This window comes from Buteo buteo, chromosome 3 (assembly GCF_964188355.1).
Source record: "Buteo buteo chromosome 3, bButBut1.hap1.1, whole genome shotgun sequence".
Lineage (NCBI taxonomy): Eukaryota > Metazoa > Chordata > Aves > Accipitriformes > Accipitridae > Buteo > Buteo buteo.
This window is the reverse complement of record NC_134173.1, coordinates 22,326,382-22,845,792: the sequence shown is the minus strand read 5'-3', so window position 1 is coordinate 22,845,792 and position 519,411 is coordinate 22,326,382. Positions and strand designations below refer to the sequence as shown.

At 39.5% G+C, this 519,411-nt stretch overlaps 4 protein-coding genes across 8 annotated transcripts; 3 read left to right on the top strand and 1 right to left on the bottom strand.

Annotated features, from left to right (window-relative positions):
* Positions 1–21,986: 21,986 nt before the first annotated feature.
* Positions 21,987–28,699, top strand: MYL12B (myosin light chain 12B). 2 transcript variants are annotated; one of them, XM_075023071.1, is made up of 4 exons: positions 21,987–22,143; positions 26,606–26,803; positions 26,967–27,128; positions 28,191–28,699. In XM_075023071.1, exons 2-4 carry the CDS (start codon positions 26,620–26,622, stop codon positions 28,361–28,363), a joined length of 519 nt encoding a protein of 172 aa, XP_074879172.1. In that variant the 5' UTR covers positions 21,987–22,143; positions 26,606–26,619; the 3' UTR covers positions 28,364–28,699. The 2 variants fall into 2 exon arrangements, with proteins under 2 accessions (XP_074879172.1, XP_074879171.1); XM_075023070.1 differs by lacking the exon at positions 21,987–22,143 and adding an exon at positions 24,818–24,963.
* A 9,899-nt stretch (positions 28,700–38,598) lies between these two features.
* LOC142028963 (myosin regulatory light chain 2, smooth muscle minor isoform-like) lies at positions 38,599–45,992 on the top strand. Its single transcript, XM_075023068.1, has 4 exons — positions 38,599–38,854; positions 40,159–40,357; positions 40,521–40,682; positions 44,446–45,992. Exons 1-4 carry the CDS (start codon positions 38,765–38,767, stop codon positions 44,616–44,618), a joined length of 624 nt encoding a protein of 207 aa, XP_074879169.1. The 5' UTR covers positions 38,599–38,764; the 3' UTR covers positions 44,619–45,992.
* Positions 45,993–91,265: 45,273 nt separating this feature from the next.
* On the top strand, positions 91,266–102,923 carry TGIF1 (TGFB induced factor homeobox 1). 2 transcript variants are annotated; one of them, XM_075023066.1, is made up of 3 exons: positions 91,266–91,759; positions 98,552–98,778; positions 100,110–102,923. In XM_075023066.1, exons 1-3 carry the CDS (start codon positions 91,744–91,746, stop codon positions 100,674–100,676), a joined length of 810 nt encoding a protein of 269 aa, XP_074879167.1. In that variant the 5' UTR covers positions 91,266–91,743; the 3' UTR covers positions 100,677–102,923. The 2 variants fall into 2 exon arrangements, with proteins under 2 accessions (XP_074879167.1, XP_074879168.1); XM_075023067.1 differs by lacking the exon at positions 91,266–91,759 and adding an exon at positions 92,609–93,227.
* Positions 102,924–121,195: 18,272 nt separating this feature from the next.
* Positions 121,196–383,208, bottom strand: DLGAP1 (DLG associated protein 1). 3 transcript variants are annotated; one of them, XM_075023065.1, is made up of 12 exons: positions 253,257–253,307; positions 247,450–247,664; positions 219,184–219,361; positions 216,458–216,702; positions 182,022–182,042; positions 174,914–174,918; positions 151,493–151,866; positions 147,550–147,641; positions 136,734–137,152; positions 127,370–127,461; positions 124,798–124,950; positions 121,196–121,915 (listed from the first exon to the last, which is right to left on the bottom strand). In XM_075023065.1, exons 1-12 carry the CDS (start codon positions 253,305–253,307, stop codon positions 121,706–121,708), a joined length of 2,055 nt encoding a protein of 684 aa, XP_074879166.1. In that variant the 3' UTR covers positions 121,196–121,705. The 3 variants fall into 3 exon arrangements, with proteins under 3 accessions (XP_074879166.1, XP_074879164.1, XP_074879165.1); XM_075023063.1 differs by lacking the exons at positions 174,914–174,918; positions 182,022–182,042; positions 253,257–253,307 and adding exons at positions 261,598–262,623; positions 383,112–383,208 and having other exon boundaries at positions 216,462–216,702; XM_075023064.1 differs by lacking the exons at positions 174,914–174,918; positions 182,022–182,042 and having other exon boundaries at positions 216,462–216,702.
* Positions 383,209–519,411: the final 136,203 nt, after the last annotated feature.

Sequence of the window (519,411 nt, the reverse complement as noted above, 5' to 3'; positions counted from 1 at the left end):
TCACTGCCTTGACTCCACCTGAAATCTCTTTATTCTCCCCATTAGCTACTTGTTCCCTGGAGAGCCGCTACCTCCTGCCTGATACTACACCATGGAGTAAGTTCACATGCACCTTCATCTCCCACATCAGGAGCTGCTCAGCTACATTAACCATGTGGGCTTTTGGTCTTTGCTCCTGAGCACAGAAAGTATGGCCAGCAGAAAGTTGTACAGTCACAGAAACTGTATCTTGGCTCAGGAAACTGGCCAAACCTGCAACAGGCAGAATGAAAAATGGAAACCCCTATATAACCTTTTCTTCCCCTCAGAATTCTGTGCCAATGGCAGCACCACTGAGCTATAGAATGTGTAATAATGTACATTCTTAATTAGAGAAGGTCGGGGCCTCAGTGGATGGACTCCTGGATTCTGTTACGGACTCCTGATCCACTCCTTCACCATGGGTTATTTGCACTGACATCTTAAAAGACTTAATGACATGCAAATTGCTTTTTAAAAATTCAGAGAGATGTAGAGAAATGAAAACAATTAAACATCTCCTTTCTCTGCTCTCATTGCAATACAACTTGTATAGATCACAGGTGGGGTATAAAAATCTAAACAACATTTTCAGTGTTTTTCCAGGTATAATGGCACTACCAAGTCCAATACAGTTTTCAAATTCTGTGCTGCCTCTGTTTATTCTGTAAATAAAATGAAGATAGAGTGTGGCAGGAAAATCTTTTGAGTTCTTTCATTATTTTGGCACTTAAATTTACACACTTTTATCTGGCTTTAAAGTGAGATAATATCCACAGTTAATTTTAAACCACTTAACTCCTATTTGAATATTAAAGTGCATGTTTCAAACCACTTGGAGCTCTGTAAGTCTCAGAATCCCTGCAGCATTGTGTATCCACATGTATTTAGTCACACTGGTCCTGGGAGAGAGACTCTTTGGAAATGTTAGTTCTGTCTTCTGCTAATTAAAATTTCATAGTGCCAGAGATCCATTTGTTTTTCTGAATGGGAAAGCTGGAAGATTAATTTAGAACCTGACACAGTGGAAAAAAATAGCTTTCTAGACTGTTTGTCCATTGAAGTTTTGAGAGCTACAGGATCCTGTATATGTGGGTATTAGCCAAATTCCACAGCAGCCAAGTCCATCTCTTTCACTAGAGTTGAGTCTAAAATAAACCAGCAAAACATCTTTTGGAGGACAGAGTTTTTGAGTATGTGTGTTGTCTTCTGGAATTTATTTTCAAACTTGGGTCCAATTTTCTGAATGGATTCCCAAAAAAGACATTTTTCTCCAGAAAAAAAAATCACTTTGGGAAGATGTGCTATTCTCCGTTATACCCTAGCCAGCCATCTTCATAACCCATTGAAGACAAGGGAGATCTGTGTTCCCTTACCTTCGCCCATGAGAAGGTCTTACTGTCCAGGTAAAGTCAATCTCTGTTCCTGTTTATTCTATGCATCACTCTCAGTTCATGTATTTCACATGGAGTCAGACTTGTAACAGAAGGGACTAGGAACAGCCTGCTGCAGCTTGAGAGTCTGGCCTCACACCTGGAAGACCAAGTGCAAGACCACTTTCTTCTTGATATGGATAGAAATTACATTCAAAGTTCCCTGTAGCTCTGATAAGGGAGTTTCTCCTCACTGATGTGGAGGCTGGGTTGGATAATTATTATCCCAGTAAGAAAGGCGCTCAGACTCTGTAAGGTATTAGTCAAAATGTAATGTATTAGTGCTAACACTATAAGAAGAAAATAGTATAGATAATCTTACATCCCCTTATATGCCTGGAACCCCAAGCAGCCTAGCACCAAACAAGACTCCAACCCATATGCAGCACACCATGCAGACCCTGTCAGGAGAAGAGGATCCCCTATTTCAGTCATTTGAGCTATTACAGGATTTTCTTACAAGAAAACAACTCTATTTATCATTTCTACCGTCAAACAGAAAGGATGTTCACAAGAGAACTTCTCGCTGCGCTTTGGATACAGGCAAGGCCATGCAGGTGTTGTAATTGCTGGTAACGAGTGGGAGCTGCCTGCAGGCTCCCCTGTGCAATTAGCTGGCAAAGTTAAACCTGCAGCTGATGGATGTGTGCAGCACAGCACAGCCTGAAGGCCACGCCATACCTGCAGCACAGCCTGGCACAGCACAGCACACCACAGGCCTGAGCATGCTCAGGTTAACTGCTGTGTGGATCACTGACTCCTCCATGTACAGAGGTCTCCGGTCAGGATGATGGCACGGCTCTGCCTCTCAGCTTCCTCACTGCCAACGCATGCATGGGAGAGACCAGTCTGCTCTCCTTCCTTCTGCCTGTTGACAGGCAATGATGGAAAATAATTTTTTCATAAATTTAGCAAAGCCCACCTCTACCTGGTCCTGCTTGAAGTTATCTTTCTGCACCATGGGTGGCCTGAACCATACACAGTACTCCAGAGGAAGTTTCATTAGAGACCATTACCCTCATACTGTGACACATTTCTGTCTCTGCTGAAAAAAACCCTCAACTGATTAACTTTAGAATTGCATTGGCCTTTTTCACACATATATTACACTGGCAGCTTACAGTCATTCTGGCTAACTAATGTCTTCAGATCTCTTTAGTCCTCTGTCATTTCCAGCTGCGGCAACCTAGTGACATCTTACATCTTATGACCTTACACTTCGTACTACTGAATTTCATCTGTATTAGTCTAAGCCTTACTCCTATATAATACTCTAATCTTTCTTTGAAGGGTGGATGCCCCTCAATGTTATGCAGTCAGCAAATTACATTAGCATCTTCCCATTTTTTTATAAGACCACCAGCAAAAACATTAAATATTGCTCCCAGGACTGTTCTTTTGTTACTGAAATCTCTCCCCCAATTCTTCCCTTCTCAACAAAACCTGGTATTGCTAGTCTAGCCATTGGGCTAGTGTGGGGCTTGGCTGCTGTACACCTCTTGTGTAAATTCTCCATTTTAACTAACAGTTTTCCAGGTGGTAGGATAACAAATCCAGATGGACTCAATCAGTTACATTTCTACTGCCTGGAAAATTATTTATCATTTTATTAAAAAAAAAAAATAGGTGACTTGATCTGTTCTTCCTGATTTTGTTCTTCTTGCTGTAGATGGATTACATGATTTATTCTTACTGAGCACATTCCATCCAGATTTCCATTTCCCTCCAAATCTTTGATAACTTTTTCTTCAAAAATAGTTTTAAAGAAAAATTTTTCCAAAAGCCTTTCAAGATATTGACTGTTGGTGCCTAGATCAATTTTCCATTGTGCAGAAATATTTGCCTTACCATTATTAGTAACATTTATTCCACCATGTCTCTCTGGAACTGGAAGTGTCCCATAACAAGTTCATTGCTGACAGCATTTATTTTCCTTCATAACATTTTAAAGGTTTCTGTTCATATTAAAACCTCACCCTGAGAGCCTATAGCAGACTCCTAGAGCTATTCCAACAGAAAATTCTTATCATTTCTTTAAGTGGCTTTGGCACTTACATGGTTTTTCAATCCATAGTATCTCCTGTCATTTTAAATTACATATCAAAACAGATGGTTGTCCTATTCTCTATCAGTCAATCTTTCCTAAACACCACAGATGCTTCAATACTTTTATTCCAATAACAATGGATAGTTTATGTTACCCTCACTCTATTTAGTTTTACATCTTGGAAAGATTGGCCAAAACACCCTGAAGCATGACTGCTGAAGGACCAGAGAGTTGCTCCAACCGCAGATAACCCAAAGCCAGAAAACTTGACTGAGGTATGATATTTGAGCTCTTACCACTTGGTTACGCAGCTTTTAGAAGCAGATAATATACTTCAAAACATGAGTTAAGTAGTTTGGCCAGGGTATTAGCCAAACGGAGGTGCCCAATGCCCAGGGCTGGGGCTACCTTGGTGCCCTCGGCTGGCCTGATCCTGGCTGGGGCGGTGGGACAGGCTCCGACTGCCAGGACCTGCCCTGATGGACCGCATGGGCAGCCCCCACAGCCCCCAGGGAGCCTGGACCCTTAAACAGTGACTTTGTATTGATTGTCTTCCCCTTTCCTGTTATTAAAAGTCTGTTTAACTGCATTATTACAAAGAAAACAAACTGTAGAAATCATCTCACTCAGGTTTAAGCCACTGTTGCAATGACATGAAGCAATTGCCTCAGGTATTACAATAATCATTACCACAATCATTCAGGCATAGCTAACACAAATTTACCACCCAGTACACAATAGCAACTTTCATTTTCCTTGTTGTCACATTGACTGATGAAACACTTTTGAATCAATCAAATGTTTCCATTAAAGGAAAGGATAGTGGCAATGTCTTAACAGAAAAAAAAAAAAAAAAGAAAAGGTTTTAGTTGTCACACTTGGAAATTATTTCCAATATAATAATTAAGCTGAACAAAGTTTCAAGGAAAATTTGCATCAGAAATTTACAAATTGATTGTTTTATTCAATGTTCCCTGCAGGACAGAGCCATCAAATTTAAAACATCAATTATGAATGAAAAACTCTTCCAGAATTTGGGGATGTAATGCAAAAAGACCTGGTGAAGACAAAGAGGGGAAAATAGACTGGAGCTTAGTATTTGAAGAAGAGAAGGAAATACACTGAAGAAAAGAAGGAACTGAGATTAGAAGGATCCAAACACACCAGTACTTTTTATAACTATTTAGACAGTTAATCAAATGATTTGAATAGTTTTTTCCAGTCACTTAAAACATCTGCTATAGCTAGTGGCTTCTGGCTGCAGTGCAGTCATATTCCACAAGGGCAATAGTTTATTTAACTTTGAAATGGATCAACTCTGAATTGCTTCAAAGACTGGAGAACGTATGAATTTGCAGGGCAAGACCAGTCCAGTTTCCTGACGGATGGTGGTCAGGACTAGATGGTTCAGGAAAAGATACAAGAAATCACACAGTGGACAGGTTTGCAATATCCTTTCTGTCCTGGTTTCAGCTGGGACAGAGTTAACTGTCTTCCTAGTAGCTGGTACAGTGCTATGTTTTGAGTTTAGTATGCGAAGAATGTTGATAACACTGATGTTTTCAGGTGTTGCTAAGTAGTGTTTAGACTAAAGTCAAGGATTTTTCAGCTTCTCAAGCCCAGCCAGCGAGAAAGCTGGAGGGGCACAAGAAATTGGCACAGGACACAGCCAGGGCACCTGACCCAAAGTGGCCAATGGTGTATTCCATACCATGGGACGTCCCATCTAGTTTAGGAACTGGGGGGTGGGGGTGGGGAATCGCCGCTCGGGGACTGGCTGGGTGTCGGTTGGCGGGTGGCGAGCAATTGCCCTGTGCATCATTTGTACATTCCAATCCTTTTATTACTACTGTTGTCATTTTTTTGGTGTTATCATTATCATTATTAGTTTCTTCTTTTCTGTTCTATTAAACCGTTCTTATCTCAACCCATGAGTTTTACTTCTTTTCCCAATTTTCTCCCCCATCCCACTGGATGGGGGGGGAGTGAGTGAGCGGCTGCATGGTGCTTAGTTGCTGGCTGGGGTTAAACCATGACACTTTCCAAGGGAATGTTTCACCTTAACATTTGTTGTTTTATCAGTTATTTTATGACCTTATAACTCATGTGACTTATAGGAGAAGTTGTGGTAGCTTAACAAAGTCCTTTATTAAAAAATACAAGGTTTGGAATAGCTGTTTATAGTAAAACTTCAGAATTCAGTATAATGCTAGTCCTGCAGATGAGAGCTCAACCTTTACTGCCTCTCTGAAGATCAATTTGGATTTGGTTACTTTATAAGCTGTCGAAAGTTACTAGTTCCCATCTGTCTTTTTCTTGCTGTAGCTTGTTTCTGGCTTTCTACCAGAAGCTGTCAACATCCTATCAGCATGTCCATGCCTCTTTCTCTGAAATCTCCTTCAGCAGGACACACCAGCAAGGTGGCAGCAGTCTTCCCCCATAGCAGCTGGAAAGGAGCAGAGGACCACTGCCTCGTTTCTAATGACTGGGATTCTCAACTCAGCACCTTTATACCCAAAGCAAGCCTCGTAACTCACTGTAAGGTTAAACAACAGCAGTGACAAAATGCCAATCCTAATCTAGCAAACCCATCTCCTCCAAGTCATTTAGCCACACTAAATTTCAGAAGTGCTCCTCCAAAATACTGTGTGTGGCAGCAAAGAAAAAGAATTACTTCTGGATGTGTCATTTACACCTCTTTTCAGTATTTCCACCATGTAAGCTGCAGTGATGTTGAGTGGGAGACATACGGCATATGGGCAACAGATGTGCCCACACCCCACTGGCTGCTGTGGCTCCTGAGGAGAAGGGACTGCAGGTTCACTGCCAGAGAAAGGGATCTCTGTGACTGCAGGTGTGGGAACTAAGAGGAGGTACCAAAAGCAACTTACAGGGTGGGGGAGGGCCAAGCAGGGGGTGAGATTCAGCTATCAAAATATCCTCCTCTGCCTATACAAGCAGCTGGCTTAGAAAGCAGAACATCTTTTTTTCCTGATAACAGCTGTCACAGCATATAGGTTTATCCATGCTAGATATAACTAACTAAATCCAGCATCAGTCATGGTGTAGCTCTGGCAATACAGAGCTCAGCATAGGACCTTTTCACCTGCTATTTACTGAGCTAATCAGTTTGGGATGCTTTTCAGTCAGCTGTGATGTTGGCACTGCTGCAGGTATACAGCTAGCCCAAATGAGCTAGTTAGTTTAAAGCGCTCTCAGATATATCTCTAGATGATGGCTGTGTAGACATATCATTAACTACTCTTTCAGCACAAGAGCTTGAGGTCATCAAGGCTCTGTTAAAACCCAGGTGATGTTATACAATGAGACATATCATAACTGTGCATAACGAAAAAGCCCTGCCTTCTAATGAAAACAACAAAAAATAAAATTACTTACCTAGCACATAGAGTGCTATTAAGTCAAAGCAATGCTTTTACAGCCTTTATTCTGTCCCTGTGTCTGATTACATGTTTGTACTCAGTACACAGCATGTCCACATTACTTGGATGTGGATGTGCGTTGATCACCTCCTCCCTTGCTCTTCTTCTTGTGCTATTCTTAAAGGCCCTACCCTTCTTTACTTTTCACATACAAATTTTCCCTTCAAAGCACCATTTTGCATGCTGATGTTGCTTGTCACAATTTGAGACAAAATATTAAACCATGATATTTGGCATGTCTTTTTTGGTCTTAGAAATATATATATAAAGTTACCATTCTAGCATGCTGTCATGCTCCCAGGAGCTCGATTTCTGAGACCTTAAATAAGGTCTTAAAAGGCTGAGATATGATGTAATATGGCAGAAACAAGTGACATATGAACCATTTTTGTCATGCAAAGCACAGGCTGTAGCAGTGTTGAGTGTACAGCTTGGCCCATTCTGCGTACTCAGCTTCTCATCTACAGTATTTTTCATTTAGTGCTTCGGTCATTTTAAATGGATGTTGAAAACAAATCATTGTCCAATTGAGCTAAAAATCTTTCTATTAAAAACCTTTGTACTGTTTCACACCAGCTACTTTGAATCTCTTTCACGCTTTGTCACTGCTCAATCTCTGTGTGGAAACTGCATGAAGATTTTATATGAGCTTGTAAATTTGACAGGCACGTGTAATACAAATTTATTCAGAATATGCAAATTGAGAGGGGGAAACATTCTCTCGCTGCCTTTTTTTCCTGAGTCTGATGATGATTACTGTTGCTTTGCATAAATCACAGCAGAGTTGTGGGAGCTGGAGAGATGCAAGATGCAAGCTTCCCATGTGAAGTCATTTGTCAAAAATCTTCCACATGCTAATGTGCTTTCAAAAGAATCACCATTTTAGATTTAAGATACTGTATCTCATATCTCCCAGGTGGGTTTATATTTTAAATATGACTTCATTTTACTTTTATTTATAAGCCTGGATTTTTCATCAGTTCTTATTTTCTTGTGTCAAAACTTTTCCATGTAGTATGTGTCATGGCCATCTCAGCCAAACTGGAATTCCCTATATGATTTAAATTGAACCTCTTTCCATTTGAAAGAACAGTTGGGGTTGTTTGTTTGGGTTTTTTTATAAAAAATTCTGAATGTTGGCCCATAAAGAATTATTTTCTTACCATATTGGAAAACAGGCAGGAAGATTGCAAATATAAATTAAATTTATTTTAGATCATTTTTATTTTAAATAATCCTTTCTTCAAAACCTTCAAAGATCAGTCTAGCAGACAAAGAAAATAATTTCATGGGAATCTTAACAGAAACCCAGCTGCAATATAATGGTTTGCAAAAGGAAAAACTGATTTTCTCTACGCCTGTGGGTCCTGTTCTTGCAGCCACTGACTTCTCTGGAGAAACCCTGCTGGAGGATCTCACAGATGAGTAACTGTCAAGCATTACTAATAGGCTGAGACAGAAACATTCTCAGCACCAGATAAAAAATGAACTTTGAGTATGTGATTAACTTCCCATTCTTTTCAGGTTTCCAAGAAAAAAAATCTCACCCAATGTCTGTGAAAAAACACCCCCATTTTGCTGGCCAGCTTGGTAATTTGGTACTTCTCCCCTTACTGAACCATAGGAATCTGGGAAATTTTCCCAGTCTGTAACCATCACCACTGCATGCTACCCGTGGCATAAGAATTAGAAGACTTTGGTTCATATTTCTTCTTTTTTATAGAAGTTTTGTCTTGTTATTCTGTGTTCTTCCTTTTACTTTTTTCTCTCTTTCCCATGAGTGTTTTGCTCTTCACAGGCTCTTAGTATTGCTTGACTGCACAAAACACTGATTTCTAAATTTTCCTTACACCATAGGGAATTAATATTTAAAACAATGCACCCCTAGCAGAATTTCTAAATCCAGCTCTACTTCAGTTGTGGTTTACAGTCACACTTCTCCCTAATGAGTCAAATTGCGAGCAGCACTGTAAGACCAGCCTTTTAAGCTACTCTGATTGGTCTGCATGTCTGAAGTAAAATAGAAGACTGGTTATTACTTTTGTTGGAATGTGTTTATGCACTTGGAACAATATTCAGTTGCCAAGAAAGTCATTACTGATTTTAAGCAGAGAAAATCTTGGAAAAAAATAAGCCTATGTGTAAGTGAAGAACTTCAGAAATTGGTCATATATTTTCATAAGATAGGATTGCTGGTGCTAGACGGAGGACAAGCGTCCCATCATTTTACTGTAATCTCTCTACTTGCCATTATTTCTGTCTAACTAGCCTTATGTCTGTAGAAATTTGCATACTGTTTTCCATCTCAGGGTACCATACTGCTAGTCCAGCTAATAATTTCTAGTAATTAGTTTACTATCAACATACAGTAAAGTGCATCTGAAAGGCAATTTGGATCTACAATGAGAATCACAGAATCACAAAATAATTCAGGTTGGAAGGGACCTGGGTGGTATCTTGTTGAACCTCCAGCCCAAAGCAGGGTCAGCTGTGAGACTCAGCTGTGAGATTGTCCACAGCCTTGTTGAGTTGGGTCTTGAAAACCTCCAGTGATGGACACTACACAACCTCCCTGAGCAACCTGTCCTAGCCCTTGACTATTCTAACAGCTGAGAGACAGGACCATCATCCATAGATCCTCACAAACTTGGGGTTTCTCCTCCAGAATCATAGCTTGATTCTTTGTTCAAATTTTGAAAAAACTGTGATACATTTCTGGCTCTACAGTCTGGTATTTGAACTCCTCCAGAAAACACCAATGCACACAGGTTGCCAGTACTCTAAAAGTTGCAGAACAATAACAGACTGTTTGGAGATCTGATGACAGATTTGTTTTTAAAATCCCCACAGTTTAAACAGTTCTGTATTTTACTATTCTTGTTACTGTTTCAGATCCATTAGCACCAAAGTCAGCCCCAGAACCAGTAGTTTATCTATGGCACAAAGCAAAGCAATTTTGCTCCATTGCACAAGTTTCCAGTGTCTAACTGTGGTTGCAAAGCTTTTCTTCAGCCAAAGGTCTGACTTTTGGCAGTGACAGGCTCTAAAGAAGATTTAAAGGTTTATTGGTTTTGTGTGGCAAGGTTTTGGTAGCGGGGGGGGGGGGTTACAGGGGTGGCTTCTGTAAGAAGCTCTTGGAAGCTTCCCCTGTGTTCGAGAGAGAGCGAGCCCATACCAGCCAGCTCTAAGACGGACCCGCCGCCAGCCAAGGCCAAGCCAATCAGCGATAGTGGTAACGCCTCTGTGATAACATTTTTAAGAAGGAAAAATGTTGGGAGGGTGAGAAACAGCCGCTGGAGAGAGGAGTGAGAACATGAAAGAGAAACAATCCTGCAGACACCAAGGTCAGTGAAGAAGGAGGGGGAGGAGATGCTCCGGGCACCGGAGCGCAGATTCCCCTGCAGCCTGTGGTGAAGACCATGGTGAGGCAGGCTGTCCCCCTGCAGCCCATGGAGGTCCATGGTGGAGCAGATATCCACCTGCAGCCCATGGAGGACCCCATGCTGGAGCAGGTGGGTTCCCAAAGGAGGCTGTGACCCTATGGGAACCCTGTGCTGGAGCAGGTTCCTGGCAGGACCTGCGGATCTGTGGAGAGAGGAGCCCACGGAGCAGGTTTTCTGGCAGGACTTGTGACCCCGTGGGGGACCCACGCTGGAGCAGTGTGCTCCTGAAGGACTGCACACCGTGGAAAGGACCCATGCTGGAGCAGTTCATGAAGGACTGCAGCCCGTGGGAATGGCTCACGTTGGAGAAGTTCATGGAGGACTGTCTCCCGTGGGTGGGACCCCACACTGGAGCAGGGGAAGAGTGTGATAAGTCCTCACCCTGAGGAGGTGAAGCGGCAGGAAATAACGTGTGATGACCGTAAACCCCATCCCTGTCCCCCTGTGCTGCTGGGGGGGGCTTGGTGGAGAAATCCGGGAGTGAAGTTGTGCCCGGGAAGAAGGGAGGGGTGGAGGGAAGGTGTTCTGAGATTTCATTTTATTTCTCATTACCTTACTCTGGTTGATTTGTAATAAATTGAGCTAATTTTCCCTAAGCTGAGTCTGTTTTGCCCGTGACGGTAATTAGTGAATGATCTCTCCTGTCCTTATCTCGACCTGCAAGCTTTTTGTTATATTTTTTCTCTTCCCTGTCCAGCTGAGGATGGGGGAGTGATAGAACGGCTTTGGTGGGCACCTTGGCATCCAGCCAGGGTCAACCCATCACAAAAGGGTATTTTTACCTTGCAACCTACTTGCCCAATTTTCCATCTCCCATCCTATGTCCCCATCTCACACTTTCCAAACTTTGCCTTACCCTGGAAAATCAGTGGCAGAGCTCAAGTCATTGGGCTGGGAGCATTTGAAGAGATGCAGGTGGTGAAAACCTCTCAGGAGAACAGGTTTCCCTACAGTCAGTTGGGTGCTATCACCAGAGGGGAGGTTTTTCCTAAGAAGGCAAACCTTGACATCTGGGTGATCCCTGGACATAGCTCGAGGAAGGATTAGTGCTGCATCACTGCTAGATTGTCATCAGGGCTCACAGAGTTACAAACATTTAATATGAGCAAGTATATGATGTCCAGAAACATGGTTAGGTCTTCAGCTGCATGTCCTGATGAAAGATGTGGACCTGAGAAGGAAATAATCTTTCCATAGGTTTCTGAAAGAGCTGTATACTAATCCACAGAAGCTGAAGTGGTTTCAGGAGTTTAATGACCCATATGAAGGAAGATTAACTTCTTCACGCTGGACAATGGCAAGGGAAAGACACCGATAACAGTCGTCCGTGTTAGACACAAGCAATCTGTATCTGCCTTATTTAACACCGAAAGCACTGAGCTGTACTGATATTGCAAGCTGTGAGAACACGGAGCTGTGGCAACAATAGGCATTTTAAAATTTGAATCTGTTCCCTAAAATTGCTGAATAACACTAATTTTCAGAGCACTACATCTCTGAATTATGTGTATAACCAATAGATCAGTATTCTGAATGTAAGCTCAGACTAGCTAATCAACCACACGGTTATTTGCATAGATCAGTGAAAACTGCTGAAAGCAGTATTGATATTCACAATCTCTAGCAAACATTGCAAAGCCTTATTTGTTTTTTAATTTTTCTTTCCAAGTGTCAGATACAAGTATAATATTCTTTCACTGAAAATAACTTTGAAGTAATGAGCAAACAGAAACCAACTGTACAATTCACAAAGCTCTTTAGTTTCAGTCCCTTCTTAGCACAAGTTCTTAAAACAAGCTTGTAACGTAAAATTGATTTTGGAATTCAAATACAAATAATTTTACTTAGGAGAAGCAACTACCTGGGAAAGACACCTCTTAAGAATCCCAGAATACTTCAAAGAAGAAAGACTATACATTAGGGCATTACTATTCAGGAAGTAGTATTCGGGGAGTCCGTGAACAGCACTCATGGGGTGAGCTGCATATACACTTAATTAACAGCCAGCTTTTAATAATGGTGGACTTAAGAGTTCATGGGAAACTAAAGATTCGTTCACAAAGTGGGCAGGCAGATGTAGGGCTGAAAAATCTGAATACAGTCTGAGGGAATGGCACCGTTAGGGCCCGGGCACAGGGGGGGTTATCCTCTCCCTGCCTTTTCTACTCTGTGATCTCTGGCTTTTCAGTCTGCCCATGGAGGTGGAAGGCAACAAGGAGATACGATGTAAGAACCAAATTTGCGCAAAACTGACCAGAGAATATAGCACTGGAAATGTATGTCAAACTCCAGTCATCTAAGTCAAATTTGCAAACATTAAAATCCTGCTACATAATTGGCTTTGTAACTTTTCCTTCCTATTTTGTCTCCTTTCTCTGTAGCACAATTAAATGGAGATCTATTTCCAAATTAAATTTGTGAACTATTTGGTATTTAAAGCTTCTGAATCACAATCACTTTGCCACTGCACAGCTATGTCTTATTCTGAAAATGGTTTCTCTGAGAGTTTGTTCAGTAGAGCAGGTACCACCCCTACTTAGCACCAGCATTAACTTTGCTGGCCAAGGAAGATGTTGCAACCTGATCCTCTGCAACAACTGAAAGGCTTGTGATCTCCTTGCTTTGCTTGCATTTTTCCTGCTCACCTAGTAAACATGCTACATGGGCAGCTTGGCAGCCATTTGAAACCTGCCTGGGATCTGGCATTAATAATTCTGCATTTTTGTCACAGAATGTCTTTCATTCTGGTGTCCTTGTACACGCTTCTTCTGTGATTAACGTTAGCTGTCTCCAGTTCAAGAAGTTGGAGGGATACCAGCATCCTGATTTTTGTCTTTCTGTGAGACTCTGAATTGTTCTGATAAGTGTATTATAAACATCTTTGTCTGCATATGCCCTCATTACTTGATCTCATTATTGCTGGCAGTGAGCCGGCAATGGGGCGGAAAAGCTCTTTTGCCCAGGTACTTTCTGCTTTTGAACTTCTAATAAAAGCTCCTCCAGCACTCATCCCCTGTGTATTAAAACAGGCTAGATGAGTAATTCAGAGAACTACACACAGAGGGCTGTAGTCTTTGTACATGATCCTAAAATGCCCGCTAACATAATTGCAACACAATCTCTTTATTGCAAGAGATGCTGCTCTGCATGGCCCATTACACTGCTAACCCCAATGGGTACGATCCCTAATCTTTATATCTATCATGAGAAAAACAGTGGAAGGAAGATAGCCTCTAGAATTTTATCTCTGTATACATACAGTCTTTGGATTAATTGGAAACACTCCTACAGGTAACAGCATAATCTTTGTAGGAATAATTAGAACAGTGATACAGATCTACAACACTTGACTTTATTAGATAAAGTTAGAAGAGTGTGGAGTCCGGAGTTTATATGATTCACTGTCTTATGAAGCTAATACCAACCCAAGGACTAAATGTGCACAGCAGAAAATATGGGACGTATCTTTGTTTACTATTTATAGTCACATGCAAAAGGAGAGGGGAAGCATTTGTCCACTACATGTGTCTTATTTTCTATGAGATTGTCCAAATTTGAGCCCATCTGTTGACCATTTATCACCTCCTGGCAGCTCTTTGTAGTTTAGCCACAGTTACTGTATTTGCTCTTGCAAAAAAGGTTTATTTAAACATTGCTTTAGCTCTGGCCAAAGAAAAAAGTTAGCTACAAGGGAGAGATCAAACTGAAAAGTTCAAGACTATTTTCACATTCTGTGGTTTTATGAATTAAAGTTTTAGGTTACTTAACTTGCAGAGTCTGAACTTGAAAGTTTCAGATTCTGATGGGATTTTGGGGAAAATATTTGCAATTAATCCACACTGGGGGGAAATGGCAACATTTTGCGACCAGAAACATATTCTACTTAAAGATTTTTGCCAGTATTTTCCTGTATTTATCTATATATGATGAAGAAACAGCTTTCATTAAGCCATTCAGGGACAACTTTAAATTTTTAATACTTTTATTTATCATTGCTTCCACAGGTCTGAAACCATCATTAAAATAAAACACACAGTGAACATTTTTCAGCCGATATCAGATTTCTCTCATTTTGCCTACAGAAAAAATGTTAACTTACTAAGCGTACCACAGTACTTTACACTTCCCATCAACATAAAAGTCCTGTGTTTAGGGTTTCAGAGTGGAAGGGTGTGTGCTGCTCTGACAGCTGAATCCTGAGGCCCCAGCTGTAAGTGCGGTGCACGTCTGAGAACAGCCCTGCAAAAGGCATTAGTGGCTTCTGATGCAGGGCTGATTTTTCTGCTTAGCCTCCTGCATATGCATAAAATTTTACTCTTTCATTATAGCTCTCTAGGGACTGTTACACTAGCTGGCAGAGTAAATACAAAGGGAATATGTCCCTTCTCTGTCCTAATGCCAGCAGGGACTCATGACCAGATGCAGCTGCGTAGTGACTGCTAGAGGGTTAATAACAGCTGCTGATGAGCTCCAGAAATTCCTGGTGGAGCAATTAAATTCTTTTGCTGCCGGGTTGCCAATGAAGAGGGGAATGCTCAAGTGAGCCGAGTCTAGTCTCCTGCAAGTGCTGCCTGCCCTAGCAGGGGAGTGCCTCCCCGGGAAGGTGCGGGAGCAGTGGGAAATCCAACCTGCAGCAAGGAAGCCAGAGTTCTGTGTTCCCCCCTGCAGCTCCTCCAGAGAAAGCAGCAAGGGTTGGGCAAGCCGAGTTTGGTGGGAAAAGGGCTGGAAACTTTTCCAGCTGGAAAAGTAGGAGCTTGTCCTTTTCCCTTCCTTGAAATCAGTACAAAGGGAGGAAAAGGGGAAAAGGGGATTTTATTACACCTGTCAGATACCCCAAGTAAACCTTTCTGGGGTGCAGTCTTGGGGGAGCATTGTCTGTCAGCAGCTATTCTGCAATATGAGATACTCACAAGAAGACTATATTTAAAATGTGAATATCTAGAGGGACTGCAAACCAGTGTTTTTGATTCCCCCTACCATTTGCAATCATCTCCTGTTCACTATTATCACTCTAGAGCCATGGGTCAGATTACAGTTCTGGGTGGAGCATTTGGAAAATGATTATGCTTTCCCTTATCCCCACTTTGAGTTGGAGAAGTTGAGTCAAGTTACACATGCCATTTCATTTATTGTCTGGTTTCTGGTCTCAAGGCTGCTTTCATGCGTAAAATGGCCAGAGGCTTAATACTTTGTTTTTTAAAGTGAGGTTTCCTTTTTAAAAGCACAAAAGCCAGCTCTCTAAACGAGGGCTTTTGAGAGGTCTTCACATCTCATCAACAGAAAAAATTTTATTTCCTTCCATAACTGGCAACAGGGAGCCAGTGCAGACCTGGGTGCAAGCAGAACATGCAGCTAATGTTCAGTGGGATAGACTTACAAATAGGAAAATTTCAAAATATTTTATTTTAAAAGCATTTTTGTCTTTGTCAATTTTTCACAGTCCTCATTAAATTCTCATTACTTTTCCCCTGCTACACAAGGGAGAGAACATGTTCCTAATCCTAACATAAAAATCAACATGTTCCTGTGAGCTATCCAGGTAGACTTGAACTAGGAAGCGTGGCTAGAGACGGAAAGTGTACCTAGAGCTTTGTGAAGCCGGGTTTAATTTGCTGTGTTTGTTTGCTCATTTTTTCATTGTAATTTGTTTGTTCACTGCTGTTTGTGTGCTCATTTAATCAATTCTCACTGAAAAGGGTTCATAAACTACAAGTTCTCCATTGGCTTTCAGATTTGAATGAAAATCACCCCAAATCTCATTTTTTCCAGCTTTTGGCCTACCCTAGAATATTTGTTTTCATATACTTTCCAAGCACTTGGATATTTTATTCAACCCAGATTTATTCAAAATTTCCTTCTGGCCTGTTCTAAATTCGGTCCAGATTCAGAGGAAGATTTGCAAACCTCGTTCAAGTGGTAGGTAAGCTCCAGCTCATCTCGCTCACACAGGTGCCTCTGCTGAAAACAAGGAGACTAATTTTGTTACACAAGCAGAAAACATAGTTACCACAGGTGGTGTTGATGACTATGATGTTGCACCTGTTACTTGTAAATTTGTATTTTGTAACTTTGATTGCAATACCATAAACCAAAACACTTTCCATCCCCAAAAGAAGAAATCTGAGCTTTTCATAAAACGAACACACTGATTCCCAGCCTGCACAGAAACCAGAGAGGCAGTTCAGAGTTGCGTCATGGGTGAAACTGTGATGTCAGGTTTCACAGCACGTTAACAGCTGTGATAAACCCAGCTCTCAGGAAAGCTCCTGAAGCAACCAGAGCTTGGAGGCACTTCTTGAAGTTTCTGGTGATGGGGAAGAAGCAATCAACAGTGGCGAAGCAGAGCACAGAGGGGCTACTATAGCAAGGCAGAAACCCACTGTCCAGCAATTTCTCCCACTCAAGGTGGGAGGATGCTCGCTACCGGCGCTGGGAGCTCGGAAGGAGCCCGAGTGTCACCCCGCAGCCCGCGGCGCCTGGAGCGCCTTGCCCCTGCCTTTCCCAGGCCACAGCAGGATTTAGCCCCGAATCCATTTAATGTAATTTTACAGCGTCCTCTCCTGTCCGTGCCGGTACCGGGCCTCGCCGCTCTCTCGGCTCCTACCCAAAGGAGGAGCTCCCCTTGCCGGTGGCAGCCGGTACGGGAGCTGCCCGCCCGCTGCCCGCCCCGCTCCCGTCGGCCGGGCGGCTTGCAGCGGCACAGGGCTGTCCCGCTCGAGGTCGGAATTGTAAGCCAAGGTGAGTCAATATCAGCCTCCCCGGAGCCTGAGAGCAGGCAGCGGCAGGGCTCCGGTGCAGCTGTCTGGCAGCGGGGCGAGGAGGAGGGAGCTGCCGGGAGGAGGGACCCTGGGCCCGGACGGGGGCTCGGGCGCGGAGCCTCGCTGCCCCGGGCTCTGCGAGGACAGCACGGAAAGGCAGCAGGCTGAAGCCGTGGGTAAAACGGGCACCTTCGTCCCGGAGCGAGGCGCCAGCATGAGAGGTATCTCATCTTAAATGTAGCACAGAGGGCATCCACGGCGATCAGGGGAAGAAATAACCTGGAAAAAAAAAAAAATTCTAGTACAAGCCACGTGTAAGTTGCAGGATGGAGACCACAACAGGAGCTTAACGAATGAAAGAACGCTGCTACAGTGAGCAGGGATGTCTCTCACCTGCCAACCAGGGAGGCCTGGGAGCCCTCACAGTCAATGCCATGGGAATGTGGCTGTGCTGCTCCCAAACGTGACCTGCTCATGCATCATCCACATCAAGTTTGTGCATCCCCAGTTACCGCACAACCTGCGTAACCCGCTCACAGATAAGTAAGGTGTGACAGAAGTTGTCACAGAGCAGAATGGGCACAGAGGTTGCATGCGCTGCTATTCCTTTTACTTCCAGTGCTTGCAATGCCCAGCACGTGCCTAGACTCCTTGCATTCAACATTGGAACCAGGTTTTGTCCCAAAATGGAAGGACAAATCTACTTCACACATGATGCAACAGTACAAAATGAGAGAGAGATGCATTTGCAAGATTAAAAAGAAACGAACATTGCAGGGCTGTTCAAACTAAAAATGTTCCGGTAGTACTGATCATGGCTGCAAAAAAGTAATGTGGCCTGGGGAAAAAGTAACATAGCAGACAGAAGTCTCTGGAAAGAGCAAGAAAGATAAATATAAGCTCTGATGTCATCTAGCATACCACAGTCAAAGGTAACTGTATTCTTCATCATTACTTTGCAGTTATTTTCTCTTCTGCAATACCAGAGGACTAACTCAGTACATAGACACAACTGTTCAGTACAGACAGCCCTCCAAAGTGCTCTTTTTTAACACTTCAGACACTGGTCATTTCTCTTTCTTTCATGTGCTCTCGCTCATGGTGCAGGAGAATAGCTTGGCTTAGATAGCACTTTTGTTTGGTTTGTTCTCAAGTGTATCGACATCACTTTGCACTTTCACAATATTTCTTTACTTCAATGGTGGGTGGGCCAGTGAGGCGCAGGGACATATTCCCAGACTAGGAATGCCCTAGGAACGGCACTGCCAGGCCTGCATTGTGGCACCCACCTTCCACATGCTAGTATCAGCTGGAGTTGCACTGTTTAAGTAAACTCACATTATTCACTGTAGCGTGGAAAACATGTGTTGATTGCTGGAGCTGGTAACAAGTCAGAGCACGTCCCTTCTTTCCTGACTGTCAGTATTGGCGATTCCCAGAACATAACAATAGTCCAGCTTACTTGGTTTATTTTATTTAATAGTCTGACTATACTATTGTTTACATAACTGAATACCATAAAAGCATATTCTTCTGACCTTTGTTGCAAATGTATTAAGCTATTGCAGTAGTACTATAATTGTTATTATTATTTAACTACTTTGGTAATTGTTTCATTTCTAGACAAAGAAAATAAAACATTGAAAAGCATTAGGCAAACTGCTAATTTTGACATATGGTTAGAGTAGGTAAATCATCTACTTGAGGACAGTGCTCTGCTTTGGTTTCTTTGAATGCCCTAGGTCCCACTGAATTGTTTGGGGGTTTTTTTTATGAAGCATAAGCTTTGTTAAAGTATGCACTTCATTAAAGTATGCTTCTCCCAGTAAAATGCATCCTCATACAGGAGACACACTGATGAAGAGGTGTGACATTCTGGCCCTTTACTTCCATATGCCCAGGATTTTGCTGGCTGCAGACTCTTCTTGGTAAATTGATACAATTCATTTTAGGCTGCCATTGCCAGCCTGGAATGCAATGTGATCATTTCCATGGAGGGGAACTGTATTGTACAGTACTGTATTGTACAGTTCCCCTCCATGGAAATGATCACATTGCAGTATTGTGGAAAATACTGATCTGCATGCAGAGTAAGGTATTACCGAGCATGAGAATTTCCCCAAAGGTATATAGAAAGAAGCAGTGGAGATCCCTACAACAGTGGAGTGTGAAAGGACACAGAAGATGCAAAATGCAATGATGCCAGTGACCAAGCACGCCCAGGAAGGCAGGCCCTTCCCCAAACAAGCCACCACAGAGGTGTCCCCGGGCAGATTGCCTACTAGCCAAGACAGGAGCCTGGTTGCTCCGTTAATACTGTACTTACTGCAGTAAGACTGTCTGTGCATACAAAAGTGTCACCAACCCAGAAGGATTAGCCTAAGTCTAGCATGTATACAAGACTGAGTTTACAAGCAGCCTTGGAAAACTGCCTACTTTAGGGACCTCTGGCCTCTGAGGAAGGAGCAGGTAAGTCACTTTAAGGTAGATATTTAAGTTATTTAGGTGTCCAAAGATTGGAAGCTCATAGGAATTTTGGAAGTGTGCAAGCTTCCAAATCCCACTGAAGGTAGACTCCAAAACTACTTACCTTACTGAAAATCCTTTTACATTCCCATCCGCATCTTTAGTATTTATGTGTCATTGGTTGTCTAGCCCACCTGTGCTTCATTTTCACCATCTGTAAACTGGAACTCATGATGCTTTTATACTGTCTAAAGAAGTTTAATGAGAGCTAATGAAGAAGAATGTTACAAATGAATCAGGCATTTTTTTATAACTGGTCAATTATTTTTTCTGGAAACAGGATTGCTCTTCATGAATCAATATTACTGCTGTCTGTATTTCTTAAAGATGCCTGAAATCTAGTGAGTCTCTGAATTTCTCCCTTCTTCTCAAAATAAAAGGTTGCACACCTTTTGCCACTAAGAAATGATTCAGAAAAAAATCTTGTGAACAGTCAGTGGGCAATAAGGTAAACTCAACTACGGTAATTTACAGTATAGGCTGAAGTCCTCTGTGGTTAGTCAATATATCAAGTATTACTCATTAAGTTAAATATTAAACCTGGCAGCTACTCATATCCAGACACATCAGACACAGATCCCAGGTATGAAGGCTTATTCTGACAGGTCTTCCTACATATTCATTATTCACATTTTAGCCTTTGTTCTTTTATTCATACATTTTTCATTATTCCAATTTTGGGTAAGCTAAAAAATTATTTTAGAATAGGTCCTAAAAATAAACATACTTATAAATCGTTAAGTTGGTTTTGTATCAATTTTTGAAGGAAAAAATTAGGAAATCATTGTTATCGAATATCATTTATTTCATCGCTGGATAAAAATACAACCTGTAATATAGATAAAGATTCCCATTCCTGCTCTTATCAAGGCTAACCCTGCTAAATTACATGTCAATTTTGCTACTGACTCCAGCAGTAGAAGTATTGCGCTCTAGAAACATAAGAAACAAAGATTGAAAAAAGTGGTTCAGAATAGGCGTGAGATTCATCCGCAGCATGCAGAACAACCCATTTCTGGATCACGAGAGGAAGGGTTGTCCAAGCTTCCACATCATAGCCGCCTTGCAACAGAAGCACGTGTGCTCGGGGTCAGGTCCTGCCGGTGACCATGCAGAAGACCCATATCCCAAGCGCAGCATCCTGCTGGCACACGACAGAAACACAGGAGATGTGACAGAAGCCACCCCACTTCCCCGTAAATAAAAAATACTGCTGGCAGCACCAGTGATAAGGAAAACGGTGTAAGTGGGAGACCTTTCTCCTGACACAGCTGTGGCCTGGCGCTTGGCAGCCAAGCGGAGATGTTCTGCCTGCTGTAGCACTGTGCTCGCTGCCCCTGCACCAGGCAGGGGGGGCCTGGGGAGGCACAGCCCAGCTGCTGCACCTCCCGGGTGCTCGGTTAAGAAGTTTTATTTCCCTCAGTAAAGTCAGAAATACAGGTAATCCCTCAGCATTTTCACAAACGATGTGAGAACTGAATATACCCGAGACCTCTGTTACACCGGCTGGCGTTGGCCTAGGCGGGTAAAAACTACTCCAGGATGGGATTACATGCAGACGACAAACCAGCGTAAGCCCCCTCTCCCTAGGAAACCAGGCCAAATACGCAGCCTTACTTACTGTCTCCGAACCCAGGACAGACAAGTAACGAACTCGTTAAGAGCAGTCTTCCAGATCTGTTGTTGCAACAGCACCTCCTGAGAATGCACGACAGTAACAAAATGTATTTTTGCGTTCTGATGGCTTGGTTACCGGCTCCCCCCCTCCACCGCACTGTCCTGGATATTCAAAGACAGCTGGGAACACGGTTTGTTTTTCTGTCAGAAAAGGGGAACAGCTGAGGCCTGCAACGCTTTGTGAGACAACTGCAACCCTAACTAAACAGAGGTCCTTGGAAAGGCGGGTGTTTCGCGACGTGCGGCTCCCAGGGCGGCTGGGACCTCCGCCGCTGGCCCGGGGGGCAATCACCGCCGCGCACCGCGAGAACGGCACCCGGCCGAGGGGCGAAGCCCCGCCCCGCCCGTCGCCCCGAGCCGGCCGAGCAGGAAACTCCCGCCGTTGCCTTACAAGGGCAGACGCGGCGCTCCCTCCGCCCCCCGCCCCTGGAATGCGGTGACCGCACCGCGCTGCACCAACGCTCCGGTCCGCCGGGGGGGCGGACGGCACAGAGGCCGAGCCCGAAGCCTTGACCTTATCCTCCCGAGGAAGGTGGAGACCCCTGAGAGGAAGCGTGCCTCACACAGTCACCCTCGGGACATTCCTGGGCACGGTTTGTGCCGTCTCGTGCCGAAGCGACGAGCCTCGTCGCCGCACCCCCCCGCCTCTCCGCGCGGATGGTCTCGCCCGCGCCTTCCTTCCTCTGCGCCGGCTGGGCGGTGGCCGCTGGCTCTCCGGAAGTGCTGTTGCTGCTGCAGCTGTTCCCCGCGGCGCTCGGACCAGGACCTTCTTCCTACTGCCGCCGCCGCCGCCACCAGGTGAGGCGGGGCCGCCGCCAGCGCTAGGCGGGGGGGGCTCCGGCGACCGCCCGCGGGATCTGGAGCTGGGGGGAGGTGAGGCGTGCGGCGGGCCGGGGGCAGCGCGCGGGGCGGGGCCGCCTGCGGCGCCGGGCCGGGGGGTCGCTTGCGGCGTTACCTGCCTCGGGGACGGCCCCCCTCGGCCCTCGCCTCGCCGCTGCCGGGGCCGGCTGGAGGCGTGCGTGGCGCGGGCCCCGCGGCTGTCCCTCAGCGGGGAGCCGCCCTGCGCGGCCGGGGCCGGAGGGCGACACCGGCTTGGGCGGTGGGTCGTTCCCGCGGGCCTAGGCAGCCGGTCGGAAGGGATCAGCTGCCTCCCGGCCGCATCGACCCTCCAGCCGTTTCCTCAGCATTGCTAGAGCAGGGGAAGGGCGAGTCTGAAAGCTCCTGCGGTTGGGAGAGGATGAGATAGCAGGAGAGGTCGTGAGCCCGTCCTTTCCTGCTTGCTTACGCTTTGAAATAACCATGGCCGCAACAAAGCTACTGGAGACAGTTAGTGGTGGTTTCCACTCCCGAACTTGTAGACAGAGGCTTTCTTGAGTCACAGACGCTAGATTTTGAGGCAAGTCTGACTCCTGTACAAAAGTTTAGGAAAACTTACTACTGAGGAGTGTATTAAGATGGCTTTCAAGACTAGGTGAGATCGCCTAGGGTAATTTTTTTCGAAGTGTAATCTGCTCTTTACTGAGCTTTGCCACAGATTTGCTGGAGACTGCCTTGCTCTTATCTCTTCCTGCTAACCACCCAGACTGTGATGGATGCGTGGTTGTACCTGGTGCTGTAACCCATTACATGGACAGAACTTGGGATTTAGTTTTGAGGCTGACTTTTGAATTTGGTGATTGAAAAGAAGGTGACCATTATATCTTAGTTCATGCAGAGACTTTCTTGGGTGCAGGTTGTGGGGTTTTATTGTGTGGTGGAGTTTTGTGTCTGTTTTTTTTTTTTTTTTTTAATTTTGAGTGGTAGGCGTTCACAGTCATTATAAAAGTAATGTTGAAACTTCTGGTCACTGCCTCTAAAGAGATCCAGCTTGCACTGCTGTTAGTGGGTTGTGAAGTTTCATATCTTACTGTCTGGCTCAAGCTCTTTAGTTGCTCAGATTTGTCTCCTCCTAGGGTTTATCTTTTTCCTAGAAGTAAGGAGCATAAGATGACTTTCTGTGCTTCTGTAGTTTGATATCCATTGCTATTGCTTGACTAAGCAAATGAATGTACAAGCAGCACAGAGTGGCACAGTGCTATTACTACCTCTCTAGTCTAGTGGGTGCAATTTATTGATTTTTTTTTTTTAATGTGCAAATCTTCCTAAATAAAGGCTGTGTTTTCAGAAATATCTTATGGTAAGTCTTACAGGCAAATCTTACATTAGAAGCTTCTTGAACAGTTGCCAAAACAAGGCCCAGGCCATTCAGTGCATCATAGTATTAAACAACAGAGACTAAACCATGACTTGTCATGACTCATACTACCTAATGTGAAGTATGTCCACTTTTTATCTGCCGAAATTCTTCTATTTTCAGTCTATACTAATTCTATTTCAATTATAAAAGCGTGATTACTTTTTTTTTAAATAAATGACCTAGTGGATTTATCAGATGAAATCCTATTTTCTCTAAAATTAGTGGGTCTAGTGCTCGACTCAAATGAGGTTAGTTCTGGCTTGTTACATCATTCACTGTTGTACCCAGAGAGATAACAGTAAGTGAACACTTGGAACTTTTTAAGCATAAATTGATCTCTTTAGCTAACTAGATTGATGTCCTTGTTTCTCTGAACACATTCCAATTTGTCACACTCTTTCAAATAGAGTTTCCCAGAGCTGAGTGCAGCATTTCAGGCATAACTGCACCAAACTTGGGCTGAAAGGCACCACAATCTTGTGAGACCTGATGTTTCTCTCTATGCAGGCTGACAGGTCTCTTGAAGTGAGAGTCATGCCTTCTGTATTCTGTACAGCTTATTCCCAAGCCTGGTTGAGAGAAACTTAGAAAATAGTAACACAAGCATTGGCATATTTTTCATCTTCTTTAGTACAATATTCTGATATGGCAATCTTCTGAACAGAATTAAAAAGAAAGAGGCTCTCTTCCCACCATGTGTAGCTACAGTTGCCGGTAGTCTGCTTCTGTTACCTCCTTTTGATGAGGATTGAATTGTATGTGAGAGAATTGCAGGTAGTGGCTTGCTGTGAGCACTGCCTTGCAGCATGTGCAAAGTAAACTTTTTAGTTTACTTTGAATAGACCATATCCTGAAAACTATGAATTATTTCAGAGAACAGTTATTAATTGACTCTATTTTGGGTAGTGGAACTTTTAATCAATAATTTAGTGTTTTAACAGTAACTTGCATGAGTCTTTTTACTGAGGTAAGAAAAAGACTGCAGTTATGCACAACCCTTGACTGCAGCTTGAAAGCAAACTGCCTTGATTGTCAGCTGTCTTCATAAATATCTAGATGTCAGGAGTTCATATTTATTTGTTGAAGTGTTGTTGGAGGCCAGACATCTCAGATAGCTTGTGGTTAGTGAATGAAATGAAGAGAACTTCAGTGTTGTTGAATGATGCACAGTTGCATTTCATAGGCTATATTTAGTTTGGGACATAATGGTTTGTTTTATACGTCAGAAGAACGTTGCATATGCATGTAGGATTTAAAAGCGTGGAGTTAGCAGGGGAAATCAGCAACGCACTGTAGACAGACTGAGAAGGACGTAATTATGGAATATCCTTTTATGATCCAGATACTTGGTACAGCATGTCAGGTATCTGATACAAAGCAAGGTAAAATGTCTTTCCTTTTACTTAAAAACAAAAAAAGCTAACTGCTTTTTGCCTGAATATTGGATTAACCATGTAAGGGAGTTACTTTGCTTAATTTTACTCCCTTTTTTTAAGGATGAATCCAAGTTAGTGACTTAAGTCGTGCTTTTCAGGAGGCTAACAGAAAATACTGTAACTGAGTAAACTATCTGAGAAACAGTTAGAACTGTGCTGTGACTCTGAATAGAATTACATTTCTGACCAGATAATTTTTTTTAAAGTTATAAAATTAATACTTAGTGTAAATTTCAAAATGTTGGCATTCTTCTGTCTACAGGTAAAGCTTAAATTTGTCGTCTTTCAGGATACTTGCTGCAGGTGCTTCCTGTAAAAATCAAAATCAAGGATGGAAGGAATCTGGTTTGCATAACACTTGGTTTGGGCATAATAAAGGATTATGGCAGCATGAATTGCTTGCATTAGATAAAACTGAAGTGTAGAGGTGTACAAGACTTCTAGAAACAACATTAAACAGGGTCTACCTTACTTTGATCCAATAGCAATATTGAGGTCTTTGTTTTTGCATTTCAGTGAATGACTCAGCTTTTCATGTTTGTACTGTCAACTACAGTTGAACACTAAATGTATCTCCCCAGCTAAAAAAGAAGCTGTTAACTTGAAAGCCTCACTTCTACCCTGATTATATTAGTGTTATAACATGTAAACTACCATCTTTATTTCTTCCTTTGACAGCTCAAGGAAACAATGGAATTGGTATGTTTGTGATAATGAAACTGTAAAGATTCTATGAGAATATATAAATGTTTTAAAAGGTTGATAATTTAAAAGAATCTGCAGAGTTTTAGAACTATTATGTCATTAATTCATTTTAAAAAGAGTATCCTTGCATTTGCATATGTATTGTTAATAGTTCCACTGTGTAAGAGAATAGCAATGTAGTGCTTTTGAACCACATCAGTGTCCTTTTTCTAATGCACACAGTCCTCTAGTTGACTTTGAAAGAACTCTAGTATGAGTTCTTTGGCAGATCTCTTTTCCAGCTCCAGCACCATCCAATGATCTTCACAAAAGCCTTAGGCTCTTGTCAGGGTCATTCTGTGTCCTAAGACCTACTGCTCTTCTAACAGCAGCTATTCTAACAAAATGCTATTCAGAATCTAAAATACTTTTTATTTTTTTCCTGTCCAAATGTTAGTTTAGCATACTGCTTAATTAATTTAACCACTAGATACTATGCTAGGTTAGCAGCCCATATCCTTCTACATGGTAGGTCAACAGTGCCTCCTAAACTGCTAAGTATGTCATCATCTTAATTTGTGGCACATGCAGATAGAGTATTGAATCAGCAATACAAGCACTGTGTGAGTTTCATTTCAAGAACTATGATTTCACTTGTTTTTTAATGTAGCCTGCTGTTGGCCTACAGTGCCAGTCCCTGAATCCTGAAAGACATTATACTTAACAACTGAAGTCCGAATGGGGGAAAAAAAAAAAAAATTGAGCAGGCAATATTAAAATAAATGTGTACTTTGGGGTATTTGCTTATAAGATGGAGTTTGATATTCCTTTATCTATCTCTCCCCCAAGGACTTGTAATCTGATTTAATAAGGCTAAATCTTGGATATGTTTCTGTCTCCCTAGAACCAACAGCCAACATGTCTAGCAAAAGGGCAAAGACGAAGACCACCAAGAAGCGCCCTCAGCGTGCCACTTCCAACGTGTTTGCAATGTTTGATCAGTCGCAGATTCAAGAATTCAAGGAGGCCTTCAATATGATTGACCAGAACAGGGATGGCTTCATTGACAAAGAGGACTTGCACGATATGCTTGCCTCCCTTGGTAATGACACTTTTCTGTTTACAGTTGCCAAGCAAATTTGTGCTGTTAAAATAATTGAGTTTGGGATAGCTTATGAGAGATGTCTCGGTTTGTATTGCGCTATGCAGATTGCTTTTTCTTTTAGTTCGAAAGCTAAAACAAGTATGAATCCCTTTATTTGTAGGAAAGAATCCGACGGATGAATACCTGGATGCCATGATGAATGAGGCTCCAGGCCCCATAAACTTCACTATGTTCCTCACAATGTTTGGTGAGAAGTTAAATGGCACAGACCCAGAAGATGTAATCAGGAATGCTTTTGCTTGCTTTGACGAAGAAGCAACAGGTATGTAGGTAAAATAACAGTGTACATGTGTTATTTCTACTTACCATTAAATAACTTTTTTTTGTAACAATAAATACTTATATTCATAGAAGTGGTGATGAATTTTTCAAATCTGAAAATTCTGGTTTCTGCAAACTAAAAATCATGCCTGTGTCCTCATCAGCTGAATTACCTTTTCAAGCACTCTAAAACTTAAAATCCCAAGTGTCTGGCACTTTGGTCTGCTGTTCAAGACAGGAGAAAGTAAAAATTGGCAACCAGGGTCTTAAATTGTTCATAACTTAAAATTCAGCTTCAGGGCAACTTTTATAAGGGGTATCCTTGTCTTCAAAGCTGTTGTGCTTTTATGAAGAACTTGTCTGTCAGCAACTTGTATCTATGTTCCCTCTGTTAAGCTGCGCTTAAAGGGGAAGAAAATGAATACAAGAAAAACCTTGTGTGACTCACAAGAGTGCTGATAGAAGGAATCACAAGTTATATAAGGCTGCTTGTATAATAAACAATGCCAAAAATGTATTCTTTGCAACCAGTCTAATAAATCTGAGTTTTGTCACTGATCTAAGATCAATTTAAAAATCTTTGAAATATTTCAAACTGCCCTGTGTTTCATGCACTTGTTGAACATTGGTAGTCAAGTTCCATCGTGGTTTTTTTATTAGTGGTTTTGATTAGGAAAGTTCAAGACAAATGGATCCCCTTTGTGTAAAATACACAGTTATCAGAAGGCTCAGTACTACTGGGAGTACAGCCCTGCTGTGGGGATGAAGGTCCAAGATGTATGCTGACAAACTTGTACCTTCTTTGAAACAATGCAGGCAAATCATAAAATGGCCTTTACTTGAAGTAGTGAGACCATGCAGGTTAACTAACAGGCTTGACTTGATTGAATGCTTGTAATTATTTGGCAATTATAGTAATAGGTTTTAATGGCTTTGTTTTCATTTGGCAACAAAGACTGTGGGTCTTTAATTGAAACAATTTAAAGAAAGAAATTATCATCCCTCTATTAGCAGATAAATGTAAAAACTCCTTTTTCTTATGTCCTCTTACATTATGTTCTAGGGTTCATCCAGGAAGACTACCTGCGAGAGCTGCTGACGACAATGGGAGACAGGTTCACAGATGAAGAGGTAGATGAGCTGTACAGAGAGGCACCGATCGACAAAAAGGGGAATTTCAACTACATTGAATTCACACGCATCCTGAAACATGGAGCAAAAGACAAGGATGACTGAGCAAATATCCTGATACCAGCAGATTATCTCTACTTTACACTTATGTTTATTTTTGAGGGTTTCTTCCTGATAGAACTTGTTGCATGCATTTAGCTTTACAGCTTTTGCCTTTCTCAATGTATTTATCTATTCCAGGCCATTTAGGCACATTTGCACCTGTGTAATCAGACTGGAAGTGGGGAAAATATTGTGAGGAAAAGGATATGGGGACAAAGATCCTTGGACTTCACAGTCCAGGAAAATAATCTCAATGTTTCTGGTTTAGCTGGATTTTTACATTTTTGTAATAAATGCCATTTTGAAATAAAGATTGCTATATAGATAAAATACCTCAAATTCTCTTGTGAAGAATAACTTTTCTATTATGCATTTACAAATGCAGGTGTTAGTTGTATTTTACTTGCAGTTGCAAATCAAGTTGGAAAACTCATTTTCATAATATTTTGTGCAGTGTCACACAGTTCTGAAATGCTCCTAGCAGTATGTGCTGGTGTCTTTAAAAATGCAGCTGTACAAATATCTTATCTCAGGTTTTTGAAGTGGCATCTGACTGGTGTAAGTAGCTAGCCAAAGAATAGTTAAGAAAGATTGTTACAATTGTCTAAGGGCCAGCAGAGAACACTTAGGATTCTTAAGCAGATATCATGTCCAGCTTTTATTTCCTTTTAATATTGATAGTTTTTTTAGCAATGTTTTCATGTCAAAGTTTGCATTCCTGTTTATGCTGGCAGTAAATGGGAATTAGGCATATTTTTCCCCCTTCTGCTGAAGTAAGCTTGTGAAAAGGAATCTGTCTCTGAGCTACAGTGTCAGTGCTGGCACTAATTAACAGCAGTACATGGCCAGAAAACCTACATAAAAGCTGCAGAACAGAGCCTTAATTTGCATGTGAGAATGAGAACAAAGTACTTCTAAGAATTAACTTGGTAAACCCCTACACATGCTAAAGTCCCTCTCACTTTTTAAAAGATCATACTTTTTCTTTAGCTATGTGGATAAGATGGCTTTTAAGCAAGCAAGACTCATTCATTCAAAAATAGCTGTACTGATGCTGTGTCTTGAATAACAAGAAAAGAGAAAGGTGGTTTTCTTAGTTCTTTGCATGATCATGTGTCTTACTCTCTTGGCTACTGCAGGCTGAAAAGCATAAGGGGAATTTATCTTACCTATGTATTTAGCAATTAAAGTGATGATCTCTTATCCAGAAACCATGCCCTGAGCTATTTTGCATGACTTAAATACCCTGAGGAACAGGACTTTTACTTCAGCTAAAGGGCTTATAAAAGCTGAGACAGCATATAAGGAGGGTTTGTCTCATGTCCTGTGTGGTAGCACAAAGGCTTGGTTAGGGGGTGGGGACAGGGAACTGTATTAATGTAAGGAAGACATTATTGAGAGAGAAGTTCTAAGTATGTTTGAGTATAACTAATGATGACCTTCCAAGTTCAGGTTTCCCTAGTATCTGTATTGTCATGTAGCAGACCAGTCAACCTGCAAGTGGGTGCAAACCCTTTAACTGCTGGAAGGCTATGAGACCTATAGACCCAGCCAAGAGACCATATAAGAGCATCAGATGCATTTTGTAGCTAGGCAGCGAGGAATGTCCAGACAGCTGAGGTTGTGTGCTGAGGGCTGCAGGGATGTGTCATCAGTAATCCACTTCCAAAAATAAAAATAACTTTGGTCACTGAAACGGCTTAAGATTCTGATGACTTGGTTTTGCATATGCAGTCAAAATCTTGGGACCGTATCTTTTCTCCCTTGGGGTTCATATATAATGGTCTCGAAGCTCCACACCAGACTAAGCTTATGATGAAAAACTATTTTCATAGGCTGAAAATGCACACATAATGGTCTTACATCTGCAGTGATGCATAATGCCCTGTGAAGCACGAGAAGCACGACTGAAAAGCAGTGATTTATTTTACGTGACCCATTTACCCTGTTCTAAGGCTACATAGGCAAAGGTCAAATTGAAGCCAAAAAGCTGTTGCAGCTGCATGAGAAACCTCCAAAGAGGACTGTGTTTGTGTGAAGTGCTGCCAGTATATGCTTGCCTGCTGCATTTTTTTTCCTCTGACTGTTGCTGGAGATACTGGTAACATGCAGCATTTTAACCACTTGGGATACACTCATTTCTACTCTTTACAATGCATTTACACAAATAAAACTCTTATCATGCAGTCATCAGATGACTGAAGCACTACACAACATGAAGTCAGCTTAATGTACTAGCTCAGCAGCTAGCTGATGTCACAGAGGTGGTGTTCATACACTCTGAAGTAAGGATCCGTTTCACCGCTGACTTAAGAACTATCTTTAGATCACTTGTTCCTAGGATCACTATGATATGTTGAGAAACAAAATGTAACACAGGGGCCCCATCCTGGCACAGGACATCAGTAACAATATGCCTTTGTGTCCTGCCCACTGGATTTGTTCCAAAAGCTGGAAAATAGCTGAAATCTTGTCATCACATGTTTCTCGTGTCTGTGGCTTTTTCTTGTCAGGAACATTACTAACCTATTATTTGGTATGTTCCTGGGGAGTTTCAGATGGCAACAAATAGCTCTTTTACCATACCGAAGGCATTCAGACAACGTAAATCCAAATGACAGGTTAGTAACAATCAAAGTAGAGTCAGGAACATTTTAGGTATCAGCAGTTAATCTGCCATCGGCAATCTGCCATCAGCATTGCCTGTGTATCTCCTATTCTGGCTTGCTTACTTAATTTTTCAAACTCTACTGTCATTTTTAGATAATGTCTTCCTTCAGAAAAGTGATTTAGGATGACAGTAACTCAGAAACAGTATTACAGAAGCCAGGAACAATATAGAGAAAAAAGAAATCAGTAAATGCCTCTCAAAGTGCAGCTTAAAAGTAAGTTATGAAATTCTGAAAAGCAATACTGGGGAAAAAACCAACAAATTCCAACATTTTTGTTGTGCTCTGAGTAGCAACTCCATAGAGTGATCAGTGTTTTCCCAAACTTTTGATATATTAGATGGAAGACTTTTCATCCCTTAAAAAAAAAAAGAGGGGGCAGCACATGGCTGCTTTTGCTATTTTCCTCTGCAGCCCATGAGCCTGTACACACATTGGTCCCTGTTCCCTGGGACCACTTGTTCTGAGTAGGAGCGAGCTCAGTTGCTGTGGGCAGACAAAGCAGGCAGGCTGCTGTGGTAGCACACCCTTTGGGAATCCCCGTGCCAGATCTTGAAAAAAGTAACTTGTATTGCAAATTTCAACAACGCAGAAAAAATACTGCCAAGGAGTGTTTTCAGACCAAACGTGATATTCCCTAGAGAACAGATCATACATAATAGACATTGCATCACAGGGCTTAAGGGGTCATGCAGTTTGTAGGAATGCGATAAATCGAGGGGAGATGTTTACATATTTCTCGGAAGAATGTAATTTAACAGAAGGGCAGGAAATCAAACTGCCTCCTGCAAAATCCAAACAGCTTGCTGCATGCAGACTCCTCTGTCATGCAGCCGTGATTCAGTCCCTTCGTAAGCCAGCCTTGCACTTTAACAAAGATTGGGAGTCAGTTACAGGCTTAGGCAGGTCAAGACTAACTTTAATACGTGTGCTTAAAGGAGCAGATGGTGTGTGACAGCAGCATTCATTTTAGCATTCTTGTAAACTGCCACTGCTCAATTTTGCAAGGTTTATTTAATCCTTAATTTGTAATTTTCTCACTTTGACTATTTTAGGGTCTCAGTGAGTACAACCTCACTAAATATTGAACTACGTTTTGTTTTGGGTTTTTCCTTATGAATGTTGTGGGCATAACTCCTTGAGAGTTAAAAGACTGCATTTCACAATGATTTCCAGCCTCTGTCTAGCATATTCAAGTAAGTGGGTGTAAAACGAGGCATGCAAGCCCTGTCTTAGTATTTGCTAAAATAGAGCTGGCATCAGACATCAGTAACTTGAGCCTTGACTTAGCATCGTATCTAGCAGACGCTTTTTTTTCCTCTGTTGAATTATTCTTCCTTAATTGTGCGCTAACCATCTCTTAATGCAATAGGTTTTATACTGGCAAGATAGTACCACCCCACAAGAAGCATGTTGATTTTGAAATTGCTCTACCAGCCAACCAAAATTCTATAGCTAACAGCTAATAAGAAAACTGATAACGGCTTACTTTTTATGTCAAACACCTGACTAACTACACTCCTCCTTGTTTTCTGGTTATGTTTTAAAATACCATTTTAGGCCTTCAGCCAAGCACTGAGCACATTTCATTTCCTTCCTTATTTGTACGTACATTGTCAGATAGATACAAATGCTAACTTAACATGTGAGGAGAGGGCACATATGTATGTCCTTAGCTTTAGCAGAATTAATTACATGTGTTTGAAAGACTGGAGGCCTCACTCTCTTCTTACTAAGAATACCTTATCAACACTTATTTTTGCATTTCACTTATAAACATTGTGGAATCATGGTGTCTGGCAATATTTCTGTTTAAAACTAGTGCAAAAAAGGGAGAAAAACTCACAAAGATTTGGCTAGAATTATTCCAATTGACGAGCTGGGATAAAAAACAAGTGATGGACATACAGCACAAGTGGCAGTACCATAACTTCTTTATGATAGAGAATAGGTAGCAAGGGACAAAAACCCAGCAGATATCAACAGCCCAAGATGTACTTTTCAACATTTTATCTTTTTTTTTTTTTTTTTTTTTTTTAATTTGTGTTCTTCATATATGAAGGACTTTGGACTTGGGAATGCAAGGAGCACCTTGTCTGCTGAGTCCAGTTCCTGTCAAACACGTTCCAGTGCCCATTCATACAGTGATTGAGCTGCAGATTTAAATAATTATATTGGGGGGGTTGTTTTCTCTTGTTTTACAACACTTCAGAGACTGACTTTATTTTACTTATGTTCCATTACATTTCTCTGCTTTGTCCTTGGCCCTGGCGTATCGTTGTCATACAATGCTCTAGAGAAGTTGTGTTCTCACCTTTTCCTCAGCTATGCACACTGGAAGTTACCAGAAAGTCAAAACAGAGCTATTTCTCATTTTCAGTGTGGAGAAAGAATATATCTTCCTTCTATGGGCTCCAGCACATTCTCTGAGAGCCTTTATTTTTCATGTATCAGCATCTACATTGTGGCAGGGACCAACTGGGAAAGCAGTAACATACCATTTTTATTCGAGGTCTTTGAATGAGAACAAGAATACCCCGCAGCCGGTGAGAAGTCTTGCTCTGAGGCCTTCCAAAAGACCCAAGAGAAGCCATGCATTCAGAATCCCTTCTTTCACTCACAACTTCTCAAACATTTTCTCTTTAGATCACAGTGCTGTAACTATTTTTGGAAAAATTCCAGAACAACTCTGGGACACTCCCAGCATCACAAAAAGAATGACTGTCACTCTGATACAGCACTGCACTTGAGATAGCAGATACCAGCTGGAATCAGGGAAGAAGGGATGGAAAGGCAGAGGGATGAGCCAAAATACTAGATGAAGCAACTGACAGTCAAAATGCTTTTGTTAAATGACTTAGACTTTTGATCTAGGAATGACTTAGAACAAAATTTGGAAATACTTGATTGTGCTGTCAATATTTAACCTCTGCAAGTAGCATTTGCTACTTTTGTTGAACAGTGATAACATGCTCAGAAAAAATGTCCTAACTGGCAAAACCTTCCATCCAACTTTCACACATTTTTAATTCTTAATTCAATGTGAAAATCACAAATATGCTTTTTCATCTAGTCTCTCTTTTTAGATTCTTTTGTTTGTTTCCCATGCGTATCCTCAGTCTTACTTCTATGATGACCAAGGGTATGGAATAGCTGCTATACAAGAAAAATTACTTAAGTGGGACTCTTTGCTACAGCTGACAGAACATGCAAGAGCTCTCTAGAAGCAAAAGTAACACACAAGAGGTGGACACATAATTCAGTGTTAGCATTTCTTCCAGTGCAAAGTCTAGAGCTTCGAATAAAAATAGGAATAGGTAGGTTCAAAATTAGTAAGGTGAATTTCTTCATGTAACAAATAGCAACCTTGCAAAGGAATCAAAAAATACCTGCAAAGGATATCATGGATGCTAAATTTACATCAACTCAAGGATTACATATTAGGTAAGCTCAAGAAAGAAGTTAATCATAGGTTACTAAATACCACATCTGGCTCAGGGCGTTTTAGCCCTCCATGAGCTAAACATAGTAGAGATTGGGAGAGGATTCTGGGAAGATATCATAGGCTCCCCTGATTCTTATTCTTCCCTAAATACCTGCGTATGGCCATTGCTGCTGCTCTCCCCTTAAGACTAGGCTAAAAGCACCCAGTGTACTCTCTCCTCCAAAAAGAAGAGAAAGTATAGAAAAAGAGATTTTAAAAAACCCTGATGATTCCAAATTACAGAAGAAAAACAAAACGATAAAACCCTCCAGAGACCTGTTAGGGGACACCTCACAGCATCTATTATTTGTTGAAGGCATCCAAGGAACCCATAGGCACATCCCACTGGTGCTTCACCTAGAAATGCAAGCAGCAATAAGAGGACACAGGTGCTGGGCTTCCCCTTCCCCACTGTCAAGACCAATTCTGACTTGCTGAAAAGTCAGGGTGAGACTTGGACAATCTCATTTAACCCCAGCTTTGGGGTTCTCACGTTCTTAGGAGGCAGCAAGATTTGAATGTTGAGCAAAACTCCAGCCTGAGCAATCCTGACAGACTTGCTCTGCTCTTCACTGTTGTGTATGGCCAAATGCAGGCACTGGGGATGATCCTGGTATTTCTTATGGCCTTGCAGCAAGCAAGTGGTACACCGTGACCGCAAACAAGCAGACCAGTCCCCTGGCCCCAACCTGTTAAGCACAGTTGCCTTTGTGGAGCAGACAGCACAGACACAGTCTGTGGGAACAGCAGCTCACCAAAGGATGTCCAAGCCTTTGCTCCTTGCCTTCCACATCCAGAATACACATCTCTTTACAGCTAGGGCACACTGGACTAGGCAGACTTTTACTGTGAGCCAATGCAGCTGTTCCTGTAACATTAATGAGACTCATAAAGAAACATCATATGACACAGACTGGTTCTGCTTCATTAAGCAACCAAGTAATCACAAATATTTGCACTGTCATCGTAATTCATCAGAGTTGGGGAAATGGAGAGAATTAAATGAAAGGAGGGAAAAGGCTTAGCATAAATTGCTTGCTGTCTATAACAGCCTTAGAACTTAAGTATGAAAGAGATAATTTTGAAGACTTTTAGACAATCCAAAGAAAACAAACCTAGGAAAACATTCAACAGCACTGAATTATTTGAGTGCTTTAGATGGAAAGGACAGGCAAATTTTATACATTTTGCTTAAAAAGGTTTTTTCTTAAACAAGACTGACATAAATGAGAAAGAAGGTGGGAGTAATGAAGGAAAAAGTAGTAGAAGAAAACTGAAGAGCTAAGCTTTTTTTTTTAAAAATCCTGTTTTCAGAATGGATAAATTAACTCCTATTCTGCATGGCTTATGCAGGAAATTATGCAGTACTGAGAAATAAACACATTTTTGGCATACATTCTTGGGTGTGGTAGTGCAAGCATTTTTCCCCAGCCCACAAACCAAACACTGTATAAAACTGAGGCTCATCACTGGCTGGCACCCTTTGGTGGTACAGCACCACCAGCTACCCCAGCACCCTTCCAGTGCACAGCCAGCCCCACAGCTCCCTGGCCCCACATGCTCTCGGAGCAGCTGGCCAGCACACAAGGCAGTAGGGAGGGCACACTCTCCCTGCGGAGCGGTTGCAGAAATGCTTCACTCTGGACATACTTGGCACTGTGTAGTGGCAAAAGTCTGGATGAACCACTTAGAAGCAGAGCTACTCATTTCAACCTCAGGCTTCCCAGAACAAGCTCTCCCTAGGATGTGCCTGGACTGTTTTTTTAGACAAGCCCGAAGGCCGCCTTCAAGACCAGGCCTGCTGTCCCATCAGATAGGGATCTGCAAACACAGCTATCCCTGCAGCCAGGGGGTACCATCAGAGTGCACAGGAGCCTGCCTACTCAAGAAAGGGGCCTGCACACTCAAGAAACAGCCCATGGTTTCACTGTACTCTCAGAAAGAGTCTGTAAGGCAGCAGGAAATGGGATTACTGCCACACTCTTCTCCAGCACAGCCAGGGATGCACAGTCACAGTGAACTAAGCACTGTTCAGGGCTGTGGGCAGCTCACGGGTACCATCCTCAAGCAGCATCCTCTCCAGAAGGAGGTTTAAACAGCAGAAACAAATTCCTGTTCACCTGAGAGATCACCACAACACATCTTCTTAATTAAGAGCTGAAGCACAAGCTAATAAGTTCACCAAAAAAAGTCCTTTTTCTTTTACTTTTCTTTTTAAGATTCATGTCAACGAGTAAAAAAATATTCTGCAAATATTATAAGAGGCAAAACAAATCCCTTTTTTCCCCGTTAAATATCCTTAGTGCTATCATGAATGCTGGAATCAAGTAAAATTGAACCATTTGTAAAAGCATTATATAGGTTTACATCGCACAGAAAATGGTCTGCTTGCCTTTCCATTATGATGCAACAAATTCGAGACAAAAGCTTTGAGAAACAGACACAGACAGAAAATTTCATCAGTAAGAGCTGATCTCATGCTGGGCAAGTAATATTACTGTACCTCTTCTCACATCTTTGAAAGTTAAACACTGGGAACAACATACGCAGTGGCAGGTTTCATATAACACCTTTTTAATACCATGAAAAACAATATAATATAGAGTAACATGTTTGCAGCAGTGGTTCAATTTAAAATAACTGATGATAAATTAAGATATCAAATGACTATTTTCATAATTAAACACACAATTCAGTTGTTCAAGATTATCACAGAGTATTTTAATAACTCTATTACTATCTCGGTGTTTCTACTCCTTTTCTGCCCACTCACACTTTGCATATAATTATCCTGAAACTATGTGCCATGTCTAATAAGTACAGAGGATTTTTCCCCCAAACTTTTTCATGAGCATGCTCTCAATTCAGCAAAGTTTAATATTTTTTCCCTTTGAGGCAAATTTTAGAAGAGCGATGTTAAAATTCATCAGGGAAGTATTCTTATAAGCTAACTAGGCCAAATTCTCAGACCTCATGAAATGACTTCTAATTTGAGGGGAGGGCAGGGAAAGAAAGTCGGGCCTTTTAGCAGTTGAAGTGTCTCACTTCAAATCTGGGACTGCAACTTCTAGATTATGTATTAACTTCAGTATGTACAGTGCCTAAATGTTATCCAATTACATTTGTAAATGTAATTGGTAATTTCAGCAGAAGCCTGTTCATCTATTTTTTCCCTTTTCTCCTTAAGTTATTATTTACCAAGATACTGACTGTACACCAATGAAACTGATAACAGGTAGGAAAGGAGGTAAAAAAATGATGATGAACTGACAGTGCAGCTTTCCCATTTGACAATATTTCAGAGTCTTCTTGTGTACTAAATGACAGCTTCTTGAGGCCCAAGTGATTTATACAGGACTTCAGTATGCAAAATGTGAATAAGCATTCCATTCAGAAAAATTTCAGAAATGCGGAAGCGGTCATGAGCTAAAAACAAACAGCTTTAGTCATTTCAGACCCCATCCTCAGGGGAGCACTACAAAGAGCTCGTACCTCAACTTCTTTGAGGCTCTTACATTAGTAAATGAAGAAAGGAAAAAAAAAAAAAAGTGTTATCCTTTGCACTGCTTTCATCAAGAAAAAATAAGCAAGAATAACTCCTCCGAGGGGTCTTGTAATCTATGGCTGCAGGAAGTGTTAACTCTTGGTCGTGCGGGAGTACACATTTAGCGGAGTTGAAGATGCAAGCTGGAATTTTTCTGATCCCTTAAGCGAAACATGAGGAAGACTGAATGTAAGGATAACACCTTACACTTAATTCAGGCAGTATGTTACCAAATGATCGGGCTTCATTTACCTCACTGCTATGACACCATGAACCTGTGAACTCGGCAGTCGCCGGCTGAGGCTTGTTTTTAACGCAGCTCGGCTCTATCCTTCCTCACCAGCTTCTCTGGGCTCTCCCCCGCCCAGCACACCCACGCCCCCAGTCTCAGGGCCCGCCCCCGGCGCGGCAGCCGCCAGCGGGACTCCCTCCACCCTTCCCGCTGCCCGGCACCTGCAGGCGGCGCCCGGGGCCCAGCACCGGCCGGCGGCGGCGGCTTCCCCCGGGCTGCGCCAACGCTGCCGGAGGGGGGGGGGGGGAGAATCGGTTGGCGTGAACGTCCTGAACCAGCCGCCCCGAGGAGGGAAGGGGCTGCGGTCGTTCGGGGAAAGGAAAGCCTCTCTGCCGTTTCGCTCCCTCCGTCGCTTTTCCCGCCGCCACCCGCTGTCGGCCCGCCGCTCGTCCCTCACCCTCCGGTGGGGAGGGCGATGGTTTCTCCGGGAAGGAGCGGGAGTGCCGCCGCCGCTTACCTCCTTTCCGCCTCTGCCGGGTACCGCGTCCGCGCAGCGACCGTTGGGGTGAGGCTGGGAGGGTCCGGGTGCTGCCAGTGGGGAGGTTTGGGGGTGGGGACGGGCTGTGGAGAGTGTGACCGTTGGTGGCAGCCGTTGGGGCAGATGCTGCTGAGGAGAAGCGATGGCGCCGGGCCGGCCCCCGCCGACGGTTGAGGCTGAGGCAGTCACGTCCGTGGCTCAGCTCATACCAATAAGTTCTGCCTGACCTCCATTTACTTTTATGCATTTAATTTTACCCGAAAAATACTACAGGTCTGCCATACCTGAAGGCCAAACTCTGCTGCCTACTCCTTTAATCAAAAAGGGAAAGCAATCAACTGCCGGAGCCTCAGCCTCAACCGTCGGCGAGGTCGAAGGGCCAGCGCCGAGCTTCGAGCAAGGGGTTAAAGCCAAAAGCGGCTGCGTGTAGGCTTAGCAACAGATAAATTAAGTGACAGTGGTAGCAATGAAATGGACCAAAGCGTGGCCATTGCTCTGCGTTGTTCAGACCCAAACTCACTTAGCTGGAGTGTTACAGGTGAAGATACCTTCTTCTGAGCAGTTTATGTAGGGAGACAAGCAAAAGCAGTGCGAGTTGGTTACTTTCCCTTTTTGATTAAAGGTGTAGGCAGCAGAGTTTAGCTTTCGGGTATGGCAGACCTGTAGTATATTTTGGGTAAAATTAAATGCATAAAATTAAATGGAGGTCAGGCAGAACTTATTGGTATGAGCAGAAATATAGCTTGCACAATTTTCCCCTAGTTTTAGGGTGGTTTAAATAATGTAAGGCAAGGCGAGAGACCCATCATTATACAAAATAGCAACTACTTATCACTGTCAGGTGTCAAGTATAGCTGCTTTAGAGATTGCTCAGGTGAACTGAGTTGTGTTTTTCCTTCCTGCACTACCTAATATTGCACACAGTTATTGTGTGTCTGTATCCATACAGAGCTCTTTCACAGGTTTAATGACAGCTCTCAAAACCTAGCTTTGCTCTTTTAGACTTGAGACCAGTCTGAGTTCCCTACTTGCAGGTGCATGTATCAAGAAGGAATCCAGACAAAAGCTGTCCCTTTGAAGAGTGAAATTCCAGTTTAACTTATGTCTTCTTTTAGTGATTTTTTTTTTTTTAGGAGTCTGTCTTTCATTTGTTTGTATTTTCTGCTTCTCTTCTTCCCTTGTTGATTAGGGAAATATGTTCTGATGAGAGGAAATGGAAGTGTGTTAGAGGTATTTTCTATCGGTGACCTTTAACGTTAAACCTTAGTACAGTTTTTTTTAAGTCCTAGCTCTGATCTTACTGTATTTACCATATTTACTTTTCTCCCTAGTGTCCAAAAATCAACATGTCCAGCAAAAAGGCAAAGACGAAGACCACCAAGAAGCGCCCTCAGCGTGCCACTTCCAATGTGTTTGCAATGTTTGATCAGTCGCAGATTCAAGAATTCAAGGAGGCCTTCAATATGATTGACCAGAACAGGGATGGCTTCATTGACAAAGAGGACTTGCACGATATGCTTGCCTCCCTTGGTAATGACACTTTTCTGTTTACAGTTGCCAAGCAAATTTGTGCTGTTAAAATAATTGAGTTTGGGATAGCTTATGAGAGATGTCTCGGTTTGTATTGCGCTATGCAGATTGCTTTTTCTTTTAGTTCGAAAGCTAAAACAAGTATGAATCCCTTTATTTGTAGGAAAGAATCCGACGGATGAATACCTGGATGCCATGATGAATGAGGCTCCAGGCCCCATAAACTTCACTATGTTCCTCACAATGTTTGGTGAGAAGTTAAATGGCACAGACCCAGAAGATGTAATCAGGAATGCTTTTGCTTGCTTTGACGAAGAAGCAACAGGTACGTGGGTGAAACTCAACTGCTTGTGGGGGCAGGGAGGTTGCTTTTATGTTGTTTATTTGGGTTTCTAAATAGTATGCTGATTTTTGAACCTTTATAAATGAAGTATGACAGTAATCATAACTGGCATATTCTACCAAGTAATGAGAATCTGACTTATTACTGACTGAGAGTAAAAACTGGCTGTTCTGTGTGAGTACTGAGAACTAGTAGTAATGTTGTTCTGTGGGGCTTTGAAGAAGAGTGTTTTAACTGGGCAGTGTGTATGTTCCTCAAACTGGAAAATAAGATGCATTTGCTCTAAGAAGATGAGGACTTCAAATTGGTGATATGTGATTTTCTACGGCATTGAAAAGGTAACAGATGTGAAATCTGTAATACAACTGAGTTTGTCCTCTCCCTGCAGTACATCTGAGATGCATCTGAATTCTTTGCTGTTTTTAATATTTCAAGACAAGTTGTCCAGACTACATAAAGTCTTTTGAACCCTTATCTTGCTTAGTGTATGTTATGGCTCTGATGACAAATGCCAGGTGTCATGCCCTCACCCGCAGCTCAGTTTGTTTTCAGGTTGCAGGAAGGGCTATAGCCTTGATGATCTAAAGATAAAAACTGGGTGGGTCTAGAAGACAAATTACAGATTGGACTGACTTGCATAGCAAGACGGGGGAAAAGAGGAAAATGCAGAGCTGAGTTTTACTGTATCAGGCTTTCAAGGTTGCGCCTATAATCTTGAGGTTAGAGTTTATGCTTTTATTTATTTATTCATGTAGGCTAAGATTCTGGAGAAGTGTGTAGCAACCAGGGATGAATCCTTAGGACAGTTCTGCAGAATTACAGAATATCAGCACTTTGACATCTTGTGAACACGTATTTCTAGTGCATGCTGAAATTATGTAGCCTCTGTACTAGAGATGTCACTGTCTCACAACTGGCCACCACAATATTTCAATCTAACCTGTGGATATGTGCTCTGAACCTTTCAAAGGATTTATTCCATTTCAAACAGCTATTTTCAGTCTGTGTATTTTTAGCACCTTTTGCCTTTTCAAAGAGCATTCCCTTCCTGCTGAGGTGTAGGTAAACAGGCTTTCTGTTGGTAAGGCCTTTTCAAATGTTAATTGACTTCCTCCCTCTCAAGGGAAATCTCTTTACCATCTCCTAGAGAAGGAAGTTTTGTTAGTAGGTTAATTATTTTCTCTCCACAGGTAGACTGACTCACTGTACTACAGGGGTTTTTTTTGTGGTGCACCAAAACAAGAGCCTGCAAACTACGATATAAAGAAAATGATTGTGCTACCAGTTCTTTTGAACAGTAACCTTCTACGTCTATGTAAACAATAAGTTACTAGTTCAGGCCTCCGTGTACTGATAAGATTGATTTTATTATCTTTCATCTCTGTGTGGTAAATGTTTTAGTCTAAGTCCTAGGATGATTTGAGGATAATGGTTCCACAGTCTTTTTTGTGCCTTATGCCATCCTCAAATTTTAATCAGGAAACATATTAGATAGTTATGCTGTTTTATTGATTTTTGATTCATAATAGTGAAAATGCAGTCTTCAAAACAATGTGTGATGTATTTGTAGAACCCATGTGATGTGTGCCTTTTATTCATTTTATTTTCAGATTGGGCTTCTGATCAGTTTGTTCCTTTTAAAAATGAACAAAATCATCTCCAGCTGTCAAACCTTTTTATTTTTTTCTTTTTTTTCACTTCATGATCTCCACGTGCATGTGTGTTATGGGCCTGATTTTCTAGCTTTACATCAGTGTACCTCTTTTGAAAGAGAATAATACAAAGCAGATCCTCCTGGTGAGGATAAAGTAATTGTTTGGGTTTTTTTAACTTATATTTTCTGTATTGCTGATCTAGTTGGGTATGTTGCTTCAGTGTTACTATTGTATGTAGTACTATGAAATTAGTATAAAAGTTGCATCTATCTACTTTTGGTATATCTTCTGCTCTTTGATCTTGCATTGTCATCTGTTTTGTGTTGTCTGCCATGGGGTGAATCTTAAATTTTGTTTCATTAATTTGTTACTCTCCATCTACACTGAAGCTCTGTGTGAGGGAGTGTGGGAGTACTGTTTGCTTTACAATTCAGTGCTGCTAAAACTTTTAGTGTATTCCTAGTCTGGCAATTTAGGTCAGTGTTTAAACACCTAGCTGTTCAAACAGAAGCAGTTAAGTCCTTGAGGCTAAACTTGCAGCGCCAAGGCCTTGCATTCTTTGAATACTAATCCTTATGTCATCTCTCATCACTACTTGGTCTCTGTAAAACTGCAGAAATAGAAAGCCTAATCTGTTTAGCTGGTTTTTTTCCCCTTCTTTACACACATCTGCAAAGAGGCAACTCCAAAATTTGACCGGATTAAGATGGGCCTGGCTATCTGAACGTTCTCCCTGTTTTTAAAGTAGAACATTGCTGTTAGCCTTCTTCATCTGGAGTCAGTGCTCAAGGGCTTGTCTACACTGTGATATGATGCTGTTTTGATTAGCATATGTTGAAACACGTGGTTTTTTCCCTTCCCCACACCATATACCAACCCCATGATAATTTGTCGTGCTCACTGACTGCCTTTTGGTCCCCTGATTCCATTTGGCTTTGTCTCTTTAATGAACTCTGTTTGCTTAAGTTATTCAACTCTCTTTCCAAAGCAGAACTTTTTTTTTTTTTTTTTATTCACATTCTAACTGAATCTACATCAGTTGATGTGGGTGTCTTCTTATGCTTTCCAGCTGTTCTACACAGTTTTTTTTTTTTTTTTTTTTTTTTTTTTTTTTTTTTTTGGAACATACTTCTACCTCCTCTGGTTTATTGATATTTGTCCAACTAAAGTTCAATAACCAATTTCTTTCTCAAGTGAGGCAACTATTGTGCATTTAAAGGCATGGTAGGTCTTATTTCAACATTAAGTGGTTTCTGCATTCTTCTATTTACCATTTGTTGTGTGGATTCCTTTTTTCATCTCTAAACTTTCGTGGAATTATTTGGCAACTGGTGGTTCTGCCCATCTATTGAAATTGAATTAACAGAACATACTTGGCAACTGCTCATTTTTATATCTTTGTTAATTTCCTCCAAAATCTTCTGCTAATATTTTAGCATAAAATAAATAACTTAATATATCCTACCTCTTTTTTACTATCCTCTCCCCCTCTACCTCTCCACAGTAAACATTATTCCTCCCTCCTGAGTTAACTTGCTCAATCCTGTCTGAAAGTCTTTTCTGTTATAAGCTCTTTCCCTGGACGCTTGCCAGCAGTTCTCTGTATCCATGTAAACCACCTCCAGCAACAGTATTGTGCAGCAGTGAAGAGCCAACCAGTGGTTATTTAGTCCCCAGAGGAAACTAGCTTATAGAGGATGCGCAAATACATCCAATTAAGTCAAAAAATATATAATTCAATTAAGAGAACAGCTTGTGTAATGAAGACTAGCAGTGACAGGAACTTGTTTTTCCACTTTTAGCTGTTGAAGATCAATAGATGGAAATAGGTGTTACTAGATCCCAGCAGATCAGGCCCTCTTTTCAAAAATCTGTATGAAATGCATCAAACTTCCCCCCTCTTTCCCTTCGTATTCAAGGAATTTCTTTAGAATTTAGTTAAGAAAGTATTTTGGGCTCTTGGTGCAAATGCATATATTACATGCTGTATTAGTTAATTGCATGTCTGTTGGTGTGTCTGTCTTACTGCTTTTGAAGACTCAGCTCAGGAACGGCTTCCCTTTTGTGTTTCTCTCTATACCTCATTCTAGGGTTCATCCAGGAAGACTACCTGCGAGAGCTGCTGACAACAATGGGAGACAGGTTCACAGATGAAGAGGTAGATGAGCTGTATAGAGAGGCACCGATCGACAAAAAGGGGAATTTCAACTACATTGAATTCACACGCATCCTGAAACATGGAGCAAAAGACAAGGATGACTGAGCAAATCCCTGGATACCAGCAGATAGTGGGTTTTTTCCCCCCATAATTTTATTTCTTGGGATCTGTTTTTTTCTCTTTTTTTCTTGTTGGGACCTTTTGCATACATTTTTAGCATTCCAGCTTTTTCCTCTGTGGACTCTGGGGCTGCTCAAGCACACCTGCACCTTTGTAATAAGACTGGATGGAAATGGCAGGGAGAGAGGACAGCTTACAGTGATAGAGGTTTAGGGAAAAAGATCAGTGAGTGTGGAGGCCCAGGTAAAATTGTCAGTGCTACTCATCCTAGCTAGATTGATTTTACATTTTTAATGGTAACTTTTCAAATAAAACACTGCTATATTAAGTACATCATTAAAATTTTCATGCAAGAAGTGGAGTGTTTATCTAATCATATCTGAAAATATTTTTGCAACTGTATGCAGTCATGTTATTACCTATTTTTGCCTTAAAAATGAAGTGTAAGTCATTTATGCATACTGCTGTTTGTACTTCAGGGACTGAGTACTTCACTTACTACTGTGAGCATATACAATGAAGAAATTCCCATCCTTTGAATTTTAGTACATTGTAAATTAATGATTTCTGTCTAAGTCTTGCACATTAAACATTTTAAATCTTGTGGATGTCATTGAGGGAGTATTTTACCACCTTAGTACCTTTATTTCTGGACACTGAGTACAGTATTAATACTGCTTTTTAAAAACTTACATGGTAAATCCTAGTGTTTTCTTAAAAAAAGATAGCGTGTGTGAGTAGAATGCTTGAGTGATGCCTCTTACCAGATCTGCAGGACTGACAATGTAGAATTCATTACATTTCATTGCAACCATTTGGTTTTTTCTTTCTTTTCTCTTCCCATCTTTTTTCAAAGTGCAGTGAGAATGGGGCTGGATGAAGAAGGAGGGTGTGCTGTATCTGTCCTTTTTGTTTTCTATCTGAAAATGTTATTCTTGCTTTCCAAATGAAACAATATACAATACATTTTTAAGAGCTTCTGGTGAGAGTGGTGCTTTGGGTGTGTGAGAAGGCAGATTCCTTTTGTTCCATTTCTTGTAGTTATATCCTCTAGTTCTTGTGATATGGAATGCATAGCAGATTTGCTACAGTACTCTGAAGCAACTTTGCCATAATCTGAATACTTGTGGTTCTGTTTTTTTGGCCTTGAGAGAAAGGGTGATCAGAACTGCTTTTGTCACTTCTAGGAATTATATTGTTATCCCTTAAGAATTTAGGTTACAAAATTAAGAAATGTCATCTGGCTGAGAGCATTTTGTGGTTTCTTGGCAGGCTGCTATTGCAAATTGAACTTTTAATAAATTTCATTAGAAGACAGTGATTATTTGTTTTAGAAATACACTGTTCTTTCATGAATAACCTACCACGACTGTAGTCTTTTGAGAAGGACAGTGCCATAAAAATCGTTCACTGGTATCTGTAAGAAAAAGCTCAGAAGCTTCTGCTCTAACTCAGTCCCAGTTAGCTTTGAAAAGGAATGGGAATGGTGCAAACACAGAAAGGGTCACAGGATGCTAACAGTAGGCCTGTAAGAAGAGTATGGAAGATGCTGAAATACAGAGAGGGGGAAAAGGGTTCAAAATGCTTTCGGAGAAGACAGAAGAAGAAATTCACATGCTTCAAAAATAAGTTTTCTCTCAGTGGCTCCTTTTTTGCTGAAAATAGTTACATTTTGAGGGGGCAGAGATAAAAACTGGAAAAAGAACTTTTGTAAACTATCAGTGAAACCAATTTTGCCCTGTCTGAAGGAGGTGAAGTCGGCCAGGTCCTCACCAGCCCCCCAGCTGAGGACAGCCTCCCTCCTTCCCTCTGCACCACAGGCGAGTCTGCCTTTCCTCCCAAGGGAGGCGGCTGGGAACTTGAGGCCAGTATCCAGAGCCATCAGTAGGTGGCATTACAGCTCCTAGCACTTACTTGGCTGAAGTGCAAACGGCTCACAAAACTTTTTTTTTTTTTTTTTTTTTAGTCCCTTTAGTGGAGCATACAGAGGAAAATAGGGTCCGTTCCCACCAAAGATCTGCTCCTACCACAACACGGACTAAAGCTGTCGGGATTTTTCAAATTGCAGCTTTTGTATGCAGTGAATTTTGGCTCTATAATCAAATTCATTCATTACAGAAGAGAGTAAAAAGGGGTATCTGCAAGCCGTTGTTAACAGTCAAGTATGAACAAACACACACGTGGTGTATGTTTGAAAAAGATTGGGTTTCAAAAGGACTTAAGGCCTTCCTTTTAACTCAACCCAGATACACTGCTGGTGCATTTCATTTCTCAGTATCTCAGTAAGTGCTCTTGTTTTGTAAGATTAGATTTGAAAAACTACCCCAAATTCAAATTTATATGTTTGCATAACTTTGTTTACATAGGAAAGACTACAACCTGTGATATAAACTGCTGAGTCTCAGAGTGAGGCAGCTGGTGTTTATCTATAGCAATAACTGCCAATTGTTAAACCCCAGTTCTTGCTTATGGGCCAGGGCTATGTTGCTGTATAGCAATGCCTATATGGCATTTGGACTTGTGATGACGAGCTGTAATTCACTAATGCTATTGTTTTTAGCCTTACTTTTGGGAGAATCTTTGTTTTAATCTCTCAAGTTTTATGGCATTTAATGCTCTGATACAAACATGTCAGACTGATACAAACGGACTTTTGGTGGGTAATTCAGAGGCCTGGGATTTCTCTTGCAAAGAAGTTTTAAACCCCTGCTCACTTCTGATGCAGAAGGTGCCTTAAAGTCTGTGTCTGTCTGGAACAAGTAACGCTGGTTTTATAGACTAATTGGAGTTCTCAGTCGTGGCAAAATCAGTCTCAGTAAGAGCCACACAGAATCTGCAAGTGTTCTTACTGAAGTGGGTCAGCAGAACATGAAGGTGTTTATGGTGGGATGTCTTTCTCCTTTTATTTGTTTTATTATTAATTCAGTTGTTTTGTAGCTAGGTCACTTGAGTGGAGGGCTGGAACAATGTGGTCTTGAATCCTCTCAGCCAGGAGAAAAGTAGGTTTGCAACATTCAGGCTGAATGTTAAACCACTGAACAATTGAATAAGGGCGGGTGGAACCATCACAAGCAGCTGTGTTTCTTATTGTGCTTCTTTTTTTTTTTTTTTCCTTTTTTGGCAAATGAAGGAGCTCAGACAATGATCCCAGCAGAAGGGATTAAAGAGATCAATTCTACCTGAAGAAAGACTCTTTCCTGCTCTTCAAGGTGAAATTCCCAAAAGCTATGATTCACAAGTGGGCTGGTATGCTTGTTTCCTGTGGTTGTGGAGACAACAGAGCTGAACCCTAAATGAGTTTTAGCTTATAAACTGTTTCCTCTCCAGGACTGTTTGTGGGAAGCAGTGCCTCACCAGGGAACTGTCTTGCACATCCGGTATCTGGCCTAACCCCCCCACATACTCCCCATCAGTGGAGGTAATAATTTGCAAAGGTTGTCACTGCCCTTAACTCTGCTTTAACGTTGTGTGCTGTAAGCTGCTGTGGTGTAAGCACCTGATTATCGTCGAGCACCTCTGCTATCTCTGTACCCAGGGCAGTCATTTTGTAAGCTGTGCTGTCCCTACTTGTGGATTACAGCCCTAACTCGTGTAAAAAAAGCAGTGGCGACTCCTTATCTTCTCTTCGGTATTTCTTGTTGATGAGATTCAGCAGATCCTTACTCAGTATGCTTGTTTTAATAGTTACTAATTTTAGTGCCTCACTCCCCTAGACGGGGAGAGAGCAGCATCTGTCAATCTGGCAGGCATGCCTCACTGTGAATAGCACCAATGATGTCAAACATTCTTCCCTGTCATCCAAGTAGTGGGTATTTAATACGGCAACATCCAAATGTCAAATAGAATGATGCTTGGTCTAAAAAACATGAGAGTCTTAAGAGAATTCATATTACCAGGGTGGTAGTGTCTAAATACTAGGCACTTAGTATGACCTTTGTGGAACAGGCATGGTTTATATTGCTATTCAAATAACCTTAGCTAACTGCTGAGTCATCTCTAGTTCCACTCTATGCATCCCATTGCTTAAGTATAAAAATTGTTTTAGTAGCACTCATTAGTTGTGAAAGGGAAACCTAACAAGAATTCCTATGTAATCATCATGACATCAGAAGTGTCATGTAAACTGAGTATTTAAAAGTATAAAAAAGAATTCACACAACTTTAATAGGGATGCATACCAGTCCCAGCAGGTTTCTTTCTGCGACTAGGTAAGAGTTGCAAATTAAAGATACTTGCAGCTGGAAACTTCCTTTTCCAATATCTGCTGGTCACTGTGACATTGGAAATGGTTACAAAGAGCTACAGTGAGACCACAATCATTGCACACTGCCACTCACACAGATACACGAAACTTCCTGAGAAATCTGCTCAGCTCTATGCCCCACAGCCCTAGCAAGCTTCAAAGCTATAGGGCTGGAGTCAGTTAAAAGGGGAGTTGACAAGTTTCATGTTAGCAAGATAAGCTTGTGAACTTTGTGATACATTTTTGGAAGAGAATTAAATGGAACAAAATTACTTGTAGTTAGTGCTTGCCTGTTTCTTTTACTGATTCAGGGGGTAAGGTATTGTATATTTATTAGAACCTGAGATATATGTTGTGCAAAACACAAGTTATAACACTGTTACTGCTATCCTGTTGACAAACAGGGGAACTTGGCCATGAATCTAAACCCTTCTACTTTGCCTGCCCTCCTCTGCTGCTAATTAAAAAAAAAAAAAAAAAAAAAGGTAGCAATGCAATTTTCAGTTGTCAGAAGACAACATTTCTTTCAGACTTTGGCTTTTTTTTTGTAAGTGATTGAGCATAATCTTAGAATTTAACTAACAATAACTAGTTTCTCTGCTATAACAAGTGTAGGTATGCAAACTGCATATGTCTTGTTGATGTTTGTTATTGGTGCTTTTTAGCACATCCATCTATTGCAAAGCCTCTGCCTAGGTGAGGCAGAGAACAGCAGTGCTGTTACAACTGTATTTGGGGATGTCCTACTACGTGCAGAACTGAGGGGAAGGAGGAGTCATCAAACCTGTACAAAAGGATGAACAAGGAATACACAGCAAAAATGCAGAACTCTGATTCACTTACTGGAAGATGTCTATGGGCTACCTGAACCCCCAAAAAGTAGGATAAACTGTTGCCATGAAATGCTAGTTACAACTGCACAATTAGCAGAAACCCTACCTGGTAGCAGCTGTAGCCGAATATGAAGGCAGGTTGCCAATGTAGATAGGACAGCAATCAGAAGACAGTGATGAGGCTTGTTGGAAGTACCTGGTTTTACTATGTTCCTTTTGCAATGCATGCAGCCTACTGTGCCTGAAATTTTCTGCCCCAAGCTCTGCACACAGAATTTGGGTAACTGAGTAGCCATCTAAACTAATGAAGATTAAAATACCAGAAAAAGGAGAGAAGATAGGGGCTGAGGCACTGAAGTAATTCCCGACACAGCTGATCAGAGATGACTCTCTCTGAGTCCAGCTGAGACCCCAGTAGTCAGCCTTCTCCAGAGGCTGGACACCAATGCCTAGTCAACTCTTTAAGTAGCCCCTTACTATGGCAACCCACAGCAGCTCTTCCAGAGTTCTGTTTTCATATCTCATCTTTCACACTCTCCCTCTCTCACTCCCCCCCTCCTGTCCTTTATGCAAGCACCTAAATGTCTTCCACTTGTCAGGGGCCTGCATCTACCCCTTCTGTTACAAGCTTTACACATGCCTAAGGGTTGAGGCCCTCAAGCAAGAAAGACATGCCCTTCCCTGCTTTGTGTACTGCACCCGGGCAGAGGCGGGGGGGGGGGGGGGGGGGGGGGGGGGGGGGGGGGCTCACCTTGAGGTAAGATTCAAAGCAGCTAATAAGCTGTAATGCAGGCTTTGCAAATTTTGATGAGTAAAAATTCAAGCACCTCCAGGATTAGAGAGTAATTCAGTGGCAGTTTTGAAAATGCTGGCAGTATCTAAATGGGACATCAGTACCTCAGGCATTTCAGGCTCTTGACTGAAAGTGCAAATCAGATTCTTGTGCACATCTCCAGATGCACAGCAATAGAACAACAGATGACAAAATTGTCATCGGAGGGCAGTAAGTAAGTGTGCTAGGAAAACAGAAGACTGTTTTGGCTGATGTTCTTACTAGTGATGCCTGGAAGATCTTACCCTATGCCAGGTTTTCAGGGCTGGTAATTATGCCTCTTCCACCACTGATCTCAAGTATTGCTATGAAAGAACAAATATCAGACAAAGGGGTGCTGGCTGCTTCTTTTCACAACCACTTTCCAGACTCAAAGGGTACTTTACACCTATGTGACTAATTCTGGATTATTCTTACCTATGACAGATTTAGTGCTCACACACACCCTTTGCAGGAATGTTTTTGTTACCTACTGGTGGTTTTTAAAGTGACTATAAAAGCAAGGAAAGCATTTGGGAGATACTGTTATTATGAACAAGTTAGGGTGTGTTTATATTAGTTATTTCTTCTCCTTCCAATCCCTCTATGCCTCCTTTAAGCCTATTCACAGGCTTTCCTTCTACAGGGAAATTGTACTGAATTCAGTGAGGCTCACCTAAAAAGGCCATATCAACAACATTATGCGAGTTTCCAATATTTACATTTACATACCAATATGTAATTCTAGTTCATTTCCTGACTCCACTGGTCTTAGTTTTGGGTTGTTTGTTTTTTGTTGTTTTTTTTTTTAAGGTACAGTTTGCTTGAGTTTCAGCCTCTAATCAATATTACATTAATGACTTTCCTATACAGTTTGCCCCATTTTATCTCTGTGGCAGTCGAAATTTTCATTTGGTGAATCTCCTTGCATTTCTCTGCTACATGCAGCTGACGTCAGACACCTGTGATATCTGGGCATGTTCTTACACAGTCCGCAAAGGCCTGTTTCAAGCTTTTGTTCCCAGAAGCTATGGAGAAAGGACTTTATAAAAATCTGTTTAGAATAGAAGTTGGTTGGGGTAGGGGGCAAGAAGTTTTATCCCTGGAAATAAAAGCAATGTGGCATGAAGTTATTTGTAATATGAGTTCCTTTTAATGAGTCTTAGCCACTTAGTTGACTGAAGACTTTAAATTGGTCTTTCCCTAAAGTAAGTAATTAACTTTCAACACAGAAAATTAAATTGCTTAAGATTATTACACAGCTATCTGAACAATACTTCTAGTGTCTTGTTGCTTTTATTGCTTTTTTGCCCCTGGCATTTTGTATGTAATCATCCTGCCACGATGAGACATATTGATTACATACATTGAGGCCCTTTGCACAGTACAATCTTGGTTTATATAATCTTATACAATATGCTATTACTGTAGCCAAGTCATAAGTAAGAGCAGAGTTAAGACAGAAACTTTGGGCAAAGCCAGTCTGTCCTGTAATCCATAGCCAAAAGTAGTTTGGACTCCTGAAATAAGCTACGTCTTTCTTTACTGGGAGAGACAGTCAGACTCCTGAGTTGACCTTAGTAGATATTTTGGTGTTAGGCTGAGCATATTTCCTCTTACTACACTGAAAAAAGCTGTCTGAAGAGCAGCTTCCATGCCAATGCTCACAATGCTCTCAGAGCTCCAGACAGGTGAGCAGGTCTGTCTCCCTCTGGGTTTGTACAGTGTCTAGCAAAACAGAGGGTGTGTGTGTGAAAATATAATAGGCATTATCTTAAGGTATTTCCATAACAACAGTAATAAGCACTTTTTCAGTAGAGGTGACAAAAGCTATGTTTGAACAGCTTCCACCGGGCCCTCTCTAATTCATCAGAACAGCATTTCCACCTCTGGCTTTGGCTAGGCTGATTTAGCAGCTTTCTGTTGGCAGTGTTCTAGATAACAAGTGGCAACTAAAATATTCCAAGGCTGCCTCATCCTTTCTTATCCCACAGCCTAATGACAAAAGGAGACAATTGTACCTTGTTTGCTAACTACATGCTGTGCTTCATCTTGCATTTTGGCTTATGTTGTCATCAAGTTGCTAATCATCGTTCTGTGAAACTCTGCACAGCTCCTCCATGCAGCTTTTGGCTGCGTTATATGGGCATGGTATCACAAAAGAGCAAACGCAAGTGTTGGCACCTGTCGATAACTGTTGTTTAGAGGGCAGTTGCTCCTTTTGCCAGCCAGTTGGAACATCAGATCTCCAGGCCACTGAACAAATGCTATTATACATCATCTGGGCACCATATGGTCTGCATGCTTCAGACTATAGCTGAGCCACAGCCCTCCAAGCAGTCAGGTGAGAGAGCTAGCTTCCAGCCTCAGTAGCTATCTACTTTAGCAGTAAGGCTTCCACATTGGTGTGTTGTGAAGAGAATCAGGAAAAGCCTCTCATAAAGTACCAGAAGGATTTTGTTTCTTTGTGGAAGCGCTGAAATTTCTGCTGACCCTTCTAGGCACGGATGAATAAGTAATCTATCTGTTTAAGGTCAGTTGTACTGCACAACCTACAGGTCTGCACCCTGGTGTATCTGCAGCTCTAATGCCCGCTCAGAGAACTCATCTTGTATTCAGATGTACAAAACTGTGGCTTAAATAAGCTTAGCTCATGTCATGCAGCTTTTATTATGTCTTCCAAAAGAAGTCCATTCTATGTTGGAGTCTTGCTTTGGCACCATGCTTGAATGGACAGAACTGATGCGTGCACATAGCTGGAGGTGACTGGGTTAAATGTGTCAGCAGGCTAAGTCCTTCCATGCAGAGAAAGAGGAAATGAGGTCTGAATCAATTCCTAGAGTAGCACAAATTAGTGAGCTGCTAAGAGCACTCGGAGAGGTTCCCAGAGAGCCTCACACTTAACCCAGGTAATTATAGCTGCAGGTGGCTATGTAAGCATGAATCACATAGGTGAAAGTAGTGCCAAGGCCTCAGCAAGACTGGTTTTATAAGCCTAGGAACTGAGGCCAACTACATTTTATTGACCTTACTGCCAAGACACCCTCAATCCTTGCACTAATGGCTAGCCAGTGTACAGCATGTTATTGCCATTTAAAACACCTGGGACTGGGACAAACTGTGTTGGCCAAATCCTAGTCTACATCCATACAAGTAAATCCAATACTCCTACAAGTTTGACAGGGAAATTTTGGCTCTGTGCCTGCAACTCACTTTTTAACAAGTGAAGATCTGTTTCCATCCTGAAGTGCTTGAAAGGAACTTCTGCTTTTGAAAACACGAGATAACTAAGGCAACAAATTACTTCATTATCTACCAGTGTCCCATAAGCATGGACACACAGATTCTGTAAAGGAACTTAAAACTTCCAGGTTTCAATCCATACTGAACTTAGACTTTGAACTCTTAACAGAGTGAACTGTACTTTTTCTGTCCTAATTGCTTACATGCCTGTTTGTCTGGAGTAGCCTTTTAAATTTTTTTTTCTAGAAGACTCATAACATATCTAATGTTCTAGGCTGAGCTGGACTGCTTCATTGTTATTTCCAACCTAAAGCCACATTCGGTCTACAATGTGATGATATCTTTGGGCCTAATTTGTGTCACACTCCTTCACAGCCTGAGTCCAGCAATCATATGCTGAATGTGTTTAGCAAGGGTGGGCAGCATTGAGTTAAGCACAAGCACAGTGGCATCTCATGCAAATTCACAACTGATGAGATTCATGCCTTTTGCATTCCAGCTCAGTATCTGGAGGTTACATTCGGCAAGTAGAGACCTGGGTGCGAGTTCCTTTTGAGCCTGAGAAGGCTCAAGGCTCTTATACCAGAAGCTGTTCTAGCTTTTTCTACTCTTCCTCTTGAACTGGACTTTTAAAGAAGAGTCAGATTCATGGGAGGACAAGAGAAGACAGAAAGAGACAGCATATGTGCCAGGTTCTGTAACTCAGAAATTTCTGAAGAACTTGACATTGGGTTTCTTCAGTGTGAGGCCCACACAGTTTGTGCATTTCATTCAAAGCAAAGAATTCCTCAGAAGAAGGAATGCCTGCCTTCTCTCCTAGGAAGTGCCTCTCTTACTGAACTGTAAAAGGAAGTCCAGAATTATTTTCTTTTTCCCACCTCCTTTTCTACTTTGTACCTACCCTGATTATTGGCATTTGGTTTTGTCCAACTAAGAGGTTTCCCTTCCTAGTACAATGGTTGACATCAGTCTCATTTTTGCATACAAAATTTTATCTTTTTGTTGGATATAGTACTGGTGAACTGCAGACACAAACTAGATGATGAGACTTCATATGCTGCATTAGTCATTATGGCAATTCCTGACATAGGGTCTGAGTTATTAAGGATTATTACATTTTAAATATGTCCTACTTGAAGGAATACCTTATTCTCATTTGTGAAGGTCTGGTGTACAAATAGATGTTATGACTCTGTGGACAGAAAATTACATAAATGAAAAGGAACTCTTAAGAGGTCTTCTTCCTAAGGATAAAAAGCCAAGATGGCAGAATGATCTCAGAGGTCATTGCAAATAAGCCCCAGTTAAATGAGGCTACCTGGACGGTGGATGGGAATGCAAAAATTGATCTTTTAATATAAAATTATCCCAGGTGCAAAAAACTTTTTTTTCTTTTTTTTTTTTTTTTTTTTTTTTTTTAAATAGTGCAACTGTTCTATCTGCATTTAATGGAAACACAGTGTTAAGGTGCTGGTTTCCTGATTTTCTGTCAATTAGGTTTGGATACTGTGTTCTGCAAGGACATAGGTAAGTGAAAGAGGCTGTCTACACTCTCCACTTCCACTTGGGTCTAGGCTTGTAGTTGGTGAGTTTCTGTAGGTTTTGAGAACACACAAGCTATGGGGGCTTGACTGAAAGATGCTCTTTTCTGCCCTTCATCTACAATCTCCTCCACTATACATCCAGTGGAGCGTAAGCGTAAACCCCATCACAGCTATAACTAATTGCTAATGAGGCTGAGGTGTGTGCAGGTAAGGTATGAACTCCTTCACTGCATAACTCAGGAAGCAACTGCACATCAAAAATTGCCCCACCTGGGGAAAGGTCACAGGGCAAATCTGGACCTGCTATTCCTGGTAAAAAACCTGCAATGTACAGCTCTTATGCATTCTCTCTCTTGACCTGCCCCCTCTTCAAAGAGTACTTAAATATTCAACAGAAAGATGGCCAAAGCCCTATACAGCAGGTACAGCCTAGGCCTATGATGTGTGGAAAATTATGGAGGAGCTCATCAGACTTCTGGAACGGTCTTCAGTGCCAAAGAACCTGAAGCAATATTTCAAGTTTTAAGCCCAGTTTAGAGGATTAGCCTAAATAACCGTAAAAGGTAGGGGGAGATGGGGTGGTACATAGGAACATACCAAGTCTGGGCTACATATTATTCCTGCTTCTGCTCAGGTGTCTGCCTGACCCCATCCTCAGAAACCAGTCTTGCTAATTTTTAGCTCCCTCTCAGCAGAGTTGTTATGCCACAGCCCAAGCATGCCAACACACAAGACTCCATGCCTTTAAATAATGCTGCTTTTCCATGCATGGATGTTCCCTGCCCTCAGGTCCCCACCAGAGTGCCTCTCTGGTGCAGAATTACTTTGAGAGAGGGATAACTTCAATACACTTCCATGGTAGTAGATTACCATAACGGAGAACGACAGGATAATGGTCGCACACAGCAGGGGAGGGAAGAGGGTATACAAGTCCCTGCATGGGTGAAGTTATGCATTCACCCTGTTCCATTTTTTCCAGATGTGGTGCTTAGAGTTTGTAACATTGCAGTAATTTGTGTAGCTCTGTCAATGTTTTTACAGCGTACTGTGGGAGAATTCATCTGTCCCTACCCCAGATCCTGGCAGAAGTAGCATGGGTATGGCAAGTCATGAAAGCGAACTGGTTCTGGCTCCACTTCTGTGGTTCCATCGGTGGCAAGGCATTGATCCAGTGGTTCGCTCTCTGACGCATGTCTAAGTTATGCAACAAGCCTACTTGTTTGCAAATCTCCTTCTTTTAAATTGTCTGGAATCAGTACATTGAGCCTATTCCACACTCCAGATGATAGATCCATTTTCAGCTGTCTGACCCAGGCAGCCCTTTGCATATCTGCTGCCTCTCAAGATATCCTGCTCTTAGCTTTGGTGCTATGCAAGTCAGCACATTGCCCTCCTCCTGGCACATTTCTGTATAAGCCTGCCTCTTCTCAGCTTTCTACACCAATTTCAGTGATGTCAGCCTGTGGCACATTCCACGCTTTTCTAGTCTCAGTTTCTATCTAAGCTCTGTGAATCCACAGAATGGCACAAGATAACCTGTTCACAGGTCCTGATCCAGTCCTGACAGTCAGAATATACCCAATTGAAATACTTCTTGGTGCAAGCTCACATGATTGCAGAGGAGAAAGAATTAGGATCAAACCTTACAGTCTGAGACGACCTTTCTGGGCTGCCATGGAAGAGAAGTCATGGTACAAAGAGGGAATCACTATGGACTAAGGGAAGCAGGTATCCTAACGGGGAAGATGCCTGCATAACTAGTATATAAGCAATAATTAGTACACAAAGTGGTAACAAGTTCAAGAACACATGAAAACTATTAAAAGAAAGGAAAGCATAAGTAATACTGTTATTAATTACCTACTGGAAAAAAAATAATCAAGGTTAAAATCAGTTTCAACTGTATTTGGTGAGAAACCTAGAAAGATGAAACAAAGGTGCTTTCATGATTTGCTCGCTGAAAAGGCAGCTTCTGAGGTTCAACAGGAAGCAGTTGGACTGTCAACATGAAAGGAGCGATTGATCAGAGGAGAGTGCAGAAGGGCTCCCACTACAGAGTGAGCTCAGGAAATCTGTGCAATGGGCAGTAATAGTGACAACGGAAAGCTCAGACCAAATGTTACAGGGGGGTTTCTTAAGTGGTGGGAAGGCATAAGACCCTACTCGTACAAGTCAGGAGGCAGCAAACTAGTAGTAGTAGAAGTTGGTGGAGGGTTTTAAAGGAAGGAGAGAATCTAGATTAATACAAAGATCAAAACTCTTTGCATGTGGCTCAGGAAAAAGGCCAAATGGAGAAGACAAAGCTGAGTAGAGAGATGAAAGTTACTGATACTGAAAAGGGAATTGGGATTATTAGTGTCTTCTGATAAGAGTGAATGACAGAAATTAGTGTGCTGCTGAGACCACTGTAGAATAGTGTGGCATCAGTATATCTGACAGATGAGGAAAGCTATTATCTTCATCTTTTCTACTTGAGAATCCCAAATTACTTTGTGCTTCAATACCTTGAGGCGTGGAGAAAGTTCCTGGTCTTGAAAGGAGATACCAACAGGCCAAATATAACTGTTCACGCTCATAATGGCTAGAGGAGAAAGGTCAGCAAGGGATGGAACAAGATGGTGAAATCTAGCTGAAATAGGAACAGTATGTTCAGAAAGGCACTGGCTGGTCATTTTCTGAGTGGTGAGAAAAAAAAGAAAACATACAGAACGAAGGAACATCAGGTAGGTGAGCCCAGGAGCAGTTTTAGAAGACATGCAAGAGAATCATTCCCAGCGAGGGCAAGAACAGAACTGACTGTATGGACCATAATCAGACTGAGACAAAAGAAACCACAAAGGGAAATTCAGATCAAACCACATGTCAGTTCTGCTGATTTGCTTCATTGAGAAGTTTACTTAATATTTCATGTGGAAATGAAGAGTTTTCATTTATTCCACTCCTCTGTGGTCAGTTTTAACAATGTAACCCCAGAACTCTGACAGCCATTTTAAAGCGAAAGTAGGAAACTTCCTGGAAACCAGAAGTTTTGCTATCCATACAGCTGGCACAATCCATTCAGATGTGTACAAACCTAACATGCACAAAAAATAAAGTAACACCATCAAGTTAAAATTTATTGTCTTCTGTGCCCCTCTGCTCTTTCTAGCTAGAAAATAGGTGTATAGATCAAGCCTCCTCCTCTTTTCCCTCTCAGGAGCACTGTCCTTTGTGTGCTGCCCCCAGGACAGAGGATGGAGGCTGGGAAAGCTAAAGGCAAAAGTTTGCGGGGAAGGCAGGGTGTTACCAACCGAAGGGTACCAGCAGATGAGGAGAGAGAGGGATGGGTGGAAGAACGGCCTGCGGAGCTCGTGGTTTGGCACTGCAAGAGGCAACAGCCACAATCAATAGTGCTGCACAGGGCACAGGTCCTGGGGAGGGACCAGGTAAGTACAGCACATGGGCTGTGGCCAGGGCAGGTGGGTTGGGAACCAGCCGCAAACTCCTGCAACTGGTGGGAGAAGGTAACAGACTCATCCGGCAGGGATGACACTGCCCTGTTTCTAATCTTGCTTTGCCTCTTGAATTTTTCAAATCCATTTGTCATCCTTACTCATGCAGGTTCATTCTTACCCTGGAAGTGACCCTACAGATTTCAATTCAGATATAAACTGTACAGACACAAATGTGTCATACAGAGCACCTAAAGGTAAAATTGTGATCTAAAAGTAATATGTAGGATAAATATTTGCTACACAAAGTAGTTTCCTGTGCATAGGTTTTGTTGTCAAAGGCTGTGCTACAACATCATTACATGGCTAAGACCAGGACTTTGGGCTGGTTAGGACTGTTTTTCTATCCTGCATGGACTTTCAGAGGCAGAGAGACCTTTACTGCCAGTAAGGTCCTACAGCAGATGGCTGTAGATAGCTACTGGGTAAAGTAGCAGGGCTCGGGAGAGGACAAATGCTACTGTCAGTGAAGAAAATACTAAAGGTGGCTGAGGACCTACATGGCAAGTAGATCCAGTGGACACATGCAGGTAGAAATCCTCCCATATTACAAAATGTATAACCAAGTCCAGAAAACGGTAATACTGAGGTGGCACCCAGATCTGAATTAGGTACTGTCCGTCAGCATTTATGCGCAAAGGACTTGACACAGTAGTGGGCCTTCAACAGAACAACTCTTCTTCCCTCCTTGGTGGCTGACCAAATATTGGACCTGACGAGCTCTGTTGGCTCCCCACTCCCTTCCACGTTCCAGACAAGAACGAGGATTCATTCTGAGAGATGAGAAGTTAGGTAGGCAGCTATTTCTCCCCAAGGTAAAAAGCCACATAGGAGCTGAGATTAAAACTGAACAGTTTCTGGCTGGGTGCCCTCTGGAGGTAATAGCACTCTTTCTGATTAGAAAGAAAAACATTTGATTTACATAGAAATATTTTTGGCAAGAAGAGGGAAAAGACACGCTATATGATGGATATGGTTTTGATTACACTTTGAAAGTTTGCCTGAGTGGAAGAGTAGCAGCAAAATAGTTTGCTGTTTAAGCTATCCCCCTCCAAACTTAAAATAAGGCTTTTCTGCTTAGCCAAATATTAAAATGACACTTCACTACAAGTTCAGTCACCTCCCAAAGCTGCTCTCTCTTTACGAAGAAAACTTTGGACTTGCACATTAAAACAATGATGGGTAAAAATAATCTTGATCCATCAATCAGTCATGGATCATCTCCTCCTGTTTATTCAGATGTTAACCCAGTATCTTTTCCTTTTCTCATTACAACCATCACTTTAACAGCAGAGTTGCATTTAATGTTACAGGAGCCCTTTAATGATGACTGATGAATGTGAACAGAGAGAGGTTATTTTTGCAAGTAATTATTGCTGCAGCAAGCACTCTGTGTTAGAACATATGCAGCAAAAGCCATACAGCTGAAATTATTTGCAGATCTCCATTTTAAAGACTAACTTCATGTACTTGATATGTCCCATTTGTGTTCTGAGGCCAAAGGAGAAATATTTTTCCTCCTTTTGTTTAAAAATTATTTCTATCTCAGACTGGAAGTATTTTGTTGCTGTCAGTGTTCCTGCTGTTCTTTAATCTATGGATGTTGTGGATGACAGGCTAGAACAGAACTGTAGAATACCATTTATTTTGGTGCAGATTTCTTAACATTAGGTAAAAGGGCTGGCAAAATGGGGATCCAAATACTGGACCTGGACTGTTCCCATTTGGTCAGGATATGAGCAAAGAGTTTTCCCTTCACTTGTATACTCATAGTGGGGTTTGGGTTTCTTAGTCATTCTCTTATACTGGCACCATGAAAAACATGTCATGTACCAAATCACTCTGACTCACTAAATCTCTTCAGTTCAAAGCCTAATCTATTATATATTTGATGAATCTCACTGGAGTCCTATTTCATGGCACAGCCAAAATCTCCTCTTTGATTGTAAGTCATGGCAATGGTCTAACTGCAAGATTTGGTGAACTGTATCTCCTGATAAAATTAACATGATTTTATAGCTATGAGTACATATTTGCATTTCCAAACCAGAGAAAATAATGTACAAGGTAAATATTAAAGTTACTGGGTGCACTGTACAACAAAGTCCAAGGTACTGAACATAGAATTTGCTTCTCTTTCCACAGACAACTAGTTTAACAACTTAGAGTACCAAGGTAATCTTTAATGCATCTAGCATTCCTGTGCAAAACTTCTTTAATATATTACACTGCCATTCTACTAAACTAGCATTCTGAACCTAAGCAAACACTTCTTCCACAACCTTTGTTCAAAAGTTTTCCATCAAAATCCTGTTGGTGGTGGGCAGCTAATTATATTTTTAAGTAAATAAACCCAAAGTTTTCCACATAGAACTGCAAATTAAAACAGCCACATCAAATCTGGCACTCGGGAAGCACACCTAATTAAACAGTGACCTGTATTTTGTGAGTGCCACCTTCTGATCTGAGAATGCCCTGCACCCATTATATCAGGACACACTAAATCAGAAGTCCTCTTCTGTGTGGAGCCTGAGCTCTCCCTTGGTGCTGCCTCATGGGCCTGCTGGCATAGTCCTCCCATTGCCAAAACTACCCTCCCTTCCAGATGACACACAGTGGTCACAAGCTTCACCTTGCACCCTGACGGCTGCTGCCTTGAATATTGGGGAAGACCCAAGTACAGAACAAGGAACTCAAGTGAACTGAGGTCTTGAATCTGTTCCAGTGCCACGGGACAGGACTCATCTCACAAACAGAACTACTGACAAGGTTGCTTTCACTGGTGGATCTGGGTGTGCTGGGCAAAGGGGACACACATCTCAAATGGGGTGCTGCTGGATTTGTTGCTTTGGCTGCTCCGGTAGAACCTCCTACATCAGCACTGCATGCAAAGTGTCCTACCAGGGAAGGTGAGACCTTTCACACTCACCAGGCCAAACGCCCAATGTAGGTCTGTAGAGCAAAGCCATGCCTATAACACCTGTCTTGGTTACGTAGAGTCAACTGTTCAGGCCCCTGTCATTCTCTCTCCTCTCTGGCAGGTGAAGAAAATTCTCTCTGTTGAGATGCCACTGTGCTTTGCCCTTCTCACTGAGGAAACACCGACAAGACCACTACTTCTGGTGGAGAAGAGCTCAGTGTCCCAGATGAAGGGAAAGCCCTGGCTAGGCAGGTTTCTCCCAGACCTGCTCCCTCCACAAAGACATACAGACCCTCCACCAGCCAGGCTGCATGTGAGGTGTTCCTACATGGCTTTTCTGGCTCTAGCCAAGCCACAGACCTCTCCCCAGTTCTGCAGAGCAGGGGTGGCACACTGCTTATCAGGTTTTGCCTTGCAAGCAAAAGGTATGGTGTTAGTCAGTGACAGTTTTAGCCCCCATTCCCTAAACATCTTTCCCAGAAACACCCAAACCTCACTGCCTACCCTCAGGAAAACTGTCCCTGCTCAGAGGCAGTGATACCGAGACCCTTCCCAAAGGCCACAACAGCAGACATGACCCCTACATGCACACAGAGCAAATCAAGGATGCCACAGACCCTTTGAAGGTTTAACTGAAAGCTGTGTGGGCTTTGCCTTCCAACTGAGATGACTGATGGACTAGTGCAGCTTGGCTGTGCAGTCCCACTGCTCAAGAGTGCCCTCAGAAGGAAGGTGTGGATATGGAGACTGCTTGCATGCCTTCATGTTAGAAACTGTGATAAATTAATATGCATAAACATATCAAGGACCAGCATGCAGTGCCTGCCCAAAACAGTGACTGAACTGATTTATATTTACATGTAATTATGTAACCTAATCCTGTCCTAACTCTACTCAGCTGTTGCTGAGACAAGGAAATAAAACCCTCAAACTCAAATCATTGTCAGACCATGCTTTTTTCAAAACAACTGTGCAAAGAAGACAAGTAGAAAAAGTATGCAATATTTGTCAGCATAAACTGAAATAAGCACTGAAAAGAGAACTGTGGAAAAATATGTTGTACTTGCTATGGTTTAGGCCACATCCTGATTTCACATCCTGATTTAATTCAGCACGAGTCTGAAAAAATGCCACTAAATCCACTTTACATTTACCCCAGGTAACTGAACAAACAAAGACCTGGAATGAAATTAAACTTGATGGTAAATTAACAGTTAGGCTTAGTAGCACAGATGAAAATATAATCCCCAAAAGTGCTCTTCCCCTTCCTTCACATCACATTGCATTTTAAACATATCCAGACACTGAAACTATTGTAAAGTTGGGCATTTCCTTAGTTACAGGAACATAGTTTTCACAGGCGTCAAAGGTTTGTGCTTTGAATCTGCATGGGTTATTTATTTAGTAGCAGACTGAATCTAAGCAGTTGGTTTTGCTCTAGAGAGCTCCGTGCAGCCCTTGGATCTATCAGGTTATACTGCTCTATGCAGTGAGCAAGTACAGCATGGCGGTTTTGTCCAAAAAGGTTGCCTGCCAAGACTGAAATAAAGCAATTGTTTTACTGATCTTCTGTCCGTGCTGCAAAGCTGATATATTTTCCTAACTTCCAGAGCCTATGAAAATGCTCCTGAGAGAAAAAAACCCCAACTGTTAAATCCTTCCTTTTGGAGAGGAAGGGGTAAGTGGTGTTCCCTCAAGCTTACTGTGATTTCAAATTGTTCAAGAACCATCTAGGAACACAATTAAGTGTTTCTTCCTTAGCAACAAGAACCTAAAAATCTACAAACAGTTATTTAGATCTGTTTATTCCCTAAGAAACAGTTAATTTCATGAATGCTTCAAGGACTTTACTTTTTTTGGTTTTCATTCTAAAATGACAATACTGGGACACACATAACTAATCCCTTCCTGTATCAGTAACTCCAATTTAAACAACATAAAAACACAGAAGAAAAACTCCAACATCAAGTGATACTAGATGACTAAGGCTGGTATAAGCACTATTGATTTCTGCAGAAGCTGCTTTCTAACCCTGCACACAGGTACACTTTCATGATTTGATGTCCTTAAACCTATCCTAGCATCACTCCATAGGTATGTCACTACTGAAGCAAACCCCTGAAGTCTCAAAGCAGAAACCTTCAACCAGGCTCTTCCTCCAGCATGTTCACCAGGACAACTGGAGCCTGTAGGTCAGCTCTGAACATCCCTAAGCTACACATACTGCTTGCAAAAGCCAAAACCAGACTTTTTTTCCCCTGTGTGTTTAGCACTTATCTTTTCATATTAGCTTAGTGGTTAGAGTATTTACAGCTACCATGGAAGATCTTGTTTCAGGGCCTAAAACTGGACTTCAACCTAGGTGTCTGTAACTCTGTGTAACACAGGCTGTTGGGTAAGTCTCCATTAGGTAAGCTGTTCAAATAACTTTATATAGCTTTGTATAAATAACTACACATCCATTAAAACGAAGATATGAACCACACACAGTGACAATGCAGCTGAGTGAGGCAGGAAGTAATTCTCTCTCTCTGACTTGATAAACGTTTAGTTACAAGAGACTGGAAGAGATCTGTTACAGAGCATGCAGGAATCTGGGAGCTGGAACATTCCCTTGGGATGTGTGTCACTTCATGACTAAGCAGCATATGCTTGTTCTAGCTAATGACTGGCATTACCTTTGAATGACTTGCCAGATTTAAAGATCACAGCTTTTTAAAAAAAAAAAAAAGTTTCCACAGTGTGGTGGGGAAAGACCTCCAGGAGAGGATGATGACAGAGAGAGAAAGATTACAACTTTAAGCCTTAAGGAGGACTTGAACAGTCCTTGTGATACTGGAAATCATAGCTGTTCCAGTTCACCCTCCTGTTTACACAGCCAGCTCAATATAGTGACTTGGAAAAACAGCAATCCTTCCAAAAGAGGTTTTAAATGCAAGGGCAAGACAGCAAGACTAGCTATCTACTCACAGGTGGAGTGACCTAATGGTCTGAATTAGAAACTGAAAAAATACATAGTAGACTGAAGGCAAGGAATATGTCTCTTAACAGTCACCAAGACAAACATGTGAAACTGAATCCTCAACAAAGAGTTAGCTAAATGGCTGGGGGAGGGGGGGAGGTGGATGACAACCTTCAAAAATGAAACTCCCTAGAATCTTCCAGTGTTTAAATTCAAGCAGAGGAAACCAGCAAGGTGGTCTGAAAAAATACAAGTTTCTAAAAACCACCTTATTTTTCCTTTCCTCTCTCCTGCCATATTGGATATAAACTCCTGAAACAGGGAATTCTTCCTCTGGAAAATATAAAAATCAATTTTGCTCAATTTTAATTCTTCTAGATCATGGCCTTTTCATTATGATCTCTAGGTCACAAACCAAGGAGAAAATGATGTGGTGCACAAAGGCATGTTTAACCCAGACCTCTGGATCACTGATTTTTATCAAATGACCTATGGGTGAGAGTTGATCACAAGGCATCTGAAATGGTACTAAGCACAATGTAAACAGCTTTCTGTAAACAAACACATGCAGATACAAATAAACATGAGGGGTAGCGGAGAGATAATAACAGTCAGTTTAGACATATTTTTAATTTGGTTGTAAAAGGGTAAACAATTCTGGCAAATTACACAAAATGTGTCTCACCACCATGAGAGCTGACATGACTTAGCATTCCCTATGCTGTTCCTTCCGTGTGGGACAGCTAGGCAGGAGCTGGTGTACACACCGTCCGGTTTCCCACTTGGTATGAATGAAGGAACAGGACGTAGAGTGCAAGCATATCATTGCATGTATTCATTCCTTAAAGTAAATTCAACCCAATCCTTCCTTAGACAGAGTAAGTGTTAGGGATTAAGCCAGGGCTGACTGCCCAGTCAAACAAATGCCATTTACAAAGCTAGACTTTGCACTTCAGTGAATGCAGGGATGAACAGCACTAAAAACTCAGGTCACTGGTCCCGAAATACTTTTAAAATTGCATAATCATTCTTTCTAACGGGATAACTAGATCTAACCAAAACCTTCCTCATTTAAATCCACTGTTTTCAAAACAAACGATACTGGCACCAAAGAAAAAACATTGCAGATCCAGGTTTTAATTACTTTAGCAGAACAGTTCCACCTCAGGGTCCACATGTATGGCTGAATTACGACACTTTGCAGGGTGCTGCAGGAACACAGTATGTGGCTGCTTTTAGCTTAAACCCTTTTCCTGGAGGTTCATGCTAACACATTTTACCTTAGGCTTCCTATAGCCTAGCAGCACATACACGGTGGCAGTTACCACAACGCAGTTGACACCCACTAACTCTCTGAGCAAAGAAATTCAGATGTGTTGCCTTTACCCAGATCTCTGACCTCCCAGTCTCTTACAGAGAACACTTCTCAGAAAAGCTAATGTAATTATTTTCAGTAAAAATTTTCCCTTTTTATCCTCTCCTCCTACCTTTTTTACATTTTTGTTTCTTAAATGGTGAAATAAAAGTTCATGAAGGAAGTACTTGTCTGTTGCAAATTGGTGCATGATCATTACAGCCTTATTGTAATGCTTTAGCACTGATTTTATATGTCTGCATCTGTGAAGGCATTCTGTTATTTACAGAAAAAGGGAGTGATTCTTAACAAACCTGAACTTTGGCAGCTAATTCACTTAGTGGCAGATACTGAAAAAGCTGCTTTATAATTAAGCTCCAGAAGTATCTCAGTACTATCACTAAGAGGTGAAGCTACACAGAGCAAGGGAAGACTACAACCAATGCCAAGGTCTCCCCACAGAGAAAATGCAAGAACCTACTTTTTCTGCTTCAGAGGCTAAAAAATTGTGAGTAATAATTTCACTGATACCAAAGCTAAACTCATGATAGAATACTATCAGATTGGGAACAGGTCCAATGTGTTCTCAGTGCTCATTACGCAGGACACATATGTCACCTCTCAGTAAAGCACTAAGTAAGAACATACAGTACCTAAATATAGGCACTGTAATGTTAATATTTGGATCCAACTCCCCCATTAGCATCTCCACCTTCCATTCTTAAATGGGGATCTTGACTTGCCCACAACAACATGGCAAATGAGGAATCACAAAGAACCACAGCATCACATTGTTCCCATTCCGCGAATGCAGTCAGACTAGAATTGCCCCAAAGCTGCCATGGAGGACAACAGAAGCCATTTCTGCAACTTTTTCTCTTCTGAAAATCAAGATTATTTACAGCATTAAGAGCTGCAGGATTAAAGATTGCTACAATTCTTCACTGAAACTAAGGCTGAGCCCCCAGGCCTGGGATAACAGCTAACCTGCCAGAAGAGTCAGCTGAATCCAAAGCCAACTATCTTTAAACTGACTTAGTTACTGTTTTTAGCTCTGGATTCAGCATTGCTCTCACCCAGGCCCAGAATTCTCGTGTAAAGCCTTCCCTGAGCCACACTGCTTCCTGACCCGGCTATCACAGAGCTTTGAACTGCAGCCTTATGTATTCAAGACTCCCCTCTCCCATTCAGTAATCTTCTTACATTTTCTCAGAACTACTCCTCAGTGTTGTAATTCTAGTTCAACACCTCCAGGCACCATCACACACAAACACAAAAAAACCCCAACCCAAAACACATGGTACTTAGGCTCAGCAAAGGAATTTCTCAATCAGTTGTTTTATTGTTAAGAAGTGCTGCAGAGTCCCAGAGTTCTGTAAAGCTTGGCCTTGCCTCCACAGCAGTCCAAATTTTGTCAGTGTTTCAAGCCAGCCATTTTCCTGCTTCCTCTCTTCTCCAAGTGCCCCTATTCACAGAGAATCCAGATCTGCCTCCTACCTGTCTCGTGGGTAGAGCAGGCTCTCTCCCTCCATTTGTTATGCACTCCTGCTGAGAAGCAGCAGGTCTGTCAGCTGTGGTGGTTCCCTTCTGTAAAAACAAAGCAAAAAATAAAAATAAAAATTAAAAAAAAAAATCCAGAGCCTTCCACTTCAGAGACATAGTGCAGCAGTTCTGTGATCAAACCAAAAATTGTCCTACCATAGCTATTCTCTAAGATGGCTAAACATTTTTTCTGGGAAGACAGCTTATAATTCAAAATGGATGTCCTAATGCAGTCTCCATTTTGGATAGTGTAAAATTCTCCAGCAGAATGATGATAGAATTCTACTAGACAGATTATGATGCTGATGCAGAAAATTTAGATCTTTATAAGTGTATGAAGACAATTTTGAAAAGTATCTATAACACTTTTTACCCCGGTGCATATAAACTTATGTAGAGACACAGACATGTTATACAGATTAGACTTTGTAGACAAAAAGGAAATTCCAGGACATAAGGTTATATCGCTTATAATCACGAGTGAAGAAGTGTTAATTAATGAATTGTTCTCACTAGACAGGCAGCTTTCAAGGGTCCTGTTTTGATATCCATAAATCAGATTTTGTTAGAAAGCAAACTGACCAGTGACAGTTGCAGCAAAATCCAAGAGCTTTTTTCCTAAGATACATTCTTGCAAAGTCTGCGCAATGCCTGATGCATGCCTCTTATTTTTAATTAAAAATAAATCACTTGGTACCTCTCATAATTTCAGTACAGACCATGAAGAGCTGAATTAAAGTTGAACAGAAATGTAAGCTTTCAGGATCTAAAGGACAAACTGAGGTTATCACTTCAGATGCTTTAAAAGATGGATGTACAATTTGACCTGAACCAAACTTCAAAGTCAGTGAAAGCCAAGTGAAGATAAAAAGAAAAATAAAAAAGATTTCAGCAATTACTTAGCACTGATATTTCAGTAGTAGAGAAACAATGTGTACTTAGGTTGGAAGAAGCCTCCATGCCTCTGATAAATAACCTGATACTTAAAAAACCCAAACAAACCCAAAACCCAACAACAAACACCAAAACTTTGAAATACAATATTACTTCACACTATAATTCATTCTTTTCATATTACAGTATAAATAGCAGTAATGACTATGTTACTTGTAACACAGATGTTCTTCAAATAAATAATAGCAAGAGGGAAATAGTATCAAGGGGGAAAAAGGGGCAAAAGGGGGAAAAAAGGGGGGAATAGGAGGGAAAAGGGGGGGAATTATTTTTCCACCCTACCACTACCCTAGACACCTACTAAGCTATATAAAGACGGGGTGGGGAGAGGGGGAAAGCCAATTTCTTTCCCAAATTCATAAAATTCACCACAATTATCTCTATGGACCCACTTATATCCTTCTATGCAGAATTTTGCTACTTCAAAATAGTGTAATATTTCCTAAAAGGAGAATTACCCAAGTTCCTCATGAAAGGCTAGAGAATTCTGAGGTCTCCCAAGCCTATCATTCACTGTAACAGCTAGAAGAGCTTAGAAAATACAGCTAAAGATTTAAGTAGCACATGGGAATCCTTGCCAAAACTCCCTTCCTATCAGCATACAACCTCCCATTCCTTTCTCCTGCTGCAATCTTTACATCTGCACTGGGTTTTTAGATGATCATTCTACAAATGGTTAAAAATTACTTTTAGGTCAGATACTGGCAGCACCATGGTCAAAACATCTGATTCAGTGGTTCTGGCCCAACAAAGGCTTTACCAGCAAGAGCTGCCCCAATCTCTTTGCTATGTTCAAAGAGAAAATTAACTAGAAAATCTGTTGGCAGATTAGTAATGACAAAGAACTATTTCCAGCTGATCATTATTTAATACGAAATGAGCTCATGATCTCAGGATGGTTCTGGCTGTAAGGTGCCATTACATCGTTCACCCTCGCTGTTGACACTGGAGCTTTTGGCACACATTCGGCAGACAGCACCTGCCTTGCTTCAACTCAGATATGTAATTCATTACTAGTTCAGCTCCTTTGAGATACTAATCAGGGAAGCCAGAGCTCACATGCGAATAGGCTTTTTTGGCTAGGACATCCATATCTGACTCAGAGGAGCACCAGATAGCACAACCATGTCTTGTCTCTGCACCAGGTTCTACATTCACCACCACCTGCAAAACCATTCCAGCAAACCATAACTTAGCCACATTAGTGAAGGTAGACCAGCAGATAGATCACTGATGTACAACTTACAATAGGTAGTGAACTCAGAATCACATGCACACCCACATTATGTGACCATCCAAACTAAAACCCTCCATGTTTGTTTCCCAGGGCAAGTAAAACCTGCACCTACAAACTCTTTGAGGTATCCAAATACATTTTGGCCTCTGATATAACTTTCTTGGTAGCAAGTCTGCAAACCACGCAGCTAAAAACCAGGGACTCTCATCACTCCCTGCTCCTGTCTTGAAGACCTTCTGCACACCATCTCCTCTTTCTATTCCTCAGAGGTTGGGTAGTGCTTTATAGTTTCTTTTTCAGCCTTTAACCCTTCATTAAGGCCCAAGTGGCAAGCAGAGGTGTCACTGTTAATCCATGCTCCTACTATCCCATGAGGCAGTTTCTTGTGTGACCCACATAACTAATTGTATGTCTGTAGGAACATACTGAGCACCATTTCATTCCTATAGTATAACTTCAGAGCTGCCTGGTTGGCTGGACTGACATCCTGCCAGATTGCAATGCCCAGAAAATATTAAGCATGTACAATAACTTTACATGAAGGCAAAGGATGTATACCAAAACAGCACAAAGTAATCTTGCAAGCTTGATCATATTTGTTGCAATGCAAATGGCATCGTGTTAACTGGAAAGAACCTTTTCCGCAATATTTGCCCAGCAGTGAGAGCCGTTCTGGTTTTATGGATAGGGAAAGACCACCAGCTGGTTCCCTGTGCCAAGTCCTTCCTGTGACAGATATGGAAGTCATGTCCCTTGACTCTTAATTCCCCTATTCTAATGACAGCTATCCATATACTTAAGATGTATTTCAAGGGTTTTGTAGATTATTAAGTGCAAGCATTGCAATTTAACACTGCAAATACCAAACAAAGCCTAGAACCAGGTTAAAACCTGAGGTCTGGACACTAGTGCTTATGTTGTGTCTTCATGGCTGTATGTAGTTTTTTTCAAGCTGTAACTGCTGTGATCACTGCTATTGACAAAACAGGATCATCGACTCTACAGACTTTGATAGCCATGGAAGTACAAGTTAGTTAGTAAATTGGGAGTCAGAGATCAGAACCTGTTTTGTCCTCAGAGTAAGTATGTGGAAATCATGACATCACTGAATTAAGTAAGGACATTTAAAACAACACTCTTGTGTTTTGTAAGAAATATGAGAAACTGAACACCCTAACTTCCTTGCAAATATTCACTCCTGTTAATTTTAAAATACATCAAAATTATCTCCTTGGCACTCTCAAGAGAAGGGGGATTTCCTCCAAACTCAGCACCAAAGCAAAAGGCAAAACCACACAGCTCTGGGAGCTCCTGAATTGCCAGCACCAGAGGTTCACAGATAATCTCTGACTTTGATATTACAGTTAGTTTTAGTGTTTCACAACCATATCTTATTTGATCTGCAAGTCTTTACACAGGCAGTTCTGCACTTTGAATTTATAGGAACAGCCACTGCTTCAACTAGTTTAAGAGAGAACTGATTTCCGTTACTTACTCAAAATTAAAAAGAAATACTTCTGTTGCAGAAGTCCGGAATAAAACTCCTTAACGGCAACGAGAAGTTAAGAAGCAGGCACTCCTTTATTGCAGCGCTGGGCACACGGGGGATCACTCCAACTGTCATATGCACCTGTCTAGTCTAACTGTGCAGGTTAAATACACACCTGTTACACATATTCACTAAATTTCTGGAAAATGTTATACATAATCATTAACTTTCCAATAAATCATTATCATATGTAAATGTCTCTTCACACAGGCACAGTGAAAGTCTCTGATGGTCTTCAGAAGCCCTCTGGTGGTCTTCCATAGTCTTCCTCACTTGTCCGCTTCTTGACCTCTCTTAGGTGATTCTGCGCAGTACGATTCTCACCATCATCCATATTAGTTTACATAAAAATGCATACTATGTCTATTCTTAAATGTAACCTTTCTAATAATTGGTCCTTCAGTCACACCATCTTATTAATATTCTTATGTGAAAACAATCATTGGTTAATCTCATTTAACTCTACTGATTAGAATCCTCGATAATTAGATCAAGGTGGGAAGGGTAAGGGGTTTCCAAGCAGCAAACTGGTGTCCATAACGGTTTCCTTAGTTTCCTAAAACAAAACACTACAAATCAACAAATCTTTGTCAAAGTTTCTGTGGTTAACTGATTTTAGACAATACTTGAATTCTTATGGTTACACATAGTACATTTTCTAAAGTTCCTAAGTTCCTATGACTACATTTCAAACTTAACACTCCCATACCCACGCTTCACAATTTTCTACTGTTTTGAGCTACATGTTTTATTCTGTCTATCTGATGATTTAGATCATCTGTCACATTTGGTATGTAGATATAACATGAATAATTTAAAAGTCCAATGTATCTACATACTCCATGTTTTTTAATAATAATAATAAGTCTAAAGTTAATAAATTTTGCAATGTCATTTTACTAATAGTTTGTATTTATACATTGAGTTTATTTAACCCACTTTAAATAACATTAGCTAATGCTTCTACTTGGAATGAAAGATTGTGAAGAGTCATCTTATTTTGAAGAGTTGTTAACTGTGGTGAAAATAAAGATTTTAATACCTATCTTATTTTAGTTCTAATACTTGGCAATTGCCAGGTATCATCTTTTCAATTTACCCAATTCCATCATTGAGGCTACAAGGGAGATTTCTTCCAGAGAGAGGATAGAGTTATTAAGTCTAAAGTCCATTATTTGTTTTTGTCCTTCATGAAAAGGTAAGTGGATATCATCACTATTCACCCAAACAGTTAACCTCAAACTTTTCACCTGTCTTTCAGTACAGTCAATTTCAAGTTAAATTTTTTCCATTACTAGAAGGGGGCCAAATATCATTTAAAATATTATTATAATTTCTACAAATACATCCCCATCTTAGAGCTTCAGCTACTAGATAAAGTCTTTGGATTTTGGGGTTACAGATGAGTTACAAGTATAAACTTTCATACAGTTCTATTTAGGATGCGTGATTTTTTATGTTTGTTTAAACCAATCTACATTTCCATAGATGGTCCTGACTCTGGGTGGATCTAACAAGGATCCTGGAACTCCAGTAAATTCTAAACATCATTTTATATTTTAAATATGATCCCAAGTTCCTGTTTTGCACTTGTCTCTATGGTTTTGGCAATTGGCAGCCTCAAGGGATATTTGTACAAGTTTCTCCTGAAGGGCGATAAATTAATTCTTTTGTCCATGAGGTGGATAGTTTGGTAATGTTATAATTCAAAATGCTATAATTCCTTCTTTGAAATAATAAAAAAAAAATTTGCCTTTTAAATCCATCCAATTTAATTTGCTAAAATGATTCTCATTGTTCTACATCTTTTCTCAAGTTTTCGTTAAATTCAATGTCAATATTCTCCATGGAACTAGATTTTCATCTGACTTTGGAATCGGAAGACAGGCTGTTATTGAGGTTAAATTTTGTGTCTTTACAAAACTTTAAATCAATTACAAAACTAGATTTTTTTTCTTAATAAAAATTACAAAAACAGTTAATATCAAAATTAATAGCTCTAACAATAATTGTTTCATTTTGTTTATCTTATGTTTAGAACCCCTCAAAAAATACTTAAACCCTATAACACACAAAAAGATTACTGCCCTTAACAATATTCCTAATAGCAACCCCAATATTATAAACTTTACGCAGTTGTTTTCCCAAATAGATAACATGAAACTTATTTATGGATTTTCAATTTCAAAGGGCCAGTTTCTTTAGACTTCCAATTTCCTGTTGGTATTTTCTTTATTCTTGAATAATGAAGCCGAGGTTCTTTTCCCAGACCTTTACTGCTATAAGTGTTGTTAAAATGACTTGATACGGTCCTTTCCAGTTCTCAGTGATTTTATATATATTCAATCTCCTGGTCAGAAGGGATGCACTGCTATGTCCAATTCTAAGAGTCCAGCTGTGGAGACATACTGTCAAAGTTCTTAAAAAGAATTTCTTAAAGAAATCATAACACCTTTTAAAAACGTATCTCCAAAGGCACTCAAAATACTCAAAAGATAAGACTCTTGATATGGTCTTTCATATAACATTTCATAATGACTTAAATTTTCTTTCTCTTCTGGTTATAGTCTGATTCTTAATAGAGCCATGCGTAATGCTTTAACCCATGAGAGTGAGGTTTCCTGACAAATTTTGCTCAACTGTTGCTAGTTGCTAGGGGTATAGTTCATTCTTTCTTTCTTCCTTTTTTTTTTTTTAACTTGCTTGTGGTCTATATGGGGTGTGATAGTTTCAATCTATAGGTAATACTTTGCTCAACTTGTCTCATAATCTTTGCTATAAAATGAGGGCCATTGTCAGATGACATTCTTACAGGCACCCCAAATTTTGGTACTATCTCTTTGAGCAAGACTTTAACTACTTCTCTTGCTTTGTTGGTGTGACAAGGGAAAGCCTCAGGCCACCCAATAAAAATATCAACTAAAAGTAGGATATATCCTTCTTTTCAAGGCAATTCTATAAAACCAATTTGCTAATATTCTCCTAAAAAAATTTCCTTATTTAATAATTCCAAAGATAATCTTATTACTGATTTGGGGATAATTTTATATATATAAATTCCACATCTGCTTATAATTGTTTAAACAAACTTTGTCATATTTTACTTTCTGTTCCCCAATATACTTTGTGATGTTCAGCTCGGGCAATTTCTCTCCTTATTGCGGGTGGGACTATTATTTGACCTATCTGTGTTACAGTCTATCCTGTTTCATTTTGTTAGCCTGCAATTGAATAATTAATTCTTCACCTTTTTCATTATAATTTGGAGTTTCTTTAGACAATTTTACACTTTTCTTTAAAACTAGTGTTAGGATGCCTTTTTCTGCAGCCTCTTTAGCAGCTTTATCAGCCAATTGGTTACCTCTTTCAGGAACAGTCTTACTTAACTGATGTGTTTTGCAGTACATTATTGTGACTGTTATTGGTTTTTGGATGGCTTCTAACAATTTCAATATTTGTTCTGCATGCTGAATGGTGGTTCTTTGTGCAGATCACAGTCCTCCTTCCTCTCCATATTGCTCCATGTGTATGTATTACTCCAAAAGCACTTTGAGTCTGTCCAAATGTTGACTTGTTTTTCTTGATTTAGTTCCAGTGCTCAAGCAAAAGCTATCAATTCAGTCTTTTGGGCAGATATATTCGAAGGCAAAGCTCGCGATTCAATTGCCTCCTCAGTAGTAGTTATTGCATATCTTGATAAACGCATTCCTTCATGGATGAAACTGCTTCCATTGGTATATAGTTCCCAACCTCTTTCTTTCAGTGGCACATCTCAGAGATCCGGTCAGCTGGAATAAACTCCTTCTATTGTCTGCAAGCAGTCATGTTCCAGTTCTCCTTTAACTTGATCAGTTGTTGAAAACACAGCAGGGTTAACGATGGTAGTAGTTTTTAAGTAAACATCATCTTGTTCCAGCAACACCACTTGGTATTTCAGCATTCTAGCAGGGGATAACCAATGCCCCCTTCCTGTTTTAACACAATAGTTATCATATTGGGAACACACACACTAGTCCTTTGTCCTCAGGTGAACTTACGAGCTTCCTGGATCAGCAGCACAGTTGCAGCCACGGCTCTCAGACAACCAGGCCATCCCAGACTCACATTATCTAATTGCTTCAAGAAGTAGACTACAGCTCACCACCTTGGCCCTAAATATTGGGCCAGGATACCCAGAGCTATACCTTTTCTTTCATGAATAGAGAGTTCAAATGTCTTTGTGAGATCTGGCAGGCCTAGGGCTGGTGCCCCTATTACAGCCTGTTTCAGTTCTTTGAAAGTAGCTTTCTCAGCATCAGTCCAATCCATTGTTTGAGGTTTTGAGCTGCTCGTATAAAAGTCAGACCAGCAAGCCACAAATTATTATTCACAGGTGACACCACTCAACCATTCTCAGAAATGCTCTTAATTAATTTTTTGAGTCTTAGGATCGGGGAGACGACAAATTGTCTCTTTTCTCTCAGTTCCTAATTGTCTCTGTCCTTTTAGGATTCCAAAACTCAAATAAGTTTCTTCTTTCTGGGTTATTTGGGTTTTCTCTTTTGACACTCGATATCCACTGATTCGCCCAAAGTTCAAAAAGTTAATAGTTAACTTTGTGCATTGTTCTTCCATCTCAGCTGCAATTAACAGATCATCCATATATTTCAACAAAATTTCTTGATTATTTTCTTTCTTCCAAATCTCTAATTCTCATACCAATTGATTTCCAAACCCAGTAAGACTATTCTTAAAGCCTTGAGGCAAGACTGTCCATGTATATTGTGTTTTTCTCCCTGTCTCAGGATTTTCCCATAAAAAAGCAAAAAGCTCTTGACTATTGGGATCCAAGGGAATACAGAAAAAGGCATCTTTTAAGTTTAACACTGTGAACCATTCTTGTTTCTCTGTTAGGGTTGTTAACAAAGTATAAAGATTTGTTACTACTGGATGAATACCTTGTACTATTTGATTTATTGCTCTGAGGTCTTAAACTAACCTGTAATCTTTTTCATTAGCCTTTAACAAACAAGATTGGGGTGCTATATTTGGATTCACATTCTATCAATAATTTATATCCTAGAAATTTTTATATTATTGATACTAACCCTTTCCAACTTTCCAGTTTTAGGGGGTATTGTTTAATTCTTACCAGATTCGATCCTGGCTTTAAATCAATTCTCACAGGTTCTGCTTTTTGGATTCACTGGGAACTTACCAGCCCAGATGATTGGAATTACAGCATTATTTACTTTGAATGGTATAATCTTCTGCTTTCAGTAACCGTCCTGTAAGAACAAAGCCACTGCTTTGATATGTTTAGTTTCTGGAATTAAAATTTTAATCTCTCCATTTTAAAATTTAATTTCTGCCTCTAAATTCTCAAAGAAATCTCTCCTTAGCAGGAGTTTAAGAGAATTCGGCACATACAAAAACTGCTGAGTGACCCATTGCTTTCCTAATTTCATTGTTAAAAATTTAAAAAAAAGGTCTAGTTTCTCATTCACTTGTTGCACCAACACCACCAATTTCTTCAAAACTTAACTCTCCCTCTAAGGTATTTAAAACTGAAAAGGTGACTCTAGTGTCAATTCAAATTCAATTTTCTGTTCTCCCAGTTTAGCTGTAACCAGAGGTTCTACTGGGAGACTCCCCTCCGGTCCTCGTCAGATACTTTCACTTAAAAGAAACAAATCTACATATGGCACTTTATTCCATTTACTCTCTCTCCTACAAAACAACATTAATTGCAATATAGTGTTATAACTCAAAGTTCTGTTTGTTTACCATTTTTCCTGCAATTCACCCCAATGTGCCAATAAACATCCCAATGGTGATGTTTTTGCTATCTTTTCATCAGCAGTTATATTTTCTACCCTTTTACTCTTAAACAATTTTGTTAATGCCATTATACTTATATACATTTAAATATCAAATACCAAATATCAAATACCAAACAAATGCAAATGACAATTGTCCCAAATACACAAATGTCCAATCCAGCAATAGCTTTCGCTTATGACTTACAGGCAGACGCCTAGGCTTCCAATGCAAACGGGTACCCTCTGAGCCCCAACCCTGCAAAGCTTTCGCCACGCCTTATGGGCAGGCTATCCAAACAAATTCCAAAGAAGTGCCGTACCTTTTTTCCAGGGAACGTTGCAAGGAGCTTTGTGAGTCAAGAGTGATGGTTCTCCCCAAGAATACCTCGGTGCCGGCCAGAGTTCAATCAACACTCGATCTCGTCCAGTCTCACCTGCAAGGTCCCATCTGCGTCGCCAAAACTGTTGCTGAAATCTTGAATAAAACTCCTGAATAGCAATGAGAAGTTAAGAAGCAGGCACTCCTTTATTGCAGCGCTGGGCACATGGTAGGTGGAGCGATCCCCCGTGTGCCCAGTGCTGCAATAAGGGACTGACTGCTTCTTAACTTCTCATTGCTGTTAAGGAGTTTTGTTCTGGACTTCGGCAACACTTCCAACAACATAGTTGAAGGCATTGTTCTATCTATAATCAGCAATTGAAATAAAAGCCATCAGTTACCCATCATTTAAATTCCACTGGTGATCTACTGTAATTAAAAAGAAGAGGAAGACAACTGAATGTATTACTGACTTCTTTGTACTGGACTCTAGAAATTAAACTCCGACTAGGGACAGACAAGCCAAGCTTTTAGTTTACCATCTTTGCACAATACTAACTTCACCAAGACAAATATTTGTTTTGGTGTGGTGGATTTCTTTTGTTTGTTTGTTTTGGGGTTTTTTTTTGTGGAGAGAAATCAAGCAGACATCAGATTTGGTGTTAATAAGTCACTCATGATCTATGCAATCAATGTAGTTACACTTGTGGGTTTGTAACTGTGAGCAGCCCAACTTTGGCTTTAAAAACACAAGTGGTCCATCAAATCTTTTAAAAGGCCCAAATAGTTCCACAGGGAGTGAAATGCTCTTCATGTTTACCTGCAGCTTTGTGTCTCATGTTTGCATTACCACATTTCAACTGAGATACAAACTCTCAGTGCCTTTTCACTTGTGCTTGGGGCATTCAGATTTTCCCCCTTGTGGGTTTGTCACTAAGAACATAACTAAACTCCTGTCAAAGCCTTTCCTTCTGTGGAGGGATTCAGGCCTTTACCCACTCAATCATTTTAATCAATAACAAAGGATCTTTAAGAGTTCTGAATTCTGTAAAATTTATCTGAAACTGTCTTACAACTTCTAAAGTTACTGAGGAACCTGGGCAGACCAGCAGACAAGGGCAACACAATTGTGTAAACCTCCTTTCCTTAGGAATCCCAGCTAAAATTCCTGACCCGGTTCTTCTGTGAAGTTAGGACTGTAACATTTCAAGGCTCATTCAGCGCCACTGGGTACCCTTTACTGCCTGCTCCTTAGAGGAAAAGCACTCATTTGGTCCTAAGAGGAAATTCCATGCCAAAACAGCACGTGGCAGCACCAACCCCTGCCCTGCCCCTCTGAAAGCCTTTGCCCTGTTTTCTGACCAAATCTTAGGGGTACAGCTTCCCTGACATAGGCCATGGAGACAGAGCACACTACGTTTTTGGCTTCATCTTTATTCAACTTCCATGAAGCTCATGGTTCCTGCTGCTTTCTTAGTTTTGAACAGGAGCAGTACATGATACTAAAGAACAGATGACCAGCCAACCCAGAAGCAGCTCTGACTGATCACATCTGTGAGGGCAGGTTTTCCTCATCCCTCTGCCCTGCTTTTACTGAAATCCCCAAGTTCCAATGGCATCAGATGATGTTTCGAAAGAGCATTAGGCACACTCAAGGCCCATCCAAACAACAACAAAAAACCAGTACTGCCATGATTTGCAATGCATCAGGCAGTGACTCAGATAACTGGCTCCCCTAAGAGTTCTTTTGAAGTATACACAAGTCAACAGAATGACAGCAAAGCACAATATGCCATCAACAGGCATTCGTGGGCAGCCCCAGTTTCTTCTGCAGCATGTCTCATTCTCCTATCTCCAGTATATCTCTTTTATATCTCTCTCTGGCTCTGTCAAAGCAAGTTACACTTTATTAATTTGCTGATCAAGTCCATTAATATTGCAAAAATTAAATTAATGAGAAGTGCAGCATCTTTGAATGCTAGCAGAACTAGAAGTTATAGCACTTTGCCTCACTGAAGTCCATGGAAGTTTTTCCATAAATCTGAACTAGGCCGAAGTCTCACTTCCAAACTCTAAGACTATCTAAACACTAAGTGTGGCTGCTTGAGTAAAGCTGAGCCCTCCACTCAAAGAAACTTACTTGCCCATGCAGTCTGCAGTCCTAGGTGGTCTTGTGTTTATGTATCTCTACCAACACCTGCTTGCCTTTCTGCTGTCTTAAGCTACTCCTGACACTGGGCCACCAACAAGCCTAATCTTATTTGTACTGAATTTTACACTTTTGAAATATAATGTACATTTCTGATGGGGACAATGTATTTCTGAAACTATAGTTAACAATTTGTTTGGCCACTTCAGGGAAAGTGTATTGCTGAAAATAATCATTAGCATGACTTTCTAAGCAGTTGTCATGTGTAACTGTGTAATGTGGACATGAAAGTCTGAAGTTGGCTTTGAGAGTGAAAGTAGTATGGCTATATTAGTGTGGTGTTTCATCAACACTAAGCCTTACATCTCAGCTAATTAGTGAAGCAGGAATGCCACAATTACAAGATCATACTGCTACCAGTGTTCAAAATTAATTTAGAATGACATGTGTCAGTTGGACAGGACTTAAATTTTGGCCAGTCTACAGAGAACTTTTACAGAGGTGTCTCATTTCCCAGCAGATGTTGGCACAACATGCACACCAGAATGATAATTTCTGCTAGGCATTCCATTCACTAAGCCTTCCAAAAATAATATTAACAAACTTGTAAATAGTATCTTCCATCTGCACATGTATTATTATTGTTATTAGTGTAGTAAGCAACAAGGAACATTGATAAAATGCTACTGTCAAGAATCAGTTATATAACTAACAGCATTGTGTGCACATTTACACACACATAGATGTACAGACATATGCAAACAGTGCTTAATGTTCTCTGCTTTGTGTTTTCTTCTAAGATTTACACCACCACTGAAAGTCAGGACAGGTTACTAAATTGTATATATATGTTCGTAAGCATATACATATTTGTAAGCCCAGGACATATCCATACGTACAGAAGCGAACATGTGGCTGAAGCGCTCTGTATGTTGACATGAAGCAGCAAAAAATTATTAGCTAAATGCACTCTGTGTTATTATTCTTTTCCTCATAGATTGATAGGATCTACCCATGAAATTAAATTCTTGTTTATTAGCGATGTTCATGCTTTCATACCAAGAATATAGATACATTAACTGTATTACTACAAAATAAAGTAAGAAACAGTACAGCACTGTAAGAAAGCAGCCATTTTCTCTGTAGCATAGAACAAGCTTGATTAAACTTCTGCATTAACAAAGTACTGTGTAATACAATGGCATTTAACACCCTTATTTGGAGTGAATAATAGCTGTCAGAGTTTTAACCTTTATACAATGTAAAGCTATTCCACTTCTAAAGCCCAAACAATTTAAATCATATTTTGGAAGATGACACTTACTACCACCAGATTTATTACCAAGCAATGACTGCTGTCTCTTACGTAATCCTTATCTCTGTCTCTCTCAAATACGTGGTTCAGTGTATGTTAAAGAATCGGATTAAAACTTCAGTTTAAAGGAGGAAACTTGAAAAACGGAAGGGGGGGTGGCGGCTAAATTTATTTCAGCATTTCCAACTTCTGTAACTGGAACACAGATTGTAAGCCTATTGCATTGCATAAACTCCCCCCTTTCCCCCAAAAGCTCCCAAACTCTCAGTGAGGGTAAGTACTTAATGGCACGTAGGCCCTAGATTTCATGTCTGTTTCAGTGTTGTATATCACACACAATGTAGCGTCTATCCAGTTATCACTGTTGACAAAAAGGCTCTTTATTCTAGAACAAGAAATGAGATTCACCAGAAGCAGCTATTGCTTTACTGCCCTCCTGACCAGCACTGCTCATGGCAACATGGCTCCGGCTAACCACGTGACATAATCACACACAGCTGGGCACTTCTATATTTTAGCATCAGCAAGGCATGTTATGTTAACCATGAATAGGTATAGGTTAACAATTTGACAGTATACAGTTACAGAGTGCTTTGTGTCCACTAGAGCTTACTGCAGGTGTACCTGTTTTAGCTAGTATTAAACCTGACAGCAGTTTCTTTCCAAAGAAATGAGTGAGAACACATTCATTGGTTCAGTACCAATTAGTTTTCAGTTAGCAAGTCAAAAATAAATATGGGATTTTTGAAACTTTCAACGTTTTCATTTCACATTGAAGACTAAAAGGTTCTGTCTTCAAAGGGGAAGTTACTCAGTCTTAAACTAACATGATTTAAGAATAGAAATGCTAGCCAGGACTTAGCTATATGCAGCTTGCTTAGATTTGTGACTGCAGGCACACTTGCAAGAGATTGAAACAGATGTCAATCATCTGCCTTAACTGCACACAGGTAAGACAAACAATTAGCACCTTGTAAAGTTGTAAACAATTCAACACAAAGCCTGAAAGTCATTCGAACTTGCTGCAGCTTTCTGTTACACTATTCAGGAGTAACCAGTTAATCAAACAGCTCCACACCTGACATTTATCTCTGAACAGCTGAAGTCAGATCCTCGGAGGTCTGATGATCCTATATAAGACTGCTAGTATCCAGGTGATTCAATTCCAGCTCTTCAGGAGACTAATGACCCTACTTAGACTTGTTAGGTTATGTTACACCTCAAAGGGGCTACAGAGATGGGGTAGGTGTAAGAGATTCTAATATTTGCTACTATTAGGATGGTAGCTCTTACTATACCTCTTAACTGCAATGGAAGGAGGAAAAACAGATTTTAGCGTCTTAATAGTTAACAGATCAACATATGATTAACAGCTGTGTAAAGACTTATGTTTCCTCCATAAGGATGCACAGTTTGTTCATCTAGTTTCACTTCTTCCTTAAGTTCCGAGGCTCCTTCTTATCAAGACATGACATCTCCAAATTTAGGATGCTAATGTACTCACTTTACACTGAGGATCCAAGCTCAACTACCTGTACCTTCAGTGTCTCCTAATGCATTACCACAATTTCCCTGAGCTCCCAGGGAGGTTATCCCCTACTTCTCTTGAAGAACAATGTGGCTCTGCCAGTCGCAGGACAAAGAACAATTAGCTATGAGTCTTATCACCTAGCTAATTATGCAGGCCACAGAGCACCCATGAAGTACTGAAAATGTCCTCAGGATTTCTGGCATTTGAGATTGACTATGTTTAAAGACTCCCGAAGATCGAAATCACGAAGACTATGGCAAAAATATTTATGTGAAGGATGGTTTGAGCATTTACACTCTAGAACATCCAAATGCCCAAACCTTACAAAAGCAAATGCTTAGAATACACGCAGTTTTTAGGGACTGCCTGCCACAATGCCATTCACTTTACCCAAGTTAAGGCCTCCCACACTATTTAAAGTTAAGTGTTGTCACAGGTCCCATACTGTGCCCAAGACGGATATTCATAGGGTCACTGTGTTTTGAGATCCACGAACCCTCATGTTCATTTTTGGACATTGTGAAAGATTACTTGGTAATAGGTTGCCTTAGGCCTTCACAAAACAAACTGGTTGTCTCAAGCTGCTTATGGACTGACCAGAATACCCATATGTTTAAGTGCCACATTCCAAAAATCCAATCCTGGGGATGTTCCTGAGTTACAGTTTACTCTTCACCAACATATCACAGTTTGAAAAAAAACCCTGAAAATTACAGTTCTGTAGGCTGCATCATTTTACTTTGGCATTCACAAGAAATATCCTGACATGGACAAAATACTTTTATATAGAAAGCCCTATCTCACTTTTCTCATGGTGTCTAGGATTTGGGTTTTTTGGTTGTTTTTTTTTTTTTGCCAAACAGGCTCTTTCTTTCAGTGAGCAGTAGCCCTTTCCCTACATCAGGCTGGATCCTATACATCCAAAGAGAAGGCTGTCCTAAGAAGTGCTGGACTTGATGATCATGTGTAGAAGCACACTACATAGAGAGAGCAGAAAGCCCCATGCAGGCTCAGAAGTGTCAGCACTACTGAACACAGACGGCATGCATTCCTGTTTTTCTCCCCTGCTCAGTCCTCCTTTATCTGCAGACCTTCTGGATTTGGGTTTTAAAATAAAGCACTGACAGCTGACTTACTTTCCTTAGTACAAAAGTACTGAGGGTGAGAGAGCAGAAGCCCCCATCCAATTGCTCTGATCCTCCCCCCAAAACAACAAAACCTTGATGAAATTAATTTCCTTGGACTGTAGCTCTCTCACTGTCTCCTAATATTCACACCTGGATGGGCCACATGGAGGTTCAGTGATCTTCCTTGGTGCCCTAAGTTGCACAAAAGTCTACAAATTTGCTCCTTTAGGCTGGGCCTCTCAAGCAGGCACTGAACCTTCTCAGCTGAATACTATGTACATAAATGCTCAGTAAATAAAGTAACATTAATAGCTTGCTTATACATTCAATTGATGAAGCTGTGCCATGATGCTGTAAATTGACTGGTCACTCAAAATCTCTGTAACACATCTATAATATCGAAATAATATTCTGTTTGCCCTTAAGTATGTGCAAATTACAGCTAACTTAGAATAATGTAAGCATTAATAATTTAAAATTACATAACACTAAAGTTTAATAAAATAATAACAGCAGCAAAAATAATAAGTGGATGAAATACCTATAAAAGTTCAAAGCTGACAACTTTGAAAATAAAGCTCCCAGCATACATTCAGTGCAGGTACAGTATAGACAGCAGTGAAAGCTTTTCTAAATTCAGTATACAATGTTTAATTGTGGTCTGTCATAAAATCTCACTATTTTTTAACTAGTCTGCATCCTTTTCAATCTTTGTTGAACATGAGGTTATATATCTGAACAGTTTTTTCTATACTATTATACCTAATAAATAACATGCACATTTATGGTCTGCTAAAAAGGCATGGGAAATCTGCAGTCCCAGAAGGCATTCTTATTTCGTACATAAGCTTTCCACACTAGTGACAGGGAATGGCAACGGTGCATCTGTAGCAAAAACTTTCTATTTCCCAAAGTATTAAAATGGGGTACCATCACTTCCTTACTTCACAGGCATAAACAAGTATTCCAAATTAAGTTTTTCTTATAAAGAAAAGTAATTATGTTATTTATTGTTATACCGAATAATATCTAGTGTAACAGTAAGCAGTATATTTCATTCATTACAATTGCATTTTTTGTCCTTCTGCAAGTCAAATTTGGCCTTGTCTTGTAAGGACAGAGATGACTTTAGAGATTATGTTCCTGAAATATAATTCTTAAAAAACAAAACAAACTTAGTGTAGACTCAACGAAGCAAATACTTGGCTGACCATTAAGTTATTTTGTTTAGAGTAGACTACAATAAACAGAATAAAAGTGCCCAGGTACAGTTATTATGAAAGAGTTATTTCATTTTAAATTAACATTCTGCCCTGAAAAAAATATCAATTATCAAGTGTAGACATCTCTTAGGCTTTGTTTTTGTTGCTTTATACAGTGATTTTTGTACAGTTAGATACAGTTTGCTGATGCAAAACCTGGAGATAGACATTCTAGTATTTAGTTAGACAAGGTCAGCTAAGCGAGGTCACTCTTGCTTAGAGTGCCTCGCAGTAAACCTCCTGCCTTGTCTTTGGTATGCACCAACCAGTCTGTGGTAAAAGCAAGTTAGGCATCCCACAATTAAAACAACAAAACAAAACAACCTAAAACTACTTTTTTATTTTTTGGTCAGTCAGCCATACCTGCTTTACTTGCTTAACTTCTTACAGATAAGCAAAAACTGATTGTATAAATTGCAAAATTGCACCCACAGTTTCAAATTTCAGGAAAGAGGGATCCGTTTCCTTGCATGCCCCAAGCTCTTGAGCTAAGCGGAGACTATCACGATCATACCATTTGTCATGCTGATTTTGATACGCTGATTTGTGTGCCACAAAAGAAAACAGAGCCAGAGCCCCCCTCTTAGACAAGAGGACAAAGCACTTATAAGATGTGCCTGTGGTGGACAAAAATTATCATTTCTGCATAAATGGAAGGAATACACAAGGTCTGTTCCTTGTCAAACTTGTACTTTTATTTTAAGTTAAACCTGAAAGTGAACACTGTTAGTCCAACCAAGATTAAACCTACAATTCACTTTAATTTTTAATTTTACACAGGGGTCTGACTTCAAACTACAGAGAAGAAATTGCTTTTAGATTAATGCAAGTTTCATAAACCACTCCCCAGAGTAGCTGCACAGCTTTTAGTCTCAGAGTGTGATTACGCCACTTACGAAGTTTCTGCATTGTCTTATAATCATAACTAACATTACTGTATGTACTTAAGTTGCCCCTACAGTATTCATAATATTCTATTTCCATATGCTTATATGCTGAGGCACAGACATGGGGAAGGACAATGTGGAGACGAGGGAGCACAGGCTGGCACAGGGAAAAGTTGAAGGAGGCCCCGGAGAAAGACTTGGCGCTAGAACCTGCTAGAGAAGCCATTGCTCCCCTTTGCCACTAAATGTCTGAAAACCCCAGAGGCAAGCACAGATTACTCCAGTAGCTGATCCTCATCAGGAATTATAACTACTGCTCATTATCTCGAGTCCATACTAAAGTCCTTGCTGAGAACTGAAGGCTTGCAAACCTGGTGCTATACCAGACAGGAGTCCGCGTGATTCTACACAAAGAATTCCTGGGGCTTTTGTTCTTCTTTGGTCTTTGATAACCACAAGAATGCCCACTTAAAGTGAAAAGCCTGTTCCAGTTGCAGAGTCTATTATGCAGAAGTTCTGAAATCTTAGAATTGTCTTCATGACTTTGATTTACCCTTTTTGCCCTTGCACAAAGGTGGCAAGGTGAGCTCTAATTATGGGAGCACAGCTGGTTGGCATAATTTCTTTAGATTTCCAAAAGGTTTTTGACAAGGTTCCATGCAAGGAGCTACTGGAGAAACTACGAAGATGCTAGGAGAAAAAGGCAAACAGTGGTCATGAATGAATGAATATCTGGTTGGAGCAAGTGAATCAAAGTGTAAGATTAAATGCTTGGTTTTTTATTATGACAGAAGTTTAACAGCAGGGTGCTTCCAGGTCCTATACTCAGTCCAGTGGTCTTTAATATATTAACTCAGACTAATGAAAGAGGTAGAAATAGGGACAGGTAAAGAATAGTGAGATGTCAGAGTCTGCTGCTATCAAAAATATATTCGGGAAAAGGGAGATTTGTGAGTAACTTAAGTGTGACTTCTGTTACATGAATGACCAATGCAATGACAAAAGAAATTCAGCACTGGGATGAATATGAAACCAAGCACAAGAGTAACTCCAAACAAGCTGTATAACCTCCGAAGTTGATAGAGCCCCCTGCTCAGCAGCAGCCAAAGATAAAGCCTAACATTCTGGATTCCATAAGAAACAGGTCAGGGAGTAATATCAAATACATATATATTGTAATCAGAGGCATAACCTTGCTTAGAATACTGCATGCAGCATCAGTCACCTTTACTGAAAAATGGAATGTTGTAGGACTAAATAGACTTGGGAGAGAACCAAAGCAATGATCAAAAGCTGAGAGTAACTCTCATAGGAAAAGAGATTGAGAAAAGTGAAAAATTTTATCTCAGAAAGCAGACATGATCAAAGTATATAAAATAGTGAATGGTACAGAGAATGTAAAAACCAGGAACTTCTGTTTTCATTGTCTCAAAGCACAAGAGGATATTCAATGAAATAAACAGATAAAAAAAAATCAAAAGAAATGCATTTTTCATTTAATTCACAACTCAGCATGCTACTGACTGCCATTACAGAGTTTTAATGCTATAGAGATGTTAAACTTTTATACCAGTATAAAGACCATCCAGCTATCTCAGTAACAAAATTTGAAGTTATCTTAAACTACTGCTCCAGTGCTTGTATTGAACTATTAAATATTTGGACAGGACATTCGTGGGACAATATTACCTCACGTCTGCCTTCTGTAGCCTCTCCTCTTCCTCTGATACATCTGAGACTAGTCAATGTCATGGATAAGAAAAGGTGAAGAATGGGTGTGACCCGAAGCAGCAACTCCTGTTTTTCCATGCATAGCACAGATTTATTCACTGGAAGAACAGTTACTTGTTACATTGCTTTATTCTCATCGCCAAAGGTATGGTTTGCTTAACTTACTGTGTGCTACTTAATTCTGTTCCAAATATAAAGGAATAAATTTTCTCACAAACATTTCAATGGCATCTGAGCATTCCACAAAGATCAGTGGGTTTATTTGCATAACATCCTATAAAGTGGGGAGAAAAAAAAAACCAAACCAACTCTCCAGTTTATAAATGAGAAACTGGAACAAACAGACTAAGATAACAAACGCCCACAAGCCTGAGGTGCCTAGATCCCAATTTTCCAGAGTAATTCCTTTAAGAGTTTCTATGCCCAAAGCATGGCCTTGGAGACTTCAGTAGTCAGGTAAACACAGTCCCAGCATCTGAAAGCAAAGAACTTCTAAAGTAAGAAACATACAATTAGTCATGCAAGATATCACACACGGCAGCACAACAGGATAGAAACACGTGTGTATCTCCACAGAACATAGGTTTATCAATGATATGGACAATCATCGAGCAATTCAAAGTCTAGGCCCTCCATTTTTATTTCCCTGCCTTCTTGGAATCCAGTTACAAATACTTACAGCATGGCTATGCAGATGGGTCCAGACAGAGCTGAACTTGCTCTGACTAAATCAAGCTGTTCAAACCTGTTGGCACAGATGTATCTTGATGCACATGTATACCACTACTTACCCAAGGAGCTGCACAGATGCCAAAGTTGCTCAGTGAGCAGTGTGAACTGCTTGTGAGATATGATAATTAGTGCTGATGCAGCTCCAGTGGATTAAGTAATACTAAAAAACACAGCCTTGCCAACATATGAAGGGAAAAGAAAAACTGTAGAAAGGTACATATTGTCTTCCATACCATCTACTTCTGCCTGCAAGCAGCAGCCAATACCAACACCCAACATCAACTTATAGGATACTGGGTTACAGCACTCACTGTAAAATCAAGTTGTTCTATTCCTCAGATTTGAGCTCAGGACAGACAAGAAAATCACCTGTCCTCCCTTTAGATACAACCTTGTTTCAGGCGTGTTGAGACTTTACCAATAGAGAAAGTTGCAGGGGTTTTCTTCCACCCACCATACTTTTTTGCAAACTTTATCCACCCGACCATCTTGAACATGTATCAAGAGTCTTCAAGTGGTAAAGACGGCCTGAATTTGTAGACAGACCCGAGGTATTTCCCCAGCCAGTAACTGCAAGGTGCACTGCACAAGTCCACTTTCTGCTTTTCCCAGTGGTCCCAACAATGGATACACCCCTCCATACTCACATCTATGGAGTAACTTGGTTCAAAAAAATGCCTTTCCGTGCATTTGGTACCAGGGGAGCTAGGAATGAATGCCCACTGGTCCACTGCCTACTGCTACTAGGTAAAAAGCTACCACGCTAAGTGAAAGTTGATCTTCTCCTAGCATCCTCTGAGAAAATTCCTAGGAACCAATGTTCCAGCAGAGCTAGAAAGGCTGCTCCTAATACTCTTAAAAGCAAGCCTGAGCTCAGTGTAAAAGTAAAACTTTAGGTTTTCCCCTCATAAAAGTGACCTTGCCAAAGAAGAACCAGAAAAAAAAACCCAACCCAAAAACCCAACCCAAACAAATCTCGCCCCCCCCCCCCAAAAAAAAAAAAAAGAAGAAAGAAAGAAAGAAAGGGAAGAGTTTGGTTCACAAACTTGCCGGCAGTCCCAAAGACAATAAGCAAGCGTGGGGCGGCTTGGGCGGTATGGAGAAAGGGAAATCTCTTCAAATCCCTGACGTGTCTTTTGTTAACTTCCCTTTTTTTTTTTTTTTTTTTTTTATGACCGTTCCGGGACGCTCAAAACACCAGTTTGAAGAGTCAGCCCTCACAGCTGGGAAGCAGGACTTTAAGCAACAAAAACAAAACAGGAACCCCTCCCCTCAAAAAAACAAGCCACGGCGGCGAGGGAGCACACCCCCCAGTCCCTGAGTCACCAGTTCCTCGGAGACACAGCTCGCTCCTTACGTTACAAACACCCGCCCCTCAGCCAGCCTCGTCCTCCTGAGCTGCCAACGTACGGGGCGGCAGCACCGAGCTCTCTCACGCCCGCCCGGACGCGAACCGAACCGGACACAACCGGGGCGGAACGCCGGCACCGCGACGGGAAGGCGGCCTGGAGGGTGGGCAGGCGCGCGCGCCGCCACCCTCGGCCGGCGGAGGGCGGCTGGTCAGGCGGTAACGGCCCGGCTCGCGCCGCCGCCGCCGCCGGCGGGAGCTCAGTCAGCGCCGCTCGGCACAACCGCCCGCCTGACTCGGCGCTGGCCCGCGGCGCCGTGAGTCAGTGCGCCTGGCCTGGCCCGGCCCGCCTCACTAGCCTACAGCCAGGCACGCCGGATACCAGCGACCAGCCCCAACAGTCACCCAAAGGCGAACCGCCGGCCCCGCGGCGGCCAACACTGGGGCCTTGTTAACTGACATGACTCACCAGCCGCCCTCGCCCCCGTACACGTCCCCCATTCAGGATGTAACAGCTGTTTTATCTCCAGCAAGGTCGCTGTAATTACGCCACATAAAAATAGTTACAAGGTACTCGGGAGAATTTGCTGTTAAAACACTGTTGCTTCCTCTTCTGCTGTGAATGCGCGTTTGTGTGGATGCCCGCGCCGCCGAGCAGGAGGCTGGGGGGAAGGAAGGAGCCCTGCTCTGCCGTAGGAGTTAATTATTTCATCGGCCGTTTAAAGCTTTTGCCTCTCAATCCCCAGTGCCTGCCCCCGCTCCTCCTCGTCCGCAAACAGCCCAGCACGTGGCGGTGCAGGAGTCATACAAATATACACACTCCCGTGCATAAAAAGCACGCCACATCCGCACGCGTGTTTCGAGGCAAGGCGGCTTATTTTACTTTCCACGCCAAAACCTTCGCGCGTGAAGTTTCAGCCCGGAGCTCGGCCTTCAGCGCTTTGAAGTACGCGCCCGGAGCCGCAGGGCACCTCACTTTGGCAGGGAGCGGCGGGACCCGCCGCCGAGGCCACCCGTCTTCGGGGAGGGCTCTCCCGCCCCCCCCCGGTGGGAAGCTGGAGCGAGCCCTCCGTGAACGAGCGGCTCGTAGGTCCCGCGTTTCCCATTCCGGAGGAAAATAAACTGTTGCTGCAACGCGCGCTCGCCCGAGAGGGATGAGTCAAGCTGCGAGACTTTTCTCTCTTTTACAGCTATGAGCATGTGTCGCACCAAAATCCACCGGGCTGGGGAGCGGAGGGGGGGGAACAACCTTTACCAACTGATGTAAAAATAACCCCAGAAACGGGGCTCGCCTTCCCCGCGGGAGGGGCTGGCCAGCGCCGGCCGGCCGGGGCTCCTTCAGTGCCATTGCGGGGGGGTGCGGGGCAGGAGGCGAAGCAGCCCCCACCGGCAGCAGGGAGGGGGGCACCGGGGAGGCGAGGCGGCGGAGCCCGCCGGTCTTTGGAGGGCTCCTTCTCCTGCCGTACGTACTCTCCTTTCTTCTCCTCTCTATTCACGCGAAGGAGTGGGTGGTTTATCCGGCAGCAACAGGAGGAGGCTAGTCAAGGGCAGCTGTCAAAATCCCCCCCCCCTCGCTTCTCCTTCCAGTTTAATGATCAAACGTCTGCCTGGAAGAAAGGCGGGGGAGCGAGAGGCGCGGAGGGCTCCCCCCGCCGCCGCTCTTGTGTGTGCATGAGCGGGTACGGGCGGACACCCCCCACCCCTCCCGCCGGCCCCGTCCCTCCCCTCCCGTCTGACAGAGCCCCAGCAGCCCGGGAGGGGAGGGGTGGAGAGAGGAGGAGGAGGCAAGCGCGGCAGCCGCGAGTGCCAGTGCAGCGCTCGGTTACTCGCCCGTACTCACTGCGGGGAGGTGGGGGAGGGCCGGCGCCGTGTACCTTTCCCTCCCGTGCCTTTCCTCACTTTAACAAGCCGGGGCCAATCGCCGGCAGAAAGGAACAAAGGGAAGGGGGGAGGGAAGCCCACCCCGGCAGCGGCCGCACCAGAAACCCCCCGGGGAGGCAGAGCCCTCCGGCTCCCGCTGACAGCAGCGCGGCCCCGGAGTGGGCGCCTGGCTCCGCGCCGGTGTTTCTTCTTCTTCTTCTTCTTCTTCTTCTTCGTCGCCGTCCTCCTCCACCTCCTCCTCCTCCTCCTCCTCGACGAGTTTAAAGGGGGAGCGGCGTCCGGCAAAGACAGAGAAACTTGGGTCGGTGTGCGGGGTGTCCGGCGGCTCGGTCCTCGCGATCAAGATGAAAAGTAAAAAAGGTAGTTGTGATGGGGTGTGTGCTGCCGCTGGGAGAAAGCGGGGTGCCCTGCGCCTTTTCTCTCCCTACGGAAACGGCTCGGAGGGGAAGGGGGGGGGGGGGGCTGTTGCCAAGCCGGACGGAGTCTGTTTTCCTTCTCTCGTCCCTTTTCTCCCTGGTGCCCCCCGTCCCGCCCCGACCGAGCTCCCGTGGAAGATGGCAGTGGATGCTCCGCTCCCAGACAAAACACGCGGGGCTGTTGTTTGGAGGCGGCCGCCTCTCCGCGCCGCTGGCTCCCTGTCAAAAACACGTTCAGCCGCCTGCCTTATGCCTCCGCGAAGTTTTGTTTTCGCTCCCTCCACGGAGCCTTGCCCCCCCCCCCCCCCCCCTCCGCTAAACCGCTTTTTGTCTCTTTTCCGCACCGAGCCCCGCCGTCCCGCTGCCGGGGGGCGAGAGTGCGGGCCGTTTTCCCAACTTGGGGAGAGGAAAGCGGGGCCGCCCACAACTCCGAGCGCGGCGATCCGCGGGCGCCTGGCAACTCTTTGTTCGCAGTGGGAGCGGGCACGCCAGCCGGGGGGGGGGGGGGGGGGGGGGAGGTCGGCAGGAGGGTCTCAAACCCCATCCGCGCCCTTGGCTGCGTTGTTTTGGTGAAAGTTGCTGCCTTTTTCTTCCCTTCCTTTTATCACTTAAAACAGGGGCGGGGGCGGGGGTAAAAGTACAGAAGTTTCGACACAGTTAGGGTTAAAAGGAGGAAGACTTCCCCCCCCCCCCCCGTAAAAATAAGGCGCTGTAAGTTTCCTTTGTGTTAATTTACAAACAGACAAACTTTAGAGGATTGTTACTCTTCGTGGTTGTAGTGCTTTAAGTGCCTTCAAATTAGAGCTTGGCCACAAAGACGGGAACATGCTTTCAGATTTAACGCATCTGCGCTGGCTGGAAAGAAGTTGATAGCAAAGCAGTATCTTTTCAGTTGCGATTTAGCAGCCGGTAGTGTGGATGAAGGGTGTTTTGCATTCAAAGACCATTAAATTATCCGAAGTGGAGGGTTAGAGGGGAGCAGTGCGCATGTTCAGTACTCCAGAGTTGTGCTGTTTTTCCCCTACTACGCATTCCTGCGGCTGTATAGTAGAGCAGCTTCGCTCATTGTTGCTCCTTGGAGCAATTAATGCATATGTAGTTCGTGAAATCATTGGGCTGCTGGGAACGTGATGTATTAATATGGTTTGTAGCCCTCGTACGAAGCTTTGGACGTGCCACTCATCTAAGAGGAGCACACACAAAGGGAATTAAGCCACAAAGACGAAGTTTAAACAGCGGTTTAACAGCGAAGCATTCCGAGTTCCCGCAGGAGCGGGGCGCGTACAGCGCGTTTCAGCCTGCCTGGGAACTGCACGGATTTTTAGATTACAACATGTACTGCATACCAAGCTCGGCCGTCTGTGCCTAGAGACAGTGACAGCATTGACTTTAAAATGTTTCAGTCGCCTTAGGTAGGTTGAAATCCTTAACCTTATTGCAAGCAGTTGTGTGGGTTTTTTTGGGTTTTTTTTTGTTTTGTTTTGGTTTTTTGTTGTGTGTGTGTTTTTTTTTTTTTATGGTTTCACCGAATTAATTTAGCCCAGTTATTTTTAGGACATTCCTATGCTCCCTATTTGCACAGCAGTGGTGAGCTGGTTTCCTGTCTGCTGTTGCTTCCATTGTTCAGACTTCTCTCCCCGAGGGCAGCTGCTGGTTGATGAAATACCAAGCTCCCTGCACTTTCAACTGTTGTTCTTGCCACCCCCGAAATAAATGCGTGTGAAAAACGCTGACGTAGTTTCTAGGTATGCATGTATAGTGCTTTGTGTGTGTGTGAGTGAGTGGTGGTGGGGGAGATCTGCTTTGAGGATTGCAAGTTCTGGGCTGAAACAATGGAAACAATGAAAGGTGACAGGCGGGAGGGAGAACTTTAGAGAGGGGCCATGGGCCTGGGGTTTTCGTGGCAGAAATTAAAAGGTGTGGAGACAAAGACGGAAACTTTTAAAAAGATGTTAGGGCTAGGGTGCCTTTGTTTTATTAAAGGTTGGGCTTGTAGTTATTTGTGACCTACTGGCATTTGAGGCTCATTCAATAAGTTACAAAGAGTGACTTTGTTACAGATTTCTTGCTTGCACTCTTAGAAAAATCCCGTTTGAAGAAAAAGAATGTATAGCACAGCCAAGTCTTGCCGCTTTAGAAGTGATAGAGCACAAGCTGTGAAATGCAGAGGAAAACAAATAAGCTGGTTCCTCAATTATGAAACTTACTCAGAGGAAAAAGTTTTCTTACTATGGAAATTCCCTTCTGCATCCTTGTAGTTCTTGGTTACTTATGAATAATTTCAAACCAATTTATTTTTGTTGCTGGCTTTTAAATTCACACTAAATTTTAGTTAGGTTTTTTGTTTGTGTATTGGATTTTTTGTTGTTGTTGGGGTGGTTTGGTTTTTTGTTTTGTTTTTTTTTGTTGCTTTTTTTAGCTATCAGGCTGTGGATTAAAATCTTGAGGACTCTTCTGTGCATAGCTTCATTTACAAAAAATAACGTGATGGCAATCACTGAACATACTCAGCTTGTTAATTAGCTGATTTAGAATACAATCTCGTGAAGACACAGGCATGTGCTCAAGTTTATACATGTGAGGAATCCTACTGAACTTGGTTACTACAGGATCGGGGCCTTAGATGGGAACTGGTTCTGTTTATCTGTGCTCATAAAAGAAAAATCCAGTTTAAGAAATTCAGAGAGCCCTAAGGGGGTGAGGTGGAAGGTTTTCCATAAGGTGATTTTTGTCCATCCCCTCTCTGGAGGGCAGAGATTGTTCCTTGTGGTATACTTTGTCCTGTTTTGAAAAACAACTGGCTTCTGCCACTTCCTCTGTGAAGCTCTTCCTCGATACAATGGGATAGTTGGTTGTTTTTTTTTTGAAAGCCTAAATTTTTAATTTGCTTAACTTCCATTTCATTTGTCTCAGCCTCTCTAAATGCTTTGTCCTCCCCCTCAAAGTATTTCAGCATGCCTTCTCAAGTAGCAGTAGTTTATTTTGAAATCAACTGTAGTCATCACTGTACTTTTCTACTCGAGTTGTTTCAAGCTGTTAACTGTTGGGTATTGAGCCTAGACTAGGGATCCTAGGTGTAATCTTCCCTGAGCTGATTACAGGAAGACCTGTAAAGTCTTTGGGCTGTGATACAATGAAACAGTGCATTCAATCATGTATATGACTTCAGCTGGGAAACCAGGAGGATAAAGTAATTTATAAAGAAGGGATGCTGATCATGTAGTTCTTAGGCCATTAATAGTGTGGACTGCCCATCTAAGTGGCGATGGCAGGAGTGGAGAACTGGGATTTTGTATTGTTTCTCAGACCTCTCTGCAGATGAACTTGTGCTGCTTCAATTTAGTCCTGCAAAAGCAGTTTTTCTGTTTAGATTAAGTGTATTTGGGAGGAGACATAGAATAACCTGGTACTAGCCTGCTTTTAAGGTGAAATAAATTAGTAGGTCAGCTGGGGCTACTTGTCGTGTCCACATGCCTTTATTCTGGGTGTAAATAACAGTAAGCCAATGGTCCAGTCGTGGAGCCTGGCCAGAAGCCTTTTCAGTTGGGCCCTGTTAAAACAGGAAACCAGCAGCGAATAGCCTGATTACTAACAAGATGGAAAAACAAAGCTGGGTTGTAATCAGCAGGAATGCTTTAATGAAAACAGAGCCTTGACAGCAACAACGTGGCTCCTGCTCTAGTAAAAGGTATCAGCTGGGGTAGTGTGAGATTTCTAGCCATGACTTCCTGTTGCTGCTTGCTCTGTACTGCACCGGAGAGATCTGCCACAAGTTCAGAGGGCTGATCATCTATTTAAATGAGCTCATTTAAATGAGGAGAAGTTGTACTACACTGGGTTTCCTGCTTAACCAAAACCTGCTTTGTGCCACACTAACTTACTGTGTCAATTAATATGACAGACCAAGTGAACGGGTCAAAGGGCAGGCTCTGCTGTTGACTCATTTCTTGCTAGGTAGGTTACGGTTAGTCAGATGGCAACTTTTACTTTAGCAAAAGGTCTTGTCTGCAAAATAGAGAAACGTTTTTATGCTGCTGGTTTTCAGACAGGTTTTTTTTCCACTTTTTTGGGGGTGTGTGTGTGAAAAAGAGCAACAGTTCTAGAAGAAGTTTTGCTGTCAAATCAGTTTTCTCAAATTCAGAGAGATCCCTGTGGAGTCTTTTAGTTATGTGTTAGATCTTGGAGAGGTTGCTGCAGATGGGGTGGTGTGTGTCTGGAGGACTTGTTTTGCCATGTAAATACGGATTGCAAACCATTAGACACCTAGCTTTCTCATAGTAGTTTCTTTGGCTTCTCTTCCCTCTTATTTCCAACCCTCACTGTTAGCCTCTCCCAGTTTTCCAAGGTCCTGTCTTGCTGCCTCTTATATTTAAAAACAAACAAAACCCCCAACCCACTAAAGTGCTGCAACACTTCTGGTTTCTGACAAACAAGAACAGTGCACTTGAAAACATGGTCTGAATAGTGTAGGCTAGTTTTAGCTAGTTTTTAAATTCAATTTAAAAGGGATGAGCTGCTTTGCAGAGCTATCCTGTTGTCTGTGCAGGATCTTTGTTCCAAGAAGTTCTCCGCATGGCTCCAGGAGCCCATTGTGCAAGGCATGTTCTCAAGTTAGGTTGAAAGCCTGACAGCACTTTTCCATGAAGCTATGACAAATACAAAGCAGTTTGCTCAGAATCATTTTAAAGCAAACTTGACATACTTTCTACATGAATTAAGAACCTGTTTACATAATTTGGAGTTTATCTTGTGTTGGCTATTTAAATATTGTCTATTGTTCCTGTTCCATGACTGGATAATTTATGTAGCTAATCATCACAGGAAAAAATTGGTATGTCAGTTTGATGTTTGTTGGTTACATAAATCATCAACTGGGAAAATGAAAACCATATTCAAGTAAGTTACTGAAGTAACTACACCAGGCAAATTACAGATTGATCATCCTGCTGGGAATGCTTGCATATCAAAAATATGTATTGAAATTTGGATGACTTAAACTAAATATAAGGATGTTGGAGCTATTTATAAATAGGGGAAGGAAAGAATAATTTACCTTGTCAGCTTTGGCTAAAGTGTGAAAGTGTGGGGAAAGGTCTTCCTCTGCTCCCCCCCCTCCCCCCAACCCCTGCCAAGTATTGAGGAAAACTTACACAGGCACACCTTTTTTCTTTCTTTCTGTGTTGTGGGGTTTTGTTTGTTTGTTTAAATGACATTAATTCCTTCTATTTCTTTACTTATGGATATAACCATAGCTTTATATAGTTTTATACTTTCACAGGCACGCTTCTTGTATTTTAGGGCTGACTTTGTTTCCTTGAACAGAATATTTGAATTGTGAGTGGTTGCCCACATAAAAGTTTTACTTTTGACATTTAACTTGTTTTTACTATGAAGGTTTTTAGTTTTGATGTTACGAATGAGCAAGTTTCTTCTCCCCCCCATCTAAGTTCAAAACACAGAAAGATTAAAGGCTTGTTTTCCTTCTATAGCTTCTAGAAAATGCTTCTGAAAGCCAGTATAATTTCCCTTGAAATTACTATTAAATAGTACTAGTTGAAAATGGGAGGTATCTTATTTGAATTTATATATAGTTCATAAGATTCCTAAAATTTCTGGTGAGCTTAACCTGGTGACTATTTAAAGCATGGTTTTCTTTGTATTTTACAGTACTATTTGTTTCCTGAGTGACTTGTATATCCCACCAAAGGAGCAGAATTGTAGTCTTCCTAACTATTGAATATTTGGTTGTTTGTTTTAATTTTATTGACATACCATAGCTTCATGTTACTAGTAGTGTGGTGTATAAATAAAGGGATAATCAGATTTTGAAATCTGTTCCTTCCTTTGTGTTGAAGGAAAAAGGTATGCAGTTAACTTGTAAATCTGAAGTCTTTGTAGTAAGTGTAGCATAGACCACACATTTCCACAGATTAAAATGTGAGATGAAAACTATGAAGTTGAAAAAATAATCAGGATGCAAAGTGGTACATTTAACTAACTAACCATCCCACCCAAACATTAAATGATTGTGATTCTTTGCTACCAAAGTGCAATTAAATTAAAGAAGTCCATCTCCTGATAAACTGGTGGACTCTTAGGTACCTGGTTTGTTCCTTTTCCTGCACTTTTTTTTTCCTTCCTAAGTCAACATTCACTTGGGGGTGGGGGCAGACACAATTTTTCCTTTTCTTCTTTTTTTGTTCCATTAGTTTTTATTAATAGATCTGGAATGAGCTATTAATCTATAAAATCTACAAGCTATCTCTCCCAGGAGGGAAGCATCAGCATGTTAAGAAGTAATTAAATAACCCAACGCTTGCGTTGGGTGTTTTAAGTTCTTGCTTATTGACCTTTTACCCAGCCACTGGGTAGTTATCCTTGAAGAAGAGTGTTGGATGCATACCATAGCAAGCAAATTTGGACAATATTGGCATTAGATAGAAGCTATCTGATAACATGCAGCAGATGAAAGGTTGCCAGGGGAACAAGAAAATGAGGGTTTGCAGAGAAGAATTCCCCTAGGAACAGATCATTGGTGCTACTTTTTGTTCAGCTGACAGAAAAGCTACAGCTTGACAAGTTAACACTACAGGACAAATCTCCTGTATACGAGGCTATACCATGTTTCATAGTAAAGACAGTTGATGTAATAAAAAGTGTCTGAACGATAGAATGCTGGAGCTGAGTAGTTTACGGGTTTAGGAGGCTGATTGTTCTTGTCTTCTTATAATTGTAGGCGTAGTTGCAATATCAGGCAGTGAAACGGAGGATGATGACACTATGGAGGTCCCACTGGATCTTTCTTCATCTGCTGGCTCAGGCAAACGGAGGAGACGTGGCAACCTGCCCAAGGAATCCGTGCAGATTCTTCGCGACTGGCTATATGAGCACCGATACAATGCTTATCCTTCAGAGCAAGAAAAAGCGCTGTTATCCCGACAAACACACCTTTCCACACTACAGGTATTAAAAAAAAAAAAGTAGTTCTTGCTTCAAAAGGAGCTGTTTTCTTCTTAATTTACCTGTGGTCTAGTCACTGATACAAATGTTTACACTGCATGTGAGATTTCCTTTTTTTTATTGTTACTCTCTTTCTGACAGCACTTGTAAGGAGAAATACAAATGAATCGTGTGTTACGATGATCTTTGTTTATTGAGAATAAAATTACTTCTCTGGGAGAACAGACAGTCATGAATTCAAGCATGCATGCTAATTTTTGTGGAATTGGGCCCCAAAAGACATAAAGTGTCTGTATAAGGTAATTTATTGTGAGAAGAACATATTTATTTGTCAACAGAGGTTTTATGGTGATAGATATGCAGCTTAACATGTAACTCTTCACTTCTAAAACTGCCACTTGAGGCTCGTTCTTGTACAACATGCACGTATATAATTATGTGTATGATGACTTCCATTAAGATCAGTGGAACAACCTATATGGGATAGAGCTACTCAAGTGTGTTAGTATAGGTATGTGTGGTTAGTCTGGATTCTCATCCTGGGATAGCGCTGGCAGCTGTGAGGGCCCTTGGATGCATCATTCGTCTTCTGTGATCATCTTTGGTGGAATAGCTGTTGACAATTGCCGCTTTCCACCTCGTGGGAAGGTGGCTGCATGAGAACTTGAGTAAACCCTGGTTTGGTTTTGAGACACACTAAACATAGAGCGCTTCGCTTGACTTCTGGGTTTTATTTTTCCAGATTAATTCATTAGTACAAATTTCATAATTGGCTATAAAGTAAAATTTCCTTAATGTAACATCGTAAAGAAAACCTCCTTTATGTAGTAAACAGAAAAAAAGACGTTAAACTGTAAACTATCCTGTATCACCCAGGAAACTGGTTTGAAATTTAAACAAGGACAAACTTAAATGAGGTAATTCATGTTATGTCTGTCGACACAGTCAGTTGAACAAGGAAAATCAGTAACTATTTGTGGGAGGAGTGGCACTCTTCACAGAGAAAAGGTTTTCCTGTTGTTAATTAACCTAAGCTAGGGAACAATAGCTAATAGGTTAATGTGTGTGCACAGAGTTAAAACTAAACTCCTCCGTTTGGGCTAGCAGTTTTCAGATGTGCCAGGGCTTTCTGTAACAGGAGTGGAGAGCCAGGGGTAGAGCCAGGGCGAGGGAAGGGCCTTTGCCAGGCATGTCAGAACTTGTCAGTAGGTCTCTCTCTTGTTCTGCAGTTAAGGAAACTGCTTGGAGGGGTTCATTAATCTATCCCAATGACTCTAATGGCACATACCTGGAAATGAATGAAGGTAGAAATTAAGATGTCATTATATTCCCAGGTCTGCAACTGGTTTATCAATGCACGCCGCAGGCTTTTACCTGACATGCTGAGGAAGGATGGCAAAGACCCAAATCAGTTTACTATCTCGCGGCGAGGGACCAAGCTTCCCGAGGGCGGCCTGGTGGAGTCTTCCATCAGCACAAAGAACTACATTCCCTTGCTGGAGGAGACTGCCTTCCTTCCCACTGCTGCACCAGTCGGCAAGACTGTGTCCTCTTCCAAGCCGGCTTCCCCGGGATCGGTCCTGGCTCGGCCGTCGGTGATTTGCCACACGACTGTGACTGCATTGAAGGATGCCCCTTTCCACTTTTGCCAGCCAGCTGATGTAGGCCAGACCACGGACCTGCAGCAGCCCCCGGCCAATGGCTTCACAGACAACTCCCTCTCCTACCATGAGGACGCCTCTAAACTGGGACCTGGTGCAAACACACAAAGTGGGCTCTTTAACACTCCTCCTCCAACACCACCAGACCTTAACCAGGATTTTAGTGGATTTCAGCTACTGGTGGATGTTGCACTCAAAAGGGCGGCAGAGATGGAGTTGCAGGCGAAACTTATGGCCTAAATCCCTTTCCTTCTCCTTCCCCGTTTTGTTTTTCCAGGCAGGGATCTAACAGCTGTGTGGTTATTGCCACCCACACAATATCAAAAGACTTCACTGCATTATTATTATTATTATTTTTTTTATTAATCTTATTTGCACAAGGGATTGCTGAAATGAAGCTTCCTGTCACTGAGATGGTCTTCAGTGGAATATGGTCATTCCAAGAATTATAAACTTAAAGCTACTGTAGAAAGAAAGGGTTGTGTGTTTTTTTGTTTTGTTTTGTTTGGTTTTTTTTAATGTTTTCTTTGTAGGCTTTTCATAATGTGAGATGGTTCCCAAGATTATGTGATTTGTTTTTGTTTCTTTCAGACTGTGCAATATCTAGTAATGATATAGAGTCTTCTTATCATTCCCATGCGGAACACAATATACCGACATGCTGTCTAAAATAAATTTTCAATTTTTTTAACAATATGAACTTTGGATGATTATGCTTTTTTCCCATAATGTAATAAAATATTTTCTTTAAAAATGGGTGCATACAGAGTATTTTGTTGAATACGAGCTTTGCAGAAAACACAGCTTTACTCTTGAAATAAATGGAAGTTAGAAATATTTTTGAGCTCACACTGACTCTGTTTGGTTTAGAGAGCTATGCTAGCAGTTGTTGTTAACCATATGTTTAAAGGAATACTGAAAAGTGGGCCAGAAGTACCTGACCATGTTCTGTTATGTTGAAATTTTTTAAAGGGGTGAAAAGGAGCTATGTAGGCAACTCTCACTACATTTCAGGGGGATATCTTAGGCCCCTCCAAGAGTTCCAGCTTTTGGCTCCTAGAAATACTTTAGGGCTGGGAAATGTGACAGCCTATGGGAAAGTTCTCCTGAAGGTGAAATGACGAGGCCAGCAGAGGGGTTGGGGCAAACATTCTTTGGGGGACTTTGTGATACAGCTCCTAGACATCACTGGTGACAAATTTTGAGCGTGGAGGACAAGGTGTCCCACTCTTACTCTTCCTGGACTAGCAATGAAAAGGGTTTGACTCAGTAATTCTAGTAGACTAAAATAGAAGAGACTGTATTGGGTGGAAATCTCTGAGTTCTGGGAGCCAGGTATTGGAAAGGTACTTAAACAGATGATTGATTAAGACTTAGAATAGATCCCTGTTGTATTGGGCTATATTTTGGTCAACAGAATCTAAGTTACCTTTCAGAAAAGGACTTTGCTGTCAAAATGACTTATTACTGAAAAATGCGAAGACTTGAAGCTCACATTTCAACTTACTTGAATGTCAGTCACCCACCCTTATCCTTCCAACAACAGTGAAATAAGAGACCTCTAGGGGAAAAAATCAGTTCCAGCTAATCCTTAAAAACAAACCAGTTGTCTGTTTGGGAGGTTGGGGGAGGGCTTTGTGGAGCAGGAGAGCTGACGAATTTAAGGATATCATTATGAGTAGAAGACTGCAATATTCAGACTGTAGTGTGTATGCATTTTGTTTTGCTGTGTCCTTTATCTTTTTTTTAGTGTCAGAAATACTCTTTATTTGTTCTCTGGAGTACTCTTTGGAATTATATTGAACGTCTGCCTTTCTTTAACCTTCAAGTTTAAAATCAATGATTATATTTTAAAAAAGGCAAATAGTAAACACTGTGGCTTTCTCATGTCTGCATCAGCTTCAGTAACACAGTCATCCTAATATACTGTATGAATATATAATTATTTTTTTAATACTTTCTGTTGAAATAAAGCTAGAAAAAATAATTTTGAACATAGCCAGAGATGGCTGTATACTTTGTCTTCGAGGAATAACATGTGAGTCCAGAAAGAGCCTTGTGTCTTGTCTCTTTCGACACACTGTACTTGATACTTCTGGGCTATTTTTCTGGGATACCTATGTATGTTTTTTTAGTTGTTTGTTTGATTTTTTTAATGGCTAATTATAAAATAAAATGGAAGTACATTTTTGTGTAACTGTGAGGTCAATGTTGAGGGAAAAGTTGGTCAATAGACGTCCTTTTGTGGCATAGATGATCTCAAAGGGTGCTAGGCACCCAAAGAGGAGTGTCATCTTTGGTAAAGGCCTGGAAGATGCTTCCTTGTCCACATGTAGGAAGGAACTTTATTGCAACACTCCTTAAGCCCACGCCTCAAGCTCTGACAAAGGAAAAACAACCTCATGCAAATATGTTTGCATTGTTTGATTTAAGTTGTTTGACTTTCAAAGCATGTTGTTGGTGTGCTGTGTTTCTTTACGAAAAAGTGGGGGACTTGAATCATTAAAGTGTATTCTCAGACATCTTTACTCTTCGTTACTCTGCCCTTTAAAATAAAAAGTCAGCAAGTTTAGGAAAAAAAATTGAGCTTTGCTGGCTGAGCTGACTAGTTCTGTAATTCCACTAGAACAGCTGCAGTACTGAAAATGAAAATAGGATGAGGAAGAAAGCTGTTGCCATTCAGGTTAACAGTTTACATTGAAAGTAAAAGCCTGTGGTCTCTGCGCTGTTTTCATTTACCATTATGCCACACAAAATGGCATTAGTGTATCTGAGCACCAAAGTCCTGCCCATGTGATGAGCACTGCGTTTCCCTTTTGCTGACTGACTTACACTGGGGACTTTACTAGTGACCAGTTTTGTTTGAGGCCAATTTTTTTTTTTATTATTATTATTACTTGTGTTAAGGTTACACCTAGAAGTTCAGCTGTAGTCATAAGCCAAACCTCTTTGGCTGAGTAGCACCTGGCACGCTGTGTAAAAGCTTTTCCCTGCCCTGAGGTGTTATTTAACTTGGAGGAAGAAAATGACTCCTATTGAGTACCCACTAAAATATCAAAAGGGAGTTTCTGCTTTCCTATAATCTAGCACTGATAGTTTTGATGCAGGCTATTGAAGTTTGCCTGAACCTATTCTTTCAGAGCAGAAACTTGAAGCAACTCCAGATAAAATTATCAAAGGTAAGTAGACGTAGGGCATCAGGTGGAGCTAAGATCCAGAACTGAGCAGAAGTCCTAGTAACAAACTGAAGGCTTCATGTGCCAGTCACTCATCCCTGGTAGAGCAAATGAAAAGTTTATTTCTGGAAACTTGTTTTACCATGGAATAAGGAAAAAAAATGCAGTAGAAAGAAACAATGAGACAACACGGGCAGTTTTGCTGTTCTTGCAGCAGTGATAAACCTAATTGCAAGGCAGCTGTGTCAAAAAACCCGACCTCTGACTGAAAACACACATTTAGGTTGACTCTGAAGATGAAGGGAAGGCATTGCCATGTGTTACTGGAGACTGCGTGGCCAACCGGGGTGTAAGTGAGCTGAGTGGTATGGCAAATCTATGCCAGGGAAAACGGCTCACACACAGACTTCATCAACCTTGTTTTCATGGCTTTTGTGTCTTGTAACCAAGTTGTGGCAGCTGCATGTGATAAATCTCTGTACAGAGCAAAAATAATTACAGTAGGGAGGGAATCTTGAGACTGGCGTCACTGCCTGTGTGTACGGGGGGTGGCGTCTCACTGCCTGTTTGGGGGGGTGGGCTTGTGGTATCTGACAAGTCTCCCAGCTTCTGCCATGAGGTCTATGTACACGTCTATAAAACCGTTGAAGCTGTAACAGCTGGCCTCACATGCTATGGGGGAGGGAAGGGGCACAGGGAGAGCACGAAACTGGGATAACTCGCTTCGGGATGGCAGTGCAGCCTGTCTGCAAGCTCCTGGGTGGTGGCGGCTCTGGCTGGAGGGATGCTGCTGCCCAGGCAGAGCGGTGCAGGCAATAACCTCACTGGAAAAGGGGTGGCAAGAGAAAGTAAGCAGAAACTGGGGAGAGAGCCTGTGGGGGGTGGTGGGGAAGGATCACGATTTTCCCCTTGGAGAGAAGGGAAGCCTGCAGAAGGTGCCGTGCAGCTGGAAGCCCAGGTGCACCATGACCCTGTTAAGTGTCACTTTTGTACCTATGGTATTTAGGCCATTTGCAGTTAACTGTGTGCTGCCCATCGAAGTCTGTTTTCATTCATCATTTTTCTCACAGCAATTATGCTGTTTTCTTGTTAATGCTTAAAGCCTATTCCTGGAGTACTTCGTAATTCTTTTAAAGGTCATTTGGGTTTTCTTTTTTTCTTTCTCTTCTTGGCATCTTGCAGTTGTCAACTTCCCTCCTGGCTTTTGCCAAATAGGGATTACTGGCACGAATACAGTGCATGTTCACTTTTCAGGACATTACTTGTTTTAAGCCTCTTGTTCACCAATTGCCAGAGTTGTTTCATCTCTATCCTGTTTTGCTGGTTCAGTGGGCTCTTCTCCCATGAGCTCCAGCATTCAGACTGAAGGAAAAGAGATTAGATTAGCCACTCGCTCTAGCAAGATGTCACTTAAAGGTGTTCCAGACATAATAATTGCATCCATGTGTTCTGTATGCAGTTTGGTGTCTATTCCAGTCCCTATCATGACAATGAGTGCCTGCAGTTCTGCACACAGAGAAAATCACATAAAGTAATGCTAGCTATATTACAAAGTCAAAAATCAAGACTACCTCCTCCATCTAAATTTTGCATGCATTCCTGCTGACAGCTCAAAGCCATGGCATTTAGCCATTTTGCTCACCTTTCCCTTTGAAACTGGCTTTACTTGCCTTAAAAATCCCTTTTCTTTCTGAACCTTTCTAACGCCTTCAGCTCTCAGGCATGGGGTCTGGGACACAAACTGGCAACCATCACAAGTCTTGCTACACAGGCTTGCACACTAGGGTAGCTTCCAACAACAGATAAACTGCACAGCCCTTTGTAGCACTGCAATGCTGCCTCGCTGTGTAATATGAATCACAGTTCCTGAAGCTGATGCAGATACAAATAAATCACATCTGCCTCCCAGCTAATCCCTGTTCCACTGGATAGCACGGTTTCTGTCAAATTTCATGTGCTTCCACTGACAAACATAGCATTGATCTTTCAGCTGCTTATGCCAATGCCTAATAAACCTGTAAAGAGGAACACAGGTAGCAGTGCTTTGAATGAGTGACTTAACTAGTGGGCAGGTGGCAGCTTGTAAGGATGGGCTGAATGAGTGCAGCTGACAACTACCTAACCCTGTTTATTCTTGGACAACATCTCTGGGACCACAGATGAGGGCTGTGGCTGCTTTCTCTAATTGCAGCCTAGCCAGTGCCTGCCCTGGGCAGTAAGCCCTGTCTCTAGGTGTGTAGCAACATGATCCTCTCACAGCAAAGAACCCTTGTCCGGGCATATATAAACCCTACATGTGGCTTTTGTTGTGACCCTTCCATCACATCATTCAGTGGACGATGAAGAGGATCGACCTGACTGCAGCAACAGCAGGTCAATCCCAGTGCTGTGGGTTTTGCAGTAGTATATATGTTTGCGTGGCTTCTCTGAGTCTCTCCCTCTCTGCACCATTGCCATGCTGTTGGTGAAATACTGCCCTGGCAAGTGGTCCTGGAGCTTCTCCATCAGTGATATTTCATGGGCTGGCAGGGCTCAGCTTGTTTTTGAGAAGATTCATTTTTATCAGTAGTAAGGAAATAATTCCCAATTATGAGACCTCTATGTTTTACCAGTGTAGTATTCAATAAATATACAGAAAATGTTTGGTCCCACCTCTGAAGTCCCTACAGTCTAATAGCTCTTTGCAAAATGATGTGTCATACACTTCAAGCCTGCTGTTGCTTCCTCCCCTACAAACAAACACTTAGGGTCAGAGTGGCTTACATTAGGGAAAACCCCTTCAGTTTCTTTAACGGATGTATCCTATCTAGTTTCAGCATAAAACTGAGTATTCTTTCATAACTCAACTTTGCCTCTAGCATCCTAGCTCTTCTGCAGGAGCAAAATTGTTTTCTGTTGATTGGTGAACAGATTTTAGTGCTTGGCTGGGGGCTTTTGGCCTTTTGACCTCTCCTTTAGAAGCTGTTGATGGAAAAGACAATTTTGATCATAACTTACCACCAGCTTACAGATTTTACCACGACGGTATGTATATATATATATATTCTATTAAGGATGTTGTATATGGTACTGGTATTTTTATATATATATAAAACCCCCAAATCACTTGACTGTCTGTGGGAAGAATGTAATGTCCTTCAGCTTGCTTTTATGGATTTGTATCGCTTGTCTTGGAAATTGTTCTGGATAGCAGACACATAACTGATGGTAAGGATCACGACAGTTTTGTAATTTTCCTGAGTGAGTGTTCAGCTGTTTTGCCAGAGCCTGTAATTTCACTTCCTTTTCTAGCCTGCAATGTTCTGATTGCCTGACCTTGTGCCGAATGTCTTTGTTTTCTTTTGTACTTCTAGTCTCATTCCTTGTTTGAACTCTCCCTCTATCATCGCTCTCCCTGTTTGACTTGAGAGTGCTTACATAATATCACGCATAGTCCATTTAACTAGGTTAGAGATTATTTTGAATAGTTTTGTACTGTTTTAAAAGTCACCTGATCCTTGCTACCCCGCTAAACTAACCACAACAGCAAATCTTGTTCTGATGCAAACAAATCAACTTCTGTTCATGAGAGAAAGCACATCTTCCCTATGTAGATAGCTCGGCTTTTTTCAAACTTCTGCTTCCTGTGCTGTGACAGTGGTAAGATAGAAGCGATTAGTAGTAAAATCCATTGGGCATTTTCAAAAATGGAGGGATTGTTTTTAGTTTCGCATTGATGGCATTTCTAGTTTCAGCACACAGTCCTGACTCTGCTGCCACAGGCCTTCCGCAGGTGGATGTCCCACCAGGTGAGGTGTGAAGCAGACATTCTTCTGCCAACCTCAACTGAAAGGTTAGTTCAGGTTATCATATTAAAAGCTACTTAGGCAGTTGCTGCTGTAACTCATTCTTCATGTTAACTTCAGCTGGCTTGTGTTCAGCCAAGGTATTTCTAGTGATGTGCTGCCAACTTTCTCCAAGGGCTTCGTCAAAAATCTTTCTTCCTTAGCTGGTGATATATGGAAAAAGCCTCCTGTAAATATGTCCTTTTAGTGTATAGATTTACATCTGCAAAGCACACACTGTCTGTTGTAAAGCTACCAGTCCCTCGACCTCCCTTCCTCCATCAAACCAGGCCTCCTTGACCCCCTGCTCCCTCCATCCCGCCATAAGCAGCTTCAGCCATCTTCATCTCCTTGCCTACTGGGACTTGTCACTATATCAGCCACCCTGGCCCTGGGGGCTGTCCCAACGTTTCTGGAGGCTGCTCAGATGCAGACAGCCTCCTTCATTGCCTGGTTAGTGAAATAATAGATGTGCTCTGGGTCTTTGAGAGACACCTGGTCTTATTTCTCACCTACTGTGTCCATGACACTTGAGGCAGGGGGGAGTGTCACAATCACCCTCTGAAGGGAAAGTGGCATCCCCTACTGTCTCTTTAGACCCTAGGAGGAGGTGGTGGGAACGTGGGCAGACAGGTCTTTCCATGGGAGAGTTCCCACTCAGTTCCAGTCCTGCAACACCTTATTCCTTCACCTGGATGTGATCATGGGAGCAGTGGAAACAGTCCCCCAGGCCAGAAGGGTGCTGGTGGTCTCAGGGAGGGCAGCACAAGGAGCCTAGCTGGGGAATGTGCCAGCAGCCAGCACCACTCTCTGAGCTTCCTCTCTTGTGGCAACTTGAATTTAAATAAGCAGCACACATGGAGATTTGGGGAGTGGCATCACTTTCCCTCCTATTTATACTGATAAGCAACAGGTATTTTTACTGTGAGAAATTTAATTTCCTTTTCTTTCAAATGCAGTGATACAGAAGGTCAGGTTTCCTTCCACAGGGTCGGAGGAGCAAGGAGGGGACCGGCTGATGCCCACGCTAGCCAGACTCTCCCCATCTGGCAGAAGTGACTCATCAGTGGCGTGACCCCGCTGCTCCGTGATGCTTGTTGAGATCAGGGGGAGTTTGACTTTAGATCCTCTACTTCCCTGAAGATTTTCCTTTAATCCTTGCCTTACCCCAGCCCTCTTCCATGTTTGCTAGCCGGTCTGGGCTGAAGCAGGCTGCCCCGGATGCCTTCCCCAATGCCTGTGGGCTCCCTTGGCAGGGTGTGGGGAGCTGCAGAGCTGGAGCTGCTCCCTCCACCTGGGGCTAATTATGCACTGCTTCCTTTCCAGCTGCCAGGGACCTGGACGGAGAGTGGAGAAATTGCATGTGAGGCGCTTGTAGAAGCCACAGCCCGGCCCTTGGTGCCTCTGCCCCTTCTGCCATTGAAGGAAGAGCTAGCTGAGCCTCCCTCCCTGCGGGATGCACTTCCTGCCCTATGAAATCCCCTGCTGCAAGGCAGCCCGGGAGATCCACCTTGGGGATTTTAAACTGTGGCCAGTCAGCGCGGACTGGGTACACGACGAGAACTACAGGTTTTGAGAAAGCCCTAATAACTTTTTGATTATGTGTAAGAAAAAATAAATAACTCTTCCTGCTCGTCAGCTCTGTGGTGTGCCTAAACTCACTTCCCTGGGATACATCAGAGTTTGATCTTTAAGAAATGATATCCAAAAAGCCCACGTGTAAAAATGTAACTGTTCCAGCGATAGGATTGTAATCTGCCTTTGATCCTGTAAACTGTTGAACCAGAACTCTCCCTGTTGCCCAAGGACTGCAGGAAATGTACACAGGTTTATGCAAATTTCTAGGAGAAGGAATGTTTTGCAGGGCTGGGAGGCGGGGGAAGATGGCTCTTGCTGCAATTCTCAGTTTCTGGATTGCAGCTGAACAGTTTGGCAGTCCTGATGCTCTCCTGTATCACTCTGTTGCCAGTTCCCACAGCTTCTACCCCTCACTGCTCGCCGCCCAGTTGTGCAAGCCTGGAACTGCGAGATTTTTCAGAGCTCTTCTCATGTACACTGGTGGCATTTACAAGCAGAGTCTGCGAACTTGGTCCTTTGGTTGCGTTTTTCTCCAAACTGCCACAGAGACTGCGATGTTCATCTTTTGCTTCTAAATCCCCATGACTTTTGCCAGTTGGGGGATATTTGCAGGGGGGCGGGTGAATCTGACAGTAAGAGACAGAACAATTTGTTTGGGAACCTTGAGGGGAGCCAAGACTACACCAGAGCCCAACCAAGGCAGGACGCAGCAACAACACAGTGGGGGCACAGCCCACAGCTGGGGAGTTGTCAGGCAGGACTTTAATTTCATGTAAAATGTGAATTTTCCTCTTTCCCAGACTTGTAAAAGAATACTCAAACCCTTGTAGAGAGGCTGGTTGTGTGTAGTGTGGGACTACATCCATCTCCACATTTGAAACAAATGCGCTTTACATCCTAACCCTGGCTCAGGGTAGCAGATGCTGCTAAAAAATAAAAATAAAAATAGAGATCCCTTGATCCTTTCTCCGTTTTTTTTGTTTGTTTGTTTGTTTGGGGTTTTTTTGTATGTAAGCCAAGTGACATGACACTGGACTTTGGTACTTCACCTGATTTATTTTAATTTGCATGTTGAAGAAAGCTGTCAAAAGGGCAGGATGAGCCCTCTATCGCCCAGCCACCCTGGCAGGACTCCCCTGGCAGCCGTGTTGCCGTGCCGTGCCGTGCCAGGGGAGGTTGTGCTGTGTCCAGAGAATGGCCCAGCATTTTTCATAGGCCACATGTGCCATGCAGGTATGGGGCTTTGCACACCAGAATGTGGGGCAGCGCTGCCTCAGCTGGACACGGGTTTGTTTTGCTGTTTCTGTTTGGTTTTTTCACCTCAGTGATAATTCTTACCCAATGCACGATCTCTGCTCTATGTACTTTACTACTCCTTGTGATAATCAAAATCCGGCCCTGAACTTTTTCACTACAAAGGAAACAAGAACTTTGCCCCATTGGCCGTTCACAGGGCATCTGGCAATGCTGCAGTCTTTTCTCACGTGCGAAAAAACCCAAAGTCTGTGGAAATCAAGGTTACGCTGATGTCAGAACACTTATTGGTTTTTCACTGGTGTGGATGGAGATCAGGTGCTTTGACATGAGATTTCTGTTGTCGGCCTCCTCTTAAAAAAGAGAAGGCACCCAACTGGTCGTTGGAAACAAACCTATAAATGCCAGGATCACCAATAACACACTGTATACAGCTCAAAGTGCAACCTGCGATGGGCAAGTGCTGAAATATTAACCAGGCCTTGGGACACTGTCTGTTGTCGCCACTTGGTGCCCACCCCATCACTCCCCGAGCAGGGAACGAGGGCTGCACTATTATTACCCTGTGCGGAGAAAGGGCGCAGTGGTGTTTGCGCAGTGCAGATGGAAGCGCTGGCAGCAGCCCCGAGGCATTGTGTGTACGGCGGTGGGGGCAGCAATAAAAAGGTACAAGCTTCCCCATGCAGGGAAGAGGGAGAGGCCGAGAGCTTCAATCTCAGTTTCCGGCTGTTGTTGAAGTGCTCTGGCAAGCAGTGCATTGGTGGCAGTAGTGTGAGGCCATCCTTCCACGTGCAGGTACACGCATACATCCTTCCATGTTTGCAGGTACAACCTGCCTGTGGGTAAAACCCCTGACTCTAAGCCTCCCTCTTGCCCCAAATGAGGTAAAGCTTGTGGGAAGAACAAATATAATTTATGAAATTGAAGGCTACAATGGCAGGGGAAAAGAAATGCTAGAGATGCTTCTCGGCCCACATCTCAGGTGATTTGGATCTGGGTGGTGTTTTGTTGGTGGATATTTTTAACACTGGTGAGCTGTCCTGGAGATCGGGCGGGGAGATATGAGGAGCCAGAAAGTGTTTCTGAGCACTCCAGTGTTGTAATCACATTACTGCTCCCTGAGCTCAGCTGACACAGGAGACCGGTAAACATCTCCTGCTGCCTGGGTAGGTGACAGTACATAAATCTTCAGAGCACCCTGAGGAATAACAAGTCTTTTGCAACTTTGCCTTTGAACTCTGAAGGAGTTGTGTGTGTTCATGATGGATGGTGGCAGTGCCCGGCCGTACTCCAAGGGGCAGTGCAGCTCCTGACTCCCTTGCAGAGGTTTTATCCTCACCTGGAGGAAGGGTATAGCCAAGCTGTGCGCCAGTGCTGACACTCGCAGCTGTAGAAGCTGTAATTTCCTTTCCAAACACCAGCTCCCTCAGCAAGGAGCTTGCAGCCGTATTGCATGCTTGGCGTCGGGCCAGAAGCTGTTCCTATAGTGTCTGCTCATACTATATACATGCGTAATGTTAACTTGTCTGATTCCTGCTGTGGGGTTCTTCACAACCACTACCGCATATCCGTGTCTTATCAGTGTGGTGGCTTTGGGAGCAACCTCTTCCATTAAGGCTTAGAGTGAGTTTACCTTACAGCGTGTCCCCATTCAGGAGCAGCAAAGCTATGCCTTGCCCTGCTCCTGCAGAATCATTGTTACCTGGCAAGGGTTTGGGAACCGTGAGGTCATTTTTTATTGTAGTATATTACAGCTGCAGAAAAAGTATTGGATTTTGGGTTTATATCAAAAGACTATTTCTTGGTGAGGATGATAAAGTCTTTAGGTATAGGACTTTGCCTTCACAGCTCTTTGTAAAGTAGTTGCTATCCTAGTAGTGGCAAAAGAAAGGACATGCTCATTTATGATGCTTTAAATCATCCAGTTCATTTCCAAAGACAAATAACAAAATTGTAGCAGAGAGCTCTGGTGCAGGGCTCCTTCTTGGATTGTAAACACTGCAAGACAGAAACCATCAATTTTTGCACAGTGTTCAGCCCAGCACAGCACAGCTTTTCTAGTGGGAGCTTTGGAGGCACACTAATAGGAATATTAAATCACGCTGAATACATTCTTACAATATTTACAATTTAACAATAACCATGCACGTGTGTGCCCAATACTGTGGATTGTGACCGTGCAGCACTGGAACCAGAAAACCCGTGATGAGGCCAAGTGTTGCAATACAACCCCTCGATCATCCCCCTGCCTATCACGCGTGTGCCACAGTGACTGGGACCCTTTCAGGTGCTGTCAATATTCGTCAGAAGCAACTTCTTAGGAGTGACGTGAGAATATGTGCATTACTGTGTGAGCTGTTACCACATGTGCCAAGGACTGTGGACTGAAAAGGCAGGGGGAGAAAAAAAAGCATTAAAAATACCATTGCCATGCTGCCCTCTGGGCTTACACAAATGTGACACCGAGAAGAATTAGACTTTTGCAATTTCATGTTTCCTTGACCTTTTGAGAGAGGAAGAAAAAAACGGATCCAACTTCTGTTCCCAGTTATAATGCTGAAAGTCCAGAGCATATATAATACACTGGCTCCTGAGGTATGAGGGCAGAGTTTCATGTTGTCTATAGAAAAATCAGAGAGAGAGACCTGAGGTGTAAAGATATTTGAATAAAAGCTGGATGAGTTGAAAGCTAAACCTCTGTCCCAGGTGAGTGTACTTATTGGAGTCTAAGGAGATTCATCCACTCTGCTGTGGTGGGACTTCTGACTTGGCATCAGTGCAAGGTAAAGCAGAAAACATGTGGCTTCTACAGCACAATGTCCTCTTACTGTATGAGTGAGGGACGTGCCATGAGGGGAAGTTCCGTGGCAGCGGCACCTCAGCTGACAGACCCTGGCAGTGGTAGCTATGGCTAACACATGTGGCAGAGATGCTGCAACAGCACCTGCATCGTGCTTGCTTGACCCTCGGGAAAGCCTTGGACCATTAGCGTTAAGCTCACATATGCTACTTCACATGAAAATGTTTCCAGTTAAAAATCTTTTCAGAATATTGTTATATTGGCTCATGAAACTGTTGACAAAAAAATCTGCTTGGATTACACTTTAATGACAAACTCTGCGCACTTCAACAGGTTTTCTTTGTTTTGGCTTGGTTTCCTGATTTTATTCCCCACCTTCTACTAAAAAATATTTTAGCTCAGAGAGGACAAATACAGGGGGTGAGCTGCTTCCTACCTGAAATCTCAGCATTGCCTGGGAAGCTGATTGCCACGAATCATCACAATGATTTCAGCGCTGCACACAAGTAGTTTTTTTCCCCTTTTGTATACAAGCACAAGGTTATTAAACAAAGGACGAGAAACGCGTGGAGTACACCACAGTTTGCTAATGTATGGCTGAGTTCCCAGGTCCATGTGCATTCTTGCAGACAGGCTGCGGTTGTCATGATGCTATTGCCGGGAAAGATGTAAACAAAAGGAAACCTCTCATTGTCAGTTGAAGCATTAGGTTAGTAATACAAAAGAATACTTCATAGAGTCTTTCAGATTGATACACCCTATCTATTTATCACAGATGCTATTTGCTATATGAAGTCATATGGCTTCATTGACATGAGTCATCGGTTTTTACATTTTTTTAAATCATAGCAGTATTTACTGTGGTGAGTCAGGGCAGTGAGCAAAGTCATAGGATCCTCTCGCATAGGATCATGACTTAAAATCCGGGTGTTTTAGGCATAGCTCTTCCAGGTTCACTTGGAGGTTGACAAACGGACACGTTTCCATTGAAGCTGCTAAAGGTTCATCTTTACGCCTCGGCTAAATTTCACAGCTGGCAATTGGCCTGTGGTGAAGTCTCCTTTCTCTCCCAAGACTGCAAATGCAACTGTGTAACTTCACTAAAAATCAAACAGTGGTGTTTATGCTGGATTAAACAGTTGCTAGCGAGATGAAAACAAGACTCACCCTTTCAAACTCTTCTTTCCCACCACGAAGGCTTACTTCGTGGAAGTAACAGCCATGAACTGACCCGGGTTACTTTTAGATTGCGTTATTTGTGTTCAATCCACACCACATTCCCCTAGAGTTGGCATCATCTCAGTAGCGCGTGACAAAGCCCTGCCCCATCTGAGTCCCAGTGCTGCCCAGGGACTTGCATCTCCCCTGTCCCCAGCTGGGGGCCCAGAGACTCCTTGAGGGCATGATGCTGCCCCGGCTCATCATGTAAATTGTGGTTATGGTGCCACTGATACACTGGGAAGGGTTGTCAGATATTTAGAAACTATTTAGTGAAATGTTGCTCCAAGATGGGAAGGAATCTCACCCTTCAGCTGTCGCTACAGATTGTGACAGCAAAAGCTTTGGTCACGGATGAACTTGTTGCAGCTTTAATGGCGGCATCCAGGTTCTTCTGCCAAGTCCCTCTCCTTCTTCCCGCTTTCCTCCTTCCCTAGGGCCATTCATGGCACTCCCTGTTTCAGCTCTCAGTACTATGGCCTGTGTTCTCAGTGCTCATTTCATGCCAGTACCACAGCATGGCAAAATGCCATCAGAGTTTTGGTGCATTGTCTGTGAGCTGCCTGACAGGTACCAATTTTTTCCCTTTTACTGTCAATTATTGTGTGAAGAGATGAGGAATGACACATGCTGCAGTGCAACAGTTACCTCTGTTTCCCCGCCTTAGGCCTACCATAGACACGATTCGCCAGAACTATCTACAAATTGAGGAAGTTTCAGTATTGTTTTTTTTTCAGGCAGTAGGAAAGTTTTATTCCCAAGACTGGCAAAGTGACTGGAGAACAGCCATTTATTGTGACAAATTCTTATTCAAAAAAAAAAAAAGAAAAAAGAACATGCTATAAGATGACAAATAACATAGCCTAACTCATGTAATGCATTAATATCTCAATGCTACGTATTTTGTGGAGCAAACACAACAAAAGCAGGGACGATCTCAGTTCTGGTTCAAGGACTGCAGCAATCCATCGCTGAACATATGCTCATGAAGTGATTCCAGATTGCAATTCTGAGCACTGATAGCAGTGCAATAGGAAAAAATAAGCCATACTATGTTAAGGACATGACTTCAATAATTGTCTAGTTAAAAGTCAGGGATAAGTGATAGGCTGGGCATTCCCACTGGGGAAATAGGTTAGTTACATCAGAAGGGGTTACCTTTTGCTATTCAACATCTCGGCTCCCTGGTTACTGTCTCCAAACTAAGATGTTTGCCTCAGCAGATCGTTGTTCACATAAGTGACTTATCTTACCTTGGTGAGACATTTGATACCCATAAAACATCCATCACACTCTGTCCTGCTGCTTTTCTTTAACTCCAGGCAAGGCCCATCCCTTTGCCTGACCCTTTGACAGCTTTGAAACATGGCAGAGCGGTGGCAGTGCAGCTCAGGGGCTGTGCAGCCTTTGCCTTCTCCGGGGGCTCTGCAATGCTCCAGCATTCCTCCTCTTTGAATAGAGCTGGCAAAATCCATAACTGCTTCCATTCTCCTTGGCTAAAAATGAGGAAAAGCCCAGCACCCTGCCACGGAGATTGTTCAGCGCAGAGTCGATATGATGAAGGCCTCTCCACCAGGAGTCGCCCATAATAGGTGGTGGCAATGTCACAGCTCAGCTTGTTTTTTAATATCTCTCTTTTTTTTCCTCCTTTCATATGTTGTTTTTTTTCCCCTGGGTGGAGCACAACCAGGGAGGTGATGACTTACCTGCCACAGCTTGGTAGATCACAATCTGGAACTGGCAGAGTGTTAACACAATGCCCCAGCAGAGCTTCTCTGTCTCTAATTTCTGTGATTATGTTGTTACTGGATCGGTGAAGAGAACCATGAAAAACACAATTACCAGGAAGCCCTGTTCCTTTCGTCTTGCTGTGGATCATGTGTGTGACTGACAGAGCAATAAAGGACCCACTGTATTAGCCCGTGTTACTGAAAAGGATGCTGCCCGCCGATGGGACCCAAGCATGGGAAAGCCTGACCACTGGCTGGAAAGGCCAGTCACCTCATATTTTGCAGCTGGCATCCAAATGCATCCTGATGAATCAAGTGATAACAGCTACCTTCTCCTGCCGCAAAAGTGGCCAAGCAGCAGCACAGAAGAGGGGCTGTAAAAACTTCCTTGTCACAAACAAAAGCATGGGGAAAGGAAGGAAGGTGGTTGTGAATGATCTTGCTGTAGCAGGACAGCAATTTCTTTTTTAGGTCACTGGCATAGCATCAGACTAAAGGGAAAGGGGATGAATATGTTCAACTGTGGGCCCTGGTCCTAGGTTTGCCCAGTGCAAGCCCACTGGTGCATCACAGGCTGGTGGGGCTGACCTGACCCCATTACGTGATGCATAGTGGGAAAGGAGAACTTCACTTGTTGACTACACTCCAAATCATGTACAAACCTAGGATTTCAATAACAAATGCCAATAGCAGCAGAGCAGCCAATATTTTTATTATTAATTGCTATCAAAAATGTCAGTTCAAAGTCAACACCAACTCTTAACAGATTGATAGGTGAGCATGCTCCAAACTGACGGTTGAAATGCATTATTTGCCTATTGCGTGCTGCAAAAATAAATGTCTAGCAGGAGAGAACAGACTTGGGCAAACAAACTGACAACAAGTTATGCTTCTGGGGAAGGCTCATGATTTGATCTGGAAGGGAACATTGAGTATAAATAGGGATAAAGTTTACCTTAAGCATGCATGAAAGGCAGGGCTATGAGCCATGGTTTGGACTTCTTCATTCTTCTGCCAGAGAACAGCTTGAAACATACCTGCTACTTTATGCCCTCTGATCTGTTCTCATTACAAAAATATACCAGCTACCTCAGAAAGGTTTTTAAATAATAAAACATTTTTTTTCCATCCCTGGTGCATCATTTTATCACTGACCAATGAGAACATGAATTCCAGCAGCTGAAGAGAAATCCCTTCATCTCGGTGGTAACAAAACTTTAAGCAGAAGTTTCCCTGCCTATAGATCCCTGGCACAAATCTTTCTGATCTTCCTGTGCACAGTATCTAAGCACGGGCAGATGGTACATGGTGCAGCACTGGCATGCTATTAATATAACTATTAGGCTCTATAGACTGAATCAGAACCTGTTTAAATGCTGGTATAGCTATAAACATAATCCGGGATATATTTCTATGGGATTTAGTGACTGTCTTTATTTCACATACTGGGAAAACCCCCATCTGGAAGCAGGATTCCAATGAAGGGAAAGTCAGCTATCTCTGCCAGGGATCTCTTTCGCTCCCTGCATTTCAGCCATCACCCGAGATAAGAGCAAGATGAAGCGAATCAGTGAAGGGAAAAAGAAACAGGCTGTGGGTTCCTTGCTGCTTCTTTTGAAGTCACCAGTGTAACTCCTGACATCTTCAGCAGGGCTTGGCTGGGGTCTGTGCAGAAGCGCCTTTGAAGATTTTGCTAAGGCTCAAGGCCTTGATCATGGCAACATTTACGCCTGTGAGTAACTCTGTGCAGATGAGCACTACCAGGGCGCTCAGCGGGACGCTTCGTATGAGACTTTGCAGGAGCCTTCTTAAGCAATGAGTGCTTAAGAGAAACATTCTGCATTTATCCTTGACCACATCAAATGAAATGCCTTGGCAGTTCTGGGAGAACGAATTTGCATTGAAAACCCACAGCTCTTACAAGCAGTGCATTAATTATTTTATTAATTTGCTCTTTTTACATTATGGGAAACACTCATCTATTTACATTTTCCTGTCCACACACAAACCAGATGATAGATAATCCTATGGAAACCCAAATCGTTAAGCCATAAAACCACTCTCTTCTGTCTAAAGGCTTTCAAATTTGTGTCTTTTGTTTCAAATCAAAAAACATTTTTAAAATCACATTTGGGAATGCAGGTAGGCCCGTGATTTACATTCCAGTTAGTTAAAATATGCATTTGACCATTTTCCTTAAAAAAAACCCCAAACCAAAAAACCAATAAATTCACAAAGATACAGTTTAAATTAAAGTGATAATGCACATCAAAGCATTAAGGGAACACCAATAAATAAACTGAAATATATTACAAATAAATTATTTCTATTTACCTTTTCAAATATTAAAAATCTTTAATCCATTTCTTCATCTTTCTTTACAAAAAGATTATGAGAATTTTATGGAAACATCTGCAAAAAATATAATAAATACTTTTTTTTTTTTTTTAACTTTTGAAGCAGGAGACAAAAAGAACCTTTTCTAAAATTTCCCCGAGGAAAAAAAAAAGCAATAATTTAGTCCCAAAGTGAAACAGAATATAGGCATTTTTAATATACACTGGGTAGGTTAGACTAAAACCAGTTACAAATTATACTAAAACAGATGATAGAGCAAATATACTAGCATTAGTGTTGGTAAATGAGTCAAGTGGTTAACTAGTGGCATTCTAGGGGCAGAATTACTCTATTTTATATTTTCTAGTCTTGCTGTATATTTAATATTTTGCTAAAAAACTACGCAAACATTATAATACCCTCTCCAGCGCCAAATGAACTAGCAGGCATTCAGCTAAGAATAAATTCATTTAAAATAGATAAGAAAAATATTCTATGATATACAAATACAATAATTTGTAACATACAACACTAGATAGTCTTCGCTTTTCTGCATTTTTGAGGGGAGGGGGAACTTGCTGTCTATAAATTTCTGTAGCCACTTGTCAACCAAAGTCTTAACTCATCTTTCATAAAATGTTCACAAAACTAAGTAAGTCTGTGACACAGTTGTGAATGTGGACTCTCACCTGGATACTGCTTTGAATATTTCAGTACAAATGAGTTCCAAATAATTAATACTTCCTATGACTACATATGCTCAAAAGTGGCAGTTGGCACTATTACATACTGCAAACACGGTGATGTTTCATTGCTGCTAAAAGTTAAACGCAGTGTTTCAAAACTAGCAAATACACTGGTATTCAAACGCTTGGAGGGTCAAACCTTTTGAAGCTCCTGTAACACAAAGCACTCTAGGGTTACACTGGATTTCTGATTACTCTAGTTAAAAGTCTTTTATATATTAAATTATTAGCCCTTATCTTGTAAACCACAGCAGTAAATATTTGTGCCCTGTTTATAAAGACATAGCTCAGATATCAATGGCTTTGAGAGGTAGCAAATTCTCTAGTGGTTTTAGTATGCTCTCATGAAAATACTTGGTGCCAGAACCTATTACCTCTCCTATTTTCTTGAATAAAATTAAATTAGCACCTGGCTATGATGTCGTAGGAAAATAAGCTGTCTGGCATGGTCTCGATGAATAGTTTTAGCAAGAGCTTAACTTTTTGATGACAACTTTAAATGCTTTTTAAGTGCAAGCTGCAGAATTATGGCACCTGTGCAGCAGGATTTTTTATGGGACTGTCCATACAGGTTTGACAGCTGTGGGCATAGACAGCCTGCGCTGGCATGCAGCAATGGCTGCACCCTGTGCCCCTCCATGGGGGGGCTGTCCCTGTGCCTGTTCCCATCGAGAGCAGAAAGCAGCCTGCCTTCCTCTCCCATGTACCCCTGCCTTGGCAGCTGGGGCACAGAGCATGCAGGGACCAGCGGAGGGGTCCGGAAAGCATCACCACGGGGCTGCGCACAGACTGAGGGCCACACAGTGCTCCTCTGCCCCAGACCAGCCCCATCATCCAAACCAGCTCATGCTAATTCTGCTTTCAGCAGCACATGCCAGCTAGGCATGTGTGTGCACACAGTCTCACGCACACTCACACGCACGTATGCACGCACACAACCTGCTTTCAGCAACATGCCTGACACAGCTTTCCTAATGTTGGCACAAGAGATTTTGGTAGTGGCATGGTCAGCATCGCTCCTCGTCAGAGGAGATGGAGGACAAGCTCCTGCCTCAGCCAAGGGTGGCTGGGGGGGACAGACACGCAGGCTCCTCTCCAGCCCTATTGTCTGCCATTTCCCCCCACTATTAATGAGCTACTTGGGATGCATATTTTTCGTGATTGCAAAACAATGGCAGAAGCCAGGGTAGGAAGGCTTGTCATGAAAAAAATTAAGTTCATATTGATCCCATAACTTGTAAAAAATACTTTATTGTTCTTGTTCAAATGGGTATTTTATACTATTAAGAGGAGGCTGAATTAGAAACTTACTCCTAGATATGGACCATTTGGTGATAAGCAGTCTGAACTGTAGCATACAACTGGCTGTGGATTGAGCAAAGCAAGCCTGGCCTGAAAAGCATCAGAGGTTCCATGTACAGCAATTCGCCTACAGGTGTCCATGTGTGGCTGCATGGATGTGTGAGATTGGATGGTCCCACCAAGATTAAGACATCAACAAAACCAAGCTTTTTTTCTTTTTTCCTTTTTTTTTTTTTTTAACCAATATAATCCATACAATACAATACAAGAGGAATTGACAATACAGTACAATTTTAAAAATTCTTAATACTCGGACAAGAAAATCCTTCTTTTATATTATCTCTTCAACTGTCATTGCTTCTTATCTCCTTCCTTTTCACTCTTTTATTGCCTTTCAAAATAGATTATTTCCCTGGAAGATCGAGTTTACAATCTTCTGCTGATTGAAATGTTTAAGTAGTGATTGATGAAATAAAAATGAGGCAGTTTGTGCAGCTGTGAGTGTGCAGGTATATTTCCACAGGATCTTTTCTATCCCTCACCATCTCACCTGCGGGATATACTTCCACTTTTTTACCTCCCAGAGCTGTGTTTTTTTTCTCCCCCTCCTCCCCACTCCCGCCCCAGCCCCCTCCCTTTGTGTGACTCCTTAAATTCAGGTGAGAAGGTGTGATTCGGAGGTTTAGAATAAAGTGCGCCATCTGCTTTAAAAAAAACAGTAATATAAAGAAGGGAATCCAAGTCATAGCTCCTTTCATCTTTTGTGAGGAAGACGGCAGAGTCTGAAAGGATCACCCTGCATGACTGAAATTTCCAAAGTCCCCTACAGTTTGATATTGCTGTACACTGGGTAACAGACTAGCTTTAGGTCAACTAAAGATCATGAGTAAGTTAAACGGAGCATCTACTGTACAGGTGAGTGGGTATGTGGAAGTCTGAGCGCTGCGTTTATTTGTTTCAAACAGAAAAAAAAAAGAGGATCGTACTCGTTTACATGAGGCAAAGTGGCAGCATCAGTACATGTGACAAAGCATTGTGATGACATGGGCGAACCTTCAGAAAGCAAGGGTGATTAGAGGACATCTCTCGGAGGACCGACAACTACGCCACGGCAGTGGAGTTCACTGGGAGCATCAGGGTGGCTGTGTACAGAGAGAGGGGAGGGGCAGAGGGAGGGAGAGAGAGCAAGAGAGAGGAGGAGGAGGAGGTACAAATACTTCGTGGTGACCTTGAGCAGGAGCCTAGAGGGGCAGATTATACATGAGGCTTGTCTTGCCAGAGAGAGTCCTCCCAGTTGGATCCCTTCATAGCCTGGTCTGGGCTTCGGGGATGTATATCTCAATGCTTTCGGCGCTCTCGGTAGCTGAGTTCTGGCGGACCGATGCAGCGCGCTTGGCAGCCATCAGCCGTTTCCGGGCCTCTTGACGCTGCGAGCTTTCCAGAGAGCGTTCTCGTATGAGTGGCACCTGACCTTTCGATGGCTTCTTTGGCACTGGAGGAGGGACCCTTCTCTCCTGATCAAAGCAGAAGGTTAATGGCATTATACAGCTTCTCAGGGAAAGGCGGGAAAAACTAGGATACGTCAGTAGTTAGAACACACATTTTACCTAAGGTTTGTTAGCTCTTATCTGCCTTTCTGTCTTCAGTGAACTGGCTTTTGTGCTCAAGGGTTCATAAACACAGGGCAAGGGCAAAGGGTAGGGGAGGGCTGGCCGCAGTGCTACTTCTCCTCGGGGACCGTGCATTAAACGCCTGGCGCTGCCAGGGCCGGGGCCCTCACCGCTAACCACTTAGTGCGGCTCCCCGGGGTGGGGGGGGATCCAGGCGTCTCCTTCTGGTGCCAGGGACTAGAAAGGAGAGAGTGTCTCGGTCGCGGCCTCTTGCCGCCAGCACATCCGCCTGTGGCTTGGGAGCGGACGCCGCTCTCGGCAGAGGAACCCTGGAGGGCCCCGACTCCCAGGCTACCCTCTTCTATTCGTGCGTAATGCTAGGCACTCTTGCAACACGGAGACACCGTGGCTTTGGCGTTCCCAAATGCAGATGGGAACTAGCTGCCTGCAGCTGGTGCATCAGAATAAATATTTTTTAATAACACCACATATTTATGTATATATTTTGTAGTGGCTTAATGACCGCTCAAAAATCCCACACTTTGGGCCTCACTGTGCAAGCTCATAAACTCTAGCCTCCTGCTAAATAGGCATGACAAGCTACAATCAGCTAGAAATAGGAAAAACTGGTAGGAAAAACTTAAAAACCATTAAGAGAACATGCATTAATCATCATGGTGGCAGCTAGCTCCAGATATGCGTTCAACAAGGAGGACTTTTATGTATATCCTGGTGCATGTACACATACACACACACAAAAAAAAAAAACCCACCCAACAAAAAAACCCCCTCAGAGAGGATCTCTCTCGATAAAGAAAAGTGTATTCAGGTCTGAATTTCAGGCAGCCACAAAGACTTTGTCAAGTTAATTAGATTGTCTTTTAAGTTATATCCCCTTCCAACTGTGAACATGGTCTCTGAGCGAAGGGATTTTATCGCACTACAAAGGTCCCATTCTGCCCTTTTGTTTTCTCTCATGCTGCTCACAACAGCTTCCATGGCTCGAAATATAAAGGTGCTTAGTTACACTTATTCATACTTTGCTTTTTCTCTCCGACCAAGGATTAATCTATGCTGCTTAAAAACGGCCCAGTGGCAAAGGCCAAAGGCAACTGCAAATATCAATTCCACAGAAAGTTTGGTTTGTTTTTTTAATCCTTTTTAAGAAAGGACATGATCTGTTTCATCTAAAATCATAGACAAATGCTGTTGAAACAGGAACACAGTCAGTGTAATTCTTTAAAATCTTTACCTTCCTACTGTAGGTCCCTTTCTTCAGCACTACTTAACTTCCTTTAACCCGTTACAGTCTTCTTTTTGTTGGAAACTCTTTGAAATGTTTTTCAGAAGCAAAGAAAAGGCACATTTTTTTTAAGGAAAGCTCTCGTTTCTTACTGCTGCAATTGCAAACACTCGGCCTACCCGCTTTACTGTAAAAGCTAATGAAAGACCATATACCAGCGTTTCTGTGCATGCATGTTTGATGGTTTTAACTTCCTTTTCTGATAGATACTGAAAAAAAAAAGAAGATAAGAAAATGACTTGCCTTCAGTACCTTGGGCTAGGAAAACACATTCCCATTCATTCCCCTACAAAACACACTAGGTGTACACAAATGGTGTGAACATGGCACTCCTAAGTCAGGAATGAGTATTTAGTCTTGATCGGAGGAGGAGGGAGAGTGCTACCAGCACTGCCTTTGCAAGCTTCCTGCTGCAAGATTAATGGGGTTTGATATTATTATGGTTATTTGTCCAAAAGAAAACACCACTTTGGTCATCAGCAGCCAGCTGACTGTAAGTTGGGGCAGCCCGGACTCCTGTCTGAGCCACTGCACCTGTAAGTCACGTTCCCCCTCCTTCTGGTGACCCTACCTGTTGTTTGTATTCATTGCTATCAGACCAGCCACACTGGAAATTCAGCCATCAAATTACATACCTATAGAAGCTCAACATTAGACCGTTGATTCCTCTAGGAATGGGTCTGTCTTTTAAGGATTTTCTGAAACATTCGTGTATTTTGGCACACCCAAGTGCTGTTTGTCTCGATGCAGATAGTGAGGAAAAAATAAGGCAATGGTGCCAAATGAGAATGGAAAGTGAAATGTGGCTCACACTTGGAGATGTGGTAGTTTTTCATGGTGACGGAAGAAGACTACATTTAAAAAAAAAGACCAAAGCTCCAGATGATTTTTATGCTACCTTGGGTAAACGACACTACCAGCAAAGTGAATCTGTTTATGAACTCACCCATTAAAAAAACCCCAAAATAAATGAAAAACAAACAAACGGACAAAAAAAATTTAGTTCTTTCATGTAACATTTTGGAAGGCATATTTTTGATATTGCTCTGTTTGTAACCTTGGTACCAAAGTCAGCGATGGTTACAGTGATTCCCTAATTTTTTCAGTAACACAACCTAGAACTCTTGCTATATGCAATAATATGAACCGTAAATGTGATTTATTTAATTTTAAGAATCAATATATAAGGCAGTTCCTTCCAACGATTGATCGTCTAATATGATTAAATGTAAAGCTTAACAAAGTACCACATTCCCATTATCCGATTCACAAAGACAGATTTGGTTTAAAAATATGCCTGAAACATATTACAGATAATATCCCAGATGATTATTATGTAAACATTGTTATTACAATGAAATTAATTTGATATGAGCTTCATTTCACATTTTTAACGTCAACGCTGTAACACAGAGGCCTATTTAATCTGTCCAGTATTTGTGCAGGGTTTTAAATGAAGCATACAAAATCTACAATGTTCTACCTTCTTGTCATGAGGATCCATCTGTTTCCAATTATTGGCCTTTAACTGATGAAGTTCATCAAATTTCATACTAATATTTTCTATGGACAACTGCAGCATATCCCAAAACCCTGCTAAATCCTGGGAGGTCGGCCGTGGATGTGCATTAGGATTCTGTGCAACAGAAGAAAAAAACACATTGGTTTTAGTACCTCTTAATGTAAAGCATTTGTGCAAATGGTTACGAATCTTGCTAGCAAAGCAGTTCCAGCAGATCCAAGTGATCGGAGAGACACAGAGAAGCAAAGCGGAGCTCTACTTACTGGCAGAGTTTTTTTCATGGAGTCTGGCTCAGTGTTGAGCTGCTGTGCCCCTGCAAGCTGCCACTCACTGAAGGCAGTGGCCAGCCCCTTTGGACCACGGGGAAAGGGCATGTGGCAGGTCTCCCATGGCAGGATCTGCCTAGGGATGTTCCTGGGCCCAACCAGTGATATCCCAACCACACTGAAATCAATTGCCAGCCTCCTCTGCACTTACATGAGGAAATGTTCACACTTGTAAAAAGACTGATACCTGTGCAAATGTACATTTGCTGCACGTGCAAATAGTGACATACCGACGCGTGAACGCTTTTTCCATACCCTGAGAACCTAAGGTCTACAAAAATACACCATGTGAAGTAAAATTGCCCCTTACACACCCCAGGCCAATTTCTTCATGTTTTTTTGACAAGAATAACCTCTGCAGGGTGAAAAGCTTAGAAGAGAACATGCAGAAGCACAGTAATCCCATTTTTACAGGTGCATTTTTGGGAAGAGTGAGACTGGGACGTGTGTGGGGAGTGTTGCTTTGCGTGTGCAAACTCAGTCCAGTTCATCAGCCCAAGAGTATTGCTCAGAAGAGCACACCTGGACTGTTAGCATCTCCAGTGCAGCATGGGCCAGAGGATGGTGACCCAAGAGGTCCTGTGCTGTCTTCTGTCCCTTCAGCGCAACCCAGCTCTGAACATTTTCTGCATGCAGTGAACATTCATGAAATGGTCCCTGCTCCGCTGGCAAAGTTCCTATGAGGGAGAGCTTTCTACAGGATGTGTCTCTATAAGCTGGTTTCCAACTGAAACTCTTCAAATAAAAACAGGTGTTGCATACACTCACTTCAAGCATGTTTTTTTGTAAATGCTGAGGAGTCCCTACACCAATCTGAGTCAGCAAGGTTTCATGGGTGCTGTGGCCTTGTAAGATTACATTGATATATTGTTATTAATTAATAAATACATTATTATTAGAACCTTGCATGTTGTTTTACATGGCTCAAGTTTTACTCTGTGTTAAAGTTTTCTCCCTCACCAGAAACAATAAACCCAAAAGAGTCAGTTTCTTGCCTTCTTATGAAATTTCTTGCACTTTTCACAGCTGACAAATGATTTTGCTGGGATGATTATACTACCAAAGGAGCAATTATTGATGACAATAAAGCATATATTTTTAGATTCATAAGGAGACCAGAGATTACAGTTGGATCCCTAGTTTTTCAGTGCTTAACACTAGCAGGTTGCCTAGTTGTAGGCCTTTATTTACAAAAATGTGCAACCAGAATGCTTTTTCAATTTTTGTATTAAGAATTGGAAGGCTTATTCAGACAGAGCCAATTTCTGTTGCATTTGTCCACTGAGGCAGATTCTAGTCTGGGACTTGATTCCAGAGGTGCATTAACTGAAGTGGAAGACGGTCACCCCACTCTGGTGAGTATCACAGGGTTTGCCTTCCCTTCCCTATTCTATGCTGACAGAGAATGATGCTCTATGCTTTTGGGGCTTCTAAGAATCTATGCCAAAATTGTGAATTAAATTTATTGTATCTACTCTGCAAGGATGGACTGTTAATTAAAAAGTTTGAAAATTTTTATAAGTGCTGGCATTTTTGAGAATACTGCTTTAGATACTTGGTGTGAAATGTATTTTTATTTATCAACAGGAATATAATTCTGATTCTACTACTAGTACTACCAGCATAAAAATAGCAAATAATAATAATAGTGGTAGCATATGCCAATTACATACAGTAATAATAATGATAAAATACTGGCTTTTTTTCCTCTTTACCCTTTTAGCACTCTGGAAAATTATTTTTCTTTCTTTCACTATTGGGGTTGTGGAACATGAAGCACCAACTTTCAGTGTCTGATTTCCTGGTATTTCTGTCTTGTTTAATACAGGTGGCATCGGGGTTATATGGGAAAGCCCCACTCATGAGACTTCTCGTCCACCCTGAAAGACCTTAAGGTCTTTTACCCAAATATCTCTGTGCCCATGCAACCTGAACTCAGAGGTCAAGGAACAGATCCTTGCTCCTCTGAAATCAGTAGCAGAGCCTCAGTGATATTTCACCCGAAGCTTTTGCCTGTCGTTATTTTCAGGCTCTCAAGCTATTGTGAAACTTATGCTGACTTCACCAAGTTTCACAGAGTTACTCCCAAATTCATATCAAGGCCTTTACTGGAAAAATTACCACGTTAGAAAATCTGTCTAGTTTAGGCATGATTATTCAGAGGTTGTAAAAGGCACACAACGGTGTCTAGCAGAAAAGTTACATACCAGGTTTTCTTCGCAAAGTTCTCTGAACTGGTAAAATTTCTGAGCCATGAGAAGCTGGGCACTGCCCACTGCAGTTCGAATTTTCCCTAGAACTGAGAGAAAAAGAAATGTAAGTCACAATGTTTTCTTTGCAGGCAACTAAAACCCTATAAAAAGAGAGGAGAAAGCTGTGCAGTAGTCAGCTCTGGCTTTCAAAAAGCATGTTATCTCTCAGTCACAGATTAGAGAGAAACTGATAAATCTAATGCCAGATCTGCACTAGGCAAAAATACTAATCTGTTGCTGCATCTTACTCTCATTCCCCCAGTGAGACCAGTTGTAATCAGCAAAGAGTGCTTCCATGGCAGTATAAACACAGCTAATCAAAAGCTTTTGCAACCTGTATAGAAAGCTCACCAGAACTTACACCTCTTGTCATCACTGTGACCCAGGCTCAGACATTAAATACAAACCCAGCTCCCTGTGCAAGGACATGCAGCTTTCAAAGCCTGTGATGCCATCTACACTGTTTGGAAAACATTGCATCTACCAGCATTTCTGCCACCTCGCTTAGCAACTTGGCGCCTTGGTCCCAGATTTAGCTGAGTGTTGCTTGATCTGAGCTCCTGAAAGGGAATGGTGATTTTAATGCACACCGATGAATCTCATTCAGACCCTCTGAGTATTCTGCATGAGCACAATCTGAAGCAGCTTCTGCCTTTGAATCAGGATGTCCAGGCACGCTTCAGGGAGAGATCACACACTGTCCTCTCTTCCTTGCTGGTGACCTGGAGGGAGGTGTTAGAGTCCTAGCCCAGCTCCTGTGCTGTTTGGGGACTCCTTTGTACAGACATCTGGGTACTTATGGTCTCTTTGGACTGACTGAGCGCTGTGAAGGACTGCAGTGAACCAGAAGACAGCCCATAGTAAATGCATCTGAACAAAACAGGAGCTCATACTGTTTTGGTTGCATTCAACCTCACTGAAAGGGTGGGGTTTTAGTGCTTGCAAGGGGTAGTTGGGAATACACTACCCAAAACTGAGGCATACAGTGGTGCATTCAGAGACTTTTCCCTGGGGAAGTCTCTGAATTTCCCTGCATTTCCCTGGGGCTTTGTTGAGCTCTGGTCCACAGGGAGTGTGTGCGCACGTGTGTGTGTGTGTGTGTATGTATGTGAAAAAAGAAGCAAGCATGCAGAAACAGGGCAGAAAGACAGAAAGACAGCATGGCCTCAACTAGCAGTAGGACAGTGAATCCAGAAAAGAGAGTGTGATTTTGAGGACTGCTGATTGAAAGAAAATTGATGCTGTGAGCAAGAAAGCAGCTACTGGTTTGCTTGAGACTTTCAATGCTCAGGAAAAAAAGCAACAACTATGCTATATGCAGTGTCTTTAAATAAACATGTTGGCATCACGGATATATCTGGCTCCATCATTAATTTTCCCTCTCAGCTGCAGTAACTTATTATCCCCCAATTCTCTGGTTAAATATTGATTTTAAAACTAATTAAATTACTAAAAAAATTAATTACCACTTCTTTAATGAAAAACATGAATGGCAGCCACTGTGTCACAATTTTCACTATCATTTCTACTCATAGATATTTGCATTCTTCCAGCCCTCAAATAAACACAGCAACTTTCCCAGGACAAATTTACAGTCTGGATACATGAGGCAGGTGAGGGAGGAACAGGAAAAACAAAGAGATGAAGTGGCCTGCTCAAGGTGAGTGAATTGTTGGCAGAGCCTAGAAGAGATACTAGTCCTAAACTGCCATTCTCTGTAGCATCCCTTGGGCATGGTCACTTTTTGTATAAAACCTAACACAATGTTAGCAGAGCTCCACTGGGAAAATACTGCTATGTATTTTGACTTACCACAATGAAAAATAAATAAATAGAGAAATAAATAAACACAACTTTGCTATAACCCCTTCTAACAACATTTTTAGGGTCTCACAGTCCTGTGACCGGCCGCAGTGCATGATGGTAGCTTGCGACCAGAATGCCACTGTGCAATGTTTGGCAAGAGAAAGGCCACTCCACAGGATTCACTTGCATAGTCACACACTAAGCAAACTGGCACAAACACTCGTGATGAACTGAAACCCGACACAAAGCAGTACAAAATCTGTGTTCTGCTCCTCCAAGGCAAATGGCTTTTCCTTCAGCAGCCTTAAAGCTTGCTTCTTAAGGCTGCTGAAGGAAAAGTGGGATGTGGACTTCATTTATACTTCAGACATATGAGAGGGGGGGGGAAAGGGGAGGGAAGAGAGAGTATTTGCAAATTTTTTTCAGAAACTATAGGGGAGAGGTCTGTGAACATGCACAGAGCTCAGACTTTCATTTTGTTCCCAGAACTGAACTCAGCACTGCCAGGAAATAGCCGTGAGCTGGAAGATTCACTAAGCAGAATATTTTCAGCATATTGCACAGGGAGTTTTGCACACAACTCTCATTATTGTTAGCAAGGCTTGCGTGTCTAATTCTATGCGCACAGTGCTGAAAATGGACCCCTTGGTGTGTCTAGTCATTTATGCAACCCAATATGCAAACCGCTCAACTGAAAGGACTTTTCAATAGTAGGAGGAGCTACTCCGGGAGCTTTCATGTGGTTCCCATTGTAATGAAAACTCTTCCCACTGAGTATATTTGGGAACAGCTGCCTCATCTGGAGCGTGGCCACTCTGATGCTTCCCAAGACTTGAGAAGGAGAGAAAAAACGGTCTCTTGACTTCTCAGGACAAAAAAAAGACAAGGCAGGCTCTTCCTGGAAACCTGCACCACCTGACTTGAATATCACATCCCAAGCACGAAGAAATGTAAATATACCTTGTTGGTGATGGATGGGAATGTGCGCCTTTCTTTGAGGGAAGAAGAGCTTAATATTCAGAGATCTCAGCAAAGGGAAAAGGAAGTCCTTGTCCTTGGCTGCCTAGCGACTGGCTATTTGCCTAAAAACCATCATCCCAGCTGACTGTGGGATGCATGCTGATGCTGTTCTCTATTGTTGCCACTTCTGCTGTAGCTGTGGCTGTATCTAGTCAAGTGTCACTGATTCCTTGCCCCTCCAAAGCAAGTGGCCTGTTAATGTGCAACCCGTCAATAACCAACTCTGTCACGGAAGTTAGAAAAAAAAAAAAAGACAAAGCATGCGAAAGACTGAAAGGACTCTCTCCAGAAGGCACAAAGCCTTATCAATGGCCTAGGCTTTGTTTCCAAACCCACGTTGCTTTTAGTGTTTCAAGGCAGAATGCTAGTTTCCCTTACTCAGTTAAAACCTCCAGTGCCAAAGAGAAAGGCCAAGGTGTAGTAAAAAAATCAAAAAGTAAAAATAGACTGATACTTTCTTAGGAGAAAAGCCTGCAAGGTTTGAAGCCAAATACCAAGAAAGTAAATGGAATTGCAAAGATAATACTCAAAACACATCAGAAAAAGATCAGAGAAATCTTTAACAGCAAGGGAAATGGGGTACAGGAGAAAAACATAAACATTCAAATTGATGTGTTTGGCTAATAGGATACAAACAAAATGTATAAAACCAAGCAACAACAAAAAATACTGACCCATCAAGATGCAATCATAATGGATTTAAACACCTATATAATGTTATTCATGCCTGCTTTCTATTCCATACAGGGTTATACAGCACACTCAACAGCGTTGGATCTGAATGCCTTCCGGTAATGCATTAAGCAACAGTATTAACATCCATCATATGCTTTGCTGTCACCCCATCCCCAGGGGGAGAAGAGTGTGTACTGCAGTGTTTTGTTTTTATAGTTTGAATTTTTCCTTCCCCCACCACCCCAGCTCCTTGCTTTGACCTCTCTTCCTTGTAAACCCAGTTCTCTCCTGTGACGACTTTTAAGAAATAGACAGTTATGTCTATTCTGGAAGAACTGCTTCGGTATAGCTATTTTGATACAACTCAGCTATTGTGGAGTGCCTCCTCACTATTATTGTTCTTGACTAGGTGTTGCAGAATGTTATTCTAGGGTAGACACATGCAGTGAATTTCCTTGTGTCTCTAACCCTGCAACCTGTTCTCATTTTTAAAACGTTCTTAAATATAGACTTAGACTATGTGCTGTTCAAGCAATAAGTTCTTGCTTCTCTTTGTTCTAAGAACCACATAGGACCTACTTTGGGATTGTAGAGCTCTATGTGTTTCCCCCCTCCATGTTTTCATGGGAAAAGAAATGAAACAACAAAAAAAGAATTGCAAACACAAGCAAAAAAATGGTGATATTTTCATCTGCTCTACCTGGGAAGGAGACTGCATGTGTAACAAGGATAACAAAATACAAGAAAACAACAACAAAAACCACCTGAAGTGATGTGAAAAGTCATCACATCATAGAAGCCACTGGATAGAAGGAGCAGCAGCATTATTTGGCCCTAAACCACAAACTGATCTGTTTGCATTTCAAACTTTGACAGGCCCTAGGGTCTAACAAGTGACAAAGGAGGCACTTTAGGACTGTGACTATCAAATGCCCTTAATGTGAAAACACCTGGTTGGTAGGTAGGGCACAAGCTAGGGAACAGAAGCCCGGCGGCTTGCTCATTGCCCCAGGAGCAAGTGGCAGGAACAATAGCCGAAATTACAGGGACACAGCCTGACATTTGCGTTGCAGATGTTGGCTGAGCATTGTGCATATGAAGCAATCCTGCCATAGAGTTGTCACAATCCATTTCCAAGCCAGGATGGACCAGCGTTTTAGCCTATTCATGTTGACAGACCTACATTTAAATAATGCCAACCATGACAAAAGCCAGGAAATTCAAAGTTAAAGCTACTACTCAGGTCTTTTAAGCTCAGCTGTTAAGGAGAAAACAGCCAAATGGAGCAACCATGGAAGGCGCAGTCCTAGCTTTGAGTCATATATACTTATAGCAGTGATCTCATTGAAATTAATAGGGCTGTCTGCATGAGTAAATGCTGTTCACTAGGAGTAAAGCAGTTTCCATGTGTTCTCTGGCTTACTTGGTTTTTATGAGCACACTTCATGTTTTTTCCCTGACTAGATTGTTTCCTTGCTTGTGGATTTCTCTTTTTTCCTTGCTAGCCTTTGGACACTGGCAGGGCTTCCAACCAGGAGCTGGATTTCCTTGGAGAAAACCAGAACAAGAAAAGGACGAGTCAGGCATACAGCCAGACGCACATAGCCAGGGGGATTCCAGCAGGACTCTGCCACATGTCGGGCTGGTGACGGTCCCTCTGCAAGGCTGCATCAGCGCACTGCAGGACAAGGCTGCCTCCCTCCTCTGGGCGGCAGGGACCAGGACAGCTTGGGGATGCCCTGCAAAGGACGGGCAAATGGTTTTCCTTGCTCATGGCTCAGAGTGACTGCATGGGTCTCCTCTTCTTTTGCCATGCACAACTACTATGAAAAATATGTCTTTTCCTTAACTTTCTTCTCTTGTGTCTAGCCTTCACTCTTTAAGTTTGCCATTGAAACAATCAAAACAAAACAAAACAGTAGAAAGTGTGCAAGCATTGCATAATTTGCCAGAACTGGCTGAATTTGCAGAGATTCTGGTCCTAAGCAGCGAGGTTACTGCAGATTAGAGGTCAACCTTTGTTTGCAGACTAGCCCAGAGGAGTATAATATACATACAAGACAGTTATAATGACATATCTTGTCAGAGCCTTGGTTTTCTGTTTTAGTTTTTACTTGATTGGCCTAACTTGTCTTGCCACTAAACCCACATTACACCTGACCTGTGGCGAATCAGGCCCACTGTTTGCTTCCAATGGTTATCTTTGCATTGAAGCCACATTACAACCCCATGTGAAAAAGAAACATTTCTGAAGGGGAAGCAAAATGAAGCCCTCCAGTTTTTCCAGAAAGGTTAATGCCCCACGTGAAATAAAAACAACAGCAAAAAATCCAGCAAAAGCCAGGCTGAGGCCATAGGTGCATGTTCCTGTGCCCACTGCATCTGGGGAAAAATGTGGTCAGAGACTGCTTGCTAACAGCGCTGCATGGGGAGCCAGGCCTGTTGCTGCTATTTCTGTGTGTAATTGGTTACTCCAGAGGCCTCATCCAAATAGTCACCAGCATCAGCAGCGAGGCTCTGACTATATGAAATTTTTCAGGGGAGAGGTAGGAGAGAGCAGAGGGTTGAGGAGAAAAAAAAAAAGAAGGTAAACAATTGATATCACCTGAGGCCTGATCCAAAACATCAATCAAATCTCACAAGTTGTTTAGCCCCATATCTCTAACATCTTTTTTTTTTAATGAGAGCCCTAGAGTTTGTAGCCAACATCCCTGTAACAGCAAAATACACAGAAACAATATCAAGTATCCTAGCTCAAAGCGTGAGTGGTATTCATCTGCCTGTTATACATGCTGCGGCTTTATCAGAAAATGATTTCAGATAAAACCAGAATATACTATACAATAAATAATTCATGGCAGAAGGGGAGCCACATTTCTCTCTATATTGGCATTTCATCGTGCAGCCACTGAACCACAGCTTGTTTTTATACACAGCAGCAGACTCCATTTCCCAGCTAGAAACATTCAATCCCATCTGGTAGATTCATTCCCAGCTAGATAATACCCAACGTATCTATGTAACATACAAGCTACTGTCAAACAGCAGCGAGCCGTCTCCCTGAGACAGCTGTTTTGCACAAGGGCCGCATTGTCTGGAGGAAGCGCGGATCATTTTACGTGGAGCGCTGGGGGGACGAGCCCTCTGTCAGCTGCCATGGCGTCAAGAAAACCTCGCTCATCACACGTTCTCATTATTTTGTTATCTGGCCAAACACACGCTGGGGATGTCAGGTTGAAAACAAAGGATGTGTTCCCTGCTCTGGTTATATTTCATTAGGAAAACCAAAGCAAACGCACCTCATCTGCTCTTTCCTCCCTCTCTTCAAAGTTTATAGATGTATGAAAAACACATATTTCGGGGCAGGGTTTGTAACAGCCAGGCTTTTGTTTCTGGCGCTGCTAAGCGGGCAGAGTGGCCCCAGCCATATGCTTTTCCTTGGCACCAGGTAGAGCAGGGCATGCTGTGCCGCAGCAGAAAGCCCCGTGCAGCCTCTGCAGGAGGCAGCTGCCACGTGCTGGAGCGGCCAACAGTGTCACACCAAAACCAGTACCTCACCAGTGACCACAAAACCCAGGTAACCCCTTTCCTCCTCCTGTTTCTAGAAATCACGAGAAGTGCTTCATGTCAGAAAAATGAAGAGGAGGAACAATCTGCAGGACACATGCCATGCATGCTGTAAGGAGGCATTGCGAATAGCCAGCCTAACCACTCCTTCCTCATAACTGACTTCTCCCACTGATTGCTCAAAATAAGAGCCCTTTAAAATTATCATGTATCAAAGACACCAAGACACTGAGAGAAAATTCTGTACATGGACATACACATTCTGCATGTATCAGTCTTGTAAAATTCACTTTATGTTCTTTTCCCAAGGTGAACAACTACTTTGGTGCACAAAGTTTGTAGGTTTTTCCATTATTATCAATTCATAGAATCACAGAAAGGTCAGAAGGACCTTTAAACATCATCTAGTCCAACTCCCTTGCCATGGTCAGGGACATCATTCACTAGATCAGGTCTCAAAGCCCCATCCAGCCTGGCCTTGAACACTTCCAATGATGGGGCATCCACAACTTCTCTGGGCAACCTGTTCCAGGGTCTCACCACCCTCATTGTGGAAAATGTCTTCCTTATGTCCAATCTAAATTGTGGCAAAGAGAAAGCAAGTGGGTTTTTTGACTTGGACTTGCAAATGTTGTGTATTCCCTATTTGTTATGTGTTCATACTCCTTTTTCAGTCTAAAATCTCTTAGTTCATGGGGTTTATTTCTTGCATACTAACAACAGATAACCTTTGTATTCTGATACATTTTCAAAGAGATTTTTGAATGTACTGATGACGTAAATTAAAAATTAGGTTCAAATACTATAAAACTTGGGGAATCTGGGTCTGCTTTGAAGGCTAATCCTTCTATATTTTTCCCTCAGAAGAAATTGTTAGCCTATTATATAACAGAAATTTTTTAGAAATAGAAAATCTTAACATACCTTAATGTTAAGGTTATCTCATATTTCCATTAGAAGTCAATTTCCAGTTGCTTACAATAGTGTCTAACTTTAACTATCTAGATCAAACTTCTCTATGGTTGTTTCTTTCATTAGATTGAGTGGAAAGTTCCAGCAGAAACAGCTAAGAATAACAGAAATATTTCTAAGAATTTAAAAAAATATATTTTTTTGCCAGTGTTAATTCCTTTCCATAAATCAAAACCTTCACATCTCAAAAGAATTCTAGCGCCACCCTTCTTGAAAGGAAGGGTTAGAAATTTGGAAGAAGCAATCCTGGAGCTGAAGTAGTAGCCCTTGCTTTGGTAGGAGCTAACTTGGGGATCGGAAAATTGTTATTTGTATATCCAGGAAAATACACTTAGGTGTGTCTAAATTACACAATATTGAACTCTCTATATGCAGCTGCTCCTTACTGTTTTCTAGAAGCTCTCTGTTAGAATTTGAAAAAGCTTCATTCACAAGGAGCATGCTCCTAAGCTCACAGGTTTACCTATGTCCAGAAGTTGGCAGCTATCAATCAAACTGCTCCTTGTGATGGAAATAAATGGAAAAAAACTTCCATTTTGACTGGGAGAAAAAATTCTGGACAAGGAGGCACATGTTCAGCTCTTCTTCCCTAATTAGAGTGAATGAATAAGACCTGAGCTACCCAACCCTTCTTACTAATGAAGGCTTACTAGACATTCCCATTACCTGACAGGTAGGGTAATACTTCTGGCAGCAGTGACAACTGAGATGTAGTTTGCATGTGTGCGTTTTTTATCACAGAATATGGAGACCTTGTTTTATCAGGAAGATCAAAGAGGAATGAGAACTGCAAGGGAGATGAAGGGAGGCTGGAGAGGGGAAGAGAGGGAGAACAACTTGGAAGCATGACTGAAATCTCTTTCAGTTGGGAGAAGCATCTGAAGACTTTGATGCCAATCACCATCTAAAAAGACAACTAAAATATGAATTTAATGAAAAGGAACTAGAATCTGTTCAATTATATTCTAAGGTTATGAGAAGTAATTTCAAATGGAAGAGTTAAGAAACATTAATACTACAAGATCCCTAGCCACAACCTCCTAATTATCCATTGAACTATGCAATCCCAAAAGCTAATACCTTTGGAGTTTCAGAAGTGCCGAGCATTTGCATTCCCTGTCAACTTTAATAAGGATTATTATATACATACATACAGTCCTGTTGAGAATCATGACCATAGCTAAATAAGAAAGGGCACGATACAGAATTCACTGGAGTAAATGTGACCTATATTAAATACTTCTTTGTAGTTTCAATTTTATTGTACGCAGTTACTTACTGTCCTCTGGTAAGTTGTTTTCCCGTTCTTCTCTCTCCATCTGTTGGCACCAGCCCTCCATACGATCTCTCTCTGCCTGAAGTAGCTTCAGAAACCAGTGGCCATCTCGTGGGCACACTGACCTTTGAACAGCTTCCAGAGGATCTTCGGTTATAGAGTCAATCCAGGGGTCAGGAGGAGGTAAAATTGACGGATCAAAATCTGTATCAAAGTCATCATCCACTGCACATGCATGGTAATGGTTTCCTGACCCTTGTATGCTAACCGTAGAAGTACTTGCATCTCGGGAAAATTGTCTTGATATTTGTCCAGAACATGTATTGTCCTCTTGAGGGTCGATTACTTCAAAGTTCTCATGGAAATCCAGGTCTGCTTGCACAGCTGTTGTTACACTGTTAGATCGTGTAAACCTGCGAAAGCTTTGGAGAGCACAAACATGAAATGTTTAGAAAGCTTTTTCTAGGTAACTCAGTAAGAAAGGAGTTATTAAGATTCTGCCACTCCTCCTAAGACTGACAGTCATGGCTTTCAGTGCTACATTCAGGTGCTTTTTCTTGAAATGGTCAGCATAAACTTCTTTTCTCATTGCAAGCCAACAAGCAAGCATCTCTTTTTTCCATGCAAACTCACTGTTTATTGAGGCAAGTACCCCTAGTTGTTGTGTGGTTTAACAAAGCCAGAGGCTAGCCCAAGAGACAGCTAATAGTGTCAGTAGCTCAGGATTTTAGGTTACCAATTAATGAAAAGTTAAAGGTCCCCAATTTTAAGAAGTGGCCTATCTTTTAACTTTTAAAACTCACACCGCTTTGAAGTTACACACCCAAACTCACAAGCCACATTTAAAAATCATACATGTAAGATTGATAAGATAGTAATATCAATGAGCCCACTATCTACGTAACGTTATACATTCCATTTATAAAGAAGATAAGTATTTTTAACCCAGATAAGTATTTTGTATTGCTTCTTCATAATTTCTCTTCATAATTATGTACCTGCTAATCTCTCACAATTTTAGTGCCTATTCCCAGTGTTCAGACATATGTTTTTCACATTCAACCTTCAGTTTCAAAATGGTCTTCGCTTTTTCACCAAAGCTAGCATTCTCAGTCACTATTTATGTGACCCTCATTGTGATGGCTGCTACCCTGTAGGTAGTTTCCTTTCACCTTCCATATTTTCCCTATGTTGGAACCTCTGGGTGCAGAGAGCAAACCCTGAGGGTGAAGACAAAAGCAGGGGAGAGACAAGGTTTGGGGCTTTGAGTTTGGGTGGGTTTTCTTCATGTAAACAGCACTCTGAATTCTGCAGTCCAAGGCTTCTGAGGTGAACAGGCTGATAGAGAAGGAGCAGAGGGAAGTGTAAGGAGTAAGAGACACCTAATACAGTTGCAGGGGGTAGTAGTGAGAGCAGATATGACAAGCAATGAGTGGAAAATCTGCAGGCAAATAATTACAGAGTTGGGGTAACTCTAGAAACTGATACACTGAGGAACACAGGAAAACAAGATAAACAGACATCTGTCTTGCCCCATGATGATAAAGAAGGTAGGACCATAAAGTAATTAATGTAGATGTTATTTAAATTACTAATATTTAGGCTTCATAATTAGCATAGTTTTGAACTGAATAGGGACAGATTCCCACCCCTTCTTTTTACTAATCCAGGATGCCTGTGCACTCATGCAGCTAGTAGTTAGCTTCTAATTTGTTCACAATCTCACATTTACTCTTGAAACCAGTGTTATGACCCAATTCCCTATGATATTTTGGTTAGTTTGAGCTGAAGCAGCAATGAAAATGCTGAGCAGACAGGTGTGCTGGATGCTGGGCACCATTTCACTCCCTTTCATTTACATTCCACCTTCCACTGAAGAGCAATAGCCAATTAGACAAGTGCAACTGACAGCAAAACTTCATCAAGTGTATTTAGTCTGCAACGGGGGAGGGAGCAGATGGAAGGATGTTGAGGGAGAATTTCACATCCTATATACCTGATGCACCCAGATACCTCAGGAGAAGTGCAGCAGACTTCAAGGAGGACTGTACCAGGTCCTGCTGATGATAGAGGAAATTAGTGGGTGTTGATCTGGGGCTTTGAGAGGAGTAGAGCAAGCAAAACAGGAGTTGAGAAGGGTTGTCTAATTAAAAAAAGGCCAATTCCTCTGCAAAGGAAAGCTCAAATTAACTTCTCAGCCACACCAGTCCCTGGAAAATTTTAATAATAGACTGTGTACATATTTTTTTATAATGGCCTAGAATACAAACATTTTAATATAGTGCCTGCTGCTTGCAGTCCTTTTGAAGCAGGTGTTGTTAAATGATGCAAAAGTCATGGCTGTGCCACCACCATTTTGCACAATATACACCTGAAAAATATGGAGTGAACAGAACTCTCCAGCTTGGTAGTATTTATCCTTTGACAAGCAGAGCAAAGCGTTTTGCTACAGACTGATACAGCAGAAAAAGCTCAAAAAGGAGGACAAGGATCATTGGACATATGGTATGGCTTTCATAGGAGGAAAGACATTTCTTGGTTTAGAAAACAGGTGGCTGAGGAGGGATATGAGAGACCTATGAAATCCCGACTAGGTGATGTTTCACCATTTTTCAGTGTAAGAACTGTGGGGAGGAAGGCAGCCAGTTGCAAGGCTTAGAGGTCTAAAAATTTACATCTAGTGAGAGGAAGTATTTCTTTACACAATGTGTAATTAAATTGCCGCAGGATCCTGGAAAAACCAAAGGTAAAAATAGGTTCAAAGGGAACCTGATCAAATTCACAGGAGATAGGTCTAGGAAGAGCTATTACACAGATGTCATATCTGGCTTAGGAAGTCCCTGAACAACAGACTGCTAAATTGGGAAGGTCTACTGGGAGAAGTAGCGCTTCATACACACCCTTTATACTTTTCCTTTACACACACTCCTTTACACTTTTCCTAAGTACCTGCTACTGGCCCCTGCCAGAGAAAAGCTGTTAGAGTCCTGTTAGTGGCTAGAAAGACTTTAGCTCTAGTCTGACATTACAATGAAAATCTTTTGGTCCAATCTAGTTTTTTTAAAAAATGGTTTAATTTAGCCACCAACCCGACAAATCCCTTACCTGCCCTGAAGTTTGTGCATGCATACACACACACACACACACGTAAAAAAAAACCCCGAACACATACATGTGTGCCCACACAGGCACATGGTCACACAGGATTTCTTTTCAGTCCTTTAGTCAGGGCTCACTGAGACCCAAGGCATTAGTACACAGTGTACTCTTCCACACCTTCCACTGTACTGGAGAGAAAAGCAAACGCCTTAATCCAGGCTCATTCTCAGTGCCCCTACCTCCACCCTCCACGATGCAGCTGCCTTCTGCTTTCCCCAGTGCCCTAGGCTCTGATATCCTTCTGTTTCAGATGACCATTTGTAATTTCAGTTAACACCCTAGCTTTTCAGTGTACACCATCAAGGTCTACTTGCCGAGAGGATGTATTGCTGGAGGCACTACATTTCAAAGCTTTCAGGAGCAGACTCTTACTGGGTTCAATATGAGCTAGTACCACGAAAAACAGACACTGCTCAGCAAATAAAATAGAATGACATACTTTTTTTGCCTTCGTTTTATCTATATAATAATATGCTACAGGCTTGCTCGACGGATTCTTGGCACTGGATTGTGTAACCTATCTGTCTTCAAAAGAAAAACAACTTGGCAATAGAATATAGCATCAGTTAAAAATTAAAAAGTACTCCCAAGGAAATGTATGTTGAATGAAATGGAAATGCAGGAAGGAGGCACCCAGTATCTGCCTGCCTCCAGCACATCTATGCAAAATGCCTAATAGATGGTAATTTTAGTCTCTGACATAGCTTCCTCACTCACTTCCAGGATGTTTTACTCTTACAAAATGCCACTTGTGTCCCACATGAACTTTTTTGTTTTGCTCTCAGTTAAAACTCCATACCACAGGAAAGCTGCTGAAGCTAATGCCCAAGTTTTCACTATTTCTACACATAAAAAACACTCATGGGAGCACCTAAAAAAGAAGCTTTCATAAATCGCTGGTAATCGTTAAAAACAGAGATTTGCTTCTTCCTCTGCTTTCAGGCTTGGCCCTTTTGTACTCGGTTGTGCCCTGCAGGCACAAGGTGTAATAATTACAGCTTCAGAGAACTGCAGCAGATATCTGGCCTAAGGTGCAGAAAGCCGTGAAACCTCAGACTGGATAAACCAGTATGTAGAACAACAGCACGATGTGTTTTGAACAGCAACAACAGGGTCACTTGTTAGCATTCAATGCTCCACTTCTAAGTCTTCTTTTGCTTTCCTTTGAAAAACATGTTTACATTTCAATGCAGAGAGCTTCTTTCTTTCCTAAAAAACCCCCCAAAACCCAGAAAAGATCTAGGCTTCAAACCAACTGATGCATGGTGAGTCTCAGAGGCACTTATATTAAATCTGGCCTGTCTCACTTTACCCATTCACTGTACTCTTTCTTGTTTGTGGGCTTCTCTGCTAAGGTTGCAGCTGCTGTCAGCAGAACAAAACAAACTGCAGAAGGAGTTAGCAGATACGGTACCATGTCTTCTAATGGCAGGATTTCAACCATACATCTTCAAGCTATACAATCTTGTGTGCTTTGCTCTATCCCTCCCCCTTCTCACATTCACATAGTCTTATCATCACCAAAAGTCTTAGCAGGGAAACTCTAATCCTTTATGGCAATGTTAGAATAGACTATTTCAGTTGGAAGGGATGTAAAATGATCTCCTAGTCCAACTGCCTGACCACTCCAGGGCTGACCAAGTTAAAGCATGCTGTTAAGAAGGGCATTGTCCAAATGCCTCTTAAACACTGACAGGGCTGGGGCATCGACCACCTCTCTAGGAAGCCTGTTCTAGTGTTTGACCACCCTCTTGGTAAAGAAATGCTTCCTAATGTCCAGTCTGAACCTCCCCTGGTGCAGCTTTGAACCATTCCCACGCATCCTGTCACTGGATCCTAGGGAGAAGAGATCAGCACCTCCCTCTCCACTTCCTTTCCTCAGGAAGCTGCAGAGCGCAATGAGGTCACCCTTCAGCCTCTTCTTCTCCAAACTAGACAAGCCCAAAGTCCTCAGCTGCTCCTCACAGGACATGCCTTCCAACCCTTGCACCAGCTTTGTTACCCTCCTCTGGACACATTCAAGGACCTTCACATCCTTTTTAAATTGTGGGGCCCAGAACTGCACACAATATTCAAGGTGAGGCCGCACCAATGCTGAATACAGCAGGATAATCACCTCTTTTGACCGGCCGGTTACGCTGTGTTTGATGCACCCCAGGACAGGGTTTGCCCTCTTGGCTGTCGGGGGACACTACTGACGCGTATTGAGCCTGCTGCTGACCAGCCCCCCCAGATCCCTTTCTGCAGGGCTGCTCTCCAGCCACACCTCTCCCAGTCTGTACTTCTGTCCAGGTGCAGGACCCAGCATTTATTCTTGTTAAATTTCATCCTGTTAGTCATTGCCCAATGCTCCAATCTATCCAGACCCCCCTCCAAGGCCTCTTGTCAACAGCACCTCTCAGTTTAGTATCATCAGCCAAGTTGCTAATGGTGCATTCAACTCCTGCATCCAGATTGTTGATAAATAGATTGGGCAGAACTGGCCCTAGAATTGAGCCCTGAGGAACACTACTGGTGACCGGTCACCAGCCAATTCACCACAACCCTTTGAGACATGCCCTTTAGCCAGTTCTTCACCCAGCACACCATGAACCCACTCATCCCACAGTTGGACAACTTGCAGAGCCAGCAATTGGAGCAGGACAGGAGCAGGGAAGCCTCAGGCAGCAATTGCCAGCCTCTGCATGCTGTGCCCCAATGCCCAGTGAAGCTGCCAAATAGAGTCAAAGGGCAACTACAAGATCAGCTGAACCAAAGAGGATGTCTGGGAACTCTTTGGTTGGCGATCCAAAACCGCAGAGGGTGGCACAGACCCAATGGAGGTTGACCCACTAGAAGATCAGGAGGAGCCCATGGAAGTTGACCCAATTCCAGCAGACCTAGACCAGATACTGCAACACTGATCCAAGGCTATGCTTGAAGAAGGGAGCCCATTGCACTGAGAGGGCCTGGCCCTATGCAAGTCTCTATCGGTGTGGGCCTAGCTCCTCAAGTGTGCTGCAGGGGGGAAGCTGAGGCCTTAGTGCAGCCAGCCTGCACGTATCTCCCAGCCATCAATCAATCAATCTCCATCTATCAATCTCCCTTGAAACATGGTAGAGCTTCAAGTGTTGCTTGGGCTCTTCCTCCCTGTCCTGCACCGCTGTAGGGGTCGGCGTTCGGAAGATCTCGCGATGTCACGGAAAGTTAGAGGGTTAGTCGCAGCCTTGTGATGTACCTGTAACCCCACCTCCCCTTGTTAGTATAAAAGGAATTAACTGCGCAATAAAAGGCGGAAGTTGGCGCTCACACTGCGTGTGTTATCTGCCTCTTTCCCTGGTCCGGGCCGACCAGTGATCTAAGTGTGGCACCTTGATATGTAGCGAATGCTACACACCGCCCTGCTGGCTCCCAGATATTCATAGGGTATCTACCCTGCCCTTTCCAGCATGCGAGTAGCACAGCAGCGCAGGGAGGAGGTCATGCTACAGAGACCATCCTCAGCAAATACACACGCTGTGCTGGGCATGACTCTTACCAGTCAAGTTTGCAGAAGACGGAGGATCAAAGTGTTCCTGGGATCTCTTATCCTCAAATAAACCTGTTCTAACCTTTACCTTGTGACACTTTCTGGGCAGCACTGGGGGGAATAGCTGGAACAAGAGGGGGCAACACTTTGTTGATGCCTAACACACACAACTGGGTCAGGGCCCTTAGCTTTAAACAGGGAACGTTATTAAGCCTTGCTTTTGAAACTGCATCTCTCTTCTACTGAATATCAGCTCTGTCACTTGCAGCCAGGTTAGAATCATAGAATGGTTTGGGCTGGAAGGGACCTTTAAAGGTCATCTAGTCCAACCCCCCCGCAATAAGCAGGGACATCTTCAACTAGATCAGGTTGCTCAGAACCCCGTTCAACCTGACCTTGAATGTTTTCAGGGAGGGGGCATCTACCATCTTTAGAATTTCTCAGTAGAATGGCTTCCACTGTGGAGAACATAGAAAGCCAGAAAATGCTGCAGACAAAAGCCAAGGAAATATCCACCCAAGCTCAGTTTAGTCAAAATACAGATTTGAAAATCCTGTCCTTAATACTGGAGAGTTGAGAAATTTCAGTTAGAGCATAGGAATGGCCTGCTGTGCCGAGAAGACCCTAAAACCTGAGTATTTTTTGTCAGGACAGTAAGTGACCAAACCCAAAAACCCAGATGAAAAAAAGAGAAAAATATGGCTTTATATAGTAACAAAAGCCAAAGATGTGGGTTTTTTCCCTTGAAGAGACAAAAGAGTTTTGTTTTGTTGTGGTTTTTTTTTTTTTTAAATTACCCCACCACCATTTCAAATAATTTCACTTTATACCACACTTTTACACCACACCAAGAGGTGGGGGCACCTTCCCTGGCCCCACAGCAGCCAGAGAAAATGGAGGACTAAGACATGTTTTAGTTTCCCATGGCAGTGTTCTTACTTCAGAAACTACCATTGTTTCGGTATTCATAAATTCTTGTGATAGAAAACCAAGTACAGTTACCAGCTGATGGTATGACTAGAGCAATAAGCAAGAGAATTTTGGGGGTGAGGATGAAATAGGAGGAGATCTTGGGGCAGAAAAGGTAAAATGCAAGAGACACTAAAAGTGATTACAGAGCTATGGGACTGACACCCACTTGTTCAGTAAGGATGTGTGCTAATTGGCCTGGCACAATATGTGACTTCTTTTCTGGTTCAGTAGAACTGGTTGACTTCCAACAACTCAATTATCTTCTGTAAGTGAGGAATGGAAGGTGGTCCCTTGAGGACAAGAAGAAGTTGCAGGTAGAGAGAAAGCACAAACAGAAATGGACAGAAATGGAAGTGCCCTGAGATTGCACTGATCAACTTCATTAGGTACACGTTTCAAAATTGCCCTGGAAGAGGTGAGTCATGTGAGGAAAGGGGAGGAACATTTTGGTTGGGGTTTTTTAGCACCATGGAAGAGATCAGGTGACAGGTAAGAGAGTAAGAGCAGGAAGATCGTGAGGTTGAAAGAAACACATACCAGTTTTTTTCCATGAGAAGGACTGAACAGAGATACTCAATGCTAGAAATTGAAGAGCTGCACTTAGGAATGGGTATGAAAAAGATTATTGAGAGCAGGCAGCATAAAGAACTGAGGATAAGATGAATAGCAGTGATGGATCCAGTTTTGATATGGTCAGGTAGCAGTAGGCACATTTATCCTTTGAGCAGTACAAGAGAAGGAGGATTCAGAGGACTCAGTCATTTGCCTTGGCAGGAAGCCCAGGTTACAGAGAGTGGAGGGCTAATGAAAGGTCTGAGTTGAGATGGAAGATGGAAGAGAGACACCTGTCCTCTGAAGATACTCTGTTTTTGAACTACTTAGATCAAGAAACGGAGGCAAAATCTTTTGCTTACTTGGTCCAAGCAGCAGGAATATTTAAAAGGACATGAGGAGATAAGGCTCATTAGTGTGAGAATGGCAGTCATATGAGGTGAGGGAAAGGGGGAGGAAAGGGCAGGAAGCAAAGAAGAGAAGTGAAACAAATTTTGTATGGTAGGTTTTTGGTGCATTAAGCAAAGAGCTTTCTTGTTTTATAACAGTGCACTTAATAGCTTAGACTGGCAAGAAAACATGATCAATTTGCTGTATTTATTCTCCTTGTTGTGTCATTCTTCTCTTCTTATTTTATATTTATTTAATATTTCTGAAGCCTGGAAGATTTTAAAAAATATTTATTTGTCAAAGATTCAACTCAAAAGGGCTTTTCTGAGGCTCTGCAGATGTTATGGAGCAGGGGCAGGGAAGAATGCACTGTATTTACAATTCTATTCCTGTAACAGATAATCAATACATTGTGCTCTGCTGTGTTAAAAAAAAGAAAAAGGAATATGAGTGCCAAACTGTGATTATAAGCCCTTTGTGTCTTGAGTGCACTCATTTTCTAAGGATTAGGAGCTGTCCTTTATCAGCCAGTTCACTTCTGAAAGTCCATGATAGATTGCTGCTTGCCCTTCTGCTCCAAACAGCAGCAATCTCAACTTTATCAGCAAGGAAACCCCCAAACACAGCTGTCAGTAGGTAATGCAGAAATATTGCTTTCTCAGGGCAGACCCTCACAGGCAAATCATACCTTTTTCCGTGGAGCAATAAAAACTGCAATAGAAAGAGGACTTTGGAAGTAAGGTATTTACAAACAGACATTTCTTTCTTTGTTTTGTTTTTTTTGGGTGGGGGGGGGTTTGGAGGGGAGGGGGAGGGTTGGGCTTTTGGGGTAGTTATTTCCTTTGTGCTCAGGCTGAAGGGAAATGGTCCTTCAGCATCTATTCTAATGTGCTCATTTATCTAGTGTTGGAAGAGTTGTGGGTAAATGGGGCTAAGGTCTAACACATAAAGAAATGTCTGCCAGCAAGAGATGTTTTAGCAGGTTAATGAGGAACTTGGTAACAGCCTAGCAGGGTCATTGCAAAATCACATTTCTTTTTGCTGAAATCACTTTAGCCTTTTAAAACCACAAGAAAATACTCTGCTACTTTACAGGGAGATTTTGTTGAATTGAAAATGGTGTAGATAACATGTTATTTTTGAGTATTTTTAGCAGATGTAGGAAAAAAGCAGTGAAAATGGACATCTCCTGTACTTGCTACTGCAGTCAGCGGGCCAGAGGAGGGCAGAGGGCCCTAATTTTGTCAGCTCAGATTTGCTGCACCCAGGTTTTCTCTGGAGAGGTTACAAGGGTGACTCTTCCCTCACTGATCAGCATTACTGCCCCGAGGCTTCTCCTACACTACTGTACATCGAGTTCTCAACAAAATGGCTCCAGGATCTGAAAGTTATGCTGTGCCCAAGTGGCTTGTGAAAAATGAACAAAGACTTGGGTGGGTGCTTGTGGCTGCAGCAGCCTGCATGCGCAGAGGCAAGGAGAGTCTGGCTTTTCTTCAGCCACTGAGTCCAGTTTTGGGGAGGAATTAAGATTTGCAGTTGTGGTCAAGCACTTAGAAACTTTATGTGTCTGGAAAGTGCTATGCACAGTTATGCTGCCCTGCAACGTAACTGCAAGTTGTCATCCAAAAGAAACATAATCCTTAAAGACAACTATTCTAGATATTTTTTTTTTCATTTTTATTGGGGCATATTTATTTACTTATTCAGGTTACACTGCAGATTGGAGACAGAACCAAGTTTTACAGCTTGCTTTTTAATCTCAACAATTTTTTGCAATGGAGCAGTTGTAATGCAGAGATGTCTGGGTGAGATACCTGAGCTAAAGCAATCAGTTTGGCTCTGCCATTGCACTGCTCCATGTATCTGAAATTATTCTGCTGAAAAACAAGGTAAAGTTCCCCATCAAGTCTATGCTGCTGCAGCCATCCAGAGACTAATATTCCAGCTGCATCACCTTTTGCTGTTTAGGTAGATTTTCTAGGGAAGAAGACCTTATTAAAAGTATATTGACCTTCAAAATATGTGGCACATTTCTTCCAGGTCTCCCACTGGTCCTGGAAAATCCCCTCTGAGAAATAAAAGCTACCGCATTTATAAGACTCAGCTTTTCAGTTGGGTGACCTAACAATTCATCCAGGAAGCAAGTTTATACGGTCATGCATGCAGGAACTAAGGCTCTTAAAAATTAGTTGCGGCATAATTATTTATTTTAGAAAAACAGTATTAACTTTTACTCACCACTTCTCCTCCTCTACTTGAACTCCTATGGACTGGAACTTACTGGTTGCTTTATTTTCACCTGATTTGGTGGATTCTTCAGCACCATCAACCTTAAAAAAATTAACCAGCTAATTAGAATGTATTTTAGCAAAAATATCACCCAGCTACTTACAATTTCTATGCATGATAACTATTAAGTGTCTGTACCTATAGCTTGTACCATAAGTACCTTCATGTAGTCAGATAGTTTATCTGTAGTGTGCCCATTTCTGATAAGTATTACTAGTGAGTATTCATCATTCTTGTTAATTTATAAGGCATTTCTGGTAAGACAACATTTGGCCTGCAAAATGCAGGTGGAGCTTATCCAGTATTTTATGGAGGCTGGATGCTTACATTTGCCAGAGCAAATCTCTGAGCAGCTGTAACTCCACTTACTGTGCTCCACCATTTGTTTGATTTTATCTGTTAGTCTGTATGTGTATGCATATGTGAACTCATGTCAAAATTATGTGCTTATTTTGTTTAAATGTTAGTGTCCCGAATCAGAGCACTGTATGGATAAGATTTAAAGAAAGCAGATGCGGGTCTTGGATGCATTTTCTTTACTGCTTCATCATGCAAACAGGTGGTCCCCCGGAGCACAGGCAGGAACTTTATACCATCTTTCCATCTCTATGAGAAGATTTATACCAATGATATAAAATTAAAATTTAACCATATGTCCTGGTTTCAGCTGTGATAGAGTTAATTTTCTTCCTAGTACCTGGTATAATGTTGTGTTTTGGATTTAGTATGAGAATAATGTTGATAACACACTGATGTTTTCAGTTGTTGCTCAGTAGTGTTATATTAAGTCAAGGATTTTGCAGCTTCTCATGCCCAGCCAGCAAGAAGGCTGGAGGGGCACAAGAAGTTGGGAGGGGGCACAGCCAGGGCAGCTGACCCAAACTAGCCAAAGGAATATTCCAAACCATATGATGTCATGTCCAGTACATAAAAGGGGGGGGGTTGGCCAGGAGGGGTGGATCACTGCTCAGGGACTGGCTGAGCATCGGTCAGCAGATGGTGAGCAATTGCATTGTGCTTCATTTGTATTATTTTGTGGGTTATATTTCACTCTCTTTTTGTTATCTTCCTTTTCATTACTTTTATTATTATTATAATATTTTACTTTTTGTTTCAATTATTAAACTGTTTTTATCTCAACCCATGAGTTTTAGTTGTTTTCGATTCTCCTCCCCATCCCACCAGCGAAGGCGGGGGGAGGAGTGAGTGAGTGGCTGCGTGGTGCTTAGTTGCTGGCTGGGGTTAAACCATGACACCACAGATGTGTCTTTGAGCAAAATCACAAACTTCTGGGTCCAATCAGTGTAGTTATTAATTCCCAATGTTATATACGACATTGTTAGTCAAACAAGAAAAAAAAATTCTGGCACACAGAATTTTTGTACCACAGCAGTGTTACAAAGTGACCTGTGGATCCACTCTGACCCCGGGTGTACAAAATGTCCAGCTGTAGTTAGCGTCTGTTCCACCAGTAAATAAACTTGTTGTTGAGAGTCAGCTGAACAGCCTATGCAGGAAAGTGCTCAAGGAGGGATGGGAGGTACAGAGCTGTTCAGTGAAGTGAGGTACTTACTTGATACAGAGGCTTTTGGGGAAATAACTGCATCTTAAATCCCATAACTGACAGAGAGAAGCAACCTTTTGATCGAAGAGTTTTTCTTTGCTTTACTTTACTTGTTTGCTAAACAGATCTACAGCAAAGGCTTGTGGTGTCCTAAGAGTGACTGAGGGGTGCAGAGGACACACATGGAGGTTCATCACAGGTGCACATTAGGTTTATTTGTTAGAGGAGGAAGCAAATCAAGAACATGCTTCTGGCTTATGCAGCTTGCCCTGCTCTACAAAGATGGGCCAAATTATAATTAAGGTGTATACCTGGTCTGAGTTCAGTCTAAGCCTAAACCAGGCTCCCTTTACAGTCAGTGGAGAGAGCCTGACTCCATACTGCCAGTCAGAGGGCTGACAGCCTACCTACCTATTTTAGGCAGTTGCTTCTAAGAGAAGTGATTTCTGGCAGCAACAGCTCTCTTATGGTATTTCCATTCCCACACTACTCCTTCAGCTGTACCAGCACGATGGCTCGTGCAATGATGCTGCAAAATGGACCAGACAGTGGACTAGCAAAGTAGTTTTCCTTTATTTGTGAACACTGTCTGACCCTAAAAGTCTCATTGATGGGCACAGTTGGGAGAGTGGCACAGTGCACAGGCAGGAATCCTGTAAGGCTGTATCACTGCTGAAGGTTTCGCTTCATGCAGTCCCAGCTTTAGGCATCTCCATTGGTTTGTACACAAAAAATACACGGCAGACCCTCACATACCAACCCCAGGCAGCTTTCACATATTATTATGTTGGTCATCTGTAAATTTCAAAGTTTTAGAAGGAGATTGTCAAAGGCTTGAACAGCATTCGGGGCTCTATTTTCCTCAGATCTCAGGAAACTGAGGCCCCTATACCTCTCAAAAGCAGCATTTGTTACTTGGCAGCAACACTAACTTAAGAAAAGACAGCAGGGAGATGGTGTCTCAAGAGCCATGATTCACATTACTGTTGTTCATTTTGGCTTCTGCAAACATGGAGATTACTTCTTTCTATCCATTATTTTGAAGAGTGTTTGATTGCTAAGGAGTCTTTGTTGCTTTGCTCAGTGAAATGAGGGATTACAACAATAAAATGGCACCTTAGACTTCGCTGGGAATGAGAATAAGTAATAGAAGAGCTTTCCTCTATCCCTGTCCCACCTGGATATTGCTCCAGTGTTTAACACTGATCATCAGCCCTTCTTTCAGAATATACCCAAAACAAATGGCTGTGAAGCAGAAAAAGGCTACAATAAAGGCAGTGAACTGAACCCACAGGCAATAGTAATTATTGCCCTTCCAAGAAGAAGTAAGAAAAAAGTCACAGTTTCTCCAGGACCTGCCCCTGCGATGGCATACTTCTACATAGCACCTCTCATCTCATTAGGCTGATGCAGAGATTTCACGGTAAATTCTTAGGCTTTGCTAATCAGATAAGCCTGTCCAGGCACATAGTGCTGTGCTTACAACCTCCATCTGCAAGAAAAAAAATCATGTCTTCTTGTGAAGGTTGATAAGCTGTGGATTGCTATTCTGTTTGCTTGGGATTCATCTCCCATCAAAACATGTGTTGATTCTCAGTTGTTTGTAAGTTCAAGTACTTTGTTACAAAAGCTAATCCTGCAAGCAGATAGTTGGAGTTCTATGCACATTCTTTTGAGGGGGGGGTGGTATGGGAAAGATTAATTAAGAAAGCAGATTACATTGGTCTAGTTTATTTGCTCTTCTCTTTTCTGCAAATAGGAGTGAACCTTGGCAGGGTTAGTTTTCTTGTTTCATTCCACCAGATGTAACAAAATGTAAATTTCTTTAACAAGGGCAAATCAGAAGGAACTTACCCTCTGCTCTTGAGGCTGAGATAGGAACAATGCTGCCTCATTCAAGCGGCTACCAGTCATTATGAAATGCATGAATAAGCAGTGACAATTAATTCAGTGAGGCTGGATGAAAATATTTTTTGGGTGATAGTGTAATGTAAATCATTGTTTTACACATTCCCTTTCAATGATTTAATTCATGCCTTTCTGACCCCCGCTGTGTTATGATTCATAGATTAGTGCTCATGTGTGTAATTTAACAGGGCTGACTAACAAGCAGCAAGGAGACTTAAACAAATCCTTGCATCTGATGTTTTTACGATAAGTTAGGAAAACATCATTAGTACCATGCAGAATGATTACGCTGCTGCAATTTCTACATAGGTACCTGTCGGGAAAAGAAGAAAAATACAGAAAACATTGCATAATGAGCAGTAAAACAGATGTAGATATCCAAAACAATGGCAGGCATATAATCCATGTCCTGTACTGTACCTGTATTCCAATAGATAAGCATCTGTTTTTCTTGAAGTGGTCCTTCTTTCTATCTTCTACAGCAACGGTGGCAATGGTTGTGGTGGTGGTGACAGTGGCAGTATTGTTCCCTACATGTTGACTTGCAGGGCCATGGATCTGTGCATTGGCAGCTTCAATAGCAGCTGTTAGTGCCTTCATACTGTCCAAGCTCTCTGTGGAATTGCTAAGTCCAGACTGACTGATGATATCTCCCCTCTGTCCATGCCCATCCATATATGCATCTTGGGCAGACTCTGTGCTGCTCTGGGCTGTGATGGAAATAAATGGTTTGGTGGTAGTTCTTGGTGGGACTGGAGGCGGTGTCTTCTTATAAGTGGTAATGCAGGATGACACTGGAAGAAACATATGAGAGTTCTTGATTTATTGACACTGCAGGGAAAATGGATGCAAATATGATCTCAAAACATCAGTGAGCATGGACAGAGCAGACTTAAGGAGGATGGTGTTAGCCAAAGAGCTCCCAAAAGCTCTAATGTAAGTGCCACGGAAGTACCTCACCTATCAGTGTCCTCTGTTCCTACTAATGAGTGGCAGAATTGCCAGTAGAGGGAAAGAAATTACCTATTTGCCCAGTTCCTCTGTAGCCTTTTTAGGATTGTTTTCTCCAGTATATTTTCTCTAACTGTTCTAAGTCCCATGGGAACAAGTCCTTCCACCAAAACATTTGTTCTGCTCATGGCTTCCAAACAAGATTCACAAGGATGATGAGTCTCCAACCACTTATCCTAGCTATACTGTACTTCATGTGGTTTTACTGCAATTGTTTTCTGTCTCTCTACCCTGTCCTACTGTATTTACCAAGCTTATGTAGAATTTTAAACTACATTTTTCTGATCAGAGATAGATCCTCAAACCATGCTAGGTCAAAGTCTGTTAACAGTCACCATGTTTGGACTCATGTATTTCTTGCTATAAAATGTCTCACTTGTTGCACAGACTTCTCAAGTACTTTGAAATGCTTTGTAAGCTGCTGAGGACATATTTAAAATAACATTTTGCCATGCCTAAATTTCTCATCATAAATATAATGTATCAGTTCAAAAAAAAAATACTTAATTTTACACACAGGCTGTTAACATAACGAATTCAATGGCTAAAGCCTGTCAGTCAGTGGGACTACTTAAAAGAAAGTGTAAGTATAAATGTTTGCAACAACAGAGGCTTTAATAGAAGTTTATGAGGACTCTTCTTTTCATAGTTTGAAGGCCATGCTCTCTTTGTAAATACTGCTATATGGATTTAGAAGCTTAGCTTGAGGTTTCCAGCTTATAAACTATTGGCTTGTGTATACACAATTACATGCAGAAAGTGGTACGTGGAGATAAAAACATCTTCCTTTAAAGGGATAGTTGGCAGCTTTGCATTACTGAAGTCCTGGAATGCTTTCAAATGAGGAAAGAAAGTCCATTAAGAACAAAAAGCAATCATGATATGCTCTGTTTTTTAAGAAAATAAATGCAGGCATGAACCTGTGCAAAGTTCAGACACAAACATGTTAACATAAATTCTTATTAACAGTAATCATATGGCAAGAAGTGATTCATCAGATCATTTTAATTGGCAGACATCTATGCCACCCACATAAAAGGTAACTCTACTACAGCTGTTCTGCTCTCTGCACTGTATGTGCTTGTCGAGCCAGAAGCCATTATGGTATTAATTTGACTAGCTCAGATCCATATGTCTCATATCTCCCAATAGCTGTAGGAATAGTTATAGCATAAAAGGTGTTTCCAGGGCATGAAATCACATAGGATTTTTTTTAAGGACTCTAGTACAAGTTTCTGATAACATGTCTGAACCCATGTTAAACATGTTGAATGCTAATGGAAAAAGGGTGTTTCACTAAGGTAGTGAGGGTTTTGAAACTATGATTCACTTCTGAAGATTCAAACAGAATCTTTGAGAGAAGAGATGGCTAAAAATGAACTTGTAAAATTTTAACTCTGGGGAAGTGAATAGTTGACAGGGGTTAAAGGTGTTTTTTAAAGTGCTTATGACAAGACAAATATCTGGAACTAACAGAAAGGATGACAATTTTACAAAGGGGATTGTGAATTTTTTGCCGTTCTTCACTGGTTTTGATGCTGCCAAAAAGCATTTGTTGTGAGTGCACATTCAGGTAAATCAGCTGCTGTTGCTACACCACCAGCATTTACTCTGGGACTTATGGAGAATTGTGGAGGCTGCTGCTTGGATGATGATATCCCAGAAACAATACATACAGGTGGTTCGTGGTCTGGAGAATGTTCTCTGAGTGGTGGAAATGCAAACTGAAATTCACCACTGAAGAATTCAAAGCACATACACACGTGTATATCCAGGTAACGCTTTGGGAAGCCGGTGCCAACCTTGCCTAATAGAGGTTTGTGTGCAATGCTACTTTGCAATTCAGCAATGTGTAAATTGCCCCATTTAAAATATGCTAGGCAGGGTCATTGTGGATCTCCCGGGGAGATGCCAGCACCTTCAGGACCTCCCAGCAAGGCACATAAGTATCATTTTTCTTACATAGCAGATAAGGAAATGATAATGAAACACACTTGATAAGTGCTCTCAGATAGGAGAGAGAGCTTCAAAAATAAAAAGCAAGCCTTAACAAGACTGGTCCTCACATCACTGGTCATCCCCCACTAGAAAGAGAGTCAATAGCAACTGTCTATTGACAGCTACTGGGCACTCTGGACACAGCAGTACAAATACAGAAATGCCTGATTAAGATGTCTTTCATTCTGTTGGTAAACGTACTCAATGAGGAGTCTAATCCACAGTGCAATGAAAGATGTTTGCGCTCAGCTAATTAAATGTGAAGTTATTCTTAAGAGGGGGAGAGAATTGACAAGTCATACGGTGAAATTGTAAAGAGAAACAGCAAACGTTCTTTTAGCAAGTCAAAACAAATCCTCAGTTTCCTGGAGTCATGCAGCACATACTGTACAGCTCTGGAGATGCAGAGTGTGCAAGTCATAAAAGAACCCCAGGCACTTCATTACTGGAAATGATGTAAGCTCCCGCCGCTCCTCTGCAGAAACGACAACAAAACAATGCTCGGGCCGCTGCCGCTGTCGGAGGCAGCTGCGCTCTAAAAGTTGTAGCTGGCTGAGCCCTCCAAACGGCTGAAGCACAACAACGAAAGGGATTTGGTGCATCAGTTTTTCTCTGGGTGCGTTCAAGAACCTGGCAACTTGTGACAGGGCAACCTGAAGGATCTGTCAGCTGTTCAAGTGGCTGCAGTATTTTAAATGCTAAGCTGCTTGAAAAACAAAATGAATACTCCCCAATAAACTGGTGCTCTCTTTGTGCAGCCAAGAGACCCTGAGCGTTCAGTCAGTGCGGGAAGAGCACATCACGTTGCTTTCTGTCCCCACGGGCAAAGGGGAAGTTCATCCATCCAGCTCTCCTGCAGCAGAGGTGGGCTGCCCGGCAGGACTCAGAGGGAGAAGATTACAGAATCATGGGATACATGAAAAAAATGGAGACATCCTCACTTCACACACAGGGAACTTTCAAGGGGTTTTGCACATGAAAGTTAGTTTAATTCACATCAGGAAGTGAATTTAAAGGGATGTATAAATTCCCTGATAAATATGTTCTTGGACATGGACCAAGGAGCGAAGTTCTGTACAGAAACTGATCTGACTGGAGAGTCAAGTCAAAGTAGTCTCGTTCTTCATTAAAATTATTTAGACGTGGAGTTAATCAGAAATATCTTTTTCTGAATAGCAAACGTATATATGAACCCTCAGTTTGTCACAATATTCACTAGCTTTTAGTATTATTTTCCAGAGCACACATGCTGCTGGAGCAGGTATACATTCCTCTCCTAAGGCATATGCAAGGTTTAATCCAGAAACTAGTTAAGTCATGAGCAAGAATCCTCTGACTCCCAAAGCATCTTGAATCAGGCCCACCGCTTCCAGCTGTATCAATCTACCAAGTAATGCTCTCCTTTTCCTTTTGATCTTTATCCTATTTCTGTGGCCTGCCTTCGGGTCACAGTTTAATTCCAAATACCTAGAGAAAAAGCACTTTCTCCAGATTAACAAAAAAAAAAAAAAAAGTCATGGTGTTTGTCCTCCTAGCCAGTATTTCCAAACATCTAGCTCATGGGACAGGAATTTGGAACAGGGAGTGTCAACTACCCAGTTCAGAAGGAAGTCTAATGATAAAAAAAATAATCCCAGATTGCATAATAATAAAGGCTTGAATTTGAATGTTTCATTGTAAGAGCACTTTAGTTGTTTAAACATGCTCACTAGGGAGATGAGCCCTCGGGAACAAACATCAGCACACAAACACAAATTTTCAGCTCAGTGAATGGGTGCTCAGGAGACCCCCCCAGGGCAGATTAATATTTGTGAAGAGATCAAATTCATGCAGTACTTTGAACAGTTCAAGTGATGAGATATGTAAGCAATATCTTTCTAATTTGGCAGTCTCATGTAAACTTGGTTAACAGATACAAGAACAAATGAAAGTGCAAATTTAAAGTTAATTAACATAATAGGGTTTCTCTTGAGAAAAGGGACTAATTCCACAGTTTGAAAGGAGCAACAAAGGACACAACTTGTGCACAACTAAGTATTAGGCTACAATGCAGGAGTTCTTCCACCCTGCACAGATGGACCTCAGTGTTCTGATTTACTGTCTGTTAAACAGGTGTGTTAGCAGCAATGCCCTTGCATCTCACACAACTGCAATACGAAATACAGATGTAGGCACATACGAGCAGACCTGAGCCACACAACTGCAGCCCCCAAGCTCCCCCCAGAAATGCAGTGCTTGGTTTGGTTTGTTAGTCTCAGAGCTGTTATTCTCTTTACCATGTACTTCTTTCCTTACTTTGTTGAGGTTTGGGGTGGAATGCTTGGAAATAGGAGTTTCAGATCCTGTATTGTTGTTTTTACATGCAAAAAATTGGTATGAAAACAGAGCATGCATCTTCTTAATAAAAAGTTACTTTCATATAGCAGATGGTTTCTGAAGATGTAGAGGTTTACTATTACAAAACTGGAATAAAGTTTTTTATAAGAAGTTCTAAACTGCCCAAGGGAATAATACCAGAGTGAGTTATGGATGTTGTTATCCCAAAGAAAACTACTGAAATCTATGTACCACACCATCAGGAGTTCTGCCAAGGCCATGCTTTTTCCATATACCTACCACCGCCAAGCCAGATATCTTATCTGACAACAGTCTAAGCTATACTGGATTAGGAAACAGGCATAACTGATAACCAAAATCCTGCAGAAATCTAAACAAAGTATCTAAACTATTTTTACTGTACACAATAGCACCACAGATTTAATATCCCATGTACTCTGAGGTCTAAAAGCCGGTGCTGGTGACCTTTTCATAAGGCTGGACATTTTTCTTTGCAAGTAGGGTGCCTCCAGATTCCCAGCTGGATACAGTAAAGGACCTTCTGAAACCTAGGAGAGAGATGAGACTAAATATGGCTTATCCTGCATCTCAAATGGATGGTGTTAGAAAATCTGCACGTGCATAGTCAGTGGATGACAGGTGAATATTTCTCCAGCAGATTTTTTTTTTAATGTCTGATTTTGGAAGCTGCTGATGCCAGTCAAAAGTTTAATTTCTATCCCAGGGAAGCTGAATTAGTGTACAGAAAACAGGTGAGACAGTCAAAGGTGTCTGCTAAATGCAGTTTATCACTAGGATATCACCACAAATTACAGATGCACAGACAAAATTCAGTGCACATAGGCTTCCTATGAGACTCACTTCACTCCTTGTACTATATAGCTATTGCTGAACTTTCCTATACATAAAAATTACCAGTATGTTAACAGCACACAACTTAAGCAATTAATCTCATTTGGCCTCAAAGCTAAGAAGTCTATAAACAACTGAAACTCTGGAAAAATGATTTCACATAAACTGAAAGTCATTACCCAAAGTGGATCGTTGCTAGGATGGCTTATAATACATTACTTCTAAAATCTGTGATCTTTACTGATGTCAAGCCATTAGGACTCAGCTTTATCTTTTCTGAAGACAGAGATGAAATAGGTAAGAATATGACCACGTGCAAACCCTAGATTTAATTTCAGTTAATGCATATGAACTGCCTTGCCCTTTCACCTGGAGTGAGCAGCTGGAGGGGACAGCAGTGGCACTCGCTTCTGCCATTCCCTTGCCAGAAGCTGTGTCCATGAGATCGAACCTCACCATCCCTGTGGAGATGGTGCTTTACAGATGGGTTAAATTCTGGCCATTGGCCCATGGGATGTGATGAAGCTATGTACCCTCAGATAACATAAGAACAGCTGCTCAAGCAGAAATTCGGTCAGGCTGAGAGGGAAGTCAGAAGTGAAACTATTTTGGCCTTGTCCTTAAATGCTGGCTACCAACAAAGCCTCTGGAAAAAGACCACCACCAACTGCAGGGATGAGGATGTGAGTCTGTTCTGGACAGATGCTCTCTGAGAGCTTTGAAGATTCAAACTGCTTTGAAACAGTCATGGTAGAAGGTGTCTGATACAGAACATCAACCTCTACATTCAATGAAGCATGTTGGAGAAGAGTGAAAAAAAAGACAAAAACAATACAGCAGTGTGGTCTTTTTTAGTTAGCATGTGAATTATTTACCATTTCTTTTCATCTCTACAGCATTTTTTTTCTGAGAAAATCAGGGAAACACTGCTTGACCTATAGCTTAAACTAAGTCTAGCAAACTGTTCAAATGCTTTCTGCACTTAAATACTTCACCAAACATTTCATACTTCCCCCCCTCCATTTTGGAGCAGTCATGGAAAACAAGAAACATTATAAGTTTAGATAAAAAAAATGCTTTAAGCTATCTTATGCTTCAGAACTTACATGTCATGAAGTCACCATGGTAAGAAATTAATAAGCTTTCTGAATATCAATACATTAATCTTATAAAAGGCATTTATGGAAAACAGAGGAAACCTTGTGAAATATGATATTTATCCCACTTAGACCAAGAATGTGTAACAGTAAATAAATGTAATAATATGCAGGTTGATGAAATCAGATCCTTTTCCCATATATTCTCCAGGAAGCAACTTCACTGGCACTTTGATGTAACACTTCATTATGTGTTACTGCAGCACTCTCAAATTCCAGAATTTGCATCTTTTTCCCTCTGGCAATACTGTTAATAAAACAAAATGGGCATTTTTTTTTTTTAATGTGGAGTTGTGCTAACCAAATACAGACACATACATGTAAGCAGCTATTTAAGTAAAAACACAGTGCATGAACCAAAGCCTGGATCTTCAGAAACACAGAGGGTTGAACTCTCTGCAAGTATCTAGCCACCTTAGCTAGGAAGATGTATTTAAAAATTTCCAAATCCAAGCATACTCTGAAAAACTGATCACTTATTTTTTTGACTACTGAGGAACAGTTGAATATAAAGGCTTTGGCTACAAGTGCACATTGCAAGTTCTTGGGGCTAATCGCTTGAAAACCTGTCTCTTATTTACATTTCTGAATTGGATCTGGATTCTTGAAAACTTGACCTGAACTGTGAATACACAACCTAATTTCCAGACTGTACCTGCCAGTAGGTCTTTCAACATGCCAAAAGTGAGCACGCCACAGTGGAGCCCACATTTGCCACACTGGCCATATTACCGTAGGTGTTAGTTCTTAAAATTATCATGTAATATTTGTAGCTACTGGTGCTGGACACATTAATGTACTCTTGTATATATGGTTTCTCTTTAGTTACAGATGGAATATTTAATATCTGAGCAGCCAATACATAGGAGACTTGAACCCTATCAAACCTGGAGATATATCAGGGCAGATGTGTGGTCAGAACCAAGCTCACATGTTACCAAAGCTCTTCTGAAGCAAGTACTGTGGGTCATGCCCTCCTTTGCAGTTCATTTAGAAGCACTGCATTTTGTCCTTCCTGAGCATCTGCTGTCCATCTCTCATCCTCCCATGGTGGCAATGGAACTGACTGATGATAAAGCAAGTTTAGCAGACAGTTATCTTAGGAGGAGTTTGTAATGAATTTGATGGAGGAACTGCAGGTTGAAATTGTACAGCTTTTTGCCACGTAGGAGGTTGGACTAGAGAATAATTAGAATTCTCCTCTTCTAAATCTGTGGATCCCAGAAACTAACCTGTGAACTTAGAGGAGACTTAAGCAAGCCAATTATCTGTCAGTAATCTAATCGTGGAGCATTTAAGTTACCTAGCTATTAACGTAGTTGGACATCACTGTTTTCAACCTTACTGCAAGGATTTTCTTTTTAAGCTCTTCACTGCAACTAACTTTCAAAAGGCAACACTTAGCTGGGTCATTGACACTTCAAAGTGTGATTTCTGTACAAGAAAAAAAATGACTGTAGAAGTTGTTCCCTCTTTCTCAATCTGGAAATGTACCTTCTTTGTTGGCTGCTGATGCTAGCAAGAAAACAAGCTTCTACTGGTTTTTACTCCCAGTGGTTTTTTGAATACTTAATAAACTTAAGGTAGGGTAAGCAGAATTCTGTATCATTGCACACATTGGCATCAAGCTGGTCTCACAGAATTTGATTAGCGATGCATCTAAATTAGCTTAGAAATCAATTAGTTTAAATTGCTGCAAACCTACCCCTGATGTGGACATATTTAGAAGTGGACATGACTGATAAGATCTTTTTTTAAACTTAAATGAAAATGCAGTGGAAATAAGAGTGATTCCCTCAAAGATTTTATTCCAATTAACCTTATCAGTTCAATGATTTTACACTGATTTCCTTTTATGTCATGGTGTGCAAACAAGCTATACATTGTTATCAATTACATCCATTTGAATCCACTGAAAACTGTATAGGTGCAATTTAACCCAATAATAATTTGCAAAGTTTAAGAGCCCTCTTTAATTTTCTGGGTCAAATCAAAATCAGTTGTTGGGGTTGCTCTATTTGAGTTCATTTGTGCCTGCCTGGTTTGGTTACTTTTACACCTGGGATTTTTCAAAAGGTACAATAAAACGGGGAACACAGTGAGCAACATTGTTACTAATGAACTTTTCAGAGCTGACTCACACCGGGGAAGTTCTGCACTGAGACAGGTATACATAAAGGACAGTTATATTCCTCCAGTCACTAGAGGACTGGTATACAGAGCAAGTACAGAAATCTAGGTACACCAGTTTTGCATGTTATTCAACCCTAAGGCTGTTCAGAAGATTTTAAGCAATCAAGAAAGTCATTGCTCTGACACAGACTATTCAAATGTGTTTAATGCAACCCACACGAGATAGAATTTACTATTTTCAGTACAGTAGCTACCTACTTTATTAAGCAAACAACTTCATGATGCTGATGACTATAGATTGTGATTCTCAACAGCAGAAAGCACTTTGTCACCCGATCCAGCAAAGGAGTCAAATCTCTTTAAACTCTTAAAAGGAAGTATATACTTAAGCTTTTTTTGCTCAGTTCCTGATGGCATCAAGGTTTTACTGCTTTCAGATCATCTCAAAAGTGTACCTTTCAATTTGTTTTGAGAATCTTATTTTATGCTACTTGATATCTAAGATTATATTAAACAGTTTGTCTAAGAGTTAAAAGTTATTCAAATGACAGCAATGATGAAGGACTGCTGTGTTTTAATCAGATATATGTTGGGAAGAAACTGTGCAAATGCCAAAGACAAGAAAATAAAAGCCAGTACAAACTAAAAGAAGAATGTGATTGATAAAAACAACATGAACAACTTTTTAGCTACTATAAATTGCCATGAAGTACCACAAGAACTGATTTATATCATTTTACTATCAGTTTCAATGTAGTTCATTGTAACTTAAAAGAGCTATGCAGGTGTAACAACACACTATATTATTCTCATAGATAATTATTAATAAACATAAATGTAGAAAATGAGCATTCAGGAAGAGAAAGTATCATGTGGGTATTGAGCAAGAACATCTGTTCAGCTGGGGAAGTACTGACTTGTTTTTAAGCAGCCAGTACTGCATTTTTCAGCACACTTTTCCCTTTTCGGGTTTCCAGTCCAAGCAGGAATGTCTAAAACAAGCAAGTTATGCTCATGTATTTCCTAAAAAAACCAAAACCAAATCCCAACCAAAACCAAAAGCAAGAGCTGCTTGCAGCAGGAAGAAGGAAGGAAAGAAGGAAAATTACAACTAAATCCATGCTCTGGGCTGAACAGTGACTTGTCACCTGAGAGACAATTATGACCCAGCTCAAAAGTTTTGCCTCCCCTGATAAGGTTATCAGATGACCTTCTAAAAGTCACCTGTCGGGGCAGATCCTCTAGTGCCGTGGGGGAAGATCCATTCCCTTCTCAAATGAGGAGGAAATGTAGACAAAGGCTTTACACAAGAAATTATACTTATCTTTAGCCTAACTCCAGGTAAATAGCAAAACTGACTCAGGCTTGATGACGTAACATTTTTGAAAACCTAGAAAAAATGAAATTGTTTGGTGAAGCAGGCATATGAAAAATGTGTATGAAATATATATTCTGTGTTGAAAGGAATTAAAATCTACACCAAAACCTGATTTCTGTCTTCCCATTTTACATTCAAATTAACAAGTTACATCCTTGCTTGGTGACAGGTTTGAGGTCACTGTGAGTGACGTCATCTTTTTATCTATTTGGTTGTTTTTATGACAAAAGTCCTAGTTAATAATGCAACAAATCAGCTGAAAATACTGACTTGGCGTGAGAAATTCCTAATGATCAACCTGAGTGTTCTGAGCACAAAAAATATTGACATCTCATTTACAGTCACCATAGTGTACAGATAAGAGCATTTCTGTAGCACAAAAATCACTTCTTGGGAGTCCTGAACTAGCAAGAGGACATCACCAATTCCCAGAAGACATTTAGGCAAAGGAAATGGTAGCCCTGGCACATGCGAAAGAGGACAGACCAGACTTGTGTTACTTTTAAGCAAGATTTGAGTGAAAGACATTCTCATTTCTTTCCACATATTTCCCCATTTATTAAAGAAAAGCCTGTAAAACAGGCCTTGAAGAAATTCAGATTCACAGTTTGCAGGAGGCGTTAGACGCAAACTCCCATAACTTCCATGGAGACATCAGCTGCATGCCTGATGATGGTCCAACAGCTTTTTTTCCCCTAATTTTTTTGTTTGTTTTTTTTTATTTAAAAAACCTATCTGTTTAGTAGAGATGGAAATTTTAAAACTTGCCAACATGATCCTGAAACCCTGATGGCTGAATTCATGTGATATCATTCCAGTGGCAAAAATCAAATGTTTATTTTACATAATTTCCACAAGGACAAGAAGCATTGTCACAGTAAAGAACCAATGTGAACAAACTTTTCTCTCCCCAAACCACATAGTATTTATTTTCCACTTACAATTTCCTTTAGCCAGAGATTTTGGAATTAGTTCTCATGGTCTCAGCCTGGGATAAACCTCCCTTTTCTCTAATCCCTAGACAGCAAAATAATATTAGCATTTCTCACATTTACGTAAATGTAAAAAATGAATGATACATTTTGTACTGGCTTAGTTAAAAGATAAACACAGACGTTCTGTGCTGGGTACGTTAAAAGGTAGACCCAGGCCATCTATTTAATAGGTAAAAAGAGAAAGCAAACACGCCCAAACGAATTTTGACGCTTCGAAGTATTTAGACCTTTTGAATCTCTAGACTACAGAAATGCTTTCTGAAGATCACAAGGCCAATACAAAATCATTGCAAACACCAGCAAAGTGAATCCTACAATCCTTATAATTTCACATGCACATAGCAAATCCTCCACACCCCTAAGCGCATGAGATGCAGGAAAGGGTCTAGATTAAATTTTTAATCAAAGTTCCAATTTTTGAGTTGTATCTCTATCATTTTCTGCCCCAGCCTGAAATGTTCTCTTCTTCAATCACTTCTGTAATAAGACCCATTTATTGCATACAGCTATTCCTCCTACAAACCTGGTGTTTCTTTTGGAATAAAAATCTCAGCCTGTGATATTCACTGGCTTGCTGTGAATCAGAAGGTAACCCAAGCCTCTGACTGAAGATGCTACGACAGGCTTACGGGATGTGAAATAAAGGGGAAGAGTCACATCTGGATCCTCTTGTCCAAACTGGTTGGTTAAAAACAAAAAAATAAAAAAATAAACTAATCCAAATAGCTGTGAATGTTCTACGAAAACAAGGATGCTCAGCAGAGCAACCCACAACCTGGTTCAACTCAGGCTGTTCAGTTAGGCTCTGCTTTGCTTGAAAACCTTTATGTGACCTCAATTTCTGTTTGCATGGATATTTCAAGAATGTCTGTCTTAATAGCAGCACCTTTATCTGCCTGGTTAACATTGCTGAGAACATGTGGTTATTCATTATTTGTTATTCTCATCAAATTACAGAGTCTGAGCAGTATCACTGTCAAATGCCATCACCCAGCACAAACAGCAAATAATTAAAATGGACAGATGATAAATAATCCACAGGCCAGTGTCTGCTTTTCATAAATTGTCTGTTAACAAACGATAAACAAATACATGTGTAATAATGAAGACTGTTCACAAACAACTTGGGAACTGGGGAAAATTATAAATTTAAGATTGAAATCAGTTCCAGTGAGTGAATCAGTCAGCTATTGTTACCAACAATATTAATATCATTTACTTTTTATCACAGGGGATCTAAGAGGATATACAGTCTGTGTGTAGCTGTAGGTCACAGCAGCATCATCCACGGCTGCAATGCACCCAGCTGAGAGGATGGTTTGAGGCTAGTTGGATGCTTTCCAGAAGAGCTATTACCCTGGAGTAATTATGCGTTTTGGAAGTGGTTTAAACTGAATCACTACACCCCCACTTTTTATTGGAGATTAAGGGTATCCAGACAAAGAGTTATTCTGGAATAACCACGGTACTTTTGGAGAATTTCCAGTTAGGGAGAGTTTGCTGCAGAGAGGAGTGCAGCACACTGAGCCAGCAGTCTCCTCCAGCAACCTTTGTTTTTTTCAGAGTCTGTCAAAGTGCTGGCAGGTCTGATTCCCTTCAGCTTTTAAAGACTAAAAAGGGCAATATTCAAGGTACTTTGGCTGAATGACTTGGGTGAAGAAAACAGCCACAACGTGTGTGCATGAACTCACCTCTATCTAAAATTTCTCAGGGCACAGACTTCCCTGCCTGCAGAATGATTAGGAAAATCATAAACAATGAGAAAGGTAGCTTCTGACATCCACAATGTCATTCTTTTGTGTATGAAATTGCTGTTTAATACATGTATATCAGAAGTGAAATATACTCATAAAATAAAAAGGAACTTTCTTACAGTTTTCCTGAATTTAGTGCTTAGGACTGTGGATGAGTCATATTTTCCTTGCTATCCCATTCAGCTGACTTTTCTATACATGTCTTGAATGTGCTATGTATTAACAGCCAAGCAGGCTACCACAGCAGTTTTCTTTGAGATTGGGAACCTGCTGCTTTGACCTGTTTATCAAGAGAAAAGTGTCATCTCACCAGGAGAAGATTGTTTCATATTTTTCCTATTTTCTTCTTGTGCGCAATTTCTTTTTAACCCCTTAAAGCCAAGTAAAAAATGACTGGACTAAAGGATTTTTTTTTTCTTCTTCTTCTTTTCTAATTTTTGCACATCATTCAGGAAAAAAACAGAAACATTTTTCTTTATATAAAAGTTTAAATTGTGAAGTTGGAAAAGCATACCCTTAATGTTCTTTATATATGTCTGTGTGGAACCTCTTTGTGTCTATTTTCAAGCACATGCAGTGGAATTTAAACTCTTAAAAGGGAAAATAAATACATATATATTTATGAACAAGCCTATAATGATAAAGCGAAAAGTGCAAAAACTGTCATGACAGAAATGAGAAGACAATAATTTTAAACCTTGCTATGCTCACACAACAGAATGGACTTGAGCTCTGTTGAGCGTTAGAGTCCTTCAGGATGCAAGGCACTATTCACTCTAATTTAAGTTAGTATTACAGTCAAAAAGCTTTCAGTTTTGAAAGTGTCCTAAGCTGCTCTGAAATGTTCCAGAGCTTTGTTTTCCTCACTTCCACACTTCCACTGGTACAAGTTAAAAGTAAGACCTCCTAGATCATTGTATTAGCCTCACTAACAAGAATTCAGCCAACAGTACTTCCCCCTCCCCCATAAATTAGATGTTGTCAAAAGAAGAAAATGGGCTAAAAAGGCTACTTTTCACATTCCTCAGACTGCTGCATGCCACTTGGTCGAGAACTGAGATTCCTGTGAGCTTCCACAGCCTCCCATGTGTGAAATTCATCCTATGTGACAATTTTAACATCAGTTGCATCATTAACACATGTTCCTGTCTGCACAATGTTTTTTTGCACTTTGCCAGATGAGGCAGATGCTAGCTGAATTGTTACTGTGCACATGCAATTTTCTAATAAAAGCAATATGGGCATTATTATTCTTGGAAACGCATTTGGAAAATCTTACTCTACATTGTGTAATATGCATTAGGGTGACAGGTAGGTGAGGTGCTGGAAGTGTATGTGGGGTAAGAAAGAGGAGTCCACAAGTACAATAAATACCTGTGTGCATGTGCTTGTCCGAACACACAAATACAGCCACCAATGTACACACATGCAAAACCATGTTCATCTTGAACTCTGCCTTTGAGTTTTACTTTTGTTCTCATCTTATATGATGCAACAAATTTCAAGGCATACTTTTCTCCTGAGGTTTGATTTGTATCTTTGGTTTCTTACAGGATGCTCCTTTTGGGTAGCATTCTCAGCTTCCTTGGCATATAACACTGGGATGGATTGTTTGGTCTACCCAAAGCTTCTGTGCAATACTTGTTAATTCCCCAATTATCTTGTAACACTAACCATTCTGACTCGAACCACAAAACACCCCAAAACTAAATGAAAACACATAGAACTTGCACTAAAAAAAGGCTAAAACCTCAAAAGTGAAATGCTATGGGAAGAGAGCAGAAGAGCTTCAAGGGCTTGGCCAGTGACATGGGCCCTTCTAGCTGAGGGTGAAGCTGCCCAGATGATCCTTTCCTACAGGTAAACTAGTTTATTTGACACCACAGGTTGTAGTTAAGAGGTCAGTGTCCCCAGCATCAACTGGTTTGAATCCAAATACAACTTAGTTCCCTGTCAGTTCTTCACTTCACAGAACAGCATATGAAGAGATACTCAGAAATCTTTTTTCTAGAAACAGTTTTCTTCCGCTTTAAGGCAACTATATATGCATGTGCATATATTTGTATAAAGGTGTTACTGGGACGCAGAATATAGTTAATAGCACCAGATGTCCTATGGCTTTGTGTCAAAGACAAAAAACCTGCAGCTTGGTTGCTCACACAACCTGCTTGCTATGGGCTAAAAAAAATTCTGCTTATGAACAAAATAATACACATTATTTCACTGCTCGTTCTAGCACCAACCCTATAATTACTGCATTCTCAACTATCTTCCACATTCCCCTTGAGCTGTGAATTACAAGCTTTCAGCATATTGGATACTAGTACTGTGGCATGATTAGATTACCATTTCCACAGGTTGCCAAAGCAGAAGAATAGCTCATCTAAGTATGAATAGATTCATTTACTTGAAGAGAATTTTCTTTACCTTTCAGACTAATCATCTGCGTCTAACACAGGGTAAAAAGAACAGAAATTCTTTGCAGATTAGCTTCTCTTAGAAAATAAAATTAAACCCCTAGTTTTTATATCCCAGCATTTGAAGGTATACAGATTTGGGGTTTTGTCTGGCTGCTCAGAAGAGAGCTGTTGTTTGCAGAATGCAGATACAGACCTGTTTTCTGTTGTAGGCCGAATGCATTAGTCACTAAGGAGGCTAGAGCATAATGGAAAGTAGCCATTTTGTGTTCATTTTAGTGCACAGACTTGAAGAGGAGAAACACACATATCCATGTCATTTTTGATGTGCTATTGAATAGAATATAAAGATTATAAATATTTTATTAGTCGCTTATGGGTTAAAAAGGTAATTTGCATGGAATAAATATTTCCCTTTGGAATTCACAAAAACATAACAGGTTTGAATTTGAAGTAAGAACCAGCATTTGAGGATATTTGTTATTTGCAGGCTATTTATAGTGTGAACATTTAACTGCATATGTTCAGAAATACTCAGATCACCAGTATGCCAGTAACACCTGTTCAAGTGCTACTGGGCAGATATAACCCCAGCCTAACGGGCAGCACCCATCAGATTCACAGCTCTCTTGTGCTGCCAGAATTGCAGGCAAAGCAGGCAGGTGAGTCCACTCTATTGTCCATTCAAGTATATAGGTAATAGTTCACATGCAACATGCTTGGCTTTTTTATATGGAAGCTGATATACTGCACGTGGTGATGCAGGTCAGAAGCAGGCTCACCAGCTCCACTCTTCCACGGTTGATGGGAAGCTGGTTTTGCTCAAATGCATTCACATCCTTGCCCTACACAATGGCATAAAGTAGACAGGCCCACACGTTGCCTTCCCAGCTGTTTGTATCTTACAAAAGGTTTTTGGTGGATGTGAAGGCTGACCCATGCAGAACGCCAGAGAAGTTGGTGAAAACTCATAGGTCATTCCATCAGCAAGCAGCCTTTGTGGCCCATCCCTTATGTTTGTAAATGAAATTCCTGCCACTCATTTGTGGCCTGCTTGGCACTCTTATCACCTGTGTTTTAACTCTCCGGTTTCTGATTTTATTATTTTAATATGCTCTCCAGACCATCTGCAAACCACCTATAGGGCCTGGCAACTCACACAGTTTGGGAAACATCGCCTTCTGATACTCCTCTGTAGTAATTACATTAAAAGCTTGTTAAAAAGGCAAATCTAAACAACTTTGGTGATATTCAAGGAGAACCACAGATTTCTTCTTGACACGCATCATTGTGTAGTAAAAGAACATTCTGTGAAACACAAGGGTATTTATTATTCAACAGATTACACTTTGTTACAGTTTAAGCTAGTCTGGAAAAAAAAAAGGACAGCATTATTTAATTAATGATGGTTTGCAAATTACATCCAGAGAGAGAATAGCTGCCTTTTCAGTTTTTGTTAGCCTGCATGTGGCCATGTGAGCACTGCTCACAGAAATACTACTCCCTTCTCCCTCACTCACACACAGACACACATATCATTCTCCTGACTTTTTCTGAATGGTTTTCCATTCAAACAAGCATCTAGGCAAACAAAAATATGCCACCTGTAGGAAAAAGAAGCCCTTTACCTTGGGGTGTCCATCTCTCTCTCTCCGTAGGACAAACACTCACTGGCTTTTCTGCTGTGGCCTCTCTCCAAGCTTTCCAGCCCCTCCTCAGCCCTGTCTCACATTGCAGCCTTTCGGATGGTCTTCCTGAGCCTCACTGCTTCCCGCAACCTGGTGTGATTACAGCCAAATTCCTCCTTCCTTACAGACTCTCAGGACACCATATTTCTGCCTGATAGTTCAATGCATCCTGCTATCACTAGCCTCTTGTGCATGTGCTGTTTTGCTTTCTGTAACAAGGCAGTAAATGTCACACTTGTTATCCAGAAGGATAAAGCCCCTGTGTAAGTGCCTACTCACTGCACAGCATATGCACAAAATGCCTGAAGTTTTCCAACATGCTGTTTATCCCCTGTCGTGGTACAGTCTTTCAGAAAATCCCAGTTATGACCTGACTCCTGCATGATGGTTGGGGTTACCAATCTGGCTAAATTCAGTTCCCTGCTGTGAAAGGAAATCCAAAACAAATACAAAACACACTCAAAATCCACTTAGCAAATATGTCCAGAAAACAAAAAGAGGAAAAATCTGGAAGAACATGTATAAATGGCTATAAATGCCTAGAAAACACAGGCACTCTGGGCAAGTAAAATACTCCACCCTCCTTACAACAGCTATATTTGGAGGGGATGAACTGCCCTTTCGCAGTGTCTGCCTCCCTCCCTGTAGTAAATGGCAGGCCCAGATGACTAATTTTGGATGGCCAAGTAGGCTCGAGGAATCCCTCCAGCACATTGCTGAACAAAGTTGCCCCTATTTGTATTTGGTCCCTTTTCTCCATTTTTGTCAAGCTCTGAGATGAAAATCTGGAGACAAAGAGATACTATTCTAGCAGTAGAGTTTATCTGCCTAGTTACAGTGCTTGTAAATGTGCAGACGGGCTCCGCTTTGCTGTTTGTGTAGTGCTCTGCAATGGAAATCAGCAGTTTGTAGATAGTTCTTTCAAAGATCAGCAAGAACAAACACTCCTTTCTTTCCTTTCTGATTTCCTCCAAGTTAACGACTGATATTGACCTTATGGAATCACTGTAGCACATTGTGAATTATGTATAAAATGCAATTTCCCTGTCCACTGTGGACAAGTTTGACTGTGCTGTGTGCAGTACCCATCGTCAGAGGGCTCGCAGTATTGTCAGAGACACAGCTAAGGCAACCCAACTCACCAAAACCAAAGTGTTCGTTTTCAATTAACCCCCCCCTTTTTTTCATTTCTTAAAATCCTCCCAGCAAACAGCTTGTCATAGCTCCTGTTCTACCTCCTAACACAATTTAAGACATTTTAAAAGCACATTTTATATTCTCCCAAGGGTTCAACATGTGCTTAAAGGTAAGGTGCAATGTTAAGTAAATAGAATAGAATAGAACAGAACAGAATAGAATAGAATAGTTCAGTTGGAAGGGACCTACAATGATCATCTAGTCCAACTGCCTGACCACTTTAAGGCTGACCAAAATTTAAAGCATGGTGTTAAGGTCATTGTCCAAATGCCTCTTAAACACTGACAGGGATGGGGTATCAACCACCTCCCCAGCAAGCCTGTTCCAAAAAAAACCCCAACCAACAAGGGAGATTCAAAAGTATGGGCAAATGCCTCACAAGTCAAGAAATCAATGGTTATAGCCTACCTATTCTTTTTTCCATCCAGCAATACTTACTTCAGTAAAGATCTCCCAGATTGCATCAAATGAGTGAACTTGGATAACAGGCCCCATACAGAGAAAACCTCACTTTCACATGTAACCTGGCTTGTGCTGGTTCCCTGCTCGGCATGTTTCTTGTGCCCTCCAATTTGATCATCGGAGACCTTCTGCGAGGTTTATCCATGTGACTCATTGGGGACTAAGATGGAATTTGGGCTATCTTAAGATGGCTCTAGAAGTTTTGCAGCCCACTAGCAAATCAGAAAGAATCAGCTGATTTCTCAGTGGAAAAACATATTTTTAAAATTCTAATCAGAACATTTCTCCATAGTTGGGTTATTAAGAAGTTGGAACATGGGCACATTTTTACTGCATTATTCATTTTTCCTTCCTTTTGCTACATTCATTTTTAAAGCTTCTAATCAGTGTTTTTCCCTCATCCTACTTTTATTATCACTCTAGAAACAAGTGCCAACATAACAATGAAAAATAAATGGAAACACTTATTAACACTTATTAACCATATATAAAAGCCACAGAAGAGGACTGAGTTACTGAAGTTGTTATAAGGAAATTTCAACCATGTGTTTTTTTCTCTCTCCTCTTGTGCAAGCCCCATCAACAAGGTACAGTGTGTACATTAACAATGTACACATGGTCCTGAATGTGTAATAGGGTAAGAGTCTAGCAGGAGTCCCCAGCAACATGGGAACAGCATCTGGCCCCACTGCTGTTTCTCTGAGACTCAGAGATTTTTTTGCGGGGGAGTACAAAGTACATTCACACTTGAGCTAGTAAAATAAGTAGAGGCAGAAAATGTAAGCAAGCTACCTCTAACTGTTGACTGCAAGAGCAAATTGGTCAGATACTCATGTACAGCAAGTAGATTTGTGTCAACCGTTCATTTTGCTGATGCAAGGGTTGTACCATAAACTGCATCCAAAAGCAAGCAAAGTTGGCTTGGAATGTTTATTTCTAAAAATGAAGCATAAAATAGGTTATTTTAAATGCACCAAATCTTGGTCTTCTTATGGGCTTGTATAATTTGCACTCACGGAAACTGTAGGAGCCTTCTTTTCTTCTGCTCTCAAGTAATTAAAAGTGAAACCGTTCAGCTATTTGCATGCAATGAATTCACTGTTCTCACACTTACACTGCTATGTCATGTTACACATTACACATCCAAGGATTATATATTTTATACATATAATTGCTTTTGATGCTGTGGTGGAAATAAATTTTATAAGCCAGTCAAACTTCTCCTAACCATGTATACATCCGCTGCCTCCCTGAAGCTTGCTGATAGTTAATTCCCTTCACATCTCCTATAGCAGGACAAGAGGTACTGTTCCCAGTGTCCTTGTGAGGTTACAGCCTGCTCCCACCCCACATGACTCAATCAAAGCATTCCAAAAAACCAAAGGGACAGTCAAGTCTCTGGAATTTCAAAGCAAACATTTTCTGTATGTCTGCTGCTTCAACTCCTGCCAAGTCATTTCTCCTGGTAATCATGTGTTTTGTTTAGCACACCAGCCCAGCTCCTGACTTCCATTTCACTGACAGAGCAGAGGCTTTGATTCTGGTCTGACATACACCTGGATAAATCCACCAAGGTCAACAGAACTACACAGGTATAAACTGAAAAGAAATAGATCTGGATCTGGCTTTGCGTACATGGATATTGTGTAGTAAGAATGCACCACAATTTTTTTGTAGTAAAACTGTACAGCCTGTTCAAGAGTGCACATCCATAGGGAGCAGCAGACACACTGACCTGCTGTGCGCAGGTGCTCTGCTGGGAATGGGATGTCACTGTGGCAGGAGGCAGCTCATGACAGATAACACACCTGTCTTAACTGAGGATAACTCAAATACAGATTTTTTAAGCAAACAGGCAGCATCACCAAAGAATACTAGAGTTCAGGGAGAATGACAATCCCATCTAACATCACTTAAATCAACATTTAATTTATGAACAGCAATGCCTCTGAAAAGTGTGGCCCTGTACGTAGGGTGATCTAATATAGGACTGCGCTACACTGTAAGGCAGAGCTGCTAGCTTGTGCCAGTCCACTGACTCAAGGCCTTGCTGGCTGGAGCTGAAGGTCAGATCTGAAGCTGCAAGGGTTAAACAGTAAGGTTTGCCCAGCTGTGTCTAAGGGTGAGTGGGGTGGGAGCTGTTAGCAATAAAGAAGAGAAAATGGACTGATCATAGTCAGTCTCAGATGCTTCTGAATCAATTGCATACTCTCCGGGGCCGCATCCAGGATGGCACTGCCTGTGATGGGCACAGGATGGAGATGCATTATCACACAGTTCTCCTTCCAGGTGTGATAATATGGTCTCCTTTGGTGGACAACTGCCAGTACCTAGAGAGAGCTAGCAAGAGCTGGTTGTTCTTGATGTGCCTGCTCTGGGTGGACTTCCAAGGCAATGGCTCTCTGGCATCTCCCTTGCCTTCCCAGGAGAAGGAGCCGTCTACCACTCCCCTGGTTTAGCCCAGATTAACAGCAGTCTTTTATTCTCTGCTGCTACTGCCCCAAACAGAACTGTTCAGATAAAAGTCCCTTTTCATTAACAGATGTAAATCTAACAAGCCTCCATAAGACTCAATGCAAATTTTTAATCTAAATATGGAGTCTGCACATGACAGGATAGAGAAGTAGAAGAAAAGAAGAAAGGAAGGAAAGCAAGCAGGTTCAGACCCAACACTGGGCTCCACTCGCCACAAAAACAAAGGACAGGTATAATTCTCACAGCTTTACTCATACAAGAAAGAGAAGCTCACTCTCTCACACACTGCTCCCACACACTCTGTATTTCTCTTTTCCTAACGCTCTCAGAGACTTCTGTCTTTACTCAGTCATCCTTGCTCTAAGTTTCTTTAAACTGCAATTGGATAATGTCCCTGACTCTGGGGGAACCCCTTGTCAGAGGGTTTGCCAGGGATATCACTCCTATCTGACGAAACGCAGAGTAGCTAAATTGCCAAAGGAGTGACTAAAGATATCATTCTTTCTTTGTAGTAGAAATCCCCTTTTACCAGCAACTATTTTTAAGGAACTCTAAAACACAATACATATGCTTGTACATTCATGCTCCTGTATTTTATTTTCTGTCACATAAGATGCTGAATTTCTGAATATTGTGATCCGTGTGTGTGTTTCATGGGGAATTTGGTCATTAGCCTGTGCGCTTGCTGCCCTTGACGTTAGAGATCCCAAATACATAGGCACCACTTGAACCAATTTCCCCAAACCCATTTCATTTTTTCTCTCTCACTGAGTGTACATGTGGCTCTCAGTCACACGCAAAAGCCCTGCGCATAACAACACACAGACAACTCTGCAGTAAATGTAAAGAGGGGATTGCTTTATTCCTTTAGGTTTCCAGTGTCTTCTCTCCCTGCCCTGAGCCATGTCCCACAATCTTATTTGCTTTAAAGAATAACCCTCAAAATACTTTTCAGGAACTTGGTTAATCTGGTATTACTTATGCTTCTAATATTTCAAGGAAGACCTTGAATTACATTTAGCTAACAGGCAGTGTGTAGCTATGGACATAATTATTTCTGAGGTAAAGACCTTGAGCTGAATGTGCATATGGTTTACATTTGTTTTTTAAGAGAAGTCCCTAATGAAGCACATTCCCTATCCCACAAGGCATGATAGTCTGCAAATATGGTGGAGATGAAGTCTCCCCATTAATAATTAAATTTTTGTTGCTACCACAGTGGTGAGCATCAGGCAATTACTTTTTGTCTTTGGAGCTATTTGTTCAGATAGGTTTGTAAATAAACCCCTGCCTTCACGGGCCTGATACATTGAAAAAAAAAAAAAGAAAAATAGCAAGCTATCTCCTGTTTCAGAAGATGCCAAGGACTGCTGCAAATGTAATGAGTTCTGCCCCAACCACCATATGTATTTTGTCTGCATTTTGTTCACAATCTTGGATATATTTATCAACAAGCAATAAGCAGAAAGCAATATCCACTACTTTTACTCATTTCAAAATTAATAAAAGAATATTTCTGAGGAAGTACATAAACTCTGAGTCAATGCAAGGAGTTGTTAAGGCCACTGCTGTCATATACATGAAGCCCTCAGGATTGCTTTTGTGCTTGATGAGTGTGGTTTTTGTCTCTCAGCCAGGGTGTACATTGTACCAGTAACACAGTCTTTCCAACAACCACCTGAACAGCTCAGTGTTGTGACCTCATGCACGAGGGGCCCAGACAGAAGAGGCAGAGCTCAGGCACAGTTGTTTTGGCAATGTTCTTCCTACTGCCACCAAAGGGGACACGAAGGATGTGACTTGGTGACTGCTGCTGGCCAGGTGTTCTCAACAAATGGGGCTATCAGCCTTCTGATGCTGCCTCTTCCTTCAATGGCAGCATCCCTAGCAAGTCTTGCTTCCCAGGACCCAGGCAAGCTGGGGCTCACCAGCTTCTGTGCAGATGCTTGGAGCACATACAATTTAGACTCTCACTCTGTCTTAACACCCTCCCTCCACCTCCATGCCAAAATCCAACTATGAGAACTTGCAGTTTGAAGGTGTGCTGTTTTTTTGCCACAAGTTTTCAGTCATCAGTAACATGTTTGTGGTGCTGCCACTTTTCCTTTCTTTTTGTTTGCTCTTAAAAACACATTTTTGTGGTAAGAAAGAATGAAGATGGCTCTATATTTTGGAACATAGAAGGCTGAGATTGTGCCAGTGAAACTATATTAAGAAGAAGCCTGGGCTAAAGTGTTTATAACCAATAATGAATGTAGACATCCCTTTTTCTATTCACAAAGCTTGCAAAAAGTTTTTTGGTATTTTTTGTTATGCAGCAGCATTCTATAATACCTCTTATGGATCTAGGTCAGGTTTTAGCACTTGTTTATAAACAGCTCACTTCAACTACATCTTGGCATATTCAGTGTTTATGGTGTGTGGCTGAGCAATTTTCATCACACCTGACTGTTACTGTTCTCTGTAAATGGAAACTTTTGCAAAGGGCAGAGAGTTTGGTAACTTCAAAATGCCTGCAAAAACAATCTGACTATATGAAAAATGAAAAGTGTTCTTTGAACTTTCCATGAAAAATACCTGGAAAGAGTGAAGAATACTGTTCAAAGAGACTTTATGTTACTTTTCAGACAAAAATTATACAGGGGAATTAGGGTTAAAAGTCCCTATCACCAGGTCAGAATTAAAAAAAATGGAACACTGTAGTACTTATTCCTAAACCAAACATTATACAAGGTGGAATTCAACAGCAAAGTTAAATATAAAATAAATCCAACAAGATTATAGAAGGGCACTGCAACCCTGTCCCTGCAGTGACCCGTGTAATAGCTCTATGCTGGTGCTTGTGATGACATGTCAGCAATCCCACGTTAAATGTACTTTAAAGGCACATTAGCTTCTCCTCTTTTTTGTGCTTCCAGAGGTTTCCTTTACTCCTTTATGAACACATTTCAGTGCCTTCTGCCCTCTTCCCCTTACCCCCACATTATCTGTGAACAACATTACGTTGTTCTCTCCTGACCTTCCTCCTCAGCTGATTGATGCAGTGAGGAAAGTCTTTCGAGATACCATCTCTCTTTTTTTTTTTTTTTTCTCTTCTGTTTTTAGCAGAAATTCCTTCACAGCAGCTTGTTTGAAATAGCTGCTGTGTGCAAGTGCTTTTGCAGCCACATTTGCTTTAACGCTGGCAAACAGCTAACACTGTCTTCATGAGACATGGGGGTAGAAAAGGCAGACATAGCCCTAGAGCAGCAGCATCAGGACCAGAGATGAATAAGGGTGCAAAGAGCAGGTCTATGTACCAGGTAAATACTACCTATCTGGGGTGAGGGGAATAAAATTTTTTTTATTAACTGGAGGATGGATAGATATGGGTGGATATTTAATATCATATTTGACACTTGTGAAGTTACATATCAGATAGCATTTAATACAGGCCCTTGTCATTTGATTTCAATCATGAGCTCTTCCAGAAAATTAGCCCTAAAATTGTAAGTTTTGGAGAGCTTAAAACACTATAGTTGCTCCACAGATGTTGTGGGTAGGCAGGGGGAGCTCATCTGAATGAAAAACCCACAAACTTCTTATTTTGAGGCCACAATTACAACCTCCAAGTTTGAAGGCTGGCAATGGCGAGGACATTTTTTCCATGAGAAACAGAGCAGATGAAGCATGTTTTCCTCTGGATTACTTCTTTCTCACTTCAGCTCCTCCTCTCCACATATGTCCATCTCCCTTTTGCCAAGTGCTCTGTTGCTTCAGCTCTTTTTGGTATCTCTGGGTCCCTCGCTCCAGGCCCCTGGTGCCACCAGCTCACCAGGGCCAGGCAGGGCAAGCAGCACCCACCCGCTCTCATGCTTTGGGGCTGCCGGGGTGGGAGCTGGCTCCCACTCCGCCACTGGTTTTCACAAAACCCAGCAGAACGTAAGCAATCCTGAGAGCTTTTCTTCACTTAAATTTGGTTGCAATGGATCAATGGGTTAAAAAATTATTCAAGGGGGTGTGGATTATTTGCCTCTGCTCACCTGCAGGCAGTGGGAGAATACAGGTTTAGGAAACCAGGCTAAAATCAGCTATTCCTTTTTTTAAAAAAAAGGAATAACTTTATTCAGAAGTAGCCAATTCATAATTTTGCTGCGAGATGACAACGACGGAAAGCTTGAAACATCTGTAGCACTCTGTTATTAATGCTACTTGTGATAGAAATACTGGACATGGGCAGCTCTGGAAGTACCCCCTCCTAATGAACTGTCATCCCTGAACTCCTGAGCTGTTTTTGCTTGTGCATTGTCAGAAACTCATTCCCTATTCAAGCAGTAAGTTTTGTAATAGCAGTCAGGACACACACTTTTTCATTCGTATGAATACAAGGGTGTATTCCTGCCTTGAGTGCAAAACTCAGTGGTAGGAGCTACCATGAGGAATTGCACCTGTCACCTGAGGCTTACATTTTAATGAACATTAGCAAATATCACCATTTGCTGCCATTTGGATCTTGCAGTGAAATGTGGCTGATTGTACATGTTGGATGTAGGAGCTTTATTAAAATCCATCAGTTCATGCTATGTGCAAATTAAAAAAAAGGTATATTCCACTTGCATGTATAGTTAGTTTCTCTGTGCATACACTTTTCATTTACACAAAACATCTTCAACATCTGTTTTTGTTTTTCTTGCTGAAAAATAAGACAAAGTTATTCCTTGTGCCTCTTGCAATATTCCCTTTCGCCATGTGCTAACATATATGATGGGAAAATGGTCATGGCCTTGTAGAAGGCAAGAATAGAAATTACCCAGGTTTCCTAGTAGTCCCATTTGTAGTAAGTATTGCCAAATCTTGACATTTTATCAGAAGGTATTTTGTTAAAATACCTTTCTCAAGGCTCTGGTCCTTGAATTAGGTTAATATACCTGTAATAAATCAACTGCATCTGAATGGTTTGAAAATCAGAATATAAGTAGAAAGAAATTCCTTTTTTACATCTTACTATTTTTAGGTATTCATCATACTTCCAGATTTGGAGTTGATGCTGCATACAAATGACAGTGAATGGTTTGGGATATATCAGATGAGGGAAAACCTCATAACTGGTGAACACAAGTTACCATGTATCCTTCCAGAAGTCATGTATGGTGATTCCAGATTTTCCAGGAGCCTCTTAAGGGCAGGGAGAATAGAACTTACACAATTCCTCCTTTTCTCTTTTTTTTCCCCTTAATATTTTAAAATCTGAACCTTTCAAACCACACCTCTGCTCTAAGCTAGCAAAGTCAACCAGAACAATTTACAGGAAAAAAAAAAAATCTTAAAAAGAAAAGATGTGGCACTTTATGGTCTTGCAGTGTGGTATTCCCTGGAATTTTGTATCAGGTATCACAGAAATAAAACACATAAAGGCAAGGTTAAATGAGAAATGAACAGCCTTGTAGTCCTGAACAATTCACTAATTTTTTTTTTTCAGAAAAGGGAAGCTTTCAAGCGCCCACACTATCAGGCAGGGGCCTGTACCACCCTGGAATGACAACTTTTTTTTAGGTCTGGAAAGCATAAACACAGACTAATATTACTTTTGGGAGACTCTGCCTAGCATAGTTTATGTGGGAGTTTTCTGAAAGTTTGCCCCAATACATGATTTACTAAGACAGTAAAAAAGATCAAGAAAGCGCTGACCTGGCCTCTCAAGACAAATTACTTTCTTCACCCACTCCTTGAAATCCTTTAAAAACTTCTTGTAATGATTAATTTCCCAGAATTCTAAAATCTGTTGAAGATCAGGGCCCATAAGTACCTCATATCTCTCCTGGGATAAAGACATAGCATGGTCTTGGATTGAATCCCATCCGGTGCATCCACGCGTTTGCTTTGTGCATCCATTTGTTTTACTTGCTACCTGAATTTTCCTACAGAGTCATTAGGGTTTCAATATTTTATGCCACATGTTTTTCTACTAAAAACACAAGAGAGTGTTTTGCCCTTCTTTTTTATATTCATTTTGTCAAAATAATTTGTTTCACTCATAGTAAAGACAAAACCAGACTCGCAGGGAGAAAGGAAGAGGCAAGTGGGAAGATGCCAATAAAGGCAGAGAAGAGAGATAAGGGAGATAGAAACGACTACATGTAGCTGGGGGGGCTCCCCTGCCTTTCCACAATACTGGTGCCTTGCTGGGGCCCCTGAGCAGTTTCGCAGTACACATAACAAAGAAACAGTGGTAGGAGACACATGGAGAAGAACAATGAGAAAAAAAATTACAGGCATAATTATGCCTCATTAGAGGTACTTTATGACAATAAACAATGATATGTATTTCTGGTAATAATGATCCTGCACTTATTCTAATTCCCTCTACAGTGCCACTGCTGTCTAATACAGGATATTTATGTGAAAGATGAGTTAGAAAATTAGATTCCATTATAACAGCATCAGGTATAATAAAGAAAACTATGGAAAATAACCTCTCTCTTCCTTTACTGGTTCTGCACCTGTCACTTCCAGTGGTTTCCACCACCCACCTATAGACATTAAACATCTTACAAGCATCACTAAGTCTCATATTGTCTTCATTTTACTGAAGGAGAAACTGAGGCATAGAATAACTTGCCTACAGATATGGACCTACCAAGCAGCTGGGCTAGGCACTGGGCCAGTCTGCAGTTGTATGCTTTAACTGTTTCTGATGCTTCTATATAGAATATTATTAGTTACTGGCAATTTGTAGTAGGCAAACCTATAGGAAGGCCTTATTAGCAGTGTATGAACACAGGGAGAAGAGCTTCTGCTCCCCAGAGGAGCTCCCGAAAGGCTCGCAGCTTTAATAGCCTATAGAAGCTCACATTGGGAACAAAGATCTTTTAAAACATTGCCCCCATAGTAATTTTAATTTAGGCAGATCATTAGTCAGCAAACCCATGCTCAGGGACCTCTTATTGAGCAAGGAAAACCTCATATCCACAGCTGCAGCTGCGAGTGCAAGCTGGAGTGCCTCGCAGTGCTAACAAAAGCAATTACAGAAATATTTTCAAGACTTTTAGCAGATCCAGGCAGGACAGTTTATTCACCTACCGCTACTGGTCTGATCGAGTGGCAAAAACAGGGAGGACAAAAAGTGCTGGTGACACAGACACTGCCGGCGGGGCAGCCAAGGGTCAGGTGTTCGCCCGCTTTTTAGCAGTAATTTGGTACCTTCAGGGCTGTGTGTGCCTTTGAAGCACAGTGCAGTTGTTTTTAAAGGCTCCCATCAATGAGCCCATCATGTAACTTAAGAAGAAATGGCATTGTAATAGCAGATATAATATTTTTCTTGCAGAGTCTGCAGTTCTCCGACACGTCTGCTTGACTCTCCTTTCATAGCGGACGAACATCCTGGCAGGAACCAGTTAACGGGGACAGTGAGGAGCAGACAAGCAGCAGCTCTGGAGGAAGGCAGTCTTGTATTTAAAAAGGAAAAACCACCACCAAGAAGCCCACAAAAAAGCCACACTATTTATTTTTCTGGGAGGTGAGTGGGAAGACTTTCAAAGCATGGCTGTTATGCTGTTTTGGCACAAAAAGTACTTTTCCAAATTGAAATCTTCCATTGGGCTGGCTTGGAAAACGACATGTGGTTTATAACCATGGCTTGTTCTTTTCAGCTTTGCCTCCTCTTCCAGGTTAAAGTCAGCAGCTGGGAGCATCTCTGGGAGGAGGGAGGAGTGTGTAAGAACCACAGCATCCCCAGCACATTTCCACTGGCTAGCCCTGGGATCTGCAGGTAGTAAACACAAGCACTCTCCCTAAAAGGACCTTGCTTGGCAGGATACCGAGGGAAAAAAAAGAGACTATTGCCGAGCTGCGGAGTGAAAAGAAGTTGTTATTTGCTGGCACAGGGGAAAGGAATGAAGGATGCTGAAAGGGTACTGGGCAGCTGCTTTTCCGGCTGCTGTGGGAGCCAAGGGAAGAGCCTTTGATCTGCTGAGCAGGCCTGGGCTTGCCGCCAGGACCTATATCCTTTCTCCAGCAGTGACAGCAGGCTTCCTCACTAGTTCCTCTCTGATTGCCGAGTCAAAAAACAAGTGACATAACTCATATAGGGACTTCACTGAAATGTTTCTATTATCACCAGCTCTGCAGAAAACATATGCTACAGATGCCTCAATCTGAAATTATCTTCTCTTCCAAGGCAGGGAAAAAAAAATAAAAAGAAACCATGAGGTCCTCTGGATTACATCTTGCAAAGCCTCATAAAAACCTCTCTAGTGTACTGGTGGATTAAACAAACCCATTGGTTCTACAGCTGAACTACCACATCTGCATAACACCTTGGCCAAGCAAGACCTCCCCCAAATTTTAATGTGCTCTTACCTGTTGTGATTGGGAGATTCAAATAGGAATATGGCTTCTAGACCTATACCTCAAATGATATCATCAAGATACTACTAACTAAAGAATGAGCTATTTCAAAATAATTGTCAACAATTTTTAGCAGAGTGATGTGAAGAGCAGCCTGCTTGATTTGTGGTGTTGCTCAAGAAAGGGGAATATGAAGGTGGCTATGTTCCTCAGCTCTCAGACCAGAACAACCAGAGTATACAGAATTTCCTCCAGCACCAGCATGCCTTTAGTACTCATCAGCATAACATGCTATCACCATCCCTGCAGGTAAATTCTGCTTGGATGCAATCCATGTTACATCTTACCCTAGAACCAGCCACGATTTGAAAGTCTCATCACTTGAAGCACAGAAATATGCTATGTTCTATTTCTAAGGAAGCTGAATTATACATTTTTGTGTGACATAACCAAAAATTCACTTCACCTTCTTTGCAGCACAACAGCTTTTGCACCATTGCCTCCCCTTCCTTTTGATGCTCACCATCACTACTGAGAATGCGAGGTTGCAACACGCTAGGAGTACTGGCTCAGGAGTTTGGATGGTCCCATAAAGTTAACTCAGCCAAGCACTTCTGTTCTCTCAAGAGTGCTTCCACCTTGCTATCAGGTACTTGCTGCTCTGTATTAATGTCACTTGCATGGCACTGGCAGCTTCCCTTAGGTGGGGTCCCCTGCAAGATGCACTGGATGGCACCATATTAGTTCTCTTTCCTAGGTCATAGCTTAACACTGCTGAACTCAGCTGGAGCCTTGATAGTTGGGTCAGGTTCTGTCTCCAGCCATTATCATACTGACTTCAACTTGCTCTTGATGAAACCCTTAGTCCCTGGTGCCACTTGGGGCGAGTTTCAATCTGTGATACTGTCTGCTGCTTTTCATGTGCACAGCACTTGCAAAGATTTTGTGCTCTTTTCCCCCCTCCAGCTGCTAAGTTTTACTGAACCTATCAGACATTGCTATACATTAGAAGACATTTTAAACACAAACTATTTATGAAGTTGGGTGTACTGAGAAAGGAACAAACCACAGAATATGAGAAATGAGTTTTTAAATCATTGGCTAAATTTTGCCTTCTAACACACACAATCAAATTCCGTAGAGTTCTTTTTGAACCTACACACCTGAAACCTGATTTTTTTCACTTGAGACACTGTCTCAATTGTGTGCAGCACACATTGGTGGAACTCTTAGCTGGAGTAAACCTATGCTGACAATTAGGATTTATATCAATTTTAAGAAGCTGTTTTGCTCACTGCAACACTGCAAGAGCAGCCAAACCTCCACCTTGTTACAGCTGTCTCAGTCAGTGGCTAAGGCAGGCTGCTCAAGACAAGAACAAGGCAAAGTAATGTTCTTTCTCCCAGCCATTCTCCCAGCTCCAGTGACATGCAGTTCAGCAATTTCCCTAGTCTGATGTGGTATCCTTCACAATCCCTTAGTGGATTTTATTTCATTTGTTTGTGTCATTGCCTCCTGAACCCATATAGGAACAACAAAACATCTAAATAGTTTTGTGCATTTCAGGAAAACAGTGAATTTTCTTCTCTACCTGTGTGCAATTCAATTTCAGCTTTTTTGGCACACTCACATCAATATACCACGTGTGTGTTTGCCTCGTTGCTTTTTTCTACCTGTAATTGTTCACCTTTCTGCTGATAACACTGACTGATGCAAAGACAGAGGTGTAAACAGAAAGGGGATATTTGCAGATGCAGAAACACTTTAAAATAAAATGTCAAATGGAAAAGAACAACACTGATCGGGAAAGAAGTTATGTTTTCCATCCTCCAACTGCACATTGCAAAAGATGCAAAGTTTGTTAAAAAGGACAGCTTTGAAAAAGTAGTTGACACTTTAATTTTTAAGAGAACTCAACGATGAGATTTTCTGCTATGTAAATACTTGAAGCTTAATTTTTAATTTGTCATTAGTAATAAACACACAAGTGTAGAAATGTCAGTCAGGCTTATAGGAACTTAACACTAATATAACTAGAGATAACGCTGCAGAACCACTGGAAGCATACAGCAGCAAAGCCCTCTTTGCTCTCTGTCCACAGCTGCATAGAGGGTTACGCTGTGACAAGTCAGCTGAAGGACTTGTCAGAATTATCATATGGCAACGTATTAATAAGCTGGAATTTGGCCCAAAGAGATGACACAAAAAACATTTTGCTGTGACAGATTTTGCCTGCCATTGGCTTTTTGAAGCTGAAGGCCCATGATGACTTGTTTTTTCCTATGGCTGGGAAGCAGGTGGCCACAGCCTCCAACAGCACCTGTCACTCACCTTCTCAATGCAGCTTCAGCAAGAACTATTAAGACCTTCCTTCTGAATTCAGCGCCAAACAGCCCAATTTGGAGATCAGGTGGGAGACCTAATGCCAGTAATTCTTCAGCTAGTAGCTCTTCTTCCTATCCTTTTCCCATGCCTGTGACTCCAGCAAAAGACTCAGTCACTTAAAGAGCATCACATACTTAGAGAGCTGCTTAAATTGGTACCAGCCAGATCTTACTTAGCATAGCAGGCTCCTGGGATGTAGAGCTGGGAATCAGCCTGCTGGAAAACCATCTCAGGCTATATGCTTTTGCAATCTGGTGGTAATAAAAACCAGCAGCATATCTCCTAAGCCTCTTCTTCAGACTGCTGACAGTTCTATGTGTCTAGTATGTAACTGGCATCAGACAAAGGGAGGTAAGCCTATAGAGTCAGAAATAAAAAACACTCACTAAACCAGATGTGACACAGCTATCATAGTTTCCACTTATTTTTGTACATCTTTAATAATTGCCAATCTGAAATGGGATCAGCTGACTGGCTGTAATATAAAACAAATATGTTCATCTTTATATATGTCCCTAGTTTCCTTCCCCACATGTACATGTTTGAAAAGCCTCGTGTTTTCCAGCCTTCACCCAAACATCTGCAATCATTTATGGAATAAAACAGTCTGCCATCTCAGCCTAGGTTTTTCACTGCACACTACAACTGATGTCATTTTGGTATTTTGGATTTTCAAAAGAAACAAATAGGTTTCCAGGCAAACCACATCACAGAACATGCCACGGTTATCAGTTCAAAGAGCCTCACTGGCTCAGCAGCTAGTGCTGTGTTTCATCACGTCTTCCTGAGGTCAGGCAGGGAAATGCTAGTCCAGGAAGACACATCTGTGTGTATACAAATAGCTTCAGCCTTCAGTTGTTCTCTCGCTGACTGCCCCCTGAAATAATCCTCTGCAAAGCACAAGAACTGTCAAGTACAGGCTTGGCCAAGGGTAGACTTCAATATGAATCATGCTACATTCTGGAGTGTGGGTGTTTTGTACGATCATTTTAGGGATGAAGGAAAACAGACTGATTGAAATGGAAATTGTTACTGCACTATCCCATCACCTTACTATGAAAAGGTCCCTCACACTCATTTACAAAAGTGTATTCTGCTTACATTTTGTCTTTCCTCTAGGCCACACCAGAGCTAGAGTGAGAAATAAACTCCCTGATGATCCCAGAGAGTGAAAGTGAGACTGGATTCAGGATGGACCACTTTGACCTTTGCTTCTCCAATTTGGCAAAAGAAGCTAGATGTATTTTGGGTTCCCAAGAGGACCCAGCATGGATCCAGGCTCCCGTGAGTGACAGGTTAGACTGGACAGAGCAGAGGCAAAGCAGAACTGCCTCTGGGGCTGCTCCCAGCTAACCTGAACATGGTTTCAGTTAGTAGCCTCAGGCAAATCCTAGGCTGATGCCTATGAACTTTTCTGAAGCAAATTCAGCTGCATAAATGAAACTAAGGTGTTGTAGTAAAGGGTGGTGAGATCATGCTAATAGCTCAGCATCGGTAGATACTGATTAAACACTTTGCTGACTAATCCTGACAGGCTACCAGTGATAAATTTACATCAGTCTCTACAGACGTCCAGTAAACTTTCTAAACAAATATCCTTTACTAAAATGAGAGGAATAAACTGTTCAGGGGACTCAAATGAGTGCTGAGTTTTTTAATACATAAACCCTTTTGAGTAAGACGTTACACTACCTTGATAAATGGGTTTGAACATAGCTGAGCTAGGCAAAATATGGTATAGTAGACACTGTATTTCAGATGAGGTGGAAAGGCTACAGCTTCAGAAGACCACAAACATCAAATGAAGTGGCCTGATACCTTGATGTAAAAACTTAAGTCAGAAATTAAGAAAATGCAAAAGATGGCTGTAAGAGTGACTGAGGAGTTTCACCCTTGGAAATCAGTCCCTGCGTTGTCACTGGAACTACTGTCTGGTGCTTCTTTTCCCTGTTTACAGTTTGACATATGCAGGCACACACTGCTGTGACTAAGGTTAATTTTATCATAGGTTATATGCCCTCATGAAAGGGCCTGAAAGAGTGGGGGTTGTTCAAAGTAGACATTCAAAAGCGCAGGTTTCTAAAAATGTGTTCTTAAAGAAGAACTAGATGAGCTTTGCAAGCCATATTTTCCCAAGGGCAAGCTGACCTTTTTTTCTTTGTTTTTATCCCTGAGGTGTGGGACTTCTTTTCACACACATAGATCCTGAAAGATCCAAGTGAGAAATGATTCTTCATGTTACAAATGCCTCCTCTGCTGTCCCTACACGCTGCCTGGCAAAGTCTTCTGAGCTTTAAGGTAACATCACAATGATTACTTTTGAAAGTAAGTCATGCTTGGCATTGTAAATTTTAACTGTTTGTAGCGCTCTGGTTTTACACAAATACAATTGCTCCAATGGTTTAATGGGAACAGGCATGCTTATCTGATGAATAAATATAACATTCAGAAGCATGTGGCCTTCCTTCATGTCTGCCTCGTCCAACAATATGGTACTACTATTCCTTTTTGACTTGACATGTTAGTCAATTTTGGACTAGATGGTTGCTATTGCTAGGAAAGGACTGTGGTGATAGAGTAAGCATCAATCTTTGGATCTTTGTTAACAAAGAATAAAGGGAGTCTGACTTTCTTCAACTCTGGAAGAATCAAAGAGACAAAGATTTCTTTCTTGCAAATCTAAGTGGCTATCAGCACATACTTTAACCAAAAGTAGTCACTCCATATTCCCACCCATTCCCAGTGTCATGTCCTGAGGTTTTCTGTGTTATGTCTAGCATTTTTGATGTACCCATGTGACTTTCTGTTTTTTTCTGTCACACACTGATAGGTACAGCTCAACAAATGAATGCCCCAGCTCCTGTGTTTGCTATTGCACTTTGGTCTTAAGAGATATTCACCATGTTTTTATGTTTTGGGTGATGACAACATGTTGCTTCAGGTCTATAAAACAACTTGTTTTGGATATCTGTACTCAATGGAGGACAGTTGCTAGACCCACAAGCTCCCATGCAGATTCTCCCCATTCCCCAGCAAGCCAATGTTCTCCAGGCCAACCAGCAGGATTTGTCATAAAAGCTACTTTATAAAAAGTATTATTTCCTTTCACATCAGTGCTACAATCCTGTTGCAGAAGAAACACCTGCACTGCTCTGGAGTTGTGGGCAAGTCACACAGAAATGTTTTAGCTTCACATAGAAAAGTCTCAAGGAAATGTTTAAAAGTCTGTAATGAAAATGTCCCCAGAGAATGAGCTGTTCACAAAGGATCACTTCAACTCCTTTCAGAGCACGTATTAAGGACAGGGTTTGATGGTAGTTGTCTTCAGTGGTAGTACTGATACAGATATCCTCGTCACTTTCTGCCACTTCTGCATCGCTACATCCCCACCTGTACTAAAACAGATCAGTTGGCTGGTGCTGTCAGTCAGATCGGGTACATGATACACATCACTGCTTTTACATTCAGGTTTTTTTCCCTTCTCTTTTCTTCTTCTTTTTTTTTTTTTTTTTTTTTTTTAAAGCCAGATTCACAGCACAGCCCCAGAAAATATCTGTATTAGCAGAGTTGGAGGGAGCAAGAAACTGTGAAATAGGGACAGAGCATCACTTCTGAAGAGAGTGTGCTATCACTGCAGCCTAACTTTAGGTGCATGGAGAAGCCCCTGTCTTTACACTGCTTATGAGAGCAGCCCAGGGAGATTTATTTTCCTAAGCTGAAGTCGGCCTTTATATATATATATATTTTTTTTTATATATATATATATATACACACACATATATATAAGGTCTATATAACCTTTACTTCTCTCCATATTGTAGGAAGATTTCAAATTTGTACACTGATTTTTACCTTCAAAATAAGGAGCAATGCATTACCTTGCAACCAAGGAATTAGACCTGAAGTCACAGAGATACTGATATTTAAACAGATTTACAAAACCAAACCTACTTAAACTTCTGGTCTGCATAGGGGTTTCTGTGAATTTTACCAGACACCTATCCACATCATTAAATACTTAAATAAATTTCTCCTCATCTACATTCAAGTTGGTGTAATTAAGATGAAGATTTGATTCTAGTTCTCTCAGGGTTCTTTTTTATCTATTGGAAGAAAAGGTTTACTGCCTGGATAATTGGTGTATGGTTCTGATTTAATGAATCAATAATTACACACCCACCTCTAATAATGCTCAGATCTTTTAAAAGATCTCTACAGTGCAAGTCATCCACCTGAATGCATGAAGCATCTTCTATGTTCACTGTTATAACAATGCCAAGATCCTCTTTTTGTGCTGGTGAGCTCTGTAAAGCTGACACACCTAAGAAGAGAATAGGCTCATCTCCATTAGATTTTACACACCTGCAATAAAACTGTTAAAAAAATTAGTTTTGTTGCAGAATACTTCACCTTGGCAGCATTGTGAAAGCTAGAGGTATACAATTTAACATCGGCTCAGCCTGGATTTACTTTGATATTTGTCAATGTAAGGGTGATTTTTACAGAATATCCTTTTGAGAACAGAAGAGAACTTTGAAGTCTTCTGCTGAAAAGACAGCTGAATTGTGTAATGAGCTGATCCTCGCTTTGTATTCCACAGGTGAAACTTAGTGTAATGGCTGTGGAAAGTTAAGCACTGTGTCAATAATAGAAACTAAAAGCAGTCAGTGCAGAAGCATTAATTACATGTGAGGGAAAAGCAGAGAGTGAGTCTCTACTTTAGTCTGTTGTCTTGGAAGTTCACCAGGAAACTGGAGAAGCTTCCCACCTGCCCCAGCATTGTGTGAACCATAATGGAGTTGGGTCAGTTTGTTTGTTGAAATGTTTTTCTAAAAGATACTGGCCTAGATTCACCTTGGAGCTATTGGTGTGTTTTCTTTCAATCAGTTACTGCAAATTGGGCAGTTGCAAGAGTATCTATATGGAGAGCCCAGGGGATTCACTTTTCCTGGTCTAGACCAACTGAGACTTCATGGGCAGAAGAAGGACAGACTTTTAGCAGGCACGGAATACAGGTATAGCTACTGAAAGGGCAGTTCATTTCGGTAAGTAGATAACCCCACTTGCTTCTTTCCTATCTGTGTACCCAGACTTGCTTCCATGGAAGACCGGGCATCTGGGAAGATGGTTGCATCCTGGTCGCTTTCCAGCATGCAGCACACCTGGGGCACTAGGACTCTGAGGGTCCAAGGACTTTACCAGTTCAGACGTAGGCACTCTGACAGAGGGAGGGCACGTGCGGATGGACCAGGAGAAGAGACTCATGTAATAAAGGAGTGAAAAAGGTAATTTCTTGTTTCCCACTCATCTGGCTCTGGTCACTGAACTGTAAGCCCCTACTACTGCAAACATTTTAAAAAGTTACTGGATGGTAAGTGGGTGTTAGGTCCTTGGTACAAAGAATCAGTACATTGGAGTCAGCCCTGAAAAACGGTGAAGAATGCAAACTCTTTCGAACGTCCCTAGATCGAATGGTTTCCCCACTTACGTTTTTGCAGAGCCACGCCGCCTGAACTTTTTTATTTGGTTAGCAACCTCAGCCACGGCATTAACCAGTACCGTACCCCGAGCCCGCCCTTTCCCAGCTCTCCAGTAGAACAATCACTCCCTCTGGTGTTTGCCTGCTACTGTTACTGCCTCAGCCGCGGCCCTGGCAAACTCCGCCAGGCGACGTGGGCCCCGCCAACCCCCTCTCCCGGCCCGGCGGCGCCTCAGGCGCCCCGCAGGCAGGACGGGGTGCGCCCCGCAGGCAGGACGGGGTGCGCCCCGCAGGAGCCTGCCCGCCCCGGGCCCCCGGCACCGCGTCAGGCCAAGCGGACTGCCAAACTCCGCGGGCGCCGCCGCCGCCGAGCGGCTCGCGGTGGGTGCCAAAGGCTCGTTGAGACGCTCCCGCCGTTTATTTCGTTACAGGAACGGTAGGCTTGTTGCAATGCGCCTGGACGCTTTACTGATGAACGCTGGAACTTGCCAGCCCAGCCCTGAGAGAGTCAGGATACGTACAGGGCTTTGTCAAGTGGTTGGATGATAGTTCAGAGTTGATGAATTACTGCGTCCCAATTGCTCTTGGGACGGACAATGAGGAACTGTCATTCAGCTACAAACTTATTTACAGGAACGCTGTCACAGCTTCAAGGCTCAAATCTGACCTACGAGTCAGTTTCAAGCTGTATCGGCAGGCAGAGGAAGCAAAATGAGATGCAAGAGAATTAAGCTCCTGTCCTTCAGGCTAGACCTTACCTAGCTATTGCCATAGTAGTGCTGATTGCCGAATTTTTAAATTTAAAATTTACAAGAAAATCTAAACCTTCTGTGTTAAATGTATATCACACAATCGTTTATGAGTAAACACCCCCAAAATTTTCTTTTTCCAGATTTTTGCTGTAATCGGATGATGAAAGAAAACACATCTGCAAGACAAGATGAAGGAAACTAAATGTTTGAGATACTAATTTTGCCAAAGAGGCTATTTTGCTGAGCTGTTGAATGGAAATTCCTTCCAAAGCATCATTCGATGATCATTCAGCTGGGTGATCTCTCCAAACAGCCCACAGGCTTTTCTGTTTGACCTAAATGTCTGGAGTTTTGGGATCTTTTTGTTTTCTTCAGCATATCACAGAATGGGAAACTGTAAGCTGATTACTGTTGCTGTTAATTCACTTCTGAGTGCAAATATCTTTGCATATTTCAAACACTGGCATATAAAGCTGAGATCAGAAAAGTTAAAGAGCTTGAAAGCTCATACTAAATCCTGACTGTCTGGCTCCCTGGCCAATGCCTCGTATTATGCAAAGCGTTTATCCATACTACACCTTTGATGTAAAACAACTCCCCTTTAATGTGCTGTAATCTCTTATTCCCTTTGTCTCTCAACTAATAATCCTCTTGCACATGGTAATCCACAAAATCACATATGCTCTTTAAAGCTTTTCTTTTGGAAATTATTCATATCCATTTTCTGGGCACTGGCAACTAAGTATTACAGAAAAACTGATTCTTCTGTCTTTGGCCAAGACAGTCTGGATTTTTTGTATTCCACCATTCACTGCTTGGCTGGAACTGGGTCAACAAAATGAGTAAACAATTTCTACTTGTCCAGCAGAAAGGTAGTGTGCCTACTTTTTGTTTGGTCAAGGCAGATGCACAACATGTCTGAGAGAGTTAACAGCAAACAAGAAAAATGACATTTTCTATTTGGGTTGTAAAACAGAGAATTAGATTTAGTTGTCTAGAACGATTTAAAAATGTCCTCCTGGACTACTCAAACAAGCTAGTAAAAGAAAAATTCCCACCTCAGCAGTAATAATCAAGCCCCCTAGCACTGGCACCTGGACATTTACAAGTGTGCTACCAGCTACTCGAAGTTTCATTATTGCACAATTAAATGTTTTTCGATATTGCCATCTTAAGTCAGAGGTAAAGGTTGGGACTAGAGTTACTTCATCAGATCAGCATGTTTATTTAAATGATCTAATCATGACAACTCGTGATAACACGAGTCTCATCAGGTCAAATGTAAGATCCTAAATGACATAAACTGCATTAATTGCAGGACATAATGAATATTAGCCTAAGAGTTCAAAAAAATCTTTTTATTTGCTGACAAACATGCACATTGCCGTAAGTAATTTGTAGCAAGGTGGGAGGAATGCTGAGGTATGGCTTCCAATGATACAGCACAACCTGCTGATCAGACCTTCTCACCTTGCCTGTCCAAGCCTGGCCACCTTGACTCACTCCCCAAGAGATCAAGCACAGAAATTTCTCCAGGTTTCCTTTTTACGGAGGGCAGGTCTGCTGCCAGCAGGACAGATCCTGGTTGTACTGCTGAGGTCTAGGGGTGTTTTATTCCTTTGCCCTTGTTGGGAGGTGCTTCCCACTGTCCTTGGGCACGGGGAGCACCCAGCCACAACCCCTCTGCGTCGGTCCGTCCTACACAGCCACGTTGTCCTCCCCTCTCCTGGGCCAGTGGGCAAAGCGAGGGAGCAGCCGTGGGCTCTGGGTCAGCTGCTGACTCATGGCAGCTGCCCTGGGGATGATGGATAAATACACCTGAACTAAATAAATAGTACAGCTCTCTGGCATCCTGAGTTAATGTTTCACAGTGTTCATCATTTAATCTTGTGACTACAAGAGGCTTGAAGTTTCTCCCGAAGTTCTGTGAGACTCTCATCTCTATACAAAATCAAAATTACCTTGCTCTTACTTCATTCAGATTATAACCTACACCTCATGAGTCACAAACTAGAATGCAAACTCCCCAGTTTTGAGAGTTTGAGGGAAGGGATCTTGATGGTCTGTCAGCCCAAGCAGCTTTGAACCTTGTTGGAGGCTTAGGGATGCCCTGCAGACCTGCAGGTCCCTGTTTGGAGTGAATTGCGGTAACACGTGTGTCGTAGCTCCAAGACTGCCACCCAGGCATAACAAAACCAATAAATAGTACTGATAAACACTCCAAGCTGAAGTGGGCTGCACGTGGGAATCAGGCAGTACTATTTCTAAAAGAAAGGCAGGAAATTAGGCTCTCTTATGCCATTTCAAATGTTTACAGTAAATCAGCAAAATTAATGGTTCTAGCAGAGAGAAACTCTACTCTCACTGAGAAATTCACTGTACTCCAGGCAAACTAGCCAAATATTAATTTCCTTACAGCTGTTTTCGCCATTTATTTCCTTGATTTGCCAAAATTAAGTCAGCTGAATTTTCTCATGAGTGCAAACATTTGTGTGGCAAAAAATAAGAAGCTCAAGGATTTAATCCATTTTTGGGAAATAAAGTTAACTTATCAACTGTAAGTGCTAATCTTCCTACCTCACATGAAAGTCCAGAAACTCCAGATAGATATGGACTACTTGGGTAACTTGACTTTTTGCATGAAGACTTAGATTCTAAACATTGAAGGCAAACACCTGTCAAAAGGAACCAATTTTAATTTGGTGAGCAGAAGAAAGTGCTTGTAACACCAAGGTTACAAGCAAGACCCCTAGGAAGATGCTAAACAAAATTTTTCGTGCAGATGCATCAATGCATATAAAAAAGAAGTAACCTCATCTCCTCCATTCCTCTCACTAAGGAGGATTATAAGTCCAGCTGTCACAGGGAGCATGCTTGCTCTTTTTAGTTCCCATCTAGGTGATGACAAGCAACTCTAGTTTGCCAAAGCTTAATTAAGTAATCGCTTTGCCAAACTTTGTTAGCAGTGTATTGATTAGAAAAACACAGCCTTTAAATTGTTGTGAAATATGAATGAAATATGTTGCCTTGTTCAGTTTCTGAACTTTTAAAATCAGTGTAATAATTTCTAAACCACTGCTTTAATGTTTGTTGATTGAAAAACAAATTACTGAGGTAAGACCTAATAGTTATAATTAATACAATTTTTCTTTCATCTTATTTCTTAATTGAAATGAGATTAAATGAACAAGAATTAAAATAGAAGCCAATGTAAACCCACTGCATACCATGAGGAGAAGAAAATTTTAGTATTCAGATGAGAAGCTTAATGTTATCAGCATTTACAAGACTGGAATCAGAGGGTCCACATTAAAATTCAGGCACTAATTCCCTTTTTATTTCAGCTTTCTCATCAGTGATAGAGGGCTAATAATCCTTACTTTTCTCATTCATGGATTGTTTCAAGGATGCAAAATACAATGTCAATGTTGAGTATTATCGTACTTAGTTTTAAAAGTGTGAATGAAATCATGAAGATATAGCATAAAAGTAAAGAAATAAGGTATTTGAAACCATAAATGCACAATACTGAATTTGTCAGAAAATAATAACAGCCTGATGAGGAAAAGAAATTAATCTTTTTTTCTTCAGTGGCAAAGAAACAAAATTTCAGAAATGACCATATGACTTTTTTCCCACATATTTCCCACTAAACAAGTCCATTCTGAAAATGTTTATGGAGTAATTTTTGAGAGTTAAACCTATTACAGGTAGGACTATCTTTTGATGTAGGTATGGGTAAAGATTTTCACTTTATAGAAGAGTGGCTCTACAGACAAAGAACAGGAGTGAGGAACTAGTAAAATGTTGCAGTTAAGTGGATTCCAAAACCCCTAGTGATACATAAAAAAAGAAACTACAAAGCCCTATTTAATTACCTAACTCTATTAAAAAAAATTAACCCCTCCCACTTGGAGAATTCATGGAGAACATAAATGGCATAATGGCGTAACTAACTACAGAAGGAAAAAAAATCTCCTTAAAATATTAAAATTAATGCCAGCAAAAGTCATTCATCAGAGTTTAAGATAACACATGACACGCATAATCGGCTTATTATTTTTCCAGGCAGTCAGCAGAACAAGATGAATGACAAACCTTACAAGTTATAGCAATTTATCAGTTGCTTGTAAACTAATTTAGCTATATTGCCTTAAAAAGTGTGTTGCTATACATCAGGTAATGGTCTGACTCCCTTTTTCACATCATGGACATCACCTGGATACCTCTTCTCTACAGTGGATTTTCAGGACTCACTCCACTGATAAACATGGGAGTGAAATGCTCTGGAAAATTTGGCCCTGTAACTTTTTTACTCCTAATCTCAGCAAAACTTCACACCAACAAGCACCTGCTTATCATGCAGTGTTACTTCGTGGACACTGGCGTGTTTCCTTTCAGAAGAGACAGTCAAAACCCAAGTCTTATTGTAGACTGCAACACAGAAATTCCAACCCACTTTACGCTTCTAGGCATTTCTAAATCAATACGAAGGCTTAAGCTCCAATGCAATTTTTGGTATAAATTCATTTGTTTGGGTTGCAGGACCAGGAACTGATTTAGTTACTCTTTCAAAAACAAACTCAAAGTAATTTTATACTCCTTTCTAAAAAAACTTCAGGAGCAATTAAGTGAATCTGGGATACAACACGGATAACATATGGCAAGGTGTCTGCAAAGGTCTGCCTTTGCACATTGTTATTTGCTATGGAGAAGTGTCAATGCTTTTTATGACCTGAGGATCCATCTGTATACTGTGTAATGTGAGGCTGAGACCAAAACAACAGAATTTTAAAAGTGACTGTAAAATTATCAGGTTTTGCATGCTGACACACTTACCTGCATGGTGCTACACTGTTCTGTTCTGACTGATTAAAAGCTGGAATAATTTTAATATGAACCAACATGACATCAAAAGTACCACACTATGATACCATAAGTGTGCTTTGTTTTTCTGTAGAAAATGAATCCTTTATTAATTGCATTTATGGTTAATATGACAGTTATCTGAAGAAAAATAGTTTAATGTTAGGCATTGGTCTAGATATTCGATTTCCACAGAAAAACAAGGAAGAACGTATGATACCATTTGGCTGTCATAAAATCCATGAAGATGTCACCCTTTGTCATTTCAAAGTAGCTTTAAAACCTTCAGTTAAGACATGCAGGTCTATCATTATGTCAAATCCCAAGCTTTTAACACCAAACACATGAGTAGTGTTGTCAGATCTGTCAAAACTCCACAACTTTGGCAAATACTAAATGCAGTAGCACCGACTTGGATGTCAGCAGCTGGTCGGCTCTAGCGGGGCCCACTGTGGGGCTGGGTCTGGATGCCTCTCTGGGAGGGCTCCAGGGCTCCCTGCCTCCCTCTGCTCCCGGCAGTCCCCTGGGGCGACCTTCTGAGCTTTCACCTTCTCTAAAAAACCCTGGGTGAGCCTGAGCACAGGGCGAGCTTTCTCGATGATGGAGGGACAGTGAGGGGGATTTAACAGGTGGCTGGCTACTTGACTTTCTGTTTAATTGACCATCTTAATGCTGCTGAGATCAAATTATATTGTTTACAGTGTGTTATGAGACACTACTTTGGATGGGGTATTTTTCATTATTATTGAAATCAAGTAACTGAATGCAAAGGGCAGCTGTGCAAGAAACATATTTTGTAGACAACACCGTACTGTATTACATTACACTACCAAAAGCACACAACGAATGTCAGAAGGTGTAAGTTTTCACTGGCCCAAGTCTTCTGTAGCTGCATCTTTCCAAATGAAGATGTATTATGAGAACAACTAGAAAATATTTTAGAGTTTCAGTTTTCAAAGAATGATTTCTTGTATAGTTGTTATGTGCCCAACTCTATATGTCTCAAGGTTTGAAATCATAAAACCAAATATATGTATAAAACTTATGAAAGCTTTTCATGCCAGAAATTGATAATTTAAACTTTGATACATCAGGTCCTTACAGGATTTGAAAGCAGCAGCTGCATGGAACAATTAGGCAGCTGGAGATCAACCCTCTGCAGTGATATAAAGCTCCAGTTTCTGAGCCTGCAGGGATATGAGATATCAGATTTTAAGTAGTGACGTCTTAACATGCAGAAGAGCTGTCACTGCTGTTTTCGGTTTCAAGAAGGGAAATTATTTCTGGGGGTAAAGCCAAATTTAAAGAGGAAGCATTTTGGGAGTGTATTAAGGCTAAAGCTGGAAACTCTTTGAAATGGCAAACATGTTTGAAACAGCATAGTGTAAGTCTTCCTTTTAAACATTAATTACCACTACATTTACTTTTTCCGAAATACTTGATTTTTAGTCTTGTTTACAATGTCTTCTAGTGCATTTGTGTGCGATAACTCTTACAACCCTAAGGCAAAATGGTAACAGCCTATGGGATCACTTCATTCCAGCATTTTTCAGTCTCTGCAAATTTATTTTTAATAATAGCTTTTTATATTTGTAAATTTATTAAGATGATTCATCAGATCTGTAGACCCTTAAATACCGCATGGAAAGCATACAAAAGTGCTCTATATATACCGACACTGAATTCTGCAAAAACTGGGGGACATCTCTCAGAGCTAGCCAGGTACTATACTAAAGGATCCCCAGCAGTGCTTAGCTCCATTTGCATCTTCTGCCTGTAAAAGAACTCCATATGATAATTGAAATGACTTAGAGTCTCATTATGAACATGAATGGTTACAAAAACCATATACTGGAGATCCCAGGGGAAAACACACCCATGCAGGGTCATAAGCTACAATTTAAACTAAATTCAAGTTGGGGAGAAATCAGAGGACAGAAGATTAGTTATAAAGTGTATGTTATGTATTTTTCTATATAATCAATATAGCCATACATCTGCACATAACACATAAGCCTTCCTAGTGGATGCTGGAACAACAATAAATGCCCTGTACTCAAAATGTTAAAATTTACAGCCTTTATAAGCCTTAACTTAGCCCTGTTGCCTATTTCTTCACAAAATGGCTACTAATTCAGTACACAGAAAAAGCAGTGCTCATCTGATCAGCAACTCTGCCATACACTGGGTTTTCCTTATTGTTCAATGTGCAGTCCCATCATACGTCTACTAAACACAGCTCATGCTACACCCGAAAGACAGAATTCCTATTTCCTTGGTGGGTAATCTTTTATTAAAAAAAAAAAAAAGATTTATTTTAAAATCACCCTTCTGAGGAAAAAAGAGGTTATTTACACCCATTTCAGAGGTGGGGAAATGAGAAGCAGAATAGTTAAATTTAAGATTACCTACAATTCTGGGTGCCCAGTCTGAGATGCTAATTTTCCAGATTGCATCACCTCCTATATGCAAGGGAGAGCTCCCTGTGACTTCAGTTCTACCTCGGCACTTCCATCAATCAAGTCTGCATCTCCAGCCAGAGACCTATGAAACAACAAGCCTAAAGTAGGCAGGCAGACATGTCCCTGCCCATGGCAGGGGGGGTGGGGACTAGCTGGTCTTTAAAGGTCCCTTCCAACCTGAACCATTCTCTGATTCTGTGATTCTATGACGTCTGCAGGAAATGACTTATTTAACATCACACAGGAGCTTTGTGTCAGAAGTGGGGCAGAATCCAGCTCTCCAGGAGCTTTCCATGGATTTAACTGTGACCCCATCCTTTTTATCACTGCAGTTGCCCGGTCTCATTTGGTACACACCTTCTCGCTTCTGCAACAAATGAATCTTAGGCTCATAGGACAACAGCTTCCCTTATTTCTTATTCCTAGATAACCCTGGATTATCTTCTGAGCAGAGTCCAGTCTGTTCCCCACAGGAGGCAGACAGACACCTTCAGGAAAACATAGTTATCCTTGTAATTAAGGATTGTGACATAACAATAGGTGCCCAATGGAGCCAAAATAAGATTGTGCATGTAAGTTTAAGTCTAGGGTTTTCTACTTTATGAATGCTTCACTTGATGACTTTAGGCATGTTCTTTTAAAGTAATTTTGGGTGTATAATTTCCTGTGCTTATAGAAAAGCAATGAGAAAACAAAGTAAAAGAGAAATTTCTATTGTGAAGCATTATATTGAAAATCATGAGCATCATTAAATGAGACTGAAATCCACCTCACTGCTGGCTGAAGCACCAGGGGTAACAGATAGCAGGGGCTACCATGCTCCAGGTGGACATGGAGGGGAGACACACATGCCTGTGGGCATTTACAGATGAAGAAGAAAGGGAAACCTCAGGAACCTGGCCCAGACTCTGAAGGTGAGCATGGCGTGCAGGAATATGCATTTCCACTTCTCCTCACCCAGCCTGCACCTTTCTCTGCCCTTTCATCCAACTTGTTCCCTTTTCTCTCTCTTTCTCCAGCCACTCCATGCAATCCCAGCTCACCCTTCTGTTCCAGCAGTTATTACTCTGGCATCTTCCTCCAGTCTGGACACTCCCTTGCCATCCAAGCCACAGTCTTCCCTCCAACAGTCCCAGCCACCGCTCTCTGCCTCTGATTTCAGGCTCCTTAGCAGTTCCTCACTCCCAGCTTCTTCATCAAAATGTTGATCAGCCTTTTTTATTTCTGTGCTGTCTTGTTGAGTCACTTTGAGTTTTCTGTATTTTAAAACCCAACTACTTCCAGTTCAAGCCTAGTAAAACTTATCAAGTTCAAAAAGCTTTCCTGGGTCTTTTTGGGAAACTCACTATAAGGAATAGGCTGAATGTGATCTACCTCAAAACATCAACAGACTTGAGGTCTTGTCCCAGCTGAATCTCTCTCTGATAATGGTGAGTCCTCTTAGAGATTGCAGTTTAACACTTTTCCTCCTGTGGCTTGCCACCTAAGTCTTCTTGCCTTGCCCATCACCACCCTCCTAATTTTTAGTCCCAGGCTTACCACAGTGCCATTCTGGCTCCTCATCCATCTCAGAGTCATCAGCAGTTTATAGGTATCCTATGAGGTGACTGCTTTGTCTTCTTGACATTTGCTCTTGCAGCTCCCCAAGGGAATTTGCTTAGGCAAACACTTGGCCCTGGGGTTGAACATCTGACTTCCAAGGTTTCATGCGAAAATGTCAACATGTTTTTTTTTATACCAAGTACCTTGCCATGGTGTGGTGCTTCATGGGTTTTTTTACCCTCAGCATGTGAGAAAGATTTAGCTTTGAAAAGAAGACCATCTTGTTGAACATGTCATGCATTATCTTTCTTTTTTAAAGATGACCATCTTAAAGACAGTGTTTACATTCTGCTTTAGTCTCTTTACTAGGCAACAATGCTTGCTACAAAATGACTTTAAGGGAACCAGGCATCCATACATTAAGTGAAGGTCTCTGGAAGAAATCATTAGCTATTTGCTTTATGTGATTCCCTTTGTTCCAACATGAGCATATATGCATAAATAAAACCGGTTGTCCTCAGGTCTTGCCAAAATGATCTCCATCTGTGTCAACGTGAAAGGCCAGAGAGCTGCAGCACTGCTTGGTATGGCTTACTTGCTGACGCTAGTGAAGAACAATCATGTCAGAGGAGGAAGCAGCCACATCTTATTTTTGTCATTGGTCTGTTGGAAAGCTATGACCCACATTTGCAGTTACCTCCAAGAAAGTTCTCATTTATTCATTTTCAGTTCGAAATGATCCTTTATCAAAAGCACAAGCAGGTATCCTTCAGGGGAATGAGAATTCATACTGCAACTGTCTGCCTAGGAAAAATTTGTGCCCTAAATTAGGGGTAGAAGCAATGGAACTTATTGATGCAAGTAATGTAAATAGGAAAATCCATTTTAAAATCTTTCAAGAATGAATAAAACTGACAAACTAAAAATTAACAAAACCAAGGCACAACAGCAGCTTTCAAGAAAATAAGCATTGTTTACTAATAAATTTGCAAACCTCTGCAATAGAACAGGCACATTTCAAGTACAGCACCTGTTGAAGTATTTTATTAGCCTTCCAAATCAAACCCATCATTTCACATTCCTTGTTTGCAGGATCAGATGTCTGCCTCCTTGGAAGCAGGAGTTGCAACAGATAATGCCCTCTGTTACACTTTCAACAGCGCTTGCTAGCTGTTACTTTCTAAGCATGTCTTTCTGTTTTTCTAAATGTCGTGAGAATAGTTTTCATTTTTGCAAATGAGGGGAATGACAGTATCATGGCAGTTGCACGATTTCCAGAAAACTGAAAGACAAAGGGCATGCTGGCGAGGTTCATGCTGTGCTCCAGTTCACACCCAGGTGAACTTCACTCCTTGGAACTGTCTGTCCTCAGCACTCACTGCAGCTGTGAAATGCGGAGCTGCGCCTTGGCTGCTGCTAGCTACAGCATGGCACTGTCACACATCACAGCCTGTCAAGCATGCTGGCTATAAACTATCTAGCACTAAGCACATCTGCACCATTTTGGTGTGATTTCACAGATATCCTCAACTTCAAAAGACATGAAATAATGGACTTAATTCTGACATCCAAAGAAGATAATCTAGCATGTATTTATTTCAGGTCAAAATTCACTTCAGCTACAGAAACAGTGTTGCCTTCAGTGTTCAATATGAATTTTTAACATTTCAGTTATGAAATATAAAAAGAAAAAAATGGATTAGCTCATAACTTTTCAGATATCTGAACTAGGCTTAATTCATACTACTGCTGTTATTATCAACCTTATTTTTGTAAAGGGAATTTTATTTAGTTTAAACCTAGTTAACAGTTTTGTATCTTGTGCTGGAGTAGATCCTTATGGCCAATTCTGACCCATTAATGAGATGAGGGCTCCCTGAAGGCATCAAATGAAATAAATCAGCAATGCATATGCAGTTATTAAAAAACTTGACCCTGTGCCACACAGTCCATGCATCTGAATGAAATACAGCGCTTACTTTTGCCCATAAATTTTACATTTCTAAATCTGTAAGTTGAAAGAACACAATATACTGTAATTGTACTGTATTTGTAACAACTTGTTCAAAAAGAGATTTTTGTAAAAGAACAGTCATGAAGTGGAATTGAGCCAGTCAGATTACTGGCAAAGCTTCCTGCTGAATATGATTAGATAAAGGGAAAATGGAGACTGGAGAAAATTGATCCTCTCAGCAGAATTTGCCATAATTATATGCAGGATGAGGAATTAACTGTTATTCTACTGTTAAATTCCTCAAGTGGCCAGAAGGAACACTCTTGCATAATCTGCTTTTTTGATCTAGTCCATGCAAAATGAAGATCCTGCTAAGAAAAATGGAGATGTGGCTGATCAAGTTCTATAAACCTGGTAATTTTTCTCCCTAAAGGTTAGACAGTGGAAGGACGTATTGGGATTGCCTTACCAGCACTTCTCCAATAGCCCACTAGCTTCTGTTTAACAGAAGTTTTCATTTCAAGAAGTAAAATCACTGAATTTCACACATGCATTCATCTCTGGCAAGTTGCAATACAAAGAGCCTCTAAATCTCAAATGCTATTCTTGTAAGACAACCTCTTTGAAATGATTCACTGCTAGCATGACCTGAACCCTGTCCCGTCGCAAGAGCAATCACTTGTGAATCAAATTTTTGTTTTTACTAACATAAGAGGACTTCTCTGACTGGGAGCTTCTGTTTATGCAAGGAACTCATGGCAGTGCAGCTTTCTCATTGCTACCTAATTCAAGTGGAGACGGTACTAATAAGATGAAATAATAATTCAGAGAAGATATAAATGACTCATTAACACCAACAGGGAATAGGCTATGTCGCCTAACGAGAAGGTTGGATTGCCCTTAATGTTACTGAGTGCAGTAAAATAGCAACAATGAAATTGTGATAGGCCGGCATTGCTGGCCCACAGGCTAACAGCTGAGTTAGGGAACAGAGGAACCATGAGCACAGCTATACAAGTCGAAAACTTCTCAGTGCTTCTCCTTTCCAAAAATCAGAAACTGTTATATAATTATTCAAATTAGCAACATGAAATGGCATCAAAGGAAAAGGAAACAAAAGCAAGAAGCTATGAAAAGGGACAGCTCGTCTGAAAGATAATTATATATGGTTAAAAAGAGTAAGAAAAAAAGCACTGTGTTTAGTATGCCTCTATATTAGCAATGATCTTTCCTTAAATGCAGTCTGCTCTACTAAGTCTCCTCATTTCTTTTATTATAGATGTTGCAAACATTATGGTTTTATAGTTCATGACTGGGTGGGTGATCTTAGCTGCAATATTACTACAAGCCACCTATATCTAGTCTGCTGAGATGGCCTCACTGTGATTCTAACTGCTAAAATAATCACTAATTAAAACATAAAAGGAAAAGAAGGAAAAAGAAAATCTGATTTACTAGTAGGGGCCCAGAAAAATCTCTCAAGTTGTCAGAGCTGTAACACTGTCATCTCCTCTTTGCTTCCTGCAGCCTCCCATGTAACCCATTCCCTTTCTTCAGCCAGGAATGACACTTGTCTGCTGGAGCTGCCCAGTTTGTCCAACAGCACATTTGACTGTGAATGTAGCTTCCCCTTCATGCTAGCCAGAAGTGTGCAACTGGGAGAAACCAGAAAATTAACATACAGGCAAAATTTAGAGGAAATGACTGCTAGACCCTTGAGTGATTAATATGTATGTGCCCAGTGGGGAGAGTTGCAGACTAGTAGCATTATGCAATAATGCTTTTAGCAGCTATAAAATATGGCTTTAACAGATACTATTCCAGAGAAAGTAGCTGTATTCAAGAGGTGGCTGTAGAGGTGGAAATTCAATTAAAGGCCTTGAGACAACAATAGCTCTAGCTATATATACGCCACAACCAATGTGCAAAGGGCAACTGGGACACTCTCTGGGAGTTCTTCCCTAGAAATGCCTTTATTTATTCTGTACATACCACTGGCCCAGATGCAGCAAATACTTTTATGCCATATAATTTTTGAATATTCTAATTTACATCTTTATGATGGAGGCAGATAGCAGCACATCTTTAGAGTTTGTCTCAGAATATACAGTTACGCACTACTGGATGGTAGTTCCTCAATTTTTGTGAAAATGCCACTTGAAAAATCTGTTGTCTGACTGCTGGAGGTGTTGCTGGCTGACAAACTAGAAGATACCTACATTTTTCGTAGGCAGGAAAAGGTGAAAGATAAAAATCTATGGGACAAAAATAAGTATGGATACATTGGTTTTCTCCAAAGCAGTATTATAGAATGGTTGGAGAGGCATTATCTGTAAAAATCAGAATAAATGGCCTAGGAAAAATGATGACTGACATGAATATCATGAGGTCACCAGATACAGTTTACTAAACAGCAGTTTTTATTGAGTAAATGAGCTATCCCATTAGCTTTAGATTGTCCCCAAACAAATCTTCATTAACTAACCACTTCCACCAAGCATGGCAAACAGCTCAGGCTTGATTATTGTGGGGAGTCATCAGGCACCTAGCCAGAGAAATCACAGTGTAAATACAAGTCTAGGTGAAGACATGCCAGTTGCCTTCAACATCACCAAGTATTAAACTATGGATTCAACGGAGATAGAATTGGAAATCTGCAGTGAGAGTAAAGATAAATCAAAGTGCCTGACATTAAAAGTTCTTTACAAAAACACATTTTAAGCAGACAAACTGATAAGAATCAGCAAAGCAGCTGAAGTGAATAGTGGAAAGCTGACTGTCAGAGGACTTGTGTATTGGCAGCACATGAAGCATTTACAGGCCTTGTTCTACAAAATTATTTAATGACACTACCACTTTTGCAATGTGAACTTCTTTTCACTTAAACTAATTTAAGAAATGCAACACTTTCCCCTATTTGATGAAAAAACATAACTTTGTAACTTACTGCACTTTAAGGAAGATGTATGCTAATTTGGATTTTGCAAAATCTCTACAAACTGCCTCAGTATAATGATACCCTCTTCTTTCTGCTACATTATCAAAAAGCAAACATGTAACAGTTTTATTTTATAAGTGAAATATTTTTCATAACAATATGAATGAGCTAGATATTGCTGACAGTTTGAATTAATAATTTCCCTGGGCTTCTTTCTCTCTCCTAAGAAGCATAATGTCATGCTCCAATAGCAATATAATAGACCTTTCAGGAGAAAAAAATTAGATGTAAAAGATGATGCCAGATGATGCCAATGCAGCCAGTGCACTTCAGTATCAGAAGCTGATGATGCCTCAAGCCCCAAAGAAGTTAATATCATATTGAAAGTGAGAAAAAAAAAAAGTGGCTTTTGAAACAGGAAGCCTAGACCAGGTGGGCGTGCCTAATCCTGCACCCATGATTAATGTCACATGTTCTGAATTACTACACTGATGTTCAATAACCACACTGTTTATTTTTGGAGAGTAGTGGTAGTAATTGGCAACATTTTGCAATTACACAGGTTCTGGCTTCGGATGAAAAGGTTTTCTTCCTTGCACTTCTGCATAGGCATCGGCCAGAATGCCACCGTAAAAGAGACCCTGACTCCTCTCCATGTATGCTTGAGAGGCAGCCATCTGAAGCTGGAGTAAGGCTTCCTTTTCTCATCATCATCAGCTGGCAAAGTTGATTTTTTTGCCAGTTCTTCAAAGGTGGTGCAAAGGACACTCATGTACCAAACTTAATGTGTTGAGGAGGAGAAAACACAGATGGTTTGCAGGAAGTGCACATGATTGCAGTGCAAATAGAAATAATCTCTTTAATGGAGTCATGCTAATTTTGCAATGGGTGGTCTTTTTTTATCATCATTTAGCACATGTATATGAAATATGGTGGCAGTGGTCAATTCACAATATGATGTTATGGACAACAGATGCAAGACACACTCCATCTCTTTCTGCTGAACTAGCTGTGGGGGTGGAAAGAAAGATACAGCCACCCCTTCTGTCTCTTCCATTTATGAATGTGACAGAAACAATCTTGACATTGCATAAAAATCAGTTTTTCTTGTGCTGCTAATTTGTCTGCTACTACAGCATAGGGAACGTGTAAGTATTTACCTCACTGACATTTCCCAGGATCTCATCTTTTCTAGCAGCACAATGGAAAAAAAACCCCAGCATTTGAAAAGATTTTGAAAAGATTCCCCAGAAATTATGTTTTGCAAGCCATTTCTGTATTATTCCCTAGGATCTGATTGCACTATTAAAACTTTTGACAGGAAAAGGACTAGAAACGCTTACATTTGTATCTCCTAAAAAATATCAATAACTGAATTCCAACAGATTCATGCTCCTGACCCAGACTCTTCTGGTTGTAAAGGCACCTGCAGTGAAATAGAGGAGCCAGATGTTTCTGTGACACCAGGCATATGGAAATTATGAGCTGATTTTACGATGCTGGCAGCTGAGGACACTCAGCACCTTTTACAATTAGACCCTCAATGAGTAAAGTTTGCAGGAAAAGAAAGATCTGTCTCACTTTTGCAGCTTAACAGACTGCTCTGATCTGCAATATTTTACTTAAAATATTAAAAAATGTACCTGCAAAACAGATGGGGGAAAACGTTACCCTTCACTTGATGAAATTCCAACACTGCTGCTACAGTCCCATAAATTCCCACAGCTATTTAAGCTTTCTATCCAGTGCCTACTCTTACTGTCATGTTCATTATTTTCCATTCGCTAGTTTTGCCAACCTTTTGAATGCAATAAAGGGCTTCTGCATGCCATTAATCTGATGACCATCTCATACCCCTTGATATCTCCTGCCTGCAGGGAAACTGGAGACTCATCACAACCAGAAAACGTATTCTAAAATAAGTGTCAAAAACTGGCTACACTGGGGGATCAAACAGCATCAATAAAATGTGCTAGATAGCACACTGTCTCCATCTAGTCTACACACGGAGTCATATATGATGAAGGAATAAAGAGAAGACAAAGCATTTTGGAAAAACTCAGGTTAAAAGCTCTATGCATCTATTTCTCACCATCAACTATTCACACAGGGAAAGGTGCTGCTGATACTACATTTTGTTGAAATAAATGATTTTTGAAGTGCCGGACACATTTCTTTTTTACGGAACTATTCTGGACCTGCTTTGCTACTCAAAATCAGTTTCCTCCTTGTCCTTCTCCCTCCCCTTTTGTCACTTCTTGCCCTTCAATGAAAGGAGGCATGTTGAACTTGGAAAAAAAGTATAATATTGAGAGTAAAAACTACTTTAACTCCTACTAATCTACAGATACATGTTTTCTCCATTGGTGCATATCCCCCGTAGGGTGGGCTATTATACTTTATTAAATACACCTCCTCCCCCTCCCAAAATGCTTTCAGGTTCAGTACCCCTTCATCCTACAGCTAGTACGCAACCATCCCACCCAAGCTCACAGGACATAAGACCAATCTCTGCACTCAGCACAAGTCTTGTCAACTAACTTAGCTCTACATACTCTCCATAAGGGAGATACATACTTAGATTCTCAGTAAGCATTGACAGAAACAGGAAAATGGTCTCAGGACTGTAGCACGTGTTTGAAGTCCAGAAAGGGGGATGATTGGGAAGGTAAATCAGATTATGGGAGGGTGTTCTCATTCATAATGCCGTGTGTAACCTGTGGAAGTATGTGACGCCAGAACAGATGTTGATGTACTGCAGGCTGCAGAGTCTGTGTAGACAAGAAGTGTCTGTTTAAGCATTAGCCCTGCAGGTAGCTCATGTGAGGTTAAACAAAACCACCCATTTACACAAAATGACACTGTATACTTTTGGGTGAACATGGTGTAGGTTTTTGGCTGTAGATAAAGTCCTAGAGGAAGATTTGGGAAGGGTGAATGTTGGTATTGGAAATTGTAACTAACTTCTTGCCTTTATTTGTCTCCCTTTTCAGAAGAAAAGAGAATAAGCATTTTGTCTTAGTTCTGCATTAATATCACTTTAAACATGATCTAACTTCCCCATATTAACATCCCAAAGAGAGGAAGAGATGGCATAAAACAATATGTATAAGCACAGAGCCAGCTCCCTTGGAAATATGTAACAAGACGATAACAGAGCCAGCTCCCTTGGAAGTACGTAAGAAGACAGTAACTGACTTCACCTAGATCAGAGCATACAGCCTTGCAAACCACACTATCAGAGCTTCCAACATGGATGAAATACTTCCCCTCACCCCACCTCCACCTCTCTGAATACCGTCTTCCCTCACTTGCCCACTTTTTTTTTTAAAAAAAGAGGCAAATGGCAAAATGTCACATGAGAGTTCCAGGAACTGTGGGAGATAAGACAGCATAAGGCCACAGCACCAGGCGACAGCTAATTCTGTCGCTTGGGTGTAAATTACCCTTCATGCAAAATGGAAAGTGGCAGATTTTCTCAGGACTTCCCGAGGCAGCCAAATTGGGGCTAGTAGTTCACGGATAGGTTGGGTTTTATTCATAGCATGTTTATTTTTGGTCTACTAAGACCCTGGCTTTTTCCTGCCACAGTCGTACATAATTTTATTTGACTCTTAGCAAAGTTCAGGAGAAGAGAGTTGAAAGAAATTGAGAGCAAGGAATTTTGAAACAGAAATAGCCTGCTTTGTTTAAATAAAGAGTCTGCCAGCATTTATTTTGTTATACTATTATAATGTTCTGTCTTCCATCTAAACCTTCCCAGAGGGATACAGATCTACATTTTACTTTAGCTAAAGACAGAATTAATTTGAAAAATCATTACAGCAAAGAGAATGGTTATCAAGCCACCATCGTCTCGACTGTGCAGAGACAAAAAGTAGGCGTCTTTCTCAACAGAACAGGCAAGAGATCTGTCACAGTAGAGGGTTCTGTGATATTATTTATTGGTTTTTTTCCTCCTCTGATAGCTTAGCTCAAATCCTTGATCAAAGCAACTACGAATTGTTCTGCTCAGATGGCTTACTGCATTTTAAGTGGAATGCAATTTAGCACTCTCCCATCTGACCAAAGCCAAATTCAGTAAGGGAAAACAATTTCCAAAGACCAATACATCCATTTCCCCCTCAAGAGGCCAGACAAAGGTTGTAGCATTAGAACAGATTACCAGCATCTGCCTACAGTGTGCCTTTGATAAAAGGGAATATTAGACTGTGATGGCAGCTAGATTGTCCCTCTTTGCAAAATAACATTAGGCATTTTCCAAATCTGAGTATTTGAGTTGCACTGTGCTTTGTTATTGAGCATTGTAAGAAGCAGTGCAGTAAGATCAGTGTAATAGCAAGAAATAAAAAGAGTAAATCACATCTCTGTGTATACTTCAGAGCTTCTGTAATTTTTTTTAATGTACAGATTTCTTGCTGCCTCATTTCCTTTGGGTTTATCTGTGGTATTACTAAAGAAAAAAGGCAGTCTCTGTTTCAAAAAGTGGTTAATAACATACATACCCCATAGTCCACCATAGCTTCAAAGAGCCAATTACTGTTAGACTGTTGCATAAACACATATTTAGGAAGCATGAAAATGTGCAATTATTTACTGAATCCAGTACCTAATGCATCATATCTGAGCTCTGAAATGGGAATTACTGACATGATGAAATATAACAGCTCCAAACAAATTGCTGTAGTACAAGAGGGGCCCTGCAGAGCTGTACTCATTAAACCCACTTATTAAAAATTCTTACTTAGTTTTTTGAAAATCCAAAATCACTCAGTCACTTTAAAAAGTCCATCATCACCAAATATCTTGTCTGTACCTTCTTGGAATCTGCCATGGCTCAAGAGAGCTTTGTAATTATTACACCGGAAGATAATCAAAATTTTCAGGTTTGTCTTAAAGGAATGACGTGGAACTTACTGCAGGTGGGTGGCAACACATTGCTGAAAACTGGACAGTAGCACATACTAAAAAGAACAACCTGAGTTATTTTGACACACTGGATGTATTAATTAAGCATAGCCCCTTCAGGAAAGAGTCATAAGTCTTGCTTCCCAAAAGACAACTGTAGTTAAAAGCGACCCCATTAGTCTATTTTAGGAAAACAGCAGGAATTATTACTGAAAATGTGATCACATTACATAAATTGGGGCATGTCTTCAGCTTACTGATTCAGCTCATTTCTGTCACTGCCATCACAAAAACATTGCCTTGGAAATAAGCCAGACAAAGAAAAGATTCAGGTCGTCATTGTATTTCTCCATAAAGTAAAAATGAATTATTTGCCCTTCATTTGTTATCGGCATCTCAGCTAAGGGACAATGTATCCCTAATGCTCAGAGTTCTATTGGTTTAGAGCAGTGACCAGTCCCCAAGAACAACATTTTGGATAAAGGTTATACTGTCCTCCCACAATATGTAAGTGGAAACGGACTGTGGGTTTATTTTATATTCTGCTGCACATTCCACCCATTAGTTTGTGATTAAGTTGGCACTGCTACGGAAACCTGCTTCCTTGCAATGTAATTCCAGGCATAGTTCAGGGGAGTTTGGTTCCTACTCCTGCCTGCAAGTCAGAAAACATTGTCCCCCAAAACGCAGATACACAAGGCTGCCAAGTCAGAGCTGTTGAAGTCACATCAGTCTGGCTCTGCACCTGAGCTTGCTGTTAAGACACCAGACCTGAGCTAAACTGCTGCTTTTACCTGAGGCAGACCTGTCAGCCAGGCCAAGCTTGATGGCACAGGGTAGACTTGCCTTGCAGCAATGAACAGAAGAGACAGTTGATTTAGCCACCGCTTCTTGGATTGTGGCAAAATCACTGAGGTTTCATGTTTGTTTATAGGCTTAGAAAACAGTTAATTCTCAGCTAATGAGACTTGAGGCATGCAGTGGTCAGCCAACACAGCAACCTTCAAATTACTATTTTGCTTGTAATACCCTCCCGTACATTTGTTAGGGTAAATCAAGTGGTATTTTATCTCAGCTAGGTGCTGGACATTCAGGTGCTTTAATATGCTCAGAGAGGCATGGCTGCAGGCTCCATCATGGGTACTTATACAAAGAATGTGCACACCAGCAGGAGTGGGGTGCACAACCATGGGACCAGGGCTGTCTCACGGCATTAGTACACAAGGGGTTCTCCATCTAACTGGGGCCCTGGACACTCCTACAACAATCTCCACATAGTGGTACATTTGATAACACACAAACCTAGTCCGAAGCAAAAGCATAGTTCAAATCCAAAGACGATCTGTACTCCTTTAGGGAGAACTATAGAAGTCTGCTCACCTGAAATGATTACCACTTTAGTGTATGCAGTATAATCAAAGGAAATGAATTAACAGCAGAATGTATTTAGGCACATTCCATACAGACATATGCAAAGGGCTTCCATACAAGTTTTCATCTCTGTAAAGAAATTAAGAAGAGACTAGCAAATAATGAAACATTACATTTTATGTCAGTAATCACCGCATCCTCTTTATCTGTGCTGCCACTAGATGAGCAATCTACTTAAAAGTTCTTTTCATAGAGTAATACAGATTTCTGTTGAAGATCTTCTCCTGAAAAATTATGTTTTTTCCTGTTTCATTTGAGACTGTCAAATCTACAGGTCTGATGGCCATCCTATTCCCAGCATCAGAAAAGGCCTGCAGAGTCCTGCAGCGCAGCAGGCTGAGCAGCAGTCAGCAGTGTAACCTTGCACTGAGGACTGCTGGCTGCATGCCAGGCAGTCTTTGCCGAAGTACAGCTGGCAGTTTGAGGGAGGTGTAGTGCTGGTGAGACCACATCACGAGTCTGTGCCCAGTGTGGCACTCTCCAGCATGAGAGACACATGGATATTGACAGAGTTAGTGGGGCTGGAGTGTGATATACCCATTTTCAGTCTTAGAGTTGTCCAAGTCGTTTGGACAACTGAAGAAGTCAACCACACAGGCACTATCTGAACAAAATAGCAGAGTTGTTCTGCGCTTCTGGAAATGCTCACGAAGTAAGACAACACATTCCTTCAAGACATTTTAAGATCTGTTTTGAATGATTAAGATCTTATATTCTTATATTCTTAGCTCACTAAGAGCCTTAGCCCAAAAGTTTAGAAGCATATCAAGCAAATGAAGAGTAAGACTAGTAAGCAAAGATTGAATACCAAACGGTATTACAAGTCTTTCATTTCCTGCATTTGAAAGACATTTATAACTTTGGAGACCGCTTTTAACTCCTCTAAGCTTTATGTTTTCAGAGGTGGAAAAAATAAATAGGCCGTAACCTACAAAACAAAGTCCTTCTCTCACCCTTTCCCTTTAGGAAGTTCTGAGCTTTTGCTGTGCCCTTATGCTCAGCAAGTCGCCTTGAGCCTTGCCTGAAATTGCAAGGACTGAGCTCTTCCCTGAAGTCCTGTGAGGGAAAGTGGACTTGTCAGAATCACCAAACTCCAGGGTGAACGCCACAGGTTGTCTCTCTCCACATCTGGGCAGTGTCTCAGACAGGGCCAAACAGTTTAAATTCAATATTCATAATCACACAGAGAAAAGAGGCAGAACTAGGGAGGATGATGAAAAATTAATGTAATACATTCCACTACCTGGCATCACTTAAACTGCGAACCAGCTGTAACTACCAAGTATTCTTAAAGTAGGGGCCTGTGTAATATTTATTCCAGTAATCCAGTCTTTCAGGCCACAAAGTTCCATGTGTCTTCAGGACATACAGACTTTACATCCAAAGGGCAAAATGGAATTTATCAAACTTATTTCAATTCCTGTTCTCAGTTGGCATAAAACTACACTACATGCAAACTGAGCTGGTGCAACCTGCCAAAAGTTTGGGTAGCCTTTCCATGGCTGACTCCTTCTCATAGCTTAGTCCTGCTCCATCTCAGGTGCTTATTATCAGAGCAATTTCTACGAGTGCCTTGCATTAGCTTTAAGTCAGTTAGAAATGTTCCAGCAAGAGCTCTGTTCTGAGCTTCTCTTATTAAAAACTTCCACTGGCTTCATAAACATGGGGTGGGGGTGGGGGTTAATGATGTGGAGCTTAACATTCATAAAGCTGACTTCTGGGATAGACAAGATGAAACTTGCATCTAGATACAGTTAGATGCCTCTGGAATTGGAAACAGTGTTCTCCTCCAAGGTCAGCTCCTTGTTAGTAAAGAAAAACATTTTAAAGTGCTGGTTTAAGCAATTTGATAGCCAATCCAAAGGCAGACTGCATTTCAGGATTACTCAAGGAAACAGAGGAAATGAACCATAGAAATTCTTTGTCAAACAGTTTTCTACACTCTTCAAATCTATTTTAAGGTTAAACATCTGCATGAAGGCCTTAACTTAGTTACATTTCTTCAGCACTTCTGTGGAAATATCTTAATTTTGGTACAGATCCAGAAACCAATCCTAGCTTCAACTGCAAATCAAATTTGAAATCCTAATTCCTTGTTTCTTTTTTGGACAGAACAGTCTCTGAAAGGAAAGCTCTGAGGAGTCCAAAAGAGCTTGGACACAGCTGGCATACAGTCAGTTACTGCTTCCTTCTCCACAGGATTTGATTTTATTTTTTAATTCTGCCTGGCACAAGTCTATTTTTAAAGTTGTTTGCATTTTTCTTTTTTTCTTTTTTTATTGGCTAGGCAGCCCCTTAGAGATTTTTCACAAAATACCTGACCCCTCTTGGTCAGATGTTCCAATGAACGGAAGGAAAACAGCTTGCTCAGCTGAAGCACTGTAATTAGCATATACTGTGATAACTCTCAGTCCTTCTCTAACCTGCTGGCTACACAGCATGATATCCTTGGGATTTTTGTTTGCTTTGCTTTTAAGCAGAAATGTAATATTACTGAGAATCACCAGATGGCATTGCTGCAGATAACTTTGATATTTCTGTTTACCTGACTGTAGAGAGGCTAGATATTGAGAAAATACTTATTGCAATCTAGGGCAGAATTTTTCCTGACATTACTACTTCAGGTCTCACAGAGACATCATTTTCAAATTAAACATACACAATCTCAATTATATATTTGTATCCGCATGTGCTAATGCTTGAGCCCTCACAATGTCATAAGGCTTGTCTGCAGCAAAGAAACATGCAGGGCTGCACAGGTATGGTTTAGAAACACAGACACAAGAAATGTGGGAGGAAGATGTTCTTTAGACTACTTTAAAACTTCATTGCTTCTTAATTACTGTATTCTTTAAGCTTATTGAAATGATTTACAGACTTAAAACTCTTGAAAGGCTACCTATTTAGTGACTGAATCTGTTGGCTGAAGAGTTTCAGTTACAATGGTTGCATCTGCAAATAACCTGGGATCAAATTATGTAATAACTCACAGCTCATTAAATTCCTCTGAAGAGACCAAATGACACAGGTGGTAATTTTTAGCGCAGGTTATGGTGTATAACATATGCTAGCACTTCAGAGCTGCTGTAGCTCCCAGCCTGCACAGCCCTGCTCCCAGGGACGGGCCCTGGCCAGTGCAGGGTGCAGCTGCCTCCCCAGGTATGACTGATTCCAAGCAAGCAAATACAAGGTTGAATGGACCTTTTCAACTGCTTAGCTTTCAAGGCATGATGAATTTGTGACACGGCACGTATTTCTATTTCTATGTAAGTGGTAAGATTGTATTTTCTCTTCTTAATTTCAAAATCCTTAATTTAAAAACAAGGATAAAACATCTTTTCACATACAAGATTGCCATATGAACAAAGTACTCACCTCCCAGATACATGCAGAAACTTCATTTTGGTGAGGTTAGGATTTTTTTCCTCACTCACAGTATTAGACTTCATCCTATTGATGTCAACAGATTTGTGCCTACACCCTCACTTTCACACTCAGACTGGGTTTCAGCCAGATGCAGTCACCCCGCAGCATTGCCACAATAGCACTGAGACCAGCACAGGCTGCAGAGGCCACCAGTTGGGCAGTCACCTGTAGCTGAGCTCTGTTCCACAGCTCATGCATTAGCACTGGATTTACAGTTAGGTTGAGCACATCCTCAGGAACTGACCAGCTATACCACTAGAGATGTATTCCTAATTTCAGAACTAAACCTCCAACACTATGTGGCAAAAGGAAATTAAAACCTGAGGCTGCAACTACTGTAGAATAGGCTAACAGGCAGAGGTAAATGAGATTCTTGCCCATAGTGCTTGCTTAATATTTTTATCTGGATGCTCTGGAAAGCTGTGGGTCATTGCTCTGAAGGAATAATTTTGAATCCAGTGGACAGGCAGCTCTCTTGTCTTTTCCATCATCATCAAGTTGGCGTTTTCCTGGGCTTCCAGCAGTCAAAGAAATTCCCAATATCAGTCTATGATCACAGCATTGCGCACTAGTGAATGGAAAGCCAGGTCACTGAGGGAACTGCTAATGTTGATGAAAGGAACCTTGCTTGGTTGCACAGGCAGAGATGTTTCGGGGCAGGGGGACAGCTCACTCACTTGGGGATGTTAAATCCGTAGTTTAGATCATAACTGTCCTTACATCTCCCCAAAAAGCATTTGAAACATCACCTCAGTGGAGATAAGTCTGAGATACCATTCTCCTTTCTTCACATCTGCCTAGCTGTTGTGCCATTTCCTATTTTGTTGAAGCAGATATTAATAGAAACCATAAATGATACCTTTCATGTTTCTCTTCTGTGAGCCAGCTACAGGCAACAGCAAGGTAGTCAGTATAGATGCTTTTGGATGGAATTAATTCAGCTCTAATCTGCATTAAACAAGTAGTGGTATGTAAGTCAGGTAGTAAAAGAGACAAGTTGTCTGAAATGCTACCAGTGCAAGGGATGGGCCCTTGGGCTGGGAGCCCGAGAACTAACAAATGGAAAGATAACTCAGTAAAATTCCCACAGCAGAAAATAGATACCTACAACAGTCTTTAAAAGCTTCTATGGATGTCCGAAGAGAGGGCTGCAAATCACTCCTCTCTCTGCATTTTAAGGAGCTGACTACAGAAGCAGTAACCCAAGGCAGACCCATTGGATTACATTTTTCAATAACATAGCTTTGTTCAGATGATTTTTTAATAAAGCCAGCTACCCAGAGAAGAGGCCAGGCCTTTGTTTGTGGTTGTGCTACAGAAAATGAGCATAAGCAAGAGACAATTTACAATAACAATTTTCCCCTTTCAGCTTTTCCATTGGTTTTGGCTCATCCATTCAGCCAACCTTCCCCATTTATATGCCATCATCCTTAAAACAAGCACCATTTTTCTAAGTGACAGAAACAACCTCTTACATAAAGATAATTAAAAAATACTTATTCTCTTCTGTATTAATGTTTACAGTTATAAAGGAAAATTTTAACAAAGCCGTTCTCAAAGAACTGAAAAACTACTCTGGAATACCCAAGTTGATCTAACAAAAGCAAATGCACACTGAAAAATCCCTGAAAACTCCCATCCTTCAGCTTTTGCCTCAGAATACATTTGACACAAGCTAATACCATGCAATGAAGTAACACGCACCTTATGTAAATCCTGTCTTTGTGTTGTGGTGCAAACCCCATGTGCATGCAAGAACTACTTTTATAGCAGAAATGTTGTCATGTGAATGCTATTTCTTAAGGGTTAGTGATTTAGATGAGAACTGCTCTGCAGCATTTGTTAAAAATGCTTTGACATTTGTGATGTACTGCCAATGTATTTCCAAGAGTACTTAAACTTGTTACTTTTAGAAAAATCATGAATTAAGCTGAACATTTTTGGTAAAAGAATTGAAAGTGTGCTTTGATGACATAAACCAGTTGACAAAGCGGCTTTAAGAAAGACTGGAGTGAAAGATAAGGAACTTACAGGGTATAAACAACTGCACCTGTGAGATAACACACAAGAAGGCAAAAGTTTGGAGTACAGAAAACAGAAATTAAAGAACCAGGAAAAGAGATAGTAGGTACAGTGAAATACTTATAATAGTCAATATTAGTCATGAATATGAATAGTACATGAATAGTAAATGAAGCTTGTGTAAAGCAGTGGAATGGATGCAGAGAATTCAAAAGAGAGAGGACCTCTCATCCTCCTACAGGGAAGACCACACACATGTAATGGTTCCTGCCTCTTGCTTTCCTGAATGAGAGAAGGAGATTTGGGTTTTGGTTTCTGATTTACTTTCTCTTCCCCTTAAACACTAATTTTGGTGACAGAATCTGGAATTCATCATGGTTATTTCCAAAAGAAAAGCAACATCAAACATTGAAAGGAAGGTTTGTAAGTCTCACATTTAGACCGAAACCTCTCTCTCTTGCAAGACTTGAATAGTTTGAACTGCAGAAAGAATAATGGCAGGATGTGAACATGTGTGTTTTGACCTGTAGACATCTTCTTCCCTTCCTCATTCCCACCTCTGAGATACGGCCTAGAGAGCTGTAACGGTCTCTCCAAGCCATTAAACAAGACTTCCAGTAACCTGTAACTTTTAGAAAAGACAAAGATCACCTCATGTTTGTAGAAAAACTCAGCAGAGGGACCCTCCTCTGCTGGTAAGAGCCAGCAGAGCTACTAACCTAGAGCATTCTTGTTCAGCCTTGCCAAATTGTGATTGCTCTTTTGCAGAGGAGAGTGAGAGACGACATGACCTTGGACTTCCCTTCTATGTGCTTTTAGCCCATAATAAATTAGCTTGGACATGGGAGGCACCACAATTGCATCAGCCTTCGTCTGTGTGTAGTTTTAGGCTGATTAGTCTGTCCAGCTCCCTGGTGAAACATAGACTCTGCTACATGTCTTATGGTGTCTGACAAAGAAGAGGTCATCATTGATCTGATGGAGCTGCACAGAAAGGTACCTTCACTTTCCACCACCCCTCCAGATTTCCCTTTTTGCTACTCACCAGTACTGCTCTGGATGGTCCTCACTGTGGTGGTTGTACGTGGGGGAGATGAGGACCGCAGCGATATGCACTCGTCGTCCTGGGAGCAGCCCTTCTCAATGGCTCTGACGTAGCTGTGGCTCCTCATGCGGAAGCAGCCTGGCATGGGCAGATCCAGTGCTTCCACTGCCTGAGACTCAAGTTCACTGAACACTGACTCGCAGACGGATTCGAACTGACCGTTCACCTCCATCTCACTCACCTGCAGGCAAAGACCGGGCAGGTTCAGAACATCCCATACACCAGCCTACCTGGTACAAATGCTCACAAGCTACAGTGGCACAATGGCCAACACCTGTTAGAAGAGCCCTTCACACATGAAGAACAGGTGAATGGCACATAAACACATCCCATTTTACAAAGCAACTATTGTTAGGGGAAAAAAAATGTACTAAAAGAGGAGACAGAGGCGTTAGGCAGAGATTCAGCAGAGTTTAGGCTCTTGGTTCCTGCCGAGACTGGTGGGAAGCTGGGAGTCCTCATAGCAGCGTCTGGTTTATGTCACCCTGGGCTCACGGCAGAGGCTGAACCTTTGGCCATTATGACCATCACATTGAAAAACAAAAATCACACTTTCTTTAGGGGGTGAGAAGAAAAAAAAAAGTCAGCTTAACCCCAGTACACAATCAATGCAACCCACAGGCAATCACAGTGATAAACCTGAGGGACTGGGAAGCTCGAGGGTAGAAGTGGTAACAAACAGTTGCGAAGAGGAGGCTGATAAGGGAACCAGCTTTGCTGCAAGGGAAAAATGTTTTTACAACTACATCTCTGGCTGAGAGTGAGGGCTTAGACCCTTTGTGGAGCAGACACTAGGTGGTGACAAAGACTTGCACTCACACAGGTTCAAGAACATTCAAAAGCATGTGGCCTTGCTACAGGTCTTACAAACCTGGAAACCATTTACCTTGGCTTAATTAGTAACTGATGGTCATGTTTCTAAACTGAGAATCGAGCCTTGAGTTTGGCATTAAAGCACAATAATCATCACTGTAGGAAACGTCCACATGGAAAGCATCACTTGAGGATTTGGTTAGTTTTCAAGCATGCAAAAGGCCAAGATAGCAGGAGAAGATAAGACTGTGTTAGGGTGGTAGAAAAAACAGTTAGAAATTCTTTCCAGGATTAACTTTACCAAGAAAAATGTTATGCTGACTATTTGTACACATGACTGAAAAGAGAAATCATAAAGAGTAGAACATATTTTTTCAAAGGGAAATTTAAAAGAGCATGGAAGAGTAGTAGATAGTACGTCATAAAGAACAATCTTACTATGGCAGAGAATAGCCATATCCCCAAATACAGATCTCTGAATTAATGCTTTTTTTTAAAAAAAAACAACCCAACTTCTTCACATTGGCAAATGATGCTCACTCTTTGGCAGACAGCTTTGTGTAAGCGTTAGGTGTCCAGCTAAATAAGTAACCTAACCTAATATTCATATATTGCCTCTGAGACCTGAATTTCACTTCTGTTTCCTCCTAGATACATCCTGACCCTCTTTCTAAAGCATCAGCCCGTACCTTATGCAAAGTGCCTCACTATAAAATACACAGGTGAATACTCCAAAGTTGCAGTGCCCAAATACAGAATACTGCAGAAATTCAAACTACAGTTCCATTCTGAATGGCACATATACTTGGTATGGCCGTAGCTGAAGTACTGGCATCAATGATGTCATGGGCTTTTTTTGACATTGCAATGAGCTGACATGCTGGTAATAAGGGGCCAGCATCTGGCACCACAAATCCTGCCTGCTGCACTTCTGGACTAGTGTAAGAAAATTCTTTTATCCAAGTGGTTTATCCAAATGATCCACTTAAGCAAACAAGCCAAAAATCATACCAAGGAGCTACAGGATTTAGCAGATGAACTACTGGCCCACTGCCCTGTAGAGTGATAGCACTTTTGCGTTTCTTTCAGATCTGTTCCTGACCAATTCAACTCTACAAGCATGTTGTATGCAAGGACAGGCTATTTTATGATGCAAAAACTCCTAAACTGAATGTGTCACAGTGGGCTTCATTTTTCTTCTAGTTTAGAACAAGCATGAAGAGGTCTCACAGGATTTCAGGGCAACAATATGGACAGACCTTTGTACTTAATATATATACTGTAATACTTGTACTATACAGGTGAAAAGTTCAGAGGGTGCACAGGGTTAAGAATGTATACAAAAGCATAAAGAAAGCTCTAACATTTCTAATAAAATACTAATAAAATTGTGAAATAAGAAATACTACAGATTTTAATTAATACTTAATTTAAAAAATACTTAATTTTCCTTTAGCGTTTCACTCAGCATGTGAACTTTTTTTTTTGGAGGCATTCCAAAAAATTTGATTTGAGGTACTAAGCACAAGATCCTTAAGAGAACCTTGTTTAAAGACATTGTTGATGAGCACCTGCTTTTGGAAAAGAAAACCAAAAAGTTAGACAGCTCCTTTAAAGGAATTGCATGTTGCACCACTCATTCATTTGCAAGGGGCAAGTTATGGCATTATAAATGTTACACTCTAATAAACAAGACTGTGTGAAAACATTCCTGTTTTCTTAAAAAGTTTGTGGCATGGAATGGCCTGATTCCACTTGAAGCAAAATCCAGTTTCTCTTATTGCAACGGCTCAGCTGGTGTCCAGCATGGTGGCTGCTCTCCAGGCTGCCGTGGGTGCATGTCACCCACCTGACTGATAGTGCTCATGGCTCTCATGTAGCTCTCGTTGCGGGAGCGGAACTTGGGGGACGTCAGCAGCCCCGCGGGGTCCAAGCTGTCCAGGCTTCTGTTGATGGAGACTTCGCTCACTGCCCTCAGGTAACTGTGGCTCCGGATCTGAAGCTTTGGCGAGTGTTCACTGGATATCCTGGGAAGTTTGGGGGGGGGGGGGGGGGGGAGAAAAAAGATATTTCATCAAATCCAAATGGCTTCACCAGGAGTGAGAATAACCAGGTGTTTTTCACTGAAACAGCAAGACTTGAACAAGTAATTACACAGTCCTTGTGTATTTATAAAATAAGGACAATGTCAGTACTTTTATTTGAATTACCCCACCCTTTTATTTGGTGGGAGGAAGAGAAAAGGAAAGAAAGGATTTGTTTTGTTTTGTTTTTTGTAAACTGCCTAAGCAGAATGGCAAAATAACTTCCATTTTATTTACTGACAGCAACATGGAAAAATCTTATACTGTACTGACAGCGGCAGCAACTAGCTCCAGCACCCCCGCCCCCCACACACTACTTGGGACTTTTGAAGTGACAACATTGAAATGACTTCACGTGTTGCTTTTAAAAGAGCAAGCAGAGCCATTGAGGTGAGTGGAAAGCCTCTGTTCTTACAGAGTTGAATGCAGTAACCACCAAAACCAGCCGGGGGCGGGGGGGGGGGTAAAGAAAGGAGACGCCTGATAGTAAGGTTGGCTGGATGATCCTAAACACATCAGCTGAACATCCACTTCTTGAAATGCAGTTGGTAGGAACGGTAGGGGCTCTATTCCTCTAAAGGGCAGTTTCTCTGAGGAAACCTGGTGCTGATCAGACCTGCTGGTGCTTTGACTCTTGACACCCATGTATGTACCCATGTAATGGGGCTGCTTCTCATGGAGCCTTCAAGGGTGTAGGGGCCCATAGGGTAGGCAGATCATACACAAAATGCAAAATGCACTCATAGTATATCTTAACCTGGGAAATCATTCCAAGAACTTGGGACACCTGGTAAGGCTTGATGTGCTTCAAATTTCATTTTATTCCTGCCTTAAGCTGCAGCTTGAGATAATGTAAGCAAGGGAAGTAGCTTCACAGGACTTGATGTCAAATTAGAAGTTTAAAAACCACAGTTGTGTTTCTGAAGTGATGACTTTTCCCCCTCTTTCCAATACGAGTGATAGATGAGATGTACAAGTAGCCAGAAACAAACACCCCCCCATAGGTAATGTGCACAAGCTGCAATACTCCTGCCACATGTGCTTAGAGTCAGCTAGCAAAGGTTATAATGTGTAGAAACAATCCTCCACCTGTGAGATGTTTTATCCTCTGAAAATGCTGGCTAAGTGCTGGCTTCACAATCTGAGGCATCCTATAAAGATGTGAGTCACAAAAAGTGATCCATGTCATGCCTCTTATGCAATACAATTTGTGTTGGGGATATTTCTTTCGCACCAATTAATCAATGGATAAAGTATTGAAAGGGTGGTTCTCCAATATATTTATTGAAATATCTTTAATATTCTCCCAGTATTACAAAGCAAACAAATGAAAATATTAACTGAATTTTCCATTTTAAAATGTAAATCTCACATATATGTTTGCACGTATATGAAAGAAAAATCTGTAACCTAATTACAGGCTTAATCTTGGTCCCCTAGTCTTTAGAAATACATACACAGCTGACCTGAAAGAAGACATTTTATGTCTAATTCCTCAAGCATTTGCTGATATTTTGTATTCAAGTAGCTAATGATGGTAATTAGTATGAGCAATTTCCCAGTGGCATGCACAATTCTGGTAATTGTCAATGTATTTTAGGAGGACAATTCCATTGTGTAATCACACACCTAAGTAGTTCAGAAACTGGGTCTGTTTCTGAATGGTAAAATACCATAATAAAATTTAGGCCATCTCTACAATACTGTATTCTCTGGCTGCTAATTTCCTGCCTAATAAAAATACATAAACTTATGCTAATTACTTGATATTCCTCTCACAAGATGAAGATAAAGACTTTGCTTGCCATTTTCACTGGGTGTACAGTGCAATACTCACAGCAGCCATATTCATACGCTTTTACTCCTTACACCATTTGATTCCATATGACAAAAGTAGGAAAGCTTTTTAGACATTATAATTAGTGGTGTTCCAAACTCCAAAAAAGGAAGAGAAAAAGATGAAAAAGTGACCATTACTAGCAGTTAGCTTCAACATTTTGATGACTAACACTAACCACGGAACTCTTGGAAAAAAAAATTGTCTGTTACTTGGTAAAAAAAAAAGAAATAAAAAATGAAAAAAGATAAAACAGAATGAATAATTCAACAGACAATTTTTCAGATGCATGCAAGCTAATTCACCACTCTGTAGATCTGTAAACTGATGAGCATCGCCTGAAATGCATTTCTTAAATTAATCCAAAATGTATTTTATGAATATGTTGTGAACAGTTTGCTGCCAATATGTGACATGCAAAATTTAAATATCCTTGATCAGCTGCCAGTTAGTCAAATACGTCACCTGGGGCTGTCACTGTTCACTGATTAGCTGAGCTCACAAGAAGACTGCAGCACATCACCAAATTCAGCGCACAGATATTGCCAGACAGAAATTTGCAAGTGCTGAGGCAGGTGCCCTTTAAAGATCGGAACCAATGCGACAAGATGCAGGTACACATAGCAGCAAGGTTTTGCTGTGGCAGCCAGAGTAGAGATCAGATCAGATGCTCCAAGTGTCACGGAAAGCCACCCCAAAAGGTATAGAGATTCTTTTTCTGTACACATTAGTGTCACATAACAACATTTTCCCAACTCTGCTTGAAACAAGGGCATTCATCCATGAGAGTAAATGTTGCCCTGTTGTTTCAGATGTGGGTGGTCAGCACAGCTGCCTTGTTTTTCTGTCTAGTTTTGTTCCTGACTATATGACTGGCCAGTTTGGCACATATCTAGAACTGTATTTTACAGGTGGCCGCTTATCTTAGCCTGCACATACCTCCCATCTGTTGTATAAAACAGACTAGGATATTGGCAGCTGTTGGAGGAGGTGGCTCCTTGCTTACTGATTGCTACAATCACTGTTACACTAGATGCAGTGATGGGGGAAACAAAAAAAAAGGAAAAAAGATTTAAAGCAGAGAGAAAGAAACATCTGAAGGTCTGCATTTATAATGATTACTACTGCTTTTATAGCTGTGTAATAAATCATCACTATATTCTACAGTACACTTTAATGAACAGCTGAAATGACACTGGAAGTTTTGAAAACATTCCATTTAGGAATAAATCTGGCTGTGTGTGACAGGCGAAGATCTGAATGTCTAATTTATTTTCTCAGAGTTACTGTTACCAGTAAGCTGTACATGAAAATATTATTTTCTTCCTTAAAGGTTCAACTCCATCTTCTGTTTATCCTGCACTACCTAAATTTCTGTTTGTGCCATCATAATTTCCACAACTAAGTATGACAGACAAGGGTCTGAGACTTTGGTACAGGTCTTTGGCCAATACAAAATGGTCTGTTAGCTTCACTCACTGCATTGGAAATATTAATTGGCAGAAAGAGGATGTGAATTATTAAAGATCTTGAATGAACTCCCCAAGCGTGCCGCATCATTTCTGTGCTGCAGTGCCTGCCGGCGTGACATGGGACAAGCACTGAAGGGTAGTCCTGAAAGTGCCAGAGCCCTTTCAGAGGGGCTTATATGCAGCTCATCCCTTACTGCTACAGTAAAAGAGAGATTTTTTTCCAGGGAGGCTTCAGTCTCTTGTGGGTACACGACATGATGATGTTGGCTGAAGCAGCATTCAGGGAGCTTGCAGTGGGCATGGGGAGCCAGGCGTGTTTTGGGGCTGGGCTGTCCCATAAAGGCACCGTGCTCCATTCACAGGTGGCAGGTCCCCAAACGGGCTGCACCATTCTTTTTCCCAATACTGCTGCCCTTGCCCCAGGGCTCAGCCCAGAGGACGGGAGCACAGCCACAACAGCAACATGCTGGTAACACGCGGGGCAGGAGGAGTAGCACTGCTAGACGTGCTTTCCCAAGAACCACAACAAAAGACACCAGGGGAAGATGAGGGCTTAGAGCTTCTGCCACTCTGCTGGCTGCCGTTGCGGGTGTCCCAAGGGGATTGATCAGAAAAGGAGCCAGCTCTGTGCTGAGCTGTGTGAAAATGGAGTCTGCCGAGTCCTGGCAGAGAAATAAAGTCTCCCCTGGGCAAAGGCAGGCAAGTGCCTCTGATCCACGCTGTGCCTCAGGGAAGATTGAGGTACCCCGCCTGTGAGGGCAAAATGCTACTGAAAGCCCGTGAGGGGCTCTGAGAGGCAGGAGAGCGTTCATTTAAGCAAAAAACGCACTTTAGAGAAGCATCTGAAACAGAAGACCGTGTAGGTGTGTAAAGGAAATCTTTAAGCTATGTTTGCATACTGCCCTTTCGTTTCTGCTTTGTGCGTTTCAGACATAATGGGAGGCTGATTCTCCTGTTTTCATTCAAATACGGAAATGAAAAGTTTAAAATGCGCACACCTAATCACCATCCCTAGCACTGTCGCAACTGTGCATGTTAATAAGTACTTTTAACCGACTGTTACAGATGTGTTTGTATTTACACAGTCTTAATTCAAATGGAAACACATTTTGGTCCCTAATTTGCTTAACTGACTGTGCAGAGTATGGAGCTGGTCAGCACAGGTAAGCATGGGAGGAACTAGGCTTAGCTGATTTGCTCTACTCTGTACAGGGAGGTCTGAGACAGGGGCCGGAAATAGTCTTAGCCTAGGGCCCAACTCAGGTGGTGGTCCAGGATGAATGAAGGGGGAAGCAAAGCTATACGCTATCTTTACATATTGCCTTGTCATTTCTGACTTGTATATGCTGGCTATAATTTAGTTCATTCATATATATATTAAAGGGTTTTAAACACAGTGTTAGCAGGTTAAAAATGAAATAGCTTTGAATATATTCCTGGAAGAGCTCCTTTGCCTTCAAAATATCTTTCAAATGCCAAAGAGAAGGTAGACACCAGGGATTTACAAGAACAGGCAAATTTAGTTTCAAATATTTCCTTTTAATTTAGGAAAGCATGATGCACTCTGTCGTCTATGTGTGCTTTATGAAAAACACTTTCATTTATTACATTTCATTTCTGAATGAAGAAAGGGAAAGACAAGACTGACAATGGCTGCTTTTTTTTCCCCTTTAGGCCAGACACAATATAAAAAAGAATTATAATGAAAAATAGCCCTAAGACTGTATTGTCTTCTGCAAGTTCAGCATTCAGATTCATAGCACAAAGCCTAGTGTTGTGCCAGATGGGTACTTTGCTCTGCCAACAGAAAATGACAAAGCAGAATAAAGTGAAAGTCCAGAAACATGTCCTGAATACTTCTGTAAGTCAGCAGAGGAGTGTGCTAAAATTTGCCTTCAAACAAACAGAAAGCCCCCAACACCACACCACACGCAACTCAAAACCAAGAAAAAATAAACCTCAAAACCACCACTATTGCTAAATATCCCAGCTCTCGTTTTTGTAGCTTACAATGGACAGCTTTGTTCCTTGGGGCTTAATTATCCTCAACTGAATGCCCTACCTCTGGCACGACTGGTGGGCACATCCAGTGTACAGTTCTGTGCTTAATTTTCTTTGCATTTTAGTGTTGCTAGAAAGTAGAATAATCCAGCGCAGTCTTACACAAGGCAAACACTGAAGGACATCAGGGAGGAACATGTACAGAACAAAGCCATTGAAGTGCATCTGTCTGATCCCAGTCATGATATGGGTCACCAGGCTGGGGTAATTTGATTATGTTGGCACCTATGTGCTGCTGCTTTTTCAGTGAAGTGATCACAAAGCTGTCATGCTACCAATGGAGACAAGGGCAGCACATAAACAGTTTTGAGCATTCTTCCCCCTCACCAGGGATTTTCCCGAGTTTTTAAGTTCTTCTTTTCTGCTTTTGTTTATACTCAAGTGAACGTCCTCATAGGGATTTCCTACACTGAAGCTAAAAGTGCTAAAGAATCAAGTGGGAGAAAGAAAAATCTAAAACTTGGGAGACAACCAGAAAAAGCTTGAGCAATTCAATGTTATCAGCTCAAAACTGGCATTTGCTTCCTTTTGCATTATAAAAGATTCCACTACCAGACCACAAATAGTCCTCACTGCATGGACCAGCCAATACATACCACAGAACTGCATGGGACATGCCTGGGTCACAGGGTTCATCACATGGTAAGAAGAAGCAGAAATTGCAGTATAGTGTATTTGTCTCCCTGTCTGGTTTTACAGATTCTGGTAGGGCTGCAGAGTAAAGCACTTAAAAAAAAAAAATATCCAGAAGTCCACACAGTTTGGTGTCATGCAGTTCTCTAATGTGCCTATCTCCAGCTGTTTTGGTTTTTTTGAGTAAGCACATGGTGTCCTGCCAGAGAGCTCCTGTTTGTTTGATAGAGGCCAGCAGGAGCTGGATCAATGCTTTTCAGTGGCAAATACTTCTAAAAAGCCCAGTCCCTTTTAAAACTCTCCACATCTGGCTGCTGCCAGCTTCAGAATGAGCCATGAAACCACTTCTTTGTGATTTTATTACAAACCTGCTTTCCTTTCAAAGGACACAGAGGCTTTGGGTGGTTTTTTTTCTTCTCTTGGGGATGTGGAGGTGTTGAGGTTGTATGACCCTGTTTCAAGAGCAATCTTTAGTTGTTAAAATGTTAGCAAGAAAAGCTGACTACTACAAAAAAATTCACATATAAATTAAAACAAAGCTTCCCCTTTATCTCAAAGATCCTCTCAGGTGCTGTGTGCAATCAAAAAAATACAGCTAATGAACTGAAGGAACATTTCCCTTGCCATTGACATGCTGTATCTTCTCCCTGCTTTCTAGACATGATGAAAGAATAGAGCACAGCATGGAAGGGGCACATAATGCCATATGGAATTGAGTTGGTAAGAGAAGCAGGTGGAAGATGATGCAGACAGATATTATACAGCTCTTTTTAATCAGAAATCTGGTCTACATGCTGGTGCTGATTCCCATGTGGGGGTGTGTGTGGGGGGAATAGCTGTGAGTACTCTTCTGTTCCACTGTGGAGAGTGAAAAGAGATGCTGAAATGTAGAAACAGTTCAACCCAGATGAAACAGTTCAACCCAGTGATGCCAGGGTAAGCTGTTTCTGTATAAAACCACACATTTTTTGTTTACACTAGAAGAGAAATTCATCCTCTCTTGTGACACCTAGCAGGGTAAGATACAATGTAGTCAAGAGCACCCAGCTTGAGCAGAGTAGCTTTCTTCTCAGAAGACCCTCTAAGGAAAGCTGTAGGACTTAATGTCCCCCCCTGTTGCCAATCTTACTGAGTACATGCTCAAATGGGTTTTGGGAGGTCCTTGCTTGAGGGAAAGATGTCTGAACCCAGGCCAAAACTGTAACACAAGGCTTTAGACTTTTTCAGCACAAGTCTCCTTTGGGCTCGCACTAATAATCCCAGCAACAAGTGCTGCTCACCAGCAGAGAGATAGATTTACCTAAACTGGAAAAGCTCATGCCTCATTTCAGGTATAGCATCAAGAAAGAACACTGCCAGAGGGCCTGAGCAGGTCACCCATGCCTGCAGCCCTGCCTGGAGTCCTTTGGTCCCTGCTGCGGTGAGGATGGATCCTTTGCTGCTCCCCTTATTAAAGCCTTCCACCACTGCTTTGATGAACTCCCTCTTTGACGGCACAGAATTCAAACCCTCCTTCCTGCAGAAGACACTCCTTCAGCTCTCCTTGGGGAGGTCAGGCTTATCCACTTGATCCCACAACACTTTCCATTCTGGGTTACTTCAGTGCAGCCTCTCCCCACTAGTGAGACTCAAAAGTCATCCACAGTCTGCTCATATGAAACTCTTAGTAATTCAATCATTTCTGTCTGCCAGACAGCTACCTGTGAGCACGTGTTTGAGGGCAAGGCCTCCAAGAAGGAGGGAAGGAGATGCCTCCCGGTCCGCTCAGGCACAGCTTTTGGCATTAGGCACGGACCACTTCACTGCCACTTCCATAACTGCTGCTATTATCGCAAGTGAGTCAAATCACACTGACATTTTCCTCCTCTCGTGTGTCTGGTAACACACTCGAAACATCCTCTCACGCACTGGTGGGTCCACACTTCCTGAAACATTCTTGTTGAGAAGTTTGAGTCTCCTAGCCTGTATTAATATTAAGCTTACTCCTACTCAGAATAGTGACAGACAGCTTTTTTTTTTTTTTAACCTCAGGGTATCTGGGATCAAGATATTCCCTGTTGTAGTCCTTGTGCTATTCTACAAGAAATCACAGTTTCCACAAGCTTGGACCTCACCTACTTCATTTAATTTTCAGGTCTCCCCCGTTCATACATTAAAAGTTTGATTAATTCTGCCAGTGGGAAAACCCAAGAATTACAGCGCTCTGCCAAACCGCAGGAGGAAAGCAGTTACTTTTCAGGAATGTCACCCAGCCATGTGCTGAGCTGGCTGCACAACCAGCCCTCTCTGCTTAGCACCACGATTTATGCAGGAGCTCTGGCTTGCTCCCGGGCGTGGGAAGATAGTGCTCCAGCTCAGCTAAAAGGCATCTTCTGGGCAGACTTCCCATAACTGAAAGTCCTCCTGTGCTACTCCAGGTTACAATATTGGGCAGTATTTGTCTACAAATAATGTTTTCTAGGTAAATACTAAAAAAGTATTTGCTGATGAATATCACTGCAGTGTTTATTTGAAAGCATTTTTTCCTGACAAATTGCAACGCATTTTCAGTGTTCAGTGTCCTCAACTCCCCATGGACCCAAAACCAGGTGATGGTTACCCACACACTGCATGAGCCTGCAAGCCCTGCCATGTGCCTACCACTGAGTCATCTAGTTCAGAAAGACATTTCCAAACATCCGGGCTAGATCTGTATAAATATCTGCCAGTGAGATTAGGAACACATCTTAGTTTTGCAAGTCAACACCGCTACTCCAAAACTTTCACATAAATAAGCAGCCACCTGCATTTTCCAAAGATGCATTTTACATATGCAGCATTTTTTCCCTTCCTATTCAGTCTTCTGCCATTTCAAAAGTTTCAGTTACCTACTAAAAAAAAAAAGCAGATTCAACACCATCTGTACAGATGTGCAACACAAACCAGAGTACTGGAGGAACTCTGAAAAGCAGGTACATTTTAAAGCAATGAGGAGGGTAGGCTAGTAACTCTGCAAGGGAGAAGGGAAAAATCCCAAATTCAACTAAGGGGCTGAGCTCACCTTCTTACATTTCTGAGTAACAGCACTACCTCCAAATGAATGTTTGAGAAAGGAAGATTTAATACACAGCAAAGCATGCTACCTGACAAATACTTCGAGTAGCTCACCCGCTGTGGGCATGCATTATTTCTTGAGAAGACCTGCAAATTGTTGACCTGGACTGTAATACGCACTGGTGGTAACTGTGGATTTTCTCTCCTCTTCTGTCCTGATGGGTTCATTTTGAAGGATCATATTCATACTCTTACTAAGTGGCTATTTCAGTATCCTCTATTTTAGCTGGTTTGTATTTGAAGAACACAAAGCAGTTTAAAATGCCTGAAGAGAAGACTGCTTTTTCTTCTTTTCTAAGCAAGTACTTCTAACTTACTACATTTTGTTTCTCTGCAGAACCTGGGAGTTGGTGACTTGAAATGGGATCCAGCTACTCCTGACAGCACAGGGGTTGAGAGGAGGGTGATAAGACAGGGCAGTGACCTCCTGGATAACTACAACCAGTTTCTTGAGCTGTGTCTGGATAGGTATAGCTTGAAGCTCAGATATAACTTGCAGCTGTCTCTTCCTGATAAAAAAAAGCAAAGATTTTGGGAGAAATTTTTCAACTGGGAGTTATCACTGACTAAGATAAAACCCTGCAACTTCTCCCATCACACCAAAGCAGCTGGAAATACTAAATTTTCCTCTATATTTTTATTTAAAGTGATGTCTAGAATAAATAAAAAAAAAAAAAAGGTGTGCAGTAGGGTTTCTGGCAAATTCTCTACTGATTCCCTGTGCAGCATTCTAGCGCTCTGGGGGACTTTCCCTTTTATCACTGATCTTGCGCAACAGAAGTGATACCCCAGGAGCAGGGAGACATTCCCTCCAGAACTTTACCAGAACCATTCCTCAGCAAAAAAGGAGCTGCTACCACTTCCTCTTCAGGTGCTTTTACATCAAAAGAAATCCCTCAGAACAAGCCCAGTTAATTCCAAAAACCCAGTTATCCATGTGTATTTTATAATTCTCTCTTTCCATTCCAAAGTCTTTCCAGTTTTGTTTTGCAGTGATTACAAAAAGATCTGTCTGCTGTACTGAGATACAACATGAAGTGATAACCTGTTATTTCAGGTGTGTGTATATATATATATATACACACACACATTTTTATATATATATATTGGCCTGAGCAGGTTGGCTTGTCAATGCTTTTATAAACAGGGCCAAAGCAGTGAATACATCAAGGTGGAAGTCTGCAGCTGATTTCCATTATGAAAACTTTTCTGATAATAGAATTTTGCTGAAATGATGTAAAATTATGCTTGACACACATTTTTAGATTTTTTTTTCCTTTTTTAAAAAAAACAGATGCCTTCTGCATTATAGGCTATCGTTGGGCCAAACTTGTCCAGAATGAATTCTGATAAAGCAGAACTAACTATATTTCGGACTATAAGAGAACAAAGGAAAAAAATGTCTTAAGAAGTGTGCATAATAATGCAAAATCCAGCTGGGGACTTAAAGGGATCTTTCTTTTTTGCAATTATTTAAAATAGTTATCTTTTCATCCCATGAAAGACAAATACCCTGAAACATTTATTTGGGTCTGGGAGTAAGGGAATGGACAACCAGTTATCATGCCATTCATCATGCCGAGTCAAGTGTAATGATTCAGATAGAGATAACGAGAATGTAAAAAATATTTCTGAAGAGTGGATGCTCTTCAGGGTTGAAGTTCTTCAAAAAGGTTGAAAGTCAGCTGGCTTCTTGACTGTAACAGTAGGCATTCTTAAGTATTTCCAAGTATTTATTTGAATTCAATTATCATGCTTAGAATTAAAATATGTGGTTTACTGAACTGGGACACTGCTCTTTTCCAATGAAAAATTAAAGCAAAAAAACCCCAGCAAGGTCAGACAAAAAAGAGAAAAAATACCCAAACATCTGTGTCGGCATAGGGAAAGAAATAAAGCTAGTTCCTTACAGAGGACTGATTAATAGTGTGCTCTCAATACCATAGAAATCAACCAACCACTTGTGAATGAGTTAAGAAAACCCCCTCTCCTTTTCAGAACACAATGGTACGATATGTGGTGAAGCTGAAGATGGCCTTCTGCCCTACTCAGAAGATGAAAATACCTGGATATCTATACTTTTGTTTAAGACATGGTAACAGAAAAAAAACCCCAACACCCAAACAAAACAAACCTCTAAAATTTTCTGGATAAATAACTTCTACCTGGCATTTAAAACCATGGGCAATGGACTGTGGTTCATGGGTTCGGATTTCAGTGTTGACAGAAATTTGCTGTGTGACCTGGAGGAGGAGTCATATAAAGCCTCAGGCTCAGAAAACAGGTGTGTTAATACTTCCCTGCAGTGCCTCTCAGGTGGCTTTGTGATGCTGAGTTACAGTTAGCAAACACGACTGAGGTTCTTTCATGGCAGAGAATAGTGGCACCGTATTTTTATTATGTTACTGGAGGCAAAGGTGACAGAATGACCAAAATAATAAACTTCAGCCCCATAAACAGATATTGTACATAAAGCAGAATAGCTGGTTAATAAAGAGTAAAGAATGTTTGGTGTGATGGTCAAAAGGTACTTTAGAAGAAATGCATTTTTTGATTAAAACCATTATTGACTGTGGATGGTGATTTATGATATCATCTCAAGTCAATGGTTTTGCTGAGGTAAGACAGAACTCCTTGAAAAGATCTCCAGCCTAATAAAACTTCAGTGAGCTATGGAAAAGTTTAATGCCTATAATGTCAATTTTAAGCAAAACATAATGAAACATATATTACTTTCTCAAGCCTCACAACTCTTATGACGGGGGGCTGCAATTTTGCCCTGAAGTTACATAATTTAATTGCATTGTATGAGTAAGTACCCTCTTCCTTAGATGGTTTCCTTAAATGGCTGTTGTACTTACAGCACCTATTTTTACTGCTCAGATTTTTTGTCACCTTGATTAGGAAAACAGCAACATTATGATAATATATTTCTTATTGTCAGGAGCAACAGGGCAGAGACCTGTCTGATGATGTTTGAACACCAGCATGTCTTTGCATGCAGGCAGGATGCACAGGGCCACCTTCAAAGGTCTGCTCAGCATCCTGGGACTCTGGCTTCTCCTGTGATGTGCCAGGTAAGGGCCTATTTGTCAACCCACCGAATTTTGTCCCTCCAGCTAAGTAGGTAGGGGGTGCTGCTAGGCAAAATTAAGTGGAGCATTCCAGCTCTGCAAATCCTTTACATTTTCCTGAACTATCCATGAAGGTATGTGTTTGGTGTATCTTAATAACATGAACGCGCCTGAGCTGCCCACTGGTGTATGAGCATGCACTGACATGTCCAGGTAGATGGAGGAAGCACTAGCGTCCTGCTCACTGTCCAAACACAGTTCCCAGTATTGCACATGACTAGACAAACTAAGCTGCCTCAAATTCATCATTTTTTCAGTTTAGCATACTTCATGGATCAGCTGTGATAAATTACCTGGATTTGGTGCGATGTACCATGTGGAACCACAGAAATAGAAGTGGGGTGACCTTCTTTGACTTATACTGGGAATCATGTAATATAATGTACGGAAGGGACTGGGAAAGCTTGAGAACGCTGTGGAAAGGTGGCCTTGAAAAATTGAAAGGCTGGTCACATCACATAGTCACAGATGTGTACACGGAGGCACCGTGGATTAGCAAGCAGGCAGGGAGCTGGAGGATACTAGCCTGAAAAGTAAGTTCCCAGTAGCTAAGCTAATGGAATAATTCCTCAAGATGTTAATAAAGAGCTCCATTTATTCTCACTGGAGCCAGCCAGCCACTAGAGGGAGGAATAATCTAGTGCTGCCAATGATTGCTATTTATTATGCTTTTGCAATGCATTTTGTTTTTCTCAAAGATCATCTCATGAGGCTTGCAAAACCTTTCCAGTTAAAGGAAAAAACGCTTGAGTTTTCACAGTTGCTGAAGAAAGCACATGAACACAAAGTTCAAGGACTCAAGAAACAGAAAACCTATAAAAATGATGCTGCACATCTATTATATCTTAGAATATATTCCGATTTTTACAGCCCAGATGAATTGTGGACCTCATTTCCAATTAATTAGGATTCATAGGGCAATTTGCTTTCATAGGATTCAGCATATCATTACAAAAGTGGTAGGATTTAAAGCTTTTTTTATGTGCTTTTCATGAATGAAAGTATTTTTCTTGGTGACTAGAAAAAGCAGGTCAGCACTGGGGTTGAAAAAGGCATTTTCCTTCCATACAGAAACTGGCAACTTGCTAAAAATGTTACTTCCATATTCTTTAAGAATAAAGCTATTTGAAAGTAGGAACCAAAGAAAAGTCCAACACAATAACACACTCAATGGCTGTATTACCAGTCTTGCTCCTTTCATTACAGATAACTATGCTAAATATCCATTTATAGCAGAAAGGAAGCAATTTGGGTATGTGAAGGCATGTTTTTGTGTGTACAGCTATTCACTACTCACTGATGACAAGATATTCAGTAACAGGAAAACACTAAATAATATTAAAAAGTCATTTTTATCTGAAGATAAGTAACTAATTAGATAGGTAATTGCTAGATGTTCAGCAGGTCAAATCTTGGAGTTTTGCTGAAGGTCTATCAATGGGAAAGTCTGAGTCATGTTTTTTCCCTCAACCTAGGACAATTCTGCTTAACAGGCCCAGTCCTGCCCTTCCAAACAGGAAAAAAACAAGCTTAAACTCAGCAGAAAAAAATGGATCAGCAGGGTTCATAAAAAGACTGGAAAGCTCATGGATAATCTGTGTTGTGAGTGTACTAAGATCTTGGGATGCAAGTAGAAAACTGCTCCTCTGCTAGCTTTTGTGGGTTTTACTGTCCCTGGCAGCACCATGCTCTTAGTGGGTGATTAGGCTGCCATCAGCACAGGACCATCAGTGCTGCTGTCTACCCTCTCCAAAGAAGAGAAATAAGGAGACAATAACATAGACAGATGTTTCTCGAAGCCTTCCAAATGGCTTTTCATCAGAAGATTCACGGGTTTTCCAGCAATAGGCATGCACAGAGCATACAGTGGGAACTCCCTCCACTCAACCAGACTGTGATTTTCAGCATGTGTGGTGTGCTTGCTTCTCTGTGCAGCACATACCATGGCAGATCAGGCTCTGAGATGTATTAAAATATCTTTTCCTAGCTCTGAAGGCCTTCCCTATGGAAAAAAAAAAATAATTAAGATTCCCTTCTGCTATAGTGTGAAGGGTAACAAATAAAAAGAAAGTTTAGAGAGAAGTGAGTGGGAAGCCGTGAGTTAGCGTATGTAGGCAGGGCACAGAGGGAAGAGCAGAGGTAGGACTATCTGAAGGGAAGCATGTATCTATCATTTACCCTCTGTGGAAGTATCTGACCCACTCTCAGACATATGTTAGTAATGGGTGTGGGCTGCATGGCAGTATGAGAGGGGGAGATGTGTCAAGTTAAGAGAAGGTAGTACCTATGAGTTTCAACAGACAAAGCAAAATGCAACATGAGTTACTGTTACTCCTAGGAGTAGTGTGCTCCCCTTTGGGCTTTCACACATCACTGGGAGAGCAAATACGTACACCAGGTGGAAAGAGAGAAGAGAGCATTCTGGCAGCAGGATGCAGATGGGAAGCACAGTGGGGGAGGAACTACAAGAACTGACCCTTTTATCCCTGGCTGAGGTCTCACCAGCCTCTGCAGCTCCCCCTCCGGCAGGGAAGTACAAGAATGATTTAACTTCCCCATGCCACGCCTCGCTGCTTGCGCAATATGGTGGGGCTGTTCCCAGGCATTTTGGTGAGCACAAGGAAATGCTGCCACAAGCCTTGCTTCAGGAGTACAAAACAGGACCTAAGAGCAAGGGGGCAATGACTATTGATGACTGTGTTAGCATTTCTGCAGCCTCTTTAGAAGGCTCCATAATTGCTGCACTAGCTGCATATGAATCAATCCTCGTGACATCCCGATGTGCAAGAGGTGAGTGTTATTATCCCTTTTTACCCAGAGCTGGAGGCACATTGACATCCGCAGCTGGGAAGAGGCCAGGCAGGGAGCAGCAGTGGTGGGGTGCCCACCACTCCTTCCTCGGCCCCTGCTCCCGAGGCCACAGCCTACCTGCCATGGAGGTACCGTGCGTAGGTGTGGAGGCGAGACTCTCCCATCACCCTGCTCTCCTCTGGCAGAAAAAGGGGCACCACACCTGAGAGTTTTGCAATTTCAGTCCTTCATTTGAATTGCTCGACTGATCCTCCCTTTCCCTACGGGAATAACACAAGCCAGGCGCTTGTTCCGGTGCACCCCTCACGCTCTTTTAGACCTGAAAAACACCGAGCAGCCAAATCATACCTTAGACTGTTCCTGAACTATAATTAACCTTAGTGTATCATTTTATGGAAGAGAAAGCTGTTAAATTTCGCTGAATTCAAAAGAACTTGGAAGAACAGTGGCAAGATAGTATTTTTAACAAGCAGCTTGATTAATTCATGGCAGAGGTTATCATCCCATTGTGTTGGGTAGGAGGCTGACATTTAAAACTTTGTATGTACTTTGTCAGGGAGGGAGAAAAAAACCTTCGTAGCTCAGAAGCTACACTTGAGACTTGTAAACAACCCACTGCAGAATCCAGTATTGAGGACCCAGTTCCCAATTGTATAGTATTCCCAAGGACTTTCAGAGAAACAGTCAGCGCTCATTTTTCTGTGCCTTATTCCTATTAGGTCTCTTGCCTCAGGGTAAAAATCCCAGTGTTGATTTCGAGTACAGTGCATACCTCCCCACAGAGCGGGATGCCCTCCCAGTGGGTATTTCAGGCCTGTACTGGGGGCAGTGGGTAGCCCAGGGAGCAGGACAGGGGATTTACATTCATCTCAGATCTAACCTAGATCAGATCTAACCTTCCCATTCTGGCTGGCTTCAGTGCTACCCATGATAGAAACACTGAGGGATTAATTGTGAAAAACAAGATAGTACAATATAAACTGTAAGATTCAGCTCAGAAGCAAGCTGTTACCTGGTTGTGGCTACAAAAAAGACTAATTTTACTTTTCCTCTCCAGAAAAAGGAGAAGGGATTAGATTTTTTTAAAAATATTGATAATTGAAAATATTGTAAAACAGGCTTGCAAATAAACATCAAGAAGTTCTAAAATCAGTGTTTTAAGTATCACATATCCATTTTATTTCATCCTCTCCTTTAAAAATATTCCTTAAAAATAAAGATTCTTCCTCTATATATTATTATTATCTATTACATACATCGTTTAAAGGAGGTACATAAAACAAAACACGTAATCTGAAAGCATATTCAAAAGATGAAGAATGTCTGTGACATCAACATCAAACTACAGCCCTGTTTTTAAAGAGACAGCTGTTCAGGCAATTCATTGTTTGTATGAACTTCAAATGGATTATTTTGTTATTCTTTGGGCTGTTGCCCTTAAGGGAACTAGTTACATTAAATAACAAGCTACCATTATATGGACATACTGATTCTGAGAACAGGGGAAGGAAATATAGTCACAACATGCAATTTCAACAGAAAAAAGAAGTCTTGTCAATCTTCTGCCAGAGGCAAAATGCTCAGGCAGATACTGCAGTCATCACAGAGATATAATGAATCTGATTAACTTCTCTGGAGAAGGGACAGTTAGAGCTGATAGGAGAGAGCCTCCTCGGCATTTATGCATGTTTGCACAGGGATCGGTGTGCAAGGGCTGCCTGACCACTGGTCAATGGCAAGGGCACCTCGGCTGCCAGGCTGCGGTCGTGGACCACCGCGGCAACTTCTGTCCGGAGAACTGGAGCAGGGAGCAAACCCAGTGGCCCAGGAAACTACTCCAAAGATAGCTTGAAGTGTGACTGAGTGCAACTAACAACCACATGTATGGTAGCAGCAATGGAGCACCAAAATGAAGGAAGGCATAGCCATTTTCCAACACAAGCTTCATGCCTCCCGGGTGAGAAAAGGATGCAAAGAGAAGGATCCAGGAGTGCTAGCAACAGACCAGCTCTAGTCAGGACTAGAAACTGTGGGATAAAAGGGCTGTGAAATTCTCATAAGGATGATATTAGTAACAGGACTAGTGAAAAAGGTTAATTAAATCACCACTGATAAAAATCTTAGCAGAAGAGTGTGTTAGGGTCAGGGCTATAATAAATGAAAGCAGAATAGAATGCTACACACGCATTATTTTCAAAGGTGTGAAATCCATTAAAAAAGGAAATAAAATAAGCAGTGGGGAGGTGGAAATATAGAAATAGCTGACAGCCAACAGGTCGTTCTGTCACTGTATGAAGGGATAGATGTGGTATTCTTCATGCAAATCTTGGCTCTTTTAATGGAGAAAGGATGCTTAGCTAAGTACTGAGGATTGTTACTTAGGAATATTAAGAAATCACTTAAAAAAAGAAAAAGAGAGAGAAAAGAAAAGAGAAAGGAACAGAAATAGTGACATAGTGCTGACATTCATTCCAGCCACTGTCAGTCTAACATCTTACTTGAATAAGGCATCATCTACTCCCTCTCAATTCAAATATGTTCATCACAGGTAAACAGCAATTAATTTGTGCCCTAAATCAAATGATCTCTAAGTAGGGGGCGGGAAAGTAATAGACAGAGAGTTACTGCTCTGCCAGAAATGACATTCCACCCAACAGTAAATGACTGAACAACTGCAGTGGCACAGCCTGACTCACCAGCATTTCAAACAAGCCTAAGCAACAAATCTCTGCCAAAGCCCTGTTGTCTCACAGCTCTTACAGCCACATGACTGAGATGAGTCCAACAGATTCTGCACCAGTCTGAAATCCATGGCTAGACATTTAGATTGGACCCTATTGACTAGACAGTGCCAATGTTTCTGAGATTTCTAACATCTTTGACTGCAACTTCATGAGGATTGTTGAATGACATGTTGGCTACATCCCACTAGAATAAGGAAAAAAGACCTTTTCAAAGTCAGAAATTGTGCCCCCCCCCCCCCATTCTAGCTTTTATAAATGCAGTTTCTATCTCTACTACAAACATAAATATTATGAGATGAAATCACGACTCAGTCAATGTCGTCATTGACACCATTTCACCCAGAGTGGTTGTAAGTTTTCTGCATTATGTATGTATCCTTGCTTTTGAGATTTATACAAAGTTCAGAACAAAATTATTCCTCTAAATGTGATAAAAGCAAAGTAGCAGTTTTAAGTTTTGTAAAACAAAGAATGTAAGTAATAAATGAAGGATGAACCTTGTATTATTTTGCATTCTAGTACATTTGCCAATTTTTGTTATGCAGACAGTAATAAATGTTGATTATTACAAGAGAGAGTTTTAATAAATGTCTCTACTATGCCTATTTTGGTGTGATAAAGTAATAAATAGTAACTGTGAACATTTTTAGGACTAGCCCAAGGAGGACTACCTTCCAAAAGAAGTTTTTCAAGGTTTCCTTTCAAGTGTAGAGTAATGAAGGCTTAGCACAGATTTGCAATAGCAATTGTCAGATATAAACCAGTAGAGATTTATGTACTAGTTGTGAAAGCTCCTGAGCTTGCCTTCAGCATGATACATCACTGTCACAGTGCAGAGCTGCACAGACACAACCCAAGCATGGCTGCCACCCTGACATCACTTAAATAAAGGGAAGGATTTGGGTGCTCTGGATGTGGCTGCTGGCATTTGGGGACGACAAAACCAGTTAGTGCTTTCTGTGGTCCCTGGGCTTGCTGCAGGGAAAGCTGCTGGGCAGCTGGGGTGCAGGCTGGTCAGGTAGCACAGCCATTCTGGAGGGGAATGGGAAATTGCCGTGCAACTCAGCTACAGATGCAACCATAGAAATCTCTCACAGGAACTCAGTAGCTGCTGCAAAGGTGCTTTCAACAAAAATATTTTTTTCACACCAGCAAATAACACAAGCAGTGCTCATATGATAGTTCTCTAGCTTTGTGGTATACAATGAGTAAGAAAGCAGGCACAATGTAAGAAAGTTTTTTAAGGATTTTCCCCAATTTCTCCTTTCCTGAAAAGATTTGTAACTTCATTAGGAGGAGAGGAGATTTTAAAATGTCGAGTCTCTTCAGATGAACTTTCATCCGTGTGTGTCACTGGGAGCAGAGTGGTATCTGATGCTGCCCTACTTCAGTGCCTTGGCTGCCAGGGGCCACATGCTTTCTTTGCTGCCCCCTGCCCCTAACCTTCACCCCATACTGCACCCAAGCCAGCAAAGAATTAGTAAAGTAAGTTGAAAGTTACTCCATCTTAGCAGTAATACAAACACAAGAAAATACAAGAAACAAATGACTGGGCATCAACATGACTTAGATATTAATAGTATCTTTTATTTGTAAGGGCAGAACAATTACTCACTTTTGTTGTCTTTCTCTCTCACCCTAACATGATGCAAATTAACAGACTATCCCAAAGCATGCCTGCAGAAACAGTTTGTCTTGTAATTTCATATGAAAACTAAAGCAAAATACACTATTTTAACTTTTTCCACTTTTAATCTTAAAGGTCTTCAGCATTTCACAGGGAAGGAATATTGCACTTCTAGCTGATCAGAACAGAAAATTATTATGAATAAGTAACTTAATTATTGTTGCCTGTTTGCTTGTCTTGTTATGTTGGACATTAAGGACTCCAGAGTGAATTTTGTGCAAACACACGTGTCTTTTTATGCCTGTGAATTTTCTGCATGGCAAATTTAATACATCAGCTGAGCTCCCTTTAGCAAACTAAACCAGATAGTACAAGATCACATACAGAGAGTCAAGCATGGTATGGCTGGCAGCAGTCGGAACATAATTTCAAAATGCTAGCAATGAAATAACATCTAAAATACATGAAGGAATTACGTAGCACTGTTGTGGGTGGGTTATCTATATTTACTATTCAACAACAGGCCTTCAGGAATAATTTGGTCCTGATGAGAATTTTATTTTTGTATTTAAAGAGTAAGTTAAGAAAATGAAGAACAGTGATAGTGGGTATATTCAATAGCCTGAGAAAGACAGATAGAGAACCATAAAAGATAGGTCTGAAGGGGTCTTCTCAAGGTCATTTGGTCCCTCCTCCCACCCTAAAGCAGGATCAGCAATACCTAAATTTGTCCTGACAGACATTTTCTATCCTTTTCTTGAAAATGTCCAGTGAAGTGATTTCTCTTGGCAATCCACTCCTGCACTTAGCTACCATTACCATTAGGAAAATTTTCCTAACATGTAGCTTGTGTATGTCCTTGCAGTCTAAGGTCGTATTTCTTCTCCTGTCCCCACTGGACATTATTAAGTTTATTTCTGAGGCAACCTTTTAAGTAGTTAGGCAGATGTAGGGCTAAAAATAAATGAGACCAGTTTTGTACACAAACATGCAGATTGGCTGTGTAAAAACTATATCCTGAAAGAGATGGCTGCAACACACCTCTTGGTTCAGTGATTGTAATTGTGTTTCATAAAGCAAGCCCTGGAAGTGCCCATTTGACCCATAAAGTACAGCCATAGGCCTTGCTTTTGAAAACAGACAATGGGATGGACTTGAATTCACCAAAATAATTTGCTCTAAAATGAATAAATGTTTACAGGATTTAACTCAGAGAAGCTAAAAAGTTGGAAGTCCTCACTTTCATCTGTAGCTCTGTCTAACATAAAGCTAAATCTGGTGTGAAGTTGAGCCAGATGACTAGATACAGGACAAGGATTTTCATTTCTGCAAGTAAGGCAATCACATAAATGAGGTTGCAGCTTTTCTTTAGCAAATTATTGACTTCCAAAACTGTGCTCCTGTATTGCCAAAAGATCACATATTGACTAGCAAAGTTAAAGGCTTTTTTTTTTTGGCCAATGTTCATTCTTATGTAAATTAATTGTAACTGTTTCATTGCCTCATATTTCAGCAAGTAAAGGTAAAAGTACAAGTGAGGCAACAACTGTAGTATAGGTCACAGATTACAACCAAATTATGACTTTTCATCTTAGAGAAACAAGAAATAACAATATTTATACAAATGTGACAATACTGACGTAACAGGGCATATGGAGCTAGGTGTACATTGACACAAGGGTAAGTTTTACGATGGGATAAACAATGTCTGCTAGCAGTGAGACTGCGATAGTTAGGGCATCTCAGTTTCATTGCAAGATAAACTGGTGAGGATCATCACAGAAGTAGAGAGGAGGAGTGCCCATCCTGCCTATGTACTATTCAGTGAACTGTAGGAATGCCCCATCTCCACAGAGGCTTGTACAGTGAGATGAGTGGGTTCATTTCTGTGCTGTAAAGGCATACATACCTTTGTGTGAGGGGACACAAAGACCAGAAGGGAAGCTGCCATGTGGCACAAGTTTTCTCACATGCCCATCAGTGATATTAAGCATTAACTGACTGAATATGCTTTATATATCCATCAGTGGATAGTTGCTACTGCTCATTAAAAGCTCCAAGCTCTAAGTTCCTTCAATAAATCAATATCCTCTGCACCTTAAATATCATGTACATAAACCAGATGTCAACTGCCATAAGGAAACCACTGGCTCCAGAGGTATGCCCACCTACTACCTCAAAATAAACATATTTTTTATTGTCTTGCCTTTCAAATTTTCCTCTGACTTATAAATTATTCACTGAACTTAATAATACCTGACACATGAGCCTGAAAAGTGAGAAACCTGCCAAGAGCTTCTCCCTAGCTTTCAGATGGAAGAGAGAAGGGATTGCAATAATATGAACAAAAGGCTAAGTAATAGATCATGCATGAGAGACTGTGGGCTGGGAAAGTTACTACCTAGGCCAACAGTAGCTCCATAATACTATTCCTTCAGCTGCATGTCCAAAGCTCATGGAGATGCTCCAGTCTCTTTTGTGGGAAATCCAAAAAACTCCCCCTTCAAGCAAACAAACAAAACACACCTCAAGGAAAATGGAAACAATTCTTTCACTAGTTAAAGGTTTGATGAAAATAAAAGAGACTGCAACATGAAACAATGAAACACACTGTAAAACATACTGTAAAACACTAATAAAAGATTAATCAGACTTATTCCTGTTGTACTAATTAGGAAACTCATTGTTCCCTAACTGGAAGTCACTCAACAAGAAAGAAAATTAACAAGCTTCCCTGCGTGTGTCTAAAAATATTCACCATAAGGAAGATGAGGTATTGCATCACCTCATATTTTCCCTCTCCCTTCCCCCTATCTGTGATCTCAGCCAGTGAAGTTAATGGGACATTTTCATTAATTCTAGCAGAATGAGGACAACACTTCCATTTAAAAAAAAGTATGCTTTTGTTTATATGGCACCTTTTTCTGGACAATATTTTGGGACATGTTATAGTAATGTAAAATAACATAGAAACACCTTAAAGTAAATAGGACCTTATTCCTAAGAACAAGATGGCATATGTGCTATGCTGTATGATGAAGTGCAGTGTAAGGACATCAGCTTCAGTTTGCTCAAATGCCTGAACAGCCTAGCCAGCGTGTCAGGCTACAATTATCTTTACATCCCTTACCATTTCCCTCAGTACGGACACTTCCCAAGAGCAGCATTTTAGAAAAGCTGAGAAAGTGTGAGAACCATCCCCAGAGTTTATATTGTTCCATAGTTTTCTGAGAGCTCCATATTTCAGTTTGAGAAATCATGAAGATATCTACATACACAAACACGTGTTGCATCACTATAGGAACATGAAAGCTGTAATGACCTCCAGCATCATTTTAACAACATCCTTGCCATGTGACATTTAATTTGCTGTCTTTAGTGTAACAAGCTTTTGGAACTTTGCTCATCCTTTCATTCACATCAGTGCTAGCATCATGTTTGAAAGCAGACATCATGCAATTTCACCATTAATTCACTCAGTGCACATGATGCACTTTACCTTCCCATCAGTCTATATGAATGTGCCCATGTGTGCATATCACCTTCTTCCTGATCACCACAAATTACCACCCTACAAAATGATTTGAGAGCTTTGCAGATTATAAAACTATTTTGATCATAATTTCTTTGACTTTTACAAGGATCAGAGGATATTCTATATGAAATATCTTATACTAGGTAACAATGGGGTGGTTGGATGTTTTTTGCAAGTCATCCTAGCAGAGCTGGTCCTGCAACTCTGTCAAGATTTGATTTGTAATATTGGTTGACCCTAGCTTGAAGGCTTGTCCTCCAGGAACTGACCTGACCAATTCTCAGACAGGTGATGAAAAGTTGGAATTCAGGATGTATAAATCAGATCTACCTCTTTCTTCTGCTTTTGTCACTGTTACTAAGTTTGCTACCAGGTTCTGCCTCTTAATTGAGCTTGATCGTTTACAGTGATTTTATAGAATATTATGAAAAATGGCACAGGGGTTTTCAAAACAATTTTATCTTCAGATTCCCATAAACATACAAGTAGAAAGTACTTAACGCTGTTGTATTAGCACATAAAAAATATAAGCCTGGCTGTACACAAATAACATCCACATATTTTGAGATATTATTTTTGGAATGTCTCTGATAAACTTCAAAGTTAGGATTTGGTTGGTTTATTCTAAGGATCACTCATCTATGCAGTAAATCACAGGAACAGATGCAGCTATGATGGAAGTTACAGAGACAAATTCTTTACCATGGGATAAAAAGGAGAAAAGCCTAATGCTTTTTGCTTATATGCTCACATACTCTTTTCATCATCAGTGGTGTAACTTGGTGCCCATTAAAAAGTGATTGTGGTGTTTATTATTGTGTTTCTCCAAGCCACGGCTGACTGGAAAAACATGGTGTGTCTATTAAAAAACCTTAAAAACAAAGATTTGTTAAGATAAAACTAATTTCTGTTCTTCCTTTTCTCCTTTTTATACAAGTTCTACAAATGCATCTCCAAAGTATCGAGATCGTTGAAATTGTCAATATGGTGGTGATCAGAGAGTACAACTTGTCTCAGAAAAAAGTTTGTATGATCAAATATGAGTTCAAAGGAACAATTCTGCAACCATATAAAACTCAAAATCCTTGTAAAATGTCCACAAATGGATTACCATTAAGCACTGTAATATTTTAGAAAAAATTAAAAAAAAGTGAAGAAGACTCAAGTGGCTGCAGTCCCCACAGTAGCAGCAATACTGAGTTATGAAGCAGAATGTGAACCCATGTTTTAAGGAGTGAGTGTGCTTGCGGTGGAAAAGAGGAGAGGAGCAGAATGAAATAGAAAAACTATGGTAACAGGATCCATCTGTTAGACCTCTTGTCCACAACAGAGTTTTCCAGTCCCTTCCATATTCCTCATCTTTTAGGCTGGGAAAGTGCTGCCATCAGGTTATACTGTGTGCTGACTCACCAGCTACTTTGCCCATTCTTCTTCAAGAGATTGTAAGAGATGGCTGCAGATCTTTCTCTGCCTTATCCAACTACGGATCTTCATAAAGTTTGCTGGAACTTCATACCTTTCAGACTTCAGTCTCTCTAGCATACTTGCTTAAAGTTGGCCAATGGTTTCAAAAGTTACTGGGAGATGGAGGTGACAGGTTGGCATGTGGACAGACAATGTAATTGCATACTTTTTTTCCAATGAAAACCAGGCTAAACATAACCAAGGTACATATAGCTAGTGAAGGAATATGTCCTGAATAAAGCTTAGCTCTAACAGAAATGTCAGTGATCTGTTGCCTGCACCTTCTATAGAAGTGAGCTAACCAGTGCATTTTCCATCTGCTTACAAGTGCAAGATAAACTTCTGTCATTTTAAGGAATAGGCAAGAAAATGTCACTTTTTTTTCAGGTGGATCAGTTCATCTAGGCTGTGAAAGATTAAACACCAAGAGGATACTGCCAGCAAAGACAGAGAAAAAGCTGCTTACTTCCTGGTAGTATGAGAGTACAGCAGCGAGGGTGTGCATTTCAAGATCACAGCAAGCTGTGCTTTATTCAGAATGGTACCATAGCATTTGACACATGTGCTGTAACCACATGGAAACCATGGCATGGGAGGAATATTGTAGGAGGGAGATTGTAAGGTATAGCAAGAAAAAAACCTCATCAAAACCAGGAAAATAAACTTGTATTACGTAAAGGAGGTATGACACAGTTGTGCTGTTCAAAAGTTATTCCTTATATAAAAAGAAACATTGGCAATAATGAAAATCCTTTCTTAGAAGAGTAGGTGCATGAGCAATGGTAGGTAGGTAGGTAGGTGGAAGGAACAGCGTGGGTTGTGAGACCAATATTAGACTTTACGTACTCAGAGAGGAAAAGTCCCACAAGATGAAAATTCCCCTCAAAAACAACAGTGAAAGCAAAAAGCAACATGTTTTAAGTTGTTTGCTCTGACAAAGATGAACTGTGAAGCCAACTAGAGACTGCATACAGAAAACAGAGAAAGAGCAGCAGAAAGAAGTGCAGAAGATCCCTGACAATTACCACTGTAGAAATACTGCTTTCACAAGGTGCCTTGTTCTCCACCGACAGAAAAAAACATAATTAAAGGAGTGAAATACCACTCAGCTTTAACGTGTAAATAATGTCCTGCAAGGTCAGCTAAAAAGTCCACTAGTGTCAGTAAAAGGCTGCCTGCTGACTAGAGTGGCTTTTGGCTCATTTCCCTAAAGGTCTTATTCAGGTGCAAATTGAACTCAAGTCAACAGTAAGCCAAGGAAATAACTTGTTATCACACATTACACAATTCCTTGATGACCTATATTTAGTGAGTTAGGGGCCCTAATTTAGTCTCTGGCTGACATGCCAGCAAAACTCTATCACAACTCTCAGAGTAATCAGGGTAGCCCTAGGATGAACAAGCAATGTCATGGTCAAGGTCAAGTTATGCTACTAAGAAAGTATGAAGAAGTCTGCAAAAAAGACCTAGCTTAACAGCAGACTCCAATTCCCAGAGCAAGCACTTGGCTAGTTCTCACAAGCCCTCCTGCCTGCGCCCCCCCCCCCCCCCCCAAATTATCATGTTCAGCAGAAAGAAATAAAAGCAATACATAATTATGTACTACACAATCTGTCTCTGAAAGGGGAAAGGTTTCCCAGGAAGAGATATTTCTATAAAGTATCATCACAGATTAAAAGAAATAATCCTACTTCATACCAATTTATGCTGAAAAGTCATTGAAAAAGAAAAGTTATTTCATATTTTGTCCTCTTCTTTGTTCTACTAATATTTACCATTTTCCCCTTCCTTCTTCTACCCTGTGATTTATACCGTATTTCTGCATAGCTCCTAAACTTACATGAATTTTACAGAATGCAGCTTAAAATTAAGCACATTCCTAAAAGTTTTCCTGAATAGGAAGGGATTAAAAGACATATGTGAAATGAAGTATTTGTACAAGCACTTTGCTGAATTACATTGACTTCAAAGCTAAACCCAAAAGCTTCTGCTGCCTAGGCCCTCTGATCTAACATCCTCTGTGGCTGAACAGGGACATGCAGGACTTTTTGTTTTTAATAATTCCATATTCTTTTGCAAATCTCATATCTACGGAGAACAGAAATGACCAAGAGCAAATACACTCACTGATGCATTTTACTTCACATACATATTATGGAACTATGGAACATATGTTTCTAAAGTCTCAAAAAGAATTAAGCTCCGTGCCTGATACTGTGTCCATGCGTAAAGCATGGCTTTATGGAGTTTGTGGTCGTACCCAACATTGATGTTCACCTTGCAGAGGTTGCAATAACTGAGTTTTGGCTCAGGAAAGGATGTGGTAAAATCTGCTGGATGATGAGAGAAATCACTGGATCCCTTGAGCAAGCGCCAGCTAGCTTATGAAAATCCCTGCAGAAAATGAGACTGCTTTCTCCTTTCGACACTAATGGAAGGACAGAGCAGAAGCAATTCCTGGCTCCCCCTGAGACAAAGTCAGTCAGGCTGCTATGGGGAGCTGCAATAAGCATGTTTTTTTCTTCTGGTCTATTCATCACTGATGTCAAGAGCATGACATTCTTAACAAGGATCAAACGCTTTTCTCTAAAATCTATTTCTCAGATAAGGTCTCTGGGAAAAAAATGGGGTAGAGGAGGACAAGGAAGGAGAGGAAATTAATGAGGGAAATGCAGGAGTCTTTTGTCACTAATCACAGATACTAGAAGAGATACAGCTCTTTTTTTTTTTTTCCATTTTAAAGCTACAGCCTTAGGCAAGTTATACTAAAATTAGGTTATTTTTGGTTCAGTGAGCTATGATTCACTATTATAGCAATGAATTTTGCAGAAGACAGACAGAAACAGTTGTTGATTTAAATCCACACTATTTTCTTTTATGGATATAATTTATTTTCTTGCTTTAGGGACTTCTCAATTTTAGAATAATTTAAAATAAAACACTAATACCAAAATTGTCCATTTGTGCAATTTTCATAAGAATTTGGGTGGCTCTTTTAAAAGGCCCAAATAAAAGAAAAACACAAAGTGACATTAAAAACCCATAAATTCATCATTCTTCTTGAGTAAAGCTTTCATAAACAATTAATAAAACATTTCAGTTTTGGCTATATTTCTCAAAAAAATACAGTGCAATTCTGAGTGAACTAAAGAGAGGAAACCATGGATTTGTCTAATTTCAGACAGTCATTGTTCTTTTGAATTAAATGTCAGATGCTCCCTGATGAGTTGCGAAGACTAGCTTAGGGCTGATTTCACATGTTGAGTATATATAAATACACAATTATGCAAAGCTTTCGCAGGCCAAAGCTGTAATTCAGCAAAGTATTTAAAGAACAGACCTATTGTACATACCTGAATACTCACTTAACACTAGCAGGTTGAAATACTTTGCAAATTCAAAGCGCAGGTACTAGGGTCCCTTTTCAGAATAACATTGAAATACATTTTCCAAATCGACCCTTGTTCAGAAAAAACCCAATGAAAATAAGCATGACTGAACACACTTGTTTAAATACTTCCCTTCACTGGTACCTAGAAGTAAAGAGTAAAAACAAACAGGAACAGAAACTGTATGTCTTAATGGTGAGCTCTATATGATATAGGAAAACACGGACTTACTTGAGGGTGGTGAGCTCTGTAAGGGATGGCTGGGTGGCCTTGAGATAGCTCTCTCTCCGTGCAGCAATCTTTGGAGATGGCTTTGGACTTGTGTCTGAGTCTCCACTGTCATCATCCCCCATGGCTTTGATGTAACTGCCACTACGCATTCGTCGACAGGGAATCTCATCATCTTTCCCTCGTGGAGTGTATCCAGTCCATTCATCTTGAGGAACCTGAAGTGATAAACACAATTCTCTTATTAGTGCACTCTTCCCTGATGTAATTGCACAGCAAGATTTGACTGTGCTAAGCCACAACAGAGCTGTAACAAAAACTCTCATGGCCAAGGGACCATCCTCAATCCCATTTGCAGTTGCTGTTTGCAGTGGAGGCCCACTTCTCCCCCTGAATAGTCACAAGCACCTCTGGAGTTGTTTGTTATTTTGCACTACTTATCTGGAAAGTTTCTAGCAAACGTGCTGACATAGGAGCCTCAGTTAGGTCTGATACTAGGCTGGATAAATCTGGTTTTTTTGGTTGTTTTAATTCAAAGCATTTATGAACCACATCAGGGTATTTTTGGTTCAGCTTAACATATTGAATACCTTTGGGGAGGCACAAAAGATGAAATGAGAATCTCTATATCACAATCATTTCAGAAAGAGTGTGCATAGCTATGCTTGCCAGGATGATTTTGGTTCAAGTTACATTTCAAATTAGTGGAGCTATGTACTAATCATCACAAAAGTAGGTTTGCAAGTGTGAAATTATACTACTATTGCTTCTACAGCATCATTAGTGTGACTGAACACCTGCCAGCTTGCAGGGATCCTCCTTTTGAATTATGTTAGTCTGAGTGTCTGAGTCATACAACTTCTTTATTCCCTTTTTCTTCTTGTTGATGTGCATTATTTCTCTTGATCTGAAGTAAGTGCTGTCCGTTCTTTGCATTGGAAATCTGGAATGCTGGGAATGTGCATTCATGAGATTTTGGGACATAGCAAAGGATAGTCCAAGAGCATGGTGCTCTTGCCCATGCATCCTCTCCCTTCCTCTGCTCCTGGGGCTTCTGACCACTGTAAACCAACATCCTTCTCTTTCCTGTAACAGCGGAAACAACATGCAGTGGAGCAGGGTCCTTGAAGGAGTTGTCCTGAAGTTATTTTGCAGAAACCCCATTTTTATAGTAAAGGTGAAACTGCAAAAGGGCTTTTTAGTAAAACGTATTTTGTGTTAGATTTAAATAAAAGTAGTTGTGAATTTTTAGTTTGCTACTTTTCTGATTAGTCTTAGTGAATCAACTCTATAAAGCAAGCTATAGCTACAATGCTCAGAAACACTTACAAGCCATATTAAACAAGGAGTCTCAAATCTGGGTTGCTAAAATTTGGCCCGCAGTTTAAGAATACTAGCATCTACCAGGATAATCACCAAGTGTCTCTTTTCTATGGAAAGTTTGTTCTTCAGTAACATTTACCTTCTGCAGAGTATCTTGTGTATCCTTTGCTTCCTAAACTTCAGCAAGAGCATTTACAAGCCGGCTTGTTTAGACAACCAAAATTGAAACACTGCACCGTTTGCTAACAGATTAGCTGTTGATGCCCACTACAAACATAAGCCTAAGTCCAGAGGCTGTAAGGCCTTTCAAACGTTACTATCACTGTAGGTCAAATTTTTATGGCATTTTATCAATCTATGCTGTTATAAACTGCTATCCAAAAACCACTGTGCTGTACAAAGGAACAAAGATATTTAATGGGCCTAAGCATTCATGGGCTTATTACTAATTATAATTTATTAACCAAACTATTCATAAGCCATGTCATTGCTTTGTTTCCTGCTGATTTCAAACCCAAGACCTTGCCAACTTTCTTCCTTCATTGACTCTTATTTTCCTGCTACTGACATAATGATTTAGGGCCTTCCTTGAACTTCCAGGCTTTTAAAGTAAAAAAAGTGCCTTTTTAAGGTAAATTTCCATGTTTTCTTTAAATATCCTTTAGTTAATGACTCTGGTAACTCTACTTCTGTGAAACATTTAAATTCTTATCTTCCAGCAGCACACAAAGTTTGTAAGTTTGTTGCCATTTTCTTTTTTGTTTTCCTGTCTTTTTTTTTTTTTTTTTTTTTTTTAATATTTGCCTGGGCTTCAAGAATGTAAGTTCCTTAAGGCAGGAATATATTTCAAAGTCCAATTTTCTTATTGAAAAATGGCATGCAGAGTTGTGTATCTATAGGAAGCAGTTGAATAAATACACTTAAAACTACTTAAAATATTCTTCTCGAAGAAGGTAAGACTCTAAGAATTGCAGTATTACAGACTGAGAGTACCAAGTACTAAGAGAACCCACTGGAGGAACAGGATTGAATATACAGCTCTGATATGTTTCCACGTGACAAAAAAAAAAATAAAAAAAAAATTCAATTTTGTGGCTTCTCAGTTTATGCCTAAACCCCAGATTTGGAAAGTTGATGCTTTCCCGGTGTATATATGTTTGTAAAGTGCAAATGAAGGTAATACTTGGTAGTGGGTTTGATTCTGATTTTTGACATACAAGAGTATGGAGCATTTTACACTCCTCCTCCAGCCACTTACGACAGACAGAGGGTAATATTTTTTCAGGTATTATTCTTGCATTGGTTCTAGGCCTATAGCATCATCAAACAGCAAAAATACAATCTATATTCATACCGCCCCACACATACATTTTGGAACCTACAGTTCCTGCTTGTCAACTGTAAAACCTTGACTTTTCAAGTCTGTCATGTACAAAAAAGAAGTTAACACAGGTTTAGTAAAATCAAGCTCTGCTGACATTTTGATGACATGCTCGGACTTCAGTCAGAAGTTTAAAACCTGTAATAGTGTATTTCTGATCAGTTTTCAGGCAGATATTAGATGTATGTAGAAAATCTGTGAATTCTCAGAGGACATGCACTTTAATCTGATTAATATTTTATTCACTATGCTTTAGTTAAAGATCTTGGCTTTTTTCATTAAAAGAAGTTAGTGAATTAATCTTTAATGCACTAAATAAAATATGTTAGTTTAATGTTAGGGTTGGTGTCTTTAACTGAGAAAAAGTCAGTGGAGTTAAAGTTACAATGCTCATACAGCTCCCATAATTCAGGCAAGCCGAACACTTGTAGTTTTATTAAATAATAGACATACTGTCAAAATTAATGCTGTAGTTTATAGGTGCAATACAAGTGATGAGATATAGTTGCTGTGGGCACCATAACTCTGAAATTCTTGAGTTCTTTTATCAATAACCCCATACATAAGTACAATGCCTTTTATCCCAAAGTTTCTCAAAATTATTTAGATACGATAGGCTAAGTTTTGAAAGCTGGTTGCAATGAATTTACCACAGAACTTCCTATTTACACATGCAAACACTGTATACCATGACGGGCTTTGAACGCCTTGCTCTAGCCCCACAGTTTGTATGATGTGATCAGGAGGAAGTTTCCAGTTTGAGCTGTGCTTACTCAGTGAAGTGAGCAACCACTGAAGTACAGCATGCTACCTTCTTAGTAGCTCTTCCACCTTTTGAACACTAGTTGCAGAAAAAGAAAGCTGAGTTATTAACATAGAGACTGGGGCACACCAGTCTCAGGGAGTGCCACAAACCCACTGGCTGGTTTGTGTACTGAGTTACTTGCATGTGCAAAACCAAAGGAAATAATACAAATGCAATCCAAGTGCCATTACCACATTATGGGTGTAAGGGTAAACCCTGTATATGCCAAAGAGAAAAGGTTGGCTATGGTTAGGAAAAACATCCAGATTTAGAGAACAGTCTAAAATACCAACCCAGATATGCTTCTAATTTGAGTTAACACATTGAGGAAGTTAGAGTGTTTGTACAAACTAACTTGCCTGCCTAGACAAAGCTGCAGTAGAAGAATGTAATGGCTATTTGATTAAAAAGCTACTTTAGTAAAATAGTTTGCCCAGTTTTCTTGCAGATATTTAAGGCTGAGTGGTTTTTTGTTGTTGTGATTTTTTTTTTTTGTTTGTTTGTTTGTTTTTTTCTTTTCAGTAAGGTTTCAGTATTTAAGAGAATATTAGGGAAAGAAATTTGGGTCCAGTTCCCCTTTATTTTGTTTCAGTTTCACAAGAATTAGAAACCCTGATTTCAAAGACTGGAGTAGGAGAAAACAGTAAGACATTGTGTAACTGGTAGAGAGCACTTGCAGGGTAAAGAAATGCTTTAGAAGTAGTAGATTTTTGCTTTGGCTATTAACAGTTGTAATACTTTTTATGAAAGGATCTCAGAGCACTGTCTGTGTATAACTTGAGTAGCACAAACAATCCTTAAAGCTCAGCATTTCCTTTCATTGTACCTATTTTGGTGTTTAGAAAATACAGGCAGATAAAATAATGTCAACATTTTAATACTTCTGTGCCTGTAGTCAAATACCTCAAGCAATACCTGCTAAAAGAAGTGACCTGATTTTCAGAGTGCTTTCTTTGGTGCCTAGAAGGAATGGCTGTAACAGCTTCTAGCAAACAATGCAATTTACTGTCACAGTAAAGTGTTTCATATCATGGGAAAAAAGTAAAACATAAAGCCCTCTCAAAACTACAAATTGCAAAAATAAAATCGATCAGATTATTTCATGCATTCTGTTTCTGTACATATGGTACTAAACATTCTGTACTGTGTTCCCTTCTGTTGATCTGGAAAGATGCTGGGAAAAGTGTCTATGTGAACCTCCAGCTCCTTTATTTTTTCAGTCAGGTGGTCTGCACAAATTTTCCCACAGGCTCCTACTTTGGATGGCCAATATTATGTCTTGCAAGGTCACATACCACACTGCATGCAAGTACATATGCATGGTATCTGCTGCCTTAGAGGATTAACGGCATTAGGATTAACATACCTGAGATAAAGATGTTTCATGCTTTTAAGAAAATCATTATCCAATTACCTTGGCAATACCATTTTTTTCAGTATCAGAATATCAAGCAGGAACATCATTTGCATGACTGTTTTTACTCTCATGAAAAAGGGAGAGAGCTAAACTCAGATATAACAATGAAAATCCTTGTTTTTATTAAAATAGAACTGCTATTATTCACACTATTAAAGTTATAGAGATCCTGGAAACATTTCATTCTGCAAATGATCTTTAAAATCATGTACAATTCCTTCTTTACAAGCCTAAAAATCAAGAGTGCATTTAACTTATACAAAAAGCGCAGCAAAACAGAACACTTTTATTACTTGAAAATACGTAGAAAATATTCAGCAAAGGCCTCTGAGCCAGGCAACTTACTGAAACTTAAGACTTGGGCATACACCTAGAAATAAAATGTTTGTTAGAAGTATGAAAGCTAAGCCTGATTATAGTTTCTTTCTTCTGATTAAAAGGCAGATATAAGATTCTTTTGTAAACAGAACAGATTATACAGATAAATACTGCCACCACCCAACATCTTACCTGGATCCAGCTTCATTTAGTGTATAGATTACATGTCCTGATCTTTAACTAAATTTATGTTGCTCTGGAAGTGTTCAAACTTCGCCATTAGCCAGGCTGGACTGACTGGTCAATTCCTTTAATGCATTTTTTGATATAAAGGAACTGGATTTTTCTAATAGATAGTCTAGGTCCCCAAGTAAAGAAACTAAGCAAACAGGTATACTGGCCCCCCAGTTTTCAAACATTAATTTCAAAAGCTCACACATAATGTATGTGAAATAAACCCAGAATGTAAGATCAAAGGTAAAAAAACATTTTTTATTCAATTTCTAAATAATAAAATTAGAATATCTAATTTCCTTCTTTTTTGCCCAAAATTGTTATTAACTTACCTTGGTGGATGAAATAGCAAACAGACTGTCTCTATAGCAAATTAAGTTCATTATTGATCTCTAGTTTGATTTGGTTTAGTGCAGCTGAAATCATTGAAGCTTCTCCCTGTGCTTTGCCAAAGCAATGTGGATGACTGTAGAAGTAAACACAAGGACTGGAAGGAGTGGCTAACCATTGCTCACAGCAGTAGACTTGTAACTCTAGCTTTCTATTAGTATGCAAATACTTAATGAAATGAAATCACACAACTGAAGAACAATGCTTAATGACTGCTCACTGCAGATTTTCAAACCCATGCAATTTGGTTTTCTTAGCCATTATTATGCCTCTTCTGCCTGCTATTAAGGAAGTTTCAATTGCCATCTTCCACTTACTAAGCCTATTCCTAGCACTTATGAATATTGAATTAATCAGACCAATAAAGATGAGTAGCATTTCATTCTATCAATGTGCATGTGTTAAGAATCATTGGAGTACGCTAAAGAAAAGGAAGCCTTAGAAAGCTTAAAGAACAATATATGTTTAATAAGCCTCAAGAGTTTTCAAAAAGGCAGATAGGAAGGTTGCTTCTATTTAGGACAAACTTCATATGCTCAGTATCTACAGCAACACTTGCTTTAGCTTGTACTATTTCACCAATCAGGTTCTACTATAAATTCATTTAATTTAGCTGACTTATCTCCATATTTTACATGAAGAGCATTAACAGCCAAGACAAAGACCCTGTCCAAGATAGAACATTACTTCCTCAATCCTAAGTTCCCACACCTTGCATCAAACCTGAACAAGCAGTGTGAAGAATTGCAATCTTCGTTCACATAACAGTACTTTGCAAAGTCTTCTAAAACAGCATGAATCCTCACAGAGTAAATCAATAGACAAAATTCTTCAAGCAGCACTCCAGTTTATCATTTTCATTCATCAAAAGGTGCCTTGACCACTAGCTTGTCAATCTGATTCACATCCTGTTTTATGAAGAGGAATGTGGGTCTCCTCCACAAAACAACCACATCTTGATTCCAGATCAATTTTCTCCTCCTGCTTTATGCATAAAAAATCCAACCAACCGTGAAGAGGGCCACGTGGATACAGTGACTCCAGCCAAGGGCCTTCTAAGTTTGCCACCCCCAAACACATTCTGCAGAAAGGAAGCCAAACAGCAAGTACCACATCTATTAGCTGAAGGAAACATAACTGAAGGTCATATAGCAGGACTCTTGGCCAGGACCTCAGACTAAAACTGCTTCAGTGATACTCATGCATGATACTCTCTCTGTGGCAGAGGGCAAACATTCATTCTCATCTTTCTCAATACCCTTGAAGCTTTCAGTGCAGTTGGCTATAATGAGATATGGCTCCTTGCCCAAGTAAGGATGACAGGATGGCTGTTAACATGAATACCAATCCTTGAAAGGGCACTTTCAGTGACTAGCAGTGGAGAAATGTTCTTTCACTTCTAGATACCTTCTTCTGGAGTGAATCAGTTCTCTCCCTAATCATCACTTCAGCACCTGCATACAGTGACTAGTTGGCATCAGATGCCAATACTGTTAAATGAGATGTCATTTTCCCTTTCTTTCACTACATATGACCACAAGCCCACCATCAAGAAGCCAGCAGGCGACTGGCTTGTGGATGGAGAACACGTAGCTGAATCTGTATCCTTGGAAGAAAACAGATGTGGTGGGGAGAGCATTCTGAGAAACAACCCTTATGCTGTTTCTGTTGGCTGACTGTGGATAATATCTGGTGCTTTGCTAATGTTGTGCTCTCACAGGCAGCAGGTGTAAGTAATGCAGTTAAGTCACCATCTCCAGCTGGCTATTAGCTTCTGCCACATTTTAGTGTACAGTGGACAGACTTCACTGAAACTTCCACAATGCTTTCTTTTGGATTACAGCTATGAAATATACCTGCATAAGAAGCTTTCACTCGGCTCTAAGGAAACTTTCCCAGTTTTAGAACATCAGCGTGTCTTCTCAGTGACTCCAAAGTGTCACCTCTGCCCTATATTAGTGTCCTATTGGATATCAAATCAAGGTCATGGTCTTGACTCTCATCTGCTGGGAACTGAATTGCTAGAGACCAGGAAATCTCAAAGATTTCCTAACAAACTGATTAGCAGTCTGGGGTTATGTCAGTAAAGCAAAATAAGACACAAACTTATTTGCATAAAAGACTCTTGGAGACAATCCAAAGACCATCTCTGGAAACCCTGGCCCATCAGAACTGTCACAGTGCCTTATCCAACTGCATCGCACATTGCTTAGCCTTTGGTGAGAGAAATACATATCTATCAGAAGTCCAAACAAGACAGTCTATTGCACAGGCTCAGGGTAAGAGAATGAAAGGACAAACAATATACAACAGATTCATATTCTTGTTGCTAAATTCACTAGTGACAGAAGCTCAGCTTTGCAACAAACACAGCACAGGAGCATTTGTAAGGCAGAACGGAAACTGTGGCCAGCTGCCCCGAGCTCAAACCACTCCTCTGGCACTGTAGTATTTCCCCACTCAAAAGCTGTACTACAAATTCCATAGTTGAAACAAAAAAGACTAATAACTGGATGTAGGGGAAATATTCCTTATTACTTTGCAGTGACTGAGGAAAACGTATTATTGCACAGTGTTTTTTTCCCCACCTACTTTGCATATCTCCACAATAAAAGTTAAGGATTTCAAACTCAGACGCAGATTGAAATGATCCTGTTTGCTGGACTTGATTTGTCTTGAAGATTGTTGTTGTTGTTGGTTTTGTTTGTTTGTTTTTAACAGTGAAATGACTGAAAATAATATTAGAACACTCCAGATATTTAAGGCTACAGATCCAGGACTGAGTCAAATCTTACCCATGAAGGAACTGAAATAGATACCAAATGCCAGCTATTTTGTGCAGCCATAATTTTCATAAACATTTCTGACATAACAGTGTATGTAATGTAGTGTCACCCAAGTATGTTGCTAAATCCTATATATGGTAAGCTAGCAACACAAAATGGGGATCCAGCTGCCAGAATTATGTTCATTAATGGGTGTGCAATTAGAATGTAGGGATGTTAACAGAATGAACCAACAGTAATTCAAATTAATCTAGAAAAATAAGATCAGTGCCAGTATATTCAATACTAAGAAGTCACAGAATGGTGATAAAACTAAAGGATATAAAATTATTAGCTAAGGAACATGGGCAGATAAAACTGCAGCTAAATCTGAAGTACTGACATTGCTGTAGAGCAGCTCTCTTAGTACTTAGGTGGCCCCCATTACTGCATTACTCAGACACCAAAGGTCAGTCCAGATTTTAATTAAATGAATGAGAACACAGCAGTTGTTAAAGTGAAATATGTGGCAAGATCATTCTCACCAACTCCGTGGACAATTTCTTTTCTTTTTTTTAAGGTAAATTAAAAGACCGCAAAGATGAGGAAGATGGCTAGCCTGAAATACTCTCCTACATATTTGTCTTAATATAGTAAAGACATCTTGAGTAGGTTTGCAGGTAGGCTAAATAACCAAGATGTAAGTTCAATGGAATTATTTGTTATTAATATTTTTTTTTTAAATAAGCTATTTTGTGCTTTATTTATATTTTCCAAGTGCCCCAAAATTCCCTAACTTTATTTATCATTCATATTACCAAGCTTACAATTTAAAAATTGAAAGAAATTAACTTTCTGTGAATGACATTTTTTCAGTTTTAATGTTCTTAGATACTAGTTTATTTTAAAACTCATGAACATTTAGGAATTTCCAAACCTTTTCATGATTATTCCATTACTTGGAAGCTGGCCTATAATACATTATAACATTTGACATTTTATTTCACAATTGTTCAAATTGTTTCACTAGCTTTACAAAGTATGATTCATATGAGCTCGGTAAAAAAATTTGAAACTCATATACTTTGTAGTTCTGACTGGAAAATTGAAGGGGAAATAATATACACTTCATTCATTTTCAATTTATAATGGAATAAGAGAAAAAAAGGCAGGTCTTCAGATGTATGAAAAATGGAAGATCAATATTAGTGGATATTAAAATACAACTTTTATGTATATATATATAAGGACATACTGAAAGATTAATTTGAATATGGTAGCTGTGACAGAAATGCAAACACTACAAATGAGGAAAAAGTAGAGATTACCTGAAAATGCAGATAGACTTGCATAGATAAGCCCAGTATAACAGATCTAACATAAATTGCTGTGTTATAAGGATAAACACTTTGTAATTTAACATGCCACGTTAACAAATCATATAACAGATACTGGTCCTTATTAGCACCCTGACCTTGGGCGATGCCCTCTATTTGGCCATCTGTGGACACAGGCAACAGAAGGAGGCTGGGATTGAGCAGTATATCCTAAGAAACTGTGGAAGTGCCTTGTCCTGAGACTGGAAAACAAATCACTTTAACTATGATTTTCTTAACACTACACATTATATAATAATGTACATTACAGACAACCTTCACACAGGAAACTGAGCACAGTACAAACCAGATCCCTTTGCTGCCAGAAAATGCTTATTACACTGATGAACTTGGCTTATATTTTTTTATAGTATTTCTTACAGTCTCCCACCAAAGGACAAGCGATGCAAATGCAGAACTCAGATGACTGCACCGTCGTCCCCACCTACTGCACTTCAGTTTTCAGAAGGAAAATTTCCATCCTCAGCCCCAAGTATCTGACACAACTGACTTCAGTCTCATCAAATGGGACCAAAAGAAAACATATAACTGACCCACATAAGAAAAAAAAAGAGGAATAATACAAAAACTGTCATCCTTTGTATTTTTCTTCATCTCTTAATGAATAGACCAAGGACAATGGGGATAGTAATTACAGGGAACATTGAATGGTAAAACTATAATCAGAGACAAACTCTGCAGTGTATTTGATACTCTATTAGCTTCAACAATCATGAATTCATAGAAAAAAAAGAGTGTCAAAAATATCTGCCCTTGTATTTAGACCCTATTGTTCGCAGAAAAGGACTGCTGCTTACATTTTGCCTTCGATAGTTTTGCTTAATTTTAGTTTTTCCACAGGAGAAGCTACTAGCAAAGTAGAGGCTGTCCACTGCTTTAAAAATTATTCTCTCAAGGGAGGGAAACCATTTTGAAGAAGAATTTTGAGAAAACATGAACAGTTCCTTCTCACCTTCCTTCAAATTAGTCCAACTGTAAACCCGGATCAAACAAAAGCACTTTCCTGAAGTAAGAAGCAGCTCAAAAAAAGGACCTTATCTTTCTACTATCCAGCTCCTCATTCCTGAAAGGAGAAATAGAGAGAAGAGAAAAATACAATTCCATTCCCAAAATGCAGGCAAGAGGAAAAGGTTTGCTTGACAGTCTTTAGACTAGTCTGGGAGCTAATATCTCTTTCTGAAGATGCATAGTGTTGAGCCAAGCCTCCCCTAGACCTCCAAGGACGGATACTGCACCTTAGCACCCTGGCTGGAAGCAGAGCCTGCTGGGGTAAAGAAAGACTGTGCAATGCAGAGGGACTCTGCACTCAATCCAAATTCCAAATTATGAGAAATAAGCCCATCTGTAACACAAACTACTGCCAATTCCTTCCACAGAATGGTTATGTGGAAAATACCACACCAAGTGAGATAATTGTTTATTATTTCCATGTCTTTACACTGAGAATTAATCCAGATACTTTTGTGATAAAAGCTCTTACAAGCAAATGTGAAGTCAATGCCATCTGTAATCTCCAATATACTCAGATCTATCAGGATAAAGGAAAATATCCTGAGTACCCTAAGTTGAAAAAAAATCACTCCTTCATTGAATTTGCAGGAACAAAATAGTTGCCTCTTTCAAGGATCAGAGAGTTTATGTCCTGGACCATAAACAACAGCTTAAATTACAAACGAGTTGATAAAAGCATCTATGTAACATTTAATGAGTTGAATAAAGCAACAAAGAAGTGTCATAATAATGAAATTAAATTATCAGAGTTGTCCAGTATTGTCATGAATTTGCAACTTTCATCTAATTTAGTGCATTTCTAATTGTTCTAACATAGGACGTCAGCCTTTTGGTACAATGATGAGAAGGTCACCAGGAAAATAACAGATATATAGAATACCTCTGCAGCGCACTAATGGAGTAATACTCTGCTGCTGTTAATACATATTTATATTGCAGGACAGCCCAAAGGCCTCAATTAGGTTCTGCACCCCATTGTGCTGGACACTATGGAAACACAAAAGGGAACAAAGTACAAGCCCCAAAGGGCTTGTAGTATAAAAAGATAAGTGATATAGTGAAAAGAAAGGCAATGGGATACATTCAAAACAGACTGCCTTTTTAATACCTATATCCATTTGTCATCCTTTCAAGCTGCCAAGAGAGAAGAATAATCCTGACCTGCTTCCTCAAATCTACCCTACTCTGTTTGAATATTATTTCCAACATTAATTGAAGCCTGGTTAAGATTTTTCTTTAAAAAAAAAACAATTTCAAACCAGTTATATTTCCCTGGCTTTTACAAGCAAGCATACAATTAGAAAAAATGAAACAAAATGAAATGGAAACCAAAATAAAACTACCAGTGAGGATGGGAAACAAAGTAAGAATTTAGTTATTTTAAGTGAGAACTTAGTCATTCTAATTCTTGCCCATGACAATTGTTGGGACATATTTTCATACAGACACAGATAATGTCCTCTAATTCCACTTCAAGAGTCTATTCCTGTCAGTTAAACATTATCTAAAAGTCCCTATGGAGGTGTTCATTTAAAGCTGATGCTGGCACAGTTTTTCGCTCTTTTCTAGCCATCTGGTCACATACTGAATTGTCAGCTATTTTATCTAAACCCATGAGGAAGATTGAAGGAGTAAACAAAAGCATCAACAAAAGAAATCTCAGGGTCCAAAGTAACCACAACAATCAAGCCTAAAGTTACGATTTCTTCTCACTCACAAAATTCAGACAAAAGAGACTTAATACAAAGAAAACACCCCAAAATGTTGCAACCTGAGGCTATTTTGAAACCCCTTTCCCTCCCCAGTCCATACGCACAGCTGTAAACACACACTGAGCATTCCTATTGCCCCCTCTCCCCCACCCCACTCTCCTAACAATTAAGAGAAAATACACAGATCCATTTCTTTACATTTAAAACTTAGAATCCCAGAGTCTGGCATTCAAAATTATTTTGCATGCCATTCAATAAAACCTTTTAAGATCAATTTTTAAATGCGGATGCCTCAGTCCTATGCTTTCTCTGCGTACTGACTTAAACAACAGAATGTGGAAGCTGACTGTCTCATTAAAGTACCCATATGAGAAAACTCGTTACAGTTTCTATACAAATGCATAAGAGTCCCACTACATCAAAATGAAACCAAATCATCTTAGCAAACCTCTTTTTTCCTCATGGTCTTCTCTCTTCTCTGCGCAACGTTGTTCCATCTTACACACACACTTAGATGTGCCATAAGTGCTTTGTTTAAAGTGCATAAAAGCTATCCACAGCTCTCCTAAGAATGAAACAGTTTTAAAATTTTCTGATCCATGTTCCTGCCACAAACATTCACTGGCAGTGTGATAGCTCCAAGAGCAGACATCTGATTCTTGACATTTAAAGATACAATACTGGTGAAAAATAGTGACGCTGTATTAACTGCAAACAGCTTGTGAGGGAGTAGGTGATGTACTCCTAAAATGTATAATCAGAACAAGCAATAATTTCAACCTTTTGATTTTTTATTTTTGACTCAAAGCCATGAGAAAGAGGAATAGCCAGATAAACAAGTTTGGACACATTACAATAACTGTTTTATGAAAATTTATATTCTATGGCAAAAAGGAAAGTAGGTTGTTTTCCTGCTGCAGAAAGTATTAAGGTACCCCAAAGTTTTTCAAAAGGGTCTCAAAAGCTTCCATAATAAAATAAGCAGTAAATGAAGGCAAATCTTGAAATTACAGAAATCAAAGAATTTGTATCCTGGTAACATTCAGTTAATTGACATTGTAATGCTAAGTGCAAGCACTACAACATCAAATTCCCTGTACCCCTACTGTGACTGCCTTATAAATTCAAAAATAACACAGAAAGGTCTTATTTTTCCCACCTAAAAAAATTAAGCCTGTTCCAATATGAACTGTTTCTTTGAAATACTGAATGCTGGCCAAAAAAAAAAAAAAAAAAAAAGAGAAAAGAAAAAGCAGATTTATTTTTCATTTCAGCAGCATTATCCCTTGTTTGGTGACCTATTGGGAAAGTAGAAATATCAGGGCAAACCTCCATCCCCCACAAACACTTGAGACAAGGCAGAGCATAGTTAACAGCAATCAGTTCTCCACACTGTACCTGGAGGTACTGACATGACCGTTCCTGTTGACACGTCTCTGCCTTCACCACTGTCTGGTCCATGTTAACTGATGCTTTCTGGTAAACTTCACGGGCTCTGCTCACGGTTAATGTAGAGGACCAAGAGCTTTTCTTCATTAACTGGGAGTCCAAATTCACAGGCAGGTTTGCACAGGTAGAGCATTTGACATCATTATTGCTTCTGGATGACTTCACAGTATGTTCGCTAATAGTGTTATAGGCTTCCATAAAGTATTGGGAAGAAGAGCGATCAGGGCATCTTCCCATGGTCATGACCCCACTGGGGCCATGATAAATGCAAACATCATTGTCCAAGTTGTCATCTGAACTCCACCATCCTGATGCATTGGATCTGGGCTTACCTTCTGATCGCCTTTCCTTACTCTTGCTGCGCTTCCCATACCTCATAGTCTGCGACTCCTCTGGGCTTGCTTTGCCACCATTGACGCTCCCCTTGGATGGTCCCTCCAGTGAATGGGACTTGGTAAAGAGCTTTTGGACAGAATGAACCAGATGCCGGATCCTCCCTGGGCTGTCACTGCGGTGCTCCATGGCAGTCCGCTTGTACTGCAGAGTGTGGTAGCCATCCCGATTCAGAGGCAGCTGCCGCTCAAACTGGTCCAAAAGGTTGGCAGGAATGCGGTTGGTCTTGTTGGCAGTTCCATGGGGAACCAGAGCACACTCGTCCTTGAGTTCGTGGTGGGAACTGTAGTGCCTCCGGGGAAACGTGCTGCTGGCAATCTGATCGCTGTAGGGCACCATGCACTCTGCCTGAAAAGAGTTCCTTTGAGTGTAGTAAGGGTGGTCTGCAGGATGGGGGTCCATCGGGTTTAACAAATATGGCTTCCTGTCTGGGTGGTGTGGCAGACTGTCACATGGAGGGTCACACGCAACCCCATGATGATGACTACGGCTGCTAGATAATCCCTTCATTGCTGATGTAAAGCAGGTCCCAAAGTCATCTAATATGTATGGCTATGCAACAGGCAGATCTCAGAGGAAGACCTAAAGAATGAAATACAACAGAAGCCGTAAGATATTCAAGCTAAGAAAAAAACCAGCATTCATTGTTTCTTATTGTAAAAATAATTGGAATATTCTCTGATTCTTTTTATCGCTTAATCTTTCCCATGTCCCACATAGTGATAGGGACACCTAAATAATCACAAGAAAAATTATCTTGTTGCACCAGCTGGAAAACAGATGCAAGAAAATTTTTCTGTTATGAAGTTCACTATTGTTCATGAATCCACAGCAAGGTAAGTATCACCACCTATACTCTAAAACATTAGTCCTGAAAGCATTCATGGACAGGGGCCTCCCAGGAGCCCTTAATTGTTCATCTGCACGTTTTCAGGGCCAGATAAATGCATTAAAAAGGTTAAAATTAAAATCATGTCCTTAATGGATTGCTTTCTGGGTTACTTTGGTCCAAATACAAAATGTGGTGCAATTAATGGGAAACTTTTCTCCGACTTCAGCGCACATCTGTTCATGATTCAAGTGCAGTTTTACTTGATGTCCAAGTTGTCTGCCTAGACTGTAAGCATCTCAAGACAATATCAAAACATTATTTCTGTAAGCTCTTTTCAAATTAAGAATAAAACAATAATACATTATGCTAACTCTGTCAAAATGAAGTCAAACCAACTGTTTAATAACCAGCATATTTGCGGTTGTTGTATTTACTGTTTACTCACTCCTATTCACAAAAAAAATCTTATTCTTATAATACATGGCTTGGTTTAATTTTCCATAAATTTTCAGAGTACTAAGCAGTGTTTAAATATCCCTACCTACTCCTTCTACCATTAGGGGAATTTGTATAGCTAAAACTTGCACACTGCTATAACAGCGTAAAGGATTTCAACACTTAATAGTTGATTTTAGTTATTTGGCCCTGAAGTAACTCACAGTGTTGTAGACTACTGATTACAATAAGTTGAAAATGGAAATCTTCATCACAAGTGAAATAATAACCACTCTGTTTGAAGCCAGATATCCTGATTTCATCTCTCACCACTAGCAAAAGTCTGGATGGAACTGCTACTGCAATCTCTGAGCTACTAATGTGTAAATTATGGGGTTTCAGATGTGGCAAAACATTTTTATGGTGCCATCTCAGCTCCTGATGGGCAGAGGACTCCTTGGAGGATGCCCTCTTCTACCACAGACAACTGAAATGGGAGTCACTCAGCTACTTTATTCCTTTCCGACATGGCTAATCACATAATATTTTTGGAAATGTCATCCTTGAGATCTTTCTTGGAGTATGGATAGATATGCATAGTAAATGGTTTGCCACAGTGTTCCCCCAGTGTTCTCTCAGACAAAGTTCAGGTTTTAACAGGTTGTAGACATTGTACTTACTGGCAAATTGGCAACAATGAAGTTTTCTAAAATAGCATTAAGTTAATGTCAGTCTGGAAAAGCATGCTCTGCATTTCATCAGAACATATTTCAAATTTTCTTCTGAATTTGCGGTGAGCTAAAGAGGAGTTTTTTTCAATATGCTTCAAAGCTAGTGTGGCTGTCCTGCATTTCACTCCCCCTCACTGGATCCCTGCAATGCAGAAAATGTTCATTCTCAGGAGACCCTGAATTCCAAAAAAAGAGTTTTCAAAATACTACAAAAGGCACTTGAAATATTCCAAATGGATGAGCTCACTGGCTTACCTGAAGAGGAGAATGGCCAAAGGCACTTTTAAAAGCAAAAAATAATATACTCAGAGAGCTGGACTTGTCAGTTACACTGTAGTGACAATCCCTAGCTCTTCTAAAGAGCATTTTACATCCCTACCAACTCCTTTAAAAAAGTGATCTATTAGTATGTGTAACAGAGAAATATCCAAAGGGATGTAGTAGTAGATCCATTATTTAGCTCATTGAAAATGTGACTTGAGCAAGAATATCCTGTCAAGAAGAATACCACTAAAGGATGAAATGACCAAATAAAAATACTCCAATCTCTGGTATCTATGAATAACTTTCACACTGGAAGGTCTGTGAAAACAAGGCTTCAGCCAGTTAATATTTACTTAAATCCATTTACAATCATGCAACAGTCCTCAAGATGATTGATAAATTATCTTAGGGCTAACAATAGACTAGTGTGCTATATAAGATAAAAATAGTAAAACCTTGCCCCAGAGATATGAGAAAGACATGGAGAAGTACAGTAAAGTGGGATATGCCCAGAACCAGTGATTTATTTTCATTTTTTCTTTATCTGAATGGCTATGAATTTTTCATTTTTGTGTACTGCGGAAAAATATGCAGACAAAGAACTGAAAGGATTGATAATTTACAGAATAGTGAAGTCATGACAGGCACAGGGGATGTCATGGAATTATTAAGAATATGTAGTCTTACTATATTGATAGAGCAGAATGGCTGGGATGAGGAAACACTTGATCTGATTTATAGGCTGGTACAGAATAGTGTGGAACATCTTGAAGGTAAAGATGAGCTTAAAAGATGTAAGTATGATTTGACCGATGAAAGCATCATATGTTTTGGATGGACTGGCAATATGGATGCTAAGGAGGATGTGCAAGAAGTCTTAAAAAGTGAAAAACCTCATGAAAAGTGACATTTGTCTGTACAGAGAGAAAAGGACAGGCTTTCCATAAACTGTGGAGGAAGATTGGCTAAGCACTGCTGTATGAGCTTGGATGGCAAGTAGAATGGTAGAAATGTTTAGGAGAAAAAGATAACATTTAGTTCTACACCCATTTTGAGTCTGAGCTGTCAATGAATCTTCCATGAGGAAGTACTGGAGAAAAAAGCAGAAAATGGATAGGATGATCTGCCCAAGAGGAATCAGATGAACACATACAGAGAATAACAGAGAAAATATGCTTGCGAAAGCAAAAGGTCATAGAGTTACAAAAAAAGGAGAATAAAGTTTGCAGGAGCAACAGATTTAAAAGAGGAGGAAAAAAAGAAGTAGCAAAGACCAGAGAGTGACTGAAGAACCAAACCAAAAGCAAAAGGGAGAAACCAACTGGTGTAACAAAAAGGAGTGATGGTAAGGGCTCCAAAACCTGGGAGAAATTGAAATCGAGAGTAAAAACTGTTTATTTGTAACTCTTAGACTGGTGTATGCCATTATGAGAGGTTTTTTTCTGCTGCAACACCATTGAAAATATTTATTTTATTATGTGTCAATTGCAATAAAAAAACATGAGTATTAACTAGAATATAGCTTCATTTTACCTTAACTCTATTACTGCTGCTACAGTACTGAAAGTGTAATGAATTAGAAAAAAACCAAGAATGTACCATGGTGCACCTTCCAGGAAGGAAAGAATAAGTATACTACGCTATGCATTGAAGAAAGGAGTGGTGCTTTTCTTAAATATTTAGTGGAAATTTCTTCTGCACAGGAAAAAACACAATTCCTAAATCATTCTCACACCTCAATCTTGCTTTAATATGTTAATATACATCTAGAAAAAAACACCCTACGGCCTTTGATTCCATCAGTATTTTTAAAAAAATACGGATCATTTTCCATAATTGTGTTGGCTGAACCTATCAGTCAATGTTTAGTGCAATTAACAGCTGGAGACAGGGCTATCTGATCATGCCATGAATAGCTGAGACAAAACCAATTAAGATTTTTTATTGTATTGTTATTTATTGGCCAAACTAGGAACATTTAATTACTCATGAAATAAGGCAAGAGTATTGATGAACATACTGCATATTAATAAACAGTGGAAATAGCAATTCTATGGACAGCAGACCAAAACCACTTGATGGCATAGGAATAAATGAGATGTTAAATAGATACAGCATTGTAAGGCTGAAGAATGCTTATTTCTTTCAACATTCATGTTACATTTGTTTTTGTTTTCTTGAGGATGCCCTGGGTAAGAAGGATACAAATATATTCATCCTTGTTGCTAGCATGGTGTCCCTAATGCACAGCAATTTGTTGGAATAACTTAGTGGCTAGAAAAATGTGTAATTATTTCTTATGTAATTAAAGTAAAATACATGCAAAATAACAAAACCTGAATGCATAAATTACCTACACTTTCAACAAATTTTATTTAACTATATTGTCTGCTCCTGTGTTCCCAATTTATTCATAAAACACATCTTCAGGAAACATATTCTTTCCCTTAGATATATGTGAAAACTTCTCTCTTGTAAAATATTTATTGATACACCACACAGGCCCTGCAATTTTACCTCACAAGACTGCAGAATTACATTTCTTACATTTTACAGGAAGTTGTGAAAAACAATCAGGTAACAAATGCTTTCACTAAAGTAATGCATACTTAGGTATAGAGAGAGTAGGGCAATAATACAGGAGAATGTAGCAGGTAGTACAAAATGGATAATTAATAACCCCAAATGACTAATATAATAAAAATGCTTTATGGCCATTAGCAACTTACAAACCTTCATAATTGAAATGTATTTTATAGGATCTGTATGAAGAGTCAACATTCATAATTTTCTCTTTTTTTTCAATAATCTGATTATGTTGTAGCAGTTCAAGATTCAGAGCAAAGCAAACTGCCATATGCACAATATAATGGATAATGTAAAGTGTAAGGTCAATAACTTCTAAGATAACTGACAGAATGGCACATTTGGTGAATGTGGTTCTTCAAAGGTATTATTCAGTGAGACTGAAGATGCTTCTGAATCGTTAGTTTTGTGCCAGGCCCAGAAATGGAAGGGGTGGTACACAGGTAGAAGGCAATGTAAACACATAATGTCACGCATGTACAGCTCTGAGCGAGAAAGGCCTTTAATCATGCACACAAATTGAAACACACATTTGGACCATATTGGTACCTACACCTCAGACCACAGCGGTCTTTTCAAAGAAATGCTGTGTTACTGTTTGAAGTGAGAGGGCATAAATTATGCTTTTTAGCAGTACTATTTGTAGTTGTGCTCCCATTTTATGCTCTATGGTAAACAGAGAGAGGTTCTCATTTCCATATTGAACACCAAAGATTCTCAGTATTTGCTTATTTATTTACTCGCACGCTATGGAATGTTCTCAGAGAAATTTCTTTCCCTGATTCTCAGACTTTTACAAACACATGGAAGATATGTTTATGCCAAGAATCAAACTTCCACATGCTCCTCCTCACACAGCATGTTGCTTTATCCCAAAGGTCTTGATATTTTGCAGGCATTCTGTATGGCCTGTTACATTACATCACATTAATGAAAATCTAGACATCAATGAAAGGACACATATTCTAAAATGCATCTGCCCACACATTTTATTAAAGGTGTTCAGAAGAAAATGAGGTCTCAAATTATCTTCCTAACCCATTTTGGCACATAATATGAAAGATACTGTGCCTTGGGTAAAAGTTTCAAGAGAATTTCTGGCTTTTGCTTCCATGTCAGCAATCGTACCAGGTGAGTGATACAATATAATTTAACCTTGAACAGTGGGTGGGGAGTCATAGAGAGAAATGTTACGGCCAGTAACATAAACTCATTCCAAGTTCATGGGCAGATTAATAAGTGGGAGTAACTGGGGAAAAAATGTAATTAAACTCTAGCTGATCTGTGAGGAGTCCCTTGTGAATGGTATGCATACACTAAACCCAAGAAGATCGGCGTCCCACCAACAATGTCATAAAAATGGATGTTGGTTTTTTTTTCTGTCTGCATCCAACAACCTTTAGTTTGCATATACTTGTGGTGACAAGTTTCACATTTACGTTTCATGACTGTTTTCATCCATGTGCTTTTTGTGAGCATCTGTGGTGGTCAGTACCAAGGTAGTATGTGCCTTGAAGGTCTGGATTTCTTTGCTTCATCTCTGTGGCTAATAGCAAGTTGTTTCTTCACTAGGAGTGTCACTAAAACTGTAGTCACTAAAGGAACCTAACACATGATTAATCTCTGAGTCATATCTAAATACATTACAAGGTCTGCAAGAATTCTAGCAGTAGTATATCAGCAAAATTTTGACACACAGAGCCTGATTTTTTTCAATCCTGTTAGGAGTGCGACTGGCAATAGCAGGATTGCATGCAAAAATTTTGGCTCTACAAATAGAAATACTAAACTGTGATCATCTGCTCTTCCATTCTCCTCATTTGCATACACAATTAACAGTCACCTTTTAAAACACTCTGATGTGCTCCAGTGAGTAATAATACACTATGTAATTAGACTGCTCCTGCCTTTTCTGTGGTATAGGACACAGAGTCTCTCTGACTCGATAAGGTAGAGCCCATTGGTTGGAGAGTCTGTTGTGAATTCCACTGCAAATTCAGAACAGCCAATCAACATTTTCTTCTCCCAGAAAGAAAATCACCAGGAGATTAAGTCTGTATAATGTGCATGTAAGAGAATATATTAAATTGAATCATTTGATAAATGTCCTATGGGCAGTATTGAAGCATATACCTCACATACAAGTTTAGATGTTGCATTTTATCCTCCTCAGTCTCTAGGATGATGAACTTTATGACCTTAATATTTTTTTTTTAGCAGTTCTTACAATGAGTTTACAGAATGCTGTTTGGGCTGGGTGAACAGTGAAAGGTGATGAAAAGGAAGATACTCCAAAATTTGGAACGAGATTGACGCATACTTACCTGGGTTGCTCTCTTTTGGGTACCCTACTGTCACACCTAAGTTTGCAACTCTAGGGATCTTTTACTTGCTTTCCTCACAGAAGATTTCTTAAAATGAAGGATTACAGTTACTACTTTCTAGCAATTACAGATAATCAATGTGATTTAGACTGCTTATATTATCTCAGGATTACAGAAGAAAGCAAGTATGAGGGATAGGTCACATGTTTTTTCCTACCGCACTGACATGTCATAAAAATAGAGGGGCTACCACAGTGGCATAAAACATACAGCATTAAATGGCTAGTACACATACGGAGATTTCAGGTATGTATATAGATTCCTGCAACCCAGTCAGTTACGAATGTCAAAGGCTTATTTTTCTAGCAGGGATGAGGTGATCAGCAGATAAAACCTACATTCAATGTGTGCAATTTACTTTTCCTGTGAAAGTCAAGTAAATTCATGCTCTGCAATGTGGTCACATAGTGAAAATGGACATCCTTGTACTAAAAGAAGCACTTGATCCTCTTTGCAAGGACACTAATGTGACCAAGCAAAGGAGCCACTACAGCATCTAGTGACTGTTAGACAGCGATCTAATGGAAGCTGCTAATCTAAGTCAGACTTTGCACCATTACACAATCCTCAGCTGCATGACTCGTTAACTCATTTTCTACCAGTTTTTTAAGTGCTCTGGAATTCTGTAGCATGGGACTTGTGTGACAGAAATCACAGTTAAATTATTGCCTGAGCTACAGGTTTTCACAATCTCAAGAGCTTTTCTACACATATCTTGAAATGACAATATTCACTGTCAAGCCAGGCAACTGACTTTTCTTAGTTCTATGCACTACAGTCCACTCAAGGCACACCACACCAGAGGATCCATACTTTTATTTCTATGATGGCAGTGACAGTGTGATTATAAGACTTTTCTGGTCTTGACCAGCAGTTCTCATGACTCAAACTGGCTCTAAGCTTTTTATTCCTTACTATTTAGAAATTAAGCTAAACATTATGTTAAATATTTCTTTCCCCACAAAAAAATCACCCAATTCATTTTAATTTAATGAAACATAGTTTTATGAGACTCTTTCTACAGCTCCAGTCTTACTCACAGACCTTGACCTCATTTAGCAGAAATAGAGATTGATTTCCTTGAAAAATGTTCTTCCAAGTACACTGTGATCTTTTAAGTCCAAGCAAAAGTGAATGCTACAAAAACATATAAGCATCAGCGTCTCTATGCTTGCAGATGGTGTCCCATCTTGGCTTTCAACTGGTAGCTCTATTTGAATGGTATCACCCCTGAAAATCTGTTGTCAGCCCCAGAAACAAATGAAAATAGAGAAAGAAATTTACAAGTGTCTTAATGCAGAAACTTCATGGAAACCTTACAGGAGCTCTATGAAGACCAAGCGTAAGAGTTGTGAAGTGTCCTGGTTTCATCCGGGATGGAGTTAACTGTCTTCCTAGTAGCTGGTACAGTGCTATGTTTTGAGTTCAGTATGTGAAGAATGTTGATAACACTGATGTTTTCAGTTGTTGCTCAGTAGTGTTTAGACTATGGTCGGGGATTTTTCAGCTTCTCATGCCCAGCCAGGGCACCTGATCCAAACTGGCCAACGGTGTATTCCATACCATGTGACGTCCCATCTAGTTTAGGAATGGGGAAGGGGGGGGGCAGTGATTTCGCCGCTCGGGGACTGGCTGGGTGTCGGTCGGCGGGTGGTGAGCAATTGCCCTGCGCATCATTTGTACATTTCAATCCTTTTATTACTTACTGTTGTCATTTTATTAGTGTTATCATTATCATTATTAGTTTCTTCTTTTCTGTTCTATTAAACCGTTCTTATCTCAACCCAGGAGATACTTCTTTTCCTGATTTTCTCCCCCATCCCACTGGATGGGGGGGGAGTGAGTGAGCGGCTGCGTGGTGCTTAGTTGCTGGCTGGGGTTAAACCACGACATGAAGACATTAGTTTTAACAGAATGACACTACAGGGCTTACCGATCTTCACAGCTGGACAGCCCATATGCTACTCCCACTACCCCACCAGAAAAAAAAACACCTGCAAAGCCTCAGTCAAAATGTCCCATATTGTAACTACCAGTAAGAACTTCCTGGAAAATCCACTTCATAGTCATATTGGTAGTATGGACCTTTGACTGTATTAACACATGTCACCACTATGATCACCCTGCCCACTCATGGATATGTTCCAGGTCCTGTGTGCCCAAGCCAGGTTTCTCCAGTGAGGCAGGAGGAAAGAGATGAGGCAAACAGTAGCAAGAACATTCTGCTAGCATCCAAGGCCAGTGAACTTCTACACAGGAGAAAACTGACTCTTGGAAGAAAAGCCCTCTCTGAAGGTATGAGAAAAAGGAGCTCAGCAAGTAAGGTGGAAAGTTCATTGGGTTGGAAGAAAACAGTCATGCTTAGATCAAAACTTAATCTTACTCGTTTTAACCTGTTACTTCCAGCGCAATCTAAAAGTAAAAACCAGTAAACGTAAGCTTGGTTTGGTATTGAATATGAAACATCTGATTAAAAGGCAGAGAATAACAGGACTATTGTAACTTCCCTGAACCAGGGCTGTAACGCTGAACTTCCTCAGTTTAAGGTTCTCCCCCCTCAAAACTGAAAACTTAACCAAACCCTCATATATACTGTGGTATATAAATGCCGTTAAAGAACTTTAACCACCTTATCTTTGATAGCTACAGTAACTGATTTATATTTGTTGTCACATAGCAGATGGAATGGAAATAATTTCTGATTTTATAGCAATGCAATGAAATTGAGTTAGATTTAGTGGAAGTCTTAAGCCACTTCCTCAATTAACTTGTCTCATTTCACCTCTACTGGCATAAAAAATAATAAGAAACAGAAAAATCTTCTTTTCAGAAGAAAACTTTTACTACAAATATTTTTCATGCAGCTCTAGTTATGAAGAAATTGAAATGGCAACCATTTTGAAAGTTGACTATATTTCACAGAATTCCATGAAAAATGTTTATGAGCTATGGCAGAATGGGAAATAAACTTTAATTTATGAAGAATGTCTGAAAAAACTACTAGTATGTTCAGAAAGCTACTTAAGTTTATCAAGTACCTCACAGAGTACAATGTGACAGCAAAAGTAAGTGCAGAAGAGAAAGTCTGTGGGCAAAATGCTCTTCCCCAAGCATGGCACAGGATAGTGGCTGCATCCCCTCTGGGAGGGTATTCTGCCCTCGAGCAGAGGACACAACTTCTCAACTTCTGCTTTGAGGCTTCATTCAATTCTTCCTAAATCACAGAACCACTAGGTACATCTAATCTATAATTTTACAACATCAGTAATTTAAAAGCTTTAACAAAACCCCCATAACAGTAACTTTGATTTTATTTCTGTATGATTCTGACTGAAAACATAAAAAATAAAAAAAGAGTATCTCAGATTTTTCTGCTATTATTTATAGCATATTATTACATATATGCACATGTAATTTGTTTCCACTGTACTCATGTGCTCATGCCTCTTTTGTTTTAGTTTAGGGTTGTTTTTTTTTTTTTCCCATGCATTTTTGAGTAAATAGATTCAATGGTCTGCACATACCTAGAAACAAGTAAACTTAAAGATTAAAAAATACTTTTGCAAAGTTTATTTTGAACTTTGTTCATTTATGTTGAGGTATGCAGACAAATGGCATATGACAAGAATCTGATTGTAGGAATTATGCTTATCCAATTAATAATCAGAAAATAAATCTATTAATATGCAGGTAAAATCAAAACAAAGCCTAATTACTGAATACAGAACACTTTTAATTAACCTCCACAAACATGCTAGAATTATTCATAGAAATAAATTTTTCAGGACAGTGACCATGCCTTAAACATTTCAGAAATGGCTTTCAGAATAGCTTTTAAATCAGGCAAAAGGAAGAGGCAAAAATAACTGAAAAAATTATTGATGAAATTACTCATTATGAATAATAGCCTGTCTGATGACAGATAGCTGAAAAGGAAAAACAAATAAACATGTTGATAGCTTGAATTGCACAAGCTAGCTTTGTAATGTCACAGAATTTAACTGTGATTTGTACTTGACTGACTGATTGATCTTCCACAGTTCATGACTGATCTTTTATCAATTTGGTGAGGTCACACAGGATTCACTCTGAGGCTTCGACACTGGGAGAAATATGGTGGTGGTACCCTCATGTTAGGTGCCACCTAAAATGCTTGTGCATGTACTTCACGTACATGTTTGTAAGAAACTCAGATCCGAAGATGACTTCTTCTTCACTGTATGCACTCTGTACAGAAGCTTATCGCAAATCACTATGCTGAGATATACAAAATAGTAAATGAACATCTTACTGTTGAAGGACGCCTGACTTCATCAGCACATTAGACATTTATACACTGCATGTTTCACTCCTGGGGGCTCAGAGGGAGTACCAAAGCACCAGACTGTTATTTTGTACTAGCCTTTACAGAACATCACACATTGCCGACGTTAAATACAACAATAAAGGATAGAATTAAAACTTTTCTTTATATATAGAGTCAAGAAGTCAAAATCAAGTAAAATATAGTAAAGAATATTTTCATTTCACTTGAACTTTGCTGTATTAAGTATTCACTGAAAAAGGAAAATCAAAGAGAGGGAGGGAAAGAATGGAAGAGAAAGCACTAAATGAAAAGAAGGGAAAGGAAGTATGAGCTTAAGTCTTTTTTGTGTGTTACTATTTCTAGCAATGCCCTGACTGATATAACTTCATAGATCTCAGTGGAATTACTCCTGAGTGAGACCAGCATGAATATCATGAAAGTGAATGGAATGAACTTAATCTCTTCTTTTAATACTTGCTAGTTTAAAGTAATAATAAAGAATAAGTATTTTCCATAACATTTAGTAGGTACCATTTCAAAACCATTAATAATACACTTTAGAAGAGAATGGTATTAGTAACTCATTGTTTCATCACATAGAACTACCATAAATGAAATACACTTTAAGGAGCTCTTGAAATTTATTTTGCAATTAATGGCAAATGATAAAGTGTACATATACTGGAATAACGTACAGTTTAAGGTGAAATGCTTTATATCTACATTCTACTGCAAAGCATCTTGTCATAAGTATTTTAAAAAATCACTTAAGTAATGCATTTTAAATTATTTTTAGTTAAATTAAGCTCATTCTGTAAAAACTGCCTACAGAGTAATATGTATGTGTGCATTAAATATTTCCATAGTATTGAAAATACTTCAGGAAAATTGTTCTTTAAAAGAGAAACACTATAAGCAGACTACTATATATATCAAACTGGTGATACATGCAGAACATCCTGATAATTCTTTGTTACTTCCTCCTAATTTAATTTCATTTCAGGGTGAAGGGTGAGTGGATTCATACACTCTGCTTTAATTTGTGGAATAAAAAGCCATACTCCCTTAAACCTGAATGAAAAGTACACAGCCTTTTCACTTTAATACATCTTAGCTATTCAACAGAAGTCTCATCCTTCCTTTCAAAACATGAGGTTCATCATACGTTAAATGTCAGCATTATTGTGTAAGCTCAGGAGGAGCCACGGTTGCTACACTGTTTGTCCTCATATGTAACATGAGAGTTATAAAAACCATCCATAACTGCTATTGTGGAGCCACAATTTTTTGTTGACATAGAGTACACCTTGTAGAAAGATAGTCATTCCAATTTTAAAGATATGAAGTAAGAGAATCTGCCCCATTTCCAAGCAAATTGTTCTGGTTATGAGCCACTGACACATAGCTGCCTCTAAATGCATCTGGTATCCACTTCCAGCTAATAGCTCTGGAGTTTTTTGAATAGACCTTTCCAGAAGCCTTTACCATGAGCCATGTTCCCTCATACCGCTATAACACTGAACTATTTCATGCCCTTGTCTGTCATAAACTAAATTGACTGCGTTTCTTCAATCACATCTGAAGGCAGATTTTAGGCTTTTAGTAACTCCTGAAGCTGCCTCCCACCCAGCCTTTGGCTACTTTATAAAATGCAATTCTTATCAGATATGCAGTGATGTTGTTATGCTGTATCAGTAAATACAGATTTGTTATTGTCAATTCCTCTCTCTACAAAGAACTTGACTTAAAATGTCAAGTAAACTTGTCATAGCAAGGCTTGGGGCTTTTCCTGCTTTTTGCCATGAAGATCCTAGTTTGGACTGTAAACAGAGTACAACATATAACATACAAGATACTTAAAACTATCTTCAGTTCGCATAATAGACTTTTTTTTGTTTAGATTTGGAATGTTAATTTAAACCAATAATTTTTCAATTCTCATGAATTTTTCAATTCATGCTCACACAGAAATACAGATTCACATTTTACCAATAATTAGATAAATTAAAAGCATTTCTGTTGAGACCAGTCATGTTAACCTGTATTTTCACAAATGTAACTCAGAATCATACCCAATGTTCAAGTAAACTAATTTTAAATTTCATTCATATTTTCAGCCATTACTGTTTACCAATGTAAAATTTATACTGCATGGAGAAAAGGAAACAAAATGACATTAGCCCCATAAAACAGTAGCCAATCTAAAATTTCATGGTTACCCTCTTTCTTGGGAAGTTCACAGTAAAGCCAGACCTAGTGATCATTATCAACTCTGACAGTCAGGCTAACCCCTGCTGACACAGCAATGCACGCAGGCACTAGCAAAGAAATGGCACGCATCATTGTTACAAAACTTGCACTACTGCAACTATAATATCCAGTGTGTTTTCAGACTGTAGTATTTAAGGCACTGCAAAGATCCAAGGTAGGAATTTTGGATAATATGAGTGGTGGCTTTCAGATATGTATGATTTCTGTAGTAATACTTTCCAGCAGATAAATGAAGGACACTGGTTTCAGTAACTATCCATTTTGAAACTACTTGAGCATGAAACTTACTTAAAAATAAAGAAATATTTTTTTTAAAAGGTAAATAAATTATGTTTTTTAGCTTACAGGCGACAGCTGCTAAAAGGATATTAGTAAGCTAATTGTATTCTTTTAATTCCAATTATCGTATTTATGCATTGATATTTTGTACCTATTTATAGATCTGTGAACTGCTAGCCAATGAGTATTTAGGGTAGAGTTTAGTTCTGCAAGGGTTATAAAATCCCTTATTATTATTTGAATTAGTGAAGGTAAAACAGCTGCAGAACACAAGTGAATGAAGATATAGGTTGAATCTTGTAAGTGGGCAGGGTCCTGGGATCTGCAACACTGTACAGCCACAGAGAGTTTGGCCGTTTGCACTTTGAATTCCTTTGTTTCCATCTCAGAATGGCTTTATGGAATAAGGTGGGCTCCATCAATATCAGGATATATATTTCTTTTATCCAGTCTATTCCTTCCATTTTATTTCAGGTTTAAGAACAAATGTGGTTAAGGTGAGATGAAAGGAAGGCCCATCATTTTATTTCACCACCTTCCATAACAGTTTTTTGTAGGGCAGTATGAAACAGAAGAAAAAACAAAACACCTATAGTCCACAAACTCACTGAAAACACACCAAATAAGAGCATGCAAGTAGATTCGGCAAACAATGTTATTCTTTACATGAGTGAGTATTTAGAATGTTAAAAAGTGATGATCCTACTCTCTTTTTTTAGGATAAGTACTTTATGGGCTGATGATAAAGCTGTGTTCAGAAGAGTCTTGCATACTTCTAAAAAAGTCATTCCTCTCTTTTCCTAAATAGAAAGAGACTGGCAGGCAAGGACATATGTAGAGAAAGTTCAGAATAAAACCCTGGAAACAGCATGAAGGGGCCTGTGATCTCTCCTACCCTAAGTGAATAGGAAAAAAACACCAAGCCTGCTAAGGCTGTTAACATTGGTTTACTTCCATAAGACTGATTTAAAGGGAAGTTTTTATGGTCTTAATACAGCCATTCAGAGTGTGATCTCAGACAATTACAATGCATCTTTGAAGTCTATGGGAGAGATGGTGGACAGCAATAAAAATGGTCTGTTAAGCATTATTTGCCAGGTTTCCTGCAGTACTAAGGTTTATACAATCCCCCTATCTGTGCACTCCTGTCCATTCTTTTACCCACTGCCTTACCTCCTGCCCTGCCTCCCTACTTCTAATTTAAACTGGCAGGGTTTAAAATACAAGATTTGTACATCTCTTTCAGTACAAACTGAAAGTTTTGGTAAAGAGAGACAAATCCCACCTATTTCTTGACAGTGGGAAGAACCATAAAAGGAGACTGAATCTTTTTAGAGATGAAAGAATGTTATTTTTGGATCTGGGCTCCAGTGGTACAAGGCACCAGGGACACCATCAGAGACAGGACCTTTCCAAGAATCACAGTGTCAGAAAAGGTGGCATATGAAGACCAAAGAATAAGAGAAAAAGGCAACAGAGGGCATCATGCATCCTCCAAGCTCTCCCTTCTTTTTTCTTCAGAAAGCACTGGCCTCCCAATTACATTGGTTGGAAGCCTGGGAAAGCCAAGGAGCACATGGATCGATCTCTCCTCAGGTTTCCCGCAATCAACCCTCAAGGTTTGCCTGATGAAGGAACTGCCGTCAAGCTCAGATATGGCCAGCTAACTTCTTTTCTTTGGTCCTGCAGTTTGAATCCTCTGAGCAGACCGAGCAACTCCTATTGCATTGCTCACTCTTACAGCTGACCTGGGAAGTTTCCTCCATGTGCTCAGGTTGACTTGTCCTCTGTTAATTCTCACATCACTGGGAACTGTGCAAAAGAACATTTTTTCCCTCCAGTTTTGAAGGGCTGTGTGACTATTTGGACTGAATAAACAGCTATATTTTCTGTAATTTTCTCATAAAATTTTGAACTCAAATCTGACTGAGGCAACCATAGCACCCGTAAAGATGATTACACCCTTATAGGTCTCATAAAAAAATAGGAACTCGCACCAGTCTGAACATTTACAAGTTCACTTCTCATCACTTTTTATTCCCATGTCTGATTACTGCAGTTGAAGAAATGCTGCTGACAAAAAAATGATATGAGAGAAGACTAAAGATACATATGGAGTAACAAAAGCACTACCATGACTGAATTAACTATGCAGTCAGTTGACACACACAAAGCTATAAAAAGTCACATTTCTGAGTGAAGGCAGCCATGCTTTACTCACACAGCTACTTGCTTTATGTTATGATAATGAACATATTAGTATCAACACTTTTAATGTTTTTATCTTCTAGATTTTTGAAAGGCTTAAAATCTATTAATATCCAAGTAAAAAGCCATCCCATTTTCTACACAACTTCCAAGCAGGTAAAAAAAACTTTGAGAAAAAAAGCAAATTTCCCAGGTATTTCAACACTATTTTAAAGTCTGGATTGGGAAAAGTAATCAAAATGAAGTGTGTAAGACTTAGCGTTTTTAAAATGTAATGATGGTGACATACGAGGATTCTACTACCTACCAGTCCAAAAGACAAAGCAGTCGATTTAATATGAATTTGTTCTGCTGCTTTACATCTAACTTGGACACATACGGCATTCCTGTGAAAGTAACTAGACAGAATGATAAATAGAGAATTTGAATTTAATTATGAGAATCGTAAAAAGCATTATGTCTGTCTCCTTTTCTTAATAGTTCTTTTTTTCATAGACAGAAGCTCAAGGAACTAGAATGTGCTGTAGTAGGAAGTTTTTTAGATTTGAATTCAGCAGTAAAGATTTTTTAACCAAATCTGAAATGGTACTAACAGAAACACTGCTATTAACCTGAAAAAAGCTTAATTATTATAGCAAATCTGGTTGTCCCATGGTCATGCAGGTTACAAAACAAAACACTCCTTTATACCTTCAATTCCAGCTCACCCATATTCTCCTAAGTAGCTAAAACCCATGGCATCTGGAAAAACAAATTGTCAAAATTTATCAATCCTTGTTACATACATTTTAAACCTTAGCCAAAGTGAGAAGTTCTGAAGGTTGCAATATTCTCTTTCTGGGATCAGACTCAAGTGATTGTGTCCTGCGTGATGCCTGTGTTTCACAGCACAACCCTGGTCCTCCTCCTGGAGGATATGCCATGCACTTATCAAGGGGACATGTTTGCTGCAGTATCCTGATCTGGTTAGCTACTTGGGGCTGCACTCCCTCCCAATAGGCCACCTGTGGAAATGTTACACTAGATAATCACAGGCTTCTGCCTAGTCCTTCTCACATGGACAATAAATCTCTGTTGTTACCTGTTGTGGTTTAACCCCAGGCAGCAACTAAGCACCACGCAGCCACTTGCCCACTCCCCACCTCACTCCCCCCCCGCCCCAGTTGGATGGGGGAGAGAATCGGGAAAAAAAGTAAAACTTGTGGGTTGAGATAAAGACAGTTTAATAGGACAGAAAGGAAGAAAATAATAATGATAATAATAATAAATGACACTAATAATAATAAAAGAATTGGAATATACAAAACAAGTGACGCACAATGCAATTGCTCAGCACTTGCCAACCGATGCCCAGTTAGCTCCCAAGCAGCAATCTACACCCCCTACTCCCCCCCCGCCGCAGGCCAACTCTCCCCAGTTTATACACTGGGCATGATGTCACATGGTATGGAATACCCTGTTGGCCGGTTTGGATCAGCTGTCCTGGCTGTGTCCCCTCCCAACTTCTTGTGCCCCTCCAGCCTTCTTGCTGGCTGGGCATGAGAAGCTGAAGAATCCTTGACTTTAGACTAAACACTACTTAGCAACACCTGAAAACATCAGTGTGTTATCAACATTATTCTCATACTAAATCCAAAACATAACACTGTACCAGCTACTAGAAAGAAAATTAACTCTATCCCAGCCGAAACCAGGACATTACCAGACTTTGTGGTCACCATTCTCTCATGGCCTGAAGTCCCCAGCAATTGTTCATGTTGTTTTTCCTTAACACTAGTTGTGATTAGAAAAGAAGATGAAGGCAAGAATGCAAAGTAGTTTTGTTAAAAATGCACTGAATAACAAAGTTACATTTATTTCCCTAAGCTGCCAGTTTTAATGCGATTTGTCATGAATAGTATGGCAAAACCGAAGATGTCACAGACAGAATTTACCTGGAATGGAACAACACTTCAGGAACATTCAGCAATGAACTTAACCTAAGCCCCCTGTTTCAAAGCTCTTCTAATGAGTAACTAGATGCCCTTTGTGAAAGTAGAGTAACTGGCAAATGAGTTTCTAATTGTCAGTAACTGAATGTTTTTTGTTAAACACTTAATGATATGACTTCTCAAGGTAGTTGCAGTCCTAAATGAACTCCATAGGCAATAATTTTTTCTTTTATGACACAAGGGATATTATTCTTCCCTTTGCTTCCACAGATAACTTCAGCACACAGCTAATTTCCCTTTGCTTTAAGGTGATTTGCCCTCAGAAGTACACGCTCAGGGACACATAAGCAGCATTATGCTTCTAAATAGCAATGTTCTGGTTGAAAGAGAAGATGTAATGACGTATGATAAGAAACGTGAAGAGGAGTGAGAGGAATATGAAATGCTCCATGGCTAAGAGAGCTTGGCTGACTTAGAGGCAGAGGAGACAGTAATAAGCAAAGAAATTGGCTGGTGGTATTAAACTACCAGCCAGAGAAAACCTCTTCTGTTTCACCTCCCGGTCAGTTACATCTTGTGGCACATATTTCTTAACTTCTTGGGGTTCAGGATATGTAATGGCGTTCTCTGTGAAGCATGAAGAAACAGAATGTACACAGCTTCCCAGAACACCACATGATACCGAAGAGATGAAGTGAAACAGGAATGTCTCAGCGACGCCCACAGGATCAGTCACCATTGCCAAATTGTCAGCATGCCTCTGCAACGCCAGACCACAGTGAGCATATGGATAGTTTAGGCTTTCTGCCATTAGACTAGATTAGCAAAGCACATGGTTCATGCATATCTAGTCTAGCTTTGTGTCAGTGGAAAAAATATTTCCCGTACAAGTAGCCTCCCGGACTTAGGGAAGAAGGGCTAGTCCTCGGGCAACTTCCACGGAAAAGCCTGCTGCTGCCTTCTGCACCTGTCAGGTTCTGTGGTACCTCCCTGGAGAAACCCTTCATGTGATCTGCGATTACACCTCTGAGACCATGAACCGAGGTGTGAAACAGAATACCCTTCCCTTCTGTCAAGCGAACGTGACTGACAGTTCTGCAAAATCCCTCCAACAGATGACACTACTGGGGATTTTCATTCTGTTAGAACTCACGCAGGCCATACAGCAGCAGTTTGTGCAAAGCCTGCTTTCCATGACCTCCTCAGGCAGAGTGCTTTAGCGAAAGATACACATTGCCCAGAACCTTTTGTGAAAAAATGCTCTGTACCATTTGGAAAAGAAAACTTCAAGTCTGGTGGAATTGGATATTTCAAGTTTCATTTTCTTGAGAAAAACATTAAGTCCAAGCCATAAAAAAACCAGAGGGTGAACAGCACAACATATGACCTAATTTTGGTCTCTCTAGAAACAGATTCCGGTATAGTCTGCAGTGCCGTTGTCTATGTTGCACAATGACCAAGCCATTGAGTACATTTTCATGTATTTTCCTTATGGAAGATTATTCCAGCAGAAATTCAGTGTTCAAATTTGTAGTATATTGACAAAACTAAGAAACCCAGAATATACTATCCTGTATTGCAGTTGACTAAGTAGCTAACTTTTATCAGCCCTGAATGAACTAAAAGTATGGTTATATAAAACGTTCCTGCTTTTGAAGCTGACCTAGTTATTTATATCCCAGTACATAACCCATATTTCAACTCAGATATGGGAAGTTTTCCAACTAATATGCTATGGATATAACAGTGGCAATCATGTACCTGTACATTTGTTCCACTTCAAACAAGAAGCAGAATATTAAAGGGGACAAAAGTTAAATAGCATGGTTAACATATACATTCATCATTCTGCAAACACACATGATTAATCATACTAACTTGAATAATCCTATGCAAATTAATCTATTTGCAAATAAAAATTCATAATATTAAATGTTTGTGAAATAAAGGACAAAATGTTCATGCCAAACTCACGGTTGGATACAGCACTTAATGTATTCTTTTAGTATTTGCCTTCCATTCTTTGGCATATTAATTGAATTTTCTATTGCACTGGCAGCATACAGGAATGATTCGATCAAGAACTCTTTAAATATTAACAATGAGCCAGAGAAGTCTCAGAGGAAAGAATCTTGTTAGTTGCAATGTAAATGCAAACATGTGCCATGTTTATTTCTGGCATACTAATATCATGGTCCATCTTACAGGCCAAAACCATTATTACCCAACATAGTCAATTAACATAGAAAAATGTCTTTTTAAAGCTATTTAGTCTTCATGTCAGGTATCAATGTATTTTTTCTTAATACTTAAATGTTCTGTAAAACTGAAAATAACAATTACCTATGTAAAATTTCACTAAAAGAGTACTTCTAACTACCTCTCCTCCCTTATAAACTTTACGCATAAAACTTGAGGCAAGAGTTGAAAAAGAAACTACACATCACTATATAGGCTTGCTCTTCAGCAAAAAAAATGCCACGTACAGTCTTCTGCAAGACTACATTCTTTGCTAAAATTATCATACAATGCTGACATCTATTAGTAATTTTATATAATACAAATTATTTCAAGTAAAAGATCTTTAAAATATAATCTGGAAACATCTTCTTTATTATCTACAAATCAGAAACGAAACATTTGGGATTTAACATTAATTACAGGAACCTAATTGTTCTGGCAAGTCTTCACATCCCTCTTGTTTGTTCCTACACACAAAAGTTAGTCACTGCTTGCACAAGGAAATATTGGAATGAAGATCATTCCAGACTGGGTACACAAAAATATGTATGTTTAAATAGGTCATAGCAAGATGCTGTTGGTAGAGACTGAGCAACAATTTTTAAAAACTCTGACTTTTGTACAGACGTGTTTTCCTAACAGCTCTTAGCTACGCTGAGCATTGTGATCTCGAGCATAATTTTATCATTTATAACAAAGGTCCTTCCATGCAGCTCCATCGCTGAGACCAGACCTTGGCATGAACATGAATTATACTGCCAACTTCTTTAAGGTTCATTTATACTAATCTTCAGGTGTACTGGATGAAGTTGTAAGCCTATAAAAGTACATGTCGCTGATGCCACTGTGAATTTCACGAGGGTTTGAGGTTCTATGACCATGCATGAAAAATTGCAAAACATTGGAAGTTTTTCAGATACTGCAGTTTCCAAGAACTGTGAAAATATTCTTGAACATCTAACATCTTAACAATTATCAATGTAAGAATGTACATATATACTGTATTCCCATGAGGCAGAAATATTTGTGGTTTATGCTTTACAATATCTTGAAAAAGCTGCTTGCCATATTCATGACGATGCAAACACATTCACACATGTTCCTACTCATCCGCTTCATGAATATTCATTTACCCAACTGATTTGGAAGTACTGGTCTTCTAAGTATTAGATAAACCTTCAGAGAATTTTGCATTCTGAAATGGAAATAGTCTTTTTCCCCTGGACAGTTGTCAGTGACCAGAATAAGGGTGAAACTTGCAACTTCACCCTTCATTCAAGACCACCATAATCTATGCATTAAAAGAATGAAATGAAGCATGAGCTCAGCATTCTCTTATTGCTTATTCATTATTCATTAAAGTATGAATAAAGTAAAGATTTTTTTTTTTAGCAAGGACTTATTGCTCAACTGATTTCTGTCCTGAATCCAGAATTACCTTTAGAATACCAGATTCCTTCACTGGCTTAAGAGATATCAAAAGGACTCCTAAGTATTTAAAATGATGATTTACAGTTTCTCACACACTGCTTCATTGCATTCCTCGCTGCCCATCTGTCCTCCTCCTAACCTTGATGTAGCAACTTTCAATCAGCAGTGATTGAAACTGCTGAGGAACACGAGGAACTCCATACAGCCTCCTGTGAATCCAATCTTGACGCAGGGGAACATCCCCATTAGTAGGAGGCTAATAGGAATTGGCAGCTAGTATTTTGAAAGGCTGCTTTAAAATTCCCATTTCTTGCACAGCAAGGAAAAAACCCCACCTCTTAAAAAATATATATTGTTGGATTATAACTACTTGTTCAGTAAAATGTGCCATTGCCTGTAATTTACTACTGTATTTCAATAGTTGGAATATGCAATAAGAATGAATTTGCAATATAATGTCAGATGTAAAATAAGGAGAGAAAAAAGAATTGTTTTCCATCCTTTACCACTTCTGGAGATTGTATTTAATGTGGTTTTGGGAAGGAATTAATTGAAAAAATTCTTTGTCTATGTAAAAGAAAAAGAAAAAAGAAGAACATCCTACCTATCAAGAGAGGCAACAAAACATTTTTACTGCAGGACACTTGTATCACTAAAATATTTGTATCATTGTTATGCGATTAGGCTAAAAATAAATCAGTTCATCATCTTATAATACTGTAGAAAACTATGTTTGCATGTAAATTACCGCAACAGCCACACTGACTTAAGTTCTCACCCTACAGAAAAATGCCAGACTTCCATAAGCATATTTATAATACCTGTAATCAGGTTTGGTTTTTATAAAAAAACCAAGGGCCAAAGCAATACAAATACTCAGCATACAAACTTCTGGTTGTTTCGTTTGTTTTTGTGTGTCATCCGTCCCCCTCTGTCCCCCCCCCCCAGCATTTCAGTGAATTCCATGGATTAAAATTGAAGGGGCCAGCGGGCCCAAACTCTCTGTTTTACCATCTCGTGCTGCAGCTTCAAGTTCTCCTCATTTTGGCCAAATTCATGTGAGGTCCAGAGAACAACTCCTGCAAGCCCGTACTGCCATTCAGTTTTTTAATTAAAATCAGGAATACTCATGTCTGGTCTTTGGATATATCAAGCTTCCCTTTTTAGTTTCTCCTACAGGTGCAGTGACTAGCAAGCTCCCTTTCCAAGAAGAGTGTAATTTTTTTTATGAAACCCTAAGCACTCATACATAAATCAGAATTTAAATGCAGCAAAGTAGACAAGGGCAGGATTCACAGCTACCACAGAACCACCTATGGGTTGCCACCAGCAACAGCAGTGCCACAGGAAAAGATCTTGATATGTTATCAGCTGTAACTGAGGAATAAATAAAAAGGAAGCAGAACTGAACTGTGACAGATGATAACAGCAGGTTGCTGAATTTTTCAGTTACTTGCAGACTGCTTGTGGGAAGAGTTCGAGGCAATGTGCTCTTAGCTGCACCTCATTTGTACAGTGGTGACATTCATGAAGCACTCCCATATTTACAGTGGTAAAGACACATATTCAAGTTCAGGCTTCACATCATGTCATTTTTGTCAGGTCCCACAGCTATATATAGGTAGGTAATATGAGGAAAACTACATGACATTTAATATGGTATGAGCCAAATATGCAAATCTTTCACAAACATGCATCCAAATTTCCAGATAAATTGACAAATTGTTATTTTGAATTTTTTACTAAAGCACTGTAAGACAGTTTCAAGTTCTTTATTGTGACAATATACATTAATAATATTTTTCTGGTATTGCAAAGATGATCTTCAGATTATACAGCCAAATTCCAGTTCCACACCGTCAACTTCAGCACATAGCAGGTTCCCACAGTGTTCAGAGTCTTGCCAGAGCTGCCACTTTCCCTTCACTCCTTGTCTGCACTTAAATGTGTCCTTACAAACTAAAATAAATTTGCAATACGGTGGCTTAATTACAGCATTTTTCACAAAGGTGAAACCAATATGGCAGTGAGGAAGAAACATTTCTCTGCCACAAAGTTTTGTTGCTCTTAGAAAAGAAGTGAATGTAAGTCCTCTGAGGTATATTTAAAAATGACAAGTTCAGGAAAACTTTCAGATTTAAGCTCCATTTTTGTGAAAGGCACCTATAAGCAAGGGGCTTATTTTTCACTTGCCATTCATCCATTCATTATCCTAGTCCTAGCAGTATCTGACCAGGCAAGCATTGAGCTGAGAGAACCATTGAACTTGAGGGAATTAGAAGTGGGTAGAACTTGCCCTGGCTTGCATACAGCTGAAGAACTTACTTGGAAATACTGGCAAAAATGCAGTATGAAGTATAGCTGACTTGATTGAGTATGCCAATGTGGTCAAACAGGCACTAAAACTCTATGCATCACAACAGTATTTTTTATATATGAGACTAGTAGCATCACTTATTATGAAGACTGCCAAATACCTTATAACACTTCCTTTCCAGTTGATAATAACCTTAACACACCTGTGTGCATATGGGTTGACATTTTCCATTACTGGGAGTTTTCCCTTGTTCTGAATATTCTTTGAAATTTTCAGCCAAAAGAATCCCACTATTTCTGCAAAGCAAGCTAGTGAATATATGTTGTTTTGCTCATTTTAAAAAAATGGGGTGATATTTGAAAATTACGTATGTCAGCTCCTTTGTACTTTAAAACACAGATATAAAATTTGCCAGACACTTCTTATCCATTCTTGTATTTGCCCAGACTGAAGACTTAAAAAACCATAGTGAGACTTAGGTTTTAACAACATTTCCAAAGTTCCTCAACCCCAGGGCTTACTTACATTTGCAGATGCAATGCAGATTTTTTGAACACACAAAGCTATGCAATTCTGGCTCTGAAAAATTGTCTTAAACAAATGGATGTTATATACATGATAGAACTTTCTCACATGCACGATTTGTCTAATGCTATAATGTTTCAAAAATGGGCTACGGATACACATAAAATTCATCTCAGGTAGACTATGCTGTATTGCTAGGAGAAAGAATTATTTGGCTACCAGTTTCTTAAAATGATGCCATATAAAGAACTTCAGAAAAGATGCATGATCCCTATTTTGACATAGTCAAAGTGATTAGTATATTACTGTGTAACAGCTTCTGAGAACTATTTGGAAGCCAGTCAGCCCTGATAATTCTGTAAGTATTTCAGTGAGTCCATTAAGTGTTAGCAATGTGAGGATAAAATGAAATGCATATAATACAAGTGATGGAAAGACACTGAACAAGTGTGCTACCTACCACACAGTGGAGAAGGCAGTAAGTAAATGTGATGGGTTAACCTTGGCTGACTGTCAGGTGCTCACCAAGCTGCTCTCTCACTTCCCCTCCTCAATAGGACAGGACACTCACCAATTACTGTCATGGGCAAACCAGACCCAACTTGAGGAAATTAATTTAATTTATTGCCAATTAATAACAGAGTAGGACAGTGAGAAATAAAAACAAAACTAAAAACACCTTCTCCCCACCTGCCTTCTTCCAAGGCTCAACTTCAATCCTTTAGTCTCAACTCTTCTACTTGCCCACCAGCGGCTCAGGAGGAAGGGGAATGGGGATTGTGGTCAGTTTGTAACAGTTTTCTCTGCCACTCCTTCCTCCTCACACTCTTCCCTTGCTCCAGTGTGGGTTTTTCCCACAGGCTGCAGTTCTACAAGAACTGCTCCAGCATGGGTCCTTCCCACAGGGTACAGTCCTTCAGGAACAGACTGCTCCAGAAAACTTGCTCCTGTGTGGGCTTCTCTCCATGGGCTGCAGCTCCTGTCAGAGGCCTGCTCCAGTGCAGGCTGTCCACCGGCTGCAGCTTCCATCAGGGCACGTACACTTGTGGCAGTATGGGGTCCTCCACCGGCTGCAGTGTGGATGTTTGCTCCACTGTGGTCCTCCGTGGGCTGCAGGGGCAGCCTGTGTCACCGTGGTCTTCTACCATGAGCTGCAGGGGAATCTCTGTTCCGGTGCCTGGAGAACATCCTCCCCATCCTTCTTCACTGATCTTGGTGTCTGCAGGGCTGTTCTCTCACATTTTGCTCAATTGTCACTACCAAAAATCTAATTTAATTGGGGGGGGGGAGGGAGAAATGAGGAATGTGCTTCTGCTCGATCTTCATCTTTATTAGTCAATATGCTCTCAGCCATGGTGTACTCAAGAGTTGTTTCTAGAGCACAATACAGTCCACTCTCTTATTGGATAACTTTGATCACTGATAGAAAGTGCACACACAAGATCTGGCCCTGGTTTCTCTCTAGCTTGCCCTCTTTATGCAGTTCATTAATTTCAGCCTACATGTTTCCCAGAACACAGCTTTTAGCCCCACGAATATCCAGATACTCCCATTTTTTTGCCATTTTTTGAGAGATGAAGACTAAGTGAAATAATTAGGCAAAACACTGCTGTGACACCATGTAATAAATTTTTCATGCTATATATTAAGAATCCCCCTCCCCAGTTGCTTAGTGCCTAACACAATGGTCCTTGCAGCCAGATTCTCTGATCCATTGTGCAGATTCAATTGAGTTTGAGTTTGAATTCAGTTGTGCTGGTAACTGCACCTAAACTGTGGACTAACTCAGGCTATGCTGGAAGCAGAACTTTATTGTATTCAACCTCTGTAATGTCCTGTGAAGAGGGAGGGTTTATACAGTACCTGTAGGTTTTCTAATTATATATCACAAGAGCCTGAAATTATCTATATAGCAGATCCCCCTTCTTTGCAATAGGACCATGTTTTTTTAACAGAAGAACCAAAACCTGCCTGTTCTCTACTACAATGAAGGCGACGGCTGTCCTGTGACCAAAAGGGCTGTGCAGTGCTCTCTTCCTTCATTTATATAACTGAATAGATTGTAAAGCTGATCAATTTACTAAAAAGGGAATTGAACTCCCATTGCAATTGTTCTCTTTTTAATCCTGGCTTGTTTCTCAGCATTTCCCACATAATAACACCCTACACTCTGTTAGAAATGTTGTTGTTCTCATTTCTTAGCCACTCCACTGAGGCACTGAGTTGAGAGATTGTTCTAATTACTAGTGGTGAAAATGTCCAAGTGGACTTGGATATATGCAATACATTTACACACTTATTTATTCCAGCTCATTCTAATAATGCTTAGATGCTTTAAGTTTTCATTTTTTGCACACATTTAATTGAAGGAATTTTCTTTCTTTTGTTAACAGTCACAAAACAAATGTAAGCATGAACGCTTCTAGAAAGCACATTTTTAGAATGTGAGTATATGGGAGGGAATATGCACTGAAATTGGTGTATTTTATTTAGTGTTTGAGGGACAGAAGCACCTGAAACCTCAGCTTATTTTTACCTAAAGGCAACTGAAATATATCACATCTCTAAGAACTTGGCCCGAGCTTTCTTTTCTCTTTTCTTTAAAAGCCAAATGAAACACTCAATAACAATTCATCTCGGTGGTTGCTCTTGGCATTCTCACCATTTCATGCAAACAAGTGGGCTGTAATGGGCTGTAAAATTTTCTTTGGGGATGCATGGTAATGGATACATTTAATAGAATTACACTGTTGGAGCTGATCACTTCTAATGTGCCCAGGCACTGATAGTGCTAAATACGTCATTGTGGTAGTCTTGGCATGGGGTAGGGTAGGGAGGAAAGAAGTGGGAATCAAAGAAGTATCAAAAGCTAAGTTATGATATTACAACACAGTAATCTCCCTCTTTTCATTGAACTTAGAAATACAATTTTTGTTTCTGATTTCCTAATGTACAGCACTATTCCCACAGCCCTACACAGAGCATTGCTTTTTTTCCCCCCACAACTGAATGAACATTCCTCTTGCGTTTGGACTTCTAACACAAATGGTCATAAAAAGCTAATGTGAACTGGCAGAGAAACTCAAGAACAGGCACAGAACCTGAAAATAATTTAGTTATTTTTTTTCAAATTTACTAGATTTTAAATGCCCTTTTATGTCCTTTATTTTGTTGCCAAAGCATTTCTGCAAGGCTACCAATGGGCAGTGTTGCTTTTTTGCACAATTTCCAAGTTAATTCTTTGTTCTCAAAAAGAAATGCCGTTATTTCTTTCCTCTGGGGGAAAAAATCACAATATGAGGGGTGAGATGATAGGGATAATTAGACTAAATGGTGGTATAGAACACAATGGGGAAAAAATCTTTTATGAAGACCACCTGTCTACTCATTTTTGTAGCCTGAATGATGTTTTGCTTTGTTCAGGGAAACAAATTCACTTAATAAAATCCAAAACACAGATGGCAGCTGCTAGAAAAAACCAATACAAGATTTTGTTGCAAAGGGTGTAGAAGTGATCTGAGCTTTGAATGGAAGAAAGAAAAATTTCCTCTCTGTCAGTGGTGCTGTTTTCCAAGAGCTCTCTCTCATACAGTCTGGGATTTAGTTAGAGCAAAAATTCTAATCCTGAATGTTAGAAATAAGGCTTTATTTCATATCACTCTAAGCTTCTTCTTATGTATATTCTTTTCATGCATCTTTAATTATTTTATTGTAAATGATTTGAAAAATAATGCTTGAAGCTACATAGTATTTACTCAGGTTAGTTTTAAAATGGATCAGGGGAAAATTCTTGAATTTCCATTCCTCTTACAGGTTCAAAAGCATATTTTAATGCAAAAATACATAACAGTTTAAGAAAAGATACCAGATTCTCTTTTTTTAGATGCTACTGTCCTTTATTAGAATAAGTCCATATCTCAGTTTAAATTCAAATCTACAGCAGATGCTGACATCCTCAGTTGGCCAAAAATATACCATGAGCTATCTACAAATAATAGTAAAAGCAAGAGCTACTCAGAAGAAAAAAATAATTTTACATATTCACAGTCTCTCTTTGGAAAATCCACAACACCAGAAAAAGAGATTTGTTATGAATTCGGTCTGGTTCTATTCAGGAGTTTAGGAAGACAGGGGCTTAACTGAGGACATTTCTAGATGGCAGGTCAGAAGCACGTGAGGTATCTCAGTCTGATTTCAATCTGGCCAAAGTCCTTCAAACATGTTTGTTTTGCATGCTAAATATGCAGCATAACTGGGAGGATAAAACAAGGACTGTGAACAGCCAACGAATTTTATGGTTTAGATACCAAAATAATCTTCTCACAAAGAGGATTATTTTTCAAGGAATGAAAATTTAAGTAATGTTGGGGTCCTACTTGATCATTTTCCCTTAGAAAGGGAACCTTTCCCATAGGAATCTTACCTGCCCCTAGAGATGTGGGCAGATGTTTACAGTGTCACTGTTCATCCAGAAAAGCAGAACTTCACCCAGAGAGATCAAATAGCATAAAGACTAGTGCAGACATCTGGTATCACACAGTGAGGTTCTTCAGTAAAAAAATAACAGTATAATGGTCTCTGAATAGACTGACTTTACTGTAGCCACTCTTTGTACAAGACCAGTGTCTGGCGGATGGATCTTAGTTGAGCATCAGAAGAGTCAGTGCTGATACAGCTTGTGGAAATGGTTGTTCTAGAAGATTCAGTTGATTAGAAAATTTTCTATTTGCTCCCCTATCACATGTATATATGTAAAAAAAAAAAAAAAAAAAAAAAGTTTTCCTCTTACAAGATCTTTCCCAGAAAGATTTCCACAGAGTTTCTTACCATGTTAGCAAAATGAGAATATCACAACAAGTTGCAGATGTGTTAAGTTCTTGTTTAACTGATTCTAAGGCAATCATTATGCTAAGGGCTGGTCAAAACAATAAAACATAAAATCATTTGGAAGTGAACAAAAAGGTGGAAACCACACAGGGCATATGATAGAATCTTGCCACTGAAATTATCTAAACCACCAGAATTTTTCTCACAACTCAGGATAATTGGATTGTAAACCACAGCTTAACAGGAGTAAACCGGAGTGGGTAATAAGCAACTTTTAATTTAAAATAAATGGACACGCATCATACAAAGCTCAATTTCCATCTGCTTGAAAGCTTTTTTATGCTACTCTGGCAGCAGATCCACTGTGGAAACATGAGAATGTAGCCTTAGTGAGTACAGACTTGCTGGATATCATTGCCAATGTATGCTCCAATCAGATCTATTACATGCATTGAGAGCCTCACCACTTTGTTTCTGGGAGAAGGAAAACAGGTTATAGAAGTTGGTGTTTCTTCAGGGTAACTTATCTGTCAGGAATTTCTACCAGACACATAGTAAAATGTATTTTGTCTTACTTTCATAAATGCCAAATATCAATAAATCAAGCACAAATTTTGAAAATAACCTCCACTGAAACCTGAATGAGAGCTCAACGAAGTATTAAATGATGAATTTTTACCTTCTTCCAAATAATTTACTGAAAAGCAGGAGTGGACTTTGACTAATTATTTGAGCTGTGAGTTTTTGTTGTAACTAGGAGAGCATTCATTTCGAAGCTTCTTTTGAAGCATTCATTTACAGCTTCTAGAGAATGCGAATTTCCAGCGTCTGGAGCATCTACATTGGTATTACACACTCTAAATCTCTCAGCCAACCAAAGAATGGAGTTGAAGGTAACTTCCCTGTTTGAGGCAATTTCCCCATAATATATACCGCTTACAAATCCTTTTGAGTTGTTACGTTTCCTTGTGTTATTAAGACTGAGTAAGACCAAGTCTATTAAATAAGGAGTGGCAGATGGTATGTTAATGCTAGACCTCCTTCCGTCTTACATGCAAGGGCCGACAGAGTCAGTTCTCTCCAGCTTCAGGGTTCTGAAGTTACAACTTTTCTTTCTTTCAGTGCTCCAAAGATTGAAGGAAATCTGAACACACAACTGCTCTCATTAGCAGCATCTGTATAAGAAAATATTACCTCCTTTGAGGTAATAGCAGTAGGCATCTTCTTGTTTGACAACATCTTCACTGAGAGATTTTTATTGTTGAGCACCTCTGATACCACAGCACACTGGTCCCTTGTCTTGCACTTCATTTGTTGTCTTGGCAAACAAAAATACAATGCATTTGACTGGGCAAAATCTGGGGTCTGCAATCAGAAAATGACTGACTTAATTTACTGTATGTCTTTAAGAAGTAGACTCTTGTGTTTCATACAAAATAATGTAATGGACTGCATGCCATTTCATAAAATGAAAGCTCAGTTAGAATGGCATTGCACAGAAAAGAACTTGGTTTGGCATTACTCGGTGCTTTAACAATGGATCCTTTTGTCCAATATGATGAATCCACTAGAATCTGTCACAAAGACAGAAACACTTTTAGTAGCATGGCTGTTAATTAAGGCATCAATAAAACAAATAGACACATTTCAGAAAGATGATTTAGCTGTTTAATTATATTGTAATTTGATTTTTTAAAAAGGAAATTGTAACACCAGACTCCTAAAATGAAGGAAGCACAGTGCTCTAAATACCAACGGAGCAAAATTACTATCTTAATACTTTTATGAAGAGTCCTTAAGGGAGTTTTAAAGCAATAATAACCTGAAATTTAAATATCTTCAGAATTTTCTTACTAGACTGACAATTTTCTTGACAGAGAGTGTTCATGGACCTATCACCTCTGCCAAAGAACCATACTGATAACACAGTATTGATAAAACAGAACATTTATATAAAGAGACTTATACTCTCCCTTTGTATATACATATGTATGTACATACCTGTGTACATGCAGTGTCTCCAGCATGATGCCTCATGCACATGTTGTTATGGACAAACAGGTAAGAAATGAACTGAGATGGGTGGAAAACCAGCTAACCTGCTAGACTCAAAGGGTAATGGCTTAAAGTTCAACTGGCAGCTGGTGATCACTGGAGTTCCTCAGGGTGGGTACTGGGTCTAATGCTATTCAGTATCTTTAGAATTGATCTGTATGACAAGAGTGACTGCAACCTCACCAAGTTTGTGGGTAACACCAAAGTGGAAGGAGAGATAGATAAGCCTGAAAGAAGAGCCACCACACAGAAACACATCAACCGGCTGGAAGATTGGGACAAGAAGATTTGTACAAGGTTTAACAAAGATAAATGTGAACTCCTGCATCCTGAATAATTGCACACAGCAGTATGGGCTGGCGTCTGACTGTGGGGTGAGCAGCTCTGTGGAAAAGGCCCTGGGGGTCCTGGTGCACAGCAAGCTGAACATGAACCAGCTGGGCAATGTGTCCTAGGCTGCATCAACAGCAGTACAGCCAGCACATGGAGGGATGCGGGATTGTCCCATCTGCCCTGCACTAGTTAGGCCAAACCTGAAACACTGTATCCTGTTCTGCGCTACCAAGTCCTGGTCTCCCCAGTTCAGGAGAGACATAGAAAATTGGAGGGAGTCCAGTGGAGAGCCACCAAAACGATCAAAGGGTTGGAGAAGTTGGCATAGGAAGAAAGGTTGCTGGAATTGGCTGTGTTTGGCCTAAAGAAGAGAAGGCTCAGGGGGATCTAATCACAGTCTTGCAATACCTACAAGGTAGTTACAGAGCAGACTGATGCACTCCCTTCACAAGGATATCCAGTGATAAGACACGGAGCAAAGGGCACAAGTTGCTTCAGGGTAAATTCCATCTGAACATAAGAAAAGAAATCCTTCACTGGGAGAACAATTAAACACTGGAACAGGTTGCCCAGAGAAGTGGTGGCATCTCCTTCACTGGAAACATTCAAAACAGCATGACTGGGCCTTGTATAGACTAATCCAAGCCTTGCGCTGGGTCCAACCCAGCAGGTTGGACCAGATGACCAGAGGTTCCTTCCAACCTTGACTCTTCTGTGATTCTGTATGTGAATGAAGTAATAAAGTGATACAAGGATTACAAATGCACAATGGTTATGGTGAGTTTTTCACTCTGTATGAAAAATTTACTTAAATTTACTCATGAGCAACCAAGCCATGTCTGAGATATGCTATATATTCCGAACAAGTGTGGACAAAGTCTCCAAAATCATATCTCAAATGCACAAGTTTGGTGTCACATTTACTGTGAAAGGGGAAAACCTTTGAAATTTTTATGTCATTTTCTAACTTAAAAAATCTTTAGTGGACTATTCCTCTATGCATATTTGTAGGCTCTGTATCTTGTTGTAAACATACTACTGAAGGATTGAAACAGAGAGTGAAGTAGGAATATGTAATTTACAAAACAGTCTAAATCCATCATAATCTAAACTGATATATGAGGTACTTCTAGGCAGTAAAGCAAATGCTTCTGAGACTACTTATCAACCTTATAGTAACAAAGAAGACTGATAAACTACAAGATACTGTCTGTTGGACTGAGACTGAATACTGACCATTTTGGATCCTACCTTGTAGTAAACTTAGGAGGCAAAATGAAGCAAAGCCAGATCTCTAGAAACTGAAAATAAGAAACAGCTGCTACCTGACCATGCTTAGAATCTTGGAAATATGTAAACAGCTGGAGTAAAGCTGCAACACAGGGCAAAGCACTCTTTCCTTTACGTATTGTTGCAGCAGATATAATGTGTTATATGAAGGACAGGGCTTTCTGTATTAAAACATCCTCACTTGAGCAATGTAATATCATGAGTCAAGTTAACTGAGGTATTCAACACTTCAGTTTGTCTTTTTCCAAAATTGTTTTCTTCCAGCAGACTTAACCAAGCATAGCTTTAGCCATAGCCCAGATTCTTCTCTGGTGGCCAACCATACCTCGTTTCTGTCTGAGTAGCATAATCAGTTCCTGTCCTATCAGGTCAATGGTACCGATCTATTTTTTCCTCTGAGGATCAACACCTGCTAACAGACTGAAATGATAAAATGTAATTCTGCCACACTGTTACAGATTGACTGCAGCACTGCTCTGTGTTTTCAATTTTTAAAGGCCTATGAGAGAGAAGGAATTCCTTATGTTTCAGGTCACAAGACAGCACACACATCTTTCCACTACTATAGGGAAGGGAACAGCTAATTTCATCAAAACCCAAAAAGCATTTGCATATGTACTTTCCTAAAATGGTGCACAGAGGTTTTACTTATGCAAAACAAAATGAAAATCAAGCATTATAAGTTAGTACAAATACATAGATGTTACCTGAAAACTTTTTAATGAAGTCTTAGGTTCCATAAAACTTACTCTCCTGCTGAAAAAGTGCTGGCTGCTTCATATTTGAAAGAAGCATGCAAAAAGTCTGCTTGAAGCTATAGATAAATAATAGATGATGCTCTTCCCAGTGGAAAAGCAGTAAGTGTTTTAAAAGCACAGCAAAATGAAGAAAATCTGTGCTAAGAAGTTGAATGGAGCTAGGATTTCACATGAAAAGAAAGTGCTATTCTGTTTAAATTTGTAAATGATCACTGGATTTCTGGGTCAGTGGCCATTCCTGAGTTAGAATAACTTTTGACACATTTTAAAGTGTTACTCACACTACTTCAAAGAGAATACAGGAAAAAGAAAGAGAGCTTTCAATATAAAAAAATGTAATCACTTTCTCTAGTGTTACATTAAGCAAAAAGTCCCTGAACATTTGGAATTGTAAAAGACACGGTAACTTAATATTAATAGGTTAGACTTTACTCCATTACAGAGGAAAGTATTTTATTTCCTGGTTCATTTTTAAATAAAGTCACAAAATGCAGTAACTGTTCTCCTGAGTCCAAGCAAAGATTTCCTTTCCAAGCATGAGAGAAAGAAATCTGTATTGTATCCAGCCTAGCAGGGCCATAAAAGAGGTCCTGAAACATATGGATTTCATGAATAAGAGAAATTTTCTTCTTTTTTTTTTACTGCTTTCAAGCTTCATTTTCTTAAATGTATCTTTGCATTTAAGAGTGAAAAGCTAAGAAACAGAGGCATTAGTCAAGCAGGGAATGACAAACAGAGGATTCCAGTTACTTAGCACCTCCTGGAGTATGGGCCAGAAAGTTGTTTTGGTTTCCATCATAGCACTGCTGTGAAACTCCCAAGTCAGCAGATTGCTGAAAACCCCATAAGTGGAAAGGGAACATTTTGTAAGAAATCCTCTTCTCTCACAGCAAAGGAGCTGTCTCTGAGAGCAGAGGATGCTCTCTCATCACCAAGAATAATAACACTAAGCTGAGAGACAACAGCACCACCCTGAAAGAGCAATTTCCAAAAAGAGTCACGGGCAGATCTTTTCCAGCTCCTCTTCAGACAATTTCCAAACAGGCAGCCTGCAGTCTGCTTCCAGAGGCTCTATCCATTGTATTTCACAGCTTTTGAGAAGTTTTCTACACTTTTGAGAAGTTCTGTGCCAGTCTGACATTTCACTTAGAAATTCTGTCCCATGAAGTTAGATTAGGGATGTATCTAAGGGAGGCTTGGGGCAGACTAGTCAGATTCCCATGAGAAACTTCATGATCACACACACACACACACACAGTCTCTCTCTCTTTACGCTGATATGCTCCATGAGGATGTGTGTGCACAAGAAAACAAGAGGAATAAGAAGAAATTTCCTGAGTCTTATTCTATGCATACACAAACCCTGTTCCTATTCCTATCACACAGCCTTTGTTGTCTTTACCAGAAGGTACATCATTTGGCAGATTTGAATAGGCTTAACACTTCAAGAATGTCAGAGTCCACCTGGACTATTGCCACAATATGCTAGAGCCACAATTCTCCATGAAACACCACCACTGAACCTGTGCAGCACAACATACAGTTTATCTCCTGACAGTGTTCAACCTGGGCCAGTATTTTTGTTCTTAGCATATGCTTGTTCATGTCACTTTTAACACTTAATTATCTGGTTATATGATTCTCTTTCAGAGACTATTTTGGCATCTAATGGTATTCAGATAACTGTCATTTAGATAATCAAACCTAAACTGTATTTACAAGTATTCAAAGAGAATTCTTCCAGTGTTACCACTGAAAAAAATTGGGACACAAACACCAGAACCTATATTCTCCCCTCTTAACAAATATCCCAGATGGTCCTCCAAATTGCTTCTTTTCTGCTCTCATCCTCAAAATTTGCATTCTTGATTGCACAGTGACCCTGTAAGCTCAGCAAAGGGAATGGGAGGTGATGGGCAGTTGGGATACTCAACACATACAGTGGGGCTGAGGGAAGTGCAGAATTGAGGTGTCGTACATCCTAGGTAAGTACTCTAAAAAAGCTACTAGGCAAAAACTTGTATCATCACCCAAAACATCATCATTATCTTCTTCTCCAGGCATATATTTTCTTTTTCAGTTTAGCCTAGTGTATTCTAAGCATGCTCTGAGTCTACCTAGCAAATCAGGACCTTCAGGAGATGCTTAGTTTGTGGATCCCACTGCTGGTCCAGCCAAGACACTGACTGTGTAAAAACATACAGTAACACAGGTTTGGATGTGTGAAAAAATTTAAGTGGGAAACTCAGACACCTGTGGTGTCGCAGCTCTTTTCTGCTCAGATGAGCTCTTGTTTTCTACAGCTTGGACTGCTTTTGCTTCAGTTGCATGTTAAGTGCCTGAAGACCATTTTGCATCTTACATTTTGTCTAGAATCGTTCTTATAACACAAAATGAAGTAACTGAGTATCTGGTCCCCTCACTGACAGCAAATAATGGATTACAGAATATGATGAAACTGTCCTATCATTAAACAAGTACTGAAATTTATGGACATTACTTATTTTCATCTCAGTACCACAGCTTTTTTCACATAACAACTTTGTAATTCACTTTCATCTCACTTTAAGTGAGCTCTAGATGCTTGCTACTGTTTTCACATGCAGCTGAATGCATGCATCGTTGGAAACAGGTAACATCAATTGAGGATATGAATTTATCAGAAAATGGAAAACACTTCTAAGTTTACCTACATATTGAAATGTATTCATTTAAAGACAACATTTCCAACAATTCATGTCACAGAAATGGATTTTTCATTATGTAATTAGTAATAAAGGTGCTGTTACACAGTACACAGGTAATGACACAGGTACCTTAGATTTTATGCACTCTATTTTATATCAAATACCTACACTTTTAATTCTAACAAACTGGAAAACACAATCTTGTGCTTGAATACTGAACTAAGAAGTGCAAACACATTACTAGGAAATTAGTCTTCCCCCCCAGACAAATTCAATGGCAGCATCAAAGTACTAACAGTTTTTAATAAAGATACAAACCTGTTAGTGAAAAAGTACTTTGGCCAAACCCTCAAATAACTTCATGCTGAAACACTGCCACAATAGGAATCTGCATTGCAAAACGTATTCCTAAAAAGGTATGACAAGTTCTTATCCTCATCGAAGAATTAAATCATAATTAAATCTATGTGCAAGTGAATCAGATACATTTTAATGTGCAGTCAGGAAAATCATCACAGTTGGAAATATCAAAAATTGCTATTTCAGTGTGAAATCCCTATCTTGTTACCTTTCAGTGTTCTAGTAGGGGAATTTTTAAAGCAGAAAGACTATTCTTAAAGATGCAGTAATAGTGTAATTGTATTATACATCTTCCAAAGGCACTTGAAAAGCCATAGGTTGCAAACCTGCCTACTCAGAGATCAGATTATGTTGTCCACTAAACTGACAAAGAGTATAATTGTGGAGTTAAGATGGTGTGGTTTTTTTGAGAATTTAGAAGGTTTTCACTTCTTCCAAAGGCTGATTTAACTCTCACCCTTGTACTGCTAGGATCTACTTGGAAGCTCAGCTAACACTAATAGCATTGTTTGGAATGTGGAAAAATGCACAGGACAGAGAGAACAGATCTTTGAAGTACCAGAGCAACCACACCAAAAGAATACTGTAACCACAGAAGTTTTGGTATGCCTGGACCTCCTGGGCCAGGTATGTTACTGCTCCAGCACATTTTAATGCTGAAATACTTTGTGTAGATGGAAATCTTGCTGTCATTTTCTAGTTTCCTATCAGCTGCTAAACTGTCTTAATCTCTTTAAATTAGAAACATAACTGACCCAGCCAATGGCAAGTAAGTACACAGTCACCGTCCAGAGCATATGATCAGTGCTTTTGGCTTAAAGCTTGCTGTTGAATTAATCCTCAAATAACCTTTTGCAGTACTCTAATAAGATATATAAAGGAAAATACTGCAATGTGTTAAGGATTAGAAATTAAAGCTGGTATAGAGAAGAACCTTGAGCAACATTATTTTTGTCACAATGGTGTGAGCAATGACTTAAGAGTTTGGATCTCCATTGAGACAGTGCATGCTGCAAGTGGGATGAGCCTTCAGCTGAACTGTCTTAATACTGGAAGGAAGCAAACAGCTCCAAAATGAGCTGCCTCACTATTCCCATTAAAGCCATAACTGTAAAGGTGGACTGATCCACTCTGCTACTTTTGCAATCCCAACAAGGTCACCTATCCACTGTACAGATTTCTCTACCACATCCTCTCCTGTTCCCACTACAGATGTGCTCAAAGGAAGACTCTTGTCCTCAAAAGATTAATATTATTTCAAGTTTTGCAAGAAAGGGGCCCTTTGCGTGAATCTGGACTAAAATACACTCAAGCAAAACCTGCTGCATTGCTGGTATGAACCCACAGTATTCCTTGGTATTGCTACTTTTTGCAACTATTCATTGTACTCCTGCAAGGCCTGCAGTTTTGATAAGACAGGTGAAAAATGCTGATGAAGTATCCTGGGAAGTCAGTTGCTGTTATGAATCCAACAGATGTTAGTATTCTATACTCACTGAGGCTAAAGAAATTATTTACTTATAGAATGTAAGACTTAAATTGACAAGTATCTCAATTTGAGACTTTGAAAAATCCCAGATCTTGTTTTACCTCTGTATGTACTGCACTAAGGAAAGGGCAAACCTGTTTAAATTGAAATGCAGGGGGAAATTTCACTTTTCATTTTAAACTAGCTCTTCCGTGCATGTAAAGAATCAAAATCCGGCCTTATGGTTAGCTCCACATAAGCCTGAGAAGTTTCCAGCTGAACCAGTAATCATAACAGGAGAAATGAGATGGTTTGGATCTGCACTGTTTCACTGATGTAACTCAAGTTATACTCGAAAACCCATCAGATGTTTTGTCTCTTGAAGTCAAAGGACATTTTGCTGGCAACTTCAGTGGGGCCAGACACACAAGTGTTTAGCTTGATGATATATTGTGTGATTAAAATGGGTTTTGAAAAATTTTTGAGTGGAGCTGGAGAGAGATACTCATTAACACTTAAGAGATGCAAAACACCTTAAGGAAGACCAAAACAACGCTGTGCTGATTCCAAAAGTGCAATTTTCTTGTCTTGGCAGAATAGATTTCATAAATAATTTAAGCAAAAATATGTGCAAGAAGACAGACATCTCATAATCTAAATTAATATTCCTTGGCGTAACAAGTGACCACTTAGAAAAATGACACACATGAGTTTGAGTAATGCTTTTAACACTGTTCAGTGCATTCAATGAGCAAAAAGAAAGGCATCCTTTGCACATTTGGAATTTTTGTTAAGGATTCAGGAAAAGTCAAGATGCTTGGGCTAAAGCATTTAATGTCTCTCTGCTTTAGAAATGGTAGATTTGTATCAAAGATGTATTTTATTTGGAAACAATCTATTTTCCTTCTTGGCATGAACTTCTGAGCATATAATCTGGAGTTCTGTGCAAAGCCAGAATGTGATATAAAGCCTAGTTGTTTTCCTCAATATATATGGTTGACTGGAATCACACATTTAGAAACATTGTAAAATTAAATTTCAGTGAATGACAGGTTTTGGGTTGGTTTTTTTTTTCCAAACTATTTTTTAGGCCAGACACAAGAAATAAAGCTAAAGTCCTTTTCAGAGCCAGGCTGTGCCCAGCCCATTATGAATAGCAAAATTGGATGTTAGAATCTTTCCTATGCTTTTGTACATAATACAGGTGGTATAAGAATGAATGGAGACTGGGTCTCATTACACTTTTGTAATACTTCCTGTGGCATCCTGGGCCATGAATTTCATGGATATATGTATTTATAAGCTAACTGTACCATCAGTGTTGGCTTGAAACTAAGTGTTTGCCCTCTGTGATCTACGTGGTAGATACATGCACAAAGGTAAGTCTTAATAAAAGTAAGAGTAACTTAAAAATGGTTACTTCTGAAGTGCCTTTAAAAGAGACCCCTGGAATAAAATGAAGTAAATGAACCCTACTCAGTAGTAATCTTCACAAAGGTAAGAGGTGGCAAATAGGGAATTAGAACAATATTATCCACCAAGTATTTCTCTAAGAGGTGCCTGACCTGACACCAGGGAAGTCTCTTCTAGAGAAGGGTGAGCTGGTAGGGAGGAATGAGAAATATAAAAAAATTTCAAAAAAATATAAGAGATAAATTTGAAAGTTTAAAATACTTGGCTTTCTTCTCTATTTTTGAACGCAATACATAACAATTCTAAAAATAGCTATCTGTTATTTGAGCAAGATAAAAAAATATCCATTGGAAGAATTTAGGAAAGCAAAATATACTCACACAATCTGAATTTACCAGGTCACCAGAGCTATTATTAATGCTCTTTCAAAATTCTGTAAGATCACAGAATCATAGAATCACAGAATGGTTCAGGTCAGAAGGGACTTTCAAAGATCATTTAGTTCCAACCCCCTCCCATAGGCAGGGACATCTTTCACTACATCAGGTTGCTCAAAGCCCCATCCAACCTCACCTTGAACATTTCCAATGATGGAGCATCCACAACTTCTCTGGGTAACCTGTTCCAGTGTCTCACCACCCTCAATGTAAAAAAAAGTCTTCCTTATGTCCAACCCAAATCTACCCTCTTTCAGTTTAAAACCATTGCCCCTTGTCCTGGCACTACAGACCTTGGTAAAAAGTCTCTCTCCATCTTTCTTATAAGCTCCCTTTAAGTACTTGAAAGGCCACAAAAAGGCCTCCTTGGAGCCTTCTCTGTTCTAGGCTGAGCAACCCCAACTCTCAGCCTTTCTTCATAGGAGAGGTGTTCCAGCCCTTTGACCATTTTTGTGGCCCTCCTCTGGACCCGCTCCAACAGGTCCATGTCTGTCTTGTGCTGGGGACCCCAGAACTGGAGGCTGTACTCCAGGCGGGGTCTCACCAGAGCGGAGCAGAGGGGGACAATTACTCCCTTGACCTTCTGGCCACACTTCTTCTTATGCAGCCCAGGATACAGTTGGCTTCCTGGGCTGCAAGCGCAGATTGCTGGCTCATATCTAATTTTTCATCTACCAGTGTTAGTGGATGTTACAGCAGGACCCCTCTCAATTATCTACCAAAGGTCTTGGGAGTCTGGGGAGGTCCCTGCTGACTGGAAGCTGACATTGGAAGCTAGCCAATGTTAGTCCACTCTATAAGAAGGGCATGAGGGAAGACTGAGGAACCTACAGACCTGTTGGTCTAACCTCAGTTCCTAGAAAAATTATGGAGAAGATCATACTGGGTGCTATTGAAAGGCATTTATAGGACAATGCAATCATCAGGCACAGTCAACATCAGTTCATGAAGGCAAAGTCCTGTCTAACTAATTTGATATCATTCTATGATAAGGTCACCCGCCTTGTGGATGAAAGGAAGGCAGTGGATGTAGTCTTTATGGATTTTAGTAAGGCTTTTGATACTGTCCCTCACAGTATCCTTCTGGACAGGTTTTCCAACTGTGAGATGAGCAGGTTCACAGTATGCTAGGTGAAGAACTGGCTGAAGGGCAGGGCTCAAAGGGTTACAGTGAATGGGGCAACATCCGTCTGGTGGTGCTCAGTCACTAGTGGTGTTCCTCAGGGCTCAATTCTAGGGCCAGTTTTATCAACTATCTGGATAAAGGAGTTGAATGCACCATTAGTTAGTTTGCTGATGGTACTAAACTGGGAGGTGCTGTTGACTCTCTCAAGGGACAAGAGGCCTTGCAGAGGGATCTGGATAGATTGGAGCATTGGGAAATGATTAACGGGATGAAATTTAACAAGAACAAATGCTGGATTCTGCATCTTGGACCGAGTAACACTGGACAGAAGTACAGATTGGGAGAGGCATGGCTGGAGAGCAGCCCTGCAGAAAGGGATCTGGGGGGGCTGGTCAGCAGCAGGCTCAATACGCGTCAGTAGTGTCCCCTGACAGCCAAGAGGGCAAACCCTGTCCTGGGGTGCATCAAACACAGCGTAACCGGCCGGTCAAAAGTGGTGATTATCCTGCTGTATTCAGTGTTGGTGTGGCCTCACCTTGAGTATTGTGTGCAGTTCTGGGCCCCACAATTTAAGGATGTGAAGGTCCTTGAATGCACCCAGAGGAGGCCAACAAATCTGGTGCAAAGATTAGAAGGCATGTCCTGTGAGGAGCAGCTGAGGACACTGTCATCAAAACAGATGCCATTTCAATCTTAACTGCTCTGGCTTAAAGAAACATACAGAACTGTTTACAGGGAAAAGTCTCTTGAAGAAACTAATACCCACTTTGAATTTGACACCAGTTAATTTACTAAGACACAAACAGCAGCAAAAATAGAGTATGTATTATCTGTGCAAACAAACACACCTCTATACAGAATGAAGCATCACAAGCAGCAAAACTGGCTAGAGTTCATTTTAAAAGGCCAAATGATTATCCATGCATTGGACTGCTTTGCAGCTAACTGAAAGAAAGTTGGCTTGCTGAAGAGACAAGGAGTACAGCATTGAGGAAGACAAATTATGTCCTGGCCAGACTGAGGTAACAGAGCTGGCTTCTGCTGGCTTCTCTGTGATGTGCCCATGTTTTAATGAGTTGAAGGTTGTCTCCTTCCACCAAAAATGGGATAGAAGTTCCTTCTAGGTATAGGGCATGAGAAAGAACAGACACCAGTATTTGTGTTTATTCCATCGAGACTAAGTTTTATTCTATTGAGATTTAGCATTTTCACTGATGTGGGACTATTCACATGCTGCCCAATTTAGCAGTTATGTTTCAGGGACTAGGAAAAGTTTTTATTCTTTGCCAAAATTGTGGCCTCATAGGTGTGAGTTTTAATCTTATGAAGAAAACACAACTCGATTGGGTTGGGGAGAATTTATCTGCTTTCTTTTCCTGCCTTTCTCACATAGGTAAGGATTTTTCTGGGTTTAAAGTGATCATACTGTGCTTGACTAGGATTTGCACTCAACTTTCTCTTCTGAGTTGAGAGTATGGGGAGTAACCTCACATTACCTCTTAAACTCTGCTTGCATTATGGATTCACATAAATTGTGTTTTGCTCCAGTTGCATAAGCTGTGTTATACCCTCAATAGCACTTGGGCTATTTCTAGCATTCACTCCTATGAGAGTTCTCACTAAAATGAATTTTCTGCTACTTTCACATTGAAAAAACCCCCCTTTTTCCTAAAAGGAAGACAGAAATTCTCAGGTAATACTAATGTTACTATGGAAAAACAAGTGGATGTTAAAAAAAGATTTACTAGCCACCATGTTCTAGACCACTGAGCATCCCAGCTATATGGGAAGTTGACATTAGAAACAACTGTTAACCTTTCTGACATATATTAAATGTTGACATATGGTGACAAAACTATAGACAGCAAGAGCAGTACCTGAATAATTCAACAATGGAGTCACAGACAAAGAAGCTGAACAGACTCATATTTAAAGTAGACTTTAAGGATATGTATGTTCTTGGAGTTTTTCCTACAGTGATGTCACCTGAGACTATGCCACTTGCTTTCTGCCAGTGTAAATAAAAATAAACAAGGTACACTATTGCTTTGATTTTAGTGATAATTAAGGTTACTTCTCTGCTGATTTCTTCTGAAGTGAGTTTGTGCCTTTATCCAATACTTCTGGTGAGACTGATTAGGCAAAACACTTCCCAGAGGTAATGGTTGCTAATTTGACAAGATTAAACTTCGTATGGAGGACACAATTTTTTATTGTTAATTTGTCTATTAATTCAGATTTTCTGAGAAAAATATGGGGATATTTGAGTGTTTGCAGCATGTGTCTTTAGCATTTCACAAATGATCAGTACAGTGATAAAACTAACTTACTAAAGTTAAAATGAAATATGATGATTGAATAAGTGCATAAATTGTTTTTCTGTAAATATCTAAATTCTCAACAAATTAGGGATTCTCTGCATGCCATGTGGAGTTACATGTGTCCTAAGTTAATTTGTCAGTTTGTTCTAATGCTGTTCACTATATGAAAAAATAATATTTAAGACAACATCTCTGTTTTAAAAGGCCTGGCTTAAAAACAGTTGAATTCAGCAATGAGTTTTCTGATTGATTTTGAAATATATTGTATTAGGTGCTTGAATATTCTCTTTTGGAGGCTATAAGACAGCATTTCAAAATTCAGTTAGAAAATTACCAGCAGGCTCATTTGGCCCAAAAGCAAACTTGAATGGGATTTGTTCTCATTTCTGTCAGATAACATGCTATACAAGAACAAGGTCATATTATGTGCTATAGAAGCAGATACAGCTTAAGAAGGAGTAAAAGCAATGTGTTTTGTTACACATGCATGGGACTTGGTACCTTAAGAAATGCTTCCAACTATTGCCAAATGGACAAAATGTACATATATATATATATACACACACATGCTGTACACACACATACCACGTTCTAATCATATCAGATGTTATCCATGTAGACTCCCAGTCAGTATGCAATAGATATCTACAAACTAATCTGTCTGTGGAAACCAAAACTTCCAGGAATGGGTTTTTTTGATTAACGTGCAGGGACTAGTGCAGCTCTTGACTTCCCTGCTCTGTCTTGGAAGAATGCTTCCAAATGACATACAAAATTAGGCACTTGCCTTGCACTGGAATAAAGGCGTTTTAATTTTTTTTTTTCCTAAGGGAATATAATTTCTAAAATAGAGACTTAGCAGATATAAAAACTTTGAGGATCTCACCTTAAGCCTAGAACTATGAATTTGGAATCATTAAAAAAGACTGCAGTCACAAAATTCTGGAGGACCTGAATGCCCATGACAAAACAGCCTCTTGGCCTGTGGCATGATGTCCTAAATGTATCCATTTATTTGTTTTAGAGTGAACTGGCAGTTTAGCCATCAAAAGAAACCCTTTCCTGTATATAGCCTTTGCATGACTCACAAATACTTACACGTAGGCTTATACTCCCTCTCACATAAAATGTATTTTTCTTTTTGCAAAGCAGTGCTGGTAATCATTATACATATAGCATACATTCACAGAAGGTGACAAACACAGAATCCAAGTGTAGTCATGTCCTAAGGTCCCTATTTAGCTGAAAATACTAGTGACCTTTTAGGCTGATAGATTCTGGCCCAGTGTGAATCCAGCCTATTCAGCAGAAAGGTCAGCAACTCATTTCTCACCCTCCCCAAATCTTGGGTTCAAGACTCTTTTAGTCCTCGCTTCCCAATGTTTGCTCTTGAAAAAAAAGGAATTACTCACTTGATAAGTTCTAATGATCACTGAAAGAATTCTCCTCTACAGTCCTATATGCATGACTGGGAGAGGCATTGTCTACTGCTGACAGTCTGCAAAATAATTTATTTTCTCAGGCTGACACTTCAATTACTGTAGATGTACAAAGGGAAAAAAAGAGAAATTATTTAAAACTAGATAAAATTGAGCTTTATTTGGCAAGAGATTGCAAAACTATGACTGTTTATTTTAAAAGGAGGAAAACAGGTTTACTCATAGAAACATTGAATTATTTAGGTTGGAAAAGACCTGCAGAAGCACACAATGAACACCTACAGCTAAGTTTCACAGAATCCATCTGCTTTTCCTATCACAAATGTAAAGAAGGATGGTATGGAATACAACTGAAGGCAATTTTCCATTTGAAGAACATGGAGCAGAGTCAAAGAGGAAAAAATAATCCACTCAGTTACCATTCGAGCCATGGGGATGAGACACATGTATCCCCGCACCACTTTAACAACTCACCAAAAATATGTTTATGGAGATTTACCAAGTAAAACTATCACTCATGTACTTAGGCTAAAGTAAATCATGCAGTTTTGCTGGAACTTTGGGCAATAGCTTGTAATTGTGTTAAATCATTTATTCTCTAGAATTACTTTGCAGGTCCATCAGGGAAAAGCAAATGAAACTCTTCCTATCATGCGTTTCTCTCAATTTCTCCAAGCAGACAGTAAGAAACAATATTGCCACTTCTCCTGAAGCTTTCATTGTGGAAGAACCATTTCAGGTTATCGTAGACTTTCCAAGCAGCCACATGTGGCAGTGGTACTGAAAGGAAACACTGAGTGGCAGCCCCAGCCCCACTGGTTTCTGGCAATACAGCAGTTTCTCTGCAATGTTTTGCTGGTAGCTCTCCAGAGTGTCTCTCTTTCAGTGAAGCGGAACTGCACCTGCTTTCCATTGCAAATAACCATGAGAGCAAAGCCTTTCTGTTGCCAAACCCTTAAACCTGTGGATGTGTTCCCTAGCTAAGTGTAGCACTAATGGTCTATGTAACAGAAGCAGTTCCTGTTGGTAATTAGCACCGTTTAAGTTGTTTTTTAGAAAACTCTCTTTTCCTATGAGAAATCCTGCCACCTATGAGCAGAAACTTGAAATGTCTCCTCCACAGGCTGCCTTGAGGTGTTACAGCTCTACCTAGAATTTGGACAGGAGTGGTTCGTGATGCCAGCAGCCTTCTCGCTCTTTCGAGGTGGCCTGATGTAGATTGGATGCATATGCATTAAGAAAAACTTTCAGTTCATTGTATTGGGAATCATGGTCAAGGATATCTGTGCACTGAAATAACACCCTGTTGTTTGCATATTGTTGTTGATCGTTTATTACTTTGGGTGGCAGATATGTAAAAATGGTTGCCTTCTGTCTGCCTTATACCAGCAGTGGTATATTTAGGAAACCTAGTGTACCAACAGCTACTCAAGAGATTAATATTTAATTAATCTTAGCCTATAAATAAATAAATAAACCCCTCAGTGTCACTGCACCTAGAAGAGCTACTCCCCTAATCTAGTGGTAGAAGACCATGTTTCTTGAAAGCAAGGGTATTATGTTTGGTCTGACAAGAAGCCACTCAGCTTTCACTGTACTGCTTCTCAATTAAGGAATTTCACTGGAAATTGGAATTTTTCTACAAAGGGTTAGAGTTATGAAATTGAAGGTTTAAAAAATAGATTTAGGATTCTTCTTCTGTTTATTTTTGTAAGAAATACTGAAGCCTGACAAAGAAACAAGCCAGTAGGCTTCTCACATGATCTCTATATATTCAGTCTGGTCATTGTCTCTTTTTTACTTTGGATCCTCTTCAGGTTTTAGGTGCTATTTATTTACCTCAGATATATTTGAATTCTGAATACCAGGACTCTTTTCTTCTCCTCCATCTCATTCTCATCATCTCTGTATGCATAAAACATCAGAACCTATGTCTTTTGTTTGTGTTTGGATGTCAATATGCTTAAATAATTTTCTTTCAAAAAATGCTAGGTTTACTTGCTGAGTAGATGCTTTCAGTTCACCTCTTCAATAAATGAACAATTTAGTTCTTGTTCTTTTTTTCCTCTTCTAACCTACTATATTTGCATTTTTCTACTCTTGCACGTCATGTTTTGCACATGATCTGCTTGGATTCAAATCCACTTTGACAAATGGCAGTGATTTATTTCAAAGGACTTGTGAGCTTAAATTCACCATCTCAAATGTACCTTATATATTGTCAGGGGCTTTTTTATTTTGCTTGGATATGCAGCAATGAAGTCAGCTGCAGAGTTCATCAGTAATCATTATATCTGCCATGAAAAGCCAAATACCAGAGTAATTTTTCTCCTCTAGAAATATATTTTTTTGGTACTAAACAAACTCCTAGCTTGATATTATTAGATATATACTAATGGAGCAACAGGTGCCAACAGCTGAAAGTGCACTCCTTCCAAAACTCAATCTAGTTTCATGAATGATGCAAGTTTATCCGAGAAAGCTGTTCCCAAATGCTCTTCATGCTGCCAGCTCACTTAATGCACACCTAGACTGCATAAAGGCAGTAAATTTCAAATAAGATGGAAAAAAATATTCCTTCCTTTCTGACAGTTTTATCATTTATTCCTCTAACAAAAAGATGAACACATATCCTTTATTAGAAATTGTTAAGCAAAGATTATACCTTTGTGTTCCAATGGAGATGTGGTATTCCATATTAAATCTTAGAGATTTAATATTTTTCTATTAACAAATATACAGAAGCGATGTCAACAGAATTCACTGGTGAATATGACAGGAGTTTGCTGTTACTCCTGTTACAGACTGGCCAGTACTACAAAGACACTGAGGGACTGAGTCACAACATTTACAACATTAAATATCAGAAAAATAATATAAATTGGGATGAGCTATTAACTACTCATCTAATGTGCATATATAGAAGTTTACATTAGCATATATTACCATTACACTGTAGAGATGCTTTGTCATTTACACTACAGTTCCAGTACTACCATGAAGTCTTTACTATCCTCCATTTAAATCACTACTGTCTAGATAAATTTTTCACACAAGTTTTGAATACCCTGTCATTCTGGACAGCATTATAGACTAGCCACCTAGCAGAACATAGAACATTTTTCTATCTGCTAAGGATAAAAAAATATTGTTGGCTATGGTAAGTCATCTAACCATATTTCTAATAGTATCTATTTTGTATTTTCCAGTTCAACTACTGCTTAATTTGTGGCAATCTTCCAAGTCAATTAACATTCAGAGGAATAAGAAAGCAACTATGTACTAAACAAGTTCAATTTTGCATTTTACAAGAGGATTCCATGGTTTTAAACTTTTTTTTTTAATTATCTTTTTTAAGGTTGCTGAAATCTTGTTTTATATAGAACACATTTTATATTTCAAATATATCACAGAATAACCATTACAACAGCTGTAAAGTCTCACTTAGGGAATTGTTCCAAAGCTGTTGGGAGGTGAAAAGTGCTAAAAAATGAAATCTTAAAATACTCTCAAGCTGGAGAGGTCATTCTGCTTCTGAAGACTGGTAGTTTAGCTCAAGGTTTTATCTTGACAATAACATGTGCTTCTCTGATATTTTGCTGTCTTTTTCATTTTTATTTAGGAAATTAGGATAGTCATTTTACATACCAAGGTAATTAAATGTAACACAGTGAGCTATGATTGTGAATTTATAAAATAGGTATTAAAATGGGTGATAAAAGAGTAACAAACCTCCAATTCTGTTGCATAAATCTAGACTTTACATGCTCTTCCATTCTGTCTTGGTACACCTCTTGTTTCCAAACTGTACTGAAATTTATTTTTCCAGATTAGTCACAGAAAGTACAATGGCAAAGCACGGTAAAGGAATTCGAATTTATATAGGGTTGGACAGACTGGTTACTATTCCTTGATGGTTACTACTGACTGTCCTATCAGCTTAAAATCATTTTTGTTGAATAAAATAAACTACAGATGAATCCTGCTGTCCATTAATCCATAGTCACAAAACACTGACCCACCTCAGCTTCTCTTTAAAAATGTAGTCATTATTTAAGAGAGTACCTATCCTACAACAATTCTATTCTCTTTCTTAAACAGTATTTCTAAGATTTAAACTATACTCTAGTTACATAAAGGAAATGTCCTTTCTCTTTGTCCCAGTAAAAACAACAAAAACCCCTAAAAACAGATTTTGTGGTAGAATGTACAGATGCCACTTTTAGAGAGCCAGATTCCCCTCATTTGTGTGAGAAAGAAGACTAAGTCCTTTCAAAATAACAAAACCTGTGTATTTAAACCAACAGCTTTTATAAAACAGTCTCAGAAGAATTAGAAAGCAGGATGCAGGAGTACAACAAAGGAAGAAAGAAAAGAAACTGTCCACCTGCCTAACCCACCCAGCAATGCTATAGAACTTCATAGTCGGAACTCAGTACGGTTTCAGAAATCTTAAATTAGCAGCTGGCACTACCCAGTTTTAACAGAGAAAAAGAGTGGGGGAGAACACAAAAAATGTTTTCTTTTATATTTTCTCTTTGTTCAGAACAGATTCTATACTGTACCTGAGCTACAGTTGAGTGACCTAAGCACCTAGAAGACCATGCACTAAAGCAGGCACAGGAGAAACGAGAGGAACTGTGGAAGAGTACTCGACAGTGGGAGAAACAGAGCGGACAAATGCCAGGCAAATTAAAAGGGAGGGAAAAGGCGAAAAAAACCCAAGCCATTCCCAAAATGTCAAGATGATGTCTTCAGTTCTGAGATAATCAGTTCGGGAGGAGAAGCATGGGCACAACGTAGTCGTCATGGGGAATGCCCTAAGCATTCAATTCCAAATGCTCAAAGTCTGTAACATTAAAAAATCCCAAAACAGACCAAAGGAAACATTGTAGGTATTCTGTTGTAGTAATGCTATTTTAAACTGGAATCTGTATGATGTTTATGGGGATAGATATTTTCCAATTTGTAGTTGAACTATTTTATACATAATTGTTTTGCAAAACAAAGCAAAAAAAGCAAATAGGCTTTAGCCAAATTGCAAATTCCTGTACTCTAAGTGTAAATTGAGCTTATGCAGATCACAAACTTTGAGGTCTCTTCATGTGATGTGTGATCATTCATTTTACATATTCAGCTCACACAAGTACTGGAAATAAAGTATTTTGGATATTTTCTTTACAGTGCTATCTCATTAATTTTGAAAGATATTAGTTAAAAGCTGGGGTTACCAGTTTATCACTAAGATTTGAGAATAATATCATGAAAGGAAAGCAGCAGTCAATTTTGACAGCATTTTTTCATGGATGTAGAAGCATAAACATCTGCTTTTGTGTCTTTTTTTTTTTTTCCAAGTTCCTCCAGGCTTGAAAAATAGTTATGCACCATAAATATCACTCTATGAGTCATTTACTTAAGTGAACAGCTGCCTGCTAATTAGCCAAATGCTCTCCATTTAAAATCATACAGTTAAATTAACACACTGCAACAGGCACAAGAATGAAGTGCTAAAATGATGAAATGGCAGAAACTGGTTGTTTCCGTAGCAGCAAACAACAGAGGTCATTTCCTTACTCTGTATCTATGAGAGACATAATGATCATTTGCAGTAGACTGTGGTTCTGAATATAGAAAACCAGGCAAACACCACAGATTCTTGGTTAAATATATGAAATGATACAGCTTTTAGAACACCACTGTTTTCTACTAATTTAATAATGTTAGCTTTGTTTTTCCTCATAGAACTGCTGAACAGTGCTAACATCTGAAGAGGCAGATTATTAGGCATTAGCAAGGATGGCTGTCCATGTTTACTGGAAAACCCTTCTGTTCTACAGCGATTTAGAAAGCTAATCAAATCTAGACAAAAGATGAAGTAGGCGTGCCTTCCTGGAAGAAGCCAAAACAAAACAAAACAAAACACCTTTTTCTCATGACCATTCTCATCCATCACTCAAATCTTGTATTTATTTTTTTATTAGCGTAATTGTTGGCAGCAGAAAAGAACTGTACAAGTCAGGTCTTCCCTTTGAGCCTCATATCCTGCCTTCCTAAATAGACATTCTTTTCATCTTAACTACAATAAAAACCCAACAGAGATCCACAGTTTTCAAACAAAACTCAAGTGGCTAAAACAACCCCATGTGCATATGAGAACAAAGCATTTGATCTATCTGACCATAACTAATGCTATGCAGGTCCATGTTTGAAGGTCACTAAGCTTTGGGCATGCTTTTGCAAAGTTACTTCGGGACAGGATTTAAAGTGTTTCATGGTTGATTTGAATCTTTAAGCAATCAAGAAAAGTCAGTTGACATAGGAGCTAAGAAAGTCAGAGCCATAGGATCCCAGAAACCAGTATTGGAAATCCCTACTTAAAGTACATTTTTCATTAAATTCTGAATTGAGATTAAACCTGACGTAAAAAAACCCAACAGCCAACTAAACAAACAAACAAACCAACCAACCAACCAACCAAGGAAAAAATACTCAGGTAATTATTTTTTCCTGAGAAACTCTGTTTTTCACAGAAAACTGACACAGCTTAGACAGAGGGCTACTGTGCGTGGTTGGACACATTCTGACCTGATTTTCACTAGGAAGAATAATGCACACATTCCTTCTCGTTCTCTAATCATTAAAACTGAGAGGTATGCTTAAGCAGTTAACCAGGTCTACAATATCATTACAACAGTGACCTCCAGTGAAAGATAACCATAAAATGTATCACTCACTGGTAGGATAGCCATAGTGAGGTACTTTAAAAATTAAATTTCCGTTTTCTTTCAGAAACATTCAATAGAGATAGAAGCTACAAGTACTTTATGAACAGAGTTTCAGAAGTCTGGTATTCTGCACCTTTGCTTACATTATCAAAATAATTTCTAAAATGATGTGTGATACATTTAAAATAGAATTGTGTGAGATGTGATTGTCTGCAATAGAAAAACACTTGACTTGATAACCCCCCAAAATCCTTTAAAATCCTATATTCATAATGATAATCAATACAGAAAAATCCCAGGAGCTACAGGTACTTTGTATTATTTTAGTATAATCCCTGATAATACCCTTCTACCATCAGTTACCAATCAGACCCCAACTTCTCATTTCAAATGACCTTATGTTACTGTTTTTTTCATTTTTTTCTCACCAGTGCATCAGAGTTGGGGGCTTAAAGTGACATACAATTAAGTACACCTACCTTTCTGATGGTTTATTGATTTCACAGTGATCCATCCACTCATCCAGTCCCACAATCCTGTGAAATCTGTCCAGTAAACCCAGCAAAACTAAAATAAAAAAATCGACTCCCCACACATACAGGCTGGAAATGAGTGTCCACAGATCCTGCTGATTTCTATTTCAAATGCAGTCTATGAGCTTTTGAATTTTGGGTTTATACTTGCTATTCTGTTCTTTTGTAAGATGTAAATGACTCCTTAAGGCTTGAAGCCTACAAAAGGAAATGACAAGTGGACAAGCAATTTCTGCTCTAAACTGTGCTGCTACTCAGGAATCAGTTATTTTAAGGAAGGTGCTTTCCAACATGGTCCTTTCATTCTGCTTTCCTCTGTATTTGAAAAAGAGTGAATATACTGCAGTAGCTAAAAAGGATTTTATCTCAAAACAGTGAATAGTCTCAAATTGAAAAGCTTTGCACAGAACCTCAATTGTTTTACCAAGGAGATAGAGGGCAAAATTTGTTATTAAAAGATGCAGATGCCATCTGTTCATTGGGAAAATAAACTGCATCATTCACCTAGTATGTAGCTCATTCTTGCCAATGTGCATGATTCAAACTGAAGTCACATATTTCTGCAAGAATTATTCATATTGCACGTGGAGTATGAACACTTACTTTTTAAGCAGAGACATCCCCTCTTCTTACCAAGGGCCTTCAAGAAAGCCATCTGCAACAAAAAGTGACTGAATCCTCATAAACCATATCTTTCTGAATCAAGCTCTCACCCAGCCAGCAATCCCCTTCCTGCTCTACTGACAACTCCTAAGGCAAATTCTTTTAGGAGTGGAACAGCCACAGGTATAGCTGGGGCAGGATTTGAGTAGTTACATAAAGATTAACTATTTGAGCTTTATGTTGTTGTGAAGGGATTAAGCCCAACTGTGAGTACAAGAACAATAACACAAAAGGGCATAAGGAAAACAAGAAACTTTTCAGGAAAGGGAAGAGGACTATACATTTTGGGTTTCAAAGCCAAAAGTCAGAGTGGATTTGCAGAGGGCATTACAAATGTTCATGTTTATGATACCCTCCTTGACTGTGGGTCAGGAGTCTGGGCACAGACAAATGCCTTTTTAGCTTGAAGTGCCTATGACTGTTGTGTATACACAGAAAAGACACACCCACGTCCACAGAGAACCACCAAAGCCAAAAGACTGTAGTACATTTAAAAAAAAGTATGCAAGCGTCAAAACCTGCAGCAATAATAATGAAAAAACACAAACCATAATCAGAAGTTCTTAGCTTATGCAGTCAATTATTTTAAATCAACTGTTTCTTAGACAGAAGAATAAATAGCAAGACACAGGAAGTAGAAAATCGACTTTAGATGGATAGCTTCATTATTTCTACAAAGTAATCATATGTCTCTTTCATCTTAAATATCCTAAAAATGCAGAAACTGGTCTGAGATGCTTCGCTCCACAGGGTTTAGTGACAGATTTTTCCTCTCTGTTCAGAACATTCAAACTGAATCAAAGTCACTTTGAACCTGTGTGCACTAGTTACATGTAAGGAAGACAAAGCCCAAAGCAAATGGAAAAATCAGTCAAGATGTTTGAAAATACAGGTTCTGCAGCAGTGAAATGGAATTAATTTGTATTCCCAGATTAGGGTGCAGAAAAATCAGGAGTAACTTTCCTTTCTCATTATCTCCTTTTCTTACTCTCCAACCTTATGTATGTATTCTGTAGCACAGGACATTTTCATATCTGTATTAAACTTGCAGTGCTACTTGCCCGGAATAAGACAGCCGTGCATTTTACTAATAGCCTCAGTTGTAGGTCAAAAGTCTATATACAGCTGAAAGTCTTCCTAGCATGACCAGCATATGTCTCTATGCCTTGTGTGCCCATAGAGAAATCAATGCACAAAACTTTCCATCTACCTGTACAATTACAAAAGCAAAGTTCACAAACTCACAGTCTTCAGCTTTGTATCTCTTCAGTGTGGGTGTTTTAATATGCATATTGGGCTAGGTGTCACAAAAGGATGTAATTAATTTAGAAGTCTTTATGTATTGTCTCACCAATGCAAGTTAATTAAACTCGTGTGGCAGAGAACAGTTACTCAGCTCTTTGCTCTACTTCTCTCCAACGGGTTACCATCAATGCTTCATGGATGGGCAGGCAAACCACGTATGAAGCATATCCTGAAACCATCACAGTTAACAGCCTGATGCTTTCAGGCAAACCAAAATTGATTTTGGGCTGTAAACTGCAGCAGGAGATGCTTAACAAAAAGCTCACTAGTTTACAAAATGTGAGTAGGGCAGACTGCTCAGGAGAGCTGCTTAATCGAACATCTCAAAAAACTGTCCCTGCCCAACAACAATACTTGAAATGGATCTAAGCAGCTTGACGCTTTGAAATCATGCAAGTGCTCAACAGGTTTTTTTTCAGTAACATGGTTGCATATTTACTTTTGCCGGTAATGCAGGTATTTCTGTTAATCTCCTTCTGCTTTGCAAACTCCGAAAAAATAAAAAAGAAGACAGGTCTGTCAGAGTGGCTTCTGTAAGAGCCTACTAAGAGTGTGCAGCTCCTCCAGGGAATGATTTATCCCTTTCTAAAACAGTTAGCTGAGACATAGAGTTGCTTTCTGAACTCTCACCATTCCTTGATCACAAAGGAAGACTAGATGATGCTCTCAGACAACGCACCTAACTCTTAAACATTCAGTTGGATGTCTCCTATCCTGAGCAAACTTCTGTTCTGATTCAGGTTTCTCCTTACCATATATTTCCTCTTTTCGCAGACAGAAAAAAAAGGAAAAGCATTTCAGCCACTTTGTACACTAGATTACTACCTGTCTACTGAATTTTGACATTAGAAAGATTCTCCTAATGCTCACCCTAGGTTTCTCCTCCTTTAATGCTATCATATACTCTTAATTACACTCCCACTTTCTTCTATGCTAAATAGATCCGCTGTTACTATTTATGGAATTTAGAAGACAATCCAAGTCTATGAACAGTAAAAAGAGCTTGCTCTTGCATTTGATAAATGGGTAGATACCATATCAGAACAAAAGGAAATAACATGCTTCTGAAGACACACTTGGCTTTGCATTGTCAAATCATCCACATGACTCATTTAAATCTCAAGTATTCTCTGTGGGATTGGCAGGATACCATACACATCTGAGGCTGAGGTTATACTAAAACTTCACAGATAGTCTTTTCAGCCTGGGAGCTCTTACAGCTATGCATGTATTACTTATTTCTTATGGAAATCAGAATTTGTGGATTGTTATTAATAACAGCAAAAATGTGAGCTGAAAATATCAAATGAGATGTCAAAATGCACTTTCTCAGGTAAATTTGTACTCATATTCTAGCTTTAGTATTTTAAAAAATTATTAGCTAAATTATTATATCAAAACTAAATATTGATGTAGTACGATGATTTATGTTTGGTGAGGACTCCACACTTCCTTTGCATAGATTTTGCGTTAAAATTCTTTTTTTCACCAAGTAACCTTTTTTTTTGAAAAGAGGAATAAGAGGAAGCTGCCATTCAGCCTAAAGTAGATCATTTCTAAATTCTAGCCAGACAAGGTTATTTTCTCCTCATCTCCAAATACTTCACTAGGTACCAGTATCCTAAGATCATACCCAGCATGTTACATATATCTGAGAAACTAAAAGCTCTCCTAAGAAAGTTCATTTTGGAATAAATCTCCAAAATAAAAATAACTTTTTTGCTGCTTCTGTTCCATAATGTTAGTTTCTTTTAACACTAAAACTTCATGGAGTCATTACCATTTGAGAAAGATATGAGGCAAAGTTTATCTACCACAGAGTCAAAAACAATATTCTCTGAACTTTACTATGGCAAGAAAAATAAATTAGAAATAAAGGTTGATGAAGAACACCAAGTAAGATTTGATATTTTATGTAAAAAAAAAGTCCCAAAGTGGTTTGTGGAAATGATAGATGCATAAAGAAAAATCACATAAAATCTCTGAAAGACAAATGGTACTGATTTCCAAAGGCAACAGAAAACTTTGTCAAGTAAACTAATGATGGGATCAAGTTACACTTATGCATTCCCTATTACCATTTAGTTTTGAATTAAGCACACTGTTAATTAATGCAAAATCCTGTAATTTTTTATAATGTAAATATTTTGCTTCTAGGCTGATTTATTACTCTTATTTTCTAAATTGTAAGGTCTTTGCAATAGAGGTATTTGTAAAGTCTGTAAGTTTTTACACTAGCTTGTATAATGGAGCCCTGACTTATTAAGGCATCCAGGTTCTCTAAAACAAACCGATAAATAAGTATCAATACAAAATTCTTAGAAAGGTTGAAATTGTTAAGAAACACATACTGAGACTTGTTTTTCCTTTCTTTTTTTTTTTTTTTTTTGCAGATAGTGCATCTGCCTTTTTTGTGAAGGGGAGAAAAAACAAAAAAAGTGCTTTTAGACACTTAACATCATATTTTGCAATATTAACTCAATATGAAAGCAAATAATAATATGCCACCTCAGATATTCAAAATATTGGCAGTTACTTCATTAAAATTCATGAGAGTTCTTTAAAGTTGCATGGATTTTTTTGTCAGATTTTGTGAGGTGAAAGTGAAAAATCCATACTGAGTATACAGAAACACATAATGTGATTTATGAACAGATTTTCAATCTGAAAAAAGAGGGAAAAAATAAGAGGCAGGGCAAAAAATGGAATGAAGAAGAGACTTAATTGCGCTATAAATGTACTTTATTAGTACATTTATATTAGTACTTCTCAGCCTTAAAGTGAGGAAGAGAACAGTCTACCATAAAACACAGCATATACTGTAACAAATCAGGTTTTAAGTCACACAAGGAAAAAAAAAAGCCTCAAACATGCGTCATTTGTAAGGGTTTATTCTCCCTTAATTACAGATATTTGATGTGACATTAAATGATTAAGAGGACCATATTGTCAGTTTTCACCAGCAGACACTTGAATAAGATGACAACAAGTAGCTTTTGAAGAAATTGTTGTGAGAGGGGGCATCTTTACAAGAAATCCCTTGCTATTGCAACATGGAAACTCTTCTCTAAAATCCTCTCTAGGTCAGTGCTGAAGATTAGCACTTTAGTGAGATAAGAAAAATACCATGAAAAAGGCAAAGGGGGGAGATAAGCACAAAGCAGGCACTGACTCTGGCAGTCCACAATGACTTGAGAGGGAAATCCATGGATCCACATTTCTCATGTATCTCGTCTTCAGGGAATCCACATGATCAGGTATTTTCAGAAGTATCTATTTTCACATCTTGATTTTGATGCCTAATCTGTGACAGAGTCTGGTATCTAAGGAAACTGGAGGTGGATATTATGAAAGACTGGGATCTAAATTTTTTCCTCTATTTCAGTGCTCTGTATCAATGAGGCACTAACAGCTGAGGGGTTGTATGAGGATCAAAGAGTCAAGTGCTGGTGAAACACCTTGAACATGTGAAGTGCAATTTAAAAGCTGAAACACTGTCTGGGCTGGGCACAAGTAGCCTCACTGAGCTGGCTTTACAACACTGGCTGACGCTGGTTTTGCAGCACCCGTGTTCAGACAGGGCTTTCCGAGGTGGAAAACCTTCCAATGTCATCCTCCCTTTCCCACCGAATCTCAAAGTCTACACACTGAGTTTCTTGATCTTACAATTTGTTCTTGAAGCCTGTTAATGACAGGTTCTTTGGTACTTCTCTGATTCACCTACTGAAACAGAACAACCACCCTCAAAATTGATTAAAATATATTTGTTTGCATTAAAAATTCGTAACTATGTGTCAGTCCTACAATATATTGTGTAATCACTCCCATGGATTTTGCTCACTGTCCTCAAAGTAGTGATTCAAGAATTGGGTTTGCATCAAATGCCTTTTTATCTTATTAATGAATTCCTCCAAAGGTAATTTTAAACTTTAGCCTTCTCAATTAAGGTGTTAAGTAAGAAAAAGCGTTCTACTTAAATGGCATACCAAATAATTGCTCTAGTTAAAACTTAACATCCTTTGAAGAAGCTGCAGCATTTTTGTTCACCTGCAGTATTATTGCTCACCTGCAGTGCTTGCTCTAGCTGCTTCAGTTTTTAGAACTGAAATGATCATGCTGTCAGCTTTGATCACTGAGGATGCTTTCCAGATTTTGTTCTTCCCAGGTATATAAACTTCAAAGTTAACTAGATGAATTGCATTTAGTCGTAAAAACACCCTGGCAATTTCTCTACCAGCCAAAATAGACAATTTGGGCAGCATGTAATATTTAAATCCTTTATGCTCACCTCAATTTTTCCAAAGGATGTCTACGGCCTCTGCCTTGTAAATTAGAGCAGTCACTTTAAACAGTGCTTCCTAATGAGAAGGCTCTGTGGTAGTAATCTCTGCACTATGGAGAGATGCAGTTTTAAGCAAAAATAAAAGGGATTATTTGCTGTAAGCTTTTGTCTGAGTGGCAAAGATATTTAGACATTCAAGAAAAAAAGAAAATAGCACAGTCTTAGCATTGTTACCTGAATATCCTAGATTTTTTCTCTTAAAATTAATTACCTATACATGTTGCAGTTATGTAACATGAATTAAATGTCCATTCTTTGATATTTATCTTGCAGTTTTCTAGTTCTCATCCCCTTCATAGTCCAAGCAATGCATCTCACCCCTTGCTATTTACCTCCTTTAAGTTCTGCAATACACTACTGTCTATGCTGATACTTCTATGGACAGCATCAGTCCTCACAAACACAAAAGAGATTAACTTCAAAACAGCAGTGCCTCAAAAGAAACTTTGACAGACTGGGAGATTTGCCCACTGTCACCCAGGAAATCTCTTGCAGAACAAGAAAAGAAACCCAAAACTTTCATCTAACTTCTTGATGTCATTTTGAAAATAAAGAGCCCCAAACTAACAACAAGGAATACTGGTTTCACTAATGCCACAACTGGAAGACCCCATGCCCTGATGGAGCTCTGTGAAGCATGGATTCTGCATGCCTTCTGCTCCTTTGGCTGTGGTTGGGATATTTTTGATAATGCCATGTGTAAGCAGCACTAAGCTATCTGAGCAGGCAGTAAGAGTGGCAGGAGAAAGCTGAGAAACAGCACGGCTTCTAATTTGTGTAGTAATTCCATCTAACTCAGCTGAGTTTACTTGTAAAGACCACCTGCCTAGAAAATGTTCTGCACAGTTTTGGAAAACAATATTCAGTGCCTGTGATGAATACTTGTAAACCAGGAGCTTGTCAGAGTCTACGGAAAAAGCATTGCTAAAGGTGAGCTACCACAGCTTAATGTTATTGTGTGCATCATTATCACCCACACAAACCTTTTGATGGATGGATGAATAATTCCTGTGTGTGGGAAAGTCACACCAAGTGATGGATTTCACCAGCATAAATATCACCAGCAATTAGTTGGAACAGTTAAAAAAAAAAAAAAAAAAGAAAAAAGAAAGAAGAAAAAAAGACAGTACAGTCAACACTTCAGTTTGGAAATACATTAATTTTTAGATAAGTAATTCTAATTGAGAGTTTTACATACCATAAGAGAGCCTTCAGAATGGGATGAAGTTTGTTCTACCTTTACTATGATTGCAAAAGGGATGCATAAATGATGAAACATCTTTCAAAGAAGGACAGTGAAGAATATTTTCAGTTTAGTTTTCCATCTGCTTTGCTAATACAGACTATGAATATTCTTGTGTAATATGATCTCCATGTAGGCAGTCCCTCACAAATGATACAATGAAATTCTCCATACCCAGTATTTGGCCAGCAAATGTTTAACATTATTATGGATAAAATCAGTTTTACTCATGACCAATACAGCAGATGATAGCTATAATACAGGATGGCCCAATTCCTGCCAACCACATGCAGAAGGCCCAAAGAGTTCTTATTTCAGAAGAACAGTCATTGATATTCCTGCCTAACAACCAAATTATGCCTATTTTTCCAAGAGGACCGAGACATACACTTCTGCTGTTCTCCACTAATTCAAGTCACTCAAACTCTCCTTCTTGGTATGTAGCACACTTTGTAAGAGGTATCAGATTAATCTATACAGTGTTTCTTAAATTTTGCCAATATGTTCCAGGTTTCTCTGCATCCTGTTGTACGAAATATGCCTGTAAATCACTTGTGTCTCTGTCAAGAATTGCTCTACTTGCAGATACTAGAAAATGACAAAATGAGTGGCCAGAAAATGGAAGCAGAAAACTGAAATTGCTGATGGAGCATCTCTGTGTCACTGAAGCACAAGAGTGATTTCTAAAGACAGAACAGAGAAGGAGTTGGTAAATCATGAACAATACTGGGGGAAATATCCTATGGTGGATGTTAAGTAGGGCCTGTAATCAAAGGCTAAATGATAAAGCATCACAGTTGGCCAAACTGGCTTGAGGAGGACTTTAAAAGCCCTTCTTTGAAGGATGGAACAACCTTTAAAGACATGCAGTTCTGTATCTATATATAGACATATAAGTGATAGAAAAATGAAAACAAAACAGATCTTAGCTTCTTGATTTAAAATTAAAGAAACAGATATGCCTGAAGCACAGTTCAGCAGCTTCATGTCTTGTAAAGGTTCTATTTTGGTATGAAATCAGAGTATTGGAACAACAAATCAAATCTTAGGAACTTGATGATGTTATATGGCACATACTCTTAAATAATTGTTAGAAGTTCATAACAAGCTAACTAAATAAATAGGAGCATCATGTCACTGCTTAGGTTTTCTATTCTAAGATTAAACATTCCCCATTGGCTTCATGGTCCCTCCAATGCAATCTATGTAGCATCAATGTCTTTTTTGAGAAAAAAACCAAAAAAACAACAAACCAAAAAACCCCAAACAACCAAACAAAAAAACCCACAAAAAATCCCAAACAAAACTTAACAGGAATATTTTTGGGGCAGCACCTAGGCTATTTTCAAGCCTGCTACAATGTATGTGTAGGGTAGTACATAATTAGATATATGCCTCCTTGGTCTTATACTGAGTACACAGATTAGCCAAAAGATTAAATGGCATTAGGTATTACATTATCTTACGACTCTTGGGAATCCTTTAAGATATGCACTGAAAATTATGAACTGCATTTAGCGGAACATAGGGCCATGTAGGAGGGACTGTACATGCAGCTCTTTGGTGTCTAGATGGCTGTAACACACTGCATTCTGGGAAAAGGTGTTTGAAGGTACTATTTCCACAGGCATTAGGTACTGACTTCTTCCATTTTTTAACTGAAGGTAGTAATTTTTTTCTTGGTTTGGTTCCTGCGGTTTATGTGGCACTTCAAAATTCTTTCCATCAATTTTGTGAGTACTGCAACTCCAGCCCTACTTCACTTTTTGTTCCTTAGACACATCTTTTGCACTTATTTGCTATCCTGAAAACCGTGAAGGGCCTTGAGCTCAAGACAGATGGCAAGGCCTATTTTGTTACCAAATGTTCTTCCGAGGAGACAAATTCAGTTAGTGAAGGGGGATTACATACACCTAGACTTAGATCTTAACAGGTTACGGACTCCACTGAACACGCTATTTCAAATCATAACTTATGGATGTTATATTTTCAAAAGAAATCCATTATTTGTATCTTCTGGAGCAAGGAGAGAGAAAGCAATCTGTAATTATATTATATATTGTAAATATTACAGCTTGAATCATCTAAAAGAAAGTGGATATATCAAGAATGAGAAATCAAAATCCCATTTTTCCATGTTGTATTAGCAGAATTGTGTCTTCTGTTGCAATTGTGCTTTTTGATGCTTCATTTATAATCCAAAATGCAGTATGGTACGGAAAATATGTATAAACACACACACATGCTCTCCTTCTCTTTACATTATGTACTTACACAGTATGGGGCAAGCAGCAGAAGCAATACATACAGTATGTGGCAAACACCTGAAGCCCAGCTTAAGACGCTGATAGCAAATAGTCTTGCCATTTGTTTTGAGATTTGTATTCTGATGATTGCTGTATTCTGTTAATTTCTTTTTGACCATTAGATGTCTTTCTTTCCTTCTTATTAAAGGTTCATTGCATTTGTGTACTTTACTTCCCCTTACCTCTCTATTTTGATTCAGTTCCCACAGGTATATACACTACTTATGCATTTTTAATGATCTTATGCCTACAGTATCTAAGCTCCAGAATAAAACATTTATGTGCAATATCTTGCACATCAGAGATTCTTTCCTGTGTCTACACAATAGATTGTTTTTAAACTTAAAAGCCAGGTTAGGGCAAAGCTAGTTTTTTCATACTCCTTGTGGCTCTCATCACAGAACCTGAAAAAGCTGTTACCTATATGAAACACTTCTACCGTAGAGTTTAGATTGTTATTTTTGGACACTTGGGATTTCCTATGTGATTCCTCAGACCCAGCTATACAGTATTTCAAATGCCAGGCCCTGTCTTGCATGTTTTTAAAGCTACTATTTTAAATCTGATTGAGCTGATGGAATTGCAATCACCGTATGAACTAGCTGACTGTTATCTGTCTTAAAGACAAACTTACCATGGTTTCATTAGAAAGAAAATGTGTTAATACTAAACTGAAAGGAAGACGGAGAGCAAAAGTAGGTATCCATATACAGATTCTTCATTAAGTTAATGAAATTGTCTTAAAACCAATGCAAATTAGGGCAAAAATCTCTTTCCTTTGGAGATAAGATCAAAATCAAGTTCAGCATTATAGTACATAGCAAAGGTAGAAACATCAATCTAGCAGGTTACCACAGTTTCACCTTCATTTTCCACATTCTGCTCCCAAGAAAAGAGTTGTGGAAAAAAAAAGAAACAAAATATAAGATTGTACATACTTTTGATAGCACTACACAATTGGAATTCCTGTCCCTCCATTGACCTTCCTTGACTGGAAATGCCCTGAAGGACAGAGAGGAAGATATTCTGGCATTATCTGCCAGCTCATTCCAGAGGAAGCAGGCTGATTGCAGTTCACCCTGGGCTGAGCTGCCAGGTTACTATGTGACCTTGAGTTCATCCTCTATGAAGCCCATGTCTCAATTTATTGACCTTTTACAAATGGAATAATGACACTCATCCACCCATTTAAGGGTCTCTAAGAAAAATTATTTATTGTTTTTATTATTCTACAATCTTGTTGAGACTTCTGGTTCCCTTTCAGGTATTTCAGTATCTTAATTTTTTTTTTTTTTTTTTAGTTTTTAAGAAGCAAATCTGACAGTTAAATTTCACATCACGTATTGACTGAGTTGAAAGAGTCTTAAAAATTAATAAAGGGAATAGAATATTACTTAAAGAAGCAGGAAAAATAGAAAAGCAAGCTAGGGAAACAATCTGAGTTGTGACTTCAGTGGAGTAGTTAATGATTTAAATTAGCTTCATAAAGGAATTTTAAATAGACAATCAATGCTTTGATATTTTTTAATCACAGTAAACAGTAATCGTATCTCAAGCTGTATGGTTGAAAGGAAGCCTTGGGGAAATTAGACCACTGGGCCCATCAAAAGCACTGGGCAGAAGAACATTTTAAAATCACTTTAAAAGTATAATTTAAACTACATTAATGGACAGAAGTCCTTTCTACTATGTGCTTTACAAATAGAAAGGCTACACCAGCCTAAGTTGCTGATGATATTTCATCTGAAAATTACAATATATTCTGCTTTAATATCCTTTTCTCTTGCTTCAGAGGTTGACAGGCTGGTAAGTTGGGTGTCATTGGCAATTTTGCACAGGGACATTTCTCTGCAAACAAGTCAAAATCGGTTTCCATATCTCTTCATTCCTGAATAGAGATTTACAACAATTGGGTGGCCTTCCAATAGATTTCAGTGGTTTTAATAATGAAGTCCTCAGAACAAAATACTGTAGCCTTCAAAAAATACTTCACTAAATGTACTTCAGGGAGCTGATCTACCTGAAGTCTCTCTCATTCTTTCAGAGGTTACTTTGGGTTTTTGAAGTAATTTGGACCTAAGCATTGTCTCTCTTGCTCCTTCACCCCCCACAAGAATCCTATCCACTGACTTCAGTGATAGTCTCACCTTAGGCTCTCTTGAGCTGCTGGCTGAAGGCCAGCTGAAATTTTCCCAGTGAGGATGTAGAATAAGCCACGTGAGCATAGTGGGTTTCCCAGTGCCTTTGATTTATTACTCCGTGGCCAGAAGGACAATCAAGTTCTAGACTTCACTACAAAGAAAAATAATATGCAGCTGCTCAGCTTAACAAAGCACTAAGATCCATGTATACCATACAGTACACCACACACCTTGGCACATGCAGCACAGGAAGGATGCAGCAGCTTAAGGAGGGCTTTTCCAATGCTGCCGATATTCTTAAGTCAGTTAAGTCAATGGCTTAGACCCATACGTAGGTCCTTCAAGCCTACATTCAGTGAACATACAGACATACGGTGGTTAAGTTGCTGCTAACTTGAGGCAAAAGAGAACCAGAATTGGAGATCTGTCAAATGTGAGAGCTCTTCAGAGGGAAAAAAAACAAGTCATGGCTTCACTCCAGAACACATTCTTTATTTGTGTCTCCTATAAATACTAGAAAAGGTTTTCCAGAAGACATTCAGAGAGGAATTCAATGTGTGTAACAGCATCAATATACATAATGTTATAACTAATTTTAATACTTTCTTCTCTAAGTAGAAAGTAATAGAAGCTACTTCATGAATTGAGCACAACCTTTAGAGATGGCAGATGTTTAAGTGGTAATTCCATATAATGGTATACCACATAGGGTGTAGTTACTCCTCTAAAGCTTTTCTTTCCATTCTTCTCATTAATGCTATCTCAGTGACTTACAGTAAGAAGTGAAGCATCATACACTCTTGTTCTTTATATCCCATTTCCCAGTTCATAGGAAAGAAGAGGATGGATTAATGAAGACACAAAGGAAAGACAAAGATTGGAGAAGAAACATAAAGTTCAGACAAGGGATGGCAGGTAAAGAGAGGCCAACTGAATGAAAAGTTAGGACAATAAATGGACTGTTGTGAGGGGTTTACAGCAAGGTACAAATTGAAAGAAAGCTACTACATTCTGTATTTTGACTCTTGTTGTATGCATATATTTCTCAGTGATTTCTCATCCCTGAGTGCTGTTAGCACTACAAATCCATATTTATGCATGTTTTTTTGTTAAATTTCCATACTAAGGGACGCTCGGTGGTGATTTGGTGGCAGTTGCTGTTAATGTATCTTATACACTGTACAATGATCTTGAGATTCTCAACACAGTTAATTCATTAATTTCACTGTCATAGGAGCATGGCAAGAATTATCCAGTGAAAGTATTATTTTGCCTATTTCATATACCAAATATTTATAAGTGTACTAAGAAGCACTAATATTTCAACAGATTTATAATTTTAATATCATTATATGCCAGATTCCTAAATAAAACTGAAAGCCATTTTAGTTATCAATGAAAAGACAAGAAAAAACTGCTGCAGGTTTTGATAAAAGGATGTGCATGTACGTACACAGCTACACACTGCTCACAAGCGCCACTAGTAATATAATAAAACATTCCCATAGTATTCCTAACATTTCATTTCCTTTTACTGACAAAAATATAAAGTGATGTGACTTCTAATCAGTTGAAAGAAATAACATAAAGACAATTTGGGGTTTATCAATGTAAATAACTCATAGGTGTAAAAGTTGAAGAGTAAATTCTTGTAAAATACAGACTACATGTTAGCAATACTACTATTCTTGATGAGTAAACAACAGCAGTATTTTCAAAGTTACCTTCCTTTTTTGAAAGTCTTGTTTACTGGCTAACAATCAATTTTGATGATTTAGTGATTGAATTTACTCATAGGTGTTTCAACCTCTTTGATCTTTATCTAAAGTCTGTTTAAATGAGGATGAGTCCTTCCAGTAAGTCCCATTAATTTGGGAGGCTGCAAAAGCACAATGACTGATTATGTCTTTATTCATAACTTAACCCAAATATAAATAGCAAGATCTCAAATTATCCTGGTATACATTGTTTTGATGGAGGTTTTTGAACATTGAATTTAGCAGCAGCTGTCTAGCCTGCAGTCGCTGAGGGCCAGATACAAAATTCTAAACATTCTCTCACTGGAGGCATTTAAAAAAAGAAGTGTTAACACTGTACTCAGGGATTTGACAGGAAAGACCAAGTTGCACTGAACTTCTTTCTTCTGACAAATGGAGCAGCAAGTTCAGAACGCATCTCATATCCTGTAATGTAACTCTCATGGCACAAAACTGCTTTCCAAGTGTTTTGACCTCCCTAAAGGTTCATATTTTTGGCTGTCTTTCTAGAAGTTGATCAGTTTTCATTTTTTCAAGCTGAACATCTGATAAGACTTAAGTCTGTTTGTTTCTCCTCAAGGTGCTTGCAACATCCTTCTAATTAATAAAATCTGTATACTTCATCAGCATACAGTTTCTTTTCTTTCTTCAACACTCACTTAAATGTTAATGAAGTTGAATCTAACCTGATCTCTAGGTTTTCTCTTTAAGATATCTCCTATACATTGATTGTTGCAATTCAATTTCAGGACAGAGCAGTATTTTATTCAATATACTGAAGGTAATTACGGTAGATATATGTCCTATTAAAAAGCAGGAATATTACACTGAATACTCTGTTGGTTTAGATTCCCTTCCCTACCAGCCTCTGTGAATTACTGGATCTGCAGATCACAGTTGAGTCACTCAGTGAGGAAACTGTCCTGACTGTATTTAAACCAGAGCATTTTATATCACTGAAGATTGATCCCAAATGTGGGAGTGTTGTCAGCTCTAAGCATGATTTGGCATACACTTATCCTAGTATAGAATATCCTTAGGGCTTCTCTTCCACTACTTTATACATTGGAGTTGTAATTACATCCTGAGAGTATCACAAACCTTCCAAGCAAGAGCCCTGTAATTATAATGTTGTGAAACTTCTCCTGTTCAGTAGTACAAATTACCATTGAATATTTTGTAGCAAGTCAGTAGATAAAATTATTGGTACAGCCAAAGTAAGGAGAAGCAAAGGTAGCTTTACATCACCTTTACACTTTACCCTCTTTGTGATGCAGACATCCAGTTGCCCTACATTATTACACAATGAGGGCTGCAATAAGCCCATGCAGAAATTATAAGCCAGAGTGAGTATGAGGAAGCAATTACAGCAATTACTTTTGTGACAAATATATGTCACACACAATGTTGTCAATGTTAAGCTTCCTTTGCTGCAAGATCTCCAAAACAGAGTTCAATGTATTCCCTAGCCTAGCAACAGCATGCTTCATCTTAGTGATAGATAGCACTTTGACAGCAGAGAATATACTAAGGAAGTTCCTACAGCTAGAAAAAACTCAGTGAAGGCACAACACAGAATGGAAAAAAAATAATCACCACTGATAGACAGAGAAGCTTTGGGTGGGCAAAGCAAAAACCAAAACAAAACCATGCTGCTGTAGCCAAGTTTAGACTCACTTAAGCTCCACACAATAACTCCAGAATGGGCATACAGATCAGGCATTCTATCAAAAGCTGACTGCAGCTGACCTGAACTTAATTCAAATACTATCCCAGCTTGAAAAGAAACTGGCTGAATACAGAAGACTTTCATGGCTGGTAGAGCCCTTCCTTCCTAACCAAATACACAATTTGTATTTTTCAGTCCTGAAGGACTTGCAAGTGCAAGTTGAGCTTGAAAAGGTTATTACATTCAGACAATATTTTAATAGCCTGCACTTGTTGATGTTTTAATTAAAACTGGCAGTATGTTTAGCACTGTCTTCTCAATGTTCACCAACCAGAGAACATATAGATTCAATGAAATGTCATAAAAATCAGAAAAGGCAACATTGGACTAATTTTAGATGGATGGCAGTGTTTCATATCCCAGTGCAAACATCTTACGAATCTTTCCACAGTGTGCTTTCTTCCTTGTGAGTGCCATGGGAATAGAGCAGCATAGACATAATTTTCATGGATGGTCACACATCAATTTCCCAATGCTAATACAATCTTCAGTCTGTTATGTTAGGTAATGCATGCTTTCAGGTAGTGGGATACAGTCCAAATTCTTTGCAAAACAAGTAAGAAACTGTGCTGGGTTTGACCATGGCTGACTGCCAAGCACCCACCCAGCTGCTCTCTCACTCCCCCCCTCAGTAGTAAATGGGAAGAAAATAAGATGAAAAAGCTTAAGATAAAGGCAGGGAGCTCACTCACCAATTACCAACATGGGCAAAACAGACTCGGCTTCAGAAATTAATTTATAGCCAATTAAAAATAGAGTAGGATGGTGAAAAACAAAGACAAAACTAAAAATACTTCCTCCCAGGTTCAACTTCACTCCTTCATTCCCAACTCTTCTACCTGCCCGCAAGCGATGCAGAGGGATGGGGAATGGGGGTTATAGCCAGTTCATAAGCCTTCATCTCTGCTGCTCCTTCCTCCTCACATTGCTCTCCTGCTCCAGTGTAGGATCCCTCCACTAGGATACGGTCTTTCCTGAACTGCTCCAATGTGGGTCCTTCCCACAGGCTGCAGTTCTACAAGAACTGCTCCAGCATGGGTTCTTTCCATGGGGTACAGTCCTTCAGGAACAGGCTACTCCAGCATGGGTCCCCCATGGACCACAAGACCTGTGAGAAAACCTGCTCCAGCATGGGATTCTCTCTCCATGGGTCCACAGGTCCTTCCAGGAGGCTTCTCCAGCATGGGGTCTCCATGGGCTGAAGCTTCCTTCAGGGCATGTCCATCTGCCCTAGTGTGGGGTCCTCCACAGACTGCAGTGTGGATATCTGCTCCACTGTGGTCCTCCATGGGTTGCAGACGGACAACCTGTGTCACCATGGTCTTCTCCATGGACTGCAGGGGAATCTCTGTTTCAGCACCTGGAGCACCTCCTCCCCCTCCTTATTCTCTGATCTTGTGTCTGCAGAGTTGTTTCTTTCACATGTTTCTCACTCCTCTCTCTCACTCCTGTTGCGCAGTGTTTTTTACCCTTCCTTAAATATGTTATTATAGAGGCACCACCAGCATCACTGCTGGGCTCAGCTGTGCCCTGTGATGGGTTGGCTGGAGCTGGCTGGAACCATCTCTGTCCATCGCAGGGCAGCCCAGCCTCTCCTCACAGAGGCTGCCCCAGCAGCACCCGTGGCTACTGCTGGGGCACAGACACCCAATAGAGAAACAAAAAAAGCAAAGGTAATAACTATGATATACAGAGGGCTTTTTAAAAAGAAGGTAGCATCTATTCTCTTGTCAAAACAATAGTTCGACAGTTCAGCTCAAGAATATTCATAGTGACTCAACTGCCTGCTTTACTTACCTCATTAAAAAAAGTCATTTCACTTGGACAGAAACAAATTGAGATACTTGATAAGTGATTCCAAAAAATGAAATAAAACAAAGAATTTGAAGGGAAACCAGACAGGTTTAAGGTGCACAGTTCACAATACCTATGTTCATCGCTCTATGATAAATGGTATGTTATGATGTAATCCCATTAGGTAGTACCATAAGCTCAGAATTTCACTTGAATGTCAGAGAAAAAATGGACCAAGAATTAGTGCATGTAGGTAGACAACATCAAAAAGTATTTAAAAAACTCTTAAGCATATACTTGACTATGAAATTAACTTCATTACACCTTGTCTTTCAAAGCAAGTTGAAAGCCACAACTAATGTAGTCCATCAAAGGGTCACTTCATTTATCCTCTCTACTGAGGTCTGTGCTGAATGACTAAAATCAACATGTGTTGAAACTTCTGGATAGAAGAGAGTATTAAAACAGTGACTTAGCTTCTGGCAGAAGCTATACATAGTGTAACTGGAACATAATCCCAGAAAGTAAAATTAATTTTCTAGTAAGATTACAAGAATTTAGACAAAGAATGCTGTGTCTATGGCAAGACCATGCTCCTCATATTAGACATCTTCTTCCTCAGAGTACTGTTTTCAAAATGTCAAATAATTTGGCACTAATGGGACCTGGTTTTGTTTTTCTATTCTTTATTAAATTAGAATGGAAGTCAAAGTAATGCTCACCTGCCACACTCAGTAGAGAGGTTTACATTTGTTTATTTTGTTTATGTGCTATAAAAATATTATTTTTTTCCTTAGTTGCTTGGTTTTACCACTAGTAATCCTGTTTTGTGATCCTTAGCCATCCTTACAGTAATGCTGAGATAAATCTTAAAATCCTATTTAAAATGAGCAAAAACCTTCTTGATGTTTTCAAGATTTCTGATACTGTAACAAGTGATACTAATTTATCCACAGTTAATTTTTATTCTGAGTAGTTTTATGGATAAATTTCAGTACTGTATTCATTTTTAATTTATAACTCAAGAATGTTGCATACAAGACTAAACCACCTGGGGCAAAAAGAAAGTGACATTCATTACCTCATGCTATTTGAAAGGTATTGATGCTCTTATTAAACATATATAGAGATTATTTAGAAAATATCTAAACAACTTGCTGTATTCCAAGGAGAAAGCTCCCTGAGGTCTAGGCAACACCAACCTGATAACTACTGTTTGGAAAAATGCAGTGATCGTACAGATTGGTCAAGCAAAAGATCATTTATAAGAAGTAAATAGATTTTTTTTACCACAATCAGGCCTGTTTTGAGCTACAAAAAAGGAAATTGTTTGATTAAGACTTACTGTTTGTCCTGCTTTCAGCTGGGATAGAGTTAATTGTCTTCCTAGTAGCTGGTACAGTGCTATGTTTTGAGTTCAGTATGCAAAGAATGTTGATAACACTGATGTTTTCAGTTGTTGCTAAGTAGTGTTTAGACTGAAGTCAAGGATTTTTCAGCTTCTCATACCCAGCCAGCGAGAAAGCTGGAGGGGCACAAGAAGTTGGCACACGACACAGCCAGGGCACCTGGCCCAAACTGGCCAACAGGGTATTCCATACCATGGGACATCCCATCTAGTTTAGGAACTGGGAAGTGGGGGCAGGGAATCACTGCTCGGGGACTAGCTGGGTGTCGGTCAGCGGGTGGTGAGCAATTGCCCTGCGCATCATTTGTACATTCCAATCCTTTTATTACTACTGTTGTGATTTTGTTAGTGTTATCATTATCATTATTAGTTTCTTCTTTTCTATCATTATTAGTTTCTTTCTTTCTGTTCTATTAAACCGTTCTTATCTCAACCCATGAGTTTTACTTCTTTTCCCAATTTTCTCCCCCATCCCACTGCGGGGGGTGGTGGTAGAGAGGGGAGTGAGTGAGCAGCTGCGTGGTGCTTAGTTGCTGGCTGGGGTTAAACCACAACACTGTGATCCTTGGCCCACTGCTGATGAGCCAATCCGTGCCTGTACAGCACAAGATTTAAAGATCTTATTCCAAAATGCATGGTGTCTGTTGCACTTGCACATCAAAGGCTCCTGTACCTATGACCAGCCTAGTCTGACTATGTATTATGTTACTGTTAGAAGAAAAACAAATACAGAGGCCAATAGCAACTCTCAGGCAATAATCTGATTTCTTTCTCAGTCTCCTGTAGCTTGGATCTTAAGCAAAAGCCCAGGTTATAATGCAAAAAATTTCAAGTAACTTTGTGTTCTCTCTATGCCAAGTGCTACCTTAATCATAGGAGCACAGCATGGTTTGAGTCGGAAGATATCTAGTTCTACCCCTGCCCTGCTATGGGCAGGGACATCTTTCACTACATCAGGTTGCTCAAAGCCCCATCCAACCTGACCTTTAACACTTCCAATGATGGGGCATCCACAACTTCTCTGGGCAACCTGTTCCAGTGTCTCCCCACCCTCAATGTAAAAAATTTCTTCTTTATATCCAATCTCAATCTACCGTCTTTCAGTTTAAAACCATTGCCCCTTGTCCTGGCACTACAGACCGTGGTAAAAAGTCTGTCTCTATCTTCTTTAACACCCCCTTTAAGTACTGAAAGGCCATAGGAAGTCTCCCGAAAGCCTTCTCTTCTCTGAGCTAAATGACTCCAACTCTCTCAGCCTGTCCTCCTAGGAGAGGTGTTCCATCCCTCTGACCATTTTTGTGGCCCTCCTCTGGACCCGCTCCGACAGGTCCATGTCTTTCCTGTGCCGAGGGCCCCAGAGCTGGGGGCAGTACTCCAGGTGGGGTCTCATGTTAAATATAACTTGGATCTAATCTGAAAAAAACCCCCCAAACCTGAAACAGCAAAACAACTCCAACCAAAAACCCTCTGAGAGAAACAAAAAAGAGATACGGTAGATTTTTAAAAGTACATTTGTGCAGACAGAGATTCTATCTTTTTATTCGACCAGCTGACAGAGTGGAAGGAAACCAGGGAGGCTTTCAAACACAGAAGGTCTTTTTCAGCTCTAAACTGTTAAATGCCTTTGTGCACCTATCCTAGTCAAAACACACTTTCACTTTTCCCAAGCCAAAAAATATTAAGAAAAAACCCTGAATTACTCTTCAGCAGTACTACTACAGAAGTGCACATGGTCACAAGAGAGACCAAAAGGTCTAAGTATGTAAGGCTGAATTAGTTATGGTTTCCAACTGTGCAGTTTTCAAACACCTTCATCAAGACTGATTTATATAAATATGATAATTACGTCAGCAGCTCCAGAGGGACAAGCAGAATCCTCACAAAATATTCAACATATTTGTACCTAAATGGGTCTAAGTCTGCACTATACAAAAACTGGTTTGGGGTGAGATGGGTGAAGGAGGCTGTACAGAAAATTCTGGCTGCACTGGACTTTGCATTCCAGAGGCTCTTTGAAATGCAAACAATAAAAATAATACATAGCAGAACTTCAGCCCCAGCCAAGATCTACAGAGGTTAAAAAAGAAAACTAATTTAAAGCTTTTTCTGTGGTTTTTGGCCTAAATATAATTTAGGAGAAAATGAATGGAAGGTTTAAACAAATTGGCTTGTTCAGATATCACTGAAAGTACACATTTGAAGAAAATACTGAAGAGTAAGAAGGCAATAGTCCAGCTTCAATTTTAGATACCTAGTAGAGCTGACAGACCTGGAATCTGAAATTAATCATTTTATGAAACAGATGAAGGACAGCAAGGAACATGAATGGTGAAATGCTTACACAGGTTTCTTTAGAGAACTATTTTCTTCAGACCAGAATAACGTTGTGTACTATTTTACATTACTGAAATATTATCTTTGAAAAAGACAACAAGACATTTCCAAAATTTACTTTTTGAAGACAGAATGGAGTCCAAAAAGTAAGAATGACATACTGTAATTTATAAACTATAGTACAGCTGTAAGCAATGTTATGCTTTCAATTCTATTTTAACAATATTCTGTTATTTATAATAAGAATGTGGACTTCTATTGTGTATCCCAGAAAAAGACAAAAAAAATAATGAAAGACCAATGGCCACTAGAAAAAAACACACAATCCTTTTCCATAGTCAGTTACTATGAGAAGTAATAACTTGAACAAATTCCTAAGAACTTCTGTGCTTTTAAGGCAGTTCCCCTGCCTTAAAAATGGAAGAACCATCCTTGAAACAATCCTTTATTGGGGTGCATGAGAAAAGCCCTCGGTCTGGTGGAAAGGCCCAGAACATTATATTCACCATTTGTATCACTATAGATAATAACATCTGAAGGCTGTATGTTTCTATTAATCAACAGATCTGCAACATGCCTCTTCACTGTCTTCAGGTACGTGAACGAGCTGCTTGCAGCTCCCCTCATGGCAGTGTTAAGTGGACTACCAAATATCCCACCTTTCCTAGTCCCACTCATCATGCCAAGTACAGTATCAGTATCCCATTCATATGATACTGCCGGACTTGTCTCCTGCTGAATGATGTCATATCTCATTTCATTTGCGACCTTCCAATATGCTGTTCTTGCCTAGGCAGATAGAGAAGGCTGCAGATATTTAATTTGAAAAAGCTACTGTCATAACTCTTTTGACGAGTTTTAGCTGGGAAAAAAAAAAGATAATCAAACGTAGGATGACCCTGCTTTCTTTCAGCTGCATAGCTGGGCTTCTGGATCTGAATTTCATCCATTCAATTAAATCTATTTTGAAATGTAAAAATAACATTTACTGCAAAAGGGCTAAAGGCTTTCCTTGTTTATCTTGTTTTAGCATTTCTCAGTCTTTGGGATAAGAGTAATGAGATTCCTCTGAATTAAAAATGCAAATTTGCCTGCACCAGAAAGATGAAAACTGTATCTGTGGGTGCTTTATTATTGTATATTGATATTTTATGGTAATCTGGACAGCTCAGGAACTGCTCATCATCCAAGGATACTTACACCACACTGCCTAGGATGAAATACTCTACTGCACACTACGTTCCACCATTCATGCATTAACCTTCATTCCAGCGCTCCCACGTACCATCCTACTGCACTGTGGGCTAAAGACATTTTCACAGCTTGTCACATTGCCGTCACACCACTGACTTACTTGACAGTATAAAAGATGCTAATGGCTATGTCTAGGGATTTGATATATTCACCCCTTAATTATCAAAGGATTAGTTAAGTCTGTCTGTCAGCCCTGTGGAAAGTTGGGGAAGGCAGATGCTTCTCTCTTGGTCATGGGGTGGCAGCCACAATTACAGCGTTCAGACTGCAGACACTGCATGCCTGCCTGAGAGATGCTGCAGCAGCTCCTGCTCAGCTAAAAGTGTCTTCATCCCCACCTTCCTTTGCTCATCTCAACCCGTATGCAGCCCCAGATATAACAAGCCTTGCACTGACCTGAGAACCACAAAGCGCAAGGCCCCAGGTCCTAACTCCTTTGATTTCTAAGGCAGGGACCACAGTGACCATTGAAAGAAAAGCAGCTGGATTCATCCTTTAATGATGCAACTAGGAAGCCTAACCTGTTCAGGGATCTCTTTTTTTTTTTTAGGACAAAGTCTACCATGGGGGGGGGTGTTCAGATGGAAAGTTTTCTTGCACAAACAGGGTTACTTTAGCTGAAGCTGGTTGCCCAGTGACTCCTGGCTGCAGTTGGAAGGGCTAGCCAAATTACGTGGCTAACTCCTGGAGGTTTAAGGGAAAGGCTTACTTCTCATAGCCCCTGACAGAAAAGCTTCTTAGCAATCTGTTCAAACAATGAACCACTTCCTCCAACAATTTAAAATTAATATGGCAGTCTTCTGAGGCAGGGAAATACACATATTTCTGAATATAGTTTCTTTAGTAAATGATACCCTTACTAGTAAAGGGACTACAATTAGATGTTTTCACTTTTTTTAAGGGATTCCCCCCCCCCAAGAATGGGGGAAGAAACGTAATTTATATAATTAAACTGCTAAGTTGCCATGGTCTTTGGAAAAAACCTCCAGAGATTCTCTCCCACCAGCTCTGTGATCTATTGGTACATGATGCAGGCCAGGCATGGGGTGTGCTGTAAGGAACACAGCACACCATCAGTGCAGGTGCCCTTACAGAGCAAGACAGGATCAAATACAAGACAGGTGCAAACCAAACATTCAGGATTTGTACTAGAAAGCCTTGCAGGAACACAGGCTCCTTCGGGGAACCATAGCACATTATTATTTGTAAGGAGAAACAATCCTAGCAGTTTCTGACTCCTGTTACATATACTTAAAACAACAGGAGAATTCTGTACTGCCCCATTACGTGGTACAGGAATGGACCATGCACCCCTTTTAGAGGTGTGAGGAAGAGCGGTTTTAATCCACCTTTCTGTGGGCTGAATTCTGGTTGGGATCTGTCCCAAAGCCTTAAAAGGTCTTTAGCCTGTGTTGAGCATACATCTGATCTGCAGTACCTCTAGGCTGTCCCACACTGCACGATCCCCTAACGATGCTCTTGTTGCATATCATCAGACCTCTTCCCTTTCACTCAAATACTGCCCGAGACATCCCCAAGACCAGGTCTTGCAAAGAAATCTACAGAGGACAACACCATGACTGTCTTTCCCTACCACAGAGAGAAGCTCCAACACCAATTGTTTTAACTAATTGGTCAGTCAGTTCTGGACAGGAATTTAACACTATCTCTACTTAGTAAACAAGCAAACACTAATTTGCAAATAAGAAGTTGAAATCAAGGAACTGCCTAAGTATTCTGCTGAATTTGGATTTTAATAAAATATCTTACGTAATAAACATTTTTCAAAGGATATGAGAATGTCTACATCAGTGAGAAAAAACTTTTTTAAAATCTGAAACATTATGAGTAAGTGTTAATTTAAATGGCATTTCATACATTAACAAAGTCTGAGTTTATATTTTATATTAATGAAATACTATCAAATGTAATCTAAACAATTTAATGGTTGGCTGGGTTAATTAGCATTTTTCAAAGACTGATAATTAGGGTTTTTTTTTTAACCTCAAGGTCACAGCTCAGACCCAAGATCTTACTAGTTAGAGCACTGACAATAATTAGGAGGACAAATATAGCATTTTCGTCTGAAGATCTTAACATGTTTTACTTCTCATGTATTTCCTCAAAACACCTACAAGTTAAGTGACAATTTTTAAGGTTCGTGTTACAAAGAAGTAGGCTGAGACACTGACAGAAAACAACATTTTCTTCAATCATCATAGTAGAAGAAAGGAAAAAGATTTTGCACACAGGCTGGTAAACTGTCTTGACAACTTTGCAGGGCTGATAAAAATATATGTCCCTTTTTATTCTCTTCCAAAAGGGAAGTTTCACTGTTGAGCTGACACGAACAGTGTCATACAAATACATGAAAGTGCTTTCAGTGAAGATAGTAAGGGTCAAAATACTCAGAATCACCAAGACCACTGAGAATTTCCTTTATTTAATTAAAACTTCCCTTTACTAGAAATTCATATATTAATTAAGTACAATAATGTTTGTATAGTAGTCAGTAATATGAAACCACTTTCCATACAAAAGTAATTCATTTACCGTCCCTAACACCATTAATATTAATTAGCACACACAACTCCTACATAGGGTGTATTGACATTTATAATTCAGGGCAGTTTAAGTCCCAAGAGCTTCATCTACAAATATCAGAACAAAGAACTCCCTTCCCAAACAGTTTATCAGCTTTTCACTCATTTACCACTATTTGTACTACTTACTTAGGCACAAGAGACACCCACTTGAAATCACAGCTAAGCTGTGGTGCGTGTTAGCGCAAGATCTTTCCAAACCTTCCAGTTAATCTAGTCAAGACAGATGAACAGCACAAACATGGAAATATTAGGTCCTTTCATGGAACTGGAGCAAAACCACCAATATATGGGAAGAAATTTGTCGGTAATTAAACAGAAAGCCTGCAATGAAAACTCAGTTTGGTGCCTTAGCAACAAGACCCTCCAAGTGGTAAAATAACAGGCAGGATTCAGGTACCTAAACATAGGCAGCCTGTGCCATTTTGGACACCCTAAGCATCTACAATTTCTGAGACATTTTTTCAGCTTTTCAGTTTTATCTCCTTTCTATGAAACCAATTAAAAAAATATGAAAGAAAAACATCAAGTAAATGAGGTATAAACCGATAATATCCCTAGGTACTGACTACTTTTGCACACGCACCTCTTCTAAATTCCCTTAAACATATGTGCTCTGTCCCACATGGGACACATAATTCTCACACTAATTTTCACCCCTTCTTCAGCGGGTTTCAGGGCATCTAGAAAAGTTTGTTTTCTGCTACGATGTCTAGGATGCTCTTTTATTCTCTGATCATAAGGAACCTACATAAACACTTTATAACATTAAAAAAAAATTGTTGATTATGATCATAGGACTAAAAAGAACAAAATTCCATCTTGTCATAGTTGCAAAACACTAAAAAGTCCAGCCAGTGCAATTTGTATGTATATATGTGCGTGCATGTTTATCTGTCCCTGTTGGTTTCAGTACTCTCTTTGGATCAGACGAAATATTTGCCATGGAGCTCAAATCCAAATCTGCCTGTTTTACACTGCAAGATATTTAGAGTCGAAATCAAAGACTGCACTGTTTTAGAAAGAGAGGTACCCTGTGATCTGTCAAGCACACAGGCCCTGCTTTTCTGGGCAAAGGCCTTAAATCATTCTTCTGCTGACAGGTGTGCTCAGGGAGAAAGAAGGTTGTTTATCTTAATGTCTTTATGTATTTTCTGTAGCCTATTCACACTAAATACAACAAAGCATCCCAGAAAACATGCTACTGATGTAATTCTGTGCTGTGGCTGAATAACATGAAACAAAATATATCTAGCCTTTGAAGGCCAACCTTTTTATTCTCTATTCTAAATAGTAAAATAAGTAAAAATTGAGGCTTTCATGTTAGTTGTCCCATCCTTATCTCCCTTTTCTCCAGCAAACAGAAAGCAAACACAAAGAAAGCTGGACTAGCAAGCGGACAGTAATGTATCATAGAGAACTATGCATCTGTTGCAAAATTTGGTGGCATAATAGAAAAAGAAATCAGAACTTCACATAACTGTTTATGTAAGAAGTTTTACCTACACTTGCATTTTATTTTTTCCTGAAGACTATGGGCCAAATTCTGTAGCTGTTTATACTCAGTCTATGGCAGGTCAGAACATAGAGTCCTGCTTCTCACTGCAATAAATTGTTTGACACCAGATGTCCATGCCTGAACACTGGAAGCACATTCACTTTTCCCCAATTTTTTTTAGGTCATTATCTGTATTGACATAATGTCGTGGTTTAACCCCAGCCAGCAACTAAGCACCACGCAGCTGCTCACTCACTCCCCCCCCACCCAGTGGGATGGGGGAGAAAATCAGGAAAAGAAGTAAAACTCGTGGGTTGAGATAAGAATGGTTTAATAGAATGGAAAAGAAGAAACTAATAACGATAATGATAACACTAATAAAATGACAACAGTAATAACAAAAGGATTGGAATGTACAAATGATGCTCAGGGCAATTGCTCACCACCTGCTGACCGACACCCAGCCAGTCCCCGAGCAGCGATTCCCCGCCCCCACTTCCCAGTTCCTAAACTAGATGGGATGTCCCATGGTATGGAATACACCGTTGGCCACTTTGGGTCAGGTGCCCTGGCTGTGTCTTGTGCCAACTTCTTGTGCCCCTCCAGCTTTCTCGCTGGCTGGGCATGAGAAGCTGAAAAATCCTTGACTTTACTCTAAACACTACTTAGCAACAACTGAAAACATCAGTGTTATCAACATTCTTCGCATACTGAACTCAAAACATAGCACTGTACCAGCTACTAGGAAGACAATTAACTCTATCCCAGCTGAAACCAGGACACATAAGTATGTTGTCATGTCATATTTGAACACAGTGAAGCATTCCTCATAAACATGTTGAATATTCCTGGTTAATATATCTGTAACACAGTACAAAACAGATCTGTAATAGCCTAACATAGATTAACACAAATGACTCATTTTTTTATTAATATATGTATTTAAGAAGTGCCTAAACACCTGCTGGCTTCCAGACCATGCTATTTTTGTCAGGTGTTTTAAAAGAAATTGTGAAAGTACTTTCAAGCAGAAAGATCTAAGTTTCTATGATGAATTCAAAGGCATCGACTCTCCATATAGTCCTCTGTTGCACAGGGAGCCAAATAATGCCTGTACCACAGAGCTGATCGTATCACAGGAGCAGCAGAAGGATGCTGTGGCTCAACTGACATGTGCTCTTCCCATCCATGCTTACCAAAAATCTTGAGAGCCCAGCAGAGGCAGTGGCCCAGGGTAGGCAAGGCAGGGATGTGCTGTACAACAGCAGCCCCTTTTTGGCTGCTGTGCAGCTATGCTCTGCCAAATCAGGCAGCTTCGGGGAACAGAGTCATAAAATAATCTAGGCTGGCAGGGACCTCCGATAGTCATCTGATCCAACCCTTTGGTCAAAGAAAGGCCAACTTCAAAGTTAAAGCTAACTTCAAAGTAAGATCAGGTTGCTCAGGGCCATGTCCAGTCAAGTTCTGAGTATCTCCAAGGATGGAGATGCTACAGCCTCTCTCAGAGATCTGCTCCAGTGTTTGATCACCCTATCCGTAAATTATTTTCCCTACTATCAAACTGGAATTTGTTTGTCAACTGGTACAGTTGAGGACAGCAACATATTCCCACTCTTTTCTGAGCAGCACTGAGCAAACCCAGTTCTCAGCCACCCCATGTTGTAACCCCCTAGTCATCTTGATGACCCTCCTCACTGTATGGTACCAATTTTACTCCTCTCTTGTTTTGCAGCTTCCTACCTGCAGTGGTGAAGGGCTGTTGTGAAAGGGGAAGAATTATTTTGTAATGGGCAATGGCCTGGGCCTCAGGGTATTTGAGCTCTGCCTCTCTTCCTTGTATTTTTCTTGTGTGAACATTTCTTGTGGGAAAGTCACCTCTTTGGGTTTGGTTCTAGTAGGGACTGTTGAGCCATATGACTTGACTTAAACCTACCTAAATTTAGTTATCTAGTATGCAAAAACAATGCTTGTCTATATTGATTACATGACAAACAGGGGGCAGTTGGGCCCCTGAAATAGCCGCTTCAATTAATTGCCAAAGGTAATTTGAAATATGGATTAGGGCCTAATATAATACAAAAAGGGAATGATATGAGATTGAGCTAAATCTGGCTAACTGTGGTGTAACAAATGCCTATGTCATCAATGGCACCAACTTTGAACTTGATCACTTTTTGTATGTGCTTTTTTAACAGAAGACAATGGCCAAGGCAGCTATTAAAGTGTAAGTCAGATCCCAAAACCAAGAGTTGGGGCAAAAAAATGATGAAGGTTTTCAAGAAGTTCAAGCCATATTTCTTTTATCTATCTTTTAATTCTCCACCTCATTTCAGATATTAGTAATAATCACTTTGCCACTCCTTGCAAATCTGCAGTCAGTTTAATATACCTCCAGGGGCATGAGCTCTTACCAGGAAATCAGGATCCCATTGTGCTGGGCCATGAATCCAGCAAATGCTAAGGGATGCTGCTGCACTGAAGAGCTAACAAAGCTCCTTGGACAGTGAACTGGAACACAAATTCACCAAAACCTCATCTCACAGAGATGCCAAATATCTCTTAGATGGAAATGGCACTTAAAACCTGCTGAGCTGTGCAGGATTAAAACTGGACCTGTAAGGGAATGGCTTTATGCGCGAATAGCAATAGCTTGAGACATCCCATGTCCTTAAAGAACTTAGGTTACATCTTTCAGAATGAGCTGAAGGACAAGCTTATTAACTCAAATTTTAACATTTTTGTAGCTTACATCAGCAGATGTCTTGCTTATCAGAAATGGGCAAAATATCCCATAACAGGCTCTGAGTATACACATTTAGATGAATACAAAACTGTTTTCAGAGGAATAGTTTTTCTTAGCTGAAAACATAGAAATTAACATTATCACACCATCCAAATTCACTTCTAACTGCAAATGTTTTGCAATATAAAATTTATTTTCCATAATCCTATTGAAAGTCTGGCAAAGCAGATGAGTCTTGATGCCAATGTAATAGAAATCCGAAGTCTGTTCCCAGCTCTACTTCAAGTGACCTTGAAGAAGCTGTCCAATATTTTATTTATGAAAATGAACCACTGAAAGATACTGTCAAAGTTAGAAATATGAACCATGTGTAATGTGAAGGAAATAGAAATATTAACAGCAATTAGGAGGAGAGCTGGAACTGAAATTTATGGTTTCTGGGCTTCCTGTCAAATGTATCTTTGTACATAATAACAGGGATAATAGTAACAGGGACTGTCTGGGTCCCTTCCGCAGTTATTCTGGTTCAGATAAAATCACGTGCCCTGGCTGTTGTGTTTAACTTAATGCTGTATATGAAATAAATGCGAGCAACTGAGAATATTAAATGATGGGAAACTGAAGGTCCAAGCCAGAATCAGTGGCACATAGATTACTTCTTTTCCCTAAAGCAGGATGCTTTGATTCTCCCTTTCGCAACTATGAAATACTTTCAAGAAGGGAGACTCAAAATACATTTACTACAGTTTAAAAGTAAATCAGATTATAATTTCACTGAAGACACTTTTCTGATCTTCTTAAATAATCAAAAACACTTAAAGAAAAATATATTATCTTTCCCACAGCAATACAAGCTTCTCCCTTCTCCAAGAAGGGATCTTACCAGAAAAAAGATGAATAGTAGGCTTGCATTGCCTAAATGAGACATTATTTGTCTAGCAAAACTTAGCCATTAATGACAATAACTGGAAATAAAATACATCCCACATGACTCTCAGGAAATAGAGTGAGGTTGCAATACTCAGGGCTTTTTTACATGCAAAATGAGACACTGTGACATGGGCCATCACAGAGCTACTTCCACTGCTGTTTCAAAGGTAAAGCTAGACATGAAAATACTGGTGTAGACTTTTCATAGTATCAGAATAATGACAGTTAAAAAGTGTTTAAAATATGTTTCTACTAGAATATGGAAATGTGACAATTGTCAAGTCATCTGCAGTTTCTTCAGACACCTAAACTATATACTTTATATAAGCATATTTCGTTATACGATGTGACTTTAAGTCTTATGATACTGAAATAAATTACAATTTTTATATGGAACTAAATTTATTAAAAGTAAATTTTATGTCAGTATCATGCTGATTCTATAATCAGCAGTAAATGTGTTTAAGAGCATGTCCTACAAGACTCAACAGGGATGTTTAGTTAAAAGGAACCACAAGCACTGGACTTTGAGTTGTCATTTTCTGAGGGTAGTTTAAAGAAAGCTAATACACATCAAAGTGATCAATCATGTCAGCTCTTGAGTGGAATTCTCCAGGCCTCCTTTTTCTGTCAAATTTGTGTGCCTTAAGAGTATCATCAGGCATGATGGCCTATCCGCTCATTTGCAGGCAGTTAACTCAGAAGCAGCTTGCAGGACTGACAGGAACAACTTTGATATAAAGTAAAGAGAAGAAGAAAACTGGATCCAATGTTTGTAAAATCCCCCAACAGTGTAATTATTTGTTAGCTTAACTTGTCAGAAAAGTAGAGAGATTGTAACACTGGACTAGTGTCTTCAAAGAGACTGGAGAAACTGCAAAAAATTGACTACTCTTTGTAATTATAAGAGGCAGCAGCTCTGTTTTTCAGTCCCTTCTCCTGATTTTAAGTCAGGAGTCTAATTTTTTCAATATTCTTTTTCACCAGTAACTATTTTCTTCCTGTGATATGAAAGGTTCATGCTGTTGTTTGATGACATATCAAGTCCCCTATTTCTGCCTGCAGAAATGTACTATATATGCACCTCTATCTATAAAAATATTCTATCTGCTGTCTACATAGATGTGGCCTGGAGTGAAGAAACTTCTCTCTAAGCAATTTTTAAATTTTAATTTTTTTATTCCTTTTCAGTAGTGAATTACTCCCCTGCCCACCCCTTAATACCATGTTTCAATGTTTTCTGCTGGACAAATGGGGGATATATTGGTTTGTCTGGATTTCTACTATGACCTGGGTTTTAATTAGAGAAGGTGGACTTGTAAAAATTCTTAAAACGATTTATTAAGAATTTTTTTAGTTTAGAAGTAAAATATAAGTAGTCTATCAATTTTAAGAAGGAATTTTTTCCTGAAACTTTACAAAAAAATCTCTGTAAAAGGGAAGTAATTAATTTACCTTTTTAAGAGAAACATCATCCTACGTTTACTATTACTGCATTTGTCATCCCCTTTCATAAATCAAGCCATTAGCTCCAAGACATCTTTGGATGAACTATAAATTAACTGTACTACAGGATTACATTTTATCTAGTAGACATAAATAGCTTCTTCAAGCAGTACTACCTCAGCACACCCAGAAAAAACTCCAGTTTGCATTAGCAGTGCAGTTATATTTTATGGTATGTGACAAAGAATGTGAGAAACTCACTCTTTGCATTAAAAATAAAATTTCTAATCCTCACCTGTGTGAAAACAAGATCCAAGGGAATCCTAAAAACTTAGGAACCAGCATATGAATAAAAAGAAACATAAGTCAAAGATTTCTGGAGCTGGATGGATGTTTTTGAACATCTGGAGTTGACATTGCTGACTTTAGTACACATTTAAACTGTGATAGGGCCACTGTGACTATCTTGTGTTGTACCCGAAGCTTACCTAGTTGCCTGGAAAAATCTTGTATTATGCTTAGGAGTTACCAGTTATAACATGTATTTCTACTTTCAGTGGGCAAAACTAAGTTGGAAGATGCATTTTACTTCCTCCATTTTTTCCTGCTCAAATACACTGAAAAGACCTCTACCTTTACTATTTTTTTTCGTAATGTTTCTGGTATTTTAAGCACTCTGCATATTCAGAATGTACAACAGTGCAATTGTTGCAAGTAACCAGTAAGCAGCTGTAGTGGTAGGAATTTTTTTTCAAAAATAGCACTACTTTGCTTTATTATGCATTCATAATTATCATGACACAATAGAAATTAAGGAGCAAATCTGGCAGGTGAGTTCAGGGAATTAGAGACTTTCTACTAACACCATTTAGTCCTGTACGCCCTTCTGTGACTTGCTTTCAAGCATCCCATGCAGGCTTAAGATGAATCTATAGGATTCAAAATGGTGAATGGGAAATTAATTTTGTACTTTCCCTCAGATTGCAGGGTCTTCTGAAAAGGTACAAAATTATGCAAATACTTGTCCTTGTCCTTTTTTGCTTCCTTACAGGAGATCCAGAATGTCAGCTACCGTGAAACAGTAATGCACCATTCAAATTCACTGGAGGAGACCATATGGAGACTCTCAGGGAGTGTCCTTTGGTTCCCCAAAAGGATGGCCAAAACATCAGATTTTTTTTTTTGTCTTCTGTAAAATGAACACACTCACCCTTGCCCCCAACCATAGCATCACGGAAGCATCTATAAGTATCGGCACAGACTGAAAAGATTGAAAGTTATCCATTTTCACAGATTGGGTGAGATACTTTTGTATCAGTAAAGACTTACTTTTAATATTACAAGTTCAAATAAAAGTTTCTATAAAATTGTATGGGCACTAAAAGCAAGTTACGCTAAATGTTACAATTTCTTAATGCATGGTGTTCAGAGATAGTTATAACACTTAGTTCTACTAATATAAATACATACAGACAATAAAATTGAAATATTTCATTTTTCTGTGCACAGAAATTTTATCTAAATTAGAACATGATTACTCTTACTGGAAGCAGTTTCATCACTGTTAGCACTCAGTAGGTCTCACCTCTTACTCCCTGGGGAGAAAACCAATGGCTGGAGAATGCCATACCTAGTGTAGTATCTTTCTATAATTATCACAGAGATTTCTAATATTAGGTGCATTTATTTCCTAACTTTGTGGGAAGAAAGTCAACACAATCTCTTTTTGAAAACCCTGCTGTGCCAGCATTATTTGTGTTCTAATATTTTCTAACAGCCTTTCCCAGGTATAAATGAGATGTCAAATCTAAATTAACACTGGAAACATGACCTGCCCTGCTCTTTTGCTGCAAACTGACATCTTAGCTGCATATGTCAAATGTGAATCACTCTCCCAGCTAACTAGAGACTCAGGATTGGCATATTGCTGAACTGCAAAACTTCCTAACAAAACATCACCATAAAGAACAAGGAATCCCAAACAATTCCATAAACTCTATTTTTCACTTCTTAATTTTTTAAAAATAATTTTACAGTGTTAATTATTAAAAATTAAATTTACAGGGACTCACAAAGCCTTCCTGCTTAGCAGAAATATGGGTTTCAAATAAACCTCTTCCCCAGAGAACTAACAACTTTTCCCACACCCAGTTCTTACATGGTGTCATTTGGATTCTGCTTTGCCCCTTTCTTCCTCATGATCATTGAAAAAAACAACCACAAAACAACCTGGTGTAAACTGAGATGGTCATTTTATCAACACTCCTACCAAAACTGAATATACCTATACACTTTTGAACCTTCCTTTCTGAAAAGCAAGCCTGTCAGCTTTTGTCATATCCTTTACAGAATGGAAAAATAAATTCCCTTCCTCTTTGTAGTAGCCTCCTGGTTAAGTAAAGGTTTTAGTATCTCCTCTTCATTTTCTTTTTTTCTAAGCAACCACTGTTAATGAAGCCTTTCCTCTCAATAATCAGTCTTCTAGACTTGTATAATTTCAGTTGCTCTCTCCTGAACTTTATCCTACAGGTCCTAATCTTTCCTGAAGCACAGACCTAGAAACAGAAACAGTACTTCAGCTGAAACCCTCCAATGCCACCTCTTTCCCTCCTGTTAAAAGTTCTATGAAAAATCCTTCTAAAGCAGCAAATAAATCAAAACAATTAATATAAAAATAGATAATACAAGCAGAAAAAAAGACGTGAAACCTGTGTGTCTTCATTTACCAAAGTCTGCTTATCTTCAGATCACCAAAAAAGAGGTTTCTAGTTCACATGGACTAAAAAAGATCTGAGAAACTTGGAAGACTTGTAAAAGCTTAATGTTTCATGTCAGATAAAAGTAGAGATGACAAACTCCTATTCCTTTTTATGCAAATGATAGAATCATATTCTCCATGGACCCCAAAAAGAACAGGAAGAAGGAAAGCATTTTGAAAAATCATGCCATCAAATCCATAGAAAAATGGAGGACTATCAAAAACATTAAAGACTGGCAAGAAGATAAGATATATTATTTTATCATGTTGATCTTCATTACCACATCTTCCAATATTGACTCATCAGTCATGGATAAACATGGTTTATGTAATTGCACTGAAATACCTTTTAGCTCTTAAGTGTGAGAGACTCATCTGTGTCTTTCTCATTCAGCAAGTGAATACTTGCTCAGCACCTCAGATTTTAGTACATTTCCAGTTCAGTGGTCAGCCTCTCCTTTTCCTCTGCCATTTTACCTTACCTCTCCACTTTTCAAAATAAGACTTCTGCCTACACATCACTGCAATTTTCTGCTGATCCACTTTATCAACAGCGTCCTTATTTCACACAGGCAAGTTAACACCATTACTGATTCTCATCCAAAAAGGATCTATTTTGCCATAGATTTTGCAGGACATTGGTGTTGGTTCCTGAACTAAAGCTGAGGGCAAGAAACAGGAATAGAAACAGTGGATGGAAATATTCCTAATTCGCAGCACGGGGAAATTCCAGCCTGTCCCTTCTTCCACGGCACTTTTAAGGCTGCTCTAGGAGCTGCCAGAGCCTGGTGGCAGTGGCAGTAGTAGTACATTGGCAAATGGTTACACAACAGGTATGTATAGGAGTCAACACTATTTCTAGGTGGAGGATTCAGTCTTAAATCAACTGCGTTCCACCTCAGGAATTAATAGAGATGATAGCTATGTAGGAAGCAGCCATTTCCTGAGCAGCTAATTAGAATACTCCTCAGAATAAAAAAGAATAACGACTAGTCTTTAGTGTAATTATTTATTTCTGTGCCAGTCACTTTGCCTTCTCACTGTACGTTAATGTACTTTAGAGATGGCAAGCACAGCCGAACAAACATCATATTGCACCTGAAACTACTGAAGCACAAAAATAAGATGACAGTATTTTGATGGTTCTGGGATAGCGATGTGAAGTCATTACTGAAAGATAACAAACTAGATGCTGTCATATGTTAAAGTGTAAGTCATCTTTTGGAAAGATATGCATAGTGTATATACAAACTGCAGTTATATGTCTAGATAATAAATGTATCAGCCATATAAGTTCAAACGTGTTCCATGCGCAAAATAGGTGAATGCCCAACAACTGATTACATATATATTCTAGCCAGAACTGAGGTATACATGTTTGAACTGTTTCAAGTATTCACAGTTGCATTACTTAATTTGCATTTCATATTTCTGATGAGTGTAAGGTTTATTAAGAAATACAGAGATGAAAATTATCTCCGTGTTTAGAGTTCTAGAATTCAGAAACTCAGCAGTGTGGGAAAACCCATTCACTGCACTATGCATTCATTGCACTACTCCAGGAACAGCTTTCAAGTATCTGAGTGACCAGGTATTTTTACCACAGCTGTCTATTGCTCTATGAAAGGTTGATCTTGCTTTAACTCCCCACAGCCAAGAAGCATTCATGAAGTGAATTCCATCAATAAGCTTTCTATCACAAAATTTTGGTTTTTGTGTATGCAATGTCAACATCACAAATTAAATATTTCTTAGCATTGCAATACTGAAGATTTTACAGCCACTCCCATTACAAGTGTAAGCATATACTGCACTACCTGTCAAAACTGGCTGTTGATAAATGTTAACTTCAAATATCAATTACTCTAGTATTTGAACAAAGCTATATAGGCAAAAATGCACCTGCATTCTAGGATGCAAAATGTGATATGATTCCACAAAATCATTACAGTATAAGGAAGAAAAGCAACAGAAACATTTTTATGATAAAGAAAGGGTCATAATAAATATTTCTCACAAGTCTTTTATCACTTCTCCTTTGACAATGTAACTGCCAAGCAGTTGCATAACATCAGCAGACCCATATAAAACAAACTGTCAACAAATGACAGCCACCCACTAGCAAACACTGTGATAGATCAGAAATAATACAAGAGTAGGATGAATCCCTGTGGCATTCCCAAATTAAAATCACAAAATATTGACTGGGAGCAATTTTGAACAACCACCTGGCCTCATTACATGCAGATTTTAAAATCTGATCATAAGTGATCTCAATCAGTGTAATATATGTTTTGCAGGTGTGGCCATATTGCATAAACAAACTTGAAAAGAGATATAGTAATTCTTAATGGGAGGATTTGTGGCATTGGGAACAATAGCAGTAAAACAGTAAACATATTTTAAATCATCCTCTCCCCCTTCTTTTCTGGTAAGATTTTTAATATATTCTTATTTTCATATAAGAAGACAATTCACTGTCTAATACATCATGACAGAGTATACATTTTAACTTCAAACAAAAGATAGAGTATGAGCTCAATGAGATTTCAGCTTCTAAAATTTCTTAGGCTCATCCAGAAATGTCTCCTGCAACTTAATTAATTGAAGTCTTTTAAACATACTTGTATCGAAGCCAGTACATGCAATTTGATCCAAATAATAATGAAAAGGAGAGGGAAAGGAAGGAAATAACATTTTCCACTTAAAAATACTAGACACTATTTGTTGATCCTTAATCATACAATTAAAAAGTAAAGGACTGTATTTTACTTCAAGAACTACAGTCCTAATTTGGCCTGTCTTGAAAGCCCCATTAGCCTCTTAGGTTCCACACAGGAGATGGACCCAGTATCTCTTTACCTGCACAAGATGCTGGCTGAAAAGCATGACAGTATTTGACAACTTTACATCCTCTTTGAACAAGGCATACATTTGCCTTTACCCATACCAAGCCCCAGTGGCAGTCCTCCTAGATGTTGCAAGAAGTGGACAGAAGAGCGCTCTGGGCATCTTTTTACTCTCGTACGGAGAGGAAGGCCACTCTGTTAAGCCCCTTACAGACCATGAAGCACATTTCCAACAAACGTGCCAGCTATAAGATGAGGAGAGCAGCCCCCACCAGCACTAATGACTATTTCTCACAAGGCATTTAAGGCACAAGGGAACAAATTTCCAACAGCAGAAACTGGGAGGACAAAACAGTGCTCAGCCTCACCCTCATGCCCATCTGACACTTTCACAGACTGGGAGGAGGAGAAAGGGACATAGGGCAGAAAAAAGGCTCACTGGCTCTCACTGGCCAGGCCAAAGTAGGCAACAATGTCAACTATGCTGTATCTCAAAAGCAGTGTGCCATATCATTTCACTTCACAGAGACATGCTGCATTAAACTGGAAATACATGAAAGTATTCTCAAGAAGAAGGCAGTTGGTTAAGCTGTTGGTTAATTGTAATTTTTCTGAAGTTTTTATGAAGTTACTTAAAATCAGCTCCTCCACATATCCTGCCCAAGCTGCTCTATCAGTGAGAAGCGAGCATGCCATCAAGTCTTCTCTGCCAGTCATGAAATTGCTCTGTTAAATCCCCATGCTGGTGCGGAAAGAAGAGCTGGCTCCCAAGTCTCTGAGAGCGGGCTCTCTGCTCTCTCCTCGCTGTCACGAGCCTTTAAGCCAACACTGTTTTTCCCTTTGGAGATGAAAGCATTCCTGCACCATGGGATAGGCTACTAAGCTCGCCTGGGGTGCTGTGAGGAGCTGACAGAAAGAGCCAAGCTTATCAACTGGTTATGTTTCCTCTTTCCCACTAAATTTGCTGTGAATTCACACATCAAACTCCGGCTGAAAAGCAGGGAATGTGCAAATCTGCAAAGCTTCACAGGATAGAGACCTAGACCCTAGAGATCAATGTACAGACAGCCACAAAATGCATTTTTAACAATACAACTCACAACCCTATGTCAAGTCCTCCCATTAGCAATCCAGTGAACACTTATTACAGTAGTTCCACTTAATCAAAATTGATATCTAATTCCATATTTGCAGTTAAGACATCTCAAAGTGCAGAAGCTAGAGGGATTTTATGTGTGGGTGTGCCTTGTGACACTGACACCTCTGCTTCATCTCTGCAAAATAGCATCCTGCAGCCTGTGCTGGTTTTCATCCTTTTCTATCTCCCAAGGACTGTTTCTAGCCCATCAATCGTATTTTAAGCTGACCCATTGTATCTTCTGCTTGAATCAACATTAATTCATGTCTCTTCTTTCTTCTTCTTTTGTTGGGCATTGCCAACTCCAAAATGGAGTATTCAGAAGCATCTTTTATACATTTAGCTATTTATGTTGATTGCAACATGGCCAATCAATCTCATGTGTACTGTATTTATCACTACACATTGGTGAACTAATAGAATGTCATTGTTTTGTTTTACTGGGACTAAACTTTGATGTTAAATGCTGCTTTTCCAGATACATGCCATGAATGCACATCTTCAAAGCATTAAAATAATTTTTAGGGTTTTGAAAGAAAGTAACTGAAATTCTGCAAATGTTCTCATTATGCCCATTTTATGCTTCCATTTTTATTTCTGGTGAGCAATACAGTATCTTTGTCTTTTGTTTGGTCATTAAATCCTGTATGCTGGTGAAGAAATCAGGTAGTACTTCTCAAGTGTCTTTGTATTATATCATAAAATTAAAAGGTGTGCAATGATCTCAGTATAAACTGTGTGAAAACCTAATTGCTTATTTTATTTTTCTTATTTGTAGACTTGTGTAATGTAAGCTACAGACCTGGGGCTTCAAGAATATTCTGAATTTCTGATAAAAAAATTTTAACAAATGGTCACAAGAAAAAACTGAGCTACCACTTGATGGAAGATGTGAAAACAATATATTGAATGAAGAAACTATTGAAAAACAGTCAGGATCTATGCATCCTTTATTTCACCAAAGGAGGTAGTTCTGAGGAACAACTGCAGCTTGGCTACAGTTTTTTTCTTACAATGGAATCAGGGGTTGGTCATCTCCAAGCTAGATATATCTTTTAATCCAAAGTAGGTGACTGATGCTGACACCTGCACCTCCTCGCCTCGGGATAGGTATATTTACACAAGAAGGTTTTTTAATCCCTTTCTGTAACACTTTTTATCCTGTTCTCCATGCTGTCACACCATGCCACCACATTCTCAGAGACTGTTTCTTTCAAAACAACCACTTTGAATGTCTGTGCTTTCCAGATTGTCCACCTCAGAAAGTAACTTGAAAACATTAGGTTTTTTACTTTGCTCACTGAAACAAATCAACAGTAATCTCTCAATAGCTCATGCTCGATATGCAGCAGAATTATGGCCTTATTAGCAATATTTCCCACAATGGAAAGGGCCAGCACAGGCCATTTTATTATTTATAAACCCCTACTCTAATGAACTTCTTCTAGGCATAATTAAAACGGCAAGTACTGTAAATACAAAATGAAAGGTAAAGTGAAAGCTGCTTCTAGGCTGACATGTCTATCCAGGAACTTTAAAAATACAGTGGAATGGAGTGAAAATCAATCGAACTTAAAAGTAGAAAAGTTTTTTTTGAGAATACAAATGTAGAAAGACTGCTGCAGAAAAATAAGCTCGTAGCTCACAAAAACATAAAAAGGTTATAGCTGGAAAAGCAGGTGGGAAAACCTTTTTACGGAGGCATCATAGTGTATTCCAAAGCATGCTATTACGGCAAGTACAAAGAAACCTACAATGGTACAGTAGTGCTGAAAGCTGCAAAGATGGTTTAAGAATACTGCTCATTAAAGATCATGTTCATCAGATGTCTCCCCCATCAAAAGTAACTAGAGGGAAGCTTCTAGGTACCAAGATGCTGAAATCTTGGCTGTGCTATAAGTTACTATTGATTCAGTTTGCTTGAATTGTGTTTGCTCTTGAACTTTACATAAATGTTTGGATTAATAATCAGCTATGTAAAGAAATTTGGTCATAACTATGCGATTTTATTTTTTTTAACATGAGATACCAGTAGATAATCTTAAAAAGGTAATAGTCCAGACTTCAAACAACAGAAACTAAATTAGATTCTAAATTGTAAAACTGCTCTAGTTCTTCACAGTAAGCCAAAACCAGTCTTAAATCAACCTACCCTAAATGTTGACAGCTGCTAAAAATGCGTTTCCAGAATTTGTTTTGCTCACAGATGCTTTCTAACTCTGCCTAAATACAGTGATTCTTTATAAGGATAAGCTCAGTTATGTATATTGGATAAGAATTATAAAAAAGAATGTACAGTTTCTTTCCTGATTTCAAATTTAGATGCATAGAACATACCAGAGAGCCATTTTTGTTCATCAGACTATGATGGTTATCATCTGTTTAAGCCAGAAAAAGGCAATCTGGGGCTACTTAACAGGGACTACTTATTCTAAATGATACTAGACTTCCTCATAAATTTGTTTTTATCTTTTGTGTAGTAAGCTATATATGATTTGTACTTTTAATTATTGCAATTGCCTTCTCTTAAATGAAATTCATTATTTCATTCATCGTTTTAATACTACCAGTGACCATGAAATGCCAGCTCAATAAATGTGATTTTAGCATCATAAATCTCCCACAACCTAGTTTTGATGGCATGGTATCCTACTAAAATATTTATCATGTTAAATTCTGTTATTTCATTAAAAATTTTTTGTAGCTTCTAGTCAAATAGCATAGCATCTTGCTTATCAGAAATAGGATGTCAGTTAATAAGCTTTGCTCAGCTCAGCTTCAGAGCTCTGTTTTAAGCCTCTAAAATAACCAAAATATTGTACTCCCTTATCTGGTTAAATTTAAACCCAATAATTTATAAGGGTGAATTCTAAGATCTTTTTGATATCCTGTATCATTATGCTGGGCAGTACAATGCTCTAAAACAACACTGAGAACTGACTACAGGTATTATTATCTAAGATCGTATTTTGTAAAATTGAAATGGAAGATCCTTTTGGTTTGCTAGGCAGTTCATTCACTGCATCCAGATATTTATCAAACCACTGTCTGTAAGTTGGTGGAAAAAGTGTATTCTGAGAACACTTTTTGACCTATGGTTTGCATCAGCTGCTATTATAAACACATTTATAAAATCCAGGGCAGAAGTCTACTTACTACCTTACAATCAAGAAAATGTCTATTAAAAATGCATGGGGAGAAAAGGAAACATTGTTTCCTGCATGAAATCCACTTTGGCTTCAGTCACTTGATATTTGTTTGTTCACTGTGTGCTGTACAAAGTTACTGAAGCACACAGAAATGACACTTTGCCCTTGGGTGCAATGGAATGACAGATTATATGAGTAAATGGAAGACTCAGAGCTTCCTCCAAAGGGAAAAAATAAGATACTTAAAAATAAGATACTTAAATACTTTCAAAGCCATTTCAAGTGTCAGCTTTTCTTTAAGATCAAGAGAGTAATTATTTAGTGAACCAACTGGAGTATCTTAAAAAAGTAAGGGTCATGAGGGAAATGGGTGGGACATGGAACTTGATTAGTTCACCCACAGCTGTGACTGCCTTCAAAACCACCTGATTTTAACCTAAAGCTACATGTGTCTTGCTTGTGTAAGGAAAGACAAGTTGCATCATCAGCTGATGCATCAGAACACTTCTTTCTGTTGCATCACAGATGAAATCACTAACTGTGCTTCACCTCCAGAAACTAAATATTTTATAATATATTTTGATCTCTCACCATAACTTAAGGGACCCTTATAAAGCACAGTAAAAGAAGAGTCAAATTTCAATTAAATCAGACTTCAGGCTCATACCAATTTACAATTTCTACAGGAATTGAAGACAAATTGCAATAGCTTAATACTAATACAGGGTTTTGTTGCAGTCAAACACCTATCTAATATTCACTAGCAATGGCACAGAGCAGAGACTCAACCTCTTATCCCAGAATTAAAGAACCTCCTTTGAGCAATTTTAACATTTCACAAGGGATGCTTTAAAACATCTGAGTGTTTTCCAGTTTCAATTATGTAATTTTTTCTGCTTTCTCTTAGGTTACATTTTATAGATATTTGTTACTGAAAAGGAATATTTTGTTCTCTTTTCAATTTATACATTACACGCCTTTCATCAAAACAAGTAACAAATTTAAACCCTTACCTCTGAGAATAAAGTGACAAACTCAAACTTAGGATGGATCAGAAATATTAATTTATTGAGCTCATTGATCAAATGAGCAAATTAAAGAAATAGGTAAGCACCACTTGGATTGTAGTTTTCTGGTCTCATTTTAAACAGCTATTTTGAAAGGGAAGCAGATAACATCAAGGTCAACAAGATTCATGCAAGAACTCACTTTATGTCTTTTGTACAGCACAAGAAAATTAAGAAATGGTCTTACTTAGTTGCCAGAAATTTTTCCGGTAATAGAAAGCATAGATATTGCAGCACTGTGAGCCAAATGTGAAAAAAACAACTTAAACTAAAGACAGAGAGAACAGCAGAAAGAAATCCTGAGACATTTCTTCACACAACTGATGTCCCACACTTAAAGAAAACTGGAGCTTCAGTAGAAATATTAACATGAAACAACACTCCCAGAGCACTTACGAGATAATGGTAACAGCTTAGTCTTTCCAGACAAAAGCAAGAAGAAGCTGTGAGGATAGTTGAAGGTATGTGTTAGGATATACTTTTAATTCACATGCATTGAAAAATGCTGACACTTGTTAAGGACAATCTATAGCTAACCACTGACTTTTCTGAAGCAGTGAGGTTTGACCTTCCCTATGAAGAATAGCTGAGAGGGTTGGGGTTGTTCAGCAGGGCCTCTAGCAACAGGACAAGGGGCAACGGTTTTAAACTGAAACAGGGTAGATTTAGACTGGACATAAGGAAGAAATTTTTTACAATGAGGGTGGTGAGAACTGGAACATGTTGCCCAGAGAAGCTGTGGATGTGTCATCCCTGGAAGTGTTCAAGGTCAGGCTGGACAGGGCTTTGATCTAGTGAAAGATGTCCCTGCCCATAGCAGGTGGGGTTGGACTAGATGATCTTTAAAGGTCCCTTCTGACTCAAACCATTCTAGGAATCTATGACGGTATGATAGTTCTCCTACCTTGAGACTAAATGGATGCCTCACTGAAGGCCTGGTACAGAGCTGCAGATGTGAAGTCAAAAGATGCTGATTTCTGAGGCACCAACACAACTACTAGGTTCCTGGGGGTGAGGTGTTTTTTGGGGTAGTGGTGATGATACAGGCTACATTGCTAAACTGCTTGCAGCTTGGATGTAATGGAGGTCTATCAAATCTGAAATAGCATAAAGAGGATCAACAGACAATGACTGGTTACTGTCTTTTCTGAATATGGGGAATCAGATTAAAGTAGCTGATAATAGGTACAAAACTGAAGTACTCTTGCACTATGTTGAAGATACTAAAAGCCCACACTGCTTCAATAGGTAACTAGGTACATCTGCAGAAGAAAGATCCATGATGGGCCATCCATATGAAATTTTGGGCTCACCAAGTCCCTAATCCTCAAACTATTAGAGGTTGAGACAAGACTTTGGAGCAGTATCTCTCATTGTATGCTTTGCCCTAGTCCTATATCTTTCCCATGGTAGCTGCTACTCCTCATGGCTGAAGACAGGATATGGCATATGCAGTTAAATGGACTTTTAACCTGATAAGATATGGTTGTCATTATATTCTTAGCAATGTCAAGCCATGGTTTCATCAGATTGAACTGTTCAGTGTCAAACCCAGCTTAAAGACTTCCCAATCGTACACACCCAATTCCTTTCAGGCTCTGTCACAGTGATGTTGACTTTTTGTTGCGATGAAACAGCTGGGTCTGCATGATGAAGTAGGCAGAAATTCCTTTACCTACTCCATTCTAGAACACCTTATATTATGAAAACATACCTTCAGAATTCACCAGCAACCAAAAGCCAAGGGTCAGGCAGCAGGAAACTAGTGGAGAAGTGCAAATATGTGTCCTTGTACAGAAGTTAATAAATAAACACATGGGGCACAGGACAGACTGAAAGAGCAGAGACGGCATTTCAGGCAAGGAAATTGCCTGCAGTTTGTTCTTCCTGCATTCATAAAAATATGCTTTCTGTATCTTCTATGTTAAACAAAAGATCATTAAAGAGATTGTTAACACTCATAATCCATTTCACCTGCAAGCAGAAGCAGCTTGGCAAGGGTCCAAATATTGGCCTGAGTAATTTTGCCATGAGGCAGCAGAACTTTTGAGAACATGAACAATGATTCAGATATGGTGTTCCATTAGAAGTATGGCATTAAAAAAAAAGTTATCATACAGTGATGCAAATAAATAAAAATAACTAAATAATCAGCATCTTTTTAATTTTTCTCTTCTTCCTCCTCACTTTTAGACCTGTGGTTTTCAGTTGTTCTCAGTACTTCAAATCTTTCTGAGGAGAGTACAGTCCTTCATATAGTAAATCGCCTGCTGACAAGAAGTTTATTTTTCTTAGTGTTCCTTCCTAGACCTCCTTGGAGTTATCTACTGACTGTGAGCATCTAAGGATCATAGGTTTAAAAAGTCTTGGAAAACAGAAGACTGGTTGATTGACTTCCATCAGGCAGTGAATTATCAGGGATAGAAAACCAGCTAATACTACATAATTTATCTCAATTTATTTTGCTAAGACTTGACTCTGCCACTTTTCAGATTTGATGTTCAACTGCTGATGGAAAAGCCCACAGGCAAAACAGAAGACACAATTCTGGCAGTCTTGTTTCATCACAATTATCTAATCAAATCTTTGTTCATTCATTCATCGGTATTTTTCATCTTATAATGAACACATTGCTAAAATAGTACACCCAGAAGCTTCTTCATCCTACCTGCTATAAAAGAAAATAAACCAAGATTATTGGTTTGAACTTTGTGTGTGTCATACTGAAAACTACAGTACAGTGAGGACAACGTAAGACTTCCGGTTCTTTACATAAGATTGAATAACTAGTCTATATAATATCTATTTTAGGAAGGAGCTCTTAGCAAAGATTTCAAGCTTCAAAATATTGATATTTTTGGTCTGATACACAAAACATATCCTGCACATAAATACAATTTGGCCACAATTGAATACCCTTGGAAATGCATGAGGTTATTATTTCTATCCTTAACAGAAGTATATAACCATCATGATCATATATAGTGTTATAAGCTTTCTAGAAGAGACTTGCAGATTCAGAACCGTTACATGGGTGAAAAATTAAGAATGTTTCCCACCTCCAAGCACCAGATTCTAAGTGGGACACTAAACTCTAGATTTCAAAATGGCAAAAATTAAACATTGTGGGAGGATTATGATGCACTACTTGAAGAGAATAAAAACTATATTAGCTACTGCAAAAAAAAAAAAAAGAAGAATGCAAGATAATGGCTCGTCTTTGACAACTTTGCAGCATGTTCTGTTATGAGCTTGCTACAAGTGCATTAACTGCATAGATACATCTGTTCAGCATGGAAATGACACTAACACAGGTAAGAGAATTTGTTCCCATTCACATCAACTTGTGGGATAAGATACAATTCACCAGAAGTACAGCATCAATCTGACTCTAAGAAACCTACTTCATCAATAAGAACAAAAGCATTTTACTTCGATGTTCCCATAGGTCAGAATATAACACAGACACATGTGTTCTAGGATGTAAATTTTTGGTAAAAGCTTAATTCTAATATCACAGAGGATGCTTCCAGTGAATATACAGGTCTCCTAATTCTAACTTACAGTAGGTAACTTGAGAGGCTTTACTATACAGGAATTTTATTTTATGTTTTTTGGTGGAATCTGATAGTCTCTCTTTATTGTAATGATTAATTTGTGTACTGCTGTAGGTTTCAATACCTACCACTGCCTTAAAGATCCTTAAACATATCAACATAAAGTATTCCATATTTATTTCTTATATGCGGTATCATAAAGACATAAAAAGGGAAAACTAGAGCTAGCATACAGAAATGAAAGGTATGAATCAAAGTGGTGATATGGGACATACGTTCAAGGAGAAGTGACTGAAGATACTAGACTGACCCCCCAGAAATCGGTAATGTAAATATCATAACAGGGGAAAAGAAGATGTAAAAGAGTTTATGAACAGGGGAGGGATGAAGTGTAGGCCATCATCAGATCATACTGTTATGGTACCAGTGTTTTTCTAAACTAAAGGAAATTTGCCTGCAGCTTCATGTTCATAGAGCTTGACAAAAAGAAATCCAGTTCAGTTTCATAATGAGAACCCGGGGAAATAGAAAGAGATGAGTTCATTATTAAAACTTACCGCTACAGACAGGACCTCTGTCACACCACCTGCATTGCTGATTAGTAGAAATGTACCCTGGCCCAAAGAAAAATGCCTCAAGAAATGTTTACACTGCAGTGTGTGACAGAAAAATCTTGCAAAGATCCTTCTGAAAAAATGCTGCCACTAATTTAAGGAAAGTCAGCTTTTGCCCCTGCATAGGCCAGATCCAGGGTTCAACAGCAAAAGCTGGCATGAACAGAAAAAAACTAAAATCACCCCCAAAACTCCCTCACAAGCAGCAGAAACAAGATACTATCAAAATACATGTTCTCTTGTCACACTTTACACACTTTCAGAACAAGTAATGGTGCTGTGTCATAGACACAAGTAGCTACTTTTGATGCCAGGACAGCACGTGTGCTTTCCAGAAAGCTTTGGGTCTGAGGAGACTTTGGGTCTGAGCATGATTTCTCTCTGCCTTGTGCACTCCTGCGTTGCAGGTAGGGAGCACAATCCTAATTTTTGTCAGGACACTACATCAGTGCACTATAAGAGCACTTATGAGAGCTCTTATGGGGCATTTCCCTCAGTCAACCTCCAAGTGTTTCACTTCCATGTTACTTGCTGAGGAAAGGCAAGCTGACTTGCCCAGAGCTCATTCAGACCAACAAGAGCAGAACAGCTAACAGGACAGTCTAAGGCGCTCTTTCTCTCCAAAAGAGTTGAGCTTCAGCCCCACACAACACCAGTTTTCAGGTGGGTCAGATCTACCAGGACAAAAGACATACCCACACATGTGGATAGAGGCAGACAGAGGTCAGCCGCTACAAAATGAGATCTGTGTAGATCTGCTAACACAGTACTGATTTTCAGATAGGAAGGATGATGGGGAGGTAGGATACATCCCCTGAGCCCAGCCTGGCACCAGCAGGGCTCCTCATACCACAGCTTACGAGTACCAGCTGTGAGGCTCTGCTGTAATGATCCCTGCACCAGTCACCTAATATTTACTAGTATTTCTTTTACAAAATTGCGGTCTCTATTTTTTATTTTCTAGGGGTAGAAAAGGAATTTGTAGGTAAAAAGCAGAAGCAGTAACAGTAAAAAATTAGCCATCAGAGTATTTTTAAATTTTCATAGAATTTGTAATTTCTGTCAAAATTTTTTGTCTTTCATTGCAAAACAAATGAAAATTATCTCAAAGTGGTTTTCAGTTTTGTGTTTTGAAACCAAACCACTTTAACCAAGTTTGGTTTTTTGTTTTTTTTTATTTTTAGTTTTTCTTTTTCTCTACCATTTCTGCCAGCTGTACTGGTTAAGCATCTCAAGAGCAAGCACAAAACCACTCATAGTATTTAAAAGGTTTTCATTAGTACTTCTCAAAGTGTTTCTCATTGCAGTTTAAATTTATGTCATTAGTGCCAAGTCAACAGTACAACTGCATGGACAAAGAGGGTGATGGTAACTGTACTGTCTGATGGTCATTTTTTTTCCAGTGCAATGCAACATTTAAAACCTATTGTACTAAAGAAAACGCAGTGTGAAAGGAGATGAGATTAAACCTTTAAAGACCAGATGCCTCTTTTCATAAAATGTAAGATCACAAGTAACATCTAACTGAGGCTCCAATGGATAGGTACTGAACAGCTTTCACTACCCTTCCCTAAGCCAGCCAGCCTTACAAAATACTGGCTGTGGTTGAGGGATTCTGCCAAAAAGTTTCTTCTGAAGTTTGCGCAGCCTTCAATCTTGATACACAACAATTTTTTTGAGATGTCTCAAAAAATCTTTGTATAAGTGAGGATGACCACTGAATTGTCTCCCTCTAGCACTTTTCCAAAATTCTGCATCTAAAGGCATACACCACAGAAGAGAGAAGTCAGTGACTGCTTGCATAAAGGAGTTTTTTTCTACATATGTAGCAGCAGCTGCCTATGGAGTGCACAGGGGAGCTAAAATCACGTGACTCCCTGCCTTTCCACATCTTCACTGGACTTACGCCACATCAACTCCCTAGTCAAAGCCCCACTCCTCAGACTTAAATCAAGGGAGCAGTCAAATGATCTGTGCTATTTGAATAAGAGTGGGAGTGCACTTGAAATTAGTGAATGTTTAAACTGAAAGAAACGGTGACAGTATAATAGCACTAAAAGGGATAGAAAGTGAAGAAATTATTTCGTAAAAATACTCAATATTAAGTATGTAGGATTTTAGACTGCCACCCCAGTCCTTCCCCATACTGCCAAAACTCTTGGCCTGGGGCAACTGAACAAGATGCTCCAGGAAAGATGAAACACAACCTGGACAAATATTGGCATTACTAACAAGTAAGTTCAGTCACTTGCAGATCCAAGTATGATAAGGCACAGAAGAAAAGAGAGTATATGACTGCCCTTAAAAACTACAAGTTTAATAAGAGCACAAGACAATGTAATAAGGGAAAAAATAAGATGGTCTCTTAATACAGGTTTAGTGCCTATACAGTGCTTCACTGACTATCAGTGATAACCTAGCAACCATCTAAGTTTTATGTGATAGAAGTAATATATATATTTTATGACAGAGGTAACTTTTGAGAAGGGATGTGAAGAAGGATAAGATGCTTGGATGAGACATAGCACTCCAAACATTATACAGATATGTCATCTAACAGCAACTCCTCTTGTAAACTACAATATAAAACACAGTGTAAGGTAATACAAGAAACCCTTTAAATCAGTGTAAGTCAACATTTACTGAAGCATGCATAAAAGGCAGAGAGAAGTTAGACCATGCTTGACTTCAGTTCTGGCAGGAGCAAGTAAGATGACCACAAAAAACTAAAGAGTCGGAAAGAGAAATGAGACAAAATTGCCATGTGCCGAAGGAAGCAAATGATCCTGACAAATGAAAAACAAGAGATTTGTTTGCCTTTTAAAAATTTTGTATTAGTAACTGATATATTTTGGCCCCATATAGACTAAGAGGATTTGAAATATGTAACACTTGTTTGTATTATACACATAAAGAAAATTTTATGTTAATAAAGATAGAAGAAGGGTTCTGCTCTGATATGTTGCTCCCCCTACACTGTTAATGTAGATTGCCACTTGTATATGAGATGAGCTACTTTTTGGAACAGTTTCGAAAATTATAGAATCATAGAATTTTTTCAGTTGGAAAAGACCTTTAAGATCCTCAAGTCCAACCATCAACCCAACACTACCATGCCCACTAAACCATGTCCTGAAGTGCCACATCTCTGTGTTTTTTGAACACCTCCAGGGGTGGTGACTCAACCACTTCCCTGGGCAGCCTGTTCCAATGTCTGACAACCCTTTCAGTAAAGAAATTTTTTCTAATATCCAAGCTAAACCTCCCTCGGTACAACTTGAGGCCATTTCCCCTCGTCCTATCACTAATTACTTGATAGAAGAGACCAGCACCCACCTCACTACAACCTCCTTTCAGGTAGTTGTAGAGAGCAATAAGGTCTCCCCTCAGCCTCCTTTCCTCCAGACTAAACAACCCCAGGTCCCTCAGCCGCTCCTCATAAGACTTGTGCTGCAGGCCCCTCACCAGTTTTGTTGCCCTTCTCTGGACATGCTACAGAACCTTAATGTCTTTTGCATATAGGATGTAAGACTTCCCAATAGCTGGGCAACCAGCTGACTATCCTCAGTGTTCCAATTTAAGGTCCTGACTACAAATATAACTATTAAATAATAATAAAATCTATGGATTCATACTGCTGCTGTTTTATCAGTCTTTTACAAATAGAAAAGATGCAAATTCCCTATTTGCGTTATTCTTCAATCATGTTACTGCATGCTTAATATTTAAACCAAAGTTTTTTTTCTGTATTTCTGTGAGAAAATGTTGGGGTTTTTTACTGGGGCAGACTCCTTGAAATTCATAGATTTAAAGATCAAGCCTGGAAGTTAATGCAGATGACATCTACAAGTACACTAATTTTATGTGACTCTCACATGAGAAAAATACATTTAATTATCGTAAATTCTATAACTATTTCTTTCATTTTCTTCCTTATCTTTCTAGCTCTCAGTCAGAAACAAATTGAATATTTGCACTGTGGGATTCATGTACCCTCCTGTCACAGGGATCCTTTTAAGAAACAATGTGAAAACGTTAAGTTTTCTACGATGCCCAGGATTTCTTACACATTTAGTGCCTCTGTTCCTTCTTTCTGACACACACTTATTTTCCACCTGAGAAATATCAAAGACACACTAAATTTATCATGGCCTTCACCTACTCTTTGATGTTAAGCCATCCAAGTATAGAAAAAATGTACTGACATGGAATGACATTCATGCCTTAGCAGAATGGCAGCACAGGGCTTTTATAATGCCTAAGAAGGAGGGATTGGTACTTAAGAACAAATTTGCTTCATCCAGTGGCAATGAAGTACTAAACCATGGAGACCGACTATTTTAATAAATGCTCCTGACAAGGGCTTGTGTCAATCAATGTTCAGACCACATTACATTTGCTATGAGCCCACCATTCTCCTTTTACATGAAGATCTAGGATTGTTTTCTCATTATTCCAGATATTAGGATCCTAAGACCTCTGATTTTCTTTAGGAAATGGGCTCCCCCAATCTGTTTTCAGTTCGCAAAGATGCGTTAGCAAGGAATAAGCACTCTATTGAATAATTGCCACCTAAGTTGTATTAACATGAACATTTAAAGTAACCTTTCTTATTTCATCCTCACACACTTACTGACTCAAACCAATTTGCTCTGTCCATATGTTAGTATGATCCACCTATCAATCTTGTTAAACAAGGCACTTCTTTAAAAATGGAAGTTGAGTGCCTACTGAGGACAAAAAGTTGTAAAACAAATTGTTAATGAGGCAAGAAGTTTTCTTTCTTTTTTAGCTTTCCCAGTTCTCAGTCTACGGCAGCGTGGTATCACTCCCCCAACTCTATTTTTACTGTCTGTGTGTTCCAGATTATGTTCTATGCATAGTAATTTGAAGTTGCAGGGTAACGTTACTAATTAATAATTACCCATCTTAGAAGTTATTATCTAATATTTTCATAATTCATTAATCACAACATAAGTTCTACTGTGACGTGGAAACAAAGTAGCTGTGCTTTGAAAAAGCTCTCTGATTACATCTGTATAAAACAAGACAGTCTTTGCTCGTATAAACTTTCTTGCTTATTAACTTGCATGACACATGCACAAACATTCTTGCTCTGCATGATTCAGTGACTCTGAATTTTAATAGTCCCTTTAGGTAGAACCACTGTAGAGAAACCAATTTAAGAAGCAAAATAAAAGTCAGTGAACAGTGGTAGAACTCGAGGAATTACAGCTGATACTTCGACTGAAAGATTTTCTCAGAAATATGCAATGTATGAAGACTGTATGCATTCAATCAAGAATGTATTCTTGATACAAAGTCTACAAAACATCTCCCCCCAAATTAAAATAGTTATTATAAACTAACCTTGAAAGTATTTGTGAATTGAAGAACAGTGACAAAACAATAGCAATTTACTTGGAATTACAATTGTTAGAAGGCTTTACCCTGCAAGTAAATGTTATCAAGCTGCCCAATTAATTTCATAAAGACCAGCAAAGAGTATCATAAATTGCATGAAACAGTTAAAAGCAGATTCTTATCTTCACTGGAAATGGAGCAGCCAAACAAAAAATATCATATCTTTAATCCCTAATCTGATAGAAAGCCAGTATTAAAAGGGTCTGCATGACTCTTACTCTGCATTCAGTTTATTCACTGTAGTTATCCAGTAATTATTTTTACTTGAAATTTTTTTTGTCTTTTATAAAAACATTCTATAAGTATGCATTTAACTTGGGACTTGTGGAAGGGCTAAATATAGTGGCAGGCATGTTGCCTGGCTGCATGTTGCAAAAGTGTGACATTTGGTATCCAAATTCCGATAATATTGAAAATAGGAAGAAGAGAATGGATTAGAAAGGACTAGGCACTGCAACATAAATAGAACACTATATATAATATACTTGTATACATTACAAGTACACATTATATAATATCTGTAAATCCTTTTTCCTTGCCTTTCTGCCAATTAGGAGTTCACAAAAATAATCTGCGCTTGAGTTGTTCTTCAAAAATGGATACAAACAAAAGAAATAACAAGTTAAAAATGAAAAAGTAGGATGTCTTTACCTACAAACAAATGATTAGTTTGGGATGGTTGGTCAAGAATTATAGTAGTTATTAAGCGTGGGCACAAACTGCTGTGGTGTCCTGGTTCTAGGCCCAAATTATAAGTTCTGTGTTGTGTAATAATGCATGACAGCTTTGGTATATTATCACATAGGTTTTACTCTATAATGGAAACAGAAAAAGCACCAATAAGAAAAATCCCAGTATAAAAATACTAATAATGAAATCCTAAATCTACAGAATGTCTTTTCCAAGACAGAGGTAAATTTCTCCATGACAATGGTATAACACCTTGCATGAACATGTGTATGCCTCAGATTTTCTAGTATGAAAGTCCAGAAAAAAAAGAATTTTCTAAGTGCAAACAGACCGAACTTCCACAGTCTCCTCCCCAGCACCCTGCAGATCCATCCCAAGGCCTATGAAGTTCCAGTTCTCTTTAATATCTTTATCAGTGATCTGGACGAGGGGATTGAATGCACCCTCAGTAAGTTTGCCAATGACACCAAGCTGGGAGGGAGGGTTGATCTGCTCAAGGGTAGGAAGGCTCTACAGAGGGATCTGGACAAGCTGGATCAATGGGCCGAGGCCAACTCTATGAGGTTCAATAAGGCCAAGTGCCGGATCCTGCACTTGGGTCACAGCAATCCCATGCAGCACTACAGGCTTGGGGAAGAGTGGCTGGAAAGCTGCCCGGCAGAAAAAGACCTGGGGGTGCTGGTTGACAGCCAGCTGAATATGAGCCAGCAGTGTGCCCAGGTGGGCAAGAAGGCCAACGGCATCCTGGCCTGTATCAGAAATAGTGTGGCCAGCAGGAGCAGGGGAGTGATCGTTCCCCTGTACTCTGCACTGGTGAGGCCACACCTCGAGTACTGTGTTCAGTTTTGGGCTCCTCACTGCAGGAAAGACATTAAGGTTCTGTAGCATGTCCAGAGAAGGGCAACAAAACTGGTGAGGGGCCTGCAGCACAAGTCTTATGAGGAGCGGCTGAGGGACCTGGGGTTGTTTAGTCTGGAGGAAAGGAGGCTGAGGGGAGACCTTATTGCTCTCTACAACTACCTGAAAGGAGGTTGTAGTGAGGTGGGTGCTGGTCTCTTCTATCAAGTAATTAGTGATAGGACGAGGGGAAATGGCCTCAAGTTGTACCGAGGGAGGTTTAGCTTGGATATTAGAAAAAATTTCTTTACTGAAAGGGTTGTCAGGCATTGGAACAGGCTGCCCAGGGAAGTGGTTGAGTCACCACCCCTGGAGGTGTTCAAAAAACACATAGATGTGGCACTTCAGGACATGGTTTAGTGGGCATGGTAGTGTTGGGTTGATGGTTGGACTTGATGATCTTGAAGGTCTTTTCCAACCTAAACGATTCTATGATACTATGAGGCACTTATGTCCCACTTTAGCTGTAATTTGAATAATGTATTTTGTCAAGTTACGCAGTTTTCAGAACAAATCATACATCATGTATTTGGTAGTAATATTTTCTAGTGGAATTTAAAGTGGTTTGCAAACTCACAGTTAGTTACACAAATACTATGAAAAATGCATATAATAGTTTTTCAGTCTGAGATTACATATCAGTAAGGTAAAAGGGGAAAGTATGAATTATTTCATTTTAATAATTAAAAGAGGGATGATTACAGACAACCAGAAAAGCATACCCTGCCTTGTAGCTTCTAATATTTTGGGTTAAGAAACAGTTTGTTACACTTCTGAAAACTGCTGGACTTGTACTTCTGCACAGCAGTTGTATTTTATGAAGAAGGGTATTTAAAAAATACCTGGGATTTCTCCCGCCACCCCCCTGAAGTCCAGCTATTCCTCTATTATAACTAGACTTCCTCTTGCTAAACAGGAAACGTGGGTTTCCATTTAAAATCTGTTTTCTTGCATAAAAAGGCAACCCTGAACTCTGTTACATAACCGGCTGAAGCGATGGCAAATGCTCTGGTCTTCGGCAAACTCATTTCTCCTGTCCCTATTATTGAGGCCAGGCGACTTTCTTGCTGTTAGGTCTGGCTACAGGATAAATTTCATAACCTAGACAATCCTTTTCTAGGGGAAGAATCATCCCTACTGGGACAAAGTGAAAAGGAAGTAGAAAAAAGCGTTTGCTGCTAGATACAAGCAGTTCAAGAAAGCTCTCCTGCAAATGGGAAGGGCTGGGCTGGGGTGACTGGTAGTACTTAGTCCATACTCATTAACTCTGGAAAAGGCAGGAGGATGGAAAAGAGAAAGAATGCAGAACAGGTAAATATTTTTGAGGCTTTCAGGCCAAGGGGAAAGTACATAAATAAAATGCCTACCAAACACTTTCTTGTTCTCAAAAGCAGAAAAAACACACTGGGGAGATAGCTGATTGGAGAAAACCCCTGTTGCTTAAACCACATGCAGGAGAAAGAAAACATTTCAAGAATACTTTCTAGATGTTCGCATTTAATGTCACAAACCAGGGTTCACAAATGTACATCAGATACTGAAGTGCAAGCCTTCTAGTACTTCACATGGACTAAAAATTTTTTGAGAAATATGACTACCTGTTGAAAAAAATTAATACACTCTTAATAAAGTTTCTATTATAAAGAACATCTAGTGTATAAAATATAGATGCTGCAGGTCTGATTTTTTTTTTTAGCTTTTGTTTTGAGAACAATCAAAGGGAATGAAAGACAGGTTTCTCTTACTAAGCAGGACCACTTTCAGGTGGTTTCTTGTGCTGTTGTATTTCTTTATTCATTCAGGAATATGTGGATGACAAAATTATATATTGTAACTCATACTGGAAAGCCACACACAACCAGAAGTAAATTCTGGGCTTAACCAAATGTTCTCCTTTCAGCTGCTCTGCAAAAAAGGTCTGCTATTAAATAACAGTGATTTAAAAGACTTCCAGTGGGATTAATCTTTTGAAAAATCAGTTGCCTAGTCTCAGCTCTTTGCCAGTGGTTCCTCTAGTGCTGGAGAGAGAGAAGCACATCTGGAGCTGGGTGGGATGGGTGGAGGGTGTAATCTGTCCTCATCATTTAGGAATTTGGTCAAAAACATTCTTAGTTGGTGCTATTTCAACCGCCTAAAGACAGACCCTAGAAAACTATCTTAGACTAAACCAGTAACTTTGGATTGGTCACCTCAGGTGAGATGTACTCTTTCATAGCGCCCTGACTAATGCCACTTGTGGGAAGCATTTGAGCATGAGAATTGAGAATGAAAAGTAAAATATGAAACTTATTGAAAAGCATCCATAATGCAGCAAAATAAACTTGTGACTGATATTAAATGGTCATTTCAGAATTGGTGCAATAGGTAATATCATCATGTTTTAACAAAAAAAATTCATTTATAGGAAAAGCTAAACATGATATGCATTGAAGAAAAATGTTTATTTATAGATGTGATTATTATAGTCCCATCAACTACAATCTCTGGGTAGCTGTACATAATTTAAATTGCAAAATAAATAACATGATGCTATGCTAAGAAATAACATTCATCAATTACATTGCTGTTTTTTCTAGCCCTATTTAACACTCATTCATGCTTAGATAAATAGCTGATCCTTGGCTGACCAACGGATAATAGTTTCTGAGCTAACAACCTTCCCAGTGAGTACACACCTCTGCCAGCCTTTATATTACACCCTCAAGCAGAATTTCAGCTATTAAAGTTGAAAACAAAAATTACAACATCAGCATTGACACAAGATATTTGTGGGTTAAGTGATGATGGCAGGTGAGAATTAATGGTGGTCAGCAACAGATTTACTTCCTGGAGAATCCCACTCACTGTAGAACAAGCTCTCTTTGGCTTTATCAAATAAAAGACTTCCTCAGCTGTGAGCCCACAGTAACAGCACGGGAGACAAGCATGCCAACAGGAATCAGCCATAGCAGAAACACTGTATTAGCTGGGTCTTGTCAAACGCCTGGATTTAATGGCATCAGTGGCATCAAAGGCTGTTAGTAGCCCACTAGGTCTTCCCTGTGCCCTGGAGAGTAACTAGTGCAAATCCAAGTCCATTTCCCAGAGGTGTTTCAAACACCATGGACTCTCATCTTCCCTGATAGCAAAGAGACACTGATCACTCAAGCACCAGCTCTGTTGTCCACAAAACTGCCTTCCTGAGACACCTACCTGCCCTCTAAAATTGCCATAAACAGTACATCTCCTCTTGGAGATCCCTCCACTTTCAGGACCCTCTGATCACTCTTCATACTAGAGGAATATGGAGAAAACTAACTGCTTAATGTGTGTCAGTATATCAGGTACTATGATGATGACCAGAACAGGCAAGTATGATTAACAGATTAAATAGGTTCTGCACAAAAATAATGCCTTCTTTTCCTAGCTATAAAGAGGTAGATTTTTTTCATGATTAAAAAAAGAAATATATATCAATATACCTAAAAAGATTTGGGGATCTAAATAATATTTATTCAGACTGGGAAATGAAAGTCCCAGCTTCACAGACTTTTGGGGGGTCAGGAGGATTACTAAAAACTGCAGGGCAAACTGTTGAAGGGATTAAGAGAATTCATATAAGTTTAATCAGGATTTTACAGAGTAATATTTGATATATAAATAATTCAGGTTTGAAAAATATGCTACAAATTTGTACTCTGTTTTCCTGAAAGAAGACAACAAAGCATTCATGCCTCATACATCTTCCCTTGTTTTATTACTGCTCTAGCTATGAATAAGACGCTAAGTTAATATTATGCATTTGGAAGGATAACCAAAACTAGTAATATTTCAAAGTAAAAATTTTTTCCTCCTTTTGTACAAAGGTCCAGCTCCTCTATGGATGGTATTTCATTTCGTAAAGTTAAAAAAGAACACTATATCACATCTCTGTAAAAAGCAAAGCATTTAATTTATTCAAGATTTCCTCATAGAAAATAAATAGGTTTTCATTTCTCAAGATAGACTGTGTGGCAGCACAAATTATCAGTAACTATAACAATACAAATTATTCCACCCATCCTTTTCAATCATTCAAACCAAGAACGACATCTGATAAAGTATCAAAATTGTTATGAAGAACCACAACATAATGATATTTTGCATATAATTAGTAAATCAAATGGAGCTGCATTGGAGACAGAACACCTGTAATACAGGAAAGTAGTGAGCTACCAATTCAATAAACTGCATTCGTCATTCTTAAATTGTTTTACCATTTGGATTTTAATTACAAATCAAGCACCTAATCTAAGGTGAAATGAGATAATTCAATTTATGCCAGGTATGTGTTTCAGAAAGTAATCCATCTTTGTAGAAAGAGGAAGAAAAAGTTTTTCTTTTAGTTCATTATGATTAATTTGTTTAAATATGAGGAAACCACTGAGAAAATAAATACAATCAAAATAAAATAGCCATACAGAGCTGCACATATAATGAAAGCTACTTGATATAGGAAACATTTGATTTAGAATTTAAGAGGTAAAAAGTATGGGTAGTATTGGTTTTTTTTCTTGTTCCCTGACAGCTAACCAATTACTCAGAGAAGACATGTTACAAGCACACAATCTTACCATAATACCATGTGCATTAAAGATTAGTAATTGAAAATAAAAAACCCACCATGTTGTTGAAGGCTACAATAGTCAGGCAGTGCAGGATGAATAAATTCTTGTAGTAGAAGGATATCAGGATGCAGCAATTATTTTCTATTTTCTCAGATACTCAGGTTATTGATATCTCAATAAGAGATCATTTCATCACCCACACAGTCTCAAGGTATTAATTTGTCTAACCCTAAACCAGATGCTCTGTTAAATAAGGTAATTTCTAAAACTATGCTGTGTTATATCTGGTTCTGTCATGCTTTCCCCACAGCATGTTCTTCTCTGCTTATTGTTGCTCTAAGACACTAAGTCTTGTCATGATACTTTAAGAAATCTGACTGGTGTCACCGAGTATGAAAGAGTCAAAGCCAGATCAGAAATCTTGCTGCAGGACAAAGTTCATCCTTGTTACAAATTTCCACTGAAAAAAGAATGATCTTACAATGGTTCAATAGCATCTGCATGGAGGTGCTGGTTTTTATATCATAGCTCACTTATTTCTGGTGAATTAAAATAGCTACATCTCCTACAAAGTTGCTTAGATGTATCTCTTCTTGTATTGGATTGCTCTTATCTTAAATCTAAGAAGCTCTATAGTTACTTAAAATCATATTTCAACCCAGTGGTGTTATTTCTTTCTTGATGTCATACTGACTGCCTTCAGTCCTGGCTCGTATTATTTTGCTTTTGGCCAGATTCCACATCACATATTAAAGAAAATATGTTTTGACCTAATCAGTCCAATTTGTACCTCCTGGGACTGCTAGGTTGCCTCATCTCCTTGAACACACTGTCTGAGTTACATTTTCAAATTGGATAGAAAGAAAGAAAAAAATTACATTTATTTGTTAGTTATTTTTACAAAATGCGTTAGGAAACTAGACATAAATATATGCACAAATACACACATATGATGTAATGTAAAGAAATGCGATATAATAATTATATGACTTATTCTGTGCAAGCATTTCTCAGACTTATTTAGCCAAATCAAGAAGCGAACTTAGTTCATCATAAGGCAGCACAACTCAATTTTTAGTGTGTTCAAACCTAATTTTAACAGGGTCTATCCATCAGGAAGCAGTGCATCCTCCAGACCAGAGGGCATCTTCATGCAGTGCTTTGAAGCTAAAATCACAACAGCCTTACAGGAAGGCATGACACTTCTCTGAGGGATGGGAGCAAATTAGAGTATATCATTTGAATAGCTGCATTATAAAGCCATTGAAGTGAACAAGGATGTATATTACTTTTTGGCTCACTTACATTACATTATTACTTGCTCACTTACAGAAACCAAAAATCCGAAACTGCTAACATCTGCATTTTCATGTTCTCAGTCACTAACATAAAACAATCAACTGCTTGGACACTGGGCACCTTCAACTCAAGTACCCAGCTGCAATGTCTTGATCTCGAAATGTAGTATATTTTAAAATTGGCTTACACTTAATTCTTTTTCCAGTGCTGCACATTACAGTAGCTGCTTTTTAGTTTGAACCTTTATAAGCTGCACAAAGAAATCACACAGCAGTTGTCATCAATAATTTGTCTGAAATATATATTGCTTCATCTCCTTGTTGGACTTGATAGACCACATGGAAGATCTACATGATAATGATGAGAAATGCAGCAATCTCATTAGGACAATTTTTATTCTAATAATGATATATAGTTCATAAAGATGACAAATAGCTTTTATATACTGGTACAGCCCCAACAACCTAATATTATAACCTTCTTGTCACACTGATGTCTTGGATAAACAGATTTCCAAAACATCTATGATACAACAACCACTACATAAGCACTTATTTCTCTTTGTACTTTATATCCAATTCAATTCACTTTTATACAAATTATAACCATTTATACCCTGAGTTTTTTTTACACTGGGCTGACATAAGCCTGCTTCCTTATGCAACAAAAAGTAAGTTTAAAAAAAACTGTTGAGTGAGACACACAAGTTATAATTTCATTAAGTATTAATAACCACAAGCAGACTATTCATTTTCCACATTAATTTTTTCCGTTGTTAATTTGTGCTTTCTTGCAAAAAAAAAAAAAAAATCAAGAAAAACCCCCTAAAACCTCAATGTTCTAGGTTACTGCTTTATACTTAGTATTTATCAGGCAGAATTTGGATTTCTAGAGCCTCACAAAACTCAGCTTTTTAAGTGAACAAAACTCAGGACAGAATCCAGCTCTCATTCAAGGGACACAGTGATCTTCCTCACCCATAGATGAGCTTTACTTTGCTCTCCATAAGCATCCTATTTCAGACGCCTATCTCTGAAAAGTAATACTAGGAAATTGGCTTGCAAATAGTACTTGTACTGATTACAGATATGGTTTACAGGATGGGTGGCTTTTAGCTATGCAGACCCTAGGCAGTGAAACATAAAAAAGAAAGAAAATAGATCATTTCTGCAGTAAGGGCTGCAGTGTCCAGTGACAGTGAAATTACTGCTTATACTGGCGCGTAACTGGGTGTTTAATATGTCTGTGTAGCCTCTAATTCAATGTAACTCTCACAGAGGTAAAAATTGAGCCAACCAGACTCACTCATTTAAGATCAAAGTTTTCCTGGTGAGAGACAATGGTCTGAAGTGAATTCTTTATATGGACAACATTACAGAAAACCAAGAAATGCTTAGCTAATGTCTCTATCTAGTCATATTTCAGGGCCTCCTCTGGTCTACACACTTAGATCACAGAAGGAGGTCCTGAAACATGACTGACCATTTCTGCTTTGGCAATCAAATCAGCTGCTGAAAGCCTAACAGAAACAAAGCTGTTGCTCAGCTGCTCCATGCCATCTATGTACACCAGCCTGGTCTTTCAGTCTTTTCCCTACCAGCAGCAGCAGAATGGAAGTGAAATAGCATCCTGCTACTGTAACAGGAGTGAATCACAGTCATCTTATTAAACAGATGGAGTCTAAGTACTTTAACAGCAAGCTCAAGCAGATCCTATTAGGTCAGGATATTTTTTAGCTATTCTCATGTACAAATAAAGAAACATACTGACTTTGTGAACAAAAGAGGCCACTGGGACAATACAGTCTAACCTGCTGCGTAATATCAGACACCATCTCATACTACTCCACAGTGCCTTCAATCAAGCGCCATTTGTGAATCAAAAGTAGCATACTGCTTTTAGCTTTGCTGCTTTTCTAGAGGAACCCAAGAGATCTTGGTGAATGTAATGAGTACATTTCAAGGATGTTTGAACATCTAATTCCCTAAATTGCTTCAGCAATCCTAGCCTTAATTCCAAATGAAATCTTTTAAGTTACAAGAATCCACAACACTTCTTGGTAAGTTGTTCCAATGTCTACGTCTGCGTAAAAATATGCACTTTGCTTCCATTTCTAGGTTTAACTTCCATGTAATTGATCTTTTTTGTCATCACTTGTGAGTCTCAGAAGTTCAGTATTTCGTTGCCTTCCGCAGTGAGAAAATAATTTTCTGACTCGCCCCTCGAATACTGAACCAAACCAGCCATTATTTTTAGTCTCATTTGACCCCGTCTTGTGGCTTCTCCTAAAGTCTCTCCAGTTTTCAACTTTTCCAAATGTGAGTGCCCTAATGAAGTATGTCCTGGAGTGCTCATATCTGGAATAGAAAGGTGACCCTCTTGTACTTGTAAGCCTAAGTAGTGCATTCACCTGCCACTTGCAGAATCCTGTTACAGCTGGTAACATACCACACCCTCAAAAACCTTTTCAGAATTTTGATATATGGGATCACATCCCCATTTTGTACTCCTTCATTCTTGTACTGCCTAATTGTTAACCATAATATTTGTCTATGTTTATATCAATATAGGACATACAGAATGATGCTTTACCTGCAAACTTACCCAAAATGTCTAAGCAACTCATCCTCCTCAGTATCTATCACTTCACCAATTTTTGAATGATTTCCAGACTTTACTTTTGATGATTTTATATTTTCTTCCACTCCTTGAAATTGTCTTGATTTCCAGGATGTGCAAGATCTGAATTTTAGTTGTTAAAAGAACTTCCTAGCCAGCTCATAAAACTGAGGTACAATTTATTTCATTGCCCTGATTTCATAACACACTGAAATATTTCTTCCTATTTTTAAAATAAAAACAGTAAGATGAGTGTTTGCAGGAAATTTCTAGCCTACTTAAGCTTCATCAGTGTGCTCAGATAAATTCATGCTTTAAAAGCAAAGGCAATTCAGAAAGCTTCAGTAATATACATGATTATACATTTTGTTCTTGATGAATGACACTTTGTTAAACCATTTTCCTTGTTTTTTTTTCTTTGGTCTTGAGAACATAGTCACTGCATCCAACCATGACTGTGGTCTCTGTTGAGGATTCACGTTCTGAATACCAGAATTCTTTGCCATGTCCCTACTGTGACCCACTACTGTCCTGCCCCTTCCCCAAATTATTAGCCAGCTTTTTAAACTGTGCCTGCAGCATGTAGAAAGAAGCTAAAAGAGCTGGCAGGAAAGGGCAACAAAACAAAGGATAAGTAGAAACTATACAATAGAAATCAAACAGATTGCAGAAACAGTTTAAAATAATAAACATTTTGCAGAAAGAGTTACACATAAAATAAGGCTTTCAGAAGAACATAATTTTGTATTACCCAGTGAGTTGGAAGAGGTTACTAATATATCTTGGCCAGACTTTCACTATTCAGTAAGGACAAATTTATTTTTTTATTTTGTACAGTGCAGGTTCCATCCCTGCAACACTGAACTATAAAGATTAGCTGAATCAGATTTTTTATGATGTTATTGCTTTAGTTGTTATAATCATATAAAAATATAAAGACAGACCATATAAGGACAGATGTGCTTCCTATACTCCTTCCAGTGTGAGGATACACATGGAGCCCCTGATTCCATGAATCCATCAGGAGGTGGTGAGATATTTATCATTATGTCTATGTCTGCTTATGATGTGCAATGCAAACCTAAAAAAGACATCTATCTCTGCATTAGCAGCCTAAAACTGGTGCTAGTTCCATAGATCAGTTTGTTTCTAAGGTAGGTGAATTATTTCAGGGATATTTTATACCATGGGAGTAAATAGGATTTCCCACTGGGCTGAATTTGAAATTTTTTAGTGGAAGAGAATGCCAGGAATACAAGAAATACTCCTTTTTTCAGAGTTAATGGTATTAGTACTTCTGACCCACCATGCAAGCTTCTTACAGGCACCCACTTCCAATAGTGTGCACTTACAAAAATGGCCATGCTGGGTGAATTCAAAGGCTCATTGAGCCACTATCATAAACAACGGTAGAAAGAGGTGCCTAAAGAAGAGTACAGAAAAGCATAAAGTGGTTGAATAATTCTGGTATTTCCTGAGCTAGAGACGACCTCTTCTGAGGCTTGAAAGACCTTACAAGAGTGTTACCTATCTCTAATACTATGTCTCTTGGCCTCATGGCTGCCACTTAACAGTTATGCACTCAGAAGCAGGTCTATTTTGGCTGTGACTTTCACTCTAAGAAAAGAAAGTCACAAGGAAAGGCATTTTAAAATTAAAGGACTATTTAGCATTCCATAGGATTAACATAAAATAGGAAGAAAAGGTGTAATATATAATAAAGGACTAGACGCTTAAATATTTAGCCTCACTTCCTTACCTACCTTGTACAACCTCATACTTATCAAGGCAAGGTGAGGTGGGCTGGGAAGCAGGCAACGCTGCCTTGAAGTTACTTTCTCTCTTTTCCTGAGCCTGCTCCTCTGAGTTTACCATCCTATGTACTTTCTTATTTAAATAAAATGAAATAAAAAAAAAATAAAATAAATAATAATTATTTAAAAATTAAATAAAATATTCTGTTTTGGTACCTTGACATAGTTTATATAAAAGCATAAATAGGCACATTTCTTTACTACTTTCTGATTAAATCCTGCAGATGTAATGTAATCATGCTTTAAAGACAGTGTAATAAAATAATTAATCTGAAGGTTACAATATTTCTCTCTTTATTTTTACAGAAGTTAAGGTCAGCCATAGAAAACAGAGCCTTCTGGTGCTGTGGGACAATTTCCTCCAATTTCCTATCTTCCAAAAAAAACCCCAACCCCAACCCCAAAATCAATCTAGATGGCATAGGAAGCAGGAGCACACCTTCTTCTAGGATTCAGTCAATAAATATCTGGATGACACCAACTGTCAAAAGGCAGGTGCATTTCTGAAAAATTTTGATACAAAAATGATTATAACTGTGAGGAATTGTTATCTATTTCTGCTAGGTGTGATGAAGTGAAATTTTATTCAGATTTATACAGAAAAAATGATGGCCTTAGCTACATCAAATATCAACCTTCCTCTTTATTCTTTTTTCCTCAGTTAAATATTTAACTTGTGTAAGCAAATTCATCACAGATTTTTATTACTCAAAGATAAGCCTCTATAGTTTCTAGTTATTAATGATTGTTTCCTTATTTATCAGTAGAAATGAACTTTTGATACAATATTTTACTCTATATCTCAGCACCTCTCTGTCTGCAGTTTTTTGATGTTTTCTCCACCAATATACTATAACTCCATTTTCCCTTATGCCTGCACAGACCATGATTTTTCAGAGTTATTACATTATTGTTGTCACTACAGTACTCAAATCTAAGGAGTATCCAGGAGTAATTTCAGCATCCAGCTCATCCCAAAACATTATGGTTATTCCCTGGACTTCTAACTTGCCACTGGATGCAAAAATGCATTTGGCTCTTTACATATCATCAGGTCTCTCTTGCTGCCTACACACTGTTGCTTAAAAGAGTTATCCCTAGCTTTTATTTGACATTTTGTTTTCCCATAAACAGAGAAGGAAGTAGAATATACAAAATGTATTTTAATTTCAAATTTCCTGCTCTATCTAACAGACAAGGCAATTCACCTGCCTATCTCATTGTCATTTAGGTTTCTTTTCTCTGATTCATAGGCTTTGTATATCCAATCAGGGAATTACCATTCAAGCTGTAATAAAAAGTCTTGCCTAAATTTTTCTTTAAAAAACCCCAAACAAGTCATGATTGGTTTGCAGTTAGCAACCAAAAGCTGTTTTTTTCTTTATATTTGATTACACTACCTTTGCCTCATATAAGCTTTTGTGCCTTCTCAGTGTACTTTGCCTGAGGCAATTCTAATTTTTCTCATTACAGCTGTTACCTTCACACCAGCACTATTAGTAAAATTCCTTACATTTCCTCTTGTACTGCATCAAAGATCATCATATCTTTTAACTGGTAATTTGTTCTGTATGACTTGTGTCCTTTTTCCCTAAGGAACAATATTTTGAAGAGCCTGAGACTGCTGCATAATTAGATCATACAGAGCATCCGCTATCCTATGTCCCAGTAAGACAGGAACACTTTAAGATTTAAATGTCTTTCATACATTCTCCCTGTAGAGGATTAATTACATTTCTTTTGTTAGGTCTCGTTAAAGTTCAATTTATTCTGTGTCCCTAACACATTTCATATAGATTCTCCTTATCTGACTTTTTCAAAGCCTAATCATCTTCTCCCTGCTGATAAACATGTCTTGATTTAATGACACATTTAAGTTCCATGTGCATCTCCCTTGAACAAAATTCACAACAGAGTAACATACATTGATGATATATTCCTTATGAAAATAAATGGACCACACCCTGTTCTTTCTAATAAAGGTATCACTAGCCAAAATACCTTCTTCAGTGACATAATGTTTTCTTTGGTATTCCTTTGTTAAGAGACTTCTTATGCCCCACCTCACCTCCTTTTGCCCCAAGCAAAAAGTCCCCTTTACAGAAGGGCAATGAACTGATAGGAAGCCGCACAGAAACTGGTGTTTCTTCTGAGAAGCATCTATATCTTCATGGGAGTACTAAGTTTCTGTCATTTTGTCCATTCACATTATTCTAAAATGAATGGTATTTTTTTGTGTAGTGCTAACAGTGTTTTGGTCACGTTCATGCTGCCGTATCCCCCAGCATTCCCCTCAGCTTTCCATTTTTATGAGTAATCAATTAATTCTACAACAAACCAGTGTATTTACAATGAAAATCCCTCCCTTTTGCATTGTCCAATACAATCCTCCATATGGAAAGAATTCCCTGTTACACCTCTTCTCCCAACACTCGGTGAAAGTCTCTATTCTGCCCTCCAAGTGATGGTGTCTTTGCTTCTAATGAGTAACCAGAGAGTTTCTATATGACGAAAAGTCATAAGAAGGATCAAATTTAATAATAGAACTAAATCACAAGTTTAATTCTTAATCATAGAAAAGGAAACCACCAATCCTCAGGTGAACTTCAAGTAAAACTATAGGCAAAAAATGGTACATTAGATTGTTGTTGGAAAGCATCTGTCATGATGTGTGTGAACTGACAACATATATTTTGGCTTCCTAATTTTTGCAGCTGTAACTGCATGGCTTTATTAAAGTTCTTACTGCATCATTCTTAACTTCTTTGACCCTTCAAAAAGACACATGCCCAAATCCAGGTGCATATAACAGTCAAAGTTGAGTACAGTTGTAAGAAACTGAATACTGGGAATGCTGGATATAGTCATTTTACCCAGACCACAGGGAACTGAGGGGATAGAATTTTTTGTGTATGAAAACACATGGTAATTGCTATAAGTAAAGGTATTATTGCAAAAACAGATTTCTAAGCTAAAAACCTGACTTTTACTTGTGAAAATCACATCATTGCAAACATTATGTCACCATTTCAATGAATCTTTAGACATTTAGAGAAGGCCAAACTGAGGCAAAGGTAGCTGAACTGACCTAATTAGTTTATATTGTCACAAAATACATGCTAGTTCCAAGTCCTATTCTGCAAAGAAAATGCACCACTTTTTCTAATGTATATGTACCTTAGAAATATATACTTGTAATATATAAGTACATGTAAGTATGCTACATATGCAACATATGGAATCATATATACACATATATATATTATGTATAATAAACCATCATGGATACAGTTTTATAGTTATGGAAATGTTGCAGCAGCATTAGTATTTTCTCCTCTTATAGTAAGTTTACTAAAATACAAAGCATTTGTTACTGCTGGATGATTAGATAAATCTCTAATTCTAAGAAACTAAATTTTTTAAGTGAGATACCCATTGAAATTTTTTACGTAATGGGAAAACAATGAGTAAAGATTACTCTGGAGTGATACAAAGAATATTCCAGAGATGCAAAACATTTCATTCAATATCTTAAACTTAGGCTCCACTCACAGAAACTTACAAGTTGCAGTACAGTACCATACCTAACTAATCCTGATATACCCATAACCAATCATATAATTAATTAATATATTAATTTAACATTGTCATTAAATTGCTTGTTACTGAACTGTAAACAGTTGAATATAGCATAGTTCTAAGAGTTACTTTTAAAATCACTTCAAATCACAAGCAGCATGACCACCATTATAAAAAGAAATATAAAGTAAAAATACTCTCCCTGTTCCTAGTGCATGTATGTGTAAGTCTATCATGTGGTAATAAAGAAACAGGATATGGAACTGTTGATTTTCATTTGTCTTGGTATGATTAGCTTTGTGAAAAACCCATAGTTCATTATATGTAGACATTTCACTGCTATTCAATTTGTGTTCAAGAGGCCAGAATTGCTCGAGGTCAGCTTATCTTCAGTATGTCTATCAGGTCAGTAAGGTCCTGGCTTTTTGCAACTCTTAGTGTAAAAAAAACCCCAAACCAACCAACCAAAAAACCTGTGGAAACTGTGGAAAAGGAAGTTCTTTCCCTACCAGAGCTTCTCCAGGCCATTTGAATGTTGCTTCCAAGATGCTGCAACCACACCCCCATGCTGTCTTCTGTACTTAATTTTTGGCTCTGACCTCTCTCTTTCGTTATACTCCTCCAGGCCAAATCAATTCTTTCCTCTCATACTCTCTAAACTCGCTCTACAGCTGTGGCACATCTAGCCCTATGGGGGTCTACTCAACATTTAAGTTTATGAGATACATTTTTATGTTCATGTCAGACTCATGAAAATCATTCACCACAACACTCAGAGACACCTGATATTAACACTGCCTGCAGCCTGCAGACCTAGGTAAGTACAAAGATAGGTTATCATATGTATCATTTTCCAAGCTAAAATAGCAAGCTATCAGAACACCTTCATTTCCATTAAAGCAGTTCAGAATTTGCAATCATTTGGTTTCCTACCTTTTACAAGCAAATCTGGAGAAATTTGAATAAAAATGATGCAGAGACAGATCAAGGAGAATGATCAGAGCAAGAAGAAAGGACTCACCTCCTTTAGTCAGTTTTCCATTTTAGTTTGTTTCAATAGTTAAAGAGGGAAGAGATTTTTTGCTCACTCTTTAATTCAGATGTCAGTTCCAATCTTTGATGCTTGACTGTTCTGAAACACAATCAGAGTGTAGCAGTTAAAACTACTAGCCTGAAACAAGATAAAATTATTAACATGGCAAGCAGCTACATATTCATTAAAAATCACAGCAATATTGAGAGGGTTTATATCAATGGTCTGTGGCAAAATTTTCACATGGTACCATAGTCTCCTCCTTGCAAGAAAAAAGCACAAAAAAAAGAATATTTAGATTGTAAAATGCTGCATTTGTGGTGCCGTCTCACTTGTTTTACTCTCCCTGCACAACACATGAAGAGTTTGTCGGTTCTTTCACAGAAAGATACAAAGACTAGTTACATGTGATTACCTCAGCAAACCTACTGACTCTCTGCAAGCTCACCTCTCCCCTAGTCTCATCCTTCTACAACCTTTTCTCACACTACATAAGCACCATGGAGTCCTGCTGCCTCTGTCTGGAAAAGCAGAGGAGAACAGTGAGAAAACTTGACCAACCACCCAGCTGTATACACAGTGCTTCCCCACCAGCATTCAAAGGGTGGTGGACAAAACTGCAATGGCAACTCACTGCACATTTAAATATATGAATTTTTAAAATTATATAAACTGAAAATACTTATTTTCAAGCCATTTTCTTTCTCTGGTAAGGAAAATGATATATATGTTTTTCCCTTCTCAGTTCTCCAGTACTACTTACTGAGACTAACAGAAACAAATGGCTTTCCTCTGTGCTCTATATTTGAGCTCTATGAGTCATCTCACTATTTCAAGTTTTGTTTCTCATCACTTAAAGGTCTAGCCTATTTTATTCTGCTTTTTTCATGTGAACAATTTGTTAAGTACAAGCCAGAATAAGCACAAACATTTTTTCTTGTAAATGCAGTTAACAGCTCCAATCAAACTTCTACTGAAAAGCATACTAAAAGACAGAAAAAATGTATGGCTAAGTGTGCTTTGATACTAGCCTCAGACTACACTGAAGTACAATCAGTACAACAGCTTGTTTGATGTGTTGAAAACTCCGAAGTTATTTTACTCTCTTGATGCTCGTTCAAAGAAACACCTTTACACAGACCACAGTTAACTATTGGGCACTAGCTGTCAGAAAAAGCAAGTACAAATTTTCAGAGCAAAAATAACCTGCAAATATTACAAACTCATGTTTTTAAAGTCACAAGAGTCCAACCTGATCAGAGAGTCTGATGTCTCATTTTCCATAGGCTAGAAAACTTTCTTAAGTGAACTCCTTTGGAAATGGGATGCACACCTCAGTAAAGCATCAAATTTTGGATTGAAGTTCTTCCAAATAACCACTAAGAGGACAGGAACAGCCTCTATACACAAGATAAGTTTATTTCTGGGAATTCCTTAACCTCAAAAGTCAAATTGATAAAGGCTGCAGCTTGCTTTTTGTTACTGTCTTTTTATTTAGTATGAGACCGTTTCCAAGGTGAACTAAATTTTGACACTGGTTCAGAGTCTCTGAAATTAAACTAAAATAGAATCAGAATAGAAACATATTCCACTAGTATCCCAATGACAGCAATTTGTTATAGCTGGCTTTGAGAGCCTGCCTCTCCCCAGAGGTATATAAGCATCTTTAGTGTATTTCTTCTTAAGTCTAAAACTAACTTTCCAGTACTTTCTGTACAGTTGGTCTTGAAATAATTTCTTCTTTCTTGGTTGTGGAGGGCTTTGTGTCAGAAGGGCGGTGAAAAATATGTTTAAAGCAGGAAAATGTCATGGTATAACCATCAAATTGGTGGTGGGATCAAGAGAGAGGTACAGAACCAGAAATAGCTTTTAAATCACTCCAGAAATGCATAGATTTCCAGTTGACAGGATCTCTTTTGAGAGAGACTTTAATTTGACTACAATATTGACTACATCATAACCATTTCAGATTTTCCTTGAGAGTATAAAATTGACAGAGTATATTTAATAGTAACAAGTAAATCGGATTGATTTTTCAATGTAAGATCTCCTTAAGGAGCTTTCAAAGATAAATCTCTAAAGGATCAAATTGGGCAGATCTTTATGCAGAGCATTCAGTTGTAAGGACTTCTCTCAACCCACTGAAACTCCCATGTTTGAAGATTTGCTTGAGAACCTTGCTGAAGCTGGGCTCAAAAGGATTTCTCTTAGCTGACAGCATTCAGTTGGATAAGAGAAATTTTAACTTTCAGATATATTTAGTGATGACAGAGGCAGTGAGGCCAGGCAGTGTAAAGGTATCATCCTGCATCACACAGGCATTAAGTACATTGTGACCCACTGTCTAAAAAGTAAAAGAGGAGACAAAATTTGAGAGGAACTTTCTACAAACATACATTATACATATATATGATACAGTTTTCAGAGATGGTCATGGATTAGTGTGCTTCAAGCTCTGTACTACACATGGTACTATCCACATCAACAGCCCAAACTAAATCAATATTGGTTTAATAGTTTTAAAATGTTTAATTCTTCATTCCTTTTGCTTTTGGTCCTTCTTATTTATGTATGTCCACGCATGCCAGTCTTCTCTGTGCACTTTCCCTATTTTTTATTTTTTATTTAATCAGAGAGATACAACCAGAGAAGGTTCACAGAAGAGCAAGATGATGATGGAAGGTAGAGAATGACTTCTGCATGAGGGACAAATGAATAGGGTAAGACTCTTTGGTCTATGAAGGAGAGAGCTGAATCATGGAAGATTATGAAAACATGACTGGCATGGAGAGGGTTAGTAAAGCTATTTTTTTCACTGCCTCATTCTGCTGAATGCAAGAACTAGAGGGCATCAAATGAAGATGGTTAAGAATCACATTCATAAAAAGGAAGAAAGCAGAACAAATGAAGAAAGGGAGGTGGCTCTTTCTGCAATGTGCAGTTGTGCTGTGGAACTCGCTGCCACGGGAGGTCATGGACATCAACTCATGCCTTCAAGAGAAGGCTGGAGAGGTGTGGGAAAATTAAATCCCTTGAACTTAACTAACAATACATGTGGAGAAACATCCAGCTCAGAAAGACCCAAAGTTCAAGACAGCTGGAGGCTAAAAGCATGTTTGCCACGTTGTTATATACTTTCTTTTGGTCTCTGATGCATGAAACAGGACGTGGGACAAAAGGACTTTTGACCTTGATGTTGCAGCCATTTTTATAAACTTTTTATGGTGCAGCCAACAAGTTCTGCACATTGACATCCCCATCTGGCATACAGGAAAAAGAGGGTAATTGAATCAAAGGTGGACAGGATTAAAATGTTGCTTTTTTAGACTGATACGTTTATAACACTTTGAATGACCTTCAACTGAAGTACAAAAGTACAAACTGTAGGGTATCTGATCCCTTTTGATTAGTTTCAGACTGTTGCTCTTCATGAAATAAGAGGACATTATGAATTGACTTTTCTCTCAACAGACTGACCTGAAGCTGCTTCACAGCCTGCACTTGCCACCATAGCAGGAATCAGACCTATCTTGAACCCCCCAGTTTCTGGTCCAGTTTTAACACACAACAGTGACTCAAATTACCCAGGTATTGTATGGCAGATCATTTACAAAAAGCAGAGTCTCTAAAACCAGCTTTTAGGTGGCAAATGGTAACTTCACCACCACTATGTGGTTCTAGCTAGATTTGGTCAGAAAGACACCTGGAAAAAGTGCAATGAAGAACAGGAACAAAGAATAACCTGGAACAGGTGCCCAGGGACGCTGTGGCATCTCCACCCTGGGAGATACTGAACACTCAGTTGAACGAGACACTCAGCAACTTGATGTGATTTTGCTATTAGACCTGCATGAGCAGGGGCTTCAACTAAGAAGACTGCCTATAATTCCTTTCTATGTAAATTATTCTGCGATTCTGTAATTCTAAGAAAAAGACCCTAACCATGTCTGTACCACTCCTATGCAAAACACCAATTCACAGTGTGACCATTGGCATTAAACTAAATTTCAATGCAAAAATGAAGGGCAAGTCTTCAAATGTTTTATTACATAGTAAGCCACTTGATTTCTCTTCTGCATGATGCATCTTTACATTCCTGGGGTTCTGTTGTCATGTGTCAGTTTTAACTAAGAAGATATACAGTAAAGGAGATGGATCAAATTTTTGCCTGATTTTTTTCTTTCCCATGTTTTTTTCCCACTTCTCATATTTTTATTAAGTAAAAGTAAAACATAGTGAAAGTGCATTACTCTCCATTTTTCTGTAAGCAATATCAGGATACCGACCTACTTTAACAGCCCAAATCTGTTCCATTACAAACATGTACTTAAAGGGGCTTTATATACAGTGCACCCTTTCAATGAGGGTACCTAGGGTGGCAAATGGCAGATAGCCTCAGATGTCCAGAAGAGGTCTCTTTCAGAATGTGATTTAGTGCATATTAAGCCACTACCATTAACAATTTTTAACTTTTTAAGCAGTAGGCAGGAACCTCATATATTTGCTACCCAAATTATAACAAAATGGTAATAATTACAGAAATGAGGACTGCCTAGTAACTACTGGCAGATGAACTTCTAAAAATTTAATTAGAACTGTACAAGTGTAGTAGTAATGGGAATACTATAAAGCTTAGCAACGAGCACAAAATTCAACCTTCTTCCTATAAAGCCAGAAATGCAATATTACACACACTTATTCCACCTCATTTGTAAAATTAAGTCTCCCTCAGACAATTAAAAATCATGCTGAGTACTGAGCCACAGTAAATTACAAATATAATTAAGTAAATAATAAGAAAGCCCAAGCCCCTACTTAAATACACTGCCAATTCAGCTAATCCAAGCACAGCAAATATTAATGCAATACTTCAATGTCTACAGCTCAGCTCCTGATCTACAGTAATAATAACACATTAAGATTTTGTCTGTAGTCAGAGCAAACCACTTATTTTCCCCAAGACAACTGGAGCACCAAGTTACCAATAATAAGCTGCTCGTATCTTCCATCATCCTGCTGGAAAAGGTGGGCAGAGAAGATGAGCACTTTTAGCTGATTGTATTTGCCTCCAATTATACAGACAGAGTCTTTTGACTGTACATTACTCTAAACTGAAAAGAAGCCAACCTGAAGCTATTTAATGATAAAGGACTAAAATCAATGCCCATTAAAGGGCTCTGCAAAGTGTGATTTTTAATTATGCTACTTTAGGAAGTCACTAGACAATCACTACTGGCATTCCCTTGTTTCTGCATCCAAAGCAGAAACAATTCATACCTTGAGAAAACCTTCTGATTTCAGTAGCTACCACACCAATGAGAAAAAGTCTAAAATTCTGGATCAGTGATAACTTCAGATAAGTACTATGCAAGAAATGCAATGTGTCTAAAATTATGCTGACAGCACGTGTCACTTGCCAACAATGTACACTAGTGCTGATATGCGCTGGTATCTGTTTACAAGCTCACAGAGAAAGGATTAAATACAATTTAATTCATTCAAACTTAAATATGTATTTATACCACTATATAGCAGCGTGTGAATGGCAGACATTTCACTGTCTTACAGCAGTTGTATTATTCTCAGCACAACCTCATAAATATTAATTGGTTTTGAAACTGAGATATAAGTCTGCACATGACATAAAGGAAAAATCCCAAGCACAGGCTTTCCCTCAACATCAATCCACAGGAGGAATAAAATATTCTATATGAGATGTTACTGCATCAGCACCAGTGGGAAGTTCTGCAATCTCTTCTAGTTGGAGGTAAATGGTTTTAATTTGCTCTTCATTGTAGGTGAATCAGTTATATAAAGCCTTAATATTTCCAAACTTGTTTTGCAATAAGGAGAGGCTTCCACATCTCCTCACCCAAGACTGCCCCGCTGTGAGATTTTTCATGGTATGTGCATGAAGGACTTGGCTCAAAAGCAGGCAGAAAACTAAAACAGAGGCAAATTTAAAAAAAAAATCGTAAACCCACAATCTTCTGTATCCACTACCAGCCGCCCGAGAAGTCTGTGTATTTTAAACAGGAATAGCCACAAAACACAAAGCTAACAACTGCCCTAAAGGGATTAGAGAAAGTAAAAAATCTGAGCGCAAAGTGAGAGAGCAAGGAAAGAAAGGCCACAGGCAACACCTATGGTCACGCTCACTCCTAACAGCTGCTGCACTACTCCTGTCAGTAACTCCTCATCCTGCCTCGCTTGTGGCTGGTAGACAGAAGTACTGCCAGCAAGGTGAAACTCTGGCCTCGCACTGACTGCAGAGGAAGAGCCAAGCAGCTAACCCAAACAGCATTGCAGTTGCTGTGCAAAATGGTCAACAAAGTATGAGAGGTGTCTAGACCTACCAGCTAGGCATCTGGCACACATGCAATATCATCCCAGTTTCAACTGCGTTAATGGCATGAGCAATGGAAGAAAATATATAAAACAGCCTCATGGAATTTGTAAAGCACATTAACAGCCAAGGTCAGTCAGCCTGTCCCTTGTCTCTAAGGAAGGAAACAAGAAAGAAAAATTTTAGCCTACAATCATTTTATATAAAATAATTTCAGTGTGAAGCACTGTATAGACACTGGCCAGTCCATCTCCCCTTACCATTTGATAAGTATATAGAGAGACATATATTTATTCACACCACATATGTGGTGGGTCTCTGCATCGTACCTGCAGAGTCAAGTGAAATGTTATAAAAACGAACTACAATTTTTTTCTTTCACATACTGTTGTACATCTTATGCAATTTCTGCCTAAAATATCTGTACATCATGGAAGTGCTCCTAACACAGCTCTGTCAATTTTTAAAAACCGGTGTACCTCAAATGACATTTCCACAAATGTATAATGCTCCTTCCCCAATTATACTGGTCTCCATATCCCTCACAAAGCCTTTACATTGCATCAGTTCACCCTCACTTCTGGGAAGATGTATAGACGCAAATACATCAGTAGTGGCTCCAAAAATTATTGAGTTTTTAAACCACTATAGGTTTTCATCCCTCTCTTCCTCAGAATAGTATGATGGACAATAAAAAACAGGAAACAAGAAACAAAGTGTATTGTTTTTCACACTATACAGTGAACAGTAGATAGCTTCAAAAATATGTCTTCTGCATGTGAATTTTAAACATGTCCAGCTCATGTTTGTATTGTATGAAGTCCTACTCCTGCAATCCTTGAAACTCCCTCTGCTTTGAAATACCAAAAATCTCTTTTCAGCCTAAATACCAATCATGAGGCATTTGAGCAGTTTTTGATACTGAACATGTTAAAAAACTGCATCCAGCTGTTGCAGGGAGAAATTCTCAATTACACAGTTTGGTTAAAAATACGCCGTGTAATAAAGAACTCTACTTGTGCATCACAATTAGGAATCTGCAAACAGGGGGATAATTTGATAATCTAGCCACAATTTTCATAAAGGTTATATCTCTCATAACACAAATCAGTCAATGTAACAGACCATCTTTCAAGATACTTAAGAGCACATTTATTTCTCTTTACCATTTCCTGGTGAAAAAATGTCCTATTTCTTTTCTTTCATCTGGTCCACGTCATTCCATACTTGCTTTGGAGCCAAAGCAAAACATCACTGTGGATATAAGACAGAGGCTATCCCTGCAAATTGTCATGGCTAAAACACCTGGCTAGAAATACAAATAGAATTGTTAAGTTTGGAAAAGACCTCTAAGATCATCAAGTCCAACTGCCAACCCAACAACACCATGCCCTCTAAACCATGTCTTGAAGTGCCACATCTACGCATTTTTTTGAACACCTCCAGGGGTGGTGACTCCACCACTTCCCTGGGCAGCCTGTTCCAATGCCTGACAACCCTTTCAGTAAAGAAATTTTTTCTAATATCCAAGCTAAACCTCCCTCGGTACAACTTGAGGCCATTTCCTCTTGTCCTATCACTAATTACTTGATAGAAGAGACCAGCACCCACCTCACTACAACCTCCTTTCAGGTAGTTGTAGAGAGCGATAAGGTCTCTCCTCAGCCTCCTTTCCTCCAGACTAAACAACCCCAGGTCCCTCAGCCGCTCCTCATAAGACTTGTGCTGCAGGCCCCTCACCAGCTTTGTTGCCCTTCTCTGGACACACTGCAGCACCTCAGCGTCTTTCCTGCAGTGAGGGGCCCAAAACTGAACACAGTACTTGAGGTGCGGCCTCACCAGTGCTGAATACAGGGGAACAATCACTCCCCTGCTCCTGCTGGCCACACTATTTCTGATACAGGCCAGGATGCCGTTGGCCTTCTTGCCCACCTGGGCACACTGCTGGCTCATATTCAGCTGGCGGTCAACCAGTACCCCCAGGTCTTTTTCTGCCGGGCAGCTTTCCAGCCACTCTTCCCCAAGCCTGTAGCGCTGCATGGGGTTGCTGTGACCCAAGTGCAGGATCCAGCACTTGCCCTTATTGAACCTCATAGAGTTGGCCTTGGCCCATTGATCCAGCTTGTCCAGATCCCTCTGTAGAGCCTTCCTACCCTTGAGCAGATCAACCCTCCCTCCCAGCTTGGTGTCATTGGCAAACTTACTGAGGGTGTGTTCGATCCCCTCGTCCAGATCACTGATAAAGATATTAAAGAGAACTGGCCCCAAAACTGAGCCCTGGGAAACACCACTTGTGAGTGGCCATCAACTGGATTTAACTCCGTTCACCACAACTCTCTGGGCTTGGCCATCCAGCCAGTTTTTAACACAGCGAAGAGTACACCTGTCTAAGCCATGAGCCACCAGCAAGGAGTATGCTGTGAGACACAGTGTCAAAGGCCTTACTGAAGTCCAGGCAGACAACATCCACAGCCTTTCCCTCATCCACGAGGCGGGTCACCTGGTCATAGAAGATCAGGTTAGTCAAGCAGGACCTGCCTTTCATGAGCCCATGCTGGCTGGGCCTGATCCCCTGGTTGTCCTGCACATGCCATGTGAGCACACTGAAGATGAACCGCTCCATAATCTTCCCCGGTACTGAGGTCAAGCTGACAGGCCTGTAGTTCCCTGGATCCTCCCTCCAACCCTTCTTGTAAATGGGCATCACATTGGCAAGCCTCCAGTCATGTGGGACCTCCCCGGTTGACCAGGACTGCTGATAAATGATGGAGAGTGGCTTGGCAAGCTCCTCTGCCAGCTCCCTCAGTACTCTCGGATGGATCCCATCTGGTCCCATAGACTTGTGAGTGTCAAGGTGGTGTAGCAGGTTATTAACTGCTTCCTCCTGGATTATGGGGGGTGTATTTTGTTCTCCATCCCCATCTTCCAGCTCAGGTGGTGAGCACCCAGACGATAACTGGTCTCACTATTAAAGACTGAGGCAAAGAAGGCATTAAGTACCTCAGCCTTTTCCTTATCTTTAGTGGCAATGTTCTCCTCTGCATCCAATAAAGGATGCATATTCTCCTTGGCTCTCTTTTTTGTTGTTAACTTATTTGTAAAAACATTTTTTGTTGTCTCTTACAACAGTGGCCAGATTGAGTTCTAGCTGAGCTTTTACCTTTCTAATTTCCTCTCTGCATGACCTAACAGGAGCCCTGTACTCTTCCTGAGTTGCCTGCCCTTTCTTCCAGAGATGTTAAACTCTCCTTTTTTTTCCCCCCGAGTACCAGCAAAAGCTCCCTGTTCAGCCAGGCCGGTCGTCTTCCCTGACAGTTTGTCTTGCAGCGCATGGGAATAGCCTGCTCCTGAGCCTTTAAGAGTTCCTTCTTGAAGAACGTCCAGCCTTCATGGACCCCTTTGCCTTTCAGGACTGTCTTCCAAGGGACTCTCTCAACCAGTGTCCTGAACAGGCCAAAGTTTGCCCTCCAGAAGTCCATAGTAGTGGCTAGGTAATGGTTTTCCCATACAGCGTGCAACTTTTTTGTTCAGTCATCATCCATTGTCTGTACTTAAACTCAAGCCTTCAAAACTGCCAAACAGGGCTCTGGATACTACACTGGATGTGGAAAAAAAGCTGCCAACAGAAAATTCATTATCTTTCCATCGTGCTACGGTGGGTGGTAAAATGAAGAAAGTTTACTCCTGCATGAATTCCCACCAAACTGAACTGTCTTAGTCAAGGCACAGTAGAGATCATGTGTTATGTCCTGCACAATTAAACATTCCTTTTGTTAGCAGAGAAATTGCCTTCTTTTTTTTTTTTTTTTAATTAAGGGTAAGCCATGTATTTTTCCTCCTCGGCAAGTTGAGAACAAAAGACCTAGGCAAGTTCAAACTACCTTGTCAATAGAGCTGATTCACAAGTCTACAAAATAACCTCATACGTCACTGGTATAAATCATGGCAAGTGGTCATATATAAGTTCCTGGTGCATATACAAGCAAATGAAAAATTACAGTATACCAGGTTTATCTTTATTAGCTATAAATTAGTCACAATTTTTTTTTTTTAAAGAACAAAATAACAGACAATACTGCCAGGTTGACCCTAATGAAGACTTTTCTCCTTCTTTTGTGCTAATAAGCAAGACACATCAAGACAAAAATGTGGTACCTTAGTCACAGGAGTTTGCTGCTGGCCTATCTCTTCTCACACTGGCTGCCAATATTGCTGATGATTTGAATAGGAACATAGGTTGAAGTAAAAAGCTTTTTAAAAATCCCACACAGTGTAATCAGGTTTATTATATCTAACTACACAAACACTGTTTTTCAATTATATTTTACTGTGAGAAAATTGAAGAAATCACCTAATCAGGACAACTTTTTATACATATTTTTGATTATAGACTTCACAGTGTACCAGTATGCAAGAGGATTGTACAAGGACGAAGAGAGAATACAACTCCTGTAACTGCATGTTGTTTTTGCTTAATGAGTTTGTTAACTGCTTGATTAACTAGTTTGTGCAGGAAATGTAAAGCAGTAATAAGTGCTAATTAATCTTATTACTTATATAACATTCAACCACAGCTGCAAATTGTACACATGTAACAAAAAAATATGAACTGCATAATGGTGAAGAAACAAGCCTATATTGCTGGTGAACTTCCTTCACCAGGAAAAACAAAACTGGAAAGCAGTCATGGGCAGTAAACAGTAGCCTAGAGCTGCAGAAAGCCTGCTTCATGCCAAGTGACAAAAGCAAGAGATGAGGTGAATGAATGATAGTAAAAGCGCTGCCCAACTGCTTATATTAAGGAGAACATATGGTGGAAAAGAAGCTGAACTGCAAGGAAAAATGAGTTTCATTGAATTGCAAATGAGAGGCAATAATTTCAAAATCCACTGTGACAGAATACTTCTATGTGTTATTATAAGCTCTGGTGGATGCTGTCATAGACCAGTTAATGAATTGGATTATTTGATGCCGCAGCATTTAGTGCAGTAAGGTTGGAGGTGGAAATGTGCTCCTGCTAGCACTTTCTGATGACCTAATGAACCTGCTCTAACTGCAACAGCAGTTTCTGCTGTCAGAATGACATAAGAGCTGAGTGATAAAGGGGAGACAGCATTTACCACTTTTTCCAAGTCCAAAATAATGCATAAATGGATGAAGCAAATGGAACAGAGTACCTAGTGATGGTAAAAAAAGCAGGAGAAAGGGTCCAGTGGTACGAAACATGCAGAAGTGACAGATATATCTTGTAGCGTTCGCTACATATCAAGGTCCCACGCTTAGATCACTGGTCAGTCCGGACCAGGGAAAGAGACAGATAACACACGCAGTGTGAGCGCCAACTTCCGCCGTTTATTGCGCAGTTAATTCCTTTTATACTAACAAGGGGAGGTGGGGTTACAGGTACATCACAAGGCTGCGACTAACCCTCTAACTTTCCGTGACATCGCGAGATCTTCCGAACACCGAACTCTACAATATCTGCTGCTTTAAGAATAAAGTTGTGTTCTATGAAAACACCTGCAAAGGATGAGAAGGAACTTCACATAATTTATGCCAAAAGTCAAACACTTGATAGTGAACTTTCAAAGAAAGAAAGAAAGAGGCTCAAGTATTCTGCAAGTGAAAATAAAACCCTTCCAAAATACTTCTGCCATGACTTTCAATGGTAAAGTCGTACGATGAATAATAATGAGAGTTTAAATGTACAGCTAGGTATTCAAAGGTAAAACAAACTAATGGAACAAAAGAAGTAAAATAAAATTAACATATTCATCATCATAAGTAAGAATATTCACAGTCCTAAATACTATTATTTCTACAATATAAAAAGTTTTCCATATGATACTAAAGAAAGTTTTAATACAACTGTATGAAGAGGTGGATTTCTGTTCCTTATTTTTTGATTGCTTTATTTTCTTCAGCCTGCTAGTATATGTAAAAAAGCCCACAGAGATGATTTAGTAGCACAATATATAATTTTTTTATGTTGCTTTAAATTGAGAGAATGCTGAAAAATCTGATGGATGCAGAAGTCAAAAACATTTCATGATACCATTGTTAAGTTTGTCTAATAATGCACAAGAAGTCCATCAGAGTTCATATGCAATTTTCAATTAATTTGCTCTGACACATTATTAACCCTTTTTATATTTCATTTTTGTGATCATGTCCTACTGATTCTTCCTTTTATTTGTTTGGGGAATTAGCAGTGTTTTCATTGTTTATTATTTACAAAATTCTCTTTAAGATCTAGTGCTAAGGCAAATGAGGATGAACCTTGTTAGGTACTCTGTAGTTTATATTGTTTACCATAATAAAGGGAAAGGTCCCAGGAATCAGAGTTCTATTATTCTGGAAGGCATTATGAGCACCCTCTTCCCTGGAGAATGTTAAAGTGAGATGTTGATCGGAGTTTTAACTTAATGGTCATGGAATGTAGTAAAAATTAGTTAATAAGCTGAAACCTCTCAGTGGAAGTGCCAGGTCCTCAGCACCAACTGCTCCAGTGCCCTGATCCCATCCTCTCGTGCTGTGGTAGTTTCTGAACAGACACAGATACTGCCTGTGGCACCCAGATCCCAAACGCCCCGCTCACCATCATTTGCATTTTTGGGACTTGCACTTTTTTACTGACAAAAGCTACATACTCCCCACGCGATGATGACAATCAAGTCATATTTAGTAAGCCAAGAACATGCAAGTCTCCAAGTAAATTTTGCTCTCTATCAAGTCACACTGGTGGAATAGAGGCCTACTCTAGACTGAGGCTGCTAATGGGGGACAGGCGCTTCGTTAGCAGTTGTGGCTGTTCCTTCCTTCCCTCCCAGATTCAGGATACATCACAACCTGCATTACGCTCAGATTACAGGTTTCTGCTGAAATGATGAGGCAAGAAACCATTTCATTTCATGAGAGCTGAAGTTATGACTCCACGAGCCATTCTTCATCTGGCATATCTCAGCCCCACTGAAGAAAATGGAGCATGCGAGGCTTAGCAGACCCTACATGATCAGATTTTGAGCATAAAGAAAATATGCTTTGAACGGTAGCTCATCTAGCCTTTAAGGAAATGCAACTGAGCATTACTTCTAAAAGCTTTGGGGCTTTTTTTTGTTTGTATTTCACAATCCTTCCAGAAGATAAAACTACACAACAAAATGCACATCTTCAGTTTCTTCACACTTTAAAGCTCCATTTTCTTCAAGCTGGCCTCTTTTTGCAGTTATTGCAAGTTTTGTAAATAGATTGCAATTGTGTATGTGTACATCTTAGTGAAAGAAAAAAAAAAAGCTGGGTTTTTTTTTGATTTTTTTTTTTGCTACCATCTGGGTAAGGTCCACAGTCAACAGATCTTGTGTTTTGTTAGCTGAACACAACCACTCGTATGTACTAAAACTTGACTGCGTGGGGCATGAACTGATGACTTCATGTGTAAAGCAACATATAAATTGCTCAACTATGCACCTTGTGCATTTACGTGCCCCTACCCAAAGAACAAAACAAGTTGGGGCAGCTTTTTCTATGAAGTTTGCACAGGAACAGCTGATTTTTAGTCTCTGGGCTAGCAAATCTCACAGAAGTGCCATAGAATTCAGAAACACCCCCGACAGATGAATATTCATGACATGCTACAAAAAAATTTATTGTTTAAGCTTGTAATGACATGCTGGATGTTACATGGTGCATGACCCACAGTCCTAATGAAGACTTTGTATCAGAACTGACAGTATCCTAAGTATATTCATCTTGGTTTTGACAGATCACTTGGTAAATTTTGGACTAATGGTAAATGGCAACCTTAGGATGGAAAACCATCCTCAAAATATTATAAAGTTGTTTCTTCAGATGGCTCTTGACTTTTTCCATTTTTTAAATAGTTAACTGATTACTGTGACAGAGAAATCAAGTCTTGATATGAGAAAATTCCTTTCAATAAATTTTCTTAATGAGTACAGGCTACTTTCTGTTTTACTTTTCCCAACCCATGCAAACATACTCCTTAACCCTCTAGAAAAATTATTTTCCTATTTGGAACTTCCTTGTTACTGACTTTTCAGGTTCTTCTTTTGTTAACCATGTTTCTCTAAAATCCCGCTATTTAAAATGTAATAATATTTATTCAATAACATATTCAGATGTGGATAATTCAGAGATTTTTTTAACATGAGCCCTTGAGGAAGTGATTAATAAATGCACTGGGAAAATACGCAATAAATGCCTATGGCACTGTCTCCATATAATGTTGGCTGAATGTTTGAATATGTTCACTTTGTTCTTTTGCGGTCTGAACTGTTGATTTGTAACATTGGCTTCTGTCTGCCAGATTACAGAAGATGACGACACTGGATCACAGATGCTTTCATTTTAGGTTAGTGAATACAAAACATCAGAACAACACAATGTTTAAGTGCTCCAGCACTTGAATAACTTCCTATTGTAGCAGCCACTTGTAATACACACATCAAATGCGCATATTTGCTAGCTTTTGGTAAATACATTTTGTGTTCTGGACCTCCTCGACAAACCACGATTGCCTAGGTATTTAGCAGCTGACTGTCATGCAGAATCCATCACTAGCTTTCACTTAAATATGCTGGCATTCAAAACTTCTCACACTGTGGCACACTGTAGACATGGCTTGAGTGTTAAGACTGTCCATCCATAAAACCTAGCCTGTGTTTTGCAAAGAAATCTTCAGATGGGAGGAACCTTCATTTAAACTGACATAGACTTCTCCACTGAAGTTCCTCTTACCAGAAAGTTAAAAATGAAGTGATGAGTCACATGTAAAGACTTGAAGAAACAAAAGCTTGTTGTGAAAAATCAAATCACTACATTGAATGCTTAATGAATTATATTACTAGCATGTGAATTAGACTTCTGGCCCAAAGTGATTGAACTACTTCACTCGGTACTTAATAACATTGTGGCAGCATTATAAATGGGTAAGATTTCTCCAAAAGAGGACACAATACTTGTTTTTTTAAAGTAATGTTAGCAGGAAACCAAAACAACTTTAAGGGAAAAAAGCCTTGATTTTGCATGCAACTACACTGAACACTGGCTTTCTGTCCAAAAAACCAAGTATGATTTGATGGGTTTTTAAATAGTTTCCTTGCATTTTTCTGAGTAGCCTGTAGCACTGAAGTTGTGAGCCTGATTTCGCATTTGCAACCAGAATGAGTCACAGCTAAAGATTTTTAATGCACTCCTTGCATAAGGCATAGTATCATGACATCACTGTGTATAATTTGCACTCATTGTAAATGGTACTTGGCTGTATATTTTCTGGCTTGCTGTAAAGGCAGATTTTTCAGCAGAAGCTCTAGAGTACAAGATGAACAATCTAGTCAAACCTCTAAACCAGTGCTCAAAAGTCTGACTGTAACATGTATCTACTGTTCTGCTGATTACAACCCCTGCTAAAACATTGAAAACAAACACATCAGGACAAGAAACATAGATACCATATTTTCTGATATCCTGCTTATTGAACTTAAACAAGAATCTTCCTACACACTACTCAGAATTACTATTGTGCATACCTTTCCAGAATCCCAATATGAATAAGCATGATATGTTAAGGTTGGCCAAGCCAACAGAAAATTATACAGTAACCCATGTGATTTACTAAAGCTGACTGCAACAATAATCAAACTTCCTTTCCTTACAAGCCCATTATCCACAGTTGCATCCCAATAACATAATTTTCTTTTTATCTGAGAAGAATCTTTTTTCTCAAGAATAGTTCTTAGGAAAAACATCCTGTAACAATTTCTCCACTAGATCTGATGAGCAGTCAATGTACCTGAGTACCACATCTGTGACAGACATCAAAGCCAGGAAAGTCAAAGAAGATCCAAATCCAAGCTGTAGAAATGCTACCATATGCCTTGCAGTAGGAGGCCTGATCTACTTTAGTTCCCAAAGGTTCAGCTAAGGTAACACGTGAGATTGGCTGTAGGTCAGTAGTTCAATCTATGCGATCTGTGTGAGTCGTTATCTTTCCTACCTCTTCTTTGCTTACTATAAAAATTAAAAACTCTTTTTCTAGAGTTACATTTTTCTCCAATACTTTATTCCATTTTGAAGGCAAAAAACATACAGCTGACAAGTTTCAACTTGTGATGGTCAGAAAACTATTGAAAACCACCCAGTATCTTGAGATCATAAGTATTAGAACACAGAAATCCTGGTGGATAAAGGATTTTGCATGTAAAATATTGAACTGGTATCATATCGGTTTTGAAACCAATTCATTAATGTGTCATTCCATACAGAGATGAACTGAAGTGCCATAATTGGCAATTTCATTGGCAATACTGAAGTGGAAGCTATTAAGACTGTAATTAAAAGCTGAGGGAATGATATACGATAACAAGGAGGATGGTATTTATAGGGCTGTTGCTAGTGTCACAACCTGCTTACCAGCATGGCAAGCAAGTGTACCCTCTTTTCAATAAACTTAACAGAGATATCCTATGCATTTGTGGGTCAGGTGTCTCTGATGCAAAAAGGAAGGTATCAGAAGAATTTCTGTTGTGCACTTGTCTAGCCTTATCTTGGAACTCTGCTATGTTTAATTATTGCATAGAAGCATATTGACAGGGATAAAACAGTTTTCAGACAAAGTAAATCATGTTATAAGACACAGAAGAAATTACGAATATCCCAATTCAAATATCAATATACACCTTTTTTTTTTCTTAAAAAAAGCATCTACTATGCAAAATAGCATTTGCTTAAAGTTTTCTGAAGCACAAAAATATTAGCAGTTTGTCTTTTTTTAACCAACCAGTTAAACACTGATTATCTGACATTTGATGTCAATTGCAGGGCCCTCATGTCCTCTATATCCCACAGAGCATCTGTACAACCTGTATTTCTCCAAATCACAGCTATTTCAATTCCATAAATTATTCCTTTTCACTCCACTTTAACTGTCCTTTTAGTGTTTTTAGTTACATGCATGTACATGAATTCACAATGGCTCTGAACTTAAAATCTGGGTACTTGGAAAAACTACACTGCAGTTTTGCCCATGCAAAGCTATATAGATAGTGGTAGTGACGTGACAGAGACTACTGCAACAGGACAGTCCTGTTTTTCTCAGTTTCTTTAGTCTCAGGTTAGCAGGCTCTTCAGACTCAAGTGAAGTTTGCATTTCCTCATCAGCAGGGGGAACAAATTTCTGCAGTGAAGGATGATTAATAATTTTCCTACTTTTCCCTTTCCCAAGTTGCTTGTGTTTTAACAATTTGCAAGTAAGTTACATAGTTTGATTTGACAATGACTCACTTTCTGTAAGTACCAGACAGCCACGCATGAGGAGGTCAGAAATTCTGATCTTACTGGTTACAAAAGAACTACTGATTCATTTTGTCTTCCTTTAACTATCCAGAGAGCTGTACAGAACTGGCTGGTGTGTCTATGTGTTCATAAGATAGATGTTTATTTTTGTCACATGAGGCAGATATGCATCAGGTTTGGGGATGGGGGAATGGATCGCAGTTCTTTAAGGATTCTTTTAACAGTTGCATTTCTTTAACAATTCTTCATGGTGGGACTGTCTTTTTTTATACAACACCTAAAACAATAGGTCTTTGGTTATTGATTGGACTTCCCACATACTGCAGTGACCTCTGCATTAAATAGCAGCACCATAAGAGTATTAGGAGTCTGTTTTGATAGCAATGCATTAACGAAACAAACCCCTAATTCACGCTATAGACGTATGAGAAAAGAAAGCCAGCTAAAGCAGGGGAGAATGCTACTGAAGCAGGAAATGCTTTAATACCAGATGCAGCTGAGCTCCCTCAACAGAGCTCACTTTGACTGCAAGATGAAGGGATGGATAAGAAAGGGAATTCAGTCAGGGCTGAATCAGATTGGTAGGAATATTTGTCAGATATTTCAGTTTAATTTTGTTTTGCATGACTAAGGGATTGTCCTTGGTGGGTTAGATAGGTTTTCACATAGATAATGGGATATGTGCATTTCTGTTTAAAATAAAATTTCACTCAAAAAAGTCAAGAAAAATTGTATCCTTAGACCAAATCAATACTTTAGAGTCTATTTTGCAAAATATTTTTTCAGTATACACAGAACAGTACTTAGGTAGTTCTAAGAAAGAGTATCCCCCTTTCACTTTTAAAGCTCCATGGAGTGTAATAAATGGCCAGCCTGAACAGAGAGCATGGACTAGAAGAAACTCTCTTTGCCACTAAGAAGATGGTGTGGAACTTCATAACATTAACTTTACTTGCAGAATAGATCATGGTTTAAGGGAAGAGGTTTGTTTTTACCTAGTCTTCATCATCTCAGCACAAAGCCTAGATGCCAGACTTTCAAAAATCTAAAACATCAGATGCCAGACTAGTAGGATACAATGTTCAGAGGTACCAAAAAGAAATGAAATGTTTACATTCCACTTTGATTACAACTGAGATCACTGTTAGAAAACTACTTAATTTGAATGCCTAAAAAAGATGGTATCTTATGATGTCTCCTGCCCACTTCCTTGGTAGCTTAAAAAAATCATACCAGATGATATGCTTCATTATATGTTACCTCTCTAGGAACAAATGCAAGTTCTTTTTCTTTCCCTAGGAAAAGGGGTGGAATCTTTCTTAACTTTCTTACTATTGTTACGGTACCCTGCCTGTCTGCATAGGTTTGCAAAAATGTTGTCATTCAGATGACTTAAATTCTGAACACACATTAACACTTAACTACCATCTTATTCATGGCTGTACTTATTCTGGGAGAAAACAGAAACATTGCTGTGGAAAAATTATGAGTGCCTTTTTACTTTGTCCTGTTTTATAGAGCAATATCAGATATTTTAAGTGCTTTATGCTGACCATCACTCACCCTCACAAATCAGTAGTTCAAATGCCACATTTCCAAGTTCCATCTCCCTCACTCTATCTTTGCAATTGAAAAAGAACTCTATTTTGCCTTTTAAAAACATTTACTATTGACAGAGCAACACTCTCACACTGTTGTCTGACAGAGGCTTTACAGGTTTTACAATTTCTAGAGGAATATATAGCCAAAAAGAGTCATAAAGCACATACATATGTGGAACAGTATTGCCCAAAGCAAGGCTGTGAGCTGTTTTGAGTACTGCAACTGCCATTTGCTCTCATATACAAATATTTCCTTGTCATACACACAAAAAACCCCCAACCTGAATCTATTTCATAGAATATTCTCCCCCCATTGTTTGTTTTATGAGTTTATACAAAGTCCAATATGTCACTATTGGTGCAGAGAACAATATATAATGTAGTCCCTGATACAGAAAGCTTTGTGCTATGTTACTGACCTCTTTTTAGAGACTGAAAAAGTAGCAATGATGGGGGTTGAAATGGCAATAGAAAGATAACTGGCTTAAAATAGGGCTTTGGGAGAAAGGGTGGAAGGAAAAGAAGTAAGTATGGAACATGATACCAGGAATTCAATCAAGCAATCCAGGAAAACACATTTTAGCTCAGGAGATAAAAGCCTTGCTTATAGTGTCGTTTATCAACAGAAAATAACCTCAGTTTAGGGTAAGCTAGTATTTTCAGAACTGCTTAAGTGCAAAACTTCTAAAACCTGTGAGAAACTTGCTACTGGTTTTGTCTAGACTGCAATCAGTGCTGTAGACTGCAGCACAGCCTAGGTATTTTTGAGCTAGTTTGAGCAGTTTGGTCATGGTAACACAAGATACAGCAAGACATGGTATGCTCTAAGCTCCATGTTGATAGAATTTATTTATGTTAGTAATTAAGCAGGTGAGCATATGTTTGCAGTTGGAGAAGTAACTATACTGACATTGGCACAGTTGGATGTGTTTTAGTGGAAGGAGCCCTGAAAAATGCTAAGCAGCTCAAAAATCCCAATGATAATGAATAATAGCCTGCTCGGAAGAATCCAGCAGGATAATAGAAAACACTTTACTTTAGCTCATGGACTAAAGTTTGTTTTTTAATAGAGTCAGATGTGAGCAGCAGGGGAAGGAACAGGAGAATTTTTTCCAAGTTGTTCATTCTTTGGAATGTACCACATACGTCCCACATCATCCCACAAGGATCTTTCTCTGTATACCTATACACTCTATACTCATCAACAACATAAGAAAATGACCAAATGTTAATTTCCTCAGAAACCAAACCACCAGTAGATATAGTCTAGGAAAGGCATGAGGGAAGAAAACTTGGTAAACCTACATCATTCACATACCAGAAACTGTATTTCCAAGAAGGCTTTACAGAGTAGGAAGCTGCCTGGGGTAGGAACTGCTCACTCAGAGGTACACATTTGCAGTTCTTCCTGCAATATCAGACCAATGAAAAACAGATTTCTCTCTCTTCCCCTCCCTCCTCCAGCAAAGAAATGCATTAGAGGAATATTAAGATAAAGAGTTTACTTTAAAGTCTTTCTGTCCTCACTATTTAACAGATGACTCCCCAGGTAAGACCACAATCAAACCTACTATTCCAGCAGTAGCAATGTAGCTGAAGAGCTTTTCCACCTGCAGCTTCCCCTCAGCTGCTTGTGAGTCCCGTTCTGTTAGACCTGCCAACTCAATTGCACCTGTAGCCACTCCCTAATCCTACTCCACCAAATGCAGTTTAGCTTGAACTCCTTTCTCTTTATTATTTCTTCATTATTGACTTTTTGAGAGAACAAGGCTGGAGAGCAGCCAAGCTTCATAAGCATATTTGACTTGATTTTACTAAGCATCATCCAAACTACACACTCTTCTGTATGACAAAGAAAAGCTGCTGTATCAGAAAAAGGATTAGCTACTTGTAAGATAAAACAAGAAGTAATTACAGATAACATGATCTCTCATCTAAGGTCTTCTTTTAGACACAGAATCTCTGAAATAAAAATACCTAAATTCATTGCCCCTTACAGTCTTTTGAAAAGCTCCTTTCAAATACTATGCTATTTTTTCATTGTATTGAACAGGTGTAACATTTTATAAAGGCTGAACAAACTTACAGCCTACCAAAGTAAAAATGGGTAATTTATCATTTATGAAGGGGATGATTCACAGTCTTTTGATTTTTTAACACTTAGATTCTCTTGCAGTTTGGATTGAAACCAACGTGCTTAATTCAATTCAAATTATCTTTCCATGACAAAGTAAATAAAAGCTTTTTCATGCCTGTTTTTCATGTATTCAAGCCCAGTGTCCCTTTTAAAGAAAATTACATATATATTAATGTTTCAAAAATATTTTTAACATAATTATATAAAAGATGGAACTATGAATCTTAAAATCACAAATTTGTATTTGTATGTGCTGCTCATGTTGAAATAATATATCTGGAACAAGTCATGAAAGGGTATATATATATATCATGTTTTCACAAATAGAGCTTCTGGATATATTTCGTGATAATCATATTCTCTGGACATTATAAAATTAGTAATGCTGTTTTTTCTAGACTATTTTGAGATGTTTATTTTCTCCTGAATTGTATCTCCAGTCAAGAGATGGCTGCTACTTTCTAGTAAACTGTCCTCTAGATAAAAGATGTTTAACCAACTGTGTTTAAAAACTACTGTTGTTATTGCAGTTCATGGTCCACAGCTGAAGGTATATGAAAAGCAAAGGAATTTCATAAGAACCCCTCAAAAACTGTCAGAAATTTAGGGTTTTTTAATGTCATAGTTGAATTGCCTGTTATAAAATAAAAAGCTGGCACAACCATCAGCAAAAATGCAGCCATTCTTGCACTCCTTTTTAAATGAACCAATGAAACCGAATACTCATTCACACTCAGTGTTGGCACTTCAAGGAAATATTAATAGTTTCCTCAAAGTTAAATTGAAGGAGGTCTTATCTTGATAACATCTGAGTTTGAAGTTATAAGGACACTGACAAGACTGAAACTTCCTTAGCATGAGAAAAGAAAGCCAAGGGTCCCACATTCCAACATGGATGCTGAGGATACAGAGCTAGAAAGACCTCTTCAATAGATTATCACAGCTGACGCATTTAATTAGCTTTGACACACAGCCTCCTCCTTTTGCCTGTTTTAAAGAGATTTGTCCTTGAAAGGGGAAACAAACTCTGGGCTTCTGGAGCGAATAGACTACTATAAATCCAGGTAAGGGAGCATATGCTTCCACAGGCCATCTTTTTTGTAGAGAAAATTGCCTGTCGCAAAGATTATATGCTCCAATCTGTCCTATTTGAAAGCTTTATAAATACAGCAATTCAAAGGACAGTTGCTTATCGCGACAAATATAAGATAGTACAGATGGAGAGGGAAAAAACATTACTGCAAACCCATCACTATGCTTAGCAAATTTACACCTCTGAGAGTATGTTGGGGTTTGATAAAGGAGGAAAAGGGCAGACATTAATGTTGCAGTAATGAGGAGTACACTTGTCAGTTTTTACATACCTTAAGTTACCCTTAGGAGGCCTTCTATAATTTAAACACAGGCACTTATCTCTCAAAAGTGTGTCTCAAGACTACAAATTGACAAGGCATATTTTATTTAAATAGGCAGCTATCAACTAATTAGCTCACTAGGTTTCCTTTTAGCTAGAGATAAATATTTCCAAGAATGAAGTAGTAAACATTACCAAGGAAAATAAAAATGTTCCAACAAAAGATCAGCCCTTCAGTAAAACCACAGCAAGCTGATGGCTATGATTGTGCCAGCACATGTTTCGTTGACAGAAAATAATACAATATATAATAACTGCATAATCATTACCTAAGAAAACATGAATTTTCAGTAATGGCACAAACATGTTTCCCTTTGGCAGATAAGATTTTACTAACTGTAGAAATGACCTGACCAAAGTGTACTCATATAATTTGTTTGACGTAACAGCAACACCAAAGGACCACAGTGCCCCAATTCTCCACCTACTGGCAACTGAACTAAAACTACACTCCCCCTTTCACCAGCAGTAATTTTTGCTGCTATGACTAGGAAACTGTTTTTTGTTTTGGCAAATTCTTATGAACAGCTGAGGTTTTATTACAACTGTTATCACTGCTGTTGGTACATTTTTGTTCTATCCAGTAATACAGGCACAGTAGTGCTCAATGTTTATTCTTCTGCAGTGAAGTCCAATATAGATAGTTGCTATTGATTCCCTCTCCCACCACAACCATTGGCCATGCAAACTGGATGCACACTTTAATGAGCTGTTAGGCTTCTTCTGTCTTGCCTATCACCATCAGCCTTGCACATGCCAAACAACCAAACGACAACTAAGTTTACTTAAACATGGTCTGTAAGAACTCAGTCAACACAGGAGAAGGTGTGCATGAAGGAATCTAATGTAGTCTGTTCTCTCCTAGCAGCACTGGCTTAGACACGCTGGTGAAAATAAAAATCCTAATTTTCCACACAAACTCACATAGATACAAACCTGTTTTGTAAATAGCTCCATTTTTACGTAAGTAAAATTTATTATTTAGAAGCCATTGTTGATGAATTTAACAGAGAAATCGGTGTGATGTGTTATACTGGAAACCCGGTGATAACACGTAGCTTGCGGAGTGGCATGGACTATTATGCTAGCATTTGTGAAAGGTAATTTTTTGCGTGTTTTCAGGAAGGCAAATGACTACTCTGGAAGCATTACAAACATGAAAAATGACTGCTTTCACTTTGAAATACTGTGGGAGATGTAGGAACAAGGAAATATAAAGCAAGGGGCATGGCCTTGGTACCATGCCTGGAATATGGCGCATGTGACATTGATTTTTAAAGGTTCCACGAGAATTTTACAGACCTGTAAGAACAGAAGTGGTGGATGTAAAGATAAAATATAAAGTACTGGGGAACAGTCAACACAGCATTTGCAAAGGGAAGTCATGCTTCATTACGCAGCATGTGTTCTTTGAAGGGGTTTATGACCACGTGGATAAGGATGATCCATTCATCTTCTCTACTGAATTTCTACTTGGATTTCCAAAATTATTCTGAAAATCTTCCTCACAAAAGAAAAAAAGCAGTAGGACAAAAAGGGATGATACTTGCCCAGATACAATATTGATTAAAGAACGGGAAAAGGAAAGTTCTCGCGTTGGAAAGAAACTGCTCATAAAATCAAAGATCTTTTCTGGCAACAATGCTCTTAAGCATTTTCATACATGATCAAGAAAAAGAGGTGTGTAATGAACTCACATAAAGTTTGCTGATGATACTATGTTCTACCGGGTAATAAATGAAGACAAGCTGCAAAAAAACTGCAGAAAGATCTTACCAGATTGAGCAGTAGTGTGACTATAGAAATTCAGAGCATATACATGGGAAGTGACATAAGCAGGGGGAAAAAAATCCCTAAATTTACACATAAAAAGATGGCCTTTCAGCTAACTATTACCACTTAGCAGCTAGATCCTACAGCTGTTGTCTTTCCAGGAAAATGTCAACTGAGTGACCAGCAATGTTAGGAATTATGAGGAATGGAATAAAGAACAAGACGGAACTTCCTTAGGTCAATAATTGAATGAATGGCCCACCTGCATCTGGTACACTGCATGCAGCTTTGCTCCACCATCTCAAAGTGATTCAGTAGAACTAGAAAAGCCCAGTCAGGATGATCAATGTTCTAGAAATGTTTCTACAGAAAAAAAACAGTTAAATAGGCTGGAATTTATCAAGGTGGAAAAGTGACTGTTGAAATTGTGGCACTGAGAGTGTGAAAAGCGATCAGTTCTTCATGTTGTAATACAGAGTGAGAAGGCAATCAAGTGAAGCTGCCAGAGCACAAGTTTCAAACAAACAGGCAGTTTGAGGCAGTTCTTCATGTAACATCTCGTCAATCTGTGGACATCCTTGCCATCTTATGGGTGTTAAAAGTTTACATGGTTCAAACAGAAAACTGAAAATTTCCATAGGTGAAAATTCATCCTTCCATTGAATACAAAGACACCACATCTGTCAAATACAGTCCTTGTCCAGGAACCCAGTCTAAAGCAAATGGTTAGAAGCTGAGGGAATATTATGGAAAGTTTCATTGTGAGCTTTTACAATTTTTACATATTTCCCTAGGCTTCTGGGTTTGGTCATTGCTGGAAACAGGACACTGATCTAAGTACACTTGGCCTGAGCCATTTTCAGGTGCAGTGAAGTAATGATTTGATGCAAGCCTTAATCTGATGCACATTGTCAATGTTTGTAGTCATCTACCATTTCAGAACTTAAAAAAAAAATAATAATTATTATTCCAATACTTGCTGGATTGTTTAGGCAGAACATGTTCAAGAACTTTGGTCAGACTTTTGGAGGCTGCTGGGGTACCCAGCTGGTTACACATTCCATCTGTAAGGTATCCGAAATGCAGATCTGACCTACCTGTGTTTATATCCTCCTTTATGTCTTTTAGGAAGTCCAAAGAATGAGATTTTCACAATTTGTTGAATGCATCCACTTTATCAAGTAGTTTTCTCTCCTTATGGCATTCACAATTAAGATTATACTTGATATTTCTGAAACTGTGATTGCAATTTCTTCTCAATCTGAGGCTGGGACTACCACAGTCAGTCACAAACTAATGAATAATGCAGTGCTGTCCCTATGCATGCCAGAAAGTCTGCCCAAGAATGACTTCAGACTTGAGCAAAGAAAATTATGGGACCAATGTATTAGTTTTCCAAGACCTGTAGAACACTGTAGAGTTCTACCAACATTAATCATCTAATTGAAGACTGCATTTAAATAACAGGGCCATATAACTTCCTTGACAAAGGGCAGATACTTTTATTAGGGACAACATTACCAGAAATCCTTTGAAAAAGAGTGTCAGGACCTGGGACCAGAATAACCAAGAAAATAATCTGTTTCCAATTCTGTGGACTAACTGTCTTAGTTTTAAACTTTTTCTGCAACTCCAAAGTTTTGATTAGGTTTTCATAGTGCCTAACGTGGGTCACTGAATTGTGGTAAGTAAGTTAGGAAGCTAGTCTTTACAGCTCTCTCTGCAGTCAGCAGAGAAAGACAGGAACGTGGTTCGGGTCAAGAGTACAACCTTGGTATCCAATGAGCCCTCCAGTATCCAGCTCTGAAACGAAGACTTGTTTGAAGAAGTCCCTCCTTCCAATTTAGGGCATCCCCTCACCTTTAGTACTACTATTTTGAATGACTGATAGGAATACTGTTCAGTAACACCTTCACAGCACACGACTATGTCACCATAACCATCAGATTTGTAGGGGACTAGCCATGATGCTGCAGCTGAGTCCTGCTTTCCAGGCTGGACTGGGAAAGCTGATTAGACACTGGTGCATGTGTGTCTTTTCCTCAGTATTCACTTGGCACATATCCCTCAAAGGAGAAATGAAAATAAAAAACAAGCTTCCAATTGGCATAGTGACATGCTTCCTGCAGGAAGAAGAAATATAACTTCAATCTACTTGTTATTCTAAGTCATTTTCGCTGGTGTAAACTAGTGTTTTTTTGGATGATCAAACTCAAGGTTGGAAAAGAAAATTCCCTGTGAATTTTCTGCAGAGGATCTTTATCATTTGTTTGCCTCAGCAAGATTCTATCTTATTCTGCAGCTCAGCAACTTCAAAATAATTGTTTTCTATCCATTCATTTGGAATTTTGGATGGCACTCTTATTGTGACAGGATGTGGATTTTTGAGTATGAATAGAGTCTTTTGTTACCATTTATATCCAATAATTCAGGAGCCAGCTGCTCCATAAATAATGTCAAATCATCTTCACCATCTGAAAGACTAAGTAATCTAATATTAGTCTTGTGGCTTCATCTCAAATAATTTTATTTACCTTTGAAAGGCTACTAGCAGTTTGAGATAAAAAGTCTATTTTCTAATCCTCCTCTTTTATAGTGTTTCCAGCTTCAAAGGTTTTGGTGTATACCACATCTGTCCAAGTTTCCACATTTGATAAATGTAGTCTTGCAAAATCCTTTTACCATCCAAAGCTGTTACAGCACATGTACACATTAAACTATTCTGTTAATCTATTTCATCAATAAATTATTGAAATGGCTCTTTTTAGGCTTCAGCCACAGGAGAAATGGCTAAACAACCATAGAAAAAAGATTGTTTTATGTTTATTTTCTCCTCTTTCTATAAGATGATGTCATTCAGTACGCTCGGGCCAGATTTTGGTTCTCTCATTACCCTTCAATCTGTTAGAGGCCAGAGCCTAGGTAAGACATCTGAACAAATGACCAAAATTTCTGTAATACTCAAAAGTGACAAATATCACAGTGAAGTCACATCATGAAAGAGGCTCAAGAAGAGCATTGCACTTGCTGTGACATAAAATTTGCCTGTCAAGGAAGACAAAAAAATACTAACAGCTTTTTGCTGTGTGCTTAATGAAATACTTCCCAGACTACTTGTAAGCTCCTTTACTAAGAACAATAACCTTTTTCCTGAGATCAGTGATGCAGTTTTAATACATAACACCTTATCAAATGAAGTTTGTTCTATTTTTGTTACTCTAGGCAATAAAACCTACAACAGCAGTGATTCAAATATAAGCAATCTCTAGACATAAAATATGACTGCAACTATCATTCAAACAAATTACCTCCAAATGTGCCAAGAATCACAAGCATAGTTCCTGGTCTGAGGAACATACCAGTATAAATTCATCGTGATGCAGTAGGATCACACAAAATGCTTAAGAAGGGAGAGAAAGGACATCAACAACAATCAGGTCACAAAGTTTCCTCGGAGAACTCTATGTTGGTATTGATGTTATTTTTGTTTACCTATCTCTTCTTCTACTTCTTACAGTAAGGAAGGAGGAAAGAAGGGACAATTATGATTGTTTTACAAAATGTTTGGGAGTGATCGTATGGAACAGTCTACAGACTCTGTGACCATGTTTCAGCTAGAGGCATATGAAAAAAAGGTGTTAAGGATAAAAAAAAGCATTAAACATGGTACTGAGGGTGGAAATAAGAGTAGAAAAGAAGGAAAATGCTAAGACTTTCTAAAGATGTACAAAGGACCATTTCTTTTCTTTCATCAGCATTCTCTCTCTTACAATAGTTTTGTTTTCCACTGGGCTTTTTAGTGGGTCTTGAAATTTTTACTATCACATTTGCAGAGTGTCAGTTCGTCCTCAGTTAATGACCATTAAGTATCGTAGTAGCAACATACTACTGCATGACAAAGTAGTTCAGCTGAACTGTCACCATAAAAGCTGTCCTAAAACTCTTTGCAAGATGTTTGTCTGCAATATATCACTTGCGCAACAGGCACTTAGAACAGCTCTAGAGAATTTATGAAAGTGTGAGAAAGCAATAGAGGAGTATCTTTTTTTTTCTGTACTATTAATAGTGGTAACGTGAAACTGTTTCAGTAAAGCCATTGGGCAGCTGTACTACCATACTCAAACTTGTGCTATGAAGTACTTTTCTTTATATTTAATTGCTTGCTGTTACCTAGCTTCCTTCTCAATTTCTTTCTTCTCTTAACCAAATTCATCTTTAAGGCTGACTCAGCTGCTTCACTGAAAAAAATTGTGTCCCTGCTGTACATCTTGTCCTGTAAAAATAAACTATGATGATAAATATTTCTACTTAATACAAAGCTTCTTGAACTAGGAGGTTTTTGATTGGACTATCTTCCTCTTGTTTAACAGGAAGCTATACAATGTTTCTTATAATCTTCCCTCTATCCCTCCCCAAAATTTCTGACTTTCAAATTACATTGAGAATTTCCCTGTGGTTGCTAACAAGGGTGATCACAAGCCAGGACCTTATTCTTTGCACGCAGCAATACAGATTAGTTCAGTCTGCCTATGCAGGCAGGCACTGGTCAAGACTTTCACTTAATCTCCTGTGACGTGAATGAAGAAACACATTAAAATAGCTGTGTGGAATGATTGAATCACTACAGTCGAATGATCAAATGCCAGCACGGAGCTGCCATAGAAGCTCAGGCCACTAATGAGACTTTTCTGCTTTACTGAATCAGTTAGTTTGGGTTTCAGGTCTTTTATTTTAGCACTGTTCAGAAGCAGGAACTGAGCTCACCTGAAGAAAGACGAAAATGCACTATTTCTGTTTGTTGCCTTTTAAATCAAATTCAATGCCTTTACAACAGGTAATAAGAGTTCACTTTTTCAACATGGTTCAAACTGCAATAGAAAACTGGATCATTTGCTTTTAATCTACTGAGGTAACTGCTTGCAAAGCTGCTTTTTAATTTCATGTTGCCACAGAACAAACAGAACAAGCTGTTCCTTAATGTTAGTACAGAATGTAAGTACTAGAAAGTGCTTCTAGGGAAAGAAATTAAGATGCTAAAATAAGCACCATTTAATTCCAAATGCTGAAGTTTTGCATCAGGATATAATACTACAGAAATGAACAACTAAAATTTCTAAAAGAAAGAAAGGATGCATGCTAAAATGTTGATAATCTAGCCTAGAAGCTCTTTATAAAACATTTGATAGTGAAGCCTTTAATTCAAGTTGGCTATGCAAAAACTGAAGCAACCCACGAGCTTTAATCCCTTTTTAAAATCATGGCCAACTTTATATTTACAATCACCATAGAGATGTAGCCTAAAGGATCTAATTCCATTTGACTTAGCAATATCTGGGAGACAAATTGCCTATTTTACCTTCTCCAAATTATCATAAATGCATTTGCAAGTTCTTCCATGCATTATTTCAAGTTGATATGCTCACTCAGTAAATAAATCTCTCCCTTATGGAATTTCTTCTGAACTTTATTTAAAAGAAAAAGAGTGTTTCTCATTTAGGAACATCAGATATCAGGACAAATTATGATGAGTTAAATGCTCGTGATGTGGAAAGAAGATTTTAATGCCATCCTTAAGGATATATCTGTGACTTTTTACAGAAGATGCAGTAACTGGGAAAACTTCATGCTTTAGAACATCAGAATTTTAAATGATCCAGTAAACCTCTTTTACCATTAGAAAGACCAGCATTTTACTGACACTGAGCTAAACCTTAAATACATAATGAAACTCAGTTCAATTTGAAACAGGGAAGATATTATATACTAAAACACAGAAGCCTGAGTGGAACTGTGAGTCTTTAAATGTAACTGTGTTATTAGGTGTGCAATGGCACATGAATCTGACGGGAATGAGACTGGTTCGAGGAGAGCAGGCTGAAGGCAAATTTATATCATCACATCACAGCTTCTGTTACAAATGGGCATGACAGTTCCTATCTACTTTACTACTGATTGAGAGCTCCTTAGTGTAGCAATACCCATGAACTCTGCTAAATGTAATTTCTATTTCCATTTGACAATAGGCAGGAAAGCACCCTGTCAGTGAGCTTTTAATAGCCATTACTTTCCACATTGCAAAAGTGTCATTCTAGATTTTAATTTCTTTTCCAAGGCTATTTCAGGAAACTTTCAAGATGGAATACATTAAACTAAGTGGAATAAACAGTCCTGAATTGCATATGAAGGCTCAGTATGGTAACAAAAGGGAATTGGTGCCAACAAAGGCATCAGTCATAGCCCCACGTTTCTGGGGCTCAGCGGGGAAGTTGGGAAGCAAAGTTCTAGCATGACTGAACCCAAAATTTGCCCCACTTTGGGTTTCTGGTTACAATTACTGTTACCAGGAGTGGTGGCTCCCATCTGGCCCAATTACCCAAGAGGATTCCTTCCCATGGAAAGCAGGAAATGGCAAGCAGGGTAGGAGGAAAGAGGCACTTCTTGGTCTCACCCAGCAGCGTGCTTGGACACAGCTGGAGTGCCTTCCCATATCTGGCAAACAAAGGAGCATTTCCACTATGAATTATAGCTTCTCACTTTCAAGCCACCACAGCCACCTTAACTGTACAATGTTTCAGTATTTGTTCCTCAGTATGAATAGCTTTTGTTCATCTTTTCCTTAGGCAATAGACCATCACTGAACACAAGACTTGGCATGGTAGACAGGAAATATAATCACAGCTTGCCAGAAACAAGGTTCTCCAAAACTGATACGACTTCCTTATTCAAACTTGCTGTTATATTCACTGTATGTCTTTGATATTTTTATTACCTACAGCAGTAAACAGCATAGATCTGGACAGCTTCACAGTAAGAAATACCATTCTGAGAAGCAGTTTCTGTTCTGATGACATCACTGTTGTAGTGGTACGAGAACTTAGTGAAATATACCATCAAAACAGCTGCACACTGTGCTTTGATTAACACATGAAAAACATTCACCAGATGAAATTCAAGGCATCCATGAGACGTATGTCTACAACTCTATCTTGATTTATAACAACTGAGATTTTGACCTAAAATATTTGAGAGTTATATGTGACAAACCAGGGTTTTTTTCTGCATAAAAAATTTTCCACTGTAATCAACATATGCTAAAGGGTGCAATATTTTTAATTCAGATGTTCTATGTAAATAGCAGAGATAATGTAAAATGAAGGATCTTTAGAATACAGGACTGCCACCTACAACACTATGTTAGTTTGAGATCTCTCTGGGTTTCTCTCTAGAATAACTTTTTAAGTATGACATTATGAACCTGAATCCCTGCAGTGCTTTCTCTCTCAATCGCTGCATGTTTCTCATGAAGCTTTATATAAGTGCAGCCTAGCAATGCCCGATATAACTCCTTGCCTATATCTGCAATATTATTGAGTATAGTAGTATATGCAAAAAAGAACTTAAGAACATAATAATAACATTTGCCAAGAGACAAAAAAAGAGTAAATTGAAGTTTAGGATTTTATGACAAATAACATTTTAAAAGATTTATTAAAATCAAAACTATACAAGTTTAATGACTTTTAAAAGAGGAAATGTATTTAGTTGTTAAACTAGAAGAATGGAATTGACATAATTTGGGTTAATAGCCTATTTTTGTGAAGGTCTTATTTTATATGACTGTGCAAATTACTTCTCATCTCTCTGCTCCACTTTTGCCCTCTATAAAATGGGATGACAACCCTCTTTTTTGAAAAACCGGAGTATTGAGCCATAATTCTTTCAAGATGCAGAAGCACACACGGCCCTAAGATAAGAAAGATTCTTTTACAGCAAGTCCTTAACCATGTTTCTTTCTTTTTGAACTGGGATGTGTGAATGCTTTCCTAAACTATAACCTTGAGAATCTTATGAGAATAGACATTACTATGTGCACATTTAATTTTTTTTAAATACTAAATCATATTTATATCCTTAGATCTTATAAGGGCAAAGAAACTAGCAGCTTTTCAACATAAACCTTTTTATGTAAAAGAATAAAATCTTTACAGCTTAGACTTATAGTTTTGCTGAATTTGTGGACTGCACAGTACAAATTGATATAGCACATACTGAGAAGTAAATGTAGCCACAGGTGAAGAGCTCAGACTGCTTATATAGGTGATGTGGGTTAACTGCATACCTGTTTCATGGTAACAACAACACTAACACAGAATCATAGAATAGTTTGGGTTGGAATGGACCCTTAAAGGTCATCTAGCCCAAGCCTCCTGCAATAAGGAGGGACATCAACTAGATGAGGTTGCTCAGAGCCCCATCCAACCTGACCTTGAATGTTTCCAGGGATGAGACACCTACCACGTCTCTGGTCAACCTGTTCCAGTGTTTCACCACCCTCATCATAGAAAATTTCTTCCTTCTATCTAGTCTAAATCTACCCTCTTTTAGTTTAAAACCATTACCCCTTGTCCTGTCACAACAGGGCCTACTAAAAAGTCTGTCCTCATCTTTCTTAACGCCCCCTTTAAGTACTGGAAGGCTGGAATAAGGTCTCTCCAGAGCCTTCTCTTCTCCAGGCTGAACAATCCCAACTCTCTCAGCCTGTCCTCACAGGAGAGGTGTTCCATCCCTCTGATATTTTTGTGGCCCTCCTCTGGACCCACTCCAAGAGGCCCATGTCTTCCCTGTGCTGAGGACCCCAGAGCTGGAGGCAGCACTCCAGGTGGGGTCTCACCAGAGCGGAGCAGAGGGGCAGAATCCTCTCCCTCGGCCCGCTGGCCACGCTGCTTTGGATGCAGCCTAGGGTACGGCTGGCTTTCTGGGCTGCGCGTAGATGTTGCCGGCTCATGTCCAGCTTTTCATCTACCAGTACCCCCAAGTCCTTCTCCGTAGGGCTGCTCTCAATCCCTTCATCTCCCAGCCTGTGTTAATATTGGGGACTGCCCCGACTCGGGTGCAGGGCCTTGCACTTGGCCTTGTTGAACCTCATGAGGTCCACACTGGCCCACTTCCCGAGCTTGTCCAGGTGCCTCTGGATGGCATCCTGTCCCTCAGGTGTGTCAACTGCACCACTCAACTTGGTGTCGTCTGACATAGGAATGCCCACAGAAGTAATAGTAATTACAAATGATAGGTGCTAACAACATAGTAATTTTCCAATAATTTTGCAGCATACTTATGTCATCACGTAAGTTAGCTGTCATAGCTGTCTGCTGAAAAGTACATTTACTCAGTTACCTGCAGTATTTTATTTCTTCCTTATTCTGCACATTGCAAAGTTTTATGTACTTGAACAAAGATGTCACTTAATTCCTACACCTACTTTTAAATTTTAATAGTGTCCAGAGCTCTGGATTGCAGACTACAGCACTTAACATAGCTGTTGTACATGCAGAGACAAAGTCTCAGTGTCAACAGCTACTCTTGAACCCTCACATACATGAACAATCCTGTTTCCCAAATAAGAAGGAAAGCCAAATGACTCAACTCTGAATCCTACCATGACCTAGAAGGGAATTCCTGGCCTAGCCTGTCAAGACTGACTGGTAATTCTTAATTTTTTGCCTTACTTTTACTATTCTTTTCCTCACTTCTCTCCCATATTAAGAACCTGGAATAAACTCAGATGAATTTCCACAGTGGCCATACCACTGGTTCACATAGTTCACTTAGACTCCTGTGTCATAAGAGTGACCATGAATAGATGCTATGTGATACATTTTACTTTTGTGTTGCATCACTGGAATCACATATTTTATTACCACTTTTAAAAAGGATTTTTAAACCACTTAAATAGAGAATTTCACTTGCCTGTCTTCCTCATCTTCTCTCTTCCTGAGACTATAGGGCTAAACTCACCTAGCGTTTGTACTCAAAGAGCCTGCCTCAAGACTCAATGCTGCAGACTGTCAAGCAGGAGGTACATTAAAAGATTCATCTGGTCATCTCAAGAGATCCTTATGGAATGTGACTGAATTATAATTTGTAATATTACCAATTTTTGTAAGTGGATTTAGGGATTATGTTCAAATAACAGCATTTTCGTATGCCTTTACGCATCGTATCCAGAGAAGTCTTGCACTAGCTCAAACCTATCCACTAAGCAGATCTCTTTCTGCCTGGAAACACGTTCCACTTGGCTACAAAGTATAGAAAGCAGGGACAAATACCACTTCACATTGTGGCCAGGGAAATGGGTGGAGTTCTGTACAGAAAAAAATTGAAAATAAATACTGTGATAACATTACAGTGCATCTCAACCTCTTAGAAACATTCCATTCATGTCAGCAATCCTTTTGATCTATTCCATATAAACCATACATAAATCTATTATAAATCCATATAAAACTATTCCATATATGACTTGAAAGAATAAATCCCATTCCTCTGACAGAATCCTGTGCACCTCATTGATAACAAAGAATCAAGAACTGTGCTGGAGAACCAGTAAACATTTTGATGCAAAATATGGTGAAATACAATCTCTGCAGTTGTATTCATTCTGCATTTCACATAGCAGTGTGCTTGCAACTGCCACTGATGGCAGTCAATGGGAGCCTTTATTTTGAAGAGAAAAAACTGTGGTAGGATACCAAAAACCTGAAAAATTCAGACCTGATTTTTCTTACATTTGAAACAGGTCCCTCACTTCTTGACAACATCTAACACTAACATTTTTGTATGATGAGAAGCATTTACATACAATGATGAATGTTCTTCACATAGCATGGAGAAGAGTGCAGAAAGAAAGTGGGGAGGGGAATCTGGACACAGGCAGAGAGGAGATAAGATGGAGTACAAGAGCATGAAAAAAGCTGGCAGTGGAAGCCAGTGTGGGCTCAGAGGTTTGGAGAAGACTAAGGATCAAAGAGAAAGTAGAAGCATGAAATAGAGATGTGGAGTAGCAGAGAGAGATGAAGATTTGCTTACTGTGCTATACTAACAAGCATAGCCATCAGGTTAAGGAAAGTGGTTCTTCCTCTCTATTTGGCACTTGTGAGACCACAATGCAAGAACCACATCTAGTTTTGGGCTTCCCAGAAAGACATTAACACACAAGCAGACTCTGAAGGAACTGGCTTCCTCAGTCTTAAGAAGAGAAGGCTAAGGAGGGATATTAGAGTAGTATTCAACTAATCAGTGGGAAGGTGCAGAGAAGACAGAGACACTCTCTCGTCAGTGGTGCTCAATAAAAGGTTGCAAGGCAACAGGTACAAGTTGTGACAAAGGATATTCCAACTAAATTTTAGGGAAAAAAAAGTTAGCCATGGATATTAGTGGTCAAATCCTGGATCGGGTTTGCCCAGAAAGGCTGTAGAATCTCTGTTCCTGGAGATCCTTAAAACCTGCTTGTACAAAGGCCTGAGCAGCCTACTCAGGCTTGGAAACTGGCTCTATCTTTGAAGCTGGCCTCATTGTGAGGGACAGAGTATTTGGACCAGATGACCTCCAGAGGTCCTTTCCTACCTAAATTGTTCTGTGATTCTATGAATTTGAAATGAGGATTAGACCCTGAGGACAAAATGTTAGAAGACTGCAGATGAGTAGCAATAAGACCATACTCTACACAGGCTAAAAATTAAGACAATTTTCTAGAATCTGAAGACTTCTGCAACCAAATATCTGCAAAGCTTCATGACAAAGCATGTGTCTCATCCCCCCTCTAGTGGCTAGTACACATAGGACAAGCCACTGCTAAAACCCCTTTGTAAACTCTAGTGGCAAGTACTTGAGGAGTGAAAGATGTTTATCACACATCTGGATGTCAGTACATTTAGCATCATGGAATTACTGGTGTTGGTTTTCAATTCGTTTTTATTTTTTAAAAAAAGTTAGCAAATGGCATATGACATATATTCTTAGCATTTAAGATCTCCCTCTGTCCCTAAAGCCACCTTAAATGTGCTTTTTCCTGATTTTGAACTGATTTTTTCTTCTATTTTCAAATGATTTTTGCATGTTCTATATTTATGCATATATGTAGATATATATGATTATCTCCCTGTGTATGTGCACCATTTTTGTGGTTGTATATATATTTACATTTATGTGCATATTTTCATAGTGGACTAAATTGATAAAGCATTTCCAAAATCCATTTATTCAGACAAGGTCACCTAAAGTCATCTGTTACATCTATAAATGAATAAAACTGTCTAAGCTTCAAAGATACTTGTGCAGCTACCAATTATGTCAAAGAAGTTCATGTATTTGGATCAGAGAAAAATACATCATACTTCCATGCCTAAGCACGAAAGGAGCTATGAAGACTAAATATTACCAAAAAAAATAGGTTTAAATGCTTTGGTCAAGAATTTTAAGAAATGTGGTACAATCTACTGCAACTTAAAGAGAAAATATAAAGAAAATAATAAAATCAACATTAAACTTAGCTTTGAAGTGGGAATACTATAAAAATATTTATTTACAGAACTACTATTCATTGGTCATATTTGATATATGTCAAATACTGAAGGAAATAAAGAAACACAATTCATGCTAATTATGCAAATATGATTCTTATAGCCAGGACAAATAAAGAAGTCAAAGTGAGACATTTAAAATATTCTCCACAAAAAAATTTGTTTAGCTACTGGGTAAAAGAATGTGAATTTTCACATACATGAGAGAGCCAGAGAATGATTTCCAAATATTTTAATGATAGTAAATGAAATTAAATCATTAAAGTTCATAGAAAATGAAATTACTGAGGAAAAGATACAAGCAGTTTTTACCATAGTTCCAGCTAAGGTAAGAGATAACCAGCATTCTCAGACTGCTTGGCCTCTAGTGTACCAAAAATATATTTCTTTGCATCTGACTGGCAACAGTAAGACAACACCTACCACACAGCATATCAAATACCAGTTCTTTGTTCAATAAGCTGCCTTCATGCAGCTCTTTTGTACAGGTAAGTGATACATAGGCTGCAGCTACCAGAAATAAATAACACATGAAGTAACTTAACAAGCCATTTTGCAAAGGTTTCCTAAACAGTCTTGCGTATTCATAACCAGGCAATATTAATTTAGATACCAATCTGTCAAATGGTTCTACATGCAATGTTAGTTTTAAGCATCCGAAGACCTAACAATTTCTATGGGGCAAATCACCTGCCTAAAGTAAATGTTTGCCAACCACGTGCAGAGTGGGGCCATGAACATTTCATTCAGCAGCAGAAAGAGACAACCTGTTACAACCAAGGAGACAGAAGGCACTTGTTTCCACAGCACAGAATGAAAAAGCATCTTTGACCAATTGCAGGTGCTGATAGCCCTATCATCCTACCTCCAACAGCTGCTGTTACTATTTCACAATACCAAAAAATGTACTAGGCATTGCAGAGAAAGAAAGTAAAAACTGCAGTCAGTGTCCAGAAATTTAAACAATCGAAGTTACACCTCTCACTACAGATAATAGCATTTAACAATAGGGTCAAAAAAGGCTGCAGGTGGATATGATTCACAAGAGTAGACTTACAGGGCAATGTCTTTATCAGGCTGCTTTTGAAACTGCATCCATTAACTAATTGTTCTAAATGCATCTGTGTTACTTCCTCTACAGAAGCAATAAAATATGCCACTCTTGGTCAGACAGTGGTGCCCAGGTACATACTCTACAGTTCAGTCTTGCACACCCAAAAGAAACATGGAAATCCGGCTTATATTGGTATCATTAATCTTGGAAGTTGGCATTTGGTCCAAGCTGGGCTCCCTTAATAGAAAATGGAGAGAAACAGGCATCTTTATAACCTCTAAATTATGGAGGTACTTTAAAATGGGAGGAATCATACTTTGTGAATGTTCTTTCCTCATCACTGCCTATAGAGACATCTTTAAGCAACTAGCTTTGACTAGACACTTAGGTCTTAGCTCAAGTTAAATAAAACCTCCCCTTTTATTTTCAGACTTCAGATTTAGATACAGATATTGGTTTAATCAAGATACAACTGGTTTAGCACCAACCAAAAAAAAGGATAAACAGGCTATGCTAGGAGGTAAGCCTTTCTACAAGCATGTGAAAAGCCCCAAAGAAAAGCATATGAATCAATCCTGTTCTAACAGCCATAACAGCATGCCAGAACTCCAGTTACAAAAACTGATGGAAATTTGGTAATGCCAATGCAATGCTGGTGATTGCCAAGGAAAGGGACACCTTTTTCATATTCCTACAGACTCCAGGAAAAGAGATGGATTAGAAAAAATGGAACAAAGAAATCTGGTGAATAATTACTCATTTAGCTAGTACAAAAATATGTTCACTAAACAATATGGTATCTTGAATATCGGCAAGCACCTCAGAAGATATAATGCATGAAAGTAATTTTTTAGGTGTGCTGAAAAAAGAAACAGAGCATCCTTAGGAAAACAGTTTATGTAACGGGGCACAAACTGAGGAGTCACGTTCCACAGAGAAGCACTTCCTCTAAGATTAGTTCTTATATTTTTCTTCTAAAATTGCACAATTTTCCGTAAGTTTTACAGTTCGAGGATACAAAATGAAACAAAATGATTCAGATGATAATTGGCTGAGTCACAGACTGTTAAATATTTGAGGATATGGAAATGGTTCTTTTTCATAAAGGATGAGGGCCAATTTGAATACCATTTTTTTAGGTTCCAAAATACAGTTCCATTAACAATCATTTATTGAAAAACAACAACTTGTACTGTTCCATGGACTAATGACCTTTTGTGTATAGCTCAGGATCTGCTTGGCCATCATTGAGGTAAGATATATTTGCTAAACAAACCCCTTGCAGCTGGAACTTCTCCAACTCTCAATGATTAGGATAATCAGCACTGCACTGGATACTATTTATCAAGCCTTTCTGTGAAATGAGCTTGCCTGATCAAATGACACAAAGTGAAAAACTGTGTGTGTGGCGAATCACTACACTACTTTGTTCTAAAGTACTGTTTTAGGAAATACAAGTCAAAAAGCAAATCTACCTGTGAATTCACTTTGGAGTTTTCAAGAACACACCAGTAATATGTCTTCCCAAATGACTTGCTGTTGAGCGTTGTCACTAGAGTGGCCCAAAGTGAGATTTAAAAAATGCTGTGTAACCATCAGCATATTAATATCCTATAAATAAGTTGAAATAAAATATGACATTATCCATAGTAAAAATGCCTAAAAGGAAAAAACCAAAGGGCACAGAATGGAAAAGTTAAGTCACTTTCAAGTATGACTTAATAAACAGAAATACTGAAAAACCCCACTTTTTTAAACATTGAAATTTAAGATAACAGTAAAAAAAAAGAAACTGGATTTAATGTCATGCTATTCCATATTGATGAATAATTCTCTGAGTTTCCCTTGTGGAAAAATGATACAACTCTAATAAAATGATTCATAGCACTAAACCATTTTCCTCAGCAAACACCATACACATTAGTAGGACTTCTAGAGGAGAATGTTTCTTTGGAAGATTTATTGTTGTGAGATTATGGTAAGATGATCTGGATGGCTCAGTGTATGAAATCTTGTCATCCTGGCAGAAGTACTTTGCTCTTCCAAGAGGCAGACACACATTTGGAAGCTGGCAATAGAGCTCAAATTCTGAAGCTGCAGAGACAGAGTCTGCACAGCCTCATGTTGACTTGGCAATAGGCAGTAAAATAGCAGTAAGCATGAAACATTAACCCCACATGAAGCAATACATGCTGGCATGAGCAGTGGAAGAGGTCCACTTGTTGAATTGAAGGAGGCACTGCAATAGCAATAGCAAAGCATGTATGTGGAGAGGTAAGGGAAGGAAGAAAAGAATGCACTTTGACATTTTTAGTGTCACTTTTAGAGTTTTGTTTACCAAAAGAAAAAAAATCTATTCCTATGACCAGTATCAATATAGCAGGGAAAAGCAATCTCACTGAGCAAATTGCACATATGGTATAAAGCACATGAACTTAAAAATAAAGTTTTTGTGGACCAGATTCTCAAACTGCCCCATGAAAATATTTCCTACCTAACCCCTTGAAACAGATGGATTAAAAAATAACAACATAAGCTATATCTTAAATAGTATCTGTCAGAGCTGCAAAGGCAGTATAATTGACTATATGAACAGTTACATATACTGGTTCAGTTTAGCTTGCATCTTCATAAAAAAAAAAATGTATCAGAAAACCTAGTGGGTGATAAATGTTTTTACATGACCCATGAGGCAAACCAGATGGCCTAATGACTTCAGCAGTGAGCCCACCTCCAAGTCACTGGCTGACACTGAAAGGAAATCCAGCCACCAGCTGGATTACTAGCCAATGTGGTTCACAGACACCAGCTGCTACCCTCCCCACTCCTTCTCTGCCTTGTTTTCCCCCAAAAGACTCTGTATACAAAGCAGGATTTTCATGGCACACCATCACTTGACTGTAGGCACATCAGGCAACACGAGAAGTGGGGAGCATGGTGCCGGGGCACAGCTTGCAAGGAGTGCCTTTCTACCAGAGCTCTTTTGACAGCAGGGTCATAGCACAAACAGCGCAGACTCCCTCCATCCCAGGAGCCTGCATGGCAGACCATGGACCAGGCTGAGCACCGTGGGCTAGCACACAAGATCTCATTGCCAGAGATTAGCTATGACTGCAGAGAAGCTGCACATATTCGAAGCATAGCTATAGCTGCAGCCCTAAGTCCATCTTCTGAGCATCCAACTTCTTGCACATAAGAGATGCTGAGCTGAAGGAGCTGTGCAAGGAGTTGTACAGGTTGTAAGAGAAGTGCTCAGAGGCGGAGGCAGTTCAGGAGCATTCACAACCTGGTATGAGTACAGCTTGTACATTAGGGATGAGAAGCAGGGCAGGCAATACAGAGTTAGAGCAGCTGGAAGGTGGGAGGACATGGATTTGGTTGAAGAAACAGAAATATGGAATGAGGGAGTAGGGACTTACAGTAGGAATAGCAGAAGATCCTATTTTGGATAGCTATAGGGAATCCATCAGGAAGCTGTGGCTCTCAAACACTTTGCAGCATGGCTTCAAGAGCCAAGAAGTTTGGCAACTCTTACTGTGTACTTTCTACTATAAAATTATTCTTTTCTCTCAATGTCACTTGCTCCTGCATTAAACTGTTCTCCCCCTGCCCCACCCTGCTTCATATCCCACACATCCTCCCAACCCCACCACATTTAGAATAACTTTTGTATACAAACTAGGGAATACAGTTGTCAGGTGCTTACATACCATAACTTTCTGTAATGTCAAATAAAATGCAAAACAAAGTGTGCAAATTCAAACCATGAAAGTGGACTGGTGAAGGAATCAGGCTCCATAGGTATCCCCAAGACCCTGTGTGCTCATCATTATCCTGGCACGTGGCAGGGGAGCACCACTCTAAAGCAGAACCATAAACTTAGAATCATAGAATCATTTAGGTTTCTAAGATCTAAAGATCATTAAGACCTTTAAGATCATTGAGTCCAACTGTCAACCCAACACCACCATGCCCACTAAACCATGTCCTGAAGTGCCACATCTGCACGTCTTTTTAATACCTCCAGGGATGGTGACTCCACCACTTCCCTGGGCAGCCTGTTCCAACGCCTGAGAACCTTTTCAGTAATGAAATTTTTTCGAATACCCAATCTAAACCTCCCCTGGCACAACTTGAGGCCATTTCCTCTCATCCTATCACCAGCCACCTGACAGAAGAGACCAACACCCACCTCACTACAACCTCCTTTCAGGTAGTTGTAGAGAGCAATAAGGTCTCCCCTCAGCCTCCTTTTCTCCAGACTAAGCAATCCCAGTTCCCTCAGCTGCTCCTCATAAGACTTGTGCTGCAGGCCCCTCACCAGCTTTGTTGCCCTTCTCTGGGGTTTCACAGCTTGTTTGCCTTCATTCTGTGCTGTTCATGTGCATCACATGGGCACAAAATCTACAGTCCTATCATACAACTTCATTAATTTCAATGGGATTTAAGTGAATATTGTTCATTAGTCTGTCATCTGTGCTTCAGGAATTACCCAGGTGTAGCATGTGGTAACAATAAAGCCCCAAATTCCAGTATGTTTAAATGACTGGTGCTATCTTAATTATTGCTATTATGTCAGTGCAAAATCACAGTGGTAACCTTCCAGTATAGTTAAGAGAAACACAGGGTAAACCCCCAATGCTCAAGCTTTCTTTCTGTATCTGTGGACAGTAATGATTAAAACCCTTTTGAAGATCACCATCAAAGCCTATTTGCTATTGATTTATACCGAATGTAAATAATGAAACAGCTGGCATGTTTCTTAGCTTCCTTTCATTGAGACCCAATAAGAGGTAATCTATTTATATTCCACTCAAGATCTCTAGTGGTTCTTTACTACCTCAGTATCCAGTAAATATTCACTAAGCCTATTATGGAGCAGGACTAATATTTCACTTGAACTGGTAGGAAAATGGCTTCTTTAGCTCCCAACAATAGCTGTTGCTGAATCTGTAAAGTGGGAAGGAATCTGCGTAACATGCAAAGAAGCTACCCAATCCCTTAAACAGCTTCCTTTAAACAGGAATTGGACCAGATTCCTGAAAAAAAATGTGTATGTTCAGTGGGTGGCAACTTTGATGTAGTTCTTTTATGTATATAAGGGTTAGCCAGAGTGTCTGAATAAAAAAGGAAGCCAATCTGCTTTTATTCAGACATAGCACCATGTGGGCTGAATGTGAAAAACAGAAATGGTATATTAAATGCGATTCAGAGAAGAGACTCATTTTCTTCTTAGTACAAATTATGGGAATAGGAGCCCAGCTGAAATGTGTAACACAATGATAGGAATCAGTGATGACTGTAAATGTGGGTCTCAGAAAAAAACTTGGTTTTCCTATAGCCAAGGATTATGGTGATATATTTGTTTCTACCAACCTCATGGAAGAACTGGAAACACCTGTGAGAGAAGTGACGGATCCCCAGTGATGTTCCAGCCCTTCCCACACTCCTTCCTAACGCTGTCACAGTGCATGTAAGATTGCCCTTAAAATCTGATCATTCAAAGGTCTGCAATAATTGTGACATTAAAACCAAACCACGTTTGATATCAAAGGTATGTTCCTCCTTCAGCCTGTATGTCCTTGTCTATCCCCATTCTGGGGCAGAATGCCAGGGGACCAATTGCAGTAGAAAATTCATGTACTTTTCCTAGATGTAATTTACATTTGTAACTCACTACATATCTCATAAAAGGAACAGCTGTTTAAAATTGAAAATCAAACCATCAGTTTCTGCCAGATTAAAAAGAAAAAAAAAAAAAAGGAGCAGCAATTTAAGTCACATTTAAGGTTCACGGGGTTAGTGCATTTTATTAAAACAGGACCAATATGAAGCACTTTCATCATTAAAAAAATCCATTGGTGCAAAGGAAAGAATCCTTTTACAGGAATAAGGTTTTAGAACAGCTTCCTAATCATTTTGTAATTGGATTTCTAGAAAAACACCACTGACAGGAATCACTGTAAAGAATCCAAAAAACTTTGGACTTCTGTACAAATTTTTTTTTTCTGTTTTCATGAGGAAGTGGAAATGAAGAAGACTACCATGAAGAAGTGGTCTTCATAAATTGATCAACCCAGTATCACCTAGAAGACTGAACTCTCTTACATAGTTTCTGTCTTTCAAACCCTTTCAACAAGTCTTTGCCTGTACCACTTTTAACAAAAAGTGGCTTGTGTGACACAAGCATTTGAAAAAGAACTAGACAGTAAATAATTTTACTATAATTCAGAAAGTGCAAAATATTTGCAGGAAGCAGATCAACAATTTATGGCTGTACAAGTGGACTGCCAGTATCACAAGCATGATTTAGACTGCCTGTTACATAAATGACGGATGGATTTGGGTTTAAAATTACAATTTGCAGTCTGTCCTGAACACAAAATCACAATCCAATTCTACCCTTTTCTTTCAAAAAGTGATCTTTTGATCATCTTTATTGAAGCAAGAGCGCAAGATGGGAAGACACACACTACTTGTGGGGAGCCTGTGACGGACTGCAGTACATAAAAGCATACTCAGGCTAGTAATACTCTAAGTATGATATTCAGCACATGTAATTTCATCTAGCCACGTTAAGACAAGATGTATCACCACTTTTCCAGTGGCTAGAAAAGACACCCAAGCAGTAGCTTAGACTAGATGCCCAGTTTTCTTACTGCTAAAATGTCCAAATCAAATGGGGAAATGAATGTTGTTTGCAATTACTAAGACCACTGCACTCATTCATAGCCAAACACGCTCCACCACAGGCTTTTTAAGACCACTCACTATTCTGAGTATTCACTCAGGATCTCCAGCCTGCGCTGAAACTCATGATGTTCAAAGCTGTCACTTTACGTAACGAGATTAATGTCATCTTGCACCTACATACATCGACAGCCACCCCATGTTTGACAGAAGTGTAGCTGTGCCTTTCAGGAGAGTCAGATAGGCAAAACAGTGAAATTAATTTATTGACCCTTGGGTAAAGCTTCATTTTCAAGGAAATCTGAAGTTGTTAGCCTCAGTTTTATTCCTCCTGTGTTTGTGTTAAAGCATGTAGGTTCTTTCAGCACTCTAAACCAGCCAGTGTTCCCAGACAAGCCATATACTTCTTACATAGCTATAGTGTAAATGTAGCAAACCGAACTAAAGCCGAACTACTACTGAGTTAAAGAGTGTCCCTATTGGATTGAAAGTATTTCAGTTTATACATACCAGCTTCTTAGGTTTATTACTTTGCATCAATTTTGCCTAAGGCCATTAAGTATGACTTCTGGCCCATAACAGACTGATTTATCATGTCACACAGGGATCTTTATGGTATTAATGACTCCACTGCCAAAATCTGGAATTCTGGTAAGCAGAAATATAGGGGCTAAATAATAACTATAACATGAAATTTGAGACCTATAAAGCAATACACAGAATTATACTTCCACGTCAAATTCCTCTACTCCATTTTGACAGGGTGAAAACTATAGTGGTGAAGGCTTTACTCCAAATCAACCTACATGGGTTATTCTACAAAGAACACAGGATGCTCTGCTTCGTTAATACTCTTAACAGTTCCCTTAAAAGAATCCTGTTGGCATATGGTATTTTGGGGAAGTAGGGTCATGGAGGAGGGAATTTCTCTCCTGAGCCCCATAAATCTCTCTCTTTCCCAAGATTTAGGCAGGCCAAAGGCAATTATGGCTATTTACATGGAAAGCCAACGCTTAGGTATAGTCTCTCCGTTTCTATGGCAGCACAGCTCCTGTAAAAACACAGCTCTGCAAGCTCACTGGCATCCCCATGTACTCTCAGCTATTCCCTTAGCAGTGAACTCCCCCTCAAAACATGCCAGAGTGCGTAAATTAATGCTGACCCCTCCATCAGTGAAGTGAACAGCAAGGTGCTGGGGAACACTCTCAGTATGAATGGCCAGCAGTTACTGCTGCTGCCTCCTGCCCTCCCTCCTGTCTCTCGCTGGCATCCTCACCAGTACCACTGAGGGCTTGCCAGGCGAGAAGCAGAAAGGGAAAACCATGCCAAAGAGCACACTTTCCTTTTATGTCCTTCTGCCTTCTCCTCCTCCTCTGAGTGAACTGAAAAATCCATCACCCAGAAAATTAAGATGGACAAGACTGAAATCGCTGCTGCCTTCACCATTGTTAAGATTATGCAATAGAAACATTTCCTAGATAATGGGATTTGTCAGCATCAGCTGAGAAAAATGCCTACTGTGTGATAATATTAAGAAACCAACTACCTCTACAAACGGGAAGTGGCTGACATTATTTTTCAGTTAATTCAGTACCTGAAGCAAAGCCATATATTATTGCTAACTATATAGATAACTGGAGTGCTTATACAGAGTTTACTTAAATTTTACATTGCAATTAAAGTGTCTGCTTTACACATACACCTGTTTATTCTTCTCAATACTACCTTACCCTATTCCTAGGAAGAATTATAACATTTGCATATTATTACTGGAACACCTGATTGCAGCCAATAAAAGATAATATATTCTCTAGGGTATCAGAAAGTATCCTGTATGTTTATTAAAAATTAAATGTATTAATGTATAAAAATACATTACTTCAGTTGAAAGTCCAATGGAGAGGATATTTTTATAGGATGAAAAAGAAAAAAAATCTGCTTAGTACAAGAATACTCCTCAGCAAAAATATTTAAAATTTCTTTATGGAAGTTAAGTATCACATCATTATGTGACAGTTTTCCCTTCTGATGCTGAGAGAGGCTTGGACTGGCAAGAGACTTGGAAGTTTTGATTAACAAGCTACTGGAGCTCCTGGCAATGTGCCTGGGTGTTTCAGATTACTGCTGCTATAGAAACTCCCCTGGGTGACTGTGCTGCTTTTCTTTTTCTCACATTTCTAAAACGCTGGTCTTGAATTTTTTTTTTTTTTTTTTTGTCCTTTTGCCATTTGCTCCACTTAGTAGCAACTGCTCCACTCCTGTTCTACTCTCGCCCCGTGAATAGCACAGCTACACAAATAGCTATCATTACAGATAACAGGCATCATAAAAGAGTTTGCCATATGCCTTGTCAGCTGGCCAAACTAATGACACAATTCTTTTACAGCAGTCTGTGTAGTTCATAGGAGCTATATACATTTCAGGAAGCTGGCGATTCATTAGCAGTTCTCTGAGTGTAATACTAGTTAATGTACTTTTAAGGACTGATTATATATGAGCTTAATATTAGCTTAATTTTAAATTACAATTTAAAAATTGTAATTCTAACTTACCCAAGAGAGAATGAGGTACTGACTATAAAATCACACAAAAATAATTTATTTTTGTATGACATTCCCTCATTTCAGTTCACTTTTTCAATTCTCTTTCTTTCTTCCCCCTCAGGATAATCCAAATTATACTAACCTGGTGATTGGGCTATCTCTTTTGCCAGCAGCACTGATAGACTTTAGTGGGAGCAGGCACAGAACCACAAGCACTTTCCATTGCTACTTAATGGAAAAGAGTATGAAATAGTGAAGTGGTATAGAGCGCAGTGCCTGACTCCTGCCCTAAGCATCTGACAAGGCTGTGTCACACAGTTACGCCAGCTACACCAAAATCCTATCCACGCCATCATTAGTGAAGTGACTGCATCTTCTGCAGACACCCGTCCACCCATGCACACAGCTGCAGTCGTGGTCCCAAGAAGCCCAGGATGTAGCAAGCATGGACATAGACACCACGTTGCGTCCAGACCATGGGCACTGCACAACACGTGCTCTCAGGTTCCTGCACTCTCCCCACTGGGAGCAGGCAGCCACTGCTAGGCTAATCCCTGCCATTCTTTCCTGGTGCCCTCCCTGCCAGAGACCGCTTGCAAAGGCAACATGCTGCAAGTGGGATAAGTTGGTTCAGCAGTGACGACGTATTTCTTGGCATCTTACCTGCGCACAAATGGACAAAGTCTGATCCAATGGGGCATAGCAGGGCCAAACGGCTCCTGTGTCCATGGATCAATGGACAAGCTGCCTCCATCAGAATACATCATGCAGCTCACACCTTGCTCTGAGGGCTCCTGTGAAAAGAGGGATACCAGGAGACTACTACAGGAGGAATGAACAGTCCTCAACCGAGCTCAGGAGAGATGCCGAGTGCCCTTCCTGAAAGGGAAGTGCAAAACCCACATGTGCAGATGACTGACCTGTGGCAATAAAGAAACCGTCTGAGTCAGATAAGTCACATTGGTACATGGCAATCCTTGCTTGGGAGATTTTTTTGTTAGCTGGACAGCTGCCCAATCTGTATGGGTTCAAAGCAGGTGAACTGCTGAGCAACTTCAGCTCTCAAGAAGGTCCATGAAAACAGCCTCCAGTGAGTAAATAACATCTTGCAAATGGGTTCAAAGCAAGTGAGTGATTTAAAATAAAGCTACACAAAATGTACTTTTTGCATTCCTCTTTCAAAGTAATGCCATCAGAGACTGGATTACACTGGCTCTCACCTGTTTGGAAGACTGATAGCTTTTTATCTTGTCCTCCAGAACTTAAAAATTACTACATGCAAAAAATGTTTCTAGAATCATGGTTCTGAAAAGAGCCTACTAAATATTGCTACAGCCTTTCATATCCATTTCATATCTGCTGGAGCTTGCTGAGAGCCTGAAACAGAAACTGTGATACAGGTTAAGTGTAAATCATCTCTACTATTTACAGACAGTATCCAAGTTAAACCCAAATCAGATTAATTCAGAAATTGATTTTGTCACCTACCTAACTGATCAAAGCTTACAAAGAAACGGGGCATTGGATCATTAAGGTCCTTATCAGTAGCTAGAGTTATTACAGGAAAGGAGATTTACTGTTACGATTGCAAATCTGACAAACACATAAATAATCAAAACTTATCTTAAAATGAGAAACTATAGAAAAGTCCTCAAGTAAGTTAGGGTAAAAGTAAGAGCCATAAATGTTTCAGCAAAAAAACCCCAACAAAACCCAACCCACAAACATTCATACAATTCTAACTAAGGACATGCCTCCTATGCTACATAGCCCTGTTGGAAATCCAATTTATCTCCCTCTTGTCCTTTCACTAGTATGCACAAAACCATGTAAGTTGGCAGCAATCTCCAGAGCTCATCTGGTCCAAACACCCATCTCAAAGCAAGTCCAGCCAAGTTCTACATACCTCCAAGGACTGAGATCCCACAGCCTCTTGGGACATTTGCTCCAGTGATTTTACCCCTGGTAGTCTCCCCCCACCCCTACTACCTAGAATTTCCTGGGTTTCATCTTGTCTATGGCTTCTGGTCCTTTCACTACACACCTCTGAGAAGAGTTTGGCCTTGTTTCCTCTGTATGCCCCAGGTATCTGAAGACAGCAATAAGACCTCCTATCAGCCATCTCCTTTTAATGCTTAACCAACCCAATTCTCTCAGCCTCACCTTGCACAACCTCAGATGTACTCCAGCCCCATGACCATCTTGGTAGCTCTCTGCTGGACTCAACCCAGCATGTCAATGTATTTCTTTTACTGAGGAACACCAAATCAGTCATAGTTCTCTTGATGTCTCACAAGTGCCAAACAGAGGGGAAGGACCTTCTGGTTACACTTGCTAACATTGCCTGGGACACGACTGCCTGTCTTTGCTGCAAGGGCACACTGCAGACTCATGTATAACTTGTCTGTGAATACCTCCAGCAGCTACAAAACTGCTTTCTAGCCAGTTGGCCTCCCAGTCTGTGCTGTTGCATGGGGTTATCCCAGCCCAGACACAGGACTCCGCATTTGCTTCTGCAATAAAACAAGAGGCAGCATTTACAGTCTTTGAGTGGATTCTGGGTTATTTCAGCCTTCTTGAGACCATTCAGTTTTGAAGGAATGTCATTACATGTTGCTATCTATTCTTTTACAGCATAGGGGAGAAAAATGGTCAGAGGAAACTAGGAACTTTTACTGCAGTCACTAATACAAAATTTAGAAGAAAGGGTCCAAGTTCTAAACATATAAACCAAAGCTATAGAATTAAAATAAAATAATATAAAGAAATATTATGCATTACTGCTAAAATATCCCACTGTGTCATATTTATCATTCAAACCCTAAAAAAGCCAGCCTATGTGATACCTAGCAGTACTTTCCAGGAAGAATATACTGAATTTTTAAAATGTTCAGGAAGAAAACATTTACATTTATTTTCATGAGGAAAAAAGCAGTAGACATCAAGAGTCGATTCAGCACACTTTTAGAGTCTCATAATTTCTACTTTTCTCCCTTCATATTTCCAGTCTCCAAATAATGTCATATCACAGCTCACTTCTGAATCAGAAAAAAAAAGGGAGAATCCATCTCAGGACTCATTAACATTCTTTCCATGGCAGCCGAGGTTTATCATTTGCACAAATGTGAAGAAAATGCACAATATCAGCATATCAGGACCTAAACATGCCATTATCCCACAGCATCCACAACACCCAATAATCTGATGATCAAGGAAAGAGGAACGACAAATAACAATCTGCTGCTGTACCATTGTCTTTCACTGCAAAGAATCAGTCTTTCCTGATGCTTGAACCACCTAGACTAGAACTATTTATGTGAGACCAGGGCTTACCAAAGAAATGGTGAGAGAGAACCTTATAGTGAATAACGGACGACAAACAGTAATAATCCAATATTCAGAAGGTATTTAAGGAAATTTATGAGACAACTGACCACAAGATAGTGATATCTCCAGAAGAGAACTGGAGATGGTGTGCTCCCCCTTTATCTCCCACATATCTTGTTAACCATTGCAAATGCTGTGGTGTAGCAGTGGTGCCTCTGCTCCTCTTTTGCAGAGTCACCATACACCACTGAAACTCTGTATTTCCACATACTGCTGATAAAATGCTGCCTCCCTGTTCCTCCTTACAAGGGAACTACGGCTATAGAATAACAATTTACCTCTCCATTTTTCTCTTCCCTTTTCCTTCTTTTTCCTTCCACCCTCCAATCTGGTTATTTTTGGACTGCCAGTTGGGATTATTGCTCTTTTTCCCTGCTAAAATAAAAACAAACAACAGTTATACTTCAGATTCTGAGCTTAAGCATGAGATCTGTCTCCAACATTAAACAGCCACATTTTCTTGCCTGAGGTGCAATGCTACCTATGACATTGACTAAAGGAAGCCTTGCAACTAAAGGCAAATTCTGCTTCTGGATTCACATGTGCCCTTTTTTTGACTTCTCCGGTAACTACCTATCTGCAATACTGAGAAGAATTATGCCCTGAGAATTCAGCACTGGCTGACATTTGCCTAGTCTTAGAGCATTAGCCTTTCCGAGCTGAACTACGATGACAATTTAGAACACACAGAGCTAAATTAGAATATTTAAGACCTAAAGCACTCTTTCTGTTTGATACCTCTTCTACATTTCAGACCACCTTTTATTACATTTTGCTTTTTTTCCAAGCACATTGAAACTTACTTGCAGATGGTACGTTTGTAAGGAATTTAGAATCTACAAAATAGTTGTCCTGGTTTCAGCTGGGATAGAGTTAATTTTCTTTCTAGTAGCTGGTATAGTGTTATGTTTTGGGTTCAGTATGAGAAGAATGTTGATAACACTGATGTTTTCAGTTGTTGCTAAGTAGTGTTTAGACTAAGTCAAGGATTTTTCAGCTTCTCATGCCCAGCCAGTGAAAAGGCTGGAGGGGCAAAAGAATTTGGGAGGGGACACAGCCAGGACAGCTGACCCAAACTGGCCAACAGGGTATTCCATACCATGTGACATCATGCCCAGTATATAAACTGGGGGGAGTTGGCCTGGGAGGGATCTCTGCTCAGGAGCTAAATGGGCATCAGTTGGTGAGTGGTGAGGAATTGCATTGTGCAATTGCATTGTTTTGTATATTCAAATTCTTTTAATATTATTATTATTGTCATGTTATTATTATCATTATTATTTTCCTCCTTTCTGTTCTATTAAACTGTTTTTATATCAACCCACAAGTGTTACTTTTTTTTTTCCAATTGTCTCCCCCATCCCACTGTGTGCATGGGGAGTGACTGAGCGGCTGCGTGGAGCTTAGTTACCAGCTGGGGTTAAACCATGACAATAGTATACAATGTAATACTATCAATTTCTCACCTCTAAATGAAGGTCTGAGGTAGAGAAAACATTATGCTTTTCCAGGAAGCAAAGGCAAAGATTACCCCCACCCCAATCTCATAATGTCACACATGAAGTCTCAGCTGAAATCAGAAATGAGTCTCAAGGTTTTTTAATGTGTATAGTACCAGACATTCCCCAAATTAACCCAAAACATTACCAAGTGTTATTCAAATGCTCATTTCCCTTCTTTTTTCTGCATCAAAATACTTTCAGCTCTAAGAAGAGATTTCCAGGACCTGAAAAAATTCCACTTTATTTTGTAAAATTCAATATGGCAAACAGCTGACAGGAATTGAAAGAAGAGAATAAGCATTTCAGTGAAAATCATTGCTTTCCCCCTCTGGACAATAGGGCAATCTGTGTATACCTTGGTTTTCCTGCTTTTCCATATGTTGGTATAAAGGCATAAATTGGGTGGAGTTCTGTGGTGTCCAAGAAGCAAACTGGGTGTGTTGGCTTCCCTTCTGCAAGAAAGAGCCACACTGTCCTTCAAGAATCGTTACGGGCCACTACCCGACAAAAATACTTTCTATTTTCAGGGTAGTAGGTGAAATGAAACCAACATATAATAGCTTTTCAACAGTGTGAGGCTGAAAGGAACTGAGCCATCAAGGGAATTACATGAATGAGAACTGCTGAAGAAGGTGGGAAAGACAAACATACTGACAACACGCTGGGAGAGCAACAGAAAAGCTAAAAAACCATCATGAAGTACAGGAATGACCCCTCACTTTTCTGAACGGGATTCTGCTAATAAAGCACCTGACTCAGTGACTTGGAAAATATAGCCTCTTTCAAGAAGGAGTCAAAAGATGACACATAAAAATCCAGTCACAGCAGGATTTCTTCACAGTCCAGATGTGATGATAGAACATAACAACAAAGCAAGCAGCTCAACACAGAGAAGATTTAGACTGCCAGCTGTTAACCTGAAAAATATCTACAGTGTTACTGGAAACACTTTTGAAACTATCATTATCTTCTGATGTAAATGAATAGCAGGATGTGACCTATACTGTTTGACTGAGTTCTCCTGGAAAATAAATGCCATTATAGGTACAGAGCTGTTAGTAAGCACTCAGTAAGCAGACTGATTAGCAAGCAATTTTCACTATTTTAATGACTTTGCGCACCAGATTTAATGCAGTCACCCTTAGGAATACACATAATTCCTTTTCACAGGCATTTCACGGGCCCTGCCAGGCACAGTCATATCCCCTTAGAAGTAACATAACCTTTCCCAATGTACGTACATCATTTTAGCAACTACAGTCTGACATATAATGCTACAAATATGAATGTTTGCAGATTTTGACATGTTCTGAAACCATTTAAAGTGCTCAATTTATTTATTCCTGGCATATGAGTACTAACCACTTACCTAGTGACACTTCCTCCTCTCCTTTGATGGCAGTTATGTTACAGTGAAGTCCGCAGCCATATTACACTGAATAATTCAGCCCAACTATCTGGCTACGTACCTAGTATAGTATTCCAGCCCAGTGTAAATGTAAATGTCAACTCTGTGCTTTCCAGCTGTGCTTTCAAAGGGTCTGTTAAATAAAAGGTCACACAGCCTTTATTGTATTTAAAGTTTATGAAAAGTTTGTATCTTCATTTGAACTAACACAGGAATTTTCATTCCTAGGTTTACAAGACTGGTATCCACATTTGGATATCCTCAACATGTCTTAAGCTCCTCAGAAATGATCCCTTTCAACTTAACCACTGCTATCAGAAAATTAAATTGATATTTATAACTAGAACTGACAGTGTCTATATTAGACAACAGGGCAGTTACCTCAGCTACAAATCCACATAGCACAGCACTGTACATGCAATGGTTGAAGTCTCTGGAAGCAGTACAGCTGTCTTGGTAGGACTTGGTAGCTCAGGCACCAAACTGCACAAAGAATGTCTCACCAGTTCTGTTTCCAGTCATGACAGCATAAGCATCTGCTCAGCCAGTGTTTGTAAGTCTACTCCAGAAAGTTTCATCTGTTAAGTCTCTCCTTTTTCTCTTACTTTTTTAGGGCTAATCAAAAGAGAGAACTGATTCAGCTTCAGATACTAAGGTACTTTTTTGGTGGAGAATAGCTAGACAAAGATCTCTGAATCACTGCCAACAAGTTCCTCAAGCAGGCACACACAACATGCAGATGAGCTGGCGATATTGTCATGAACAAAAAAGCAATGTATATATCCATCCCTGCTACACTGCAACAAATGGCCCAAATTTAGGGATCAGAAATAAATCAAAAGCAAACACGGAGCTTACTGAGACTAATAAATTATTAGAACTCCCCAAAATAACTTCAGAGAGGTTAGTAAAACAAGGTCTGAAAAGGTATGACACACCATACTGTTGCTTCTGTAAGCTTACTGTGCCCTCTGTTGATCATTATAATACTCTTTACAACTACATGACGACACATGTTTTCCCAATGACCCTGTCTTGTTCAGGACAGTCTGTGGCTGCCTAGACAAGGAAACAAACTGCACAGGCAGAGCATGATATCTACAGTACCCTTTTTTTATTTTATGCTGAGCTTGGAAAAATGCAGAGTGAATAGGGCAGGAGATTACAAAATGAAAAGGACTGTTTAATGGTTAAACCCACCAAATAACTCCCCCCCAAAAACCTGCATTCTTTCTAACCACAGAATTCCTATGTGATATCAAAATAGAGCCAATAAAATCAACCAAACTTTTTACAGGTGGTCACTACATTAGTGTTTCTCATCTCAAGAATATCTTGAACAAGACTTTTGATATAATTTGTCAAAATGCTCAGAACTGAGGGCACCATGGAACCAACAGCAGCATTGCTTTGACTATGCAATGCTGAATAATTTGGAATATAACGGAGCTACAAATCATCTGCACATGCACTCAAGTATTGTTTCAGACATACAAATACAACTGGAATATAATTCTTATGCCTCAGATCCATAGGCCTAAATACCATGATCACTTATCTGCACTGAAATGGCCATACATGATACTACATTTTTCTTTCCTAAGAGCACTTTGGAAGGGAAAGAGGGATCTGAACAGCTTTCCAAAGTGTATTCCCACACCTGTTGAGTTTCCCTGAGGAAGTAAAGGAGGTAAGAATTTTACTTCCTGATACCAAACCATTAGATACACAATTTTCTCCTGGGTGTGCTAGAAAATAATACAGATTGAAGCATATCTCTTTCTAAAAGTATTTATAGAAATTTGATTGTTACCTAATGGTTTCTGCCACTTTTTCTAACAGCTCAAAGCATCAACACCAACCTTTGGTTTAGTTTCTTTCACGTTCAGTTAAGGTGGCCCTCTTTGTTCAGGCTTAACAACTACTACAAATGCAAGGGTCCTTGTTCACCTTCCACCAGAAACTCTCCTGGCTGTAGTCCAGACACAGACCATGGTGACCGATGCGCTGTAGAAGACTATTAATATGATAAAAAAAGCTGCCTGAAAATCTCCATTGCTCTTCTCAAACATCTGTCTGGTGGAAGGGTAGATCAGACCATTATTACTAACATGCTCACATTTAAAGTTTTGTGAAAATTTTTCAGAAGTTAGATGCATACAATGACATTCTGTATGCTATTGAAGATGTATTTCTTTGTTGTCACCCACTGCTAACATTCCCTTTTGGATCTGTCTGTCTTGCAAAACATTTTCCACTGATGTCTTACATACATGTCTTACCTTTTCTGGAAGTTTCTGCACTTTGCTGCTTGGTGTTTTGCTTCATCTTCCACAGTTCCCAGTTGTGAACTTTATATTTACCCTATAGGGTGTATTTGCTCTAACTGCTTTTTCATGAATGTCTCTCTGGGACAGTCTTCTGCCTTATGTCTTATGCTGTCATCTTGCAGACATTTATTTGCAGTTACATGAATCTTCAACTTTGTTCAGTATCTGCTGAGTCTAAATTACTCTGTGCTGATAATAAATGGTTCTTCTTTTGCCAATGCCTGTCCCTGTCTCCTATTAGTTTTTTACAGTCAGATGTCAATTCATCCTTTCACAATACCTCAAACACTTAAATAAAATCTTCCTTTTTCCCTGTAATTCTGGCCCTTTCAGATACATTGTTGGTTTTTTTCCCTATGAACATGCGTTAAAGTGTTTTTCTCACTTTGCTGTGTAGACATTTTTCATATTGTAGTTAGTAAGCTCCTTCCTCTAGAAATTCCCGTTTAGCCCTTCTCATGACTGCAAAACCAGAAACCCTGTTGTTACTCCAAAGCAAGAACATAGAAGATGATGAAAACACTTTCACTGTCTCAAAAGCCTTGTACACTACTACTGTGCATGTAAGGATAAAAAGTCTGCTTGATGCACTGTCAATTTTGGAAACGACTTACTGTTTCTCAAAATGGTTCCTCAAGCAACAGTTTATTGAACTAGAACCTCCAAAAGACTGAAGTGACAATAATACATCAATTGCATTCCCAGAATACAATTATTGTGAATATATTCAAAAGGACTTTGAAATGAGGCAGCAGAGGTCTGAACACACAGAATGTATCCGATAAAAAGCAGAGGACTAAAATATCCATTCTTGGGATTAAGAATTTTAAATCAAAAGCTGTACAGGATTTGGAATATATGCCATACTATTATGGAGGCCAAACCACAGTTCTTCATTCTCTGACTACCACCAGAATGAAATGTTATTATCAAGAAAATTTCTGATGAAATGTATTTAGTTCAGCCATATGCTTCTGAGAACTAACTTCTAATTTTTAAAGATGCCCATTCACATTTTACGTTTAAATAGGAATTTGCGCACAGACAATCACTACATTACCAGTGCAGCTTGTACGACCACACGCAGATTCCAAAAGATCCGAAGTATTTGCACGATCTACTCCCAGTACCAAGAGGTTTGAGGACAAACTGACCCTAATTCCATCTAAATAATGATTAACACATATTAAAAAGAATCTTACTTTGGAAACTTGAAGAGCTTACAAAATCATGGCTATAACTCTCATAGTGAAAATTAATGCATTATTCCCAAGTCTGCAGTCGGTAGCTTAGTTTTAAGTAGTGTATAACAGTGTCTTCTGTAAAACCATCTCTGCATTAGGTTGGCAGTTTGATCAATATGTATTCTAAAGCACATTATGTCACTTTAACCTAGAGAGAAATACCAGCCCGTTGGACACAGAATTTGAGCACACTGCTGTCCTAATACTGTGATTAATGCTGTGAGCTACACCCTGCCTAGCCTTCCTAATCTCTGGGCTTTCTAATTTATAGCAGAGATGGATAGGCTATCAGTGGGGAATTATGAGGATTACTAGCTGTTTATCTCTCCTTTGCAGAGACACTTTGCTGCTTATGGAATTACCATAAACCCTCCAGCTACAGTGCCACTTCTATACTTATCCAGAAGTCTAGCTACCTATTGGGTGCAAAATGTTTTGGTAGCCAAAATATTAGAAAACGTTGGAGTTCATGGATGTATTTTTTTCTGTAAATGATTTGAACATACTGTCAAGACCTGTCATGTTACTTCAGTGGTAATTTGTCTGCAGGTGATCTTCCATTCCCTTGAAATCCAGTGCTGTGATCTTGTCTACACTAATTAGAGTTCAGCATTATGGCTTGGAGGTTGCCCTCAAGCGTCACCACAGGTGAAACCATTAAACATGTATGCCAAGCCATTTCTGCACCCGCAGCAAGTTATGTAACCTATTTCAAAAGATTTCATCTTTATGGCCACCAGGAATGTTACCGACTTCCCTACTATCTGAAAATTAAGGGTTCACTCAATGCTTCTACAGAAAGTCCTTATGCTATGGAGCACAAGTTTCACTCTAATCAAAGAGTTTGAGGGGAAACAGGTATGTTACTTGGTTTAGTTTCATGAAGAAGGAAGGAAAAAAGGGATCCTATAATATTTATTATTCTACTGACTTCTAAAAATTTGAATCTGTACAGAACAACTTTGCTCATTTCAAAAGAATTTTAAGAATAAGAACCATCAGTAAGGTAAATGTTACCCCTTGTACAGCATATTTTTAATAATTACAAGTGTCCTCCAACAACACCTTTTAAATATGGACTGCATTTATAGCCAGGGTATTTATAGTCAGGGTATCTGTGTAACCACAGTTTAATTAAGTGACTATTTGAGCACTAACATTCAGCTAATTTGTGTGTATTTCATACTGCTTAGATACAAATTTTAGTGTATCTTATATAAGTGTGTTCTTGCTGAACTCATCATTTGCCATCAAGCTAAAACTTTGTCTTTAGTACTTAACCAGCCTGCTAAATAGGAGACATTAAGAACAGTTAATTTAAAAGTTCTGAGTCTAATTCTATGCATCAGAATAGGTGCACGCATATTTATAAACCTAATAAAAAGATGTACAACACAAAGATACTTCCACATTCAAAAGTCACAACATACTTTGATAGTCATTGTACAGTCATTTGTATTTGTCTATGCTTACTTTATATTCAAAGACTGTAGCAAAAGAAAATTGTTAAAACATAATTGTTGGTTAAAATAAGAACTCTTTTACTCTCTACATTATCTTCATTCACTTGTTTCTTATACCTACACATATCTTTTGAAAAACTTCATTTTTTAAGACCTCCCCCCCCCAAAACACTTCATGCCTGAAGTCCTTCAGAACATTATAAAATGTCTCAGCACATAAAACACACAGGTGTAGTCATCCAGGTTCTTTCTTCAAGGTATCACAAGTTGTAATAAGAAACAAAAATACAATTACCAAAGGGGAGAACCCCCACCTAGGAACCAGATAGTCCGCCAACCCAGTCTCAGCTCACATTTGTGCAAACCTGTCATGCCAACTTCTGTGGTTTTATCTCATCATTTAATCTCTGGTCAGCTCCTCAGTGAGTATAAACCAGCAGAGATTCAGTCCTACTTTCTCAGTTTTTCAGTACTTCCTCAGCCATCTTCTGCAGCACAGGACCTCAGCTGCCTGCTAGAACCATCTAGGCTTGTCTTAATTAATTAATTCCCTACCATCACAGTGGCTTTGCACACTGAAGATACTTTATCCTTCCTCTTCTCTGAACGCCAAGTTTAGTCTCTGAGGGAGGGAAATGATTTTGTTTGAATAAAGTCATTTCACTGAAGAGTATCTACATGAAATTTAACAACATACAGAGACAGGAGATCATATTAATTACTCAGTCCCGTCTCACATCCTATGAAAGCCTGCTAACAAAAGGGCTACCATGAGTGAGCCTATCCTCTGTTTCACTGAGCCATGTTAAGTCCATGCCTTAGTGTGCTGTCATACCCTATTAGCAGGATGAAATCACCTTATTTTATTCTGTCCTGGGTTTGTTTGCTTTTCTGGCAGGGCATGCTGAAGACATAGCAGGTTGTTTGGATTTGTCAAAGTAGATTTGGCTAGATACAGAAAGGCAGAATTAGGAACCTTTCCAACAGGTTCTTGAAATCTAATAACATATTTACATAAGATGTGAGGCTTTTACTTTATAAATGGATCATCTAAGTAAGTATGTGTTAACGGATGATAAATGGATAATTCATGTTATCAGTACAACTCGCACATTTCTCAAGTGTCCGTCACCCTGGTCCCACTAAACTGCTCTTCTCAGTTCTGATGTACATATCCCAACACTTATTTCTCATATTCCCCTGCTGACTGCTCCACACCAGACTGTATTCCAGGGACATAGGCTGTATTAGCAAGGGACAACAGCATTGCTTCAACACTCAGAAGACAAGCCACAATTCCTTTGTGCACAGGAGGATAGAAATTTGCTGCTGACAGCTGCAGCAAAACAGTCTCCAGCCTTGCTAGCTCTGCTGCACTGGTGAGGACATGGGCAAGTGTGAAGCCATTCGCATCCCTCCCAGATCACCTCTCTGCTGTGGATAAGTAAGTGAGCACTGCACACTGAATGCTTGTGTACAAGGACTTAATGGGTCGATAGTGAGGTGACAGGTGTAAAGCTGACTACTCGAGTTTTTATGTCCATGCTATTTGTTTGGTTTTGCTTTTATTAGCTTTGCTGTATATATTCTTTCAATTGCAAATTGTGGGGGTTTCTTATCTCTTCTTAAATGAAAAAAAATATGTTAAATTACACAGACATTTAAGAAATATGGATTCTAAAAACATAATATGGATACTAACTTAAATTCCAATGAAACACCCTATGGAGTATATTTCATTTTAGAGGAAATATTAGGTACACTTTCCATCCCCACACTGGGAGACAGGGTGAATTTTACCCCAGTACTATTCACCTATTTTATTCACATGGGGAATAGTAACACAGACCAAGTGTTTACTGCAGTTGGGCACATCAGTATTCTTTGCATTTTATGAAGCTTCCTTTTTATCTGTGAAAACTTGGCAGCATAAGTTCTTGCTAGGGTATGTCTGTAAGGAGCAAATTCTAGTTACAGACAGACAATTGATCAGGAGGGGGCCTATGAACTACCTAATTAATTTCTTTATATCATTCTGTATTTAGGACATGAGAGTTAAGTTCTGCTGATGGACAGTCCTGCTACCAACCTGTGTATCAGTCAATACAAAGTTTCTTTGTTTTGGTGGTGTTTTATGGAATTCTTCAAAATGCACTGAAGACAACTGAACTCACTTGCACTCCCAATCAGGCAGAACAGTTCCTGCTTACATGTACAACACAAATACACAATCTCTGACTGTTAAGAATGCTTGTGCAGTTTAAAGGGATGTAGTGCACTGCTAACCTACAACAGTGACACTACCTTTAAATCAGAAGAATTTAAAACCTACAGCAAATAAGAAAAGGGTCTGTAATGTTTTTAAAAGGGTAAATTATTTCCCTTAGAAAGTGCTAGAAATGAGTTATTTTGCTGCCTTAGAGAATTAAACAATATTAGAAAATATTTGATTTTTACACTTTTCTATCTAATAATTTCTACTGTTATTACTATTGCTCTAAATACAAGCAGATTACTTCAAGCTCATACTCTTCATCCAAACTGGTTTTCTGTTTAGCAGTTAAGACCCACTATTCTCTCTTCACTGTAATCAACTAGTCATTGCAAAGTAATTCTCCCTGTATTTTCAAAAACATATAAAAGTAAAACAACTATCCTTGAAAAAGAAAAGTGAAGAGCTAGGTGTGCCTGGGTAACAAAGTAGGGACCCTGTCCTGGCAGGAATACAAGCGCCTATGGTTCCTAATATGTTTATAAGGTCCATTCCATTATGAAAAATGACTGCCATTACTAATTTTTTCTCATTATTTGCACAAGACTGGAAATGAGGCACTGTCAATATGAAAGGAATTCAAAGAGACACCTTCCTATTATCCTGCTAGCCTATGTCACAACACTGTCCATTTTATTTATTACTTCACTGAGCTGGGCTTCCCAAAACAAGCAAGTTGATAGAATTACCACCAAGAAGTTGCCAAAATGATGATAAATTTTACTACAAACTAGTGCTTCTCATAAAACAGAGACATAAAACAGATTTCCTTTGACATGAGCTGTAAAAATCCCTCCTTGGCTCAACTGCTAGCCACTGCTTGAAGAAAATCACCTGGCTCTGAACATAAAGTTCATGCACTGATCCGTCCCAGCTGAGGCCATCATGTAGCTATTCTTACCTTCGCATTACCAACAAATGTTGGCAGTGATGATGTCTTTCTACATATATCTGCACTCTGCTAAAACACACTCAGCCACATCTTATTCATTACTTACTTCAGCTCCTTTCCTTTTCCTTCTCCTCCTCCCCTAACTCCTTTAGTTAAAAGTTTATAGACAGAAAACAGGCAAAAAAGTAAAGGCAAAAAACAGGCAAAGTAAAGCTTTATACTTAAAATGAAAGATCCACTGGTGTACTGGTATACAGTATCACAGACTTATTACAGGAGGGAGGGGAGTTCCATTTCCTCCTCACAGATCTTCAGACCTTACAGATGGAAGTCAAAGACTGAAAATGTAAATCTGAAAGACAATTCTGTCTAGCAAAGAGTGACATGGTGATTAAGGAAGAAAATATCATGAAAAATAAGCCATTGCTTGTTGGAAGATATTCAGGACAATCAGGTTAAACGAGGTATAAACTGTAATCAAAATCGCAACTATCAAGCTGGAAAGACTGGCAAAGCAACTGAAGACAGGAGAGCTCTTCTGGAGTGAGAATAATGCACACTGAATACAGCAGCAGTGAGAAGACTAAAACCTATCTAATGGAGATTATATAATGCTGTATAGTCAATCATAAAAGAGAGCTTTCTTAAAGCTCGAAGCATCAGTGTTCGGGGGCTCACTCAGCTGAAGCAGAAGACCAAGCCCTTTTTTCCTCACAGGAGCTGTTCTGTGGAATCTGCAGTGGCACCAGCTCCTGGTGCCATTTGGAAACGGAGATGAGCAAGACACTTAGCAGGAAATGGAAAAGGCACCCACAAGAATAAGTCTAGAAAGCTTTGATTTTATTTGAGCTCTCAGCTATGCTTGATATCACTCACCAAGGTAATAAAGGTGGAAAAGGTAAACAAACACATTCTCCCAAGCTGCTCTGCAGCTTTATCCTCATGCTAAATCAAGATTTTTGTGCCATAACAAAGCTGATGATAGAATTTTGTCTCAGGACTATTTTTATCAATGAAATAAATAATCAATGGATTAGACTCAGAATGATAAATTATCAGATTTTTACTTGTGATACTTGCAATCAAGTATGAATGGCATCTAGCAAGAACATCAGCTACTGATGAAGCTCATGTTGACTTCACACTCAGCACTTAGAAATCATTCACCATGAAGTCGGCTTGCTTTTATTAAGGCCAGAGAATTAGTAAAATAAGAGAAACAGCTGTCAAATTTATTTCCTTTTCTTTGTGAAAACCTGCTCAAATTTTATTCTTTTATGTATATAAATTACACTAACAAAAGGCATCCTATATTTTTATTTCATCTTCCCATAAGACCTGATTAAAAGCAATAGTATAAAGTATGCAAATGACACATTGCAAGAGAAGATGCATGTACTGTGGGGGCATGCTGCGGGGTTCTGTGATATTCATGTTTCTGCATAACTTGATTTATCCATTTAGCAGATAAAAAGGAACTGTTAATACTCATGAGACACTTGCTCAGGAAGCTAGAGTGGCCTAGGTTGTTTTGGTTCATTAATGGAGAAAGTAGCAGACAACTCCTCCTCCTACATGGCAGCCTACAGACAGTGCCTTCTTGGGACCACTGAGGCTGCTTTATGCCACTCTAGCAGCAAAACCCCCTTGAATTCAATTATCCAATAATTAGGAATTACTCTGGCCAGGGCAAAGAAAACCCAGCACAAAACAGAGACAATGAAACAGCCCCTGTTCTCTTCCCTCCTGTGCTCCCAGGGCTGGAGAATAATTTCTGGGAACTTGTATTTTGTGCCAAATGACCATGTACCCACAGGCAGAGCGCAGAAAAACCCTTGTGCTCCTCTAAGCTGTCGCATGGGATTTGGCTGATGTCTGGCAACTTAGAGTCACAGAATCACTAAATTGGCTCATATTTGTCATCACACTGTCTACTCAAAATGTTAATGGTTAAAAAAAAAAAGGCTGATCTGGAAGATTCTTCTTACATAACACTCTTCTAATTTCCATACAGCCTCACAATCTCCACCTGTCAGAAAGATGCCCATGAATCAGCATGAAGATTTCAATAGCAGAGAAGCATACAGTTTTGCACAAACATTAAGGCAGGTGTTGTGTACTTTTGACACATGAACAGATTTGGCGGGAAAGAAATACAGAGTATTTGGTCCTAAAGACTTTCTATTTCTCCAAATTACCCTATTTACATGGGAAGACTTTATCATATGTTTAATTTAGACGAAGCTTATTTAGAAACTGCCAGCTTTACAGGAAGTTCGGCAGAACTGTACAACTAAAAAAGTACTTATGATTTGGGGCTTTAAACTGCTCATCTACAGACTCAGTTATACAAGAAATATAAAATTATTTCTGGCCAATGTAGACAATGACTTCATTGCAGCAGTTGTCTTCTCTTTAATGACAAATTGCCCAAATTTCGCATTTCATATGGCTATATTGCACCCTGTTATTCCTGAAAGTAGAAAAGGAAATCAGTTGTCACTCAAGCCTATCACTGTTTACTGTTAAGAACGGGCTGAGTGCATGATATGCATCTGCATAAAATCAGAAAAAGATCGTAATTTTGTTAGACATGATACATAAGAACTTCCCATAATAATCCTGTTGGATTGATTTATGCTGTCATGATCAATCTGGGCATTTTATACTTTCTCCATTTTTCTTTTGGCACTTTTTCTTCTGTGAGGTGAATTTGTTTAGCATTGCTAATTTCTAGTGAATATTACATTAAAATATGCTTAAAGCTAGGAAAATGAGTAGAAATAATCTGAGATTAACTTCAACAGATGCTCAAATGCGATTCAGTTTTCTAGAACTGTGCAATCTGACAAAGCAGGAAGGCATTCTAATGTATAGAGGAGGAGTTACAAGTATGCACATTATAAAGAAAGATCTGAGGTGCCCTAATCATGTTTAATATTAATTCCAAAACTCAGCTTCAGACTCTTGAGATGGAATACTAGTGGCATGCAGGAATAAATCTGAAGAAGACTCCCAAAAATACAGAGGTAGTACAGGTAGTCTAGATTTTCATTTTACATATGTTCTCTGTATCTCGTTATTTATGCTCACTGCTTTTCTACTGCATTACTTGCTCAAAGACAATGCTACAGGCAGTGAAACAGGCCGCAGTGGAAACACTTACTACACAGTTCCTATTTTCTTGGGCATGCCAGGTTGCAACTGAAATGTTCAGCACTGGTTCGGTGAATAAGACCACTGAAAAGGGAGTTAATGTCAAAACAGAACTGCAAATTTTGGTATGCTAAATCTAGCAACCTCACTTGTGGATAACACAGACATGAATTAAGCCACAAACCAGTCAAAAATAGTTTAAAAGGTTTTGTCCAGTAAGAACATGCTATAGATCTCAGGTGATGTTGTGTTAAAAATAGAGTTAACAACAAAGATGAAACAAAAAATATCCTACTTCTTTTAGCAGAATGTAGAAAACAACAGAAGAACGTAAAGGCAATAGTAAATGTTTACTATGCAATTAATTTCACAGATGAAACAAATTTCTCACTGGCTATCAGCAAAATCACATTGCAAATACTTACTTAAAGTACACTAATTTCCTTTTTTTGTTTCTTTTCATATCCACAGGAGAACTTACAGCTGCCAACCTGAGGACAAGCAGACAAGTCTCATGTGAACAGAGAACTTTAAATCTTTTGGGGCTCAGTTTTATCAGAAATTAACACCAAAAAGAAGCATATTTCATGTTCATGTTTTGATCCACGAGTCCAGATTTTCATCATCCTCACCTGTCCAGACCTACGCTGCCTCTCTTTTTTACTTAACTGTAGTCACACTCGGAATTACACAGCTACAGCTAAGACTATCAAAATTTCTAATATAAATCACTGCACCACAAATGACATGGTTAGACGAAAAGACACAAGTTACAGCAGAAAAGAAAATGCTTGTTTCTGACATTTACCCTTTAAACATAAAGGTGGTTGAAGAAAAGTCAATCAATACTTAAAGAATTTCTTATATTACAGATTATTTTAGTGCAATTAAGATTTTTTTTTCCTTTTCCACAATGTTAATATTACCAAAAAATCCAAATAAATCCTGAAGTAATGAAAAAACACATTGGTTTCTTAAGTTTTTCTTTTTATTAAGGGAAAAAACAGTTAATCAAAGTAACTTACAATGTGTAAATTTAAACACATTATACTTAAAATTTATTTAAATATGTGCTAATAAGTCAGTCAAAGTGCTTTTGTTGGAATCAGACCCTAAGCAATACCACTGTAGAATCCAGTGGAGTAGAAAATCTCTTAGTTTAAATTATTAAAATGAAGAAATTTATAAGTTGAATAATAATTCATTGGAAATTATACATGTGCACTATATATTATGCATTTTGAATTTAACTAATGTTTTCATGAACTACCAGAAAGTGTGATTCATAAAATACAGTTTTCAACTACCTCACAGACACCAATAACAAAGCATTCAGCCTGAACTTTGCATAGTTCAAGGCACCCACAGTATATTAGTTCATGGCCAAAATATTATCTGCTGATGTGAAAAGATGGTAATAGCCACTTTTGATGTTCATATTTCCTCTGAAGAGTAAAATATCTAGACATCAAAAAAAAAAATTATTTACCATCATCATGCATTACATAGAGGACGGAGTTATTTATAAGGATTAAAATCCATATTCTTATATGGCATGAAGAACACCTTTCTTCCTCATGTGATTTTCATAATTCTGTTGCATTCCAGGGAACTGTCCTCTTTCTTCCCCCAAACTCCCTTCCCACCTTACTGTTGCAAAGCCACACAGAGATGCTGAAAACCAGGAGAAGCAAAGAATCCCAAGAATGAGCAAACGATCAACAACTATGCTTGATACCAAAAGCTCACCCAGAAAAAAAGTTAAGGGATAAACTGGTCACAGTTTATGGTGCCACAGAACAATAGAAATTTAGTAATAGGAGTCATTAGCAGCCAATATCAGACAAATTCAGCTTTCAAATAAAAGGAAAATGTTTTTAATAGTAGGGACAATTTTCCAAGTATTGTTCATAGATGTTCTGTTCACAAGTGTGTTAAAAATCTAGGTTGTAAACTTTTAAAGATGACATGCTCATCTAAACTCAAGACCTCAGCTACTGTAAAGTATCCAGGTCAGCCCTCCAGTATTACTCAGCTTTTTTATTGTAAACTGTCCAGATATTTTAAAACTTATTTCAAATTGTAAGAATTTTATTAGGTTATATTACAGTATCAGAATTTTTAATAATACACCACAAGTGTAAATTGACTGGAAATTGTTCACAGCTTTGAGTCATCTTCATTCCTGAAATATATGTAATGCCTCATAAAATACATAAATCTATTGCATCCAATTAAGTAAATACTAGAGATGGACTTAAAAGCAAAAACAAAGGTTTCTCAACAAAATTTAGGTATTTATTGAATTGAGAATAGAACCGATCAGAATGTTTCAATGACTTGGTATTTAACTGGAAAATAATTTTTCTTTGAGTGACATATTTTGGGTAGAAGTATGAATTTCAATGTATTTCAAAGAACAAAGGCAAATCTGATTTCCTTTTAGCCTACCTGTCCACAAGAGTTCCTGTGTGACTGGAAGAAATGAAACTACCAAATTCCAGTTTGCCTTCCAACCTTCCATTTTTTTGTATCCCAATGTTCTTAGTATGGTTAGGTATGCCTTTCTCCCAGAAACCTTCAGTGTGTTTCAAAAAAGTCGGAGCTCTATTCCCAAAGTACACTCAAGGTTCAAATTCATTTCGCTGCCTATGAAGAGAGCTTATACAATTAAAGCAGCTCTGATGACACGCATTTGTTAAACAAGGTAAAGCTTCCACCAGTGGTCAGTCTCAGAAGAGAGGTTGTTTGGAATAAATGAATAAAAAGGGAGAAAAAGTCTACTTAAGTACTACTGAACATAAGTCAGAGCTGTTAATTTCTTTTCAATTACTGTTAGCTCATTATATTCCCTTCAGTTTCAATACTCAAATACCTAGATACATTATGTTTCATTAATATAGGTGACTGAGGAAGCTGGGGTGACTTCATTTAGGAATTACAGAAAAGGTGCTGAATACAAGAACAGTGAGTGTGTAAAACAAACTCTGGATAGTTTATTAATACCTTAATTAAATACCTTTAACAGAGACAATCCCATAGTAACATTAGATTTTTATTTTTTTAACTTACTAACTATACATTATGACCTGTATATGTGCACTGTTTAATTCTGCCTCAGATATGAGCTTTACATATTCTCCTGTGATGTTAGTAGCTACCAAAGTTCATCTCAACTTTATTGTGACTGTTTTGTAAAATTGATTTCATACCTGAAACAAATAGCCAGCAGTCTATGCACCTATAAAAATGTAACTTCCAGAGAGTGACTTATGTTGAGCATATTAGTTGCAAATGCTAAAATAAAATACATTGGAGTGATAATTTTGATCATAATGAGGAAAAAAAAAGGACATACATCATTATCCTTTTCTCACTCTTTCTGAAATCTGGTTGACTTTCAGGACTAGCTTCCAATGCAGAACAACCCATTTGAGAGAAAAGCAGCTCCTCTGTTTTAGCAAAAATAATCTCCCCACTTGAAAAAAACAGGAAGTTGTAGCTAATACAAAAAAAAACCCCAAACCCTAGGGAGTGAAAAAAAAAGTTTCCTTCTAATTGTCATCATTCACAATCAACTTTGTGAGAGACAGTATATATACTGAACATGAAAACAGGGGAAGGAAAGACCCACCTCTATTTCATCTCTATTGTATTTTTTGTCAGGAGTAGAATGCTGATATCCAGAAACATGGTGTTTCTACCATTGCAAACTGCTTTTCTGGAAGTACCACCCAAACAAGCTTACTCTACAGAATGACAACCCCAATCAGACTTAAATCCTAACTGCTGTTATTCTGAGATGACTTAGAGAAGTCAATTCTGTAGCATATTTGCACGGTAAGGGGAAAAAAAAAAAAAAAGGAGTAAAACACTATCTATTGACCACTACCCTACCCTCTTTAATAAGCCACACTCTGCAGTCCTTTGGACTGAAGTCCTCCAAGCTCAAAAAAAAGCACATTGTAGGAAAAAACTTCTCTATAAATTTCTACTCATGTACTGCAAAATTGACTATCAAATCCCTTATTTTAGAATATGAAGAAGGATGAGTTTCTTTCACTTTTTTAGTGGTTAACCATTGCACTAAAACTGCCTAGAAAAGAGATATTCCATTTGCAATGGATATAGTTAATGAAACAGCTAATATTCCATCAGCATGGTAAAATCACTAAATAATTTAATTCAAGCTTTCTAAATCCCATTAGCATATTGTAACTTTCAACTATACCAACCTTACTTGATACCAACACATTTATTGCATAATGCCCTGAAATCCCTTGTACCTCTCGCTCATACACTCCCATGTATGTATATTCTATCCTTCCATGATTCTTTTAGCGATGTGGTATTTTTTGTAGTCTAAATGTTACTTCAAGATTAAAACTACAAATTACTAGAATTTTAACATTCCAATACTTCAGTTACTTTTTGCAATTTTGTTTTTATGCTCTGATCACTGATTCAAAGGTAGTATTAATTCCAGAGCTGATCTATCACGTTAAAAATGTAATTTTTTCACATGTAGCAAGAATAAATCTCATCACTTCACTATCTTTCAATATATCACCACTCCTAAAGACAAAATGATTTACTGACTTTGCTGACCTATTTTTCTTCTAAAAATTTAGAACCATCAGAAATATTTAATGACTTGATTTAAAGTGCTGAAATGGAAGCATGCCAAAAGCATATTAAAAAGCTGGTTTTTTCCTCAAGAATTAACACCTGTCAAATTAATAGGTTTTGAAATGGAAGACCTCATGTCCATTTCAAGTTTGCAAGTAAACACTGTAAAAGGAATGTGTATTATTTCTAAAGAAGCATGAAAGCACCACGTCCTTTTCTGACTGTAAGATTTGCCTGCAGTGAGACTTCACTACGGAACCTCCATATTCTTTTTACTTCAAAAGCTAATCACATATGAGAATTAAACCCTCTCCTTTGGAAACCTCTGGCCATAATTTAGAGAGATGCAAAAGATAATTCTGATATTGATTTAACTATTACAGAACTAAGAAAAAAAAAAAGCTTACAAGCTCTGCCATACCATTTCCAACCAAGAGGCCAAACACTAACAGCCACACTTTCCCAGGTATGTCATATGAAAATAGCTCTGTCCTGCAGTTAAGATACGCAACATACCTTCAGCCTCAGCATGATGGCACAAATCATAATGGAACAAATCACAATCCATATATTACATCTAAGATACTTTGCCTGATAAAACTTGATGCAAGTACTAACAAAATTATTATTTATTTACAATCCTAAAAATTTTTTAATAGGAATTCAAAATACACACTAAAATACCGCTCTCATTAGGATGGTAACTTCTCTAGGCAGCATAGTCACAGCTGACCAGTGTTAGCCTACCCTTGGGAAAAAAAAAAACAACACAAAAATAAAACCCCCCAAACTACTGCCAATTTCTTTTTAAATGTACAAATCTCTACTTTAGGTTATTTTCTATGAAGATAGGCCATATAGGATTAAAAGGTAATGTGTTTGTAAATATCTGAGAAATGTCAGCAATGTTTCTATCTGAAACACGATTATAATACAGTTCTCTATTTATGTACTGTTTTGCGTACTTTTGAAACTTCCTTTCTTTTTGTGCACAAGTCAAGGAAATTGAGGTTTTCTACTTTCCTTTTCATTTTTACCAGCCATTTTATAATAGTGGCAAAGGCAAAAAGTAACTCAGTATCTGTTTGTGTAATGCAGCTCTCATCCTATGCAAATGTGTCATAATTCAAAATTAAGTAGTTATTTTTGCATAGGCAAAGCTAGCAGTATATGCCAGGTTATCTGTAATACTTATCTTGTGATTAAAGAAATAAAGTATGGCTTTAATTAGGGAGGTAAGAAAAGCTATTTCAATGTTTCCTTAAATATATAAGGAAGTTTCTGCTCCACTGAGATGGGGAGAGAAGAGAAAAAATACTCTAGAATTACCTGAAATTTCTTTTTCCTGGGCTTTCCTAATTTTGGGGAAATGCTGGATTTCTAGTTGCAAGTCAAACTGTTACATTTTTCATTCTCCTTTCTGTATGTTTGCCTTGTTTCACTTATAAGGCAGTAGGATTTAATTTTTACAAAAATATTGCCACCTTTTCACAGCAAAAAAGGCATAATATTAAACAAATAAACAAACAAAAAACCACACCCCACCCTAAATCCTTCTGCTGTTTTTTTTCCTTTTTCTGTGCCTTCACAATTTTTTAATGCTGATTGTAACAACAAGATTTCACAAACCATTTTAATTCACAAACTTAATTTTATATTGTACTACAACAGGGTTAATTCAATTAATTCTGTGGCCACATTTGTTCCCTCCAGAAAAAGAAAATTACTGTCTTTGTACCTTCAGTTAGGGAGAAATAGTTCTTTGTCTAATTGGGCTTGAACAGAGAAGCTACTGGTTTTACTTCTTGAAATAAAATATCTTAAGATTATAGGAAAATTCAGGTAGGAGGGGACATCAGGCAGTTCCTAGTCCAAGCTCCTGCTCCAAGCAGGGTCAGCTGCGAGATCGGACTTGGTTGCTCAGGGCTTTGTCCAGTTGGGTCTTGAACACTTGAGAGAATAGAACCAGTGCAGTATCTCTGGGCAACCCGATGCAGTGCCTGGCTGTCCTCAGAGTGGAAATGTTTCTCCTTATATCCAGTCCAGACCTCTGGTTTCAACTTCTGCCCACTAACCTGAGCTCCTGCCTCTGCACCTCAGTTTGCCAGCAAGTTTGCACTGGCAGCTGTTTCAGCTGCTTCAAGCCAAATTTTGATGGGCCTGCCCTTGAAAGCTTCCCTTTGGTATAATATAGTAATGTCATACTCCTACAAGGGACCACAGTAAGCAAACCATACAAAACCTGGATGACTATCCTTACTCTTTCTAATTCTCTGCATGATTCCCATGTCAGTGAGGCTGTTTGCAGAAAATACAATAAAGACACATTTACATGTGATGCAGTTCAGTTTCAGATTAACACACCCAACATCTGTTGTCTACATGCAAGAAATGTGCTTAAGTTTGCTGTTACCTAAACACCTAAGGCCCAATTCAGTTGACCTCAGAGACACCCTAGAATATTCCTTCCTGGCTCCAGCTATTGTTTCAGGAGGCTGCAGGTGTCCTACAGGTCCTGTGTCATATTTATCAATTCCACATGGATGTCTCATGTACACTGCCACATTTCAAATGGTATTAGTGGCATACACAGGCGACAGTGATTTGAACCTAAAGAAGCCGCTTATTTGAATCATTCTTTTGGCCCAACTACCAAGAAGACATATAGTCCATTGATTATATATTAGAATTGACACCTAGCAAGCTTTTAGACACCTACATATTTTTGCATTAAAGTGTCCTCACCATAAACTGAAAACCAGCCATAGCCTAAGATCATGGCAGATGACTGCAGATAATTACAGCTCATGAAATCAAATGTCAGTGTTTTGTGGTATGGGTGAGGACGATGCTTGAAATGGTATTACCATATATTGAGAAAGAGCTTCCTTCACATTTTGTCTCAGGCCTTCAATAAATGCACATTTAAGACAAAGTTCCACATGAGAAAGTAACAATATTCTTTACTCCTTTCTCTTCCTTGACCACTACATCTCAGGAAAGACTACCATTCAAAGAGCAACAACTAATGACGTCCAGACTTGGTCTGCAAGGTGGAGGAGATGGGAGTTAGAAATCAAATCCCACCTAACCTCTAATTCCTGCTTTCTGTGACTCTAATAATGATACGTTGCTCAGTAAAATGCCAACAGTAACATACAGAACTACCATGTACCTTTTGAGAGAGAGAAGATAAACTGACCTCTCAAATCTTCATGACTTTCATACTTCGGGGAATACTAAAAGGGTCTTCCAGAACTCCTTCTCTTAGCTCAAGAGTAGCAGAGATTTCCATCTGCTGTTGAGACTGTTGCTTTGAATTACAGTGGCAGACCCTGCCCTTAAAAAAACTCCAGCTAATTCCGATATCTTCTTTTAATACTCCTCTTCTTCTTTCTAGTAAAACTTTCATGTGGACTGAAAAACTGCACTAAAAACATTGAAATCTACAGATGTGGAAGAACCATGAACAAGGAGTGAACATTTAAAGATTTTAAGTAAATATGCTAATGTAGTCAAAATCAGACAATATTCCTGAGACACAGGCTTTTCTATCTGCTGGGTTTTTTTCTATCCACTCCAAATTTCTAGCTCTTGATTTGTACTTCTTCTCATGCTGTTCTCAGCTTAGTCTGTTTTTCTCAGCTGGGTAACCTTTACATCCCAGACAGGCACCTAATTCTGCCCTATACTGTCAACCTTATTTTTCCTGGTTTCTTTGTGAGCTCAAATGATGCAAATCACAAACGTCCAAACTACACAGAGGTGTAAACCGAGGTTGAGGCATTGCTTTGATAGTGCTATAGGTAAAACTGAATGACTTGTGAAAATACTCAGCAGATGCCTTGATTAAATTCCTTTAAATGAATGTTCATGAATTATTCACTTGACTAAAAGCCCAACGATTCATTTGAACAATATCACAAAATGATATGGAGTAAACTATTTTATTAAATTATTCAAACTACCTCTGGCTGTAAGTACTCTGAATCCACCTGGATGAATTCCTAGATGGCCTCCTAGATTATCCTAAATGTTTCTCTGTGAAAAATTTTGTTTTGTTCATTTGTCCTATATCTAGGCCAATGCAATTACTAAAAGGTAATACTACATTAAGTTTCTGATAATTGCGGGCTCTTGTAGATCTACAAGGCTATTGGTGGAGAGCAAACCCATCATCTTCCTATGACAAATGCAGTTTGGGACAAATGCAGTATTGTGTAGGGAATACAATGAGCAACACTGTGGGATCCCTTTATTTGAGGAAGTCTTCATTTCATAAATGCATAAAGCCATTTTCCTTTCTGATACTTTGCAAATGCATGTTTATGACAAACTGTCACTTGTATTCAGATATAGAACCTAGAAACTACAGGGATGGTTCCTTGGAAATGCTTAAAATAGGTAAGATGGATTGAGTGATTGCATATTCCTTTGAATTATTATGAAAGCACCAGATCTATCTAAATCATGCTGTGAAAAAAGTGGAGTTAGAAGTTATGTAACTTCAAGTTGCTATAAACTGCTTCTTGTTGAAAGCTATATAAAACATTTTCAAATCTGTCATGTTCCACCTCTTCTGCTTAAAAAAACAAAACAAAACAAAACAAAAAACCTAAGTGAAAATATCCAAGAAAAATATGAATCAGGCTTATGTTGTTAAGTTGGAGCAGAACCTATGCCACCAGGAAGACCGGATACTCTTTCGCAATTAAATATAAGAACTTGGTCCATTTTTGTGTCCCGAATGTATTTATTACAGTAAGACACATTTTATTAGGTAAGCTAAACCAATGTAGCTAATTCAGCAACAAAACCAGCTCAGACATACTTCTTTTCTCATGGACACACTATCTTCACCATTACTTTAATTGAAGTTCATTTCTTGAATACAGATTATCTCTACCTTCTTTCTGCTGCTGATATTCCCACGAGCCCTCAGAACAATCTATCTGACAAAGCAGCCAGGAAAACACATTTTCTACTTCTTCTCCCACAGCAGCACGCAAGATGACTCCACAGCCACAGCATCCCAGAGAACATGCTCTATGTCTGATCTGACTTCCCATCTTTGCAAGAAAACAGTCTCAAATCTTGGACTAGTTTGATCTACCACAAAGCAGGAAGAATGGAGTATAAACAGTAACAGAGCATGAAGGAGCCAGAAACTGCTTTACTTGTAGTAATGCAAACTGAAGAAATTAGCACAGTAGACAGCAGAAGATAATAAAGAGGTTAAAGCTGTGGGGCAGCACCTGAAGTCTGCTCTTGCTAGTTACGAGATTAACCACCATAGTCACTAGGAACTGTGAGACCAGTGACAGTGAGATGAAAATCCTTTTTCTATCCTGAAATATGTATTTAAATTTACACACACACACATTTTACAACTGTTATTCTAATTTTTTTACTAGCAGTGAAATTTTAAAAGCCTTTTAACAGTTTCACTGGGACCAGAGAGTGAAACTACTACCCAATGAGGCTTTGAAAAACAACAGCCAGAGAAAGCTCTCATCATTTTCAGGACGGAATATCCCTCTGTGAAAAAACCTTCTTGCTTACTAACACAGGTGCCTTCCTCATTAAAACACACAGGCTGGCAAAGCAAAATAACAAAGGGGTCGTGGCAGAATTGCATTTGATATGTTGAAAGTGTGTATCACCCAGCACTGAGTACCACTTTATGATTATATCCTATTTTGTACTCTGAAAAACAACAGCTTCCTACAGCAACAAAGACAATTATAAGACAGCTACCATTTATCCCAGAAAAGCTCTTTGCTACTTCGAAAAATACTAGAAAGGAATAACAACCCCTTGCTAGTAAAATTAGCTGAAATTATCTCCTCTCCTGATCTGTTCTTTAAATTGGGAAAGAAGAAGGGGGGTTTTTTTGTTCAGCATGATTTATTTTTAGACTGGCAAACAGACAATGGTAAACAGAACTGAAGCTCTGTGGGCACCTTCTGAGGTTAAATTACCTTTCATGCCATTTGCACAGAAGACTGTTCTCAAGCAGCTTGAGCAGATGGTCGGGACACCATTGTCCATTTACTTGTATCCACAAAGATAAACGGTGGCTCTTTGAAATCCTTAACAATATGACCCTTGTGATGCTTTAGGCTGCCAAGGGAAATAAAAAAAATATACAACTAAATATAAAGTTAGCTGAAGAGGAGAAAAGAGTTTTGATTGATGAAATTTCATTTTAAACTACTAATATCCCCTCTTTAACAAATATATGTCTGTAATCTGGAATTATTTTGCTAAAAGAAATTAATACATTCCAGAATACTTAGCAAAGTAGGAGACACAGGTAAAAACAAATCATACACAGTAACTCTGACTGAAATAAGAATCTGCCATCTCTGCACAGCTGCTTCTACTACTCATAGCATTTGCTGGAGTATGCTGCCAAATAACAACCAGTTCTACTTACTGGGCCACAGAGATAGTCAGAGATTTCCAGGACCAAGTCAGAGCAGACAACTGCCAGGGCACAGCGATCCACCCACTCAGCCAAGTATTGGTAGAGGAGGTCAAGAAAGTGGAAGAAGCTAGATATGGTTTTCAGTTGTTTTAAGAACTTCCCAAACTTCTTTGAGAGCAGCCCTGGTCAAACATCCCCAATGTGAGCATTTTGGTAACAAGCAACTTGCTAAAAATGGACTTTTATTGAACGAAGTTACTAATAACAAAGATTAATTTAAAGGATTGGAGACAACATGCACAGCTGTGAAGAAAACCCTGAACTGCTAGGAACAATCTTTGGGATTCAAGTGTGAAGAGAGCAATATTAGTCTTGGGACTTGCAACTAATAATTGCATAACCTGTCACTCTTAAAAGCTCCTGAAAGAAAAGGAAAAGCAAGGTTGCTGAATATGGAAAGAATCACAGAGAATCACTGAAGGGGCCCAGATGCTGAGTTCAATACACACAGCAAAATAAGACAGAATTGGTTTTAGAAAATAACAGTGAAATTAGATAACTATGACTCACCAGCCACTCAACGCCCTAAACCCACCAGGTACTGCAAAGCGTTTAATTAGCTAAAGCTACGTATAAAGATGGATAGTTGTTTCTGCAATAACTGCTTGTTCAAAGAATGACACAACAAATACAATTCATATCCTCTATCTAATACCACAAACTCCACAGCAACAGCACATAAACAGTGGATACATCTCTCCCTCTCTCGTTTCAATGATCAATTGACTTTCTTTATCTCTTTTTGCTGTGCTGTTGGCATATTCAACATGCCTTAGAACAAATGTACAATTTAGACATTTAAGATTCTTGTCAGATTTTCAGAAATTATTAACACTCGTTGGAGTAAATGAAGGAAAGGAAAAGACAGGTTGAGATAAACATCAAGCAGTGGCATTCAGAAACTCCAAGTAATATGCTTTGATAATGGAGGAGTAATTATGGCTCATATAAGAGGAAATAAGTATGAAATACTGTAAACATTAATGGGACCTTCATACAAAAAAATGTTAAAAATTAGGAAAACAGAATAATTCCTCTTTATATGGGAATATGAGAGAAAGCCAAGATGGGAAGATTTTTCCTAATTCTCCTCTCTGCCTCAGAAAATGGGGGAACCCGAAAGTATGTTTGTTCTAAATACCAGTGTCTCGTGCTAGCTTTCATGCTAATGTCATTTCCATAAAAAGAAGATTCAAGGCCTTTCTTTCCCCGAGGGAGCACCCTCTCTGCTTCACTTCCCCCACCTTTTTCACAAAATGAAATGGAGGGCCACTGCCCCTCAGCTGTTTGTCTCCACTTAACATCCCCAGCTACATTTGCTTATTTGCAAATACAGTATAATGAAAGTCATGAACATACTCATGAACATATTTAATAAGTTGGACAATACGATCATCCATCTCTCAGCAAATCAACACTATGTCTTCCAACATCAGTGGACTTCACTTAGAAGCATCTCCGTTATTACAAATTGGACACTATTTTCTTCCTCATAAACAAACTGATAACTTGCAAAAAATGCACTATATCTTTATATGAAAAGAAGTGATGAAGTGGTCTGTGAGGAACATGATAAAAATGACCCTGACCTCAAAAAGAAAACATTTTCACTGAAAACACCAAAGTATACATTTTGGTTGTCCAGTAAAAACAAAGGACCATTGAATAATACTAAGGCAGCTGCATTGTGATCAGATATCTGGTTTCAATTAAACCAGTTATAAAGAACCTGACATTTTATAGGAAATATAGCAAACCAGCATTATTTACAAATGTGCTATTTGAAATATGTTCTAAATAACTTCCATACTGAATGAACTGGAGCATCCATAAATGTTTTAGCTCCCTGCTTACCTCTTTCCAGACATGAAATTGCCCAAAAGCATATCAACAAAATGATGTTGAAACTGCTGTGAATAAAACTTCAGCAAATCAAATGAAATTCCACTTTGTTTTGTTGCTCTTACCTGGAGCTAAGAAGTGCCATGAAGGGTAGACTGGTAAGAGCAATACACACACACAGAAGGAAGTGCACATATGTATATATGGACAAATTAATTTCCAGGGAAGTGAGGCTGAAAACCCAGGAGCAGAAACATTGGTAGTTAAAACAACTGTTTATTCTTCCTCGGTAAAGCAGTAACAATTCCCTCCACATAAATTATTTCCTAGATCCTCCTGTAAGCTAGGCCACAATTAGTCTACAATAATGAGTTGTCAGCTGAGGAGTGGACTGTTTAAAGCTGCTGCAAAAACTGAGACAGAGATTTAGGCTGTATTTCCCTTTGTACAACTGGGCATTAATACGTCTTCTGATGACCAAAGATAGTTTCCTTTCTGCAGGTTTAGAAATATAAAAGGCCCCAGTGGGAAGGTCAGGAAGGTCTTCCCATCCTTCCATTATGCAGTAACTTAAATCCATCATGATTTATGGAGACGGAATATGCTGCACAGTCTCAGGAATAAGACTCAATAAAAACAAGGAGATGAAGAACTTTAGTTTTAACAGTGCAGTTGTACAGCAGCTGATTCCACAAGAAATTCCTCAGTACTTAACTCCTTTCAGACTGCACCTTGTTTGTAAGTCCACATAAATGTAGCAGAAGAATACAGTGAGATTACTGAAATCTCATATATTTTCCAAGGAGCTGAAGATACGGCATGTGTTATTTCATAATCACAAAAGGGAGGTAACACAAAATGGAAAAGCTGTCTTTAGTCTCAGTATCATGAGTGACCAGCCTGGAATACATTTTAAACAGACAGCTATTCTGAATGAGATGTGTTAGAGGTAGAAGAGTTCAGTAGAAAAACACCAATCAGGAAATGAGATAAGTGACAATTTGGTGCTAAAATCAGTAAAACTTGTCTTTTAAATCTTGCAGAAAATTATTTATGAAGTTTGCAGTTAATACATAGCTAAAGATTCAACCTCAGTTTAACAAACATGTGCACTGGGAAGAAAAGACTACTTGAAACTGCATATTCCAGAACTGTAGTTATTTCTTATTTCCTAAGTCTTTGTTTCACTAAATGTAGCACTACCGAGATGTCAACCTCCACTGTAACACCAGAGAAAGAACAGATATCCATATTAATAATCTCATAAGTCAATGGGAGAAAGGATGAGCTCCATAATAATATGGACTGATCACAGAGCATTCCATTAAGACCAAACAGAAACCTCTCCCCGAGCAACCAATGACGTGGCTTTTAATAACATATTGGGTCCTGACTTGCTGAAGCTAGCAGACCAAGAATTTACAGACTGTCTGACACATGGTTTTACAGTGGTAAATGAAATAGAAGCTTTCAGGTATAATATACATTACTAAGAACAGAAATATTTGTGTCTTCACATAAAAATTAATACCATGACACATTTGGAGCAATTTTTCCCTTGAACATGCATGTCTTTCAGATACTTGGCAGAAATCATGCCCATTTATGCAAGGTTAGAATTTCATTACCCAAGTCCCAACATCTAAAGAAGCAGAAAGAGGAAACTAATGTAATATCCAACCCCATACAAATTCTGAGCAAGTCCTTAAAGACTCTAGTGAATGAAATTTTGTGATGTGTAAGAAAATATAGAACACATGGTTACCTATTATTTCCTACTTTGTGGAGACACATACACTTGTGCAGAATGGGTGCTAAAAGCACTACCAAATCAAAATGACTATGTTTCACAACACTTTTACAGGTATGAAGAAATACCTAAGGTATCAGTAAATGGTGAAACCTCATGCCTTTCCAGAACTACCAGAAATGTAGGTTGGTATAATCTGCAATGTTGGAAACTGTGATAAATACTAATGAGTTTCAGGGTGTCTTTTCTAAACGTACACCTCTGAAATCTTCAATTGCACTTCCAAGCCATCTAAGCTTCCAAGATTTCATTTCAGAATTTCTGTTATTTCTGCTTGCCCCTATTCTATTGTAACTTTTATCAGAGTAAGGATCTGTTTTCAGTACACACACACAGTCACCCCTTCCATTCTGGGAAGCGAAGACTTCATTAAACTTGCAGACCCACTGATGACAAGGTTCTGCCAAACACAAGCCTTATCTGGCTCAGTTAATATTCTGGACATGTGAAAATCTCCACAGAGATAAATGATGACTACCTGGACTCCCAACAACTTCAGTGGAAGTACTATTAACCTGGAGGTCACTAAAGCCTTAGCGCTTACACGTTACTTCATCAGCAGTCAGGAGGTAGATTCAAAATATAATTTATCTGGGGAAAGGCAAAACAACTCCCTTCTACATGGAACATTTACAGAGCAACTGACACCACCTACCTCTTTCATCATGAAAGTGGCCAAACCCTGGAGTAAGCTACTCAGAGAGATCATGGAACCTCCACCTTCAGAGATACTCAAAACTCAATGGGACGACACCTTGAACTACCTGATCTAGCTTTGATGTTGTCCTTGAGGTCCAGAAACCCCTTTTAACCAAAACAATCATTTGAATCTATGCAAAACTACTTTGTCCTCAGCTGAACCACAGCAATATCCAGAAGACAAGGTAGGAATTTGATTTGCTCTACTTCAGGCACTTTCCAAAAAGGAGGCTGAGACAGGGAGTTCCAAATCATCTGAACTGCTTCGCAATGGCCATAGGAGAATAGCACCTCATCTTTATGTTTCATAAAGACAATAGCTGCTCCTGTGCTATAAAATCCTTAATTCCCAGCTCATGCTTCAGTAGTGATCCCAAAGAAGGATTGCTAGTGACCAAGAATCACCAGAATAGTTACCTGCCACATCTGGGTTTTCCTTTGAGGTCTCCCATCTCACTAATGATGAGGCTGACTTGGCTTTGCATAAGAGATTTAGCAAAGAAACAGCCCGCGGTGATACTGAAGTGGAAAACGGATCAAATTAAACTGGTTGTCTTCCTATTTTACAACCAACTGCAATTATCATACTGGGTAGGTGCCAGCCAAAGAAAACACTGAACTACACAAACAGGAACCATTTCATTAGCATCCACAGACTGAACCTTTCCCCAGGTATAATTTAAGGAGCCCTTAAAATATGCAATTCTATCTACTACTTTGAGTCCTCAATTGCTTCCTACTGTAATTCTAGTTTCCCTCTACAAGAAATCCTGCAGTTAAATCTACTTTCAGGATGACTTCCCTGATTAATAACTCTATAATGTCTCTACTCTCTGTTGGATAAAGCATTTCTTTGTTCAGAAGTAATCCTTTTCCTCTGAACACTGGCAATTTCAGTGCCGAGGGAATAAATCACCACCGCTTGGTGCTGCCATTCACACTGCTGGGATGTGTAGTCACGTGAAGTCATTCCAAGCCGTAATTTCTTATCCTCCTCAGCCAGCTGCGGATTATGACAGTGGAAAGACTATACAGATGCAAGTAACTCACAGGTCATCCAACATGTCCATCAAAAAGACCAAAGCAACTTCACAGATACTGGATGAATTCTGAATACATCTGTTTTTCAGTTTTGAATCCTAACTCGAAAAAGAATAGTATTTGCTGGAACAAACAAGGCAACCAAAAAGGCAGAACACAGTAATAGAAGATGCAGTTCCTGGAAGGAAATGAAAGGGAAAGCATGCTTTGTTCTACGTTAAGTTCCACTACAGCTTGCTGGAAAACAAATCTGCTGGGCAAAAGTGGTCAGTATTCTGATTTTCGCTCCACATACTAGATTTTAAAAGAAAGTAAAGATCTCTTGAGTATGCACACATCAGTGACAGAGGTACTCCTTACAGTGGAGAGCAAATGTTCAGTGGCCTGACTTGGGACTTATGTATCACAAAGGATCATTTAGTTCACAGCAGAGATCTAAGCATGAGACAATGACACCTCCAGCTATCAACCCTACTGATAGGCAATTAACTAGTGTGGGTGTCAATGCTTTTTGAAAGGTCATTTCATCTAGATGTAGAAAAGGATCACTTTAGAAAACAAATTTCCACAGAACAGGATAACATTTACCTGACTTCTTCTATCAGGAAAAAAGTACCTTTCAAGAAAAGAATTAAAAATTACTAAACAAGTTTATTAAACACATTTTACAATGATCCTATGCAACAACATATTATCAAATTTATGTTTATGACTGAGGGGCAGAATTGTATAGAAAAATCCACTGAGAAAGAAAGGCTGAAACATGCATTATCTCATCAGTTTACTGGGGCGCATTTCACCTGAATTTAAAAGACCTGAGTAAGATTATGCAGTGAGTCAGCTCAGAGCCCAGAATAGAACCAGGGAATCATGGCTCATTGTCTCTGTCTTTAACCATTAATTCGCACTCCCACACTGAGAAAAATGGATGTTACTATTTTATTAAGCTCCCCCAAATATATTTAAATCATACCAATACACTGAACCATATTAGAGAAAAAACATGAACTGAGATATAAGCCTGATATCCTGTCTGAAACTTGGGTCACTACGAATATGGGTAGAAAAAGGGGCAATACTTCGGTAAAACTGATCGACCCACAAGCTTTACCATTCAGTCCTCTAGTTTTGATTGCTTTGGGTTCTGTTACAACTAAAATATGTCAATCTCACTTTCAAAACAAAACAAAAAAATTTCAGAGGTCTCTAACCACAAAGCAGCTCTTTAGGTAGTAAGTTATATATGTGTTACTGTAAAGGTTCATTTTATCATAAATACACATTTGAAACTTTCTGTTGAGATCTCCTTTAAAATCTCATGAGAGTATACTACTGCTTATGAAGTGCTTCAACAGACAGAGCACTGTATAGCTGTCTCCTAACACCAAATCTGTCACTTCATCTAGGACAATAGTGGATGGATGCTCTGAAAAGCTCCATTTACATGGCGCTTTACAGTACAATTTAAAGAAATGTTCCAATATTTAAATAAATAATGCACTTTCTGATAATATTTAGCTAAAGTTAACATCTAGTAAGGAAATTCATCAACTCTTTATTGCTAACGTAACTCTTTTAATTAAATACAGATTTTTAAATTAAATATGCATTCTGGAGAATACTCTCTTTCTTTCCTCCTTTCTATTTCTTTCACACATTATGTTTTTCTTTCACTCAGTCTCAGATGGTCCCCTTTTTGCCCTGCAAATGTGAAGGATCTGTTTTGGAGTCTGTCAGGATAGTAACAAGTCTGCAAATGCTTCAATCCCAGCTTAGTATGGACTATGTCTGCTCTCCTCTAAAACCAGCATCAACTGGTTCCAGACCTCTTCTGATGATGCATATTCCCAAACACATTTTTCATCTCAAAATCAAATACTTGAATGCATCTGAAACTATCAGTAGCCACTAAGATTGGTCAAACCACTGGATAAGCATAAATATGAACAATTACTTCACAACCTGTTCCAGGTAAGAAGCCACCCACAGCTTTCCTAAAAGAGGCACAGATCAAGAATATCTTTACATCTCCATCAGTTCTTCCCCACCTGCCCACGCCAGTTAACTGGGATGAGCCGGTTGTATTTCCCTTTTTCAATGCTGCACAGAATTCACCCTGTGCTCTCAGTCACTCCTCTTCCCAACAGACAGTGGGGTGCAGCCAATATGCTTTCACTCCCGCTCCCTTCAGTTGCTCACAGCAGATAATAGCAGGTAAATAGTCATTGTTTTCTTCCCCACAGCGAGAGTCAGAGGCTGATCACTGCTGAGTTAAGGAAGAGGAATGACTCTCTGCAGTCAGACAAGAGTTAGGTGAGATGCCCGTCTATAGCGAGTTTTACAACTTGAAAATGTCGTTCTCAACAGCTTTTTACAGGGCAGACCTCTTCAAAGATTTTAAGCTAATGTCTGAATATCTTTTAAAATGTCATGTGCAGACAGAGCTATATAATATATATGAATACATGTTTCCTTGTCACCTTCCAAAGCTCCTTAGTAGACACATCTCTGAGGCCTGCGGATCACAGGACTGAAAAATGATCAATTAAAGCTGTTTCAACATGTGAAATAAGGAACAAAACAGAAGAGGGAGCTGAGAAGACAACAGGGAGCTGTGATTATACAGAATATGCAGGATTTGCATATTGTCAACTTGCAAACTCAAGGTAAAATTTTCCTGAATGATACAAATATACAAGAATTACAAGTGACATCAGCAAATTTTGGCCATCTGACATAATTAAGGTAGATTTCTAAGCTATATATTTCTCTTCTGACTGTAAGAGAGGGGTGTCACACATGGTGTCATATACTCTTGCAGAACCTTCCCAACAACTTTGCTTGGTACAAGGAAAGACTGGTTTAACATACTGTTTTCTTGGAAGTCATCTTTATTGCAGTGTTGGCAGACACCTTAGAGTGAAATAAAAGATTATTTTGATATATTCTGTGTCAATAGATATAATAAACCGCTAATTTTTGGAAGTTGATAAAGGCAAGGCATGAAATGGATGGGTTAAGAAGCACTGGCACAGAAAAATAAAATAGTTTGCCTAAGGTAAAACATCAAATCACCCACAAAATTGGGAATACGTTTGAGATTCTAAGAATTTTTTTTGGAATGATCTACTGGAATATGTTTTCTCTGTAATATAAATTTTTTTTTTTTTTTTTAAGATATAAAGTACTAGGACATACTGTTTTCTATATAGGCATACATGAAGCAATCTGTAAACCTGTAGTCTTCAGAAGACCATAAACTGCTTTTGTATACTGCTTAAAGCTCTACATACCACTGGAAATTCATAAAAGGTGGTTAAAAAGCCATTATCCCCTTCTATAACTCAAAAATTTGGTGCTGTCTTATGAAATTACCAGCCAGGAAGTTTAAAATAAACCAAAGGAACAAAATTTTCACAGATTGTGCATGTAAATTGAGGAACTCATTCTCTTAAGACATTAAGGAAGTAAAAGTATGAAAAACTAAAAATGAGACTGAGAAGTTCATGGAGAGTAAGCTCCCTGATCATTATTAAATACAGAAGCAAGCTCCTTAACCCCTGATGGTCATTCCTGGTGTGCCTTGTTTCTTATACTTTTTCTGTAACCATTCATTGCTGATCACAGTATGAGAAAGACGAACTGGACCTCTGGTCCCACCCAGTATAGCAGTTTTTATGTTCAGCAGAGCACTGAAGAGGACTGTACCTGTTGTGTACGAGCTTCTCAACTGGCAACATGTATCTTCCTGAAAAGTAAAATTCATGAAGCAGACATCTAGAAACAGGTCTTCCAGGTCTTTCAAGGTCATTAACTTCTGGTAAATGGTCAAAAAATATAATCTTAACTGCTCATTGTTTTGCAAACTTAAAATAGCAATCCACTCAGTAGTTCCTCAGGTTGCCTGGGTAAAGTCCTACAGGTTCCTACAAATGGATTTTAGCTGAGTACTAAGGCAAAGGAAAGAGGGAAGAAGGGAGATGTAAAGAGAAGTCAAAAGTCTTTTTCTCTAATGAGCTGCAGTTAGTTTCCTCCATGGCTGCCTTAACATGGACCATGCATTGTTGAAAATTTTCTATAAGCTAAGTCAAATTCTCACACTCCCTGCACTTATCTCCGCCACAGAAATGTACCTTATGGATGGCACTTCTCAACAACACCAACCAGAGCCTGTAGGCACAGCCACCTGAAAGGCATAACCAGCCAAAAGCCAATTTGACATGCAGTGAAGTTATCAGTAACAGTAGAACACCAGCTAATAGTGATACTCCTGTCCAAATACCCAGGAACTACTTGGCTTTGGATCCCCTCACAATTTGTTAGAGCATTTGTTTCTTTGGTGGGAAGAGCTGAGGGTGTTGAAGCAAGAGCTTAAAATAGGATGCAAGTTTTGAATTCCAAAACTTCATTACAAGGGTGGTTTAGGGCTAGCTTAATCTCATGCATCTTGCGGGACAGCAAAAGACTGCTGGGAAAAGCCCCACAATCTGAGGCGTTAGAGCTTGCTTTGGTTCTAAGAAACATAAATAAAACCTGCCAAATTGTTACTTCACAGCAGTATGATTGCAGAAAGAAGCATTAATTGCCTTTGACATTTACTGCTGTATCATTGCTACATACTGAGCATGAAATCCTGAACCATTTCTTTGTCTTCTAACAGTTATCAGAAAACAGACAGGTAAATATAGTGTGATGGCCCTAAAGAAGTGATACAATCTGCACAAGAAAGCAGCACCAAATTTCCATCTCTTTCACAAAATCTACTTTCTTACCCAGAGAAAAATATGGTAAAGTTGATTTTCACACTAAGAAAAGATGTTTATTTGGGTATCATTTAATAATTTAATTATCAGGTTTGACATGAACAAATGTTCAAATTATGGCAAATTTTTAAAGTATGTTATACAAAAATGCCTCCTCTATAAAGCTCTATTTTCCTGTATATTTTTAAACTCTTCTAAATATGATTTTGATAATGTAATCAGCTGCTTGAATAAACATAACCTAATTGAAGTAGTATTCCAAAGAGCATTATTTCTATTATTATAACTTCCCTGGTGTGTAGCTGCAAACAAACAGATGCATGATAGCAAATGACCTAGATAAATGTGTCCCGGTAGCTGTCACTCCTTAGTCTTGACCTTCTGACACTGTTCCAGCTGTGCAATAACTTGTCCCAGCATTAAGGGAGAGACAATCTCAGGCTCATTCTATTCTGGGCAAACTACTAGTATTTCTCTACAAGGACACACGATATCATAAAATTAGTGGACTAAAATATATTTCTAATATAAGATCAAAAGAAACATTGAATCTTTCTACAGCTTCTCAGCTCCCACTATAAAAATAACTAATAAGTAAAGAATTACAGTACTAAATTAAATGTTATTCATATTTTACTGGTAGTTGGATGTTTCTGCATTTATTTTGAGATTTGCAACTCAGAAAGTACAAGCCTCATCAAACCTCATTCCTAAGGAATCTTATTTTCAGTGCCTTTTAGTAAACAGAAGAAAGGAAGATAAATGACAGAAAGTAGTTCGGACTTAATGTATTCAGAGTTGTAATCTATATTCTGTGTAGTTCAATGCATAATGATAATTCACCAAAAATACACTGGGCTACAAAAGAAATCCCAAAGTAATCAGAGAATATGTAAAATAGGGTGAGAAACTATGATCACTGCAGAATCCCAGTGTAACTAATAATTCAGAGAGCAATGTGTATGTTATAAAATATATGTGATATTATACCCACAGAGTTCCCATGTTTTTTACCTAAGAAATCAGTCTTACAGTGCTGGGTGATGCCTGCATTCAAGCGTTATCTTGCAAACACAGTCAAGCAGCTTAATACAAACCCACACCATTAACTTACATAACTAGAGACTGAATTTAGGTTTTCCCCTATGTAGCCCAAAATACCCCTAGATTTTAAAGCAAAAACAATCTCCATTGTTAAGCAGCAGAAAATTTTACCAAAAGTTTTAAAAGCAAATAAACCAGATGTGCTGGAGCAACTTCACTAGTAAAATATAGCCTAGCCTCTGCTGTTTTTTCCAGATTCTGACTGCATACTCTGTCAAGAGTGAATAATCTATTGTGATGGGGAAAAGAAACTAGAAAACTTTTCATCAGTCTCATTAATCATCACAGCAAAAAGCCAGAAATAAGGCTTTCTGCCAAGAGCACAACATTTTAAAATTCTGCTAGAAGAAAGTTATCCTAAGAAAAAGTCCACCATTTTGCCCTTTCATCCTTACCTTCTTTTTTACACTACATTAGAAAAATCACTGGTAGAACAGTGTGTTGTGTAACAACAGGCCCATAAGATGGGGGCATATTTTCCTACAATCTACAACTACTGTAGCACTTATAAAAAATAAAATGCAGCTTAACTATAAAGTCTCACTGTAAAAATAGTAATAAAAAATACCTAAAGTACTACTATATAATTGGATTTAGATTAAACTAAACCCAGAGAATTTTCTTGTGAAGTTTTGTTGTTTTCTTTTTTTGTTTGTTTAAGACTTATTGGTATTGTTGCCAGCAAGTGACAGATATACACAACTGTAAAATGTTCAATGAGTGCTTCTGGAAGGCTAGAGGAAGGGAATTCCTTGCTCTGTAAGATAATACCCTCCAGGTAAAAAGTGACATCCTCACTGAAGAGTCTGAATAAAAGGTGAAGCAGCTGTCATGACCATACTGTATTCTGAAATGCACTATACTAAACTTCTGTATTCACTGAGATAATGAAAATCTAATTTGATGTCCTACAAACAAGAGCTAGAATTTAAGGCTCATTTTGAAACCTAAAGAAGTCCAGTGTTAACTTGTTCCTGACACCTTTGACTTGAAAAAAAGAGAAAAAAAAAAGAAACTTCTACTTTATTTTTGGTTAGTTTTTTAGATATTGTATTTCACTTTGCTACATAGTAATTTTGAAACTAAGATGACTCAGTTTTGAATCCAGGCACAGTAAGATGGCACCTTCCCTGTGCAGAACACCTGGGAATCCCCCACCAGAGCATATGCCCTACACAGTACTCCAACAGAAGAAAGCTAAAAACCTGCAAGAGCTATAGGAAGGAAGTAAAAGAATGCTTTGAGATCTGCAAAACTTACTTCCTATTGGAAAATTTAGGAAGCTCAAACTATTTGAATTGTCCCTAAAAAATTACAATTCAGAAACAAACGAAAAAGCCCCCAAGCCCCAGTGAACCCATGCCTTGATCAATGATAAATGCCCACCTACAGTCATCTCAATTCTCTTCCCACCCAAATTGCACTAGACACTGTCATGTGGACAACTAAAAATTATAACTTGGCCTCATTTTGTTTCATTATAATTCAGAATTATGAAAGAAGTGAACTGTGAGATCAAATTGTAGACTGAAGGACAGAGATCACACAGAGTTAATAAACTATTACCTTTGCTTTCAAAACATACCTAGGCTGCTCAGAAACTCTTGAACAAAAAGGCCTCCATCTACACAGTTTGCACTTTTCTCACATAAGCAGCATGCTCATATAGACACTTATTAAAGTCAGTAAAGACACTGTCAGTTTTAGTCAATTTTTTTCTCTGAATAATGGGTTTCTCCTTTGAAAGAGTAACCTGTGTACAAAACGGCATGATTAAAATGTTCACTTTGGAAAACCAGAAAGCAAACACGAGGGTGAGAAAAGGGTTGAATTTCACCAATTAGATATTTGTCATCGATTCACTGGGTTCAGAATTTCACACAGCTATGTTTGAATTGATGCATTTTTAAAAAACAAAATCAGTATAAGCAGTATATAAGTATAATAAGCAGTATATAAGTATATAAGATCTTTCAGTCCTCATTTTTTTCCATTTTAATGGAAATTAGTGATAATAGAGCCTTTTGAGGCTATCACCTATCACTCTGAGGGAAAATTACTTAAATCCATGCATTTGCTGACTGCTTGGCTAACACTGCTTTTACTTCCTCACCAAGCCAAAGCTAAAACCAATCTAATCTACTGTCCTGCCAATACTGAATTGATCCTTATTGTACTTACACCCCAGCTAGGTTTACGTGACCAAACATCAATGTTTCAGTTGCCTCTCTCAAAGACACAAACACACACTCGCACAGAATACTTCAGCCTAACAGTGTTACTGAGAAGTGGATTATCACGATAACTTTCTTCGGAGTTGCTTGTGCTTTATTTTTACCTCTGCAAACAGGTCTTGGCTCACAAAAGCTATCAAAGACAGCAGCATCTAAGAGTGTCTGTATCTTATTCATGGAGAGGGAAAATATAGCTAATTTCTTTTGACATTGTGGGACTTTATATATATACACATGTCCTTTAAGTTAATAGAAAAAAGGACCTTAAAGTTGTCACAAGGAAAACAGAGTAATCAGACACTGGAAAGAAAGACAAGGGAAAAGCTTATTTATTTCCCGCATATACTCAAATTGCTCCAACAACACATTTTTATCTGTGGCACTACGTACCAGCCTTGATCTTGAGACATCCTAACATTTAAATGTTTAATGAATACCTGTTGGAACTAAAAAGAAATATGCTTAATGGGGTCTAGATAAAATGTCAAAATTATTTATTGTGATCTTTACTGTTTTAAGCCCTTAGCATCACTGGTAAGTCCCACTCAAATTAAGTATTCCAAGTTCCTCAGAAATACAGGGATGTTTTTAATAGCAGACATAGATCTGTTGAAGCTCCTCTCATGTCTGTATGCAGTGTTATAGCAATAGATAATGTACTGAGCAATGAAGGACCTCTCCCCCAAGGAGCATAAAACTGAATGGGCGAAGCAAGTCCAATGCAGAACAATGCAGTTCAAATAGTGACTTTCCCCTCCCCCCAAAAGAAACAAAGATAAAGTGATCGTTTGGGTACTTTTAGAGAAAAGGGAGCCAAGTCTGCATCAGCAAAATGCATCATCAACTTTTTAACAGATGCCTTACTGCCAATGTGTTAACAGAAAGGTAGGAAATTAAGTTCACAACAGAGGTCACTAAGTGACCTCTGCAATGAATAAAATAAGCTACAGGTGAATAAAATGGGAATTTCCCCCTCCCAAGGCAACTTAGGTATCCATACAATTTGAAATGCATGCACAGAATATTGCCTCGGCGCTGAGATACATAGCCTCTTCCATATCCTGTAGGCATTGTAAGGCATTGAGATTCAGGATTTGGTAGCATTTCTAGCAGTCTGTGTTTGACAAGACCATAATAGGTATTATTTGCACTTTGTAAATGAAAACTTTCATTGCCCTAAAAACTCCATCTAAGATGGAGGACAACTGTATTACAGGCTGTATGAAAGTAAGTCTTAGTCATTAAAATCATACGTTCTCAGCAAATGAGAGAATAATGAAGACACTGGCTCCCCTTTCAGAGAAGCAGACTTCAGACATATAAATGTTAATTCACCTGCCTAATGCCACACAGAAACTCTAGGACAGAACCTACCCCTTGCTTTAAAGGTTGCTGCCTGACCACAGCAGCCCTTGGTAAATCACAACTCTTGTGTTTCAGTGCATTCATCAAAGAAACAACCATGGACAAACCTTATTGTACATTGACACTTTTAATCAAAGTACTTGAAGTATATCAAAATTGTAACATTTTCAATTTGACCTGAGTTCAGAGCAAATATATACATTCTGCCTGTGGCTACCAACTGGCAGATGTCATACCTTAGTTATAAAAAATACCAGCAGATACTGTAACTTAGAGTTAAAAAAAAAAAAAAAAGAAAAACAGAAGATTCTGACAGAACAGGAATACCATAGGCTAATTTTTAGCCTATTAGACATACAATCTACATAAAGTATGAGTGGGTTAACTCTTGTGAGAATAAATGGAACAGAAAAATACATTATAACATTCTTCAGCAACAATCCCCATCTGAATATACCTAAGTAGAAGAAACTTCCTTTTCTGAAGGAAAACCACAACAGCACAACTTCTAGTGCCGTGATGGAAAGAAAGGAGGCTCTGCTTCCTCCCCAGAGGCTCCTGACAGAAGATCTTACAGAAGAAAAAGATGAGACCACATTCCAAAACCATAGGGTCTAAAGCCTTGCAAACAAATAAGACTTGTAATTGATCATCTGGGTGAGAAAGAACAACAGAGGATAGGAAAAAAAAGCCGTATTTTAATTTCTACATGAGACTTCTAAGAAGGAGAAGAAAACTTGCTCCAATTAAGAAAATATCAACGCCTTGAGCTACCGTAACTTTGATCTTATTCTTTGCCAGAGAAAAGAAATTTCATCTCTTCAAAGCTTCAACCAAGTAGAACCAAGTTATTAAGGAGCAAGAAAACTTAAATTAGGGCCCTTTAGAGAGACCAAGGGCAAACTGACAGGTATAATATTTTAATTGATTGTCTACATCAGAGGAATTAAAATAATAAAATATCTAGATTAGTACAACGGTAGTCATAGATATTCATCTGAGAACTGAGTGGCATAAAATATGCACAATTTCGTAGTAGCTCCAGCGTTTTAATTTCTAATTTACCTTTTAGATTTGAAGAGTCTCTTTTTTTAAACAATATAATTTACCACCATTTAACACTTACAATATTAAAAAGTATTATAAAAAGTAATTTATTAATTTATATCATTGACTTTTGAAAGTGTACTTAATATCAATTTACAGCACCACACTGGCAGCCACAGAAACTCAGATTCTACATAAGTTCTCAAAACAAATTGCTGCCCAGCCAGAAGCTGTGGGAGCTTTTTCAAACCAACTGTGAAACATCTCTCATCCCTAACCCAGAAGCAACCTTCCATTGCCATGCCACTTAGTACTGACCTCCCCTAAAAGTCCTGGCACATGTGCCTCCTGCAAGTGTTGGGGCAGGTGCTGCCTAGAGCTGACTGCGATGGTCCCCAACCAAGTCACAAGGCAGACTTTCCAAGAGCAGTTAAATGACAATAATTTTCAGTCACTACTGGTGACCGAGCACTATGCAGTAGTACTCAGAGGCCCTGAACAACTGCAAACTTTTCCATCTTCCAAAAGAGATGAAAATCTTTAAATAAGAAAACAGATTTAAAAACTCAGAGGAGAAAAGTGGTGGCTATGGCAACCATGAGGTAAAAATAACAGGATGTTTTAATGTTTTTAAGCTAGATATAAGTAGCCAATCCATGTGGTAAGCTTACTTTTCCCATCTGCCTGACCATTAATATCAGGTCAGGAAACCAGCAGCAGTTTATAGATTTCAATTATTAGCTGTCTCCTCCAAGCCATTCAAACAGCCAGAGCTGTGGCAAAGGCTAACAGAAAAAGATTAATTTGGTTAAAAAAAATCTAGTGGCATCTATAAACAAGGGCATCTGTATCTTAAAGGATTAAACTTAAGATGAGGAGCTTCACTAACCTGTGTTCATGTCTGAGCCGACAGAGCTGGATTGTGGAACAGGTGCTTGGGTTCCTGGTGCTTCAACTCTGTCAGAATTACATAAAACACCTTTAATGTGTACAACCTGGAGTCAATGTAAAGTTAATAAATCCAAAGAAATCTCCAAGGTAACCAAGTATAGAGTCAGAACTTGAAGGGTTTTTTATGACAGCTGTTTGTCTCAAGGTGGGGCAGCACATCATCCTCAGCTGGTTCTTTAGATGCCTCTGCCCTCTGCTGTAACTAAGGATTTGTATTGATTTGTATTTACTATTTTTAATTCTGCACTGGTATCTTACTGGACATGAATAACTAGTGATTTGGATCACTGTTAGGTTTACAACATCATGATGCATATTAAACAATAGAAAGATCTTTATTTTGCCCTTTTAAATGCTTGTTTGTAATTTATTTGAAAAAATCTCAGTAAGGCAATGGGATAAGTAAAAGAGGAAGACATCTATCATTCACAGGGGAGCCTCAGGATCAGATTATCAAAAATATTTGCCACAGACAACTGAAGCAAAAAATGCAGGACTTCTTGTTTTGTGAAATCATCAGTTTTGACTTTTATATTATTAAATACTTCTTGTAGACAAAGTGACACTTACAGATTTAGTCATTCCATAAGCTAATCAGAACCTAAAATCTTTTTCATCTGGCTTTCAATGATATTTTAACAACTTAATATCAGCTCACACTGAAAACCTGATTAGCAGAGACAGGTGACAATAGCAATGAATTCTAGTGTGTGTGGGACCATTACTATGCTGTTAAAATACAAAAGGTAAATATTACGTTCTACAACTCTTGCTTTTGAATTTGAGGAAAAGCCCCTGTGAAGATGTTTTATATAGACTCCAGTTCAATCTCCCTTGCTCATCTATAGTCTGCACCTGGATCAAATGAATGAAAACTTTTAACTTCCACAGTGTATGGCCTAAATCAGTATTCCATTACCATTACAAATGAATGTATTCTGAACCTTCAATATGCACAAACAGTATTCTTCTGAACAGGAAGATCCAGTAAGCAGAGTAGTTCATAAAACCTCCAACCTACCAAAGAAAAGGCTTTGTATAGCTACGTAACAGAAAACATAAATACTGCTTCTAAAGGGGCCTCAATTTGACTGTTAAACTGTCCCATGAGTCTTGAGAAAATAATGCCTGTATTGCAGGATATTATTCTGCATTTGAGGAAGGTCTTCCAGGCGTACTGAAAAAAGGCATTATAGATTTACACTGCTATTATTCTGCAGACCATAAAATACTAATGAAGGATTTTTTGTGGAACAAAAGGAATTGATTATAAGGAGTTACAAACTGCAGAGCATCAGCCTGTCCTTTCCTCAGATGTTGATGACAAACAGGTCTTGATGATACTTTCAGTATTTAATATCATGCTGCCATAATGACAGGAAAAATAGTATCAAGATATTTACATTGAAGTTTTAAATTGAGTTACTTTGCAACAGTAAATAAGAATGCCTATTCCTATTTTATAGCTGATGAAAACAATGCACAGAGCTATTGGGTGACATATCCAGGAACACAACTTATGACTTACTAAGGAAGGGTATCCTGATGTAAAGGCTGGAGTTTTTACATTTTGATGCTATCATCTATGTCTGCTAGATTGTGATGCTACCTATATGCTTTACATTATACAGATACTGTCAATTAAAGTATAATTATATATTTCATTGCTGTTCCCTCTACATGCATTCTATGCCTCAAGTCATTATCACATTCATTAAAACACAGCAGTACTGTATCCCATGTCAGCATTTAAATGAAGTATGAGGATATATAACAATACAATTAACAGAAGTATTCCCAATGAATGGGGCCTTGAAAAACAAAGAGAAGCCTTGATGGGAATGATTCTGCACTTGAGGCCTATACACAGCAATCACTAGGGCTTTTCATCGTTCTTTTTTAAAGAGAATTGACAAGCCTGATGGAAGGAGAAAGAGAGAGAAACTACAATTTTGAAGCTTCATTTTTATTCAAGACATAGCACAAGGACATCCAGAGGCAGCCTAGGAAACATGAGATACAGTCAGAAACGAAGCCTGATTTAGCAGCTGAATCCATTTATTCTTTCTGAGATTCTGCGTAGCACCTGACATGAGGGCCTCTCTCCTGACTCATGTCTTTCAGAACTTTACAAATAAAAATAACATGTCCGTCTGAACGAGAGCCCCAAAAGACAAAACAAACAGTAAGTTTATATCTTATATTAAAACTTCTGTACTTTCTGCTCATGCAGCAAATACCTCTGCGTATTTATTTACCTTGGACAAGATGAAAGGTCAGTCATTATGTGCATAATAAGCTAATCTCAATTGTAATTACACTGCAAGAAAAAACCCTTCATTTGAAGGTTAAGTAGATTCAAAATAACCCAGTTCTCATCAGGGTGTTGCATTTATTTCAATTAAGTCAATCAACTTAACAAGCATTTAATTAAAAACAAGTTAGCAAGTCAGAAGAAGTATATGAAATGTAATTAATAAATATTTTAAATAAGCAAGATGTAGCTAAATTGAATATATGATTATAAATGCACTGCCCTATTATTTCTTTGCAGACATTTGCTACTGGTCAACAACTAAAAGCACTCCATGATGTGAATCCTGGCATGCAGCTCATCCTTGCAAGGACAAACAAACACAGTGCCCAGGAGGTGTAATATTGACCTTTCAAAGAACTAGGTAGAGAGATGAGTACCTATTTCCATTTGTTTTACCAGAGGGAGAACCCAAGGTTTGCCTTCACTTTCTTTGCTCTACTTCACCTATTGCTGTTGGTACAAAATAGCTGTTCAAGGCACATTAAGTGCCTTTTCACTGAACCAACATGTTTTGTTAGTTGTGCAGTTTCTTTCCTCTGTGAGCACTCTGCGAGCTGGCAGAGCAGGGAGCAAAGCACCAATGAACAAAAACAGACAACCATCAATATGAAGAGGCTAGTGTTTATGATGGCCATGCAATCTCCCCAAAAGCATCAGTAATTTACATCAGACATGCCCCCGTTCTGTGCCTTTCCATTGTCTTTTGGTAAATTATGCATCTCACACCTGGCTTTGAAGTCTAACAACAATGCTTAGACTTCTGCCGCCCACAACGTCCTTCAGTGTTTCCCAGGTATCTTGCTCCTATGTAATACCATCATATTCCTCCCCTTCTTTCTGACATTCCTGGAGGGGGGGGGGGGGAAGCCCACCCCAAAAGCCCCAACAACGCACAAAGATTCCTGTTCTCCTTAAGCCATCATTAAAAATACTTTATTCTGTTGTCACCAACAAAGACTAATTTAATTATAATACGACAGATGTAAAAATATTTCAAGTAAATGTACTTTTAAGTTAAGGGCATAGATATATAGCCGAATGAAAATTTTTGTCTGCCTCCATTGTTTACAGCTGACTGAGCACATTTTCTTTCATGTATCTGACACATTGAGAACAGAAGCATGAAGATTAAGACAAGAATGATCAAAAGTGTCAGCTCCTCTTGGGCAACCAAATTTGAGAAGCCTATGCCTGATCCTTCAGATTACTTCACATTATATTGCACTTTTCACCTTCATAGTTCCTATTAAACTGGCCCCGGCTACAGCCATAAGTGCTCCAAACTTAAGTACATCAACCTGTAGTTCCTAATGTGAAGCCCTCAGAATATAAGCAACACAGAGTGAGGAGTTATGCTTGAGAATTTTTGTATCTACCTAATTTGCCCAGTGTCACTGAGGAATTCTGCAGCACAGGCAAAGCTGAAACCCAATTAGCTATATTGTGAACAGAGTCTTCTTGGACTCCTCTACATTATGCACTATGAATTGCCCTGTCTATATACAGTCCTAAAGCCAATCCACTTCATACACTGCGCTAACAAAGGTTTTGTGGAAATTAAAGGGGAGAGCCTCCTTAAGCATATAATTAACGAGATGCATCATAAGGTGTATGCACGAAGGTGCTAAATTAGTCATATATGGTTCAACTATACGCCTAGCATTCCTAACTTGCAAGCTCTTGACTTTATGGGTTTCACAGCTACTTGTGTCCTGGTTTCAGCTGGGATAGAGTTAATTGTCTTCCTAGCAGCTGGTACAGTGTTATGTTTTGGATTTAGTATGAGAATAACGTTGATAACACACTGATGTTTTCAGGTGTTGCTAAGTAGTGTTTAGACTAAGTCAAGGATTTTTCAGCTTCTCATGCCCAGCCAGCAAGAAGGCGGGAGGGGCACAAGAAGTTGGGAAGGGACACAGCCAGGGCAGCTGACCCAAACTGGCCAAAGGGATATTCCATACCAAATGACATCACGTCTAGTATATAAACTGGGCGAGTGGAGGCAGGGGGAATCACCGCTCAGGGACTAACTGAGCATCAGTTGGCAGGTGGTGAGCAATTCCACTGTGCATCACTTGTATATTCCAATCCTTTTATTATTACTATTGTCATTTTATTAGTGTCATCATTATCATTATTAGTTTCTTCTTTTCTGTTCTATTAAACTGTTCTTATCTCAACCCAGGAGTTTTACATTTTTCCCCTGATTCTCTCCCCTATCCCACTGGGTGTGGGGAAGTGAGTGAGCAGCTGCATGGTGCTTAGTTGCTGGCTGGGGTTAAACCATGACAACTTGTCAGAAAGGAAGGGTTATTGACTTGAATAATTAGTCCAAGTCTAGGGAGGGACATTGAACAGGCACTCTGCTATCCTGGTCTTACCACCAGCTTTTAGCTTGCTTTTTTTGGTTTTTTGTTTGTTTGTTTGTTTTGTTTTTTCTTTCACTCTACTGCCTCCCCTGTAACTCTGCCCAGTTCATTCCATCTTTTTCACCAACTTCTCTCAAGGTTTAGTGACAGAACTTAATCTGTTTCTTAAGAAAATACTGGATGGGAAGGGAAGTGTTCTTTAAGAACTTTAAAATTTTCAAATGACTCAGTTCAAGTGATCTGAAGTAGAGAGAGAGCAAGAACAGGATTCTTTTATGATACTGATATTGCACCATCCAGGTGACAACCTGCAGAGAGCAAGACCTCTCTACAACTAATACCGCCAAATTGTTTCTTATCCCTTTTCACCCAGATTACTTTGGAACCAAGCTGTCATAAATTGGCAACTACAACTTCTGCTTTAAGCCTTTCTATTTCAGCTTTACTGAAGATACTCTGTTAGAAGTATTTTGGAAAAGACTATGCTGAATTGCAACAAAGGACATGCATGTATTAAAAAAGCCCCAAGTTATGTACGGGGATCCTCTAGACCGAAAAATAAGAAAAGTTTTGTGAGTCTTGGTATCAGTTTGCACCAAAACCATTATACTGTGCAATGAACTTTTCAAGGACTTAAGCGGAATGCTTCCAGAAAAGTGCATCTTAATATCAATTACCTCATGATAATGGTGATCCCTGTAAGAAAATGTTTTTCTGTTTTGTCAACTGGATATATTTAGTCTGGTCTATACATACCTCCACATGGCTGGGAAATGGGATTTTATCAGAGACAAAGGCGCAAAACAATCATACGTGTTCATTGTCAAAAATACTGGCAAATAAAGTCTGGACTTCTCATCCACCTGGTTACCTTAGCTCCTCTATTCCTTCTGCCCCATCTCAGCAGAACAAAACAAAACAAATGGGGGATCCAATACTATTCTGCTATATAGAGGGAATTCTGGTATTCCTGGGAAGAAAAACAGAGTACTGAATGCTTTCTGTTCCCTCCCCAAACTTAATCATCTGGATAGAGCTGGTATTTTTGCTTGATTTCTTCCATGATTTGTAGCAGAAATGAACATATTGCCCTGAATAAGACCGACACAAAGCAATCAAAGATGTTTGGATGCAGTACAGAATGTGATTATTTTTCCTTTTACCTTTTTGACTCAGTTTATTGCTGCCCACCTTATGTTGCTTTACGAAGCAGCACCGGAGAAAAAACAGCCTCATTCTTTAGCTGAGATAGTATGCCAGTTTGTGAGCCAGTTTTCCTCTCATCTCAAATAATTCTCAAACCCACAATGTAATACAGAGTAATTCTAATACAACTATTTGCACAATGAACGATACAGTATTTTTAATTATCTATGACAGGCACCAAATCTCTACATGAATATTTTCTGAGATTTAAGCTGGCTTTTTTGTGTCTTCTCTCAGACTCCATGCAGCTGTCATCCCTTCTATTTTGAACAACTTGGCAAAAAAATGGTGAATAATGAGTAGCAGGAAGACAATGGATACTTTGGCAAATTGAACCCATTTTGGCTTAGTGTTCCCCTTACTCCCAACTGTCACATAGTTAAAACAGATGATAGAAACCAAAACTTTGCCTCTCATTCAGAGAGAATTAAAGATATCCCTAGTACCATGTTATCGAAAGTCCTCAACATCCACATCCCCAACATCCATGGAAGCTCTCTGAAGTGCAGCACATTTTTAGCTGACTTAATATTCTGTTCATTCTGCTAAAGAAAAATAATTGAGTTTGTTTTAAGGATGTTCTCATGTCTTTCCCTCAATCTGCAGCTCTTCAGTCTCTGCAAGAAGGCATAAATACCAGGTAAAACTGTTTCAGTAATATGCTATCATGTACTAGGGAGACAGTACAGGGTGTAATATTTTCTTCTTAAGAACCTCTTAAAAAATGAGTCCCAACAAAAGTAAAGAAGAGGCATTTTTCTGCAAAAGGATGACAAACAAAATCATAGAAGGGATATTAAGACATCTGGCTTACTCTTTTGCTCTGATGAAGGATACATATATAGACCATCTCTGAAAATGTTTTTTCTAATCTGATGTTTAAAATCTTCAGTGAGGAAGATAGCTTACCCTCTTTCTAGTAATGTTATACAATGACAGATGTTGACTGCACTTCCCAATTAAATAGTTTTAAAAATTAAATTTAAAATAAAACATTCCCCAGAGATACATTTCTAGATCTCAAACAAACGTTGCTGCAATCCAAAAGACTTTCTTCAACTGCTGCTTAGCTTGCAGGGTCCACAGCTAGATGCAGCAGTACATCTGAGACCTGAGTGACATTTATTTAGTTGCGTAGACCAATTACCTCCCCACATTTCACAGAAGAGTAACACTGGCCTTTTTTGTAACTGCATCACATTGCCAGATTTCCATTCAGCTCGAGGTCCAAACAAATAGACCCTGTTATTCCGGCTGCACAGCTAGTCATTCCCTGTGATGCATTTGTGAATCTCATGTTTCCTGAGAGCAGCACTTCATGCTTGCATTAAATTTGGATCAGATTTAATCTTGTTGCCATTACAATACACATATCAACTCCTTCGCCAAGAACCACACTGTATCTCCCAACTGCCCCATTGACATGCTGTGGTGCCTGCGAGAGGGGCTGCCCTCTATGTTTCCCACAGATGGCTATGGAGCACTGAAGTCTCTGTGCTGGATGGACTGCAAAAATGTTCCTTTTAAACTACTGTGTCAAATAAACCACCCTAATTAAGCAACAGCAGTACTGGTCCCATATCTATCTTTAGCTATTGAAGCTGACTGAACATGAAGAAAAATGCTACAGCACTTCAAGGGAGATAGTGAGAGCTGCACACTGACCGAGAGCATCGTATCTTCTAAGCCAAAGTTCTTTCTAGGGTTTCCCCAGTAGCAGGAATACTCACAAAGGGCTGTGTAGGCACTGCATGTTTGGACCCCAAGCATCACTAGACACAGAGGCTAATGGAAAAATTTACAAATATGTTCAGTTTCAGGTAAAAATCAGCTAAAAGTCATTTAAAATAAAACTGCTACTCAACAGCAAAGAAAAATACATTAATCAACCATTCTCTCACTACTTCTCATTTTCACTTAGACTCAAAATGAAAAGGATGCCACTGACAAGTACACCATAACCATCCATTATATCTGACACTGAGACCATTTACTGTATATTAAAAAGAACTGTTCTGGCACTTTTATACAGTGGTGTCAACCTTAATTGCTAAGATGCACCGAACAGCTCTTCTAAACATAGCAACAATTTACATTTTAAAAACAAATCAAAGACACAAACAGGTGGAAGCACTCCATTGTGCCATATGAGACCCTTGTTCCTACAGCTGCGAGCCAGGACAAGTGCACATCCACTAAAATACCAGCTTGGGGGTAAAGGGAAACAAGTACAGTGCTAAATCTTCAGAGTCCAGAAAAAATGATACTGCAGGCTTTATTCCAAAATAGTGAAACAACATGCTTGGAAATGAAAGGATTTTACAGGCTAAAAAATGGCATGTACAAATAAACCACAGTTACTACATGATATCCTCACAGACAAACTAGGGAGACATGGTCTAGGGAAAACCACACTAAAATAGGCTTACAGCTATTGGTAACAACATCTAATCACTGACAAATGCAAGGATTACTTGGGTGAAGTTCACAAGAGCTGATGTTCAGTACGATATTATTTATTATTTTTATCAGTGAGTTAGATGATGGAACAGGGAGTATGTTTTATTAAATTCAGAAATCACACTAAGCTGGGAGGGATTACATGCATTTTGGAGGCCATGATTATAATTCAAAAGACACTCAAGAAAACAGAGAAACTGTCCAAAAGCAGCAGCTCTCTTACAAATCTGTACAACACACTGCAGTAATACAGAAATACTCATTTGCACAAATTCAGGACAGAAATTCAGCAAAGGTTTGACTGTCAGAAATTCCACAAAACAGGACCTGATGGCTACAATTTATCACAAAATGAATGTACATCAATTGTGGTCATATTCTTAAATAACAAAAATCCAATCAGTCATCCCACTGGTATGTATGATCAATCTTCTACGCATTGCTTAGTTAACTTTTTGTTCTCTTGCTGAGATCTTCACACACACTAGCAGTCTCTCCCTGGAAACTTCAGTGGGAAGTCCCACAAGGCAGGGGCTGTGCTGACTTTGGTCAGACAGTAAAGGAAGCTGACTGAAATCGATCAAAAGCTTCCGTTGATCAAACTCGATTCGCCCATAGATTAGGTAACTCTTGCAACTCTTGGCAAGATTCCTGTTAAACATAGCTAAATGGTAAAATTGGGGAAAATGTATCTGGGAAGTATAAACAGCTAACCTGTCTACTCTTTCAGATTGGTTAAGTCACCCTACAGGAATGCTGTGGCTCACACCCTCGATGTAAAAAAAAATTTGGACTAGAAGAATAAAGAAAAAGGGTTGACCAAAAAAAAAAAAAAAAAAGGCGGCTCCAGGTGGATCGATTGATATCACTGTATCCTTCTAAAAGAACAGAAACCCTATAGGGGTTGCAAACAAATATGGCTGGTGAGGAGAGAACAGCAAGAGTGGAAATGAACAGACGGGAGATGAATGGGATATGGCAGACTGGCTGACAGAGCAAAGCAGCAGACAGAGTGAGCAAGAACAACTGGCAGAGAAGGCAGCTAGTGGGAGCAGTCAGCAATGATCTTGGCTGGCAGGGAATGGCTGGAGGTAAGTGGTGTGAACATCAAGGTCAAAAGCATCGCTCCAGCAATGTCCATTGCTGTCCCGATGCAACCGATAAACAGCAATCCACTGGGCTAAACAAAAGAGCCTCAATACCTGTTTCAGCAGCAAGATGAAACCTACCCCTAGATGGACTCTTCTTACTGGGGTTTGTTCAAACTGATTTATCCCATGGACTCCGGTGGCTGCAGTTCAGCATCAGGGTAATCAGCTATCAAACCTCTGTGATCATGTTGTACTGCATTGGTACACATGGAGCATAGGCTTGGTTTGTGCTTGAGTGTGGTACCTCCCATGCCTAGAACGTTCCATCCGGGAAGGGAACAACTGTCTAGAGCAAAAGCAGGTGGTCTCTCTCATGCGGGTCCTTTAAGGCTACGCACGTGCAACGGGGAGGAGGTTTACAGGTGTGCCAGGATAAATCAGGCATGGTCTGGAAAGGGATCTTGATAAACAGTCTGAAAAACTGGTAGATGCCTATGAGAAAGTAACACTTTCTCAGCAATCTTGTCAACATTTCACAGACAAACAAAACCAGCACTAAACTGTGATGTAATTCAAATGTGACTCAAGACTGAATATATGAATGTTTGTGACGTTCTGGTGCAGTCTCAGACGGGAACTCACTTGGGAAGTTTTGTAGTTTGGAGTTTGCAATGCAGTCCTATTCCCTGTTATAACATAGTACAGTCTCTTTGTGAATGACCATATTCAGCTCACACAAACTGACTTTAACCATAAAGCTGAATGAACACTTTCATACTGCCATCACATCATAGTTTATTGGCACTTCCTATTGGCATGTTAAGTGTCATGGCTAGTATCTGCCTCAAAATACTTGTTTTCTCTGATTCTCCTCCAAAGGGAGAATTCTGCATTAAAAATATCATTTGCTTTTGTAAGTAATAGTACTGGGAATTTCTGGTTCTAATTTAAAGAGCAAATGAAGTTAGATGTGTTATTGCTCTTTTGAAGGCAGGTCCTCCTTCTGCTTGGAGAAAAAGGTGATGAGGCAGTGGCGAGGCTTACGTTACCCATTTGAAACACATATACTTCATAATGAAAAAAACAGCTTCTATGAAAGATTTTTTTTTTCCCTGCATGGATCAGGCTTTGTTTGTTTGTTTGTTTGGAGGAGAATGGGGACAAAATGAGGGGAAAGAAGGCGCCATGGGTTTACTCTGTAGAAAAAATTCACCATTTACAAAGAGTTTCAGAAACACTTGATTAGCAGAGAGTAAAATTAAGCAAGAAGCTATACATCCAGATGTCACAGCTAAAACCACCCGGCTGGCATCTCTAAATCTTCTAATTATTATCCAGCAAAATGGGGTAGCAAATGCTGCTTTTTCTTATTTTCATAAAGGCTTAGAAGTAATTGTCCTTGATGTATTCTTGAAAGCTGCTAGCAGAGATTTCTATGCCATCTGTACATCAATAGCAGGTTTTTTGTTCGTTGTTTTAAGATAATGAAACAGTATAGGACTGTCCAGGACTTTAAATCTATTTTTATGGATTCAAGAAAAAGGGGATGGTAGGTGCAAGACCCCTAAAATAAGGATTTTGTTTTTAAATAGATGAATATAATTTGCATCACATTTAGAGCAGCAGGCATAGACTTAAATTGTATTATGGGTTAAACATCACACACAAGCCTACATTAGGAGCAAGGAGGAAGTTCTGACATCTGTTTTCCCCCACAAAACATTAATGAAGTGCATGCAGATTTTAGCTGATGATCCCTCTTGCAACACCCCATTTTGATTCTTATTTATACTTAGAATGACTTCTACCTTACATAGGCTGTTTGAATTACTTAGGATAAACAATGAATATGATCTTTACAAATGAATATGATCTATACAAATGAAATAAAACTATAGACCAGGATATATTTATCAATAGAATCACAAATAACTTAGGTAAAGACAAAAACAACTTTTGGCAAATTTTCACAAGGAGATCTGCGTGCCTTTTTTTTTCTTTTTAAATTAAATGTATCATTGTTGCTTAATAGCATCTAAATACCTGGTAAAACTACCCTTACATAAATCCCAGTTTTTTATTGAGGAAAAAAACCTCCAAACCAATGTCTCCCAACTTGCTACTTTTTCCAAAATAGTCCTTGAGTCAGGTTTACTTTTTATAGTTTGTGACTTGTTAGTTGTTTCTAGCCCACAGATTAAAATCTTAAAAAAATAGAGTCCTTCCTTCCAGAAACTGAACTTACATATATGAGTGGGCAGCACTCACCACTGATGCCAGCAGGTTTCCCAGCACAGAACCTGTAGAAGTTTCTTGAAATAAGTGAAGGAGACAATCACATAATTATTAGCTAAAAGGATGCTCAAAGCAAAAGGACGCCTAGGCTTCTGTGTCTGTAACTATTTGCAGATACATCTTCTGACTTAAGGATAGGAAATAACCCCACCTTCAAGTGCATACATGGCATGTAAGTTATAAACAATTGGAAAAAAACAGTATTTCCCCTACAAAGTACAATGGGAAACTGTGTTAAAAGTCTTTTAAATTTTTTTTTAAGTTTCAGGCCTAAACATTTGCTCAGGAAGTAATATCTGGAAGAGTTGGAAAGAGACAAAAAGCCTATTGAAATGAGGTAAAGTACAAAATTCACATACTGGGATCCCTTCCGGAAGTCAACAATTTCTAATAGGTTTTCTTAGCAAAACAGACATGCGTACTTTAATGTGCATGCTTGAATTTTATGGTTATTTACATTTCCCTTTGTTTCTTGTTATCCTTGCTATTATTATACAAGTATGGAAGCACATGATCATTCAATAGGAAAATAATGAAACCAGCTTTGCTAAAAGTTTGGGAACTACATGGGAACTACACAGTGATGCTTGAAATTTTTCCAAATCTTTTTTTGAAAGAAAATATGGATTCAACAGACTTAAAATGTTCTATGAAAACTAATGGATTTCATTGAATGCAGATGCAAAATCAACTATTTCTAGGTAAGACCAAAGTATTTCCTTTCAGAAACATCAGAGCAAACAACAAAGACTGTTGTTTTGACTTAGTATCAATTCAAGGTTGAGTCAAGAACATTTAAGCTAAATGCTGCCTCTTTAACCAGTTTCATGGGGGATACCAATACCCAGAATAATTAATACCAGGGCAACAGAAAAACACAGAAGACCTAATTTCCACTTACCCTGAAAACCAAAATATATATCTCAGCAATCTATTAATTGTGATTCCTATGACAAATACATGGCATAAATTATCAAGTTTGTCTCAGTTTTACTGATATTTTGGTCATTAAGATGAAGTACGCTAGCCTTCAGCAAAAAATACATTTGGTAAGGCCACAGGGACAAAAAAAGGAGTCAGCAATTAAATGAAATGCAAAAATGCATACATTGTGTCTTTTTCTTCCATGATCCACTCAGGTGGAAGTGACACTAAAACAATCCAACTTTTTAGAACATTTGCTTTTCCTGTTGTCAAGAACAACAGAAAATGTCATCCTAAGTTCAGACAATGTCACAGTTAGTTTACCTTTGACTCCTGTCTACTATCATATAGCCAATAAGCTTTAAAAGATGATTTTTAAGTGAATGCACTCCCACTAAAAGGAATAGGGTGGAAAGAAAAGATGGAACAGAATGCTTGGGTGATAGTCCCATGCTGGAGACTGGTTACTGAATGCGAATGAAAATACATGAACTATCCACCATAAATGCTTTTTCCACTGCTGGCTGTAATGATAATTTGCAGGAGTAATCCCAGACACTTCAGTTCTAGAACTGAACTCTAATAACGAACTGAATTGGTAAAGTATGTTTCACATTTGAAGCGTTTAATTACAAGTACTTGCTCAGTCTTGTTAATTATATTCTGCCCTCTCCCTCAAAAGACAGGAAAAGAGGAAAAAAAAAGGAAAAGAAGAAGGGCTGCAGGGACCAAAAGCAGAAGCAGAACCACAGTGTTCCAAATTCTTAAGCTCACACATTTTTTCACAATTCATTTTTAATCAATAAGATCTGCACATTCTTTCTGAGCTTCCAGCCATATGTAGAGCAAAGCAAACTACTGGGGTCAGCAAAAGAAACCTAGGATATGATTTTTCAAAACCACCACATGGTTGTATCTTTAGCTACACATGTTAATAGCCAGAGAGATGATGGAAAATTATTTTGCAATAAAACTTTCTAGGATAATGCCAAGAGCAACTACATTAATTTAAAACTACTATTCCAGTCCCTGCTGATTCTACCAGCCAGAGTACAGTGGATTACACGGACCTCAAGGTCCTCTTTCTCCTTCAAAGTAGCCTCCTTTTCCAAGCCTTTGAAAAACAACTATAAACAGGCTGCATTGAAGCATTGAAGTCAACACTGCAGTTGAAAGTTGTCCCTCAAAACTTCAAAGGCAAAACCCTCTAACTTGCCACACCACAGAGAGGACAAACTACCAACCCATCACTGGTGACTTCCTACAGGACCATGGCCAAAATACAACAGCATTCAAGGCTTTTTCCTCTGAGATGCACATTCACTTATATATTTATCATCACCTCATAGCCACTAATCCACTAGAAAAAAACCTCAATGCAAAGAATGCATTAATAATAAACCAAGAACTAAATCTGCAGCAGCTGTGACAGTTATAACTTTAGTCATAATGAAGCAGGTGCCAGCAAGAAGGTACTGCTCAAAGTCCAGGCAAATCAAATGTCATCATCTTATTCACAGAAAGTCCTACTGACAATTCAGCTGCAACCATCATGCTGAAGTAAATCCACCTATAAAAAACCCTAGTTTGATCATTTTAAACTTACTCTTAATAAATAACTCACAAATTCTGCATTTATGGCAATGGATTGAAAAATATCTGATCTAATGTGATTGTACTATCCATGCTCCTAATGAACACAAACATTGTTCCAACGGCAATTATATTTCAGCTGTGTATTTTCTCTAGGTAAGTACTAAAAAATGTAGAATTTATCCATATAAATGCAAAATGCCAATGATGTTCACATTCTTTAAAAAGTCAACAGATAAGTACAAATTTATTTACAGAATATTCAATTTTTTTAATTGTTCCTCTTTTATTTGGAAATTCAACTTTGGATGATATTAAATTGTCATTGTTATTGAATAATTGATTTAATTCCTTATACTCAGATATTGAATGTGGAGCAACAGGTTAACAGGAGCCTTTACTAGCATCCTGTGTCACTTGAGAGATGTTACATATCTGACCCCTCACTTGAGAGATGTTACATATCTGACCCCTTGCATTCAGAAGTGCCGTAAGATTATTCATTAACTGGCCTCAGAAGCTGTATGTATACTGTCACTGCTTAATTCTTCAAAAATACTCCAGAGGAGCAATCTTCAAAATTTACAGCACTCTAGCAAATTATATTAATTTTAGAAATTATTAAATTGTTCAAAAATTCTGAAGTGAAACTCAGAAATTTCAGCAAGTTCTGACAAAAATCAGTTTCAGAATCATTCTTGCGCTGCACCAGGTACTCCATCAAAGTCAAATGAGTGTCATGTCTGGCTTGGTATCACGTTATCATGGGACCCTAACTGAGCAATCTGATGCACTCCAGCAAAAGGCTGCCTGCCCTTTTTCCACAATGGTAATAGATGATATTCTGGTACTAACAACTTTTTGAGAGCAGCATTTTGAAGCTGCTGTCTAGGTGGTGTTGCCAAGCTGACACAAAACTCCACAAGTACTTTTGTCTTCAAGAAGAGCTAACAGCAGCAATACAGTAAAGAACCCAAATGAACTAAAAACCTACCTCTCACTAATTCATTATCATGCCTGCTCCCTCAGCTCTTTCATAAGAATAGCTTCTCTCCATTTCAGAAGAATAGATGTAGAGGTCATGGCATTTAAACATTTTTGTGGGATAATATTCCTTCAAACATTTTTCAAGTTACAAGAGTCAAAAAAGAAAGTATTTCCTATTTATTGAATAGTCTATAAAGGCACGTTCAGAAAAGCCAACAGTTGTGCTAGAGCTGAGAGCATGTGTGCCAACTTTCAGCCAGAAGCAAATTATTCATTCAAATGATTGAAGTCCTACAAATATAATTTTTACAAAAGAACTTGTGACAAACTATTATAGGTGGGAAGAAAACAATTGTGTATGATTTCAAATTATTTTTGTCCTTTTTGCTCCAGAAATTAATGAAGAACTCTTTATCAACACAACATGGAATTCCTCTTTGCTGTTGTGGATTCTTTCTTTTTAATTACAGATTTTCAAATGAAAACTATATTCCATTCACAGCTGTGACAAAGCAACATTTAAATTCCTTCCCTTGTTTTTGAGTGTAAAGTGACTGGAGGGAATAATGAAGTGATGTCTATCCATGAAGAACTGATGTCAGCGCCCCAGGATTATTAATCAGAAAAGAAGATACTTTTATGAGATAATCTGGCTTGTCTACACTATGAAAGAGATAAGGTCTCCAGGCCTGTTATATGCTCACTGTACCCACATTATCTTCCATGTGTTCAGTGTTGTTCTTCCACATCCAAAGCACAGCCACAAGAGATGGCAAGAGATAAGGCCCTGGAACAGGCAGTATCTAGACCTCACCATTAAATACACGCATGTTTCAAGCACTGAATTATGGAAACACTTAATAAATGAAGCTGAATTAGCAAATTGTTAAAAAAGCTTCTATTCAGACAAATCTCTGCCACAGCAGTGACAAAATGGGGAAAGAGAGAAAATTACATTGCACTTCAATGACATTTTAGGACAATCTAATATGATAATGCTTTGGCTGAGGCCGCATTGACCCTGACAGTATAACCATTACAGACTTTGAAATGCTGTTCAAGCTCGCCCATTACCATTTACATTGACATAAACTCTCAGTTTGGAAATTATTCCTTTTAATTACAATGAGGTTAGTATCATTTCAGATGATTTTCTTTCCTAGCTCAGATTTCATTCAAAGCAGTGTGGGTTTTTTTGCAAGGGACAGAGACAGTTTATAAATAATGAAGGCTATGTGGTAGCAAGTCACAAAACCACAAAAAATCACACCAAAAAAGAAAATAGGCCACAGAGCTGAATGCCAGGGGAAAAAAAAAAGTGTCGTGGTTTAAGCCCAGCTGGTAACAAAGCACCATGAAGCCACTTGCTGACTCCTCCCCGCCCTGGCCCCAGTAGGACGATGAGGAGAAAATATTAAAAAACATTCATGGGTTGAGACAAGGACAGGGAGGGATCACTCACCACTGGTGGTCACAGGCAAAAGACAGGCTCAACTTGGGGAAGAAACAAAATCAATTTCATTTACTACCAATCAAAACAAAACAAGGACACTGAGAAGTAAAACCAAACCTTAGAACACCCTCACCCCCCCGGCGGTGCAGGGGAACAGGGGATGGGGGTTGGGGTCAGCTCCCCACACCTGGTCTCTGCCGCTTCTTCCTCCTCAGGGGGAGGAGGACTCCGCATTCGGCCCCTGCTCAACTGCGGGGTCCCTCACATGGGAGACGGTCCTCCATGAACTTCTCCGGCATGGGTCCTTTCCGTGGGCTGCAGTCCTTCAGTCACAGACTGCTCCAGCGCAGGCTTTCCCATCGAGTCACAGCCATCTTGGGGGCATTCCCCTGCTCCGGCGTGGGCTTCTCCCTGGGCTGCAGGTGGGCATCTGCTCCCCCGCTCCCCTCCATGGGCTGGGGGGGGACAGCCTGCCGTCTCACCACGGGCTGCAGGGGCAACAACCTCCTCTGGCGCTCCTCCTCCCCTTCTTTCTTCACTGACCTCGGTGTCTGCAGAGGGGTTCCTCTCACATCCCACTCCCCCCACTCACTGCAGGTTCCCCTTCTTAAATCCATTCTCCCAGAGGCGCCACCACCGTCACTGATGGGCTCGGCCTGGGCCAGAGTCGGGTCCGACTTGGAGCCAGGGAAGCTTCGAGCAGCTTCTCACAGGAGCCACCCCTGCAGCCCCCTCCCCCGCTACCAAAAACCCAACTACACAAACCCAAAACAGAAAGTACCTGCCTAATACTCTGGCAACACGGAGACTTAATTCAACTTTGCCACAGAGCATCTATTAAACCAAAGAACAGCAAGCTCATGTTCATCATCCTAAAGGAGGTATAGGGTTATACCTGTGATACAAATGTTTCACCAGATCAAATCTCCGGGGCTCTGGTTCTCATTTAACAGGGGGCTTTCCTCGTACATGACCAAAGTCAGCACACCTATATACTGAATTTCTTTACTGCCAGACAGAAAAGTGAATATATATTAATGCAAACGAGACTCCAGCCCCCCCCTAAAAACCTGTCTGCTTTAATGTTGGGCCTACACTGAATAAATTAGTTAGCAATACATGAACATGTTTAATTCTGTTATAAAACCATTTACCACTGGGGGTGTGGGAGTGTCTGTGTTATATTTTGCTTTTAATAGTGCTATCCTGAGAGCACTGGATAATTACCTTTTTCAGCTGACTCAGAACAGGTATAGCAGCATGGGGACCAACTGTGCACACTTTCCCACTCCAGCACTTCCAAAGTAAAGACATGCTAAGTAACATATTGCTTTGACTAAACTAGGCTACAGATCTCCATCAGAGTAACTCCCATCTCATACTTCAAAGTCCATAATTGCCCAGATGTGGCAAGAGATATCCAAAGACTTATTTAAAAAGTAGAAGTAACATAAAGGAATGATATGGAAAACAGTTGCATCCAGAATTGCTATTGAAATAAATTATCTGTAAAAAATAAAGGAAATTAACATATGCATGTAAAGGAAACAATATATACATACATCTACATATGTATGTGTTTATATATAATATATAGTATATATAAATCTACATAGGTACAAATTTAATTTAAATAAAGATAGACAGCAATAGGGAAACAACACACAGATGATCTTGGTTTGACATGCACTCAGTATGGATGGCTTTATCACATTAGAATGCATTCTACGTTCTATTTAGTCCAGCTTCTGGTACCTTGTAAAACAGTCTCTGCACAATCACCTAGTGAAATTACTCCTCCTGAAAGATGTACTACCTGCCCCATGAAGTTACCTATACCAAAACCCCTATACTACTATCTAATTTAGGCAAAGGTACACAAGTGAAAATGAAAACACAGAGAAATTATGCAACAAGTCTAAAGCTACACAACAGAGACTAGGGTAGAATTAAAATGAGATTACAAGATCTGAACTCCCACATATGCTATATTGTGTTTTCTTTCAGACCACACTGGGAAAGCTCACCTCCACCCACTGCTCAGGATATCAAAAAATGTATCTGCTCAACAAATTTGTGGAGCCAGTCTCTTTACTCTATACAGCCAAGGAATCCACTCTACTTTAAAAGAGAACTCAAAAATAAATAATTGTGGATGGAGATTGCGTATTTTATTTATTTTTTTAAAGAAACAGCATTTTTCTCTAAGGATAATCCAAAATTTTGGTCTTGAAGAGGTGAACACAGAGTTTGAAAATTCAATAGAAAAAAATGTCTTTTGAATAAAGTTCAGCTTTTGAAAAAAAGATTTTAAAAGATTATTTTTATACAGTTGATTTTAACAATATAAAAACCTCTACATGATACAAAAGTAGCTTTGATGCTACAAAAGTAGCATATTTATAATGATGTTTTATTCATCTATTTCTTTTGTAGCTCTGTCACTAAGAATTGAATCAGCTACATACAACTTAATTCTTCCACTGTTAGTTGTGCAATGAGAAAGATATTGCTTTCTGATTGGAGTAAAACAAAATGAAATCTATTACTTGTCTGTTCTACTGTGATTAACAAATGCAGTGAGTGTGAGATATGATGTGTATGGCTACTTTCAAACAGAAATGTCGTACATATGGAGAACTTTTTGTTATACATGTACCAAAGATTTCTGTATTTTACAGAACTGCATATACATCTGTGGATCCAAGTTGCTGAATTATGTTGTCCTAATATCCTTTATACTTAGTTACAACAGATATTTTGTGATAATTTTAGTTAAAGGAAAAGAGCATATTGTGGACTTGAAAATTTCTATCCCTGAACACTGAAGGTTTTAATTGCTTTGTTTAAAAAAAAAACCACAACAAAAAAACCATAAACAAGCCACACCTCTGTATCCACTCTTCCTTTCTGCTGTCACCTGAAAATTATTTTCAAGAGGCATATGAGGGGATTATTTTTTTTTTAATCAAAGGAAATGAAGAATCAAATGTTAAATTTCTCCTCAGATTAAATGAAGATTGCAGTTGAAAGCATTTTTAACTTTTTGGCAAAGCAGCTTCCCAATGGCTGTGGATGACAACAATCCAGTGTCACATGGAAAACTAGAGCATAATATTGAATACTTCATTATAGAGTTTGCAAGGTCCTAAATTATCTTCAAAGAAAACTCCAAGCTACCTTTGCTCTGGAAAAAGGAAATAAATGACAAATAGGAAAATTATGCAGTGATAATATGCTTACATTTCAGTACCAGAAACATGAAAAAAAATGACACTGATGCCACCTTACTTAGAAGACAAACTCCAAAACTTCACTTCCTGCCACTCCAGGTAAAACATAAGAAGACCTGTTACATAGCCTAGCTCCCTCCTGCAGCCCCTGCATAAAAATGGCATATCCCTTACATCAATAGTCAAAGCCTAAAAAAAAGGTCATATAATATGCAAATTACAGACTCCCAAGGACCTACAGTCTTAGATCTTATGTGTACACAGGAAGTTCTGGAGACGAAAAAAAAACCCAAACATCAGAAGATTAATTTTAAGAATTACCCTGACACATCAATTTGAAATCTAGTCTGATACCATTAACAACTTTGGCATGTTTGTCCTCAATTTCAAAGGAGCCTGGCATACATTAAAAGCAAGCAGTAAGCGTAGTTTCATATCAGAGGTACTGAGTACAAAATCTGTGGCTTTGGAGGCATAATGGGACTCCTTAATTCACTGTAAGTGTAACATGAAGTTAAGATCCCTTAGAAGCAGAAGAAATTACCACTCTAATTCATGCAGTTGCTGCTCTGTTGCTGTTGTGTGATGCAAGGAGAGGGATTCTCCTGGTGGCTAAAAGCAGTTTTGAAATTGTTGGTATACCATATATGCAAAAAGACAAAGACAAAAGCATCACAGATGTAGCCAGAAAAGGCAATGGGAAACAATGAAATATCAGAGGAACACTTGTAATACATTCATAGAAGAAAGCTCAGAGAGTGCATCTCAAGCATAATCTTGGCACTAAGGAGAATTTTGAGAATAAAGAGACTGCTCCCTTTATTATTCCTATTTTTTTTTTATTTAGGAAGATATAATTTTATGAAGATTTGTTTTGCAAACAAATAAAGATGCATCAAACATTATAGGCAATTCTCTCATCATTTTTCCTTCCCAATAGAACAACCTATAAGACTTTGAATACTCACTAACCATTTAAAAAGAGTATGCTACATACTCCTTTTTGAATGTAGCTGGACTACAGCTGAATATGACAGTGATCCTAATTATGTTTCTGATATTAAAGAGGTCTAAAGAAAACATGACCTTTAAGCCACTTATCAGCAACCAAACCAATATCTGAAATAGCTAGGTATAACTCTGTCAAACTGCTCATTAAGAATGCCACTGCTTCACCTTTGTAGGCACTGCAAAACAATGCTGAAAGCTCCCTTGGAAGTACTGTTGAGAGAGAATTATGTAGCCCATCTTCTTGACCACTTGTCCACGGGTTTACTGTGGATTCACGTAATGCCATAGACTTTTGGCAGCTGGCAGTATGCACACTGTAAATCATCATTCAGCTTCACTGTCTCGATCACTGTGCTCCACAGAGCAGAAAATTGTTTGACAGATTTGAAGGAGGTTCTTGTAATTTACCATAATTTATATAAATCATTATATATATGGCTTTAAAATCTCACCTGTGACTTCCAAAGAACTATGACTGAGTCAGTGTGGTTATTTTACTACATAATAGAAAAAAACCCAAACCAAACCAAATTATGAATTTAGACCAAATACTCATTTTCACTCCTGTGGACAGAAGCATTGTCATAATTTCTATCTTTAAACATTCTACCTTTAATTTTCAGAGGAGCTTAATTTCTATATCATCTAGCCTTAATTAAGATGACTAGTAGTCTTTTATTTTATATTGTAACTGGCTAAGAATTTTCTGCTGGAACTGCTTTTTATTGGAAATAGCTGATGTTTAGGTGACTTTTTAGTATAAAATGCCTGTCATGTTTCATGAACTTTCTATAAAATTTAAGCAGCAGTCTATTGTATTCTGCTTGGTACATGCTGCTTTTGGGATGCCACATTCACTCTGTTGGGGACAGATAACTCAGAAGCCAAGCCTCTCAAACACCTCGGGGATGAAAACTGTCCTACATCTGGAGAATCCAGGACTTTCTGCCATGGAAAGCACTGTCCTACCTGGGATCCCAGGGATGCTGCGGAGCACCCTACCTGGGAAAGCTTTCTTCGAGTTGCTGGCTCCAACACACATGATAATTCCTATCTACGTCATCAAATTATTTCCCTTTCTGTTCCACTGCACAGCCCTTGGCCTCTCAGTGTCCACACTGCATACTTATTAGTTTGCACACAGACTCCTATGTAGAGCAATCCAAGCAGTACCCTTGGTGAGAGAACCTGAGAACAGAAAAAAAGATAATATGCTTCAAGGTCTGTAAAGTACAGAAACAGGCCAGTTCACATCAGCCACTGCAAGTCTTGTTTCTTGGCCCTGTACCAAAGAGCCTCCCAAGAGCAGTGCATCTCAGTCTTTAGCTACGCTTTCTGAAGCAGGTACTTTCTTTACAACTCCAAAATTTTCCATTGGCCAGACATGCCAATTCTAAACCTCAATTCATTTGCAACAAAGAAGTCAGGGTTGGATGCAGGACCTGTGATAATGCCCTTAGATACGATACTGAAAGTGCCACTGAGAAGCTACCCTCCTTTCAGGCCCCCTTTATACCGCTACTGTTGAAGCCACCAGTTTAAAAGCTACGAGAGGGTTTGATGGAGTGCACTACAGCCTCCTCTAAGCCTTTAATATTTACACCAATGGTGTGTTACCTTTTTTGCATATCATCCCCCTGATTGTCTTATTTTTATGACAATGGTGGGGAATAGAACAGATAAAATGATAATGTATTAAATAATTTCTCCCATGGTTTGTCTCCGGTTTGAAATATTTGGGTGCAATCAGATATACTTGAAGTGTCTGTGATGAGATACTTAATACATGCACCAAGAGTACATTTTACTTTCTAGTGACATGTGGTGGGTTGACCCTGGCTGGATGCCAGGTGCCCACCAAAGACGCTCTATCACTCCCCTCCTCAGCTAGATAGGGGAGAGAAAATACAACAAAAGGTTCATGGGTCAAGATAAGGACAGGGAGAGATCACTCACCAATTACTTTCATGGGCAAAACAGACTCAATGTGGGGAAAATTAATTTATTACCAATCAAATCTGAGTAGGCATAATGAGAAATAAAGCCAAATCTTAAAAAACACCTTCCCCCCACTCCTCCCTTCTTCCCTGCTCAACTCCACTCCCAATTTTCTCTACCTCCTCCCCTCCAGCAGTGCAGGGGGATGGAGAATGGGGTCAGTTCATCACACCTCATCTCTGCTGCTCCTTCCTCCTCAGGTGGAAGACTCCTCATACTCTTCCCCTGCTCCAGTGTGGGGTCCCTCCCACAGGAGACGGTCCTCCATGAACTTCTCCAACATGAGTCCTTCCCACAGGCTGTAGTTCTTCACGAACTGCTCCAGGGTGGGTCCCTCCCACGGACTGCAGTCCTTCAGGCACAGAATGCTCCAGCATGCATTGCCCGCAGGGTCACAAGTCCTGCCAGAAAACCTGCTCTAGCATGGGCTCCTCTCTCCATGGGGCCACAGGTCCTGCCAGGAGCCTGCTCCAGCATGGGCTTCCCATGGGGTCACAGCCTCCTTGGGGCATTCACCTGCTCCAGCATGGGGTCCTCCACGGGCTGCAGGTGGATATCTGCTCCACCGTGGACCTCCCTGGACTGCAGGGGGACAGCCTGCCTCACCGTGGTCTTCACCAGGGGCTGCAGGGGAATCTCCGCTCTGGTGCCTGGACCATCTCCTCCCCCTCCTTCTTCACTGACCTGGGTGTCTGCAGGGCTGCTCCTCTCACATATTCTCACTCCCCTCTCCAGCTGCAGTTTCTGTTGCGCAACAACTGTTTCACCCTTCTCAAATATGTTATCCCAGGGGTGCTACCACTGTCACTGATGGGCTTGGCCTTGGCCAGCAGTGGGTTTGTCTTGGAGCCGGCTGGCATTGGCTCTATCGGACATGGGGGAAGCTTCTAGCAGCTTCCCACAGAAGCCACCCCTGTAGCCCCACCACTACCCACACCTTGTCATGCAAACCCAATACATGAGAATTGTTTGAAGACAAAGAGAGGAAAACAAAGCCTCATTTCACCATGATCTTCAGGACCTTGGTAATCTTGTGGTTACCAAGAACTCCTGAACAGAAAAGTATACCAAATCTAGAACTCATCCTTTGGTTTTAGTAACATAGTGACTAAAAGGAAACACAGCTGGCTATTAACAACTTGGTTAAAGTTTCAGCAAGTATCACAAAGCCAAAATACAGAACTCCTGCAACTACATTTCCCTTACAAGCTAAAACCTCCTCATTCAACTGTTAATGGTCTCACATTACTGGCAGGACATATTTTAGATTCTCTACAGCTATCTTGACTTAGTAGCTTCTGAAATTGAACATTTACTTAATGTTTTCCTTTGTTTAGCTATTCATTTTGTAAACTGACCAATGTCTGTTCATCAACCCAAAGAAGTTACTTTACAGAACAGAATTTAACACTGGCAACCATAATAGGAATCCTTAAAGAAGCCTAAAATGTTAACTAAATGTAAACTTAAATTATTAATTGAAGCAAGACCTACTAATTACAGTTCAACAGGTACTCAGTATTCCAAGCCACTAGCATGCAGACATCAGACAGCAGAAATGGGTTGCACACTACTGTCATTGACCGCTAGCTTCTCCATAAGCAGCTTCATGGGGAATGGGAGAAGGCACACTGCAAAGTTATTGTTAAGAATTTTCCTTTTCCAGTGGGAGTTTACTTCAGTCCAGGAAATAAGAACTGTGAATACTCCTCCTCACTTGTGAAATTTCGGTCTCAACCATAAGTGCTGTCAGCTTCAGGCATCCAGTTCTGCCCAAGTGCCCTCCTGATGCTCCCATGGGACATCCCACTTCCCCAGATAAAAAACAACATATATGGGACACAATCACGTCTCACTCAGTTCCTGCCAATGCGTTGACTGATTTTTGAACTGTGAATACAAAGATTATAATAGAGAACACAAAATGACAAGAAACCATTTACTGAAATAGCCACCTAATCTGCATTTTCTCATTTGTTTTTGTACACCTGACTGAAGACTGTACATACAGTTTTTATTAGTCCTGCTGTGTACTTTTCAGGGTATTGTAATTGGTTCAGAAGCAAATCAGAGAGCCACTTCTAAGGTTCATCTAAATCAGACATTTTTAACTGAAAAGAACAGCAGCAACACCCAGCGCTTTGGGACTCCATAGCAGTTTTCCCAAAATAAAAGAACACTCAGAAGCTGCTGATCCATTGGTCAGCCCAAGTGAGATCAAATGAGAGCCAACAAGTAGCCTCCCTTGCCTTCCCTCCATGTGTGATCACTTCAGAGGAACATAAAAAAGAAATCTCACACAGTGATGGAAATAGAGGGAAGGACTACTATTTACATAATAGTACTTGTCTCTCTCTTTAAACATTGGCCTTGAAAATCTGAAATTTGAGAAAAGGAAAGAGGTTTTGTGGCTGCATAGAAACATGAGGAAAGGAAGACATTTGCTCTTCCTCCTGCCTTGCAAGAAATAGTGGGAACAGAAGACAGAAGTTTCTTCATTTGAATAGAACCTGACAAATGATTTTAACTGCTTAAGACAGTTATCAAAGTTCCTCTTCCAGAGCAAACCACATAAAAAACCCCAACAACCAAGAGTTGCCTACTCATTTGGGTTGTGATGAGTAGGACTATGTAACAAAGGAGGAAAGCAAAAGGAGACCATGTCTCACACACGTCTCCTCCTCCACACACGTAGTTCAGACACCACCACGTGTTTCACAGTGTGTTTTACCACAGCAACACAGAGCAGGTGCCTCTGGTTTGCTGGGGAATGGCAGACACACAACCAGAGCACCTGAAGTCTCTGAGAATCCACCCTCCCAACCTCCATGTAGGGAAGCAGGTAGCACATCATTAGTGATAGCAACAGCTTCAGGCAATTAGCAGACCCATTTTACAATCTGGCTCTGAATTTGTTTTCACTGTCCCTCACCAGTCCTGGTATAAAACTGGTTTAGAGGCTTTTTAAAATTAATTTTTCTTTTTACAACTGACAAGATAGAGGTTACATTTACATATAAAACATGAATACTTAGTATCTTTGCTTACAGCTACTTATGTACCTCAGACTGAGTCAAATTTCTCAGTCCACGCAGTTAATGCTTGGGCTGGGCTAGAGGAAGAAGTGGTTCTCTGCTGAGCTATCAAGAGAACCACACATGCAGCCAGGTTTACGATCATCAATTCAATACATCTTTTGCATCACAATTTTTCATATCAGCCTATTACGTTTACTCACTTCTATCACATTCACAAAATTTCGGGAGTCAGATTTTATTCTCCCATCCTCCAGTGTGCCTGACTTGTTAATTGTTCTCGTGCTTTTTTTGAAAACCAGCTTTTAATTGAAAACAGGCCATACGAGATAAATGCAGAAGAAGCTATAGAAGAAAATGAGGATATTACAAAATGCAAACATATCACATACTATTATGCAAAAGAGCTGATTGGGTTAATAAAACGTAAGACAAGCAGCATTACAAATACTAACAACTAAATATGAAATCCTAACTAAATAAATTTACTTGTGAACAGCCATGACAGCCGTGGAAACATTAAGTTCTTTACTTTATAACATTACAATCTCTTATTACCACTCTACTATTCCTACATGAAAAAAAGGATCTAAAAACATCCACAGCCACTTCTTGAGGAGTGTCTGTCTGGAATTGTTAGCCATGCTTGTTCTCCCTGGGGCAGAGGCAGTACATACTTTCTTGTCTTCTCATCAGTCAGTCTGCTCCTTCTGTTCATCATTAACCAGTAAATTCCTCCCCCCAAAATACATGTCCCCAGTTTTGCGCTGAAAACTGATTTTCATATCTAAGACTGCAAATGTAATGTAAACATCTCTCTCCAGTCCTGCAGCAGCATTTTGTACATATTTCAGCCAGAAAGATATGTGTTCATTTGTCCGTCTTACAGGTTCAAAAGTTGTCTTTGTGGGTTGATATTTATTGCCTTGCAGTATTTTATATGCAGTAGGTCTAAAAAGACCTTTCTTTTATCACTACAGTACCTCAATCTGGGATTCTGTAATCATGCTGGACCTCATCTTGCTTTGCATCACTTGGCAGTTTAGGTTGTGCAAGCTATATTAAGTGCTCACAGTTTTTCATAGCAATTGCATGTACAAGATGTTCCAGTTTACACTGAATCCACTAGCTGCAACAGACTGTTAAGGTTTTTGTTTTTTCTTTTTTTTTAATAGGTATTATACACATAAATATCCCTTTGTTAAAATGTGAAGATGGCAAAGTCACTCATTCAAATGTTTGGAAATGCCAAAATTAATTACTGCTGCACACACCCTTATGTTCCAAAGCAGCTGAGAGTACTTAGTGCTTCTGTAAATTGCAAGAAGTTCTCAAGTCAAGGAATTAACTACCTAAAAGTTCATTTAACTTTTATGACACACCATCACTTTGGCAGAGTCAGAGGTAAAATGCAGCTCTGGAAATCCATTCATCCACCACAGTCATGCATTTGTCCTTTTACTTCCTCAAGTTTCTTTCCACAGTCATGCATTTGTCCTTTTACTTCCTCAAGTTTCTTTCTTATTCAATACAAGCTCCTTTGTACAGGTAGCTTCTACGGTCAGGGCTTCTCTGCTAGAAAACCTGACTTGAGTGCCACTGGTCTTGCCCATTGGTGCCTCAGCCATTTCTATCTTCTCTACAGCAAGCAAACCCTCCATGCAAGTCTTGTCCTGTTCCCCAGCTTCTTGACCATCTTCATCCCCAACCTCTTCACAGCAGTATCTATTGCTCCAACTCAAAAGTCCTAGTGCTCTGCTGGGCTTTGTCTGAGACTTTAATGTTCCCCTTAATGCCACAGAACTGGTTAATCTGTGCACATTAAAGAAAATAAAAAACCAACTGTCATTCAAACAGAAAAACAAGATACTAATCATTTGGTATTATCATCACACAGCACATGTGCACATATGACTAAGACATGAGGGAGGAGAACCATATGTACCTAACTATTTGCAATGCAGACCTAGAAAGGTTTTCCAAATTAGGTCACAGATGATAAGAGTATCAATAAAATACACACATACACATAGATTCAGATGCAGTATTTTTACCATCCTAATGGAGATGAGGTTGGGTGAGGACCTCTTGGATGCAATTTATGCAATATGGGTTTTCATAAGACTTAGGTAACACTGGTGTAATATTGTGGAAGCGAAAAAAAAAAAAGATTTTGTAGAGTTTATTTCAGTTCAACTAGCTAGGGAATTTGATCTGAACTGGAGCTGCTCAATTGCTTCTGGATGACCAGGTGCCAGTAATGGATCAGTAACATTTATTTCCTTCTATGTACAGCTGAAGTGTTGCCAGTTTTTTTCTAGAAATAGACATTACAGAGGCTATCTCTTCTTACCTTCCACTTGGATCACTGCAATCTGCTCTGAACTTAGAAAATATTTGAAAAATTCAGCTAGCATAGAAGTAGGCAATATTTTAGAGGCAAACCATTTGGAAACAGCCATCTGTTCTTGATAATGGTTGGAAATTTTAGAAAAATGCTACTTTTCTCTCTTCACACTTTTTTTTTCACTAGTTCCACTACATTTTACCCTTTCTGCAGTGGATTTCTTTTCAGTACTAGTTGTGGAAAAAAGATGGAGCTTTACAGTCAAATTTTGCGTGATAGCCTACACAATACTAACTCATTCATGTTGACCAGAGACCCTAGCAACCCTGTGCTCCTTCATGTCCCATCTTTATTAGCTACCCATCTCTTCTAATCCCTCCACTCCAGTATCTCCCTTCTACTTATTTCTCACTATTTGCCTCCACCATCAAGACTATCCAAGCAGTCATGAAGCCAGTATCTTGGTTTAGCCTGCAAACAACTGCCAGCAAGAGCACCTTCACCAAAAATCTACTTCAGGGCAATAACCTATTCTTTCCTTATTCTGAAAGAGCTTGAATTTGCTGACTATTTGACAAAGTGTAAGTCTTCTTGCAGGTTCCTGAAAGAGACATCATTTAGTATTAGGAGATTGCTGTTAATTTAAAATGAAGTCAGGTATGGTACTAGCAATGATTTCTTTATTAAGCAGCAGACCATTTCTTTTCCTCACACATGTGCCGAATGGTAGGAGACTTTCTATGTTTTCTTTAAGCTAAAAATGCATTTCTATGGAGTAGATCACTCACTTCAGTTAAAGAGAACTGAGGACTCGCCATTTCTTAGATGTTTAAGCATTCATCAGGTCAATAGCCCTTATGTGGTTACAGATATATTCGACTAGACAAAACCCCCATATTTTCCAGTACCTCGGTGTAAATTTCTCAGAAACGTCAATTGTCTCCATAAACACTTCTTCCCATTACACAGGAAAAGCTGAAAAATTCCTTGCATTTCTAATTAAGGACATTTAATTATTATTTAAAATATATTCTTGATTCACAAAAGTAAACAAGAATCTGAAGACTAAAAGCACTTACATGTTTCATTGTCATTTCATGTTACTGGAAGACTTTCTTTTCATATTCCTACTAGGAGCTTCCTTCTACAGATAATTTAAGTAGCAAATACTTCAAAACATTCAAATAGTAAATATCCATTTTGGTTCCAAAAGATGATAAGAATTATTCACATGCTATACCATCTATATTATTTCACTTAAGACAACACATACATTGTACTATACCGTCTCTATTATTTAAGATCACACATACGCTGAATATTTTACTGTTCTTCTTCCACTCTCTTCCTCCAAAATATTTAAATAAACATTAGCAAATCCTTTTTGTAGTCTCAACTGAAGCTATGAAATGTTAGTTCAATGCATATACACTCCCTTCACTAACCTAAATTATAAGAGACTAACTTGAAAACCACTGACTGAAAACTAATCTTAAACACTAAGCAAGTGTAACAGATCCTCTAACTATACCTTCAAAAGAAATGCCTTAGAGATGCACTACAAAAACCCTGCCACAAAATAAATAGAGAACCATTAGGTGTCACATTAACTCAAACATGAGTTTCTTTTTGCAGGCCAGTAGCCCAAGGCAGCTCCTCTCTGATTCACTGTGTTACTGAAGCACAAAACCAGTAACCCCAGAGTGCTCTGGCACACAGCAATATCGCAGCGGGTCAGCTCTCTCATGGAAATGGGTGATGTGGTTCAGCCACCAGCCCGCTATCAAACAAATTGCTTCTGCTTTTTACCTGACACTGACATACTCTGGCAAATAAAGAGAAAAGAAGACCTGGGTCACTTGAATCCATGGGTCCTTCCCCAAATGCTCAAAGTTCCCAGCTGCATCCCACTACTTTCTGAGGTCAAAAATCAGTCTGTTGACCACAGGGCACCCCACTGTTTCCAGACACTAGACAATGACCATCCATCCTCCCTGAACTATGAAGCTTGGTAAGACACAGACTGCTTGAGCTACATATTCAAACTGCAAGACAGTACAAAAATAAACATTTATGCTTTCTGACCCCAGGTACTGATGCAATGGAGAAGCTGTAAAAACCTTTTTCAGGCACCGAAAGAGTCTGGCCTTTTTCAGAAAAATCCCCTCTTGTCCCTTAATACAGGTGACCCATTAGCGTGTATAACTTTAAGACCACTGACCTACCTGAGAGCATGATGGTGGAAGCAGGTGCGACCTGTTTCTGAATCTGGACAAAATCAATGCAGTCCAAGAGCCTCCAGGGAGTCAGATTTGCTGGCTAAAGAAATCTATCGCTTGCTGCCTTTGAGCTCCCTTCAAATCACTTCTTTGATACAGGCATTTGGTCTACAGTTTAAGTCCTTCATGATGTCAGTTGCCATTCATCTTCTGCATTTTAAATGGTTTACCTGAGTTGAACGGCATATGTATTTCTACAGTAAGCATTCCCAAAGTACTTCAAGTGTGCACAATATGGCAGATATGTATCTTCAGGTAAGATAGCTGCCTTTAGCTTTGACTACATTCCTTGTTTTAAGCCAAATTCAGGACTGCAACAACTATGCACAGTTAATGCCTTTGGCATGATCCTGCATGAAAGCAGCATGACCTTGAGAGGCTAAATGAAGACAGAGCGAGACAGGGTATTTTTCTCACAGCATGGCCATATATACACACATGCCACATACCAATCCTGCTCTGCTGCTGCCCAATATTCTGCACAAATCAATGTGGTACCCATTTGCCCAAGTCCCCTTGCAGAGAAATCTGGTTACCTTCTATGATTTTATCTGCAGTATTATCAAAATCTCAAAAATAATTACGGTTTGAATACACACATTTTGCACTGGTTCTGCTACTTTTCAGTCCCATGACGTATCTCCTCATTATAGCAATACCAATTAAAAAAAAAAAAGGGGAGTTAACATTTTCTAGAAAAGCTGTCCTCCCTTTTGAGCATGGTTCTGTTTGTTCCGGCCCCACAGAACAGTGCAACAAAGAAAAGTAATTATGTATTTTGGCAGCTACAGCTAATAAAGAAAGACTTGAAGACAGCAAACTAAGATTAAGTTCATCCTGTCCTAGCCAAGAAAACCTGCAGAGAGTCATGCTTACAGTGAAAGTAAAGCTGGAAGCTTAGCTTTTTGACAAATTTCAGTTACCAATAAAGCTGAAACAGTAAGGAAGAGCAAAGGGATTTCTAAATAGGTTGTGGAGTTGTTTAAAAACAAGTTAGAAATAGACACTCAGTCACTCCTGATCTCTCACAGGTATCAGCTAGTTTCATGCATGCCCATCGGAGAACTGAACCACAAATTTTTTATGGGCGCTTTACAGTCTACTGCAATTGCACAGGATCAGCCTTCAGTGACATTTTTGGTTTGAGAGCCCTCACAAAAACTTTTATAAAAAGCACATGTTTTCTCCCTCATGTCTGACTTAGATCTGGGTATAAAACATAACAGGAGAGGGGATTGTCTCAAGTTACAAGGAAGTCTCTGCTTTCACTGGCACAGCCAAATCATTACTGTGGTGGTTTAACCCCAGCTGGCAACTAAGCACCACGCAGCTGCTCACTCACTTCCCCCTCACCCAGTGGGATGGGGGAGAGAATCCGGGGGAGAAAAAAAGTGAAACTCATGGGCTGAGATAAAGACAATTTAATAGGACGGAAAAGGAAAGGAAAATAATAGTAATACTATTAATAATAACAGAATATACAAAACAAGTGATGCACAGTACAATTTCTCACCACCCGCTGACCAATGCCCAGCCAATCCCCAAGCTGCAGTGCCCCCCAGCCTACTCCCCCCAGTTTATATACTGGCCGTGATAGATATACTGGGCATGGAATATCCCTTTGGCTCGTTTGGGTCAGCTGTCCTTGCTGTGCCCTCCCAGTCTGTTGTGCACTCCCAGCCTCTGCTGGCAGGGCAGAATGAAAAGCTGAAAAGTCCTTGACTTAGTTTAAACACACCTTACCAACAACTAAAACATCAGTGTGTTATCAATATTATTCTCATCCTAAACCCAAAACACAGCACTATACCAGCTACTAAGAAGAAAATTAACTTTATTGTAGCTGAAACCAGGATAATTACAGCACAGGAATCACTTCAGCTATGGCAACTCAGGTCATGTCTATGAACTTGCAAGTGCTCTCCCTTGAAGCAAAACTGAAGTCAGTTGGATGCCCCATGGTCTGGTTTCCATCTGGGCTCCAATATATTTCAGCTTTTAAAATTAATCTTTTATACAGTGTTGATGAAGAGGGTCTAGATCTGGGGCTGAAGCTCTTCAAAGCTCTACTCTCTACAGCCATGTGCCTTACTGCTTTGTAGTTCAAGAGCTAACAACAACATGTGCACATTAATCTGTCAGAAGCATCCCCAACAACTCAGAGGCAATCTCAGCATGGAGGATTTTGCTCTCTATGGACTGTCCTTTGAACTTTTCAAACAAGCACCCCAAATCCTTGAGCCTACTTTACAGTCAGAACTGATTCACTTCACTCTCAATTTTTTGCTGCTCTTTTTATACTGGCACCTCCCTCGCAAAAAAAAAACCAACAACAAAAAAAAACAACCAAAAAAACCAACCAACAAACAAAAAAACAAAATAAGTCAATTTTTGTTAAAGGCATGTGATACTTTAAACTGCATGACTGCATTTAAGCACATACTTAAGTCTGCTGCCTAAATAAGCAGAAAAAACGTGCAACTTCACAAACTATCCTAAATTTTATTCCAAAGGGAATAGGATTACTAAAATTATTATTCTCAGCAACAACCTTTTAGACTAACTGATGTAAGGATTATCTGAAGTCAGCAGTATTTTTCCTTGTATGAACCCAGAGGATTTCCTAAAGTGCTGAGTGTTCTTCCTAGTTCTTCTGAAATCAACATGAGTTCTACCTGAACTGATGAGAAATACTTTCTTTGCCTACGGTCTCAAGATAGAAAAAAATAAATTTCTCTTGTCAGGTAAAATTGTAAAGTAGTTACAACCATTTAGCTATTACTAATCAACAGATAGTAAAAACTTTACAAAAGCATAAAATCTGTATCTTTAACACTGTACATTTCATACAACAATAAAAACGGATGGTATTTAATTGTTACCTGAAAATTCACACAACATCATCTTACATAGCTGAATATTTAAAGGGCGAGACCTACATAGTCCAGTTTAAATTGCAAACAGCCAAAGTCATCAAACCACTCTCCTGATCAACCTGATGTGTAAAAATATTCAGCACACACACTGCAGTTATTTTAAACACTGCATGTAGGCACAAGCAATAACCAGCTGTTAAAGTACTGATGCTCCTACACGACACTTCAAAATACATTTTCTCCTGTATTGCTAGTAGTTATTTTTGGCTCATGCTCTGATTTTGTAAACCTCTTCTCCTCTACTACCTCCACTATTATCTTGATCTAGCATTTTTTCTTCTGCTCTAAAACTCCACTTTGAACACACACACACACACAGAACCAAAACACAGTATCTTTCTGAGAATCAAAGCAGCACACTGTCACTGTAGCTACAGCTATGCAAATCCAGGGTAATTTGGTGTGCAGCTCCTTTGGATCTGCCCCACAGGGAAGATAAGAATATGGTTAAGTCTGAGCCAAAGACGGGACCACACTGATAGTAAGAACATATGCCTCTGTTGATTCTTTATATATTCTGAGAGGAAAGAAGCATTAACAGTCTATTCCAAAACCCCATAAAGTTAACCAGGACATTCCCCTAGTACATCTGTACCTGAAACTGTGAGAACTCATCCACGTGTTTGTTTTCTGAGGTTGAGTTCAGAGCAAGGCATCAGAAGGTATTGTAAAAATGCCAGCTTAATTAGAATAAAGTGTCCTTGAACGCAAAATGAAGAGTTGACACGCCTTGCCATATGATGTACAATTGCCCAGCCACAACTGACACCTGCCTTGTTAGTATAACAGGTACACGGAGACTTTTTGTGGATAAGGAATATCATTACATCTAGCCCATCCAGAACAAGGGGAGCCGCAACTTACTTCTAGAGTGTGCACCTGTCAAAAGGATCATGTTCTCTTACAAACCTGATGTTTTCATAACCAGTAAAATAATTTCAAAATGTCCTTTACTGTAATACAAGTCAAACATATTAGGTTTATGTATGAAACTTTGTGAAATAAAAATTACGTTATTTGAGAACAAGTAGACTCACTAAGAGGAAGAGTCTAAATAAAGATACAACTAGCAATTTGCATTTAAAAGAACAATGGTCATTTGCATTTAAACGAACAATGATCAACATTTGGTAAAGATCTGTTTGCAATGTAATCGTGATCAATTTAACTCAGAAAAATGCCACTTGAAACAATTTTCTTTACTAACAAGATTCTTAAAAAAGAATCAATTTTATAAAATGTGCTTTGCAAGACTTAAATAGGAAAAAAAGATCAGGCTATTTGCCTTCATGTACAATTTGATCAGATAGCATGTAATAGAGGTGACAAAGCCCTTTGAAGTTTCCTTCAAGACTTGAATTTCAGCTAATTTTCTTATGCAAATAAGGGCTAACTAGTTACTTTTTAAATTTCAGCTCTTTTGACTACAAAACCTCTAAATAGATTAATCATAGCTCTCGTATTTAAGAAGTTTTGAGTGTATTCTCATCTCATTGCACAGACAGCTATGCATAAGCCTCTCATTAAGGATAAACTGCCTCTCATTGAAATGAGAATATACCCCTAAGGGTTTCTGAATTAAATTCATGTTCGGTTATTCATCCAAATTATTTTACGTTTTCATAGCACATTAACATAGTCTCTATAACTTCATGGTAAAGACAGATATGCTACTTGTAATCTGCACTAGAATATGTAAACATACAAGACTGCAGTGTTAGCACATCTGTTAAAAGGTGGTGGGTTGGAAGATGCATTGGGCAAGTCAGTTTTGCTACATATCAGGACTTCTGTCAGTGCTCAAGGATTGTTTGCTATTTGTCATGGCTCTTCAGTCATTTTGAACACAGCTTAAGGTACGTTTTGCCAGACAGAAGATGGGATTCAAGAAGTTCCACCTGACATAATAAATGGAGTATTTGATAAAAGCCCAGGCTAAAGGGAGACAGAAACCATACAGAAAGCTCAGGTTCAGTTCTTATTAATCCAAAGCTTGAAGGTGTTTTGCTGCAGGATCTAGCATACCCTAGAAATACATTATGTCTAGATCCTGATCCTCATGTTGATTTTTCTATTTGAAGTATCTATGCAACCAATTTGTCAGTTTGTGTTACATTTCCCTTTTACCTCTACCCACAGAGGGAGGATACTCATCTATCAGCCTTCAGCTATGAACTCTAAACTCTTCAGCTTAAAGTTAAGATTCCCACATTTTCCTTTGCTCGTTCTCAACTTAATTAGAAACCAATTAATTGGCCAACAAATCAAAACATGCTTGAAATCAAGACCTGATATAATTTTTTGTCTTCTAACCTTAATAATGGGTAAATCAAAATTACATGGCAATGACATGCAGGAGACGTGAAAAAGAGCAAACTTTTTTTTTTTTTTTTAAATCCATGTGCTTCTGAGGCTAAAAGGAAGAGTGAAAAGTAAACATTTTTATTGTTTGGCTTGGCTTTTTTTTTTTCTTTTTTCTTCCCCATAGTTCTACAATTCATCTTATTGCTATAGAACGCATTAGGGAGAAATTAGCAGAACAACATTTCCAGACATTGCTGAGCAACCTACTTCTTTAAAACTTCCTCGGAATAGCAAAAGTATTAAAACAATTTACTTAAAAATTTTCTTATGCTATGAATAATGCACCTGGTTTGAAAAACGAAAACAAAGTCTGTGAAAGCAGTGGCCAGAATCATCTGACCTTTGATTTAAAACAAATATGCAAAGAATTAATTTGACCCAGAGCAGCTATAGATTAGCATAGACTCTTGGTTATGAAAGTCTCAGATCTACTGGTTGAGTAGGTCCATATTAATTTGGGATGTGACATTGTGCTGAGCACCTCATGGCAGGTCCCAAAAATTCTCGGTTCGCACTAACATCAGTAGGAAATAAAAGCTCTCAGCCCATAGGACAGGCCTCCCAAAACCATGATACTTCAGACTGCTAACAGAACGGTCTCTTCTCAAAGATGATCTGAACTAGTATTTGTCTTTACCATTTGTCATGTCTTTTGGTATAGAAAACCTACACAATCAACACAATAGTAGAATTTCACAAAGCAAATAAAATCCTTCAGCTAAGTCGCTTCTCACTTTAAATGCTAGATGCTCCAGGACTTACTGACATACCTTTCATATAGCCAAAACCCAATTTAACTTGGAGAAAATATTACTTAGAGGATAATATTCAGATACAAATCTGGTTTAGAAGTCATTATCTTCTGTAAGATTAACAGTAAGCTTAAGTCCATAAAAAAAATATAATGCATATTTATAAAGCAGGAAAATAGAATTTATAGTACATTGAAATGCCTTTCATGCTTTAAATTGTAATAATTTGGTCATTTCAAAATTAACCAAACTGACCAAAAAAAAAAAAAAGTCAATGGGAGCCTTCATTACTTTGCAACTGCCTCTTAAAGTTTTACACAAATTTTAATACAATACTGAATATACACAAATAAAGCTTTGTATACCGGCAACCTTTACTGCTCATACTAGTTTTCATTTCACAATCAGTACAGTATAGAAACATCAAAGTAATATTGAACCTAGTGGCTTAACGCAACAACAAACTTTTTTTTTTATTAAAGACAGTGAAAACAGTTTTTCAAAGTCATATAAGGGATCTGGATATCTAGCTTCTATTAATTTTAATGGGCAAACCAGAAAAATCTCAGTGTTGGTATTTAATGTCTAAGACTACAAATTACTCAACTCACCAGGCCACACTCTCTTCCTACTGATTTCAATATATTTTGCATATGAAATGATTGCAGCTCTTACGGAGTTTCAGTTAGCATTATAGCACATGTTTTCAGGATATGCAGAGTATATTATTTATCAAACATGCACATTCAGATGGGACTTCAATTCTGGAACACAATGAGTTAAAAGCACTTAGCTACTCTCCAGAAACATTCAGCAGGCAGGACAAGAAGATGAGAAACACTTTTGCCTCACATCAGCAGTAGCGGTGTGCACTGGACTAACATGAGTCAGAAGGATGCGTCATGCACCAAAACCTTTTAGAGTTCATCTTCTGTCAGGACAGTTATTTCGCTGCATTGGCTCACAGTCTCACAACTGCGGAAAAATGTTCCTTTCCAACAGAAAATTTTCTGCCTTTGGTCTTAGCTCAGAGATTTTTTTTTTCTCTTTTCTAATCTGATTCCCTCCAGCTGCTTTTAAGCAGAAAACTATTTTAAGGAGAAAATCAAAACACACAATGCAAACTATCCCCCAAATTCAAATGAGCTGGCTTCTTATATTGCATATTATCCAAAAGGCTTATTCTGACTGACTTCGGCTGTTCACTGAGGTGTCAAAAATGAGCAAATAAGAACCCTGAGGCAGGCAGGGAGCTCACAGCCACTAAAGGCAGCAGTAGTATCAGAGTGTCTTTGCTTCGTCAATGGGCAATAGTAACTTCTGTTAAAATGGAAGGCTACAGTACTGATTACCACATTTACAGGTAATTATAAGAAAGTCAAGCAGTTAAGCACCTCAGTGGTAGTGCTTAATATTAGAGTGGTAACTAAAACAGACATGAAAATGAGAAGAGAAAAAACAGGCATTACTTCAACCATGCAAGCAAAGTCTACTCTGAAATCCCAGGGGGTGGAAGAAATGTTCAGTAGGGCATAAAAACTCAAACAAAAGGAGGTCTCCAACGTATTTTTTATACTCAAGTCCACAGCATATAAGCAAGATCTATAACTTTGCTGCCTGTGGATCAAGAAAAGTATCTATAAAACACACTTCAAACTTGCTGAGCACATGCCGTGCAGGCCAGATTCTTCTGTAACAAACAGACATTAAAATATAAACCCCTGCATGCTATTCTGAAGTAAGAAAGTTAAGAACATAGATCATCAAGATAAACTGAAAATGTTATGATTCCATAGGAAGATTAATGTAGTCATATAATCGGACACAATTCATGTATTCAGGATTGCTTTTAAAAAGTCCTAGCAGTATTGTTAAGTTAGACCTGTCTAACCTCTGAACTTCACAGCATAGAAACTACTGAAGGTTTATATCTTGGGTTAATAGGATACTTGCACACTTCATATGTTTACATACAGATAAAACCCCTGGATGAATACATACACAAAACAAAAGCAACTCTGGATATGAGCTTTTTAAGTGAGAGATTGTTAGCATCTGTCTTTACTGGCAAGGCGTCCAAACCCTGTGCCGTCAAATGCATTAGAAGAGTTCTCCAAGGGAAGAAGCCATATTTGGCACAGGTTTGGAAAGGATATCAAAGAAATATGTGAAAAGAGTGAATGTTTCATGCTCTTGGGGACTCTTACTGGTTTCTCAGAACAGTCTTCTGGTTTAACATCGCTCCTAAGGTCAGCCAAACACAGAGTACAACATGCCTCTCTCCACTACAGCCAGACATGGAGCTTTATACCAGATGGAATGACTAAAGATTTCTTATATTTCTTTGACGCCAAAAAAGTCAATTATTAAGTTATGAGTAGGAACACGACAGCATAAATATTACTAAAACATACATAATATATGAATCAAAAATACTGCTGCCCCCCAAATCATATACTTCATTGGAATATGTTTTAAATCTCAGAGGCATAGATGTTTTAGTTTGATTCATTTCATGTACCAGTTCTAACAGTATGTTCTCATTTCCATGGCTTCATGAATTTGCATGAAGCTAATGGCTCCCAAGGGAACTGCCATTTTCTTTGTATTTTTCAGTAAGTTACTGAAAGTGATATTGTAATGAAGGAAATATGTAGTTTATGCTCTAAACGCTTGGAAAAAGAAATAGAAGTAAAAAGAGGATTGCATCTCACATATCTGGTTTTTTATTTCATTGCATTCAACTATCTCAAATAATTCTCTTTTAAACATCTGCTTCAGTCAGTGGACTGGACTGCACTCCGTACAGAAGTAAATTACATCCCACACAACTACAGCCATATCCATCTATTCATCAAGGAATGCAAGTGACAAGTGCAATGGCCGGTGATTTGAAGGACAGCAAAGCAATTTTTCCCATCAGGATCAATGTAATAGAGGCAAGATGCATGCAGGCTTTAAGCAAAGCACACAGTTTAAATGCACAGGGAAACATGTGGCACAGAGGATGGAGAGGCAAGAGAGAGCACATTAGGATTGTCAAATGAAAGAAATGTCAACTTTTCAGAACCAATCTCCATTCCAAAAGATCTCAGCTCTCCTTTCTAAAAGACTGAATGCCTGATGACCACTACCGACTTTTCCATCCTTTACCCTTGGAGTCACATCTTGATTCCAATAAGGCAAGTGGTGATGATAATAAAAATCCAACTGCTCAAAAGTAAGGAGCAAGAAAGCTCACAGTAACAGATTTACATCGGGTGTGCAGTTTCAGAGATGAAGCAACCAAGATTTTTCAGGTGACTGATCTGATCTGAAAAGCCAGCTGCCAAAATGCCAGCATCTTAAACTGTGTGTACTTCTTAAGCCCCGGCACACAAGACCCTTCTTTCTTATTAAGAAAGCAAATGAAAAATTGCTTCTTAGGAAAAAGTTTTTTTCATCAGTAATGAAAATCAGCAGTAATGCATTTCTGTGATACCCTGCCTCTGAATTACACCCTTGGAGGGGTATGGGACTGTGTTGGTCAGCTCTAGGTGCATGACTGAATTAAGGTACTCATTCTAATATCTCCCCAAGAAGAGAAGCATTATTTATTAAGATGCATCTGTGTGCATTGCTCAGAAAGCCTATCCATAACTTGAGGTGCAATGATACAATGCCACATTGTAGCTCCTAAGCAGGAGAGATTCTATAAATAAGGTCTACAGCCTGGAGATATTTTAAGCTCTTGCTTTTAAAGTAATCTTTTTTTGGTTTTATTTTCCTGAAAAGAAAACTGTGAAACTGTCTTTCACCCCATATCTGGAAAACTGTTGTAGAGATTATGATGGCCACAGAATATATGCATGAATTGTTCTCTATGATGTAAATGTTAAAGAGCTCATAGGTAGGACTAACTGTTGCTTCTGTGTATTTTTAGTTCCATGGACATTAAAAAATTTGAAACAACCTTAAACAACAACTAACAGCAGAAATCTTCTGCCAAGAAAATCTTTATGTTGCCTTTCTCCCAGATGTTTTCCCAAGTCAGGAAGCTTGAAGATATATCACATAAAGTATCACTATAAACTTCACCTGTTCTTATATGCTAGCATAGGTATTCACCATGGCCAACTATAGAAGCCAGAATACTGGGACTAAGTGAAACTTATTCATATGTTGCACTACAATGTTAAATTAAAACTGAGTTACAATAAAGCAAATAAAACATACTGAATAAGAATGTTCATAATGAAAAACTGTTTAGATAGACAAGTACCGTATTCTGGAAATAGACTAAATTCAGACTGTAGAGAGGCAGCTCTGATGGAACACAGGAATATTTGTTAAAGCTTGATGTAGATATAGATTCAATGGCTTTTAGTGGCAAATCCCACGGCATTCATCCAACCAAAACTCCCAGTGAAGTGAATAAATATTTTCCCTAAAGACTGCAACATTTGGCCCTTAGAAATAGAAAACATTCAATAATGAACAGTTTGGATTAAGTAAATTCAATAGTAAATTAATCTACACAAATACCAAAAAGAAAAATACTCTTTTGATTAACTAATTAAAGTTAATATGCTTCTAAAATTCTACTATATTTATACATTTACTTACAAATTATACATTACTGTATGAATATCATAGTTTAGTACTTGGAAACCCTGATCAAGCTGATAATAGCTACTGGCACAACTAGTTAAACTGTTGGTTTTCACTGCAGATCCTGCAGTTCACAGTCTGTAACTTAGTACTCAGGGATAAAATGTTGCATGAAGTACTTTTGAGTTGGTGAATTTAGAAATGTAATAGAATTCAGGCTTTAAAAACAGATGTTACAGCAACAAACTTTACATACAGATTTGAAAAATCATATCTATGGACACCAAACTAAATTGGTTTAAATTAGTCTCTTGTATATGCTTTAAAATGAGATGGTTTCTCACATCACAGTCCCCAAAACAGATTCCACTGAAAAACAAAAGGAAGATTCCCACTGTAATCAGACAAAAATTTACCACATTTAATCCTAAAACTGAGGGTAGGACATATGTGAAGCCTGTGTACTTTCATTGCCAAAGTATGGTACCTACAGATAACAACTGTGACAATATTCAGAAGCTTGCTTCACATAAGCACTGAAAGTCCAGGTGCTTCTCTATAACAGATCAGATTTCTCTCTCTCACTGATCTTTCTGTTGTTCTTCCTTCACTCAATTTGTTGTGCTTCCTCTACAGCACTACCTTCTTTCATTTCTGCCACTGTTACAACAATTCAAGCATGTTAATCTTTCGTAATATCTCTATATAATATCATATAATAATATATAATATCACATATAATCAGAGACATCTGGAAGATCAATTTTCTTATGTTAATCACAATGGTACGTGAGTGTTTTTTTCTGAAAAACTGCAAAAGGGCAATTCAGAAAGTAAAGAAAACCTTGGGAAACCACATGACATTTCTGAAAAAGCACTGTTATACAAAAAAGGAAATAAATTCCACTTTAAGGATGCTCTTGAGATTGAGAACTAACTCTTCAAAATCATTAATATCTGCTATATGAATGTATTATAAAAAGTCCTTCTCTACTAGATTGGAAGAGGCCTCCAGGTTCACAAAGATTTCTCCCTCGTTATCACACATAACCACATCATATAAGCCCTTAGATATAATTAGCAAATTTCACCTGAAAACCATTCTTGGACTGTTGCTCTGAAACCTCTCATTACTGGAAGTAATACACTTTTCTCTGAGTCTCAGCCCAGAACCAGAGGGTCATCTGTGTGCATACCAACACTATCCTTTTACTCAAATAGTTGTTCCCTCCCTGGTGTTCAGTTCAGTTCCTTACACAAATACAGAGAGCCATTTTGTCACCTTCCAGCCTTAAAAACAGCTCAGCTTTTTCAGCCATACAAAATATTGTCTCTCTCAACCTTTTATGTGGCCTTTCTCCAAATGTGAACCTTCTTTCTCCAATGGGTGATCAGAGTTTTACACAGTATTTCAGATAAAACCTAACCACTAACATTTTGCAATAAAAATTTATGATTTTCCCCCTTCCATGTCAAAAAAAGCATTCTCACCACATAGGTAAAACTCAGCTTTGCAGCCATGAGGAAGTGGCAGGGGCCATGGAGATTTCACCAGCACAAGTGGTGAGGTTAAAAGGCACTGTAGGTTTTCAGGGGAGTGAATATGATAAGCAAGACTACAGGAAAGCTGCAGCGTTTGGTGATCTCTAGGGGAAGCATTATTGGTGGGAACGTAGGGTTTGCCTTGGGAAGAAGGAAGAACTGAGCACACAGAGTAAAGCCTTGGGGGCAGACAGAGGCGGCAGAAGGTTCATCTTCACAGGCGGCACTGGAGCCTACCCACCTCCCTCATCCCTGCCCCCTTGGGCAAAACCTCTACCTTCCTCCTAAAGCGTCCTCCCTCCCTTCAGCAGCAGCTCCTTCTCAGTCTGCGACTGCATCCCAGTCTTGCCCCCCAGCACTTTCTGGGCTGCTGCTCTGAGAACAGGCAGCTCTGGGACAGGTAACTTGGACGCATATGGGGCAAGCAGAGCTATGATAATGGCCAACCTTCAGTGCAGGTACAGCAGCACCCAGCACCTCTACATGCTCGCTTCTCAGACAAACACCACACTTGGCCTGCACCTAAGGAAATCTCTGTCCTTGCATGTTCTATATTAGAAGCGGCCTTCATCTACATTTGAATCATGACTGTGAGCCTTTATAGTCATTCTGTACTCAGCTAGTTACCCAGATTCCTCTCTCAAACA

Coding starts and splice junctions, on each gene's coding strand:
- DLGAP1 (XM_075023063.1), bottom strand. CDS start 262,551: ATGAAGGGATTATCTAGCAGCCGTAGTCATCATCATGGGGTTGCGTGT. Junction 247,665..261,597: donor GGTCATGTCAGTACCTCCAG/GTACAGTGTGGA, acceptor TTATCACTTCAG/GTTCCTCAAGATGAATGGAC. Junction 137,153..147,549: donor CAAGTAGAGGAGGAGAAGTG/GTGAGTAAAAGT, acceptor TGCTCTCCAAAG/CTTTCGCAGGTTTACACGAT.
- TGIF1 (XM_075023066.1), top strand. Junction 98,779..100,109: donor CACACCTTTCCACACTACAG/GTATTAAAAAAA, acceptor TTATATTCCCAG/GTCTGCAACTGGTTTATCAA.
- LOC142028963 (XM_075023068.1), top strand. CDS start 38,765: ATGGTTTCTCCGGGAAGGAGCGGGAGTGCCGCCGCCGCTTACCTCCTT. Junction 38,855..40,158: donor TCCGCGCAGCGACCGTTGGG/GTGAGGCTGGGA, acceptor TTTTCTCCCTAG/TGTCCAAAAATCAACATGTC. Junction 40,683..44,445: donor CTTTGACGAAGAAGCAACAG/GTACGTGGGTGA, acceptor ACCTCATTCTAG/GGTTCATCCAGGAAGACTAC.
- MYL12B (XM_075023070.1), top strand. CDS start 24,900: ATGGAATATCCTTTTATGATCCAGATACTTGGTACAGCATGTCAGGTA. Junction 24,964..26,605: donor GGTATCTGATACAAAGCAAG/GTAAAATGTCTT, acceptor CTGTCTCCCTAG/AACCAACAGCCAACATGTCT. Junction 26,804..26,966: donor CGATATGCTTGCCTCCCTTG/GTAATGACACTT, acceptor CTTTATTTGTAG/GAAAGAATCCGACGGATGAA.